Source organism: Taudactylus pleione, unplaced genomic scaffold (genome assembly GCF_031769625.1).
Source record: "Taudactylus pleione unplaced genomic scaffold, aTauple2 ptg000201l, whole genome shotgun sequence".
NCBI classification, from domain to species: Eukaryota; Metazoa; Chordata; class Amphibia; order Anura; family Myobatrachidae; genus Taudactylus; species Taudactylus pleione.
The window spans coordinates 30,794,705-31,350,855 of record NW_028284603.1 but is presented as its reverse complement, the minus strand read 5'-3'; the positions used below and the strand labels follow the sequence as shown (position 1 = coordinate 31,350,855).

General features: G+C 44.8%; 2 protein-coding genes, 2 non-coding genes and 1 pseudogene across 5 annotated transcripts; 2 read left to right on the top strand and 3 right to left on the bottom strand.

Moving 5' to 3' along the window:
* The first annotated feature begins 38,716 nt into the window (after positions 1–38,716).
* Positions 38,717–140,540, top strand: LOC148518286 (protocadherin Fat 4-like). Its single transcript, XM_088477444.1, has 33 exons — positions 38,717–38,758; positions 42,579–42,752; positions 42,844–42,966; positions 43,901–44,158; positions 46,308–46,406; positions 47,535–47,707; positions 48,216–48,364; positions 60,120–60,412; positions 61,790–62,059; positions 63,145–63,282; positions 64,332–64,548; positions 67,039–67,200; positions 68,989–69,140; positions 69,252–69,420; positions 73,041–73,249; positions 75,550–75,726; positions 77,559–77,778; positions 79,784–79,917; positions 82,377–82,520; positions 83,159–83,397; positions 86,115–86,224; positions 95,846–95,962; positions 99,300–99,436; positions 104,574–104,765; positions 108,691–108,788; positions 114,141–114,263; positions 122,070–122,249; positions 122,804–122,899; positions 125,329–125,409; positions 129,075–129,152; positions 137,066–137,194; positions 139,905–140,041; positions 140,392–140,540. Exons 1-33 carry the CDS (start codon positions 38,717–38,719, stop codon positions 140,538–140,540), a joined length of 5,169 nt encoding a protein of 1,722 aa, XP_088333570.1.
* A 34,454-nt stretch (positions 140,541–174,994) lies between these two features.
* Positions 174,995–440,769, bottom strand: USP34 (ubiquitin specific peptidase 34). Of its 2 annotated transcripts, XM_088477313.1 has the most exons (79): positions 440,451–440,769; positions 406,313–406,400; positions 394,197–394,632; positions 384,268–384,318; positions 383,700–383,849; positions 382,493–382,560; positions 381,741–381,933; positions 381,407–381,468; positions 378,292–378,373; positions 378,105–378,197; positions 377,855–377,980; positions 376,980–377,109; positions 369,560–369,690; positions 368,388–369,013; positions 357,716–357,930; positions 356,991–357,106; positions 356,783–356,910; positions 348,642–348,731; positions 347,699–347,794; positions 345,070–345,152; positions 343,024–343,178; positions 342,827–342,940; positions 342,623–342,722; positions 341,950–342,109; positions 328,591–328,717; positions 327,517–327,664; positions 326,613–326,713; positions 325,907–326,116; positions 322,295–322,420; positions 321,964–322,086; positions 318,062–318,145; positions 317,495–317,581; positions 316,234–316,434; positions 310,590–310,672; positions 304,939–304,979; positions 296,202–296,326; positions 293,275–293,427; positions 288,271–288,375; positions 287,145–287,200; positions 286,779–286,899; positions 286,500–286,683; positions 283,013–283,176; positions 282,259–282,324; positions 279,985–280,131; positions 279,830–279,886; positions 276,139–276,216; positions 273,373–273,467; positions 272,323–272,495; positions 265,912–266,065; positions 257,162–257,240; positions 256,960–257,013; positions 256,774–256,869; positions 256,113–256,177; positions 255,957–256,032; positions 249,732–249,779; positions 231,049–231,114; positions 230,801–230,881; positions 229,713–229,798; positions 228,651–228,819; positions 228,499–228,573; positions 228,065–228,216; positions 219,968–220,016; positions 219,669–219,773; positions 217,416–217,460; positions 216,485–216,589; positions 216,221–216,368; positions 202,933–203,567; positions 202,404–202,561; positions 200,370–200,448; positions 198,503–198,629; positions 198,263–198,370; positions 197,406–197,510; positions 196,515–196,639; positions 193,354–193,477; positions 187,848–187,927; positions 186,883–187,023; positions 186,639–186,782; positions 178,008–178,167; positions 174,995–176,295 (listed from the first exon to the last, which is right to left on the bottom strand). In XM_088477313.1, exons 1-79 carry the CDS (start codon positions 440,491–440,493, stop codon positions 175,682–175,684), a joined length of 10,644 nt encoding a protein of 3,547 aa, XP_088333439.1. In that variant the 5' UTR covers positions 440,494–440,769; the 3' UTR covers positions 174,995–175,681. The 2 variants fall into 2 exon arrangements, with proteins under 2 accessions (XP_088333439.1, XP_088333440.1); XM_088477314.1 differs by lacking the exon at positions 384,268–384,318.
* On the bottom strand, positions 308,633–308,747 carry LOC148518285 (U5 spliceosomal RNA). The gene has a single exon (XR_015879147.1). It is a non-coding gene; the product is annotated as a U5 spliceosomal RNA (small nuclear RNA).
* Positions 372,207–372,314, bottom strand: LOC148518284 (U6 spliceosomal RNA). The gene has a single exon (XR_015879215.1). It is a non-coding gene; the product is annotated as a U6 spliceosomal RNA (small nuclear RNA).
* Positions 440,770–493,835: 53,066 nt separating the features above from the next.
* Positions 493,836–535,952, top strand: LOC148518282 (BRD4-interacting chromatin-remodeling complex-associated protein-like; annotated as a pseudogene).
* The last annotated feature ends 20,199 nt before the right edge of the window (positions 535,953–556,151 follow it).

The following is a 556,151-nucleotide window of genomic DNA, read 5'->3' as shown; positions in this document are numbered from 1 at the left end:
GCTAGGAAAGAGTGGAAGATGGAATTGTCTTCAGCCCAACCTTAGAACTCGTGAAGAAAAGTTCTACTGATTTAGCCATATCTTTCCACTGCAGCTTTACTACGAACAAGTAAAGGAGTGATGGAGTATTTCCTGCACCCAACATTGGATGCAGTCAGTGACACTTTGCGCAGCACTTAGCTGATGTCCAAAAGGCAACTTACAGAACAGTGCCCCTGACTGCAACATCACCAAATCTGTACAGTACAGAGCATTACTGTTTTCTAGAATTAATTGCATTCAATAATATTCAAGTGTCTTCTGTAGAATGTTAGAGGATCGGTCTGGTAGAAGTATAAGGTTTATGTAAAATCCTTCTCTCTATTAAACTAGTGAGACGAAGGGATCCCTATATTTAGATTGGAATTATCCATTAGCCGTTACTGTTCGCAGAGTGCACCAGCTAAAGAGATTTCTGATTAGTCACCTGGACATTTAATTGCTTTGTTTGGATTGATTTAGCTTTACACTTGATTTAGATTTACACCAAAGGTTCATAGAAAGCATTGTTAGAACAAAGCGCTGGACATCAATCTGTTATTATGTTGCTGCTTTGTGTGTAGTGTAATCAGTACAGAGGAAGAGTCAGGGGTGGAAGATGACCAGAACGTACTAGCCTCCTCTGTGTATGGATGGAATCACATACTGCTCCCTTAGGGCCTGATTCAGAGCCGGACGCTCTTAGAGAGGCCCTGATTCAGAGCCGGACGCTCTGACAGAGCGCTCGCTCTGAATCAGGGCCATCCTTCTTGATGGATGGCCCTGATTCAGATGACCACCCACAGCTATAGCGAGCGGCCAGGAAGATGGTCGCGATGGTCAAGACCATTGCGACCATCGGGCTTGCGACGAGACCCTTGTGGTAGGGTCTCGTTGCCGCAAGCCCTAGAGTGCTTTCGGCTCAAACAGAGCCGAAAGCACTCCCACTGACATCACTTGTGATGTCAGTGGGGCCGGCCCCAGACGGTAGGCGTTCCCATGGGAACGCCTACCGTCTGGGCAGCCACGCCCCATCACACCCACCAAAGGGGCGTGCTGTCACTCAACATCGACAGCACGCCCCCTTTGGTACGAGACCCGGAGCGACGGTTTGCCCGTCGCTATCGGGGTCTCGCGCATGTGCACGACGGAGCCGGCTCCGTCATGCGCATGCACACTGGGCCAACATCGACCGGCTTGTGAGCGCTCAGCGCTTGCGACCGGGTCTGAATCAGGCCCTTAGTTCCACCACCTACCATTAACTTAAGTCCCAGACGAAGCAGTCAGAGATCTAGGTTTCGGTAACCGCTACCATCCTCAGTGGTTATTGGCTGACAGCAGTTTAATTCTCTCACCTCCACAGAATCCAAACAGTTGGTGCAGGAAAGCTGAACACTATCAGCCTGTTCAATTGTTGGATGATACATTCAGTTTCCTGCCCGGTATTATGTTTATGTAACCAACCACATGTCTGATTATCATGCACAATAGATCGAGTATTAACGTAAATTATTCACAATACCTTCCAATTTGTGTGTGATAATATGGTTATTTTGAAATATCAAACATATTTCAGCCTCTAAATAATTCATTCTGATGTGATGATAAAGAATAAATGTATTTAATTATGTCCTCTGGTGAAACTTACCAGGAATAGGGCTTTTATAAATAGGGAAAAGTCCTAACTCCAAAGCAACATATATGCCTACCTAAAGCTCTTGTCAGTCTGAATTGCATAACTCCCATTAGTAACAAGAAGATGGATGGATGCACTTGTCACTTTTACCTCTGGAGTCACCCACGCTTCAGTAGGATCCAGGATGGTGTTGGGGTGACGAGGCTTCCTACCCCTGGATCACGGTATGCAAAACACTATGTCACGACCAGCCGGCCGATTCTCCAGATACCTCAATCTGAGAATCGCCAACTGTGACTTATGGTTACCTCAGCACGTGCGGTTACTCTAACACGGTTCTGCCACCACCAATGAAGTTCACGGGAGTCGTTAGGTTCTCCCCTTAAATCTCAATATGCACTTACATATAGGTACGTAGCTTTGACCTCACAGGCTCGTGAATTCGACAAGAACACGGAGAATACACTGGATTAAGAATGTTTAATCCGAAAAATATTTCCACGGTTATTGATTACAGAAAAAGGTAGTACAAATATGGACAATACAAATATATCACAAATAGGTTTCAGATAGTAAGAGGAATTAAAAATGAAAAAGAACCCAGAGTCTTTACATCTAGACTCAGTCGTGAAGGAGACACAGGAGCATTGGATTCCGGCCATTCGTCAGGACTCTCCTTGGGCACAAGAACACTTATCACTGAGGGAGATGCATAGTTATACCCTCACAGCTGCACTAGCCCCCACCTTTGGGTTTTTCACTCTTTCATTGCTGTACACTGGGCATTAAGAAATCGGCCACACCCTTCCATATTGTCTATAGGAAGTAGGGGGTCTTGAAACAGTGTGAAGGGGTCTTTAGAAACCAATAAGCAGGTAACATAGCCTACATTCCTGTCATCTCCCTCCTAAAGGATTTTATATCCCATGACCTGGTTTGACCAGGTCTGATCATCTGCATTAAAGATGTATCTCTCCCCAAACTTTATGGCCTGTAGAGAGAAGAGATGGTTATCTAGATGCCTGGTTCCAGGAAGACAAATCTCCTCCAAGCTTTGTATTCCTACAGGTCAAATACAGGACACTGCCTAGAAACCATGTTGATACACACATTTATATATATATATATATATTTACATGACATCATTCCTGGCGATTATTCTCTGGAATAAACGCCACACCCCCCCCTCTGAAGATGGGCACAGGAGAGACAGTGATCCACCTATCACATTCTCTCCTGTGACCCCCACTACCATGTCTTCTAATGGCAGCGCAGCAGCTTCTAAATCCACCAAGGGGTCAGATTTCTGATCATTTTCATTTAGGTGACACATGGCTATTACACAAGCTTCCATGTTATGCCAAGCTATGAGCAAATTACTGTGGTGCACAGTCTGCCTCTTCCACCCATCCCCTTGTGCCAACATATTATTGATATCTTGGAGGTGTGGTACTAGTAGCTGGGGACTTTCCCAGGCAGCCTTTAGCTTGGTCAGCTGCATAGGGCTCAGCACCAGGCCCTTTTGGCCTAACTCAATTGTACCCTCCGTCATGCTGCAGTCATACCAGAGCTTCTGTTTCTCCTGAGCAGCATTCAGATCGTTCTGCGCCATTCCCCTTAGGGACTGCAACTCCTCCCTGAACGTCACCATGTATGACACCACTGACATTTCAGGGGGAATCAATTTACCTCCCCACTCTTTCCTAACCAAATCTAAGTGGTTGCACACCCTGCACCCGCATAGGAGTCCAGAGGGTTCCTGCGGCACATCGCAGTATGGCAAGAGGAGATGTGGCAGGAACCTCTCCTGGTCTCTTCCCTGGGATTTCACAAATGTCCTAAGTATTTGGTTTAGGGTGCTGGAGTGGGATTCAGACCGGTGGGAGTACTCGGCAGTACCTAACATAGACACAACCTTCTCATCAACCTTAGGGGTAGACCATGCAGTCATAGCCTCCACCATGTCTGGTTGTGGGTGAAGGATACCTCCTTCTACCCTGTGCCTTGAGTACGGCACCTCACTCATGCCTTCTGGGCAGTCCTGGGCCTCCAGCTCATCTGACCTGGTCTGAATCACTGCTGGTTCAGGTAGGGAGTACTTCCCTTTATCACTCTGCCCTGGCTCCATCTCCTTACACAGTATCTGGGAGTGATCATCGTCAATCTCTAGCTCCCTGAGACCTACAACAGGAGAAGGAACTTTTGCAAACTCCATGTCAGTCATTGGAGACAACGTACAATCAGACATCACATTTTTAAACAGTTGGGTTACCAGCCTGCATTTCTAATTCAAGGGGTAGGATGCTTAACTGTGTCAGTTGTGGCTCTGACACACCCTCCTCCCTCACAGGATCATCTAATTCTGATACATTGCTATCCAGCATTCCAGTCAGGTCCTTATCCAACAGCCCAGTGGGGGGGTGTATGGCTCATGACTGGGTCAGTGGTGTGTGACAGGATCACAAGCACAGGCTCAGCAGCAGGAAGTTTGAGGCTAAGGTTCTCTCTGTCATAGTTAGTTGGGGCTAGAATCCTTTCCTCCCCCTCATGACCCATCTTAGCACAGAGATACATCACATTCTGGGAACTATGTAATTTGTCCCTGATACCTGGACCATCAGTTGCCATACAAACAGGGTTAGACTCTAACACATTACTGACCCTACCAGATTCCATCTTGAAAACTTCCTGTCTTCCTAGATCTGCTGGAATGAGGGTCTGTGTGTGAGGGTGGGGAGACTTTGGACACACAATATTACTGTCCTCTGTGACTGCTAGCAGACCACTGCTCATTCCTTCAGGGATTACTGCCCAGCTCCTCTGTGCTGCTTCCTCCCTGGTACTTACAATTATGGCAGGAGTCACATCAGACACACGTTTACACATTTCATTACTATCAATCCCTGGTACTTGTAATTTTTCCAGATCATTTGCTCCAGTGACTGGAGTAATTTCACCAGTACCATATACAGTGGGACACTCGGCTATGCCAGTAACTGCACCTTGTTGCCCAACCCTGACATTTCTCTCCCAAGATATTTCATTTTCAACAAAAATTATATCTGGCTCCCCTTCCTGGTATTCCTGGCTGATTCTAACATGTTTCCCTTCCTGGTATTCCTGGCTGATCCTATCATGTTTCCCTTCCTGGTATTCCTGGCTGATCCTATCATGTTTCCCTTCCTGGTATTCCTGGCTGATTCTAACATGTGGTCCTATGCAGCTTTGATAGCATCCCTCTGGACTACCTGGTCACTGTAACGAGTTAGGGCAGCAGCTGCCCCGCCCTTTCCCAAATCAGTGTCTGAGACTGACCTGTGTACAGGGAGGGAGGGGGGATGAGGGGGATTCACCTCTATTGAGCTGGTTTCCACACCTGCAAGGGTTAACTCACAGCCCCTGCGCTGCGCTGCTGTGGGCCGGGTCATTACTGTAAATGAAGGGGTTACATTGGACGCATTGTTGCATACAGTATTCACTCCAACCCCTGATGATGGTACATTTGCAATATCATCTGTTAACAGTACATTACACAGTTTTTCATTAGGGTACACCGTCAGACCCAGTTCTCCGGCCTGCGGCCTGTGGAACTGCAAAGGGTTATCTGCTAGAACAGAACTTTGTACATCACTGATACAATCACATTCATTTGTACTCATGCTGGGTCGGTCAGCAGGGGTCACCTGGGAAAAAACTGGGTTAGATTGTACCTTTGCATCATTTACAACATAATTCTCATTTACATATTTAGTTTGCTTTTTCCCCAAATCACACCCCAACAGTACTGTAGCAGGTAAATTGTCCAGCACCCCAACATCCCGGATACCTCTCCCAACTCCCCAGTCAAGATACACACGAGCCATAGGCACCTCTGGGTGCACCCCACCCACTCCCCGCACTGTAATAGTCTTCCCTGGAATAATATCCTCCTGCGCTTTGAGTCTCTGAACTTTTGTCGATAAGCCTCAGGGGTGATGTTGAAACGCTGTAACAAGGCTTTTTTAATCGCAGCATAATCACCATCCAGTTCCTGGGGAAGATCTGCAAACGCCTCCAAAGCTTTTCCTCTCAGCCCAGGGGTTAAATAACTTGCCCATTCACTGGGGTCCAGTGCAAACTGTCGGCAAGTCTTTTCAAACCCCCTCAGGAACGGATCGAGGTCGCCATCCTTCTCCAATACAGGAAATTGATCATGCCGGGGCTTTCTCCTACCCGGTTCACAGGTGGCATTCTGTCCGCGGAGTCTGGCCATCTCCAGCTGGAACACGCACTCAGCCTGGCGCTCCTCAGCCGCAGCCTGGCGCTCCGCAGCCTCAGCCTCTCAGACTGCCTTCCGCTCAGCAGCTTCCTGGTCAGCTCGGCGTCCAGCAGCTTCCCTGTCCGCAGACGTTTGGAACTGCTGCATCAGCTGCAGAGTTGTGGCAGAGTCCCTGTCCTTCATATGCCTGTCAGCAGTTTGAAGGAAACACTCTAGTGCAGACTCACTTGACCCAGCAGAGGTGTCCGACCCCCGCTGTGCATCTGTTGTAAGTTCCAGTACAGATTGCGCCTCTGCAGCAGGGTTGTCCATTGTCTGGCCACCTTCAGCAGCAAGATTCTGATCCGCCACTTGGAGTAATTGGGCCAGTTGATCCTTGTTCTGGCCCTTCCAGGCAATGTTTCTCTCCATACACATGGCCACAAGGTCATCTCTTTTCTGTTGCAGGTACTCTGTGGTCATTCTGGACCTCAAACTAATTGCCAAATAAAATAGAAAAGAAAAACAAGAGATGGGGGGGGGACCGAAACTATTTGCTATGTATGTCCGTTTAAAATCTAAACCTTGAGCGTAATTCTTCGGTGAATTTATGATGTAGTTTCTCTCAAGAATTACACACCATTAATTCACTTAAGTTCTTGTGATAAAAACAAAAATTATCATCATCCCACCGCTTACCACCAATTTGTCACGACCAGCCGGCCGATTCTCCAGATATCTCAATCTGAGAATCGCCAACTGTGATTTATGGTTACCTCAGCACGTGCGGTTACTCTAACACGGTTCTGCCACCACCAACGAAGTTCACGGGAGTTGTTAGGTTCTCCCCTTAAATCTCAATATGCACACTCACTTACATATAGGTACGTAGCTTTGACCTCACAGGCTCGTGAATTCGACAAGAACACGGAGAATACACTGGATTAAGAATGTTTAATCCGAAAAATATTTCCAAGGTTATTGATTACAGAAAAAGGTAGTACAAATATGGACAATACAAATATATCACAAATAGGTTTCAGATAGTAAAAGGAATTAAAAATGAAAAAGAACCCAGAGTCTTTACATCTAGACTCAGTCGTGAAGGAGACACAGGAGCATTGGATTCCGGCCATTCGTCAGGACTCTCCTTGGGCACGAGAACACTTATCACTGAGGGAGATGCATAGTTATACCCTCACAGCTGCACTAGCCCCCACCTTTGGGTTTTTCACTCTTTCATTGCTGTACACTGGGCATTAAGAAATCGGCCACACCCTTCCATATTGTCTATAGGAAGTAGGCGGTCTTGAAACAGTGTGAAGGGGTCTTTAGAAACCAATAAGCAGGTAACATACCCTACATTCCTGTCATCTCCCTCCTAAAGGATTTTATATCCCATGACCTGGCTTGACCAGGTCTGACCATCTGCATTAAGGATGTATCTCTCCCCAATCTTTATGGCCTGTAGAGAGAAGAGATGGTTATCTAGATGCCTGGTTCCAGGAAGACAAATCTCCTCCAAGCTTTGTATTCCTACAGGTCAAATACAGGACACTGCCTAGAAACCATGTTGATACACACATTTATATATATATTTACATGACATCATTCCTGGCGATTATTCTCTGGAATAAACGCCACACACTACTCCTGTGCTTTATCAATTTTCCTTACAGCCGGCTGAGAAGATAAGGAAACTCAACACAATCTGTGATGAATTGCACTTAGCTCTCACAGGTACATCCTCTTTGAGCCGACTTTTATAAGTTCAGAAAACTGCTGTCACAAACATTTGCCAAAAATGGTTTGACAGAAAAGAATATATATGATTGGTTTAACAAGTACATAGTATGTGTCAATGTATCTTCAGTTTGTCTTTTTTTCACAGTGTCCAGACTTGGTATCCTATTCTGGGATCATTCAGCTGCTGCTGTCTTGTAACATGCTCGCTCAGTATGGATCAATCTCATGATATTTGTGTAAAGGAAAATGGCTTTTTCTGATAAATCATACAGTATGTTGTGACACAGTTAGGTTAGGGGGTCCCTCTCCTGGGTAGAGGACTCCTTCCTTTCACACACAGCAGCTGGGAAACAGTACGCCAGACTGAATGCAAGTACAAGCTGGTCGGCGCCAGTCTTTATTGTGCAATGTCAGAAATAACACAAAGAAAACATAAACGTAAATCCTAGCCCTGTCGGGGCACTAACTTCACAGGTAGTTCCCTCACTACCAGAACCTGGCAGGGCCTAATGCCCTCACCAGCAACAAAAGCACAGCACAACACTTACAGTTAGGTTTTCAAGTGTCTCTGAGCAAACTCCCTGTCTGCTCTCCCAGGTGAGACAATCAGCCCTCAACACACTAGGCTTATATTGGCCACCCTCAGGTGGGAACCCAATCAAGCCTGTTACCAGGCTGCGAGAACCAAAACCTGGAGTGGCCGTGGGTGGAGCCCTCCCTCTCCTCTCACCCACAACCCCCAGGTCCCAAACCGGCTTTTCAAAAAGCCGAGACTCAAGCCTGCTACACTGCAGACTTTCTCCTGGAGGTTTAAAACACATAAGACAGGCATCTGGGACAAATGTACCTGCCACAGACCACTTCACCAGTGATCCTATCACAATGTTTTAAATAAACACTATAAATTATTATAGTCTCTCACAATGGCAGTTCTGGTTATGCAGTATGCACTACTACCAATCCATCATCTCTGTGTCCACTGACTGTAGGTTGGTAGCAGAAGTCGAGTACTATGGCCATCTCTATGTCAGAGTGTGGAGGCTCTAAGAGGGAAGTACAGCGCACCTCACATTCTGTTTGTTGGGTACCCTGTAATGAGTGTATGTTAGCATAATAAGGGGAGGGGGGGTTCTATGTACTTAGAGCAGTGGCTCCCAAACTGTGCGCCGTGGCACCCTGGGGTGCCTTAGGACACTTGCAGGGGTGCCTCAGGTTGGTGGTCCAGCATCAAATCAAAATATTTATGGTCAATGAAATGTAAATATGTGGACAAACAGAAGTACAAATCAGTCTAAAACCACAAAACTGAACCTAAGGATGACAGGTAAGCACAATGTACTTCACTTTACTATTTTACTAGATTTTTTTTCTGAATTTCTCTATAACAAACTTAAACTTACGGGTGCCGTGAAAACAATGCCGATACGCTAGGACGCCGTGATTCAAAAAAGTTTGGGAACCACTGACTTAGAGTGACACATGTCCATAGAGGAGAGAATGCAGTATTTTGCATCTGTGCATCAAATGGTCCTTGCATATTGGCATGTGTACTACGAGTCTAGTCATTATGGGGATGCAATCATAATCTTGACAGTCGGGATGCCGGTGCCGGAATCGTTAAATACGGGTCTGTATAGTGAGGTATGTGACTGGCAATGAGTTCAGTGCTTTGGAGTATTCAATAGAGTGATCATGATGGAACAGTCTAATATAACCCTGCGGGGGCATGGAAGAGATTGAACTGATGACTCATCTCTGCCTGTCCTATGCTGTCATTATGAGAATCTTGTTACTCATCACTATGGACTGTTGTTATTGGACATCAGTAGGATGTTGGACATTAGTAGGAATAATGTACAATGCTGTACTGTATGCGGAGATATGTTTAAAAATATCTAAAACATTTTATTTGCCCGTTCATTGTAAATAGTTTGTGTTGTAGGTCACACTTAAGACATTTTTACAGTACTGTACATCAGAAAACATCTATTAACCTCAGTCACAGAGTAAAATAGGATCTGAGCATGCTAATTAATGTAGAAATTTGTATAACAAACAAAGGTTAAATCCTCTTAAATCAACAAACCACAAATCATAATGTTTGCAAAAGCATGATCCAATATTTTACTGAAGACACCGTACAGAGAGCACCTCTCAAAATCGTTGTGTGTTACCAGCTATGCCAAGGCTGTATGGGCAAAGCACCAGTTAGCATGAAGCGGTCTCACTTCTCATGTACATGAGTCTTCCAGTCTTTACCTATTAGGATTACCTGAAGCATCCACATTGCTTTCAGCTAAATTTTCAAGGAGAAAAAAAAAGAATCTCAAGGTCCTATTCTTCATCAATGGATATATTATTAAAAGCATTATTCCTTTATATGTTCTTAGCTATTGCTGGTCTGCCTCCATGGGCTTATGGTAAGTCATTATTACTCTTAATTACTAATAATTGTATGATAATTTTCAGCAGCCAAATATTTACTTTGTGAATGTGTTCCGTATATTTAGAGACAGGAAAATTAATTTTGAGCCATTTGTTATAATTTGATCAGTCAGAATGTCAACTGGTAGATTCATGGCAGAGAGGCTTCACCTATGATCAGCCATGTGAAACAGAGATTTACTCTGTGGGTATATTGTGGCAAGGCTGCATGGGCACCTCTGCCCGATCTGCAGTTGGGTGGATTTACATATAATAAGTTGGTAAATACTAAAATGTGTGGAAACCAAATATGTTCTTGTTATTAATAATTACCAGAGTTATAATCATTATTTTCCTTAATCATAAAACTGCAGGTACTGGAAGACTCCTGAATTATGTGACTAATTGTAAATCTCGCCTAGGTTCTTACTGTCATCTGGCATTTCCTAACACATTCCTAGTTATAAAAGTCTCAAATGTTCTACGTTCCAACAGTTGTGACTATTGGTGGCTACTGAAAAACTATTGGAATTTAGTGGCATTAGATCACTGTAATTGTTTTACTGCATTTCATAACGGAAACTTCATGTCAATGAGGTGCACGGGATTCCTATATACACAGTTAATATGGAGAAACTCTGAGGGAGGGTAATGTATCAAAAGTTCTGTTAAAAAAAGGGCCATCATATTGATTGTCATAGGGAGGGATCATATTTTCCAGCGATATAGTTTAGGGAAAATATAGACTTAAAACAGTTTGTTTGGAAACAAAGATAAATGCAACGCCCAACTTGATAAATGTCACCCAGAACAGTAATTAGCAATGAAAACTCTGTCCCTTACATGTAGAAGGAATTAATCTCTAAAGGCCCTGTGGAGGGAACAGTAACAGCCATGTGACATTGAGACAAGTTCGCTGTTACATGTGACCAGCCAGGGAAGCTGTCATTACGTCACCATCTGTACACAATGAGAATTGTTTTCACGATGTAGCCATGGTTTAAAGAACATCTGAGCTTTCCTGAAAACTATTGTCGATAAATTATAATATGGCTGCTGTGTGTGTGTGTGTGTGTGTGTGTGTGTGTGTGTGTGTGTGTGTGTGTGTGTGTGTGTGTTGTTGTGTGTGTGTGTGTGTGTGTGTGTGTGTGTTAGCATCCACACCCTTAGGGGAGCATTTATCAAACCTCCTAGAAGTAGAGATGTTCCGGCAACAACCAATGAGATTCTAGCTATTTTTAGTGTATTCTATAAAATGATAGCGACAAACTGATTGGTTGCTATGTGCGATTCCTCTACCTGTTATTTTTGAAGGTTTGATAGCTAAATCTCCCTCTTAACGTACCTGTTGCCTACCGACAGTTCTAGTAGCCATTTTGGCGGTTGAAAAATGATTAACTAAATAAAAAAAATGACTGATGCATGAGGCATACAGTGCCTCATGCTTTAGTGGTATCACTGGTATCTAGAGAGTTACCTACATTCTCAGGAACATTAGTTCAACCGACATAAGTGCTACGTCAACTCTGTTCATGCTTCACCCAGATGACAACTACTTTGGGTTGGGGTCTATGTACTAAGCCTTGGATTGAGATAAAGTACCTACCAATCAGCTCCTGTCATTTCTACTGTGTAGCATAATGTGTAAGGGAGGATTTCTACTGTGTGGCATAATGTGTAAAGGAGGGGATTTCTAATGTGTGGCATAATGTGTAAGGGGGGATTCTACTGTGTGGTGTAAGGGGGGACTCTAATGTGTGGCATAATGTGTAAAGGGGGGATTTCTAATGTGTGGCATAATGTGTAAAGGGGGGGATTTCTAATGTGTGGCATAATGTGCAAGGTGGGTATTTCTACTGTGTTGCATACATAGTTGCCGACCTTATAGATCTCCTCCCTGGGAGAAGCACGGGGAGGAGATTCTGTTGACGGACTGTATATGTCATTAAGCCCCGTCCCACCCCACCACAGGGAAAAGGCGCAATTTGCGGGGCAGCGAGTAGGAAGTGGGACTAAATGATTCACATCATTTTACCCTGCCCCTACTCACGGACCTGAAAATTCCCCGGAAAATCTCTCTATCCTGCCCACTTCACTAGGAAGGGGGCGGGATGTGGGAAGTATACCTACTCTGCCGGGGGTTATACCCGAAATAAGAGTAGGCATGTATGCTTGCATAATGTGTATAAGGGAAACTAATATGTAGTGTAATGTGAATAAGGGACACTACTGTGTGGTGTAATATGAATTTGGTATACTATAGTGTGGCCATGCCCCTTCCCCATTAGACCACACCCCCTTTTGGGGGGCACGACTGCTACACGCACTGTCCCTGTTTACAATATGGGGGGGGACACCAAAGCCCTTCCTGCCACAGGGCACCAAAATGTCTAGTTACGGTTCTGAGGACAGGTCATCTTTTATGTGAATTTAGTAACATTGTACTGAAGCCACTGTGCATTCCACTGAAGTCATGACACACGTATACTTATATGTCAATAGGTGATATTGAACATCAGCCAAGCTTGCCTGCAAATACCACTGCTCATTTACAAAAGAATCAGAGCACAAAGGAGTCGGATTATGTGCAGAACATATACCCTGCTGTATTTAATAACGCGACAGTCAGAACCAAGATAGCTCTGAATGCAGAGGAGCTGGTAACTTCTTGCTGTTTTTCTTTATATATTGTTTTATTTTGTTTGTTTTATTAGAATTTACTTAAGAATTTTCTGTTAAGCATGAGGCTAGTTTGTGAATCACAAATGTAAATTCTTACTGTTATGTGGTTTAACTTTTACATAGTGGTGTCATCCTAATTTACATGCAGGATAGTGTGAGCACTGAGCAGCCATGCACAATAGCAAGTGTGGTTGTGCTACATAGTGGTGTCATCCTAATTTACATGCAGGATAGTGTGAGCACTGAGCAGCCATGCACAATAGTAAGTGTGGCTGTGCTACATAGTGGTGTCGTCCTAATTTACATGCAGGATAGTGTGAGCACTGAGCAGCCATGCACAATAGTAAGTGTGGCTGTGCTACATAGTGGTGTCGTCCTAATTTACATGCAGGATAGTGTGAGCACTGAGCAGCCATGCACAATAGCAAGTGTGGTTGTGCTACATAGTGGTGTCGTCCTAATTTACATGCAGGATAGTGTGAGCACTGAGCAGCCATGCACAATAGCAAGTGTGGCTGTGCTACATAGTGGTGTCATCCTAATTTACATGCAGGATAGTGTGAGCACTGAGCAGCCATGCACAATAGTAAGTGTAGTTGTGCTACATAGTGGTGTCGTCCTAATTTACATGCAGGATAGTGTGAGCACTGAGCAGCCATGCACAATAGCAAGTGTGGCTGTGCTACATAGTGGTGTCATCCTAATTTACATGCAGGATAGTGTGAGCACTGAGCAGCCATGCACAATAGTAAGTGTAGTTGTGCTACATAGTGGTGTCGTCCTAATTTACATGCAGGATAGTGTGAGCACTGAGCAGCCATGCACAATAGCAAGTGTGGTTGTGCTACATAGTGGTGTCATCCTAATTTACATGCAGGATAGTGTGAGCACTGAGCAGCCATGCACAATAGCAAGTGTGGTTGTGCTACATAGTGGTGTCGTCCTAATTTACATGCAGGATAGTGTGAGCACTGAGCAGCCATGCACAATAGCAAGTGTGGCTGTGCTACATAGTGGTGTCATCCTAATTTACATGCAGGATAGTGTGAGCACTGAGCAGCCATGCACAATAGTAAGTGTGGCTGTGCTACATAGTGGTGTCGTCCTAATTTACATGCAGGATAGTGTGAGCACTGAGCAGCCATGCACAATAGTAAGTGTGGCTGTGCTACATAGTGGTGTCATCCTAATTTACATGCAGGATAGTGTGAGCACTGAGCAGCCATGCACAATAGCAAGTGTGGTTGTGCTACATAGTGGTGTCGTCCTAATTTACATGCAGGATAGTGTGAGCACTGAGCAGCCATGCACAATAGTAAGTGTGGTTGTGCTACATAGTGGTGTCATCCTAATTTACATGCAGGATAGTGTGAGCACTGAGCAGCCATGCACAATAGTAAGTGTGGTTGTGCTACATAGTGGTGTCATCCTAATTTACATGCAGGATAGTGTGAGCACTGAGCAGCCATGCACAATAGTAAGTGTGGTTGTGCTACATAGTGGTGTCATCCTAATTTACATGCAGGATAGTGTGAGCACTGAGCAGCCATGCACAATAGCAAGTGTGGTTGTGCTACATAGTGGTGTCATCCTAATTTACATGCAGGATAGTGTGAGCACTGAGCAGCCATGCACAATAGCAAGTGTGGTTGTGCTACATAGTGGTGTCGTCCTAATTTACATGCAGGATAGTGTGAGCACTGAGCAGCCATGCACAATAGCAAGTGTGGCTGTGCTACATAGTGGTGTCATCCTAATTTACATGCAGGATAGTGTGAGCACTGAGCAGCCATGCACAATAGTAAGTGTGGCTGTGCTACATAGTGGTGTCGTCCTAATTTACATGCAGGATAGTGTGAGCACTGAGCAGCCATGCACAATAGTAAGTGTGGCTGTGCTACATAGTGGTGTCATCCTAATTTACATGCAGGATAGTGTGAGCACTGAGCAGCCATGCACAATAGCAAGTGTGGTTGTGCTACATAGTGGTGTCGTCCTAATTTACATGCAGGATAGTGTGAGCACTGAGCAGCCATGCACAATAGTAAGTGTGGTTGTGCTACATAGTGGTGTCATCCTAATTTACATGCAGGATAGTGTGAGCACTGAGCAGCCATGCACAATAGTAAGTGTGGTTGTGCTACATAGTGGTGTCATCCTAATTTACATGCAGGATAGTGTGAGCACTGAGCAGCCATGCACAATAGTAAGTGTGGTTGTGCTACATAGTGGTGTCGTCCTAATTTACATGCAGGATAGTGTGAGCACTGAGCAGCCATGCACAATAGTAAGTGTAGTTGTGCTACATAGTGGTGTCGTCCTAATTTACATGCAGGATAGTGTGAGCACTGAGCAGCCATGCACAATAGTAAGTGTGGTTGTGCTACATAGTGGTGTCGTCCTAATTTACATGCAGGATAGTGTGAGCACTGAGCAGCCATGCACAATAGTAAGTGTGGTTGTGCTACATAGTGGTGTCATCCTAATTTACATGCAGGATAGTGTGAGCACTGAGCAGCCATGCACAATAGTAAGTGTGGTTGTGCTACATAGTGGTGTCGTCCTAATTTACATGCAGGATAGTGTGAGCACTGAGCAGCCATGCACAATAGTAAGTGTGGTTGTGCTACATAGTGGTGTCATCCTAATTTACATGCAAGATAGTGTGAGCACTCAGCAGCCATGCACAATATCAAGTGTGGTTGTGCTACATAGTGGTGTCGTCCTAATTTACATGCAGGATAGTGTGAGCACTGAGCAGCCATGCACAATAGTAAGTGTGGTTGTGCTACATAGTGGTGTCATCCTAATTTACATGCAAGATAGTGTGAGCACTCAGCAGCCATGCACAATATCAAGTGTGGTTGTGCTACATAGTGGTGTCATCCTAATTTACATGCAGGATAGTGTGAGCACTGAGCAGCCATGCACAATAGTAAGTGTGGTTGTGCTACATAGTATTTGTAGAAAATGATCCCATGCATTTGTCAATATACTGTATGAAGAATAACAACCAATACTGGCTTTACAGAATGTGTCATGGTGGCTCCATGGGAAACTGAGGCCGTCGCCGCCCCCTTCCCGCTCAGAAATGGCAGCAGACTGTCAATCACTGACAGTCTACTGCCGCTCTGCATGCTGGACCGCAGACCCGTACTGCACAGAGCAGGGTCCTGCACCGGAGCAGGGCAGCTACAAATGGAGATGTGCGCTAAACATCGGGTTAGCGTAGATCTATGAATCAGCCCCAATGTGTCACAAACGTATGCGTACTGTGGGCAGCAAAAACTGAGCTCTTACATGGTTGAGTTCTATGGATCTTCAGATAGGGTGTTAGAATGTTGCCGCATTAAGATATGTTTTAAATGCATCAGTATAGACTTTGGGCTTCTTGCGCTGCAGCATTCTGTATACGCCAGTTAACATCAGCAACTTGTACACTAGTGGCCTGGCTCTGAGTCATTCATAATGCGATTGTAATTCTTGACGTCTTTATATATGGAAAGTCCTGTGTGACTATCCGCCCAAGTCCTACCATCGCACCAGCTCCCAGCCCTCCAGCCGTGAGAGTAACTAGTAACAGCAGTTACATCTAGCCCTTGCTAGGTGCAGAAGATGTGACTGTAAATGGTGTGCACTGTACATACATAGGAATCAGGATAGGTAGTACAGGTAGGTAGTCTCTGGCTACATGCCCACAAGACATTTCTCTTCCATGCAAATTACCCATTGCCTTGCCGCCCAGTAATGGCCATACATTCATTGGAGAGAAAAATAGATGCGTACAACCCAGAGTTCTCTGACTTTCTCTAGTTGCATCTGTTGGTCGCAATAAATGCACAGTTTGCCAAAGAACACCAGATATGGCCACATTCGCACTTATATGCAATTCAAAATCCGGCCATACTGTAACTCTTTAGACTCAGCCGTGCTGTTTTCTACTTATCCATTTATTGAGGAGAGACCAGCGGTAGTGCTTGCTCACAGGGGATTACTGATCCTTATGAGAAAAGCAAATGGGTATCTTCATATAACACAGGGCTGGTTGAGGTATGAAAAAGATGCCCAATCATTTGAGTTATGCACAGATATCCTCGTCTTCGGGGAGTGCTTTTCAGTGATCTCTAGTGTGCTGGAATCAAGATGTATTAACAGCACTTATGTGCACACAGTGGGTGATTCAAGCTCCGAGCTATTTCTTTTGCAGGTGCTACCATGGTAGCAGCTGCAATAACACTATTATGGCAATGCAGCAGGAGACATCACACCTCCTACATGCATTACTGTCGCGATGCAGCATCATAACATCTGCGTAATCCTCTGCTGGATGAGTGACCATGGGGTCACTCAAGCCGGCGATCGCAGTTGCTCAATAGAGGCCAGGAAATCTCTGTCAGCCGTTGGAGGCCGTTGCTGCCCCCTCCCCGCCAAGAAAAGGCAGCAGCCACATAGTCTTATAATGCTGATTTTTTGGGGGGGTCTCCTTTATTCTTAGGGGTCAATCCAATTAGAAGCAAAGCACTCACGGGTGCGAGTCATCACAGCAACGGCCGCACTTGACAGTAACCTGAACTTTGTCAAAACTGTGCACAGCCGCTTAGGTTCTAGTTCAGACTGAGCGAGGGGTGCAAAATGCTGTGCCGTTGCCAGCGTTTAAACGCCGTGGCAACACGCACCCGATTCGCACCCCCCGCGGCTAATTGGATTGTCGCCTTAGTGCTCTAGGCTTCTTTAAACACTACACGCACACATGTTATTATCTGAATGTATTGGAAGCTAATCAGATCGGTGAGAAATGTGGCAACAAATTACACAGATTATATCAACTAAAATCAGGATGCAGTGGAAGTTGGCAATGCACATTAACCTAGTACCTTACTACTATATAAGGCCAATGACCTTCCGAATGTGCCCGTGTGGCAGATTGGCCAAATCTGATTGTTTGTTACATTTCTGGGTTGGAGCCACAGACTATACAGTGATCGGTCAGCTTGGTTGAATTATCTAACAAAAACTTTATTGTGTGTGGGCAGCTTTACCCATTGTTTGTTGTGCAGATATTTTTGGAACGTTTCCCTGGAATGACCTAGCTTAGACCCAATGGGCCTGATTCAGAAGTGCGCGTAATGGCGATGCCGCAAGCAAGAGCCCAATGTTTTCAATTCTGCGCATTCGTCACAATGTTTTCAATACTGCACATGCGCCCCGATGGTTGCCTCTCTAAGACGCCAATCAAAATTGCACGCAGAGAGTGATTTTCAGTGGGCATTTCAGGGAGGTAAAAGTGGGGTGGCTAGCCAGATGTGGGCATGTCACAGTCAGCGACTGCGTCCTACGAGACCAGCGACCATGTTCAGCCTCCACAGCACTAGTGTGCAACTGATGATACGTCTTAATCAGGGCCGTGGAAAGCGGGGCCAGGTCCGGGTATTGTAGGGGACATGGACCCTAATCACGTAAGCGTTACCAGGCCTCCTATGAAAAATCTGAAACTATATTATCGGCGCCAGCACAGCCAGGGGTCATTTACCGTGGGTGGGGGGTGGGTGGGGGGGGGGGGGATCATTGCAGGAAGAGGAGACTGCAACTGCTAAGCAGGTGCAGCCTGCCGGGACCAGCCGCAGCTCAGCACACAGCAGCCTGTGCTGGGCTAGGGTGAGAGACTCCTGCCACTGACAGGTGAGAAAATGGGGTGCGGTTGACCTGGCTCCTGTTGGGCCCCTTCAACAAGGAGGGGTCAGGTAATTAGTACCCGTTCATACCCCCCCTCCTGTCTGCACCCCTGGTCTTAATATCAACAGCAACAGATTAGCATTGCAGCCGGAGGGCGTCTCAGTAGAAAGGCCATTAGCGGCGTTAGCATAAAGACACAGTCATGGCTGCATTAAAAGACACATCTACAACTGCGTCCGTCTCTGAATCAGGCCTTTGGCTCCAGTAAAAGAGTAATAAGAGTATATATATATATATATATATATATATATATATATATAAGTATTCTGATTTCTGCTTCGTATTTATGTATTTGAAACCATGACACAATTTACTACATTTTGTTTCTAAATATGAAGAACAACCGGAATACAAGGAACAGTGACAAACAGGCTACTGGGCCTATATTTAATCAAAGCAGTTATAGCCTTTCCATACTAGAGGTAAGTTATAGTTGAAAAAAATTATTTTTATCTTGTATTGAGATAAATGCTATTAGTGTATATTGTGTCAATGTTTTGATTTAAGTGATAAATATCAAAACAATATATTTTTTTAATGATTTCAAAAATGTTGTATAATTTAGCTTTTCTCCTACCTTCAGTACTGTATGTTACTGGTATTATTTATTTATAAAGTACCACAAGGCGTCAGTATCACCATGCAAAGGGAATTGGAAAAAACAACAAGGGGTTGATGTATCAAGCAGTGAATAGAGTGGAGTATCATACCTCCCAACATCTTGGATCCTGAAGTTGGGATCACGAAAAGGGGGCATGGCCTCGTTCCAGCTAGGCCATGCCCCCTGGATGATACATTTTGGGGACGTGTCCGCAAGTCACGTCCCTTTTTTAAGTCAGGTTGGGGGTGAGCCTAGCACTCTGTCAGCTGCTGGGCTGCCCCCAGCCCCCTCCCTGCACCAAATGGATGCGTGCGGCATGCACTCAGCTTCACGTCACCACTGCTTTCTGCTTAGCAGAGCAGCGCTGACGCGGTGTCTGAGTGTTCCCAACCTCCTGTCCAGGTGGGACAGTGCCTGAAAAATGGGACTGTCCCGCAGGAATCAGGACAGTTGGGAGGTTTGGAGCATTGGACTAGTGGAGAGGTTTTCCATAGCAACCAATCAGCTTTGAGAAAGCTAACTATCATTCTATAAAATGATAGTTAGCTGCTATGAGGTGGCTATGGGCAACTTCTTCACTCAGGCATAACCACTGAAGCTGGGAGGAGGCGTGGCTGTGGTCTGGGGATGTCCTCATAGCCACGCCTCCTCCCAGCTTCTAAGACAGCCAATGTAATTTTTAATCAGATGCCGGTTGCGAGCCAATCGGAACTCGCGAACCAGCAGCTGCTGCTGGTCCGCGAGTTCTGACTGGCTCGTGACCAGCTCCTGATTAAAAAGACATTGACTCTGGTTGTACTTGGGAGGATGCAGGGGGTTGCCTGCTGGGCCGGCGGGCCCCCTAAGCCGCCGAGCACCATAGCAAGCAAACCCCTTGCACCCTCTATAGTTATGCCAGTGTCTCCACTGGTCCACTTCTCCATTCTTCTCACTGCGTAATTCATCAATCCCTTGCTAAAGACATTTTCACAACTTTACATCAATACATAATTACATTGTTCAGTGACATAATTAGGTAGAGAAGAAAATGGGAAGATGGTCATGCTTGCAAGGGATTACCATGTAGACGGTATAACGTTAGGACACAGGACTGATTCAGCTTTGGGAATAGAGTGAGAAAGAGCACGTAACTGTGAACCAGGACAAACCATGTTGTAATGCAAGGGGTTGCAAATACATACATTTTATTTTGCATGTAGGGTAAATACTGGCTGCTTTTGCATGTAGACCACAAATACTGCACAGCTTTATTTTTACACTGCAATTTAGATGTCCGTTTGGACACACCCCTCCCAAAACTAAATCTCTCTGCACATTTTACATCTGCCCCACAAGCAGTGCAGCATGGCTTCACCAAGATGATCAGTTACGTGCTGTTTCTCACTCTATTCCCAAAGATGAATCAGGCACACAATATGGAGAAGGAGGCAGGGTAGGGGGTGGCAGGCACAGATGTAGAGGGAGAAGAGAAGGGGACAAGGACATAATCTTTAGGGACCCCGACGGGAAGGGGAAGAGGGGCGTGGGTGTAGAGTCAGAAAAGGAGCAGTGAACCAGAAGAGAGCTAAGTCATGGATGATGTATAATGCTACTCTGAGGTGGTTGAGCACAAGAATAGAGAAACAAGCATTGGATTTGACAACAATGAGTCAAGTTCTGAACTTGGGATGTTTCAGTAGAATGAAGAGGCCAAAAGTCGTATTTGAGTGGATCTATAGCAGGGGTGGGCAATAAGTGCCCCCCCAGCTGTTGAAGAACTACACATCCCAGCATGCCCTGACACAGTCCTACTCAAGGCTATTTTTAGGGAAAAATAGGTTCAGGAACTGTGGGTGGAGCTACTGGGGGTGGAGCTATAAAAAAGCTATTTTTTATACTGTGTGTGTATGTATGTGTACATATATATATATATATATATATATATATATATAGTATTTAGAAAAGAAGGCACTCAAAAGGGCCTTTAAACTCAAACTTATCTTGTGGAAAATACATTTTGGCCCAGGACAGTTATTGAGAGGTTCAGGAACTGAGTTCCTGCTGAAATATAGCACTGGTCCTACAGTGCATGCTGGGATATGAAGTTCAACAGGAGCTGGTGGGCCACTTATTGCCCATCCCTGGTCTAGAGGGAAGATGTGAAGCAGTTGCAATTCAGCATAGGGAGGAGAGATAGCAAGGAGAGGTCAAGGGATGGGTTCTTAAAAATCAGGGAAACCAAGCCATGTTTGGGATGTGATGTCATAGCGGGTGATTTTATTATTGAAGGTAAAGTGGTTGGCAAAGTTGAGTGCAGCGAGAGGGGAAGGTGGAAAAAAAGAGAACTAAAATGGCAAAGAGATGGTGAGAGTTGGAGGTCTGGAAAGAGATGAAGACCTTGAAGTAGGATTGCCTAGTGAGTGAAGGAGCTTTAGGAAGATAGCATGGCGGAAGTCAGTGCACTGTCCTCCAGAGCTGCACAGCAAACCGAGAGTACTCTTGGTGAAAGTGGGTCAGCGTAGAGTGACGAGGTTGGAGTTATACATCATAGCCTACCCCATTCAATGTACACTGCTAGAAGCTCTGACACCTGCATCCTACAGAACAGTAAACATACTGTAAGCAAAAAAATTAGTCTAATATTATAAAACAAAACTTTTTTAGGCATGTTATAGTTACATTTCACCTTCTTCATTGCACAAATAAAATCAGCTACTTTATGGCATGTGTAACAGGTAAAAATGGCTTTTCAAATGTCCTACAAGGAAAATAGAGCCTATAATGAATATACTGGCTGACATACAATAAAAAAGGCATAATTCACAGCTCATTAGTTGGCGTTAACTACCAGATACAAGCTCCGGAATGTTTCTCAAGTTTTAGTTGCATTTTCACTTTAGTGACCGGGGGTAGGATGTACTTATGTGCTGTATCACTTTTCCAATGGAAGACTTACAGACGACACACAGATAGGGCTGCTATAATGGTACGTGCAGCAGGTAAGGAATCCTTGACACATGGATATGAATTACTGAAGATTTCTATGTTCTTTACAGACAAGTGAAGTAAACAGCACAATACTAAGAGTAGAGGCACAAGAACAAAATGCATCTCGCATTGAGTACAGTCTATGGGTAAGTTTATAGGGTCAATTCATATTGATATAACCTTGCTTATTGAACATCTATGTAAACAGCTTGTTCAAATGATTTACTACCGTAGCAGTGCAAATTAGTAATTAGCTTAATAACTACATACTGCAAATTAGACAATACACCACTGTGCTTTTATTTCTTTCTTTTTTTTTAATTCTTTATTGAGAAAGATCATAAAAAAACCCACATTTTTCAATAAAGTAAATAGCAGTAAACATGTGGGGGAGGGGGGAGCAGAAGGGGTGGGAGGGTAGTGGGGGAGGATTGGGAACAGGACTATCAAGAGAAACAAAATATTTCTTCTTTTTTTTTTTCCCCCCTTTTTTCCCCCTTTTTTTTCCCTTCCCTCTCTCCTTTATAATAAATAAATACTAGACAAAAAGTGTTATAAAGATAGAAAGAAAAACATGCCAGTTGGAAAGCAGGAGAAAAGAATATTCAGTCAGTTAAGAAGGTTTGCATAGGGAAGTCGGAGTAGGGAGATCAAACTCAACCATCGCGCATGAGTCACATATGGGTAGTGAGCGCAGGGAGCAGAGGTAGTGAAGTGTTGTCATATGAGAGCCATGGAGCCCAAACTTGAGAAAATATATGGCCTCTATCATGAAGATAATAGGTAATATTTTCCATTTCCGCTATATGTCGTATTTGTGATTTTAGGGCAGAGAGAGTCGGTGGAGGAGGGTTTTTCCAATTACGGGCAACCAAACTTCTATCAGCAACTAGAATATGGGACAACAGCTTAACAGAGCGGTTGCTGAGATTAGGAGAGGGGTAATTTAAAAAGGAAAGTCCATGGGTCTTTTGGGATAGGTTCTCCAAAGACCGTATTTAGGAGAGTATGAACAGAAGTCCAGAAAGGTTCAAGAGCCGGGCAGGTCCACCAGATATGAATTAGGGTACCTCGGAGGCAACAGTTTCTCCAGCAGAGGGGTGAAGAAGAAGGGAACATATGGGAGAGCCGTACTGGGGTATACTACCAACGGTAATACAATTTATAAGAAGTTTCTTTAAGATGGGTAGAGATAGTGGTTTTAGCAATTGCCAGTCTCATGTCGTCCCAAGCCTCTTCATCAGGGGGAGGGCCAAGATCTATCTCCCATGAGGATTCATGGGGATTATTAGTAGGCAGAGCAGCATCAATGAGGATACCGTATATTTGAGAGATCATCCCTTTGGACATAGGGTAATATTTACAGAGCCGTTCAAAGGGAGTGAGGTCACGGAGAAGCGGGGTCTGTTTTAGGGAGCCTAAAAAATTTTGTATTTGTGTCACGACCCTGTCTAGTTGTCACCTTTTTGCCTTGGGACTTACCCCTGTCAACTCCCCCATGGATCTGTGTGTGTACTTTGCCTGGAGGATTTGCTCTGATTATTGAACCTGGCCTCTCCTCTGTCTGTGAGCAATGCTAGCCCTGATTGGAATCACAGGTGTGGTTCTGATTCTCAGAGCTGCAGAGATGAATACTCCCTCTGCATGTTGTGCCTTCCACCACTCAGAATGCTACTACCATACCACCCTTCCGTATCCAGCAATTGCTGCCAGACCCATGATATATATATCCTCTCCTGATAGCATTCTGGGCCTGAACATCTCGTCTTCCCGTGGTGTATGGTTCATGCTGTTTCTGTGTTCTAGTATATCCCTGAAACCTGCTACAGCAATCCCTGGCGCTATCCAGAAAACCTGTTTCAGCTGTACCTGGCAATCCAGTAAATCTGCTGGCAGCAACCCCGGTGCTTCCAGAAAACCTGTTACAGCCAAACCTGGCAATCCAGTAAGCCTGCTGACAGCAACCCCTGGTGCATCCCGAAAACCTGCTACAGTAATACCTGGCATCCAGACGTCCTGTTACAGCAATACCTGGCCTGTGCTCTGCTGCTAGTCCTACTCCTGGTTGGTCCCTGGCACTCTGTAAACCTGCATCGAGTCACCCTGCCTTGCTTCCTGCTGTGGATCAACTCCTGCTCCTTTTACCTACCTACTCCCTCCCTGAACCTAAAATTCCCAAACCTACCCATTCCTTCCTGAAACCTGTTATTCCCAATTATCCAATCCAGCCTGTACCTGAGTTCCAACCTTGTCACAGTATTTCCGGATCACCCTGGTTAATCCTCGTCTCAGCATTACCTGATTTCCCTTCAGCCATTGTCACGTTATTCCAGTCCAGAGTCAAGTTCCAAGCTCGTCAGTTCTGTCCTTGTAGCCACCCAGCTACCAGCGTCTACCCACGGCTATCCAGCCGCTCCACATAGCTACCCAGCTACCAGCGTCTACCCACGGTTATCCATCCGCTCCACGTAGCCACCCAGCTACCAACGTCTACCCACGGCTTCCCAAGCCACAACAAGTAGCTTCCACGCTACCATCCGTCTGCAAGCCCATCTACTAGTAACCCGACCAGCTCAGTCAGCCTACCTGCCGGTCCCAGTCCGGTCCCTCCAAGTTCCTTCTGGTCACATTCCAACGTCTCAAGTTTCCAGTCACTCATCACCAAAGGCAGTTCTCACTGCTACCCACTTCTTATAATAAAAGAGCTATTCATCTACATCATTTGTGGTTCCAGTCATGCCGGCCTCCGTTGAAACCCGATCACCACCTGAGACAGGTAACTCGCAGACACCAATTGTGACAATTTGTAGGTATTCATAGGGATTTAAAGATTGAGTTGGACATTGCAGTTGTAGGTCTGAGAGAGAGAGCCAGAGCCCTTGTGAACAAAAATCAGAAGGAAATTTGAGGGATGCTGTTTTCCACGATGTCATGTGGGTCGCATGTTAACCCGGGGGGGGGGGGAAATTGGGGTTACACCATATAGGGGTAAGAGGAGATATAAGAGTGGTAATATTAAATTTAAGTGAGTATAATACCCATATGTGGAGGAGGAATTTGAGTGTTGGAGGAAGGTTAGAGAGAGGAGGACGGTGTTTCTTTTGTAGGCCCCATAGGGAAGAAAGGTCTGGGGAATTGATATAGCTAGATTCAATATGAAGCCAGGAGGACATTCCATGAGGCTAAATAGTAGGGCTTAAAATCCGGGAGACCTCTACCCCCTTTGGAAATAGGTTTTTTTAAGGATGGATGAAGATAACCGAGGTGGCTTACCATTCCAGATCAAACGGTTGACTGATTTCTGAAGGTTTTGAAGGAAGGTAAGGGGTACCGCCACTGGGAGGGTTTGGAAAAGGTAAAGCCATTTGGGGAGGATATTCATTTTTACTGCGATGATCCTGCCCAGCCACGAGAGTATAAGCCTTTTCCAGGAAGTCAGATCCGCTTGTAATTTTGCAAAAAGTAGGGGAAAGTTTTCCTGATATAAAAGATCATAACGGGATGTCAGGAAGACCCCAAGGTATTTAATTTTTTTATATTGCCACCTAAAACTGTAGGAGGATTTAAGGGTCTCAACATCCTGGTGGGGGATGTGGAGGGGCATGGCTTCAGATTTTGAAACATTTATTTTATATCCAGAGAGGACACCATAATGGTCTAATAATTTGTAAAGGTTGAGTAAAGATACTGAGTGAGGGTAAGTAGGATGTCGTCAGCGAAGAGGGTGATTTTGGAAGATGAATTCCCGACCTGCACTCCGTGAATGCTAGGGTTTAGTCGGACGAGGGCGGTCAGGGGTTCTATTACTAGGGCGATGATCAAAGGGGACAAAGGGCATCCCTGCCTGGTGCCATTTGAGATAAAGAAACGGTTGGAGGGAATTCCATTGATGGAAACAGTGGCAGAGGGAGTGGAATAGAGGGCCATGACACCAGTCAGGAAGTCTCCCGACATCCTAAATGATTGTAGGGTCTGGGACATAAAGATCCAGGAGATCCTATCGAACGCTTTTTCAGCATCGAGAGAAAGAACAGCAGCTGGAGATCTCCTGGAGTTTATGGTATGAATTAAATCTATGGCCCTACGGGTATTATCCCGAGCCTGACGACCCGGCACAAAGCCGACCTGATCATAATGGACCAAAGAGGGAAGGACCTGGTTGAGTCTATTGGCTAAAATCTTAGCATATATGTTTGTGTTTTTATTTCTGCAGATCCTTCTGGTTCCCCTGTAAGTGCATTTCAAGAAATATTTAAATAATGAAAGTCCCTGAAAATGCCCCCTCTCCACCCTTTGTGCCTGATTCAGAGCAGGACGCAGATATGGATATGTCTGCGTCTCTTGGCAGTCACCCATCTGTGACTTTATGCAAAAGCCCTTCTCTGGTGTACATCCGTGCGTATGAATGTGCAAGGACTGAGGTGCCCACTTTCAGCGTCCGTAGATGCTGTTATACCTCCTGGTATATGTTTAGATGCCACCATCAGCAGCACCATCAAAACTTGCACCACCCTCCCTTGACCAACATCCTAAATTCAGCAGCGCCCATAGATACACCCCCTCTTGACCAACACCCCAAATTCATCAGCACCCACTGTTACACCCAGCCTTGACCGACACCCCAAATTCAGCAGCACCCATAGTTACACTTCCCCTTGACTTACACCTCAAACTCAGCAGCACCCATAGTTACACCCCCCTGACCAACACCTCAAATTCATAAGCACCCCCCCCCTTACCAACACCCTGACCTCAACAGCACCAAGAATTTAACAGTATGCTCGTTTAAACAAACCCCTCCCTTACCTGATGCTGCTGACTACTTGTTTTCTGTTACTGATTGGCTTTGAGCTGCTCCCAGCCTCCCACAGCCGAGCCGAAAGGAAGCAGGTCCAGTCATCAAACATATGAGGGATATGAGCTAAGGAAGTAGGGGTTGTGCCTCTGTTATGTGCACTGCAGCGGCGTTGTGAGTTGAGACTTGCCGCAGCTCTGATCCGGTGTCTGCAAGAGAGCTCCCTGGGCTCCTTGCTTAATCTGGCTCTTGGGCACCTACAGCAAAACCTGTTGCAATGGAGGAGTTCCAGACAACCCCTTCAGTGCTAGTGTCTGGAGGAGATCACCTCCATTGTCTACAGCAGTTCCTCACACCAGAAGGAGCAACCTTCTGCACTCTGGAAGATGCCGTCATTAATCCACATGCTCACCCATAAAAATGAGCACATTGTGACATGAGATGTCACAAAACAGTTTCTATACTTTGTTTCTAAAGTACTATAATGGTTTAGAGCAGTGGTTCCCAAACTTTTTTGAATCATGGCGCCCTAGAGTACCAGCATTGTTTTCACGGCATCCCTAAGCCAAACGTTTGTTATTGAGAAATTCAGAAAAAATGTAGTAACGTAGTAAAGTGAAGTCAATTGTGTTTACCTGTCATCCATAGGTTCAGTAATGAGGTTGTGGACAGGTTTGAGCTTCTGTTTGTCCACATATTTACATTACATTGACCATAAATAATTAGATTTGGTGCTGGACCACCAACCTGAAGCACCCCTGCAAGTGTCCCACCAGGGTGCCATGGCGCACAGTTTGGGAACCACTGGTTTTGGTTTAGAGCATATGTTAACCTAACTAAAAATATAATAGCTACTATATATATCTATCTATCTGCAGAGCCTTAACTAGACATAGGGGTGTGGCCTCGTGGGAAGGGGCATGGCCACACAATAGTACCCCCAATTCAAATTTTGCTTCACAGCTGTGCCCCTTAGTCATGTTACACCATTCAGTAGAGCCCCTTATTTACTTACGTCACAAAGATTCATGTTACGCCACATAGTAGTACCCCCTTATACACGTTACGCCACATAGTAGAACCCCTTATACACATTACACCACATAGTAGTAACCCTTATACAAGTTATGCTACACAGTAGTGCCCCTTATACACGTTATGCCACACAGTAGTGCCCCTACACATTATGCCACAGGAGTGACCTTTACACATTATACCCACTCAGTTAAGCCCCTTATACACTATGCTACACAGTAGTGCCCCTTACACATTATGCCACACAGTAATGTCTCTTATACATTATGCTTTAGCATATCCAACCCCCATGCCTCTCTCTCCCTCCCCCCCCCATATGCAGCACTCACCTGGCCAATGACCCAGGCTCAGTTTTACACTGGCATGCTTATTGGCCCATTTATCAACAAGTTTTATCATACGCAATAACTTGGGAGTTGATTGGATTGAGCACCATTTATCATACACAACGAGTTTTAAAAGTTATCACATATGATAAGACTCATTGATAAATGGGCCCCTTAGTGTTCTGGACTCTGCTGTCTTGTGTCTGGACTCCGCTGCCTTGTTTCGCACCCAACATACACAACTCCTCTCTCATTTCACGTGGGAGTGTGGAGAGGGAGAGATGTCTCTCCCTTCAGACAGTGAAGCAAATAGAGATTGCAGCAGTGGCCAGTTCCACCCAAAGGGCACCCTGCTCTCTTTGTGGCAGCACCGCCCACACCGCCCTAGTTTATGTGTATTGTCAGTAATATGAGGTAGTGTATCTTTAAGAATCCATAAGTGCAGATTGACATGTGACTAGGAAGTAGGGAGAAGGAGAACACCAATGAGGAGATCATAATGTCTGTGTCTACCTGTAACATACTTGCCTACTTTCCTGGACATTGCGGGAGGCTCACGATATTTCGGGCAGTCCCCTACACCCCTGAAAGAGTAGGTGGATCTTCTGGTTCCCGTCGACTTCCTAGTGAAGTGGGCAGGATGGGAAGAATATACATGGAATTCGGCGGGTACGTACAGAGGGGTGGGGATAAAATGATGTGAAGCACGTGGAGAGCCCAGCCCCACCCCCTGCAGCTGTCAGCTGCATTTTATGAAACTCCTGCACTATTACAGGTGTCGGTATCCTAACCCTCTTAGGATGCCGGCATCAGGATTCTGACCACCGGGATCCAGAGCACCGGCATTCCATTCCCAACCCCTGGGAACATGTTGATGTTGACTCTTATGGCCCATTATCTAATGGCAAATACATGCAAGTAACTGTGGATGAGTATTCACAATATCCTGACTTCTAAATAATTTTCACTGCTTATGGAATTCCAGAAACAATAAAGAGGTAAAATGGTCCGCCATTTCCAACAGTCTTGTTGAATATTTCATGCATAACTTTGGAAAGCAGATAAAGATTTGTAAAGTATCATGAATTCCAATTTCACAATCTTTAAATCAAAATCTCAGCCAATATCAATCAGTGGCTCATTCCACAACAGATTTACCTCCTCAGGCATTATTGTTTCATAGAAAAGTAATCAGGTCCACGCTTCCAAAAATTCATTTGACTCCTTCATCTACAAATTGTTTCGTTCGAAAAACGGACTCTGCATATAAACAAAAGGCTAAAGAACATGCAGACTGGAAAAGAAGAGCTATTGTTTCTGACTTACAAGAAGGAGAACATGTTCTAGTGAAACGCAATGTAGTACGCAAGGATATGACTGCATTCCATCCAATTCTGATGACTAAAGTAAAAAGGAACAATGATTGTTGCAGAGAATTAGAATCAGACAGTGACAAGTAATGTGTTGCATTTCAAGAAGATATTTCCATCTTTATCTTCTGATGCAACAATTCACGAGGATTTCGTCACAGCACCTTTACCATAACCCAGCATCAAGTAATCCTACCATAGAGTCTGTTCCTTTCAGTGAAGGATCACATATTCCAACAAAAATGTTGGAAATGTATGTGTATAGGTACAGTGGTATAGCAGAGTTATGTACACACCAGAGGATGCCTTATCACCACAGGCAACCCAGTTGCTTAACCAGTATTTTGGTTTATTGGAGGATATGTGATGTACAGCCGTATTCACTGTGATACACTGGTTTAGATGGAGTGGAGCTTGAGTGGAGCAGGGTATGATACAGATCACCAGTCGGTGACTGTATACAGCTTTCAGGTAGCAGTGCAGGCTGCTGAAGCAGCGGTAAAAACAGCTTAACACGCCAGATCTCTCACAGCTAAGTAGGAGACATCTGTCTCCCACTGTGTCACTCTCAGTGTAACAAGATGGTGCCATGCATGCACAGTACTGACATCAGCTGCCAGCTATGAATGTCACAAAATATCTGTAGCCATTTTATGATTTTACTTTCATTGGACCACATATCTCTGAAAGTACTATCTCAAGTGGTTTTATAGCTCTACTTGCTGACTTGGGAAATGGCTGACGTCTTTGTTTACCTAATATACAGCTCTCACTTAGAGGTTTCTCTACTTTAATCACTGACATTCCTGTGGCCACCCCATTCTGTAGCTTTTGAACACTGTCATATCCAAGGTGACACAAGTCTTCTATGCCAGAGTTCTAGTGATTTTGACTCTGTTGTCATTGTGTAACAGTGTCGTGTATCAAGGATGTACAGTTGCTGATTCAGTACTGTACCTTGCGTCTGTAGATATTACTGTCCCTCTTCTGTTTTGCACAATACACTTTCTTTTAGTGAAGTGAACTCTGTGTCCTCTATGTTCAAGGACACTGTTGGCTATAAGATTTGTTCCCATTTCTGGCTCATAAAGCATGTCTTGGATTTCTGCGACTTTAATCCTTGTCCCAACTTTTAAGCAAGCTTTCATTGTTCCAACTTTTGTAGCTGTGATCACTTGATTGCCAATCTCTTTGATTGTGATATGCTCACATGCGACTAACTTGGTGAACCATTCCTCATTTCAGCTGAAATGCCTTGTTGAACTTGAATTGATATACCAACAATCTTTTCTGAAGATATCTGTAACAATCAGGACTGATTATTTCTTGCTTTGGACAGGATTCACACTGTTTTGCTTGCACTCAAGTGCTTTGTGACTTATCTTGGGACAATTTTAACACTTGAATGTCAACTTTCTGAAATTTCCATTTTTTGTGTGCAATGCATTGACATGTAACAAGAAGGTTTGGGAAAGGAGAACAGGAATGAGGAGATGATGATGTATGTGTCTACCTATAGGGCCAATTTGATATATATAACATTATTTGCGGGCCCGGTGCAGGCCATGCCCCTTCTGCGTGATGTCGCATGGGGGCAGTGCCACAATTGCCAGTGATTGCAGCAATGTCCGGAGGATGCTCGGGGGAGCTGTAAGGGCAGCGGTGTGACCGTCTGAAGCATCCTAAGGACACTCCAGACGGCACTGCTGCATAGATACAGGCTGCAGTGTGCCATTCTAGGCACCCTGCTAGTCAGATGATTCTAGCAGAAAAAAGCTCAGAGGGCCAGACCAAATGATTCTGAGGGCCTTATACGGCCCTTGGGCAGGAGGTTCCCCATTCCTGCTCTAGATACATACAACTCAGGGGGACAACAGCTCCCAGTTGGATGTCAAAGGTTCCATTCCTCGCCCCTTTGAAAGTTCTCTAGACAGTGATGCCAGGAGAATAACCAGTGCTGGGCTCTGTTTCTCAATAAAGTTAGAGCATCAGTGGAGGAAGCCGCAGTATATTGCTACTTGAGGAAAATGAGATCCATTGGGAAATACATTAAGTACGGACATCCCATTTAAAACATCAAATAAGGCTGTGTCAAGATCAGTGGCTACCTACCTCACCCTCAGCCACCATGTATGAATATACCAGCTACTGTATGTTGCATTAAGCCTCAGAAGCACCATGGCCTTCAGTTGCTCAGACAAAAGTTCTAGTGTTGCTGGGTTTTCCAGTAATATATTTAGCAGGGTCTCTTTTCTACTGTTATTATTCTCATCGTGAGCACACCAAGTAAGTGGAGGTTCCTTGTCATACACTGCTATCAGTGTCTACCTACTGTAATCTACAAAGCAGTGAGATTAACAGCACTAAATTTCTCTGAACCTCCACAAAATCCATGTGTCCATTAAGTTGACTATCAGTCAGAAGACAGACACTGCTGTTTGAGCTACTAGGCATATCTCCATTTCCCTCTCAACAAAGCAATTGTTATTAAATCAAAAACATAATTGTATTGTCTAATTTGTGGTAGGTCCAGCAGTCAAGCTAATTTCTTGTTTCTTTGGATTTCACTTTCTACACATTTACAATGTGTTACTAAATAATTTGCATTGCTACTTTACTATGCTAAGCATGACCAGCCAAACAAATGGCATATACCAGTATTTAAAGCTATTGGGTATATTTAATGAGTAAATTATTACATGTGCATCTGTGGTGAAGGATCTAAGGAACAGTGGCCTAGACGACATGACGTCTATGATCCACCATTGTCTCCAACTTTGCTTGTATTTGAATAGCAGAGAAATAGACCTTGCTGAAAATATTTTGCCCTGTTATATAGGGACCAAACAGTGACTATTTCCATATTAACCAACTGAATGGAGAGATAACTTTGGCCAAGGCTTTGGAATACAACAGAATTAACAAATACTCACTAACTGCTAAAGCTACGGTAAGGCGGACAACAAAAATACTTTTGAAATTATATTTTATTATTCTTTTATTTTCTTCCTTAGTTTTCCTCTGTGGTAAAATGTCTGGTTTGTTTTGGGAATGTTATGAAATAGGGCTCCCCACTACTTCATATACAGTATGACTGCGCATTCCAGTGATTGACAGCTGGCCCTTCTCAGCGCCATATTTGGGTATGGGCTGGGAACATAGAACAGAAGGCTTTTCATATGCTTTAAATTAGTTGTATTTATTTATCTCTAAGGGCACTATTCAATTAGCCACGATAACTTAACGGGGGTGAAAAAGGTAGGTAGCCTCGGCCTTTATCGTCCTAGGCTATTCAATTAGGCTCCCTTTTTCACCCGATACCTTTGTTAATGTCCGTTAAATGAATGTGTTAATAAGCATTAACACAGGTTAATGGACGTTAACACACAGAGTTCGTGAAAAGTTCATGGATTCGTGCGTTAACAGGGTCACGGCACCCGTTGACCACTTAGTTATCAGGAATTTTTTTCACTGCCTGTACAGTGGTTGAAAAAAATCCCCGATAAGTGCTGCCGGTAGCCTCACTCCAGGACTAAACTGAATAGCCATGGGGGGCCAATTAGTCAGCGGTAAATTACCGCAGCTAATTGGAAATCAATTAGGCCCGAAAAGGACTTTTTGCACGTTAAGTAGCTGTTTCAGGTGTCAATTTTCACAACATATTTCTTTGCTCAATTCAATTCCTTGGTCTGCTAGTGGAGTGGTGGAGATTGTAGCCATAAATCTATATTAATATGGGCAACGAGCGAAAGGGACAAAACCAGTGGGGTTGGTGACACCCAGTACGCCAAATAGATTTCTGCGGGTGCAGAAGGTGCATCTCCCTGAGAAGAGGCCCTTCTGATCACTCTGGGGGTGTGCCCAGCACTCCCGAAGATGCTGGACTGCCCCCAGAGATTTTTCCTGCTCTACTGGCTCCTCCTAAGTGGTCAAGAGCCGGGCACTGCACAATAACGTCACAGTGCAGCACCTGGCTCCTGGTCACTGAGGAGGAGGCGGCATTTTGGTGCCACCCCCTCTTATGGTGACATCTGGTGCGGTCCGCTACCCCCCACACCCCCTAGTGATGCCACTGGACAAAACAATAAGTAAATCTAGTCGTAGACATTTGGTAATAGTTCAGTTCTATAACTACAAATGCAATTTGAGTAATACAAATGTTCCTTCTACTTACTAATAATGGTATGGTGCCTATTTGAGAGATTAGATAGCAATAGCAAATCAAGGAATGTTTACAATTAAGCTAATTGGGCAGCAGGATTGCAGGAGGCAACAAGTTCTGATAACATATTACATGTCTATTTAAAAAAAAAAAAAAAAAAAAAAACATTTTGTCTAACCGAAACTACTTAACAATTATAGGACCCAAATGGCTATAACAGCACTGTTCCAGTGCATCTAGACATAAAGGATGTGGATACAATGAACCCTCATTTTATTTTTCCTCTGTACAAAGCATCAATATCAGAAAATGAAGTAAGTGAAAATGTATTTAGAGATCGATGATAGATAGATGACATAATTTACTCAGCAAACAGAAAATACCCGACATATTTTCCCAGAATTTAGCCAACTCTCTCTGACCAGTTTGCTCTCCGTGTGTGAAGTATACTGTACACAGATTCACAATTTAAATATCTCCAACCAATCCTTCCAATTGGAGGCTTTTGCTTATGCAGATATTCCTCTAAGGGCTCGATTTCTATCCACTATTGATCATATCAGACCAGCCACTGAGGGTACTAAATGAGGTCATATGACAGTGCCACTGCTCGTGGGCCCCCTTCTGTCCAGGAACAGTACTCCAGTCCCAGCATCCCCATATGGGAGGAGGGTAATTTTAATGGCTGCCAGGTCATGCTGGCGCCTGCAGTAAATTGTCCTCACAATTAATCCTATTATTTATGACTAGCTGGGATACCCAGAGTTGGTCAGATTGAAGACTGGACCCCTGAAATACACCTGAAGCCTTCATTGTTTTACATTGTCCTCGCCTTTAACCTGGATAACTATGCAAATTAGGAGTAAATGACAGTGCAGGCGCATTCTCATACTGTTTGGAAGGGAGCAGACTGACTTACAGAACAGAAATCAGTATAGCTTCCAAAATCACTTGAGTTTCAGAAATGACTGTAGAACAGAAGGGGTGATTCAGCTGTGGATGGATATGCTATCACAGCTGCTGACATGTTAGCATCATTAGGAGACATCATGCATTACTGACCTGTGCTGCGTCCAAAGATGCATCATCGGATCATCTGCAATACCTTCAGCCGTCTGAGTGACCATGGTGTCACGCAAGCCAGCCGCCACAGATGAGTAAAAGAGGCTAGGAAATCAGCCAACGAAGATGCTAGACTCTCCATTTTCCCCCAACAGTGGTGAAACGCTTGAATTTTTGGGATTCAGGAGCTGTCACCGCCCCTCCCCGCCCAGAAACAGCAGCAGACTGTCAATCACTGAAAGCCTGGTGCCGGACTGCGTGCGGGATCCCAGTCCCATACTGCACATTCGCAGTATAGGTCATGCACAGATTCTTGATAATCGAGGGTCTGCGTGATCACTTGTCACTGCATCTGCAACTAAATCACCCCCTGAAATCACTCTTCGGACCAACATTGAAGACACTGTCTAGCAGGACTGCCATCAGGGGGGGATGCTGGGACTGGAGTACTGTTCCTGGACAGAAGGGGGCCCACGAGCAGTGGCACTGTGTGGCTGTGATCAATCTCTCCTGCTGTTCGTAATCTCCGTATGGTAAGCTTTGCCAAGATCAAAGATTCTGGATTGATTGTGCTGTCTGCCACATTCTCAATGTATCAAGTGCTGAGCTGCTCATGCTCATGAGCATTGGAAGAGATGAGAGTGTAACAGTGTGTGTATAATGCCAGCCCCACAACTCCAGAACTTGTGTAATTTTAGAGTGTCCCAGTTTTATGGGATTGTGTGAGTGTGTGCAGAGGAGTAGCGTGGAACCATGGTGCCCAGAGAAAGTGCATGTCATAGCGCCCCCTGCCCCCTACTCCCTGTACTGAATTGTGCCAGTGGGGTTTAGCCAGCCTGCGGGGGAATACTGAAATGAAGAGAAAAACAGCAAACAGTGAAAGTATCACGCTGGGCGTTGAGGCCCCATTGGGGTAATGGAATGCTTCGGTGATGCACATTAAGGAGTAGCTCCTTTGGCACTGCTTTATTTATGTATAGCAGCTAGGATCTGACTTTTATCTCCTTTGAATTATTCTTAGTCAATAGAGATTGTATTATATATTCTGAACATTTAAATTGACAGAATACATGTGCTAGAGTGAAATTCCACAGGGTGTACAGCTTATTACTGCAATTACTTCCCCAAGCAGCTTTCACTGGAGTGGGAACCCCTATAGGAAGCTCCCTTCACAGCTATGCCCCTACTTAGCAAATATACATTGCACCTATACTAATGTGAGTACTAATAATCATGTTCTGTCTGCCACCATTATTATTATTCCAGGTCTCCTAATATTTTTTAAAAGGCCTTTCAAATAACACTGTGTGGTCATGCATGGGAACACCACCATTACTTTAAATAGTAAAGCAGAGACTTTTTTTAAACTCATACCTTATAATTGAAGTTTAGTATATTACCTCAGATGCGTCACTTTTAAGTTCATTGAAGCACAGAATGAGAGAAAGAGGGAGGGGATCAAAGAGGAGAGGGGGGGGGAGTGCTGATTAGAGAGGGGTGGTGACAGAAGCCAATAAGAAAGGAGAGGGGAGGGCCAAAGAGTTGATCAGAGAGGGGTGGTGACAGAAGCCAATAAGAAAGGACGGACAGGGGCAAAGAGCCGATCGCAGGGTAGATAGGGGAGGGAGTTAAAGAGATGAGAAGTGAATGTAATCAATCTGACAGGAAAGGGGAGGTAACAGAAGATGATCACAGAGGAGGGAGGGCCTGAGCGGAGGCAATATGGGCAGCTTGAGGAAGCATGAAATATAGAAATGGATCTTAGATCCGTTACATATTTAGGATATAGAGCAAACAAACTGAGATAAAACTAACAGACGGCCGTCATACTGTGCAGCGCCCCATGAATTCCGGAACCCTGGATGGCGCTCTCTATCCATTTTGGTGCCCGGAGCTCATGCTCCACTGGAACCACCCTCACTACTCCCCTGAGTGTGTGGACCTGACGAAGTTCAAACCTAAGCAAAATCCTAATCCTGGTCAAACTACACCACCATGCCAAATTTGGTGGAGATGGGTACAAATCTGTGGCCATGCATAAAGGAGAAACAGACACACACACTTTCTCGCTTATTACATAGATGTCATCACTGGCACTGACATTACCTGTGCTTGGCTATATTGTGTTAACTTTGCGTTAAGGTTTTCCAAAGGATTCTCGCTTCAGTAAATGTATTTTCTAATAATTTTGACTATATTATGTTCAATGTGTGACATCTAATAACTTCTGGAAAGCACGTAGAAACCCTCGTAAGCAACCGCATTACAAGCACGTTTGTCTTTACTTTTCTCTCAAATACTCATTAAAGGCTAGGAGGTGTCTGGTTTACTTTAAACCCACCTAATTTTTAATGGCTTTGTATTAGTCGCAGTAAGATATATCCTTAATAATTCTTTTATGTAGATTTTCACACTGTTATTTTCAGATAGGTAATTTATCTACTCAGCCTGAGGAAGTAAAAGCTATTGATGGTGACATTGGCATTAATGAAGCAGTATACTACTATATAAGCGATGGTGAGTATTGCCAGAGGGACAAATACAGGCTAATGGCTTTTTGTTAGCAACTTACGTGCCTCATTCTGCAAAATGCTTGTCAGTTTCCCAGTCTGGAGTCAAGAGACAACAGACACAGTTAGAGCAGTCGCCTATATAAGCCCTATATCAGATGTGCTCTCATTATGGCTGCTTGTAGCAGACTCCAACTCCCGAACTATGGAAAAATGTAGCAGTTACTCCTAGAAAGTATTAATATTTCTGCCAAATATATAATTTAATAAGCAACAAATAAACCTTACATAGTGCGGGAGTAACAGCAGAGCAGCCGTGGTGGTCACCCATGGTCCCCACACATGGGGGGGGGTACCACACAGCTACAACACCGGTACTGGGGGCTCTGTGCATAACAATGTGAGCTGGGGGCACTACAGTGTGTCAACACATTTGCGGTGCCTGAAGTATTTGCATATTATATTTTTTTAGAAAATCGTCAGTATGCCATTTTTACAATGTTATTGGTTGGCCTCCACAAAGCTAGTTGTCTGGGGCCCCCCACAAACCTTTATCCAGTCCTGTTTATGATTATTTTGTCATTAATTCTTGGGTAGTGATCAGCCAGCATTTTGTACAAATACATTTTTAGAAAGTGGATGGTAATTATTTATGGCTTGGTTACACAAGCCATGTTTCACTATTTTTCAAATGTACTAGCGGAAATACAAATAGGGACCATTGATTCCTGTTATAAACTGATCCTCAGTGTTCACAGGTTTGAAAATTTTATTTTTCAAAACTGAACATCCCGTGAGCACAGCATGTTACCTTTCCCATGAGCTGTCCTCTGTTACCTAAAAAGCAAATGTACAGTGTACAACTACCTTTACTCTGCATTTTATATCTCCTAAGTTATATTTATATATTTACAAACTAACCTAAATTGTGCAAATTAAACTACTTTCCCACCTTCAGAGATCTGCCCTATCTTTATGACAGTGTGGGACCCTGGCCTTTGTGCACCACCAGTTACCTTATATAATAGTCTTTTGGAACCCACAAAAAACGAAGCACCTCTGCGGTACAGTACCACCCCTACCGTGTTACTACGTTCTGCTGACCCTTCTTACATGACAAGTCACATAGAGTATCCACAGATATTTTTGTTAGTACAATCCAGGAAGAATTTCTTTAGTATTACTGTTTATAACTTATAATAAAAATCATTTAAATCATCAGCAAATATCAGCTGATGCTGTGTATCTAAACATGGCTCAATTGAATTTTAAAATATATGTAATGCTCACAGGTAATGGGAGAGCAAACATACACATGTGATATTTATCTTTCTATTGCAGTGTACCCTCCTGAATTCAGAAATGCTATTACCATTAACAGATCCAATGGAGTAATTTCCCTTAACAAAGAAATGGACAGAGAGACTGTCTCTCTTCTTACAGTGGAAATGAAGGTATTGTTGCTTTGCATGAAAATATCCATCCATGTAACAGGAAATAAACATATCACTGACACATTGTTAAGCATTACACTTACACACTACAGGAATCAGATGTTGCGTCCATTTTATTTCTTAACTAAATAAGGGGGCCAAAATTGTTTTAGTTCATGAAAGAAACAGCAATTTATTGGACATGAGTGGCACTATACTGTAAGTGCCAGCAGTATGGACGTGCCTTTATCATTAAATGAATACACATATAAGTGGCTTTGCAGTGCCACACGTATTTTGCATGTATCCAATGTTACGCCTGGAATGATGGAACGGGAAAGAGGGGGGGGAGGGGGCTCAGATCCCGGTTGTATACAGGTTTATACTAGGGGTGAGCGGGTTCGGTTTTACTCGGATCTTTAAACGGCATTTTATTGGCTATCGCCTATCATGTGTTTTGGATAGCCAATATAATAAATCCGAATTTGCCGTAAAGTGGCGATAAGAACCGAGTAAATCCGAGTAAAACCGAGCCTGCACATCCCTAGTTTATACCCACTGGTTTATGGAGTTTAACATCAAGTGATTTTCTATTCCGGTCCCATCACAAGCCACAAGGACACAGGAACCTAAGAATTCCCCTCAGAGGGACTGCACAGAGCTGCAGGCAAGACACCCCGGGATTTATCCTATTATTGGCATTCACGTTCTCTTAGGAACACGGTGATTCACTTACATTTTTTACCTACCGTAACTGTCAGAGACTCCTCTTTTGTTGACCAGTGACTTTCAATATCTGCCGGGATTTATGTATATTATTATTATTATTATTATATTTCATATCCATTTTATTACACCAAGACTTCCCTTCAAATGCGTCTTATTCGCACAGAGATGCGACTAGGACGCACAAGCAGCTTCTGCTGATTAGAATGATATGCGGCATGCCTATATTCTGTGTGCCACTGCGACCATATCTGCATACGAAATGCTACGTTACAATGACAGCGGCTGTGATGGGGGTGGCACCAAGCTATAACTTGCCTCCGGGCATCTGGGATGAACTTACGCCACTGTAAAGCATGCACATGCTGCCAATACAAGGGTGGACGCTGCTTAAGATTAATATTGTTCTGCTTATGTGCAAAAAAACTACACTTTTTCTGTGCACTTTTCTTTTTACTAATTTATGCTCATTTTACTTCCAACTTTGCATCTGCCCATTTACGGTATGTCAGATCCGGGTATTTCTCTTTTGCTCAATCTCAGTACAAAAGGAAGGGTCAGTTCTCCAGGTTATCCATAAGTGTCTCTCTTTGCAGAGTCAGTTTGGGTCCACCCAGCCAGGACAGCCTGTTAATAAATATAACAGCAGCACTTGTAGTACTGATTAAATATTTGTGTTATAGTAAAATTAACTTTCTACATCTGGCCAAAAATCCCAGTGAAATTATTTCCAAACAGGGCACCAATAAACTAAACTGGTGTCACTACAAACTCCATGTCATATTCTTCTCTAATAAGCTACTCACAAACTATAGGACACGGATAGGTGATTTGCGTCTCTGAGGCGTTAGTCTGAACTATTGTCACTTAATAATTAGTGATAAAAAAAACCCAGCTGGGAGCTAATTTAGAACAGTAAACATTTATGACTACAAAAATATTGAGGACTAATCTGCTACTCTACAGAAAACAATAAATAATTAAGTGACACCAATTGTCATAATACCGTGGTCGGTATACAATCGGGAAGCCAACTGTCATATCCCGGCGAGGGATGAAATGCCGGGCGTCTAGATGTAGATGCCTGACATTTCCCCGCCGCCGGGAGACCGGCGCCCGGCATCCTGATCGAAAGGATGACGGGCGCCGCGAGCGGACAGCCGCGGGGGGAAGGGTTATGTTTAGGGCACCTGGGGGGGACTTAGGGTTAGGCACCCCCCCGGGAGGGTTAGGCACCCCCGGGGGACTTAGGTTTAGGCAGCGGGGAAGGGGGGGATTAGGCACTTAGAGGGGGGATTAGGGTTAGGCACTTGGGGGGGAGGTTAGGCACCCCTAAGGGAGGGTTAGGGGGTTAGGTTAGTTAGTAATTACCTATCCATGCGGCCGGCGCTATTTCATACCGATTCTCCTTGGTCAGGGCCGCCTCCACTCATTGCCCCATAATAGTGTGCAGCCGAAAATGGTGGCGTGGCATATTTACAATAGGCTATGCCCCCTAACTGCCATTATTTGGGGGTGTGCCCGTATGGCACGCCTCCCGTTAACGTCAGGCTGGGGGCAACTCCAGCACTACGTCAGTAGCTGGGCTGCCCCCAGCCCTCTACCTCCACTGAATGGATGCTGCGCGCATGCGTGCCCCATCCATTCCTCTTCTTTGGGGCCGGCACAGCTGCAGCGGTGGAGCTGCCCAACCCACCGACAGCCTGCGGTACACTTCGTCCCACGGGTGGAACAGCGGGGCAGTGCCCGAAAAACGTGACTGTCCCGCTGTGGCTGGGGAGTACGCCCTCTATGGAGTGGCGCCCCTATTCGACCGCACTAGTCAATTATGCCTGGAGCCGGCCCTGATCTTGGTACCACTGAACTGTTTATATATTGAGTGGTGGTCGCTGCAGCTTGAATAGTTGGGATAATAGAGATCATGGGCCAGATTTCTATTGGTATGAGGGAGATAATGTGCCAGTGCAGTGTAGTGAACATAAGCAGACGCAGGTTCTGTGTCCCTATGAATATGCATTTCATTTAAAGTTACGCCCATCTATACCTACATTATCTGTACAAAGAAATGTTGTAATTACATAAACACTGCACGAATGTGGGTGATGTTGATGTTGCATCTTTGCTCTGGACGCACATATATGCTAGATCTAAGTTTGCACATATTTAAAGATGCAAACTAGCAGCTCTACATTTATCTTTAAACTGGGCCGCAGAATGCAGCAAAGTAAATGGGACATGGTCAGTGTATGTGGACACCCTGTTTGCTCTGCAGATGTATGATTTCTGATTTCACAGTAATTCAATCGCAGTGACTGCAGCTTAATCAGCACCGCACGTACCGCAGACACAGAACACTTCCCTTATACTGTATATACTGTATCTGTCTTTTTATATATTTTAGAGAAGATCAAGGGACCCATTTATCTACAAGTTTTACCATAAACAATGAGTTTTAAAACTTTTTGCGTATGATAATGGTGCAACAGCCAATCAGCTCCCAACTGTCATCTGTTTGAAAAATGACAGTTGGGAGCTCATATATGAGTTTTAAAACTCATTGTGTATGGTAAAACTCGATGATAAATGGGCCCCTAAAGGTGCATACACACTAGACGATATGCTCCCTGAGCGATATCGTCTAGTGTGTCCCCGGCAGGGTGTGCTCAGTGTCGTTTATGACATTGAGCACAGCCGCTGAACGATATCATTAACGATATCGTTCAGCGCCGGCTCTCTCCCCCATTCCCTGACATGCAGCAACCTGACGAGATCGTCATGGCCTGCATGTCAGCCCGATGAACGATGATGACGAACGACCCGCGGAAACGCGCGTCGTCGTCATCGTTCATCTTTTTGGGCTTAAAAATGGACGATAAAGTGGACGACTGAACGATAACAATATCGTTATCGTTCAGTCGTCCACTTTATCGCCCAGTGTGTACGCACCATAAGTCCTTACCTAAATTTGGTCACACGCTTATATCTCAGTTGTGGGAGTGGTCCTCATACATTCATATTTTTTCTTTGCAATTTACACTTATGAAACACTGTTACAAGTTGCTATAGAAGCCATAACACACAGTGGAACATAAATAAATATCTTTATCCTATTTAGGCTGCTCAGCAAAACAATCTGCATAAAAGTGCTGATTCTGTAGTGCTGATAACTATCCTGGATGAAAATGACAACCCTCCAATGTTTTCGCAACCCATCTACAAGCCCCATCTAACTGAGAACTCCCCTCCTGGGGCAACTGTTCTTGTGCTAACAGCCAGTGACAAAGATGAGGTATAATATCTCTCTGCAATATCTCTAATGCTTCTCAGTTATGTTTCCATTGAGAGAACATTGTCACATTTGTGCATATTTATTTTTAAAGGAAGGATTATCCAATGGTTATTTTACTACTAATAACACTATGTTTAAAGTCGACAAAATGGGAGCAATGTATTTCACTGGTGGTGAGCTGGACAGAGAGTTAACGCCTGAAATAACCGTCAAGGTAAAAAATAAATGATAATAAAAAATAGTTTATTTGCAACTGGATTTCTTTAATTATTCTCAATGTTACATTGTGGTCACAGGTTAAAATAAAAGAGTTGCAATTTTTTTGGAATAATATTTGAATGCCCTGTGCTCAAAAAGACACCCAAGTGGTGGTGTCAAGTTCCTAAACAAACATGAAAAGTGAAGTTTTTTAAATTTTTGTTTTGCTCTTTTGAGTACATACAGTATATGGTAAAGTCCATAAAGGAACTCTAGAGACCTTTCCTTCCCCAATCCAGCGGCATCACCCTTGTCACTGTCCTGCCCAGTTTAAATGAAAGTGTATTTTGGCACTGTTTTACCTAATATCAATATCTAACCCCAAATCCATTTCATAACCACAACACATGCCACCATGGTATTGTAGTCCTGTGTTTGTTCAAAGGTATAACAGGGGATTGTAAGTGGTATGTCTGTGGAAAGCTGGTGGAGCACATAGCATGCTAGACATAACCACTGACAGAGGGTACACGTGACCTCCAATGATGTGAATTCCCAAACTTTTATATATATTCCCTTGTTATATGAACATTCTCATTGAGAATCATTTGTAAATTGTTTATCGTTATGCTTAGGAGGTGTCTTCTTGACATGGCCAACATAATAATCCACATTCAATGCATGCTTAAAAGGCATTGCTTGTATATGCTGTTACTAAATACACGTACAGCCTGTTAATACCATGTGTAATATTTGTCTATATGAGTCAGTAGTCCTTAGCAGTCAGTACCTCTGTTGGCCATGTACATCTCTCTCATTGTACTAAATCTGTGATATGTTGCAGACAGACATGAGGCACACGGCATACACTTGTATATACTTTGTCTGACACTTTTTGTCTGATATTGGAAGATTACTACAAGCTTTGATATCTGTACCATCTCTTGCAGGTCTGGGTGTTTGATGCAGAGACAAATGGGCTGAATTCCAGTGCATTAGTCATTATTAATATTATTGACATGAATGATAATAATCCAGTGTTCCATAACATGCCCCTCTTTTTCACTATACCTGAGGGGGTCCATACAAGCACCTCTCCTCTCCTGGTGGGTCAGGTAAATGCAACTGATGCGGATAAAGGATTAAATGGAGAAGTTACAATAACAAAAGCTTCTGAAAATGGAGACAGTACATTCATTGTACAACAAGTAAGAATCCTTCTAAATTCACATTGCACATCTGCTACATCTGTTTTGACTAACATGCTAAATAACTTCTGATGTCAAATGTCGATAATAGTGTTATATGTACAGAAATGTACAGCTGTATGAGTTGCCTTTAATGCCAACATCACACTCTCCCCTAGTCCCTAAGCCCGCTGCTTTTGTGTCTTCCTGAACTCCACCAACAGCCTCACTACACATATCCAGTCCTTGCATTGCCTTTTCTCGTTCTCCTTCCAGATATTGCCATAATACAGGATGTGTCTTTCTCGCTGGGCATATGTCTTAAGCTCTGTAAAGTGATAAATTGGAGAGTGATAAAGTGCCAACCAATCAGCTCCTGTCATTTTTCAAACACAACCTGTAACATGACAGTTAGGAGTTGAGTGGCTGGTAGTTTATTACTTTCCAATTTATCACTTTCCAGAGCTTAATGCATCTCCCCTGAGGATACTACCAAAACCCATTCTGTCGTCATCTCCTGTCTTGGCTGCTGCAACCTTTGCCATTAGGTTTCCAACTCACCCATCTTTCCCCTCTAAAATCCATCCTATTGCCACAGCAAGATTGATGTTCATCTCTTGCTACACCACCCTGCAGATCCCTACACTGACTTACCATTATCTTGCGAATTCAATTCAAGCTACTCTCCCCTACCTTCAAACATGCACCAACTTCTCCATTTCTTACATCTCTGATCTTGTCACAAGACTCACTCCCTCTCACCCTCTTCATTTTGCCTCTTTCCTTGTCTCTGATCACCACTTTGCATTCCAGCCTCCAAAGTTACTTCTCCCCGATCTTCATGTCCTCTCCCAAATCCCTCCACTTTGCTATAGCTTATACTACCTTTACTTGATACTACTTTCTCTGCATACAGACGATTCGACAGTGCCATGTGCACTGGAAGTCTCACTAGTTCCTATTGTTTCAGTATTGCCTCTACCTCTAGACTATGATCTTTTATTAGCAGGGTCCTCACTACCCTCCGTCTCACATCTCCACCTCTTTCTTCAACCTTGTATGTACTGGTTTTGTTTTTATGTGCCAATTGCATTTTGTATAATTTGTAACTATACAGAGCTGCAGAGTATTGTGGAGACTTAAAGATAAAGGGTAATGAAGATGACCCGGAAAGGAAAAAAAATGAAGACAGACTCCACAGGTCTTAATCCTGGGTCTTGGTTTTGGAGGGTGTGGTGCTATATAGTGAGCCAATGTGAATGATGTTATATTTAAAAGGGCAATAATAGTAAATGCAAATCAGGCTTGTTTTGCATTAAGTATTATTGCCCTTTTAAATCTGGCAGGCTAAATCTGTAATAATGCAAGGGTTTTGAAAACCGGGTTGGGTACAGGATCCCAGTGCACACAATACCGGTGCTCATAATACTGACACTGGATTCCCAACTAGTTTGAAGTTCTGACACCTGTAAGTAAGTAATCTAACCCTACCCCTAAACGTAACACTCCCCTACCACAGCCTAACCCTCCCCCCTGCGGCTTAACCCTAACCCTCAACCTAACCCTAATACTTACCACCTGGATGTCAGCGGTAGGGAACCTGGAGCCGGGATTCTGACCGCTGTCGGGATTCCGGCGCCAGCTTTCAGAGCACCAGCATCCAGACCGTCGGGATGCCAACTACATCCCTCGAAAAATCCACTGCTTTGTAAAAATGCCCACAAATCTTAATTCCACCGAAAATCAGTGGAATCATTTCAAATTTGTTGTCCATGCAATCTAATGAACATCAAGCAATAATGTAACAATTGTCAGTGTCTAGATGAGCAAAAGTGCTTGCAACCCAATTAGACTCATAATTATAGGTAAAGGCCCGCTACCGAATATTAAAATAAGGTACTGTAGGTGTATAGGGAATCAATAATTTTCTGTTTCCTATGTGTAATTAATTTACAATAAGTCAAAGTGAATGCAAATCTTTTTGATATAGGCGAGATTTGGTCTTGATGGTAAGGAGCATATGAGTTTGAGTCACTATTGTCAGTCAGCACCATGTTTCAGTCTCAGAGGACAGAAATGACTGTACTAGTATTTATAGAAAGAAAAAAACTATAATGATGCATTCTCTGCTTTGTTCTTTATAATGTTACATTGCCTTTTTTTTCTATAGAACGGTGTTATTATTGTTCAAGGACCACTGGACAGAGAGACCAAAGACAGATATGTAATATTGTTATTGGCATCAGATAGTGGAACACCGCCCAGAAAGGTAATTGGATGTGCTTTTAGGACAGATGGTACAGTATATAAAGTAATACTGCACTTAGTAAATATAGGTAACAGATGAATGAAAAAAGTCCATCTAAAGAGCTTTCCATGTAATGTTGTCAGCTGTTATGGATCAATCCTTCCAAAAGTTGTCTTTTTTTTAATGTGTTTAATTTAAACCTTTATCAAGTACAAGTTCCTAACTGAAGTGTTAAAACACCTACTGTAGTTAGAGGTGGAATTCCATCACTATGTATAATTACGCTCTTTCTGCTTCATAGTAGGAGAACTGCGGATTTAGGGCCTTATTCAGCAGTGCATGATAGTGCATTCCCGACAATCTGCGCAGGTGCCGGACCTGTACTGTGCATGTGCAGTACAGGTGCTGTCTGTTTGCACGCAGTCCGGCAGCAGACTGGCAGTAATTGAAAGTTTGCTGCCGTTTGTGGGCGGTTGACGGCCTTCATTTCCCAAAAAGGAGGCGTGTCGCCTCCATTGGGGGGAAGGAATGAGACCAGTCCTACCACTAGAGCCTCATTAAGGCTTGTGTGAGCACCAGGGCAACTAAGTGCCTCAGTTAATGTTATGCCATAGAACCCTCAGTCCACAATATGCAACACTGTAGTAGCCTCAGTTCACATTATGGCAGTGTCCCCATTTCACATTATGCCACACAGTGTCCCCAGTACATATTTACATCCCCACTGCTATTCACCTCCTTGTGATCTCATTTTTTGGAACCTGCAAGCTGCAGCAGGATATATAAAGGAGCCTCTGCTATGCCAAGGCCATACTACTGGTGCCACCTTGAGACCTTCCGTTTTATTCTCCTTACCCCTCCCACTTTCCCACTTCAATATAAAATGTGGCCAATTTATGTGCCTAATCAGTAAGGTACTCATCAGTCCATCCATTTTATTGCAAATTAATGCTCATTATTAAAGATAAATCCACAGATGTTATACACATTACCTGGGCAGAACCCGTGCTGATATTAATAAATGTAATTTTGCAGAGAAATAGGGTACTAGGAACATTTTTTAAATGAACATTGACAGAATGGAAGTCAAAATGTATATTATAATAAAAATGATTACATACCATAATTGTATTAATAACTCTTCCATAGAGTGTTGCAGATCTTGTGATTATCATAAAGGACATTAATGATAATGCCCCAACTTTTACACAACATGAATATTCTGCACATCTGGTGTTACCTAAAGTGAAAGTAGGCGATCCGTTTCTGACCGTATCTGCTACAGACCGGGATACTGGGCATAATTCACAGATTTCTTACAGGTAATATATTACATCATTTTGAAGTTAAAATGATTTGACACAAATATTTTTCAAACTAAACAGTTTCCTCACACATCTAATTAAATTGAATAATATATTTTTTTTTCTGTAAAGCACTGCGTAATACCTGTGCGCTCTATAAATAACTGTTAATAAATAAATAAATAAATCAATGAACTCTTTACTCCTGGGAATGCGTAGTTACAGTATGTAGAATGTGAACCATTTCTGTGCAGGGAATATAAGACCTTATTGAAAAATATAGCCAAAAACTATTTTACTGCACTTTATATGCAAAATGGGTATGTAATGCCGGCTGTCGGGATGCCTACTGTCAAAATACCGACAGCGTCATCCCGATGGTTGGTATCCCAACCCCGATGCTGCAGTGAAAGACATTGGGGAGGCTCCCACTGCACATGACACAGACGGGACTGCTTAGGGCATTATATAATAAATGTATAAAATATATATAATTAACTCTATATATTTGGGGAAACACTCTTAGGTTTGCCGAGCCTCTTTCTTTATTTATGATTGATGAAGAAAATGGTCAGATCTCTCTGGCAAAGAATATATCTACTGGAACTGCGGGAACCAGCATTGCATTGAGAGTCATAGCTACAGACCATGGGGTTCCAGCTTTGTCTTCCACTAGTAAGTGATGCCACATTTTTGGTCTTATGTGATTCTTCTTTATTTTTGTACTTAATCAGAGGGCTTCAAACCCTTACATGCACATATTACATACATTAATTGATTTAAAAAAATCTTCTTTCTTAAATGCTTGTATATTACTATTGTACACATAGACACTAAAGTTACACAATGGGGGAGTTCAATTATTTTCCCCCATGGCTTATAGTGCTGGGTGCCCGACAGAGTAATTACATTCTTGTTCTGTGTGGGTGCGTACAGCCCTGGATGCACACATTTCTGCCCACAGTTCCTGGGCAGACGAGCAGCAATGTCTAAATTGATGCAACATGCGCTTTATACATGGGCGCTCAATAACAATTTATTATAGCACCCCGAACTTCCATCACTTTAGACGGGAGCTAGTGTGCGATAAAACAATTGAATTCCCCCCAATATGTCTTTCAAATGTGTCAGATATGAGTTAGGGGCATATTTATTATCAAATTTTAGACCCGATAATTATAATTTCTTATTGTGGCAATAAGAAGTGACAGTTCATCAATATGAAATCGGCCCGTGCATGGGCAGCGGCTCCAAACCTCCAATCTGAGCCCATTCCTGCAAGTGTTCGCTAGGGCGATAAATAGGCCCCTCAGAGAGAACAATGGTGGAACTGTCCCAAAATCGTTTTTTGGTACAGATCAAAACTGATTTTTTTTAACATCTATAAATGCTAACTCTTTATATCAATCATTATGTACCGCAAGCATTGTTGTAAAAATGCTATTTTTCTAGGAGACTCTAAAATTCTAATTCCACCATTTTAATTTTGTAAGGTGGTGGCATGGTGTTTAAAGGTCCCCTTTCTGAAAGATGTCAGATACGTATTAGATTTCAGGCCAAAAGCATAAAAAATTATATATATATTTTTTTTAATTTTACTATTTTTTTAAAGAAAGCATAGCTTGGTATACAGGACATTTTATCACTAATATATTGTTTTGTTAGAATCAATTGTGTCAGTGTGGTTTATCAATATTTTTAGACATGTTTTTTGAATTATTTATATTTGTGTGATTCGGGCTGGTTAGTGTTTTTTGGCCCTGGGGGCTAAAAGTAACATTAGCGACTGCACCACACTCATTAAAACTATAATCTATGTGTTGTCACGGTCTCTTACCTAACGGATATATCTGCAGTTGATGGTCGTTCATACACACTGAACGGCCATAATCTGTGTCTTGCTGCGGGTCCCGGCGACCAAGGGGCATATCCCGCCCCCCTCCTCGCAGCTGCCGCTGTGTGTGTACGGGCGGTCTGCAGACCACCCGTAGACACCTGCCGATGGACAGATATGTCTGCAGACATATCTGTCCATCGGCTGTGCAGCACAGCCAATGCAATATGTCGGTGAATGCTGACATTCACCGACATATCGCGGGTACACACTACCCGACGGGCAGCAGATACATCGGTCCATCAATTGATCGGCCAATGTATCTGTCAGTGTGTACCCAGCTTTAACGGAGGTTGTAATTCTCCAACTCTGCAACTAATTATTTTACATATATAGTTTCACAATTATAGTTGGGAGTTCCTAATGCGCTCTGCCCCCCTTTATGTATTTGTCACTTGTCTGGCTTTCATTTCCTAGAATCAGCCTGCTGATTGCTACTGTGAGCTTTGCTGTCTTATAACTCCACCAGGAGGGAGCGTTAGGGTTAGGCACTAGGAGGGAGGGATAGGGTAAGGCACAAGGGGAGGGTTAGGGTGAAGATGAGGGTTAGAAAAGAAAAAACGTGTCGACCATTTTTGTCAACTTTTTGACCCTGTTGAAAATTTGTCCCTGTCGACCTATTGACTGTCTAACATCTGGTGTCTTTCTAGACATTGTCGACCTTTTTACTGTAGATCTTTCAATCCACACCCAAAGCAATTGGGGTGCACTTATTTAATAATCCACAAAAGAAAATATGTGCTAAGTTAAAAAAAAAAAAACCCTTTGTTACAAGAGTTAAACTAAAGTAAGTATCATGAAATAGTATATATAAATTTTAACATACTGTAGATCCAACAGCAGAAGACTGATATGCACCAAATCAATGACGCATAACTTGTTAATGAGATTATCAGATAGTGGCAAATCTCCAATAGCCTTAGGAACAGCTGTGCATGCATGTTTGGTTTTACCGATACTCAGTACAGAAAGCTAAGTGTCACAATCATCAAATACGTTTAGAAGATACATAGTTTTAAATAGAGATGTGTGCAGACCCCTGTATTTTGGTTTTGGTTCTAAATCTAAATCATAATTGTGTTTTGGTTTTGGCAAGTGTTTTGGCTCAGTTTTCGTTTTAGGTTCCTTTAAAAATTCTTAAAAACATCTAAAATCATGAAATTTGGACCTGTTTTTGTTCCTATATTATTAATAACTTAAAAAACATTTATTTCTAGTAATTTCCAGTAAATTTTGACAACTCACAGCACCTGAAATCACAAGGGAGGGACTTTAATGTAATCAAAATATGGCGAGATCTGGATTTTAGATCCCAGTTCTAAACTTGCAAGAAGACCTGAGTCTGTTCTACTCAGAAACCCAAAGTAATCCGAGCCGGGACTCGGTTCTCCTCGGTACCCCAAAGTTCGGATGTGTTCAGTTTCCAGTGAAACCGAACCAATCATTTCTAGTTTAATGAAGCACTGATAAGTAATGGTTAAAAATGTTCTGGCTCATTAATTTTCCACTCATTATCTACAACTTACCTTTAACTCAATTGCCATATGCACACATTTGGAAGTCTATGTGGGGACTGAGGGCCTGATTCAGAGACAGACGTTTTGTTTTTTTTGTTCGGCCACTTGGCCGCTCGCATAGCTGTGGGTGACCACCCTCAGCTATTGCGAGCAGCCAGGTTGATGGTCACGATGGTCAAGACCATCGGGCTTGCGACGAGACCCTAATAGAGCCGGAAGCTCTCCCACTGCCATCACTGGTGATGTCAGTGGGGCTGCCCCCAAACAGTGGGCGTTCCTTCGGTAATGCCTCCGTTTGGCCAGCCACCCCCCCTGCCCGCCTACCAAACGGGGCGAGCTGTCAATCACCATCGACAACTTGCACCCTTTGGTGCGGGAAACCCGGGGCTAGCCGGGTCTCGCGCATGTGCACGACGGAGTCAGCTCCATCATGCACATGCCTAGTGGGCAAACATCGACCCGGTTGTGAGCGCTCAGCGCTTGCGACCGGGTTTGAATCAGGCCCTGAGTGGGATGGATGTGGGTACTCCACCATTTTGTGAGTGACAGTAAAACATACTCTTTGTAGCCTTGTCATTCTAACTTTATGAAGCTAGTTGTAATTGTTAGTATAAATTATTGTAGCTAAGCAGATCTATGTAGTGTGTGGCTCAATATATATTGTGTCTCTGCATACTACATATATCTACTTAGCTGATAGGGTTTGGTACTGGATCCCGGAGGTCAGAATAACGGCAACAGCATTTCAACAGTCAGAAACCCAACAGGATTAGGCAAGTAGCCTAACCCTAACCCACCTTTCTTGCAGACTAACCCTCCCACAGCCTAATCCTAACCCCCCCCTGCAGCCTAACCCTTTCCTCCCACAGCCTAACAGTAAACCCTCTAGTACCTAACCCTAATCCCCCCCCCCCCCCTCCGTGCAGCCTAACCCTAAATCTAACCCTTCCCTAACCCTAATACTTACTGTCAGCATGTCAGTGGTCAGGATAATGGAGCTGGGATTCCAACTGCTTTTTTGATTCTGGTGCCGGTATTCTGACCGCCGGGATACCGACTACATACCAGCTGACATGGTTTAAATGAACAATCGCAACTAGCTTCATATACTTAGAATTACTAAGCCTGCAGCACAGAAGCAAACAGCTCCATGTGTTGAGTGTCTGATAATAGTACATGAGGTTGCGGCATGTTGAGCAATAAGTGTTTTAAATACAGGGGAATTTAACTTAAAGTTATTATTGTCAAGGTGAACACAAATCACAGAATAACATATAGCTATGTATATGAATATTGTATAAGATGTTTGGTGTTCAAATCCTTTGTTTGGAGTGTTGTTAAGTAGCTAGTTTACTTCAAACTAGGGGTGAGCGGGTTCGGATTTCTGAAATCCGAACCCCCCCGAGCCCCCCCGATCCGAGTCCGATCCGAGTCAGGCTCGACTTTTCCCGCCTGACTCGGATCTGAAATCGAGGCAAAACGTCATCTTCCCGCCTTCCGAGTCTCGCGGGTTTTGGATCCTATATAAGGTACACACGTCGGCGCCATTTTCTCACTCGGCTGTGGACAGTGAAGAGGGAGGGTGGGAGTTAGGGCTGTGTAGTGTAGTGTAGTGTAGTGCTGCTGTTGTCCACTACTTCAAAGTCCATAGGGGCTGGCTGTGTTGTGCTGTGCTGCTGTTGTTAATAGGGGCTGTGTCCACTACTTCAAAGTCCATAGGGGCTGGCTGGACTGTGTTGTGCAGTCAGTTCTCCATAGGGGCTGTGTCCACTCCAAAGTCCTGTGCAGTGTCCCAGTCCTAAAGGAGTGCTGTAGTGTTGTCCAGGGGGTGCTCTGTCCATCAGGGGTGCTCCCCCCAAGTGCTAAAAAAATAATATATTTTCTGTGTTTGTGAATTGTGTGCGCAGTAGCCGCACGTGCATCAACAAAGTAGTGCCAAGCGTGCGCCTGTGTCATAAGTAAAGGGCCGGCTGGCTTGACCGTTAAGGGTGCTGTAACCCCCGAAAGTACACTCCAGTCCAAACCAAAAAAAAAATTATTTTCTGTGTTTGTGAATTGTGTGCGCAGTAGCCGCACGTGCATCAACAAAGTAGTGCCAAGCGTGCGCCTGTGTCATAAGTAAAGGGCCGGCTGGCTTGACCGTTAAGGGTGCTGTAACCCCCGAAAGTACACTCCAGTCCAAACCAAAAAAAAAATTATTTTCTGTGTTTGTGAATTGTGTGCGCAGTAGCCGCACGTGCATCAACAAAGTAGTGCCAAGCGTGCGCCTGTGTCATAAGTAAAGGGCCGGCTGGCTTGACCGTTAAGGGTGCTGTAACCCCCGAAAGTACACTCCAGTCCAAACCAAAAAAAATATTATTTTCTGTGTTTGTGAATTGTGTGCGCAGTAGTCGCACGTGCATCAACAAAGTAGTGCCAAGCGTGCGCCTGTGTCATAAGTAAAGGGCCGGCTGGCTTGACCGTTAAAGGGTGCTGTAACCCCCAAAGTACACTCCAGTCCAAACCAAAAAAAAAATTATTTTCTGTGTTTGTGAATTGTGTGCGCAGTAGCCGCACGTGCATCAACAAAGTAGTGCCAAGCGTGCGCCTGTGTCATAAGTAAAGGGCCGGCTGGCTTGACCGTTAAGGGTGCTGTAACCCCCGAAAGTACACTCCAGTCCAAACCAAAAAAAAAATTATTTTCTGTGTTTGTGAATTGTGTGCGCAGTAGCCGCACGTGCATCAACAAAGTAGTGCCAAGCGTGTGCCTGTGTCATAAGTAAAGGGCCGGCTGGCTTGACCGTTAAAGGGTGCTGTAACCCCCGAAAGTACACTCCAGTCCTAACCAAAAAAAAATTATTTTCTGTGTTTGTGAATTGTGTGCGCAGTAGCCGCACGTGCATCAACAAAGTAGTGCCAAGAGTGCGCCTGTGTCATAAGTAAAGGGCCGGCTGGCTTGACCGTTAAGGGTGCTGTAACCCCCGAAAGTACACTCCAGTCCAAACCAAAAAAAAAATTATTTTCTGTGTTTGTGAATTGTGTGCGCAGTAGCCGCACGTGCATCAACAAAGTAGTGCCAAGCGTGCGCCTGTGTCATAAGTAAAGGGCCGGCTGGCTTGACCGTTAAGGGTGCTGTAACCCCCGAAAGTACACTCCAGTCCAAACCAAAAAAAAAATTATTTTCTGTGTTTGTGAATTGTGTGCGCAGTAGCCGCACGTGCATCAACAAAGTAGTGCCAAGCGTGCGCCTGTGTCATAAGTAAAGGGCCGGCTGGCTTGACCGTTAAGGGTGCTGTAACCCCCGAAAGTACACTCCAGTCCAAACCAAAAAAAAAATTATTTTCTGTGTTTGTGAATTGTGTGCGCAGTAGCCGCACGTGCATCAACAAAGTAGTGCCAAGCGTGCGCCTGTGTCATAAGTAAAGGGCCGGCTGGCTTGACCGTTAAAGGGTGCTGTAACCCCCAAAGTACACTCCAGTCCAAACCAAAAAAAAATTATTTTCTGTGTTTGTGAATTGTGTGCGCAGTAGCCGCACGTGCATCAACAAAGTAGTGCCAAGCGTGCGCCTGTGTCATAAGTAAAGGGCCGGCTGGCTTGACCGTTAAGGGTGCTGTAACCCCCGAAAGTACACTCCAGTCCAAACCAAAAAAAAAATTATTTTCTGTGTTTGTGAATTGTGTGCGCAGTAGCCACACGTGCATCAACAAAGTAGTGCCAAGCGTGCGCCTGTGTCATAAGTAAAGGGCCGGCTGGCTTGACCGTTAAGGGTGCTGTAACCCCCGAAAGTACACTCCAGTCCAAACCAAAAAAAAAATTATTTTCTGTGTTTGTGAATTGTGTGCGCAGTAGCCGCACGTGCATCAACAAAGTAGTGCCAAGCGTGCGCCTGTGTCATAAGTAAAGGGCCGGCTGGCTTGACCGTTAAGGGTGCTGTAACCCCCGAAAGTACACTCCAGTCCAAACCAAAAAAAAAATTATTTTCTGTGTTTGTGAATTGTGTGCGCAGTAGCCACACGTGCATCAACAAAGTAGTGCCAAGCGTGCGCCTGTGTCATAAGTAAAGGGCCGGCTGGCTTGACCGTTAAGGGTGCTGTAACCCCCGAAAGTACACTCCAGTCCAAACCAAAAAAAAAATTATTTTCTGTGTTTGTGAATTGTGTGCGCAGTAGCCGCACGTGCATCAACAAAGTAGTGCCAAGCGTGCGCCTGTGTCATAAGTAAAGGGCCGGCTGGCTTGACCATTAAGGGTGCTGTAACACCCGAAAGTACACTCCAGTCCAAACCAAAAAAAAAATTATTTTCTGTGTTTGTGAATTGTGTGCGCAGTAGCCACACGTGCATCAACAAAGTAGTGCCAAGCGTGCGCCTGTGTCATAAGTAAAGGGCCGGCTGGCTTGACCGTTAAAGGGTGCTGTAACCCCTGAAAGTACACTCCAGTCCAAACCAAAAAAAAATTATTTTCTGTGTTTGTGAATTGTGTGCGCAGTAGCCGCACGTGCATCAACAAAGTAGTGCCAAGAGTGCGCCTGTGTCATAAGTAAAGGGCCGGCTGGCTTGACCGTTAAAGGGTGCTGTAACCCCCGAAAGTACACTCCAGGCCAAACCAAAAAAAAATTATTTTCTGTGTTTGTGAATTGTGTGCGCAGTAGCCGCACGTGCATCAACAAAGTAGTGCCAAGAGTGCGCCTGTGTCATAAGTAAAGGGCCGGCTGGCTTGACCGTTAAAGGGTGCTGTAACCCACAAAGTACACTCCAGTCCAAACCAAAAAAAAAATTATTTTCTGTGTTTAGCCGCACGTATATATCAAATCGATATAACATAAATGGAGGACCAAACTTTCTCCGATAAAAATAAAATAGAGAAAGATCAAGAACCACTTCCTCCTAGTGCTGAAGCTGCTGCCACTAGTCATGACATAGACGATAACATGCCATCAACGTCGTCTGCCAAGGCCGATGCCCAATGTCATAGTAGAGGGCACATACAATCCCAAATGGCAAAGTTCAGGAAAATGACCTTGAAAAAGACATTTAAATCAGCTGAAGAGAAACGTAAACTTGCCAATATGCCATTTACGACACGGAGTGGCAAGGAACGGCTAAGGTCGATCCCTAGTATGTTCATGACTAGTGGTTCAGCTTCACATGACGATGGAAGCCCTCCTCCCACTAAAAAAATCAAAAGAGTTAAGCTGGCAAAAGCACAGCGAAGAACTGTGCTTTCTAAGAAGATATCACAAATCCCCAAGGAGAGTCCAAGTGTGGTGGTGGTTGCGATGCCTGACCTTCCCAGCACTGGACGGGAAGAGGTGGCTCTTTCCACCATTTGCATGCCCCCTGCAAGTGCTGAAAGGAGCACCCACAGTCCACTTGCTGATATGCAAATTGAAGATGTCACTGTTGAAGTACAACAGGATGAGGATACTGGTGTAGCTGGCGCTGAGGAGGAAGTTGGCGAGGAGGATTCTGATGGTGATGTGGTTTGTTTAAATCAGGCTTCGGGGGAGACAGTTGTTGTCCGTGGGATGAAAAAGCCCATCACGGTCATGCCTGGGCAGAAGACCAAACATTCCACCTCTTTGGTCTGGCAATATTTCTATCCAAATCCGGACAACAACTGTCTTGCCATATGTACCATATGTAAAGGTGAAATAAGTAGGGGTAGGGACGTCAACCACCTAGGAACATCCTCCCTTATACGGCACCTGCAGCGCGTTCATAAAAAGTTACTGTCAAGTTCAGAAACTTTGGCTAAGACCGTAAGCAGTCCAGGGACACCTAAATCCCGTTGTCCTGTTGTATCCAAGCGCCTGCAAACCACACCGTCAACTCCCTCCTCGTCAATTTCCTCCTTAGTCAGGATCGGAAGTAGTCCTGCAGGCCATGTCACTGGCATGACTGACTCTCCTATCCGGGATTCCTCTGGAGGATCCTGCATTGCTACGCCTACTGCTGCCGCTGCTGCTGTTGCTGCTGCTGGGAGTCGTTCATCATCCCAGAGAGGAAGTAGGAACACCACTACTTTTACTAAACAATTGACCCTCCAACAGTCCTTAGCGAGGAGGATGAAGTACGACAGCAGTCATCCTGAAGCAAAACGTATAACTGAGGCCTTGACTGCTATGTTGGTGTTAGACGTGCGTCCGGTATCCGCCATTAGTGCAGTGGGATTTAGACAATTGATGGAGGTAGTGTGTCCCCGGTTCCAAATCCCGTCTAGATTCCACTTCACTAGGCAGGCGATACCGAGACTGTACAGAAACGTCAAAAAAAGTGTCCTCAGTGTCCTGAAAAATGCCGTTGTACACAATGTCCACTTAACCACGGACATGTGGACAAGTGGAACAGGGCAGACTAAGGACTATATGACTGTGACAGCCCACTGGGTAGATGTATCACCTTACGCAGCAACAGCAGCAGCGTCACCAGTAGCAGCATCTCAGAAACGCCAGCTCGTTACAAGGCAGGCTACGCTGTGTATCACCGGTTTCAGTAAGAGGCACACCGCCGACAACCTCTTAGAGAAACTGAGGGAAATCATCGCCCAGTGGCTTACCCCACTTAGACTCTCCTGGGGATTTGTGATATCTGACAACGCCACCAATATTGTGCGGGCATTACATCTGGGCAAATTCCAGCACGTCCCATGTTTTGCTCACACAATAAACTTGGTGGTGCAGAATTTTCTGAAAAGCGACAGGGGCGTGCAGGAGACGCTTTGGGTGGCCCGAAAAATTTCTGGCCACTTTCGCCATTCAGCGACTGCGTGCCGAAGACTGGAGCGCCAGCAAACACTCTTGAACCTGCCCCGCCATCACCTGAAGCAAGAGGTTGTGACACGGTGGAACTCAACCCTCTATATGCTTCAGAGGATGGAGGAGCAGCAAAAGGCCATACAAGCCTATACATCCACCTATGACATAGGCAAAGGAGGGGGTATGCACCTGACTCAAGCGCAGTGGAGAATGATTTCCGTGTTGTGCAAGGTTCTCCAGCCCTTCGAACTTGCCACACGTGAAGTCAGTTCAGACACTGCCAGCTTGAGTCAGGTCATTCCCCTCATCAGGCTTTTGCAGAAGCAGCTGGAGAAAGTGAAGGAGGAGCTAAGACGGAGCGATTCCGCTCGGCATGTGGGACTTGTGGATGAAGCCCTTCATTCGCTTTGCCAGGATTCCAGGGTGGTCAATCTGTTGAAATCAGACCACTACATTTTGGCCACCGTGCTCGATCCTAGGTTTAAAGCCTATGTGGTGTCTCTCTTTCCGGCCGACACAAGCCTGCAGAGGTGCAAAGACCTGCTGGTGAACACACTGTCAGCTGAAGCGGAACGTGACACGTCAACAGCTCCTTCTTCATTTTCTCCTGCAACTGGGGCTGCCAGGAAAAAACTTAGGTATCCTAAGCAACCCGCTGGCGGTGATGCAGGACAGGCAGGACCAAGTTTGGACATCTGGTCCGGACTGAAGGACCTGGCAACAATTTCTGACATGTCTACTGTCACTGCATATGATACTGTCACCATTGACAGAATGGTGGAGGATTACATCGGTGACAGCATCCAAGTAGGCATGGCAGACAGTCCATACCTGTACTGGCAGGAAAAAGAGGCAATTTGGAGGCCCCTGTACAAACTGGCTCTATTTTACCTGAGTTGCCCCCCCTCCAGTGTGTACTCCGAAAGAGTGTTTAGTGCAGCCGGGAACCTTGTCAGCGAAAGGCGTAGGAGGTTGCTTCCACAGAATGTGGAGAAGATGATGTTCATCAAAATGAATTATCAGCTCTTCCAGGGAGACCAGCCTCCAGAAGGTACAGAGGGACCTGTGGTGGTGGATTCAAGTGGGGACGAGTTAATACTTTGTGAGGATGAGGATGTACACACTGAAGAGGGTGAGGAATCGGTGGATGAGGAGGATGAGGATGACATCTTGCCTCCATAGAGCCAGTTTGTGCAGGGACACATTAATTGCCAGCTTGTTTTGTGGGGGCCCAAACGAACCAATCATTTCAGCCACAGTTGTGTGGCAGACCCTGGCGCTGAAATGATTGGTTTGTTAAAGTGTGCATGTCCTGTTTATACAACATAAGGGTGGGTGGGAGGGCCCAAGGACAATTCCATCTTGCACCTCTTTTTTTTCTTTGCATTATGTACAGTTTGGGGCCTAGTTTTTCAAACTGCCATCCTGTCTGCCACTGCAGTTTCACGCCTAGATGGGTCACGTGTTTGTGCCGCCCACTCGTGTCGCTTAGCATAGTCATCCAGCTACCTCGGTGCAACGTTTTGGACATAAAAACACTATTGTGAGGTGTGAGGTGTTCAGAATAGACTGGAAATGAGTGGAAATTAAGGTTATTGAGGTTAATAATAGCATAGGAGCAGAAAAACCTACAAATTCTGTGATTTTAGCTGTTTTTATGCTTTTTTAAAAAAAAATACAGATCCAAAACACAAAACCCAGAACCCAAAACACGGAAGGGTGGTTTTGGCAAAACCAATCCAGATCCAAAACACGAAGAAAGATCCAGATCCAAAACCAAAACACAAAACACGAAAAGTGGCCGGTGCACACCCCTACTTCAAACTAGTGGAAACCATTGGCACTGCAGAACCAATGTTTAGGACTGAACAATGTTTTATGACCAATGTTAAAAACATTGGTACTACCAATGTTTTATTTCAATGACCCAATCCGATTTGCAGGTGCCTGGTGAAGGGCCGGGGCCAGTGTGACACAGTTCTTTTATTTGCATCATTTTGTATCCACTCCATTCCATACTACAACTACATATATACAGACCCCCACCTCCACACTACAAATCCCAAGTTTGCCCTGTACATACTTGCTGAGACACCGGCTATTCACTGATTTGATCCCTGGAAGTTTTCAGTGTTTATTTGTGAATGATGGCTCAAGTGAAGAGCAGAAATTATTAACTTGAGACTTGTTTCAGATGTAAAATGTTATGTGTTTCATCTCTACTAATATTTCATTCTTTTTTTCTCAATTTCCTTTTTTTATTTATTTATTTTTTTCATTTTAGCTACTGTGTTTATCACAATTGAAGTAGGCAATACAGAGTTTGCACATTCCAATTATAGTTTCAGCATTCTTGAAGACATGCCAGAAGGAACTGAGGTTGGGTCAGTACAAGCCACTGCTGGACCAGACATGTCAATAATGTATTCTATTTTGACCTATAAAGAGATATTCTCCATCACAGACAATGGAATCATTATTACGCGTACCATGTTAGATCGAGAGGAGCAAGACAGTTATAGCATTATCGTGACTGCTGTGGACTCACGGGAACCTCCCAATACAGCTGCTGTTGTGGTAGGAAATATTTCCTTTTCATTAAATCTGCACAATTTACTGTTGTAGAATTAGAAGAAAAACAGAGGCTACTACACAAGTAGTCCATGTACATTTACATTAGTTATGGGTTTCATTATAAGCTATTTATTTATAGTCAGGGGTGCCCCCCACCCCTGCCGCAGCACCGCCAAGCAGCGTTCCAAAAAATTATTAGCTTTTTAAGTGAAAGGGGGCGTGGTCACAGCTCCCACAATTAGGCCATGCCCACTTCTCCACGGGCCTTGACACCCCTGTTTATAATTAAGCCATTCAGTGTAGTGTTTTCCAACTCCAGTCCAAGGGAACCGTAACAGTGCATGTTTTCCAGGTATCCTCACAGAATCACAAGTGAAATAATTAGTGCCACCTGTGAGTTATTTTTAATTGTTTTAATCAGTAATGAATAAACCAGTGCTCCAGCAAGGAGTATGGAAAGCTTACACTGTCCTAGGCTTGCTCACGGAGTATGCAGGGTATGCTCAGCTGGCTCCAAAGATGGCCAATGTGAAATTGTTGTATCCAAATAGAGCAGTTTCACAGAGTATGCAGGGTGTGCTCAGCTGGTTCACAAGATGGCAAATGTAAAATTGCTGCATCCAAATAGAGCAGTTTCACTTTGGCCATCTTGAATTCAAAAAGAGGCTGCTTCTTCCTTGGGAGTCAGCTGTGATGCAGGGAGCAGACAAGCAGTGACAGCCGCCCATGTGAGTAGTGGGTCAGAGGGGTAGGGTGGGTAGTCTATGTCCCGGGGTGGTTAGGGCAGGTAATCTATGTTCCATGGTGGGTTGTTGCCACACACCCTTTGCCCTATGTGCACTATTAGGGTTCCCTAAGGACTGGAGATGGGAAAAACCAAACTAGCAAGACAGACTCAACTCATCACAGAATTCTCCAGGCATCAAGTCATGTAGGGTCCAAATTTTAGAGCACAGTTTCTCAAACTCGGTCCTCAGAACCCCAAACAGCGCAAGTTTTGCAGGTCTTCTCAAAGAATCACATGTGAAATAATTAGCTCCACTTGTGGATCTTTTAAAATGTGTCAGTGAGTAATGACGGCACCTGCTGGGTGACCTAGAAAATGTGAACTGTGTGGGGACCTGAGGACCACGTTTGACAACCACTGTTTTAGATCAATATACAGGGGCCTCAGCTCTACTTATTTTACCACTGCTATACTAATATTGACTAGTTACCCAAAATCACTTTACCTATTGCATGGACTAGTCTGTCAAGTATGAGGCATCATGAGGAATAGGGTTGTTTTTTTTTTCCTTGACAGATTCTTGCCTATTAGTGATATTATTAAATGAGATGCTTTGAGCCATACTCCTCTCTCACAGTGTTGTTCTTTCACAGGTTAATATCAGCATAATTGATGTGAATGATAACATGCCAGTCTTTTCACCACTCATACATCCAAATGTGACATGCCAGGAAAACATGAATTTCCTGGATTTTGGCTTCATAAGTGCTACTGATAAGGATGTTGGGAACAACAGCGCTGTGACATACTCCTTGGAGAATAACTTTAATGGCACTTTCCATATTAACAGTTCTACTGGCAAATTGACCACCACAAAGCCATTGGATGCAGAAATAGCAGATAGCTATGACCTCCGAGTAGTGGTGAGTTCTGAGGATCAATTAGGGATGGTGATAATAATCTATTTATTGGAACTAGGTGTATATATAATTTAAATAGTATATTTTCTGTTTATAGTAGACTTAGTTTAGGGCATAGCATCATCATTACATAGCATAGCATATATCAATCATTACAGGTTTTGGCTTTGTGTGGTATAACTGTTATAAAGTTTGACAGATTTATAACATGTTGACCTGTGTTATTTAACTTATTCTCACCTGCAAGGATCCTGAGATCTTCTTTTGTTCAGTGACAGGTCAAATAAATCCTTATTAAAGTGGGTAGTTATTCAGTACCTGTGTCTCATTATTCATATTTGGACAACAATACCACACCTAATCCTAACTGGGAGAACCAGGCCAACACCTAGTGGAATATAGATTATAGGTAAGAAGCTTAGGTGGAGACACTGCCAGGAGAAGGTCACTCTGTCATCAAATAGAGAAAACCTTTGGCTGAGAATACTCATCAAAGTCAGAAGATAATGCAGGGTTACACGTCTTTATAAATGCTATGTGTATTAACCCGTAGTTGCTTATAAGATATATCTATCACTAGGAGTCACATGATAATAGAAGATTATTTTCCACTAGGCAAGGCTGCTTTAAGACAAGGAAGAAACCGTATTTAGGGAAGACGTCCATCTCGAGATAGGCACTTGTGGCAGGATTTGCTTTGCTTATAGCATATTTTATATCTTTTTCATATTGTTTGAAGATGAATGTTTGGGCCACATGGTCTTTTATTTTTTTTTTAACCCAGACTCCATTTTTGCCCCCTTTAATCCTTCTTTTCTAACTTATGCCCTACACCTAGATACAGACAAATAATTCATTTATAAAGAGACTTTATGTTTTTTATGTATGTGTCCTATAAAAGAGATGGTACACCATATTCTTCCAAGAAACTATTTTATCTCCTTGGTTGCATGAAATAATACGGTATGGGTGGACCCGAGAGTAAGAGTTAGGGGGAACAGCAGAAATCCACATGGGTTGTTGGGGATTGTCTTCTACAGTTGTGATAATCATAGCCTGACTTGTGAATACATTATGTGTCTTTGCAGGCCAAAGATTCTGGAATTCCACCATTGTTGTCCTCGATAATGATCCACGTTTCTGTCCAGGATGTTGATGATAATCCTCCAATCTTCATAACAACTCTATATAACATCACAGTAAAAGAGAATGAACCTCCACATGTGGTATTTATATTCAATAAATGTACAAAACATTTCACAGAATTAGTACTCTTTACATGTCACAGACAATACAATCTTTTCCCCACTCCTAGCTAGTGATCAAGTATCAGAGCCGGTATTTATTATCAGGTAGAGATAATAAATAAAATGAATGAAACCAGTAACTGAGGTTGGGAAATCATAGAGAAGCTGAACATGAGCAACACAAGTTACAGTACATGAGGAGGGGATGAATAGAGCAGGGAAGTGCCATTATATCCTGCTCATTGGAAGGAAAGCAAGACAACAGAATATTCTCTGTAAAGTAGTACAGTCAGTGGATGGAAATAGTCTTAGCTAGGGTGCCAAAGGTAGGGTGTCTAAAGGCTTAAACAACAATTTGGATATTATATAATAGTGTTTTCCCAAACTCTGGACTCCAAATCCTCTAACAGTCCTAGCTTTAAGGCTCTCTATGAGGCACAGGAGACTTACAGTAATTGGTGCCACATTCATTTTGATTTAACCATCTGTGCTCAAGTATGGATGTCCTTAAAACCTGACCTGCAAGAGGGCTTTGAAGGCCGAGTTTGAATAACATGAAATTAGAGAAAGTATTTACATGCCACAATATTTATAACTTGTAAAAGGGACACAATATATACCAGGTCACCTCAGTCTGCCCTGTCTTTGCCCCACCTCTGCTCTGTCCAGCCCCACCCCTGTCTATTCGCTGCTCTGTTGCTTTGAACCCTCCATCACCACCCCACCTTATCCTCATCCCAACTTCCGCTTCGTCTCACCCCCCCTTCCATCCACGTTTGCCCCCCATCCATCCCGCTCCCATATTTACCCCGTTTCCACTGACCAGTTAGATCTTTTCTTTAGGCAAGTTCTACCCCATCTCCTTAGCAGTGAGAGCCTATATCTATATACAGTAATGGCAACACAAAGTACTTTTTTGGAGATTAGTTCCCTTTATATAAAATATCCCCTATCTCTACATTGTTTATTGTACATATCACATTAATGAATGATTTCTAAAATGTTGGTTTGATTGTTGTTTTATTCAGATATTGAGTATTTCTGCAGTGGATAAGGACATCGGAAACAACGCTATTATTTCATACTCCTTCACAACCGTTTCTCACTTGTTTTACATTGGAGAAATGTCTGGCAATATCTCCAACCTGGAACCCTTAGACTTTGAGACAAGCGCTCAGCATGAGATGACGGTGATTGCCTACAGCCCGAGTGACCCTCAGAGACAGAGCACGGCCACAGTCACTGGTAACAGAACCTTTACTTACAGATACAGCTTGCTGCCAAAGCTGTTGCTTGACGAGTGTGACTGTTTTTATTACGCTAATTTAGGAATATCATCTATATTGTCATTATGAGACATTTAGAAGATGTGTTCGGTGTGTGCAGAGCCAGGTTCATCATAGAAAAAAAAAATCACAATCTGAAACTTTGGGATGTGTATCCCCAGGGGTAACTTGTAATTGCAAATCCTTTATGTATTATGCATAATACAGTATATATCTGGCCTTCAAGCATTTTCATTTATAGATTTTACACTGAAGATTTACTATAAATTGTTTAGTTGATATCTGATCTCAATGATGAATTACTACCGAGGAGTTGTGACATCAGCACTCCAATATGATATAGAATAAACTACTGCAGAAGAGGATTTATAGTAAGCTCCAATGCTAAATCTGCAAATTTTAGGCACAGTAGGTTGGCATTAAGTAGAAGAATATGGGACCTCATTCAGAGTCGGTCGTTGCGGCCACACGGTCGTACGCCACCGATGTTCGCTATACTGCGCATGCGTAAAGTTCGCAATGCGCGTGCGCAAACTAGCCGCTACGATCAGAAATTTCTCTCTCCTTGAACACAGCCAGGTCGGTAGTTTGAGTGACATATTGAGGCGTTTGTGGGTGGTAACAGGGGAAGGTGCTTATAAACGGGGGAGTGGAGATCCGAACGCAGGCGTGCGAACGGCATTTTATGGGAGTGCATACGGTTTATGGGAGTGCATAATTAACAAAGTAGCATCATGGCACATGTGACGGGAGGTTTTTACACTGACATGATCGTAGAGCTTAAGAGAGGGTATGGTCAACCTTAAGCTCTACGACCAGTTCCGATGGTCTCGATTAATCCTTATATGCCCGGAGATGACGTGTAATGCGTACGAGAAGGGGGCGTATTTTTTTGTACTCCGGCCGCTTCCTCCCCTTGGTCGGCCAGCTACCGATCCGAACTTAGGGACGCAACTTGCGAGGGAATCATTTGCATATCTGGCCCCTTTTCCCGTACGACCGAGCGGCCGCTTCGACCGACTCTGAATGAGGTCCATAGTACCACAAAGCAACATAGGATGGCATAAAGTATAAGGATATAGCATATGTTATAATGGGTATGGTCATGTTGCATATTCCTACTTCCTGGATAATGTACTGTATGTAGTGGCATAGCCAGTGGGAGCGACAGCTCCTCCTACTGAAGAAATGTTAAAAATGGCGTCTATAAGGGTACAGGCAGTGCTGGATTGCAATGCTGCATACACTGTATGGCAGTTACTGGGTTGCTTTGTTTACTGTATGGCAACCAGTAGAGGATGTATTTACAGTATGGCGCTTACTGGTATGCTCTGTTTACTGGATAGTGATCACTGGAATGCTCTGCTTACTGGCTAGTGATTACTAGAATGCTCTACTTACTGGCTAGTGATCACTGATATGCTCTGCTTACTGGCTAGTGATCACTGGAATGCTCTGCTTATTGGCTAGTGATCACTGGAATGCTCTGCTTACTGGCTAGTGATCACTGGAATGCTCTGCTTACTGGCTAGTGATCAATGGAATGCTCTGCTCAGAGCCGTAACTAGACTTTTTGGTACCCTGTGCCAAAGAGAGCATTGCCCCCCCCCCCCCCTCCATTTTTTAAATAGGGTCATAAGATAGAGCACCTGACAAAGGGGCCATGGCTTCATGGGAAAGGGCCAGGGAAGAGATAGGGGAGGCCAGGAGATGCTTGGGATATAAGAGGAAGCTACAAGTGATAATGAAAATAAACAGGAAAATTGACAGGCCCAAACAGCGCCCCCTGCCCTGCGGTGCCATGGCACTGGTCACACTACCCTAGCTACGGCCCTGGCTCTGCTTACTGGCTAGTGATCACTGGTATGCTATGTTTACAGGCTAGTGATCACTGGTAAGCTCTGCTTACAGGCTAGTGATCACTGGCATGCTCTGCTTACAAGCTAGTGATCACTGGAATGCTCTGCTTACTGGCTAGTGATCACTGGTATGCTATGTTTACAGGCTAATGATCACTGGAATGCTCTGCTTACTGGCTAGTGATCACTGGAATGCTCTGCTTACTGGCTAGTGATCACTGGTATGCAATGTTTACAGGCTAGTGATCACTGGTATGCTATGTTTACAGGCTAGTGATCACTGGTATGCTATGTTTACAGGCTAGTGATCACTGGTATGCTATGTTTATAGGCTAGTGATCACTGGAATGCTCTGCTTACTGGGTAGTGATCACTGAGCTCTGGCTGTGTTGTTTCTGTAGTGCGTGTCTGTGTAGGGGGTATTAATAATGTATTTAGATGTTGATCTTTACATTTTAAAACAAATATTTTTCCATCTTTGCTCCCCTATTTGTATGCCCTACTGTGGCTTACAGTATAACAATAATTCAATACAAATGTACTATGATGGTCTGGTATATCTAGCTATCATTATTGTGTCTCTTCCCCAGTGCACGTAGAAGATGTGAATGAAGAGGGACCCACAGTGGAGTATCCAGTATACCATACAGTAATATGGGATGGTCGATACACCCCAGGAAGTATCATTCTTGATATCAATGCAACAAAAGGAAATGAAGCCGTGGATGAAGGAATCCATTATTCTATTTCAGGTACATTTCAGGGTGGGTTAATGTCATACTTGCTGACAATCAGCTCCAGCCTTCCGGGAGGGAGCTGATTGTCGGCTAATAGCGGGGGGCAGGGCCGGCCATTGGGGACGGAGCCGGGGGGCGGGGCGGCCATTTTGGGTCACACTGGGGGCGGAGCCGCATGTTCGCGTCATCGTGACTACGCCCCCTCTTCAAAATGCCATGATTTTCGGCTTTGTGAAGCAGGGGGCGGGGCCACGATGACGCGATTCTGCGCGAATCGCGTCACTGGGCCCCCCCGCTGCGGGGATTTCTGTTTTTTTCAGGGGGGAGGTGGGGAGGGTGTGAGACTTCCGGGAGGCTTACCTGGCACCCGAAAATCGGGAGGCTCCCAGCCAAATCGGGAGGGTAGGCAAGCCTGGTTAATGTACAGTAACCTGTCTGGTACAGTACTTGCCATAGCACATGGAAGCATTACATTATACATGCTTAGTTCTACAGAGGAATATTGTTTTGTCACTTTTATAGGAGTATTCAATATGGAGCGAAAAGTCCTTTTTTGCGATATTTCGCAAAAAATTACGTCATTTTCGCTGGTTTTGGTTTTACACTGTATTCAATTTCAAAGACTTTTCGCAGGATCGAAAAGTCTTTGAAAAAAAATGGGGACAACTTTTCACCACTGAATAGGTGGCGAAAAAAGTGCAGAATTGGGGTTTAGGGGTGCAGGCTTAAAAAAAATAGCCTGCACCCCTGGGAATGACATTTTAAAAATAACTGTGTCAAAAAAAGTTTTAAAAAAAAAATAGGGACACCCCAAAAAATGTATTTAAAAATTGGGGTTAAAAAAAAAATTGGGAAAAAAGTGTTTAAAAATAGGGAAATAGGTTCAGGGCTATTCTGTAAGTATGCGGCAGGTGTATTCTAGAATAGGCTATTAGTGGCAGGTGCATAGTTGTAGATTTTTTAAAAACTTACTTTAGGGACATAAAAATATGCTAGTACCCATTTTCATGTACCCCAAATTTGATGGGACCACTTAAAAAAACGAAAAAAAAAAAGTGCTCTTCTGCAACACTTCTTCAATGTCGGGAAAAAACACCTTCTGCGGCTATTTAAATCCCCGACTTTCATTTGCAGGCTAAAACAGGGGTACCCATAGTGATCCCCCATGTTTTTACAACTTTAGGGGGGTCCTACAATTTATTCAAGGAAAAATTCATTTTTTTACGCAGATCCCACTTCGCACCTTCCCGTTTTCGTAGGTTTCATATTGAATACGGGGATAAAGCGGGCGCGTGCCCGATACTTTATCCCAGGAAAATCTCCGATGTGGAGCGAAAAGTCCAGCACGGACTTTTTGCTCCCATATTGAATACACCTCTTTGAGGGGTATTCAATATGAAACGTAAACTTCGCTGTCAAAGTTTACGTTTCATATCGGAGATTTTTCTGGGTACAAAGTTTCTGGGAGATTTTTCTGGGTGAAAAGTTATCTCCGTTTTTTTTCAAAGACTTTTCGAACCTGCAAAAAGTCTTTGAAATTGAATATAGTATAAAACTAAAACCTGCGATGACGTCATAGGTGCGATATTAACGCAAAAACTGAGTTTTCGCTCTATATTGAATTCCCCTATATGTGTTTGAAATGCAAATCTATATCTATGCAGAATATTGGAATTTACATGATAAGGTTAATTTAAGATTTTGATTTATTCTATACTAGTGAACATAAATGACTGACGCAAAAGCAAATATCTGTGGTGTTTATGTCAGACTTTTTGTTCAGCCACAAATTTCTTGTGTCAGGTCCTAACAGCGAGGAACTATTTGCCATAGCTAATGCAACCGGCCACATCTTCTTAACAAAAGATCTTCCTGTGCATCACTCCCCGCTGCACTATGTCCTGACAGTCAATTGCACTGACAACGGGGTTCCTCCTCAATCTACCTCCGTTAAGGTACAGTTCATTATGTTATTGGTTTGTTTTCTTCCTTCTTTATCCTTCATCCATTATTAATGCAGAGTTCAGAAATTACCTCTCTTATTTATTTGTTTTTATCATTCAAAGGTGTTTGTGACGATATCACCGAGCAACATTAGCCGGCCAGTATTCTCAGCTGATTATTATAGCCCGGAACCATTGGATGACTGGGCTGTGCCACATACTTACCTAACGCAGATCAAAGCCTTTTACTTGCCCTCTTCCCTTGTATACAGCATAAGTAATGAGGATGAAGGTAGGAATAATCATTGTCGAAGCCAGTACTACTACTAGTTTACTTTATTGTTAGCAAAATTTGAGTACAGGTAAAATAATTTAACAGCACCAAAGTGCAACACATATAAGAATCAGCCAATGGGGCAAACAAGGATAATATAATTGCTTCAATGACAAATTATATAATCTAGGACAATTAATAAAAAACAGGTAATTTAAAACAACCTTTTGTTCTTTAAGGGCTCTATTCATTTTCACTTCATTTCTACAAAAGCAGGATAAAATTAATATTTTCATCTGCTTTTGTAGAAATTAAGTGTCTGTGCCATTCATCAAGAAGGTAAAGCAGGAGATATCACAGATTTCTGTCCCGCAATGGCCCGCTGTCCCCATACACTAGTATCACAGATATCTCCTGCTAACCTTTCTCTCCCGCAATGGCCCGCTGTCCCCATACACTAGTATCACAGATATATCCTGCTAACCTTTCTCTCCCGCAATGGCCCGCTGTCCCCATACACTAGTATCACAGATATCTCCTGCTAACCTTTCTCTCCCGCAATGGCCCGCTGTCCCCATACACTAGTATCACAGATATCTTCTGCTAACCTCCCGCTATGGCCCGCTGTCCCCATACACTAGTATCACAGATATATCCTGCTAACCTCCCACAATGGTCCGCTGTCCCCATACACTAGTATCACAGATATCTCCTGCTAACCTTTCTTTCCCACAATGGCCCGCTGTCCCCATACACTAGTATCACAGATATCTCCTTCTAACCTTTCTCTCCCACAATGGCCCGCTTTCCCCATACACTAGTATGACAGATATCTCCTGCTAACCTTTCTATCCCGGAATGGCCCGCTGTCCCCATACACTAGTATCACAGATATCTCCTGCTAACCTTTCTATCCCGGAATAGCCCGCTGTCCCCTTACACTAGTATCACAGATATCTCCTGCTAACTGCTAACCTTTCTCTCCCGCAATGGCCCGCTGTCCCCATACACTAGTAAGCGAACAGGAATTCATCAAGCTACAAAAATACAATATCTTAGGAGCTTTACTGCAGGAGCATTCGCCCTCTTTAGATGGCGAATGCCATCGCAATCCGGGTTGCGAAGAAGGATCCTTTAGAATCCCTCAGGCCCTGTCCGGCTCCTTCCGCAGGTTGCCGGGGCTTTTGTGCGTCTGCGTGAACTCTAGGTCACACAGGTGCAGTAGTTTCACTGCTCCGAAAGGAGCAGTGAAAAGATTCAGGGAGACAGATGATTTTCAGATCAGCTGTCTCCACGCCAGAGCTTCTGTGATCCAATTGCTGCATCTAAAGAAGCAGCATCGGATCTTCTGCATGAACATTACACCAGTGGCGTCTCTCCCTGCAGTGACACCAGGTGCGAGGAGGGCTGCAGTGCGAGCGGCGACATCACGTGCCGATAAAAAGGGGGCGTGACCTTGTGGTTAGGGGGCATGGACTCATGGGTAGGGCCTTGCGACCTAAACCCCAGTTGTAATCACTCCAGGGGTGTCCCGGATGTGCAGACTGCCCCCGGGGACCACTCAGTGTGCAGTGCCTCAGTGACACCCGGGTGCGTCCCGCACCCCCTTTGTGATGCCACTGCATCAGACATCTGAGTAACCTTCAGGTGGACACTGAAGCTGCATCCAAGGATGCAGTCAGTGGCTTTGGCATGCCCAGGAAAAAGGGCAGACACCCCACCATTTTCTAGAACTTCCCCGTCATTGCCCCCTTTTGGCTTTTGAGGCATTGCCACCAAGCACCAACGTCACAGGACCAAATATGCACATGTGCAGATAATTAAACATTGGAGATTTGTGGAAATATCAGGTTTACGTAAATCTGTGAATCAGGCTCTTAATCGCTTGTTATCCCCGGGGATGCTGTGCCCTATTTTTTATATTCCTCATTTAAGTTTTGTAAACTTACCAACAAAACAAAGTATAAGCTGCAATATAGGTAACGCATTTATAAAAATGAAAACAAAAGAGAAAAAAACAAAACATCTCCTTTGCCACGTCCTAGCAGCCCAGATAAATAAAGAAAACAATGATTTGTAGAACCCAAATTATCATCTATTTACATATCTTGAAAAAATTAAATTAAATTTCTGAAACTTAGTCAAGCATCTTATTTTAAAGCACAGAACATATGAAAGTAGTTTGGGGTATTAATTATATATGTAATTAAATAATTACCTAGTTAAAGTAAAATTTTGTAAAACAGTTAGTAGAGGCATGTGCCCCATAAACTCATTTACATTGAATAAGCAAAGTCCGCACGGTGGGGCTGAATCTCAGTGGGACCCAATGTCTATATTCACTCTAATAGTCAACGTTCTTCAACTGCGCATGCATCTAAGTCACTAAAAAGTCGCACAACGCATATGTCCCACGGTGTGAGCTGTACAGAGACGTAATAAAGTGAATATTTACCTTTTTTCAGCGCTGTGTAGACTCCCAAATCAAAACACTGTAAAAAATAAATAGATAAAAAAGGGCATAACACCCTAAAACAATTTAAACACTATAGTGTCCAGAACTGGAGAAAGGTAATTCGTTTTTCTTTGTGATTAACTCAGAAAAAAAGTTTTCAAGTAGATAGATCACCACACATCTCTGAAGCAGGTTAAATACCCTTACTTGGGGCATGAACATATTTTTAGAATCCTCCTTCTTTATTCTCAAAGGACAAATTTCACATGGACGCCATAAAAGGAGAGAGTAGGAAAATATATAGTGCAACACTATTTGATTAATGTACAATTCCCCACTTACATATAAAATGCAAATGAAGGTATAAAATCATATCATATGACTGGTTGGATCTCCTACCAAAATGAAGGAATTTCAGGGAGCATCAACATAATGAAAGAACCAGATGGAAATAATATATAATAATAATATAAATAGCATCCAAATCCGGATACCCCCCACAGTTAATTAAGCACTTACAAGTGCCACCGGGGACCAAACAGAGGGGAAACACGTTTCACACTGCAGCAGTATGCAGCGGCGGGGTGGAGGGAGCCGGCCAGGATGGAGTGCCGAAGAGGGAGGGAGGTGGGGGGGAGTCCCGCTACAGTCCCACTGCTTCACAAGCTGCTGTGTAATGTGTAAATTGCACATTATAAAGCCAATCGGGAGCTGTATGACATCTGAGGATAGCGTACAGTAACACTATCAAATTCCGAAAATACATAATTGTCAGAATTTGATGAATGGCATAATTTCTACATCCCCATACAAAAGTATGGGGAGTGTAGAAATTAATGCAGCAGGACTGTAACCAAGAGATATCAGTGATAGCTCCTGCATTACTAGTTTAATGAATGGCTCCAATAAAAGTAGGGAACTGTTTGAAAAATACCTTAATTAAGATATGATGAATAAAGTTAGCATATTTATATATAGCCTGTAGATTGCTATCTGTTTTGTACTCACTGTTATATTTCTTGAATGTTACAACAAAGATTGTTTCTACTCATGATTCTAAAATAACACAAATGAAGTTGGAGAAATCTATGACAGGGGTGCGTTATAGTAACACTTGGATTCTGAGGTGTTTTATTATTATGTCATACTGCATATAATGTTCTTGTCCTTGAATTATTTATAGATGACTTTATTATGGATCCAGTGACAGGAATAATGAGAACTAAGAATACGCTAAATATTGATGATTTTCCAAGTAATATAACAGTGAAGGCGACAGATTCACAAAAGCCCTCTATATACAGTGAGGCCATCGTACATGTGACTGTCATCAGTGGCAATCAATATGCTCCTGTTTTCCCAAACCCATTTGTGAATGTGACAGTGAAAGAGGTAAGATAATGTAGATAAATGGACAATAACAATATATAAATATTAAGGTATTTTGTAATCATCATACAAGGGTGGCCCATAGTAAATGTTGTAACAGGAGACCATTATTATGGCAATAATAGTGATTATTATTATTAGATTTTATTTATCTGTCACCACAAGGTATCATTAGTGCTGTACAAGGGTTAAACTACCCAATTATACATCAACGCATAGGATGACATATAATAACTATTAGCACAAGTATATAGGGTGGAGTCAGGGGCGTATTTATATTGGGTGCAGGGGGGGCCCGCACCGCACACCCTGCACTCATAAAACTTACCTCTCAGGAGTACCACGTCGGCCCCGGTTTCAGCGCCTGTAAAAAAAAAACGGCTGGAAAATGGCCGCGGCGGCAATGTTCCTGTAGTTTGCGCAGTACAGGGAAAATGGCCGTCGTGGCCATTTTTCCAGTGACCTGCGCATGCGCCATAGAATTCGGGCACTCTAGTGCCCAGAGTCTATAAGTGCGGTGCTGGGTGTGCACTGCTCAGTGCGCAGCTGGACGGAGAGGAGTGGGCCCATGACGGAGACTGCACATGGGTCCCCTCCTTTCTAGAAACACCCCTGGGTGGAGGCTATGGAGGTGCGACCTGGAGGTGGTGGTAAGCAGAGCAGGCAATGGTAAGTCATGCAGCAGGGGCGGGAGATGGGAAATATAAGGGAGTGGGAGGAGTATGAAGCTGTACTCAGGGAGAGAGTCACTGGTGGGCAGAGCCATAACTAGACATTTTGGTGCCCTGTGCCATAAAGAGTATTGGTGCCCCCCCCCCCCCCCGCCATTTTTTAAATAGGAACATAATATAGTGCACCTGAAGAAGGGCCATGGCCTCATGGGGAAGGGCCAGGGAAGAGACAGGGGAGGACAGGAGATGCTGGGGATAAAATAAGAGGAAGCTACAAGTGAGAGTGATAATAAACAGGAAAATTGACAGGTCCAAACAGCGCCCCCTGCCCTGCGGTGCCCTGTGCCATGGCACTGGTCACACTACCCTAGTTACGGCCCTGCTGGTGGGGGATTGGAAAGGGGAAAATAAGGGTACATTGGTGGCAGGGATGGTGCTGGGAGGTGAAGTGTCGACTGCCTAATGGGGAGGGATGTAACCAGGAATAAAAACTGGGATAGAGAATCGGTGCATGTTCAGAGTGGTAGGGGTAAAGAAGTCATGAAGAGGGGTGATAGGCTTTTATGAAAAGGTTAGGCTTAAGTGCTTGTTTTAAGATGTGGACTCTAGAAGAGAGTCTGGGAAGGGATGGTGTGAGTTCCAGAGCAGAAAGGCAGCTGGGGTGGAATCTTAAAGTCCGTGCACGCTAGACGATATTTTGCACGATTCACCTGATTTCGATGAATTGGAAAGACAGATCGTGCAAAATATGTGCAAATCATGAGTGTCCACTCATGATAACGATGCCGATGCGTGTACCTGCAGTCTCTTCTGTTTGGCTGTTTAGAAACTCAACTTGCTGAACAGTCCTGTGTCCCCCCCCCATCTATTAAAACAACTTATCGTCGGTGTATCGAATTTTGTCACTGCTCTGCACATCTTCTGTCATGATGTTGCCCATGCTGTAAGATTTAACAGAGTGGAAAGAGTGGAGAAGTGGACCAGTGTAGGAGTTGCCCATAGCAACCAATCAGCTATGAGGCAGTATTTATCAAGTACATTCTATAAAATGATAGGTACAACAAACTAATTGGTTGCTATGGTCCACTCTTTCACTGCTTGCCTAATCAGCCCCATAATCTTGTTGGGGATTGTTTTCACTAAAGCAGAATCCCACACTTGTGGTCTAACTGCTATAGAACAAGCCCAGGTGGTCTAGTGCTTGAATGTAACACATTATAGATGATCTGATTAAAGCTGGGTACATACCTTTGTGATCACTCTTTCACTGCAATGTTTTGATCAACTTCACTCCCGGGGCAGGATGTACTAAAGGTTAAAAAAAAAAACCTGTAAAACCCCCGAAAATGCAGTTTTCGGGGGTTTTACTGCATTCCCCGAATGTACTAAGCACCTGGTTTCCCAAACTCCGCTATTACAGCCCGGTAGTAAGGATATCCATGCTTGAGCACAGGTGCCTTAGGGCCTGATTCAGACTTGTGAAACGCTGCCTTAGATGTAGTTTAAATAGCCTTCTTTTTAGGCTTGAAACACGGTAAAACTAAACTAGTGTAGTTTCTCTTGTTCAGTGATCCTTATATCCATTTAATGAGTCCTTTTGAATTCATACAGAATGTTGATTATATATTTTAGGAGCAGAGCATCCCTACATTCATTGCCCAGGTGCGTGCCACGGATACTGATACAGGCAGAAACGGAGACCTTACATATAGTATTCTGAATGATCAGCCCTTCGCTATAAATGCCAAAGATGGAAAAATTTTTGCAACTAGCATCTTTGATTTTGAAACTGGACCTAATGAATTCCAGGTCAGAGTAATCCAATAGATATTCTGAATGACTGCAATGCACGTTTTATGGGGCAATATACTGCATTTTGTTGTTAGTATCTCCTTATATTTTCCGAAGTAACAGGCTGTATATTAAATTAATGTGTATTCATTATTGTGTGTGTGTATATGTGTTTTAGCGTTGAAGTGATTTGTTTTTCTTTTAAGTGTGCACATAGGGCCTGATTCAGCTTGTATCGCAGTTGCTAATACGCACGCAATCGGCCAATTGTTGCGTTCTCGGCATGCGTATACATCACAGTGCACGAGCCGGCCACTGTGATCGGGACTGCGATCGCAACGACTATGCAGACCCATCGCAATGTGATTGACAGGAAGTGCCGTTTGTAGGTGGTGCCGGGGGGGGGGTGGTTGGCGTAACGCAGGCGTGCCAGGGCGTTTAAACACGGTGCAGGGGCGTGCATAAATTATCCACTGTGATGTCCTACGCAGCCTGAGGATTGATAGCGTTCGCTGAAGTTAGCAATTTCTGAGTAAGGTCAGAGCTTGTGCAAGTGTGTGTGAGGCTGTGATGGTACTCGATTGTACCGATGTTTTCATAGTCTGCTAAACATTACGGAAGTGTGTAAGGTAAAGTGGGCGTCCTTATGTTGTGCTGCGGCGGCATAGCGATTGCAAAGGATTAGCATACTATCGCAGCGAGACTGCACGCGTAATCGCAGTTGTGATCCGTAATGAATCAGGCCCATAGTCAGTACTTTAGGATATGTCCAAATGCCAAGTTCTTTTTAAAGAGACAGCTGAGAAGTTAAACATAATCTATATAATTAGGCTGTCACCCAAGTTCTAAAATTGTATCTTTAATTGTAACCTCTGGAAGCAATGATTATGTTTGATCACCTAAAACCACAGGAAACGCAGTGCTTGGGGTTAGTCAACCTGAACCTTACTGAAAAAGCTTTTATGTTTTAATGTAATCTCTACCCATATCCTGCAATCAGTTCATCTCTAATTATAACATATATATGCTTAAGCTTCTTGCATATAAAAAGTCACCCATAACTGTACAGAGATGCCTAGATGTGATGGGCTGGCCTGGTATAAAGTTATAGGGCCCGGGCCTAATTGGGGTCCATTCTGGCTAGAGACGTATAACCACACCCCATCAATGTGCAAGGCATGGCTAGTATGGACCTACTGTATGCTTGGCCAAAACATTCATCTCTTGGCGGCCCTCTATGCGGTGACTACCTCAGTAACATTAATCATGTATTGGAATCAGAGGTATACTAAGGGGGAGATGTATCAAGCCTGGGAGAGAGATAAAGTACAAACCAAACAGCTTCTGTCATTTTTCAAACACAGCCTATAAAATGGCAGGTAGAAGCTGATTGGTTGGTACTTTATCTATCTCCACTTTATCTCTCTCCAAGGCATGATACATCTCCCCTTATGATGCTGTAGGCTGGATGTTCCCAAATGCGTTCCTCAAAGCTCCCAGAACAGTTCAGGTGTTAGAGTTATCCATGGTTGAGCACAGGTGTCTTAATTAGTACTTCAGTCAATATGCTTTAACCACCTGTGCTCAACCATGGATATCTCTAAAACCTGAACTGTTGGGGAGCCTTAAGGACTACGTTTGGGAACCTCTATTGTAGCCAAATTATTGTGCAATAGTTATACAATTATTTGGGATGACAGAGCAATGACATTTACATTGAGTATCTATCAATTATAAGCAGTGAAATTATGGCTAGATCATTAGTTACACAATGTAACCCTGGCTATTTCACAGATGAAGCCTACTATGTACAATAGATGGTCTAAATGTAATATGTTTTATATCAATAGATTTTCATTCTGGCTGAAGATAATGGAATACCGCAGAAAAAACAAGGCTACTGTACCCTCGTTGTCCATGTACTGGATATAAATGACTGTAAACCAGTGTTTGCACCATTAGATTATATCACTGTTGAAGAAAATGTACCGGTTGGAACGTCAATTGGCCAAGTCACAGCAACTGATGAGGATAGTGGAGATAATGCTTTCATAGTCTACAGTCTGTTTGGTAATATAAACGGTTTATACAATATTTAATATATTATTTTTTTATTATTACATGGGCCCTACCCACTGTTGTACTAGTGTTTCTTGATTCTATTATAAGCATTGGAATGGGTGTGGGAATAGCAGCTGTAGGGCCTGATTGAGAGGTGGATGCCAACATGCACGCAGTTTACTAGTGTTTTGTGTATTGCACATTGATCCGTGCGCTCAACTCAATTGTCTGCGCACAGAGACGCAGCACAGACCCAGAGTCTGAGAATTACAGTGGGCAGTCCTGGGAAGTGACGGGTGTGTGGCAAAACCGACATGGGCATGTCACATGCGTGTCGCTGAAAGCAGCTGCGTTCAATACATGCACAGCTGCTCACACAGGAGGCCATACTCAGATGGAGGGGCTGTACCTGCCATAGGGCTGGTGCAAGCTTGGATGGTGCGAAACGTGTATGCACACTGACAGAAATGCATGTGGGCTTCTCAGTTGTTTAAAAATCACATGCGGCATTAGCATAAAGACACAGACGAGACTGCGGCAAAAGACGCCTCTGCCTCCATCAATCTAGTGGCCCCACAAGCACTTGTGTGTTACAGCACCATTATTATGGACATTATCCATCACATTTACTTGTAGCGCACTCCCCTGACCTCCTGATCACAAGTACAAGCTTTTCCCCTCTGCTAGCCACTCATCTTTATGCGCTACATTCTGGAACCTGGGGTGGTATTCAGATAGTTTTGCACTTGCGATAAAGTTTCGCCTGCCGGACTTTTCGTCTACATCGTGTCTTTTGGCCGCTGAAACTTATCGTACACGTCCCCACTATTCGCGATATTCAATTCCAAAAGACGTGAAAATGGCGACACGCAAAGTCAGAATAGACGGAAAGTGGTGTCAGAATCGGGGAAATCAGCCTGAATCCCCCAAAAAGATTCTGAAACATTGGAGATCAATGTAGTAGTGCCCGATTAACCCTAATAAAACTGTTTGGGATACTTAAGTTGGTACATTTGCCACTAATTAGCATCTTTGCACAAGTGGTGAAGAATGGCATAAAGCAGAATTTTTTTGAGAAAATAAGTAGTCCTGGCAAATTTGGGGTACCTGAAAATGGGTGCAAGCATCTTTTAATGTCTCTAAAGTGAAGTTTTTTTTTGTAATTCCTCATAAAAACACCTGCAACCACAAAAAACACTTGGCCCCTTCTTAGAGCACCCTAGAACCTTATTTTGCTAGCTTTTGAATTTGTCCCCCCACTTTGGACTTTTTTGCCCCCAAAATGAAAGTACTTTTTTGCGGTGTTCTTAAGTTTTTTTTAGGAATTTTTTTGATGCAGTTATCCTTTGGGGGGCTGAGTGGTTTCCCCACCTTTGCACCCCAAAATAAAAAACGCACTTCTTTTCTCCTGCTATTCCGAGGTGAATCTTTTTCGCCTATTACATTGTATTGACTTTCCGCGTACGCGAAAAAGTATTTGGAATTGAATACGGAGATAAGTTTCCGACTGGCGAAAAGTCGAATTGGCGATATTTTTTAGCGGATCTCCGCTTTTCGCTTCTAATTGAATACGGCCCCTGGACTAATTAGATATCTTGGACAATTGTTCAGTCCAATGATTATAAAACAAGTATCAGACGATATTCCCATTTCTCACAAAGCTCAAATGCTTATTCCCATCTGTCCACTCGTTAATGTGCTATACAAATCGTACAATGTGGAACTAACTATTTCTATGTGGTATCTGTACAATATATTGTATTGGTCAAAGTGCAGGGCATGAAAAGTGCCTTCTAATAGCATCACTATAATGGCTCTAACGCTAAAGCAAGATTTAATATGTAAATGAGCCATAAAAGGGATCTAAATAAAACACTACAGTGCAAGATTTTTATAGTACTGTATTGTAACAGAGCTCTCAGTCACTACGTAACACATTTGTATCCATGATGTGTGTGTACTACATGCTTCTATTTTGTGGTGACTCATGATTTATTTCTTTGTTTGAGGGTAGATGAAGATGAACAGTTTGAAATAGATGAACTGCTTGGGAACATTTTCATAAAAAATCCTCTTGACTATGAAACCAAAAACAGCTCATTACTAACTATTACAGCTACTAACAACAAGACGGCTCCTTTTTATGAGGTAAGAGGTTGCATGAGAGAATATTAAGTGTCTTAGCTGGGTGAGCTAGTTTTATTATTGTGACGTTATGTGGTGATTGGTTCTGATATATTACTGGAAGTGCAGCTGATAACATACATTTGCACATTTGTGATAATGGAAAAAATCTGTATGTACAGAGAGAAGAGAGCTTAAACCAATATCATTGCTAAACCTGACCATTCAGGCTGATGTGTGAGATCTGTCACATTTCACTGCACACTGCCTGAATCTTCCACATGTGGCTGTACATGTCTATGTACATGTACAGCCAAATGTGGCAGAAATACAGCCTACTGCAGCCGAGTGGAGCAATCAGATTGGCCAGTATAGGGGCACTATTTTCGCTGTTAGAGACATACGTAGTCGGATGCTATCATCTGGGTTGTCAAGTAATTGGCTGGGTACATTGTACCCCCCAATTTGGGTCTGAGAAAATATACCTTCCACCTCATCTAGCACAATGTATTTGATGGGGTATATTTGCTAAAGTGAGAGTTTTTAGAATTGGAGATGTTGCCCATAGCAACCAATCAGGTTTTAGCTATTATCTTCTAGAAGGTGCTAGCTAAATGTTAAATAGAATCTGATTGGTTGCTATGGGCAACATCTCCACTTCTAAAAACTCTCACTTTAGTAATTATACCCACCCCGATGAGTCATAATGAAATATAGCAAAGAAGTAAATTATTAACAAATACAAATAGTAACAGGCTTAGGGGTCTATGTACTAAGCCTTGGAGAGAGATAAAGTACTAACCAATTAGCTCCTGTCACTTTACAAGCTGTGTTTGAAAAATGACAGGAGCTGATTGGTTGGTACTTTATCTCCATCCACTTATCCACTTAATCTGTGATTACTCTTACACTTCTCATTGCTATAATGTGTCCCTAAGGTGTCACCCTCAAGGTATTTAAACTTGTTACCCAAAAATGTTCACATCTGATTACTATTAACTCTGGCAGAAGGCAGTCCAGATACAGGATTGGTGCACAGGATCACAGACCAATCTAAATGTAATGGCAGGAACGTGAGAACAATATAGCAAAGGCAGCAGGACAGTGAGAGGGCAATAACAACAGTGGTCAGAAACAGGAGGCCTGGAGTCAACATACGGATATCCAGTTTTAGCAACAAAGACTGCCAGGTATAGCTATGATAATCATGCAAAGACTGAAGGGCCAGAAGCTCCTATTTAGGGCTAGATCAATTTGCATCCTCTCATGATGCTGCCACAGAGGGCTCAAATATGGGCAGTTCAGTTGTGTGAAGGAGCCAGAGGAGGCAGGAGCTCTGCTGCTGCAATGCCAAGATAGCAAACTGCCAGGAACCAGCTGCTGTAAATGATTGGCATAGACTGTAGCATGGAGGCCATGACCACATTGCCCCTGTTTGTGAAATTAGGATTGTTAGCAATTCCTTCAAATTGTGAGAACATAAACTGGAAGGAACTGTATAGTGTCATAATCTAATAGTATATTTAATACAAAATCGACAAGTTAAAAATACATCAACTAAGGTTAAAAGAGCTTATCTGGTTACATCAGGAATGGGGAACCTCATGCCCGGGGGCCGTTTAAGGCCCCCGGAATCATTTGGTCTGGCCCTCAGAGCTTTTTTCTGCTAGCCTCATCTGGCTTAAAGGGTGCCTAGAATGGCACCCTGCAGCCAAAATCTATGAAACAGTGCCACCTGGAGCATCCTTAGGATGCTTTAGATGGTTACACAGCTGCCCTTACAGCTCACTGGGGCATCCTCAGGATGCTCTGGGCATTGCTGTAATCACCGGCGATTGTGTCCCCGTCCCGTGTGATGTCACACGGAGGGGGCATGGTCTGCACTGTGCCCGCAAATAATGTTATATATATCAAGATGGCCCTAGGCAGAAAAAAGGTTTCCCACCCCTGGGTTAAATCATAAATCTAATATGCTCTTTCTGGAAGTTCAATTCAGAAGTATTTGAATTCCAGAAGTTCTTGGTTACTGGATTTGGGAGATGCTCTGCCAACATCAGAGATAAAAATTAGAAAAAGCTGAATTCTCCTATAAATAGACCAGACGCGTTTTGTCTCTTAGTATATTTCTTAAGGGGGATAAACACATAATATGCCAGGTTCATGCACAACTTGTCCATCGCTTCCCAATATTAGGTATATTGCTAATAATTGTAGTAGCACTTTTTAAAAATGTAACCTGGGACCCCTCTATTTATTTTTATTTAATTTTTTGGGGGGGGAGGACTGAGAAGCACTTCAATCTCTTCGTGACATAAAAGGATCACTAAAAGCTTTTACTGCTTTTGTTATTAAGCAGATGATCTTCTTTAGAAGAGGTCCTCTATACATTTGCACTGCATATTGGTTTGCCGCTTATAGGTTTGTTTTTGAATATGTTGTGATTTTATTGTTTTTATAATCATCAACTGTTTTATGTTTTTCAGACGAGCACCGAACTCACTATTCACTTAATTGATGATAATGATAATGCTCCACAGTTTACCCAGAGACAATACTTTGCTGAACTAGATATGAACAGTCCGGTGGGGACACTTGTAGGGGTTGTAAATGCAACAGACAGAGATCAGGTATGTAGTAGACACCTATTGCTTAGCTATTCTATGTTAATTTCTGCATTCACCTTTAGTTTCATAATTTGATTATTTAAACATCCTACAAATGCTTACAGTATGACATACCACGTTGCTTCATATTTTTGAAAACATTATTAATGTTAGGGTGCACCCAAGTTCAAATAGAAACCAAAATATCTTATTCAGGATCCTGCAAAGTCCTCTTACTCAAAATACTATTTTACATTTGAAATTGTTACTTTATCTTTTGTATTTCATTATCAATTTATTGAAAGCAGTTAATTAAGTCTTACTCTTTTCTATTCTCAGAAAACGATGGGGTGGGATAAGCGTAGTGAGGCCAAAATGGAGGGTAGCCCAACATTTTCGGGCCCTGCCTCTGACAGCATGCAATTCATGCATCTAGTGGACCTCATCAAGAGGTTTATTAATAGCAAATTCCTTAATGCCATTTTAAAACATAATCTGTTTATATTTTATTTTGTTTTGCAATGATGCTTCTTCCATTTGTGACATAACTATGACAGAACTCAAGGAAAAATATAATTTAAAACCATGTTATAACTTATTACAATATGTAATGTAATATATATTTGCCATTGAACATCCTGTCCCTATACATTTTTTTGCAGGGAGATAATGGTGTGATTGATTACTTCCTGTTGTATAACTCATCTTCTGAAAACTTCCTGCTTGAAAATGAGAGAGAGGGAAGAATAATTACCGGAAGCCACCTGGAACCAGGAGAGATGAACATAAGAGTTTTTGCTAAGGACAGAGGTTCTCCACCACTAAATAACAGTGCTTCAGTTATTGTAAATGTGGTAAAGAAAGACCAATCGTTTCCAGAATTTAGCCCACAGGAAGTAAGGTGAGTTTTCTTTTGGACTACAATTATTGCTATGACATTACAACCCTACAGTTCTTATTGTAGCAGGACTGACCAGGTTAGCTGGGAATGGTCTGAGCGTGTATTGTGAAGATCCAGGGACTGGCGCATTTTTGTCTTGCGTAAATTGAGATTCATAGAGTAGATAAAATTTTTATTTCATTACCAGATTGCCCTTTCCTCCCTTGGTAACAGTTGCTAGCGGCACTGGCATTTGGATTAGGACAAAATACAGAAATAACCGAGACAAATACAAACTGAGTGTACTGTTGTTAAAAGTTCCCTTGCTTGTGATTCTTCCAGATTTAAGTTGTGTGGCCTTGTTATATTAGTGTCAGTCTTCCCAGACACTTACAGAGATAGAGTTGCACTGCTAGCCAGTCACGATGCAGTCACCATGTTGATAGTCATAATGTCGACAGTTATGATGCCAACATTTTTAAAAAGTCGTACGCATAGAAAAAATGGATGCAGATCAAGGGTATCTATAATGGGTGCAGGGTGTGTGGTGCACACGGGCCCCCGGGTCTAGGGGGGCCCACACCGCACACCCTACACCCATAGGTATTTATACTTACCTCTCCGCCGATTCCCGAAGTGCTGCTCCGCAGAGCTGGACCGGCGCTGTAGAGCAGCAAATACTCACTGGGAAAATGGCAGTGCCCATTTTTCCCAGTGATCTGTGCATGCGCAGAAAAGATGTGCCTGGGAAAGTAGGCACGGGCGCCATTTTCCCGGAGACCTGTGCATGCACTGTACATTCTGGAATGAAGCCGCCGTCAGAGAGGAGGAGGTCTAAACGGAGGCTACACATGGGCCCCTTCCTCTCTTAAAATGCCCCTGATGCAGATGCACTACACAATTATTACTGCTCAAAATTTAAATATACATTACAATAGAATATCATATAAGAGGTTTTTAGCTAATATTTGGCCAAAAATATGGGCCTTCCAACGTCTAGGTCACCTCTTGTCGGGCAAGTCCCTAATACTTTGGAGTTCACATCTAAAGGCACAATGAGACGGAAGTGCACCACCGCAAGACACTATAAGTGGGTGTTACAGTGTTAAGAGAATCCACAGCAGCATTAGCATAAGACATGTCTGCATGCGACTCTGTATCAGGTCCTTAATGCAGAAGAAATGGCCAATATTCTACATCATAATGTGGTTTTAAAAATTGTGCTCATCTTTACTTAAGTCTTCAATTCTAATTTCTCTAAGATCACAGGTACAGGCCACAGAATTTATAACATCAAGTAACTGCAAGAATAATTTAGTCCTTTTATGCAAAATTATGGGAATGGGGTGGGGGAGGTTAGGCCAGAATACAGTGCACCGGCGGCTGGCTTATAAAAATATCACAAATTTACCAACTGCCGGGCTGCAGGGAGGCGGGTTGGTGGGCCTCTACAAGGTTCGGGCCCTTGGGCAACTTCCCAACAAGCCCGATGGAAGAGATGGCCCTGACTGCCGCTGGGTGCCGCCAGCAGTTCGTTTATTAGTAAAAAACACACCGCCGCCGGCACCCGGCGGCAGTGTGCTTGTTTTGGCAGCCAATGAGAGTCACACAGACTCTCATTGGCTGCTGCACCCATGGAGGGAGCTGGGCTGGAGCTCACTCATTAGTTCTGCCTTTCGGCTCCCACAGTGGGTGATCGGTGAGACGTCATGACGTCTCTCCTCATGACGTCTCTCCCACATTACAGAGCCGGCCAGAGGAGCGAATAGCAGCAGTCGCGGCAGGATCGTGAATGCAGGTAAGTGTTGTTGTTTTTTTGTGTATATGTAAGGGGGCACTGACATTGCATAGGGGGGCCACTACTGGGGCACTGGCATTGCATAGGGGGGCCACTGCATAGGGGGGGTCACTACTGGGAGCACTGTATAGGGGGACCACTACTGGGGGCACTATATAAGGGGCACTGCACAGATCTTAGGTACAGGCCACAGAATTTATAACATCAAGTAACTGCAAGAATAATTTATTCATTTTATGCAAAATAATGGGAATGGCGTGGGGGAGGTTAGACTAGAATACAGTGCACCGGCGGCTGGCTTATAAAAACATCACAAATTTACCAACTGGGGGTACTGCATAGTGGGGGCACTATATAAGGGGCACTACATAGGTGTGACAACTACTGGGGGCACTGCATAGCGGGGACTACTACTGGGGGGCACTATATAAGGTGCACTACTGGGGCACTGTATAGGGGGGACCACTACTGGGGGAACTATAGAAGGGGCACTACTGGGGGCAATACATAGGGGGCACCACTACTGGGGGCACTGCATAGGGGGACCATTACTGGGGCACTGCTACTAGGGACATGCATAAGGGGCACTACTACAGTGGGCATTGCAAGAGGGACATTAAGGTGCATAGAAAGAAAGAAATGTGCCTAGGGTGACAAGAAACGGTAGTATATATGGGCCCCCACAAGTTTGATGCCCAGGGGGCCCCCACAGACCTCAATCCGGCCCTGTGCCAGACTGATTGATATTTTACCCGCAGTCACCCGTACACACAATGCAATTATCGGGGGGATCCGCTTATATCGGGCGCTTTTCCCTGATAATTGTATAGTGTATGCCCGGCATTACAGAATTTATTTATTTTGATCATTCTCCCTAGACCACAAAATCATATACACGTATATTCCTATGAACTGATATCTTTTTGTTTTTGGTTTTTAGCGCTTCTTTAAAGAACGATAGAGACAGAAATGAACCTGTTTACACATTTTCTGCAAGTAATGCCTTAGGTAACAATGTCACTTACAGAATAGTTGCTGGTAATGACATAGGTGAGTATGGTAATAACTAATCACCATTCTGATTCTACATTTATAAATTGTCTATGAGCATCAATGACTGGTTTATTGACTGAAACATCCTGGGCTATGTGTTGTGTACTTACCAGGGCACAATATATGTATGGTGTGGAGTTTTATGTGCTCTCCATATTTGCATGGGTTTCCGCCAGTATCCTCCCAAAATACAAAAGCCTACTGATACGATGATTGACCAATAAGTGCTTAATTTTGAACTATGACAATAGATTTAATTTAATACAATTTTTTGTCTGTTTCCCAAATTACCCATTAACAGTCTTTGTTGGGTAGACGGACCTATAAAACTTGCTGTAGGTGTAGATTCAGCTTAGTAACAGGGCGGCAGTGCACCCTTTGCCGTCACAGCCCCCTAAGCCAGTGACATCATAATGTCACACCAAGGGGGCGGGGCCAATGACTCTGGGAAGTAGAGCACTGCCTAAGGATGCTCAAGGCAGCTCCACAGGCTGCAGGGTACCTGCCCGGAGAATTCCTTGAATGCTCCCTGTGGCTCTGCAGTAGCGCTACTGGCTACAGGGTTCCGTTCCAGGTACGTTGCAAGCCACATGATGGTTCAGCCTTCTATGGGTGGTTCTTTGCCATTGCTTTCACAAACCATTGTTTGTGTCCATGTTGGATTACAATATCTTAAGAAATAGATAATTGAAACAAGAATAAGAAGATTTATTGAGAACCGGGAACGGAAATACAATGGAAAGCGGGTCCATTGCTCCAGGTTCTGCTTATGCGCCCCAGAACAGGAATAAGCAGGGAGCCCAGGGGGGTATGTGCTGTGGTCTCTAGGGAAGGATCTTCAGTAAGGAAATCGCACAAATGTACAAAAATGGGTGGGTCTGAGGCTAGAGTGTATGGCCCCTCCCTCCTTTGTTGGCTTTTCCTCCTCACAGATGTGGGACCTGCTTCCTCTGCTGTTGCTGTAGGAGTAGCAAATTGCAAGAATGGAGGACCCGGATCAGCAACAGACAGTGTTTGTGTGCTGAGATTTTGTGTGCTGAGATGTTGGTAGTTAAGTGGAGGAAGATTGTGTGTATGGTAGGTGGTGCTGGGGTGCTCGCAGTGAATGCAGGGGGGAGGCTGTGTGTGTGGGTGCTGCTGGGGTGTTGGCAGTGAATGCAGGGGGAAGGGGGCATGTCTGGGTGCTGCTGGGTTGTTGGCACTGAATGCAGGGGGAGAGTGAGTTAGTTTTGTTGGGGTGTTGGCAGGGAATGCAGGGTTGAGTGTGTGTGTCAGGGGGGTACTGCAATGTTAGTAGTGAATGCAGGAGGGAGGGTGTGTGTCTGGGTTCTGCTGGGGTGTTGTAAGTGAATGCAGATGGAGGAGAGTGGGTGACTGGGTGCTTCTGGGATGTTGGTAGAGAATGTGGTTTAAGGACAGTGGACCTCATTCAGAGGTTGTCGCAAGAAGCGATCGCTCTCTCTGAATGAGGGCGGGCACTTCTTTTTTTTTTTGGTGCGGCCTCCTGGTCGCTAGCTAAGCTGTGGGTTACCACCCACAGCTTAGCTAGCGACCAGGGTGATGGTCGCGATGGTGATCACCATCGCGACCATCGGGGCTTGCGACCAGACCCTAAGGTTGGGTCTGGGCACTCGCAAGCCCCAGGGAGCTTTCTGCTCTGATGGAGCAGGAAGCTCCCCACTGACATCATTGATGATGCCAGTGCGGCTGCCCACAAAACGGTAGGCGTTCCTTAAGGAACGCCTCCGTTTTGGAAACCACCCCCCTAGCCCACCTACAAAAAGGGGCGAGCTGTCGATCAACATCGACAGCCGCCCCTTTTGTAGCGAGCTCCGGAGCGAGAGAGTTTCTCTCTCGCTCCGGGGCTTGCGCACGCACAGTGCGGCCACTGCATGTGCACAGGTCTACCCATCGACCCGGTTGCAAGCACATCGGTGCTTGCGACCGGGTCTGAATGACCCCCAGTGTGTGAGTGCTGCTGGGACTGGGGTGTTGGGAGTGAGGGGGTCATTCAGACCCGTTTGCGAGCAAAGGATGCTCGCAAACGGGTCGATGTTGCCCCACTGCGCATGCGCACGACGGAGGGAGCTCCGTCGTGCGCATGCGTGAGACCTGGACTGCGACAGCCAAGCTGTCGCTCTGGGTCTTGCACCAAAGGGGGCGTGCTGTCGATGGTGAGTGTCAGCACGCCCCCTTTGGTGGGCGTGGCCATGGGAACGCCTACCGTCTGGGGCCGGCCTCACTGACATCACAAGTGATGTCAGTGGGTGCTTTTGGCTCTGATAGAGCCGAAAGCACTCCAGGGCTTGCGGCAGCGAGACCCTACCGCAGGGTCTCCGTCGCAAGCCCGATGGTCTTGACCATCGCGACCATGACCATGGACGCTCGCATAAGCTGTGGGTGGTTGACAGCATGGCCCCTTTGGTGGGCGTGCCGGAGGCGTGGCGGCCAGACGGAGGCGTTCCCATGGGAACGCCTACCATCTGAAGCCGGCCCCACTGACATCACTAGTGATGTCAGTGGGAGTGATTTTGGCTCTGATAGAGCCAAAATCACTCCAGGGCTTGCGGCAGCGAGACCCTACCGCAGGGTCTCCGTCGCAAGCCCGATGGTCTTGACCATCGCGACCATCACCATGGATGCTCGCATAAGCTGTGGGTGGTAACCCACAGCTATGCGAGCGTCCATGAGGACGCTCCTAAAACAGGTAGGAGGGCCCTGATTCAGAGCGAGCGCTCTGGTCAGAGCGTTCAGCTCTGAATAAGGCCCTGAATGCGAACAGAGGGGGGGGGGCTTAAACCTCTGTATTAGGCCCACTGTGAGATATTTTTCAGTGGATGGCTACAATATCTGCAGTCCTTCCCTGCGAAGGAAACATTTCCTATTTTCTCCTCTGTGAAGGAACAGGGGAAATGTTGGGCGTATCTATCGGACATGCTGGACGACTTAAGCGTGTCCAAGAGACCGATAATTACCAATTGGTTGCTGCAATACACTGTACAATTATCGGCCGATCAGATGATTGGGCTCCTTGCATTTTAATACTAAATTCCCAAATTAGGTCCACACCCTGAAGGACAGAATATTACGGATCTGGGATCTGTTTTGGGATTTTGCTGAATCATTAAAGCTGGGAATACACACTATTATTATTTATTTATTATCAGTTCCTTATATAGTGCCAGCATATTCCGTTTTATGCTTTACAATTAGGAACAAACAGTAATAGAACAAGCTTACAATTATTAGGGAAACAGGCATTGATACCCAAGGATAGGTGCTACCTATTACTTTTTGGCCTAACCAGATTACAGAGGTTCTTGGTGGGCTGTATGATCCAGTAAAACAGGAATGTTCTCCCAGGGTCAGAAGGATGTGAAAGTAAAGAAAGAGAAAATATGTAAAGTTATGTATGGGGATGTAATTGGGTAGAACAGCCAGTGGTGTAACTAGGGTATGGCTGCCAGGGCACATGCCCTGGATGCCGTGGGACCGGCAGCGCAGGGGGGCGCTGCCGGCCACGGTACCGGCCTGTTCTAGTAAGTGTAGTGCCGACCGCAGTGAGTGCGGTCAGCGCTACACATTTATACAGGACCGGCACTAGGCTTCCCTGCGCCCAGCGCCGGTCCTGTGCCGCATAGCCGAGCCCCTTCCCTCCCCCTGAGCGCTTACCCAATCGTGCCAGGCGGAGAGTGGGAGGCGGGCTCAGGCTGTGTGTTTACATACACATCGCCTCCAATGCAGTGGCGATGTGTGTGTTAATCAGCAGCCAATGAGAGTCAGACAGACTCTCATTGGCTGCTGCACACACATCGCCACCGCGCGGTAGTGATGTGCGTGTCAATCAGGAGCCAATGCTGATTGACTGCTGACTCTCATTGACTGCCGCAGCGCCCACTGTAAGAGCCGGGCTGGAGCTCACTCATGAGCTCCTGTCTTCAGGCTCCTGCAGTGGGTAATGGGAGAGATGTCATGACGTGTGGACGGCGGCGGGAGCCGGAGCGTGGGTTCAGGTAAGGGTATTTTTTCTTTTATTTACTTGTGTGTTTGTCGGGGATGGGACAGGAGGTACCTCTACTGGGGGCACTATTGGGGGGTACCTATACTGGGGCACTGCATCAGGGGTGTGAACTATGGACTACTACTGGGGGCACTACTGGGGGGGACCTCTATTGTGGGCACTGCTGGGGGAGACCTCTACTGGTTGCATTGCTGGAGGGGACCTCTACTGGGGGGGACTACTACTGGGGAACTGCATCGGCGGACCACTACATGGGGCACTGCACAAGGGGGGTCACTACTGGGGGGCCTGCATACCACTACTGGGGGCACTGGATAAGGGGCACTGCTGGGGGCCTGCATAAGGGGGACCACTATTGGGGGCACTGTATAAGGAGAACTAATGGGGGCTGCATAAGGGGGACCACTACTGTGGACATTGCATACTGGGGGTACTGTATAAGGGGCACTACTAGGGCACTGTATAGGGGGGACTGTATAAGGGGCACTGCATTAAGGAATGTTCAGAGTGATGACCACACCCATTATTTGCCACGTGCACAGGGAGGTGGGGGGGTCTCCATTTTTACATTTGCCCTGGGCTCCACGCCACTGAGGACAGCTTATAGAGGTTAAGTGGATGATTATGGTATTTGATAAGCTTGTCTGGAGAGATGAGTTTTCAGGGAACGCTTGGAGCGTGAGAGGGCATTCCACAGAGTGGGTGCAGCCCGAAAAAAAGTCCTGTAACTGTGAATGGAAGCAGGTGATGAATGTGTATGAGAGATGCAGATCTTGTGCAAAGCGGAGAGGTCAGGTTCGGAGACATTTTGAGATGAGCAAATACTGTATGTATCGTATGATATAATGTTCCAATGCGGATCTGAACAATATATCGTACACAGCGCATAGCGTGTACGTCCGATCCGTCGGTCATGGCCGTCATTCATAGAATCATCCCATCTGCTGTTCTGTGGTGCTGTTACATACAGCATGTAACAACACATTGTGCCATCGTACATCAGGTCATGCAGTGTGTCCGGCGCGCGCTATATACCATTACATCACATCGCTGGATAGCACCATTGCACGGTGTGTATCCAGTTTTAGTTTTGAGGTAATTTTGAAGCTTTGCCTAATCCTTAGGACTAGAGCATAGTTGTGGCTGGCTTTCATGTGAATTAAAGGCTGTGTGCGAGCAGGCCGTGAACTTCCAATACTATTGTCACTGTTCACTTTCGGGCCTGATTCAGCTTGGATCGCTTGGCTGCGTTCGCCCACACCCGCTAGCTGCGAAAACATGGTAATGAATGCAATCGCACGTCAAACGCAGCATTATACCAAGACGCCCATCACTGTATAAAGCCGCCCACTTCCCATGACATGCATCCGCAATTCATTGAAAAACATCGGTAACATCGGAACCATTCCCACATTTGTCGTTGACCTGACCCTACCTCACAAACTGCTAAACTTCCTGTCACCATCTAGACCTCTGCCAGCGCATGCAATCGCAGGGGCTCAATTATGTACGCCCCTGTAACGGCGTTCAAACGCACAGGCATGCCTGCGTTTTGCCGAATAACCCGTCACCACCCCCAGACAGTCACTTCATGTCAATCACTGTGCACTTGGACTGCGTGCACACTGCGATAGCTTCCCGATCGCAGCATCCTGTTCGCACACGCTCGCTGCGATGCATATGCATGCACAGAGCGCAAACATCGACCGGCTGTGTACGAACGCAGCCTTGTGAACCAAATTGAATCAGGCCATTGCTTTACTAATCCCTGGAATGGTATTCCGCACTGTGGGCCTAATTTAGAGATGTACAATAATACAACTGCAGCTGCGAATATGTACACAGCAGCTAGATCTGTATCGAGATGCCCACCAGCAACTCTGCAAATCCAAGAATGACCGTGGGATCGCAGTCACAGCCTGAGACACCTCAAACATGGTCGCGACAAACCTGCACTTGAATCGCTTCCCCCGTCTCCATTGCCATCCACATACAGTTCCTGCCTGCCAATCACTTCACAAATGAATCCTCACTGCGAGCAACAGCGAAAATGTAACTTGGCGCGTGCGCAGCCTGATTCAGAAGTATGTGCAGATTACTGATAATCGCTCAATGCGTAAACATTGGTATTGCAGATCCATCTCTGAATCAGGCTCTGTGCGTGTGTAAACTCTGCAGTCTGCATTTTGTGGACTGTCTAATCTATACCTTTGGTGGTGACAATTACAGTGTCGCTTTATTCTGCTCTGTAGTGTAGTCAGGGGAGTTACAGCGATTAGGAAACTCTTAGGGCCTGATTTACAGTCGCCCGCTATGCCGATATTCACTCAAGTGCCAATGCTTTCTCTTCTGTGCAAGCGTCGGGGTCGCACCGCGCATGCTACTACACAGAGACGCAGAACAGATTTTAATGCAGGGTCTGTAGAATGCAGTGGGCATTCCTGAGAGGAAATAGGGGGGGTGGCCATGTAAATGTGGGCGTGTCGCAGGCATGTAGCTTTAAGAGGCTGCGTCCGAAGATGGAGAAACTGCACCTGCCATAAGGCTGGTGCAAGTTTCGATGGTGTGTTCGATGGTGCGTCTAAAGACACAAAGAGACTGAAATGCACCACCGCAAGACACTGGGCATCACAGTGTTAAGAGAATCGACAGCAGCATTAGCATAAGACATGTCTGCATGCGACTCTGTATCAGGTCCTTAATGCAGAAGAAACGGGCAATGTTCCACATCATAATGTGGTTTTAAAAATAGTGCTCATCTTTATTTAAGACTTAAATTCTAATTTCTGTAAGATCTTAGGTACAGGCCACAGAATTTATAACATCAAGTAACTGCAAGAACAATTTAGTCATTTTATGCAAAATTATTTTTCTTCTCTATTTTTTTCATAACATCACCCTAACACAGTGGTTCCAAACTCTGGGCCTGATTCAGAGCCGGACGCTCTGACAGAGCGCTTGCTCTGAATCAGGGCCGGCCTTCTGTGTTTTTAGAGCGGCCTCCTGGCCGCTCGCATAGCTGTGGGTGACCACCCACAGCTATACCTATACCGAGCGGCCAGGAAGATGGTCGCGATGGTCAAGACCATCGGGCTTGCGACGAGACCCTTGTGGTAGGGTCTCGTTGCCGCAAGCCCTAGAGTGCTTTCGGCTCAAACAGAGCCGAAAGCACTCCCACTGACATCACTTGTGATGTCAGTGGGGCCGGCCCCAGCCGGTAGGCGTTCCCACGGGAACGCCTCAGTCTGGGCAGCCACGCCCCCGGCCCGCCCACCAAAGGGGGCGTGCTGTCACTCAACATCAACAGCACACCCCCTTTGGTACAAGACCCGGAGCGACGGATTGCCCGTCGCTATCCCGGGTCTCGCACATGTGCACGACGGAGCCTTCTCCGTCGTGCGCATGCGCACTGGGCCACCATCGACCCGCTTGTGAGGGCATAGTGCTCGCGAGCGGGTCTGAATCAGGCCCTCTGTCCTCAAGACTCCACACAGGTCATATTTTCCGGGTCACCCAGCAGAGCAGCAGGTGCACAGGTGTAGTCATCACTCACTGACACATTTTAAAAGATTCACAGGTGGAGCGGGAAGCAATCAGGAAGCCGACTGCCTATATACCGGCAGCCGGCTTCCCGACTGTCTTATCCCGGCAAGGGTGAAATGCCGGGCGTCTAGATGTAGACGCCCGCATTTCCCCGACGCCGGGAGACCGGCGCCCTGCATCACGATCGTAGTGATGCCGGGCGCCGCGAGCGGACAGCCGCGGGGGGGGGGAGGGTTAGTTTTAGAGCTCCCGGGGGGGACTTAGGGCTAGGCACCCCCCCGGGAGGGTTAGGGTTAGGCTAGGGGGAGGGAGGGTTAGGGTTAGGCACCCCCGGGGGGGGACTTAGGGTTAGGCACCCCCCCAGGGGACTTAGGTTTAGGTAGCGGGGAAGGCGGTGGTTAGGGTTAGGCACTTAGAGGGGGGATTAGGGTTAGGCACTTGGGGGGGAAGTTGGGGTTAGGCACCCCTAAGGAGGGTTAGGGTTATGGGGGTTAGTGGATACTTACCTATCCACGATCGGGATTTCCAGCGCTGTCAGGCTTCCGCTGCGTCGCACTCTGCTCCTGTCGGGCTGCCGCTGACGGGAATCGAACCGCCGGCCGCATGGCCTGCGGTATTTCATACCCATTCCAGTGGAGCACCTGTGATATATGGAGGAGACCTGGAAAACATGCACTGTTTGGGGTCCTGAGGACCGAGTATGAGAACCTGTGCACTAACAAAATAAACATCATGGCGGTTCAAGCACTTGCCAGGATACTTGACAAAGGACATGCTGAATTCTTTGACGCCAGAGATAAACCCCTAATATATATGGGGGAAGCGCAAAATTCTTAACATTGGTGGAAACTGTCATTTTCGCTCATTGATAAATCTACTCCTATGCATATTGTCAAATAACACACACAGGGCCTGATTGCAGGTAATGCGCACGCAATTCCAATGTTAACGGAGTTGAGCGATTTTTTTGTAACTACCCATGCGACAAACTTCCGAAAGACTCCAAAGGTGGATGTGTTACACAGAGTGTAAGAACAAAGATCGAAAGGCATACTCTTAAGCTGGGCATACACGTCCAGATAAAATGCCTGTTAAACCGACAGACATTTTATCTGGCAGCCTGCCAGCCGCAGATGTGTGCGGCGTACACTGAGATTTCTCTCACAGAGTATTAGCCCGATATCTGCGCTCCACCCCCGGGGGAGGAGACATTTCCCTGTTCCTTCCATGGGAAGGAACACAAGAAATGTCTGTCTGTCAGCTGCGGCTTGGCCTACACTGGCCGATACGGCCGTCATTGTACTCATAAATATTGCATCTGAGGGGCATGCTGGACAATCCGGCATGCCCGACCGAGCGATATTTAACCCTTGGTCGCCCGCACACACGCTACAATTAACGGGGCGATCCGCGGATATCGGGCAGATCGCCCCGATAATTGTAGCGTGTATGGCTAGCATTAATATGTGAAATAGTGATAGGCGTTCCTGGGCTGTGACTGGGAGGAAGCTAGTAGTGCACACAAAAATGGTCTGCTCAGTGGGCTTGTTATGGAAGTGTTGAGGCCAAGTGAAGGTGATTGTGATCGTTGGTGGCATATAAAGAAGCACCAATCGGTATTACTGCATGTACAGGTGCTGACAGTTGGTGTCTCAGGGGTCTATTTACTAAGCAGTATTAGGAGTCAAAGGGGTCTATTTACTAAGCAGTGTTAGGAGACAAAGGGGTCTATTTACTAAGCAGTGTTAGGAGACAGAGTGAAAAGTGATAAGGTGCCAGCCAATCAGCTCCTAACTGTCATCTCACAGGCTGTGTTTGAAAAATGGCAGTTAGGAGCTGATTGGCTGGCACCTTATCACTTTTCACTCTGTCTCCTAACACTGCTTAGTAAATAGAGCCCTCAGTCCTTGTACATTCAGCCGCATAGATGTACACTAGCTAAGGAGTCTATAGCAGCAGTTGTATAAAGTCGCAGACGCCAATAAACGCTGCTGCGGCCGACACAGGGTTCTATTACATGTACATAATTTTATTAATTTCACTGTTCTTTACAGGTGAGTTTAATTTGGATGAGAAAACTGGAGAACTATGGACAACAAACAATTTTCATTATAATATGCAACCAACCTATACTATTACTGTGGAGGCAGACAGAGTCCCTGAACTGAAAGGTACGGAAGTCCGTAATTCCACACAAAATGTATTCAGGAGAGATGCAAAGGCAACAGCAGCATGTAGAGGTTGTGGGAGGGTAGACTTTACCACACTAGGGGGAGATGTATCAAAGCTAGTAGAGAGATAAAGTGGACAGAGAGAGTACCAACCAATCAACTGCTTACTGTCACTTTACAAACACAGCCTGTAAAATAACAGGTAAGGAGCTTGGGGTTGTGTCGTTAAGGAGGAGATAAGCGTGGAGAGGGATAAAGTACCAAGCAATCAGCTCATGTTATTTTACAGGCTGTGTTTGAAAAATGGCAGTTAGAAGCTGATTGGTTGGTACTTTAGCTCTGTCCACTTTATCTTTCTCCAAGTTTTGATACATCTCCCCCAAATACTTAGACGCTGTATATATAGATCTTTTTGTAATTGTACTGTAAATTCTTAACCCCTTCACTGCTAAGTACAGATGGGATGTCATTGATCCCATAGCCTCCAACATGACCCCTTCCACCAGGTACAAAATGCTCTTCCCATTTCATTTACGATTGTAGTCACCATTTCCCTGGAGATATGTGCAATGGGGTGATTCAGCATCAGACGGAAATTGCAAAGCTGCACGCAGGCTATAGATATATGATATATGCACGCAGGCAGCTTTGCAATTCCGTCCTTGCTATTATGCAAATGTAGCAGGAGGTGTATGACACATTTGCGATCCCAGCACTACGACGGAGGTCGCAGGCTGGGATCACATTCACGACCAATAGTGGTCGATAATCGCAATGGTGGATGGCGTCGGGCCGCCGGCCAGCTGATTAAGCCTTGGCTTACTCAGACTGGCCGGCTTGCGAGGCCAGGAAGCTGTCTCGGTCGATGCAGTCCCTGGCATTGCCACTCCCGGAAAACCGTGTGGACACCCCCCCGTTTCCAAGAACACCGGCCTCCCCCGCCCCTTAAATGCCTCTGCCTAGCAATCAGGCAGAGGCACAGTAGGGGATGCGTGCGACTACGCAGGACCCTTTCTGCACACTCGAAGAATGGGTCCTGCGCACACACAGATTCCCGATAATCGGGAATCTGCGTTCAGCATTGCACTTTCGTGCAAAACTGAATCAGCCCCAATGTGAAGTAGGCTCTGGCACTGTGCCACACACACTGGTGTGAGCGGGGGTCCCTCCTGTCATAAAACGCATCATTAATGAGCACAGTGGTGCCCTCATACTTTGTAGTGTGTACTTTCAAAATGATAAGCCTTCTTGGTCACCATATAATCCTACACATGTTATGTGCTTCATTCAAGAAAAGAAAATGCTTTATATTCTCAAATGCGGATTGTTATTGCGCAAATCCTATGTGTGTAGAATCCTGCTGGTTGCGGTTTTGGAATGATGGGTTAATACACAGCAAGTACGACAATGTGTTTCTTGCTGGCGGTTATAAATAATAATAGTAATAAACAGCGAGTTGTCAAAATTGCAGATTTTCAATGACTTTTGCAGTGGGATATAAAGCGGTGATTCTTTTGTAGTCAGGGCCAAGCTGGTAATTACCTTTAAAACAAAATACATCATTATGGGACAAATTGCGGAAAATCTGTGATTCGGATTAATTATATTGATCATTACATTTTTCACTAAAAGGCATTACCACCTCTAATCTCTAATGGTCTATATAAAATAGACAGCATTATGACTGTGGTACCTAACATTCTGTATTGCTGACTGTGGTACCTAACATTCTGTATTGCTGACTGTGGTACCTAACATTCTGTATTGCTGACTGTGGTACCTAACATTCTGTATTGCTGACTGTGGTACCTAACATTCTGTATTGCTGAATGTTGTACCGCTGCAGTTTATTATCATAGATGGAATGCATAAAGACACCGCATCCCCCCCCCCCCCCACACATACCCTGAAGTACTAACAGAGCGCTCCAGCAAAAGGTTTCTTTGAGCAATGGATTACTACTATGTGCAGGAATGGACTCAGTGTCGGACTGGAGAATGAAGGGCCCACCGGGGACATGCAGTGGTAGGGGCCCATGCTTAAAGGGTGTTGTCAGCCTCCAGAAGGGTGTAACCAGCCACCTCAGAGGCTTGTTTAACCATTATAGAGAGGACATAGCCTGCATGCAACATGGATACTACAGTATATGGTCTGCTCTACCAGGTAATTGACTCTGTAATAGAGTAACAATGTATAATTCAAGTGCACTGTCTGAAACCTGACATTAGAAGAGGAGGTGGGGCCCACCGGGGACTTCCCCTGTACCCCTGTGGGCCAGACCAAGCCTGAATGGACTTCCCCTGTACCCCTGTGGGCCAGACCAAGCCTGTATGGACTTCCCCTGTACACCTGTGGGCCAGTCCAAGCCTGAAACAGCCCTGTTTATGTGCATACTCAAACAACAAATCAGCCTTAGTTCTTACTGGGCATCTGTGAGATGATAAGGTTAGGTTTTATACCAGTGAGTTTTGTGCAGATTTCTGTACTGTGCAGGTGCAAGAGTGAAGATTGTAAATGTGCAGTATATATAAAGAAGACCTAGGATGCTGGACTGCAAAGTAAGTATTCCTAATGCCATCCTGAGGGGGTTATGTTTCTAGCTAAACAGAGTATATGGCAGTTTGATAGACTGCGCATACATCAGAGTTCTCAGACTATGGAGATATCATGCTGTGCAATATGTAAGGGTACACAGCAGAAATTAGGGAGTTCTCTGTAGTACCCGTTGGTAAATTGATTGAAGCAGCGATTACCCCTTTTTCAGATAAAATGTCCTCTTATTCTCTCTACCAAAATAATGAGATAAACTTAAATTGCTTTATTAAGGCTGTTGCACAGGACAAATACATCATTTACAAAATAAAAGCAAGATTCTGATTGGTTGCAGTATGTAACAGTACATAATTCCTGTCCCATTTTCAGAAATATCATTCAATGGGTCATGGACCCTATGCAAAATAATGTGTTTCTCTGATCCAACAGTGTATGGTTCAAACTAATAAGTGCCACAGGAATAGCCTCTATTAAATAAAGGCACTAATACTGGATTTCTGTTTTCAATATATTGTACTACTCACCCCATATAAATGATGGAAAATGCTCATAGGTCCACATGCAATAAGCCCTGGTTTGCAATTACGGTGATATAGCCGCTAAGTTTAAAGTGGCAACTAGTTTTAAGGCAAGACCAGGGTTGTTTTTTCCTTAAACTAATTTATGCTTTAAATCTAATGGCTATGTCACCAGTATTGCACTGGGACCAGCAATTTGTAGCCTATTACATTTAGACCATAATTTTGTAGTTCAAATAGTGATTTTACCTTGTGTTTTGTCATAGATCCTTTGCCTAAGAATTTTGCTCGGTTAGAAATCAGTGAACCAGACTTTCATGGTAGACCGTATTTTGAGAAGGAGCAATATACTGCTAGTATACTAAACACTGTGCCACCTGGATCTTCAGTCCTCAAAGTCACGGTATGTTGCTGCCTCTGCATTCTTTCTGTGGGTAGATTAATATAGTTTTAATATCAAATGAATATAATTTAAACAATGAAACACATTAAGTAGCCTATTCTGTACACAAGTTGGCTACAATTACACTCCCACTGTGTGCATGGAACTAAGGGCCTGATTCAGACCCGTTAGCAAGTGGGTCGATGGTCCCCCACTGCGCATGCGCAGCCTCCGGCGTGCGCATGCGCGAGACCCGTCCAGCGACGGCAGCTTCGTCGCTGCAAGACGGGGCAGCTGTCGATATTGATTGACAGCTCATCCCGTTTTCTAAGCGGGGAGGGGGGGTGGTTAGGCAAATGCAGGCGTTCTCTTAGGAACACCTGGCGTTTGAGGGCGGTCCTACTGACAACACTAGTGATGTCAGTAGTGGACTTCCTGCTCTATTAGAGCAAGGAGTCCACTCGGGCTTGCGAGAGCTAAGACCCTACCACAGGGTCTGCTCGCAAGCCCGATGGTCGCGATAATCGCGACGGGCTCCAGGCCACTCGCAAAAGCTGTGGGTGGTCACCCACAGCTTAGCGATCGGCCTAAAGAAAAAAAAATAAATCCCCGCCCTGATTCAGAGCGAGTGGCTCTGAATCAGGCCCTAAATGCGGATATTCACCTGTATGCAACCACAGCGCCTCTGTTTGCTCAGCTAAATAGCCATTGTCATTATCAGCCCCATACCTCGTAAATAAAATGCGTATCTTTGTGTACACACAACTCAGCATAGCCCGCAATTACGCCTACATGCCCTCCGGGAGCACCCAGATACTACATGGTATACGGGTGCAGAGTGTAAACATGCAAGATCCACAAAGCGTGCAACCTACATCAGCCCCTTTATTTATTTATTTTTAGGTGACCCATTAAAGCTTTGTAGACTCCGTCTTTTGTATTAACCTGCATATACCACCAGCATTGGCCTACTTTGCCAGTGCAAGTTTACCAGCAAAATCTTGTCACAATGTCACCTGCACAAAGTCGCCAGCACAATTTTGTCACACTCTCACCTATACAACTTCGCCACAACTTTGACAGCACAATATCATCACAACCTCGCCAGCACAATCCTGTCACATCCTCACCTGTACAACCTTGCCAGCACAGCCTGAGATTATGCTTGCGAGGTTGTGACAAGATTATGGCGAGGTTGTGGCAATGTTGTGCAGGGGAGGGTGTGACGAGATTGTGCTCGGGAGGGTGTGACGAGATTGTGCTCGGGAGGGTGTGACGAGATTGTGCTCGGGAGGGTGTGACGAGATTGTGCTCGGGTGGGTGTGACGAGATTGTGCTCGGGAGGGTGTGACGAGATTGTGCTCGGGAGGGTGTGACGAGATTGTGCTCGGGAGGGTGTGACGAGATTGTGCTCGGGAGGGTGTGACGAGATTGTGCTCGGGAGGGTGTGACGAGATTGTGCTCGGGAGGGTGTGACGAGATTGTGCTGGGGAGGGTGTGACGAGATTGTGCTGGGGAGGGTGTGACGAGATTGTGCTGGGGAGGGTGTGACGAGATTGTGCTGGGGAGGGCGTGGCGAGAATGTGCTGGGGAGGGCGTGACGAGATTGTGCTGGGGAGGGTGTGACGAGATTGTGCTGGGGAGGGTGTGACGAGAATGTGCTGGGGAGGGTGTGACGAGATTGTGCTGGGGAGGGTGTTACGAGATTGTGCTGGGGAGGGTGTGACGAGATTGTGCTGGGGAGGGTGTGACGAGATTGTGCTGGGGAGGGTGTGACGAGATTGTGCTGGGGAGGGTGTGATGAGAATGTGCTGGGGAGGGTGTGACGAGATTGTGCTGGGGAGGGTGTTACGAGATTGTGCTGGGGAGGGTGTGACGAGATTGTGCTGGGGAGGGTGTGACGAGATTGTGCTGGGGAGGGTGTGACGAGATTGTGCTGGGGAGGGTGTGACGAGATTGTGCTGGGGAGGGTGTGACGAGACTGTGCTGGGGAGGGTGTGACGAGATTGTGCTGGGGAGGGTGTGACGAGATTGTGCTGGGGAGGGTGTGACGAGATTGTGCTGGGGAGGGTGTGACGAGACTGTGCTGGGGAGGGTGTGACGAGATTGTGCTGGGGAGGGTGTGACGAGATTGTGCTGGGGAGGGTGTGACGAGATTGTGCTGGGGAGGGTGTGATGAGAATGTGCTGGGGAGGGTGTGACGAGATTGTGCTGGGGAGGGTGTTACGAGATTGTGCTGGGGAGGGTGTGACGAGATTGTGCTGGGGAGGGTGTGACGAGATTGTGCTGGGGAGGGTGTGATGAGAATGTGCTGGGGAGGGTGTGACGAGATTGTGCTGGGGAGGGTGTTACGAGATTGTGCTGGGGAGGGTGTGACGAGATTGTGCTGGGGAGGGTGTGATGAGACTGTGCTGGGGAGGGTGTGACGAGATTGTGCTGGCAAGGTTGTGGTGAGGAGCACAACCCCTTGCCAACACGATCTCGTCACATCCTCACCTGTACAACCTAGTCAGCACAATCTCGTCGGTACAACCTCGAGCAAGATACCCAAATTTGAATTTTTTTATATGGGGTTACATCATTAGGAAAATACATAGTATTCCAAATATATTTTACATGTTTATCTCAGCTCAGCATAGACTTTCCTGCACAATACCAAAATGGTGATAATCATCATTAACAAGAATATGCCTCTGAGTGATTTAAAGTAAGATTTTGTAGCACAACAATTTCCGAATTTTTAAGTACTTAAATGGGAATTATGTAAAAATCTAATTGTTTTTTAAACCCAAAGTGAATGACAGCTCATCTTTAATATTTACAGTTATATTATGTGTAATCTTCTTAGCATCATTAAACAGATTTTAAGGCATTGTGACACAAAAATGTGTTCTGACACGGTGGGTGCAAATCACTTTTTTATATTAATGTTTATATAAATTATTACTACAATAAATGACCAAAACCCAGCTCATGTGATAGAAACTAGACAGAAATTGTTAACAATCTACCCAGACATCATTAGCTTATTTGTTCATTCGTCACTGGCAAGTTATCTTACATTCTCTCTGAGGGTTCCAGTCAACATTCAGAATGTCGACAATCAAAATGTTGACACCAGAATGTTCTGAAAGTTGTAAGATAACATGTTGACTTTCACAAAGTTGCCGTTGACATGTTCAAAATGTTGACATTGTGAATTTCAACAGTGACAATACAGACACATGCAATTAGGATTATGCTACATATAGCGTTAAGTTTAGGCTGCAATTAGTGTTGGAGTTAGTTTTAGGCTAAAATAGTAGTGTCCAGTGGTGGATTTTACCCAGGTGAGCTAGAACTGCAGCCCCCACCAGGAATTTCTGCCACTGCTCCACCATCCACAGTGAGCTCCAGTCCCGGCAAACCCTCTCCCCACCCCTGCAATCACCCTTGTGTACTACAACCAAGTTCTCGCTAGAGCAGGTCAGGCACAGCAGGGAGCAAGAGACCATCTCCCTGTGTAGACCTCCTGCCCTGCATAGGGAGCAGTTGGCTGTGTAGTGTGTTATTATTGGAAGTTCTGCCTGCTAATCTTATATAGGGCTGGCAGTCTCAGGAGGGTGGGGGGGGGGGGGGGTGGACTCACAGTACAGATTGTGATTAGCAGGCAGAGCCTCCAGCAGGAAGGCCACATTGTGCTAATCGCCGGCCATAATGTGCTTCTAGGGGATGCAGACTATACAGCCCTAAAAGCTGTTTTACTGCAGCTGCGCATCCGCGTTTATTTTTTCATTTACTCCCCGGCTAGATTTTCTGCTCATGGGCAATATATGATTATAGAACTGCAGCCCGGGCAGACCCCCTGACTGATAATTGTAGGAACTGCCAATTGTACTGTCTACACGGTGACTGTCAATATACACAATGTCTGCTTTCAGAAAATGTTGACATTATGTCGGTGTTGACAATGTGGATGTCGACATGTCTTCTGTCAACAATCTGAAAATGTAGACGTATGGTATTGACATAATGAATGTGGACATTCTGCATATGAACACTCGTATCATACCCTACCCCTCCCTGAGTCTGGCTTAAAAGGTTTGAAATGATATGTGAGCAGTATTTTCTCCCTATTTATCAAGCTATTAAACAAGAAGAGCTGGGGTACGAATACAGGATGTAGTTAAAATGCCGGCGGACGGGATACCGGCCGTCGATATAGCGACGAATGACAACAGAATACCGGCGTCGGCATCCCGAACGACGGAATGCCAAACGTCCGGACGGAGGTAAGTAGTGCACTGTCCCCGGGGATGGGGGCGCTAGGTTTAGGCACCCCTGGGGGGACATTAGTGTTAGGCAACCCCCCCGGACCCGGGGGGATTGGTTTAGGGTGCAGGAAGGGGAAGTTAGGGTTAAGCAACACGAGGGGGGGAGATTAGGGTTAGGCACTAGGAGAGAGGTTAGGCACCACTAAGGAAGGGTTAGAGTTAGGGAGGGAAGAGGTTTAGGGATAGCATACTTAACTGTGCGGGTTTCCGGCATCGAGATTTGAACCAGCGGCTATTGAGCCGCCAGGATTTCATACCCATTCCACGAGTACTGCCTGCTGTACTCCTATCGCTATCACCATCTCAGGTTGGCGATCACAGGGATCAAGAAGAAATGCTAAAATACATTATCATTATTAGTTTTTATTGCCAACCAGTATCGCCAAGGAGCAAAGTATCAGTCAGGTGCTCTGATATTTTCATTGTAAAATTAGGGGAAAAAATAAAATAAAAAATCTATTTGTGCAATAATTAGCCTTAGAAAATCTTCCTTATTGTCCAGGCACTTATTGGTTCTTTTGGTCTCCTGTTGGCTAAAGATGCTTCTTGCTGTTGTAAAAGTTGTGTATCCATGAATTAAATGGTTGAAATCATGTGTAACACTATCTAGAATATAACAGTATTCATTTCACTACAAACGAGCGGTCTAGTTCTGGAAAACATGCAATAGAGAAACATCTCTTATTACACCGCATACATTTAGGTTGTCTATCATTGAGGTCGTCTATTTTACTTGCGGAGCAGGAATTCCTATACTATACTGAGGAGACTTTTTTCATTGCCAAAATACTTACAATGTGTTTGATTTGTTTCATTTTAATGCCTGTAAACACATTGTTTTAAAGGCTAAAGACCAAGATGTAATATCGAATGAAGCCCTTATCTACAGCTTGGTGAACCAAACAGGGGAAGAATTTGGAATTGATAAACACACTGGACAGATTATAGTTGGATCTTTGACAGGAAAAGCTGGAATATTTAGCTTCACAGTCCAGGCTACAGATCCCTACGGTGTCTCTGACCAAACTGTTGTTCAGGTAAGATGGCGTTCTCCACTGTGAAGGATTTCTGCATGTCATTTATTATGTACAGTACAAGAGCTTGCTGGAGTGCTCATATCATAACCTGGAACTCCTTACCCCTATAGGAGTGGCCGCATACCTTCATTGTGTCTGTTCCAAAAAGTTTGCAGTATTGCTGGCCTCAGATTAAAGTAAAATATTTAAACTACATAACGGTTATTGTCCTCCCCCATGGTGATAATAAACCTTTTAATATATTAAGTCTACAGATTTTTATTTTTCTAGATCGTTGCAATCATGTTACATCTTCACTCCAAATCACCTTGCTGGATATTACTTTCAGCGTAAACCCTTTCCTTTTCATTTGCCTCTGTTCTAGCCAATTAAATGCTTTGCTTTAGAGTAGGTGACTCCATATCGGGGACTCCCTAACCCTACACGAGGACACAGAATGCCTCAGCAGCCCCATTTCTCATGGTGCCCTTCTGCTGTTCCTTATAAATAACAAAACCTTATTAATAAAATTCATGAATTCAGGTAGTTTAACCCTTCAACCTCCAATACCAGTAAGAATACATTTGTATTTCGACTCTACACCCTAGTAATGGAAAATCCATTTCTGCCTACACATCAACATTGGCAATCACATCTCTTCCTGGACCAGCCCTTCTCTGGGGAGTACATCATTTCTAATAATTATGTTAATGTTTTTGTTCATCTAATATATACTTTATAGTCACTAGATTTCCATGTACTGTAGCTAGACCTTTAGTACCTTTTTCTCAATGTTGAGGAAGAGTCTTCTAAAGCTTGGTAGGAAGTTCCACAAGAAGGCAAGAGGGAGAGCTGATAAGGGAGTGTGCTACTGCACAGACTCCATTATATTTTTTCAGCTGAGGCTTCATTCCCTATTCAAAGATGGCCACCGAAGTAACTACTGAGCATGTGCGGGGCCATCTTGCTTTTACTTTGAGAGAGCAACACAGTGGGAGACGGACGTATTATCCTGCATTAACTGCTGTTCCAGCATCCCCAAGCTATATACAGTCAACGGCTAGTGAGCTGTCTCAAAACCCACTCCCCTCAAGCTATGTCGCTCCACCCAAGCTATGCTCCATTATAACCAGTGTTTCACAGTAAATATGGCTGTACATCATATATCTTTCAATAAACCATCGTACTGGTTAAGCAACTGGGCTGTCTGTAGTGATAAGGCATTCCGCTGGTGTGTACATAACTATGCCATATCATCGCACCTGTACACATGCATTTCCAACAGTGACTAGGTCAGTGATGTATGAAGATGAGGACTCATTTACGGCTTTAAAGCTGAAGATAAGCCACTTCAATAGAATCCTGGAGGTAAGGGTGAACCAGTGTAGGGATTTGATACAGTGAATGTCAGGAGAAGACGACCTATCAATACTATGGCACTTAATATGGATTGTAGAGGGGAAAGAAGGGTAAAAGGAAGTACAGATAGCAGGAAGTTGAAGTAGTCAAGGTAATTGATGATGAAAGCATGGATATGTGCTTTGGTGATGTTCAAATTGAGAAAGGGTCATATTTTGGCAGTGTTTCTATGTAAATGGAATAAGTTGACTGCGGAGTTGAAGATTATACCAAGTATGAAAGTATGAAATTAACAGTGATGGAAATTGAAAGAGGTGGTAATACAAGGAGGAGGGAAGATGATGAGCTTTGTGTAGGACAAGTTGAGCTGTAGCTAGCTTTGGGACATCCAAGTCCAAAGATGGAGAGGCAGTTTGTCACATGGGACAAAAAAGATGAATAAAACGTAAAGATAGTCTGTATAGAAGTGAACAAAGTTTTGGGGGACCTCAATAGATTGAGGGAATGGAGGAGAGGAATTATCAGAAATTTCAGCATCTACAGAGTCAGGAGTTTACGGGGAAGAGGATGGTTAACTGTATCCAAAGCTGCAGAGAGGTCAATGAGGATGAGAAGGGATAAGTGACCCTTTGACGTAGATATAAATAGATTGTTGTTCAGTTTTGGTGTAGAAGAGCAGATTGAGTGGATAGAAAGTTGGTCACTAAAGTCGTTTGGAAGCAAATTTAGAAAAGGAATGAGGCGGTAACTGGAAAGAAAGGTACAGTCAGGAGATGGTTTCTAGTGTCAGTGGAAAACACAGGCTGAAGAAGTGAACTGGGTGAGGACAAGCATTGAAGTTAGGGACTTAGAGTGTGAGGTCCCCTGTCATAATGTGAACCAGCATAAGCCTGGGCCCTCTCCTCAGATTACCTTTTATACTTTATGTACAGGGATCATATTGTTATATATGTGAATATATACATATTTTACATTTATATTTGCATAATTAACTTGCTAACATTCATTAATTTAATGAAACATTAAGATTTTTCTGTATGCTGGAATTCTTTATCCATATATGTTTTGTACTCTGTGTAAGACTGGGGGCTCTATTTACTACAATCCGCATTTGTAATGCAGATTGTAGGCAATATCACAGGGATTTACTACAAATCCATTGCAGGGACACAGCTTGCGATAAAGTTCTATCCCTGCGAATCCCCTCCGGAGCCTTATCACGGAATTTACACAAAAAATACAGTGACAAGTGCCCTGCACATGCGCCGAACGGCTGCCGCTGCTACCTCCCCCCCAGCGCTAAGCCCCCCCCTGGTGCTAAGCCCCGCCCCCCCATCGCGGACCCCTGCAACCCCCCACCTTCCCTTCCTTACACTTACCTGCAGTTATCGGGCCTCCCGTGATGTCCTCTGTCGCTCCTGTCGGGTGACATCCCATACTGCACTGGGACCCTGTCAGGTGACGACTGGGCCCTAGTGTAGCATGGGAGACCAGCTGCCCGGAGGGAGGACATCACCAGAGCCCCGAACTCAGGTCCCTGGACTCAGGTAAGTTTGGGGTTTTTTACTTTTTACAGTGAATCAGCGTGTGGTCTGTTTAGACCACACAGCTGATCACTGGGGCCGGCTCCGGGCTCTGCTCTGCCCTTTATAGCGGAGCAGGAGTCCAGTAACCGGGGAAGACCCTGGATAACGCCACCTCCAGGTGGCGTTATTATCACAGAGCTTTCCCTGGTATTTTTTCACATTTTATTTTTTAGTAACTTTGGTCAGATCACATTTCCCATTACAATTATGGGAAATGCGATCTGATTACTAAAAATAAGTGATAATTAGGGGTTGGAGTAGAATTTTATGAATTCTACTTCAATTGCCCTTTAGTAACTGCAGGTGATACTAAAATAATGTGAAAAGAGTGTGAAAACACCCTTTTTCACATTATTTTAGTAAAAATAATGTTAATAAATAGAGCCGTGGCTGAGATGTTTGTGCAACATGCCCTAGTGGTAGCATCTCTGTACATTAGGCAGCATAGTGTTTTCTGCCTACATTTGACTGTAGACTACATATACATTTGCTACTTACTTATAATAGATGCTAGTATTAATGACTGGTATACCTTGCTGCACTTCTCTGATAATGGGGCATATGTATCAAGCTTGAAGTGAGATAAAATTGTGAAATATATATCACCAACCAATCAGCTCCAAACTATCATTTCTTAAACACAGCCCGCAAATTGTAAGTTATAAGCTGATTGGTTGGTGATATACTGTATATGCTCCAAAATCTTTTCAGCAAAATGTTATTTTCTTTTCATGCATACTCCCAATATTCAGCAAGCAGTTCAAATAACATAAATGTAAATACCAAAGAGTCACAACTGTGTGAAGTCCTTTATCATGAAACTTATCATGACTATAATGTAACAATGTATATTTGTATTTGAATAGTTTTACCTTAATGTGTTTGTGCCTGTTGTACTTGTTCTCAGGTCCGTACCCCACTTTTGAATTGCAAATGCCCTTAGCAAGTCTTATGTACAGGAATGGGAAATGATTGTAATAAAAACATTTTTTACTTTACAGATCAAGGTGGAATCCCCACCATCTTCAGACGACGTCGTAGAAATTAAAATAAATCAGACATTAAATGAAGTCCAATCTCACATTCCAAAAATTATCAGGTAGAGCTTTGTATTTTATGCAGTGGGTTAAGCAAATTATTATTAATTTACTTATTTGTAAGGTGCCACAAAGTGTTCAACCCTGTATAATGGGCTGGAATAAAAAACAACACAAAACCAACAAACTAAATAGTGCAGAACAGAGGTACAGGGACAACTTGAGAGCGACCAGCGTGAGACAATTCTGTGCGCAGGAGAATATTCACGTATAGGGGCTGATTCTCAGTTGTAAGCTGCTGTGACCACTTAGCATCTTTTGCTGAAGTCACGTCTACGACTAATGCTAGTGTCAGCCCTGGTGAACATACGTGCATATTACTGTGCAAGGACTGAGGCGCCCACTGTCAGTGTTCTTAGACACTGAAATACAGCTTGGTACATTTTATGCCGGGTACACACTAGACGATGTCTAGTGTGTACGACATCAGCGGGACCCGGCAGGGGTGCCAGCATCTGCAAGTGCATACACATTTACCGATGCAGGCAGTGACGGAACAACAGCAGGGACCATTCTTTATTGGGCAGCATGGACCCCGCTAATTATAATGCCCAGTGAATGTCGCAGATGACGCTCGTGAGTCCGGGGCAACCCCTGGCCGGTGGGTGCCGGGTTGATTGTGTATAAAATAGATGAAATAACATTGACTTTTACAGGAGAACTAAAGGTCCCTGCAAGCCTCCCCCGCATGCTGGTACTTGGAGAACTAGAAGTACCAGCATGCGGGGCATTAAGGACCTGCTGGTACCTCTAGTTCACCTGAAAAATAAATATTACATGAAAAAATCTTACTGATCTGTGCATGGATCTGTGTAATTCACGCCTGCTCATGCTAAAAATTCCAGAATGAAGCAGGTTTATTATTTTGGGGATTTGAAGTTCAATTGTTTGTTCGATTTTGTGTTTAATTTGGTTTCCGATTTGGACATGGGCATGTAAAATTGAACAAGAAATCACTGTTCAAAATCGAATTCGATTTAGAGGCTTCCAAAATCGAATTTTAGTAAATGTGGGATTTTGAATGCAAAATGTAACTTTGATAAATATACCTCTTAGACTCATGTGCAGTACATAAATAAAAAAATCAAACAACTACTTCCAACATAGCGAGCAACTAAGAATCAGGGAGAAACATAGAGGCTGATATAGAGTCGCACGCAATTGTACGCACTCTGCTATTTCTTAACCAATAAACATCTTCGTACTAAAGATCATGTCCATGAGATGAATATTATTGGCAGACACTGCGATGGTAGGTGGGAGCAGTGTGCAATGGAGGTTAGTCCTCACAGCAGATCTCAGGGCCCCTCCTGTCCCAGGGTTCCGTGTGCACCTGCACACCTTGCACACATTATAAATACACCTATGTTCCAATAGTTTTGGGACTACTCAGGGGCACGTCCTTACACTGAGAGGATGGAGGAGAGAAAAAGACTTATGGTGTAGCCGCCCATGCACAGGTCGGAGACCTCACCCCGGCTGCTGATTCAGGGCCTAGTGCAGGAAACAGTTCAAGGCGGTCTCACATTAGGGCATCTCACCCAGTGGCGTAACTAAGGTATTTGGAGCCCAGGGCAAGTTAAAAAACAGAGCCGTCCCCTAAGTAGGTGCGCTCATCAAAGACGCGTGCCGAAAAAGTGGGCATGGTCACATGCCACAAGGGGCGTGGTCACTGGAAAATGGGGCGTGGCAACATGACACGCCACCATTTCTCGTCACTCTGGGAACATTCCTTTCCATATGAACCTTAATGCCCCAAGTAGTAGTGCCCCTCTTGCAATGCCCACTGTAGTAGTGCTCATTATGCAGTGCCCCCTGTAGTAGTGCCCATTATGCAGTACCCCCTGTAGTAGTGCCCCTTATACAGTGCCCCGAGTAGTGCACCCTTATACAGTGCCCCCAGTAGTACCACTCATACAGTGCCCCCAGTAATGCCCCTTATACAGTGCCGCTAGCAGTGGTCTCCCTATACAGTGCCCCCAGTAGTGGTCCCCCTTATGCAGTGCTCTCAGTAGTGCCCCTTATACAGTACCCCCAGTAGTGGTCCCCCCCTATGCAGTGCTCTCAGTAGTGCCCCTTATACAGTGCCCCCAGTAGGGTTCCCTCCTATGCAGCGCTCTCAGTAGTGCCCTTTATACAGTGCCCTCAGTAGTGGTCTCCCCCTATGCAGTGCTCTCAGTAGTGCCCCTTATACAGTGCCCCCAGTAGGGTTCCCTCCTATGCAGCACTCTCAGTAGTGCCCTTTATACAGTGCTCCCAGTAGTGGTCCCTCCTATGCAGTGCCCCAGTAGTAGTTCCCCCTATGCAGTGCCCCAGTAGTAGTTCCCCCTATGCAGTGCCCCAGTAGTAGTTCCCCCTATGCAGTGCCCCCAGGAGTGGTCCCCCCATGCAGCGCTCTCAGTAGTGCCCCTTATACAGTGCCCCCAGTAGGGTTCCCTCCTATGCAGCGCTCTCAGTAGTGCCCTTTATACAGTGCCCTCAGTAGTGGTCCCCCCTATGCAGTGCTCTCAGTAGTGCCCCTTATACAGTGCCCCCAGTAGGGTTCCCTCCTATGCAGCGCTCTCAGTAGTGCCCTTTATACAGTGCCCCCAGCAGTGGTTCGCCCTATGCAGTGCCCCTTATACAGTACCCCCAGTAGTGGTCCCCCCATATGCAGTGCTCTCAGTAGTGCCCCTTATACAGTGCCCCCAGTAGGGTTCACTCCTATGCAGCGCTCTCAGTAGTGCCCTTTATACAGTGCCCCTAGTAGTGGTCCCTCCTATGCAGTGCCCCTTATACAGTGCCCCAGTAGTAGTTCCCCCTATGCAGTGCCCCAGTAGTAGTTCCCCTTATGCAGTGCCCCCAGGAGTGGTCCCCCCATGCAGTGCTCTCAGTAGTGCCCCTTATACAGTACCCCCAGTAGTGGTCCCCCCATATGCAGTGCTCTCAGTAGTGCCCCTTATACAGTGCCCCTAGTAGGGTTCCCTCCCATGCAGCGCTCTCAGTAGTGCCCTTTATACAGTGCCCCCAGTAGTGGTCCCTCCTATGCAGTGCCCCTTATACAGTGCCCCAGTAGTAGTTCCCCCTATGCAGTGCCCCAGTAGTAGTTCCCCCTATGCAGTGGCCCCAGTAGTAGTTCCCCCTATGCAGTGCCCCCAGTAGGGTTCCCTCCCATGCAGCGCTCTCAGTAGTGCCCTTTATACAGTGCCCCCCAGTAGTGGTCCCTCCTATGCAGTGCCCCTTATACAGTGCCCCAGTAGTAGTTCCCCCTATGCAGTGCCCCAGTAGTAGTTCCCCCTATGCAGTGGCCCCAGTAGTAGTTCCCCCTTTGCAGTGGCCCCAGTAGTAGTTCCCCCTATGCAGTGCCCCAGTAGTAGTTCCCCCTATGCAGTGCCCCAGTAGTAGTTCCCCCTATGCAGTGGCCCCAGTAGTAGTTCCCCCTATGCAGTGGCCCCAGTAGTAGTTCCCCCTATGCAGTGCCCCAGTAGTAGTTCCCCCTATACAGTGCCCCCAGTAGGGTTCCCTCCCATGCAGCGCTCTCAGTAGTGCCCTTTATACAGTGCCCCCAGTAGTGGTCCCTCCTATGCAGTACCCCCTATGCAGTGCCCCCAGTAGTGGTCCCCCCATGCAGTGCCCCCAGTAGTGGTCCCCCCATGCAGTGCCCCCAGTAGTGGTCTCTTTTATGCAGTGCACCCAGTAATGCCCCTTATACAGTGGCCGCAGCAGTGGTCCGCCCTATGCAGTGACCCTTATACAGTGCCCCAGTAGTGGTCCCCCCTATGCAGTGCGCCAGTAGTGGTCGCCCTATGCAGTGCCCCTTATACAGTGCCCCCAGTAGGGTTTCCCTTCCATGCAGCGCTCTCAGTAGTGCCCTTTATACAGTGCCCCCAGTAGTGGTCCCTCCTATGCAGTGCCCCTTATACAGTGCCCCAGTAGTGGTCCCCCCTTATGCAGTGGCCCCAGTAGTGGTCCCCCCTATGCAGTGCGCCTTATATAATGCCCCCAGTAGTAGTCCTCCCTATGCAGTGCCCCTTATATAGTGCCCCCAGTAGTAGTCCCCCCTATGCAGTGCCCCCAGTAGAGCCCCAAGTAGTATCCCCCCCCCCTTTGCAGTATCCCCAGTAGTGGTCGCCCCTATGCAGTGTCCCCAGCAGTAGTCCCCCTTATGCAGTGCCCCCTATTAGTAGTCCCCCCATGCAGTGTCTCCAGTAGTAGTCGCTCCTATGCAGTGCCACCCCTAGCAGTGCCAGACAAAGACACACATAAAAAAACCCACAAAACTTACCTGAATCCCCGCTCCTGCGCTGCCGCCGCCCGCTTCTCCGTCCTCCCGGGCTAGTCAGCTTTGCACTATGGGAGAGACGTCATGACGTCTCTCCCATCACCCACTTTGGGAGCCAGGAGATGGAGCTCATGAGTGAGCTCCTGTCCAGCTCTGGCAGTGGGTGCAGCACAGCAGTCAATGAGAGTCTGTCTGACTCTCATTGGCTGCCAAAACAAACACATTGCCGCCGGGTAGTACGAGTGTACTAGCCGGCGGCGGTGTTTGTTACTGTGTAGTGCAGACCGCACGGTACTGCACTGACCAGTGTCCTGGGCCGAGGCCAGCAGCGCTAAAACCCTCCCTCCCCCCGAGGGCGCGAGCCTTCCTCGACCCCCCCTAGATATGCCACTGGTCTTACCTATAACAAAAAACATGAGGGTGTTATGTAAACATAAAATAACAAAATGCATCAACATGCAAATGTATTCCAGTCCACATATCTGTAATGGTGCATACACACGATCAGATTTTTTCTTCAGATATGGACGATAACGATTTAAAAATCGTTCAGTCGTTCATATCTGAAGGAAAATCGTTCATATCTGACATGCCTGAACGATGGACGATCAACGATGCGCGTTCCCGTTTGTCAGATAACGATATCTGACATCTGATGGGTTTGCAGTCAGACTTGGACGATTCCATTCATTTTAATGCAGTCAAAAATCGTTCAATCGTTCAAATCGTTCAATCGTTCATCTGACAAATCTGACAAGTCTGACAAATCTGACCGTGTGTACGCTCCATAAGAAGACATTCAGTACATGTTACGTCAGACATTTACTGTAGTTAAAGCATTTTCTTCACTGGTCACATGAAATACTCTGACTAAGGCACTGTCTACCAGCTCCATAATGAAATGGCGTTTTATGGCAATTTGTTTAGAATAGATCTATCATGGTGCTCAATCCTGGAATGGAGGATAAGTCTATTGCACCTTTGTTGTCATATGAAATGCTGATGGTCTCATCTGAGCTAAAAATACCTAGCTACTACTGTAGATAATTCTTAATCAGACTGAATTATATATAGAGTTGTGTATCTATTACAGGATTCTGGAAGACGTGCTGCAGCAGAACATTACATTAGATAACCTAGATTCTGATGCCAAAAATAAACAAGATACAGACATTCAATTTCAAGCTGTTGGCACAAGTAAACAGGAGCTGGAGAGGTAAGAGCCTTGAGATGTCAGCCTGCATCTTAGTAATGTCACATCTTGCACACACATCACAACCGACCCAGCCTCACTTACCGTGCACAAGCTGTAAGTAACCTCACATGGAACATCAGATCTCTTTCACAGTGTACTCTCAGAACAAAAAAAAATACATACTTAAAACAATCTATCACTAACACCTAATTTGATAACATGGTAATAAAATATTTAAACTAAAATGTTCTTCATTGTTATGTATTTAAAGCAATGATACACCCACACTAAAAAATAAATATATTTTACCCAAAGAACCCACATAGATCCAGTATTCACAAAGATGAAAAAACAGGGGCACTTACCAAGGTTAGCAAAGTTAGACAAGAAAAAAAAAAAGTCTGATACGGCACGTGATCATGATGTCACTAATTTATTCAGAGGAGGAAAGTCAGCAAAAAATTCCAAAGTGCTTTATTATAAGGACGTAGTTGTGCCCTTATGTTAAGGTTGAATTGGAAAAAAACGGAATTCTCCCATAGTGAATTCCTGAGGAGTGGGCATGGTGTTTAAGGGGCTAACCCCACAAAAGCTTTTGGATGTACCGAGCTGAAAGTTGGAATGGACGGGTAGAACTGTCGCTCGGTGCTGTAGGCCATACTTCAGGGCAAAAATAAATAAATGAGGATTTGGGAACAATCTACATTTCCAACTGTCAGTTTTTTCGACCACTTTCAATTAGGACCACTTTTCTGCTGTAGTCTATGGGGAATTTTTGGGAAGGCTTAAGTCAGGGTAGGGGACGAATTTAGACTTGGGGTTTGTTTTATTAGGTAGCTCTTGTTCCAGGGTAGGGCCTTTTGGGGTTCAGGTAATTGAGAAAGTTATAGTTTTTAAACTATTAACCCACAAATGCCACATTATAGAGATAGGGAATTGTCAACTTGCTAAGCAATGTCAGTTGGTGGCCACCTGCAGGGGGTGTACAGTGGCTTCACTTGGGTGCACAAATATGGCTGCCTTTTAGCTCGCATCCCGTTTTTATTAGGTGAACTGGAGGGGAATTACATACATTTTTGTGATAGAGTGGGGCTGGTGGTGTTTTGGGCTTGGTGTGGGCACATTATCACAGTAATGAACCCTGGCACCGCTCACATTAATGAGTTTAATCCTTTGGTTCGAGCGGTGCCAGAGGAGGTAATAATTGGAATTCTCCCATAGGGAATTCCTGAGATGGGGGCATGGTGTTTGAGGGGCTACATCTCAAAAGCTATTGGACGTACTGAACTGAAATTTGGCATGGACCTGAAGAACTGAGGTTTGTATTGTTAGGTACCTCTTGTTGCAGTGTACGGGGGAAGCAATCGGGAAGCCGACTGCCTAAATACCGGCAGCCGGCTTCCCGACGGTCATATCCCGGCAAGGGTGAAATGCCGGGCGTCTAGATGTAGACGGCCGCATTTCCCAGACGCCGGGAGACAGGCGCCCGGCATCCCGATCGTAGTGATGCCGGGCGCCGCGAGCGGACAGCCGTGGGAGGGAGGGTTAGGTTTAGGGCTCCTGGGGGGGGGAACTTAGGGTTAGGCACCCCCCCGGGAGAGTTAGGGTTAGGCTAGGGGGAGGGAGGGTTAGGGTTAGGCACCCCCGGGGGGGACTTAGGGTTAGGCACCCCCCGGGGGACTTAGGTTTAGGCAGCGGGGAAGGGGGTGGATAGGGTTAGGAACTTAGAGGGGGGATTAGGGTTAGGCACTTGGGGGGGAAGTTAGGGTTAGGCACCGCTAAGGAGGGTTAGGATTAGGGGGGTTAGGTTAGGTTAGTACATACTCACCTATCCACGATCGGGATTTCCAGCGCTGTCGGGCTTCCGCTGCTCGGAACTCTGCTGATGTCGGCCTGCCGCTGACGGCCGGCGGTATTTCATACCCATTCCGTGTACGGCCTTTTGTGGTACAGGCAATTGAGAAAGTTACAGTTTTTTAACAATTGGCTAAAATATGCCCCTTTTTAAAGATAGGGAAGTTTAACTTGCTGCGTATGCTCAGTTGGTGACCTCCTGCAGGGGGGGGGGGGGGGTACAGTGGCTTCACTTGAACAAACATGGTCGCCTTTTAGCCCGCTTCCCGTTTTTATTAGGTGTACAGTGTATATATTGGATGTATATGGTGTATACAAGTATATAGGTGTATACAAGTATATATAGTTTATGTATTGGTGTAGGCTGCAAGATTGTATGTATATATATATATATATATATATATATATATATATATAAATATATATATATACACAAACAGTACAAGGCCCAGCAGCACAGCGGCCGCACGCCCGGCGCTCACAGGAGGACACACCGGGTCAGTAAGAGGACACCAGTTTTGATCATGTCTCCGGGCGGAGGGCAGGGGGAAATGACCGAAACGACACATCCAGGGCTTCGGGAGCAGTGGGCTGCACCGATGAGACACAGCAGAAGGGGATAGCAGAAAGCAGGTAATAAGGCACCAACAAGAAGAGGCGGCTGCACATCTTACAACTTCCTTCACACCGAAACTCCTGCTGCCTCTGTGTGTGATGCCGATGTCCCGGAGTGATGCCACTGTGCTGAGCCACCTGTGTCTGCCCACGGGGAGCATGTTCCCGTCCGGCTGTGAGTGGCGGCGAGCACTCCCTCCCTGGTGTACATTTCTGCTGCCATCTACCAGATATTTCACACAGCTGGACCCCCTTGTGTATTGTACAGTACACCAACCAGGGGACCCTCTCGCACTTCCTGGAGACCATGCAGCCCAGTACAGTGCAGACTGCAGGACCGGGAGGGGAAACATGGTGTTCTATGTAGATAATAGTTTCAGACAGGCTGTGAGATGAAGCCCCCTGTTGACTGAGCCCTCAGGTATGAAACACAGGGTGGCTGTGTGTGCTGTGTGCCAGCTGTGACTGACAGCTCTCTGTGGGAAGTAAATGTAAACTACGGTCAGGGTGGGAAGATGGCGGCGTCCGAGGACATACCAGGTCAGAAGGTTGAAGAAACCGGTCTGGATCATGTCTCCAGGCGGGGAGGGGGAAGCGGATATCCCGGCAGCAGCGGCACAGTCAAGGCTCAGGTGGAGACTGATCTCCAGGTGTTAGATAGACCGAAACCGAAACTATGGTCAGGGTGGGTCCAGGGGGATGGCGGGGTCCAACAGCCTCATCTGTCCCCCTCACCTTCCACTATGTCATATATGTATAATATACATGTTCTTCTAACACTCCACGTATGTATGTCATATATACACCTACTAATATATACATGTCCTGTCATCCACACCTCCTAATATATTCAGTACACAGGCCCGCAGAGCCGCGGCGGGCCCGGGTAAAAGGGAGTGTGGCCTAATCACGGGATGCGTGGTCTCGCCCCCTTCGGTTAAAAAAGAAAAAGTAAAGTTTTGCAGTGCTGCACGCCAGGATGGGGGGCGCTCTGAGCCCCCTCAGCCAGGCGCATAACCAGCAGGGGAAACGATCAGCTTCTTAGCAGCCGCGAGCAGTCTCCCAGTGCAGCCCAGCACACAGCAGCTCATGCTGGGCTGCTTTGATGTAAGAGGGAGGGGGGTGGGGTGGTGCTGGGTTCCTCCAGCAAGCCCGAGCCTGGGGAAATAATGAGGTGTGCTGGGCTGCTGTGATGTAAGAGGGGGGCAAAGCGTGCCACACCTGAGCCCCCTGCCGGGCCCCTCCAGAAATCCAGGGCCCGGGGAATTAGTACCCCCCCCCTCGTGCCAGTACATGTCCTGTCACCTCATACTGTATATATATGTCATATACATAGGGCCGGCGCAAGACAAATTTTTTAGGTAAGCAATAAAAAATATTGCCGCCCCAAGGGGTACCAATGCACGGGCCGAATGCACGCGCCCAGAAAAAAAATAAAGGAGCATGGTCTAGTGGGAAACATAATACACCCAACACCTCTCAAAAAATATGAATAACCCCCATCCCACATGATACATCCCCACCCACATAATACACAGCACACCCCTCAAATAACATTAATAAACCCCCACCCAACATCACACCCCTACCCTACATAATACACAGCACACCCCTGAAATAACAATATACCACCACACCACAGATCACATTAATATACCCCCACCCCACATAATACACCCCACACCTCTCAAATAATATTAATATCCCTCAAACCAACATGATACAGCACACCCCTCAAACAACATTAATAAACCACCACCACACATAATAATACACCCCACGCATCGCAAATAATGATAATATAGCCGGGCCACACCACATAATACACCCCACCCCTCAGATCACATTAATATGCCCAGCACCCCACATAATACACAGCACATCCCTCAAGTAACATTATTAACCACCCACCCCACATAATATACAGCACAGCCCTCAAATAACATTAATAAACCCCTACCCAACACAACACATCACCTCCCAACATAATACACAGCACACTCTTCAAATAACAATAATATAACCCCCACACCCCCACCCCTCAGATCACATTAATATACCCCCCAACCCACACCTCTCAAATAACATTAACACATTTCCCCCTCCCCAGATACTTACCACCACACCTGTAGAAGGCTGTCACTAGTCTGGCGGTCTCGTCACATTGTGCAACTCCCGTGTAAGACAGAGTCAGACAGGAGGAGTAGCAGAGGCATGCTGTGACTCAGGAAGGAGATAGAAGTGGTGGGGTCTCGATGAGGGAAAGGAGTAGGAATACAACCTATTGGTGGCTAGTCCTGGGGGAAGGACCAGCCACCATGTAGCACAGTGCCACCGGTGATAACGGCTCGGCTCTCTCTATGGCAGGGGGTGACAGCTATGCATCCCTGAAGCTGCCTGTAGCACGCAGGGCTGGGATTCAAGTAGCGCATATAACTTTTTCATATTTCTGCACAGTTGATGAGCTATGGGGTGGCGCCCCCGTGTGTCCACTCAACTTGAACAGCCCTGCTCATGACTAGCACAGGCAGCGCTGAAACACAAGCAGGCAGGCGGGTAGATGGGCGTGTGTACGGCGTGATGCCATCATGCCACATTGCATGCATACACATAGGATTCGGAGACACTGGCAGCGGAGCTGGAGAGTTCTATCTACTCCAGTGTCTGTGGCCATGCCGCATTCCCGGCAGCTATTCACGGCGCCCTCTGCCGGCTGGCGCTCTACGCACCTGCGTAGTTGGCGAAATGGGCGGGCCGGCCCTGCATATACACCTCCTAATCCTATACATGTCCTGTCATTTCATATATGTCATATACACACCTGCTAATATATCCTATACATGTCCTGTCTCCTCATATGGTACATAGGAGAGACCATCACTGGGCACTGCCATGTGTGCCCCCCTGCTCCATGCCATCGCTGCCCCCTCCACTATGTGTAATGTAACTACACAGCAATGCCGTCCTCCTCATTTTACACAAGGCGCTGTGTATAGAAGCAGATGCAGGTCACCCGTGGTCCTGGTGGCGGTAGCTCAGTCACTTATACCCACCAGTAGCTGGTGGTGGTGTCCAGGGATTTTCTCCTTCAGCAGCGCGGCAACAGAGGACGGGACGGGGGCGCTGAGCTGGTTGTCAGTGTCTCGGGTGCGATGGGTACTGTAGTCCCGGGAAGGACGTGTTACTCAGTTGAAGCCATTACTAAGCAGCATGCTAGGAATTACAACTCCCAGAGGACATAGAGCCGGATTCAGAGTTGGACACTCTGACAGAGTGCTCGCTCTGAATCAGGGCTGTCCTTCTTCATTTTTAGAGCGGCCTCCTGGCCGCTCGTATAGCTGTGGGTGACCACCCACAGCTATAGCGAGCGGCCAGGAAGATGGTCGCGATGGTCAAGACCATAGCGACCATCGGGCTTGCGACAAGACCCTTGTGGTAGGGTCTTGTTGCCGCAAGCCCTGGAGTGCTTTCGGCTCTATCAGAGCCAAAAGCACCCACTGACATCACTTGTGATGTCAGTGAGGCCGGCCCCAGACGGTAGGCGTTCCCATGGCCACGCCCACCAAAGGGGGCGTGCTGATACTCACCATTGACAGCACGCCCCCTTTGGTGCGAGAACCAGAGCGACGGCTTGCCCGTCGCTATCCGGGTCTCGCACATGCGCATGACAGAGCCGGCTCTGTCGTGTGCATGCGCACTGGGCCAACATCGACCCGCTTGCGAGTGCTCAGCGCTCACGAGCGTGTCTGAATCAGGCCCAGAGAGAGATATCTCTCTCAACTGATCATCTTGGGGAAACCATGTTGCACTGCAGGTGGGCAGATTTAAAATGTGTAGATAGATTTAGATTTGGGAGGGAGGTGTCCAAACTGACATCTAAATTGTAGAGTAATAATAAAGCTGTACAGTATTTGTGGGCTACATGTAAAAGCAGCCAGTATTTACCCTACATGCAACATTTTTTTTATGTATTTACACCCCTTGCATTGCAACATGGTTTGTCCAGGTACACAGTTAAGTGCTATCTCTCTCTCTATTCCCAACTCTGAATCAGGCCCATAGCGCGCAGCGCACTCAACTGTCCTGAATTTGTGCAGCTTTATTTATTTATTTATTGTGTCGGTGTTGTGCTCGGGGGCACTCGGTGACTTTTGCTGTATGTGCGGCGCTGCGGACTACTTGTGGCGCCCGATAAATAAAATGTAATAATAATATATACATAAAAGGGAGGGTTAGGTTTAGGGAGCGGTAAGGGGGGATTAGGCACCACCGGGTGGGAGGTTAGGGTTAGGCACCACTAAGGGAGGTTTAGAATGGGGGACAGGGGAGGTTAGCATACTTAGGGTTAGGACACTTACCTTCTTGTGTCAGCTGTCGGTATTCTGACTGCTGGCATCCTGACCGCCGGGATCCCGTACCCAACCCAATTATAGTCCCAATTAAAATATCTTCTTTGGCTATAGCAGGTATTAGCCCATAAAAACACTAATGGTTCAGGGCACTGAAATCCACTGATTCAATCAATAAGTCAAGGTGAAAAATTAACTGTCCTGAGTACAAATTGTTATTTTTGGTTCTTTGCTTTGAAATATCTTCAGCAACTGTGACAATTAACTGGCAACAAACTATCACAGCTCATATGTTGCTGTATTATAGAGATATTCAGAATGTATCCACCGGTAGTATATGGATATATTTGTTAAGATACACTAGAGCTCATTCAGAGTCGGTCGTGGTCTAGATGTCGCCCCACAGCGCATGCGCATGACGGAGCTGGCTCCGTGGTGCGCATGCGTGAGACCCGGCTAACGACGGGCGCTCCATCATTAGGGGTCTCGTAGCAGACGGGGCGAGCTGTCGATGTTGAGTGACAACTCGCCCCATTTGTTGGTTCAGTGCACATGGCTAAAGTAGTTTAGTAGCAGGAATGTCAGAACCGCTGATAGTGGAAGCCGAATAGAGCAGGAGGAGCTGTGTAGTGTTGTGTGCCTTTAGTACTGATCTTTCCAAAAAACGAACGCAAGTTTTGTTCGCTCGTTTAGACATAGAGGCGTGAACAGACCGCAAACAGCGAACAGTTCATTTGAATAGCCACCCCTTTTTAATGAACGAGCGAGCGCAAATAGCGTCCGGCTCTGAATCAGGCCCTAAGTCCGTTAATGATAGTAATTAGCCTCTATGATCATCAGAATTACTGGGACTGTGATACAGCCAGCTTCTATTATAAACAGTTTTACACCATGTACTTCGATTTTATAGCGGACTATTCATAACAGTAGTCCAACGAGGACAGCGCAGATAGTACATACTGTGAGTTCTCAACTGTTGTTAAATATTCTCCACTTTCTGCATTTCCAGATCTCTCACAGACAAGATGCTAAGAATACAGAAGAAACTGATTTCAGAATTTGGGAAGCCTGTGGATATTACCATATTACAGCCTCAGAAATTTGTCTTGAGTCAAGAAGAGATAGTGGGCATTGTTATCAGTATCCTGTTCTGCATTGTCCTGGTTTCTGCTGCATTTGTTTTGAAAAGGTAAAATGATTGCCTGACCGCTTGTGAATTATAATCCTTCAGCTCATCAGAATGGTGACAGCAGCAGGGGATGAGTTTGCTGTTCTTGTGGAAGGTAGTGACCGGCGTGATTATGTTAGTAGAGAGGACAGGGCCGCATGTGACATGGGCAGTGTAATGATGTGAGAGTGGTAAAGGAGGCAGCAGGAAGCCACAGACTGAAAGTTAGGGAGGACAGAGCTGCATGTGACATGGGCAGTGTAATGATGTGAGGTGGGTGATGGAGGCAGCAGGAAGCAACAGACTGAACATTAGGGAGGACAGGGCTGCATGTAACATGGGCAGTGTAATGGTGTGAGGTTGGTGATGGAGGCAGCAGGAAGCCACAGACTGAATGTTAGGGAGGACAGGGCTGCATGTGACATGGGCAGTGTAATGATGTGAGGTGGGTGATGGAGGCAGCAGCAGTCACCAATAGTACATAGAAGTAGTGATTGTGGTGCCAAATATACCTCTGTATGAAACAAGGTTCATTCATTCATGTTTATTTCTTTAAAAACTTTGCTCTTTTTTAGTAATATATCTCAGAGCACAAGTGAATCTGCTGAAAAGATTGATGTGGAAAACGGCAATGGAGAGCCTGCATGCGATGCTCCGGCAAAAGACAGCAAGTACGATTTTACTGTTTATCTTCCTCTTATAGGAACTTATGCATGCACAGAACTTAATGCATCTCTGCATCCAGACCACTGTTATCCTAAGGCTTGGAGTCACAGCCATCACCATTATCATGGCACACTTGCTCCATCTCTATGCCTGGTGCAATGATCCATCTGAAAACAGCCATAATAATGTCTGGGCACCATTCTGCATAGCATCCAGGTCCATTGTTGTGCCCTTGCTAAACTTAGCCTACGTGCAAACACCCCATTATACCTAGTTACACCCCTTCAGCCACAAGTAAACATGCATCTGAATTGCATACACTCAACTTCGGAGCATGCACAGTACAAAAACACGCAACATACGTCCGCAAGCCTGACATGCGTTCAATTCTGTATCAGTCTCTTAGAGTAGATAACACCTTCTTGTAAATATGAAAATGGAGTCTCATATTCATAACTGGAAAAAAAAATATTTTTGTCAGCATTCACCCATTAAAAGAAAAGCAACCAACTTTCCCCCACAATTATCTTTCATCATTGACTTCAACACTGGAATCCCTGGTCTAGTATTTCTGATGAATTACAGTAGTTGGATAAGGTATAGTGAATTCACACTGCATAGGTAATAACTGTCTCTTGTTCTAAACAAACTTAAATACACATTAAACAAGTAAGAAGATGCCCTTCTATAAATAAAGGAGACAGTGCTGTAACAAATCAAATTGAGGAACTCAAGGGCATATTTCTTAACTCAAGACACACAACGTACATGGGAAACCAGGATCAGCCTGGTGGAGGACAGAAGGCTCATTTGCTACCAATAAAATTAAGTGCAACATTTTTACTGAACCACATCTAAAAATCAGCAATTCGCTTGTAAACCACCCATAGGTTTTATTATTCCACGAGACTTAACTAAACTAAACTAAATAAATAAAGACTCTGACATGGATGTTTTGGAATACTGAGGTCAAAGCTAAAACCATTGATCAAATTATTATTGACCAATTCATTAAGTATGGTGGCAGGAAAATGCAGTGCTACCTCAGCCACATCCCAGAAATCATATTTAAATAAATGGCATAGAAATCCTCCCTAGCGCAAGCTGGATTGGGTAGTAACATATGCCTCAAACTGGCCTAGCACTGGTCTCTTCCTGAGATGGAGACCAGGTCCTCCTTGAGTTAGTGACCCACTTACAGCTCTAAAATGGGAATTGCCACCCAAGCATTCTTGTGCAAAAATAAGCCGCAGAAGAACACTGCCACCAACTCACCTACCCAAAAGGCGCCACAATAGGCTTGCGATAATTACCTGGATTCGCTTGCTCCAAAGGCCGAACCTTCAATGCTTTCGAAAGCAAGAATGACTTGTTTGGGTCAACCAAAGCCATGTAAACAAGAAAAATAAGATATGCTGGCCAAGGCAGCAGACATTGCTGTCTTTGCACAGTTCAGTTCATGCCAAACCCAAACAAACTTCAACATAAAATCATGAACCATCTTACATCCCTTACTGCTTGACACAAGGAAACCTTGCCAGTCACTCCAGGCTGCGGAATAAGTGTTCAGCATACCTGGAGCCAAAGCCTTCAGGGAAGAAAATTGTTTGAGGGAGACTACACTGTAAAAGAGCATTCAAGAGATTTGCTTCTAGTATGGGTATTAAGACTTTGCTTAGGGAAATACTCCAGTTTCTTCTTGCCTATGTTATGGAGGGCAGGGCTGCATGTGACATGGGCAGTGTAATGATGTGAGGATGGTGATACAGGCAGCAGGAAGCCACAGACTGAATATTAGGGAGGATAGGGCTGCATGTGACATGGGCAGTGTAATGATGTGAGGATGGTAATGGGGGCAGCAGGAAGCCACAGATTGAACATTAGGGAGGATAGGGCTGCATGTGACATGGGCAGTTCAATGATGTGAGGATGTTAATGGGGGCAGCAGGAAGCCACAGACTGAACATTACTGAGGATAGGGCTGCATGTGACATGGGCAGTGTAATGATGTGAGGGTGGTAATGGGGGCAGCAGGAAGCCACAGACTGAACATTAGGGAGGTCAGGGCTGCATGTGACATGGGCAGTGTAATGATGTGCGGGTGGTAATGGGGGTAGCAGGAAACCGCGGACTGAACATTAAGGAGGATAGGGCTGCATGTGACATGGGCAGTTCAATGATGTGAGGATGTTAATGGGGGCAGCAGGAAGCCACAGACTGAACATTACTGAGGATAGGGCTGCATGTGACATGGGCAGTGTAATGATGTGAGGGTGGTAATGGGGGCAGCAGGAAGCCGCTGACTGAACATTAGGTAGAGGAAGGAGCAGAATCCCCAGTAACATGTACTGTAGTAGTGATGTGACTGTTGCAGTATCTATGGTGTAACACATTCATGTTCATTTTTACTTTTTATATGTGTGCTTTATTTTAGAGAGACGGACTTCCCTGAAAACAGAGATTCAAAAGATGGCAATGGAGGGCCTGCAAGTGGTGCTTCAAACAAAGACAATAAGTAAGATATATTACTGATCATAATGTTACTTACGGGTATATTTACTAAAGTGCAAGTTTTTAGAAGTGGAGTTGTTGCTCATAGCAACCAATCAGATTCTACTTATTATTTATCTAGCACCTTCTAGAAGATAATAGCTAGAATCTGTCAATAGTACACACATATTCCCATGACCACAAGTTATGGGTCCATGCACACAAGCACCAATCGCACAGGCCCCAGGTTTTCAGAATTCCCAGCAGGACACAGACACCATTAGATACTTGCAAACACAGAGTGAGGACAGCACAGAGTGTTTCCAGCGCAGTGTGTCAAACAGAGAGGAAATAGAAGCTGCATAATCTTGTCGGTAAGAAGTATGCACAAAGGAGCTACACCCATACTGGGGTTTATCAAACTAAAAGGTGCCAAGAATGACAAAACATGGACAGGGCCAAAACTAGGGTTTTTGTCACCCAGGGCAAGATGGTAATTTGGTGCCCTCCCTGATAATACCTCCATAGTAATGCCCTCTGCAGCAGGCACCTATAGTAATGCCCCTGTAGTAGTACCCATATGGTAATGCCCCTGTAGTAGTGCCCATATGGTAATGCCCACATAGTAATGCCCCTGTAGTAGTGCCCATATGGAAATGCCCCTGTAGTGGTGCTTACACAAAAAAAAAAAAAAAAATACTTACCTTAAACACCGCTCCTATGTCCACCATCATAAGGTCCGGCCGGCTGCTCCTCAGAACTATGGGAGAGATGTTATGACATTTCTACCTTAGTGCCCGTGGGGAGAGCCAGAAGCTGGAGTTCAGGAGAGAATTCCATCCTCCAGTTACCGCGACACTGCAGGGAAGGAGCCGGGCGCCCGCTGGTAATAAAATCTCAGAGGACATCCGGCTTGCAGCCTCCCTGTGGTGCCAGGCTGGAGGACACTGGTGGTGGGTGCAGCGGCACACGTGCACCTCCAGCCCCCCCTAGTTGTGGCCCGGACATGGAAGTTTGCTATGGAAAAATAACTAAAGTGGGAAAGTTTGCGAAAAGTTAAAATTGATCCCAGTGACAGTCCAAACCCAGATGATGTAGAGAGAGCCATGGGTACATTTGTGTTTTGAACAACACGTGTATTCTATCATACATGCGAAAATGTCAGCAAAAGACATGTGGACAGCACTGAGGATGGGGATCTAATGAGAAGAATTGATCTTAGGTGTGTATTGTAATATACCAAGCTATGTGAATGCAGCAGTATAAGTGACTACATTAACAGAATGAAGTTGATGTCTATATCTCAGCAAGTAACTAACATCTGTAGGTGCTCAAGTAGATAACGAAGAGATTGCCACAGTGATGCTGTAAAGCTTAATGTCTAGGTTTGACTTTCTAGTAGTCGTGTTGGAAGCAAACACAGCCACGTTTACTACAGAAACAGAGCTTTTGCTATACAAGCTTCAGATTGTCTATTATTGTGGATATCTCAACAGATACAGTTTTTGCAGGCTAGCGGCTACAATATTACAAGATCAAGCTATTAACTAGCAAAGTGTGTCAAACGCTTTTCATCTGAAGTATCTGGAATCTTTCCATGCAGTAACTGTTATTTTGTGATCCTAACCCAGCACAATTAGTACCATCATTTATACACCAGCTAGTTAATACAATATTCATACGTTTTTTTATTTTTACTGTTGAATATATGTTTTTACTATTGATTATATGTCCTATTGATTTATATATGTATTGTCTTATTTTTTCATTATTTTAATTTTATTATTAAATTCATATTACCGAACTCTAAATTGCTTACCAGCACAGTGTGTGTCTATAACTATTTTTGTGTCAGTGCTTGTGGGGTTGCAATTTGTTCCCCTTGTTTGCTATACCGCTGCAGGTTCATTTTTAGATTGATTAGTGTGGTATCTAAGTGCTAGGATTCATTTCTTGTCTTTCTTCCTCTATGCCCAAATCTGAATCAGGCCCTAAGAGGGAGAAGCTCAGAAACTTAAAGTACAAATGTTACATATGTCACAAAATAGTTGTCACAAGCCACCTCACTGCTAATATTGTGCAAAGCGAATACTGGACCAGTGTTCGTTGATACTCCGCCTACCTCCTGTTCTTCATTCTGGGACTGATCCGGATTGGCTCCTGTGTCCATATCCTGCTGCTGTGAACGCTTCTTTCGATGCCGGTGATAGCGTTTTCACGTGTTTCCGGTTGTAGCCAGCCTCCTGTTTGTTCAGTCGATTTTCCACATTCCAGTATGCCTTATCTGTTCTCTGCCGTTTGTTCCATCTAGGTGGCACGGTCCGCATAATACCTGCTGTTTGCCGCTTGAGCCATTTAGGCGGCACGGTGTGCATCTCTGCCGCTTATGTCATCCCAGCGGCACAGAGTGCACTCACATCCTAAGTGCGCAATCCAGCGTCCAGCGGCTTGTGTCAATCCGGGGACATTGGCTGCACTTCAAAGACCGAAGTGCGCAACCCAGCGTATCAATGCCAGTGTCAACCCGGCAACATTGGTCGCATCTCAGCATCATAAGTGCGCATTCTGGCGCATCATCATCAGAGACTTTACAGCCCAAAGGCTGCATCTTGTCTTCGGCCCACAGGCCGCAACAAGCCAAGACATACCAGCCCTCAAGGCTGCATCTTGTCCTCGGCCCACAGGCCGCAACCAGCTAAGACATACCAGCCCTCAAGGCTGCCACACAGCCCTCAAGGCTGCATCTTGCCCTTGGCCCACAGGCCGCAACAAGCCAAGATATACCAGCCCTCAAGGCTGCCACACAGCCCAAAGGCTGCATCTTGTTACGGCCACAGGCCGCTACTTGCCAAAAGTTCGACTCTCAAGGTTGATACATGGCTCAAAAGCCGCTCCGTGCTTAGACCTTTTAGGCAGTGTCTGCTAAGACCATCACCTCTTAAGATTGTGTTCAGCCTAAATCTGCCTGACTAACCCTCTAATCCTAACAAAAGGTCGCAAAGCATATGAATATAAGCAGATAAAATTTAATTCTATGCAGAAAAAGAAGTGCAGCCACAAAGATAAGTCAACATTGAATGTCACAGACAGCCATAGAAAAGATTGTTGGTATATCACCATAGATGCTACCAGTCATTTCAGCTGCAATGAGGAGTGGTTTACCACCACTAGCCACATGTGATCCTATAACAACCAAAGGAATTGGGAGGACAGGGCTGTATGTGACTTGGGAGGTGTTATGATGTGAGGATGGTAATGGAGGCAGCAGGAAGCCACAGACTGAGCGTTAGAGAGGACAGTGCTGCATGTGACATGGGCAGTGTAATAATGCAAGGGTGGACATGGAGGTAGAAGGAAGCCACAGGTTGAACTTTACGGAGGATAGGGCTGCATGTGACATGGACAGTGTAATGTTGTGAGGATGGTAATGGAGGCAACAGGAAGCCACAGGCTGAATGTTAAGGAGGACAGGGCTGCATGTGACATGGGCAGTGTAATGATGTGAGGATGGTAATGGGGGCAGAAGGAAGCCACACACTAAACATTAGGTAGAGGAAGGATCAGAATCCTCAGTAACATGTAGTAGTGATGCTACTGATGCAGTGATTGTGGTGTCACATACACCTCTGTATGATATAACGTTCATGCATTCATATTTCTTTTTACTTTTTATATGATTGCTCTTATTAGACAGACAGATTTTCCTGAAAAGAGAGATTCAGAAGCTGGCAATGGAGGCCTTGCAAGCGGTGCTCAGGACAAAGACAAGTAAGATATTACTGATCAGCATGATACTTATAGTGCACATACCACCTTAGTGTAAAGATGAAAATGTAACAATAGTTTCATGTTCAGGGTTGATAAAATCTATGTCCCTATTTATTCTCATTGGGTTATTAGAGAAAAGCCAACTCATTTCCCCCACAGTGGCCACTCCTCACCGAGGCTGGGTCTCCAGTTTTAGCAAATGTCCAGAATATACTCATTGCAACAACACATGAGTCCCTGAGGGCATACATGTGACAATCGTCTTGCATCGGTAACTACAGGGGAGATGTCCCCTTCTTGTCCTCTTTAGAGAGCCCTATGCTATGTCCACCACACAAATTTATTACAACGCACTAGCATTATAGGGACAAAAAGCGGCTGCACTGGGGTGTTCAGCGCCCCCCTGTAAACTATATATTTGCACCCTCCTTTCCATATTCTATAAAGGGACAGCATACGCCACAATAAAAGGAGTGTGGTCTCACAAGGAAGAGGCATAACAACACATTAGTACCCCCAATTCAAATTACGCCACACAGTAGCACAATCTTATTCATATGACACCGCACGTAGTGGCCCTGATTCACATTACACCACATGTTAGTATCACTCATTCACATTAGGACACACAGTAGTGCCCCTTATAGACATAATGCCCACAGAAGTACTGCCCCTTATAAACACAATGTCCACAGTATTAGTGCCCCCGTATTATGCCAGTGTGTACTCACAGGAAGCAGCATCAAACAGCTGGCAGAGCAGAAGCACAGCCTCAGAATGAATCTCTCTTATGAGGCTGCTGCTGATCTCTAAGCATTAGAGGAGCATGTGATGGGCTCCTCCAATCAGAGCTCAGCGCATGCTCCTCTCAGCCCTCAGCACATTCTCATGGGAATGATTTCCTAGTAGTGCATTGGTAGTATCTAGATGCCCTTCGCGGAGAGGACCCTGACATGATCAGCTACTATCCAACGTCATTCCCTACCATCCACGTGGACATATAGGTGGAATATAATTTTGTGGCGAGCGTAGCGAGTGAACAAGTTTTTTCTCCAGGTAGACTTTATGGCCATAGAATCGCACTTACGCACTTACTGCATGTCACTTCCAGGTCCTTTGCATGAAGGGGAAATAAGCGAAACCGTAGTGCATTGCCCCAGTCCGGCCTAGGGAGAATTAGTTGTGTATAGATCCCCTTCAGCTAATAGACCCAGACGTGACCGAGTGAGAGCAGAGGTGCGGTACCATGCCTTGACAGTGTTGCTATTTTGTCCTAAATGTAATACCCGGCCACCAACAGTATAAACGTATACCATACTTGCCGACATTCAGCTCCGTCCTTCGGGAGGATGTCTGCATACAGCGGGGGGCTTGGCCGGTGATGATAAAGTATTGGGGGTGGGAGCGGGGCATGGTGATGATGATGTGATTCAGCGCGAATCGCATCACCGCCCCCCCCCCCCCCACGCTGCAAGGGTTTCTATCAATACTGTCGGGGGCCAGGATGGGTCGGCGGCTGCCGGGAGGCCTGTCTGCCTTTCCGGGGGGGCGGGGGCGGCACCCGATATTGGGGACTTTGTGGGCTCGTTCTGCTCGCCATGCTTCAGGCAGGTTGCTATTCCCAATAGATGTCCACATCCACATGGAAAGTAAATGATGACGTCAGGGTCCATTAACTGAAGGGGGTCTAACCGCAACCCCGTGGACTCAGCAACAGCGGTGACTGAGACTGAAGAGCTGCACTTCAGGGGACTAGCTGCCGGTGCCGTTGCCCAGGGAGAGCACCTCTCCTGCCTGGCGCCTCCCTGCTTTGCATGCTTTGCTAAATGGGTTGCGCCGGCCCTTGGGAAAAAGGCCTGATCCCGAGTTGCTCGCAATCCGCATGCAGTGCCGATGTTCATGCAGTTGAGCGATTATTAACAAATGCACATGCGCAAAAAGTTCTGACAATCCCTACGGCATGTGCCTGACACATCTTGTACGCACAGAGGGGCTGTTGCAATAGATTCAGATGGTATCATAAAAATGGTGGAAAAATGCTGGGCGTTCCTTGACGGTGACTGAGAGGTGGCTACTAGTGCACACAAAAATGGGACATTCAGTGGGCGTATTATGGGAGTGTCATGGACGTGTCAATGCAAGTGGCTGTATTCACAGACACATGAACAGGAGGACATGGTCAGATAGAGACACTGCACCTGCCGTAGGGCCAGTGCAATTATCGATTATGTGACCGATGGTGGTGTATGAGGATGCATCAATCAGTATTACAGCGTGCATGGGTGCTAAAAGTGGGAATCTCAGTCCTTGCACATTCAGCCGCATGGATGTACACAAGGGAAGGAGTTTGTAGACCATATACATAACCTCACAGACAGCCGACTGCCAATACAGGTGGCTGCGAGCGACAGAATCAGGCCCAATGACACAATCAGACGGCTGATGTCCACTATGGGTAACAGGGAGGTGTATAACTTTGCAGGCCCCATAGCAAGATCATGAAAAGGTCCCCCCCCCTTCCATTGGCCTCAATAGGAAATCAAACAAACACACTGCTCCTCACCACCATCCTCAGCCCCTCACCACCATCCTCAGCCCCTGCCCCTCACCACCATCCTCCACCGTCATCACCATCCTCAGCCCGCAACCCCTCATCACCTTCCCCAGTGCCTTATCACCATCCTCAGCCCGCAACCCCTCATCACCTTCCCCAGTGCCTTATCACCATCCTCAGCCCGCAGCCCCTCATCCTTGTCCTCAGCCCCTTACCTCATCACCGCAGCCTGCCTCTATCAGGGAATGTGCACACATGGAGAACTTCCTGGTTCAGGCTACAGGGACGATCAGCGTATAAGGCCAGCCCTGCACGCTATGGCGCTGCTCCCGGCTAACGGCATCCGGAAGTGCCCGTTAGCTGGAGCAGATGTCTGCTACCGGTTTGCATTCTGTGGCAGCCGGCTGATGTGAGCCGGCCCGGCCAGCAGTGGGGAATATGGGACCGGACCAGTAGGAACATTCCCGCTGTCCTGGTGGTCCAATCCACCCCTGGACAGGTGACTCTGGCTGAATCCATGCATGACTGGGTTCAGGGGTAGCAGTGGGCTCTGGAAGCAGCCCAGGCCCTAAGGCAGCCGCACCCCTTGCACTCACGGTAGTTACGCCACTGGTGTTTCTTGATTTAGGGAAAGCTAAATAATGTTTGACCAGTGCTAAAAATCAACTAAAAAAGTTGAGCAGATCACATTTCCCATTACTCATATGGGAAATGTGTGCTGCTACTAAAAGAATGTGATGTTGAGGGCTTAGAGGATTTTTTCATGAACTTCATTTACAATTCATTCTATTTTCGCATCTTTCATAAATCATGTTTATAGCCTTTATATATAACAGCAGCTAAACATTTTATCAAATAGCAATTATATACATTAGTGTTGTTTTACTTTGCAAATGTTGAGGGTACAAATAATGAAAATGGTCTGCCAGGGGTACCTAGGTGAGAAACAAATGAGAACCATTGTCATGAACAATTTAGCCATTTATTTTTTAGCAACCTGTCACAATTCTTACTTAGGGGCCTATTTTCCACAATCCACATTTATAATATGGTTGTGGTGTGATATTTTTGGCTAAATTCCCATTGCAAATTTAGTAAATATCACATAAATGTATTTAAACTCTGTCCCTATGAATTCCCTCCCCTCACTTCTCAGGGTATTTTTCACAAAAAATACGATTGAGACTGTGTCTGCGCCTGTGCCACCAGCTCCACCCCGGTCAGCTTACACTAACCTCCGTTCAGGTGATCGGTGATCCGGTAAGCTCCTCTGTGAATCCGACTATCTGATCTACCACCATAGGTGGTTGACATCGATAGTATGAAACCATGGGCTGTGAACCACTGATAGTTTCATCCACCAATGGTCATCCCTGTTTTAATACCGACTGGGCAGCAGGCCAACAAGGGAGTGGGGGTGGGACATCGTGGGCGTGTCCGAGGTGAAATGGATCTCTGCCATCGATGGCAAAACAATCGTCAACCAGTGGTTAACCCTCGATGTTTGCTCTGTCAGACACACATGGCTGATCAAAAAAGGCTATTCCGGGCTCTGCCCTCCCTGTCAGCACCCAGGGAGGGCTGAACTAGAGTAGGTGAAACCAGCATACCTCCATCTCCAGATAGTATTATTATCGCGGGGCTCCCTCACGGTATGTTTTAAAAATTATTATAGTAAATCTGAAACAGATCGCATTGCCCCTTACAAGTATGGGAAATGCGATCTGCTTACTAACAGAATGCAAATGTAAGGTCTTGGAGGAGTTTGGATACATTGGATCTCTGCCATCGATTACAAAAACAATCGGTAGGTAAAACCATCAATGTTTGTTAAATATCGATGGTCAATGGCCATCCCTAATCTGATCTGTGCGGTGAAATGAGATGCTGGCCGAGACTTCACAGCATCTCAGTTCACAGGACAGATCAGATGAAGGAGCACAGCAATCAGCTGACCAGGTCACAGAGGAGCTCACCAATCACAGATCCAACTTTGTTTGTGTGATCAGCCTGTGTTCTGTCAGACACACATGGCTGATCAAAGAAGGCTATTCCAGGCTCTGCCCTCCCTGTCAGCAGGCGGGGAAGGCTGAACTAGAGTAGGTGAAACCAGCATACCTCCATCTCCTAAAGTGTTATTTTTGTGGGGCCCCCTCCCGATATTTAAAAAAAAATATTTTAGTAAGTCTGAAACAGATCGCATTGCCCATTACAAGTATGGGAAATGCGATCTGCTTACTGACCGAATGCAAATTTAAGGTCTTGGAGGAGGTTTTTTTTTTTTCTTTCAAAAACTGCTCCAAAAGCCCTTTGATACATTTAAGTAATACTAAAATAATGTGAAAAGTGTGTGAAAACACCCATTATCTCATTATTTTCATAAACAATCTATTGATAAATAGCCCCTTATTCTGTCTTTTGTATATCTGACAATAGCTAGGGAGGGCAGGGCTGCATGTGACATGGGCAGTGTAATGATGTGAGGATGGTAATGGAGGCAGCATGGACTGCAAATTAGGTATAGGAAGGACCAGATTCCTCCAATAGAACATAGTAGTGATGTAAGTTTGTTCTCTTTAGAGAGATTTCGCAGAAAACAAGCAGCGAATCCACTGAAAAGTTACAATCAGAAGACTCTAGCGAATTACCTGCACACAGCGCTCCGGAACAGGACAGCAAGAAGTAATATTTTACTATTTATCTTGATATTAGTAGTGTTCATATCACATTAGCCTGAGTCAGGGCGTAACTAGGGTAGTGTGACCAGTGCAATGGCACAGGGCAGGGGGCGCTGTTTGGGCCTGTCACTTTTCCTGTTATCATTCTCACTTGTAGCTTCCTCTTCTTTTATCCCCAGCATCTCCAGGCTTCCCCTATCTCTTCCCTGGCCCTTCCCCTTGAGACCATGGCCCTTTTTCAGATACACTATCTTATGTCCCAATTTAAAAAATGGGGGGGGAGGGGGGGCGCCAGCACCAAAAAACTCTATTTACAGCTCTGGACTGAGTCACAGATTCTCAGCTGCTAAAATGTCCATTATATGTGTATTTGGCCATTAGAGGAAAGCTAACTCATTTCCCTCACAGTGACCCCTCCTCCGCTTCAGCAATGCACTGAGGCAGCTTCATAGAGTGCAAGGCCCTGTTGGCAGCACCGGTGCCACCCCACGGTCCCTTTATCTGGCTAGCAGGGTGTCTGGAACAGCACTCTGCAGCCAGAATCGCAGACACAGGGGTGTATCTACGGGTCTGAGTGCCCCTGGCAAAGTAATGGACTGGCGCCCCCCTCCCCCCATATTTTCTGAAATTATTACACTCTCTGAACAATTACAATTCTCCCCAGCCAGTCCCCATGTTTCTTCACCCAGCACCTCCTTCTGTTTCATCAGACAGCATCCCTTCCGTCTCCCCAGCAATCCCCCTTCCGTCTCCCCAGACACCACCCTTCTGTCGTCGTCCCCTCCCCCCCAAGCATCCCACAGATACTTACCAGCTTCGGTATCTTCTGGCTCCTCAGTGCAGCGCGTGTCGTCATGAAGTCATGTGCATCTTGGCTCAAAAAAAAATTATTCTTTAGATGTACCAGCCAGCCGCCAACAACCACCAGTGGATGCCCGGCCGTAGACATCTAGGAACCAAGGTCGTAAACGGGACTCCAGCCCTGGCAGTCCCGTCTTGATTCCACCCCCTGGTCGCGTGATGAGTGCCATCCTGGCCAAGGGGTCGTTACGCCCCTTCATGGACACCACAGCAGCCCCATGGAGGATCCTGAGGATGCTCCGGTCACTGTTGTTCTTTCAGGCACTTGGGAGGCATGGCCGGCATAGGGCACCAGAACTCCCAGTTTTGGAGCCGACTAGATGGTTTAGAGCAGTGCTGCCGCCCAGAGCGCAGTTCCATCAGAGTCCAAAGGATGCTCCTGGCACATACCCGGTAGCGATGACGAGAGTGTCAAAAGGATTTTTTTTTTTTTTATAAACTCTTTTTATTGAGCAAATCACAAAGAAAACAGTACAATCCAATATTCAAGAAACAAGGTACAGCACATAACAATTTTATAATGGAAACTGTACTATTTCAGAACAATAATATAATATAATATAATAGAAGATTTTCTCGTTATAAGAAAATAAGGAATATAGAAGCAAGACAAATATCTTGCAGCAACGGTGTGGCAGACCGTTCAAAAATAAAAAAAAAAAGGAGAAAAAAAGGAAAAGACTTTAGGAAAGACAAAGAAGAATAAGAGGAGAAGAGGATGGGTGGACTCCATATAGAATCACTCTTTTTCAATCTAAACATAATAGAGAAAAAATATAAAAGGAAAATTTAAAAGGAAAATTTAGTTGTTAAATGGAGAGGTAACATTTTGGTATGTCAGCCAAGGGGACCAAATTTTATCAAAGGTTTTGGATGTATTACGTAATAAAGCTGTCATGTATTCCATCTTGTATATATACCAGATACGTGATAATATTGCCTGCATTGGAGAGGGATAGGGGTTTTTCCAATCCGCTGCAATTTGGCAGGTCATAGCAGATACCATGTGTCGGAATAACCTATTCTGAAACCGGGACAGAGAAGGCAGATCCAAGGGAAGTAGAAAATGCCGAGGATCATAGGGAATCGTAATCTCGAAAAGGTGCGAGAGGAGATCGATAACCTCCTGCCAAATACTAACTAATTTGTAACAAGACCACCAGATGTGCAAAAAGCTGCCCTCTCCACCGCAACCCCTCCAGCATCTATCTGAAGCATCGGGAAACATTACTTGTAGCTGCGACGGAACATAATACCATCGGTAGAGCAATTTATAAATATTTTCCTTAATTTTGGCGCAAATAGAACTGGTGGCGTCAAAAGGATTTTAATGGCAGTGCTTCTACTTCCTGCTGCCAGCGGACCCCACCCCCTTGGTGTGACATCATGACATCAGTGTTTGGGGACGGGGCCTGCACAGGATGGCACAAAGTCCTGCTCCAACACTGAAGTTGAGGATATAAAGCAAGATTCTTAACACACATGGGAGACCTAGATATAAGGGCAAATTGTTTACTGAACCACAGAAAAAAACAGCAATTAGCCATTATCAGCTTACAGAAAGTGAAACAAGGAAATCTAGTAATCCTAATTGCCAAACTGCACAATATTTGTATATTCTCCTAAATGTAATTCATTGCAGCAGCCTGATGTTTTGGGGATCCATGAGAGCAGAGGACAGGAAGGTGACAATCTACCTAGATTGTTAGCTGGAAGGAAAAAGCTACCATATCCTCCATATTCTTTTCAGAAGCTACATCTAGTAGAGTGCACAAGTAAATCCAGCACCGAGTCATTACTTTGTTGAATTTATTTTACAGCAAGAGTGCTGAAGAGATGACTCCAGGTCAGCAAACAGAGAACGATGTTACACAGAACGATGTTACACAGGACGATGTTACACAGGACGATGTTACAAAGCCTGAAGAACTCACTGACGAAAAGAGCAGGTAATAGGACTGTAGATACAAGCAGGGCTTGGTTTATCATTAGGCACAGTAGGCTGTTCCTAGGGATATTTAGGCTGAAATGTTTTTTATTTTCTCCACCAGATGTACAGTATGTCAGGTTCTTAAAAACATAAGCTGCAACATGAATAAAACTCAGTATATGTGGGTGAAATTCAAGTTTCAAAATGTTATTGTTACCTGCTGGTTGTATGATGCATGATGTAAATGAAGTCAGGGTGAATTGTGTAGAATAGTGATGATATGATCAGCCCAACAAAACTACAGAGTGTGACAAGAGAATAGGCCTAGGAGTGTACTGGCAGCATACTTGCCTACTTTTGAAAAAGCACCTCAGGGAGATTGTGAAAGCAGCACCTATGAGTGCAGCAGTAAAGTACTGCTACATCTGAGAGGCGTGTCATCATAACACAGACTTATATCCAAATGTAAAGCAGTTAGTAAGATCTATTTGTTGCTGAAAACACATACTTTCAGAGCTTTGTCATGTATCGTGTTTTACATCTGGTTCCATATATGTGACCAAGAGAAACCTTATCTGAAAATTCATGTAGCCATAGGGATAATTGTACCTAATTGTACCTTATAACCAATGCAGGGAAATGGCACTGACCAGGGGCGTATCTACCCATTGGCCAGGATGGCACTCGCCAGGGGCGCTGACCAAAGGGGGGGCGCCGTCCGGCAGTGCCACCAGCAGCCAAGGGGTGGACTACCCCCGCTAGTCCCCCGGCCCCACAAGTGTAGGGCAGACCACAGTGAGAGTGGTCTGCCCTACACAGTTTACAAGCACACAGCCGCCAGCGGCGGCTGTTTGTTTGTTATAGCAGCCAGCCAATGAGAATCAGACAGACTCTCATTGGCTGCTGCGTCATCCACGGAGGGAGCCGGCTGGAGCTCATGAGTGATCTCAGTCTTCCGTCTCCCCCCGCAGCGGGTGATGGGAGAGACGTCATGACATCTCTCCCATAGTGCAAGAACAGCCGTGACTCGGAGCGGATAGCGGCGGTCGCGTCAGGAGCCGGTATCAGGTAAGTTGTATTTTTTTTCCGTGTGTGTGTGTGTGTGTGTGTGTGTGTGTAAGCCTGGCACAGCAGGGGGGGCACTGTATAGGGGATGGCCACTACTGGGGGCACTTTATGGGGGGGTGCCCGCTACAGGGGCACTGTATAGGGGGGCGGACACTACTGGGGGCACTGTATAGGGGGGACTACTACTGGGAGCACTGTATAGGGGGGACTACTATTTGGGGCAATGCAGCATATGGGGGACTGGGGGCACTGTATAGGGAGGACTACTACTGGGGGCAATGCAGCATAAGAAGGACTACTGCTGGGGGCACTGTATAGGGGACTACTACTGGGTGCACTGTATAGGACGACTACTACTGGGTGTAATGCAGCATTGGGGGACTACTACTGGGGGCACTGTATAGGGGGGACTACTACTGGGGGCAATGCAGCATAGGGGGGACTACTACTGGGGGCAATGCAGTTTAGGGGGATTACTACTGGGGGCACTGTATAGGGGGGACTACTACTGGGGGCAATGCAGCATAGGGGAGGGTACTGCATAGTGGGGAGGGGCGCCCATCCATTACATTGCCAGGGGCGCTTGGATCCCTATATACACCCCTGGCACTGATTATACTATCTGAATGTATATATCTCTGATTCCTTTTTTTATCCACCTCAAGTATATAACAGTTACACAATGGGGTAAGGTACAATCAGGGAGATTTGATTACTAGACTTTTTAGGGAGTCAGGGAGATTGCTGCTATTTCAGGGAGTCCCCTATACAAACAGGGAGAGTTGGCAAGTATGACTTGCAGGCTCAAATGAGGTTAATCCATGTCAAAATAATAGATTTGGAAGATTAGGACACAAACAAATGGGATGTAGTCAGCATTGCGGCTGACGGAATGGCGACGGTCTAACTACCAGAGCTGGAATTCCGACAGCAGTCAGGATACCGGCTCCAGAATACCGACCGTCGGCATCCCAAAGGTATCGGGGTTTAGGGGGAGGGTTAGGGTGTGGAGATAGGGTTAGACACTAAGGGGGAGGGTTAGGGTTAGACACTAAGGGGGGAAGGCTAGGTTTAGGGTGTGGAGATAGGGAGGTTATATTCAGGCACTAGGGGAGAGGTTAGGGTTAGGCACCAAGAAGGGATGGTTAGGGTAGGGAGGGTTATCATATTGACCAACAAGTGTCAGTATGTTAACCCCATTGGGATCCTGACCGCTGGGATCCCGACTGCTGGCAACCCATACCCAATCCAAACAAATGGTTCTCATGACTAGGCTGGACAAAATCTTACAGGGTAGTTAGAAGTTACGACAGGCTCTGAATTTTTAACAAATACTAATGCAACGTACCAAACATTATATTATAGATTTTCACTTCAGTCCTCTTTAAAAGCTCATTCTTGCATTTGAATGACATGAATACTGAAGAAAAAAAAAAATTCAGCTAAGAATAAAAATAAATAAATAAATAAATAGCAAGAGTATATGAATGATTGTGCAAACTGCTCCTCCTAGCCTGCCCAAGCCAAGCACAGGACCGGCATGCTAATAGTGAAAGTATTACTATGTTATACAGAATGTTTGACCACAAGTACTGTACCATATCACAACACTGAACGCTGCTACAGACTATCCGAGGTGACATGTTCTGCTCTTTCCACAGTGAAGCTGAGCCAAATGGACTCCAAATGGACAAAACCGCTCCTGATAAGGAATCAGTGAACGGACAACAGCCAAGGGTTATCGAAGAAAAACAAGTAGAGTTTGTGGAAACATGGGAGTCCTATGAGAGCGAAGATGGTGCTGGAATGGTAAAAGCTCCTTTGTATCGTCTTAGCTTTTTAATACATTTACATCTTCTTAGCATTTTAATACATTTACATGTTAGTAGCAGAATCTGTTTTCTTTTTTTAACCCACCCAACTCACAAATGAAAGGACGATATAAACTGCTCATAACAGGAGTTTGTGCTCTGTAATGTCCAGTACAGCATTTGGGCATAGTGATTAGTGAGCCATAAACAAAGTACAGAAGGATGCTGTAGAATTAGTTATGAGCGTGCATATGTACAGTATGTATTTGCTTGGTCTGTAATCTAAACTTAAAACTATTCCCTCCTCCCACCTTCCCTAAGGATTCCACTAAAAAAGATGAAATCCCTGAGACTACGGCCAATGACACCATCCCGGAAGATCTTAACCAACCGCAAGAAGTTGAGCAGCCGCAAGATATTGAGCAACCACAAAGTAAAGATGATGAAAAAGTTACATTGTCTGTGACGTTTTTGGAGGACGAATAAACAATACAAAACAAAACCTCACACATGCCTGTACCACAAATTAAATGCACACTTAATAATCTTTTTTTTTTTTTTTATTTATGCTTTTAACTATATGTTTTTGGTGCTACAAAAATACATTATGTTGTAAATTAGAATCACTACTGTATGTTTACTATGTCACTGTGTTTCTACTTAAAATCTTACACAACAGTCAGTCTCACCTTATGATATTGCTTATTCCATTCACTGAAAGGGTCTGTTGCAGTCTGTTTGGGTTATAGCTAACTGAGGATAACGCAGCTGTCACTGTTTTACAGTACACTGATAAGAGTGAAAAGGACTATTGCCGGGTACACACTGTGCAATTCAGGCAATTATTTGCTGGTTGGTTAGATAATTGCACATTCAGCGGTCAGGAAAATAAACTGGATCATACCTCTTATCTTTCAGGTGTGTAACTAGCGTTGGCAAAGCTATCTAACACCATGTTAATTGATAGTTTATTATATATTTTTTATATTTATTATTCTTAGTACTCAGAGTGTGCATCAGCTTCCCCCCTTTTTCTGCAATAGAACTACAGGTCTCAGCATGGTAGCACCTCTGATAATGTTGTGATTGGGTTGTGCAGCCCATCCCCCCCCCCTTTTTTTTAAAGCTATCTAGAGGTCTATTTATAACAATTGGCATTTTAAAATGTGATTGTGAAGAGTTAATATTGATTAATATCGCATTGCAATATTAGATATTATCAAGGGTATTTATCATAATAAAGGTGGTGGGACAGAGCTTGCGAGAACTTTCTGTCCCGATGATGTGTCCCCACTTGCCAGGACACATTCTACACAGGCCCAGTAAGGCAGTACAGAGTGTGCAGATACAGGCTGATTACAGACACTGGCTCCAGGCTCTGCTCTGCCTATCAGATGTCAGGAAGGCCAGAGCAGAACTACAGGAGACGGACCAAAGCATCTCCTAAACTCCTTCTAAAGATGGCGTTAGTTTGCTCCAAAAAGATATAACAATTGCGGTTTGTTATATCTGGGCTGTAGACTTTCCCTTCAACAGTATGGGAAATGCGGCCAGCATGCAGAACTGATGCAAGTGTAACCACATTTTTGTCTCTGAAGGGACACCAGGTTACTAACGTCCTTGTGGTTTAGTGTACCCACTTATAGTCTCCCACTAAATACTGAAAATCCTTTAGTTATATTAGTGCCTCCACCCGTGTATTGGTTGTATGGATGAGCCTACTTGGGAAAACCCATAGTTATGTTATTTAGGCTTGCTTGGGTAAGCCAATCAAAGTAATTATGTAACCAGGTGGTATTATATATGCAGTATAATTATTACTTTTTTTTTTAATGAAATACCTTTCTTCTTTCCTCGTTAACGTCCAGGTCCTTTCAATAATGGTGAACCAGTGGAACATGCACAAGTTATTGTTAATTTATTCCAATTAAGAAACATAACAATTATCTGTACAATACGGCCCACAACCTAGAATATATCAATATACCTTCTATACATATACTTCTGCATGCCATACAACTAAATAAGTATAATATGGATAAACAATGAACCCTGTAACACCTAGGTATCATTGGTCCCTTATAAACACTGCCGTATGTTGGTGCACGCTGGGGCCCTTACATCTGATCAATTGTAAGTCTTTGAATTGACTAGCTGACTATGGCCCTCATTCAGAGCCGTACGCTCTGAGCAGAGCGCACGCTCTGAATGAGGGCCGGCCTCCATGAAAATGGAGCGTCCTTCTGGACGCTCGTATAGCTGTGGGTCACCACCCACAGGCTATACGAGCGTGCATTTTGATGGCCGCGATGGTCGAGACCATCGCGACCATCGAAATTGCGAGCCGGAGCCTGCGGTTGAGGTTTTCAACCGCAAGCTCCGGAGTGATTTTGGCTCTATCAGAGCCAAAATCACTCCCACTGACATCACTAGTGATGTCAGTGGGCCGGCTTCTGACGGGAGGCGTTCCCGTGGGAACGCCCCCGTCAGGGAGGCACGCCCCCGGCACGCCTACCAAAGGGGGCGTGCTGTCAATCAACATCGACAGCACGCCCCCTTTGATCAGACACAACGAGCGAAGGACTTTCCTTCGCTCGTCGCGTCTGGCGCATGCGCACGACGGAGCTCCCTCCGTCGTGCGCATGCTCAGTCCATAACATCGACCCACTTGCGAGCGGACAGCCGCTCGCGAGTGGGTCTGAATCAGGCCCTATGGCTCCTATAGCCTTTATTAAAAAGGTGGTTATCAGTACCTCTATAGCGCCATCTGTAGGGTCTATTGCTGAGAACACAACTCCTTAGCTTAGTTTTCTTAATCCTGCCCCACTAGAGATGATTTGTATCCTTAGATATGTATTTCTCTTCTCCATTCTGCTACAAACAGTGGCCTAAATTCATCCCAGACGCCCGGAGGCAAGTTATAATTTGGTGGCCCCCCCTTCCCCCATCGCAGCCGCTGATACTGTATTGTAGCAATTCACATGCAGACAGGCCTCAGATATACAGAAGCTGATGGTTGGACACGGAGCTCTCTGCTAGTCTATGCATCTCTGGTGCCGGGAAGGGGTGCCATGTATTGGGGGGCTGTGACGATACACTCCGGGTACATAGTTACAGCCCTAAGTGGGGTGAATATATTGTGGACAATGGAGGAGGTGCCCCTTCAGTGCTGGTGCCCGGCGGCAGGTGCCTCCATTGTCTCCCATAGTTCTGCCCCTGGCTACAAATATTGGATAAGCTGCAATATGCACAGAGATTGTCCTTTCTTTAGTGATACTGTATCCACTACAGCTCAGACGCTAAGTATCTCTTTCATCAGCAGTAATGCAGTACTTGGTAGGACTGGTATATAGTTAGAGGGTTTAAATGGTAGCATTATAGTTTCTGGGCAGCTTAGTGCAAAGGCTTAAATAATGTCTGTACAAATGCCACTGCAGATCCCAATAATATAGTGCCTGTAGTAATCAACAGCTCAATCTCCTCCTTTCAGCCCTCTTATAAATAAGTGCCGCTGTTTTAAATATAGGAGGTGCTCTGCCTCTGACTCCTTATTTCATATAGATATATGTGAAGACGCATGCTGCATAATATGGTCTCTATACTGGGATAGCAGACCCTCCAACATAACCCATTCCATTAGGTACAAAATGCTCTGCTCCTGGACTTCCCTCTTAATTTATGACTGCAGCCACCTGTGCTGAAACACCTGTCTCATCAATTACCTAGTTCAACACAGGTGACTGCAATCATACATTAGATGGGTCGTCCAGGAGCAGAGTATATTGTACCTAATGGAACGGGTCATGTTGGAGGGTAGGTAACGTCAGACTCCACCCAAATACAGATATAGGGACTCCTAATCCCTCCAATCCAGTAATTCATGCAATAACTAATAATGCAATAAGTTTAGCACAATAGATGCACTTTTAAGTTGGCTCTGTTTAGTTCTAAACAATAGTACATTATCCTACCCTCCAATATGACCCCATCCATCAGGTACAAAATGCTCTGATCCTGGACTTCTCACCTACCTTATGATTGCAGTCACCTGTGTTGAACTAGGTAATTGATGAGACAGGTGTTTCACCACAGGTGGCTGCAATCATAAATTAAGAAGTCCAGGAGCAGAGCATATTGTACCTAATAGAATGGGTCATGTTGGAGGGTAGGGGATAGATATGTGTTGTGCAGCTAGATAGTTGTGTGAAGGCTTGTCACACTGTTCAGCGCCACCATCTTCCATTCATATCCTGCCTTCTAGTGCTGGCCAATCAGTGCATGCGGCTGCTTACTACCGGCTGCCCACTTGCCCCAGAGAAAGCTTCTAGAAGCAGCTGCTGCCAACTTCTTCCCTGGGAGCGGCTGACCACTTGTCAGCCACAGTAGCACTCACCGCTCCTGCTGTGACAGGCTTCTTCTCCAGCTCCACCCCCTGTGCCTGGTAGGGCACAGAGGGGTGAGAGCACCCAAGGAAGGGAACTCCAGACTAACTGACAGCGGTTATGTCCCTCTCTCCAACCGGCCCCCGCTTTTCCTGACAGGAACCAAATCACTCTCGGCCATATCACTCCGCCCCTTCTTTTACAGTGCATGTGTATCCCATACACTGGGGCATACTTTTACCTCATTTAGAGCCCATAAAAAGGTTTACATACACAATGCATTACATACATCTGTATACATAGCCGTGGCATCTCTCCCTGCAGTGAAGGAAGGGACCGCCGTGCGCTGCCAAACAGGGGGCGTTATTTTGTGAAAGGGTGGCGTGGTCTCATGGCCCAAACCCTGGTTCGTGGTTATCACTGGGGCATACCTCCCAACATGACCCTCTCCAGGAGGGACACACTGCTCCCTGTCCTGGACTTCCCTGGTAATGTATGTTTGGTGGAGGCTCCAGAGATGGGGCTGCAGTACAGTCCAAAATTCAAATAGGGGAGTCACACCAACTGCCAGTGAGTCCCAGCCAGTGATGTTTGGCAGTGTGTGAAATGACAGTTGGTGTGGCTCCCCTATTTGAATTTTGAACTGCACTACAGCCCCACCTATTACCAGGGAAGTCCAGGACCAGAACATTGTGTCCCTCCTTCATGTTGGGAGGTATGCTGGGGTGGTGGGGGGTGCAGGCTCCCTCACTGTGACATGAGACAAGTGCTGCACTGTATGCTACAGTGCAGCACCCAGCTCCTGTCACCGAGGGGGAGCCTGCACCTTGGTGTCACCCCCTTGGCGTGTGACACCCGGGTTTGTACCGTACCCCCCTTGTGATGCCACTGATACATAGTTTTAACTCACTAATTTTACATTTATACATATACAAAATGTCCTCCAAATGCTCTTTGGCAAATTTATGTGTAGCAAAAACAATATGAAAATGGTATGAAAACACCTGTTTTCACATTATATTAGTGGAAAAAGCATTGATAATATGCCCCATAGAGACAACAGAATAACAACCACCTCACAAGTATGTTTAAGTATAATTTTGTGCTAGTGGATGAGAATTTTCTTTTAAAATAAGTAGCAAACATTGTCAAGAGCTTGTGATAAGCTGCTCAATAAAGCTTTCATCAATATGCAGAGGAAACTGTTCAAGATATTTTATGGGGAAAAGGAATAAGCACTGTGGTGTAGGTACGCTGTATAATTATAATAATGGAAACCAATCTGTTTCAAGAATTATGTACTACACTTTATTTATACAGGTCTAACAATCTTAGCAGGGCCGTCTTAACAGCATTGTAGGTTCTAGACAAAACAATGCACTGGGGCCCCTACCCAACCATTCATGGGAACACAAATGTAAATGGTCAATAAAATTAAACCTTTGTTTTTTGTTATTAAAGAATTGGGGCCTCCTGAGAGAGGATTGTGCCCTCACCCCCTAATTCTGGCTCTGTAGCTGAAGACTGGGAGGCAGGTAGAAAAAGCTGTCTGGCCGCTCTGATTGTATGTAATTCACAATCATAGTGGCTGAATATATATATAAAAAAATATATAACTATACAAGCTTTGTAGACATATTTGTCCACTGCTATCCAATCAAGGTAGCACTGCAAATAATATATATTTATATATAACTTGCTCTGATGATAGTGAGAAACTTGTGTAGATAATAATTATATACAGTACTAGTCGCTCTATGGAAAATACAGCCAGTATACATAAAGTTAAATGTTTAAAGGGGATGCCGTCATAATACCGACCAATGGGGTTCCGACACAGGAATCCCAACACCTCTCAGAATTCTCGAAGGTAAGTAACAGGGTTAGGCATTAGGGGGAGGATTAGGGTTAGGCACCTGGGAGGGAGGGTTAGAGGTAGGATACCGACCGACAGGTATCAATGACCAACTCTGTCGGGATGCCGGCATTGGAATTCTGACCATCGGCATCCTGTACCGAACCAGTTTAAAGTTTGCTGAGAGAAGTTTTTATCGTCTGAACTTGTGGATATAGGGCCTGATTCAGAGATGGACGCTAATGCGATCGCAGCTACGATTTTGCACGGAACACAGCTGCTAAAATATGCTAATAATTCCAAAGCTTGTCCGGGCATATGGGCACCGACCAGTGCCTTCCCATATGCATACGAAGTTGCTTACCTGTGTAATTATCTGTAACATCGGAGCACAGCAAGCGGCCATCTGGTCTGACCAGACCTCCTTCGCTTCTTTTTATGTAAGGTGTTCTAATTGTATTGCTTTGCATAGAGGCCCTGTTGCGGGAGTGGCTCACGTGACCAGCAGCGCCTTCACCCACACCAATGTCACTGTCTGCCCTATGCACAGACTGCTATGTAGCCTATCCTATTCAAGTGAACGCGGGCCCAAAGCATATCTCCCCCCCACTCCTTACCGGCCACTTGCATGGTGCCGCACCCATCTCTTGACTTTATGATGTCAATACATTTTGTTATTGTTTAGCTTTAACTTGACGGATTGAGGAGAAACAAAGTGCAGGTTATTTCTATCAGTTTCCACTACAAAATGATCCAGTTTTCCTGAAAATCGGTTCAGTAGTTTTTGCGTCAGTTGGAGCAGACAGACACAACGTTCCAACAATATTAGTATAGATGTGCGCATACCACCGTGTTTTGGTAAAACCACCCTGAAGTCTTTTTTTTTTTTTTTTTTTACTCTTTAAAACTGATAAAATCAGCTAAAAGCATTTGGAACTGTCTCCATTCAATCCAAAGCACAAGATTTGGTTTTTAAATCAGAGTTGCGAACCTACAGCAGACCCGAGCCGGGACTCTGTTCTACTAAGGCCCCATAAGTGATCCAGGCAGGTATTCGACATGAAACACCAAAGTTCGAGTGTGTACATTTTTTTGGAAATAGACTGCCAACTTATATCTTCTCCATAACTCACTTACTCTTCCTCTCTATACAGTGTGTGTGTGTGTGTGTGTATGCAGGGTTGCGTAGGGCGCCACATAGTGGAGGGCGCCTCACTCAGCTGCGACCATGCTAATTTATTATTTAACACAAGGCAGCGGGTAGGCAGACTGTGTCACTGTGCACCGCGCTTGTATGTAATGGGCGCCCCCTTGTAAGGAGCGACGTGACGTCATGACGTCACGTCGCAGGCAGGGCTGGGGCTGGACAAGTAGGAGGAGAGGAAGGTGGAAGCTGCAGCCGGCGTTTGACGCTGGCGCCCAGTGGGCATATTCCTGCTGCAGCTGAGGCTCAGCACCTCCCCTCCAGGCTGCCGCCCGCCAGTGACAATGAGATAGGCGCCGTCGGAGGGGTAGTGGTGCAGCCAGGTCGGCACTTTAGTTACGACGGGCACAATGAGGGGAGCCGCCGAGGAGAGGTAATGCCCTCTTTCTGGGAATCTCCCCCGCCCTGTCCTATTTCTATTTGCTGGGGCTGCTGACTGCAGAGTTTATAGCTTTATTTCCCCCAGCCTAATGAGCCAGCTCCAGGGCACATTGCCGGGCTGGCCCCAGCTTACATGTGCTCTTCCGGGTGGCTGGCTCCTCCCCATGGACCAGCGTGCACCTATACAAGAGCTCCTCCAATCTCAGCATCATTGGGGGTTCCGTGCAGTGGAAAAGGAAGTTACAGGTGCCGCAGCATGGGACACAGGAGGCCAGTGGCCGTGGAACTGGTGGTGTTACTGACTCTGTGCTCCTCTTTCAGGTCAGTCATTCACCGTCTCTGCTTGCCCTGCAATATGCTGCACCACAGACCTGTCACCTGCTGGCCCCTGACTGCTCCCTATTCCACTGACACCTCTGACTGCTCCCTATATCCCTGACACACCCCTGACTGCTCCCTATATCCCTGACACACCCCTGAATGTCTCAGAGGCACTGTCTATCCCAGTGTACCCCACCATTATTGACCCACCTCAATGTGCCCATCTCACTGCCCCCTACCTGCCCATGCAGCCAGTGCCCCCCTATATAGTACCCACTGCCTCTCCCCGTCACCCTTTCCTGTCACCCACTGCCTCTCCATCTCCCACAATCTCTCCCCGTCACCCTTTCCTGTCACCCACTGCCTCTCCCCATCACCCTCTCCTGTCACCCACTGCCTCTCCCCATCACCCTCTCCTGTCACTCACTGCCTCTCCATCTCCCACAATCTCTCCCGTCACCCTCTCCCTGTACTTCACTGCCTATCCCCGTCATCTTCTACATCACCCACTGCCTTCCTTTGGTGTCAGCCACTGTCTTCCCCATTCTTGGGCCTTTCCAACAAGGGTGTGGCTTGTGGATAGGGCATTCCATTATAGGCCAAGCCCCTTGCTGTGAGGCCACACACGCCTGTCGTGGTGTCCCCCCCTGTCATTTTGTTCTGGATCCGCCCCTGTCTGGTATTCTGATATTGGGATCAAACCCCAATGGTCAAAGTTCATTAACTCATTGTCCCTGGTTCATCTTATATTAGACTGACCCCTAAGCCTGCTCTACTCCATTATATTGCCCAGATTTTCTAGATACTCATATAATAAACTACCTTGTGTCCCAGACAATGGGAGACTGTGTGTGTGTGTCTGTGAGAGAGAGAATGGGTGAGTGTGTGTGTATGGATGACTGTGTGTGAGAGAGAGAATGGGAGACTGTGTGTGTGACTGTGTGAGAGAGATAATGGGTGACTGTGTGTGAGAGAATGGGTGAGTGTGTGTGGGAAAGAATTGGTGAGTGTGTGTGGGAGAGAGAATGGGTGAACGTGTGTGAAACAATGGATGACTGCTGTGGGTATGCAAGACAATGTCTGACTGCTGTGTGTGATAATGGGTGACTTCTATACACCTACATAGTAGCCATATCTATCCTCAGTAAAACAAAACAAAAGGTGGGTAAGCTGCATTGAGCAAGTGGTGAATAATTGCCATGCGCTGCATATATTCACTAAAGAGGGACTGGGGGCATGCATCCAGTGAGACAAAAATGGGGTGTGGCTCATAGGTACGGCTTTTTCCATGAGACCACAGACCCTAAATATTTTCAGGCGCCCGCAACAATATGCCTAGGGGCGCCAAGAAATATATTCGCTTACCAAAAAATTTTGGCTAGGGCCAGCCCTGTATGTATGTATGTGTATGTATATATATATATATATATATATATATATATATATAAACATTTTGTGGCAGTATCACCAGAGATGGTGCTGGTGAGCAGCAGATTATGTGTGTGGCAGGAGAGAACAGCCCACACAGAGTACAAAAGCATTGTGGGAAGATGTGTAAATGTGTAAGGGCTGGCTTGTGGAGAGAGCTCAGGTGTCGGCTGATGAGAAGGCAGACCAGTCAGGCTGCTGTTGGAGACCGTCTATGTGGGACTGTGGCAGCCAGATGACAAGAGCCCAGGTGAGGCTGCTGGTGGACACAGTCAGACAGTCCAGGTGGGGCTGCAGTCAGAGCGAAGCAGACCAGGTGGTCAGGATCATACCTGCAAGGAGATCCCTATACCTCTGACACTGTCCTTGTGAGAGGCGGCAGCCAACAAGCTAAGAAAGCTATACCAGGCCAGAAGGCCAGTGTCCAAGTCCTGCATGTGGCAGGAAGGACCACCAATCTCAGAGACTGTAGAGAGGCTTCAAGAAGTGAGCTAGTGCCCTAAGAGAGGGCTAGGTTGTTTGTTATTTTCTATTTTTGTTTCCTGGTTTCCTTCCTGGCAGTAAATCACAATTTTTATTTACTTTCACTGGAATGCCATGTGTGGCATAAAATATATGTATGTATGGAGAGTTATGGTAAAACTTACCCTTGTTAACTCTCTTTCTTCGAAGTCCATAGGGTCCACAGGGAGACAATGGGGGTATAGGTGGTACTTGGAGGACCGGACACCAACAGCAAAGATTTCTCCTGTCCAAGGATGCTCTGGTCCTTCCCCCTCTACCCCGCCCACAGCCTGAGGGCAACTCAGTTGTGTTAACAAGCCCAAGGCAGGAGCAGGATAGGAGAGAAGGAAGAGTTAACAAGGGTAAGTTTTACCATAACTCCTTTTTTTCTTCAGGGTCCATAGGGCTCCACAGGAAGACAATGGGGATGTCCAAAAGCGGTTGTTCAAGGGCGGTGATGCTTCCGAGCTGAGAGGAGAACCCGGTGCCCGAAGGAAGCATCCTGAGAAGCAAACTGTATCAAAGGCATAGAACCTAAGAAAGGTGTGAACAGAAGACCATGCGGCCGCCTTGTATAGTTGTTTGGTGGACACGCCATGGCAGGCTGCCCCCGAAGGACCCACAGAGCGAGTAGAATGAGCAGATACATTAGCCGACACAGGACGGCAAGTCTGCGTGTAAGCCTGTGAGATAGTCATGCGAAGCCATCTGGCCAGAGTAAGTTAGCTGGTCATCCCTTCTTGTGGGATAAAAAGGGAGTCCAATTTTCTGATGGAACGAATACGGTCCACGTAGATCTTCAGAGCACGGACCACATCCAAAGAGGCCCCACCTGCCGAGAGGTCTGGTAATTGAAAAGCCGGAAATTTCCTCATTAAGGTGGAAATGAGAGACCACCTTGGGAAGGAAGCGAGGGCGCGTTAGAAGAACAGCCCTGTCCATATGAAAGATTAGAAAAGGAAAGCGCCCCTAAATCCGATACCCTACAGGCAGATGCTATAGCCAGAAGAAACAGAGTCTTCACAGTGAGCCATTTGACATCTACTGAATCCAGGGGTTTGAATGGGAGGTTCCTGAAGTGCATGGAGAACCACAGACAAATCCCACGGAGCCACAGGAGTGACAAAGGGAGGTTGTATATGTAGAACACCTTGCAGGAAGGTGTGAACATCCAGTAGAGGAGCAACTCTGCACTGGAACCAGATGGACATAGCAGAGATGTGCACTTTCCAAGAGGGTAGGCGGAGTGTAAGATTCAATCCAGCATGAAGAAAAGCAAGGATTCTAGAAACACTAAAAACCTGAGGGTCATAGTTTCTAGTAGCACACCACTGGAAATATGTATGCCACACCTGGTGATAAATCCTGGCAGAGACCGGTTTATGCGCTGTGAGCCATAGCCTAGAGCACAGAGCTGGAAAACCCTTTAGACCTTAGGAGGGATGTCTCAAGAGCCAAGCCGTTAAAGACAGACTGGCTAGGTCCGGATGCAGACAGGGACTCTGAGACAACAGGTATGGTTGTAGAGGAAGTTGGAGAAGAACGTCTATGGAGAGACTTTGAAGATTGGTGTACCAGTGCCCAGTCCGGGATCCAAAAGAGGCGACCCTTGTTTAGGTGGGACATCTGTAGCCACCAGGATAGGGACAGACGAACCTCCAGAAATAGGCCCATCATCTGGGATCTGAGGAGATGAAGCAGCCTGTTCCACCTGGAGAGGATCAGGTGTTGTAGGGGCCTGGAGTGAAATTGAGTGAACTCCACCATGTTAAAGGTGGACACCATGGATCCCAAGGGCTGCATTGCAGAATGAATAACACTTGGCGACTGTGGCGTAACCTGTGCATTTGGTGCTGTAATGCAGAGATTTTGTCTGCTGTCAGGAAGATTCTCTAAGCCCAGAGTCCCAGAAGGCTCCCAGATATACCATTTCTTTGAGAAGGGCTCAGGGAAGACTTTTTCCAGTTGATCAGCCAACAGTGTGTTTGTAGAAAGGCAATGGTAACTTGTAGATGTGGTGAATAATTTCTGGGGAGCTTGCCAAGAGCAAGAGATCTTTCAAGTATGGGAGCAGTCTGTTCCCCTGACGATGAAGATAGGCCACTATAACTCCCATGACCTTGGTAAAGATCAGAGGAGCTGTCTAAAGCCCAAAAGGAAGTGCTTAAAATTGGTAATGTTGCTGTAAGACATCAAACCGGAGATACTGCTAATGAAAAGGTGCTATAGGTGCATGTAGGTAAGCGTCCTGAATGTCCAGAGACACCATAAAGTTCCCAGGTTCCATAGCCAGGACAATAGAGCTTAGGGTTTCCATACAAAACCTGGGCACCTTGATAAACTTGTTCAGAAACTTGAGGTTGAGGATAGGCTGATAAGCCTCGTTGGGCCTTTGAACCAAGAAAAGGGTAGAATAATAGCCCTTCCCGCTCTGTGATGAGGGGACCGGAATTATTTTCCCCGAGAGCAGTAAGGAATGATTGGCCTTCTGGAGGAGCAGGGCTTTGCTTGGGTCTGATGGAGGTCCTGTGCAAAAGAACCGCTGGTGGTCTGCCTCAGGAATGAGAGGGCGTATCCATGGGAGACCACTTCTTTTACCCAGATGTCTGAGGTGGTCTGACGCCAGAACTGGGCAAACTGAAGAAGTTTGCCTCCCACCCTGGGAGCCCCAGGGAGAGGCCCGCCCCATCAAACTGAAGGCTTGTCCTCAGATTTTGTAGGTGGACGTCTAGTAGCCCAGGCCTGTTTGGTCCTAGGCTTGGAGGCCTTTGTGGATGCCAACTGCTGTGGAAAGGACTTACCTTTAGCTTTTTCTTGGGGACAAAAGGACCGAAAGGATGACATCCGAGGCTTCGTAGTAGCTGCAGAGGGCAAGAACGCCATCTTTGAAGCTGCCAAGGTAGTCACAATCTTGTCCAATAATTCTGTGCCAAACAAGATCTCCCCAGAATAAGGCAGAGACTCCAAAGCCTTTTTAGAGTCCGAATCTGCTTTTCATGAGTGAAGCCAAACAATACGGCGGGCTACCACGGGATTAGCAGATGCCTTGGAAGCTAGGAGGCAAGTATCTAAAGCCGCCTCCCCTAAATCGGAGGCTGCATCTCTAATGTGAGATATGTAGGACAGCTGTATCCTTGAAGCATCAGAGGTAACTGTATCTTCTAGGGCCTCTGCCCAACTCTCAATGGCTTTTGCCACACAGGCCGTAGCCCTGGCAGGATGAGTAATAGCTCCTGTAAGAGAGTATATAGACTTCAGGCAAGCTTCCATCCTTCTATCCGTAGTCTTCTTTAAGGAGGTTGCAGTGTTGATAGGTAAGGTAGCATTCTTAAGTAGGCGTGTCACGTGGGAATCCACTGTAGGGGGAAATTACCATTTAGTGCAATCAGTAGCTGAAAGAGGGTAAAAGGAAATCATGCGTTTAGGCAGCTGAAACATTTTACTAAGCATACAGTAGTCCATGCTTCACACACATTATCAGATAGCTGATCTGAGTAAAGAAACTCTAGCAAAGCTACCATCTGTCTCTTAAATAGTGTCTCTTTTTCCCTAGGAGTGGGTTCTGTCTCTTCTATTTGAAGAATAGATTTTACAGCTCTTACAAGCACAGGTATATTCAATTTAGAGGGGGGGCTCCTCCTCTCCCAAGTGGGGAGTCAGAGTGAGAGAGGTCTGCGTCTTTTGGCCGGCCCGATGATAACTCAGAATCTGATAGCTGGGTGGACTGGGAAGATAAAACAGCATGCTTAGTAGGTTTACTAGGTAAGGGTTGCTCATAATGCAACATTTGTTGGAAGGCTGTAGTGAGTACCTGCTGTGGCCATCCCATAGTGGGAGCTACCACAGGGACCCACCATTTTTGCCAACACCTGTGAAAGAGAAGCCCAGGGGTGGTCCTGAGGAGAGTATGCTGGGGCTGATGGGCCCGGGGCAGTATAACACGATGCACAAAGACCATCCTGAATGAGGTCCTCTGAAGCTAGCCTGCTAAACAGAACTTACAAGACACCAGAGTGGGAGTAGCAGGCTGTTTGTTATTCTTGCCTTTGCCAGACATAGCTGCAAGGATAATTGTAGCACAATCTGGCACAGTGCAGTGATCAACCCAGAGATATGTACAATATGGCACAGTGTAATACGCAACACAGATATACAGTATGTGATAGCCCTCACAAATATAGCTAGATGTGAGGTACAATAAACCCCCTAATACCTCAGTATTCCAGGGTTATAATGAAAGAAAGGGAAAGGTATAAGCTGACAGTTGCAAAAAAAATAAACAGACAGCAGCGCTAGCACAAGTCACATAAAATGCAGAGCATACAAGTTAACTGCAGTGGGCACTAAATTCAACTACACAGACGGCAGTGGCTGGTAGGAAATAGCACTGTATAACCTGGCCCTTAGGATAGGTATACAGGGAGAACGGACCCAGTGTTCCCGGAGACCTGAATGCAGAAAATGGCTGCAGTGAGTCTCAGAGGGGGCGGAGGGTGAGGGAGGAGCAGCTCAGTGACGGCAAGACGGCAGTGGAATGACACCCTGAGCCGGGTGGACCACAGAGAGAGGGTCTTCTCCCCTATGCTGATATCAACCTCCGGGTGCCTAGCCGTAATCTGTGCCCTGCGCCAGTATTTGTAATGCCCTGGTGGTCTAGTGGAGTCCCGGACAGACCGGTGTCCACATCAGCGCCTCCGGTCTGTCTCCTAAGACCGGAGGCAAGGCTGCGCATAGACACGGGTCCCTGCAAGCGGGGATCTGCCTTACCTGTCCCCCTGAGTCCCGGCTGCAGTCTGGGATCTGAGGTGCCCTGCTAGCTAGGTCGCCCCGGAGCCCCTCCGAGAGTACCTAGCCAAGGGCTGGTGTCGCGGCACCGTGGAGGTGTGATGAAGCAGTGGTGCAGACGTCCAGAGGACTGTCTAGCGCTGCTGCTTTGTTGGCAAAAAAAAATGTAAATAAAAGTGAATCATAAAAACAAAAGCTTGGGCTGCTTAAAAGCTGCCCCACTGTTCTAACGTTGGTCCAGCTCCTGCCGGACACCAACGAAACTGAGTCGCCCTCAGGCTGTGGGTGGGGTATAGGGGGAAGGACTGGAGCATCCTGGGACAGGAAAAAGCTTTGCTGCTGGTGTCCGGTCCTCCGAGTACCACCTACACCCCCATTGTCTCCCTGTGGAGCCTCATGGACCCTGAATAAATTCTATATTATTATACTGTATATATATAATTTTTTATTTATTAAAATCCCGCTTACGGGTATATGTTTTCATTGGGCTCACCTCTTGAACCACTGGATGGATTTTGATGGGGTTTTTACTATTCTATACAGCATTGGTCGTGGAAGGTTTAGGTGTATAAACCATTCATCTGTGACAAAAGGGAGCCAAGTGAAAGAATAAAAATCTTGCATCAAGCTGCTGGATAAGAGCTGCCCAGGGTGCTGAAACAGCAAGAGAGCATCTGTAAGTGAGGCTTGGAATGAAACAAGTCACAGAAAAAACTGTTGTGCTGTGTTTGCGTGTGACTGACTGCTGCTGCAGGACCAAAGGCTGCACTTATTGCTATCTCTGATTGACTCTGAGACAGTGAGAGCCAATGTGCAGTGTTGCTTAGCAGCAACCTAGAGAGGCGAGGGAGTCGGGGACTGAGCAGGGTCATGTCTGAGGCAGAAAGTGAGAAGCAGCCTCCGAGCCCACGAAGAAGTTGGACATCGTAACACCATCAAATGATTTCCATTAGATGGTGGCAAACATTGGACCGCTACTATCAGTGCACGGGGACTCCCACCACCACTCCTCCACTGTGATGTTCCTGGTCAACCACACACCCTCGGTGAACAGGAGGCACCTCCCATGGATGTCAGCACCATTCTCAGACAGGGGCACCAAATCAAGGAAGCTCAACAGGAAATACAAGATATGTGGAAAGAGGACATTGCTCATCGCCATGTTCGGCAGCCAGGGAGGGATATGCATGGAAGCTGCGGAAATATGCACAGGTGCCCCAGCCCTGGGACATGCTGCTGATAATGCTAGGTAGCTGCAATACAAATCTCTTATCCATGATCCTCCCTGCCCTACCAAGCAGATCCAAGTAAGTGGCCGGGCAGCAGCAGGGGGGCTTGTGGTGGCTCAGCAGAGGGAATAAGGTGTCTAGAAGAGCAGCATTTATACTCTGCATCTAATAACTTTCACTTTAATTTCAGTCTGTACCCACCTGTGAGTTCAGGACACCTCTAAACACCATCATTAAGTAAGGAGAAAGCTCTTAGGCCTGGAGCCACAGTTCAGTAATAAGTATTGAAATAAAAAATCACTTGATCTATAGTCTAACGAAATTACAATCTCTCCAACTGTACCCCAAAATATTGTGAAGCCTTGATTGCTATAATCTTTCAATCATTAATAATAAAAAAAATGCCATTTGACAGCTTTTAAGAACCTCCTGAAAACAGCCTTCTATATGGGGGTACGGGTACGGGATGTAACCTCTCCGCAAGTGACTAAATTGCAGATTCTAATTGCACATTGACACGATGTATGTGTTTTATTATGCGAGTTTGCAAAACACTTCTAATTGAATTGGTTATTTACTTCTTTAGTGTTTCAGGGAGTTTATTTTTTATTTTTTGCTAAAATCTTTCAAAAAGGCCCATTGTCTCTTTAAGATGCTTTTTATCTTGTAAGAGGAAAAACTATATTTGTTACACATCAACAATTTATAGTTTTCTTTGTAGAAAAAATAGTCATTGTGTTCAATAACAGTATAAAGTGAGATCAATTCTCTGAAAGACAACCGGGATCTTGTCAAAAGATTAACAATAATGTTGACATTCATAATACGATGTTAAAATGCCGACAGGTAACCTGTCATAATGTCAACATTAGAGCTGAGCCATCAGTGGGAGGATTTGGATGTGGGGGGAGGTTAGGATTAGACACTAGAGCAGGGATGGGGAACATTTTTTCTGCCGAGGGCTATAATGATGTTGTTTTTTTATATATATATATATATATATATATATATATATATATATATATAAAATATCATACAAACTCGGCACTCACATGCTTTTCAAACTGCAACTCCTTTGAACATAGGGAGTGTTGGTTCCAAAATATTACAATAATTTGTTAAGCTGGCCACCGCTTCACGGTCATTCCCATCTAGCCAGTCCCTACACTGATTCTCAGATAAATTAGCTTGATCTGCCATCTTGGCCTCAAGCCTGCATACATTTTAAACAGAAAACTGGGTCCTGCCTTAAAGAGACAGGACCACACCCAGGGCTATAAGTTAATAAGCACCTGGAAAAAGAAAAAAGTTTGTCTTACATTTGAAAAACAGGGTGCCCTAGCAAGTGTGACCACAAAATTTAAATAAACGACAGGCTCAATCCACGGCACTCGACCATCTGGGGTGCCCTTGGTATGTGACCACACCATCTACATAAAAAGCGGTGGCCAGCTTAACAAATTATTGCAATATTTTGGAACCAACATTCCCTATGTTCAAAGGAGTTGCAGTTTGAAAAGCATGCGAGTGCCGAGTTTGTATGATATTTTTTATGTAGATGGTGTGGTCACATACCAAGGGCACCCCAGATGGTCGAGTGCCGTGGATTGAGCCTGTCGTTTATATATATATATATATATATATATATATATATACATATATATATAACATCATGTCCCACTATTTATCAATAGATGGCATAACGATCTCATTTAGTCCCAAAGTGCGTTGTCTTGGAGTCATCCTGGGCTCCTCCCTTTCCTTCAAACCACATATTCAGAACCTCTCGCAGTCCTGTCGTTTCCATCTCAAGAATATTTCCAAGATCAGACCCTTTCTCACCCAGGATGCCACCAAAACCCTCATACACTTTCTGGTCATCTCCAGATTGGACTACTGTAACCGCCTCCCCAAATCCCATCTCTCTCCTCTCCAGTCTGTGCTCAATGCTGCTGCTTGACTCATCTCCTCTCAAAACTCTCTACATCTGCCTCCCCTCTCTTACAAGCCCTCCATTGGCTCCCCTTCCCTTTCAGAACCCAATTCAAGGTTCTCACACTCACAAAGCCCTCGCCCATTCCTCTCCCTTTTACATCGCTGATCTCATCTCCCTTCACTCTTCTGTCCGCCCTCTTCGTTCACTTAATACACGCTGCCTTTCATGTCATTTGATTACTTCCTCCCACTCCCGCCTCCAAGATTTTGACAGCGCTGCTCCCCACCTTTGGAACTCCCTCCCTCTCCCCCATCAGACTCTGCACCTCTCTACAATCATTCAAACGAGCTCTTAAGACCCACTACTTCATTAAAGCCTTCCAGCTCTCATCCTAACTTGCTGCTACATCTCCCTTCATCCCGCCTACACCATCTGTCTCACTCCTGTTTGTCTGCCCCTCCCTTAAAGAATGTAAGCTCTTTCGAGCAGGGCCCTCTTACCCTCTTGTACTTCTCCCTACTGTAATGTAATTCATCTCTTACTCCCCACTAGGGCAACTAACACTTGGCTGCTTATGTGGGAGTTAAGGTCACAAATAAAGCAATGTTTATTATACATGTCCGTGTCCTGCTTTGTATTGTAAGTCACTGGTTACTTATTTGTTTATGTACTTTGTAAGGCGCTGCGGAACACTTGTGGCACCATACAAATAAATGACAATAAATAATAATATAACATTATTTGCGGGCCTGTGCCGGCCACACCCCCTCCGTGTGACATCACACAGAGGGCGGGGCCACAATCCCCAGTGATTATAACAATGCCCAGAGCATCCTCCGGGGGAGTTGTAACGGCAGCGGTGTGACCAACTAAAGCGTCCTAAGGACGCTCCAGGCGGCACTGCTGCATAGATTCTGGCTGCAGAGTGCTATTCTAGGCACCCTGCTAGCCAGATGAGGCGAGCAGAAATAAGGTCCGAGGGCCAGACCAAATGATTCCACAGGCCTTATACGGCTCCCGGGCATGAGATTCCCCATCCCTGCACTAGAGGGAGGGTTAGGCTGCGGGACAGTTAGGATTAGACACTAGAGGGAGAGTTAGCAGAGAAATACACAACCAAATGCTGGAGGATAGGAGGTCTGACCCAGAAGTGATGTCACATGATGTTGGGACCCGGAAGACGCTGCTGAAGCCATCAGGGAGCAGGTAAGTCACCGCCCAGCCACCAGGGATGATGTGCAAACATTCAAACATGTCAAAATTTCATCACTGTATGTATGATGAATATTGACATGGCCAACGTGAACATTATGACTGTCAACATATCATACCCAACCCATGCCAACCATAAAAAGTTATATAACAAGTGGGATCTAGGTAATATTTTGAACACAGGATGGTAAAAACTGGATCAATATATTAGTAAAGATTTGATGTTAGGGAACAGTGCCTAATATTGTTGACCTAACTAATGGATTTTTTGGTAAATATTAAAATACCAGAAGCAGTTTGTAGAATATATTAAGGAAACCAAACTCTGCTTTGGTAACAATCCCAATGGGCAGCAGCTATTTCAGTCGTTTTTGTAGTTGCCTCGGAAATGCTGGTCTTATTTACTCCTTGCATGCTAATGCTTCTTTTATACAGTCCTTACATTCAGACCGCTACTCTCCCACCTTCATTATTATCCTTATTTCTTGTAGGGTTTCTCTTTTGTCTGTATTAAGATTAAGAAGACATGAATGTTAACGGGCATTAATGGCTTCTTTATCATCCTTTTCGAATGAAGGGGCCTATGTATCAAGCGTCTCTTAAAATTATGTAAAACTGCAGTTTCTGCATAATTTTATGAATTGTAGTTATGTACTAATGGCAGGGGATACAGTCAGTTTCCCAGCACACAAAATGCCAACGGTAATATTACCTGCACCAGAATCCTGACACCTCTCACAATACTGATGCTGGCATCCCGACCACCGGGAGGCTGAAGGTAAGTAGCGGGTGGGGGGGAGGGTTAGGCACTAGGGGGACGGTTAGGGTTAGCCTCGAAGGTGGAGGGTTAGGTTTAGGGTGCGGGGAGGTTAGGTTCAGGCACTAGGGGGGGTTTATGCACCAAAGAGGGAGGGTTAGCATACTGAACAACAAGTGTCGGTATGCTAGCCCTGTCGGGATGCCCGTGTCGAAATCCTGACAGCTGGGATCCCGACTGCCGACATCCCATACCGAACCCTAATGGCAGAATGCTAGAGGATTTCACAGAAATCTCTGGCAAAGTGCTAATTAGCACTGCAGATCGCAGCCCCCATTACCCCTGCAGATCGCAGCCCCCATTACCCTATTATTATCAATGGGGACAACGATCTGACCCCTATGTACCAAACTCCAAAAAGCTAAGCTTCTCGCAGTTTGACCCTCGGTAGTTTACACCATCCTCAGATGGTGCAAACTGCTTAAGGCCTATGGAGACTTACAAGCAGGAGAGAGAGATCTTCTCATCTCTCTCTCTCGCAGCCTCCGGAATCTCACGCTGTGTGCATACGCAGTGTCAGCTTCCCCAGAAGAAGTCATTCACTTCTGTGAAAGACTTCTACATAATGCTGGGGATATAACTCGCAGGGACAGCAGCAACCGTCTCTGCGAGTTCTCCTTAGTACATAGCAGGGATATTTTCATTAAGAATGAAAATATCCCCTGCAATATGGATACATAATTGCAGCAGTGCCATGATTATTCATACATAGGCATCTAAATCTCAGATCATGACATGTTTATGTATACAACAAATTGCATGATCAACAATATTGAAATAAAAGAAGAAAAATTACATTGTACATACACTGCTTTAAAACGTTTTGTGTCACCTATTGATTAGGGTAGATCTGAACAAACTGCATTCAATCTAAATATTGCCAATTGATATATTCTTCTTCACATACTCACTTACAGTTTGTTCCATGGTATGATTTTGATGTGCAGGTTAACATTATAGCTAGTACAAATAAGAAAAACACAGTATCCAAGATAAGATTTACAAAGGTTTCATCGTAAGAAGACTAACCAACCAATTAATCAATGATGCACCAACCTGGTCTATATATTCCTGTCCTGGACGAGTGACATCACACACAATTCCCCTAGAAAGTCACTTATGACGAAATGTTTTGGGTAACTGGTCATGCAATGGTTCCGCACAGGTACAGACTGTTGTAACTATCGGCCGGCCTATTATAAGTTATATTTTATCTGGAAACTAAAAGTTTTTACAATATAATACAGGTTTTACATTTTATACCTGAACATTACACATTTCTTAATCATATTTAGATCAACAAGGAGGTCTTTGGAATAATACAGGAGCCATTACGGAAAGAGAAAATGGGATTTTGGTACCTACCGGTAAATCCTTTTCTCTGATTCCACAGGGGACACTGGAAGTGCTTACGCTGGGGTATAGAGGCGTGGATAGCTGGAGCTGGCACTTTAAATAATTTAGAAGTGTGAAGCTCCTCCCCCATGCCCCATCAGCCCTCAGTTTAGAAAATGAAGACCGAGAGGAGATTGAGAACAAGCAGAGTAAAAGGAAGAGAACACACAATAACCAAAACATACAACATATGAACAACCGAACAGGCAGGCAGAGAGTGCTGAGGTGGGTGTCCAGTGTCCCCTGTGGAATCAGAGAAAAGGATTTACCGGTAGGTACCAAAATCCCATTTTCTCTTTCACCCACTAGGGGACACACGAGGTGCTTACGCTGGGGACGTTCCAAAGTTTTCCCCACGGGCAGGAGCGCTCTGCGGCACCTGCAGAACAAGATGGCCAACACGATGCCGAATCCGCAAACGTGTCAAATCTGTAAAAATGTTATTAACGTGTGAACTGAAGACCAAGTTGCCGCACGACTATTGTGACGTGGAGGCTCCCCTACTGGCCGACCATGACGCACCCACAGAACATGTGGAATGAACTGAAATGGACGAAGGCGGCCGGCACTAACATAAGCCTGATGAATAGTCTGCCGGATCCAACGTGCCAAAGTCTGATTAGACGCTGGCCAACCCCTCCGAACCTCATCACAGAGAACACAAAGCGACTCAGACTTACGGAGGGAAGCAATCCTGACAACATAGATGCGGAGAGCTCTAACCACATCCAAGGTAGAACATCCAGAGTCCTCCACCAAAGACGGTACCACAATAGGCTGATTAATATGAAAAGCCGACACTACCTTGGGAAGGAAGACGGCCACCATCCGGAGTTCCGCCCTATCTGCATGAAACACCAGGTAAGGTGGCCTATAGGACAGAGCACTCAATTCCCAAACTCTACGAGCCGAAGCTAGAGCCAGGAGGAGGACCGTCTTTCAAGACAAGTGCTTAATATCAACCTCTTCCAAAGGTTCAAACATGGACGACTGAAGAAACAGAAGCACTAAGTTCAAGTCCCAGGGAACTACCGGAGGTACAAAAGGAGGCTGCAAGCGCAAGACCCCTTGAAGAAACGTCTGCACCTCAGGAATGAGAGCCAAGTTCCGTTGCAAGAAAATGGAAAAGGCAGAAACCTGTACCTTTAAAGTTCCAAGACGAAGTCCAGAATCCAAACCAGTCTGAAGAAAAAACAGACAACCGAAAAATCCTAGATGGAAGATCCCGACTGGAACACCACGAGATATAAGAACGCCAGAAGCGATTATAATGCGTAGCCGAAACTGGTTTCCTGGCACATAGCATGGTGGGAATAACTGTCTGGGATTCCTCTGCGTTCAGGATATCGGTTTCAAGAGCCACCCCATTAAGCGAAGTTGTGCTAAGCTGGGGTCTTCTGCTATAGAAGATCTGGGCGCAGAGGAAAGGCCCATGGATCGTCTGACAATAGGGACCGAAGGTTCGAGAACCAACTTCTCCCTGGCCAGTTCGGAGCCACGAGAATGACAGAGGCTGACTCGTGTTTTATCCTCTTTAGCAGTCAAGGAAGAAATGGAATCGGAGGAAAAAGGTAAACGAAGTCGTAGGTCCACGGAACTGTCAGAGCGTCTACTGCCTCTGCCTGCGGATGTCGAGTTCTTGACACGTAAACCGGGAGCGGACGTTTCAATCATGACACCATGAGGACCACCTGAGGACATCCCCATCGATGAATCAGCGCGTTGAACATGCCTGGATGAAGCTTCCATTCCCCAGGATGGATATCCTGGCGGCTTAGGTAATCTGTACCCAGTTGACTTCTCGCATGACCATGCGACTCAGAGGCCTTCCTTGGCGGTTGATGTACGCGACGGCCGTCGCGATTTAATTATTTCTTCTATCAGAGCATTGTAAATCGCTCTGAGTTCCCACACATTTATGTGCCACCTTTGTTCTAGATGGGACCATTGACCCTGAAAGTGATGATCAAGGACTACTACTCCTCATCCTTGAAGGCTGGCATCCGTTGTTACGATGATCCAGTTCAACACTCCGAATCTTCTGCCCGCTAAAAGATTGGTGGATTGTGTCCACCAGAGAAGGGCCACTCTAGTAGCTGGGCTCAGACGGATCTGTCGATGTAGAAGCAGATAACATCCTGATCCCTGTGTTAGTAGGTCCAGCTGAAACAACCTGGAGTGGAACTGCCCGCACTGTAGTGCCTCGAAAGCAGCAATCATCTTCCCCAGGAGACGCCTACAAAGGAGTAGGGAAACCTTCTTTGGTCTGAGGACCAGCTGAACAAACAACCGGATATCCCGGGCTTTGTCTATTGGAAGAAAGATCCTCTGTGATGCCGTATCTAAGATCATACTCTGATATGTCAGTAAGGCTGATTTCGCCTTGAGTAACCGGTCGTTCAAATAAGGGATTATGTTCACTCCCTTTGACCGAAGGAGAGCAATCATGACTGACATGATTTGGGTGAAGATGCTGGGAGCAGAGGAAAACCCGAACGGCAATACCCAAAACTGATAATGATCTTTCAATATGGCGAAACGCAGAAAGGCTTGGTGTGGTTCCCAGATGGGAACGTGGAGATAGGCATCCTTAATATCTAGGGATAATAGGAACTGTCCTGGTTCCAAGCTCGCAATAACAGACTGCAGAGACTCCATTTTGAACCGATACATCTTCAGATACAGGTTCAATGACTTGAGGTTCAAGATGGACCTGACCGATCCATCCGGCTTGGGTACTACAAACAGGTCTAAAAAACCCCATACCTCGTTCTGGAACCGGAACTCCCACAGATACTACTAGAGACTGGATAGCCTCCTGTAGAATCCTGGCCTTGTCTGCAGGTATTAACAGACCTGTTGAAAAAAATAATTTTTTTTTTTTTTTTGCAGGCAGGCTCCCACTGTAGGTGGTCCCAGGTGGGACATTAGACCGTCATGCCACCTGTTTTTCAGCTGGTTTAGCCTCCTGTCTACATGCAACCATGTGTGGGCGACCTCTACGTCCTCTTGATTGTAAGGGAGCACCTCTGGCTCTACCACGAAAGGAATGTGGCGTACAAAAGGAATGAAACGAAGGTCCAGTATAAGGTCTTCTGGGAGCCGGTGCAGTAGACTGGAGGAAGGAAGACTTACCCCCCTGTGGCTTGGGATATCCATTTGTCTAATTCCGGGCCAAACAGCATGTCGCCATTGAATGGTAAAACCTCTATCGCACGCTTGGATTCTGCATCCGCTTGCCAGGCGCACAACCAGAGGGCTCTGCGGCCCGAAATAGCAGAAGCAGATATGCAAGCACTAATCTGACTGATATCTTTTGACGCTTCTCCCAGGTAAACTGCAGACTCACGGATATGTTCTGCTAGTAGGCGTACCTGTAATCAACTGGTCAGCCCAGCAAACCACCGCTTTGTTAACCCAAGTAGTAACAAGGGTGGGCCTAAGTTGAGCACCTGCTGCAGTATAAATAGATCTTAGCGTTGTCTCCAATTTATGATCCAAAGGATCTTTTAGTACTGTAGCTCTCGGCTACTGCGAGTGCTTCTTAGAGAGACGGGAGACGGACGCATCTACTGGAGGGGGGAGTTTCCCACTTCTCCATCATGGATGATGGAAAAGGGTAGCTAGACGGAAACCGGCGCAGAATTTGGAACAGTTTATCCGGTTGTTTCCAGGCCACTGAGAAGTGCTGTTGAAGCTGCAGTGAGAACGGAAAAACCGCAGAGCACTTTCACACTCCTGGGATGCAGGAATTACATCTTCAGGTAAGTTAAGGATTTTTCTGGCCGCCAAAATTAGAGATTCCACCCCGGGAGAGGTGGACTCTAACTCTTGAGGGGTATCGTTTTGTAATGATTCCTCCAGTTCCCCTTCCTCAGTATCCTCCGTAGCGAGGAATTCTACGTCAGACTCTTCTAACTGAAGAATAGTCGATAAAGGACGCTTTTGTGTCGGTCCCTGTAAGGAAGTGGAGGGTGCGGACACAGCTGTACCCCTTACCTGTACCAGGGTGTCAAGAGACTGTTAGCCCAGCAACCCAGAGAGGCTGAGACTTGCGAGTCTCAGCTAACTCAGACGTTAAATCCGTCATTACTCCTACCATGTCAGCAGCCCATGTAGGTGCAAGCGAGGCAGTATTAGCCATAGGTGGAACAATTGCTATACAAGCATCACATAACGTGGACCCAGCAGCATGCGGCTTAGATAGTTTGTTGTTACCCTTAGAACCAACAAACATCCTTTGTGACGCTTTTTCTGTTTGACATGGATACACACAGTCACCACACACAGAGGGACAGAGTACAAACAGAAGTAATGAAAACAGAAGGCTGGCTTGGGACACAGAAGAGGAGATACACCCCACTCCCTTCCCACTGATCAGTTTCCCTGCACTTACAACCCCAGTGTATTATGTAGCCAGAAATGGGGAGCAAGAGAATCCAGCCTTCTGAATTCTGCACTCTTCCTGTATAAGGGAGAGATGCAGGCATTTAACAGTTAAAGATCGGCAGCCATGCTGTTTTCTACAGCCGCTTGCCGTGTATAGAGAGAGCATCTGCAGATTTAGGCTCCGCCCCCTTCTTCGTGCCCCAAAGGGCCACCATTATGGCTGTTATAAGCCATTACCTCCCCCTCCGCGCTACACCGCCTGTATCAGCGGGGAGAGGGGAGAAGCAGGGAGCCGCTTGTAGCGCTGTTTCAACTGCACTATTGTAATTAAACAGCGCCGACCTGTGCCAGCGCTGGACAGCGGGGAGAGGGAAGCAGCAGGGAGCCACGTGTAGTGTTGATTCACTGCGCTATGTATAAATAAACAGCGCTCACATGTGCTAGCGCTGGACAGTGGGAGAGGGGAGAAGCAGGAAGCCGCTTGTAGCGCTGTTACCACCGCGCTATGCATAATTAAACAGTGCTGACATGTGCTAGCGCTGGACGGGTGGGAGAGGGGAGAAGCAGGAAGCCGCTTCTAGCGCTGTTACCACCGTGCTATGCATAATTAAACAGCGCTGACATGTGCTTGCGTTGGACAGCGGGGAGAGGGGAGAAGCAGGGAGCCGCTTGTAGCACTGTTTCAACTGCACTATTGTAATTAAACAGCGCCGACCTGTGCCAGCGCTGGACAGCGGGGAGAGGGAAGCAGCAGGGAGCCACGTGTAGCGTTGATTCACTGCGCTATGTATAAATAAACACAGCGCTCACATGTGCTAGCGCTGGACAGTGGGAGAGGGGAGAAGCAGGAAACCGCTTGTAGCGCTGTTACAACTGCGATATGCATAATTAAAAACAGCGCTGACATGTGCTAGCGCTGGACAGCGGGGAGAGGGGAGAAGCAGGGAGCTGCGTGTAGTGATTACACACAGCCTCCCTAAGACAGCAGGAGCAGGAGCCGGGGGATGTGCAGTTTCTTACTCACTGCGTGTCCCCTGTAGTCTCTCTCTGGCAGGTCAGCACAGTCTTCTCTTCTTCTGTGTGAAGACTTGCTGTGGCGGTAAGGAGCTGTCAGGAGCTCTTTGGAAATGAGCCCTGTGCACTCCTTCCTGATGTTTGTTAAAACATCAGGGCGCCAGGTACCTGGACTCCACTTTTTAGATAGGTGGCGAAGGGTACCTATAGGAATGTAAAAACAGGATTTTGGTACTTACCGATAAATCCCTTTCTCCGATTCCACAGGGGACACTGGAGTTCAAGACAGTGGGGTATAGACGGTGGTAGAGTAGAGCCTGGCACCTTAAATAATTTAGAAGTGTGACTGGCTCCTCCCCCTCTATGCCCCATCAGCCCCAGTTTAAGAACTGAGCCCGAGAAGAGACGGAGGACAACAGGAAAACGAGGAGAAGGAGAAGACCACAGAACGGAACAAGACCGACTGAAGGAGAACAGAGGAAACCACTGCAGGGAATCATGCAGTCACACAACCATAGAAGGAACCAAACAACTGGCAGGTATGCAGCGCTGGGCGGGCGTCCAGTGTCCCCTGTGGAATCGGAGAAAGGGATTTATCGGTAAGTACCAAAATCCTGTTTTCTCCTTCATCCACTAGGGGACACTGGAGTTCAAGACAGTGGGGACGTCCCAAAGCCAACCTCCTGGGTGGGAAGCGCGGAGAACATGCCAACCCTTTGGCCAACCGAACAGGGACCGCCAAGAACCAGAGGTTCAACGGAAAGGCAAGAGCTGAGGATCAAGTGTCGTGAGCCAGGAGACAATCAGAACTCCCTGCGGAACAGACACAGAAATACCACAACTTACAGCGTAAATAGAATGGAATAAGCGCCTAGCGAGAAAACACCCTCAGGTGAGAAGCATCATAACGCTGTAAGCTCAGCTGAAAACAGACCAAGCCGGACTGTTGGGAGCAGAGAACTCCAACCCGCATCCATAGGAGAAGTGCGGTAACCCGAGAACAAAACTCGAGAAAACCGTACCAGATTCGGAAACAGAAAGCTGCAACAGTCGCAGATAGCAGAATACCAGCACTGTTGGACATAGTCATAAAGATACAAGTATATCGATACCAATCTACAGAAACAGAGCTGATCCTGTCCACAGACTCCTAACAGAGTATGCAGAGAGGTAAAAGTCAAGGCCGAACAGTCACCATGAACCATTCTGGAAGTCCAACTACTACAAAGTTGTAAACCAGCGGAAGGGAGAGACCATAGAAGTCTCCAACGAGTGGAGATCACACTGGGAATGAGGCCGAGGCAGCTTCGAGAGGATTGAGATTACAATACCTGTCAGAGGGTCAGACAGCAGAACAACCCATTCTGAAAACAGAGTAGAAAACAGCGACTGAACACCTGCAGTCGAAAAGCAAATCACAGCCACAAACTCCAAAACAACAGACAACTTCCAACATGATGGAAGTGCGTAGTCAGTACCAACCGCTGGCCTGAACATAGGGTGAACAACCAGGATACCCTAATAGTTATAGAGCACGGATGCAACAGCCACGCAGGAAGCTACCAATATAGGGAAGCATTCCATACCACAAGGCTAGAGCACTAGGACAACCCTGAAGGTACCAGTCAGGTACCCGTCAATGTGATGAAAACATCCACAGAGACTGAACAGGAAATCCACCAGGCCCCCTGCGTAGGACATATTGACTGTCACACTTTAATGTAAAGATGTGCACTAGACCCTCAAAGCACTTCAGTCCATAATCCCAACAGATCTAGTAGAAGAGCGTCACTAATCTCAATGTTGAAACTATGCACCAGGGAAGCTCTAAAGTGTAGAGCCAACTGATTAAAAGAGCAGATGGCTGCTAGGACCGCAGCTAGGGTGCATAAGGGAGAAAGCGGCTATGCAATGACAGGTTGAGCATTAGTGGGCTAAGCCCGCTTACCTGTGAGCGGCCAAAAGCCCTCTGGACGCTATGTAGAATGTCACTGACCTTTTTCATCTCACAGCAACCTGCCCCGTCAGGTATAGGGAGTAGCTTCAGTGGGCTAAGACCCAATGCTCTACAGCACGGACTTCAGTCTGGAGATGTTGCAGTAGAAAACACTGTATAAACTAGCAAAATGTTAGTGGAGGCAGGAAGGTCGTTCAACAGGACTCTATACCTGAGCTTGTTATATTAGGGATGTGTATCCATATAGACATTATACCTATACCACAAAACGGTCTACTAGTTTAAGTATCAGTACATTAACACTTATAATGGAGAAGTGTGTATTACGCCCATCAATCTAATAAAATCCAGGCCTGACCCTGCCTATATCGGCGGGGGCCCTAGGCCTTCATGTAATTTAACAAATGAATCCCTGATTACAGAATAGAACCTGGATTCTCTATGTACAGATAGAATGTACCTAGGGGCCCTTTAGAGACTCATGTTATTGAGATATGTGACAAGACAATAATGTGGAGTACCGGAATCTATACTGAGAAGGGTACCTGTACATAGACAGAGTGCATTAGTTATCCCGAGAAAGGAAGGGACATATCTGTAGTGATAACCAATAGGGTTAAAAACCAGGTTTTGCCATTTATTAGAAAATATGCATACAAGGAATGGGAATATATCAGTATATATACACCCGTACATACAGATAAACATAGTTGCATAAGAAGGCCATCTCTTTGAAAGGAAGAGTAGTGCCAACATAGCAAGTTAACTTGTCAGACTCCTGCATCGGGAGATCAGCATGCTATATTTATATATGTCCTGCTATATCCTGCATTCTCAGTGTCTTATAAGTTTGCTACCAAGTGCAAAGTTAAAATAATCATAGATCACCCTAAAGGGGGGCACCATAGATAGGGACTAACAAGAAGGGACTATAACCCCAGTAGGATGTAAGTACATATCTTTATATACAAGAAGGCCCCAGTCATGTATAGGGTTCATAATAGAAGCAATGTCTATCACTATGTAAGCTGCAGAACATGACTAGTCTACAGAGCCACCATTTAACATATATATATATATATATATATATATATATAAGCTGACAGCTTTGGTAATCGCAGGCGGCTTCCCATCCGTGGAAATATAGGTACGTACACACACCCACATACAAATCCTTAGGGAGAGATGGTGTAAAGCGGAGTTATTGTACCAACTACTGGATGAGGAGAGTCCAGACTTCAATTGCAGAATCCTTCTTTTAAATAAGCTAGGTACCAGACATAAAACTGATAACAGATCCTACCTCTGCCTTATAAGGCTAAGAAGCGATTTTTATATCTCCACATATGCATACCTACATACAAGATTAGTAGGTGCCGATAATATTTAAAATTAGAACATGAGCAATACACGTACATGTTCTATAGCACGGCTTAGTATAAATACATGTGACTTACCTCAACGCAGGGAGACTGCTCAAGTGTTGCGTGTAGCCATCAGCCTGCTACGGTGTAATGGGCAGGATATTTTATCAGCGTGCTGTCCCAGACTGGTATCGAACCTGGGACCCTTCTGTTACTGGAGTGCTCGCCTTAATTAGTTGAGCTATATATGTGTGCAGAAGAGTAACAATCCACAAACTTAAGGGATTACTGTCCCCAAAAAGTGAGCAGTATTCTAACAGAGCCTTCCCAACATATTAAAAGGGAGACCTGTCCCTTGGGAAAAACCACAGCGCAATCCCCCCATCTAAACAGGGGATAAAGGCCTGCTGTTGTTATTAACACAGCTAAAGAAGTGGCCGTCCCAGCCTCTAATGCTGGGCCACAGGGATGGTAAGCCCAATATGGGATTCTCGTTCCTGAGAATGGATGATTCGGGAGGACCTGACCCAAGGCCTGCCCCCTCAGCCAACACTGGGTTGAGACCCAACCCAATGGAGAGTTCTCCTCACCCACAGATATCGTTTCAATATTTTTGTATATGTGCTGCCAAAGCGTGCACTGGAACGCTTGTCAACCTTGCGCAGTGTGCCAATTAACCTCTCTGGAATAAGGCTTGTCCATAGACCACCCGATTAGTAGAGTAGAAAAAAAGGTATACACATACATACACTATATATATATATATATACATATATATATATATATATACATATATATACACACACACACATACACCCTATATGGGATTACATATACATCTACATACACACACAACACGTACATTGTAGGCGCCGGGACACGGGGAGCGATCTGCAGAAGTGACAGATGACTCTTACACTGCGCTAGGGTAAAGTTATACCGCGCTGTGTGCGCAAAATGTCCATGCTAGCCTGGAAGAGTCCCGGCTAACATAAGCTGTCCCCTCAACAGAACCGCATAAAGCGGAGTCATAGTGCACCTGCTAAGCGCAAGGTTGAGGGAGGGGCAGCAAAAGGCTAGACATATCCATCAGAGCAGCAGGTGTTAGGGCAATGAGCTATACTGCTGTGGAGGGCGCCGAAGCGGCTTAAACACTAGTGCCCCGAAGTAGCTAGCGCCGGAGCTTATACATTAAAGCACCGCCTCAGCAGGCTAACAGCTACGCTGTTATAAAACACACACAAGCACAGGGAGAATATACAAACTCCACACAGGGTCATAGTGGGAAACAAACCCATGACCTCAGTGCTGTGAGGCAGCAATGCTAACCATTAAACAGTCTGTGCTGCCCTGTTAAATATATGCAGGCTGCCTCAGTGCGACTGGCGCTGTACCTACAGTGAGAGCTCCAGCGCTTTTTGTAAGTGATAGTGCAGTCAGCCGTCTGTCACTTACCTGACCTACAGTTAACGGAGCTTCAATACACATCTCCCCCTTGTGGGGGGAGGGGCAGGAGACCCGGACTCAGCCGGCTACACCTAGCGGCGGGACCCTTTTCTTCCCCGAGCAGGAGTGAGTCAGCGCTGTGCTACACAACGGACCACTCTTAATAAAAGGGGGAGTTGTTTATATTGTAAGCTGTCCCCTCTTCTCCTTAAGAGGGAAGCGCGCTCCCTTGCAGGCGCTGGTCCGCGCTGCATACTCTTAAAAGAACACCTCTCCTGCTAAGCAGGAGAGGAGAGCGTCAGCTGATGTCCACTGCTCCAGTGAAATGACTCAGCGCTGTGCTTGCCGGCTATTGCTGCTGCGGAGCAATAAGGGGGAGAACCCTTACAAATGGCGCCGCTGTTGCAGGACGCGCCATAAGTGTTTGTTTAGGGCGGGTCTCGACGCCGGGTCCGTGCGCTGATTAAGACAGCGGGACTTATTAGCCACAGCAGCCCGCCTTGTGTGAGGAGGGCAAGCGCGATCGGCGCTGCTAACGAGCTCTCCTATGCAGCAGCGCCGACAGCCGCGTGGTGCACACAGCGCGGCAGTGAGGAGGGAGCCCGACTATAATAGGCGCCGCTAGATTGCATGACGCGCCTCCAGCAGCCCCAGCGACGACCGGGGCTGTAATTTGCGCCCTCGTGACTACAGCACCTGGTGACCCCCTTGACCTGGAGATCCGAAGTCGGGGAGAGGGTGGTGCGGGGGGAGGGGAAAGTCGGGCCTCCTAACAGTGACAGTGTCACTGAGCCCAGCTATACTTCCACTGCTCCTGCTAATCAGGAGCAGTGGTCATACTTACAGCTGCTGCGGTCGGGATGCTGGGCTGAGGGGGCGGAGAGGAACCCGGACACATGCCGGTGTCAGCAGTGGCGGGTCTTCTCGGGGTCCGATGACTCCTTTGTGTGTGCCCCCTCCTCAGGGTCACCGGACACAGGCTGCAGTAGCCGTGTGGTGCCCTTGCCGGCGGCTCCCACGTAGCAGGCAGACTGCCACAGCAAGCAGCCTGCCTGTCATCAGTGTTAAATAAAAATTTAAAAATATGAAAAAGGCTGGAGACAGCCTGATGTGCGACCGGCTCTCTCGGGCACATTCTAAAAACTGGGGCTGATGGGGCATAGAGGGGGAGGAGCCAGTCACACTTCTAAATTATTTAAGGTGCCAGGCTCTACTCTACCACCGTCTATACCCCACTGTCTTGAACTCCAGTGTCCCCTAGTGGATGAAGGAGAAAGATGCTTTAAAATAAAATAAATGTATTGCTGGAGCACAGCATAATGTGACCAGCTCCTAGAGGCACATTTTCTAAACTGAGGGCTGATGGGGCAGAGGGGGAGGAGCTTCACACTTCTAAATTATTTAAAGTGCCAGCTCCAGCTATCCATGCCTCTATACCCCAGCGTAAGCACCTCCAGTGTCCCCTAGTGGATGAAAGAGAAATTGGTGTGAACTCTGATTCCTTCTCAAAAGGAGAAGTATAACATGAACTGAGGGTAAGCGCTCAGGAGGTCACCAGTGATGATGTCACCAGTCACTACGCTGGGATCCTGACATGGCTGAAGAGCTAGTTAGAGCATATCACTTGTGCGGTTGTTGCAGCTTGAAACAAACATGGATGAAAGTAGCATTTTGGTTGTGTCGAGCCCCCAGTGCTGGCATAGTGAAGTCGACATGGTGACATCATCACTGTCAACCTCCCATACCCATCTCATTATAATGAGTGATCTGCGCTCCCCTTATTGGGACAATCCTTAAATCTCAGCAATGGAGTGGTATGCACCAAAGTAATGTCAAACCAATAGTGAGCAGATAAAACTTCTTGCTCACAGTCCTTGTTCCAGAGTTTTAGTTGTCAATCGTCCTTTTGACGCTCTTCCTTTTCTTATATCCTTTCAAATGGATTTAAGGATTGTCCCAATAAGGGGAGCGCAGATCACCCATCTTTGTATAACTTGTGCCTGTACATTACAGCAGTTGGTGTTCTCTGCTTAGGGTTATCAGCTGCACCCCGGTTTAGAAGCACTACTAGTACGTATCCACTTTTTAGACATCTCATTATAATGTTTAAGTGACACTTTTTTTTGGGTGAGGGGGATTATGAATTACACAATAGGAAGAGGGGCAATACTTACATCCACCCAGACACTTTCATTTTCTGTACATAACTCACCAATAAGTGATGGGGTAAATTTGCAGAGAGAGTCAAGTGTGGCCACATGCTGTACTCATATTGTAGAACAGGATTTGCTTATTTTTGCTCAAAGCCCCATAGGGCTGCATACAAATATCTGCAAGTCCGGGCCGAGATGTGGTGCCATTGTTGGCCCATCCACTTAGCTGCAAGGGCACTTTGCCCCACTCACAGCTAATTGATTTGACCCCCTCAGAGTGCAGTTTTTTAACCACTTTTACCTACATGGCAGTATTTCATGCTGTAATGTTCAACATACAAATTATAACCTTTTTAAACTGCTGCTAACACCCGGGTTATTGCCATGTCAACTCGGGTCATGGCTCAGTGGAAAAGGCTCCTAACCGGCATTCCTTCCAGGGTCTTGAGCAGGGCTTTACGCGGGTAAGGCTCAATGGAAACTGGTACCCCTGTGTCACACGAGCCAGGTCCCGCTCACAGCCTAGGGAGAGCAGCATTTCCCAGCGCTTGGAGATGATGTAATCACCATGCACCGGTAGAGGTAAGCGCCGGCAATATCCAGGGTCCAGCCTGCGATGTAAATAGGGTTTAAGCCGCTGTGATACAGCTTGAACCTCGGGTTCAGTGTCATGGACTGGACCTGGGATTTGATGTAAAAGCGGTATTAGCTAGAACATCTTCATGTTGTATCCAATCACATAGAAAAAGCTTTATGGCAACCATACTGTGAAGCATGACCACCAATGTATAGTTATGAACGAGCCACTGAAAAAGATAATTTTTTTTTTATTAATATTATATATTCTCCAGGATGAACCATGGTAGAACAGTGATAAAATAGGTAGTTTGAAACATTGTTCACTTAAGTTTTCAAATTTCTTTTAAACAAACTAGGTTTTAAAACAAAGTGCAATTTATTTTCCATCGCTGTCCCATAACTGTTCAACAGGAATCCATTGGGTATGTAACTCTTATGGTCTATTTCTGCTGTCTCTTCAGCCAATAAACATTTTGTGAAACACAGGACATGCGTAATACAACCGTAACAGTTCTGAAGAATAAGGTCAGTATAACGTGTAGCCTTTGTATACAACTGGATTCTAAAAGGAGGCCAATATACACAAAAATGAAAAGTTGTCACAATTAGTTTAATGAAGTGCACAGAATAGCGATCAATCATGTCAATAAAATAAAACAATTATTTTTGTTTTTTTGTCTGTTTCTTTACATCAAGTGTGCTTTATTTCCTCCACAGGTATTCTGTTAAATAAAGCACCATATATACTGCCAGGCCACAGCTAGATAGGATTCTTTACAGAATCAAATTTCTTGTGGTTTAGTACAAGTAAACTTAATTTTGATAGTAAGAACCACAGCAATATGAGGCAACTGCCTCTATTATAAGGTACAAAACTGGCACAGAGGACACCATATTATACACGGTAAAAATGACAAGTTTAAATTACATTATATTGGGTAAGGGGTATCCCCCCTCCCCATTATTCCAAGCGGCCATTTAAATGAAAGCCACTACAGCGAACCTGTATTACATAAAACATAACCATTATGATTGGCCTTTACAAAGTGTACTGCAGATGCAATTTTTGTTTCTTGCCTTCTGCCTGACCAAGAGAATTAAGCATATAAATCTATCTTGCCATCCAAGCAGAAAGCACTTGACAAACTGAAGCACGAAAAGAAGGAAAACGGAAAAGTAAAAACAAAACAAAAAAAACCCTGCAAAACTTGTATACAAACAGCTTTTAAAAAAAAAATAAAATAAAGACTTAAAAGCAGACATGCTACAACTAATGTCAAGAAGCAGCTTTGTTTTCTTTTCCTGATATCCTTGAGACCACAAGAATCGTGGACTCTATGGTCCTGCACAGGGTGTCTAAAATGTCATTCTGCTGTATATGACTAAAAAGTCCCCTGGAATGCTCGCAATTTAATGAGAGGCCGAACTCCTGACTGTCCTGTGTGGGCGATGGCTGACCATCACATCCCCTCAGGTCTGCCAAGTCAGCCAACACTGCAGATATGGAAGTGGAAGGTAACTCGCCATCTTCCTCCATAACATTTGTCTCCTTAGGACTTGGGAGTTCTTTCATTTCTTTACCGTCTTCATATTTAATGCTGCTGCCAGGCTGCTCCTCTATGGGCTGTGGCCTTGCAGGCAGCAGTATCTCTTCTGTAAACGAAGATGAGACTTCTATCCTAAACTCTTTTGCAGAGAGGGGAGAGGGAGACGGTGGGTCTTGTTCAGTCCCTGGATCAATGATTGAAGAGTCTCTAGTCTCATTGTCAGATGTGCTTGTTGGGGTGGATGCTTCGCGCTCATTTTTTAGATCACTGATACAGTTGTCAACCAAGTGTTCCTCATCGCTGCTAACTCGCCTCCGTTTCACTGGAGTAGCACCTTCATCGTCTGGAAGGAAGAAACATCTTCTTTAGTATAATTAAAGTCAAATGTTCTTCTAAATTTGTATATAACAGGTCTACTTTATCAATTCCACTTGAGACCACCAAAATGACATTCCCCACATTAGAACTCAGGGAATCCCTCAAATTAACTACTCCAGGTCCTAAGCTGATGCAATATGTGCGCAATGAGAAAAATGCTGGTTATGGGTAGTGTCAGAGTGGCTATTTATGCTACCATATACGGTATCAATCCTGGCCCATCAACTCCCAATACATAGTGATTACAGAATGTATGATTGGCTAAGGTGACAATTTGCTAACCCTTATTAATTGTGAAAGTGAAAATATATGCTGAGCACATTCCGTAATGTATATTCCAGGTGAGATGCGCTCCACACCTTACCAATCGGTCCTGGATCTGTTGAGTGCATGAAGGATGTTTTACCTATCCCTGCATTACCTATTATTCTTAGTAATTAAAGAATCAATAACATTTTAAATATTATGATTGGTTACAAACGATATAAAGCCATTGTATAATAGTTTTAGAATAGTTTTGAAATAAGCTTTAAAGCAAGAGTGGAATATAACCTGAGTGACTCCATCTTGTATAGATGTATTTTTACATGTCTCTTTTAGATGTGACCTTTTCCCCATATTCTAGCCATCCGTGTAGAACAGGAATGTGCTTGGTCATGTTTTGCTAATTGGAAGATAGTGTATGAAATCACCACAATTAAATGTTGCTATTCACACTTCTCACACACAGGCATAAGGATTTATAAAAAGTTAGAAAAGTGAGTTTTAAGATCGCTTCTGTTTAACATTTAGCTGATTTAATTGTTATAGATTGTTAACAAGGAGGTTGAAATGTTATATTATTATTGAATTGTTATGGTTAGGGCATACAGGTGCCTGTCAGACTTTTTCAAAGATTATAAAGTTGGCACTGAGGAGAGAGAGATTTAATATGTAACGACTTTCAAAAATAATAAAAGTCATTGACCAATTACAAACTGCTTTACATAATGAGATCTTATGGACAATCGTAATTGAGGCTTCTCTTGTTAAGAGCTGATATCTGTCGACTTCTCGAAATTGGAGTGACGTGCTATGAATAGTTATGAATATGTATTAGCCTAGTTAGTATGAAGTGAATATTGTGTGAAGTTGAGATATGTTAGGATTTTCTGGAGTGAAAACATCTGGGAAGGCGTTACCTTGTGTGCTGAGACACACACAAGGCTGGCTTGTATGGGGCTATAATTTTTCTTATGAATATTTGAAGTAAACTTAACTACTTCAGTCGACACTTTAATATAATGTCCAAGGTGATAATCTGGGAATACATGGATGCCAAATAAAGTCCCTCAAACAGAAACTCTTCTCATTCCGTCTTCAAGATTGAATACTTTAAAGGCAGCTGTACTTCTTTATATAACAGATGTTCACGGAAATTAAATTGAGCAATTTCAAATACAATAAAGAGAGGAATAGAAAATCATTATCTGTACTACTAAGAACTATAAAACAATTATAGGTTTGTAAATTCAATGTTGCACAGAAGATACTAAATATATATAATGGTACTGTGGACATGCCGGTTAGCAATGGCTGAATTTATATAGGAAGACAACGCAGATTAAATGATTACTATTTCAGACAATAACCCAATATAGAAGATATAATTTTCCAGCATTGGGAAGGAATTCTCACCTTTAGTTTTACCTTCTTTGGATTCTTGCTCTTGTAATGAATTTGTTTGCTGCTGGCATGCCCTGCATTTGCTTAAGAGTTCCTGTAATGTTGGTATTAAGGCTGCATTCATCTGTTTTGGAGTGTGAACTGAAAGGAGTAGAACCAATGCTCTGAGATCCTAAAAAAGTAGAATATTTTTTGTCATTAATCTGGTAAAACAAAACAAAAAAAAAACCAAAACAATTTCTTTTTACAGGTAAACTACTTTATCTAAACCCAGCAGGATGCAGAACACTCGCAGAAATAAGACTCCTTTCTTAAAGTCTGTTGCCATTTTACAGGATCAGCCAACATTGATGAGTATGTAGCCTACAGATGCACCAAGAACTAATGCGGCATAAATGTTAGATCTCAAGAATATTGGTCATTAAGTGCCCCAATTATGTAACCACCACCTTGTAAATTGACAGGCTGTATGCCCATGAATAATGGTTTATTACACAAAACAGCTACTTCCACTGGTAGATGCTCTTTAAGACGACTTGCAGCCAAGAAGGATTATTTACTATATAGCACTAAGAGCAGGAAAATATGTACACAAAGATACAATTAAGTGTAAGGTTCCAAGGAGCTGTTGCAGTGGCACGCACAGGAAACGTTGCTCATTTTTGGTTGTACAGCTATGGGGTTTGAGCATAATAACATGCAAGGTTCCAATGGAACTTCACTGTTAATTAAATCTCCTTTAAACGGTCACATGTAGCTCAACAGAGAACATTCTAGGAAGAGCTGGTTTGCTCTTCTTACTTGCTGGCTTTGGAGGAAGGAACACAGTATATAAATAAATGTAATGGCTTTTGGAGGGACTACAGTCTTTACACCATCTTACCAATATCCACAACCTCAACAAAACCGGGAGTGACTAGAAAATAGAACAAGTTGCCATTCTGTTCAGAAAACGAAACTAAAACAGGATTTTGGTACTTACCGTTAAATCCATTTCTCCGATTCCACAGGGGACACTGGAGCTTCATGACAGTGGGGTATAGACGGTGGGTTGAGTTGAGCCTGGCACTTTAAAAATCTACAAGTGTGACTGGCTCCTCCCCCTCTATGCCCCATCAACCCCAGTTTTAAAGAACTGAGCCCGAGAGGAGACGGAGAACAGACTGAAGAACAGAGAAGGAGAACAGGAAAAGAAACATCCAACATACTGACACACTGCAAGAACACAGCAAGCTGCAGTGATAAACAGTCACACAATAAAAACAGACAAAACTGCAACAGAACTGAAGCAGAACAAGCAACTGAGAACAGGCAAGAAGCACTGGGTGGGCGTCCAGTGTCCCCTGTGGAATCGGAGAAATGGATTTAACGGTAAGTACCAAAATCCTGTTTTCTCCTTCATCCACTAGGGGACACTGGAGCTTCATGACAGTGGGGACGTCCCAAAGCTACCCTCCTGGGGGGGAGAGTGCTGAACGCCCTGCAAGACACTACGACTAAAATTTGAAGCAGAAGCCGCAAAAGTGTCAAATCTGTAGAAACGTACAAAAGTATGAACCGAAGACCACGTCGCTGCCCTACAAAGCTGTGAAGCCGAGACACCTCTACGTGCCGCCCAAGAAGTACCCCACAGAGCGTGTAGAATGCGCAGAAATGGATACCGGCGGTGGTCGAGCAGAAGCAACATATGCCTGACGAATAGTCAGACGAATCCACCTGGCCAAAGTTTGTTTAGACGCAGGCCAGCCACGCCGATTAGCATCATAAAGGACGAATAGAGCCTCTGATTTACGTAGCCCCTCAGTACGGGACACATAAATGCGAAGTGCCCGAACCACATCCAAGGAGTGAGAATCCCCAGATGAGTCCGACAATGCTGGCACTACAATCGGCTGATTCAGATGAAAACCCGAGACCACCTTGGGCAAAAAGGAAGGCCGGGTACGAAGTTCCGCCCGATCTTTGTGAAAAATCAAGTAAGGGGAACGGCAGGACAAGGCTCCAAGTTCAGACACACGTCTGGCCGAAGCCAGGGCCAATAAAAGGATCATCTTCCAAGTCAAATACTTCAATTCCACCTCCTGCAAAGGCTCAAAAGGTGGATGACTGAAGAAAAGATAAAACAAGATTCAGGTCCCAAGGAGCCGTGGGTGGCACAAAGGGGGGCTGAATTCTAAGTACCCCTTGAAAAAAGGTCTGAACCTCCGGAATCAGAGCTAGGCGACGCTGGAAAAAAATAGAAAGAGCAGAAATCTGCACTTTAAGCGATCCCAAGCGTAACCCCGCATCGAGGCCTTTTTGAAGAAAAAGAAGAAGACGTGGTAAATGAAAAGAGGAAGTGGAGGATCCACGACCTTCACACCAGGAGATATAAGCCCTCCAAATGCGATGATAATGCGCTGATGTTACCGGTTTTCTAGCCCTAAGCATGGTAGGAATGACCGACCTAGGAACTCCATGGCTTCTTAGGATGGCGGTCTCAATAGCCACGCCGTTAAACGAAGCCGCCGTAAATCCGGGTACACACATGGACCCTGTTGTAGAAGGTCCGATCGTAGCGGAAGAGGCCAAGGTTCGTCTGCCAGAAGGAATAAAAGATCGGAGTACCAAACCCGACGAGGCCAATCCGGAGCCACTAGGATGACGGTGGACGACTCTCGTTTGATCCGCTTGAGAATCCGAGGGAGGAGCGGAAACGGTGGGAACAGGTACACAAGGCTGTACGGCCAAGGGATCAGTAAAGCATCCGCTCCCACCGCTGCCGGATCCATGGTCCTGGAGCAGTAAAGGGGTAGTTGATGATTTATCCGAGATGCCATCAGGTCTATCTGTGGCTTCCCCCATCTGCAAACCAGTTGATGAAAGACCTCGGGATGAAGGGACCACTCCCCGGGATGAAGATCCTGACGACTGAGGTAGTCTGCTTCCCAGTTGTCGACCCCCGGAATAAACACTGCGGAAATGACCTCTACGTGTCTTTCTGCCCACAGAAGGATGCGACTGGCTTCTCTCATTGCCATCCGACTGCGGGTTCCCCCTTGGCGATTTATGTATGCCACTGCCGTGGCGTTGTCGGATTGTATCCGAACCGGAAGTCCTCGTAACAGAGGAGCAGCCTGTATCAAAGCTCTGTAGACTGCCCGCAGTTCGAGAACATTGATTGGTAAGAGGGACTCCTGCTGCGACCAAAGCCCCTGGAAGTGATTGTCCAGAACCACCGCTCCCCATCCGCGGAGGCTGGCGTCCGTGGTGACCAAGGTCCAATTCCAAATTCCGAAGCGCCGACCCGCTAACAGATGCTCCGTCCGAAGCCACCAGAGCAAGGATATGCGGGTCCGGGGAGACAGACGCACCAGCCGATGCATCTGTAGGTGGGACCCGGACCACTGAGACAGAAGATCCAGTTGAAATATTCTGGAGTGAAATCTGCCGAATTGGATGGCCTCGAAGGAAGCCACCATTTTCCCCAGGAGACGGATGCAAAGATGCACAGATACCTTCCTGGGTCTGAGCACTAGACGAACCAGCTCCTGTATGGCTATGGCCTTGTCCCTTGGCAAGAATATACGAAGCAGAACAGTGTCTAGAATCATTCCTAGGAACTGAAGTCTCTGGGACGGCATCAACTGAGACTTCTGGAAGTTCACAATCCATCCATGTTGAATGAGAATCTGATGTGTAAGGGACACTTGGTGTAAAAGGACTTCTGCCGTCGGAGCCTTGATGAGTAAATCGTCTAGGTACGGAACTATCGTCACCCCCCGAGAGCGCAAGTGAGACACCATGACGGCCATCACTTTGGTGAATACCCTGGGAGCTGACGAGAGACCGAATGGCAGGGCCTGAAACTGGAAATGAGCTTCCCTGATGGCAAATCTGAGGAAAGCCTGGTGAGGAACCCAAATTGGGACATGCAGATAGGCGTCCTTGATATCTATCGACACCAGAAACTCTTCTGCCTCTAGTCCCGCAATGACAGAATGGAGAGGTTCCATCTTGAACCTGTGAAATGAAAGATACTGGTTCAAGGATTTCAGATTCAGAATGGGTCTGACTGACCCATCTGGTTTCGGAACCACAAAAAGGTTTGAGTAAAACCCTTGTTGTCTTTGTGCAGTGGGAACCGCCACAAGGACCTCGGCCAGCAAAAGTTTCTCGATCGCTTGACGCAAAATTAGTTGCTTCAAGGGATCGACGGGCAAACCTGTTGTAAAATAACGCCCAGGAGGAGTGAAAGCGAACTCGATCTTGTACCCTTGAGATACCAGATTTCGAACCCAAGTGTCTGGAGAAGTCCGTCTCCAAACCTCCGAGAAACGCTGGAGGCGAGCCCCCACCTTCGGATTTCCGAGATGGGATGGGAGCCCGTCATGCCACAGGCTTGTCTGCTGGCTTGGGATCTGGACGGCGGGCAATATTTGCTTGACGTCCTCTAGCACGGCCTCCTCGCCCCGCTGAAGACGAACCTCGCGATCGTCCCTGAAATCTTGCAGATGCTCGAAAGGAACGAAAGGAAGGTCCCCTAAACGAGCGATGCGGAGGAGGTGCTGATGAAGGTAGAAAAGTACTCTTACCTCCAGTGGCCAGCGAGATCCATTTGTCCAGCTCTGGACCAAATAAAATATCGCCTGTGAAAGGAAGAGCTTCCACTGCTCTTTTTGACTCCGCATCCGCTTGCCAGGCACGAAGCCAAAGTGCCCGGCGAGCAGAGACCGCCGAAGCAGAAATCCTAGCGCCTACCTGGCCGATATCTCTGGAGGCGTCTCCTAAGTATACAGCAGACTCCTGAATATGTTCTGCCAAGGTAATCAGATCTGCCCGCGGAGTGCTGGATCTAAGACCCTCAGTCAATTGTTCCGCCCACTTTTCCACAGCCTTGTTGACCCAAGATCCTACCAAGGCCGGCCGGAGAAGTGCACCTGCGGCCGTATAAATGGATTTCAAAGTAGTTTCTAATCTCCGCTCTGAGGTTTCCTTCAATGTAGTAGCTCCTGGAACAGGTAACGTGGTCTTCTTTGACAACCGAGAAACCGAAGAAACCACAGGTGGCGGGGTCTCCCACCTCTTCCTATTTTCCGCAGGAAATGGGTAAAGAGAGAAAAAGCTCTTAGGAATCTGGAATTTACGGTCCGGATTCTGCCAGGCTGCCATCATCTGTTCGTCCAACTGGAGAGAAACAGGGAATGTGACGGCCATCTTCTGTGACCTGGCAAATAAGGAGTCTTCTAACGATTCTGGAGCTTCCTGACCAGAAATCTTAAGAACTTCCCTTACCGCTAGAATGAGTGCGTCAATACCTTGCAATGCCTCAGGTTCTTGTGAGTAAGTCTCTACGTCTGATTCGTCCAGCATCTCCCCTTCCTCCTGAGACGAGTGATCCGCTGCCGAATCCTCATCCGACTGGAGAACCGCCGGAAGAGCCCTCTTTTTAGATGAGTGACTTACCGTAGCTTCAGGAGCTTTAGACGCAGAACCCATCGCTTGAGCAAGGCTATTCACCGAGCGGACTAAATTCTGAGCCCACGCTGGTTCTGCTAGAAAAGAAGGGTGAGATGTGCCAGGTAGATCTCTGGCAGACTCCCGTTCCCTACGGGAAGCGGCTAATTCAGAAGAAAGGTCCGCCATGACCCCGGCCAAACTATTTATGAAGGAGGGAGTGACAGACTGCGTGTTAGCACTGTCTGCTTCACACGTCTCGCACAGGGAAGACCCTTCGGAGCGAGCATGGGTAAATTTCTTCCTGCACTTAGTGCAGGCAAACAGCTTTTGTGATGCAGTTTTTTCTGCCCTGGATGTCATCATGTACTCACAGACAAGCACCACATACAATTCAGGAATGCAGAAGAAGTATAGGGAGAAGCAGAATTTCAAGAATAATGCAACTCAGTAACAGGGGCAGACAGGCATATAAGGGAGGAGCAGTCAATAGGACCAGAAAGAAGTTAAAACCACCTTCTGTATTTACAGACCCCCTGTAGAAGCTGTCCACTGCTCTCAGTTTTCTCCTCTCCCCCTCCGCTCAGTGCCTTCAGTCTCTCTGAGGCGCCACTCCCGTTCAGAGCGTGCCAAACTAGCCCAGGCAGTGAAGGAGGAAGAGGAGGAGGGACCTATAAGCTCCTCCTCCTAATGGCAGCCGCTTTGTATGCGCGAGGCATACACTTATTCAGTGGGGACGTTCTCACTCTCCCCCTCTGTGTCCCCGCACTGACAGTGGGGGCCAGCGGCACGACCGCCGCCAGTGATAACCGTGCCGGTGCCTTTTACACAAGCACCGGCACGCAGAGGCAGGACTGCTGTGAGCGCGCCTACCTAACAGCCAGCGCCGGTGTTCTATCACAACACCAGCGTGGCACTGACAGCCGCGCGCTGTCTTCAGACCCAGCAGATTATTTTCACCTCTCCTGCTAGTCAGGAGAGGTGTGCTACTCACCGGGCTGCTGCGGCCAGAGCGCTGGGCAGTGAGGGGAGAGCGGGGACCCGGACACAAGCCAGTGGTAGCTGTGGCGGGACCCGCTGAGTCTGATGACTCCTTAACTGCCAAAGCAGCCTCCCCTCCATAGGGTGACCGGACACAGGCTGCAGTAGCCGTGTGGTCCCCTCTCTGGCGGCTCCCACGATGCAGGCAGACTGTCACAGCTAACAGTCTGCCTGTCCTCTTGCTGATGACTCCTTTGATTCTTTTACAAATCTATATAAAAATTAATATAAGGGCTGGAGACAGCCCCTGTGCACCGGCTCTACTCGGGCACATTCTAAAAACTGGGGTTGATGGGGCATAGAGGGGGAGGAGCCAGTCACACTTGTAGATTTTTAAAGTGCCAGGCTCAACTCAACCCACCGTCTATACCCCACTGTCATGAAGCTCCAGTGTCCCCTAGTGGATGAAGGAGAAATAATGCTTAGATTTTCTCCAGGTTGACGCGCAATGTTGATCACAGCGAGGAGAACCATTGGGAAAACAGCCTTACGCTTTGCCATCACCAAAACATCTAATTTTTTACTAAATAAACGTTTAAAAAAATAATGAGAAAAAAAACAGGTGCAGGAATCACATTTTAAATATATATTTACACTAAAGTGCCAAAAGTCATGAAACAGCAGTATGTAAAGGCAATGGCAGGTGACATCACCATACTGTGAAGCCCTCGAAATGCCAAGACCTGCATCAGTTGTAATCTGACATCTCGTGATTCAGGTAGAACACAGGCTAGGATGCTCATAGCTAGGCAACGTGAATTATCGAGGTTCGAAGAGCGCATCATAGTGGGTGCCCGATAGATGGGACAATCCATTGTTGAAGTTGTGCAGACATTCAACGTTCCTTGGTCTACTTTGTCATGTGTGTATCGGGAATTCCTCATTGAAGGCATTACCACCCACTGTGGACAGCGCAGTGGCCGACCACAGGTGCTTAATGATCGTGACCAGCAGCATCTGGCCAGAATTGTCTGTGGCAACAGACAAGCGACACAGGCTCAAGTTACATCCACATACACTGCAGGAGGTACTAGACGCATATCCAGCAGGTCAGTGCAGCGTTCTTTAGCTTTAATGGGATATTGGAGCAGAAGACCCACTAGAGGGCCCCTGTTAATACTATGACACTGGACACAGCGCTTCACCAGGGCTTGTGACGTCACTAATTGGACCATGCAGGAAAGACAACATGTGGCGTGGTCTGATGAGTCATGGTTCCAGTTGTTTCGGGCTGATGGTAGGGTTCGAGTGTGGTGCAGATCCCATGAGGTCTTGGACCCCAATTGTCAACAAGGCGCCATGCAGGCTGGTTGTGGTTCCATAATGGTGTGGGGTTTGTTCACGTGGCATGAGTTGGTTCTGCCTAAGAACGTCACTGACTGCTAAACGCTACGGTGCATTGCTTGATGACCATTTACAGCCCTTCATGGATTTCATGTATCCCCACAACGTTGGAATATTCCAGGAAGATAATGCACCATGTCATCGGTCCCAAGGTGTCCAGAATTGGTTCGAGAAGCAATCTGCAGAGTTCGGACGAATGGTGTGGCTACCACGTTTGCCCGACATGAACCCAATCGAGTATTTATGGGACGGTGGAGAGGTCCATATGCCCCCAAATCCTGCAGCTACAAATATCAGGGAGCTGTGGGAAACTATCCAGGCGGCACGGATCAACATCTCTCCAGATGTCTTACTCCACTTGTGGAATCGATGCCACGTTGAGCAGCTGAACTTCGCAAGGCTAGAGGGGGTCGTACACTGTACTAGGCATCTATCCCATGACTTTTGCCACTTCAGTCTAAAAGAGGCCATATTTAAATATGAAATGCCAGTCAAAGCTTTACATGACATTGCGTATCTCCAGCCATTGTTCCCTGATCCAAACTGTACTCTCCTTTGTTGCATGTGTGTGCTGGCAATAGAACAGACAAATGGGCTGCCGTAAAGCAAGGGCTCATCCGCAGCGGTTGCTTGTGCTAATTTCTAAATCACAATGCAACTGGAGGCAAGCACAAGATAAATTATTTGGCAAACAGATTGATTGTTAAATGTCAGCACTATTTTCTCGCAGTATCCCCTGTAGCTGCATATACTAAGCATGAGGGAATAAACTCTGATAAGCAATACATTTATTAAGGACTGTAGAGCAGATATAGATCTTACCCCGTTTAAAGTGCTGCTTGCTTTGGAAATTTCAATTCTGCTGATAAAATCAGACTCTACGTTTTGATACTGATTGATGAGATGTGTAATTATTGTGTTAATGAGACCTGCACAATTAGTTTCAGAAAAGACCTGACTTTGTACCTGTGAGGGGAAAACAAAACAAAAGCAAAAAAAACCATTGTAATTGGATATAATAATCTGGTTCATCTTGACAATGACAACCGGCAGTGATCAAACATACCTTTATCAGGAAGTGTGTCAGGAAGGTGTACACAATGTTGTTATTGAGGAAAACACGTTCATCCATTAAAATAGTTTTAATATATTCTGCAAAAACTGGGTCTTCACACAGTAGCTTGATGCAGTTTTTTGCCAGTGGAGACTAGATTTTCAGTAGAAAAACAAACAAAAAAAAAGTTTAAATTCAAGAACCTTAAGCACATGATGTTTTGAGGCTAGTGAAAATTCTGACTTCTTAGTAACTGAACTCAAACCACACATTATCCACATACCCACAAGTGCACAGCAGCACCTAAATTATGTCCTAACGGTGCATATACACGGGACAATCATCAACAAAAATGATATAGTTGAACGATCTCCCGGGGTGATGGATGATCGATATCGATCATCCAGCACACCACCAACGATGGCTAACGACCCGCGATCAACGATTCCCTCTATTAACCTGGTCGATATCGACCAGGTTGGCCTGCATGCACGGGCGTTATCGTCCATAGATGCCCCACGAATTGCAGATCGTTGGTGGGTTGGAGGCACAGAAAAATGCACGATATGAAAGATAACGATATGATCGATATCGTTATTGTTCATTTTAATCGTACCGTGTGTACGCACCATTATAGTATGGTGATCAGATCCTCAGACCTAACACTGAAAATTAAAGCTTTGACTGACAGCTGTATCCATTATCTATTATCGACTGTTTAACAAAAAGAAACCAAAAGCTGAGTGAATGTCTCTATTACCCTCCATGCCTGGGACACCTATCCGATAACGGATAAACATTCAGAGCATCTACTCTTTAAAACAGTAGGTCTTCACTATCTATTGCCGACAATCTCCACCGTCACCTGAAACTTTTACTTCGTGTGATAAACATTTCTGAAAGATTGCTATGGGAACGGTGTGCCAGTTTTAATAACAATTTAACTTCACTTGTATAGATAACGAAAAATAAAATACCTGTGTTTGGCATAATTCAGTCCAGAGCTTTGGAAACAAACCAAGATGCAGGGACAACCCTTCATATGCAATCAGGACACCTGGAAATAAAGCAGCAGTTAATACTACATGTGCATTATGCAAATCTGGTACTTTGTTCCTTATCTGAAAAGTGCTTAATGTTCAAATCTATTTAAGCGTCATAGTGAAAAAGAAAACATTTTATTATTAAGGGATAAAAACTGCTGAAATCCAACTATAAATCAGTATAGGGGGAGCTACTTCATACAGGTTTACAAAGGTTCCGCAGTTATTAGCATTCAGATTTTCATATAAAGGCTGGGTTCACATCAGACTATATATCATCCCATATATCGTTTCGAGGCGGATAGTAATGATATATCAGGCAAATCGTCTAATGTGTACCCCCGATTGCAAACACCCGCAGGTAGCATGCAATATCGTGTGATTGGTTGTGCTGCACGTATCGTATGCAGGAGCTTTGCAATGTAATGATGGACGGAACAAGGTATTATTCGTCGTTCATTACATCAGGTATTGTGTACCAGCAATCTTGCATGGTCCAGGGTGAAGGTAAATCACCCCGACCGTTGGCAAGATTGCCAGGGGTTTTGGGGACAAGGAATTAATCTGCAGACTATATCCCTTTAGCCATTTCAATAAGCAAGTACTTTAGTCTTAAGAAACTGGATAGCCAAACCATCTAATGTAGTAAGCCGTAAATCTAGCAATTTATGCCATTCATTTCTAAAACAGTGTAGATTGCAAACTAGTGGGAACTACAAGTTCCAACAAACCCTAGTAGCCATTGAGTGCTTGGAAAAGCTGGAGCTGCTGAAACTACAAGCAGCCCACAATAGCTGCAATAGAATAATATAAAAACACTTGCCATGTCTCCAATCCTATGTCTTAGCAGCCAACCTTAGAATCGCCATTGACTGGATAGGGGGGGGGGGCTAACATTATAAATACTACAAGATCTATGAAACAAGCTTTTATCCCAGATTGGAATTTGATCTCTCTTTTACATACCCCTCCACAATCTCTACCAATAGAAGTTAAAGATAATTTATTACTTTATACTACTTGTATGGCATGGAGACTCGTCTGTTCTAACCTGTAGATATCTCGATATACAGTCAGGTGCATAAATATTGGGACATTGACAGAATTTTCATATTTTGGCCTCTATTCACCACAATGGCTTTGAAATGAAACAAACAAGATGTGCTTTAACTGCAGACTTTCAGATTTAATTTGAGGGTAATTACATCCAAATCAGGTGAACGGTAGGAATTACAACGGTTTCTATATGTGCCTCCCACTTTTTAAGGGGCCAAAAGTAATGGGACAAACTAAACAATCCTAAATCTAACTTTCACTTTTTAATACTTTGTTGCAAATCCTTTGCAGGCAATTACAGCCTGAAGTCTGGAACACATAGACATCACCAGACGCTGGGTTTCATCCCTGGTGATGCTCTGCCAGGCCTCTACTGCAAATGTCTTCAGTTCCTGCTTGTTCTTGGCACATTTTCCCTTCAGTTTTGTCTTCAACAAGTGAAATGCATGCTCAATCGGATTCAAGTCAGGGGACTGACTTGGCCATTGCATAACATTCCACTTTTTAGCCTTAAAAAACTCTTTGGTTGCTTTTGCAGTATGCTTCGGGTCATTGTCTATCTGCACTGTGAAGCGCCGTCCAATGAGTTCTGAAGCATTTGACTGAATATGAGCATATAATATTGCCCGAAACACTTCAGAATTCATTCTGCTGCTTTTGTCAGCAGTCACATCATCAATAAATACAATGGAACCAGTTCCATTGGCAGCCATACATGCCCACACCATGACACTACCACCACCATGCTTCACTGATGAGGTGGTATGTTTTGGATCATGAGCAGTTCCTTTCCTTCTCCATGCTCTTCTCTTCCCATCACTCTAGTACAAGTTGATCTTTGTCTAATCTGTCCATAGGATGTTGTTCCAGAATTGTAATGGCTTTTTTAGATGTTGTTTGGCAAACTGTAATCTGGTCTTCCTGTTTTTGTGGCTCACCAATCGTTTACATCTTGTGGTGAACCCTCTATATTCACTCTTGTGAAGTCTTCTCTTGATTGTTGACTTTGACACATATACACATACCTCCTGGAGAGTGTTCTTGATTTAGCCAACTATTGTGAAGGGGTTTTTCTTCACCAGGGAAATAATTCTTCTGTCATCCACCACAGTTGTTTTCCGTGGTCTTCTGGGTCTTTTGGTGTTGCTGAGCTCTCCGATGCATTCTTTCTTTTTAAGAATGTTCCAAACAGTTGATTTGGCTACACCTAATGTTTTTGCTATCTCTCTGATGGGTTTGTTTTGATTTTTCAGCCTAATGATGGCTTGCTTCACTGATAGTCACAGCTTTTTGGATCTCATATTGAGAGACGACAGCAACTGATTCCAAATGTCACACCTAGAATCAACTCCAGACCTTTTAGCTGCTTAATTGATAATGAAATAACGAGGGAATAGCCCACACCAAAATAGCTTTTGAGTTGATAGTCCCATTACTTTTGGCCCCTTAAAAAGTGGGAGGCACATATAGAAACCGTTGTAATTCCTACACCGTTCGCCTGATGTAATTACCCTCAAATTAAATCTGAAAGTCTGCAGTTAAAGCACATCTTGTTTGTTTCATTTCAAAGCCATTGTGGTGGTGAATAGAGGCCAAAATATGAAAATTCTGTCAATGTCCCAATATTTATGCACCTGACTGTACATCTTTATTTTTACCTCTCTGGGGCAATCCATCCTTTTGTCCTCATAGAACATCTCTGATATTTAAGATATGGCATGACAAGGGCCTTAAATATGTTTATCAATTTTTAAATGCAGATGCTATGAATCCACTCACGTGCTCTCAATTGCAAGACCTACACCCATCTATCACAATCCCTTAATTTACATTTTTACAAGTTTTGTACAATCAGTATTACATGTGCTAAATGAGATAGACATGGAATGCGGATTGGATAACACAGTGCGCCGTAGATCTGGGAACTTTTATTCTACCTTGCAGATATATACGAACTCTCGCTTGCGACTTGATATAGATTCCGGTAATGTGGGATTATTAAAATGGAAAATTGACTTCCCTGAGCTTCTTATCTCAAACTAAATAAACAATTAAGCTCAATTTCATATACTGAAATGCATCAGAAAATCCTGCATAAGGCATACTTTACACCGAAACTGAAATTCCTTATTGGTGAAGCCTCCACCTCCAACTGCTGTAAGTGTGGAATCCCAGAGGCTGATATTATACACTGTTTATGGACCTGACCTCAGGTGCAAACATTGTGGATGAATGTTCAAAGTTACAACAACAATACACTAAAGATGAAGTTTGTAGTCACTAAAACTTGGGCTTTTTGGGATATTCACCCCAAGGATACTGTCCATGGTCTCTCCAAAGGTAATCGTGTATTACTTGCAAAACTGGCAGCAGCCACAAAAAAGCTATTTTGTCTCAATGGATCTCATCAGATCCTATATCTATAACACTATTACATCCTAGCATTTTTCTTATTTCTAATGGACTGGAGTGAGGCATCATTACACAAAGAAAAGCAGGTCGAAAGGTTCTTTGACACATGGCTTCCATACATAGACAATTTATCCCCAGTAATGAAAGAAAATTTGAGGAAATGTTTTCAACTCACTTCCTGGTAGAACCTAGAGGTTCTTAGTAATGGTACTCCTCCCTTCTGATTTCTGATTGTTTTGATGGTTAGATTGTATGTTAATTTTGGGATCTTCTGTGAAATATATTGACCAGGGGAGTCTTAAGAGAGGAGGGGGCCCGTGTGCACTCCCTGTGTGGGGCCCCCTCCTCTCTCCCCGATGGCCGGCAGCCGACTGACGCGGATAGCCAGCCACCGGAGCCTTAGCAGACTCCGGGCACTAGAGTGCGGCCATTTTCCAGTGTTCTGAGCAGCGCAGACACCCGACGTGGAACCATGGACAGGTAAGCCTAAAATAATATGGGTGCAGTGTGTGCGGTGCGGGGTCCCCCTGGACCCGGGGGGCCGTGTGCCCCGCGCACACTGCACCCATTATAGATACACCACTGATATTGACCCTGATGATGATATGGTTTGATATATCTGTGATGTTTCAAGTGCCTTACAATTGTTGAACACTATATATTGTATCAACGTATAACAACTCAGATGTGTACTATTTGTAAACCTATCAATAAACATTGTTTATAAAAAAAAAAACTAAAAACTACAAATACAAGGTAAAAAAAATAAATAAACATTTTAACAAAATAAAAAGCAATCTAACAAACCTGACCTTCAATAGTTCAAAGTTGAAATCAACATCAAAACGACCACAACTCATTTATTACTGAACCTCGATGAAACTGATTGAACTGAATTACATGAGTGCTTAGTGACCCCCTCCATGTCAGTCAGGGCAGTTTTCCAATTCAGGTTGTATCACACAATAAATTAACAGCAGTATTCAAAGAACTCTTTAGAGAGTGGAAATAACCCAATAAACCACAAGAGAAGATTCTTTAAACCCCAATTACATAAAATCAAATGGTACCATGGACCACTGTTGGAGACGACTACCATTAGGAACATATCACCTCAATACAAAGAGAAATTAAAGTGATCGCAAAGACGTAAAAATATGAAAACTTCCACACAACCATAGGGTTCTGTTGAATTAACATGATGGAAGACAAACAGAACACAGAAATAGTTTACAGTCAATAGAATGTGATTCAATGGCAACTGATGTGAAATTGAACCTGTAGGAAAGAGTGGTTCCACCAAAGGGAGGTAGCTTCTAGGTAGGCACCAAACATATGGAACTGCCACAGTCCCCAGTACAGACATGCAGACCTTAGAACACCTTGAGGAGACATCATTTGACAGACCAGAGGCTAGGCTGTGAGATGAATCAGTAGATCTGACAATCTCCTGACACAACCTAAAGATGGAGACTGAAAACTATCACCATCAATTTATCAGACTGTTCCTGTACAGTAATAGAGGGAAAGCATGAATGAGTCCCAGGGCTGAATGGGACTGCCTCATGTTCTCCTTTCAGTTGCAGAAAAGAGATACAATTACTGCAAGCTGCACATCATGGCAGAATGGTGATGTAGGACACTTAGTGACACAACTTCCCAATCACCAGACTACAATCCATGACGAAGGCCTATACAAAGGAAACATGGAAGCCCACACCACCATCTCATAGTCATTCCTGAGTGTTATAGCTCGTGGTGGTACTTAAATTATACATTCAACTTCCTTGGAGCAGGGTCTATGACCCACTGGTACTCATGGATGACAGATACATAGTTACAGATACATGGATGGATTATGGACAACAGATACATACTTACATTGGAGTACTGCAATATATTATGCCTAATTCTATTTTGTTATAACAACAATCATGTTACTTTCAAAAATATCATTTGTAGAACAACTTACTCAGCTTAATTAAAGCTTCAGTAAACTTTTCACAATTGATTGCTACCCGGCAGAGGAGATGTATGAACTGGTGATATGAAGACAGGTAATCTAGCAGCATGCGGTCATACACTTCATCTTTACCCTAAAAACAAGATACAGAGGTAAATATTTACACAAGTTATTTGAAACATGAAATTATAGCCACTGTGAACAAAAAAGGAGACTTATGTTGCTCACCTGTTAAGTGTCTTTCTTCGACTCCATAGGGGGCACAAGGATGACACTGGGTATAACCTGGAGAGGAGAGTCTGGGCACTAAATAGTTAATGAAATTACCCACAAGCCCAGGCTCTTCTCCTCTATACCCTGCCCCCAGCCAGAGGCCATCAGTTTAGTTTGCAAGCCCACGGCAGGAGCGAGGCAGAGAAGGACGTCCAGCATACACACAGAACCATATAAACCATGGAAAATACAGCCAGACAGGGCACCAACAAACACACCCCGGCAGAAAAGTGTGTCAGGGTAGAAGCCCTGTGCCCCCTATGGAGTCGAAGAAAGAAACTTCACAAATAAGCAACAGGAGTCTTTTTTTTTTCTTCTTCCTCCACTAGGGGGCACAGAGATGACAGACGTCCCAAAGCTGTCCCCTATGGACGGGGACACTTCTGAACTTCAGTGAGCACAGAACGCCTGAAGGACGCAAAAGTATCAAAGGCATAAAACCAGATGAATCAGCAGATGACCACGTGGTAGCTTTAAAGAGCTATTCCATACAAGCTCCACAGTGCGCTGCACAAGAAGTCCTCACTGACCGGGTGGAGTGGGCCGTCACCATGGCAGGGGTAAGAAGGTTCGCCAAGGAGAAAGTTTGGCGAATTGTGAAGCGGAGCCAGTGGGCCAAGGTCTGTTTAGTAGCCGGCCAGCCCCGCTTATGAACGTCACATAAGACGAACAGAGAATACGACTTGCGAATGTCCCTGGTCCTCACAGCGTAAAGCCGGAGAGCCCTTGCCTTTGGAGGCCGTCTGCCTTTGGAAGAAAACAGACAAGGCCAAAACCTGGACCTTCAAGGACGAGAGATGGGGGCCCAAATCCAGACAAGTCTGCAGAAAGGAAAGGATACGGGAAAGGCGGAAAGATCTGGGGTTAAGACCTCTAGTCTAACACCAAGAAAACTAGGAACGCCAAACCCGGTGATAAATATGTGCCGGAGAAGGCTTCCTTGTAGCATGGTTCGAACAACCTTCCTGGAGAATCCTTTTGCTCTTAGGATGGATGTCTCAAGAGCCACCCGTCAAAGCGAGACGGGTCAGATCCGGATGGAAACATGGACCCTGAGACAGAAAATCTAGCCACGAGGAAGACGCAGTGGGGCGTCGATGAAGAGGCCCAGTAGATCTGCGTGCCACACGTGCCAAGGCCATCCGCTACCACCAGGATCAAAGTGCCTCCCTCCAGCTTGAATTTGCAGAAAACCCGAGGAATCATTGAGATCGGAGGGAAGATAAATCAGAAGGAAGGTCCAAGGAACCGCTAGTGCTTCTACCAGGAGAGCTTCTGGATCCCTGGCGCAGCAGTAATGCGCAGCAGCAATATCTTGGTAGCTGATGATTGTAACGAGACGCCATCATGTCGTTGTACGGCATGCCCCAACGATGGACTAATAGCTGGAAGATGCCTGGATGCAGCGCCCACTCGCCTGCATGGACGTCCTGACTACTTAGGAAGTCCGCTTCCCAATATTGAACACCCGGGATGAAGACAGCGGACAATGCTGGAAGATGACGTTCAGCCCAACGAAGATTTCGGCTGACTTCATTCATGGCTCCCTGACTGCGAGTGCCGCCCTGGTGGTTTATGTAGGCCACCGCAGCTGCGTTGTTCGACTGTACCTTCACCGGACGTCCGTAAAAGAGGTGCTGTAAGCCCTGTGCACGGCACAAAGTTCTAGGATGTTGATGGAAAGCTGGCTCTCCTGACACATCCAACGGCCCTGAAAGGTTAAATGACATGTTACCGCCCCCCACCCCCGAAGGCTTGCATTGGAGGGCAAGTAGGACCCAGTCCTGGATCCAAAAGGGGCGTGCCTTGTCCAGATGTGAGAGCTGGAGCCACCACAGTAGGGAGAGACGTATCTCCTGGGGAAGAATGAGAGTCTCAGCCTTGAGGCTCGGGCAAGACTTGATCCATCGCTTTAGCATGATCCTTTGCAGAGGCCAGGATTTGAACTCCACCACCATGTCGAATGTTGAGACGAAGGACCTCAGAATCTGTATGCACGAGTTTATGGACACCCGAAGCTGACTGAGAAAGGTGGGTATTCTGGCTTGTAAGGTCAAGATCTTGTCCGGAGAGAGGAAGACTCCCTGAGCTTCTCTGGGGCAGATGTCGTCTCCACATCGGAGGCAATGGAAGCACTAGCTTCGTCATCTGAAGATATCACTGAATCCGAACCTCCGCCCGATTATGGAGTGTAGATTTCACGTGAAACAGGTCTACGTCTGGGAGCCCTATTCTTATCTAGGATTTGCTGAAAATGAAAGGACGTGGACACCAGAGCCAACCCCTAGACTGAATATGCAAACGTCTGATGTTTTGGAGTCCGCGGCCGAAGTCACTGGCACAGTCGCCAGTGCTGCGGCCACCAGCGCGGCAGTGGGGGCATCCTATAGACACAGTGCCTTACACTACCCACTATGTAAATCAAATAAACTGCGGAGGACCACCTAAAGCAACCCCTCTATAACTGGTGTCCAACTCCTGCCTGGCACCAAACTCAAAACTGATGGCCTCTGGCTGGGGGAGGGGTATAGAGGAGAGGAGCCTGGGCTCTTGGGTAATTTCATTAACTATTTGGTGCCCAGACTCTACTATCCAGGCTGTACCCAGTGTCATCACTGTGTCTCCTAGTGGAGGAAGAAGAAAACCTATTGATCCTCATTACCCTCCATTCATGACTATGTTTGAAAGTATGTCTCCCGCACACCTCACAAAACCTAAATCTCCAGCTCCAAAACCCTTCAACAGGTGAAATGGATGCAGAATACATGACATTAGGATACTATGGAAATTGTTTGCATGTTATCATTCTTAAAAAATATTTTTACCTCACAACGCTAAAAGCACTGCAGAATAATACAGGTGGAACAGGAGGGTTAATCGGTTCCACATTTACCCACCTTGCTGGATTCTACCATCGTGGGTAAGAGGCACATATTGAGCTCTGGGCGGGGAGGACGGATATTGCTTTTCCCTCCTATGAGTTTCATGTTTTCACGACATGGGAAGTAGGGACCAAGGGACACTGAAATAAAGCACAGGAAAAATAACAAATTACAACAGCTGACTCTTGGGCCTCAATTCAATTAGAAGCAATGTACTCGTGGGTGTGAGTCATCGTGACAACTGCCGCTCTTGATGGCAGCCCGAATGCTCATAAGTGCTCACAGCCCTATAGGGCTCAGAGCAAAATTATGCAAATTCCGGCTCAGAGTGGGCCGTAAGATGCTGTGCTGTTGCAGTTGTTTTATCGCCGTGGCAATGGCAACTCGCACCCTTCATAATCAGTTTGATTAGCAGAGAAAGTCACATTTACAAGATTGTTTTGCTATGCAACATGGTGTGCTACAGTCTTAAAAAAGCTCACCACGCCCTAATAATGAATATACATTCTTTGATTTTGTTCTATATTTTTACTTAGTAACAAGCAGAGCCGTAACTAGGGTAGTGCGACCGGTGCCATGGCACAGGGCACCGCAGGGCAGGGGGTGCTGTTTGGGCCTGTTAATTTTCCGGTTTATTATCACTCTCACTTGTAGCTTCCTCTTCTTTTATCCCCAGCATCGCCTGGCTTCCCCTATCCCTTCCCCATGAGGCCATGGCACTTTTTACAGGTGCACTATCTTAAATCTCTATTTAAAACATACAGGGGGGCGCCATTGCTCTCTCTGGCACAGGGCACCAAAAAAAATCTAGTTACGGCTCTGGTAACAGGTTACATTAAAATAAAATAAAAATTCAGACTTCTGGTAGTGATCATAGGCAGAGCGTAGGCAATAATAAGCACTTACTTGGGATGTTGCTGTGATGGTATGTACAATGGTTGTGCTGTAGAAAAGGGACCAGCGTGTGCAAAAAATCATGAGGACTCAACAACACAAGTTCTTTTAGTACATCTAGAAAACAATGTCGAAAGTTACATTCAATTAGAAAGTCAGCACAGTATCAAATTCCTGCTCTCTAATTGAAATAATTTAACATTATAATGCTAATGCTATAAATTGACCAGGATGCTTCAGATGCGCATAATATTAATAATTAGGGTACTCTTCTCTTTCAGTACGTAATCAATTTCCCAAAACAGATCAGCTTGTTTGTAGGAGACCATCAATAGTAAGGTGCATTACACTACAGAGAGAACCTTACAAAGTTTATTAGATAATTCATCAAAAGATTATATTCAACATTTTAGTTATGCTGCTCCTTCCTGTTGACTCTACAGCATTGATAGCCATCTGCTATTGCAAATGCCCTCTAGTAAAATCTGACAACAGCAGGGACTGTCCATTGGAAGCGCTCCCTGCTAATCACAGCCGGACAGGCAGTCCCAGGGGGATGTATTTTCTCCCACTGAGACTGCCATTCGCAGAGACAGCGCTTCCAATGGTAAGCCACTCCCCTTCTATAACGACAGCCCTACCTAGGGGCTGCAGCTAATGCAGTCCCTAGAAGCCTGGTTGTTGATGTGTGTGCATGCACGGAACTGCAATCCCACGCATGTACACATTTCAGACCAGACTGGCAGACCTCACGGTATCAGAGGAAAGGATCTGCCACTGGTCCTAATGGTCACCTAGCTTAATCAATGCAATATTTAACAAACAATCAGATTCCCACATTTCAATGAAAACGCAATGAAATAGCTCACCTATGCAGGCATTTCTTAGTTCTGGAGGACTGTAAGAGTTTAACAAGGTTAACAGTTTGTGAGCAAATTCTATCCTTTCCTGCCACTGAATTAACGCCTGCTTGACATCTGCAGAAAACAAAGAAAATGAATACATTATAATAAACAAATCATAATACGCAAAGTTGAAATGTATTAAAATTGTATCCAATATAAGTATACAGAATATATCACACACTAAAGCTAGAAGACTCCTCCCACCTTTCCTCTGAAGATAAGGACGCGTGGATTTAAGAACAGAAAGAAATATGGACAGAAGTTCCACTAAGTCTCCAGTCACATGGCAGGCTGTAGCTTCGTGATACATCATATGTAATGTGTTAAAGGACTACAAAAAAAGAAAATAAGTTATTAAAATTGTTACATTTATTGGTCCAATGCACTAATTACAGTACAAAAACATAGGGAAAGTATAAATACAAACATTTACAGTATTCATAAAACTGACATTACAACCAAACAAAAATGATGAAGTAAACTGAGTAAGTGGCTGTCTGCGGTAGGAATATAACTAAAATTGACACTGCTACATATAGGTGACAGATGCCTTTATGCTCAAGCCAAGCGAACTGCAACAATGATTTCATATATACAGAGATCGTCACATTTTCTTAAATAGCGAAGTACTCATATACGCTTTAAATCAGCTCTGTAGTGCAGTACATTCACCTGGCTATAACATGAAGATAAATCAGATTAGAGCACTTATGGTAGTTTCAGAAGAGACCTGACACACGATGGACACAGCTTGTAATGCTCTTGGTGCCTGCAGCATTTGAAAAAACTAGATTATAAGGATGTGTACAAACAAAAAAATTTGATAGTACAACCGAGCACTTGCGAGGAAGCTGCAATGCACTTGTACTTACACATAAGAGGGCTGAGCTAATGTGGTGCAAGCAGACACATGCTCTTCCCTCCTACGATCACCGAATCATGTTGAAATAAAATGTATCCATCTCTATCTAAATGATCCAATTATTAATATATTTTAACTAGTGTTTAAATTATGTGCAAGCAACACAATAGAGGGAGCATATAAGCAGCAAGTAACACAAGAGAGGGAGCATATAAACAACAAGCATGTCAATGGAGGAAGCATATAAGCAGCAAGCAACAAATAGAGAGAGCGTATAAACAGCAAGCAACACAATAGAGGGAGCATATCAGCAGCAAGCAACACAATAGAGGGAGCATATCAGCAGCAAGCAACACAATAGAGGGAGCATATCAGCAGCAAGCAACACAATAGAGGAAGCATATCAGCAGCAAGCAACACAATAGAGGGAGCATATCAGCAGCAAGCAACACAATAGAGGAAGCATATAAGCAGCAAGCAATACAATAGTGGGAGCATATAAACAGCAAGCAACACAGAGGGAGCGTATAAACAGCAAGCAAAACAATAGAGGGAGCATATAAGCAGCAAGCAACACAATAGACGGAGCGTATAAGCAGCAAGCAACACAATAGAAGGAGCATATCAGCAGCAAGCAACAATAGTGGGAGCGTATAAACAGCAAGCAACACAGAGAGAGCGTATAAACAGCAAGCAACACAATAGAGGGATCATATAAGGAGCAAGCAAAATAATAGAGGGAGCATATAAGCAGCAAGCAACACAATAGAGGGAGCATATAAGCAGCAAGCAACAAATAGAGGGAGCGTATAAACAGCAAGCAATACAATAGAAGGAGCATATATAAACAGCAAGCAACACAATAGAGGGAGCATATAAACAGCAAGCAACACAATAGACGGAGCATATAAGAAGCAAGCAACACAACAGAGAGCGTATAAGCAGCAAGCAACAAATAGACGGAGCATATAAGAAGCAAGCAACACAACAGAGAGCGTATAAACAGCAAGTAACACAGAGGAAGCATATAAGCAGCAAGCAACACAATAGAGGGAGTGTATAAGCAGCTTAGCAACACAATAGAGGGAGCATAGAAGCAGCAAGCAACAAAATAGAGGGAGAATATAAGCAGTAAACTACACAATGGAAGGAGCGTATAAGTAACACAATAGAGGGAGCACCTGCATTTATAAAGGTCTCATATCTTACCTCCGTCATTAAGATTAACCCTCTGTTAAATACAACAAGAAGTCTGTCTTCATCAGACTCTAATAATATTCTGAAGGCACTGCAAGAAAGTCAAAGGTCAGGTCATTAGCCACAAATTAACACACATTTGCTATATGAATGTTAGTTTAGAAAGTATAAAATAGTCACAACAAATGAAATAAACAATATTTGTTCTATAAAATTCAAGGTAATTTTCAATAGTTCAGAACAAAAAACTGACCCTCAATTCACTGACTAAAACAGAACCTCATTCGACCTCCTCCAGCTCCCGACATGGAACACCACTGCAAGCAATAAGAGGGGAATATGTGCTGTGACTGCACCATAGGCTGCCACACCAGACTGTGCATTGGACAAGAGGCAAAGATAAGTGCTAAGTAGCTATGTGCCTCTGCCAGTGCCGGTGAGAAGGAAGGTAGATCAGCTGTGGGGGCCTAAAGGCAGCAATACCTAGAGCATAGGTTCTCAAACTCGGTCCTCAGGACCCCAAACAGTGCATGTTTTCCATGTCTCCACACTGAATCGAGTGAAATAAAAAGCCCCACCTGTGGACCTTTTAAAATGTGTCAGCGTGTAATGGATTACACCTGTGCACCTGCTGGGTGACTTGCAAAACATGAACTGTGTGGGGTCCTGAGGACAGAGTTTGAGAACCACTGACCTAGAGGATCCTTGTGAGGTTGGGGTATTCTACAGCAATTACCCCCCCCCCCACACACTAGGCACTGGCTAGTTCAGGGTGTGCTGATTTAAATCAACTTGATTTAAATCACAATGTAAATCACATGATTTTATTTTCTTAAATCATTGATTTAAATCACATGATTATTTTTTTTAAATGACCTCTAGCTTGACCACGATGTTGTGTCAACAGTGGCACCAAAAGATTGATGGAAAATGCACATTGGTTCAGAAACTGTAGCTGGTAATGAAAATATCATGGTAGCAGTAGAGAAATTGCTAGCAGCTGCAGCATCATCAGCTTCAGGTGAAAGAAAATTTTCAACACTTGGTATGGTGCAGTCAAAACTGAGAAACCTCTTGGGTACCGACAAAGTAGCAAAACTTGTGTTTCTTTTTAAGGCGCTCAATAAACTTAATGTGTAGGCTTATTCAGATTTACAAACCAGGCAAGGCAATTTCCAACTATTTTAACATTGCCGTTTCTTTCCTTTGTCAGTTTGTGTGATTTTTTTTTTTATTGACGTGTTTGTCGTTGTTTGTGTACTCATATTGTATAATAAATGCCGATATAAACAACTGATTCGCCATTGACTGTATCAGTGATGTTGATTGAGAATATCCGGTTATCTCAGGGAACAGCTGTGGATGTGGGTCTTATATAGGCTAGAATTTCCGCAGTCTCAAACCGAATAACAATCTGACTCAAGGCTTGGGAGGTGATTTCAGAGTCTAAGACGACCCCAGAGTCATGGCCTTTTTCCAGTGAGGTCTTCTCATTAGCCAGGCAATAGGTGGTAAGTGTGGGGGTACTCTGTTTTGGGACTCTGTAAAGGATAGGCTAAGATGTTGAGGAGGCAGTATACTCTACTTTGTAAAGGAAAAAACCAGAAGCAAACAGGCCCGATTTGCAAATAAAATAGCAGCCAAGCCTACAGACAGAATATGTCAGCATGACAGGCAGCCATCCCACTTGGATGTACAGTAGCTGCAATGGAAGCCTGTCTGCTTGTCTACAGTGATTAGCAGTTCTGTCCCATTATGTATTGTGGGCATTATGAATTGAGGATAAATCACTGAACTCTTCAGAGCTCCATCCAGTTATTTTTTCATAAAAAGCGTTTGACCTGTATGAAATCTCACCTGGGCATTGTCCTAGAGATGTGGATAACTAGGAAGGTAATACTTCCCTTCAGGGGAATATCAGACACTGACTTACTAGCAATGTAGCATGTGAGTGACAAGAAGTGCAGGAGCACAAACTGGCGTCGTACGTTATGGCACTGCAAGGGTTAGTATATCTTTCTTGGTTATGATGCTTTTTTATCTTACCTTATTAATGTTGTCCAGCAGGAACGGCCATCTAAGCAACGTAAATAACAGCTTATGGTAGTTTTCTTAAACTGTTTGATATCCTCCAGTTCCTCTTCCCTCATGTCTGGTCTCTGAGCTACAAAGAGCTGCATGAGATTAAACAACTCCTCCACGGCCTGCATAGGAGTAAAACATGATATCAAGCAAACAAACTTCCATGGATGAAAAGCACAAAATACTGAATTACTGCAATATGTATGTACTTGTATTTTGCTGGTGTGTCAAACAAATTAAATTGAAAATTTGGGTAACTTCTATGATTTAAATTTTGCGGCTCTGAAATCAAAGTCAGGCAAAACAGACACTAAAATCTTGGTTTGTGATTATGATTCCATGTTAAACCAGTAATATTTAGCAAATGAGCAGTGACATAAATAAAAATGAATAGCAATAGAAATGTAAATCTTGTAGGTGTCCCAGCTTTACTCAGCAATGACACATTAAAAAGAAAGTCCTATTAGCATTGACACACTGTTTTTCCTCTTACCGCAGGGTACTGGCTGGCATGTGGAGTGAGGTTTTTGAAGGCCCACTGAATGTTCTGGTGTGAGGCAAGTTGACGGGTGAAGGCAGGAGACTGCTCACAGCACATGCGAAGAATACCATAATAGGCTGGCAGCATGCCACGGTTAAAGAGCACCACATCTTGATCATCGTGATCCGCCAAGATATAGTTAAAGGCAATATTCTTGGTGACCACAGGGTTCTGAACAATAAGGCGCACATTCTCAGGGCAATCAACACAGACATTGTACCAGAAGGAAAGCAGAGCTTGTTTGTTGTGATTTGTTGCTATGGCTGGCTCAGACAGTTTGGGCTGGAAGAGGTTCCACAGATCCATGAAATATGTGGAGAACATAAGCTTTTCAGTTTTGGAAATCAAACAGTAAGTCATGAAGCTAAAATAGGGCACCAGCTTCGTTGTACCGTGCACAGCAGCATCAACATAGAGCTTTGCTCTAGAAAGAAGGCCCAGGAGGACATTGTACACTTGGTGTAGTACCACTGTTGTATCTGGACTGAGGGGCAGGTCTCTTGTGGGAATGTGAAGAGAGCGCGTGGATCGGAACATCTGTCGAAACGAGTTGCTTGGAATCAGCGATACCAATAAGTAGGCTGCAGCTGTAAAAGTAAATAAAATGTGTGTTTATTAACAAGTAATAGCATTAAAAACAAAATACCCACAGATAAACAGGACAATGCTACAGTATATATAAAGAGTTTTCCAGGATCCTCTGTAAACAGAAGCAGCTTTAACCAGACCCTGCACAGACTTAGCCAGAGCTTGCGCCTAACCTGGTTTGTCTAGTGGTGCAGCTAATTGCACTGTAGAGCATGGCATAAGTTGTTAATCAACAGCGAGCTGCATGTTCTCAGAGATTGAGAGGCCAGTGTTTCAGCACTAGCTGGGTATGCCACATCAGTGGCGCCAACCGTAGGTGTGAGTGGCAGTCTATGAAACCCACATTCTACGTATAAGGAGTCCATGTCCAACAGTCCACTGTGCAATTCAGTCTGGCATTTCACACTAATATCAACAGTTACTGATGAAACACATCTAGACATAAAACAAGAGATATGGTAAGAACTTACCTTTGTTATCTCTGTTTCTACGAAGTCCATAGGGTCCACAGGGTTGACCCTGGGGTATAGGTTGGGAACCAAATCCGGGCACCACGCAGTTAAAGTTTTTAGCTCCCAGGATGCACTTGGGTCCACTCTCCCTATAACCCCACCCCCAAGCCAGAGGCACCTCAGTTTGTAAGTAGCCAAAGGCCGGAGGAGGAGAGAAAAGAGAGAGAAAACTGGAGCACACAAGAACCATACTCACAGAAATGGGAGACGGAAAACCGGTGACCAGTCACAGAGCCCATATGAAGCCAGGTGCGTCAGGGCGGGTGCCCTGTGGACCCTATGGACTTCGTAGAAACAGAGATAACAAAGGTAAGTTCTTACCATATCTCTTGTTTTCTACTTCAGGGTCCATAGGGGTCCACAGGGTGACCTTGGAGATGTCCCAAAGCAGTCCAACTAAGGGCGGGGACGCTCCTGTGCTGATAGGAGAACCCGGCGCCCAAAGGATGCATCCTGAGAGGCAAAGGTGTCAAACGCATAGAACCTCAAAAAGGTCTGAATGGAAGACCAGGTGGCCGCCTTACAGAGCTGAACAGCAGAGGTGCCACGGCTAGCAGCCCAAGAAGGGCCCACGGACCGATTGGAATGAGCCTTAACAGAGGCTGGAACAGGTAAACCCTCCTGCATATAAGCCTCAATAATAACAGAACGAAGCCAACGGGCTAGAGTCTGTTTGTTGGCAGGCCAACCCCTCTTGTGAAAACCAAAGAGGATAAACAAAGAATCCGACTTCCTCACAGAACTAGTCCGGTCCACATAAACCTGGAGTGCCCGGACAACGTCTAAGGAAGTCTCCCCAGCTGAAAGATCAGGTGACTGAAAGGCTGGTACAACAATTTCCTGATTAATGTGGAACCTGGAAACCACCTTAGGCAGGAAATCAGGACGAGTGCGAAGCACCGCTCTGTCCTGATGAAAAATCAGAAAAGGGGGACGACAAGAAAGCGCCCCCAAATCTGAAACCCTCATGGCAGAAGCAATTGCCAAGAGGAAAACAGTTTTAAAAGTTAGCCACTTGAGCTCCACTGACTCCAAGGGCTCAAAAGGAGGACCCTGTAAGGCCCGAAGAACCACCGCCAAATCCCACGGGGCCACAGGTGGCACAAAGGGAGGCTGGATTCTCAAAACACCCTGGAAAAAGGTGTGTACGTCCGGCATAGCAGCGATCCTGCGCTGGAACCACACCGACAGAGCAGACACGTGTACCTTCAGTGAAGAAAGACGTAATCCTAAGTCCAAACCCGACTGAAGGAAAGCCAGAATACGCGAAACCCGGAACACCTGGTGATCATAGTTTCTGGCCTCGCACCACTGAAAGTAAGTGTGCCACACTCTGTGATAGATCCTCGCGGAAGCAGGCTTGCGCGCCCTCAGCATGGTAGTAATAACGGAGCTAGAAAAGCCCCGAGACCTCAGGACGGCTGTCTCAAGAGCCACGCCGTCAAAGATAGTCGACCCAGATCCGGGTGAAGACAGGGCCCCTGAGACAACAGGTCCCGCCGTTGAGGTAGGAGGTACGGAGCGTCGATGGACAGGCTCCGCAGATCGGAGTACCACGGCCTTCTGGGCCACGCTGGGGCCACCAGGATCAGTGTGCCTCCGTCCTGTTTGAACTTGCGCAGGACCCGAGGCAGCAGAGATATCGGAGGGAACAAGTAAGCCAGTTGAAACAGCCATTTCACCGACAGCGCGTCTATCAGACTTGCGCTTGCGTCCCTTGTCCTTGACCCGTACACAGGCAGCTTGTGATTGTGACGGGACGCCATCAGGTCCAGCTCTGGCAGCCCCCACTTGTCCACGAGTAGTTGGAATACCTCTGGATGAAGCGACCATTCCCCGGGATGAACATCGTAACGGCTGAGGAAGTCTGCCTCCCAATTGAGGACTCCTGGGATGAAAACTGCCGAGAGAGCTGGAAGATAGCGCTCCGCCCAAGCCAGGACGCGGGACACCTCCGACATCGCAGCTCGACTGCGAGTCCCTCCCTGGTGATTGATGTACGCCACCGTGGTGGCGTTGTCTGACTGCACCTGAACGGCCCTTCCGTGAAGAGCGGTGCCGGACGACTGCAGGGCTCTGTATACTGCCCGCAGTTCCAGGATGTTGATGGGAAGAATCGCTTCCTCCGCCGACCAACGACCCTGAAGTGACAAGGAGCCTGTCACCGCCCCCTAACCCCGGAGACTGGCATCTGTCGTGAGCAGAACCCATTCCGGGATCCAAAAGGGGCGCCCCTCCAGGAGATGAGCTGTCTGCAGCCACCAGGCTAGGGACAGACGCACCTCCGAGGACAACACCAGCATCTGAGAGCGGATCCTGTGTGGCAATCCGTTCCATTCCGAAAGAATCAGCCCCTGCAGGGGCCTGGAATGGAACTGGGCAAACTCCACCATGTCGAATGCCGACACCATGGACCCCAAAACTCTCATCGCTGAGTGCACCGAGTCAGAAAAATCCGTTGCTGACGAGAGTCCAGCAGGGCCCCCAAATGAACCATCCGTTGTGATGGGATGAGGGAGGATTTCTTCCAGTTTATCAACCAGCCGTGCGCCTGTAGACAAGCGACCGCCAGGTGGAGATGCTGGATCAGTACCTCCGGGGAGCTTGCCAGCAAGAGGAGGTCGTCTAGATACGGTAGCAACCGTATCCCCTGGCTCCGAAGGTGAGCCTCCATGACCGCCATCACCTTGGTAAATACCCTTGGTGCCGTGGAGAGACCAAAGGGTAGAGCCCTGAATTGGTAGTGGTTGTGGAGAATAGCAAACCGCAGAAACCGTTGGTGCGATGTTGCTATAGGCACATGGAGGTAGGCGTCCTGGATATCCAGGGAGACCATATAATCCCCCGGTTCCATCGCCAGTATGATGGAACGCAAAGTTTCCATCCTGAATTTGGGAACCCTGAGAAACCTATTCAGGGACTTCAAATTGAGGATGGGGCGATGAGAGCCATTGGGTTTCTGCACCAGAAACAGCGTAGAGTAATACCCCATCCCACGTTGAGACTGTGGTACGGGTATAATGACCCCTGCCGTCAGCAAGGCCTCTATGGCTTCCTGAACCTGCAAGGCCTTGGTTTTGTCCTGAGAAGGACTTGTGCAAAAAAACTGGCAAGGCGGCCTGTGCCGAAAAGACAGGGCGTACCCCTGGGAGACCACTTCTCGCACCCAGGCATCCGTGGTGGTATTGTGCCAGCACTGGGCGAATTGAAGAAGTCGGCCTCCCACTCTGGGGTCCCCCAGAGGGAGGCCCGTCCCATCACGCAGAAGGCTTATCTTCTGGCTTGGAAGAAGGGCGCCTAGCACTCCAGGCTTGCTTCTTTGGCTTTGAGGCGGTCTTGGGTGCGGACTGCCTCGGGAAGGACTGACCCTTTGCCTTGCCCTGAACCCGAAAGGAACGAAACGCCGAGCTCCGGACCTTAGCAGGTGTAGTAGCTGAAGGGAGGAAGGCTGACTTGGATTTTGCCAGGGTATCTACTATTTTGTCCAGGTCCGGACCAAATAGTAATTCCCCATTAAAAGGTAAGGCCTCCAAGCCTTTCTTTGAATCCACGTCTGCTCTCCAAGACCGCAACCACAAGGATCTACGAGCAGACACTGCTGCCGCCGAAACCCTAGAGGTCAACAGGCTAGCATCCAAAGATGCTTCTCCAATGTAGGAGGCGGCATCTCTCATCTGTCCTAACAACGCCCTCTGGACGTCCGGAGATTCATCCGTAAACGTGTCCTCCAAGGCGTTGGCCCACCCCTCAATGGCCTTGGCCACCCAGGAGATGGCCATGGACGGCCGGGCTACAGCCCCTGAGAGAGAATAACAAGAGATATGGTAAGAACTTACCTTTGTTATCTCTGTTTCTACGAAGTCCATAGGGTCCACAGGGTTGACCTTGGGGTATAGGTTGGGAACCAAATCCGGGCACCACGCAGTTAAAGCTTTTAGCTCCCAGGATGCACTTGGGTCCACTCTCCCTATAACCCCGCCCCCCAGCCAGAGGCACCTCAGATTGTAAGTAGCCAAAGGCCGGAGGAGGAGAGAAAAAGAGAGAGAAAACTGGAACACTCTAGAACCATACTCACAGAAAAGGAGACGGGAAGCCGGTGACCAGTAACACAGCCCATATGAAGCCAGGTGCGTCAGGGCGGGCGCCCTGTGGACCCTATGGACTTCGTAGAAACAGAGATAACAAAGGTAAGTTCTTACCATATCTCTTGTTTTCTACTTCAGGGTCCATAGGGGGTCCACAGGGTTGACCTTGGGGATGTCCCAAAGCAGTTCAACCAAGGGTGGGGACGCTCCTGTGCTGAGAGGAGAATCCGTCGCCAAAAAGGAAGCATCCTGAGAGGCAAAGGAAACCAATGCCTAGAACCTTAAAAAGGTATGGACAGAAGACCACGTGGACACCTAGTAAGGCAAAACAGCCGAGGCGCCACGACGAGCCGCCCACGAGGGTTACACGGCCCGAGAAAAAAACAAGCCTCAACGACAGAAATGCCCACCCATGGGTAGGCCCCTGAGGAAGACATACGAGGCCATCCAGTCAACATTTCATTATAGGCCGGCCATCGTTTCCTGTTAAAACCAGAAACCGCAGACCACCAATAAGGAGTCCGCTTACCATAAGGAACTTGAACGGATCACATAAAGCCAAAGAGGCCGGACCACAGTCCATGAGGCCACAACAGCCGAGAGGACTGGGAACTGAATGGCCATACCATAAGTTCCAGAATAATATGGAACCTAAAAACCACTTTAAGAAGAAACACAGGGCGAGAGCAACTCACACCCTGACATGATGCCCTCCAGAAGAGGGAGCCACATGAGAACGCTCCCCATTCAGACACTCTCCTGGTTGATTTAAACACCCTGAGAGAGAGAGAGAGAGCTTAAACAATAGACCATGTAATGGCTATCACAACCAGCGGTTCCATTGACTGTCCCCGGAGGGAACAAAGAACCACTACTAACTCCCCAGGAGTCCCTAGGGAGGACAAGTGGAGACATAATCCAGAAAACACTCCAAAGGATGAACTGGATATCAGAGCGGAGCAATTCCATATCTTAACCATACCGACAGTGTAGAGATCCGCACTGTCAGGAAGGCCAGGCCAAGGGTGAAACCCAAGCCAGCTGGAAGGAATGCCAGAATATCTGGAAATCCTGGACACCGGAGGATCGTATCGACAGGTACGATACCATAAGAATTATGTATGCCACAGTCCGTGGCAGATCCCAGCAAAGTCTGGCCTATCTGCTCTAAACATCTCAATGAAGACAGAGCCAGGGAAGCCCGAGGACCACAGTAGGGGCGCAGTTAAAGACAAGCGATCCAGATCCAGGGAAAAACAAGGACCCTGAGACAACAGGTCCAGATAGTGAAGCAGTAGGAACGGAGCATCGAGGAGGAGACTCCGAAAATCTTAGTACCAGTGATGTCTGGGACGACCTGGAGCCCCCAGAAGGAAAGCCCCTCCGTCTCGAATTAAACTTCCGAAGACCTCGAGGAAGAAGGGAGACCGGAGGACACAGGTACACAAAGTGGAAGGACCACTTCACTGACAAAGAGTCACTGAAGGTAGCTTCAGTACTCCTAGAGCTGGACTGTAACACCGGTAATGTGTGATCGAGTCAGAAGGCCATGGGGATCAATCCCCTCAGGGAGGCCCCCTCTGCTCACCAGGAGTTGAAACCTCTCTTGGAGAAGAGACTAGTCCCCGGGATGCACGCCGTGACGGCTGAGGAAGCCCGCTTCCCAATGGAGAGCTCCGGGAATAAACACCGCAGAGTTGGCCAGGAGAAGACCCTTGGACTATGTCAGAATGGGTGACATTCCTAACATTGCCACCCAACTACCAGTGTTGCCTAGATGGAAGCCACTGTTGTGACACTGTCGGACTGAACCTATTCAGGTTAACCGTGACAAATGGGTTAGGCCAGAGTGAAAGTCCAAGACAGCTTAAAGTATCAACAAGTTAAGTGGCAGGGCAGAAGCGACAGACGTCCAACTGCCCCGAAATGAATGCGGACCAGACACTGTCTTTAGCAAAGAACACCCTGGACGAGATGGCCATAGCCACCCGGACAGAGACCAACTCGCCTCCGTAGAAAGTATCATGGTTCGAACAGCGATCCGATGGAAAAAACTCGATCCATCTGGAGGGGAGTCAATTATGGCAAGGCCTGGAATGGAACTGAGCACATTCCACCCTACCAAAAGGTAGACACTCTGGTAGACCGCGCATCACAAAGAGTAATGACATATGTCGACTGCGTAGATATCCGCACACTCGAAGTTGAAGAGTGGAGATCTTGTCTTACGCCAGAAAAATTCTCAGATTCTGAGAATCCAGCAGTGCTCCCAGATGAAGAAAACCCTGTGAGGGATGCAGGGAGGACTTTTCTGTGACGAGAAGAAGCCCCGGTTATCCTGACCTGGCGGTAAAGTACCTTGGTGATCCTGCTAAAAGTAGGAGACCGTCCAGAGAAAGGAGCATTCGGATACACTGAACAGGTGAACTGTCAGAAAATCCATAAAGCTGGTAAACCCCGGTGGAGTTGAGGACAGCCCCAAAAGGCAGAGCCCGAAACTTACAAGTGTTGCTGTGGCACAGCAAACCTGAACCCATGCTGATGAGAGGGCTCTGTATGTACCCGTAGGTACGTATCCTGAATACTCGGATATACCATAAAATCCCCAGGTTCCAAACATCGGATGATGGAGCATGGACGATTCCACCTGAGTCAAGGCACCGTTGGAATCTGATTCAGGGATTTGAGACAGAGTATAGGCAAAGGAGGACCAGTCGGTCACCGCCCCAAAAAGAAAGTAGAACAACCAGTCCCTCACTGAGATAGTGAGGTTGGCCGAAATAGCTCTGCTTACCACAAAGACTGTATAGCTTTCTGGGATTGTAAGGCCCTGATCAGTTCTGAAGAAGGGCCCGTGTAACAATGCCTGTGAGGAGGCTGCATGAGCAATGAGAGGCCGTTGAGAATCAGTACCTCACTCTGGAAATTCCCCAGATGTAGACCTGTCCCGTCAGGCTGAGGGTATATCCTCAGGTGTAGAAACAGGGTCGTCCGGAAGTCCAGGACTGCTCGGTACTGGATACGGTGGCCCCCGTGGAGGCCGACAGCCTAGGAAAAAACAGGCCTTTAGGCTGACCCTGAGGACAAAAAGACTTAACAGAGTTAGTCCGAATGTAGTGGGAGTAGCTAAAGACGGTATCTCCCCATTAGTGATACTGCCAATGATGCAACGATCTTGTCAAGGTCAGGACCAAACAAGAACTTCCCCCTGGAAGGAGTGTGCACCTCTGCTTTCCCATAACGCAGCCATAGGGTACTGCGGCGGATACAGACGCCGCCGAAACCCTGAAAGTTAGAAGACCGGCATCCCATGAGGTAATCCCACATATGACCACTGCATATTTTGTGAGCGGCAAAAAGATATTTGAACCTCAGACGTGTTGGAGGGGAAAAACGTCACAAAAGCATCACCATGCGATGGCCATGGTAGGACGGGCAACAGGCCCTGAAAACTTGAGTACATTGATTTCAGGCAAAGTTACCACCTACGGATCCGTAAAATTCGTCCAGGCCGGGATGGGAGGCGTATTAATGCCCGTAACCCGATGATTAACATACAAATCCATCCCAGAAGGGGATTTCCATTACTTGTGAGGACCCTCAGGGAATGGGAAACAGGAGGCCTTTGTGACTCCTCGTATCTGGGGACAGCCAGACTCCCGCTATGAGATCCACCCACTGGGCAGAAAACGGGAGATGTATGATACTGGTGCAGGATCGACATTCTCTATATCCAGAATGAGCCTGGCTACCAGCCCCAAAGCAGGGATAATAATACTTGAGATCGGCTCCCCCCCATGTGAGAGGGAAAGAGCCGAATATACCATCCAGTTCACGGCAGAGCCACTGGTCAGTAACCACAGGGCGTATATCACGCCAATTAGTATTTCGTATAAAACGACATCCACCAGGGTGGCCGTTGTGGTAATCCCTGCAAGGGGAATGACAGACCGATGTGGTATCGGAGGTAATTCATGTACTGTGAAAAACCCCGGCAGGGAGCGATAGTCTGTGACACAGGGGTAAATTGCAAGAAATTGCGAGATACCCCGAGTTCAAAAGGGCAGTATGGTGAAGTAACTCCCAGCGAGTGACGACAATGGGGCCCGCCCGGCGATCCTCAAAGGAGAGGATCCTGAGAAACAACGCCCTTTAAGGGGGTCGTGCAAGGGGCCCGGCACCAGATGGTGCCGCATACGTAAACCTTTCTGAGTTAAAATCCTCCGCACTAATTCCTGCAGGCTATGACTTGCAGGATAGCAATAATGGGTGCAGTATCGTGTGCAATCTCCTGGTCAGATATATCTGACTATCTTGACGGAAATATTAAGCAGCGCCATACCGGTCCTGACTGACGCTAAGATTAGCTGCAGGAACCCATTATCAGCGTACGCAACTCACAGTTCCATCTAAAATATGGCAACGTGCAGCACGCAACAGTATGTGACAAACCTCACAGATATTAACAAATATATATATGTGAGGTCTCAGAACCACCCCAGGTACACCTGTATTAGGGCAGATAAAGAAAAGGGATAGATATACACTGACAGGTGAGAGAAAAAGCAGACAGTCAGCACTAGCATAAGTCACATACAATGCAGAAAAATATATATACATACATAAGCATGACATATAATATACTGCACAATGTCGCTACATTCAACTGCCCAGATTCAGTGTCTGGGAAGGCTATAGCGCTGTGTACACTCACCCAAAATGGCCAGGTACGCAGGGGGACTGGGCTCACTGACATCCTAAGAGTTCTGCAGCACCACAGAGAGAAAATGGCCGCTGGAGACCTCAGAAGAAGCGTGGCCCGCGGAGGAAGCAGCTCAGCGACGCCAGACTGTATTATTGAAAGGCGCGCTGAGCTGAGGGGAGGAGCCGCTAGACAGGGAAGGCTTCCTCCCCTGGCTAGCAATTAACCCCCCGGGATGCCGGCTCCCGCTGCCGCTATAATCCCTGGTGGGCTGTGGACACGCGGGGTATGCCTCCATGGAGGGGGAGCCCGCCGCCACCGCTAGCGCCTCCGGTCTGTCCCCAGAGACCGGAGGCATAAGGCTGCATGTACACGCGGGTCACCGCAAGCGGTGACCACGCGACTTACCTGTCCCCGTCGATCCGGCAGCAGCCCAGGGATTCCTCCAGAGCCCGGCTAGTACAGACTCTGGGGTCCCGCTGCGATCCCCAGATCTGTACTGGCGTCGCAGCGCCGGCGGGGTGTAGGAGCGGCAGCTCAGACGTCCATTGGACAGTCTGATGCTGCCGCTCTGAAGAGTAGTAAAAAAATAATAAAATAAAACTCTTTTAAGCTTAGGGGCTGCTAAGCAGCCCCCCTGCAGTAACGGTGACCCGACTCCGGCCGGGCACCAACTTAAACTGAGGTGCCTCTGGCTGGGGGGCGGGGTTATAGGGAGAGTGGACCAAAGTGCATCCTGGGAGCTAAAAGCTTTAACTGCGTGGTGCCCGGATTTGGTTCCCAACCTATACCCCAAGGTCAACCCTGTGGACCCCCTATGGACCCTGAAGTAGAAAAATAGACTTTAGACAAGTCTCCACCTTCCTGTCCGTAGGATCCTTCAGCGAGGATATAGACGGCAATGGCAAAGTAGCACTCCTGATGAGGCGTGTTACATGGGAATCGACTGCAGGCGGAGTTTCCCATTTCTTACAATGCGCTTCCGGGAATGGATAATTGGACGCCAAGCGTTTCTGTGGCAGGAAACGCTTACTGGGCGTCTGCCAGGCCACCGCCATGGGATCAGTCAACTGATCAGACAAGGGGAACGCTGTAGAAGTAACCTTAGCTTTTTTAAAACTAGGATACCTTGACTTGGGAGCGGGTGCCTCATCCTCAATCAGAAGAATGGCCCGCACCGCCTTAACCAGAGCCCGCACATTGATGGAAGACTTAGTGTCTACCTCCTGGACTGAGGCATCTGAGGCTGAGTCATCCAGCACCTCACCATCATCCGAGGACCCCTCAGAATCCGAAAGATGCGCAGCCTGTGCCATGACTGAGCGTTTAGACGCCCTGGAGGGCACGTCACTACGCAACATCGACTGAAAAGCCGAAGATGCTGCCGCCAAATCTTGGACAGTGTGGGAAAGCCCATCCACCCAGGGTGGAGGGGCTGTCACAGGAGCCTGAAACGGCACCACAGCCGGCTCTGCCACAGGGGTGGACTGAATATACATTGGCAACCCCGCATAGGGACCAACAGGCTGAGACCCCGGGGGAGTCTGCAATAATTGTGGGACACCCGGGGAATGGGGGATGGCAGGCTGGGGCAACGCCCTAGTAGGGGCGGCAGTCGGGACCGACAGACGGTCCGCGATGGACACCACCACCTGGGAAAACATCGCCCATGGTGGCTCCTGCGACATGGGAGGTTTAGACGTACCAGGGACCGCCTGGCACCGTCCGCACAGGCCGTCCTGTGACAAATCCTCCCTATCCACTCCTGCAGAACAGCGCCTGCAGGAGAACAATGCCGGAGCCCCGGAGTGCTCAATCTCCTCCTCAGACATGACTTAGGAAGAAAACGTGCGCACTCACCAGTGTGCTGAACAACAGCCCACAATATGGCACCGTGTAGCACACCACGTATTTGTGAGGTCCGTCAAATACAGTTATCTATATAGGTGAGGTCAGTAGAAACACCCTTCCCCCGCACACCTGTAGGGCTTGTAGGAGAAGGAAAGGGATAGGTAGAAGCTGACAGTAAGTAGAAAATAAGCACAGACAGGCAGCACTAGCAAAAGTCACATACCATGCAGGAAGATATACTCACTGCACCTTTCCACTACAATCAACCTCCCAGATTCAGTGTCTGGGAGGGCTATAGTGCTGTGTACACTGTCTTTGATCGGGGGAGAGGTACACAGGGGGACCGGTCCGCGTGCTCCCTGAGACTATCCACGCTGCCAGTAAGAAAATGGCCGCTGGAGACCTCAGAGGAGGAGTGGCCCGAGTAGCTGCAGCTCAGCGACGCCAGACTCCGAGCTGAAAGGCGCGCTGAGCTGAGGGGAGGAGCCGCTAGACAGGGAAGGCTTCCTCCCCTAGCTAGCATATTTAACCCCCAAGGTTGCGGCATCCCGCTTGCCGCTTAATTTACCCTGGTGGTCTAGTGGTCTGACGGGGTATGCCTCCGATAGAGGGGGGGACCCGCCGCCACCGCTAGCGCCTCCGGTCTGTCCCCTAGACCGGGGGCATGGGACTGCATATAAAAGGCATTACCCGCGCACCGCCGCTAATCAGCGGTGCGCGGCTTACCTTAAGCTCCCCGGCGTCTTCCGGCAGCAGTCCCGGGGGAAGCCAGAGTCCGGCTAGTACAGACTCTGGCTTCCCCCGCCGCGATCCCCAGTTCAGTGCTGGCGTCGCGGCGCCAGCAGGGAGCAGGAGCGGCAGCGTGGGCGTCTGTACAGACAGCCTAGCGCTGCCACTCTGGAGAAAAAAAACTCTAGTCAAAAAAATAAATAAATTTAACTAAGTTAAAAAAAGCTTTAGGGGGCTGCTCCTGCAGCCCCCCCCCCGCAGGGTGACCCGACTCCGGCCGGGCACCATCTTAAACTGAGGTGCCTGTGGCTCGGGGGCGGGGTATAGGGGAGGTTGGACCCAAGTGCATCCTGGGAGCAGCTAAAAGCTTTAACTCCGTGGTGCCCGAGGATCCAGGATCCAGCTATACCCCAAGGTCACCCTGTGGACCCCTATGGACCCTGAAGTAGAAACTTAGAATTACTCCCCTTCTCAGACATTGCAGAGAAGGAACTGGATACACAACATAAAATGAACAATGTAGGTATCAGAAAAAAACACTCATCAATACAAGAATGAAATCACAGAGCGCTACTTAGCAGGAAAAAAAATAAATCATACTAGCTCTAGATCTCAGCTTGAGCAACACTGATATATGCAGGAGCTGTGTGTCCCATATTGTAATTACAAATTCATCACTTAATAACCAAATAAACACCAACAGAAAATAGTGTAGATACTCCTAAATAGTTTTACATGCCATTATCCTGTAAGCTAATCAATAATACGCTTACATGTTCTCACTCTTGGGTAGTTGTGTGCCAGCAGGAATCGCTCTACCCAGTTCTCCATATTCTGTAAAACCCAGCTATGCGCTAGCTTGTTTCGTGGGGTTTGAACTGCCAGCCAATCGAGGCACTGAGATGGGTTGTATTCAATCACCTTAAGGAACAATAACACCAGGGAATAAGAGGAAAGCAAGACCAATAGTCATGGTTCTAGATATGTTGCTGGTACTCAATGGTAACAATATTGTGCTCCTTTGTATATAAGATTACCTCCCATATTCTTTGTAAAATGTAAGATGCAAAAGGAGGCATTCCTGGGGGGCCACCAGCAAACTCCATTATCATCGTCAGCAGCTTGAAAAAAGGATTGGCAGCCTGCAATATAGGGAGCACGACCTTAGTATGTGTAGTAGTGACTATTTCACTTTCAAAATGTTTTATTTACTTATACTTGTGTCTACATTATCTACATTAATGCTATAATTGAAACAAATGGTAAGATCTAATTTCAGCTATTCTATATTAAAAAATGGCATCTCTAACATTTTGCCAAGAAAACCTATCACAATTTATCATTTTACTTAGACTAACTTAGTCCTGCAGCTTGTAATGTGCTGCAAACACAGTCACCGCCATCACAGGACAGGAGAGAGTGACACACAACTGCCATCAAATCCACACCTGCTCCACAATCAGACTGGACAGTTTGCTACTGAACAACAGACAGATGGAGTAAAGGTGCGTACACACTGGGCGATAAAGTGGACGACTGAACGATAATGATATCGTTCAGTCGTCCACTTTATCGTCCATTTTTAACCCCAAAAAGATGGACGATAACGACGACGCGCGTTCCCGCGGGTCGTTCGTCATTATCGTTCATCGGGCTAACATGCAGGACAACCTGACAATCTCGTCAGGTGGCTGCATGTCAGGGAATGGGGGAGAGAGCCCGGCGCTGAATTATATCATTAATGATATATCGTTCAGCGGCTGTGCTCAATGTCATGAACGACATTGAGCACAACCTGCCGGGGACAACACTACACGATATCGCTCAAGGAGCATATCGTGTAGGGTGTACGCACCTTAAGACAGATAGCATGGAAGAGCAAAGCCCAGCAGATTGCTTCAGCTCATATACAAGAAAAAATATATCATTGGATTAATTGAACTTTAAATGCACAATGATGTTGCATACCTCTGGGGTCAGCTTTGCAATTGAAGTGAAAAGCATTGATGCTATCTACAAGAAAGGAGAAAGCAAAGAATTTTAGTCTGGAAATAAGAGTTTACATTTTCTCAATTTTATATAATTTTGTTCTAATTTCCTGTAATCAGTAATCGCTTATCAGAAAGTTTAGATGCAGAGTAGAGGGTGAAATTAACTGCAAGATTTCATTATACAGATTGTAATTTTCTGTATCTACCACAGCCTCTGCTATTGCAATAAGTCAATGGAAAATAACCAATGTTTAAGTCAATGGGCAAAATTTACTAAGCGGCGGTTTGACTGCGGTTTCTATTCTATTCTAAGCCCCGGCGGTTTGGTGGCGGTTTCTATTCTATTCTAAACCCCGTTGGTTTTGCAGCAGTTTCTAAATGACAGCCCTGTTCTATTCGATTCTAAAATATGTTTTGACTGTAGTTTGGCGGCGGTTTTGCTTTCTGCAGATTTACTAAGGCCAAAATCGCCGCAAAACTGCCATCAAAACATTTTAGAATAGAATAGAACAGGGCTGTCATTTAGAAACCACTGCAAATCTGCCACCAAACCCCCGGTGTTTAGAATGGAATAGAAACCGCCGGGGTTTAGAATAGAATAGAGACCGCCGCTTAGTACATTTTGCCCAATGTCACAAGTGTGTTCTGTGGCACTGTACTGTATGTTAGCTCAGGAACTTGTTGACCTCCTTTCCTGAACATAGCAGGAAGTCATGCCACTAACTGTGTAATACTGCCAACAGTGTTTAGTGCATAGCTGCTTGTGTCACAGTAACTGCTCACACTGTTCATGTACAAGGCAGAGTTTCAAAGTTAAAATACAGCACAGGGCAGATAGGAAGATGTATATAACCTATGAGAGAGATATAGTGGAGAAGTTGCCCATAGCAACCTATTAGCTTCTAACTGTCATTTTATAGACTATGCTAGATAAATTAATAAAATTAACCAATAAAATGACTCCGGCGCTTATCAATGTTAAATTAAACTCGTTAAATAAATATACATATAAAACCAATTAATATTCCCAGCTGAAGAGCCCTTTAATGAGCTTGTGAAAGCTCACCAAATCATTAAGACTATAACCTTGGAGAGAGAGAAGTTACCATAGTAACCAGTCATCTTGTTAGCATTTATCTAGCATATAAGAACAAACAGCGGGACTCTGCGCTAATACTGTAGAATTGTTTTTTTGTGAAATGGCAGAAAATTAATATGTCAGGACTTGATCATAAATAAATGAATATAAACCTTTAATTTAATATCACTGTTATGACAAATATCTAAGAATATTGCATTTTGTGTACTTAAAACATTGCTACATCTCCAATTGTTATTCAATCAACTGCAATGTATTATAAAAAATATTAAATAAATGTTTCTCTTGAATCCTTTTGCTGTTGGAATGTCCAGACTCAATAACCTGATGCCGTCTACCAGGATATGCCGGAATCTGTGGTAATGCTCACCCCGGCACAGTGATCTCAGTCCTGGAGGGGTTGTGCCGCGGCTCGGCTGGAAGCTGCCTTAGGTGTACAAATTAGAGCCGGCTGTCAGTAGATTTCAACAGTGTCTCACAGCAGCGTGTCCGAAATCGTACTGCTGAATGAATAGATCATCAGTGTCCTGGACAATTGGACATCAGCGCGTGGACATCTTGACCACAAAAGTAACAACTGGGGGATCACCCTGAAGCGTTTCACCACTGAAAATAGCGGGGGGCTTTCTCAAAGACTCTGACAAAGCCCCCGCTATTTTCAGGGACGAAACGCGCCAGTGGATCCCCCAGTTATCTTTGTGGTCAAGATGTCCACGCGCTGATGTCCAATTGTCCAAGACACTGATTATCTATTCATTCAGCAGTACGATTCCAGACACGCTGCTGTGAGACACTGTTGAAATCTACTGACAGCCGGCTCTAATTTGTACATCCATATGTATAGATCCATATGTATAGCTGTAAACCTCCGAAAATGTTTTATCCCATTTTTAGTAATGATACATCCCGCTCAGAGAGAGAACTTGTGTGCCATTTAGCCTCATGGCAGAATTAGCACAAGATAGAAACGCAATTCCTAATAAATAGAAGACAACATTTTAATATTTAAATCATTTCAGGGCTTTAGTTCTGCAGAATAGCCAGAATAATCATCAGTAGTATTAAATATATAACTCTTATTATTGTTGCCGAGGGCTGGCACCATACACTCTGATGTGCTATGTGACTTACGTGCTCAGCAAGTCGGTTGTTGTATCGGCAAAGGCTGAAAATGAGATTACAGGTTTGTCGGATATTAATTCCATCACGTATATGTTGGAAGAGAAAAGGAAAGCCCTAAAAAGCAAACACATTTTATTATGGATTCACTGACATACATCTCTAAGGTATTGTGCCACAACACATTTTACAACAACAAACACGGCATTTGAAATGATCATTTGCAAACAGTATAGCAAATAACCTTGCTTTAAAAGAAAAAGGTAAAATACATTTGCATGTACATACACTACAGAGACATGAATTATTACCTTTCCACCTGTTAATGCTGCCATGTCATTCTGTGACAAAGTAAGATGCCTAGAAAGGGGAGAAGTACATTTCACTTGATTTGACAAATACTGCTGACTCTTTGTAGATATAGGAAAAGCTGAGAGATTAGCAAACAGCCAAGTACTGTGCAGATTGTTTAATGAAAAGAATAAAATGGATAGAAAATAAACATTTGGAGTAATTAATTACAGCTATAGTATATTTTCATGAACTGGTGACGTTATACCTTAAGCTGCTCACAATCAAATACAAGCACAGCGTTGCTGCAAGCGCCAACTGCACAGCAACAGGACTGTCGATAGGGAAGAATGGCTGACCGATCTTATCTGAAGACCTCTATACGGAATGTCGAGTATATGATACAGACTACCCCAACATTTCCTATGTAAGCCTTGTGATATCGTCACTGGAGTTACCATAAAGGAGGGATTAGCAGCAGTGTTTAAGTAATCCTTAGAGAGTGTTTCTCCAATCAGTGGCTTTAATGACAAAGCACTAAGCAACTAAAGCTGGGTACACACTGACAGATATATTGCCCATTATCGGCCAATATATCTGCTGCCCGTCGGTGTGGACCAGCGATATGTCTGAACGACGTTGTTCACAGACATATCGTGTCTGCTGTGCTACAGAGCCGATGGCAGATATATCTCCAGATATATCTGGCCATCGGCCAGTGTGTGTACACACATGCAGCGGGGACGCGGGGAGGGGGGCGGACACGCCCCGTCCCCCGGGACCCACGGCCAGAAGCAGATGATGGCCTTTCAGTGTGCATGAACGACCATCATCTGCAGATATATCTGTACAGTGTGTACCCAGCATTAGGGGAAGATTTATAAAAAGCCTGGAGAATGATTTAGTGGAGAGACAAAAGTACAAACTAATCAGCTCCTGTCATTTTTCAAACACAGCCTGTAAAATGACAGTTAGGAGCTGATTGTTTGGCAATTTCTCTCTCCAAGCTTTAATAAATCTTCCACAATATCACTGAGGGCGTCTGATGGCCACACAATTGTATCTATTAAGCATCAGCTAATTCACTTTCCATCGGGTAACACTATAAAATTGGGTTCCATGCACAAACTGATATTGGGCAAATTTGTTCAACGCCTATCAAAATGCCCAAAGCCATCTGCTTGTGTGACCAATCTGCGTGTGTGTACGTAGCTTTAGAAGTAAAAAGGCTAAAAAGAAAAATCAGGATTTTGGTACTTACCGATAAATCCCTTTCTCCGATTCCACAGGGGACACTGGAGTTCAAGACAGTGGGGGTATAGACGGTGGTAGAGTAGAGCCTGGCACTTTAAATAATTTAGAAGTGTGACTGGCTCCTCCCCCTCTATGCCCCATCAGCCCCAGTTTAAGAACTGAGCCCGAGAGGAGACGGAGGACAATAGGAAAATGAGAAGGAGAGGACCACAGAACGGAACAATACCGACTGAAGGAGAACAGAGGAACTCACTGCAGGGAACACATGCAGTCACACAACCATATAACGAACCAAACAACACAGCAGGTACGCAGCGCTGGGCGGGCGTCCAGTGTCCCCTGTGGAATCGGAGAAAGGGATTTATCGGTAAGTACCAAAATCCTGATTTCTCCTTCATCCACTAGGGGACACTGGAGTTCAAGACAGTGGGGACGTCCCAAAGCCAACCTCCCGGGTGGGAAGCGCGGAGAACTCGCCGACCCTTTGGTAAACCCGAAAACCAGGAGCGCCAAGAACTGTAGGCCCAATGGAAAGGCAAGAGCTGAGGATCAAGTGTCGCAGAGGAGACAATCACAACTCCCTGCTAAACAGCGGAAGAATTCCACAACTTACGGCGTAATTCGAACGTAATAACGGCTAATGTAAGCTCAGCTGAAAACAGACCCAGGCCAAACTAGAGTCGAACATAGGAAGCTGCATAATTCGCAGACAGCAGCAACCCAGCACTGCTGGACAGAATTCATATAGATATACGTATATAATACCAATCTACAGATACAGAGCTGATCCTGTCCACAGACTCCTAATAAGGAGTATACAACGAGGCAAAAGTCAAGACCGAACAATCGCCGAGGCCCAAGTACTACCAGGTTGACAACCAGCGGAAGGGGTTAAACCATAGAAGTTCTCAACAATGGAGATCCCGCTGGGTATGATGCAGAGGCGGCTGTGAAAGAATTGAAACCACAATTCCTTTCAGAGGGTCAGACCGCAGTACAACCACTCTGAAACAGAGGGATCAAACAGCAACTGAAACCCTGCAGCTATAATTCCCCATAGCAGACTACTGGCAGTGTGTCACTACCGCTTGGGGCGGGTCTCAAACTCGTGTATTGGGCGCCCCATACGGGGACTTTACGGCACACCCCCTGTGCCGGCCTAAAAAGAAAACCATAGCAACAACCCCAAACAACAGACATGTCCATCATGATGGAAGTGCGTAGTCAGTACAAACTGCTGGTCCGAACATAGTATGAAAACAACTCGGATACCCTGGCAGTTAAAGAGCACGGATGCAACAGCCACCCAAGGAGAGCTACCAATATAGGGAAGCATCCCGTACAACAAGGCTAGGACAACCATAAAGGTACACATCAGGAACCTGTCAGTGTGATGAAAATATCCACAGATACTGAACAGGAATCAGGCTCCCTGCGCAGAACATAATGACTGTCACACTTTAATGTAAAGATGTGCCGTAGCCCATAGATGCGCTACAGTCCTTTATCACCCCAACAGAGTCTAGTAGAAGAAAGTGATAATTAAATATGGAATGCTTCACGAATTTGCGTGTCATCCTTGCGTTTCAATTTTTAGTATATGTGCTGCAGAAGCGAGCACTCTCAATGTTGGAACTATGCACCCACACACCAGGAAAGCTCTAAAGTGTAGTAGAGCCAACTGATTACGAGAGCGGATGGCTGCTAGGACGGCAGCTAGGGTGCGGAAGGGAGACTTGTAATGTCAGGTTGCATGAAATTGGAGCATCTGCCGAGGCATTAGTGAGGTACCGCTTACCTGTGAGCAACCAGAAGCCCTCTAGACGAGATGTAGGTCACTAACCTTTTCCATCTCACAGCAACCCGTCACGTCAGGTATAGAGAGTAGTTCAGTGGGCTAATAACCAATGCTCTACAGCACAGACTTCAGTCTGGCGATGTTGTCTGGGAAAACACTGTAGAAAACTAGCAAATTGTTAGGAGACAAGAAGGTTGTACAACAGGACTCTATACCTGAGCATGTAACAGTAGGGATGAGTAGACATCTAGAGTTTATACATATACTCCAAATACAGTCTGCTAGTGTATCAGTACATTATCACTTATAATGGTGAAGTGCGTATTAGTTAACAGGTGGATTTAAGTAAGACCTTGAATAGGCCCAAGATACACACAGAATATTAAATATTTGATGATGGATCCCCACCAGTGACCCTTGAAAGTTATAGTGTTCACAACGAGAGGGATTCAAAAGTGAACACCAGGGCCAAGGATTTACCTGATACTCACCAATCTAATCAAGCCAGGCCTGACCCTGCCTTTTCGGCGGGTGGCCGTAGGCCTTCAGGGACAGGAGCAGTAACTGCAGTCTGTTGTCATTTAAACAATTAGGTCCTGAGGATGGAATAGAACCTGCATTCTCTATGTACTGATAGGAAGAGAACCTAGGGACACTTATAGCCTCATTTTATTGAGATAATATTGAGTACTGGAACCTATACTGAGAAGGTACCTGTACATAGACATTGCATTAGGCTATAGTGATACCCCCAGTTAGGGTTAAAACAGGTTTTCCCATTATTAGGAAATATTCATACAAGGAATGTGAATATATATTATACATATACACACGCACACCTGGACAAACATAGTTGCATGAGAAGGCAATCTCTTTGAAAGGAAGAGTTAGTACCAACCAAGGAAGCTTACCTGTCAAGACTCCTGCCCAGGAGATTAGCATATATACAGCATATCTGATGCATTCTTAGAATGCCACAAGTTTGCTCCATTATATACATGTGTGGACATCATATATGGATATCGCCTACAGTTTCTGGTAATCCCAGGCGGCTTCCCATCCATGGACTTATAGGTAAACCTAATGATTGTGGAAGTATACACACACCTATACAATTCCCAACACATTTTATTAATATACATATATACATACATAGATAAAAATATATACATATATACACATACACACATTACACATACCTACACATACACAGGCACCCATGTAAAGCGGAGTTATTGAACCAAACAACCGCATCAGGAGAGTCCAGCCTCCAATCGCAGGATGCTTCTTTTAAAATATGTAGGTATGAGCAGGGCCGCAACTAGGGGGGGGGCTAGAGGTGCACGTGCACCGGGTGCCGGAATGCAGAGGGTGAAAAAGGGATGACTCATAGTGGCTTGGGGGCTGGAGAGTCAGAAAACGGCCATCCAAAAATGGCCGCCACCAAGGAGGAGACAGATGCTAGAGGTCCTTAATGGACCTCTAGTGTCTGTTAGGCCAGCACAAGTACCAGGAGAAGATGCTGAAAGCTGCATCTTCTCCCGTGAAACTCCCTGGCAATAAGCATGAAACCCCTTAGCAACGAGCATGAAATCCCCCTGGCAATGAGCATGAAATCCCCCTGGCAACGAGCATGAAATCCCCCTGGCAACGAGCATGAAATCCCCCTGGCAACGAGCATGAAATCCCCCTGGCAACGAGCATGAAATCCCCCTGGCAACGAGCATGAAATCCCCCTGGCAACGAGCATGAATCCCCCTGGCAACGAGCATGAATCCCCCTGGCAATGAGCATGAATCCCCCTGGCAACGAGCAGGTAATTTTAAAGTAATTAGAAGCCTTACTGTGGGGCATACAATGGTGTTGGGCAAATATGTAAGTGGCACTTTGGTAATAGGCATTACAGTGTGTGGCATAATGTGTAATGGGCATTATTGTGTGTGGAATAATGTAAGTCACTATACCAGGGACGTTTGACTAGTGCACTGCCTTATGGAGGAGCAGGACAAAATCCAGGTACGGGAAGGGAGGGGGCGCAAAATTGCTACCTTGCACCGGGTGACAGATATCCTAGTTTCGGCCCTGGTATGAGACAAGACGGATAACAGATCCTCCTCTGCCCTTACGGTAAGGATAAGAAGTGATACATACATACATACATATATATAAATCTATATATATATACACATATATACATATACCAAATACTAACCAGGCCTGACCCTGCTTAGCTTCCAAGATCAGACGAGATCGGGCGTTTTCAGGGTGGTGTGGCCGTAGGGACCACGTACCCACACATATTTAACATGAGCAACAGTAAGAGCCAAGAACTGAGCAAAGACCTTGGTTGAGCCCAGGACAAAATTCATATGCATAAAATACAAATATCTACATACATGTGGCTTTCCTCCACGCAGGGAGACTGCTCATGTGTCGCGTGTGGCCGTCAATCTGCTACGGCGTATGGGCCTGGATATTTGAACAGCGTGATGACCCAGATTGGTTTCGATCCTGGGACCCTTCTGTCACTGGAGTACCCGCCTTTTCGAGTGAGCCATTTGAGCTCCAGTTGAACCCGCTTTTTTAAAGTGGGAATCAAGGAGACGACCTTAGTGCAATGAAAATTACTGCAGTATACTTGATGTATATAGGCCCATCTGACACAGACATAGATCAATCGGCAGATCATGCGGAGGGTAAGTGACATGGACACATCCTCTGTATTAGGCTGCGGCATGTTCCTCCCTGAGCTAGTGTCAGGGGCCCGCACACTCACTCTATAATAGTGGCGGCGGGTCCCATGATATGTAGAGGTGTTGCTCTTCAATATGAGTACTGATTAATACTTAATCAAACAGTGCAGCCATTTTGATAGACAATTTTAAAATAGACATAACTATCCTCTAAACAGTAACATCACAATGACGTAGGGCAGCAGTTAGGAGAGTTGTGGCTGACTGTTTTGCGGTGCTCTCCCCTCTACAAGATCATTGTGGAATCTGACCACCATATAGGAACTACCGAGATGAGTCAAGTTCAATATGGACCTTGTCGCTGTGTAACTCAGTAAGCAGGAAGACTGCTACACTGCGCTCAGTATGCATCAGCATAATCTATCTCAGCATTTACCAAACTAGGTTCTATCTAGATACTGCAGCTGCCCAGATATTCCAAGTACTGACCAGGCCTATTAAGGGTGGTGTAGTAACAGTTTCTTACACAGCACAGCGTATTCTAAGCGGAGTTATCCTAGCATGCGCAACCACATGAAGGTGGAGTGCACTCTCTATAACTGAACTTCCCGCGGTGCAGTCACTCCAGGGGCTCAGACCTCTCGCTGCTCTAGCAGGCACAGTCCACACTGCATTCACCCTGCACTAAACTGCGTTTACGCAGGTAATATACTGTACCCAATGCTGCCCTTAAGAGGAAGCTGGATATAAAACTCTCCTTACTGGGAGATCTCATGAAGTGCGCAGCCCAAGGGGAGACTGTGTAGAATTAAGCGGCGCACTTCCGGGCGCAGCAATGGACTAAGCCCCGCCCCTACATCGCCGAGAACGGAGCCCCCCCGGCTAAAGCTGTTGACTCTTAGGGTCCTTACCTTTGGCTGCTCTGTAAGGAGCCGCAACCAGGGCCGCACCCCATGCCTCCTACAGCGAGCCCAACTTCGGCAGCCCGCCTAACCGGAAGCCAGCACCTCCTTGAGAACGCCGCTGCTTAGGAGCTCTCCACTGGAACCGGAGATCGCTATATAGCAGCAGCGCTGTTTTACAGTGAAGCGCACAGAAGAGGGAGAGCCCGCCTACAGATGGCGAGACGCGCCCTAATAAGCTCCGCCCCCGCTCACTCCGGTATACTGACCGGGATTGTCTCTTTAGTTCGGGGAGAAGGTAGTGTGGCAGGCGCGGGGGGTGGGGGTTGCAGCAACAGACCGCCTCTATTGCAGAGAGAGTTGTCACACTGTAAACGACAGCCGCAGCAAGGCACCGCGCTGTCACAGATGCAGGATAGCGGTGTCCCTGCATGGAGAGTGCAGGGATGTTATTACAGTCCTTCTCTGAGGGAGAGTTTGACTGGGAAGCGCGACTTTATGCGCGGTGGCTCCGCCCCCTTGTTAACCGGCATAAGGAATATTTTCTATGCCGGGCATAGAACCGGGTACCTTCTAAAATAAGGACCCAGGTTGGTAGTTTGCTGAGCTCAGTAGTTCAGCTATATGGGGGCGGAGGGGCCGCAGATCTAGTCCCCCGCTAGTCAGGGGAAGAGATTATACTTACCACTGCTGGCATCAGGGCTGCGGCTAGGCATTCGGAAGCACGGACACAGCCTCTATATTAAGCTGTGGCGTGTCCTCCCTGAGCTACTGCCAGGGTGCCTGGGACTCCGACACGCACTCTTTTTTAGTGGTGGCGGGTCTCCTGATGCCTCCATGTAGCAGGCTGACAGACGCAGTTCTCTGTCAGCCTGTCCTCAATGCTTTGTGAAAGCTATAAAATAAAATAAAGTGAAAATAAAGATAAAAATACTAAGTGTGGGCTGGAGCTCAGCCCTATGTGACCGGCTCTCTCGGGCACATTCTAAAAACTGGGGCTGATGGGGCATAGAGGGGGGAGGAGCCAGTCACACTTCTAAATTATTTAAAGCGCCAGGCTCTACTCTACCACCGTCTATACCCCCACTGTCTTGAACTCCAGTGTCCCCTAGTGGATGAAGGAGAAAGCACACTTGCCAGTTTATTAGTTCTGATAGAGAGGAATGTTAAAGCATACAGAAAGGAAGGGATCCAGTTTAAGGATTTGTTCTTGCACCTCTAACTTGGATTATATGGCCCATTGGGTATTGCATAAAGATATCTCAAACACATTGACAGGAGACAAAAATAAACCTAAAATAAGAAACATTTGCAATTCCATGTATATGATTTCTACTCAAGCAGGATGAAACACTCGCTCTGTCATGCAGGTGACATGCCATTCGTAGAAGCCAGGGACATTACATTTACTATGGTGCCTACAGGATTACTGCAACAGTCCATAATTAAAAGGCATAAGCATCACCCAACCTTTCAGAGCGAGACTGTTCCACCAGGAAAGCAATGAGAGCAATCATCTTTTCCAAAGCTGCTGGCCTGTACTTTTCTTCAGCAAGAGAAAGAATATCTTCTTCTTCCTCTTCCTCCCCTTCCTCTTCCTCAGACAATACTTCAACTTGCGGCTGCAACAATAGGTAAAACTAAAGAATTGATTCTTGGGGACTAAGAAAATCAGAGAAAACCAATAGACGTGGTAAATAAAAGTGCCTCCAAAACATGACTAATGACCACAATATTTACTAAGCTATTTTAATAAGAGTGACAAATTGAATCTCTTCTGCACTGGCCAATCCAGCGGAGCTATAGAACAGGGCAGCCACTAGATCACTCATCATTGGATACAACTCTACAGTAACTTTTTACGGAAAAGGCACAAAATACATTCTAACGAAAGGCAGACTTACATTTTCGGGCCCTTTGGTTCCCATGTAGAAATGCACCATGGTTGATATGGCTTGTAGGGATAGCAAAAACTGGCTCTGAAAGAGAGGTTTGTAGTCAGCACAGACACTGTTAATGAACATAAATGATGCAATAAGAACAAGAAAATAATTACCTCTTCCTCTCCCATTTTGACAAATTCGTATAGAAAGGCAAAGTACTCTGTCAGATGCTTGCTGTGAGGCTTCACCCCATGCTCCATGATAGACAGCAAAGTCTTCACAAAGCGAGTAACACAGGAGCGGCTGCCTATGTCCTCTACAGGCCCGTCCATGTCATCAGAGCTGGAAAATAGATTAGGATGACGATACTAAACTGCCCAAAGGCATACAGCAGGGATATGCACAATAGCAGCGATGTGGAACAGGAACAAACTTATTTGCAACAAAAAATAAATTAAATAAGAATACGGCAAGTGGTCTGGCTTGGCATCTTCCATTACAAAGTGATCCTTCAAAATTTAGCTAAACCGGATTTTACACCATGGTTGCTGAAGCTGGGGATTTTAGTCTAAAGCTGGGTATACACTAAATGACAGTAAGACCAAGTAATGCGGCAAGTGGTAATACATTGCGCGCGCCGTACAAGCTGCACGATCTGCCGTATGACCGCTTGATGTATCATTACAGGCTGCATGTAACAGCATCATGTCATTCATTGCATTGTCCCATCCGACGTGCAGGACAGCAGATGGGATGATGCGATGAACGACTGTGTACGATATATTGTTCCCTGGTTACCCATCTCAAGGGTCTAGCTGATTCAACAATTATATACTCATTGTCCTTTCCATCCCTGTTCTGCGGTTGGGCTGATCAAGTAACTGAGGCTTCCTGAGTAAGGTATATTGAGGAGGGAGGAGCTTGGATTTCAGGCATTTTGTTCAAGTGCCCAAAGCTCCTACTAGCACCTCTATACCCCTTTGTTCCACTGTCCCCCAACTGAACTACAAGAAAACAATTTAATGAATGTACAAATATCCTATCTCAAATATAAAATCGCAATCCTGTTTTTCAGCACATACATACAAATGCACTAACCATAACTCCAGTTTAAGGGAGTAACATTATCACTAACTCTAAAATTAATGTTATTATGTGTGTTAAAGAACAAAAAAACACAACCCCAAATTGTTATGTAAGAATTAAAGAGAGAGATTAACAACGGGCTATCTTACCCATCTTCTATGCCAGGCTGCAGGTATAAGTGAGCATGCACCGATCGCAGTCTCTGAATAACATGTATACAGAGACGCTGGAACATCTGTTATAAAAATTAACATTTTTTTTTAAACATTTTAAAACATAGCGTTTAAAAAATTTAAAATTATCAAATTTCACTCCATTTGTTAAAGTTTTACAATACTCAATCTTAAGCTAAATAGTTTTGAGCATTCAAAACTGCAAATCAATCAAATAACCACAGTGTCTCCCATATCCAAAACGCTTTGGACCAGGGGTATTTTGGATATCGGAATATTCCGTATTTTGGAATATTTGCATATCATAATAAGATATATTAGAAATGGGACCCAAATCTAAACACATAATGCATTTATGTTTTATATACACCTTATACACAGAGCCTGAAGGTAGTTTTACACAATATTTTCAATAATTTTGTGGCTCAAACAAAGTTTGTGTACATACATGAAATTCATTTGTGTTTTATATACACCTTATACACAGAGCCTAAAGGTAATTTTATTATTTTTTTTTTTTTTAAATCGTTTTGTGACAAACAAATTTTGTGTACATTGAACCATCAAAAAGCAAAAGGTGTCACTATCCCAGGCATGCTAAAAAAACAAAAACTGTATTTTGGAATATTTAGATATGGGAGACTCAACCTGTACTAACAGATTTCAATGAAGCTGAAATAGGGTTGCCATCATCGCATTTTAATGGAGGTTTAATGTACATATTTGTTATTTAACTGATGTATTCTGGATAAAGAATAATAGTGGTGGATACTTGCAGCCACAGTCCACAATAATTTTATATTCAGTCTACTTAAATCAGTGAGAAACTATAAAATCATACGGTCTGTAGATGATGGTAATGTACGTAACAGCATGTACACAGTTGATAAGCGTTGACTCTCCACCAGCTGACCACGCCCACTTTAGAAGCACGCTGCCATTTAGCGGTGGTATATGTTATTATATGGGCCCCAACAATCCCCTGTGGGCCCCTCATGACCCAGTCTGACTGTATAGAACAAAAACTTTTAAATGTACTTTAAAAATATATATATTTGACCCACCTGTCTAACAATCTGATTTGGACACTTGATCAGTATCTGCATTGGCCACCAATCATCATCAGCCATTCGATCCAAAAACCACTGAAGGGACAAGAACAAACTTAGGAAGAATAGAGCATAGCTGGACTAGTCAGTGACTCTCTATTTCTGATTCACTGCACCTGCCGTCTGCAATGTTAGTTAAAGCCAATTCTGTGCCAAGAATTTACACCCTGTGGAAACTTCACAAGTCACTTTATACATCTCACCTCGCAAGCTGCCTGGCTGTTGTTAAATTGCTTTGTCAGTAGTTCAATCCACTGAAGCATTGTGGGCTAAACAGAGAGAGACAGCAAGGATAAAGTGAATGATTTTACAACTCATTATTTCAAAAGACAAAGGGCCACTCTACATGTGTTAGCATTAGGTTTCTACTGGAGTAAATAAAAAACTTCTCTCATTTACTTTTCAGATCATTTGTAGCAACTCTTGGTCACAGGGAACTGACAAATACAAGCCCTCAGAATGGACAAGCACAACCCAAAGCTAAGTCACATCGGTCTAGCAGACCCAGAGGAAGTGTTTCCACCTTTCTGTCCAATAAATGCCCAATGCTCCCACCTATATGCCCAAATTAATGTAGAGTGCTCTTACATGTCTGCCTGACCCAAGCTCAGTGTCCATCCCACCTACAGTCAGGTGCATAAATATTGGGACATTGACAGAATTTTCATATTTTGGCCTCTATTCACCACCACAATGACTTTGAAATGAAACAAACAAGATGTGCTTTAACTGCAGACTTTCAGATTTAACTTGAGGGTAATTACAACCAACTCAGGTGAACGGTGTAGGAATTACAACGGTTTCTATATGTGCCTCCCACTTTTTAAGGGGCCAAAAGTAATGGGACAAACTAAACAATCCTAAATCAAACTTTCACTTTTTAATACTTTGTTGCAAATCCTTTGCAGGCAATTACAGCCTGAAGTCTGGAACGCATAGACATCACCAGACGCTGGGTTTCATCCCTGGTGATGCTCTGCCAGGCCTCTACTGCAAATGTCTTCAGTTCCTGCTTGTTCTTGGGGCATTTTCCCTTCAATTTTATCTTCATCATCAAGTGAAATACATGCTCAATGGGATTCAGGTCAGGGGATTGACTTGGCCATTGCATAACATTCCACTTTTTAGCCTTAAAAAACTCTTTGGTTGCTTTTGCAGTATGCTTCGGGTCATTGTCCATCTGCACTGTGAAGCGCCGTCCAATGAGTTCTGAAGCATTTGACTGAAATATGAGCATATAATATTGCCCGAAACACTTCAGAATTCATTCTGCTGCTTTTGTCAGCAGTCACATCATCAATAAATACAAGGGAACCAGTTCCATTGGCAGCCATACATGCTCACGCCATGACACTACCACCACCATGCTTCACTGATGAGGTGGTATGTTTTGGATCATGAGCAGTTCCTTTCCTTCTCCATACTCTTCTCTTCCAATCACTCTGGTACAAGTTGATCTTTGTCTCATCTGTCCATAAGATGTTGTTCCAGAACTGTAATGGATTTTTTAGATGTTGTTTGGCAAACTCTAATCTGGTCTTCCTGTTTTTGTGGCTCACCAATGGTTTACATCTTGTGGTAAAACCCTCTATATTCACTCTTGTGAAGTCTTCTCTTGATTGTTGACTTTGACACATATACACCTACCTCCTGGAGAGTGTTCTTGATTTGGCCAACTGTTGTGAAGGGGTTTTTCTTCACCAGGGAAATAATTCTTCTGTCATCCACCACAGTTGTTTTCCATGGTCTTCTGGGTCTTTTGGTGTTGCTGAGCTCTCCGGTGCGTTCTTTCTTTTTAAGAATGTTCCAAACAGTTGATTTGGCCACACCCAATGTTTTTGCTATCTCTCTGATGGGTTTGTTTTGATTTTTCAGCCTAATGATGGCTTGCTTCACTGATAGTGACAGTTCTTTGGATCTCATAATGGGGCAGATGTATGAAGCTCTGGGAAGTGATAAAGTAGAAAGAGATAAACGACCAACCAATCAGCTCACAACTGTAAGTTTTCAAACACAGCCTGTAACATGACAGTTGCGAGCTGATTGGTTGGTCGTTTATCACTCTGCACTTTATCACTTCCCAGAGCTTCATACATCTGCCCCATTGAGAGTTGACAGCAACTGATTCCAAATGCAAATGTCATACCTAGAATCAACTCCAGACCTTTTACCTGCTTAATTGATAATGAAATAACGAGGGAATAGCCCACACCTGTCCATGAAATAGCTTTTGAGTTGAGAGACCCATTACTGTTGGCCCCTTAAAAACTGGGAGGCACATATAGAACCGTTGTAATTCCTACACCGTTCCCCTGATTTGGATGTAATTACCCTCCAATTAAATCTGAAAGTCTGCAGTTAAAGCACATCTTGTTTGTTTCATTTCAAAGCCATTGTGGTGGTGAATAGAGGCTAAAATATGAGATATGGTAAGAACTTACCCTTGTTATCTCTATTTCTACGAAGTCCATAGGGTTCCACAGGATACCTTGGGTATAGGTGTGACGTCAGTCGCAGGGCACCAAAGAGTTAAGCTTTCAGCCTCCCAGGATGCACTAGGTCCCCCTCCTATACCCCGCCCCCGGGCCAAGGCACCTCAGTTAGTTACCAAGCCATAGGCCGGAGGAGGAGAAGGAAGAGAGAGAACAAAGATCTGGACACATACAAGAATCACATTCTCACCAGAGGGAGACGGAAAACCGGTGACCAGAGCAAAGCCCATCTGCAGCACAGGTGCGACAGGGCGGGAGTCCTGTGGAACCCTATGGACTTCGAAGAAATAGAGATAACAAGGGTAAGTTCTTACCATATCTCATATTTTCTACTTCAGGGTCCATAGGGTATCCACAGGATACCTTGGGGATGTCCCAAAGCAGTATCCTTTAAGGGTGGGGACGCTCCTGTGCAGAAAGGAGAATCCGCCGCCCGAAGGAAGCATCCTGAGAGGCGAAGGTGTCAAACCTGTAATACCTCACGAAGGTATGGACAGAAGACCACGTAGCAGCCTTGCAGATCTGAACTGCCGAGGCACCACGTCGAGCTGCCCACGAAGGACCCACAGACCTAGTGGAATGAGCCTTCAGAGAAGGAGGGACCGGTAGGCCTTCATGAAGATAAGCTTCAGAAATAGCCATACGGATCCAGGCTGCCAAAGTTTGCTTTGAAGCAGGCCAACCCTTTTTACGGAAGCCATAGAGGACAAACAAAGCGTCCGACTTCCTAAACGAAGAAGAGCGGTCAACATAAGTCCTTAAGGCCCGCACAACATCCAAAGAGGCCTCACCCACGGAAAGACCCGGTGAGTTAAAGGCCGGAACAACTATTTCCTCGTTAACATGAAACTGGGAAACAACTTTGGGAAGAAACTCGGGCCGAGTGCGGAGCACTGCCCTGTTCCCATGAAAAACCAAGAAAGGGGGTCTACAAGAAAGAGCCCCTAACTCAGAAACACGTCTGGCCGAAGCAATGGCCAGAAGGAAAACAGTCTTAGCTGTTAGCCATTTAATATCCACTGAGCCCAGTGGTTCAAACGGCGGTCCTTGGAGAGCCCTCAGGACCACAGCCAAATCCCAAGGCGCCACAGGTGGAACAAAGGGCGGCTGAATACGGAGAACACCTTGCATAAAGGTGCGCACATCCGGGATTGTAGCAATCCTACGGTGAAACCAGACAGATAGGGCCGAAACCTGTACCTTCAAAGAAGCAAGGCGAAGCCCATGATCTAGTCCCGCTTGCAGGAAGGCGAGAATCCGAGACAGACGAATCTCCCGCGGTGCATAACCTCTCGGTCGACACCATTGGAAGAACGTATGCCACACGCGATGGTATATCCTCGCGGAAGACGGTTTCCGAGCTCGTAACATGGTACGCACCACAGAGCTGGAAAACCCCCGGGACCTCAGCATGGCCGTCTCAACAGCCACGCCGTCAAAGACAGCCGAGTCAGGTCCGGGTGAAGGCAAGGACCCTGAGACAGAAGGTCCGGTCGTAGCGGTAACCGCAGAGGACTGTCCACGGACAGACCCTGAAGGTCTGAGAACCAGTGCCGTCTGGGCCACGCGGGAGCTATCAACAGGAGCGTCCCTCCTTCCTGTTTGAATTTCCGGATTACCCGTGGAAGAAGGGAGACTGGAGGGAACAGGTATGCAAACCGGAACGTCCACCGGACGGACAGAGCATCCACCAGAGACGCCCCTTCGTCTCTTGTGCGAGACCAGTACACCGGCAACTTGTTGTTGTGCCGGGACGCCATGAGGTCGATTTCTGGAAGACCCCACCTGTCCACCAGTAGTTGAAAAACGTCCGGGTGCAGGGACCATTCCCCTGGATGAACGTCCTGGCGACTTAGAAAGTCCGCCTCCCAATTTAGCACTCCCGGGATGAAGACCGCTGATATGGCCGGAAGATTGCGCTCCGCCCAAACCAAGATCCGAGAGACCTCTACGAGAGCCGCCCGACTACGAGTTCCTCCTTGCCTGTTTATGTAGGCCACGGTGGTAGCGTTGTCCGACTGGACCTGCACCGGGTGACCCTGGAGAAACCGCTGTGCCTGCAGGAGAGCATTGAAGACCGCACGGAGTTCCAAGATATTTATTGGAAGCTCCGCTTCTGTCGGCGTCCACCTGCCCTGGAACAAGCGTGGACCCGAAACTGCTCCCCAGCCCCGAAGACTGGCGTCCGTTGTCAACAGGACCCAATTTGGAACCCAGAACGGACGTCCCTTGTTGAGGTGGGTCGTCTTTAACCACCACGAAAGGGACAGGCGAACCTCCGGGGTGAGCACAATCGTCTGGAACTTCAGAGACTGAGGCAGCCCGTTCCACTTGGACAGGATCAGGTGCTGCAGAGGTCTGGAGTGAAACTGGGCGTATTCCACCATGTCGAACACCGACACCATGGAGCCCAGTAACCTCATCGCCGAGTGTAAGGACACCCGGCGGCTGTGCAGACAACTGCGCACCCTTGACTGTAAAGCAGAGATCTTGTCCTCCGTCACGAAGATCCTTTGCTGTCCCGAGTCCAATAAGGCTCCAAGATGCAGAATCCTCCGAGACGGGATTAGAGTGGACTTCTGCCAGTTGATTAGCCAGCCGTGCCGTTGCAGCAGTGCAATGGTCAGGTCCAAGTGGTGTAACAGGAGCTCTGGAGATCCTGCCACCAATAACAGGTCGTCCAAGTACGGCAACATGCGGACTCCTTGCAGCCGCAGAGAAGCCGCCATGACCGCCATCACCTTGGTGAAAACACGTGGTGCTGTCGCCAGGCCAAAAGGTAACGCCCGAAACTGGAAGTGGTCGCTGCGGATTGCAAACCGAAGGAACTCTTGATGGCGCAAAAGAATAGGGACATGCAGGTAAGCATCCTGTATGTCCAATGACACCATGTAGTCCCCAGGTTCCAGCGCCAGAATGATGGACCGTAGGGTCTCCATCCGAAACTTCGGGACCCGCAAAGACTTGTTGAGTGCTTTGAGGTTGAGAATCGGACGATATGACCCATTGGGTTTCTGTACCAAAAATAGATTTGAATAGAAACCCTGGCCCCTCTGGGAGAATGGAACAGGCACTATAACTCCAGCCTGGAGCATAGTGTGCAATACCTTCCGCAGCTCCGTAACCTTGTTCCGGTCTGATGGTAGACCCGTGGTGAAGAATCGAGCCGGGGGTCTGTGCCGGAAGGAGAGGGCGTACCCGTGGGAGACCACCTCCAGAACCCAAGTGTCTGTCGTAGTGAACGACCAATACCGGGATAACTGCAGCAGGCGGCCTCCCACCCTGGGATCCCCCAAAGGGAGGCCCGGACCGTCAGGCCGCAGGCTTGTCATCTGGCTTGGGGGCCGGACGTCTGGTACTCCATGCCTGTTTCCGGGGCTTGACCGATTTCTTAGGGCCAGCCTGTCGAGGAAACGACTGTGGTTTGGGCCTGCCCTGGGCTCTAGATGACCAAAAGGACGATGGTCCAGAACCAGAAGGAGCAGCGGCCGACGGGAGACAAGCAGATTTGGCTGCCGCCAGCCTGGCCACAATCTTATCCAGATCCGGACCGAAGAGAACTTCTCCGGTAAACGGCAACGCTTCCAGACCTTTCTTGGAATCTGCGTCCGCCTTCCAGGATCGCAGCCACAAGGTGCGACGAGCAGCTACCACTGCTGAAGAAATTCTAGACACCAGAGTACTAATGTCTAGAGCCGCCTCGTTGATGTAGGTGGCCGAATCACGGAGATTGCCAATCAACTCCGCCTGTTCGGCCGGACAGTCGGAATCAAAAGAAGCCTCTAAAGAATCCGCCCAGCGCTCCATCGCTCTGGCAACCCAGCAAATGGCCATAGCCGGCCGTGCTGCCCCCCCTGCAAGGGAATAAGCGGACTTCAGGCAGATTTCTACCTTGCGGTCCGTAGCATCCCTAAGGGAGGACATGGATGGCATCGGCAATGTGGCACTACGGACAAGACGGGTCACGTGAGAATCCACCTGTGGAGGGGATTCCCACTTAGCAAAATAATTATCCGCGAACGGATAAGCCACCGCCAGGCGTCTCTGCGGCTGGTATCTTTTGCCAGGTTGTTTCCACGCCTCCTCTAAATGGTCCACCAACTGACCCGAAAGAGGAAAGACTGTGGCATCGCCCTTCACATCTTTGAAAAAGGCATACTTAGATTTAGCCGCTGGGGGAACTTCGTCCTCAATCACCAAGGCTGTGCGGACCGCCCGAATAAGTCCAGGAATATATATTTTGGACTTAGCATCAGCGTCCTTAGTATGGAGAGGTTCCTGATCGTAAGGATCCAGAATCTCCCCATCATCAGACGTCCCTTCGTCATCCTCATAAGGAGGGGACAGAGACGCCACCGGCCTTTTATGAGGCCGCATCACAGACTCCCCTTGCAACACATCCAACAAGTGCTGTACAGAACTCGTCAGGGAGTTAACCCACGCTGGCTTCTGAGAACCCGGGAGCGGGGAAATAGGGAGACTGTGGGGTACCACCAATTGTCGTGGAAACCCCTGCATGGGTGACGACACCACAGACTGCTGGGACAAACCCATCGGAGTAAACGCGGGCTGCGGAGCTAACTGGCCCACTAAAGCTGTTAACGCCTGAGCGAAACAAGCCCAGGGCGGCTCCTGTACCGGTGCTGTAACCGTAATAGGCCGCGCCATGGACAAACACTGCCGGCAAAGGCCCTCCGCGCTACCCTCCCCCTCCGCTAACGGTACTTTGCACGTGGTACACTGTAGCCGGAGGGGAAAATCACTTTCAGACATGATGGCACCACGTATGTGACCTCTCTCACCAATTAAGTATTAAATAGGCGAGAGACCACCCTGCAGCACCGCACTGCAAGGGCTTTAGCAGAAAGAACAGGGACAGTAATAAAGCTGACAGTTTTGAGAAGATAAAGTTACAGGCAGCAGCACTAGCACAGTCACATACAATGCAGAGAAAACAAGAGATATGGTAAGAACTTACCTTTGTTATCTCTGTTTCTACGAAGTCCATAGGGTCCACAGGGTTGACCTTGGGGTTATAGCTGGAACAGGATCCATGGGCACCACACAGTTAAGCTTTTAGCTCCCAGGATGCACTTGGGTCCTCCTCTATACCCCGCCCCCGAGCCACAGGCACCCCAGTTGGTAAGCAGCCTAGGCCGGAGGAGAATATGGAACAGAGAGAAGGAAGACTGGAACACACAAGAAACCATACTCACAGCAATAGGAGACGGAAAACCGGTGACCAGCCACACAGCCCATTTGAAGCCAGGTGCGTCAGGGCGGGCGCCCTGTGGACCCTATGGACTTCGTAGAAACAGAGATAACAAAGGTAAGTTCTTACCATATCTCTTGTTTTCTACTTCAGGGTCCATAGGGGGTCCACAGGGTTGACCTTGGGGATGTCCCAAAGCAGTACAACTAAGGGCGGGGACGCTCCTGTGCTGAAAGGAGTACCCGGCGCCCAAAGGATGCATCCTGAGAGGCAAAGGTGTCAAACGCATAGAACCTCAAAAACGTTTGAAGTGAAGACCAAGTGGCCGCCCTACACAGCTGAACAGCAGAAGCGCCACGTCTAGCAGCCCAAGAGGGACCCACAGAACGAGTGGAATGAGCCTTAACAGAGGCTGGCACAGGTAAGCCCTCCTGTGCATAAGCCTCACAAATAACGGAACGAAGCCAACAGGCTAACGTTTGTTTGTTGGCAGGCCAACCCCTCTTGTGAAAACCAAAGAGGATAAACAAGGAATCAGACTTCCTAACCGAAGCCGTCCGGTCTACATAAATTCTAAGCGCCCGGACCACATTTAAGGAAGTCTCACCAGCTGAAAGATCAGGGGACTGAAAAGCTGGCACAACAAGTTCCTGATTAATATGGAACTTCGAGACCACTTTGGGCAAAAACTCAGGACGAGTGCGGAGCACCGCTCTGTCCTGGTGAAAAATTAGGAAAGGAGGGCGACAGGAAAGCGCCCCCAATTCAGACACCCTCCTGGCCGAAGCAATTGCCAGGAGAAAAAACGTCTTAAATGTCAGCCACTTGAGCTCCACCGCCTCAAGAGGCTCAAACGGAGGACCCTGCAGGACCCGTAGCACCACCGCCAAGTCCCAAGGAGCCACCGGAGGCACAAAGGGAGGCTGGATCCTGATAACACCTTGGAAAAAGGTGTGAACGTCTGGTAGTATTGCAATCCGCCGTTGAAACCACACGGACAAGGCGGACACATGAACCTTCAGAGATGCAAGGCGTAAGCCGAGATCCAATCCTGACTGAAGAAATTCCAAGATCCTAGAAACTCGGAACACCTGAGGATCATAAAGTCTGGACTCACACCACTGAAAGTAAGTGTGCCACACTCTGTGATAAATCCGTGCTGAAGCAGGCTTGCGTGCCCTGAGCATCGTACCAATAACCGAACTGGAGAAGCCCCGAGACCTCAAGACGGCTGTCTCAAGAGCCACGCCGTCAAAGACAGCCGACCCAGATCCGGGTAAAGGCAGGGCCCCTGAGACAACAGGTCCCGACGTTGAGGAAGAAGGTACGGAACGTCGATGGAGAGGCTCCTCAGATCGGAGTACCAAGGACGTCTGGGCCAGGCCGGAGCTACCAGCACGAGCATGCCGCCGTCCTGCTTGAATTTCCGCAGAACCCGAGGAAGCAGGGATATCGGAGGAAACAGATACGCCAGGTGAAACGTCCATGTCAGCGACAGCGCGTCCACCAGACTTGCACCTGCGTCTCTTGTCCTTAACCCGTAAACGGGCAACTTGTGATTGTGACGGGAGGCCATCAAGTCCAGCTCCGGCAGTCCCCACCTGTCCACGAGTAGCTGAAACACCTCTGGGTGAAGCGACCATTCCCCGGGATGCACGTCGTGACGGCTGAGGAAGTCCGCCTCCCAATTGAGGACTCCGGGGATGAAGACCGCCGAGATCACTGGAATGTGACCCTCCGCCCAAGACAGGATACGAGACACCTCCGACATCGCTGCCTGACTGCGAGTTCCGCCTTGGTGATTGATATACGCCACCGTGGTGGCGTTGTCGGACTGCACCTGTACCGCCCTTCCGTGAAGAGCGGGGCCGGACGACTGCAGGGCCTTGTATACTGCCCGCAGTTCCAGGATGTTGATGGGGAGAAGTGCTTCTTCCGCTGACCAACGACCCTGAAGCGACAAAGAGCCGGTCACTGCCCCCCAACCCCGGAGACTGGCATCCGTCGTGAGCAGGACCCAGTCCGGGACCCAAAATGGGCGCCCCTCGACCAGATGAGCTGTCTGAAGCCACCAAGCCAAAGATAGCCGAACGTCCGGAGACAACACCAGCACCTGAGAGCGGATCCGGTGAGGTAACCCGTTCCATTCTGATAGAATCAGCCCCTGCAGGGGCCGGGAATGGAACTGGGCAAATTCCACCATGTCGAATGTCGACACCATGGACCCCAGAACTCTCATAGCCGAATGGACCGACAGGCGGCAACGGCTCAGGCAACTGCGTATCCGCAGCTGTAGTGAGGCGACCTTCTCCGGAGTCAGGAAGATCCTTTGCTGACGCGAATCCAGCAGGGCTCCCAAATGAACCATCCGCTGTGATGGAATCAGGGAGGACTTTTTCCAATTTATCAACCACCCGTGTGCTTGCAGGCAAGCGATCGTCAGGTGGAGATGTTGAAGCAGTACCTCCGGGGAGCTCGCCAGCAACAGGAGGTCGTCCAGGTACGGCAGCAGCCGTACATTCTGGTTCCGAAGATGTGCGGCCATGACCGCCATAATCTTCGTGAACACCCTCGGTGCCGTGGAGAGACCAAAGGGTAGCGCCCGGAACTGATAGTGGTGTTGAAGGATAGCGAACCTCAGATACCGCTGGTGTGAAGATGCTATCGGAACATGGAGGTAGGCGTCCTGGATGTCCAGGGACACCATGTAATCCCCCGGTTCCATCGCCAGAATGATGGAACGTAACGTTTCCATCCTGAACTTGGGAACTCTGAGGAATTTGTTCAGAGACTTCAAGTTGAGGATAGGGCGATGAGAACCATTGGGTTTCTGCACCAGAAACAGAGACGAATAATACCCCGTCCCTCGTTGTGATAGAGGAACGGGAACAATGACCCCTGCTTTCAGCAAGGACTCTATAGCCTCCTGAACCTGTAACGCCTTGGTCTTGTCCTGAGAAGGACTTGTGCAGAAAAACTGGTGGGGTGGTCTGTGCCGAAAAGACAGGGCGTACCCCTGGGAGACCACTTCTCGAACCCAGGCATCCGTGGTGGTATTGTGCCAGCACTGGGCAAATAGAAGAAGTCGGCCTCCCACTCTGAGGTCCCCCAGAGGGAGGCCCGTCCCATCAGGCCGCAGGTTTATCTTCCTGCTTGGAAGAAGGGCGCCGAGCACTCCAGGCTTGCTTCTTGGGTTTAGAGGCCGTCTTACTCGCAGACTGTCTCGGGAAGGACTGACCTTTCGCCTTACCCTGAACCCGAAAGGAACGAAAAGCCGAACTCCGAACCTTAGCAGGCAGTGCCGCCGAAGGGAGGAAGGCCGACTTGGATTTAGCCAGGGTGTCCACTATTTTGTCCAAGTCCGGACCAAATAGTAATTCCCCATTGAAAGGTAAGGCCTCCAGACCTTTCTTTGAATCAGAGTCCGCTCTCCAGGACCGCAACCATAAGGATCGGCGGGCAGACACCGCTGCAGCCGATACCCGCGAGGTCAGCAGACTAGCATCTAAAGAAGCTTCTCCAATGTAAGAAGCGGCGTCCCTCATTTGTCCCAACAACGCCCGCTGGACATCCGGAGCGTCGTCCGGGAAGGTATCTTCCAATGCATTGGCCCACCCCTCAATGGCCTTGGCCACCCAGGAAATGGCCATGGACGGTCGGGCCACCGCCCCGGAGAGGGAGTAAATAGACTTTAAGCAAGTCTCAACTTTCCTGTCCGTGGGATCCTTCAGCGAGGATATCGACGGTAATGGTAAGGTGGCGCCCCGAGTTAAACGGGTGACATGGGAATCCACCGCCGGTGGAGTTTCCCATTTTTTACAATGTGCCTCAGGGAAGGGGTAATTAGAAGCCAACCGCTTCTGAGGAAGGAATCTCTTACTGGGCGCCTGCCAAGCTACCGCCATATGATCCGTCAACTGATCAGACAGGGGAAACACCGCAGAAGCCACCTTAGTTTTTTTGAAACTAGGAAACTTCGACCTAGGAACCGGTGCCTCATCCTCTATAAGAAGAATAGCTCGCACCGCCCTAACTAGTGCTCGCACATTAATGGACGACTTGGTATCCATTTCCTGGACCGAGGCGTCCGAGTCAGTGTCATCAGGGACCTCCCCATCATCTGAGGAACCCTCTGAGTCCGATACCTGAGCAGCCCGTGCCATGAGTGGGCGTTTAGAAATCCTAGAAGGCATGTCAGTCTGCAACATTGACTGAAAAGCCGAGGAAGCGGCCGCCAAATTTTGCACGGAGTTGGAGAGCACATCCACCCATGGTGGAGGCGTCGCCATAGGGGCCTGAAAAGGTACCACAGGCTGCTGCGGCACAGGGGAAGCCTGTATATACATAGGCAACCCCCCAAAGGGACCAACTGATTGAGACCCAGGAGGACTCCGCAATAACTGCGGGACACCCGGGGAATGGGGGATGGTCGGCTGGGGCACCGCCCTAGTAGGGAGAGCAGTCGGGACCGACAGACGGTCCGCAATAGACACCAGCACTTGAGAAAACATCGCCCACGGTGGTTCCTGCGCCAGAGAAGGTCTGGATGGGCCAGGAGCCACCTGGCATCGACTACACAGGCCATCCTGTGACAAATCCTCCCTATCTACTCCTGCAGAACAGCGTCCGCAGGAGGCCAACACCGGAGCCACTGAGCGCTCAACCTCCTCGTCTGACATGACAGAATATATTATATATCTGGCACCAGGGTAGAAGTAAAACGCACTCACCGGTGTGCTGAACAACAGCCCACAATATGGCACTGAGTAGCACACAACTGTATGTGACGGACCTCACAAATACGTGATCTATATAAGTGAGGTCAGTAGAAACGCCCCTCCCCCACACACCTGCAGGGCTTGTAGGAGAAGTAAAGGGATAGGTATAAGCTGACAGTAAGCGGAAAATAAGCACAGACAGGCAGCACTAGCAAAAAGTCACATACCATGCAGGAAGATATACTCACTGCACCTTTACACTACAATCAACCTGCCCAGATTCAGTGTCTGGGAGGGCTATAGTGCTGTGTACGCTGTCCTTAATCAGGGGAGAGGTACACAGGGGGACCGGTCCGCGTGCTCCCTGAGATCTGCGCTGCCACTGGGAAAATGGCCGCTGGAGACCTCAGAGGAGGAGTGGCCGAGGAATCTGCAGCTCAGCGACGCCAGACTGCGTGCTGAAAGGCGCGCTGAGCTGAGGGGAGGAGCCGCTGACAGGGAAGGCTTCCTCCCCTGGCTGGCCATTAACCCCAGGGATGCTGGCTTCCCGCTTGCCGGTTATCCCTGGTGGTCTAGTGGTCCCACGGGTTATGGGGGGGGCCCGCCGCCACTGCCAGCAGCCTCCGGTCTGTCCCCCGGACCGGAGGCTAAAGGACTGCATTTAAGGCATTCCGCGCGCCGCCGCTAGCCAGCGACGCGCGGCTTACCTGAATCCCCGGCGACTCCGGCAGCAGTCCTGGGAGGTAGACAGAGTCCGGCTAGTACGGACTCTGCCCTCCCGCCGCGATCCCCAGATCAGTACTGGCGTCGCGGCGCCAGTCGGGGATCAGAGCGGCAGCGTGGGCGTCTGTACAGACAGCCCTTCGCTGCCGTCTGTAGTAAAAATAGATTAAAAATAAATAAAATTTAACTTAAAATAAAAGCTTTTGGGGGCTGCTCCTGCAGCCCCCCTGCGCGGTGACCGACTCCGGCCGGGCACCAGCTTACACTGGGGTGCCTGTGGCTCGGGGGCGGGGTATAGAGGAGGACCCAAGTGCATCCTGGGACCTAAAAGCTTAACTGTGTGGTGCCCATGGATCCTGTTCCAGCTATAACCCCAAGGTCAACCCTGTGGACCCCCTATGGACCCTGAAGTAGAAATAACAATTCCTGCACTAACAGCGCTGATCACTCAACTACACAGACACAGGGCCTGGTAGGACACAGCGCTGCATACTCAGACCTGAGCCACAGCGGAGGAGAGGTATGCGGGGGGACCCAGACCACGATGCTTCTTTCCAGGCTTCCAGCAGCGTTCACCATGCGTTGCAGAGAAGATGGCCGCCGAGGAGCGCTGACACAGGACCAGTCAGCACAGTGCAGAGAGGGCTGTGTGCAGCGGGGGAGGCGCCGGCTGTGAGACAGGGAGGGCGCGCTCCCCTGGCATGCATTTAACCCCTGGGACGCCGCAGCGCTACCGCTCTGCTGCGGTCCGCTGTCCCAGGGGGTAGTGGAAAGCGCAGGTTCAGTACCTGGCTCCACGCTGCAGCCAGTCCCCAGGGAGCCCCCTGCCTGGGGACTTAGGACCATGTGACCAGCGGGGACCCACTTGGATCCGGCCATGGTCCGGAACATCTGGGGTCACCGCTAGCTGTGACCCCAGATGCTCACCAGCATCCCCGGATCGGTACCGGTGTTCTGGTACCGGCGGGGGTGTAGGGAAGACAGCATGGACGTCAGGACTGACTGTCCATGCTGTACATCCAGATGTGCAGCCACAGCTGCACTGAAGAAAGCTTCAGGGGCTCTTCTAGCCCCCACTCCGACAGGTGCACCCGACGCCGGCCGGGCACCAAACTAAACTGAGGTGCCTTGGCCCGAGGGCGGGGTATAGGAGGGGGACCTAGTGCATCCTGGGAGGCTGAAAGCTTAACTCTTTGGTGCCCTGCGACTGACGTCACACCTATACCCCAAGGTATCCTGTGGATACCCTATGGACCCTGAAGTAGAAAATATGAAAATTCTGTCAATGTCCCAATATTTATGCACCCGACTGTATATGCCCAAAGTAATGCATAGTGCTCTTACACATCAGCCTGACCCCAAGCTCAGTGTCCATCCCACCTATATGTCCAAAGTAATGCACAGTGCTCTTACACGTCAGCCTGACCCCAAGCTCAGTGCCCATCCCACCTATATGCCCAAAGTAATGCACAGTGCTCTTACACGTCAGCGTGACCCCAAGCTCAGTGCTCATCCCTCCTATATGCCCAAAGTAATGCACAGTGCTCTTACACGTCAGCATGACCCCAAGCTCAGTGCCCATCTCACCTATACGCCGAAAGTAATGCACAGTGGTCTTACACGTCAGCCTGACCCAAGCTCAGTGTGCATTTCACCTTCTAAAAAATACCTGTAGCAGTATCTGCTGTATGAACATAGTTTTCATATTTGTATCGATCTCTAAAAAGTAAATTAGGCATTACATATTACAGTTGTTACCCTACTTTCACCTACACTACAGAAGGTCCCAATCTCCACCACACTCGCTCCCTGTCATCTGAGCTCTCTGTCAATTAGGAGGCAATACCTCTCACGCGCACCCCTCCCCACACCTTGTGTCATCATCCCTGCATTTATTCTGTCTACCTTGTATGTCCTGCTTTCCCCATTGTTCGGCGCTGAAGACCTTACAAGTCAACCATAAAAATTATTTGTAATAAAAGTGCTTCTGACTAGAAGACATCACGAAAATGTACATAAACCCTTAAGAAATTAGATATAGAAAGCAATAATTCCCTTTCCTAATTACTCACTTATGGCTGTACTTTTTCCTTTCACTAAACATGACCCACTCATCTTGAACATGTTGGAAAGGTAATACATTAAACCTTTTCTAGCTGTATAGTTGAAGAGCGTGTAAAACAGAAGTGCTGTCTAAGATTATTGAAGAGCTAGAGCACAGGTGTGAATAATAAAAATGTGCAAAGTTAAACTGCTGCTGCATTAAGGAAAAGACTTCAAAGGTAATGTTCTATTAAAATACATGCATTATACATCACACAGTGTATATAACAGGATATTAATAAAGTCCTGCTGTGTTGTACTGCATGCTATGGGCTTTTTTACCGGGACTTTTACTATCACCTCTGAAAATCATATTTTAGAAACATGTGGCGGTCCCTACACACGGGGCGATCCCGTGCCCGACATGCCCCCCCCCCATAGCGCTACATGGAATAGTCAGCCGAATCGCCTGATCTTTTGAACATGCAGAAAGATCAGACGAAGCGACAGACTACTCCAAGGTAACGCACAATGCACGATATCGTGCATACACATGGAACATGGTGTAATATATCGTTCCGTGTTTGGGGGCCTTAAATCACATTATTTCTATTACACAATCACACAACGTTGTTGTTGTTGACAGAAGAACCTTTTTTATGTGTACAGTTAAACAATATTTCATTTTGTACAGTACTGTATTTAGTATTGTGTAGTTCTGTATTTTCAATTTATTTATTTCTATGAGATTTTAAGATTAGTGCTCCAAAACCTTTGGTAAAGCATTCCACATAACAGATCCCATAATTGGATTTCATTTTCAATCATATTGGTAACAGACAAAAAACAGGTGGCACATTACAAGGAGGACATTTTACAAGTTTTCAGCTTTACAGCAGTGACTACTCCAGCCACACAGCCCTCTGCACCACAAGGTAGCAGTGTACCTCAAATAGGATGAGAACCCAAGAATATACTTATATTTGTGTGCGACTGAGCCTGAATCTGTACAACGGAAATGTGATGTGAAAAAAAGCTGCGGCCACTGCATCATAGCACTTCATATACAGATTCAGACACAGTCACACAAATATAAGTGTCACATATCAAATTCATCAGTGCAGTCTTGTGAAGCATCGCGTTGTGACAAATACGCACATTTCAGCGAAAGACGATCAGAGCAAACAGTCGCACGGGGCTGTTTGGCGTGATTGCAGCAATAGTTTAGGAGTACACGTCTGTAGAAAAAAATGGCTGGATCACCTACAGCCATGGCCAAATGTTTTGAGAATGACACAAGTATTGGGTTTCACAAAGTTTGCTGCTTCAGTGTTCTTAGACCTTTTTGTCAGATGTTACTATGGTATACTGAAGTCAAATTACAAGCATTTCATAAGTGTCAAAGGCTTTTATTGACAATTACATTAAGTTTATGCAAAGAGTCAATATTTGCAGTGTTGACCCTTTTTTTTTCCCCCTAAGACCTCTGCAATACGCCCTGGCATGCTGTCAATCAACTTCTGGGCCACATACTGACTGATGGCTGCCCATTCTTGCCTAAGAAATGCTTGGAGTTTGTCAGAATTTGTGGGTTTTTATTTGTCCACTGCCTCTTGAGGATTGACCACAAGTTCTCAATGGGATTAAGGTCTGGGGAGTTTCCTGGCCATGGACCCAAAATTTTGAGGTTTTATTCCCCGAGCCACTTAGTTATCACTTTTGCCTTATGGCAAGGTGCTCCATCATGCTGGAAAAGGCATTGTTCGTCACAAAACTGGATGGTTGGGAGAAGATGCTCTTGGAGGATATTTTGGTACCATTCTTTATTCATGGCTGTGTTCTTAGGCAATATTGTGAGTGATCCCACTCCCTTGGCTGAGAAGCAACCCCACACATAAATGGTCTCAGGATGCTTTACTGTTGGCATGACACAGGACTGATGGTAGCGCTCACCTTACCTTCTCCCGAAAAGCATTTTTCCAGATGCCCCAAACAATCTGAAAGGGGATTCATCAGAGAAAATAACTTTACCCCAGTCCGCAGCAGTCCTTTTGCAGAATATCAGTCTGTCCCTGATATTTTTCCTGGAGAGAAGTGGCTTCTTTGCTGCCCTTCTTAACACCAGGCCATCCTCCAAAAGTCTTCGCCTCACAGGCCATCCTCCAAAAGTCTTCGCCTCACTGTGCGTGAAGATGCACTCACACCTGCCTGCTGCCATTCCCGAGCAAGCTCTGCAATGGTGGTGCCCCGATCCTGTAACGGAATCAACTTTAGGAAACGGTCCTGGTGCTTGCTGGACGTTCTTGGGCGCCCTGAAACCTTCTTCACAACTGTTGAACCTCTCTTCTGGAAGTTATTGATGATCCGATAAACGGTTGATTTAGGTGCAATCTTACTAGCAGCAATATCCTTGCCTGTGAAGCCCTTTTTGTGCAAAGCAATGATGACTGCACGTGTTTCCTTGCAGGTAACCATGGTTAACAGAGAAAGAAACAATGGTTTCAAGCTTCACCCTTCTTTTAAAGCTTCCAGTCTGTTATTCTAACTCAATCAGCATGACAGAGTGATCTCCAGCCTTGTCCTCATCAACACACTCACCTGTGTTAACGAGAAATCACTGAAATGTCGTAAGCTGGTCCTTTTGTGGCAGGGCTGAGATGCAGTGGAAATGTTTTGGGGATTAAGTTCATTGTCATGGCAAATAGGAACTTTGCAATTAATTGCAATTCATCTGATCACTCTTCATGACATTCTGGCGTATATTTAAATTGCCATCATAAAAACTGAAGCAGCAGACTTTGTGAAAACCAATGTGTGTGTCATTCTCAAAACTTTTGGCCATGGCTGTATAAATGGACTGACAACCGCCACACTATTGAAATGTGATTTGTCCTTTATGCTAAACACAACTATAGGATTTTACAAATCCCTCACCATTACCAGACTGCACAGTTTAGGCGCAATGTGAGGATACAGGTTCCAGAACTGCAGGATAAGACACACTGTAAGCAAGTCTTCTGTGTATGGGAAGTGTGCAGTAAGTGTGGCCCTGCTCGCTCAAGGGTATACGTTCGGGAAGCTGGCGGACGCAATGCTGACCACCAGCTTCCTGACTGCTTAATCCCGACGAAGGTTAAAGGACAGGCGTCTAAATCTAGACGCCTGTCATTTTACCGACGCCGGGAGACCGGCATCTCGATCAAAGGGATGCCGGACACGGACAGCCGCGGGTAGGGGGAGGGTTAGGGCTTCTTTGTAGACTGACAGCACCAACACACATTGTTAGAATGAAAGCAGAGCGAATGGGCTTACTAGGGAGGAAAGGTATTGTGGTCTCCTTTCTAATACCCAGAGCGAAAATAGATTCATTTTACTTGAGAATTTTAAACATTAAAGCAAAGTGCACAATGCTGAAATTTATTAACATGCAAAAAGCCGAAAGCAACCAACAAAATAAAATCTGTCCACTGCATTAAGCCTCTGAAGTCCATATAACATTCGACATAATAACCTGATACTTCAAGGGCCTCTACTTGCTACACAAAATGCTCATCTGCTGTTGGGATGCCCTGTAATAGGCCCTACTGCTACCAGTACTGTATAATGCAATATAAAACAGTTTAATTATGACAAAGGTTGAAACATGTCTTGTATATAATGAGCAATATAACCACCAAAACACATCCAGGAAGAAGTACCTTTTCTTTTGAATGAATAAATGTCTCCAAAACAAATGATGTACTAAGCTGAAAGGAAAGAAAACAGACACTTTAGCAATTTAAAGAATGACTCTGTACGACTCATTTTACTCAGGTTTATCATAATACTTGTGTATATACAGCATTTATGTATAATCTCACCCAGTCACAGTGGCCATAATAATCACCACCTTTTGTATAGTCCCTCACATTACACTTCACAAGCAGTTGCTGGTTTTATGGTGCATACACACGGTCAGATGAACAATTAAACGATTTTTTTCAACGATTGAACGATTTCAGCCTGAATAAAAATTTATGAAATCGACCAAACCTGACTGCAAACATATCATGTGTCAGATATGAGTATCTGACAAACGGGAATGCGCATCGTCAGGGGCGTTTCTAGAGATTAGGGGGCCCGTTTGCAGTCTCCGACATGGGCCCCCTCCTCTACGTCCGGTGGCTGGCAGCGCACTGAGTTGTGCATGGCCAGCGCAGGAGTTAAATACTCTGGGCACTAGAGTGCGCCCAGAGTCTAGAGAGTATGCGCAGGTTACCGTGAAAATGGGCGCGGCAGCCATTTTCCAGTCGTTTTACAGTGCTGGACCCCCGCGATGATGTGGGACTCCGGACAGGTAAGTAATACTATGGGTGCAGGGTGTACGGTGCGGGGACCCTGCACCCATTATAGATATGTCCCTGCGCATTGTTCCAGGCACACGTCAGTTTTTCTTTCAGATTGAACGTTTTTTTTAATCGTTATCGTTCAGATCTGAAAGAAAATCTGACCGTGTGTATGCACCATTGCATTGCTAATGGCTGCATGGATAACTGGACTCTTATTAGCTGGAAACCAGTAGGAAGTAGAACCTTAGCACTGGCTACTGATCACAGTGCAAATGATTGCATGTATAACTGGACTCGTACTAGATTGAAATCAGTAGGAAGTAGAACATTAATATTGGTAACTGATTACAGTGCTCATTGCTGTATGTATAACTGGACACTTATTAGCTGGAAATCAGTAGGTGGAAGTACCTTACCATTGGTAACAAATAAATGTGCTAATTGCTGTATGCATTGTTTGATGCTATGCCCTCCCCCTCTGCATCCCATCAGCTCCACTGAGCCAATCACACCTCAGTTTAAACTTAAAGCCTATGGAACAGCCTAAACAAATAAATACTGAACCAGGAACACACTCAAACCATAGAGTGAACAAACACACAGTGTACAACAAAAAAGTGGGAGCACTGTGTCCCCCAGATGGAGTAAGAGAAACTGATTTAACAGGGAGCAGTGGCGTTATGGAGGGGGGTGCGGGCCACAACCGGGTTTCACCAAAATGCTGGCTCCTCTGTAGTGACAGGAGCAGAGTCCTGCAGTGTGACATTCTCCTGCAGAACCCAGTACCTGTCATAGAAGAGGAGCCGACAGTGCTAGCTGCCCGGTCTCCGAAGGCAGCCCAGCACCTCCGGTGATGCTGGGCTGCCCCCGGAGAGATGTTGTCGGGATCCCCTGAGAGGCGACCTCTATTTTTTTACGCCACACTCTGTTTTTGAGTGGCACCGAAGAGTGTTTTTTCTCTGCCCTCCGATCTGGGGGACAATGCCAACCTTGGTTTCAAAGCTGCCCCTTATAGGGCAGCCAATGCTGTACACAAAACTTTTTGCCCAAAACTGGCGCCTCTAGTCGAAAACTTTGAACTAGCACAATTTGGTAAAAGTATGAACAAAGGACCAGGTGGCCGCCTTGTACAACTGCTCCACCAACGCACCCTGTCATGCTGCCCAAGAGGAGCTGACCAATCTAGAAGAATGAGAAATAATGTGCTCAGGAACAGGAGCCTGTAACGAGACGTATGCCTGCCGAGAATAGGAGCTGAATCGCGGTGTCATGCCGCAATCAATATGTCCAGATTTAAGTGAAACCTGGACATCACCTTCGGCGGAAAAGAGAGACCCGTTTGGTCCTGGTGGAAAACCAAATAGTGATATCTATGCAATAGGGCCGCCAACTCTCTGACAGAAGAGATGGCCAACAGAATAGACACCTTCAAGGTAAGTTACTTAAAGTCCCCAGAATCAAGCAGCTCAAAGGATTGCTTACTGTAATGCAGAGTGAACCAAATTAAGGTCCCAACACACCCTGAGGGAACATTTGAACTTCCAGAATGGAAGCCAATTTCCTTTGAAAAAAGATGGAGAGATGCGAAATCTGCATCTTCAGGGAGTCAATCTTTAATCCACTTTCCAAGCTATCCTACAGGAACAGTAAGAGGTGAGCCAATTTGAATCCCAATGTCTGTACTTTCTTCCGCTCAAACCAATAAAAAAAACGTTCACTATTCGATGTCTGCCCTGTGATCAACGTACAAGGAGCTGCATCTGAAGGGTCCGCGGATAAAAGCGTGCAAATTGGACTGCCTCAAATCAAGACAGCATTTTCCCCAGCAACTTCATGCACTGGAGAACTAACACTTGGATGAAAGCCAAGAGTGCTGACACCTAAAGCAAGATGGTCAAAATCTTGCCTCCTGCAAGGAGAAAGAGAGTGAAAAGGGGTAACTCAGTGCACATGAACCATTTCTCTTTTAAAAAATTTAATTTTATTGTCTATTATTCTTTTGGTTAATACAGCTTCAGATTATGAATAGAAAAATTGTAATTATTTAAAATATAACATACTTGTTAGTTATTAAAAAGTAGTATCGTTTTAAACATTTTGACTTGTTTTTTAAAATTTCTAAAGATGTTCAAGCAATTGTAGCGAAATAAAAAAAAACGAACGTGAAATGCGTAAGTAATTGATATTTAAAGATTAGATAAAATGTTGCCCGCTTATGACACAATATTATTTATTCCTCCAATGCATCTGTTTGTATTTGTATGGGGATATATTGTCACTTTTGATTTGTTAGATGTTTAGTTGTAGTGTCACTATGAAACAACCTAAAAGGTAGGTACACACCTGAAAGATAGATCTGCAGATCTATCTTTAGATGATGGTCGTTCATGCACTCTGAACGGCCTTCATCTATCCGGCAGCCGCGGGTCCCGCTGGCAGGGAGGCAGGTCGGGGGCAGGGTGGCCCCCCCTACCTGCGGCTGCCTGTGTGTGTGCAGGACAGCCAAAGCAATATGTCTGAACAACGTGGTTCACAGACACATCGTCTGTACACACTGGCCGACGGCCAGCAGATATATTGGCTGATCAATTGATCGGCCAATATATCGGCAAGTGTGTACCCAGCATTACAGCTTATTTTCGTGACAGAGAATGAAAACCAATCAATCACACTGTAAACAATACACAGCTTAATGAGGGAAACTAATTAAGTTACTGTGTACTAGATAACCAACGGTTTATGCTGTGACATTTAGATTACAGTGGAGAACAATTACACAGTCCATTTTGTGGTAATTCAAAGGTCTTGCAAAATAAATACTTGTACAAACTGACTTGTAAGGATATATGCAGAGCTACAGTAAAAACCACATTGTAATAGATGCATATAGCTCAATAACCCCTAATGCTGTAAACAGGAATGACAGATCAAATGTTTAAATGAGGCTATGTTTTGCTAAAAACAATTAAGACACTGAATTCTAATCATATCGTGATTAACTTCAACATACCTCCATGAAAAAGAAACTATTTACAACAATGTGATAAATGGTGAATAAAAATAATACAATGAAACAAAAGAGACACAGCAAAATAAAGAATATATATTTAATACAGGTAGCTAGCTATATTCACAGAATATACTTTACTACTATGCAAATTCATTATAACCGTGACACTACAACTAATCATCTAACAAATCAAAAGTGACAGTATATCCACATACAAATACAGATAAAGTGGAGGAATAAATAATATTGTGTCATAAGTGGTAACCTATTTAATCTGATCTTAAAATCACAATTTCTTACTAATTTCACATTCTAAATTTTAATATTTAGCTACAATTGCTTGAATGTCCTTAGAAATGTCAAAAAACAAAAATAAAAATGTTATAAAATTTTTATTCAATCTGAAACTCTGTATAAACCAAAAGATTTATAGACACAATAAAATGCAATTTTGTCAAGAGAACGGGTTCATGTGCACAGAGTAGGTTACCCCTTCATACTCTTTCTCCTTGTACTAAAACCTAGGGGTCATCAGTAGCACTCCAACATATAGGATAGGACCGAATATAAAGCTCCAAAACAAATATCAATTAACAGTATTTTGAAGAAGCCAGAAAACCAAAACAAGTTAATATCTTTTAAATATAAAAAAAGTTTTAGCACAGAAGCACAATTTCCCAGATAACCCCCAGAACCTAGTGTTGAAGAGGAGACCCAGGAACTTGAGATGCTGTGATACAGTACCAAGGGAGACTCGTCAATAGGAGTTGAGATTGGAGAAGTGCTGTCAACTTTACTTTTAAAAGCAGGTCGTTAAAGCACAGGATACCAGTCACCCTCTTCAACTGTCAAAGTCATCACTGTCGTGATCTTCATGAAGATCCGTGGAGTTGTCACTAGACCAAAAAGAAGTGCCCGGAAATGAAAATAAGCACTGTCCACCCTCCCAAAGTGGTACATGCAAATATGCATACCTGATGTTCTTGGAAATGAGAATCTATTTTTTGCTCAGTGGCATGTATCACAGAATGGAGGGACTCCATCCAGCACATAAAGACATGCATGTACAGATTTAAGGATTTTAGATTCTTTATTAGATGGAAGGACAAATCTGATTTCTGAAACAGGAACAGACTTGAGTAAAAACCGAATATTTCCTGGGCCTTCAAGACTGGGATGATGACTCTTGCCACAACAATGACTGAAAGGTCTCCTGCAAAGCCATGCGCCCGACCTCGTCCCTTGAAAGAGGTGTGGTGAAGTAACGTCGGAGTAGAGGTCCAGCAAGGTCTATAATATAGCCTCTTTCTATGATACCTCTCTCTCCGAAGCATACAGGCTCTCAGACCATTCTGGGAGGTGGTAAACCATTCTGACCATTCTTGGAGGGGGTAAACCACGTCATGCTGACTGCTTGCCCGTGGGCTTGAGATCAGGGCTACTACCCTGTCTTGATTGCAGACCACACTGGTGACCACCACAGGAGTTACCGGAGTAACCCCAAAAGGGAGTTCCCCTTGTTTTACCAGAGACCCAAAATGAGCAAAAGCGCTGAACCCATGGTCTCACAACCTTAGCAGACAGGAAGCAGTCTTTCCAGCTGAGGCATCTGCAATGATGGAATCAAGCCCTGGCCCAAAAAGGACAGATCCATTGAAAGGCAATGATTCCACAGGCGTAATAGATTCTGCATCCGCCTACAAGCACTTAAGCCACGTAGTGTGCATGGCTGCAACAGCCAAAGCAGAAATCCGTGTCAAGCCAAGGGCTGCATCCAAAAGGGCATCCCCCATGTAGGGAAGCACATCCATGGTATGGTCCACAAGCATAAGCAAATCTGTTCCAGAAGATCTGGACTGCAATCCTGAAACAAACTGTTTTGCCCATTCCTTAGGTGTCTTGTTAGCCCAAGCAGCAGCTAAGAACGTCCGAAGGAATGCTGCTGCGGTAACAAGAATGGAACTGAACGCCACCTCACATTTCCAATCTGAAGCGTACTTTAAGGACGTCGAATCATTAAGAGAAATGAGAGAAATGGTGGTAGCTTTAGCCAGCCTGGCAATGGGAGCATCTACCCTTCATGAAATTTATTATTTAAACAAATCTTCAGGTAAGCCGAAATATAACGACTTGGCACCTGATAATGCCCATTAGGCTTCTGCCAGGCCTCCTCCAAGAAGGAAGGTAATTGAGAAGTAGGTGGACCATCTAATTTTTACTCTGTTTGAGCAGAGACACCAATGGAGATGCAGCTTCCAGCATAGTTCTCAGAGAACTCAGCAATAAATAAGAATAAGTAAAATAATGAAGTTGGTGCCCACTCCTAGGACACAAGAGGAACGGAGTTGCGATTGGCTTAGAGGGGCTGATGTGATGTACAGGGCTTAGCTTTAAACAAGTTAGTTTAATGGGCCAGCTAATCACATCACCCTCTACACCCCAAGTTAGGTTGAGTCCCTCAGATGAAAGAACATTAGTTACATTAATCCAATAGTTTTGTAGAATATATGTTTCCTAAAATACCAAGAGAAACTGTAAACAGGCATGTGAGTAAGAAACCACCACCATTCTACCTAGTGTTTTACCTTAGCAGTCATTAGAGACACTGCCTTAGGATCTGGTAGTGTGCTTGGGATACTGCTACACAGCTGCCACATAAACCTAGGAAACACAAGGTGATTAATTCACTCTTAATATCTTGACATTAAGAAAAACAAGAGATACACAATATACATGCTTACCCAAAATATGTGTGCTCGAAAATGTTCTTGTCCTGTAGGAATTGCATGTTGTCATGCCAGATCCACTGTGAAAAGGACAGATTTTCATAAATGTTAATATTTTCACTGCAATCATATTATACTTACTATTAACTGATATGACATCAGTCACTCAGTGTTTCTCATCAACATAGAGAGAAGACACAGACGGTATGTAGGGAACACAAGGAACAAGAGCAGAAGCTAGAAAGGGTCTCCCCTGAAGAAACCTATACAAAGCTTTTCTGACAACAAATACAGGGAGAAACTATTTCTTTTTCATACTGCAGGACTAAATGCCTGGAGCACTGTAAGGGCACCACTAGTAAGCTACATATGATCCAACATAGGCATACTAAGGAAGAGGTTCATGATACGGGAAAGCAGACATTCGGGTTTGTCATGCAAAGCCTATTACAATTTCAGCATAAGGAAAAAAGATCATAAAAAGGAATCATAATAAGACATTATAATTATAATAATAATAATAATAAAAAAAAAAAAAAAAAAGAATCGTGATGGGATATTTATGTGGTGTACAGTTTGAAAATAAGATACAAATACTTGGCATAATATGTGTGGGCTTTTTGCCATGTCTGTTGTCTACTACACAATTTAACAAGTTCACTTTATCAACACATACCTCAAGGAGTTCCGAGGAGACATCAAACTTCACCTCCTTGCTGGTTTCCTCCTCTGGCTCCACACGTTTATAAAACAGCATATAAGCACTGTGGGTCTATAGAGAAACGTACACAGTCTGCTTGTATTATTCCACACATTAACAGCAGCTACTGTACCACTAAAGGCATGTCTAACATCTAAATACCTTTTCAAAGGAGAAGTCCATAAATTTATCTGTTACAGAGTCATAGGTCTTTGTCTAAAGGGAAGAGAAAGATAAGAAATTATAAAATGCTCCACAGAGGATAAACATATTAATATCTGCTAAAATCTCAGAACAGAAAATGTTCAATACATTAATGTATGAATGTAGACCAAGTTTTCCAAATGTCAAGAAGTGAACTTACAGTCATCTCCCCACCAAAGCATTCTGAAGCAAGCTGAGCCGAATCAAATGGCTTCACTTCAGCATCATTGAAGAGATACCTGATATATAAGGTGTAAAAAAAAAAAAGTTTGAGGTTATTTTACTCTCATTATTGAACTACTACTTTTTTTTTCTGACAGAAAATGCTTAAAGATTACACGTAAATCCAACCACACAGCATCAAGGGCAGAACATTTTATATCCGGACCCTAAATTTGCAGGGCGTGGTGATACAGTCCACCCAGCTCTGCTCCATAATAACAGTGGCTGCAGGCAGGGGTGAACTAAAGCAGTATGCAGTGTGTGGCAGCAACAGACCCTCACTCACCACTAATCCCCATAACATCTGTAAGCTTTGCAACAGCTGTAGTTGTGCCATCCTTATAAACTAAAACCGCAAAAACACCTTCAAGATGAGGAGGTGTTAAGAGTCATATAAATATTTGTGACTAATACAATATTACTTACCGTATATACTCGAGTATAAGTCGACCCGAATATAAGCCGAGGTACCTACTTTTACCACAAAAAACTGGGGAAACTTATTGACTCGAGTATAAGCCTAGGGTGGGAAATGCAACAGCTGGTAGTGCCCCCAGTAGTAATCCCCCCCTGGTAGTGCCCCCAGTGGTAATCGCCCCCTTTTAGTGCCCCCAGTAGTAATCCCCCCCTGGTAGTTCCCCCAGTGGTAATCCCCCCTTTTAGTGCCCCCAGTAGTAATCCCCCCCTGGTAGTTCCCCCAGTGGTATTCCCCCCTTTTAGTGCCCCAGTAGTAATCCCCTCCTGGTAGTACACCCAGTGGTAATCCCCCCTTTTAGTGCCCCCTGTAGTAATTCCCCCCTGGTAGTGGCCCCTGTAGTAATCCCCCCCTGATAGTGCCCCCAGTAGTCCCCCCCCAGTAGAAAAAAAATGTAATAAAAATAAAAAATAAATCACTTACCTGAAACCCCAGCTCCTGGTCCCGCCGCTAACAGCTCCTCCGGCCGCTTTGCATGGGAGAGACGTCATTACTCATGACGTCAATCCCATTACCCACTGCGGGAGCCGGAAGATGGCTCCCGCAGTGGGAGCAACAGCAGCCGATGAGAGTCTGACAGACTCTCATCGGCTGCTAATTACAACAAACACACAGCTGCCGACTCTGGCGGCTGTGTGTTTGTGCTGCGTAGCGCTGACCGAACTCCGTCCGGTCAGCACTACACACTTCACTCGAGTATAAGTCAAGGGGGTGCTTTTTCAGCACAAAAAATGTGCAGAAAAACTCGGCTTATACTCGAGTATATACGGTACTTAGAACTGTAATCTTGGCTACTAGCAAGCAAGTCACAGTGTAACATAAGGAATAGATGTAAAGAACAGGTAGTGGCATGGTACAGCAGGGGAAACTATTAAGGACTGGTTTCCCCTGAAGAAATTCAGATTCTAAGAAAATCAATCCAAGGCAATGAGAATTCCAAATAGGCTAGTTTAACCCCTTCACAACAAAGGCATTTCTTCACCCTTATGTTGAATCTATTTTGTCAGTTTTGAACTCACAGGAGGCGATTCGAATGTTTTGCTGGCGACTTTTTTTTTTTTTTTAAGACGCCCGACGGAGCAATTCAATTTGTTGCTCCGTCAGGGAGAGATAGACGCCGGCATTTCTGCTCACACCCTCAGGAGGGTGCGAGCAGAAATGTGTGAAAAACCCCCTGGTTAGGGCTTAACCAGAACTTTAGACTGGTTTAGTCATTTCACACGGCTAAACCCTGTCTCATAGGGGGTGAAGAGGACCATAATTAATGAGCGCCCAAAACAATTGATAGCAAAAGTGGGCACTCAATAATTATCACTGCCCGTGGAACATCTGAATCGCCCCCACAGTGATCAGACAAAACTAGGCTATTTTGTTTAAATGAGGGGAATTAACAAAATCATAAAGAAGCCGCTGTCTATTTTGAAGCCCAGGACGTTGAAGTGGTGCGGTTTGGAGCGTGCTCTTTTAGCAAATAGGAGTACTTTTTTTTAAAACAGGATTTTGGTACTTACCGATAAATCCCTTTCTCCGATTCCACAGGGGACACTGGAGTTCAAGACAGTGGGGTATAGACGGTGGTAGAGTAGAGCCTGGCACTTTAAATAATTTAAAAGTGTGACTGGCTCCTCCCCCTCTATGCCCCATCAGCCCCAGTTTAAGAACTGAGCCCGAGAGGAGACGGAGGACAAGAGAAAAGAAAACGAGGAGAAGGAGAAGACCACAGAACGGAACAAGACCGACTGAATGAGAACAGTGGAACCCATAACAGGGAACCATGCAGTCACACAACCATAGAATGAACCCAACAAAACGTCAGGTACGCAGCGCTGGGCGGGCGGGCATCCAGTGTCCCCTGTGGAATCGGAGAAAGGGATTTATCGGTAAGTACCAAAATCCTGTTTTCTCCTTCATCCACTAGGGGACACTGGAGTTCAAGACAGTGGGGACGTCCCAAAGCCAACCTCCTGGGTGGGAAGCGCGGAGAACTTGCTGACCCCTCGGCCAAACCGAAATAGGGACTGCCAAGAACAATAGGCCCAGCAGAGGCAGAGGATCAAGTGTCGTAGAGCACAGTAGACAAACACTACTCCTCAGGAGACAGTCACAGAAGAACTTCCACAACGTACGCACAGCGGAAGCCAAAATGAGCAGAACGGCTGGCGAGAAAACAATCACAGTTGAGAAGCGGCTGAAAATAGACCAAACCAGACAGCTGGTAGCAGAGAGCCCCAACAAGAATCCATAGGAGAAGGGCAGAAAACGAGAAGAACTCGTGAATCGTACTAGAGTCTGCACAGGAAACTGCAACCGCTGCAGACAGCAGAATCCCAGCACCGCTGGTCATAATCATATAGATAGAAGTATGACAATAGCAATCAACAGATACAAAGTTGATCCTGTCCACAGACTCCCAATAAAGAGTATGCTGGGAGGTCAAAGACAAGACCGAACAATCGCTTGGAACGATCCTTGAGGTCCCACTTCAACAAAGTTGTGAACCAGCGGAAAGGTTATACCATAGAAGTCTCCAACGTGTGGAGATCCCACGGGACATGAGGCAGAGGCGAATACGAGAGGATGGAGACTACAATTCCTTTCAGAGGGTCAGACAGCAGTATAACCCATACTGAAAACAGGGATAAAAAGACAACTTCCAACCTGATGGAAGTGCGTAGTCAGTACCAACTGCCGGCCCGAACATAGTGTGAAAACAACCAGGAACTTAGCAGTAAAGGAGCACGAATGTAACCCCACCCAGGGAGAGCTACCAATATAGGGAAGCATCCCACACAGCAAGGCCAGGGCAGCAGGACAACCATGCAAGTACCCGTCAGGTACCTATTAGTGTGATAAAATATCAACATATACTGAACAGGAAAACCCAACCAGGCCCCCTGCGTGGAACATAGTGACTGTCACACTTATGTAAAGATGTGCACTAGCCCAGAGATGCGCTTTGGTCCATAACCCCAACAGATTCTAGTAGAATAGTGTCGCTAATCTCAATGTACAAACTATGCACCCACACACCAGGGAAACTCTAAAGTGTAGAGCCAACTGATTAAAAGAGCAGAGGGCTGCTAGGACAGCCGCTAGGCTCCGTAAGGGAGATTAACGTTATGTATGTCAGGTTGCATGAAATAGGAGCATCTTCCTAGGCATTAGTGAGGTAAGCTCTTACCTGTGAGCGACCAGAAGCACTCTGGACGCTATGTAGAATGTCACTGACCTTTTATCACACAGCAACCCGCCATGTTAGGTATAAAGAGTAGCTTCAGTGGGCGAAGACCAATGCTCCACAGCACGGACCTTAGTCTGGAGAAGTGCAGTAGAAATTACTGTGGAAACTAATAAAATGTTAGTGGAGACAAGGTGGTCGAATAACAGGACTCTAAATTGAGCCTGTTCTGTGGGCGGCCCAAGGCCTCATGGTATGAATTGTACCTAAGGCCCTTTTGAGACTCATTTTATTGAGATATGCGACAAAAATATGGAGTACCGGAATAGATACTGAGAAGGGTACCTGTTCGGAAATATTAATACAAGTGCACCACTGTAGTTGTAATGAGAATAGATCCCCCGAATGGGGCGCGCCCCAGGACATGTATAGGGACCATACTGGAAGCAATGCCCAGGGAATTGTGACTATCACTATGTAAGCTGCAGAACATGACTCTAGTTTATAGAACCACCATATAATAGGAATGGATATAGCCTACAGCTTATGGTAAACCCAGACGGCTACGCATCCGTGGAATAATAGGTAAACCTAATGAATGTGGAAGTATAAACATTATATATTCATACACACAAACACAACCCAATTTCTAGGGAGAGATAGTGTAAAGCGGAGTCATTGTACCAACTACCGCATCAGGAGCGTCCAGCCTCCAATCGTAGCATCTTTAATTATGCTAGTATGTTATGGTAAGGATAAGACGCGATATCCACATATGCATACGTGTACCTACATACAAGTTTAGTAGGCGACGATAATATTTAAAATAGAACCTGAGCATAATTAGCGCCATGGAAGGACAAATTCACTCCAGCATGTATATATTCTAAAGCAGGGCTGGTATAAAATACAACATATACTAATATCTATATATATCTATATATCTATATATATCTATATATCTATATATATCTATATATATCTATATATATCTATATATATATATATATATATATATATATATATATATATACACATATACACACATATATACACACACACACACATACATATATATAGCGTGGCTTACCTCCACGCCGGGAGGCTGCTCATGTGGCCGTCATTCTGTTATGGCGTAGAGGCAAGATGTGTTAGCAGCGTGCTGTCCCAGACTGGTGTCGTTCCTGGGACTTCTGTTACTGGTGTACTCGCCTTATATATTATGAGCGTGCGTGCTTCAGGTGAGCTATTTTAGCTCCAGATTAACACGTTTTTCGAAGAGGGAATCAAAAAGACAATCTCAGTTTAGGCAGAGTAGCTAGTACACCATGGAGTAACCTTCACAGGCTATGATATCAGGCCATTAGATTAAGCTAGGCACCCTTTGTTATAAAGCCAATGGGAAGCCTGACAGTGGGTAATACCCTGCGCTGCAATGGCGGCACTGTGTCCCGTCAGCCCAGCGCCTCTAGCCGGGAATGTGCACCGGTTGAGTAACTGGCCCCTCTCAGAACTGCATAACGCGGTGTTATAGTGCAAACAGGGGTTTAGGCTAGTTCCCATTCTGCTAACAACTAGCTATGCACAGTAGCTAGCACTATACAGAACTGGAAGGTTTTAAAACCAGCCTATAATGTAGTATATGTGCTGGCACCTATATAAGCCTACAGCACCTGGTATTCCCAGGAGGTCTCCCATCGAAGTACTAACCAGGCCTGACCCTGCTTAGCTTCCAAAATCAGACGAGATAGAGCGTGTTCAGGGTTATGAGGCATAAGCCTGGGGATGGGACGCAATAATGTGCTAACCCTGGTTACGGGTAAGCTATAACCATAAGTTTTGGCCCCAGCAACCAGAACAATGACTAGTACAAGTACTATACATACTATATATCTTTAATTAGGTTAAGCCTGGTGCCCTTTATAGAACCAAGGGGAAGCCATGACAGGGGGTAACACCCGTTGCTTGCAAACTCCACACAGCTACGACCACGGTGGGAAGAGAACCCACGACCTCACTGCCGCGAGGCAGCAACGCTAACCACTACACTGTCTGCAAAATGGCGGGACCGTGTCCCGTCAGCACAGCGTATTTAGCTGGGAATACTCCTGTCATACAGTGACGGACATCCCTATTATTTACTGAAGCACTCCCAAAAAGGGAGGGGTCTCGTAGGAGACCAGTGGTAAAGCACTCCCTGCTGCAGGTAGTGCACTGAGCTATACTGCTTGTGTGCAGGTAGATACTGCTGCCCATAATAGGGAAGCAGGGGCCGCTGTTGCAGTCGCTGGACTGTATGCATTCCTGAATTACCATGCTGTGTGAGCCACTGATATACTCCAGTCAACACAGCGCTACTTGCCCCCGCAGTAGAACCGCATAAAAGCGGAGTAGTTGAAGGTCCAGCCGGTGCCGATAACACGGGAGGAGCGATCATGGCTCCTACACAAGCGAGGGGGGCTTAATCATCATTTGGAGGAGCGGGCATGTAAAGTTGCTCAGCACAGCCAGGAGCTGCGTAACGCAGCGTCTCCTCCTGTTAATAGATGAGAGCTGCTAATCGCTAAGGCAGTGCTGCATTATGCCTAGCCCGAATACTGAAATGGAGGGCCCAGGTCTGTAGCGCGTGGAGTGCGCCACCGGAAAGCCTCCTCCCTGTACAAGCACTGCAACAGCGCCCGCACTTCCCTGCAAGTGACAACGCAGCATACAGGGCGGGAGGGTGCGCGGTGCAACGCAGACCTCACCGCTGTCAGCCTACTAACAGCCATGCTGGGGAAGGGGCAGGAGACCCGGACTCTGCCGATTTCAGCTATGGCTGGTCCTGTCTTCCAGCCTCTCTCCTGAGCAGGGGGGGGAGTCAGCGCTTGCCCACCTGTGTTGGAACTGACTGCTGGCATTGCTCAGGCAGGATGTTCCAGAGCGTTGTACAGGGAAGCGGCATTATTACAGTGAGCCGCTTACTAACCTCAGGGATGCTGCTGCAGTGCAGACTACATGAGGGGGGATCCCGTACAAAGGCGCAGCTGTGCTCATTAGCTCTAACTGCAGCGCGGCACGCGCTGTCCTTGAGCCCAGCGTTTTGGCCTTGGCCGGGTCGCCGCTAAGCCCCGCCCCCAACGCCACATTAATGGCGGTAAATCAACCCCGTCTCGCTAACGGGGACTCTGCACTACAAGCGCTATGTTATTTTCCAGCCTCTCTCTCTAGGCAGGCATAGCGCTGTGAGAGCCAGCGTCGGTGCTTCTTCAAATAAGCACCGGCACAGCGACCAACCGCTAAGAGCGCTGTACCGCGCTCTACAGCGGCTAATGAGCATAAGCCAGCGCCGGTGCTTTCATACAAGCACCAGCGCGGCAACTTAGAGCCGCGTTGAGCGGCTCCTTAAGCCCCGCCCCAGCTTTTAAATAGGAGAGGGGGAACAGTGGCTAGGCTAAGCCAGAGACCCGGACGCTGACTGCCGAGTGCAGCAGCGGGTCTCATCAGCAGCTCCGACACTGCCGGTTTACTGGCAGGGGGAAGGAGGCTGTGTAACAGCCGCGCAGCGCGCGCTGTCCTGAGCCCAGCATTTTCGCCCACCACTCCAGCTAGTCAGGAGTGGTGGGATATACTTACGGGCTGTTGCGGCCGGGATGCTGGGCTGAGGGGGCGGCGAGGAACCCGGACACATGCCGGTGTCAGCAGTGGCGGGTCCTTGCAGGGTCCGATGACTCCATCTGCTGGTGCCCCCTCCTCAGGGTCACCGGACACAGGCTGCAGTAGCCGTGTGGTGCCCTCCCGGCGGCTCCCCCGTAGCATGCAGACTGTCACAGCAAGCAGTCTGCCTGTCCTCAATGCTTGAAAAATAAAAAATATGAAAAAGGCTGGAGACAGCCAGATGTGCGACCGGCTCTCTCGGGCACATTCTAAAAACTGGGGCTGATGGGGCATAGAGGGGGAGGAGCCAGTCACACTTTTAAATTATTTAAAGTGCCAGGCTCTACTCTACCACCGTCTATACCCCACTGTCTTGAACTCCAGTGTCCCCTAGTGGATGAAGGAGAAAGAGGATCTTTTCCCTTTCCACACAAAGGGTGCCCAAAGTTTTCAGAGTCATGACTTGTGGATCGAGCTTCTGATCGAGCCTTCTCATACCCCTGCATTTATATGCACTCACTGCTAAAGGGGCTCATGTAACTTCTCGACAGTGGGCACTGATCAGTGGGATATTATTTTAAAGCTGGTGAGTTGTAGTCACCCATAGCAGTCAGGGGGTGAACAGTTCATACTGTATAGTTTCATTGGCTTTGACCCAGTTCATCATCTGAAAGGGGTGAGCAAATGGATTTAATTTTATCAGTGTCTCCTGACTTATGACCCTCTAAAGTTCCCAACCCAGAAATCCATTTTCCTTTAATTCAGAGGCACTGGGCAGAACAGGCAGTGTCTACAGAGTGGTGACTTCGTGGAACTTTTTTTTTTTTCAGAATTCACCCTTTAATAGAGATATATAGTTTGACCTTGATAGATCAATCTATCGCTATATAATAAATATATATATATACATACATACACACACATATAGTAAGTGTATATATATATACACACACACACACATACAGTATATATATATATACACACACAGTGTATATATATATATATATATATATATATATATATATATATATACACACAATGTATATATATATATATATATATATATATATATACACACACACAATGTATATATATATATATATATATATATATATATATATATATATACACACACACACACACAGTGTATATATATATATATATATATATATATATATATATATATATACACACACACACACACAGTATATATATATATATATATATATATATATACACACACACACACACACAGTATATATATATATATATATATATATATATATATATACACACACACACACACACACACATATATATACATACACACGTCCACAATACACAGAAATGACGTAATTTCTTTGAATAGGACCTGTGTATGGGGATCATGACAGCTTACCATTTGTTATTTTTATAAGCATGTGGGTTCACAATGTCTCTGATGAAGCTGTAGTAATGACCACCGTCAGCAGTGCCCGTATGAACAGTCACCCCTATTAAATCGTACTCGTAGCTCTCAGTCTCTTTTAATTCTTCACCATCTTCTTTAAAACCTAAATAATAAAACAATACACAGTCAAATGGCTCTCCATGGCATCAGAGAAATGGGCAGATTTCTGCAGAACATAAACACAGAAATGCTACATTTGCTCCAGGCTGCAATCATTTAAAAGCGTCAGGTATATTTTGTCGACAGAAAAAAAACGACAATTAGAATGTCGACAGCATAATGTTGACATGTTCTTAAAGTCAACATTGAGGATGTCGACACGTCAGATATTGACAATGACAGAAAGCTGGCATTGCCAGAATATCGAAATTGTGAATGTCGACAGTCAGCATTGTGACAATGGTATTTCCTATTTACTTGTCTTATAAGCCTAACCCTAACATCAGGTGTTGACATTATGCATGTCGACATTCTGAATGCAAAACACTTCAATGTAGTAAATTTTTTTCAATACACACAACAGAATATAATTTCACTAGAAGCAGAAAGGTAAGCCTCACTGGGAACCATTCCCAAACATTATACATCTGGCAGCATGTTGTGTTAAACTGTATAAAAGTTGCAGCCCAAAAAGTAGAGCAACCTTATCAAGTGTGTGAGCGATGCCTATACCTGATGCAATCCAGTGACCTGCAGATTAAATCTAACCCATCCCCTGGGTGTTCTGTTTTGACCTCAGCATGCTGAGTCAACGCTTTGCCTGCTGCCTTACAGTCCTGATCCAAAGTAATCAATCAGGAGGTTCCAGACCAGTAGCAACCAGAAAAGGTGTGCTGCATCAGCTACATGTTACCCAAGAAGTTTGAGTAGTTCCCAGTAACAGTGAAAAAGCCTTGTGGTGGCAGCGACAGCAATCTAAATCTGGGTGCGTCACATTGATGCCATTTGGTGAATGGCTGGCATGGCCAAGCAGCACCAGTAAAAGTGCTCAGTAAGCACAGATCGCTCATGGTAAGCAAAAGCCTAAACAACCTGTAAACTCACAACAGGATGGCAAAGGAAAACCCATGCCGCCACACATACTGCCTGCTACTCATAAGTTTTTACATGTGTAGGACTACGGTCAGAGTACATTTTAGTCTAAATAATTTGTAGCTATTAAAATGCCAACAGCAGCACAGAATATTTAAGTTCCACTACCTTCTGTTTCGCCAAGTGAAATCATAATTCAATGTGTGATGGACTAGACCAGTATAACCAGCCACAAATTAGAGGCAGCAAAAAGTAGAGGTACGTGTCAGACTGGTGGAGGAAAATCCAATCCATGGGAAACACAGGATTGACAATGGGATATAGGTGGTGAGCTGGAACCTGGGCACCAAATAAAGTACTTCTTTACCCAGCAGTACAGGCTCCCTCTCCCATATACGCCACAGACAGCCTAAAGGGACAGTTTTAGTTAACAAGCCCAAGGCAAGGGGCAAAAGGAAGGAGAGGGAAGACCGGCACACACACAGATGAAACTTACATAGTGATGGTGATAGGAGGTACCAGTAACAATACAACCCCACAAGCCAGGTGTGTCAGGGTGGGTGCCCTGTGTCCCACAGTATTCGAGAAATGATTTTACAGATATGGACAAAAATCCCCATAGTGGACAACTGAAGAAAATAAGATGTCCCAAAAGCAGTCTTCCAAAGGGAGGCGACACTCCTGTGCTGCGCTGTGGACAGCCAAAATCCCAAATCTGCAGAGACGAAGGTATCGAAAGAACAGAACTTGAAGAACGTATGGGCCTCGGACCATGTGGCTGTTTCACAAAATTGCAGAGTTGCCACGCCGAGCTGCCCAAGAAGCTCCCACTGCCCTTGTAGAATGTGCCCTCACTGGGGCAGGGACGGGAAGGTCTGATAGTCAGAGCCACTCGGCCAAGGTCGGTTTAGTGGTCGGCCAGCCCCGTTTGCTGAAGTCATACAGGACAAAAGGCAAATCTGATTTCCATAAGTCTCGGATTATGGGTACATAAATCTGTAGGGCATGCACAACGTCCAAGAAGGCCTGCTCCGGAGAAACATTGGGAACCTGAAAGGATGGAACCACAATTTCCTGGTTGAGGTGGAACCGGGACAGCATTTTTAGAAGGTAATCTAGACACGTCTGATTCACAGCTCGGTCAGGATGGAAAACAAGAAAAGGCACGTACCAAGACAAAGCGATCAAATCAGACACTCTTTGGGTCGAAGTAATTGTGAGGAGGAACACAGTCTTCCATGTAAGCCAGCAAAGGTCAACTGTATCTAAGTGTTCAAAAGGGGCAGCTTGGAGAGCCAGCAGGACTAGGGACCACGTAGCCACAGGTGGAATAAAAAAAGGATGCACGTGGAGGACCCCCTGTAGGAAAGTCTGCATATCAGGTAAAAGCACCATCTTCCGCTGGAAAAGGACGGAATGATAAAAAAAAATCAATTAATTAAGTCAGAGACCCACATTCAGACCCATCTGAAGAAAGGACAGCACTCAGGATAGATGAAAGGACTTGGTGTGAGGTTCGGGGGTTCAACCCTAATTGAAGTAACTTTTTCAAACTCTGTGGTAGATCCTAGCTTAGGAAGGTCTCCTAGCGTTATGCGTGGTACAGATCACCGACATGGAGAATCCCTTAGCTGTTAGGACAGCTGTCTCAAGAGCCACCCCGGCAAAGCTAGACAGATGCAAGCATGGGCCTTGAGATAGAAGATCCGGCCAGAGAGGGGCCTCGATGTAAAGACTCAGAAGATCGGTGTACCAATCGGGAGCAATGAGGATCACGATGCTGTCCTCCAGTTTAAATTTGCGGAGGACCCATGGAATCACTGAAATTAGAGGAAAGGTGTAGATGAGCGGAAACGTTCACTGGACCTCTAGACCGTCTACCAGAAGAGCTCCTGGATCTCTGGTGCGGGAACAGTGCCTCGGCAGCTTGTAATTTTGTCATGAGGCTATCATGTCGATGCCTGGACAGCCCTAACGCTGAATCAAGAGTTGACAAACTTTAGGATGGAGAGACCACTCGCCCGTGTGTACATCCTGGTGGCTGAGAAAGTCAGCCTCCCAGTTCTGGACCCCGAGAAAATACACCACTGACAGGGCTGGGAGATAACGCTTTGCCCAACGGAGGATACGACTCCCCTTTCTTATTGCGCCTCGACTGCGGGTGCAGTCTTGTTGACTGATTTGGGCGACTGTTGTCACGTTGTCTGATTGAACCTTTACCGGCCGGTGATGGAGAATGTCCTTTGCTTGACAGAGAGCTCTGTACACCGCTCCGAGCTCCAGTATGTTGATTGGCACTTGGCTCTCCTGAGTGGTCCATCGGACTTGTCTAATGACAAGTTACCGCCCCCCAACCACAAAAATTTGCATCGGTGGTGAGCAGGACCTGGTCCTGGATCCAAAAGGGACAGCCTTTATTCAGGTGGGACTCACCACAAGAGAGTGACGGATGTCACGAGGGAGTACAACCATCTGAATCTTGAGATGCAGGGTGGAATAGGTCCACCTGGCCAATACCTCCACCTGCAGAGGAAGTGAGAGAAACTGTGCATACCCCACCATTCAAAGGTGGAAACCATTGTTCCCAGGATCTGCATGCACAAATGAATAGACACCAGACGCTGCCCCAGGAAGGTGCAAATTTTGGTCTGTATGGACTGGATATTTTCTTCCGGCAAGAATACCCACTGAACAATGGAGTCTACTAACGCGCCCAATAGTAACATTTCCTGAGCTGGAGCCCTGGTGGATATCCTCCAATTGATGAACCTCCCATGGTACTGTAGAAGATCCACCGTGAGGTGGAGATGGACCCAAAGAACCTCCAGCGATTTTGCCAAGAAGAGCAGGTTGTCCAGATAAGGCGGTATCATGACCCCCCTGTATCAGAGACGTGTTGCCATGACTTTCGTGAAAACAAGAGGAGCCATGGAAAGACCAAATGGAAAAGCCAGAAACTGGAAGTGTTCCTCCCTTACCGCAAACCTAAGGTAACACTGATGAATGTCATGAAAAGGAATATGCAAGTAGCCATCCTGGATATCCAAGGAGATCATGAGACCAGTATTATGGAGCGAAGAGACTCCATGCGGAACCTAGGGAACATGGAGCTATTTGTTGAGTGTTGTCTTCTTCACTATAGGACAGAACGATCCGTCCAGCTTTTGAACCAGAAAAAGGTTGGTGTAAACGCCTGTGCCTCTTTGAGACGGGGGACCGGGGCTATAACCTGGGAAGCCAAAAGAAAGTGAATGGACTCTCAGACAGCTGTTGCCTTTCTTGGATCCACCTGTGGAAAAAATACTGGGTTGGAGGACGATCCCTGAAGGTATGATGATAACCCTGGGATAATACTCTTACCCAGGCGTCTGAAGTTGTCGACATCCAGACCTCAGAGAAAAGCAGGACTGCCTCCCATGCTGCGTGTTCCCAGGTGGAGGCCTGCCCCACCATGCAGAAGGTTTGTCTTCCGGCTTGGTATCTAGACGTCAGATAGACCAGGACGGTTTTCCTTGGGACTTTGAGCTCTTAGTGGAAGAGCCCTGGAACCTGGTGAAGGACTGACCCTTGGCCTTTACTTGAGGACGAAAGGAGCAAAAACTATAAGTGCTTGACCTAGGTGCTGCCGCAGAGGGAAGAAAGGCGTTTTAGAAGCCACTACTGTACCCACTATCTTGTCCAATTCTGGACCGAATAGCACTTTGCCCAAGAAGGCAAAAGCTTTGGGTGCCTTCTTGGAATCCACATCCATGCACCAGGTACGAGACCAGAGGACTCTCTTGGCAGTGACTGCTGATGCCGAAACCTTAGAAGTGAGGATGCTAGTGTCAATGGCAGCCTCACCAAGATAAGTGCCTGCATCCCTGATATGCTCAACTAGAGACAATAACTCCGACCTGTGAGCACCGGAGACCGTCCTCCAGGGAGTCTGTCCAGCGTCCCATGGCTTTAGCCACCCAAGTGGACGCAAGAGCTGGGCGCAGGACTGACAGCACATCAGAAAAAATGGTCTTAAGGAAAGTTTCCAGTTTCCTATCTGTCGGATCCTTAAGGGAGGCCTTGTTTGGGATAGGAAGGGAAGTAGATTTCACCAATCTGGCAATGTGTGCGTCCTCCGGAGGAGGGGACTCACTACTTGGTCCGATGTGCAGCTGGAAGTGGATAAAATGTGGAAATACGTTTAGATACTATAAAACGCTTGTTAGGATGAGCTCAAGCCTCAGACAGGAGGTCTTCCAGCTGAGTAGAGGAAGAGGAACTCAGCTGCCACCTTCCTCTGAACTTTTACTATAGGGGCGTCCGACTTAGAAGTCAGGTCAGTGTACTTAATCAGAAGAGCGGACTTAACCGCCCTTTTTATGGTCTCGACGTCCACCTGTGGTTGGGAGACCTCCGAAATAAAGGTGGTTTTCACGTCGGATGATTTTAAGACGTTGTGCACACAGTCTAAAGAAACATCCGAGAGGGTCTCACACGCAGAAAGGGGCATAAGAGCTGTCCTGTTGAGTGGGTCTGCGCTTGGACGGCCAGTCCTTATCCAGTATCTGTTTAGGAAAGAAGTAGACACCTGTGCAAGATCCTGTACAGACTGTGAGAAGTTCTGAACCCATGGCGGCTCTACGGCAGCGGGCTGTGCGTCTCCATGAGCAGGCAAAATATTGGCTAACTGAACCACACCTGTAGCAACAGTAGTAGGGGGAGGTGACCTGGGGGTTGCAAGTTGGTTAGCTAATTGCAAATTACCTGCGAGAGCGTGGAAGCCCATGCCCGTTCCAGGAAGGAAGCACGGCCTCCCTCACAGTCGACAACAGCCGCCATGAGTGCGGCTCTCTGCAAACAGGGAGCTGCCTTACCTGATCCCTGGCTGCGACTCCCTGGTGTGCTGAGGAGCCTGGTCAGAGACATTGACATCGCTCCAGCCACCGACAAGGGAAACGTTGGAGTGACGCTAACTCGCCACTCACTCAGTTTTTAAAATAAAAGAAAGAAAACAGGGGGACTAACATAAGTCCCCTTGCTTCATGCACCAAACTAACACTGGTCCCCTAGGCTGGAGGCGGGGTATAGAGGAGAGGGAGCTAGTGCTGCTGGGTAAAGAAATGTAACTAGCTGGTGCCCAGGCTCCAGCTCACCACCTATGCCCCACTGTCATTCCTGGATGAATGAGAAAATATAATTTATTTAGATAAAAGGTCTATACCTACATGTGCAATGACTAAAGAAAAGACTTACGTTGAGCATTGTTATACAACTTTTATAAAAACCAGGAGCATTAAGCATAATCTGTCTGTAGCTGAGTGGAATCACCATAGATTTATTCCACATTACCTTCTATTCGATCATTTTTTCCCATTAAAAAATCCTCTGTGTAAGGCGTCATATCCAGTCGCAGAGGAAAAGAGAAGTGAGTATTGACTTTTTCCTTCATCATGGTGACCATGTTAAATGTGTACCGCATAGTATTAAAGCTCAATATTCGAGGCAATTTCTTAAAACAAGCTCTGAAACATTTAAAGAAGAGTTAAATCAGCAAACATACAAATATATATCTCTATAGTGTGTTAATAATATACCTATAGATAAAATCAGACACAAGGGAGTAAACAAATCAGAAGGAGATGATAGATAGCAACTACAGCAAAAAGCCAATAAAAGAGCAGAGAAAAAGCAGCCAATAGCATAGTGCACAAACAGAAAGACGGGCAAAGCTAAGCTATGTGAAACCAAGAGAAAAGAGCAGACTAGAGGGCAAGTCACAGTGAGAATGTGTGCGCAGAGTCAGGAAATGGTGTCAAAGGGGAAAGCGTTAAACAAATCAGCTCTAAGTGCACAGAAAAGTATGTGGGAACACAAAAGACAGTGCAGAAAAAATCCAACACAAGAAAACAATGACAGAATCACAAAATGAGTTACAGGGCCCAGTCTTCAACAGATGGCGAGAACAATTTACAGACCTCAACTTATCTACTGCACATCGTAAACACTAATCTGTCATTTAACATTACATGTCCTTACATTTAAAGAGGTGACCTTTCAGAGACCCCAAAAGTTACTACATTGCTGCCAGTGTACACAGCATTTAGTGAAAACTAGGCAAGCAATTCACCAATAAAATGCATAAAGTAAATTAGGGATTACTAAGTGAACAGAAGCTGCCAATGCTATCAAATCCAATTTCCACTCCATATGTATATAGATATATAAATATATATAAAGCCACAAACAAATCAGTGTAGAGCCGTGCTCATCTCACACACCCTTCCCTAGCCATTGGGTCCGTCAGCTCTCTCTGCTCCCAGCTGTCAGTTTGTGTTAGGATAAATACTACTAAAACACTATAACAAAGCACAATATAAGACCGCCTACTGTCACACTGACCTTTTCTCTGCCCGCACCTTCTTGCCACAGTGGGAACACGTGTACATATTGTCACCTTCCAATGTGTCTTTAATAGTAACTTCGTCCAGTGACTCCTGAGGTGAGTAGAGATGTTATTTAGAGACCACTCAGGAAAAGGTTAACCAATTAAAAGAACAGCTAATCGAAGACTCCCCCAAGTGCCATACCCCTCTAAGACCAGATGAGTTTCATGGGCTTGTCTGGAAACTTTGCACTTGCTATAGTCTATATAACAAATGCGTAAATACAGAAGTAGGTAGCTTATTTTATTAGAATGTATTATTCAATAACCTGTACCCAATATTACTTCTAAATATTTTAAAATTTGCAACTGTAGATCCAGCAATTGTATCTGTGAATCAGAAAAGTGTGTCCTGTACTTCCTGTATGATGTGATGTGTGTTGAAGTGTTTGCGCTTTGTACATAAAGTGGGGGAAGGCACTACACCTGGTCAACCACATTGGAGGATGTTTTGGTACCACTCTTTATTCATGTCTGTGCTTTTAAGCAAAATTGTGAGTGAGCCCACTCCCTTGGCTGAGAACCAACCCCACACATGAATGGTCTCAGGATGCTTTACTGTTGGCTCACTCACAATTTTGCTTAAGAACACAGCCATGCCATGAATAAAGAATGGTATCAAAACATCCTCCAAGAGCAACTTCTCCCAACCATCCAAGAATAGTTTGGTGACAAACAATGCCTTTGCCAGCAATGATGGAGCACCTTGCCATAAGGCAAAAGTGATAACTAAGTGACTCAGGGAACAAAACATCGAAATTTTTCATGGCCAGGAAACTCCCCAGACCTTAATCCCATTAAGAACTTGTGGTCAATCCTCAAGAGGTGGGTGGACAAACAAAAAACCACAAATTTTAACAAAATCCAAGCATTGATTAGGCAAGAATGGGCGGCCAGTAGTCAGTATGTGGCCCAGAAGTTGATTAACAGCATGCCAGGGCGAATTGCAGAGGTCTTGAAAAAGAAGGGTCAACACTGCAAATATTGACTCTTGGCATAAACTTAATGCAATTGTCAATAAAAGCCACTTTCACTTATGAAATGCTTGTAATTTTACTTCAGTATACCATAGTAACCTCTGACAAAAAGGTCTAAGAACACTGAAGCAGCAAACTTTCTGAAAACCAATATTTGTGTCATTCTCAAAACGTTTGCCCATGGCTGTATGGATTTATAGCAGGGGTGGAAAACACTTTCAGCTCTTCCTCAAAGTGCAAGTAAAGTTTGTAACAGGTCTTTAATAGCTATTGATGAACAATCTTAAAGTTACCTTCGCAGTTCTCACCATTGAAGTCAATGATGGGAACCGCTCATTGGCTGAGAGGCGGAAGGCTCGCCTCTTTCAGCCAATCAGCGCTCAGTGGCAGGGTTTCCATAGTGAAATCCCGCTGTTAAGCTCTCATTCGGGAAGTACCATCCGTAGAGGACGTTACTGTGTCCAGGGGCTCGCGTATTTGTGTTTTTTGTTGCCAAGTCCGGGGATTGCCTACATGGAACGAAGAAGACTCGAAGAAGAAGGCGAGTATGGATATTTTTTTCTACTTATGAGGAACGATGGGCTACAGGGATACATAGGTGAGTATGTGTGTGTTCATGTGTGTGTGCTTGTATGTGTTAATACAATTTTTACTGGGCACAGTGTGTGTGTGTTCTGTGTTTTTTTTTAATATTGCTTTTGCTATGGAACTACAGGTACCAGCTGGCACGTAATGGCCTGCATGCCGGTACTTGTGGATCTCCAAGTACGAGCAGGTGGGGAAGGCTATCAGGGAACTGTAGTTCCACAGCAAAAGACAATATTTTTACTTTTATCAAATGCACTACACTACATAATAAACCCAGCACCCACCGGCCAAAGGTGCCGAGGATAGCCCTGGGCTATCAGCCTATGCCTGGGGTGCCCTGGAGAGAGGGACCCCTCTAATGGAGGGGGTCCCCAGCTCCCAGGGATCCCCGGCCTGGGCTGACTAGTGGTCAGGGTTAATGCTTCGGCCAGGGGACACGGTGAAATGACCGGTGCTGGTTCTGAATAATACAGGGGAACCCTACGCATTTTTTCCCCAGTATTTCCATAACCAGGACCTGATCAGAGCCCAGTGCTGTTTGTGCAAAATATGGGGGACCCCAACATAGTTTGTCCCCCATATTTCGGCAACCAGGGCTGGTTCTGACTAGCTCAAAAACAGGGTCCCCTGTATTTTGCACAACCAACACTGGGTAACGCCATTCTTTTTTCTTACACAGTTTTTTTTTTTTTTTAACCACAGCAGCACAGACGGGTCTCACTGATCCCATCAATGACACAGATGCATGTAGCATGGATATCCCTGATCCGTGCTATGCATCAGCGTCATTGAACTACACAGCAGCAAACAGGTCTCACTGATCTTGTCCGTGCTTCTGTCAATGACACAAATGCATGTAGCACGGATATCCCTGATCCGTGCTATGCATCTGTATTGCGCATGACATCTTTCAGTGTGCATACACATGTAACGATGTTATTCAAATCGTGCACGATAGGTCGCTGATCTTTCATGCATGGAGTGCGCATCGGATCGTGATCACCCCCACACACAGCATTTTTTAAACTATTGGTCATTCCAATCAGTCGGAAACGGCCAAATCTTTTTAAAAAATCGTACCGTGTGTGGGGGCTTTATCTTTGTTATACGATTGCAAATATGTGATGTGAAGTTGCTGTAAGCTGTAGTCATACTCACATAGATGTTTTTCATATCTGCCACCTGACATCTAACGGTGTAGAATTCTTCAGCTGTTTGACTTACATGTTCACAATCCTGGCGGAAAAAGGAGAGTTATGGTAAAATTTAACCTTGTTAACTTTCTTTCTTCGACGTCTATACGGTCCGCTGGGAGACAATGAGAGTGTAGGTGGTACTTGGAAGACAGGTCACCAACAGCAAAGCTTTTTTCAATCCCAAGATGCTCCAGTCCTTCCCCCTATACCCTGCCCACAGCCTGAAGGCAACTCAGTTTTGTTAACAAGCCCATGGCAGGAGAAGGATAGGAGAAAAGGAAAACTGGTACACTGAAGAATCACACACACACACAGAAAGAAAACAAGTGACCAAGAGAAGAAACCCATAAAAGCCAGGTGCGTCAGAGCGGGTGCCCTATGGACTTCGAAGAAAGAGTTAAAAAGGGTAAGTTTTAACATAACTCTCCTTTTCTTCTTCAGGGTCCATAGGGCTCCACAGGGAGACAAAGGGTTGTTCAAGGGCCCAAAGCAGTTGTTCAAGGGCGGGGATGCAAATGAATCAAAGGCATAGAACCTAAGAAAGGTGTGGACGGAAGACCACATGGCCGCCTTGCATAGTTGTTCGGCAGACGCGCCACTGCGGGCTACCCACGAGGGACCAACAGAGTGAGTAGAATGAGTCTGTGTAAGCCTGTGAGATAGTCATGGAAAGCCATGTTTGTTAGCTGGCCATCCATTCTTGTGGAATTCATCTAGGACGAAAAGGGAGTCCGATTTCCTGATGGCACTACTACGGTCCACGTAGATCCTCAGAGCACGGACCACATCCAAAGAGGCCTCACCAGCCAAGAGGTCTAGTGACTGAAAGGCCGGAACCACCATTTCCTCATTGAGGTTGAAATCTGCGCTGGAACCAGATGGACAGAGCAGAGACATGCGATTTCAGAGAGGAGATCCAATCCAGTTTGAAGAAAGGTAAGGATACTAGAAACCCTAAAAACCTGAGGGTCATAGTTTCTAGTAGCATGCCACTTGAAATATGTATGCCACACCTGGTGATAAATCCTGGCAGAGGCTGGTTTACGCGCTCTGAGCATGGTCTGTACCACAGAGCTAGATAACCCTTTAGACCTTAGGAGGGATGTTTCAAGAGCCATGTCGTTAAAGGTCTCGTTGTAGAGGAAAGCCTATGGAGAGACTTTGAAGATCGGAGTACCAATGGCGTCTGGTAGCCGGAACTACCAAAAGGACTGAGCCCCCTTCCTGCTTGAACTTCTGAAGAACTCGAGGCAGAAGGGAGTAAAGAGGTACGCCAAATGGAAGGTCTACTTCACAGATAATGCATTCACGAAGGCTGCGTCTGGGTCCCTCGTCCTGGCCCTGTACACTGGAAGCTCGTGGTTGTGTTGTGAGGCCATGAGGTCCACGTGCGGTAGACCCCATTTGTCCACCAAGAGCTGAAAAACTTCTGGATTGAGAGACCACTACCCTGCATGCATGTCGTAACGGCTGAGGAAATCCACCTTCCAATAGAGAATTACCGGGATGAACACTACAGAGATGGCTAGGAGATGGTGTTCGGGCCCATGTGAGAATTCAGGACACTTCTGCCAATACTGACTAACTTCGAGTGCTTTTGTACATGGCTCAGAGTTCCAGGATGTTGATTGGTAAAATTGCCTTTGCTGGAGTCCTTGGAAGGAGTGCTGGCCGGTCACAGCACCCCACCCGCCGTTGTGAGGAGTGCCCAGTCCGGGATCAGAAAGGGGCAACCCTTGTTTAGGTGGGACGTCTGTAGCCACCAGGATAGGGACAGGAGAACCTCTGGAGAGAGGCCCATTGTCTGAGATCTGAGCAGATGAGGCAGCCCATTCCACCTGGAGTGAAATTGAGCGAACTCCACCATGTCGAAGGTGGAACTATGGATGTCAAAGTCTGCATTGCAGAGTGAATTGACAATCGGCGACTGTGGAGTAATCTGCGCACTCGGTGCTGTAATACAGAGATTTTGTCAGCTGTCAGGAAGATTCTCTGAGCCTGAGAGTCCAGGAAGGCTCCCAGATGTACCATTCTTTGAGAAGGGGACAGGGAAGACTTTTTCCAGTTGTTCAGCCAACCGTGCGTTTGTAGAAAAGCAATGGTTACTTGTAGATGGCGGTGAAGAATTCTGGGGAGCTTGCTTAGAGTAAGAGATTGTCCAGGAATGGGAGCAGTCTGATCCCCTCACGACGAAGATAGGATGCCTGGACTGCCATGATCTTGGTAAAGACCCGAGGAGCTGTAGAAAGCCCAAAAGGCAGTGCTTGAAATTGGTAATGTTGCTGTAGGACAGCAAACCGGAGACACTGCTGATGAGAAGGCGCTATAGGTACATGTAGAGCATCCTGAATGTCTAAAGACACCCTAAAAACACATACAGCGTTCCTGGAGACCTGAGGCAGATGCAGAAAATGGCTGCCGTGAGTCTCTGAGGGGGAAGAGGGTGAGAGAGGAGCAGCTCAGGGGCGGCAAGACTGCAGTGAAATGGCGCCCTGAGCTGGGGGAGGGCCTTCTTCTCTATGCTAACGTCAACCACTGGGTCCCTGGCCATAGTATTCTGTCCCCTGCGCCAGTATATTATACCCCTGGTGGTCTAGTGGAGTCCCGAACTAATCAGCGTCCACATCAGTGCCTCCGGTCTGTCTCCTGAGACTGGAGGTAAGACTGCGCATAGCCTGTCCTCTTGAATCCCAGCTGCAGTTTGGGGTCTATGGAGCTGTGCTAGCTAGGTCTTCCCGGAGCCACGCGAGTGTACCTAGCCGAGGGCGCCGCGGAGGGGTGATGGAGCAGCAGTGTAAACGTCCAGAAGACTGTTTATCGCTGCTTGCTATATTATGAAAAAAAATAAAAAATAGTAAAAATAAAGCTTGGGCTACTTAATAGCAGCCCTGTTGTTCTAACGGTGATCCAGGTCAATGGCGGACACCAATGAAACTGAGTTGCCTTCAGGCTGTAGGGGAAGGACCGGAGCATCCTGGGATTGAAAAAAACTTTGCTGTTGGTGTCCGATCCTCTAAGTACCACCTACACCCCCATTGTCTCCCTGTGGAGCCCTATGGACCCTGAAGAAGAAATGAACAATATGAAACACAAAGCAAGAATAGGATTGTTGTTCTCATGTAAAATCCTTTTCTCAGAGTCCATACAGGAAAACTCATATACCATGAGGTATAGAGTACGATGCAGGGACCATGGGCCCTTTATATTTATCAGCAAAAGGCTGTCTCCTCCTCCCGCTATATATTTATCTAACAAATCCCCAAAGGACAAGCTGGAAGTACAGGACAGAGGGCAAGGGGACAAAACAACATTCTCCAAGGAGAACAATCTATTGTGTTATAAAGAGATGCGGGCGATGGGGATTTTCCTGTTTGTGTGTGATAAAGAGATTTTAAAATCACTAGATGGATAATAAAAAAAAATAAAAAATCACATCTGTATATAACAATCGAATACTAAGCCCATTAGAACAATGCAGCAGAGGAGATCAAATGAGGACTATGCAGTTAGGATACCACAATTTTATAAATAGTACACACACAAAAAGGCCATCTCAGTGTCACCCAATGGACTATGACAATAAGGTAAAAAACTAAAAAAATATATAAATGGCAAAAATTTTAACTAAATGTATTCACACTACATCAACTTACCAAAGACACAACATTGTTTGTGATGACACCTCCAAATAAACTTTTGACTGTGTTTTTCTGTTGAGCATGGGGTGGGGGAGAGAAAAAAACCCAAAAGTCAAATATTGTTGTAATAAAATAAATACTGCAAAGGAGAACAGGGCAGCAGAACTCACGAGTTCAGGAGACATTTCTTCAATCTTTGTAATGAGATCTGTAAAGAACTCAGTCATGTCTTTCTGTTCCCCCGTGTTGAGTGGCTGTTTATCCATGGTGTACGTCTTGCAGAAGGGCCTGGGGTTGTAAGCTTTGCATTCGCTCTCCTACAATATACAAAATTATAGCAGTTCATTTTTCTGACATTCAACATCAGACCATTTTGGACTATGAGTTTGTTGGAACCAAATGATGGACATGCAAAATAAGAGTCCTTTACATTTAAGATGAAGCATGAAATATCTTCGAAAAATCAATAATGCAGTACAGCTAAACTGAAATAAATATTAAGCATAAATAAATACGTGCTGCAATTTATTATAAGACAATACATAAATCAGGCTATACAGTTCTCCACTTGTTTTTTACTTTCTACACCATGGTCTTGGCTTCAGAAAAGCTTTTATACATTATGTGGCCAGCTCCCTGTTCATCCCACGTGCTGCAGGACAGACTTTAAAGACATGCACATTACGGGTTAAAATGTATAAAAGATGTGTCTGGCCCAATAAATAAAGTTGTCCATGTTTTAATAATTTACAAATACATAAATGAATTTATAATGTGTTTAACATTCATCCTGGTGGTTCAGTGGAAATCAGTGCACCTGGGGTAGAAATGTGCTACCACTCTGTTACCAGGAATTGGAGTGGAGGAGGGTCTCCCATCTCTGGTTGTCCAGTGTGGATTCGGAGGGTCCTGGGTGTACCTGAACTAATTTCGCTGCTCCAAAGTCTTGGGAACATGAGGGGGCATTGTTGTGAGCCCTTACAGTATCTCTGGGCAGCAGTAGCAAAGTGTGGAAAGGGGTGCTATTTATTGATGCTACCTGGACCTACACTGGATAACACAGAAAAGCAGTGCCAGATAGCAGGATTCAAAAGACTTCTTCCCATACTCTGGCCCCTAGCTCCACATTCGAGCTCACTTTAATCTAACTATGATTAAAGGGAACTATGCAGGTACACAGCTTATCATTTACAGTTTGCGAGTATCTGGTGGTCGAGTAACACCAGTCTGAGTAAAAAACCACAACAGGCTACTGACTTTAAGAGGAGAAATAATATGACAAATCTATAGGAACCCATCGACCCGGGTTACCCGTTTACATTACACAGCGAGCTGGGTTGAACCGTGCTCTTTACCTGGGTTGAAATGCCGGGTTGCTCGATCCTGGTAATTTCAACTGGGCCCTTTCACACCGAATCGGTACGAAATACCGTCAGACAGATCCCGGCAGCTGCAGCCCGACAGCGCTGGAAATCCCGAACGTCCTGAGGTAAATAAAAACTAACCTAACCCCCCTAACCGTCCTTAGGGGTGCCTAACCCTAACCCCCTCCTTCCCCGCTGCCTAAACCGTCCCCTGGGGGGGTGCCAAACCCTAAATCCCCCCCGGGGTGCCTAACCCTAACCCGCCCTCCCCCTAGCCTAACTCTAACCCTCCCGGGGGGGTGCCTAACACCTTAAGTCCCCCCCGGGTGCCCTAAACCTAACTTCCCCCCCGCGGCTGTCATCTCGCGGCGCCCGGCATCACTACGATCGGAATGCTGGGCGCCTGTCTCCCTGCGTCGGGAAAATGACAGGCGTCTAGATATAGACGCCTGTCATTTAACCCACACCGGAATAAAGCAGTCGGGAAGCCGGCTGTCGGGATCACGTCAGCCGGTTTCCCGATTGCATCCCCTTTCACACTGCACAAAAACCCGGGTGGCTGCGCATTCACTTGAAATAACCCAGGCTATTGCTGGCAGTGTGAAAGGTGTAATACATATTGTAAGAGTTTAAATAATTACATTTAATATTTTATTATACAAATATTTTCCCTAATGCAGACAACGATCTACCTTCCACCATTCATTAAATCCCGACATAGCTGCTGCATTTATACATGGCATCTCCTAATTGACAGGGGAAACCATCTCCTCCAGCTGTCCCAAGTGTATACAATACATGGATGCTAGGTGGCAACGCTGAAGTCATTGTATCACAGTCAACCAAGGGAAGGCACATTGAATACACAAGTGAATCTTTACACTGGTGGGAGGAAGGTGAGAATGAATGGCAAACATGCATTTATGATGCCCGGTAAGGTGCCTTTTTCCTATAACAGTAGACACTATAGAGCAGATGTGGTCTTTAATAAAGATGTAACATTTTAATCAATTAGAGCGGACCAGAAAAAAAAAAAAGAGAGGGTTTAATTCAATATTACGCAAATGAAAAGCCACTTACCATTAAGTATGTAAACATCTTCTGGAGTTCCAGCAAGGTAGTCTTATGCTTAATATCATCTAAATACTGCAAATAAGATGAATGTATCTAATTATACATTTAGACATGTTCAAGTCTAATATATTTCAGCATCACAGGAATACGTTTAGTTTCTTAATTAATCCAAGGGAACAAATTAATTTTAAGGTTTATTGTTCCTTTAATTAGGTGGCATACATACACATTTCTATTTGTTTTATACAGGAAAAAAGGCATATAAACAAGCACATACATTTCTGAGATTCGCACCACATCGGCATTATTTACATTAGTACTACCTAAGAAACGTAACACAAATAAACAGGGTATAGGTGTTCCAAGCATATATGTACTTCATTCAAGGTCTGATGCAGTTCATGGCGGAAATTCTTAAGTTTTCATTTTCTCCTTCATCCACTAGGAGACACTGGAGTATGTACAATGGGGTATAGATGGGTGAGAGAGTGGAGCCTGGCACTTGACATTTCTTTAGAAGTGTAGTTGGCTTCTCCCCTATGCTGACCGTATACTCAAACTGTACACTAGTGCAAAGCACCATTGGTAAAGCACAGGATGTGAGGAAAAGTAAAATTCATTTTTTCAATATATTATGTATAGTTTACTGTAGTAAAATATTAGGACAGGCGTTAGAAAATGTATTCTTGCTGCTAGACCACCAAACTATAATACAGAGAATGTTCTATCTGTATGCATGGACAGTCTAGCACTCACATACCTTTGCTGTAAAGATGGCTTGCCTGGCCTCCGGTATCATGTACAGCTGCTGAATGGTAGATGCCAGATAACAGGTTGCTCCGAGATTAGTCAGCCCAACGAATCTGCATTCAGCCCGGACATCATCATGGGGCCAGTAGTCCCATTTATAAGGTGCATGAGAAGCTGTAGTTCATAATTAGTATGTTAATATAGTTTATAAAAACTGACACATTTTCGTCAAAGGCATTATTACACAGAGATTGATAACAAACTGCAGTAATCTGAATTATAGTTATGTAGCAAATGAACCAAGTGAAAAAAGTCACAGATGAAACCCTGCCAGTAATACACATGGAGTTACTTCCTTTAATCCATCATCACTGGAAAATAAGGATTTAAAGGCTGATACACAGGACGCATGTGAAAAAGTGAAGAACAGAGAGACAGAACCTAGCAGATAGAGAATCATCACACAAGACCCCCATGGCTGCGGAGGAGTGGTTTGCCGGTGGGTACCCCCCTAGTTGTGTGGCCATTGGGGGGGGCTAGCTGCTCAGTAATGTGACTGTGGGGGAGGTTGTTTGCCCGGGGGGAAGCTGTACAGCAATGTCGCTGCAGAGCAGTGGTTTGCCTGGGGGTACCCCCTCAGTAGTGTGGCCGTGGGGGTTGGTTGCCTGGGGGGTAAGGTGCTCAGGAATGGGGTCCCAGGAGAGCTGTGCAGAGCAGTGAGGGGGCCTCAATTTATTATATCCATTCAACTGCGTACATTTTGTGGACTAGTATAGTGTGTATAACAGGTGCATAACACACAGAGCTGCGCGCCTCACTCACTCCTGTAATTTTTTGGGGGGGACGGCTGTCGGGCTCCGACACCTTCATCCTGGTTCCTAGATTTAGAAAAATTTGTCAAGCCCTGAACTAGAGGGTCTAATTTACCACCTGAAACCAGTTCATGTCACCATGGCTGAAAGCAGAGGCCATTGGTGGGAGGGTCACTATAATTTAGCAAAAACCACCCTTGGGCACTAGCAAAGAGTAGTTTAGAATTGATCTAAAAGATCAACGAGTTTAACCGAGGACAAAATGTTACAAAAATGCTTTAGCATTGTTCTACCTTATACTGACAATTTTCTTAAGCAGTTGAACTTCAGAAGATATATCATATCAATACCTTAAAAACGAAAGGATCGCTTTAGAAATAGCACAAAAACTACTAGTTTAGCTTTTAAAACGTACAGTACATTTGACTTATGACTGGTGTGGGAAGTATCTGCCGCAGAACGTCTCTGCTGGCTACTGTAGCTGGCACCTCCTGGCCACTTTGGATCAGGACTACTCAGGAGCAGGCAGAGCACTGCCAGAGGATGAATTAGAATGATCGCTTTTACCTGTATGTCACAGGATTTCACCACATAACAGGTGTCTTGCAGGAATAGAGAAGGGTCTACAAAGAGTAGTGTTTAACGCTAAACTTTAGGTTTTAAAAGAGCGGTTAAAAACCACAAATGCACAGCTACACAGATTATACCAGGGGTGGGCAATAAATGCCCCTACAGCTGCTTTTGAACTACACATGCATGCCCTGCAACAGTTTTAGCAAGACCAAATGGCAAAACTGTGGCAGGTCATGCTGGGATCTGTAGTTCAGCAGCAGCTGGAGGGCCACTTATTGCCCACCCCTGGATTATACAGATGGAATATGGTTTAAATAGGATTTTGTTACTCCTTTAGGGGGTAATTATATCCACTGTATCTTGCATGTGGTTCAGACTTGACATTACGTGTTGAAGCATAGGGGTAGAATTTTATTACATACACAAGGCCACGGTGAGTGGGCTTAATCTTTCTTCACCGTGATGCCACTAAGCCTGGGTGATATAATCTGTAAACACTGCTATACTTCAAGATCCTGCTCTCTTCCTTCAAGACACTTTGCATACTGAATTCTTGAGCTAAACCAGTGGTTCCCAAACTGTGCGCCGTGGCACCCTGGGGTGCCTTGGGACACTTGCAGGGGTGCTTCAGGTTGATGGTCCAGCACCAAATCAAATTGTTTATGGTCAATGTAATGTTAATATGTGGACAAACAGAAGCTCAAACCTGTCCCCACCACATAACTGAACCTAAGGATAACAAGTAAGCACAATTTACTTCACTACATTTTTTCTGAATTTCTTAATAACAAACTTTTGGCTTAGGGGTGCCGTGACAACAATGCTGATACACTAGGGCGCCGTGATTCAAAAAAGTTTGGGAACCACTAAGCTAAACCAAACTTATCCAATGATGCTACTATGTGAAATCAGCTTCTGCAGTCAATGATCTGCCCACCACCAAGGGTCCTGATGTAGAGTAAGTGGTCAGGAGCAAAGAGCAGCAATCACCAGCAAAGAGGTGCTGTATTGGCTACACACACACTATCCAAAAGTAAGCGGTTCCAGGTGCTGGAAGCCACTACATTTCTTCAACTGGAGAGCACAATGGTAATGTGTGTGATTGACACTTACATGCAGCGAGTGTCTGTAGGTCAAACCGCACCAGTGGGAAAAAGCAGTAACAGATGGTTACTGAAACTAAGAAAAAACGCAAAGGCCAGTCTGTCAAGATCCTTCCCCCAACATGGAGACAGAATAAAGCTGGGTACACACCTTAGAGATATATCTGCAGATGATAGTTGTTCATACACACTGACCAACCATCACTGCCATCTGGCTGGGAGTCAAGTCTCACTCCCCTCCCCCACGGCCTCTGCTTCAAGTGTACAGATGGTCGGCTGAACTCCCGTCCACACAGCATGATGGACAGATATATCTGCCATCATCGGCTGTGCAGCACAGCCGAAGCAATAAGTCTGTGAACCACGTCGTTCAGACATATTGCTGGTACAAACTCGCCGACGAGCACAAGGTATATTGGCCGACCGATCAATTGATCGGCCAGTGTGTATCCAGCTAAAGCCAATCCCATCACACATACTTTCAGATCTCCTTGTTATATCAATGTTTTGTTTTTACATTGTATACACAGAATTATTTTCATCTAGTACAGGGGTAGGCAACGTTTCTCACTACAGCTGCTGTGAAACTACACATCCGAGCATGCACTAATAGCAAAACTGTGGCAGGGCAATCTGGGATGTGCAGCTGGAGTGCTACCCCTGATCATCTATATGGTTCCATTGTAATGTATATATTTTTAATGTATTATCATTTAATTTACATATTAGGCATTCTCCCATGTGCATTTGTGTACATTATTACATTTGTGTTGAATGTATAAACCCGTGACAATTATCCCTATTATATATGTATCACTTTGCAAATGGAGAGTGCGGGTCACCTATTTTGGATGAATAGCTGTGAATGGCTCAGACTGATGTTATGAGCGACCTATGTGATCTAACATAGGTCTTAGCTTATATATAAAGGATATTCCACTATTACCTTTAGCAAAGCTAAAGACACAGTAAAAGATAGGCAAAGTATTATAAATATGCTTGCTCTTACACTGCATATGCTGTGCCATTACCCAGTTGTGTAACAGCCTGTAGTTCTCCACTGAGCCTTTTACCATTTCCACCAGGAGGTCATATGCTGCTGCCCGGGAGGAATGGGATTTACATTTGGGCTGCAGTCTGTCCTTTAGGCTTGGCAACAGAAATAGTAGGTTAAAAACATCTCTGAGAAACTCCTAATAAAAAAAGAGAGAGCGAGAGAACCAATTAAAATCAGTTGAACAGCCAATAGGAACAGGGGATAGACAGAGCATGAAGCACATAATCCTACCTGCCCTTCCCTAGAAAATTTGAAGGGAGGTTTATGTTTGATGACACTGGTTGCAAGCCTCAGGAGTCCTGTCATACCATCATCTTCTATGTTACCGTCCTGATAGTCTAGGATTTCCCGGCTATAAAATGAAGACATATAAAACACACAAAGCTTAATTATTTGCTTCTGTAACTAGATTCTCAAAATACTAGTAAAAAAGAAAATTCAGACAAATCACTATTATTAATCAGAAAACTAAAAACTCTACTAGATTTAAGATTTTGCTGCAGCTACCAGATAACTCTGCGGAGCAGCATGGTTAATGCACAGGAAGAGGCAGCAATTGCCAGGTTATGACAACACAATGACAGGAAACCGTCCTACCTGCGAATGCAGTCTGCCAAATGCCTTGCTAAAGCATCCAAATCGAGCAATGTTGTCTAGGAATAAAATGGAGATACTAAATCAATATGTTGTTTCTGACCAAAGACAAGCAAATTTACATTAAGCAGTTTGCCTGAAGGCATTTTATAAAATAATAATGTACATTGAATTATTACCACATTAATGCTCAAACATAATTATCTGTCATAGGACCAGTTTTCCTTGTACAACAAAAAACTATTTATCTTTCATTGCTGCCGTAACAACCACCTTGACCCTTATTCTTTATGCCAGGGTGTGCAGAGAAGATTAATATTCTTTTTTAACAGCAATCTCACAAATTAAAAAAAAGGAAGTTGAATTTAACAAAAAAAAACATGAATTTGATGTAAAGCATTTGGCTGCCCCTTTTATTCTGTACATATACTATAACTTATTATACGAGTTTCCTCTCTCCCTCCATCACACTGTTCTCACACATTAAACTGTTCTGACAGCACCGTACCTCCACGTCTATCTCTTTCATCATCCGTGAAATATAAGCGGATATCACTCTGCCCAGATCGCTAGCGGTGCTGTAAAGCTAATGATATTTGCAAATGATGCTTGTGTAAAGTTCATTAAGGAATTACTGTATCTCTGATCGGACTACAGCACATATGACAATTTTGAATTTCGAAGTAACAACTAAACTACATTAGGAGTAGTGTGACGCTGGGTGGTTCTGTCCTCTGAGTAACTATGTAGTAATTGAGTCTTGGTAAATCTGGCTACTCAAGAACACTAGCCAAAAAAAATAAAAATTGTTATCTTAAGTGTATATAAAAACTTTAGGGACTAAAAAAAATGTATGGGAAGATTGAAATAGCTGTGGGGGGCTAATTGTCAGCCCTGGGCTATTTAATTAAGGCTCGCTACCCCACCCCGCATGATTAACCCTTAGATTCTGGCAGTTAATGCAGAATCTATGGAATCTGTGGAAATTTATTCATTATTGAATAGCTCTGGGCTTTAAACTTGAAGATTTACCCATGTGGTAAACACTGCAGATAATTGAATCTGCCATTTAGTGTTTTTTCTAAACAAAATAAAAAAAGATCATTGTGTGCTGTAACTCAAACTATACCTGGCTGGCATCTTTGACGTGGATGTTATCGATCAGTTTACACAGTAACCAAAAATATTCTTTACATCCAGGTCGTAGAATAGTTTCTTCCTCGTAGTCTTCTACCTATAAAGAAAATAAAAAGGTGTATGTAGCTAAGTATATACAGATGTGACCTCATACACATAGCCTCAATACACCATGCTGCACAACTAGCCTGGCGTAAGTGATCACCTGGTCCCGTGCTACATTGCTAGCGTCGGGCGTCTTTTTGTGCCGAAAATGTGTAAGTCACAATGTGACGCAACTAGGGTGCACCTGCAGACTGTGCTATTTAATTTGATATGCGACACTTGTATATCTGTGTGCACCCAATTCTGTATATGAAGAACAATGGAACTTGGAATGAAAAAAGCTGCAGCCGCTACATTGTTGCACTTCTTGTACAGAATCAGAGGCTCAGCTGCACACAGATATACAAGTGTCACATATCAAATTACTCAGCACAGCCTGCTGATGTGTCCTAGTCGCATCGCTTAAGCTGGGTACATACTTAACAGATATATCTGCAGATAGATTGTTCATACACACTGAACAACCATCTGCTTTTTGATCGCAGGCCAGGGGGTGTTTCTCGCAAGTGTACGGGCGATCGGTAGACCGCCTGTACACACAGCACGATGCCACAATATATCCACAGATATATTGGGCATCGGCTGCGCAGCAGAGCCGACGCGATATGTCTGAACAACAAGGTTCACAGACATATCGCTGGTACACACTGGTTGACGGACACCCATCATATTGGCCGATCAATTGATCGGCCAATATATCTGCCAGTGTGTACCCAGCAATATTCGTGACAGACGCATTTTCTGCAAAAAAAACACGCAAAAAAGATGCCTGGTGCTAGCAGAGTCTCAAAGGACCTGGTGCGCCGAGGTGTACTTTTTAGCAACTGCAGCAAAGAGGTATAAGGACACATCTGTACAGGGGTAATAAAAAAAGTGGTATTTAACAGCTGTATACTTTAATATGAACACTGTTTTCTTGCATACACACACAGCATGTACTAATCGCTTTCGGCTAGGGCAGTGGTTCCCAAACTGTGCGTCGCAGCTCCCTGGGGTACCGCGGTGTTGTGACCAGGGTGCCGCAGGCGGCCAGTGACCTAGTGAGCCACTTCAGAGTAATTTTCTTAAGAGTGGGCTTGCAATGAGAGATAAGGAGGAGGGGAGCAAAGTGAGAGGCATAGAGGGGGCTTCAATCAGAGACGTGGAGGGGGGCACAGGGAGAGAGACGTGGAGGGGGGCACAGGGAGAGAGACGTGGAGGGGGGCACAGGGAGAGAGACGTGGAGGGGGGCACAGGGAGAGAGACGTGGAGGGGGGCACAGGGAGAGAGACGTGGAGGGGGGCACAGGGAGAGAGACGTGGAGGGGGGCACAGGGAGAGAGACGTGGAGGGGGGCACAGGGAGAGAGACGTGGAGGGGGGCACAGGGAGAGAGACGTGGAGGGGGGCACAGGGAGAGAGACGTGGAGGGGGGCACAGGGAGAGAGACGTGGAGGGGGGCACAGGGAGAGAGACGTGGAGGGGGGCACAGGGAGAGAGACGTGGAGGGGGGCACAGGGAGAGAGACGTGGAGGGGGGCACAGGGAGAGAGACGTGGAGGGGGGCACAGGGAGAGAGACGTGGAGGGGGGCACAGGGAGAGAGACGTGGAGGGGGGCACAGGGAGAGAGACGTGGAGGGGGGCACAGGGAGAGAGACGTGGAGGGGGGCACAGGGAGAGACCTGCAAGGGGGCACAGGGAGAGACCTGCAAGGGAGCACAGGGAGAGACCTGCAAGGGAGCACAGGGAGAGACCTGCAAGGGAGCACAGGGAGAGACCTGCAAGGGAGCACAGGGAGAGACCTGCAAGGGAGCACAGGGAGAGACCTGCAAGGGAGCACAGGGAGAGACCTGCAAGGGAGCACAGGGAGAGACCTGCAAGGGAGCACAGGGAGAGACCTGGAAGGGGGCACAGGGAGAGACCTGGAAGGGGGCACAGGGAGAGACCTGGAAGGGGGCACAGGGAGAGACCTGGAAGGGGGCACAGGGAGAGACCTGGAAGGGGGCACAGGGAGAGACCTGGAAGGGGGCACAGGGAGAGACCTGGAAGGGGGCACAGGGAGAGACCTGGAAGGGAGCACAGGGAGAGACCTGGAAGGGAGCACAGAGAGAGACATGGAAGGGAGCAAAGAGAGAGACATGGAAGGGAGCAAAGAGAGAGACATGGAAGGGAGCGACATGGAGTGGGGCAAAGGGAGAGACATGGAAGGGAGCAAAGAGAGAGACATGGAAGGGAGCGACATAGAGTGGAGCAAAGAGAGAGACATGGAAGGGAGCAAAGAGAGAGACATGGAAGGGAGCGACATGGAGTGGGGCAAAGGGAGAGACATGGAGTGGGGCAAAGAGAGAGACATGGAAGGGAGCGACATGGAGTGGGGCAAAGGGAGAGACATGGAAGGGAGCAAAGAGAGAGACATGGAAGGGAGCGACATGGAGTGGAGCAAAGAGAGAGACATGGAAGGGAGCAAAGAGAGAGACATGGAAGGGAGCAAAGAGAGAGACATGGAAGGGAGCAAAGAGAGAGACATGGAAGGGAGCAACATGGAGTGGGGCAAAGGGAGAGACATGGAAGGGAGCAAAGAGAGAGACATGGAAGGGAGCGACATGGAGTGGAGCAAAGAGAGAGACATGGAAGGGAGCAAAGAGAGAGACATGGAAGGGAGCGACATGGAGTGGGGCAAAGGGAGAGACCTGGAAGGGAGCGACACGGAAGGGAGCAAAGGGAGCGACACGGAAGGGAGCAAAGGGAGCGACACGGAAGGGAGCAAAGGGAGCGACACGGAAGGGAGCAAAGGGAGCGACACGGAAGGGAGCAAAGGGAGCGACACGGAAGGGAGCAAAGGGAGCGACACGGAAGGGAGCAAAGGGAGAGACACGGAAGGGAGCGACACGGAAGGGAGCAAAGGGAGCGACACGGAAGGGAGCAAAGGGAGAGACACGGAAGGGAGCGACACGGAAGGGAGCAAAGGGAGAGACACGGAAGGGAGCGACACGGAAGGGAGCAAAGGGAGAGACACGGAAGGGAGCAAAGGGAGCGACACGGAAGGGAGCAAAGGGAGCGACACGGAAGGGAGCAAAGGGAGCGACACGGAAGGGAGCAAAGGGAGCGACACGGAAGGGAGCAAAGGGAGCGACACGGAAGGGAGCAAAGGGAGCGACACGGAAGGGAGCAAAGGGAGCGACACGGAAGGGAGCGACACGGAAGGGAGCAAAGGGAGCGACACGGAAGGGAGCAAAGGGAGCGACACGGAAGGGAGCAAAGGGAGCGACACGGAAGGGAGCAAAGGGAGCGACACGGAAGGGAGCAAAGGGAGCGACACGGAAGGGAGCAAAGGGAGCGACACGGAAGGGAGCAAAGGGAGCGACACGGAAGGGAGCAAAGGGAGCGACACGGAAGGGAGCAAAGGGAGCGACACGGAAGGGAGCAAAGGGAGAGACAAGGAAGGGAGCAAAGGGAGAGACACGGAAGGGAGCAAAGGGAGAGACACGGAAGGGAGCAAAGGGAGAGACACGGAAGGGAGCAAAGGGAGAGACACGGAAGGGAGCAAAGGGAGAGACACGGAAGGGAGCAAAGGGAGAGACACGGAAGGGAGCAAAGGGAGAGACACGGAAGGGAGCAAAGGGAGAGACACGGAAGGGAGCAAAGGGAGAGACACGGAAGGGAGCAAAGGGAGAGACACGGAAGGGAGCGACATGGAGTGGGGCAAAGGGAGAGACACGGAAGGGAGCAAAGGGAGAGACACGGAAGGGAGCACAGGGAGAGACCTGGAAGGGGGCACAGGGAGAGACCTGGAAGGGGGCACAGGGAGAGACCTGGAAGGGGGCACAGGGAGAGACCTGGAAGGGGGCACAGGGAGAGACCTGGAAGGGGGCACAGGGAGAGACCTGGAAGGGAGCACAGAGAGAGACATGGAAGGGAGCACAGAGAGAGACATGGAAGGGAGCACAGAGAGAGACATGGAAGGGAGCAAAGAGAGAGACATGGAAGGGAGCAAAGAGAGAGACATGGAAGGGAGCAAAGAGAGAGACATGGAAGGGAGCGACATGGAGTGGGGCAAAGGGAGAGACACAGAAGGGAGCAAAGGGAGAGACCTGGAAGGGAGCAAAGAGAGAGACATGGAAGGGAGCGACATGGAGTGGGGCAAAGGGAGAGACACGGAAGGGAGCAAAGGGAGAGACACGGAAGGGAGCAAAGGGAGAGACACGGAAGGGAGAGACACGGAAGGGAGCAAAGGGAGAGACACGGAAGGGAGCAAAGGGAGAGACACGGAAGGGAGCAAAGGGAGAGACATGGAAGGGAGCGACATGGAGTGGGGCAAAGGGAGAGACACGGAAGGGAGCAAAGGGAGAGACACGGAAGGGAGCAAAGGGAGAGACACGGAAGGGAGCAAAGGGAGAGACATGGAAGGGGCTGACCTAAATACTATGTTATTTTGACCCAACTACTTAAAAAATGGTTCACTCTATAATTATTTAGGCTTAGGGGTGCCTTGAAAAAATTATGGAGAACCTAAGGGTGTTTCTAACTGAGAAAGTTTGGGAACCACTGGAATAGGGAATGTAACCATGCATTTCATTTTTTTTTCTTTTGTTTAAAAGAAAGGACTAAAGATAAACTAAGATTTCTCTAGTATCCAGAAGAGGTCATCATTTGAAGACCTAAATATGCACAGGATAAAAATCCTACATGACTGGTTCAGACATCTATCAGTTCCACAGAAGGAAACCCTGGATATTATATAATATCATATGGACTGCTTGGTGCCCTACAGACTTATGTGAATAAGAACAAACCAAATTCACTTTGGTTCAGTGTTGCCCAATTGCTTTTGTTTCATATCTACATTTTGATTCGCAACATTTGTCTTCTAAGACCAAAATCATGGAGTAAATTACTACAAGTGAAATTACTTACCCGAATAGGTTTTAATGCTTGAGCATCAGGAAGAAATTTCAACAAAGTTGATGCAGCCAATAGCAAAAATGATCTATTTATTGAATCACCGCCATCCAGACCAGAAAGGGACAGCTTGTACAGACCATTGCATGATTCATGACGCACTGCAGTCTTACAAGGAAAATCAGAATAAACACAATCATACACTTGAATTTTATCCTTGGATTCTATAGCAGCAAAAAATTAAAACCGTGGAGGGCTCAATATAATAAAAATATTTTGTTCTTTAAAACCCACTATTATTTTTAGGCTGTGCTATTTATTTTGAGTCAATTTTGTGTTTTAGCGTTACACAAAGAAATAGAATGCTTCCATTTAAAATAAGCAGGGTTTATGTTAAAATTGCAAGCATCCATAGCTACTAATTACACATGCCACTGTCATGTGCTTTTTGTAAACTGTAGTGGAATTTACAACAGCGGTAGCTGGAACTACAGCAGGCTTAATCAATGATAACTAGTGATTTTGACCAATGACGACCAGACAATGGCTGAAATTTCTCCATACATTAACTTCACATCACTAGCAGCAGCAGTGTAATGAATGTGAATCATTTGATTCAGAAATGGTAAGTCCCCCTGACACATGTCTATCTGAAGTAAAAAGCATTGAATAACATGCACAAACCATAAAAATGTAAGTATGACATTCGGAGATATTTAATATTCAGCTAAATGCAAGCTGCTGCTATGTTATCTGCCATACGATACACTGAAAGGCTGTAGCATTTCTTGGATAGAAAGTATCATGTGCATGGAAGGGGGTAAATCTTTCATAAAACTTCTACTTTTAGACATTATTTAAGACACAAAGGAATTTTCTGATTGCATGCTGTACAAATTACCCATTAATGTATTGCACACCGCAGTGCACGCAAGTGTGCAGAATGGGTCCTGCTAACATGCACGCTAGCCCTTGAATGCCTCTGCCTGGTTGACAGGCAGAGGCACTTAAGGGGCGGTGCGGGGTCGTCTGGCGTTCAGTTTGGTATTTTAAAGAATAACTGTCTAGCGTTGAAAACATGAAGAGTCAAAGAGCATGTCACACCCACAACAAAATTGTGCATTGAATTGAAGCATCGCTTTATTTTTTTCTAATGTGTTTCTAAAAAAGAAAGTTCCACCACAGCTGTGTATACACAACAGTCCTCTACATTAGTGCTTCCCAAAGCTGCAGCACCCTGGGGTGCTGCGGGGTACTTGCAGGGGTGCCACGGGTTGGTGATCCAGAACCATATCAAATTATTTATGGTCCATGTGATAGGCAAAACCAGTGCTGGTGGCTGCCAATCATAAAATATATGGACAAACAGAAGTGCAACCATGTCCAACACCCCATAAGTGACCCTAAGGATGGGCAGTAAGCACAATTTACTACATTTCATTTTTTTCATAAATCTCTCCAGAAGAAACTTTTGGCCTAGGGGTGCTGGGAAAAAAATTCTCATACTACATTGTGCCATTTTAAAAAGAACCACTGCTCTACAGGTCTACTGCTTGCCCCAAACAAGCATTGTGATTATACTGTATTGCTTAGAAACAGTTTTACAAGGACGTTTTATGTCTGTAGCATAAAGTAAATTGGCAGGCTCCAACAGTAAAATGTATAAAGGAATGTAGTATGGCCAGCAGGCGGGGCATACACCTAATCTTTTCTTCCGTGTGCAATCACAGGTGCACAAAATAAAGCCACACACTGCTACATATTAGTGCATACATGTGCTGTAGTATTGCTGAATATGCCATACATCCTGTTTAAGTTATGGTGTACCCTTTGTGGCCTTGCACTTTATATGTTTACAACACTTCCCATTAATGTTTCATTAGAATTTATCATGAGATGCATTAATCCATCTATCAGACTGAGAACCACTTTAATGCCTTTCCCCCTTATAATATAAATTATGACAATGTAACATATTTCAAATTACAAGGGGGAAAGGCATTAAAGTGGGTCTCAGTCGGATGGATTAATGTATCCCATGATAAATTATAATGAAATGTTAATGGAAAGTATTGTAAATATATAAAGTGCAGGGCCACTTTACTATTTTATAGCAAAAATCTAAATTATGGTCCTGTTGTATGAAAGCTACAGTGACTTACTGAGCCAAATAGCTACTACTGCACACTGTCAGCTTTGGAGGTGGCATGTATACCCAGATCGTGTAGAGGTTTTGCAAATATCTGATTTGCAAATGGAAAAGAAGGGACTGTTGGGAAATGTGGAGGGTAAAACTATATTTTCCTTTGAGCAAAACCTACTTACAGAAAAGGAAGGTAAAACCCTGAAAGTTAACGGATAGGCCTTCGATCTACAGATATGTCCTTTCTCATCTAGCCTCAATACACCGTGCATCGCGATATGCCTGGCGTGAGTGAGTCCCCAGGTCCGGTGCTACTCAGCGTCTGGACTTTTTTGGACGAAAATGCGCAATCTGATGCTACTAGAATGCACCAGCAGACTGTACTGATTACTTTGATAGGTGACACTTGTATATCGGTGTGCAAAGGAGACTGAAAACAGTACATTTTTGTGGAAAAAAACTGAGCCGCTGCATCGTAGATTGAGAGACTAAGTCGCACACAGATATACAAGTGTCACATATTAAATTAATCAGTACACTCTCCTGGTGCGTCCTAGTCACATCGAATTGCAACTTAGACACAATATCGGCAAAAAAAGAGACGCAGAAGATGCCCAGCGCTAGCAGAGTCTGATGGGACCAGGCTGCAGAGATGAGTGAGGGCACATCTGTATATCAGCAGCAAAAATAGATCTGTAAGCACAAACTCAAAAATACAGCTGTAGGTCACTAAGTTATATTGTTGGATAATGAAAGAATGCCTTCACACTCATGGGCACAATGTTTTTAGTTGTCTTACCTCGGGAATAAGAAGGGTTAATTTTTTGAGCCAATCTTGTAAATTATCACTGTCTGCAAGGCTGGATTTCACCACAGAACAGCAATGAGCCCAGCTAACCAGGAGCCACATTGAATAATGTGTAACTAAGTAGGGGAAATACAGGAAACAGGTCAATAGTAAGTCAAAACACCTGTTGTGAAATGGCCATGGATTCCATAAAAGCAAACAAGCTGCATTAAAACAATGGTTACACATTACAGGTACAATAACCATAATTTAACAGCACAATGTAATAGGGCTCTTTTATTCTCAATTACAAAAGAAAACTTCCACTAATTTTAAAGCAACAACCCCACATCTAAACATTTTTTTTTTTTAAATCTTTAAATAGCAATTTAGGTACCTTCTAAGAGTGCTCATTATCTAAGCTATACGCTTACAAATATTTCTCTCTGGAGGGCAAACAAATATGGCTGCCAGACACTCAGCATGTCATGTGATGAAGGAGTGGGGAGGGAGTCACAGTAAAAAGAGAGCTGAGGGGCATTCTGAAACCTCTGTTTTGTAGTCACATTCTATTGAGAACTGAAAGGCTGTGTGTAGATTGTCTCATATTTAACATATGTCTGATTTTTTTTTTTATCTATCTGTACCTAATATTTATTGATTGGCTTTAAGATTGGTACTAAGTATAACAACGGTCTCTGACCACATTTTTAATAGTCTGTGCTTTCTTCCATTCATAATTTATGGCTTATCACATATGGCATCTGAGCTGTAAATATTTTGTATACTATGATATTCATGAGAAATTATTATAGAAGTTTACTATCTCCTGTCTGTTGGTTAGTTAGAAATGGTATTTTTTTTTTTTTCTTTTTTTTTGTTAACAGAGTCAGTACTATTGTGTTAACAGTCACAAAGAAAATCTTCAGGACAAACTACTCCATGTATCAGTAATATCTTTTGTTCTCACCAAAAAGGTTAAATCTTTAGTTTTTGCATACTGCTTCATAGCCTGACACTTATTTTCATGGGATTGTAACTATATTTTATGTATGGTACCTTCACCCTAATCTGCCTTCATTAACGGAATATTTTCTGGACTGATATGTCTAACCATTTCAATAGCCATTTCCAATCCCAAATGAAAGAGGACACGGATTGGAAGGTATGGGGGTACCGCTTCCATCATTCTTGCTATCGCTGTGAATACGATATGCCATCGCACAGTCAGGTATCCCGCGCCCATGTGATGTCCATTGTTCATTTACATAATACAAACACAGGTTTCAAGGAAGACATAACAAAAAAAAAAAGTGTTATGGTAAACTTACCTTTGTTAACTCTTTTTTGTCAAGGTCCATAGGGACCACAGGGATACCATGGGAAAAATGTGGTTGGAGTGATCCAGGCACCAAGCAGTTAAGCTTTCAGCTCCCAGGATGCCTCAGGTCCTCCTCCACATACACCCTGCCCCTGGCCACAGGAATTCAGTTTTGTAAACAAACCCAGGACAGGAGAAGAAAAGAGGAATAAATGTACACCACAAACACTCTGACACAAGATGAGGTGATCCATGACCGAAAGAAAAATTACCCACTGCAGCCAGGTACGTCAAGGTGGGTGCCCTGTGGACCTCAAAGAAACAGTTAACAAGGGTAAGTACTATAACTCTTATTTTCTTCTTCAGGGTCCATAGGGGTCCACAGGGATACCATGGGGATGTCCTAAAGCAGTTCCCCTAAGAGTGGGGACGCTCCTGAGCAGAAAGGAGAACCCGCCACCCCAAAAGGAAGCATCCTGGGAGGCAAAAATGTCAAAGGCGTAGAACCTAAGAAAGGTGTGGACAGAAGACCACGTGGCCGCCTTAAACAATTGTTCACAGGAGCAACACGATGAAACTCCCTTGATGGTCCCACAAACTGAGCAGAATGTGCTGTTGCAGTGTTTGGAACAGGGAGATCAGCCTGCGTGTAAGCCTGAGAGATAGCCAGAGTTTGTTTGTTAGCTGGCCAGCCCCGTTTGTGAAAACCACATAACACAAAAAGAGCGTCTGATTTTCTAAGAGCGTTTGTACGAACCACATCCAGGGAGGCTTCACCTACAGAAAGACTGGAAAGCTGGAACCACAATCTCTTCATTCACATGAAAATGGGACACTACCTTAGGAAGGTAACCCGTCCGTGTACGGAGGACACACAAAAAAACCAAAACAAAACCGGGGAGCGCTGGCAAATCAGAGACTCTACGTGCAGAAGAGATAGCGAGGAGAAAAAGTGTCTTCGCTGTCAACCACTTCAAATCTACTGAGTCCAGAGGTTCAAATGGGGGATCCTGTAGCCCCTTGAGAACCAAAAACAAGTCCCACGGTGCCACCGGTTGGGAGAAAGGGTGGCTGAACACGGAGAAAACCATGAAAACAAATTCTAACATCTGACAGACAAGCAATGCTTCGCTGGAACCAAACTGACAGCGCAGAAATCTGTATTCTCAGGGTGACCAGGCGGAGACCGAGGTCTAACCCAGCCTGGAGAAAAGAAAGTACCCTGGAAACCCTAAAAACCTTAGGGTCATACTTCCTGTGGGAATACAATTGACCAAAAGATTGACAAACTCTGTAATAGATGCAGGCAGAGGAAGGCTTTCGTACCCTAAGCATCGTCTGAATCACAGAGCTTTGGCTCTTAAGATGGGAGACTCAAGAGCCACCCCGTCAAAGGCAGACGAGGTAAGTCCGGATGCAGGCAGGGACCCTGCGCTAACAGATTCAGCCATAGAGGAAGAGGAAACGGAGTGTCTATGGATAGACTCTGTATATCGGTGAACCAACGGCGCCTGGGCCAAGCAGGAGCTACTAGTATTACTGTGCCGCCTTCCTGCTTGAATTTCCTGAGGACCCTTGGGAGGAGGGCAACTGAAGGATAGAGATACGCCAGCTTGAAGTCACTTCTGACTGCCAGAGCATCTACAAAGGCAGCTGAGGGATCTCTGATCCTGGACCCGTACCTAGGCACCTTGTGGTTGACGTGAGGCCATGAGGTCTACGTCTGGTAGGCCCCAAATTTTCACCAGGTGTTGAAAAAGCTCCGGGTGGAGAGCCCATTCTCCGGCGTGTATGTCCTGACGACTTAGGAAGTCCGCTTCCCAGTTGAGGACTCCCGGGATGAATGTTGCCGAGATAGCCGGAAGATGACATCCTGCACAGATCAGAATGTTTGTCACTTCACCCATGGCTGCCTGACTTCGTGTGTCTACCTGATGATTGAGAAAGGCTACTGTGGTCGCGTTGTTGGACTGGATCTGGACCAGCCTGCCTTGAAGTAGGTCCTGTGCCAGGATGAGCGCGCAAAGCTCCAGGATGTTTATGGGCAGGTGACTTTCCTGATTTGTCCATCTTCCCTGAAAGGTAGGATGACCTGTCACCGCCCCTAAACCACGAAGACTGGCAAGGAACACCCATTTGGAATCCAGAATGGGCGACCCTTGTCCAGATGAGCATTTTGTAGCCACCATGAGAGCGAGCGCCAAACCTCTGGAGTGAGGAGGATCCTCTGAGACCGTGTTAGATGATACTGCCCATTCCACCGGGAGATAATCAAATGTTTCAGAGGCCTGGAGTGAAACTGAGCAGATTCCACCATGCTGAAGGTGGATACCATTGACCCCAGGACCTGCATCGCTGATCGAATGGATACCCTTCGCTTGCGGAGCAATTTGCATACTCGCAATAGGGCCGAAATCTTGTCCTCTGGCAGAAACACCCTTTGTGCCTGAGAATCCATAAGTGCCCCCAAATGTACCATCTGCTGTATTGGAGAAAGAGAGGATTTCTTCCAATTGGTGATCCAGCCATGCGTCTGTAGGCAGGCAATGGTCAGTTGGAGATGGTGTTATTGGCACAGTCTCAAGCTGTTCTACATCACAATGTCGTCCAGGTATGGCAGTATTCTGGTTCCCTGACACCTGAGGTAGGCAGTCATAACCACCATTATTTTGGTGAAAACCCGAGGGGCCGTTGAGAGACCAAAGGGCAGTCTCTGAAATTGGTAATGTTGTTGCAGGACAGCAAACAGTAGAAATTGACCGAAGAGTCTCTATACGGAACTTGGGTACATGGATAAACTTGTTGAAGGTTTTCAGTTTTAGAATAGGGAGATGAGACCAATTTGGTTTCCGAACCAAAAAGATTGGAATAATAACCCCTTCCTTGTTGTTCCACAGCAACCGGGATTATCACCCCTGCCAGCAGCAGGGAGTAAATGGCCTTCTGGAGGGCCAAGGCCTTGATAGAATGTGATGGGAGAGTTGTGCAAAAAAACTTCTGGGGAGGATGCCTCCAGAAGGTGAGGGCATACCCCTGAAAGCACACTTCTCGGACCCAGGTGTCTGTTGTTGTTTGATACCAGTAGTCCGCAAATTGAAGAAGTCGGCCTCCCACCCTGGGATCTTCCCCAGGAGGAGGCTCGCCCCATCAAGCAGAGCGTTTGTCGTCCGGCTTAGAGGTTGGACATTTGACCGGCCTGGACCTCTTAGTTTGCTGATTGGTGGTCCTGCAAGAACTAGACGGTCTGGAGGAAGGCTGTCCTTTTGCTCTTCCCTGAGGGCGATATCACGGCCCGTGCAGTTTCTCTTCCCTGCCTGGGGTGTCGCTCTCTTCCTCTGGTCTGAATATTAACTGTGTAATTAGTTGAAACAGCAGCTGTGAGCTGCACCTGAACTTCCTATTTAGACCAGCCACACAAGCTCCCTGGTGCCAGCTCATCAAGTCAAGACTGCTAGTATTCCTTGTATTTCCTACTGTCTCTAGATCCTGGTCCCTGCAACCCGATATCCTCTTTCTTCTCATGCAAGTTGTCTGGGACATTAATCTGCTTCACCAGAGCTCAGCTATCCAGGACTTGTCCAGTTTTTACTACCTGCTTCTTTTAACTTCTTCCAAGTTAGCTAACTTGGGCACCACACCACATCTTCAGTATTACATTTATCAGTTATCTGGACTCTGTTTATCTAATGTATATTATGTATCTGCCTTTTGGGACCTTGTGTTACCTGCTTGACAAACTGCACTTACAATCCGGGATTGTGTTAGTATTGCTATCCAGTGTGTTTGCAGAGGCATATTCTTTAGAACTACTAGTGCCTTCCAGATTCTCTGCACTGCTTTGCAGCATTCTAGATCAGTGCCTCCAATCATCTGTTCTCACCTGTGCATTGTGGTTTATCAAGTGACTAGGGTACCTGCACTTTACTGTATATTCTGGATATTTCAGTCAACACTTCAATTTATTAGTCAACCAGGACTTTGTGCATCCATATACTTCACCCAGCATTTGTCCTCCTCATTCTAAATTCAGTTTCTATGCCTTGCATTATCCTGGACTGTATCATCATTGCATACCTGCTACTCAGAAATGCCTATATGAACATTGTTAACTGTTTGCTTAACTGCCTGCTTAAATATTGCACCACCCTGTATGACAATAAATCTTACTAATTCACCTTAATAAAAGTTGTTTCATGCAAGTATGATCACACAAGGGAAACCCCACTTGAATCCTGTCAGGGAACAAACATAGCAGCTAGAACTGCTGTGGGTATCCTATTATGGGAGGTAGCGTGGGCGTAGCCAAACAGTCCACTAGCTGCGTCATAACCTGAGACAAGGAGGACACCCAAGATAGCTCCTGTATAGGGGCTGGTAGACTGGACTGGTGAGGTGGTTCTTTATAACAGCAGCACACAACCCATCCTGTATAAAGTCTCCTGAGGAGACAAGCCTGCCAAACAACTTTTACATGAAACCAGCACAGAGGCCACAGTTTCTGGTTTACCTTTATTCTTAGACATAATTAAGTGCAAACGTGACTGCCTTCACAAATAACAAAAAAATGTGAAGTACAATTTGAAAAAACGCACGCAAAAAAAATATTCCCCACATATCTGTAGCAAAGTACTATCTAAAAACGTGACTATATAACAAACACATTGGTTTTCATTATTTATACTTCATGTGTATTTTCCATAACCAAATGCATTGCTTCTCAGCCATTCATTTGGGTTGTAGTTTACCTTTTTAAGGTAGAGCGCCTATTTTTTTTTTTTAAGTATTCCTATTCTTTGATACAGTGTTCTATCACTTCGGTATTAGCAGCCTTCCTTCAGTGTGAGCGCACAAGTGTTTAATTATATTTTAGACAACAATGATAGTGGTCGCTGTGCATCTCATATACACCCCACCCCCCCCCCCACCCACATAAAGGTGCGTCTGAATCCTGCCGCACCAAATGACAAATCGGATGCCTGTGGCCAGGGTATGTGTGGAGGAAGAGCTGGGAGCTGAAAGCTTAACTGTTTGGTGCCTGGATCACTACAACCACATTTACCCCATGGTATCCCTGTGGATCCCTAAGGACCCGGAAGAAGAAAACATTACTTGATAACCCCATTGCCTATGTCATAACACATTTCTTTTAAAGGTCTCTGACAGCACACAGTAACAAAATGTCCACTGTAGCACTAACAACTTCCGTCTCTACTCCATTCAGTCCCTGACAGGGGAAGGGGTTTCTATGGAAAGACATATATGCAGTACACATGGCTTTCTTTGCAAGGTGGAATGGTAGGGCAGCAAACAGTAAAATTAGATTGTGTTCTACTTTTTCCCCTGCCAGCCAGGTTTACCGCTTTGATTAAATGGTTGTGTGCACTGAATTAATGATGTCTATGTAGGATTACATCTGTCAAAACACAGAAAGCATCAGAGACACAATTGATTACCACCTATGTGCACAGACTGGAACACCTACGAACTTGGAAATACTACAAATAATACAAAGTAGGTAACACTAAATCCTATATTTTACTACTGTATGTCTGGCCACACTTCTCTCTTCTTTACTTATACCTGCCATGCTCCATAGAATATAAAAGGTTACTAATATTGTAAATACAGTGCTCCCTCTTTATACCTCTTTAAACCACAGGCCAAACTGGCATTATAAAGAAAATGCCACGTCATAGAATTAATACATCTGTTTGGGATGTACAGTAGTTGGGATGCCGGCGCTCACAATTCTGGCGCCAGAATGCTGACAGGGTACAGAATCCCGGCGGCTGCTGTCCTGTAGGTAAGGGTTGGGATTAGGCACTAGGGGGAGAGTCAGGGTAAGGCTGCAGGAGGGGAGATTTAGGGATAGTCTGCGTGAAATATGGGTTAGGCACTACGAGGAGGATTAGGGTTAGGCTGCGGGAGGGGGGGTTAGGCTGTGGGAGAGGAGGATTAGGGTTAGGCTGCGGGAGGGGGGGGTTAGGCTGTGGGAGAGGAGGATTAGGGTTAGGCTGCGGGAGGGGAGGGTTAGGCTGCAGGATGGGGTATAAGGTTAAATTACATACCTGCAGGCCTCGATATTTCAACCTTCGGGATTCCCAACAAAGGCATTCTGTGCGCTCTGTTCACGTACCCAACCCCATCTGTACACTTGGGGCCTGATTCAGAGATCAGTGGCTTTGTTACGCTAATGCGGCTACAAAGCTCTTCCCCTGTGTAAAAGAGTGCCTCTACATGTGCAAAGACTAAGACGTCCACTTTCAGCGTCTGTGTATGCTGCATTGCCTTCTGGAAGGAAAAGCCGCAAACATCGAATGCATCATGAAAACTTGAATGGCAGGTTCTCCATCTGAGTTTGGCCTCCTATGTGAGCGGCTAAAGTGTTTCTGTACACAAATGTTTTCAGCGACACACAGGGGCGTCTTAACAGAGGAGGGGGCCCGTGTGCACTCCCCGTGTGGGGCCTCCTCCTCTCCCCCCGTGGCTGGCAGCCAACTGACGCAGCTGGCCAGCCACCGGAGCACTAGTAGACTCAGGGCACTAGAATGGCTGCGGCGGCCATTTTCCGGCGTTCTGTAGACTCTGGGCACTAGAGTGTGCCCGGAGTCTACTGCACATGCGTAGAACACCGGAAAAATGGCCGCGGTGGCCATTTTCCCGTGTTCTGAGCAGCGCCGACACCCGACGCGGGACCACGGACAGGTAAGTTAAAAGAAATCTGGGTGCAGGGGTGTGTGGTGCAGGGCCCCCCTGGACCCGGGGGCCCGTGTGCCCCGCACACACTGCACTCATTATAGATATGCCACTGGCGATACACCCACTCCCATAACAGTCCCTTGAGACGGACCATATTTGAGTGCATTAATAGACACCGCCCAGTATCGCCCCATGCATTGCCTGAACAGTCCCCATGCTCCTGTCCATTGGGACGTTTGCGCATTGCACATTTTTGGGGGTTTTCATGAAAGGCAGCTGCAAAAAAAAATAAAAAAAAATGACTCATCTACGTTAATATCGGCATTGCCCGCTTCTCTGACTCAGGCCCTTGGAGTGCAGAGATCACAGCTGAATTGCTGATCGTACAACAAACAGGGAGCACTGTATTACAAAAGGAGGAATTAACTTGGAATCTAACTTAATTTACCAACACCACCACAAGAACTGGCAATTCTCAAATTCTTCTAAAAGCGGAAACCTCTGTCTAGATTTTAATTTTAAAGACCATGATAGGGACGGTCTTTAAACTCCAGGACTATACGAATAGGTGTAGATTGAGCCCATGGTGTCAAAAGCATTTAATCAATATCTGATAACTAGGTGTCAGCAATAAAAAACACAGGAGATGGTCACAATTCTATACAATTCTGCACAGCAAAAAGTAACATTGGGATATGCCAGATGTTAAGCTATTAATGGAACATTTACCTTCGTGCCTTGATCTATGATCTGACTGGGCCTTCAGGACTCTGCAAGAAAAAGTTGTGGCATGTAATGAGCAAACTAGGTTAAAACAGGATTTTGGTACTTACCGATAAATCCCTTTCTCCGATTCCACAGGGGACACTGGAGTTCAAGACAGTGGGGTATAGACGGTGGTAGAGCAGAGCCTGGCACTTTAAATAATTCTGAAGTGTGACTGGCTCCTCCCCCTCTATGCCCCATCAGCCCCAGTTTAAGAACTGAGCCCGAGAGGAGACGGTAGACAATAGGAAAATGAGGAGAAGGAGAAGACCACAGAACGGAACAATACAGACTGAAGAAGAACAGAGGAACCCTCTGCAGGGAACACATGCAGTCACACAACTAGATAAGGACCCAACAAAACGGCAGGAACGCAGCGCTGGGCGGGCGTCCAGTGTCCCCTGTGGAATCGGAGAAAGGGATTTATCGGTAAGTACCAAAATCCTGTTTTCTCCTTCATCCACTAGGGGACACTGGAGTTCAAGACAGTGGGGACGTCCCAAAGCCAACCTCCCGGGTGGGAAGCGCGGAGTACTTGCCGACCTCCCGGCCAACCGAAACAGGGACAGCCCAAGACTGGAGGCATGTCGTAGAGCCAGGAGACAATCAGAGCTCCTTGCTGAACAGTCACAGACATTCCACAACTTACAGCGTAAATTCAATGGAATACGGCTAGAGAGAGTACCCGCAGATGAAAAGCATCAGAACACCGTAAGCTCAGCCAAAAACAGACCAAGCAAGACCGTTGGGAGCAGAAAACCCCAACTAGAATCCATAGAATGGCAGTAACATGAGAACAAAACTCGAGAAAACCGTATTAGCGACAACTACAGGAAGCTGCAACAGTCTCAGACAGCAGAATCCCAGCACTGCGGGACATCATATAGATAAAAGTATAATGAGACCAATATACAGAGACAGAGCTGGACCTGTCCACAGACTCCTAACAAAGCAAACAAGGAGGCAAGAATCACGACCTAACAGTCGCCCTGAACCATTCTCGAGGTCCAACTACTAAAGGGTTGGTAACCAGTGGAAGGTTTAAACCATAGAAGTTGTCAACGAGTGGAGATCCCACTGGCATGAGGCAGAGGCGGATACGAGAGGATTGAGACTACAATTCCTTCCAGTGGGTCAGACGGCAGTACCACCCATCCTGTCAAACAGCAGACAACTTCCTTCATGATGGTAGAGTGTAATCAGTACCAACAACTGGCCTGAACATAGTATGAAAACACCCAGGATACCCTTAGCAGAAAAAGAGCACGGATGCCACCTCCACCCAGGGAGAGCTACCAATATAGGGAAGTATCCCATCCGCAAGGCTAAAGCACTAGGACAACTATGAAGGTACCATTCAGGTACCTGTCAGTGTGCTGAATTATCAACAGATACTGAACAGGAAACAAACCAGGCCCCCTGTATGGAACATAGAGACTGTCACACTTTATAGTAAAGATGTGCATTAGCCCATAGATGTACTTCAGTCCATAACCCCAACAGATTCCAGTAGAATAGGGTCACAAATCTCAATGTTGCAATTATGCACCCACACACCAGGAAAGCTCTAAAGTGTACAGCCAACTGATTTAAAAGAGCGGAAGGCTGCTAGGACAGCAACTAGGGTGCATAAGAGAGAACAACAGCTATGTCAGGATGCATGAAAAAGAAAGCATCTGCCGAGGCATTAGTGGGGTAAGCCCGCTTACCTGTGAGCGACCAGAAGCCCTCTGGACGCTATGTAGGATGTCACTGACCTTATTCATCTCACAGCAAACCACCACGTCAGGTACAGAGAGTAGCCTCAGTGGCAAAGATCAATGCTCTACAGCACGGACTTCAGTCTGGAGATGCTGCAGAAGAAAATACTGTAGAAACTAGCAAATTGTTAATGGAGACAAGAAGGTCGTACAACAGGACGCTATACCTGAGCCTGTTCCATTAGGGATATGTATCCATATAGAGATTACACATACCCCAAAAACGGTCTGCTAGTGTACCCTTACATTAACACTTATAATGGTGAAGTGTGTATTACGCCCACAATCTGATACAACCCAGGCCAGACCCTGCCTATATCGACGGGTGGCCCTAGGCCTCATGTAAATTAACTAAATAAGCCATGAGGATGGAATAGATCCTGGATTCTCTATGTACTGATAGGAAATGTACCCAAGTGACCTACAGATACCTATTGTAGTGAGATATGCGACAAGACAATAATATAAGGTACCAGAATCGATACCGAGAAAGGTACCTGTACATAGACATAGAATGCGTTAATTATCCCAAGTAAAGAAGAGATATATCCGTAGTGATAACGCCAGTCAGGGGCAAAAACAGATTTCTCCAATTATTAGGAAAATTCATACAAGGAACGGGAATATATCAGTATATATACACATTCACACATATAAACATAGCTGCATGAAAAGGCAAACTCTCTGAAAGGAAGAGTTAGTACCGACATAGTAAGTCACTTGTCAAACTCCTGCACCAGGAGATCCGCACGCTACATTACATATATATATACACATATACACACATACACATATCCCGCACCAGGAGATCAGCATGCTATATCTATATATACACACATTGCATTCCTAGTGTCTTACAAGTTTGTTACTAAGTGCGCCCTAGAGTGTAGTTGTAATTAATAGGTAATAACCCGAGGCGGGTGTAAGTACATATCCTTATATACATGTGTGGACATACAGGAAGGCCCCTGGACATGTATAGAGTCCATACTAAAAGCAATGCCGTAGGAGTCTCTGACTATCCTATGTAAGCTGCAGAACATGTCTCTAATCTATAGAGCCACCATATAATATGTATGGATATAAGCGACAGCTTCTGGTAAACCCTGGCAGCTTTCCAGACGTGGAATAAGATGTATCTTAATGAATGTGGAAGTATAGGAATACCTACACATATCCATAATTATATACATAATATACACACACCACCCAATCCCTAGGGAGAGATGGTGTAAAGCGGAGTTATAGAACAAACTACCAGATCAGGAGAGTCCAGCCTCCCATCGCAGCATCCTCTTTAAATATACTAGGTATCAGACATAAAACTGATAAGAACATATCCTACCCCTGCTTTAATGGTAAGGATAAGAAGCAATATATATATATATATATATATATATATATATATATATATATATATATAATAATATATACATATACACACACACATACATCTGTATATACACACACACATATATATATACTTAACACATACATAAATCCCTACATGCCTACGCGTACCTACATACAAGATTAGTAGGTGGCGATATAATTTGAAAAATATAACACGGGCAATAGTTAGAAGGAACTGAGCCCCAGGTCTAAACGCAGGGTTAGTACAAAATACAAGTATATACATACATGTGGCTTACCTCCACACAGGGAGACTACTCATGTGCCGCGCGTGGACGTCATTCTGCTACGGTGTTGGGGCAGGAAATGTTAGCAACGTACTATCCCAGACTGATTGCGATCCTGGGACTCTTCCGTTACCGGTGTACTCGCTTTATCAGGTGTGCCCTTCTGGCTCCAGATGATGGAAATCAAAAGATGACCTCAGTGATGTGAGACAGCAATGCCAACCACTACAACGGCCATACGTTACTTCTTGTGTGTGCAGCCCAGCAGCTGCCGGGCATCAAAAAATTACATGAAACTCATGATTGTTCCTCTCCACGGAAATCTTAAGTAAAAGGCGAAAGATTTATTCGATCTGAAGAGAAACCACAGTATAAGGGAATAAATAAGATATAAATCCCTATAGATGCACAGATGCATACCTTCTAAGGTAAGCACCGAAGGCTGTTGAGATTTAACATATGTGCAGCCACATATGTGCATGAGAAGAGTACGGCTCATTCTTAAGGCGAGCCAATGTGAGGCATAAGTCTGGGGATGGGACGCACCCTTGTGCTAACCTTGGGTTAAAGATATGCAATAACCGTCATTTCTGGCAGCAGCCAGAACAGTGGCCCCAACTATTTAGGCAGAGTGATCTCTGGCAGCTATAGATGCAAGAAACACACTGCATTATTCTGTTACACATCAAGCATATTTGCCCCAGATGTTCAATGTAATAAGCCTGTCGCACCTGGAATACCCAGGCGGTCTCCCATCCAAGTACTAACCAGGCCTGGCGCTGCTTAGCGTCCAAGATCAGACGAGATCGGGCGTGTGGCCGTAGGCGCTGATAGATATGTGGTGGGCAAAGTGGCATGGACACAACCTCTATATTAGGCTGTGGCATGTTCCTCCCCGTGCTTCAGGGTGCCTGGGACCCGGACACTCACTCTATAATAGTGGCGGCGGGTCCTTTTTTTTTTTTTTTTTTTTTTATTATATAATATTAAACCAGTACACTGCCCAGTTCCGTAGGGGAACTACTTGCAATATAACCGAGATGAGGCAGAGCCAGATCTCTATAAGGACTGCAGGTTAAAGTACAAACTCCACAGTTGTGCCGTTAAACCTAATAAGATCAGGTGCTGTAGGCTTAAGGAAAGAAAAAAAACGGTAGAGGCCATATGCAAGCACAGGGAGAACATACAAACTCCAAACAGCTAGGGCGTACTGGGAATAAAACCCACAACCCTGTTAAGGGTTGCACCCCCCACACAACTCCAGAGTGAGGATGCAGGTGATGCTGGCAATAAGCCCCGGCTCCTTTTAAGGCAGGTGCATATGCTAATAATACTCCTGGAGTATGGCGGCATCTGTGCAAGCCAGCATGAAGTAGACTCTGCCCCTACTATAATAAGCGGGCGGGGCGCAAACAATGTATAGCAGACATAAAGCGAGTGGTGGAGCGGGAATGAAATAGACAGCGCCGGTGCAATCTTCATACAAGCACCGGCGCCGCAACCCGCAGCCGAGAGCGCTGTGAATAACAGCCTCGCTCCCTGGCGGCTGTGTGCAGAAGCCAGCGCTCCTACAAGCACCAGCGCGGCAGGGAACAGCCGCGCTGAGTAGCTCCCTAAGCCCCGCCAATTGGTGCTATGTAGACTCCCTTATGGGAGTAGCGGGGCGCGGCAGGCTCCCTCCTCGTGGGGATAGAGCAGAGGGAAGATTCGGCTCTCGTGAGAGCAGCAAACAGAGCGCTGTCAGGCTCTATAAAGTAAGACAGCGCTCATCGTGCAGGGATCAGGCATGCTGCTAGGCAGCAACATTACAGACTGTCTGAACAGTCTCCCTGTACTGGTATCCGCGCTCTATGCGCGGTAGCTCCGCCCCTTGTAATAACGCTAGCGGCGTTACAGGATTCCAGGAGGGGATATACTACAGTATATGCCACATGAGCCTGGGAGGGGGCGGAGGGGCCGCAGCTAAGAGTGGGCTGGAGCTCAGCCCTATGTGACCGGCTCTCTCGGGCACATTCTAAAAACTGGGGCTGATGGGGCATAGAGGGGGAGGAGCCAGTCACACTTCAGAATTATTTAAAGTGCCAGGCTCTGCTCTACCACCGTCTATACCCCACTGTCTTGAACTCCAGTGTCCCCTAGTGGATGAAGGAGAAATACTTCAAATGGTCTTTGGTGTTGTTTGGCACATGAGGTATAAATAATACATTATACTTACCTTTGGGCTAAGTTATCATAGGTATAAGCGACAGACATTAACCGCTGAATCAAACAGGTTCCTTGGACAAGAACTAGGAAAACCTTCAGAGAGACAAAAATGAAAGAAATCTACAATGAAATATACTAAATATACAAACACTGTAACAGACAAGTAAACAAATAAAGTATTTTATTATTCTTGAACTGAACCTTTACTTTTATATTAATTTAGCGTTGCACACAATATTTAAGAACATGACCCTTTATAGTGGAACTAGTGGACGGCAAATGTGATTCCCTTGTGACATGCTTTCATGTTAGCAGCAAAACCATATTTCTATTTTCAACAAAATGGCAGCAAATGAGCTTCCGCGTTACATTTTCTGGGTGGAAAAATGTTTTATTCTTAACTGCTTGTACAACACAAGTAAAAATTTCAGTGATTTGCATTTCACGTAGAGAGAAGAAAGACTGAAGACTTTTGTACTCCCCATAAGATCCATTCCTCACAATGCATCAGCTAGTAAGGAGTAGAAAAGCCTATCCAACACAGAATAAGCTACGGGGTGCGAACATCGTTACAAGGAATGGATTAGATGGGGAGTACAAAAATCCTCTTTCCTCTACCATCCAATCTGGTGGACACTGCTAGACCCTGGGATTTCCCAAAACAAGTTTAAAGGGAGGGGGGGTTACAGCCTTGCAAAGCCAGTCATAAAATTGTACGTTAATTGGCAGCTAAAGATACCATGAATGTAATCCAAGGCATATAGGAAACTGGTATAAGCACTGAGGACCAGGTAATGACCTTGCACCATGAGGACCCATGCCTTATTGCTCTAGGGCCCGCACTAATGGAAATTGAGCCCTAATGGAACTAACACCAGCTCAGGGAAAGACGATAAGCTTCCTAAAAAAACAGCAGCAATTCTAAGGAGGATCAAGTGCCAAATGGGGCCCATACTGTACCTGATCGACTGCCCAGCAGAAAACCAGGTCAGTCTGTCCAGACAATGGTGCCATGATCCTGATTTATTTCCCTCATACTTTACTCATTTGTCCTGCGACTTACCTCTGCCACCTGTTCTACAGGTTAGGATATCCAGATTTGCCTGCAGGCTGCAGCATGTGTCTGTGTTGCTAGTTGCTGGATTCCCTTTGTGGACTTAGGGCCTGATTCAGAGCCGGACGCAATTAGCGCTCGCTCGTCCAGAAAATAGGGGTGGCTATTCAAATGAACCGTTCGCTGTTTGCGGTCTGTTCACGCCTCTAGGTCTGAACGAGCGTACAAAACTTGCGGTCGTTTTTTGGGAAACTACGCCCCCTGGCCGCTCGCATCCTACGTCATGTCCGCTATTTATTAGATTAATCGAGTACATCGAACAGGGTATGAACTGCTCGCTATTCTTGTGGTTGGTTTTTGCTACCACAATTTTGCGAGCAGTTCTGGCTTAAAAAAAACCCAGTGACGTGGTCAATGACGCTGCTGTTTTAAATATGCACACCCATAAAACGCCCGTTTTGACCTTTAAGCACGCCTGCGATCGGATCTCCACTCCCCGTTTTCAAGCACCTTCCCCTGTTACCACCCACATACACCTCTTTCTGTCACTCAAATTAGCAGGCATTCGCTATTTTGCGAGCACATGAATTTCGTCCGCACTGACTGGTTCGCGCATGCGTATAACGATCCGTACGCATGCGCAGTTGGGCAAACATCGCTCAGAGCGAACGAGCTGCCGCTTACGAGTGGCTCTGAATCAGGCCCTTATTGTGCACATGAGAGTCTCTCTGTCTGTGAGAGCTGCAGGCTCCTGATTACAAGAAGAGTTTTGCAATCCAGCTAATATGCTGGACCTGAACTGCAGAGATCATGTGGATGTATTATTCCCAGTCCATTAGTGCTTACAAGTCTCTCTGCATGTCCACAGTGTGCTCCATGCCTAAGTTCCCTCCAAAACCAGCTCTGGGCGTAGCCATGACAGTGTGGGCCAGCTGACAGATCAGTATTCCATCGGGAGCCAGCCAGCGGTCACCTGAATCTCTCAGCCTATCCCTGAATAGCCAGGGGTATAAAGGAAGCTTCCCGAGCACTCTCTAATTTGCCTGTGCTATGTTGTCCACAGACCTGCTGCGGTCTCTCATCAATCACAGCAAGAGTTCTGCGCAGTAACCATCTCCAGTACTCACTGGCTCAACCTAGCATTCCTGCAATAGCTGGTACTGATCACCCCAGCGTGCCTGCAATAGCTGGTTCTGCTCTGTATCCCAGCGTTCCTGCAATAGCTGGTTCTGACCCGCATCCCAGCAATCCTGCAACCCAGCAATCCTGTGGAGCTGGTTCAGTTTAGTTATCTAGCCTACGCAGCTCTACTACTTACTCAAAGTGTCATTCTGAATGAGCAGGAGTTATATCAAGCCTTCTAGTTTTCAACCCAGCCTCTCTAGTCCCACTCCCGTGGCAACTCCTAGTCTGAGTCCACTTAATCCCAGCAACAGGAAATGAAGCCAAGCAATCAGCAACTCAAAAGAAGAGAGTCTACAGCCCAAAAATAAAAAATTTAATTGACCCCTGTCCATGAAGACCACAAACCCAGTTGAAACTGGACCTCAAGGGCTCCATTAACCCGATAAAGGCAATCAGGGAACAGAAATAGTCATGAAAAAAATCTCCATGAGAAGGAAACCTCAAAAAGGCTTAACCATAGGACCCCAACCTGCAAACCTGCACAATATGGTCTGCCAGTACTTCAGGGAGGTTCAATCATAAGACCCCAAAGAAGAACAGTGCACATGTGGACGGTGCAGCAGAAATCTGAACCTCTAGGAAAGACCATTTAGGCTTCATCATGAATTCGTCCACAAAGACAAGCTCCTGATAGAGACAAGTGCAAGCACAGTTGGGAAGTCCACCTCAGAACAAAAAGCTATTCTCATCGTGGCAAAACTGGTACTGACAAAGGATACCATCTAATCCCAGTATCTGTCCAGAAGTCCCCAAAAAAAAACCAGACACTGAAACCAGTGTTGGCTTCAAAGGGTATACCAAGATGTGGGATCTTTACCAGGAACAATGATACCGAGAAGCCACTTGAGTAGTGATTCAAAACAGCCTGAAGAAGAGCAGCCTCTCCGGGAATGACTGCAATACACTTGAGCAGAGCTGTGCTGGGGGAGAATGGTTGTGCCGAATCGGAACAGAAAACTGCTGAACTTCTGTATAGGAAGGACAAACACTACAAATTAAGGGCTCAATTCAAATAGGCATGACATTGTCACTCTCTTGATAAGTGCTGTTAGTGGATCCAGGGCCAGATCAAACTGTGAAGACGTGCGCCAGCAACTCACAACCCTCGTTCCTAACTGAATTGAGGCCTAAATGCTGACCTGAAATATCTGAGCAGTCAATAAAAATGGCAGCATGAGCTAATAAGGCAAAGCATCAATAATTACTGTGATCAAGGAGGAAATAGTCTCACAAGCCTGAAAAACCCTTTGTACCACAGGCGTAACTACTATAGCTGCAGCTGCTATTGGGGCCCAAAGCTGAGGGGGCCCATCATCCTTCCATGTGTTATATAAATTTTCACCATTGGGTGGTACTTACGGGCCCTTACAAACTTTTGCTATGGGACCTTCAAATACCCAGTTTCCCACCTGCTTTGTACAGTATTCGGAGAAAGGCATCTAGTCATTTCTTCTAGGGGGAGGGGGGGATTGCAGTGGTAGGAGCGAATAGTGATAAATAGATCAGGGTGGAGGGTAGTTCTAGTTTGTTAAATATTTGTGCCATTCCCTTTAACCCAGAGTCTAGAGCAGGGGTTTCCCATGGTCCTCAAGGTACACTAACAGTCCAGGTTTTAAGGATAGCCATACTTGAGCACAGATGACTTAATTAGTGCCTCAGTTATTTTGATTTAACCATCTGTGCTTAAGCATGGATATCACTAAAACTAAAACTGTTCGTGTGCCTTAAAGACAGAGGTTGGGAATCACTGGTCTAGAGGGTATATTTACTAAAGTGCAGGTCAAATTCTACTTAACATTCATCTAACACCTTCTGGAAGATAATAGCTAGAATCTGATTTCGTTGCTACGGGCAACATCTCCACTTCTAAGAACCCACATTTTAGTAAATATACCCCATAGCAGTTTCCCCCAGACTGAATGGTGGCAGGAATAGTACATTTGGTGGATGCCTCTATTGTCTGTATTGTATTTACTAAAATCCACCCCTATTTCTGATAAAACAAAGGAAGCATTATTGTAGATGGGAGAAATGGTCATAGATGTCGATCTCTACTGTCCCAGGCTCTTGGCTTGGAAACTGCAGTTAATCTGGTAGAGGTCTTGAAATAGTGTTTCAGTAATTTTGGCGACACCAGACTGGCGAAGAGATCATGATATGCCAACATTCTAAGCATGTTAGCAGAGCCGCCCTGGAGGCTGTCTCTGAAGGATGACGATCTCAGTGAAAGTCCATTACTCCACCAAGAGTTAACTGACATGGTTTTAACGGAAAGACTGTCGATTCCATGATTTTTCTGGCAAGGAGCTACTTGAGCAGGCCATTCAGACCATGATCAAAGCCTGTAAACTGCTCTCTTCTAAAAAAAAATCATATAGCAAGGAAAACCTAGATATGTTGGCCTTTAATTTGGCAAACCTCTTGCCTTTCTTAAAGGATGGTCTGGACAGAGGCCTGAAATTAGCTTTGGCTCTATCAATCATTGTCAGCAAAAGTTGACTAGACTTCTTGAGGTGCACATGCGATTCATCAGGAAGTTCTACATATTCAACAACCCCATGATCAGCAAGACCTCATCTTAGTCTTTTCACCATTACAGAAACCAACATTCAAACCTCTTGAGTTAATTGACTTTAAATTACTTAACTGAAAGATGTATTTTTGTTGGCTATTTCTTCTGTAAGAAGGGTACTGAATTGGCTGCGTTACCTTGTAGGTAATCATATCTCGTGTCCTTTCATAAGGAATACAAATCTTTTGTTCCATCTCAAAGGTGGTGTCTAAATTCAATCTGAAACAGGACCATCACTGTACCTGGGACCGATGTAGCCTAGGAAAGTAGTAAACGCTCTTCCTCATGGATGTGGTTAGATCTTTACTAGACTTTGTTGTTAAATGATCATCAGTGCATTAAAGTAGTGTCTGGGCTCTTTGTGATCCCCAAGAGAGAGAATGAACGGCAAATAAACAGCAGGTGGTCAGGTGGAATGCGGCAACCATTATACAGACGTTTATCACGGAGAAGGTTCTGGTTCTCGTTAACATTAGGAGGCACTTTACCAGATCAATGAGCACCTCCTAAGCAGCGCATCATGGAGCCTCAGTTGAGGCCGGGCTGCAACCTGGTCCTCCATCCACAAGTTTACCAGATTTTATTGATTCGATGTCTTTGTATCGAATGACATCAGTTTTATGTGAAAAAATTTGCGCACAGCTTTGCCTGATTGTGTCCTCCCTAACCTTTATATCCTGCTTAGTTGTGTTAGCAGTGTCCCCTAAATGGATTTAGAGAAAAGGATTTAATGGGGAGTACCGAAAACTCTATTTTCACACAGTTTTTCTCAGAAGACATAATGTGGCAAGATCTATCTGGTATATGATACAAATAGAAAGAGCAAATATCATGCAAAAGTACCTCTGTTAAACGGGGTATGTGGAGGCCCTTTGAGTGATCTCCAGCTGACTTTCTCGATTTGCCAGGCCATGCTCTTTTTCTGTGGTTCTCAGCTATTCCTGACCAGGCAAAGACGTCATGATATGCCAGATCCAGATCTGTTGGGTCCACAGCAAACTGACATATCAACTTTAGCAAACACGCTAAACAGTCCAGCTGCCACTGTAGAGATACAGATTGAATTCATAATAACTGCACTTAAAACATAATTTCTCTTAGTATGTAAGCTCACACGGGCAGGGCACTCCTGTCTCATGTTCATCCCTAGCACTATAATTGCTTCCACTATTTATTGTCTCGTCATCTATTCCCTTTCAGTGACACTGACTGTGTGCTCGCCCATCGTTGGGTACAGACTCATTGAAGTGCTAATCTACCTTCTCCAATGACTCACCCTCACTTGCCTGTAAAGATACTAAATTCCTCAATGCTTGCCTCCTGTCCGCATACTACCTAGTATGTTAGTTTATTTTTCTGTACTGCTCGAAAGGCATGCAGTTAATGTACTGAGTCATGTATTACTGTGACTTTGCATATACCCTGTACGGCACTATGGAAACTTTGTGGTGCCTTAAAGAAAAATGAGCATAATTATAATCTCTCAATTGCATTCATTCCGAAAAGTGAATGCCAGATTGGATGGGTACATATTAAAGATATGGTGAGAGATAGCATAAGTTATTAGTCAGAATAATATTTGATAGAAAACATTACCACCTTCCACGATAATTATTAAGCGGGTAAAAGTGGTTAAATGTTTCTGCTTATTACATGGACCCTTATGACTGTAGAATACATATTCAACTTACATTAAAGGGTATTGTAACAATTCAAGCAAATCAAAGCTTATTTTTAAATATTAAATTATTTTTTATTGAAAGGTGATTTCACAGAATACTTTTGCATGGAATTGCTGACAAGAGTAACAAATACAAGGGAATAAAGATCTGTTGTGAAACGGATATAACGGTCACTAGGCTTTCTCTAATGTATGATTGTGAACCTGTAGAGGTAACTGCAGGTCACAATGGTCACTGCTGTTATAGATAAGCACTTTGCACAGATGCTTCAGCAAAGCTATTGCAGTTTAAGATATTGTGTAATCACAAATGAGAAAGTCATTACTGTGCAACTTTCCTAAAGAGGAGAGTTAAAACTACCGTACTATACAACTTTAGTAATTGACCACATAACATACTGTACAACATGAATGTGAACTTACTACAGTCCATGATTCTTGCTCTTTGGGCTCCAAAATCCCAGAATTGAAGATTTCAATTAGCTGTTGTAGACCCCCTGCAGCAACAAACTAAAGATACAATGCAAATTTATTACACTCATATAAACAAGAAGCCATTAATACAATTGGAAACATGTATTCTATGTATAACTGTTATAAAGAAATAGTATTATATTCCCTATATGATGTTCAAACAATATATTTATTGCAGTTTTGGAAAGAAGAAAACACACAAAATAATAAGTTAAACTTGGTACAGTAACTTTTTTTTTTTTTTTTTAGTCTGCTGCAATATTGTGTTAGAACACAGGTTCTCAAACTCAGCCCTCAAGACCCCATGAAGTTCATGTTTTCCAGGTCTCCTAACAGAATCACAAAATGTGTCCGTGAGTAATGAATACATCTGCGCACCTGCTGGGAGACCTGGAAAACGTGACCTGTTTGGGGTCCCGGGAACCAAGTTTAAGAAGATAAACAGTTATATATGAAATATTGTAAGGTTATAGTTTATAACAGTAGTATTTTAGAACTATATTACTAACACTTTACCTTGCAGCTCCATGTGTTTTTACTGTTCTCAATCTGATCTTCACTAGAGTCATCAGAGTCTGGATACAAATCACTATAACTGCCCTGTAAAGAGTAATACCATTTATTAACTTTGAATAAACTCTCTTGTATTTACAGTTTCTTCAAACTACAAAAGTAAATGGCAGGTTTTTGTAGAGGCTTATCCTCATTCAATCCAGTAAAATAGCACATACAGTATTAATAATATAAGCAGCACCATTTTTTTTTCAAGCAGGAAGCACGGTTGCCATAATGGTTAGCATTACTGCCTTAAAGCCGTGAGGTCATGATTTAAATATATGGCCAAGACACTATCTGAGTTTGTACATTTTCCCCTTGTGTCCGAGGATTTCCTCCAGGTGCTCCGGTTTCATTCCACAAACAAAAACATACTGGTAGGTTAATTAGCCTCTAAGAATAAATAACTCTAGTGTGTATTGAAGGTTCACAGCTGTAGTCCGACCTGACTCCTTCCCAAAAAGATAATCCCAACGGAACATCTTCTTGGGCTTTCTGTTCAAAACCCATAATAAGAGGGTGTTTTTATAGGTAGAAAAGAGCCTCATGTTCGAAAACAGGTGTTGGATTAACTTTCATGAAGGTACTGGGGAATATGGTATTCACTAACAAAGTGATTTTGTAAAGTAACAAGTCTCTACAGAGCTTTGACCAGTCAGTTGATCATACTATCCCCAAGCTTGTTTCTTTCACTCTGTTGGTGATGGAGAGGCAAAAATACAAACATGGGTTTTGCGTTCCCCAACAGAGATTAGATGATATGTACGGAAGAGGGGAAAGGGGTGAGAAAAACAAAACATTCAATCCCAGGTAGAGTGACAATGAACACCAGAGGAGTCAATTATCGTGCTAGAGCTCAGAGGGATTTCAACACTCTGGTCAGTGGAAGCCAGGGCCATCAAAATACAATCCAACAACATTGATCAAGAGGTTTGACTCCTCAATGGCATACAGAAATCGTCAAGGGGCACTAGGAATGCCCTGGTTATGAGAGAGAACTGCAGGGTCATGCGTAAGGTGAAGCAACAGGTTTCCACGATATAGCATGCCTGGGTTGGAAAACTGGGAAGCAGACTTCTCCAGTAGTCAAACTTCACATCATCCAGAAGTTTTTCAACAGGTGGTGGTCAGATGTGGCAACCAGATATCAACAACATGGAACCTCAGTTGAAATACAGCTTGGCGTGGTTTTGATCCAGCTCAAGAAATTCAGGTTTCTGTTGGGATGGCATGTCGCCATCATGGAGATACTGCAGGTCCAGAAGAGATAAAGAGAGGACATTCCACTGATTTTGGCAGCACCGGACTGGCCCAGGTGGTATTGGCACACAGATGTTCTCAGCATGACAGAGCGCCAAGCATGGAACCTACCTGTAAAGGGGCACATCCACTAGCAGACTTTGAAACAACTGCACGATTACGACATTGTAATTGTGCAGTCATTTCACAGTCTGTGCTGTGCCCACAGTACGCTGAGCGATTAGTCGTTCCGTGTAGACACATCAATCATCCCCTAACATTCTCAACCTGACGTTATCGTCAGGTTGACCAGCATGTTCCGGCGATGATTGATGTCGGTAACGACCAGCGGGAGCGCGCATTGCTGGTCGTTTCAGACATTAATGTGCCCGATTCATGAGCGATTGAACGATAACGATATCGTTATTGTTCAATCGCTAATAGAAATCGGCAAGTGGATGTGTGCCTTACGACCTTGGGGCAGATGCACTAAGCCTTGGAGAGTGATAAAGTGGAGAGTGATAAAGTACTAACCAATCAGCTCCTGTCATTTCACAGGCTGTGTTTGAAATATGACAGGAGCTGATAAATTGGTACTTTTTCACTCTCCACTTTAACACGCTCCAAGGCTTAGTGCATCTCCCCCCTTGTCTTTTGAGTAAGGGCCCGTTTACCTTCTTTGACTTTGGCATTGAAGCCATGATCCATCGAGCTAAAATAATTTTTCTTACAGTGTGGTTCAGACCATTCTCAAAGATCAAAAACCTATTATAGTCAAGAATTCACACAGGGTCTGAAATATCCACTTCACCTGTATGAAACTCTTTGTTTCATTTGTAATGGTTACTGCAGTTTATGCTGGAGGGACTGGAAGAGGGTCTAAAAGTCAGATATTTGGAGTGGCAAACCACACCATGTTTGGCATTGTGGATTGTGATCTAAAGCTGGCCACACACAGCGATATTTTACCCGATCTGGCCGATTCCGACGCATTGGAACGACAGATTGTGTAAAATATGGCCAAATCCTGAGTAAATCGTGAGTCCCCACTCACGATCACGATGCGATGCGCGTCCCCGCTGGCCACACATCACATAGTCAGATCTGCCGTGCAGTAGGGCAGATCTGACAACCTAGGAGGCGATGCACTGTAAAAGTCTGAACGCAGGAGAGATTGTATGAAGATTGGAAACCAAATTGTGTGGAGATCGTGCGCAGAGCTGCCGGGGAGAGTTTCAAGGGAAATCGTACACAAATCGTACACATCGGCTGATCGTGTGCAGATCGCCATGTGTGTGGCTAGCTTAAGGCTTGTATGCAGATATGGGAACTCAATTCATAAAACTCAGACGGACAGCTCTTGTGCTGATGTTTGCTTCCAGATGGAGCTCGGCTTTGAATGAGAACAGTTGATTTTTATATGCTATGCACTGCACATAGTCCCGTTTTGTGAGCTTTTAACACCTACCAATCGAGTAATTGTTCCGCCTACACATTTTTTCTTCACAATAAAAGCATTTGTATTTGATGAGGGCAACTCTAGCAATACAGAAAATTATCGAACCTATTTGTTGAAAGATGGCAACTTTTTAAGGGGCCAAAAGTAATGGGACAAACTAAACAATCCTAAATCGAACTTTCACTTTTTAATACTTTGTTGCAAATCCTTTGCAGGCAATTACAGCCTGAAGTCTGGAACGCATAGACATCACCAGACGCTAGGTTTCATCCCTGGTGATGCTCTGCCAGGCCTCTACTGCAAATGTCTTCAGTTCCTTCTTGTTCTTGGGGCATTTTCCCTTCAGTTTTGTCTTCATCAAGTGAAATGCATGCTCAATCGGATTCAGGTCAGGGGATTGACTTGGCCATTGCATAACATTCCACTTTTTAGCCTTAAAAAACTCTTTGGTTGCTTTTGCAGTATGCTTCGGGTCATTGTCCATCTGCACTGTGAAGCGCCGTCCAATGAGTTCTGAAGCATTTGACTGAATACGAGCATATAATATTACCTGCTTAATTGATAATGAAATAACGAGGGAATAGCCCACACCTGTCCATGAAATAGTTTTTGGGTTGATAGTCCCATTACTTTTTACCCCTTAAAAATTGGGAGGCACATATAGAAACCGTTGTAATTCCTACACCGTTCACCTGATTTGGATGTAATTACCCTCAAATGAAATCTGAAAGTCTGCAGTTAAAGCACATCTTGTTTGTTTCATTTCAAAGCCATTGTGGTGGTGAATAGAGGCCAAAATATGAAAATTCTGTCAATGTCCCAATATTTATGCACCTGACTGTATGCCTGTGCACACATATACATACATTTTTTTCTTAAGCCTGGAGAATGTTACGTAGACTGATTGCAATAAAGTTTAAAAAAAAAAAAAGTGACAAGAGAACTGTTTTTGTGACAACTTCAAGCTTTACGGATGTCTGAATGAAAATTCACGAGTGATAAAACAGGTCTTCTTGACATTCTTCAAACATAATCAAAATGTAAAATCATCTATATCCACAACTTAAAGAACACAAAAGGACTTGCATTATAAAAAGGAGAAAAAAAAATAAGGCCGATTTTTTTTTTTTTTAATACGAGTTACATTCATTTAAATCTTTATTACCGTAGACTCTCTCCTTATTCTCCTGTTTGGCTTGCCCAGTGCTTCAATAATTTCAAGAGCATACAGAAGTTTATGAGCGCTTTTTATCCGTAGTAAGTCTTTCCAACAAGGTCCATCGTTAGCCTATTAAAAAAATCGATAATGAGAAAACCTAAAAACTGAATATGTATTGTACGGTTACAACTGTGACATTTTGGGGGCACTTTTCCCCCCTGTCCACAGGCAAACCCTTGGAAATTGTTGACAGTCATGTACAGGAAAAAATAAGTGCCCCCCTTTCCCCAGCATCATAGTGCAATGCACTGAAATCAGCCATGGAATCCCTTCTCACCTGCTCCTCAGACACATTCTGGAATGCCTGTAGCATATTGGGGCAGGTTGGAAGCAGCATCAGGAGCTCCCACACTCGCCTGGAGAGGTTCTCAGCATGGAGATGCAGCTCCTCACATCTAGCACTCTGCAATCAAGAAATATATTGAAATACTTCTCTCTACTGTTCACTGTATATAGAATTTACAATACTGTGATTAGGAAGGCAATCTGTTTGAGACAATATTGAATGGTTATGGGTAATATTCTATCAATAAAGGACAACATTACACTTAAGGAGCATACACACGGTCAGATTTATCAGATCTGACAGATGAAAGATCTTACCAAAGATTTGACCGATTTCAACGATTGAACGATTTTTGACTGCATTAAAATGAATGGAATCATCCAAGTCTGACTGCAAACACATCAGATGGCAGATATCGTTATCTGACCATCGGGAACGCGCATCGTTCATCTGACAGACCTGACAGATATGTAAAATTTTCCTTCAGATATGAACGATTGAACGATTTTTTAAATCATTATCGTTCAGATCTGAAGAAAAATCTGACCGTGTGTATGCACCATTAGGGGTGAAATTCAATAAGCCGCAGAGTTAACCCCACGGTTAACTGCAGTGCTGCGTGGGGATAGCTATTAAATTAAATAGCATTTTTCCTGTGCAGTAAATCAGGGGTTAATGCACTGAAACCTAAAGATTCCACGTAAACTGCGGAATCAAAGGGTTTCCCCGCGGGTTTAAGCCCCGATGGTGCCTTTGCCGCATGGACATTTCCGCGCAGCTACTGAGGCTGTGAGGGAAAGTCCACCTCTGGGAAATAACACACATGGTGAAACCCCGCTAATTGAGGTACAATTAAAGCGTGTTTAAATTATATTGCTTAAGATACTTCTAAAGTCAATTTAGAATTTAAAGGTAAAAAAATAAAAAAAAAAAGTCTAAAGAAATGAGACTTGCGGGTTTTCACCGTTTTGGCTGCTGGATTTAAAAATAATATTCTATGCAAAATATAATTGAACTTGCATTTAACTTATTGACCTTTTAAATCTGACAAAAAAAAAAAAATATATGATGAAATCCAGGATTTTTGAAAGCCCACTACAGGTTGAGTCTCCCATAATCAAAATGCTTGGGACCAGGAGTATTTTGGATATCGGAATATTCCGTATTTTAGAATATTTGCATACCATAGTGAAATATCTTGGGAATGGGACCCAAATATAAACACAGAATGCATTTATGTGTTATATACACCTTATACACAGAGCCTGCAGGTCATTTTATTAAATATTTTCAATAATTTTGTAGCTCAAACACAGTTTGTGTACATACATGAAATTCATTTATGTTTCATATACACAATATACACACAGCCTGAATGTAATTTGATACAATATGTTTAATAAGTTGTGCCTTAAAGTTTGTGTACATTGAACCATCAAAAATCAAAGGTTTCATTATCTCAGTCATGCTAAAAAATTTCCGTATTTCGAAATATTCTGTAATTCGGAATATTTGGATATGGGAGACTCAACCTGTACTCATTAAATACTAGTAAATAGCAGCCCATCACTGCTCCACCCCTACTTTCCTACTGTTCTCAGCGCAATGGTCCTCCTCTGTGGATGGTGTGTCCCATCTCTGCAGTGGAGCCATTGGGGAGACGCGAGCCACACCTCCCACCACGCATGTCGGGGATGGGACAGGCTACTTATTATCAGATTAAATGAACAGAAGCAGTGAGGTAAATATATGAGCTTAATGGAGTTTGCTCCGGGCTCTTCATTCTTGAACATTTATTGGAAGCTTTGCTTCTGCTGGGAGCCACAGACATTGGAACAGGTGGTGAACCAACCAAATTTTTTTTGATAACTGGCTGAATTGACTTGTTCCAATTCAATAAGAGCTTGTTATAGTATGCTCTTGCAAATCATGCATATTTCACTGCTTTAAACATCAGGATCAACTTTTCCAAGAATCTCAAGAAAATACATTGATGTCGACATGAGCATCAACTAGCACCATTGTAAAGAGGATATATTTTCCTAGGCAAGAAATACCCAGCTACTGTTGATTGTCCGTCATCAAAACCAGTCATGTTGGAGGGTAGGTAAATGCTGACTTAACATTGTACAGATTTGGCCAAGCAATGTAATCAATCCATGCCCTCATGGCTTTGCTAAGGAAACTACGTACACTATAGCTACCCGCACTAAGATGCATGGGGTCATTTGTTGAAAATTCATCAAAATCAGTCATGCGACATGTCCCTTCACCTACACTCATGGGACACTTGGTGAGTAGCATGAGCTCATGTATGGACTGCGTTAAAGATTTTGTCGAGGCTGGTTCTACAAGATTAGCCTCAACTAATTACAGTACACCTTGCTGTCCTCTCATCAAGTGATACTTTACACAGGTGTAAAACGTCACAGATGAAGCACTGCCAGGCTAAGACCTGGAATTACTCATTTTCTGTTTTATAATGGAAAACAGATAGAAGAAAAATAGATACACAGAACCAAGCAGAACAGAGTAGATTTCCGCCCCTGTAGCTGGGAATAGAGAGGAGGGTAGGAGCTGATGGTGGAGTCCGTATAGACCAAATTTCAGCTGCATAACTAAAAACAGACAGAATGGAGGTGCCAAGCAGCCCAGTGTATAAACAAATCCCCAAGTCCCAGTCACCATCCTTTGGCTATTTAATGCCTAGATCTGGACAGCCAATTAATTATCTCGCTTGTTGCGCCCAATTAGACCGGGTTTAGCCACATAAACCGGCTATACCAGTCTAACGTCCTGGTTATGGCGCCCAAACGGCAAACCACAGACTTATCACACATTTTTGCTCGTCTCCTCAGGAGGGTGCAAGTAGAAATGCCGGCGCCGGTTAGTGCCTGAACGGAGCAACAATCTAATTGCTCCGTGCGGCGCCCAGCGCTGATAGCCGCTGCCGCCAACAACTCAATCGCCCCAACTGTTTTATTTTAGCAAATGAAAACTTATAACTGTTGTACTTAAAGAACTTGGATATGATTATGATTTTCTTATAGCTGTAAATTATGTTTATGGCCATCCCTGGTTGCTAAGGTAAACATTTCCTAATCGGACTGCCCCCTGAAATGTCACCGAAATCACACTGCAAAACACTAAGACAGAAACCATACAAAGAAGGGAAATCGGTTACTGAGGTATAAAATGGGGAATTTACAATATATTCTCAAGTGTAGCTTTCCTTAAATGTTTAACTAGAGATGTGTTAAAAGACAGGTGTGCACACTCAGACAAATAGTATATGTGCCGAGGTGGACAGAAGAATGTAACTAAAACTTTCAAGGGAAGTCTCAGTGCTCCGCAACTTGCAAATCTCCAACATTCTGTTTTGCACAGTAAAAGGGTAATGTGGGCCATACATCTACGGCCCCGATTGCTTATTCTGCCGATCCAATCTGCGGCTCGGCTGCCATCAATGCTTGGCGACCCGTCGGCGAGTTGGGGAAATCTAGCATGCTGAATTTCTCAGAGCCAGCCATCGGCAGAATGAGGAAATGTGGCAATCAGTCACAGGATGTATGGGCCCCATAACATTGTAAAGAAAAAACCTACCTCAATATCTTCTAGGTCCATCTCTCCTGAAGGAGGCTTGAAAGAGGCTAGCATCTCCAATAGATCAAACAGAGTGGTGAGATGAGGTTCTTGAAGGAGGAGAAGCATGGGGATGTTGTCTTTCTGTGGGGGCGGAAGGCAAGAGGCAGGAAGCTGCACGCCTTCTCCCTTTCTTTCCCGACGTGGTGCACCCAAAGACACAAATACCATCTATTTCAAGCATAAAAAAGTGTTTTTGTTTTTTTAATTTCTTGCGATAATTTTTATTATAATTATTTTTTTATTATATATATATATATATATATATATATATATATATATATTTTTTTTTTTTTTTTTTTTTGTAACATGCCGCAAAATCACATAAAAGCTGCACTGAATAGGATTTTTGGAACCTGGTAAGATTTAACCATGTAAATTTACTGCTAATCAATTGTTAATACTCAAAATCTTTTCACCATAGAGTATTAAAACTATTCATCATTCTGTGCTAAGAACCATAGGAGCTGAGGTTAGGTGGTACCTATGCATGATACGATTGCATATTAACATACCATCTCCTATGATAAGTGGCACCTTAGTATATGAAGCTGTAAAGTGTATGAAGTGTAAGTTGTCATAACTACTAAATCTATTAACATGGTTCAGTACAAATCTTTTAAATTAAAACAAAACAATAATTTCAACATTCAAAATGGTCAGATACCTGCATGTCCTTGAATCCCAGCTCATGAAGGGTTTTCTCATCATAATCAGTTGTTAATTCATGACCAGATGAAATCATTCGAACTGGGCCCATAAGACCTCCTAGGTTTAACAACAAAAAGTTATAGCTGGAGCTGCATGTAGCCAGTACAGGTTTGCTGGTCACCAGTATTTCTGGGGCACAGACCACATGGCTCATGAGATACTGCAATGGGATTTCTTAACAACTTTCTGACTGCTCACTTTATATATACACCCAATCAGCCTGAACATACAAAAAAAATGGCAGCTGTACAACATACTATACTGGGAACAGGGGGTCATTGTCAGCCTCTAGTCCAAGCACTGTAACCAGTAACCTATACTTCCAGTTCCCATAGACACAGTAATTCCAACCTAGCACTCAAATCAGTGTCTGTGCTCCCCAATGCAGAAGTGGTGGGAAATGAAACAATAAAATATGAACTTATGTCCTTGGGTTCTATAAATAAATGGAACCTTAAAGCACAGTTATTTGATATAGCTGGACTCCCTCCCACTACCCTTTGTAAATACGTAAATTTTTCATTGATTGCCACAAGAGCTTTTGTTAAAAAGAGCAGATAATTGTAAAATAAAGAGCAGACCTATCGTGAGACAGGACCCGGCATCGTCAAGTGCATACACACTTGCCGAAGTCGGTAGACAGTGGGGGCTATGTTGCATTCGGCAGCATGGCCCTCGCTAACGATGTTGCATGCAGGTCAGACGGGCAATGTCACAGACGATGCGCGGGAGTCAGTCAGTGACATTGAGGGTACACACTAGCGATGGGCCCTATATGTAGTCCAATCCGGCCAGATCGGACCATATATCGACTAGTGTGCAGTGAAATTAAAATTTTAATAAAAACAGTCAGTGCTCACCAGGAAAATCTCCTTTTCGACTACTCTGTCCGAACTCTTGAAGCTGAGGTTGTTGATTCAACTGGTCTTTCTGTAAGTTCTCATACCAGTGGGTGACTTCTGCCCTTAGATCGGCTACCTGATCACTCGGATACATTTCTATGGTCATCTAAAATATAAAAATATCGGTCAGCATAACATATGACCATCTTAATTCATTTCTCAGTATTTGGAGAGGCTGGTACACACTTTCTACCCAACGCCAACATAAATATATCCATTTTTTTTTACTTCTCATTCCTGCTTGTAGACACATCTAAAATACCGCCTCTTTCCTTTGTGAGAGTCTATAATAATTTATAGTGTTTATTTAAAACATACTGTATGATTCATCAGACAAAGCCATTTTCCTTTACACAAATATCATGAGATGGAAGCACATTACGGTATACTGAACGAGCAGTTACAAGACAACAGCAGCTGAAGGATCCCAGAATAGGATACCAAGTCTGGACACTGTGAAAAAGACAAACTGAAAGATGCATTGATACATACTATGTACTTGTGAAACCAATCATATGTATTCTTATCTGTCAAACCATTTTTGGCAAATGTTTGAGACAGCAGTTTTCTGAACTTATAAAATACAGCTCAAAGAGGATGTGCCTCTGAGAGCTAAGTGGATTCATCACAGAATGTGTTGATTTTTCTTATCTTCCCAGCCGGCTGTAAGGAGAATTGGTAGAGCACAGGAGTAGTGTTTTGCATACCGTGATCCAGGGGTAGGAAGCCTCGTCACCCCAACACCTTCTCCCCTTATTATTCTCTTTTCTGCACTGATGCAGCCAAATCTTCCCTCCCTGCACATCTATACAGGATACTAATAAGCTTATAAAGCAGACATATTACCTTTCTTTTTGTTCTACAGGATCTCATATATACTGTAATACTTTGTGTGCAGTGCTATAATGTCCTCTTAACATATGACCTTGTCACTGTACCTTTGCCTCTCCTTAACTTATTTCTTTTCCGAAAACATGTTGAAATTCTAATAAATATATTTAAAAAGTTCTGTGAAGCATTAGGTGCCCTGACCTTATCTGGAAGTCCTGCTGGCTGGCACACAATTCTTAGCGGTAACGACTGCTTGTCATTCAGTGCCTTCAAGTGACTGCTAATACCTGTGCCTTCAATCTGCCACTGTCTTAGGTGATAAGCGAACCTGTATGAAAAACAGAAGGAACAATAAATACATTTAGGTATTGGATGAAAATGTTATCTTAAAAATATATTCCATGATATCAAATATACATATACAGGGGGTTTCACTCGTTATTGGCCCCAAAGTTTTCTTATAACTTTTAAAGTAATGGACATAATTTAGTGAAATGTGACACAGACATACCTTGGTCTATGAGAAACATGAGGAAGTCAAAGTTAGTGTTGAAAGTGTTCGCATTAGCATCCAGGCAGCTGTACACGCATGTGCGAAGTGAAGGCCAGCTGTTCACCACCCTAGTCAGCAGCACTGTCCAAAATTCAAATAAGGGAGCCAGGGAGGATGGCAGTTGGATGTGTATCCCCAATTTGAAATTTGGACTGCGCTGCAGCCCCATCTCTGGAACGTCAATTACTTTAAAAAACTTTGGGGCCAATAGCGATTGAGACACTATATAAGCAAATACGTTGTGTACATTATAAAGTGCCCGTGTAATCGGCTCTATGTGGGCAACGCTGTCTGTATTCTAAAAGAAAGGATCGCATTACACAGATCCTCCATACGTAAAGCATTTTCTGCTATTGATAGTAACACTCCACCGGTTGCAAAACATTTTGTGGAAATGTGGCATGGCCTCCTGGATTTTAGGGTGATGCCGATTGACCACATACCCCCTCTCATGAGAGGTGGGGATCATCATAAACGTATGTTACAGAGTGAATGCCGTTGGATATATGATCTGCGAACTGTATCACCTCTGGGACTTAATGAAGAACTCAATTTAAATAGTTTTTTATAATATATTTCACAAATATGTATAATTTTCTTTTTTGCTTTTCATTATTTTTCATTTATTTTTATTTCTTGCACTTTTTAGTACTCTTGGGGGTCAATCCTATTAGGAGCGAATAGTGAGATGCGAGTTGCTACTTTCACTTTGAATTCGCATAGCGAATTCATTTTGCAATCCAATTAGCAACTCGCACTGAATCAGTCAGACTGAATTCGCAACTTCCCTGAGGGTGAGAGATGGAAAGGAAAATCTTTATTTTAAAGGTTAAAATGTGGGGACACTGTGCTAAACCCCTTTGACAACCCCCCTAATGTCTAATTAGGCTTTTGGAAGTCTCCAATTAGCTTAATTAGTCCAATAAGTACGTCATTTTTGGGGGGTTTTAACAAACAAACAAAAAAAAACGGCCTCAAACTACCCCAGAATGAAACTTTGTTAGAGTAGGCAACCCAAATTTAATTACAATAATTTTTTAGTTGAAAAATAATTGTTTTTAGAATTTTTTTCAATTTTTCAAGGTGCCCTCGAACTACCCCAAAATCACTTTTCCTACTTTTAATTGCATCTTTTGTTTAATTAGTTTGACATGAAACGAAAAAAGTTAGTTTTTTTTTTTTATAATTTTCTTGCATTAAAAAAAAAATAAACTAATCAGCCATTTGACACCATTTCAAAACCTACAGTACCTTCCTAATGCCCACAAATAGCCTTCTAACAAAATTATCCATTTTGGGGGGTTCAGGATGGTCTCCCCACATTTTCATGCATTTCTCGCAAATCTCATTTGGCAGTCAATTCGCACCCCTCCGCTGTGAGTAGTGCGAATAGGTATTTTTAATTGGATTGGAGAATTCTCGGAAGCGCACTGCGCTGCAATGTGTGCGAGTTTCAATAAACAAACTCGCTACTCGCAATTCGCACCTTATAGGATTGAGCCCTTTGATGTGAAATTTGGACCATGTAATATTGACATATAGCACCGGGATTCGTGAATTCTTACAACTTACATTATAGTTGAATAGAATTGTTGGTAAGCACCTCATAGTTCACAGATTTATACACTGTAGCTTTAAAGACTAGTTGTTACATCTTTTAACAGCCGGAACGTCACTTCCGGTCTGTGGAGCTCAAGCTTCCGGGTCCCCCTTGGACGTGGCGCTCCTTTTCACGGAGGTTCCAGTTTATATGATTAATACAGGTGTGATGTCATTATTGGCTGGTCCAGGTGCACTTCATTTGAGACTATAAGGTTGGGGGTCTCAGTAGTGTGGTTATGCCCTTGGAAGAAGGTACTGGCGAGTACAGAAACAGCTGTCGGGCCGGACCATACACACTGATGCCCCGGCGATGGTTCACTTCATATGATGAGTACTATGATGACTATAATGATCATTTTGGCACTAATGCTCTTTCGTTGAACGGACGATGTCTATCTGTGGCATTTTGGAATAAGTAAGTTGATATAAAAAATAACACTTGCTGCATAATATTGGTGTGCTGGTCATCTGTTGTTCTGGACATTTGCTGCTATTAATATATGACTATGCACCACGACTAAATGCCCACGATGGCCCTACAGATCGAGTAGAATTTGCTGTCACCATGCTTGGGACAAGGAGATCAGCCTGTGTACACACCTGAGAGATAGTCATGCGTAGCCATCTCGCCAGAGTCTGCTTGTTAGCTGGCCAACCTCGTTTGTGAAAACCATATAATACAAAACGAGCATCTGATTTTCTAACAGAGTTTGTACGCTCCACATAAATACGGAGAGCATGAACTACATCCTGGAGGCTACACCTACAGAAAGATCTGGAGCCTGAAAAGCTCGAACAACAATTTCTTAAGTCACATGAAAACGGGACACAACCTTAGGAAGGTAACCCTTCCTTGTACAAAGAACAGCTTTATCCTGGTGAAAAACCAAAAATGGGGAGCGACAAGAAAGCGCTACCAAATCAGAGACTCTGCGTGCAGAAGAGACAGTGAGGAGAAAGTGTCTTCTCTGTCAACCATTTCAAATCTAGAGTCCAGGGGTTCAAATGGGGGAGCTTGTAGCCCCTTAAGAACCAACGACAAATCCCACGGTCCTACCGGTGGAACAAAAGGAGGCGGAACTCGCAGTACTACATGAAAAAAAATGATAACATCTGGTAATGAGGCAATCTTCCTCTGGAACCAGACTGACAGTGCAGAAACCTGCACTTTCAAAGTGGCCAGGTGGAGACCACGGTCTAAACCCACCTGGAGAAAAGCCAGTACCCTGGAAATCATAAACACTTTAGGATCATGCTTTCTGTGGGCATACTAACTGACCAAAAGAATGCCAAACCCTGTAATAGATGCGGGCAGAGGCTGGCTTTCGTGCCCTAAGCATCGTCTGAATTACAGAACTGGAAAAACCTTTTGCTCTTAAGATGGAAGATTCAAGAGCCACGCCGTCAAAGCCAGACGCGCTAAGTCTGGATACAGGTAGGGACCCTGTGTTAGCAGGTCCTGCCATAGAGGAAGAGGACATGGACTGTCTATGGATAGATTCTATATGTCGGTGAACCAGTGATGTCTGGGCCAAGCCGGAGCCACCAGTATTACTGTTGCGCCTTCCTGCTTAAATTTTCTGAGAACTCTTGGGAGGAGGGAAATTGGAGGAAAGATATCCCAGCTTGAAGTCCCATCTTATTGCCAGTGCAACCACAAAGGCTGCTGATGGGTCTCTGGACATGGCCCCGTACCTGGGGACCTTGTGGTTGTGACGTGATGCCATGAGATCTACTTCTGGTAGACCCCATTTGTTTAACAGAAGCTGAACCACTCCCGGATGGAGAGACCACTGTCCAGCGTGTATGTCCTGGCGACTTAGGCGGTCTACTTCCCAATTGAGTACTCCCAATATGAATATTGCCGAGATGGGCGGAAGATGACGTTCTGCGCAAATGCGAACCTTTGTCACTTCTTTCATGACTGCGTAACCTCTCGTGCCTCCCTGATGATTGAGGTAGGCCACTGTAGTCGCGTTGTCGGACTGAATCTGGACCAGCTTGCCCTGGAGCAGGTTCTGTGCCATGACAAGTGCTTTGTATACTGCGCGCAGTTCCAGAATGTTTATTGGCAGGTGAATTTCCTGATTTGTCCATCTTCCCTGAAAGTGTCACTGCCCCCCATCCGCGAAGACTGGCGTCTGTGGTGAGAAGCAACCAATTTGGAATCCAGGATGGGCGCCCTTTGTTCAGATGATCCTTTCTCAGCCACCACAGGAGGGAGTGATGAACCTCTGGAGTGAGAATGACCCTCTGGTACCTTATTAGATGATACTGTCCGTTCCACCTGGAGAGAATCAATTTTTGCAAAGGCCTGAAATTAAACGGAGCATACCCCACCATGTCGAAGGTGCATACCATAGATCCCAGGACCTGTATTGCTAACAGAATGGATACCAGTCGCTTGTGTAGCAACTTACATACTCGTTATAATAGGGTCACAATCTTGTCCTCTGGCAAAAACACAGTTTGTGCCAGAGAATCCAGAAGAGCTCCCAGATGTACCATCTGCTATGTCGGAGAAAGCGATGATTTCTTCCAATTGATGATCCAGCCTTGCTTTTGTAGGCAGGCTATGGTCAGTTGAAGATGGTTTTGTAAAACAATCGGAGTCTGCGCCAATATCAGGTCGTCCAGATATGGCAGTATTCTGACTCCCTGACACCTGAGACAGGCCGTCATGACCGCCATTATTTTGGTAAATACCCGGGGGCCGTAGATAGGCCAAAGGGTAGAGCCTGAAATTGGTAATGTTGCTGAAAGACAGCAAACTGTAAAAATTGTTGGTGGGATGGTGTTATAGGAACATGTAGATATGCATCCTGAATGTCCAGGGAAACCATGTAATTCCCCGGCTCCATTGCCAAAATAATTGACCGGAGAGATTCCATACAAAACTTGAGTACAAGGATAAACCTGTTGAGGGTTTTTAGATTTAGTGTATGACAATGAGCCCCATTCGGTCTCTGAACAGGAATAGATTGGAATAATAACCCCTTCCCCAGGAGGAGACCCGCCCATCAGGCCGAGGGTTTGTCATCCGGTTTAAAGCTGGACGTCTTGCCGAGCCAGACCTTGTAATTAGTTTGTTGCGCTGTCTTGCGAAAACTAATCAGCTTAGAGGAAGACTGTTCCCTAGCTCGGCCCGTAGGACGGATGGACCGAAAAGAAACCTGCCTAGACTTTATAGTTGCAGTAGATGGCAGACCTGACTATTTTTCATTACGGATTTCAGTCATTAAGTTTCCCCATATATAGGGAATACTATATTATGGATATATCTGAGTATATTATATTAGTTTAAATACTCCAGTGGAGCCTCTCCCCTGAATTCCCCCTTTCCCCTTGACCTATGATCTTAACCAAAGGGCCCTGCATGCCACTATTGAAGCTGCTGATGTCTTAGAAACTAAAATTCCAGCATCTACTGCAGCTCCTCCCAGGTAGGAAGCCACTTCCTGTATGTGGGAGATATTCATCATCTGTTCTCTGGTAGCGTATGGTAGAGAATCTTCCAATGCCCAAATCTATTCTTCAACAGCTTTGGCTACCCAGGCTCCAGCAGTAGCTGGACGAGTAACAGCTCCAGATGATGAGATTATTGCCTTAAAACATGCTTTAATTTTTCTAATCTGTAGAATCCTTCAGAGAAGATACTGACGGAATAGGTTCTGTAGCATTTCTGATTAAATGCGTCATATGAGCATCCACAGTAGGAGGTACCTCCCATTTAGTACATACAGAAGATGGGAAAGGATACAATGATATTATTTTATTCACATAAAACAGTTTGTCCGGGATACCCCATGCCTCATCCATAAGCTCAGTGAGCCGTTCGGATACAGGAAACTCCGGTTTGGCCACTGGAGCCTTCATAATATGAGCTGGTTCATCATCCTGAATATCTAGGAGTGATTTAACCGCCCTCACCAAAGAAGGAACATACACTGTGGATGGATGGTCTTCCTCCTCCGAGCTAGACCCTGGAGAGGAATCCTGCGCACGATACGATTCCTCTGATGATGCGTCTGAATCCATATGTTGGGCAGACTACCGGTCATCTTTCAACAGATACTCTGACTAGAATGGCCATAAACATCCTTCCGGGAATAGGAGGTGCAAACATAGCATACTGTGAACACCCCATCCAAGGAAGTATAGTGGGAGCAGCCACTGCTTCATTACCTGGGACAAAGAGGATAACCCAAGATGGCTCTTGTCCAGGGACAGGTAAACTGGACTGGTGAGGTGGCTCTTTATAACAGACAGCACACTGGTATCGGAGCAACCCAGATGCAAAAAAACCCTTCGTAGGGACTGCGTCTGGGTCGGGGGAGGAGCTGCCGAGGGAGTGCCTACCTCCCCTAAGCTGTATCAACCAGCCAAGTACGCTGGCCTCATGGCAGCAGATATGCGTCTGCTGCCGATCCCTGGTGTCAGACAATTAGGCCCCGGCGGTCTAGTGAGGACGTGGACGCTCCCAGATCCTGACTGAAGTGGCTTCTGGTGCGTCTCGGGAGCCAGAAGAAAGGACTGCCGCGCGCGATTCCTCATAAGCGAGGAATCCCCTTACCCAACATCTCCGTGCATCCGGTTGCAGTCCGGGTCCCAGCATCGCTGCTAGCAAGTTCTGCCGGGACCCGCCGGAATCACCAGCCCTGTTACTGGTGATGCAGCCCGGCGGAGGTAGATGGAGTCGCAGTACATGCGTCTTAATTCAGATGCTTAGTACTACCAACTCAAAAACATAGAAATAAAATAAAACATAAAATAAAACCTTAGGACTGCCTGAGCAGTCCCGTGTTACAAAGGTACGGCTTAATCCTGTCGCACCAAACAAACAACCGAATGCCTGTGGCTAGGGGCGGGGTATATATGGAGGAACACCATAGGCATACTGGGAGCTGAAGCTAACTGTTTGGTGCCTGGATCTCTCCAACCATAATATCCCCATGGTATCCCTGTGTTTTCCTTTGGACCCTGAACAAGAAAACAGGAGATATGGTAAGAACTTACCTTTGTTATCTCTGTTTCTACGAAGTCCATAGGGTCCACAGGGTTGACCTTGGGGTATAGCTGGATCTGGATCCATGGGCACCATGCAGTTAAAGCTTTAGCTGCTCCCAGGATGCACTTGGGTCCGTCCTCCTCTATACCCCGCCCCTGGCCACAGCACCTCAGTTGGTAAGCAGCCAAGGCCGGAGGAGGAGACTAAACAGAGAGAAGGAAGACTGGAACACACAAGAAACCATACTCACAGAAATGGGAGACGGAAAACCGGTGACCAGCCACACAGCCCATTTGAAGCCAGGTGCGTCAGGGCGGGCGCCCTGTGGACCCTATGGACTTCGTAGAAACAGAGATAACAAAGGTAAGTTCTTACCATATCTCCTGTTTTCTACTTCAGGGTCCATAGGGGGTCCACAGGGTTGACCTTGGGGATGTCCCAAAGCAGTACAACTAAGGGCGGGGACGCTCCTGTGCTGAAAGGAGTACCCGGCGCCCAAAGGATGCATCCTGAGAGGCAAAGGTGTCAAACGCATAGAACCTCAAAAACGTTTGAATTGAAGACCAAGTGGCCGCCTTACACAGCTGAACAGCAGAAGCGCCACGTCTAGCAGCCCAAGAGGGACCCACAGAACGAGTGGAATGAGCCTTAACAGAGGCTGGCACAGGTAAGCCCTCCTGTGCATAAGCCTCACAAATAACGGAACGAAGCCAACGGGCTAACGTTTGTTTGCTGGCAGGCCAACCCCTCTTGTGAAAACCAAAGAGGATAAACAAGGAATCAGACTTCCTAACCGAAGCCGTCCGGTCTACATAAATTCTAAACGCCCGGACCACATCTAAGGAAGTCTCACCAGCTGAAAGATCAGGGGACTGAAAAGCTGGCACAACAAGTTCCTGATTAATATGGAACTTCAAGACCACTTTGGGCAAAAACTCAGGACGAGTGCAGAGCACCGCTCTGTCCTGGTGAAAAATCAGGAAAGGAGGGCGACAGGAAAGCGCCCCCAATTCAGACACCCTCCTGGCCGAAGCAATTGCCAGGAGAAAAACCGTCTTAAATGTCAGCCACTTGAGCTCCACCGCCTCAAGAGGCTCAAACGGAGGACCCTGCAGGACCCGTAGCACCACCGCCAAGTCCCAAGGAGCCACAGGAGGCACAAAGGGAGGCTGGATCCTGAGAACACCTTGGAAAAAGGTGTGAACGTCTGGTAGTATTGCAATCCGCCGTTGAAACCACACGGACAAGGCGGACACATGAACCTTCAGAGATGCAAGGCGTAAGCCGAGATCCAATCCTGACTGAAGAAATTCCAAGATCCTAGAAACTCGGAACACCTGAGGATCATAATGTCTGGACTCACACCACTGAAAGTAAGTGTGCCACACTCTGTGATAAATCCGTGCTGAAGCAGGCTTGCGTGCCCTGAGCATGGTACCAATAACCGAACTGGAGAAGCCCCGAGACCTCAAGACGGCTGTCTCAAGAGCCACGCCGTCAAAGACAGCCGACCCAGATCCGGGTAAAGGCAGGGCCCCTGAGACAACAGGTCCCGACGCTGAGGAAGAAGGTACGGAGCGTCGATGGAGAGGCTCCTGAGATCGGAGTACCAAGGACGTCTGGGCCACGCCGGAGCTACCAGCACGAGCATGCTGCCGTCCTGCTTGAATTTCCGCAGAACCCGAGGAAGCAGGGATATCGGAGGAAACAGATACGCCAGGTGAAACGTCCATTTCACCGACAGCGCATCCACCAGACTTGCACCTGCGTCTCTTGTCCTTGACCCGTAAACGGGCAACTTGTGATTGTGACGGGAGGCCATCAAGTCCAGCTCCGGAAGTCCCCACCTGTCCACGAGTAGCTGAAACACCTCTGGGTGAAGCGACCATTCCCCGGGATGCACGTCGTGACGGCTGAGGAAGTCCGCCTCCCAATTGAGGACTCCGGGGATGAAGACCGCCGAGATCGCTGGAATGTGACCCTCCGCCCAAGTCAGGATACGAGACACCTCCGACATCGCTGCCTGACTGCGAGTTCCGCCTTGGTGATTGATATACGCCACCGTGGTGGCGTTGTCGGACTGCACCTGTACCGCCCTTCCGTGAAGAGCGGAGCCGGACGACTGCAGGGCCCTGTATACTGCCCGCAGTTCCAGGATGTTGATGGGGAGAAGTGCTTCTTCCGCTGACCAACGACCCTGAAGCGACAAAGAGCCGGTCACTGCCCCCCAACCCCGGAGACTGGCATCCGTCGTGAGCAGGACCCAGTCCGGGATCCAAAATGGGCGCCCCTCGACCAGATGAGCTGTCTGAAGCCACCAAGCCAAAGATAGCCGAACGTCCGAAGACAACACCAGCACCTGAGAGCGGATCCGGTGAGGTAACCCGTTCCATTCTGATAGAATCAGCCCCTGCAGGGGCCGGGAATGGAACTGGGCAAATTCCACCATGTCGAATGTCGACACCATGGACCCCAGAACTCTCATAGCCGAATGGACCGACAGGCGGCAATGGCTCAGGCAACTGCGTATCCGCAGCTGTAGGGAGGCGACCTTCTCCGGAGTCAGGAAGATCCTTTGCTGACGCGAATCCAGCAGGGCTCCCAAATGAACCATCCGCTGTGATGGAATCAGGGAGGACTTTTTCCAATTTATCAACCACCCGTGTGCTTGCAGGCAAGCGATCGTCAGGTGGAGATGTTGAAGCAGTACCTCCGGGGAGCTCGCCAGCAACAGGAGGTCGTCCAGGTACGGCAGCAGCCGTACATTCTGGTTCCGAAGATGTGCGGCCATGACCGCCATAATCTTCGTGAACACCCTCGGTGCCGTGGAGAGACCAAAGGGTAGCGCCCGGAACTGATAGTGATGTTGAAGGATAGCGAACCTCAGATACCGCTGATGTGAGGATGCTATCGGAACATGGAGGTAGGCGTCCTGGATGTCCAGGGACACCATGTAATCCCCCGGTTCCATCGCCAGAATGATGGAACGTAACGTTTCCATCCTGAACTTGGGAACTCTGAGGAATTTGTTCAGAGACTTCAAGTTGAGCATAGGGCGATGAGAACCATTGGGTTTCTGCACCAGAAACAGAGACGAATAATACCCCGTCCCTCGTTGTGATAGAGGAACGGGAACAAAGACCCCTGCTTTCAGCAAGGACTCTATAGCCTCCTGAACCTGTAACGCCTTGGTCTTGTCCTGAGAAGGACTTGTGCAGAAAAACTGGTGGGGTGGTCTGTGCCGAAAAGACAGGGCGTACCCCTGGGAGACCACTTCTCGAACCCAGGCATCCGTGGTGGTATTGTGCCAGCACTGGGCAAATAGAAGAAGTCGGCCTCCCACTCTGAGGTCCCCCAGAGGGAGGCCCGTCCCATTGGGCCGCAGGTTTATCTTCCTGCTTGGAAGAAGGGCGCCGAGCACTCCAGGCTTGCTTCTTGGGTTTAGAGGCCGTCTTACTCGCAGACTGTCTCGGGAAGGACTGACCTTTCGCCTTACCCTGAACCCGAAAGGAACGAAAAGCCGAACTCCGAACCTTAGCAGGCAGTGCCGCCGAAGGGAGGAAGGCCGACTTGGATTTAGCCAGGGTGTCCACTATTTTGTCCAAGTCCGGACCAAATAGTAATTCCCCATTGAAAGGTAAGGCCTCCAGACCTTTCTTTGAATCAGAGTCCGCTCTCCAGGACCGCAACCATAAGGATCGGCGGGCAGACACCGCTGCAGCCGATACCCGCGAGGTCAGCAGACTAGCATCTAAAGAAGCTTCTCCAATGTAAGAAGCAGCGTCCCTCATTTGTCCCAACAACGCCCGCTGGACATCCGGAGCGTCGTCCGGGAAGGTATCTTCCAATGCATTGGCCCACCCCTCAATGGCCTTGGCCACCCAGGAGATGGCCATGGATGGTCGGGCCACCGCCCCGGAGAGGGAGTAAATAGACTTTAAGCAAGTCTCAACTTTCCTGTCCGTGGGATCCTTCAGCGAGGATATCGACGGTAATGGTAAGGTGGCGCCCCGAGTTAAACGGGTGACATGGGAATCCACCGCCGGTGGAGTTTCCCATTTTTTACAATGTGCCTCAGGGAAGGGGTAATTAGAAGCCAACCGCTTCTGAGGAAGGAATCTCTTACTGGGCGCCTGCCAAGCTACCGCCATATGATCCGTCAACTGATCCGACAGGGGAAACACCGCAGAAGCCACCTTAGTTTTTTTGAAACTAGGAAACTTCGACTTAGGAACCGGTGCCTCATCCTCTATAAGAAGAATAGCTCGCACCGCCCTAACTAGTGCTCGCACATTAATGGACGACTTGGTATCCATTTCCTGGACCGAGGCGTCCGAGTCAGTGTCATCAGGGACCTCCCCATCATCTGAGGAACCCTCTGAGTCCGATACCTGAGCAGCCCGTGTCATGAGTGGGCGTTTTGAAATCCTAGAAGGCATGTCAGTCTGCAACATTGACTGAAAAGCTGAGGAAGCGGCCGCCAAATTTTGCACGGAGTTGGAGAGCACATCCACCCAGGGTGGAGGAGTCACCATAGGGGCCTGAAAAGGTACCACAGGCTGCTGCGGCACAGGGGAAGCCTGTATATACATAGGCAACCCCGCATAGGGACCCACCGACTGAGACCCAGGAGGACTCCGCAATAACTGCGGGACACCCGGGGAATGGGGGATGGTCGGCTGGGACAACGACCTAGTAGGGAGAGCAGTCGGGACCGACAGACGGTCCGCAATAGACACCAGCACTTGAGAAAACATCGCCCACGGTGGTTCCTGCGCCAGAGAAGGTCTGGATGGGCCAGGAGCCACCTGGCATCGACTACACAGGCCATCCTGTGACAAATCCTCCCTATCTACTCCTGCAGAACAGCGTCCGCAGGAGGCCAACACCGGAGCCACTGAGCGCTCAACCTCCTCGTCTGACATGACAGAATATATTATATATCTGGCACCAGGGTAGAAGTAAAACGCACTCACCGGTGTGCTGAACAACAGCCCACAATATGGCACTGAGTAGCACACAACTGTATGTGACGGACCTCACAAATACGTGATCTATATAAGTGAGGTCAGTAGAAACGCCCCTCCCCCACACACCTGTAGGGCTTGTAGGAGAAGTAAAGGGATAGGTAGAAGCTGACAGTAAGTAGAAAATAAGCACAGACAGGCAGCACTAGCAAAAGTCACATACCATGCAGGAAGATATACTCACTGCACCTTTCCACTACAATCAACCTGCCCAGATTCAGTGTCTGGGAGGGCTATAGTGCTGTGTACGCTGTCCTTAATCAGGGGAGAGGTACACAGGGGGACCGGTCCGCGTGCTCCCTGAAGATCTGCGCTGCCACTGTGAGAAAATGGCCGCTGGAGACCTCAGAGGAGGAGTGGCCGAGTAGCTGCAGCTCAGCGACGCCAGACTCCGTGCTGAAAGGCGCGCTGAGCTGAGGGGAGGAGCCGCTGACAGGGAAGGCTTCCTCCCCTAGCTAGCATATTAACCCCAGGGCTTGCCGGCATCCCGCTTGCCATATATCCCTGGTGGTCTAGTGGTCCCACGGGTTATTCCTCCTCAGAGGGGGAGCCCGCCGCCACCACTAGCGGCCCCCGGTCTGTCCCCTAGGACCGGGGGCAAAGGACTGCATCTGCAGGCAAAACCCGCGAGCCGCCGCTAATCGGCGACTCGCGGCTTACCTTGTCCCCGGCGACTCCGGCAGCAGTCCAGGGAGGGACCCAGAGTCCGGCTAGTACGGACTCTGGCCTCCCGCCGCGATCCCCAGTGCAGTACTGGCGTCGCGGCGCCAGCGGGGAAGGAGAGCGGCAGCGTGGGCGTCTGCATAGACAGCCCGTCGCTGCCACACTAGAGCCTCTGTTTTAAAATAAAAATCTAACAGGCTCTTTTTTTTTTTTAAATAAAAATAGAAAGCTTTTGGGGGCTGCTCCTGCAGCCCCCCTGCGCAGGTGACCCGACTCCGGCCGGGCACCAACTCAAACTGAGGTGCTGTGGCCGGGGGCGGGGTATAGAGGAGGACGGACCCAAGTGCATCCTGGGAGCAGCTAAAGCTTTAACTGCGTGGTGCCCATGGATCCAGATCCAGCTATACCCCAAGGTCAACCCTGTGGACCCCCTATGGACCCTGAAGTAGAAATAATGTTTTGAAGTAATCAATCGCACAATGTGTACGTACAATCGTGCGGCCGTTCTATCTGACGTGCTGCACATCACATGGAACAACCCGGATGACAACGCCATGCAGGTGAGTGGAGCGGGGGACCGATATATCGGGCTGTCGTACACCACATAATGCAGTATATATCCTTAGATTAGCAGGCGGGTCGGCTACGATACACATTGTTCTGTGTACCCACTTTATTTTCTAAATAACCAAACAATAACAACTTACCGCCTCCTGAAAGCTTCTAGGTGAGTTTTTAGCATCAGGAGTCCTCGCTCAATGATAGTGAGGCTTGATTGAGAGTCCTGCTCAAGATTACTGGAGGCAATCATAAGGCTTTCCATACATTTACTAATAAACTCATGTTCTTTCTCTAGCCCTGTTTTACCTGAAAATAATAAAACCAATAAATCACTGCATAATGTTATATTTATGAATAAAGGACATAATATAATTTAAGTTTAGACTTTTAAAATGTACAGTAGGTAACCCATGGCTTTCCAGCTGCTGTTCTTGTACTAGGACAAATCTATATTCAGAAATGGAATTTCTGAGTTTTATGGTTACCTATTACAACATGAAATAGGTGGATTGGTTGAAAAAAAAACAACAATTTTTAACATTGATTAAACAAAACAAGAGACTGGATTCTATACTATGCGATTAAGCAATACAAACCATGAGAAACCAATAGAAATAGTGGGTTTTCAGAAACATGTATGGACAGAAACTAGATTGATTTAAAAGACTAAAACCACTGACTTTTTTGTAAGCATTAAACGGTTTTTTAAACATAGACGAAACCAAAAAATCATACGTTGTAAGAAATAACTATTTGCTTTCAAAATATTACGCAAAAACAAACAAATAATATATTGCCCATTTAATGTGTCATTCTCACCATTAATATAATAAGAGTTGATATACTGGATTGCAGCACGGCTGACATCTCCAGTGTGTGCTCTTAGTGCAATGCCCCAAAACTGGTCCATGCCACATAACTGAAAAATATAAAATCACTTATTACACATGCATAAGGAAAACGTAAGTGTACTTCTTGTTAAGTCATTTAGACTGTAGGGAATGGTTTCATTCCCTAACTCACCTCGGAGTTTGAGCCTCCATCATAAGCGCTTGTTGCTAACCGGGCCAGATTGCAGAGGTGCTGGAAAAGGTTTAACCCAGTCATGCTGATAGTTTCAGGTTTAAGTTGTGGCATCTACATAGTAAAATAAAAATACATTAATGGACATCACAGTTATTGTGGTTAATGTTTGGAAACGTATAACAAATCTTATTTACCTTCTCCAAAAACAGGTGTTTATAAGTTTCCATCCCCATGGCATGCTGATCTTTGCTGCGCACCTGATTTAAGAACCAATGTAACGCATCGTCATAGCACTCCAAATCTTCTACTAGGCAGTGCCATAAGATGTCTACTTGTTCCAAACTCAGCCCTGTAAAGAAAAACAAGAACACTGTGTAAGGAACAAATGCCTCCAGATAACTGGAAACAAATATCACTTTCATGAATCAAATGATGAACACAAGACTTTGCAATATCTACAAAAATGCCAGGAGATGGCTGTATACTGCTTCATGGATGGATCTCATGTCTGATTAAAATCCATCAAATTAATATTGGATTTATTGGTAAATGTGGTTAAAACATGTTTTAAAGATGGGTGGTATCGGTCGGTGTCCGGTCTTCTTATAACTGCTCTTAACAGGTCCCATTAATGTTGCAAGAAACCCAGGCACATGAGTTCCAAAACAGCTGGATCTAGTCCAATTAGGCCAATCAGGTGGGTCGCTCATTATGCTTTTCCCCTTTGTACCATGGCAATATTTTATTAAGGTATTTTTTATTTACTTAACAGATAAATCATTTTCACAACAGCCAATAAAGTGTGTGTATAGGGGGGAGGGTGCATGTTACAGACCTTGAAAATGGGGGTTACTGTGACTCATCCCTCTACCAAGCAGACTACACTTAATTGCCAAACGGGGTAGATATCGAAAAGAACCATCAAAGCAAATACTAGAGCAGTCATTCCCAATCTCATCCTCAAGGCACACTAACAGTCCTGGTTTTAGTGATAGCCATGCTTCAGCACAGATGGTTAAATCAAGTTAACTGGGATACTAATTAAGTTACCTGTGCTCAAGTATGGCTATCCTTAAAACCAGGACTGTTAAGCTGGCCACACACTAGACCAACTTTCATCCAACCATCCAACTAGTTGATTGGTTGGAATGAAAATCTGGTAAGGAATGGGAGTAAATGATGATCAACAATTTGCTCCTAAATGCCAGAAAACAGATAAAAATCGTCAGACAAGTTTGTTAAATGTTTGATCTAAACAATTTGTTCAAAAAACAGTTTTAGTCCATTTTCCAGTGTTTGGGAGCAAATTGCTGATTGTCATTTGCTTTCATACCTTACCAGATTTTCATTCCAACCAATCAACTAGTTGGATGGTTGGATGAAAGTTGGTCTAGTGTATGGCCAGCTTTAGTGTACCTTGTGAACCGTGGTTGGGAACCCCTGTGCTAGAGGAACGGAAAGCAACCAAACAGCCTAAGGCCAACAGGCAGCAAAACACTTTATTGAGGACTTACTTGGTAGAGCTAATATATAGTTAGCAGTGTCCTGAGAGTAAATGTAAGGGAAACCGGATTTATCAGTAATTTAAGCCGATCCTATTTTCAACATCAGCCATCTGAGCGGTACTGACATAACTACAAGGAAATGGCTAAATGACTACATGATGGTCTCTGGAAACTAAGGTCTGTAAGCCTACTCCTACCAAATATGATATACAGCATCATACACCTATTTTACTCCAACCCCCATTCTCCCCCATACCTCCCACTCCTTCTTGCAATTCCTCCCACTCCTCCCTTTGTTGGTGTGTTTGTTCCTCTCTTTTTCTTATGTAGAAACATGCACTCACAATATGATTGTACTTATTGATTCTTTTATTGCTTCTGTATATTTGTGACTTCCAATAAACACTGATTACGCCAATATGATATCTGATGTCAACACGTTAGTTTATGCAAATCTGGTGTAAGAGTGACACTATTTACAAATAGGTGAAAGAAGTACCCCAAATAAGACCGAGATTAGAGGCGATTAAAGACTAATGTCTCAGATAGATTATGGAGAAGTATTTTCGCAGTATCATTAAAAATTGCAAATCAATACTCCTATTTAGATCCCCAAAACCCACTACATGACATACTTTTGTTGAAAATCGAAATACAATGTTAAATATCCTGGTATGCTTCATCAATAATGACAGACATGTTACTGCTTATAGGCGTGATATAATGAATACATACTGAAATGATCTGGAGAGCCCAATGTTGAGAATACACAAGTTAAAAATTGAAGACGAACTTGAACTTCTGCACTGTGGCTGTACCTGTCCAAAAAATAAACTAATTAGACAATGTAAGACACAAAAAACACTATTGACAGTTCATTATAAACTAGTATTTGTTACATGTGACATTTGATGTGCAAGATTACATGAACATATTCATCAGTATCACTGAAAATAAGTCTGCAGGGGGCAACACATTTGCTTGACATCTTAGCTAATGCCAATAAAGTTTAACAAATGTCACTGCCTTTTGTGAAATCGGTTTTGCATTTAGGATGGTGAACTAAATTTACTGATATTGAAAATTACATACAATGTTAATCCCTAAAGCTGCATACACACACAACGATTTTGTTACCAACGATTTTCTGAACGATTTTCTGTCATATTTTTAAAGTGTAATGAACGATTTTTTTGAACTACAAACGATTTTTGCATATTCCCTTAATGAAAATCGTTGAGTTGACAAGTCTGACTGAACTACAAACGTGAACGCGCACGAACGATTATCGTTCATCGTTTGACTCAGAAAGTGAACGATTTTTTTCAAACGATTATGGTTAAACGATATCGTTTAACGAGAATCGTTCAAAAAATCGTTGTGTGTATGCAGCTTAAGTGTCAAAAAATCCAGACCTTACAGAGACCCTAAAATCTATGCATACTTACATTTACTGATCAATAATACTTGCACAACAAATTACTAAGTAGTGGTATATCTTGACTGAGCAGTGCTCTTAGTCCATATCTTACAATGTAATTTACGTAAACCTTGCATTCTCGCTTGTAAACTAGACATCTATAAATGAATTTAATATACTAGAGCGAGCAGCAAAATACATTGATAAGTTTTAGTTCAGCATATCAAGAGGCCACTGGGAGGTGTTTGATATTTACATAAATACTAATATTGGGTGATGATGGCAACAGCAGGAGAAGAACTTTGACAGTAATTTCCTAAATACGCTACACACCAGCTACTTTGCCAACATGGAAAAACAATCACCAACTACTGTACTTATAAGGACTACTACTAATTATTTTTGCTTAGGCTAAAGGGGGACAGCCTTAATTATAGGGAAGCCCCACATCATTCATTGCTACTAGGGAAGAAACAAAAGAGAAAAAAAAAAATAACTGCAAGAAGAATTAGTCAAGTAAACACCAGAAAAGTCATCCAAATCTACTACTGCCAGCTAGCTAAAGTTCTGAGAGTGACAATCCTAGTAAGGACAAGTTAGTGGCCACTCTCTGCCTCAGAGATAGTAGTACACTGGAAGTAAAAAGATCTCTAGAATGGCAAACAGAGGGAACATCACAATGTCAACCTCTTAGGGAAAGGTCTTGGAAGAGATCAAGATTTGCAGAACCTTTCTCCCAACACTTGCCTGAGTCCAGGCCACAGTGTGCATACCACACTTTGTTAATGCAGCAAGATGTATTCCAGAGCTGTTCAAAAGGAAGCTTTACATCTCCAGCCACAGAAATACAACAGCTCTCATGAAGCAAGGCACTAACTAAAACTAAACCACTTTGCCTGTCAACGCATGCATTCACCAGATTGCTGGCGCACCAGCAGGAAATAGGTGGGCTAGGGGCAGTTGTTTCTTTTTGAGGACCTTTAGAAACCCAGCAGATACACTGCCAAACGTACGAAAACGCATTCAGGTAGGAGTGAAGAATCTGATTTACGTGAAAACCACACAAGATCTTAGGAAGGAACTACTTAGCAAGTCAACTTTTCTTCTTGAAAACTGGTAAATGGAACACAAAAGACAGTAGAATCTTCCGTTAAAAGTGCTTGGGCTGCCATAAGTACTACATTTAGATCAAAAGAGAGGGCCACAGAAGTGTCCTTATACACTTGGCCTCTATACACCATGCAGCACGAGACACCTCGCGGGAGTAAGACACCGTGCATCTATCGCCGAGCGTTTCCGTCTGATAAAGCATTTTAGTCTCAATGTGACGCAACTAAGGAGACTGCACTGATTCATTTAATATGCAACACGGAGTCTGTAAACAAATCACAATGGACAATTGCGTGAAATAAAGCTACAGCAGCTCCTTGTAGCACCTATACAGCTGTTGCATATAAAATTAATTGGTGTAGTCTCCTGGTGCGTCTTAGTTGCATTTTTGGGGGAATAAGATATGTCGCACAGGGCCTGGCTGTTTGGAGTCACTACAGCAATAGTGTATGCTGACAGATCTGTAGATGGAAAAAAAAGGAAAACAAAGATTTATATGTCAGTAAATGGCAATGAAACATTACCAAAAGGGCTGAGCTTAAGATGGAACTTAAAGCATTAAAGTGTAAACCGGTCTGACATGGTTTCAGTCCTGTGATACTGTAACATACTAGGCTTGAAGGAGCGCAACATGGTCAGAGGACAGACTACAAAAGAGCTTTTCATCATGATCAAGGATTTAATTCCATCCCATAAAGCATCTTGACAAAGCACCCAAGATGTAAAATCAGTAAGAGCCTACAAAACATATTCTAGTGCAATTTCAGTACAAACCTAGTATGGGCAGAGATTTTACTTCAAGCATTACATGTGGTTAGTTCCACCTATACTTACAAGACATGCTTGTGCCTCCCGTCTCTGATAGACTGGATGTAGTGTACCAAATTATCAAAGAAGAGCTTCATCATATTTAGCTCCTTTTCTGCCCACCTATAACAAAAATAATTGGTCAGGTGTAAATTTTATACAGAATCATATACATCAGACCTCAAAAAGAAACAGAGAAAGGACAACATAATTCCTGTTCACCAAGCTGACACCAGCATAAAATAAGAGGTATAGATCGCAGACAAAATAAATCAAATACTAACTTATAAAGCCCATTCGGTTTATGTATTATGCATGCTGCCCAAATTACATTATGAGCTTTACAAAGATTCTCTAGTAACAAAAGAAAGGAAAAGCAAGATTGAAAGCTATTAAAATTGATCAAATCATTAAACTGGAAGATATATTTTGGTGTTATAATATATCTAGTTTTGAACAGTCTATTAATCTATTGTTAAGGTGTCCATCCACTTAACGATGCGGGAGACTACTGCACGATTACGACGCCGTCGTCACCCACGGGGTGAACTATATACACTGAATGTTCAATGTATGCAGATAAATCATCCCCGAACATGGCAATCTGATGGCAGTCGTCAGGGATGATTGATGTTAAAAACGACCAGCGGGCGCGCGCATCGCTGGTAATTTTTAACATTTTGCTGCCTGATTTGCGGGCGATTACCAAGCGATGGAGCGATAACGACCGTCGTTATCGCTCCATCGCTAAGTTTAATCGCCTAGTGGATGGGCAGCATTAGAATATCCTGGTGTCAGGTCACAAGAGTAATTAAGAAGTTTAACCCTAAAAATTACAATTATTTAGATTTAATTTCACACACTAGCATTTTTGTTAAAAAATAGGTTTTAAAGCTTTTCCACATCTCTTATCACGCAGTTGATCAACAAATCCCATAATAAAACAACAATGGAAAAACAGACGACATACATTGTTATCCAGTGGGTATCATAACTGCTTCCAAACTGCTGAAAAGTCCCAAATAACTTGGGCAGAAGCCGGAGCGACACAACAACAGACCTGCCAAGAGAGGGAGCAGAACATTAAATGGTCAGTGCATTCACTGAATAAACTTATACTGTAAGGTCAGTCATTACAACTGCTAAGAAAACTAATTAACATGAACGAACATTATATTAGTGGTCATATTTAAAATGGTATTTTTACACTGGAACATGGAAAATAGAGACTGCTATAGGACTGTCATTTTTTAATATTCAACCAGAGAGAGACAAAGCCAAGGGCGAGAAACATCACCCTTGAAAAGAAAAAAATAATCACATTAACCATTGGTAAGGAAATCTGGAAGTGGACAACCAACAAGGGAGGGATCAAAGTGTTCCCCAGAAGAAATCGGAAAAAAAGATTTAACTGGTAAGTACCACAAAGCTTGCTTTCTCTTTATTTCATCTATGGGGACACTTCTTGACCATGGGGATGTACAAAAGTTGCCCCTAGGGGAGGGTTACTTCAGTTTTACCTGAACATAATACATTACGTCCAAAAATAGAATCTCTGGGTGCAAAGTCCTGAAGTATGTAAAATTTGGTGAATGCATGAACAGAGGACCATGCAGCTGCTCTACATAACAAAGCAGGAATTCTGGCTGGAACAGGCCCTTCAGATGCCCCCAAACACCTAACTGTAGCAGTAATCCATCTGGCTACAATCTGCTTTGATGCTGGCCAACCTCTTTTCCTGGCATCATAAACAATGAATAAACACTCTGGGCCAAATGTAATAGGGTGTCTGTTTTGGTAAATGGCGAGTTTGGTGCTAAACTCGCAATTTTTCACAACTCTCCAATGTAATAGGGTGTCTGTTCACTAAAACTCGCATTTTTCAGAGTTACTAAAACTCTCCATTCTCAAACTCGCATCCAGATGTTTTCACATTGAAAACAATCAACTCGCCAAATGTAATAGGGTGTCTGTTTCAGACTTGCAAAAAAAAGTTTACCAAAAGTCCCCAAATAATAGACCTGCTTCAGGCTAGCGAGTACATCCTGAGCAGGTCAGATTAACACAGAAACATGCACATATCCATGAGATATGTATATGTTTCTGTGTGTACTTATGTAAAATGTGTTTAAATTAAAAAAAAATGACGTGCACCCCTCCCCAAAAGCATAACCAGCCCCGGGCTTTATAAAGCCTGTTCTGGTTCTAAAAATACAGGGGCCAAAATGCGTAGGGGGCCCCTGTATATTAAGAACCAGCACAGGGCTTTGTTGAGCTGGTCCTGGTTCTGGAAAATCAGGGGACAAAACGAGTAGGGGTCCCCTGAAAATTCCTGAACCAGCACCGAACTCTTTCTAGCAGGGGGATAATGCCACAGCCAGGGAAAACCTTTCACCGGTTTCCCCGGCCAAAGCATTATCCCTGACTGCTAGTCAGTCCAGGCCGGGGATCCCTGGGGAGTTGGGTACCCCCCCAATAAAGGGGTACCGCTCTCCAGGGCACCCCAGGCCTAGACTGATAGCCCGGGGCTATCACCGGCACCCTAGGGCGGTGGGTGCCGGGTTGATAGTGTAAAGTGAAAGTGTCAAATTAAATTTACCATATTGTCTTTATTTGTAGAACCACAAGTACCAGCAAGCCTCCCCTGCATGCTGGTATTTGAGAGAACCACAAATACCAGCATGCGGGGCATTACGGGCCCGCTGGCACTTATAGTTCCACAACTAAAGAAATACGTAAAAAAACAAACTTACACCGTGAAAGTATAATTTTAATAAAACATACATGCACACTCACACATACTCACCTATTATCCGAAGTAATCCATAGGGGTGTACCTGAAAAAAAAAATCCATACTCACCTCTCCTATGCGTAGATTCGTCCTCTTCTCCAAGTAGGCAATCCAGGGGTTAAAATAAAAAAACAAAAAAAACCTGATCCATGCCGGACTGAGCAAAGGTACACGTGTGCCCCGTCAGTACAGGGGCCACCAGCCAATCAGGGAGCATCTCCGTCGGAGCAGCTCCCTGATTAGCTGAATGCGGCCAGCCTCTGTCTCCCTTAGACGTCTATGGTGAGAAATCCCCATCCCATTGATGTAAACCACAAGATTAACATCAATTAATCTTGCGGTTACTATGTAGCGGCTCTCACCATAGACGGGCTATGGGGATTTCTCACCATAGACGTCTAAGGGAGACAGAGGCTGGCCGCATTCAGCTAATCAGGGAGCTGCTCCGACGGAGATGCTCCCTGATTGGCTGGCGGCCCCTGCACTGACGGGGCACACGTGTGCCCCGGTCATTTACGTGGAGCAAAGGTATGTGTACACACATACCTTTGCTCAGTCCGGCATGGATCGGGTTTTTTTCGTTTTTTTATTTTAACCCCTGGATTGTCTACTTGGAGAAGAGAACGTGATTTACGCATAGGAGAGGTGAGTATGGATTTTTTTTTCAGGTACACCCCTATGGATTACTTCGGATAATAGGTGAGTATGTGTGAGTGTGAGTGTGCATGTATGTTTTATTAAAATTATACTTTCACGGTGTAAGTTTGTTTTTTTACGTATTTCTTTAGTTGTGGAACTACAAGTGCCAGCGGGCCCGTAATGCCCCGCATGCTGGTATTTGTGGTTCTCCAAATACCAGCATGCAGGGGAGGCTTGCTGGTACTTGTGGTTCTACAAATAAAATCAATATGGTAAATTTAATTTGACACTTTCACTTTACACTATCAACCCGGCACCCACCGCCCTAGGGTGCCGGGGGATAGCCCCGGGCTATCAGTCTAGGCCTGGGGTGCCCTGGAGAGGGGTACCCCTTTATTGGGGGGGTACCCAACTCCCCAGGGATCCCCGGCCTGGACTGACTAGCAGTCAGGGATAATGCTTTGGCCGGGGAAACCGGTGAAAGGTTTTCCCTGGCTGTGGCATTATCCCCCTGCTAGAAAGAGTTCGGTGCTGGTTCAGGAATTTTCAGGGGACCCCTACTCGTTTTGTCCCCTGATTTTCCAGAACCAGGACCAGCTCAACAAAGCCCTGTGCTGGTTCTTAATATACAGGGGCCCCCTACGCATTTTGGCCCCTGTATTTTTAGAAGCAGAACAGGCTTTATAAAGCCCAGGACTGGTTATGCTTTTGGGGAGGAGGTGCACGTTTTTTTTTTTTTTTTTAACACATACAGAAGCCATCACGGATCTCACTGATCTGTGATGGCTTCTCTAAAACTCGCACCTTTTAATGCTACTCGCATTAAAAGGTGTCAGTTTACATAGTCCTAAACTCGCCTGCACTCGCAAATGCAGTAGCCTCGAGCTGAAAAGTTTGCAGGCTATTGAATTTGCGAGTTTCAGTACAAACTCGCACTTTTTAAAAGTGCGAGAAAGTGCGAGTTTGTACTGTTACTAAAACTGACTACCTATTACATTTGGCCCTCGGTCTTCCTTATACTGACAGTCCTCTCCAGGTATCTCCTTAATACTCTTACTACATACAACAGAGACACTTGCTTGTGATCAATTGTCATGATAGATTTAGCAAAGGATGGTATAATTATTTGTGGATTAAGATGAAAAGCCACCACCACCTTCGGTTTAAAAGAAGGGAGCGTATGTAATACTGCCCTATCATCATGGATAACTAAAAATTGATGTTTGCCAGATAAAGCTCCCAATTCTGACACCCTTTTAGCTGATGAAATAGCCAAAAGAAAAGCTAATTTCCAAGATACCCATTTAAGGTCTACCTCCTGCAAAGGTTCAAAAAGTGGTAACTGGACAGCTGTCAGTACAACATTTAGGTCCCGTGACTCTATGGGGTTCCTATATGGTGGCTGTGTGTGTAATACACCCTCCAAAATAAGTCTTTACTTCTGAAATAAGGACCAATCTTTTCTGAAAATAAATCAACAGAGATTATTCCTGTACCTTCAGGGAGCCTAACCTAAAGCCCAACACGAGACCTGCCTATAGAAAAGAAAGGAGTCTAGGTAACAAGAAAGAATATGAGACATTCTCCTTTTTACACCAAGTAATATTATTCCAGACTGTGATAATTGGCTGAATCTTTCTTCCTAGCTTTCATCATTGTCTGCACAACTGAATCTGAGAAACTTTTTTTTTTTATCTTAAAATCTTGGCTTCATGAGCCATGCCATTAAAATAATGTTTTGACAGACAATCGGACCCTGTGATAACAGATCCTGACGAAGAGGGAGTTTGACTCCCGTACCCACTGCCATGTCTATTCTGTCTGAATACCAAACTCTTCTTGGTCAGTTTGGCGTTACCAATATCACAGGAATATTTTCCTTTTTTATCTTCCAGAGAACCCTTTAGAAGCATTGATATTGGGGGAAACGTGTAGGACAGGTGAATCTTCCAAGGCACCACCATTGCATCTATTCGGAAGGCTAAAAGATCCCTGGTTCTGCAACAAATCCTATGCGTCTTTTTGTTGAATCGAGAAGCCATTAAATCTATCTCTGGTTGACCCCGTTTCAAAACCAGCTTGTTGAATACTTCCAGATGCAGAAGCCATTCCCCTGGAAGAATTGATTTCGACTTAGAAAGTAGGCCTTCCAATTTTCTATTCCAGGAATAAAACCTGTAGCTGGAACTCCAATCTCTGTCTAGATCAGAATCTGAAATGTTTCCCTCATAGTCAGGGAGCGCTTTGTTCCTCCCTGGTGATTTAAGTATGCTACTTTTGTAGCATTGTCTGAATGGATTTTATTGGTTTCCATATAAAGAATAAATTCTGCTTTTGTTTGTGTATTTAGAAAAGCTCTTTGTTCCAATACATTAATGGGAAGCCTTGCTTCCTTTTTTAGTCCATAGGCCATGAAAATTATGGTTCAAGATGACTGTAGCCCCTCCATCCTTCGAGACTGGCATCTGTAGTGATTACGAATGAGTCCAAGACCAAGAAACTCCTGTCCTTGTTTAGGTTTTCCATATGTGTCCACCATATGAGCAAATGTCTTGTCCCTGGGGAAATGGTAATGAGTTGATTTGATAGTTAAGGATTGAGCCCTTAGAATGTTCAAATGAAATATCATGGAATGCAATCTTGCATACTGTATTGCTTCGAATGTAAATACCAACTTCCGTAGTAATTACCAACTTCCGTAGTAATATCATGTAACAGAGAACTGATGCACTCCCGAGCCTCAAAATCTTTTTGACTAGATTTTGAATGATCTTTTCTTCTAGTAGAAAAACTCTGGCCAATACTGTATTGAACCTGAGGCCCAAAATTTCCATCTGACGACTGGGAACCAACTTGCATTTTTTCCATTTGATCACCCAGCCTTGGCACTGTAAAACGTCTAGTGCCTTTGAAAGGTTCACCTGGAGCGTAACCACTAAATCTGCTTTGAACAATAGGTCTTCTAAATAAGGAATTATCTTTAGTCTAATCTTCCTTAGGAAGCCTGTCATGAGTTTTGTAAAAGCATGAGGTGATGATGCTATACCAAAAGGGATGGCCCTGAAGTGAAAATGCCTTTCGAAGACTTTGAAGGTCTTCCCAAATAGGCACATGATGATAGGCATCTTTGATGTCTATACATGCCAAAACCTTGTTTATCTTCATTCCATTTATGACTGACCTTACAGACTCCATTCTGAATTTGTATATTCTCAGTTTGGTGATTAAATTCTTTGGATACATCTTTGGTTCAGTCAAAAATTTCAGGTCTACCAGTGGTGGTTAGGCAAGTGTTGTGGTTAAAATCATGGGATGCGGATATAGAGACTAAGAAGTCATTAGAAGGTTCGCCTATCAGGGTAGATTTTTGTTTGGACCTGATTTTACATAAAAGAATTTTGAAAGCCACAGGTGGGAAAAGATTTTTCTTACAATTAAGAAGTTCGCCGAAGACTAAATGTCAAACCTTTCTCCCATCTTTTAAACTGCATGCTGTCCAGTCCTTTCGGTCAAGGGGACAGTTATCTATGTTCCGCAGCTTCGGTAATAAGAGAAGACAAACTAGAGAGGAGCAGGGAAAACAGGTATCCAAGCTCCAGGGTAAGTCAGCATGACAGAGGGGGGTTTGCTTTATCGGTCTCTCGGGTCCACCACTGAAAAGGTTTTTTGCAAATTGGCCAAATGACAGACAAAAATGTCTTGTGTTAGGTCAGGAACTAAAGGTTCGCCAAGATTCAAGGGTAATTATCCCAGTACCAAAATGAAAAATGGGGTTTTATTCTAACCTGTTTTTATTCCAAAAACCACATTGAAGTCACAGAGAGGAAAGGGAAGAAAGAAGCTCTGCAGTTTCATCAGCAGATCCTTTTCAGCTGTGGGACTGTACCAATAATCCTCTGTCTGAACTTCCTTGTCCAGCTTGACGTTTTACTGCAGCATGTTACCCTTTTGAATAAGTGTAGGCCCTGATAGCATCTACTCCAGCAGTTTCATTAGAATGAGGAGCTTGTTGACATTAACACAGCCACCTATCTTGCGGCAAGATGGACTGGTACGAAGCTTACTTCCTGGTTTATGGCTGATGTCATCTGTAATGGCCGCTTCCGCTCTGAGAGTGCGCCCACACAGTGTCTCTTACAGTCAGCATGCAGCATGTCAGATGATCTCCATCACAGCATGTCGCTGCACCCCCCTCCGATCCAGTTTGACTGCCACCCCGTTCTCTCCTGCGCAGAGCTTCACCAACATCATATCAGGGAGCCCCTGCTGCCAGCCAGACTGTCAGGTAAGAAGGGGGTTTGAGGGACAAATTTACAGGGGGACCTACAGACACTTTAAAGGCCCCTACACACTGGACAATATTTTGAACAATTTGGCTGATTCCGACACATCGGAACGACAAATCTTTCAAATCGTCAAGTATGTACGCACTATGCGCACTCCCGTAGCGTTGTTCGCTGCATCTTCATATCTTTTGTACATGCAGGAAGATCTGTCAATCTTGTTAACGATTTGCCGGAGATCGGGCAGTGTGTCCGCTCTACCAAACGACCAGACGATATGGTTACATTATATAGTTAACGATCTAACCACCAATCGATGCAAGATGTCTCGTTTGGTCGTTTGTTAGATTGCACAGTGTGTATGCACTAGAACGTTTGCCTAGGAGTTCAAGGGAAATCGTTGACGACATTGCATCGTTTGCAAGACGTCTAGTGTGTACCTAGCTTTAGGGGGGAAAGACTGCAAATGTGGAAGAGAAAAAAGGACTTGGAGCATTTAAAAATTACATTATTATTATTCAGCATGGCAGAAAATGCAGCTCAACAGCTAACCAGCTGGACCCGATGAAGTGCATACCATTACTATACGAACAAGCTAGATAATTAAACACATGTGCATATGCGGTCAGCGCTGGCTGAAATCTTGGCACTAGCTGATGGATTCAGCAGATTGGTTCAGGTCTACTGCAAGCAAGGGGGTAATAATGGCAAGAGTGGGGAGAGGAAGACAACAGGAAGGAAGAGGGCTGGGCTCTGTTTGTGATAAATTACAATCTATAAGGGTGGTGGTGGCGGGGACAGAACACAGAAGGGTGACAGAGGTAAGTCAAAGTGCTGGGGCAGAGAGGGGTGGCTTAGCATGAGATCTTAGCTCAGAAACCGGCAGGATCTTGACACAAGTAGCTCTGCACATGACTTTAGTATGCAGAAGTAGAAATGATCTAAAAGTTACAAATTGTTTATTAAACTGTAGCTACAAAATAGTGCTACAGATTTAATTTAGCAAAATAAGCAGAACATCTAACATAATACAGCAACAAAAATAATTACAAAAATATTATAAGTTAGAGTAGCAGAAGAGAAGCTTTCAGCTATAAAATAGTATTCTACATACATTTAAGAAGTAGTAAGTATCAATTTCTAATTCTATTCTTCTGGGTGGTCATTAAATGCCACCTAATTATGAATTTTCCTAAAAAGCCCCATCTCATTAGTGGAGTCTCCTAGCTGTCAGCTAGGAAGAAGTTACAGGAGTTGGTAGGGGTAACTCCTGAACAGCAGGGGTCATGGAGTGGAACACTGGCACTTCTACTTTTTTGTTCTTAAACTGTACAACGAACTATAAACAATTGCTTTCTATATAAAAAGTAATAAAACAACCAAAGTATAACCCATACCTATTATTAGCAAGGTTTTCTAAGCAGCCCTCGATGAAACGCATTCTAATTTGCCTGTCTGTAAACCAGCAAACCAAAGAGCAGAGAAGCTTTTCCGCTTCATTTATTAATCCTTCAGACAGGTGAACCTGCAGCACAAAGGATACAGTTGGTCAAACATTGAGCCTCCACATTGCTGCAAACTTCTAAACATTAAAATGTGACTCACTGCATCCTCATCCTGAACCAGGTCCCACAGCAGCGTGTTCCCTTTCTTACATACATTATCCAGGTTGATGTCCACCACTGCGTTGCTGTTGTACTGGTGTTTATGAACAGAGGGACCTGTGCAACCCACAAGAAATATGTAAATACTAACACCGGGAATTAAACAAAAAGAAAACCTATACAAAGAGAGTACAAGTTATAGTGGAGAATGAACTTTCCTTAATGACTAGTATTATTCATAAACTATATGTTGCTCTTTGATCGCTGCCATATGGTCTATAAAAGTCTGCTCCAAATTCTAGATTGACAAAATACCCTGATTGGAGCAAGGTATAATGCAAAATACTATTTCCACGCTTCTAATCACTAGATCCGGGTACTCCCATCAGCATATAGACCTCTCTGCTCACCATGTATGTAGGACAATGCTCATTTCCAATTACCAGCCAAACAAATCCGAGTCAAAGGCCACGGTGATTAGTAATGACATAAGAACGTTATTCCCTTTCATAGGCGACATGACATATGACATGAAAACAAGCATATTTATACAGATTTTTTGCGTTAGTTCCAACTGAAAATGCTAAGTGTACACATTAATTTATTTTCTTGAAACAGGATTCAATAAATGGCTGCACAGCTGGTACCAGTTAATGCTGACATTCGGTAACACTGCCGGTGCTGGTAAACAACATGCAACTTTACTTCAACAAGAATTAGCCTTGCCTTGGCTCAGATGTTCATGGTAGATTGAAGCCAGGTTGGGAAGGTGCTGCTGGAGGTGAGAGGTTAGTTCAGCGTGAGAATTGATTTGTACAAGTTCTTCTTCACAGCCAGATTCTTCTCCATCAAAGTCTGCCATGTTTTTCTCGGACTTTGCACTTACTTGCGAGCTGCTACAACTCACGTCATCTGCACTCAACATGTCATCTACCATGTGCCTGAAAAGCAAGAGACACTGGGTAAATCCTTGACACTGAGAACATGTAAAAGATTTTAGAGCAATTATGAATTCATGAATATATAAGATGACATTGGTAACTGAAAATATAATAAAAAGAGCAAACACACTACAGAAAAGCAAGTTAGTTAAGGACCCAGAACAGTGACTGACAGCACTGCGGAAATCCAAACCATCACATGCAGCCACAGCTTCTTCCTACTTTATTGCCAGATTTTTGGTATAGCTTGCAACACTTGTTTAAAATGCCTGCCGCTATATTACTGAAAGGAGTCTCTTTCTTATTACAGAGATTTTAGGGTAATGTACAGATATTTTGAAGGTTACAGGGCCACCCAAGAGTGATGCCATTGAAGAATATCAAATTGCCTATTACTGGTCCAGACTGCTACAGTGTATGGTATGTACAGCATCTTATGTCAAACACCAATAGCAGGCATCACATTAGCTACAAACATTGTATAATATATAAACATCCTTTCATGTAATATTGCCCTGAATTCCTAAGACTGTCCTGCCCTAGGAGGCCTCACCAGCAGAATAAAGTTCTAATACAACTAAAAATCATTGTCACCTCACTAGCAGAATGGTGATCGTCCCTCCAGCGGGACTTCACAATAAAGAAGTTACAATCCCTTTAACATAACTAGTATTCAACCCAATTGGATGAGTTTGAAGCATTTGGGACTGTGTTGTATGCTCCTGATTGGATATCTGAACCATCTGTTCCCTATACGAACACACCCCAGTTGTAGTGACTACTGACTAGTATTCCCACCAGGATTTGGGGCGGGCAGGATACACGTGTGCCGTGGCAGTAGCATGTGGCAAATCCACACTTGCGCCCGGCCGGTGAAGGGGGCACGGCCTGCCAACGTCACTGTTGGGGGCAGGACAGCCCCGCCGACGTCACTGTTGGGGGGGCGCGCCAAGCCGGCGGCATTACTAATGGGGGTGTGCCCAAAACCTATCGAGGTGCTGCTTTCCCCCCAAGCTCTCCCTTAATGTGAACAACTGCCGTGCGCATGCGCAAGGCATCTATTCGCGCAGCGGCCAGTCTGTTTTAGGCGCTAAAAGGGCAGGGCGCATTTTGCCCTTTAAAATGTGGGCAGCGCGTGGTGCCCTGCTGAAACAGCCTAGCGTGAACACGAAGTGACTATGTAAAAAAATCTGTGAAAAAGTGATAACCCCAACACTATAATAAAATGGACACCGAACCGTACAGCTAGGCAGAGACATGTAGAATGGTCTAGTAATCAACAAGAAAGCACACAGAACAACAAAATAAAAACGACCGGTTGTCTACCAACCAACCTCATTCTAGTAATCAACACAAATCCATGTTTCCCTTTTTTCGGAACACGGGAAAAAAGGGACCTAAACCATGTTCGTATAAAAGATCGTCCTTTAAAAAATCGGTTTGAGCAATTAACAATAGACTCACCAAGACAACCAAGAGAGTCAGAACTAGAAACAGATACAGAGGCCCAGGGAGTGGCCGTACCAAAAAGAAAACAGGAAGATTCCGGTAAAACCTGTGGGTATCTCTAACCTATCATCAAAACTAACAGAAGCAAAAATCAAATTACTATCTAAGGGATTAAACTTTGCCCCTTCATCTCAGTACAATTTATTTGATCTCTTTAACGACCTAAACTGATATATTCGTACTCTATGCCGCAAAAGGTACTTTTCTCATAATTAAAATCACATGCAAGCAATTTTTCTTGACCTGGGTGATGATCAGACATTTAATGATCTCCTATGCCTTATACATGAGAACGAGGCACTGAACAGGTCCCCACCTCCTGTTTTTGACATTAACAGAGACTAGGTATATAGTTATATACATCTAAATTAAAAACTAAATACAGGTTGAGTCTCCCATATCCAAAATGCTTCGGACCAAGGGTATTTTGGATATCGGAATATTCCGTATTTTGGAATAATTGCATAAGATATTTATATTTCTTAGGAATAGGGCCTAAATCTAAACACAGAATGCATTTATGATTCATGTACACCTTATACACACAGCCTGAAGGTAATTTTAGACAATATTTTAAATAATATTGTAGCTCAAACAAAGTTTGTGTAAATACATGAAATTAATTTATCTGTCTTATACACCTTATACACACAGCCTATAGGTCATTTTATACTTTATTTTTAATAATTTTGTGCCTTAAACAAAGTTTGTGTACATTAAACCATCAAAAATCAAAGGTTTCACTATCTCTGTCATGCTAAAAATATTCCGTATTTCGGAATATTTGGATATGGGAGACTCAACCTGTAGGAGTTTTTACCCCCTAAGTTACAAAAGTCCCCAGATTGATTTAGTCTATAAAAATACTCTCGGTGAATTTAAAGAACTGTGTGAACATAGCACAAAAAAGATCTACTATAGACAAAATCAAACCATTCAGGAAAGAACTGCCCTACAGAACATATCAAACAAAATAAAGAGTTATGGTAGACTTACCTTTGTTAACTCTTTTTCTTCAAAGTCCATAGGATCCACAGGGATAACATGAGGAAATTGTGTTGGAGTGATCCAGGCACCAAACAGGATGCCTCTGGTCCTCCTACACATATACCCCACCCCAAGGCAGGAGAAGAAAAAGGAGAAAGAAGGACAATGTACACCAGAAACACTCTCTCAAGATGAGGGAATCCGTGACCGAAAGAAAAAATACCCAATGCAGCCAGGTGCGTCAGGGTGGGTGCCCTGTGGACCCTATGTGACATGAGACCATGAAGTCTCCATCTGGTAGGCCCCATCTGTTCACCACGAGTTGAAAAATCCCCGGGTGGAGAGCCCACTCTCTGGTGTGTATGTCCTGATAACTTAGAAAGTCCACTTCCCAGTTGAAGAAGATTCCCGGGATGAATATCGCAGAGACAGTCGGAAGATACCTTCTGCCCAGATCAGACTGTATGCCACTTCCCTTTGTCACTTGCTGCGAGACTTCGCGTGCCTCCTTGTTGCTTAAGATAGTCTACTGTGGTCGCGTTGTCGGACTGGATCTGGACCGACCTGCCTTGGAGTAGGTCCTGTGCCAGGATGAGTGCTTTGTATACTGCGCGCAGCTCCAGAATGTTTATGGGCAAGTAACTTTCCTGCTTTGTCCATGTTCCCTGAAAGGTATGATGACCTGTCACCGCCCCCCATCAGCGAAAACTGGCATCCGTGGTGTGGAGCACCCAATTTAGAATCCAAAATTGGCGACCCTTGTCCAGATGAGCCTGTTGTAGACGAACCTCCGGAGTGAGAAGGATCCTTTGGGACCGTATTAAATGATACTGCTCCTTCTGAGAGGATCACTTGTTGCAGAGGCCTGGAGTGGAACTGAGCAAATTCCACTATGTCGAAGGTGGCTACCATTGACCCCAGGACCTGCATCGCTGATAGAATTGATACCTTTCGCTTGCAGAGCAATTTGCGTACTCGCAATATTAGGGCCGAGATCTTGTCCTCTGGCAGAAACACCCTTTGTGCTTGAGAATCCAAAAGTGCCCCCAGATGTACCATCTGCTGTATTGGAGAAAGAGAGGATTTCTTCTAATTGGTGATCCAGCCATGCTTCTGTAGGAAAGCAATGGTCAGTTGGAGAACAGCTGGAGACTGTGCCAATATCAGAAGTTCGTCCAGCCTTCTGATTCCCTGACGCCTGAGGTAGGTCGTCATAACCACCATTATTTTGGTGAAGACCCGAGGGGCCATTGATAGACCAAAGGGCAGTGCCTGAAATTGGTAATGTTGTTGCAGGACAGCAAACGTAGAAATTGTTGGTGGGATGGTGTAATAGACACATGCAGATATGCATCCTAAATATCCAGGGAAGCCATAAAACCCCCAGGACAGCAAATCGTAGAAATTGACCGAAGAGTCACCATACGGAACTTGGGTACACGGATAAACTTGTTGAGTGTTTCCAGATTTAGGATAGGTCGATGAGACCCATTTGGTTTCTGAACCAAAAATAGATTGGAATAATAGCCCCTTCCTTGTTGACCCACAGGAACCAGGATTATCATACCTGCCCTCAGCAGGGAGCAAATAGCCTCCTGGAGGGCCAAGGCCTTGATAGAAATCTGATGGGGGAGTTGTGCAAAAACATTTCTGCGGAGGATGCCTCAGGAAAGTGGGGGCATAACCCTGAGAGACCTCTTCTCGGACCAGGTGTCTGTTGTTTGATGCCAGTAGTCCGCGAATTAAAGAAGTCGGCCTCCCACCCTGGGATCCCCCCGGAGGAGGCCTGCCTCATCAGGCAGGGGGTTTGTCGTCCTGCTTAAGAGGCTGGACATCTGACTGGCCAGGACCTCTTAGCTTGCTGCTTGGTGGTCCTGTGAGAACAAGACAGCCTGGAGGAAGATTGTCCGTTTGGTCTTCCCTGAGGGTGAAAGGACTGAAAAGAATGTCTAGACTTTGATGTAGCTGTTGATGGCAGACCTGCATATTTTGAAGCGGCCAGAGTAGCCACTATCTTATCCAATTCTGCTCCAAAAGTATGTTTAGGTTTCCATAAAAAGGTAATGACTCCAGAGCCTTCTTGGATCCCGTATCTGCTTTCCAGGACCAAAGCTGCAGATGCTTTAGAAGCCAGGAGTCCAACATCTATTGCAGCTTCTCCCAAATAGGAGGCCGCTTCCCGTATGTGGGAGATAGAAGACAGCTGTTCTCTGGTAGCATTTGGTCGAGTATCCTCCAATGCCCCTGTCCATTCTTCAACAGCCTTGGATACCCAAACCCCAGCCAGAGCTGGCCGAGAAACAGCTCCACACAATGAAAACACTGGTTTAAGACATGTTCCAAGTTTTCTAACTGTAAGATCTTTAAGACGCTGACGGTAGAGGTAACGTAGCACTCCTGACTAAATGTGTCACATGAGCATCCACAGTAGTAGGGAACTCCCACTTAGTACATTCAGTAGGTGGGAAAGGATACAAAGATGCTAATCTTTTGTAACATGGAACCGTTTATCTAGGTTACTCCATGCTTCTTCCATAAGTTCAGTGAGCTGCTCAGACTTCGGAAACTCCGCTTTTACCACCTTCTGGTGTTTAAACACTGGAGACCTAGGTCTAGGAGCTGGCTCATTATCCTGTATATTTAGGATTGATGCGACTGCCCTCACCAAAGAAGGGACATCCACTGTAGAAGGATGGTCCTCCTCTCCTGAGATAGACCCCGGAGAAGAACCCGGCGCATGATCTGATTCCTCCGATGATGCATCTGAATCTACATGCTGAGCAGACTGATAAAATGATATCGTCCACTTAGGTGCTTTAGTGGCTACCGGTCTGTTTGCTTGCAACATTTGTTGAAATGCAGTAGCTGACTAAGCAGTACTCTGACTTGAGTGGGCATAAACATCCATCCAGGAAGGATGTACAGGGGGAACAAACATAGCAGGCTGTAACTGCTGTGGGTATCCCATTAAGGGAGGCAGTGTGGGAGTAGCCAAACTGTCCACTAGCTGAGTCATAACCTGAGACAAGGAGGACACCCAAGATGGCTCCTGTACTGGGGCTGGTAGACTGGACTGGTGAGGTGGTTCTTTATAACAGACAGCACACAAACCATCCTGTATAAAGTCTTGAGGGGATAAGCCCGCCAAACAGATTTTACCTGAAACCAGCACCGGGGCCTCAGTTTCTGGTTTACCTTTATTCTTAGACATAATAAAATAAGTGCAAATGTGACTGAATTCACAAATAACAATAAATGTGAAGTACAATTTAAAAAAAAAATAATTATATATATTCCTTACACACCTGTAGCAAAGGGTTGAGGAGAAAAAGTAGTGATAATTATATCTGTCAGTACAGAAAATAAAGGCAGTAAAACACTAGAGCTAGCAAAAGTTACATACAATGCATATACAATACCCAAACCCCCTAACCCCAGCAGCTTCAGCACAACAATGATAGTGGTCGCTGTGCGCCTCATTTATACGGAGGAGGGCAGGAGGCGCAACCCAGGCGCGGGAAAACCTCAGCTGGATCGGCTTCTGGGCTGGGGGAGGGGCTGCCTCCCGTACGCTGTAACAACCCTCGGGTGCACTGGCCCTATACATGGCCGTTGCCACTGTCCCCGACACCAGACTGACTTGCACTGGTGGCCCCACTACAACGACCTCTGGCAGGTGTCCAACCGCTGGAGCTACGCACTTCCGCGTGGTTCTCCGTGAGCGGGGGAACCACCTTACTTGTGTCCCCAGTGCTTCCAGCTGCAGTCCCAGGTGCCAGCATCGCCGCTAGCCAAGCGGAATTTTGGTTATCCAGAATCTGACTGCTTACATTTTTGAGGCAGACAGACAATTATCAGATTTAAATTTCTATCTACCTCTTAAGAAAGAACACCATACCCTATCAAGAAGAACTTTAAATTTTACTTAATACAGCTCTTTTATATCTAAACAAACCCATCAATTTTTATTACCAATGCACGCCATTATTCCAACATACTACCACCTTCCTAAGATACACAAAGGACATAAGCCACCGCCCGGACTTCCAATACTTGCAGGAACTGGCTCCCTGTCATCAAATGTCTTCTTTTATGTTGACTATTTTATACAGACACATGCTGTGTCATTGAAATCACACCTCAAAGATGCTCCACACTTACTCAAGCTAATAGAGGGTGTGATCTTGAAACCTAATTACCATTTTTTAACGTGCGATGTATCCGCATTGTGCACGAATATCCCCCACCAAAAGGGAATAAAACCGGTTTATAAAAACTTTTCACACGACACTGCAATTTCAGCGACGCAGTGTACAATTATTACAGAATGTATTAATTTCATTTTTACTCATAATTATTTAAATTTTAACAATACATTTTATTTACAGGTGCTCGGAACAGCGATGGGGACCAGATTTGCTCCGAGTCTCGCCAATGTATATATGGGGGCAAAACAATATAGTCTTTTTGCGCAAAAACAGGGAGCAGCAACCAACCCAATAGTATCACCAATACAATATAAAAATCTAAAACACTCCAATGGGGATATGCGCTCCTTCCAGGAAATACAGTTCATTTATATACCATACAGGGATGAAGAATGTCACAAAAGTTCCAAATAACTTTAAATCGTATTCCTTAGATTACGTAGATCATCCACGTCTTCCTTGCTGTATTCCAGGGAATGATTAGCTCGGCAGCTCAAACAGAGAACAGCTCATGGTGGAGACACGAAACACCCAGCAGCAATAATAACACACTTTGAGCCAAGCTTTTGCCCTTCTGCTCCACGGGAGGTTTCTGTCCTCCCTTAGCTCGCCTTAGAACACCTGCATTACGGTTTGACAGGTGTACCGCCCCAGTCAAACTTCCCACCCATTATTCTAGACCAGGCATTAGAAAACACAAAAAAATTAAACAAAGACCTACTTTTACAAACAAACACGTATGTTACCCAATCACCAACACAAGGACTCCAACCTGTATCTTTTATCATGAAATTCAATAGACAGTCTCAGAAAATAAAAAAAAATTGTAAAAAACAGTTGCATATACTCAAACAAGATACAGCATTGAAAGACCATATTGACACAGACCCGAGAATGATTTTCAGAAAAGCTTGACATCTTCAAGACATTCTAGCACCCAATCTACTCCAGACTAATCCAAATCCTAAGGATCACCAAAACTAGATTACACAAAAACCAAAAAGATGCTACAGATGTAATCAAACAAGATGTACCACCTGTTCTTTTATAGTAAATAAAACAAACTATTACATCAACCAAGAATAATAAAAACTTTTCTATAAATTCATCAACTGCAAAAGTCAATACGTTATTTATGTGCTACAATGGAGCTGTCAACTACAATACGTGGGTCATACCACCAGATGCCTAAAAACTAGATTCATGGAACACAGGCATAATATCATAAACTCAAACGTGAACCACAGCATCCCCCGCCACTTCAATCAGTGTTATAATAAGGACCCACAAAATATAAAAATGACAGGGAGTTAATAGAACAGACCACAAGAGGAGGGGACAGATTTAGGAGATTACGCCTGTGAGAGCACTACTGGATGCATATGTTACAAACTATACATCCTGAAGGTGTAAATGAGACATTAGATCTAGATTTTTAAGTTAACAAAAGTTTTAAGTTCATAATACATTCAACTTTTGAATACCGTGCACTTCATGTGGGAGTCATATCGGACATGGGAGCGACTGTCCAGTCGCACTATGCCCGACTGATAACCACATGACATTCCACCAGTCTCTCTCATCCTTCCATCTACTTTTACTAGGGACTATATATCATTATATATAACTTTTTATTTTTCTTTATTTTTTATTATATTACTGCAAAAAGTTCTCGAACTCTAATTTGAAATTACTTTATTCTATATAATAAATTTTCTCCCAATTGACTTTTACCAATGGGACATCATCAATCTTCCCTCGCTCAGTCGTCATCTCTATGCATATACCCCATCATCATCTTTTCTGGATCTAATATTTAAAATATACTTATAATATGGTTAGAACTTACTAGAGGGTTTCCTTATACTATGTAAAATAAAGAGGCTATTAGATGTGTATACATTTAAGGTCTTCCACTTCCCATATATATCACAAACCGGGGCTAAAATCTTTGAACATGGATTTATTTTAAAGATTTTTGATATATTATAAATTTTAATTTCTTCCATGTATTTTTATATTATGATGTATGCCTATTTGGATTTCTAAAATTATATTTACTCTGTTATACACAAATACCGATGCACCGATCTCCAATTGATTAGAAGAACTGAGCAGCTATAGGTAGATGTGTAAAAGGAACCAGCTCTCCCCCAGTGTTATATGACAGGGAATGAGCATTGCATTTAAGAAATTTTAACAGAATAATTGCTCATAAAACAAAGTAAACAAAGATATACTAAATAAAATAAACAACAAGATTTTGACAAACTATAATTAGTCGCATTCTCCATTCTGTTCTCATCAGAGACTTCTTTAAAAACACTCTCTCTAAAGGAGGGACAACTACATAATTAAATATGCAAATTGTATGCACCGGCTCTACAGGACTAAGAGAACATCCGGTCAGTCACAGGTTACCGATCCTTCTGAGGAAGCAGTCGGTCTGTAAGGCAGAGAAACGCAACAAGGCACCGGTGCTGTGACTGCATGAAACTGAGGTACCGCGTTAAATCTCTCCACTCCCGGAACTATACATTAAGAAGCAGCAGCTCTGTGTCCGCGGCACGTAAGCTGAACTCCAATGAGAATTGCCGGAAGCGGTCTTAGCCTTTTGCAAATCACACCCAGCTGTTCGGCAATGCAGTGTACTACAGATACAGCCACCCACACCCGGACCGCCTCGCTGATGCTGCTTCAAACTACAAAAAGCAGCCTGGCACCATATCTGACAAGCGACACCTGGTCGCATACAAGAAGGTCCCGGCTCAATCCCCGACTACAAACGAGGGGATCCAACAAAAGGATTTTCATACAAACGGGACAGAATCCCCATAAACAGATACAGACCCTTTATAGAGACAACATATGTGGTAAGACCAACTCTATACATATATATTTTTTCTTTTTGTAACGGTGCACTGTATGTGTGTGTGTGTATATATATATATATGTTATCTCTATTAAGGCTACATTACTAAGGGTCTGCATTAGATTTTAGATTCAGCTATCATATGGGCTGGACAACCTTGTTTTATAACACGACACGAACACACCAGCAAAAATGTTGCCTCTTATGCACCTTTGCTACAAACTTGCATAGAAAGCCTGAGAAGCGCTGCTTGTAGCTTCGCCTTTTTCAGATCGGATTAGGAATGAATACTATCGAGACGTGACTTATCCTCTATCCACATACTCTGAAGAGATATCTGAAACTTTTAACCATTACCCCCAACATCCGATCCACATTATGACCTCTGAATAAGGACTCTTTGTCTTGGTCAATAGATATAATACTGTAAGGGCCAAATGTAATGGGGTGATAGTTTAGAAAATGTGAGCGTTTAGTTTAGAAAATGTGAGCGTTTAGTTTAGAAAATGTGAGCGTTTAGTTTAGAAAATGTGAGTGTTTAGTTTAGAAAATGTGAGCATTTAGTTTATAAAATGTGAGCGTTTTCTCACACTTTTTAAACTCAGACAATGTTTTCTGGAATGTTCTGTGACGCCACCCCCAAACACCAGCAGAATGACAATCAAGCTGCTGCTTTGTGGCACTGCGACCAACGTCACATAAGCCGGTCTGCAAATGTGCAATGTGGCTCCTGCACATGTGCAGCTCTGCAAACATCGGAGATGAGCATAAATAGCAAATTTACCTAAATCTCTGAATTAGGCCCTATGTTGGTCATCCCTTTGCATTTTCTGTTAAAACAAATTACATTTGAAAAGCAATGAAAGCATACAATGACTTACCCCTCATGGTGGTGGTGGTGGTGATGGTGATGATGATGATGGTGGTGGTGATGGTGATGCTGGGGGCCAATAAACCGTCTGCAGTTAAACAGCTCATTCCCGATGGCCTCTCCAAGGAAGTCACCGGTGCGCGCGATGCAGGTATCGTGAGAGCCTTGCATGTGGCCACCACCCATCTCGCCCGTCATGTCATGCTCAGGCTCTTCAGAGTGGGAGCAGGCATCCAAGATCCGAATGCGATTATCACCTGGTTGAACAGACTCCGAATTAAAAACCAGGTCTTTGCATGTCCCATTGTTTGATGTACCCATGTCCGTTGCGCCCTGGGACTCCCCCAAACAAATACCCGCTTGTGATTCCAACTTTCTCTTCTGGAGGTCGACAACTCGGTTGTTTTTTGATGGGTTGTGGGAATGCTCCTCTTCCTCATCCTCTTCTTTTAAGGCTTCCATATCTGCTATATCCTCTGAGTGCACCTCACTGCCTGGGCTGCCCGCAGACTGACTGGCATGACTGGAATTTACTTCATTGCTTGACCCATCACTGTGCCCACTACTACTTCCCGGTCCACTGCTGGCATCCTCACCACTGTTTGCAGTTTCGTCTGAGCTGCCTTGCATGGATTCCTGATATGAGAAGGAAGCACTTATTAAAAAGACTAATCTAAAGTTAGCAGATAATAAATTAGAGAAATATTTGGCAAGAATTATTATAATTTATTTATATGGAGCCACAAGTGTTCCGCAGCGCCTTACAAAGTACATAAACAAATAGGCTGACCAGTGAGTTATAGTACTATACAATACAGGACATGGAACATGAATAATACACATTGCTACATTAGCGGCCATAACACACAGATAAGCAACAAAGCAAAGTAACCAAGTGTTAGGTGCCCTAGTGGGGAGTAAGAAGTAGATGAAAGTCGAGTAAGGAGAAGCACAAAACAGTAGAGTGCCCTGCAGTACTATATAATGCCTAAAATTCCACACAATAAATTACATAAAACAAAGTTTTAACTATTACACAGAACATTTTTAAGCAACTTTGACACTTAATTTTTTTATTGCCTCTAACTGCAAAATGTTGAATACAATTGCAAAATGTTCAACATCTTACCACATGCAGACATATACAACCATACATTAAAATGACAGTGAATGATTTAATACCTCAGTATCTGACAGTCGCTGCTGTACATGCTTAGATCTGTTCATCATTTGTTCATCCATTTCTATATCACTTCCTCCACTGTGGTGAGTGTCACTATTGTCACTGCTCTGGGGGCTGGCTGCCGGGGAACCTACAAATACATACATTTCCACATGTTTATTACACTCAATTAAAAATCACCTCTTTTATAATCTATGCTAATTACTAATTGAGGATCAACTAATGGCAAAATACCGATTAACATATTACTTAAGTAACACAATATATTAAAAAAAGGAACATTCTGCATAATAACAGTGCCAATACCAAAAAGTAAGGTGTGTGGTACAAAAGATCGACAATTAAAAGGTCAACAGTCAGACAGGGACAAAAGGACAACACCTTTTTTTTGTAATTTAATCCTAACCTTCCCCCCTAGCGCCTAAACCTAACCTAACCCTCCCTCTTGTGCCTAACCCGAACCACCCCCTTAGTGCCTAAATCTAACCTAACCCTGCCCCTAGTGTCTAACCCTCCCCCTAGTGCCTAACCCTTCCCCTAGCGCCTAAACCTAACCCTCCTCCTAGTGCCTAACCCTAACAGTTTCCTCCGGCACCCTAACCCTCCCGTTGCCTTAGCCTCCCCTGTGGCCTAACCCTCCCCCTAGTGCCTAACCCTAGCGCCAAAATCTAACCTAACCCTCCCCCCTAGTGCCTAACCATTCCCATAGCGCCTAAACCTAACCTAACCCTCCTCCTAATACCTAACTTTAACAGTTTCTTCCAGCACCCCAACCCTCCCCCCTAGTATCCCTCCCCTGTTGTCTAACCCTCCCCCTAGTGCCTAAATCTAATCTAACCGTTCCCTCAAGGCACCCTAAGCCTCCCCCCTAGTACTTAACCCCCCTGGTACCTAATCCTCCTAGTGCCTAACCCTACCCGTTCCCTCCTGGCACTCTAACCCTCCCCCAAGTACCTAACACTAACCCTCACGACAACCTTTAAACATGTTGAAAAAAACAGGATTTTGGTACTTACCGATAAATCCCTTTCTCCGATTCCACAGGGGACACTGGAGTTCAAGACAGTGGGGTATAGACGGTGGTAGAGCAGAGCCTGGCACTTTAAATAATTCAGAAGTGTGACTGGCTCCTCCCCCTCTATGCCCCATCAGCCCCAGTTTAAGAACTGAGCCCGAGAGGAGACGGAGGACAATAGGAAAATGAGGAGAAGGAGATGAACACAGAACGGAACAATACCGACTGAAGGAGAACCGAGGAACCCACTGCAGGGAACACATGCACTCACACAACCATATAAGGAACTAAAAAAACACGGCAGGTACGCAGCGCTGGGCGGGCGTCCAGTGTCCCCTGTGGAATCGGAGAAAGGGATTTATCGGTAAGTACCAAAATCCTGTTTTCTCCTTCATCCACTAGGGGACACTGGAGTTCAAGACAGTGGGGACGTCCCAAAGCCAACCTCCCGGGTGGGAAGCGCGGAGAACTTGCAGACCCTTTGGCAAAACCGAAAACCAGGATCGCCAAGAACCGTAGGCTCAATGGAAAGGCAAGAGCTGAGGATCAAGTGTCGCAGAGCAGAAGAGACAATCAAAACTCCCTGCTAAACAACCACAGAAATTCCACAACTTACAGCGTAATTCGAATGGAACAACAGCTAGCGAAAGAACACCCGCAGATGAAAACATCAAAAGCAGCATAAACCCAGCTGAAAACAGACCAAGTCCGAACCATAGTCGAACATAGGAAGCTGTATAAGTCGCCGACAGCAGACCTCCAGCAGTGCTGGACAGAATACATATAGATATACGTATAAGAATACCAATTTACAGATACAGAGCTGATCCTGTCCACAGACTCCTAACAAGAGTATACAGGGAGGAAAAAGTGAAGACCGAACAGTCGCCCTGGACCATTCTCAAGGCCCAACTACTACAAGGTTGTCAACCAGCGGAAGGAAGTCTCCAACAAATAGAGATCCCACGGGGTATGAGGCAGAGGCGGTTTTGAAAGGAATTGTGGTCTCAATTCTTTCAGAGAGTCAGACAGCAGTACCACCACTCTGAAACAGAGAGATCAAACAGCAACGGAAACCCTGCAATAATAAATCCCCATACCAGACCACTGGCAGAGTGTCTGGCAGCTCATCAGTTGCCTGCCTATAGGGAGGTCACTACCGCTTGGGGTGGGTCTCAAACTCGTGTATGGGGCGCCTCAGGCGGGGACTATACGGCACACGCCCTGTGCCGGCCTGAAAAGAAAACCACAGCAACGACCCCAAACAACAGACAACATCCCTCATGATGGAAGTGCGTAGTCAGTATAAACTGCTGGCCCGAACATAGTATGAAAAACAACCCGGATACCCAGGCAGTTAAAAAAAAACACGGATGCAACAGCCACCCAGGGAGAGCTACCAATATATATAGAAGCATCCCATACAGCAAGGCTAGAGAACTAGGACAACCATAAAGGTACCCATCAGGTACCTGTCAGTGTGATGAAAATATTCAAAGATACTGAACAGGAATCGGGCTCCCAATGCAGAACAGAATGACCGCACACTTTAATGTAAAGAAGTGCCTTAGCCCATAGAAGTGCTACAGTCCTTTATAACTCCAACAAATTCTAGTAGAATAAAGTGACAATTAAGTATGGAATGCTTCACGAAAATGCGTGTCATCCTTGCGCAGGGGCTATGCAAATCTTCTCTGTATCGTTCCAATTTTTAGAAAATGTGCTGCTGAAGCGAGCACTCTCAATGTTGGAACTATGCACCCACACGCCAGGAAAGCTCTAAAGTGTAGTAGAGCCAACTGATCCTGAGAGCGGATGGCTGCTAGGACTGCAGCTAGGGTGCGGACGGGAGACTTGTAATGCCAGGTTGCATGAAATAGTAGCCTCTTCCGAGGAATTAGTGAGGTACCGCTTACCTGTGAGTAACCAGAAGCCCTCTAGACGCTATGTAGAATGTCACTGACCTTTTCCCTCTCACAGCAACCCGTCACGTCAGGTATAGAGAGTAGTTCAGTGGGCTAAAAGCAATGCTCTACAGCACGGACTTCAGTCTGGCGATGTTGTCTTAGGAAATACTGTAGAAAACTAGCAAAATGTTAGTGGAGACAAGAAGCTTGTACAACAGGACTCTAAACCTGAGCTTGTTACATTAGGGATGTGTATACATATAGAGATTATACATATACCCTAAATACGGTCTGCTAGTGTATCAGTACATTCATACTTATAATGGTGAAGTGCATATTAGTTAAAAGGCGGATTTAAATAAGACCTTGTACCGGTAAAGATACACACAGAAATATTACATATTTGATGATGGATCCCCACCAGTGACCCTTGAAAGTTATAGTGATCACAACGTGAAGGATTCAAAATTGAACCGCAGGTCCAAGGATTTACTTGATACTCACCCATCTAATCAAGCCAGGCCTGACCCCGCCTATTCGGCGGGTGGCCCTAGGCCTTCAGGCACAGGAGCAGTAACTGCAGTCTGTTGTCATTTAAACAATTAGGTCCTGAGGATGGTGTAGAACCTGGATTCCCCATGTACTGATATGAAGTGTATCTAGGGGCCACTTTATAGCCTTATTTAATTGAGATATTGACAAAACAATAATCTTGAGTACTAGAACCTATACTGAGAAAGGCACCTGTACATAGACATAGAGTGCCTTAATTATCCCAGGTAAAGAAGGATATATCTGTAGCGATAACCCCAGTTAGGGTTACAAAACAGGTTTTCCCAATTATTAGTAAATATTCATACAAAGAATGTGAATATATCAGTATATATACACACGTACACCCAGAGAACATAGTTGCATGAGAAGGCAATCTCTTTGAAAGGAAGAGTTAGCACCAATATAGGAAACTTACTTGTCAGACTCCTGTACTAGGAGATTAGCATGCTATATTATTTATATATTATATATATATATATATATATATATATATATATATATATATATATCTTGCATTCTTAGAGTCCTATAGTTTGCTCCACAATATACATGTGTGGACATACAAGAAGGCCCCAGGACATGCATAGGGTCCATACTAGAAGCAATGCCTGAGGGAATTGTGACTATCACAATGTAAGCTGCAGAACATGACTCTAGGCTATAGAGCCACCATATTATATATACGGTATATGGATATAGTACCAAACTACCGCATCAGGAGAGTCCAGTCTCCAATCGCAGGATCCTTCTTTTAAAATATGCTAGGTATCAGACAAAACTGATAACAGATCCTCCACTGCCTTTACGGTAAGGATAAGAAGCGATACTATACGCGTACCTACATCAAGATCAATAGGTGACAATAATATTTAACATGAGCAACAGGTAGAGCCATGGAATGAACTGAGCCAAGACCTTGGTTGAGCCCAGGACAAACTTCACTCCAGACATATTTATATGTTCTAAAGTAGGGCTTATGTATATAAAAAAAAACAAAAAACAAATATATACATACATGTGGCTTACCTCCACGCAGGGAGACTGCTCATGTGCCGCGTGTGGCCGTCATTCTGCTACGGCATAGGGGCCTGGATATTTTAACAGCGTGATGTCCCAGACTGGTTTTGATCCTGGGACCCTTCTGTCACTGGTGTACTCGCCTTATTGGGTGAGCCAGTTGAGCTCCAGTTGAACCCGCTTTTTCAAAGTGGGAATCAAAGAGACGACCTCAGTGCAGTATACTGATGTATACAGGCCTATTTGACACAGACATAGATCAATCGGCGGATCATGCGGAGGGCAAGTGACACGGACACAGCCTCTGTATTAGGCTGCGGCATGTTCCTCCCTGAGCTAGTGTCAGGGGCCCAGACACTCACTCTATAATAGTGCCGGCGGGTCCCATGATATGTAGAGGTGCTGCTCTTTACTAGGAGTACTGATTAAAACTTAATCAAACAGACTCCTGCAGCCATTTTGAGATAGACAATCGTAAAATGGTTATAACTATCCTCTACACAGTAACATCACAATGACGTAGGGCAGCAGTTAGGATAGTTATGGGGCCGACTGTTTTGCAGTGCTCTCTCTTCTAACAATTCATTGTGGAATCTGACCACCATTCAAGTTCTATATGGACCTTGCCGCTGCGTAACTCAGTAAGCAGGAAGACTGCTACACTGCGTGCGTAGGTTTGTAATTCACTCAGTATGCATCAGCATAATCTATTCTAGCAGTATACTATTATAGAGACCAAACTAGGTTCTATCTAGATTCTGCCGCTGCCCATATATGCTACTGCTATGCACAGGGGATTATACATATATACATTTTTTTTTTTTTTTTTTAACAGATTCTACACAGCACAGCGTATTCCACTGCGCCATCAATTCAGTAGACAATACTGGCAATAACAGACATTTTATATACATATTATATATATATATATATATATATATATATGTGTATGCGTGTGTGCATGCATGCACACACACATACACACACACACACAAATGCACACACATGCAGGAAGGCCCCGCACATACATACATGTATAAACACACACTTCCCCATGTAGGCATGTCATATTACATTAGGCATGCCTTGTACTAGCTGCAGCAGCGGAATTGCATTTAAGGTTACAGTGGGTGTAGCCTCTACAGGGGCCCAGACCTCTCTCTGCACTGCCAAGCGTAAACCTGCGCTGTACTGCGCGCCAACTAAGCGAGAGGCTTAGAAGCAATTGCGGCACCTGCTCCCCGGGAGTAGTAATGGCCGCCGGACCTAAGCCACGCCTCCGCACAACCAGGAATAGCACTAACTTCGTTACCATTCCCGCTAATGGCGGGCATTTGGCGCTACACCTCCCATCTTCATTTTGGGAGGACTACTGCGCGCCTCATGTCCTGTCAGCGCTTTATGATCAGCGGTGCAGCGTCTCCTTCTTTATAAGAGGAGGGAGAGCCTGACTCTGTTTAAGCGCGCCTATAACAGCCGCGCGGGAGATTAACTTGGCGCCGGTGTTCTTTGTAAGCACCGGCGCTGTGATAATTGACAGCCGCTGAGCGGCTGCTAGATTACAGACAGCCACGCTGAAGCGGTGTCTAAGTGCCCCCCGTTAATGCCGTCGCCGGAGCTTCTACGGTACAAGCCCCGGTGCGGCTACAATTATTCCTCCACAGAGGCACCTATAGTGACTCACTGCCAGACGGTCCTCCCCTCATTAAATAGGAGGGGGAATTAGTGGCTAGTAGAGACCCGGCCGCTGACTGCAGAGTGCAGCGGCGGGTCACATAAGCAGCTCCGACACTGCCAGTTTACTGACAGGGGGAAAGAGGCTGTAATAGCCGCTTGTTCCTGAGCCCAGCGTTTTTGGCCCACCACTCCAGCTAGTCAGGAGTGGTGGGATACACTTACGGACTGCTGCGGCCGGGATGCTGGGCTGAGGGGGCGGCGAGGAACCCGGACACATGCCGGTGTCAGCAGTGGCAGGCCTCGCAGAGTCCGATGACTCAATTTGTTATTGCCCCCTCCTCAGGGTCACCGGACACAGGCTGCAGTAGCCGTGTGGTGCCCTCCCGGCGGCTCCCACGTAGCAGGCAGACTGCCACAGTAAGCAGCCTGCCTGTCCTCAATGCTTGTTAAATAAACATTAAAATTAAAAACTATGAAAAAGGCTGGAGACAGCCTGATGTGCGACCGGCTCTCTCGGGCACATTCTAAAAACTGGGGCTGATGGGGCATAGAGGGGGAGGAGCCAGTCACACTTCTGAATTATTTAAAGTGCCAGGCTCTGCTCTACCACCGTCTATACCCCACTGTCTTGAACTCCAGTGTCCCTAGTGGATGAAGGAGAAAAACAACATAAAACGTGTCGACCATTTGAACCGTTCTACCTTTTAAACCCTGTCGACCATCTGGTGTTGACCTATTGACTGACAACCTATTCATTGCTGATCTTCTATCCATATACCAAAAGAAAGTACGCCGAATACTCTCTATGAAGGTAAGCAACACGAGCAATCATTCTTGCTTATCTATTACTAAAGTACATTTACAAAGGTCAGGTTTGAATAGGGGTGACATTTTTAGCTGTAGCAAATACATTTATTTTCTACTACAAGTAAACCAAACTTTGTGGGAGTACTAATAAAACAGACTGTAGACAGAGAAAGGGGGTCAGTGACAATCCCTAAGGGAGGGCAGTTGTACTTCTAACATTTTAATGGTGTCTGCTACAAATTCCCAAGATGTTTGTACCCCACAAAAGTACAAAGAGAATAAAAGATTTGATTTTCTTTCTTAAACTAAGTAATGTTATTGTCTCTTTTCTTTAACCATTAAACTGTCGGCAGACTGCAGCACCCTACAATATCAATGTTAGGAGAAAGTCCATTACACAAAAGGAGGAAAGATGAGACCGGTAACAGAACAAGGACTTACCCTTCTTGTTGCCCATTGGTAGATTAGTATTTAGTAATGATGCAAATGAGCTCTGTTTAGAAAGTTGGGCTTTAGCTGCCAGCGCATTGTTCCACAGAGCTTTAATTAGCATTGATGCCAAGTACAAGGTCTATAAAAAGAAAACGTCCCATTAGCTGAGCAGTAGTGGATCATGATTAAACAAGCCTGTGCTAGAGCCAGAACAGATACAGGATTCAATCATTTTACTAACGTTTGCCAAACTTACCACATGTTATATATTTAAAGCAGAGTTACTCGTACAATGACCACCACTCTCACAGCTATGTTTTGCTAAAGATGGTTAAACAGGCACTGTATATAAAATAAAGGCTGTCATTTCCCTTAAGCCGCATACACACTAGACGGTAAAAGTGAACGATAAGGATATCGTTCAACTATATATCGTTCATATCCTCCAGTGTTTATGCAGTGAATGATCGACAATGTGCGCACCTGCGGGCCGATAACGATATCCTTAGTCTGCTGTACATGCAGCCAAACCTGGGGATATCGTTAACGATGCCATGCTGCAAAATGCAGCATCGCCCCGCTCCCCCCACCGTCGTTCGTCGTGGCAGACATCGGCAAGTGTGTATACACGTCAGGTCATCTGTGAAGCCAAAGACACAGTGTATAAATAAATATCACAGACATCCAGCTGTGTGGCGGCAGGCCTAATAGCTGGATCAGCACATTTAGACAATTTACAAAGACATTTCATGTCAATTTTTTAAAGCAATAAATGTAGATGTTATTATCACGCAACCAGTCAGAGCCAAAACGAATGTCAATGACAGCATGGAGGTACAGTGGGCAATTTTTAGCCATAGCAGCACAATGGCAATGCACTTTACCTGCTCTGTATGGGCGCTGGGATGAAGACCGGAAACAAGATTCAGAAGATGTCTTAGTGGCACCGGATCCAGGTTTTTAATCAATGAAGGAAATAGATCATGTATATAGCGACTACAATGTTTCAACTGCAGTAAAATAAAAACAAAGTGTGTTAGGGTTATCAAACGTAAAGATACATGGCTTTCATTCATTTGGTCTATATAGTGCCAGATGTTTACCAAGACAAGTTACACAGAAGAGGAAGCCTACCTGCGCTGCTGCCCAGATGCAGTCTATGTGCTGAGTGCTCAGACGACCTTCTGCAGCTAGGAAATTCAGGATAACTTGGCACTGTTTGATGATCTGGGAAAGTTTTAAAAATACAAGGCAGTGCTCATATAAAAGAGTCCCACAAGAAATAACGGGTACATAAGCATCAATGAACAATAACACCAACCTCGATGTGTAGGTTTGGTCCAAAAATATGTTCTACAACATTATTGCTGATGAGCCAATCTGCCAGCTCTTTTGCTATGGATCTGAAACAAATGAAATTTAAATTATCTTTAATTTTATTACATAGCACTATAGAAAAAATTATAAAAAAAAAAGTTTCTTATTCTGTTACTCTTTTATTTGTGACATATTTGACATTGCACTAGTGATTTATACACAACTGTCTAGGTCAGCACTAAGAAAATCATGGAAACCAATAATTTCCCTGTTTTACAATTAAAATTAAAAGGGAACTATAACACAGTAAGAGATTGAAGGAAAACTAGCGAATAAGTAATTGTGTGAAGGAAAACTAGCGAATAAGTAATTGTGCTAACGAGGTGGTGTAACCCATAACATCAACATGCTGTAATTGTCATTATACAGAAAATGAAAGGAAAACATTGATTGGTTGCTAAGAACTACAGCATTTTTGAGGTAATTACCTGTGCAACAGTTTTAATCTATGTTCCCCAGACAATGGCTAAGTCACTGTTACTTCAAAGAAAACTGACCATTTTCGAAGTTATCTGGACAGTATTATTCATTAGATTTTCCTTGATCAACTTGATGGTGTTTTGCTCTGATTATTTTCTTCTTGAACATGTTGTTACTATAAGCAGGCAATTCACGCCTCTCACGGGTGACTTAATGGGAAATCCGAAGGTTCAGCAGTTTAAGTCTTAAACTGGCCACACATCTAAAGATTATCTGTCCAACCAGCCAACTAGGTGATTGGTTGGAATGAAAATCTGGTAAGGAATACAATCAGCAATTTGCTCCCAAACGCTGGAAAATGGACCAAAACTATTGTTTGAACAAATAGTTTAGATCAAACATTTAACAAACTTGTCTAAACGACCATTTTCATCTGTTTTCTGGCATTTAGGAGCAAATTGCTGATCATCATTTACTCCCATCCGTTACCAGATTTTCATTCCAACCAATCAACTAGTTGGCTGGTTGGATGTAAGTTGGTCTAGTGTGTGGCCAGCTTAAGAAGTCAGATCGGTTCCAGAGCACAGACAATGCAGGTCTAGCTAATAGTGGTCAGCTGACCGGATTTATGATACGACGGATAATGGTCAAGTATGAAGACAGTATTAACAGACTTAAACGCCAGTTGTCCAATATAGTAGCCTGTATGTGTAAGGCTGGGTACACACTTAGCGACCCGCCAATGCGACGCCCGATGGTGCCGATGAACGATATATCAGGCGGTTGGTAAACCCTGTGCAACCCAGTGAATGACAGCCTGATATATTGTTCACTGTGCCAGCGTCGACAGTTGGGTTGCGCCATTGGACGTGCATGCAGGCTGATGGAACAAACCCGATGAACAAGCCTCAGGAGCGCGCATAATGGGTACACACTAGACGATGTGCCCGATATGTCGGCCCGATTTCTTTATTAAACGTTTACCCACAACACTGTCATAGCAGCATTTTCTTTTAGACACAATCAGATGTAAAGAAACAGTAGTGACTGATCCCTTCCTTACAACAGTTGTCATTTTTTTATGACAATTTTTGTTTTCTTCCCCCCAAGCAGATTACATGTGCTAAACGCAAAAGGGGCTGATGCAGAGTTGGGAGCAAAGCAAAATTAGGAGTAATTTTGCTTCTGAACAAATCATGTGGCTATGCAATGGGTTTTCTACGCAGCAAAAATACTGGCTGCTTTTGTAGTTTGCATTGTAGTTTTTCCCGCTAGCTTGTTTTAGCTGCCTTCTTGATTTTAAAAAGACAAAATGCGCCCTGCCCTTTTAGCCGCGCCCCCTAAAATAGCATGCCCTCGGCCTTCCCCAACAGCGGCCCGCAGTGTCCGCCGGGTGGGAAAAGTTGCAGTGACCGATAACTGCCGGATGAGGGGAGAGCTTGGGGGAAGCCCAGCACCTCAGTAAGTGCTGACCATGTCCCCCAAGTGTGACAAATTGGAGGAGTGTACCAAGCACACACCCTCTCCCCGGCCGGCCACGCCCCATTTTCGGGAACGCGCTCTGACTCCCTGTCGGCACCCCCAGCACCCTGCCCTGCCCGCACTCTAGCAGGAACACTAGCAACTTAGAGTTAAGTGATGACAACTCTAAATCTGTAAGCAGCATTTTTAAATGTGCAGTGCAACTTGAAAACCATGCGAAAATGATGCCATGACCCAGCTTCCTATGCCCCAAGTACTGGAATCCTTACAATATGCAGCATAAAGAATGTGGGAGCCATGAGATGATTCACCAGATTTTAATTATTCAGAAGCAGTCTTACCCTTTGGTGATGGGTTTACTTTAAGGTATTGACCAGTTTAAAGTTTACCATTTAAATTGGGTTGGAGGGGAAAGGGTTCTTATTCTCTTATTTTATTGCACAAAATGGTTTGGTGGGGGATAGGCTGTCCACAAAAACAGGAAAATGGTTTATAAGCAGCCTTACAAAATGTGACATTGCCTATTAAAGCTTCAGAAATCCATAGTTATCTGGATGCAAAACAGGTTAAAGCTAGCAAACCAACAATTGTGTTTAAAATATTAATATTCAATAATTTGCAAACAGCTGCTACCTTATATTCCAGAGCAGCAATACAGATATGAAATTGGACTCCAAATATGGCGATACTGCAGCCTGACAAATATAAACTTTAAAGAGCAAATTTAATTACCAATGAGGTTCCAACCGAACCTTGCAGGCTAATACTAGATCAGTTGTGTCAGGGCAGGCAAACGTTGCTTGTTTTCACTTGCGACCCACAGAGGTGCGAGAAAATAACAAGCAATATTATTCTCTGTGTTAAATGCGCAGCTAAACCTAACGCTTAAATGAATTGGCCCCTAAAACTCAATAGGGAAATAATCCATTCTGTTCATTTGTCATTTGCTTGTACAGAACCCAATTAAACTAAAATGACTACCAGCATCATGCAAAGCAATTTTCACACATCCATCACTAAATCCAGCCCACTACGCTCATCACACCAGACACGATGTAAAGCAGTGGTAGTGTAGGCATGTGACCTCTGCCTACACTACACTGCCGCTAGAATGTGTACAACATAAAGAAACATATAAGCAAAATAAATACACTTACGTTTCTGTGTCAGATACCAAAGACTCATTGTTGCAGACATCATTAAATGTATGCAGCTGATTCTACATAAGAAAAAGGTAAATTACTAGATAACAAGACAACAAACTTAAAACTGCTGCATAAAAACTTCTGTGATTTGTAAAGACAGAAATAAAATCCTGTATGTGAATGCATTTTATGCTGATAGGAAGGACAAAGCTAATTATTTTATTTTTCTTTGGTTTTACAATTTCCTCCAGATGGTGGGATGAATGACCATCTTCGGATCTTCTAACCATCGATTAACAGCCTTACCGAAATAGCTCTCTAACAAAGGTTACCATGGTGCACTCACCGTTATCTGACTCAGCCCAGCCAGCCGCATTGTTAGTGTGGGCGACATAAAATATTTGAAAGCCAAGTCAAGGCTTTCTTTGTCAAAGCACAAAGCTGTGTCCAGGGGCTCCTTCACAGTGCTCCACATCAGGTCAGCCATGTTGCGGGCTGCACTCTGCCGCAGCTCCTGGTCAGACAGTTTACACAAATACCTGCAGGTGAAATAATGAGAACATATCCTGCAGTTTACTGCTCTCTCACAAACTATTCAAGTACATTTAATGAAAGGGGAGTATCAGTCCAAACTGCTACCACATGAGATTTTTCCAGATCTCTATGTACTGTACCTAGACGCTACTTGACTGGACTAACCAGAGACATTGGTGCAAAACCAAGGCATTTACCATTTTACCTCTAAATAGAAAAAAAGTGACTGCCCATTTCTGGATAACACCTTTATACTCCAAAACTGGGCAGTTTCTTTTTGTGGGATTTTTTTTTTAATTATTATTATTATTAGTGCCAACTGGACCACCTTCAATATTTTGATGTTTGCATAAGTAGGTTACTCCTTAACCAGTTACCATCAGATGCGACCACACACAGCTGGGCTATCCCTGACCAGGTCGCATCTGATGCGACCGTGTCGAACACCAGCGGCAGCTGCTGGAAGGTAATCCTCCGGCAGCCACCTGGCTCAGTCCGGCAACCTTCCCACTGCCTCCCCCTGCCGACTGGATTACAGAAGGGCGATCTACCGGCGTCATTTACCTTATAACATAGGTCCTAAATGGTATAATATGCTGCATAACAGCTGGGATGTGTAGCCATATTCTGATCTGTAAGGCAAAGTACATAAATAAGAAAACAAATACATATTCATTTTCTGTTTGTGTAACTCCAAAGTTAAAAAAACGGGATACATAAAGGCACCACTGATACAAAATGACTAAAAGGACATATAAAGTTACATGCAGTGATGACACTTTCATGCATTGTTGGTAACCATACAATAGCAAAAATGTCAATGTTTAAATATACCTGGGCTTTAAAGAGAATAAAAAAAAAAAAATCAAGCAGACATCGTGATATGTTGGATAGTTAACCTCAAATCTACAATAAAATACCATTGTCTGCAACACACTTCAAGTAGTTTTAACAAGAGCCATTGTCCAACATTAGCTAGTTCTTATTTGTATTTTTATAAGTGCAGTTATATATGTAACAGTATTTAAATGAATGCTCCAGGTGTGGGAGGATACTGCTGCAGGGGCATCAGTCAACTGGGGGGGGTCAATTGGTACAGTAAGATCAATGGCTGCAAGGGTGATTGGCAAATGCTACAGTGGTGAGGGATGATGCTACAAAGGTCTGCCAAACACATCCAGGGTGGCGATCAACAACCCTTACATGTTTTTGAAAAATGCTATTGTTTTGATGTAACTCTGCCAGGTTCTCTACTAATAACAGCAACCCTACAGAAAATCTGTTTTCACTAATACACTTAAAAAACATGCCAGGCTTGCATGAACAATGACCTATGAGCCAAGGTATCCCAAGATTGTAAAGGAGGTCCCTCTAAGGTCATGTAACTATCAAGTCATGCATTATAAGGGTGTTTCTACTATTGACGTCTATAAACACACACTCCTAATTCTAGAGTACTGAAAAAATACATAAAATAATCTAATCAAGCAATCCCAAAAATTGATTCTTTATACCAGACATTCTCAACTCCAGTTCTAAAGTACCAACAACAGGTCAAGTTTTGTAGATAACTTGAATCATGCCCAGGTGAGTTCATGTAATTTGCTGAGTCAGCAATCATCCCACCTGCTTCCACAGACAGAAATCCTTATAACCTGAAGATTGAGGTTGAAGGAGCACTTGAGGGTTGAGGTTGAGAACATCTGCTTTATCTTATGGACCAATACAAATGTAAATGGGCTAACATAAAAAGAGGAAAAAATTCACTTACATTGGATACAACAGTGATGAATGCATGAGCGATTAGAAAGGGAAGAGTATCTGGAGAGCCATATTCAAAGCAATCCTTCATAAGAGAAAGCCCGTTTTTCCCACAGAACAAACACACATAACGGAGAAGGTGCAAAGGGACTTCCACATCCTGATTTTAAAAAAAAAAGAAAAACACAGGAGACATTTTAATATACAAGGTACAAAAAAAAAAAAAAAAGGGCAAATAATTTATTTAATACTATGCAGACAAGTAGAGTTTATGGTGGAGGGTGGACAGTCCTGTGGTATAGCAGCACCAGATATTAGAGCACAAATATTCACACGCCATTATGCTAGTGACACAGGTGTATGTGCCTGCACATGAACAGAGCATAATGGTCCCTATGACACGTGCCAATAGATTCTTTACTCTTTCCAAAAAGTCTGCAAGTATCAATGCAAGAAGAACGGTGTTCTTTAACAGCAGCTATCCTGACAAATACGATCTTAAGAGTCCCAGAGCTAGAACTCTCTGGCAGTACAATCACCTGATGTGTCCTGAGGCCTGTGAAAATGTTTGCACTTACGTTCATGTCACAGAAGGCCCCTAAAAGATTGCTTTCTTGAGCAGAGATATCCTGAAAGAACAAAAAGAACTTCAGAACCAAAAGACAAACACTTTTACAGAGCGCTTATTTGTTATTTTGTTGCATTATTATTTGTCTGGAATGTTAAGATTGTAGATTTAAAAAAATTAAAAATGAATAATCCACCTCCTACTAGTGTACTTCTATACAATGTACCATGTTTAAAAAACAAGAATTAGGTTAGGCTCTAACCACTTGAGCAGCATTGAGGTACTACCATACAAAAAACTTATCAATTTTGTTGCCTCCAGTAACAGAATTATATACAGCACAAGCTATAAAATCTCTCACACCAACAATACATTGTGACCATACAAAGGCAAAGAAATTTGAAATGAACACCCAGAAATGTATTATTGTAAAATATTTCCATACTAATTATTCTCAGTTGAGTAGGACCCTATAAAGAGACGAAACGCGTAGGTTTTCTCTGGATCACTGTTAACCTACCTCTCACTGCCATTTAGTACACTGGACTTTCTTGGACAATGTTTTCAAATTGTGGAGGCTTTCAATGACATTAGGAGCAGATGTAGCTTTACAGCAATCTCAGATGACTAAGAAAAAGCACTATTTTATCTTTTATATTGTACGTATCACGTTTATGTTAATAAAATTGTGTGCTAGAACATACTACACCATGAGCATATGTTTTGTCTCCCTTCAGAGTCTGGATGTAGATGATATTATCCTTGAATAGGTATGATGAGCACCCAAAGAAAACACAGGAGAGCAAATAATTTTATTTACAGAATACAAGTAGATATTATACTTGGCACTGACCAATGTAAGTAACACATACGGGTGTTTAAAAGAAAGTAAAATAAGTTAAAAAAAATGAATAAAAAGATAGACACAATAACTTCCTTTTTTTTCAACTAAAATTCTTTAGGTGGTGGAACCTCCGCAATATTAACGGACAAATAAGGGATAGAAAGAAAACAATAGTATGACAATAGCAAGTGTTGAAAATGAAGCATAAATCCTTTAGATAGACAGTAAGTATCTGGATCTTTTCAGGGTCACTAATCCTTAAGTATTGTGCTTACTTCAATGATACTTTAAAATATTAAATTATAATAACTCATGTGGGACACTCTCTACGCATACTTGCCTATTCTCCTGGTATGTGTGACTCCTGAATTTGCGGTCAGCTACCTGGACCCCCAGAATAGTAGGTGGCCCTCCCGCACCCCTCCCACTTCCTAGATAAGCAGACATGATAGTGTGGCATAATGCCGGGGAATTGTGCATCTGTGGTGAGGGGGTGGGCCCAATAGGACACAATTCTATGAGAATCTCATAATTTTTGCCCTCTATATAGACCCGCGAAACACTGTTTTATGAGAGTGGGAGCGGTGCCACATGTTGCAAAGCACCCGACTTCATTTCTGTCTTAAGGGGTGGATGTTGCAGTTTGGTTTACTTCCTACTTCAGAGCATCGCGGATAGCTTTAAACAAATGTTTGTTAACAAGTTGGGAGGCTCCAGAACTTTCTTCCCCGGTCCTCCAAAGTTCTTAAGTGGTGGCTTAAGTTCTTTGCAGTCAAGCTGCTAAATGTCCATCAAGCCAAAGCACTTAGAGAGTCAGACTCTTCCTCAAGGCAGTACGAACATATATAGTAAAGGTGGTCTTCTTTTAAACTTTCTGGATTATGCACTTTCAGTTTGTGCATCCAGAAGTCATCGTAATATATTTAACAAACGGAACATATTTTTCAACTCAGGCTTTTGGAGCACGGGTCAGTTCCCGGTCCCAGGCCAGTACCCCCTTACAGGCAGAAGATGAAATTGCCGGGTCAAGCATTTCGACCCGATAATTTTCAGGGTCAACCCAGGTCCTCCTCCTGTGTGAAAGTTACACCGGGTGGCAATTCGCAAGACTTCCACCCTAGTCACGACCAGGGTCAAAGTCATGAGCATTTCGAACCGGGTTGACTCTTTTACACAGAAAAGGACCCAGGTTGACTTGACAAATTACTGGATCCTTTTCTCAGTCTAAAATGGTATAAATTGCACAATATAGATATATTTATGTGCTCATCTTTGGGCAACAAAAGACTTTCCCTGAAACCGGAATTATGAAGGTCGGAAACCAGAAGTTTCTTTGTGTGTGCAACGCATACCACAAGGACCTGGGGGCAAGAAATGAAGGTGTTGAAGCACAGCCCTCCAAGTCTACATTACACTTCTATGCACACAACTATTGGAAGTTGTGTTCCTGGTTCCAAGGGTAATTAAAAGTAAAGTGTTGCAGACAATATAAAACAAAATCAGTATTAATAACATCTACAGTGTTATAATTAACCAAGGAAAAATATGAATTGGTATACAGTCACAGATAAAAATACTAATATGCTTTGGGGACCTGGGGTTACATGATTTCACAGTACTCCTTGGTTCAGAAAAACTTAATAGGTAAATGATAACCATTAAATATAAAAACACTTAAAAATGGATCTAAAAACCTATAGTATTTGTTCTTCACTTGACCATATGTAGTCATAATATACAGTATGTTCGAACTAATATAGTGCACTGGGGAATCAGGTTCACAAGAGTCACAACATAATAATCTTAATGGCTATTTCACACACGCCGGTTATCACCGGACGTTTTTTTGCAGTGTACTATTTTTAATGAAGTGTGTAAATAAATGGGTCCTTTCAGATGGCACAGTTGCCGTGTTACAGCTGGGAATATCCACTGAAATGGTCGGCTGCCGTCCACAGTTTCAATGTTAAAGATTAGGGGGGGGTAAAAAAACACACACACACGGCGAAAGCATCACACACGCACTAAAAGGAAAATATCCACTGGAAAAAAAAAAAGTCCAGAGTTTTGCCAGCCGGTGAAAACCAGCGTGTAGAGTAGCCCTAAGAGTGCTGATTTAGAGAACTTTAATAAAAAAATAAAAATTAAAGGAATATGCAAATATTTTGATCATCATTGTAGGAGACAATTCTGCATAATCCAAGGGTGAGAATAACAAAGAAAACAGACACATTAATATGAACCATTTCAACTCAAAAACATCTCGACTCAGTCACTCTGTAATTGATTTAAATATTCAAGAAATTTCTGCCTTGGTTAGTAAACTTTTCTTCTCTCATCTGCCAGTTAGATTCAATACTTTAAGGAGGGAATTCAATTAGCCACAGGATTTACTGTGGGAGTTTAGTTTTCGGGTTAAGAGGCCTTCACAGCAATTGCTCTGTGCTCTTAACCTGGGAGCTAAAAGCCTGCGGTAAATTGAATTCCCCTATATGCTCACACATTTCGTAATTCCATTTGTTGATCTATTGTGTTTAGTTCTAAAAAAACTCCAAACAATAGTGTGTGGTTTAGCCTCTGATTCAGGTTTCTTGAGTGCTTTGCAAGTTTTTAGGGATCTTGCAGTTCTTACAATATTAAGCCCACAGCCAAATTCAATCATGTAAATAACATTGGTTGCATGACATTTGATAAGCTTGTTTATTATGCAATCTTTCCCTACTAAAATGCTAGTATACTTAAGGTGGGTACACACCTGATAGATATATCTGCAGATGATGGTCGTTCGTACACACTGAATGACCATCATCTGCATGCTGCAGCGGGTCCTGGCAGCCGGGTAGTGGCCACGCCCCCTTCGGAAAAAAAAACCATTTGCAGCACTGGGAGGGGGCGCTGTTTCCTCAGCCCGGCGCACAGCCAATGGGGGGAACGATCAACGTGATCGCTCCCCCCTTTGGCATAGGAGACTGTTCAGGCTGCTGCTTTAGCAGCCTCGGACAGTCTCTCAGTGCAGCCCAGCAAACAGCAGCGTGTGCTGGTCTGCTGTGGACGGAAAGCTGTGCCGGACCCGGGTACGTAGTACCAGCTCGCGGCTCCCCTCCCCCTCTCTCTGCACCCCTGTGTACGGGCGATCGTACACACTTGCCGATGGACAGATATGTCTGCAGACACATCTGTTCATCGGCTGTGCAGCACAGCCAATGCGTTATGTCTGTAAACGACGTTGTTCACAGACATATCGTCTGTACACACTGGCCGACGGGGGCACGATATATTGGCCGATGAATTGATCAGCCAATATATCGGCCAGTGTGTACCCAGTTTCAGATTATGTGCTGGAATTGTTCTGCTATCTATACAAACAACGTCTATGGAAACCCTTTTTTCCTTATCGGGTTAATACTTGTAAATGGAAGAGCACTTCTTACTAGTTTAATTTTGAGAGTCCATGCTTTACGAAAAATGAAGTCTGGAGCAGAAGGTAACAGATCTTAGAGGAAAGGGTCCTTGAGGAGTAGTGTGCAATGTATTTTTTAATTATCAACTACTTTCCGAGGATCCAACCCTCCTTATCTTGTAATAATTGCCCATTCACCTTTAATATTTCTATTTGACTTCAGATTGGATAGTTTTAATAGTGTGGTTCCATTGTGTTCTCCATTTTTATTACAGTGATTTTATTTTTATTTTATATTTCTATGAAGTATCATTTCTTCCAATTGATATGCAGAAACAGGATTGTCACTGCAGTTCCTACTTAAACTGGCCTTTTGGTGACCAAATTCTATGGGGCCGATTCAATTGTTTTTTACGTTGTGGTAATTAATGGGAGGCCAATGTTGCAATTCAATTGTTTTTGGAGCCCATTATCTATCGTGCTGTTCGCGGCCAATTAAAGCAGGTTTATCTGTGTATAGCGGTTAACCTGTCTAAAGTCCAGGTTAGGGAGCCCAAACCAGGACTTATCGCACATTTCCGATCACCTGTTCATTGCTCCATTGGGCACCCAGCACAACCAGTCAACAAGCGAAAACAACTGAAACGCCCCCAATATGTTTACAGATCCATTTCTACGTTTTTAGATTTTATAATTATTCTTTAGCCACTTGTTTATAGTTTCACTATATGAAGGAAACCACACACGCACTTTGATATGCTCCAGAGACCCTGGATCCCAAGATTATTTTAGCGTTTTTACCCGTAGTGACCATTTTGTACGGGATACGTTCAGGATCCAGAGAGCGGTTATTCCGGCGTTCACAATGAACTGGGAGGTTAGGTTTAGGCACCGGGGAAAGAAGGTTAGGTTAGTATACTTACAGCCGTCGGAATGGTAAACTGGTCAGGATGCCGGTGTCGGAATTCTGACCACTGGGATCCACAGCGCTGGCATCCCATACCCAACTGGTTTTATACCAATTCCTATATTTCCTTGGTAAATTGTAAGTCTCTTTATACTTTGTGGACTTCAGTAATATTGATTTTACATTTTGTATATTCCGATACACTTTAATATTAATTACCAGGGAAACAAGAACACAATTTCTAATATCTTCGTACACAGAAGTAGAATGCCTTTTCATTGGCAATTTCTGACCCCCAAGAACACTGTGGAACGCAGGTTCCAGTGTGTTCCACACACCAAGAACAATCTGTCTCCAGTTACAGACACTTTTGAGAAAGTTTTCTGTTGCCCAAGAGATGAACACAAATATATCTGTGAGGCAATTGCACACTGTTCTTATACTCTATGCTCATTGAATTAAAAATATAAAAAAAAACCATGTAGTTTGTTATATTGTGATAACTTCTGGCTGCTGCATCCACAAACTGGAAGTGCTTAATCCAGAACACCATTTTTACAAGATGTCTATACTGCCTTAAGGAAATATCTGAGTGACTCGAACCAGCTGGATGATGGACCATTTAGCATTTTGACTGCAAAAGTACTTTAACCAGTACTTAAGCTTTTGAAGCCTCACAACTTGATTACAAACATCTATTTAAAGCTGCTGTCTGTGATTCCACCCCGTAAAATCTAAAGAAGGATTGGAAGGTCCCTAGATGAAGGTGTTACTTAAGAATTCAACACTAAATATTTTAAAGAATCACTGAAGTATGCACATAACACCTAAGATGTAGTGACACCAAAAATATCCAGAAACACATTTTCTAATTTTAGGATTTATGCTCCATTTTGGACATATACTATTGAGGTTAAAACTGTATCACAGTATTGTTGTTTAATTTCTACTTCTTAAATGTACTTAAAACTTGGGAGGGTTCAACCACCTAAAGAATAACGTAGCTACTATCTTACACATTTTTACTTATGTTATCACTTAGTTTACTTGATCAGACAACTAGATCAAGTCTGGCGCTACTCAAAGCACTAAAAGGAACAGGTGCAGCAGTTTAATAGGAGAGGTTCTGCAATACCTTTCAGAAAAACCAAGCAAACAGATATATAAACTGTGCACCTTTCCTGAGTAATTAATGTCTCACAGATCACATGAATAAACACATTATAAATAAAGAAAACATCAAAAATAAAAACATTAATGATAATGAAAAAAATTAAAGAGAAATAAAAAAAATGGATACTCCTTTTGAATAATGAAGGATTCAATGTTCCAATTGACTGCACCACAGATATTAAAAAAATTAGATTGTCTCGTAACACCAGGGCTCCAATATAAGACAATGTAGCAGTCTCCGCCATCAATCCACGTTTCACCGATCCTTCACCGCTCCTGAAGAAAGTGCCATGTGACACAGAATCACGTTGAGCACCTGTAGCCAAATCAAGCGTCCAGTGTGAACTGGGCGATCAGCATTCAGAGCTCCGGTTCTCCATCAGTTAAGCAGTCTTGTACGGCTTAAAGCCCCTGCATACGGCTTATCAGTGACCGCGCAGGGAATTCCTTGCACTGTATTCACGGAGTGGCTTCTCTACACAAGCATCAGCTAGTAAGTTGGCACTGACCGGTATATATTTCAGCACAGCTGGACAGACCTGCCTTTCACAAGTGTTGTTTACACAAGCAGGATGTCAAACGTTGATTGATGGCTGAGGCTGCTAAATTGTCTTATATTGGAGCCCTGGTGTTACAAGAAATTCTCATTTTTTTAATCTCTGTGGTGCAGTCAATTGGAACATTGAATCCTCCATTATTCAAAAGGAGTATCCATTTTTTATAATCATCATTAATGTGTTTTTATTTCTGATGTTTTCTTTATAATAAATGTGTTTATTTATTCATGTAAATTTTGAGATCTAAATTACTCAGGAAAGGTGCGCAGTTTATATATCTGTTTACTTATTTTACTAGGTCTTTTAAACATCCATATGTGGTAGCGATATGTGACAGCGCCAAGTGGTCTATCTATTTGTATTGTGTCTTTAAGTTCGGTTTTATAATGGTAAAACCTGAATTACACAGGTTGCTCCTCCTTTTACTTGCAAATTATGTTTATTCAAGTAGACAGTTTTTAACCTTTATTTTGAATTAACAACATTGTTGTCCTTGTATTTATACAGTATCACACAATTCTGAACGTCTTTTGTATTTTAATATTGGGAACCCCAATAAAAGTAATAAAGTAGGTAATATATATATTTCACATACAGCCACTGTATTGGGAGAACATAGAGTACACTACCAAACTCCTGATCAGAAGTTGCAAGTTTGTATCAAGGTGGGACAAAGTAAAATACCACTACATTTCTCAGCAGTAAGATAACAGTTCTAGGCCTGGGCTGATTCATTGTATTTCTGTAGAAAATGTGTGCACGATATGGAGATTTAGGAAGTGTATAAGCACCATATTTTGGCTCAGTCACAGACTACTGACTGCCATTAGAGGCTCATTTCTATGGCACAATAATCATTAAAGCAGCTGCATCTTTATGACGCTTCAGTACATCCTAAACCAGACATGCTCAGTTCCAGCTCCCTCCAATCATCTCAGCCAGCTTTTAAAGTCTATACTCGTTATACTGCATCCAATTCTCATCATGTAGGGGAGGAATCAGGAGACATTTACTGGGGTTTTCTACTGATTCATTCAAAACGTAAAAACGCTAAAACATATACATTTGTCTTTGAATATGTCATACCTTGTATAAAGTATACATACTGGGCAACAATCTACCTAAAACAATTACATAATGAATTTAGCTGGTACAAGTGAAAAATTACTTCCATTTGTGTCATGTACAAGTAGTGTATTTGCAGAACAACATAAATTTACTGTACAAAGCTATTTATGTACTCATAGATGATTGCTGCCCTGCACTGCGGTCACTGCAACTGAATGCAGTTTACACGGGCCTAGAAATTTGTGATTTATTGGTCAAAATGAAGATCATGGTCTATACTTCTAAACCCGGAAAAAATAGAACAAGCTACATTCATGGTCCCCCCAGCAATGCATTTCAGCCACAAGTGTAACTGCCCAGGAGTATTAGCTCTTGGAAAAAAAAGACACGTTTCCTCCAGACCTGCCTCTGTAACAAGCTTATAAGTTCCCTAAACAAATACCAAAATACTGTTCTAACTAGTTTCGGGGCAATTTGATACAGTGATTCATGAAAGAATCTTCAGATTCACATTAAAGCTTTTTAAAATCTACAGGTGCATTTTAATCAATATTGCCAAGGGCAAGTTTCATATTTATGTAATATTACTGCAAATAGATTTTTTCGTCTCCCAAAGTGAGATTCAGGTTACATGTATTATCCATGACTGATACCAAATGTATGTGCTTAAACATAAACAGGGTTTCTAGCAAGGAACAACAAACAAACAAAATGTTTTCACTAAATAATTGCAAGAGATAGCATTTTTCCAAAATAATATGCTGCAATGACCAATGTACAATCACAAAATAGGGTCTGATCATATGTAGGAAGTGTATAATATAATACCAAATCACAGCAGTGTGCGCCTGTCTAAATCCATCCAAAGCGGAATTATCTGTTAAGGGATATAGTATCATTATATTTAAGTGGAACTTTAGGCTTTTTATTCCTTTTAAAGTGCCAAGTAACTTACTGTCTCCATATAGTTAGATTTTAAATTACTTTCTACTAACTAATTCAGGAGTTTATAAGTCCAGCCTTCCTTTTATTTTATTGAAACTGTACCATAATGCCAATGTATATGCAAATTACAATAATGTAAAGCAGCACTTCCAGGTAGGGTGAAAAAAGATTCTCCTTCTGTGTTCTGGGGCAGATGTCCCAGCTCAGCACAAACATCATACTACTGCTTAGCAGTGTGTGGGGGGCTAAGCAGGAGGACAATATTAGAGGTCGTAATGTCCATGTCATCATACACTGCAGAAATGATCATTTGTCAGAGGAGTACCCTTCTCTAGACCAGTCTTCTCTAAGTTTTTTCCTGTGACTGGTCCTCCTGCTTATACCGCAGTCATTTAAAAGTGCTGAGAGCAATTACTTCCATAGCAACCTGCGAGAACAGATTTTACTTTGGGAGAGTGATAAATAGCAATTACTAGTTTATGTAATTTAAGGCAGATGCACATACTCATGGTATGTTCCCTTATTCACAGAACGGTTAACACATTCTAAGTAACCTCAAAAACTATTAATCACTACAAGGAACTCTTTATATTTACTCACTGCAAAGCCAAAGAGAGAACAAACAGCATTCATGGTTTGTCTATTGTCTGAAGGAAGGCCAGTAAGTATAGGCAAAGAGTTCCAAACAGTCATCAACAGATCACTAGTTGGAGGTCTGCTAATGGGTGCCATACATCTACGGTTCAATTACCTGTTCTGCCGACGCCGATTCACGGACATAGATTATCGGCCACCCCTCGGCGGATCAGGGAAATTCAACATGTTAAAAATACCAGACTCACCAATACAGACCATTAATCGCAGATGTATTTACCCTATAAGACCGCGCTCAGATTTAGTGAACACCGTTCAGAACGGATGAGTGGTTGCACAAGTTACTGGGAATTCCAACCAGCACAGGCACTAGCCATAAATTACAGATAAACTGCTTAAACTTTGACCTGCAGTATTAAGCACCACTCACACAAAAAACAATTAGATATACCTCTATTGTTGGATGCGTGTTATGCTTGTAAGCCGTGTAGAGAGGAAATTGTATCTGAAAAATTTTTGCCACACACAATAAAAGTTTTTCTTTTTCGTCTGTATTCCATAAACTATACGGGTCAGTGCTTTTCAAAGAGTCATCTTCTGTCAGGTTACAACTCCTTGCCGCTTCTAACTGCTTCTCTGGGGCTTTGCATGGTTCCGTTTGCCCCTCTTCCCCTTCCTCCTCCTCTTGTGGTTCCTTCTCCACATTCAGCAGCTCCTCAGATGGGTTACCCTCATCTTGCCAGTTTGAATCAGGGCTAGTAGTGCAAAATTTCAAAAGCTGGTCCCGCAGGGTTTGGACTTGACCAATCACCAAGTTAATAAGGGCACACACCACTTGGTTAAAGATCTCCAAATGTTTATACTCCTTAAAGCAGCACAGACACTGTCTGGAAAAAGAAGAAAACACCTATATCAATACTTGCAATTCTACCCAACCAGAAAACAATTTTATTCCTGCACAGAATCACTTTCTGTAGGAAACTGTGCAGCACAGGGGCTCTGAAACGATCCACATATTGTAATAACAAATTAAAATAAACATAAAATTATCTAAATGGTGCTTTAGAAAAAAAAAATATGAGATATGGTAAGAACTTACCCTTGTTATCTCTATTTCTACGAAGTCCATAGGGTTCCACAGGATACCTTGGGGTATAGGTGTGACGTCAGTCGCAGGGCACCAAAGAGTTAAGCTTTCAGCCTCCCAGGATGCACTAGGTCCCCCTCCTATACCCCGCCCCCAGGCCAAGGCACCTCAGTTAGTTACCAAGCCATAGGCCGGAGGAGGAGAAGGAAGAGAGAGAACAAAGATCTGGACACATACAAGAATCACATTCTCACCAGAGGGAGACGGAAAACCGGTGACCAGAGCAAAGCCCATCTGCAGCACAGGTGCGACAGGGCGGGAGTCCTGTGGAACCCTATGGACTTCGTAGAAATAGAGATAACAAGGGTAAGTTCTTACCATATCTCATATTTTCTACTTCAGGGTCCATAGGGTATCCACAGGATACCTTGGGGATGTCCCAAAGCAGTATCCTTTAAGGGTGGGGACGCTCCTGTGCAGAAAGGAGAATCCGCCGCCCGAAGGAAGCATCCTGAGAGGCGAAGGTGTCAAACCTGTAATACCTCACGAAGGTATGGACAGAAGACCACGTAGCAGCCTTGCAGATCTGAACTGCCGAGGCACCACGTCAAGCTGCCCACGAAGGACCCACAGACCTAGTGGAATGAGCCTTCAGAGAAGGAGGGACCGGTAGGCCTTCATGAAGATAAGCTTCAGAAATAGCCATACGGATCCAGGCTGCCAAAGTTTGCTTTGAAGCAGGCCAACCCTTTTTACAGAAGCCATAGAGGACAACAAAGCGTCCGACTTCCTAAACAAAGAAGTGCGGTCCACATAAGTCCTTAAGGCCCGCACAACATCCAAAGAGGCCTCACCCACGGAAAGACCCGGTGAGTTAAAGGCCGGAACAACTATTTCCTCGTTAACCTGAAACTGGGAAACAACTTTGGGGAGAAACTCGGGCCGAGTGCGGAGCACTGCCCTGTTCCCATGAAAAAAACCAAGAAAGGGGGTCTACAAGAAAGAGCCCCTAACTCAGAAACACGTCTGGCTGAAGCAACGGCCAGAAGGAAAACAGTCTTAGCTGTTAGCCATTTAATATCCACTGAGCCCAGTGGTTCAAACGGCGGTCCTTGGAGAGTCCTCAGGGCCACAGCCAAATCCCAAGGCGCCACAGGTGGAACAAAGGGCGGCTGAATACGGAGAACACCTTGCATAAAGGTGCGCACATCCGGGATTGTAGCAATCCTACGGTGAAACCAGACAGATAGGGCCGAAACCTGTACCTTCAAAGAAGCAAGGCGAAGCCCATGATCTAGTCCCGCTTGCAGGAAGGCGAGAATCCGAGACAGACGAAACTCCCGCGGTGCATAACCTCTCGGTCGACACCACTGGAAGAACGTATGCCACACGCGATGGTATATCCTCGCGGAAGACGGTTTCCGAGCTCGTAACATGGTACACAGCATAGAGCTGGCAAACCCCCAGGACCTCAGCATGGCCGTCTCAACAGCCACGCCGCCAAAGACAGCCGAGTCAGGTCCGGGTGAAGACAAGGACCCTGAGACAGAAGGTCCGGTCGTAGCGGCAACCGCAGAGGACTGTCGACGGACAGACCCTGAAGGTCTGAGAACCAGTGCCGTCTGGGCCACGCGGGAGCTATCAACAGGAGCGTCCCTCCTTCCTGTTTGAATTTCCGGATTACCCGTGGAAGAAGGGAGACCGGAGGGAACAGGTATGCGAACCTGAACGTCCACCGGACGGACAGAGCATCCACCAGAGACGCCCCTTCGTCTCTTGTGCGAGACCCGTACACCGGCAACTTGTTGTTGTGCCGGGACGCCATGAGGTCGATTTCTGGAAGACCCCACCTGTCCACCAGTAGTTGAAAAACGTCCGGGTGCAGGGACCATTCCCCTGGATGAACGTCCTGGCGACTTAGAAAGTCCGCCTCCCAATTTAGCACTCCCGGGATGAAGACCGCTGATATGGCCGGAAGATTGCGCTCCGCCCAAACCAGGATCCGAGAGACCTCTACGAGAGCCGCCCGACTGCGAGTTCCTCCTTGCCTGTTTATGTAGGCCACGGTGGTAGCATTGTCCGACTGGACCTGCACCGGGTGACCCTGGAGAAACCGCTGTGCCTGCAGGAGAGCATTGAAGACCGCACGGAGTTCCAAGATATTTATTGGAAGCTCCGCTTCTGTCGGTGTCCACCTGCCCTGGAACAAGTGTGGACCCGAAACTGCTCCCCAGCCCCGAAGACTGGCGTCCGTTGTCAACAGGACCCAATTTGGAACCCAGAATGGACGTCCCTTGTTGAGGTGGGTCATCTTTAACCACCACGCAAGGGACAGGCGAACCTCCGGGGTGAGCACAATCGTCTGGAACTTCAGAGACTGAGGCAGCCCGTTCCACTTGGACAGGATCAGGTGCTGCAGAGGTCTAGAGTGAAACTGGGCGTATTCCACCATGTCGAACACCGACACCATGGAGCCCAGTAACCTCATCGCCGAGTGTAAGGACACCCGGCGGCTGTGCAGACAACTGCGCACCCTTGACTGTAAAGCAGAGATCTTGTCCTCCGTCACGAAGATCCTTTGCTGTCCCGAGTCCAATAAGGCTCCAAGATGCAGAATCCTCCGAGACGGGATTAGAGTGGACTTCTGCCAGTTAATTAGCCAGCCGTGCCGTTGCAGCAGTGCAATGGTCAGGTCCAAGTGGTGTAACAGGAGCTCTGGAGATCGTGCCACCAATAACAGGTCGTCCAAGTACGGCAACATGCGGACTCCTTGCAGCCGCAGAGAAGCCGCCATGACCGCCATAGCGTCCTGTATGTCCAATGACACCATGTAGTCCCCAGGTTCCAGCGCCAGAATGATGGACCGTAGGGTCTCCATCCGAAACTTCGGGACCCGCAAAGACTTGTTGAGTGCTTTGAGGTTGAGAATCGGACGATATGACCCATTGGGTTTCTGTACCAAAAATAGATTTGAATAGAAACCCTGGCCCCTCTGGGAGAATGGAACAGGCACTATAACTCCAGCCTGGAGCATAGTGTGCAATACCTTCCGCAGCTCCGTAGCCTTGTTCCGGTCTGATGGTAGACCCGTGGTGAAGAATCGAGCCGGGGGTCTGTGCCGGAAGGAGAGGGCGTACCCGTGAGAGACCACCTCCAGAACCCAAGTGTCTGTCGTAGTGAACGACCAACACCGGGAGAACTGCAGCAGGCGGCCTCCCACCCTGGGATCCCCCAAGGGGAGACCCGGACCGTCAGGCCGCAGGCTTGTCATCTGGCTTGGGGGCCGGACGTCTGGTACTCCATGCCTGTTTCCGGGGCTTGCCCGATTTCTTAGGGCCAGCCTGTCGAGGAAACGACTGTGGTTTGGGCCTGCCCTGGGCCCTAGATGACCGAAAGGACGATGGTCCAGAACCAGAAGGAGCAGCGGCCGACGGGAGACAAGCAGATTTGGCTGCCGCCAGCGTGGCCACAATCTTATCCAGATCCGGACCGAAGAGAACTTCTCCGGTAAACGGCAACGCTTTCAGACCTTTCTTGGATCTGCGTCCGCCTTCCAGGATCGCAGCCACAAGGTGCGACGAGCAGCTACCGCTGCTGAAGAAATTCTAGACACCAGAGTACTAATGTCTAGAGCCGCCTCGTTGATGTAGGTGGCCGAATCACGGAGATTGCCAATCAACTCCGCTTGTTCGGCCGGACAGTCGGATTCAAAAGAAGCCTCTAATGAATCCGCCCAGCGCTCCATCGCTCTGGCAACCCAGCAAATGGCCATAGCCGGCCGTGCTGCCCCCCCTGCAAGGGAATAAGCGGACTTCAGGCAGATTTCTACCTTGCGGTCCGTAGCATCCTTAAGGGAGGACATGGATGGCATCGGCAATGTGGCACTACGGACAAGACGGGTCACGTGAGAATCCACCTGTGGAGGGGATTCACACTTAGCAAAATAATTATCCGCGAACGGATAAGCCACCGCCAGGCGTCTCTGCGGCTGGTATCTTTTGCCAGGTTGTTTCCACGCCTCCTCTAAATGGTCCACCAACTGACCCGAAAGAGGAAAGACTGTGGCATCGCCCTTCACATCTTTGAAAAAGGCATACTTAGATTTAGCCGCTGGGGGAACTTCGTCCTCAATCACCAAGGCTGTGCGGACCGCCCGAATAAGTCCAGGAATATATACTTTGGACTTAGCATCAGCGTCCTTAGTATGGAAAGGTTCCTGATCGTAAGGATCCAGAATCTCCCCATCATCAGACGTCCCTTCGTCATCCTCATAAGGAGCGGACAGAGACGCCACCGGCCTTTTATGAGGCCGCATCACAGACTCCCCTTGCAATACATCTGACAAGTGCTGTAAAGAACTCGTCAGGGAGTTAACCCACGCTGGCTCCTGAGAACCCGGGAGCGGGGAAATAGGGAGACTGTGGGGTACCACCAATTGTCGTGGGAACCCCTGCATGGGTGACGACACCACAGACTGCTGGGACAAACCCATCGGAGTAAACGCGGGCTGCGGAGCTAACTGGCCCACTAAAGCTGTTAACGCCTGAGCGAAACAAGCCCAGGGCGGCTCCTGTACCGGTGCTGTAACCGTAATAGGCCGCGCCATGGACAACACTGCCGGCAAAGGCCCTCCGCGCTACCCTCCCCCTCCGCTAACGGTACTTTGCACGTGGTACACTGTAGCCGGAGGGGAAAATCACTTTCAGACATGATGGCACCACGTATGTGACCTCTCTCACCAATTAAGTATTAAATAGGCGAGAGACCACCCTGCAGCACCGCACCGCAAGGGCTTTAGCAGAAAGAACAGGGACAGTAATAAAGCTGACAGTTTAGTGAAGAATAGTTACAGGCAGCGCTAGCACAGTCACATACAATGCAGAGAAATAACAATTCCTGCACTAACAGCGCTGATCACTCAACTACACAGACACAGGGCCTGGTAGGACACAGCGCTGCATACACAGACCTGAGCCACAGCGGAGGAGAGGTATGCGGGGGGACCCAGACCACGATGCTTCCTTCCAGACTTCCAGCAGCGTTCACCATGCGTTGCAGAGAAGATGGCCGCCGAGGAGCAGAGAGAAGCTGGCCTGGGGGAGGAGCGCTGACACAGGACCAGTCAGCACAGTGCAGAGAGGGCTGTGTGCAGCGGGGGAGGCGCCGGCTGTGAGACAGGGAAGGCGCGCTCCCCTGGCATGCATTTAACCCCTGGGACGCCGCAGCGCTACCGCTCTGCTGCGGTCCGCTGTCCCAGGGGGTAGTGGAAGCGCAGGTTGGTCGCCTGGCTCCACGCTGCAGCCAGTCCCCAGGGAGCCCCCTGCCTGGGGACTTAGGACCATGTGATCAGCGGGGACCCACCGCGGGACCCCGCTGCTTACCTCTGTCCCCCTTGAATCCGGCCATGGTCCGGAGCATCTGGGGTCACCGCTAGCTGTGACCCCAGACGCCCACCAGCATCCCCGGATCAGTACCGGCGTTCTGGTACCGGCGGGGTGTAGGGAAGACAGCATGGACGTCAGGACTGACTGTCCATGCTGTTCATCCAGTTGTGCAGCCACAGCTGCATGAAGAATAAGCTTCAGGGGCTCTTCTAGCCCCCACTCCAACAGGTGCACCCGACTCCGGCCGGGCACCAAACTAAACTGAGGTGCCTTGGCCTGGGGGCGGGGTATAGGAGGGGGACCTAGTGCATCCTGGGAGGCTGAAAGCTTAACTCTTTGGTGCCCTGCGACTGACGTCACACCTATACCCCAAGGTATCCTGTGGATACCCTATGGACCCTGAAGTAGAAATACTAATCTAAATAGAGATGTGGCTTATGGTTACAACAGACAGATGAAGCTGTGTTTTGTTGTCAACAAGTACTAAAAGAAATGGTAGCCATTTATTAGCTGGGTGCTCAAAATATATTTCAATAAACAAAAACATATCATAAAAACACAACACTCAGAGGCCGATTCACTTCTCAGCGAAGTGCTGCCTAACATCACCACAATGGCCGGCAGTGTACATTACAACCTGTTAAGGTAAGTGGATGGTTGGTTGTGCACTCGGTGACTGTTACAGAGGTACTATGCACTCATTGCTGTGATTTTAATCTGCCCCCTCAATCTGTCAGAACATAAATGTCAAAGAGACAAGTCTATTAAAAGAGTAATACTGCAACAATGCATATTTTTTTTTGTTTGGCTTTTCGGTTTGTTTTGACAACACAATGGCTCTTATTTTGTTTGTGGATGTCATTGTTACAGATTTGTCCCCCTACACCAGGGCTTGACAAATTTTTCTAAAATCTAGGAGCCAGGATGAAACTGTAGGAGCCAGACCACCGCCCCCCCCCCCCAAAGAAATGACAGTAGTGTGTGAGGAGCTCTGTGTGTTATCCAAGTGTTATACACACTATACTAGTCTACAAAATGGATAGTAAAATGGAGGCTACCCCACTGCTCTGCACAGCTTCGCCTGCTCCACCCCCCCTTCCAGTAATAATAGACCTAATTTGCACATAAAACAATGGTGTCAGAAAGTACTACTACAGCTAAAGACAGCAGGAGTCACCGCGGGCCGGGACGGAGAGGAGGAGTCAGCATAGGATGGGACGGCAGGCGACACTCCGCACATGCACTCCTGTGCATGACATGACCACCGCAAAACTACAGACACAAATCTCTGCTGGGGATGACGAGGATCTGCTTCTGCCCTCCCTGCAAAATCTGGGAGCCAGGCAGCACAATCTAGTCGCCATGGCGACATGGCCCCTGGGATTTGTCAAGCCTTGTCCTTCACCATTGCTGCAATCACATCAACAGATCTTCTCATCAGCCGGGTTGCATGCACCGAGCATCTTTTTGGCTTGTAAATGTGACTTAGTCGCAAATGAATATTTAAAACCACTTCACCAGGCTCAGCGAATTCATTTGATACGTGACACTTCTATTTCTGTGTGCGACTGGGTCAATCAGTATACGAAGTGCTACGACGATGCTGCAGATTTTTTCCACTCCAACTTCTGTTGTGATATGTACTGTACTCAGGCTCTGTCACACACAGCTATATACAAGTGTTGCATATCATATCAGTGCAGTCTCGTGAAGTGATTTGACGCACCAGATTGCGACTAAGACGCATTTCGGGTGAAAAAGCCGCTTGGCAAAGTCGCTCGGGACAAGACAGCTCACTCATGCCAGGAGGTGTCACGTGCTGCATGGCGTATTGAGGCTAGGTGTATGAGGGCACATCTGTATATTGTGTGGGGAAGGCATTTGTTTGATAGATTTCCCATAGATAGCATTAGAAACTACAATAGTTGCTGGTTAAAATTAAATATATATGTTTTCAAGGATCCAACACTCCATACAATGTGCATATGAAAAACGCTGGTGGCCTAACAGGTGGATGCACAAATAGAAGAACAAAAGTGCAGCACTCAGCATGAAATAAATCACAACACCAGCTCCTAGGATAATACATCAACGTTTCAGTGTATTGTCACCTTCGTCAGGATATATCCTATACAATACACTGAAACATTGATAGGATATCAACGGAGCTGGAGTTGTGATTTATTTCATGCTGAGCGCCGCACCTATGTATGTATGTATACACTAATTATATTTATACATACATACATACATACATATATATATATATATATATATATATATATAGTTATATAGTTATTTCTATTACACACACACACAGTACACCAGTCAAAAATTTGGACACCTTCTCATTCAATGTTTTTTGTTTATTTAAATTATTTTAAACATAGTAGATTAATACTAAAGACCTCAAAACTATGAAAGAACACATATGAAATGATGTTGTAAAAAAAAAATATATATATATATATATATGTGTTTTATATTTTAGATTCCTCAAAGTAGCCCCCTTTTGCTTGGATGACAGCTTTGCACACTCTTGGCATTCTCTACATCAGCTTCATGAAGTAGTCTCCTGGAATGGTTTTGAATTAACAGGTGTGCCTTGTCAAGAGTCAATCTGTGGAATTACTTGCCTTCTTAATGTGTTTGAGACCATCAGTTGTGTTGTGTAGAGGTAGGGTTAGTACACAGTGGACACCACTATTTGACTACTGTTGTAATCCATATTATGGCACCAACCACTCAACTCAGTAAAGAGAAATCACAGTCCATCATTACTTTAAGACATGAAGGTCAGTCGATACGGAAAATTTCAAGAACTTTGAATGTATCCTCAAGTGCAGTTGCAAAAACCATCAAACGCTATGATGAAACTGGCTCTCATGAGGACCGCCCCAGGAAAGGAAGACCAAGAGTTACCTCTACTGCAGAGGATAAGTGCATTAGAGTTAGCAACCTCAGAAACTGCTACTTAACAGCACCTCAGATTAGAGACCACAAAGTCTTCACAGAGTTCAAGTAGCAGACAACTCTCAACATCAACTGTTCAGAGGAGAATGCGTGAATCAGACCTTCATGGTCGTATTGCTGCGAAGAAGCCACTACTGGAGGCTGAACAACAAGAAGAGAATTGTTTGGGCCAAGAAACACAAGGAATGGGCATTAGACCAATGGAAATCTGTACTTTGGTCTGATGAGTCCAAACGTGAGATTTTTGGTTCCAACCACCGTGTCTTTGTGAGACGCAGAGGTGGTGAGCGGATGGTTCCCACTGTGAATAATGGAGGAGGAGGTGTGATGGTGTGGGGGTGCTTTGCTGGTGACACTGTTGGTGATTTATTCAAAATTCACAGCACAATTAACCAGCATGGCTACCACAGCATTCTGCAGCACCATGCCATTCCATCTGGTTTGCGCTTACTGGGACCATAATTTGTTTTTCAACAAGACAATGACCCCAAACACACCTCGAGGCTATGAAAGGGTTACTTGGCCAAGAAGGAAAGTGAAGGAGTGCTGCGTCAGATGACCTGGCCTCCACAATCACCCAACCTAAACCCAATTGAGCTGGTTTGGGATGAGTTGGACCGCAGAGTGGAGGAAAAGCAGCCAACAAGTGCTCAGCACCTCTGGGAACTCCTTCAAGACTGTTGGAAAATCATTCCAGGAGACTACCTCATGAAGCCGATTGAGAGAATGCCAAGAGTGTGCAAAGCTGTAATCCAAGCAAAAGGGGGCTACTTTGAGGAATCTAAAATATAAAACATATTTTGATTTAACACTTTTTTTTGCTTACAATAAACATTCCATATGTGTTCTTTCATGGTTCTGATGTCTTCAGTATTAATCTACTATGTTGAAAATAATTAAAATAAACAAAAACCATTGAATGAGAAGGTGTGTCCAAACTTTTGACTGGTACTGTGTGTATATACAGTCAGGTGCATAAATATTGGGACATTGACAGAATTTTCATATTTTGGCCTCTATTCACCACCACAATGGCTTTGAAATGAAACAAACAAGATGTGCTTTAACTGCAGACTTTCAGATTTAATTTGAGGGTAATTACATCCAAATCAGATGAACGGTGTAGGAATTACAACGGTTTCTATAGGGGCCAAAAGTAATGGGACTATCAACTCAAAAGCTATTTCATGGACAGGTGTGGGCTATTCCCTCGTTATTTCATTATCAATTAAGCAGGTAAAAGGTCTGGAGTTGATTCTAGGTGTGACATTTGGAATCAGTTGCTGTCGACTCTCAATATGAGATCCAAAGAGCTGTCACTATCAGTGAAGCAACCCATCATTAGGCTGAAAAATCAAAACAAACCCATCAGAGACATAGCAAAAACATTAGGTGTGGCCAAATCAACTGTTTGGAACATTTTTAAAAAGAAAGAATGCACCGGAGAGCTTAGCAACACCAAAAGACCCGGAAGACCACAGAAAACAACTGGTGGATGACAGAAGAATTATTTCCCTGGTGAAGAAAAACCCCTTCACAACAGTTGGCCAAACCAAGAACACTCTCCAGAAGGTAGGTGTATATGTGTCAAAGTCAACAATCAAGAGAAGACTTCACAAGAGTGAATATAGAGAGTTCACCACAAGATGTAAACCATTGGTGAGCCACAAAAACAGGAAGACCAGATTAGAGTTTGCCAAACAACATCTAAAAAAGCCATTACAGTTCTGGAACAACATCCCATGGACAGATGAGACAAATATCAACTTGTACCAGAGTGATGGGAGGAGAAGAGCATGGAGAAGGAAAGGAACTGCTCATGATCCAAAACATACCACCTCAGTAGTGAAGCATGGTGGTGGTAGTGTCATGGCGTAGGCATGTATGGCTGCCAATGGAACTGGTTCCCTTGTATTTATTGATGATGTGACTGCTGACAAAAGCAACAGAATGAATTCTGAAGTGTTTCGGGCAATATTACATGCTCATATTCAGTCAAATGCTTCAGAACTCATTGGACAGCGCTTCACAGGGCAGATGGACAATGACTCGAAGCATACTGCAAAAGCAACCAAAGAGTTTTTTTAAGGCTGAAAAGTGGAATGTTATGCAATGGCCAAGTCAATCCCCCGACCTGAATCCGATTGAGCATGCATTTCACTTGATGAAGACAAAACTGAAGGGAAAATTGCCCCAAGAACAAGCAGGAACTGAAGACATTTGCAGTAGAGGCCTGGCAGAGCATCACCAGGGATGAAACCCAGCGTCTGGTGATGTCTATGCGTTCCAGACTTCAGGCTGTAATTGCCTGCAAAGGATTTGCAACAAAGTATTAAAAAGTAAAAGTTAGATTTAGGATTGTTTACTTTGTCCCATTACTTTTGGCCCCTTAAAAAGTGGGAGGCACATATAGAAACCGTTGTAATTCCTATACCGTTCACCTGATTTGGATGTAATTACCCTCAAATGAAATCTGAAAGTCTGCAGTTAAAGCACATCTTGTTTGTTTCATTTCAAAGCCATTGTGGTGGTGAATAGAGGCCAAAATATGAAAATTCTGTCAATGTCCCAATATTTATGCACCTGACTGTATATATGTCCAACAGAAATAATCAGGTGGCACTCCAAGGCTTATGAAAATTAGTGTATTTCAAATTGACGTTTCTGGGTCGTTCACCTTTTCATCACCCCTGATGAAGGGGTGAACGACCCCCAAACGTCAATTTGAAATACACTAATTTTCATTAGACTTGGAGTGCCACCTGATTATTTCTGTTGGATATCGTAAGGGGCATTGCTTCCCGGAGGAAGGCACCCAAGCCAGTCATTTGAAGGTCTCAGCTGCCTGTAGAGTGCCGGTTTTTCGTAAGTGTTATATATATATTATATACTTATACACACATACACAGATTTGTTGCTACTTTTTTAAAGATGTATTTACAATAGGTGGTATTATTGTGGTCATACAACCGACCGCTTTATTTAAAGATACAAGTCATAAATAAGGACATGTAAGCAGATACTGCACAAATGAACTTGGGTGAGCAGGGCTGCTGCAAATATTTTTATATTATTGATCGCAGGGGAGAAAAAAAAAAAACAAGCTATGAAAAGATCCCTCACCTCTGTGTCCAGGAATTAATATAAGCAAATATCTTGAGAGCATGTTCTTTTCTGAGCTGCAATTCATCACTGCCATCTGTGTCTGATACTGCAACAGAAAACAAAATAAACAGTTTAGGGACCAGCTAAATGCTGAAGTGACACACAGGCTTTAAATATTTACACATTTGTAGACTGCAAAATTCTGAATAGAAAAGAGAAATAAAAAAACCACACACATTACGACCTGAAAAATGCATTTAAAAAAAAAAACTACATTTTTACATTTAAATGCCACAATTACAATTTCAGAATGTAGCATAACCAATTGCTCTGACATAATGAGCGCTACTACTAGTACAATGTGGAAGTATTTATAAAACCACATTGCATCAAAAGCACTAAAAAAGCATCAATAAAACACGCTAAACTGCATGTTACTCCTTATCTATTGTTTATCAGCACATGTGCTACTACAGAAGACATCAGTGGTTTTAATAGAAAACTTGATGGTATGATAAACAGCAAGAAAAGACTGGACTTGGGCATCAATATTGCAGTGTTCTTCCCAGGATCAATTTTACGGGTGCTCCACCCGGCATTATCCTGCTGCTCCAGTTTGACGGTCCATGGTGACCGTGCTATTGCAACTAGCAAACACCAATCAGATAACCTTCCCCAGAGCACGCCCTTGGCAGAGCATAACCTGTGTTGCAGTCATGTGACCAATACAGAGCTCAGTCAATAGTGCGCTATTGGCTGAGCGCTTTGTCATATAGCCGCATTGGGGTAGTCCGCTTACATTACTGTCACAGGAACAGTCACAGATCTCGCTCCCATTAGAAATCCCCAGAGTGGCATTTCTGCGATGTTACTGTGACAGGCAGTCACAGAGATCCTTCCCCCGTCTTTAACAGGAACATTGCGGAGAGGGTAGACAGAGAATGCAGACATGCACTGTCTCAGTGTGCATCACTGGACACCATTATATCTGCCATCAACATTTTTCATGATTGTAAAGTATTACACTGCCCCCACCCGGCTACCTCTTAATACCACCCAGCAGGCAACGTTTTCTGGGGATAACACCGTATATAGCATATATAGCCGTGGGTGGTACTTTTAATGGGGAACATCCACTAGGCGATATTGAGCTATTGCACGATTACGACATTGTAATCGTGCAATCGCTCATTAATCATGTCTGAAACAGCCAGCGATGTGCGCTCCCGCTGGGCGTTTCCAACATCAATCATTGCCCGAACTTGCCGATCAATCTGCCGATAACGACAGAATGGCCATGTTCGGGGATGATGGAGGGTGCCTACACTGAACGACTAGTCGTCCAGTGTAGGCACTGCAGGGGATGGGGAACGACGGTACGATTACGATGTTGTAATCGTACTGTCTTTCCCTAGTCGGCATGTGGATGTGTGCGCCTTAAGACTATGTTCTAGAATGCACCATCAGCAAAAGTCAACATAAATTTGTGAAAACAAACTTGTCAAACAAATCTACACTGATTTTATTAGGAAATGTCCATAAAATATAATCAGTAGCCATGTTTCATAGGAGATTACAGTTAACCCAAACTTTTATGCATCAGGTTGCCTAGAATTAATATCAGTAATAAGTTAAAACAATACGTGTAATCAGTGAGAGAGACCTATCTGACAACTTATCGTCAGCAGACAATTTAACGTAAGATAAGCAACTGATATTACAGGCCATAACAAACAACTGACAATACAATGTGATGGAGCATATAATTAATGCTGGGTACACACTTTTTCAATTGCAGGCTGATCGGGTAAAACAGTCCTGATCAGCTGTGCAGTCTGTCCCCAGTGTGACCCCCCGTTGGCCGCGTACACACTGTGCAGACATAGCACAGTGTATACGGGCTTCTATGGCATCGGGAGGTCAAACCAATAAATATTAAACCATACATAAGATGCGACCTCCCGATCCCGAACATTGCAGGAGCGTTAAAAGCCGTTTATCGGCTAACGCTCCTGCATCGGGACAGCATACACACCTATACTATCCAACAGCAGTTCTCTCGATATTGGATAAATGGCCCGATGATTGTATAGGTGTGTACCTAGCTTAAGAAAAGGAGCGACAAGGCATAAAGAGGGAAGTAGCTGGGGCCACAGATGAAGGCATGGTGTGCCGCCTGCTGCCCATCTTATAGCTTCAAAGTTCACATCCAGAGTCTAGTTATCAATGGTTTATATACTCTACAGCTGAGTACACACTGGGCGATATATACCCCCAATAAGTCTGTGAAAATATTTAATGCCACTCCCCGATGCCTTCCTCAAACAGTCCCTGACTTTGTGAAGTGATCCTCACCGCATCTCACAAGTACCCTGTCCCATGCGCAGTGCAACCGTGACACATGTGCTGTGTGATCAATAATCGCTCATCTGAGTAAATATCGGAATAGCGAACATCTCTGATTGAGAGCGAAAGTCACAACCTGATACATCTCTTGGGCACTCTAATCTTCCAAAAGTTTTACACATTACTCTTATTCTAACGTTAGTTAGGGATAGATTTGGCGTGTATGCATACACACTTACCTACTGACTGACAGATATGTCCGGCCACTGAAACCAGTAGTGATGTTGGATCATGCGGCCGGCATACGGGTCTATAGTCCGTGCACACAGGTAGATGTGCAAGATATATTGCATCTGCCATGCTGCACAGCCGATGTGATATATCTGTGAAAGACATCGTTCACAGATATATATCCGGTGTACACACTGGACGATAGCCGGGATGATGTATTATTTGTCAGCTGTACGGACGAAATATCAGCCAGTGCGCGCCCAGCTTACGTCACAAAAAAGTTATTTAATCAAATAAAGATGCCCATCTGTAATAACTTATCAGTAGTCATTTCTAAGTGTTAGAAGCTATTACAAATAAATCTGACAAAGCTGGAAGTAGCTGGGGCCTCCATTGCCCATCGCTGACCTATATATTATATGTCTTGATTTTAGGTAAAGATGTCCTACACATGGGCCAATTTCCAAACTGTCTCCTTTCCAAGGACCATCCATAGTTATTGTCTCAATCATGTTTAATAGTAAAACTAGCCAAAGACACAGTATTCACCCCCACACCTATATCCCTCCCCATGAGAAACAGCTTTGATACTTAATATTTATCAAGACACCATTAAAGTACTTATTTATTTTTCTTTGAATTAAAACCTAGTTTGGTTTAAAAAAATAAAGAAAGAATAATGTGATAAGGTGATATGGATGGCATTTAACAAAAATAAAATGCAGGTACAGGGCACTATAGGAGGTACAGGGCACTATATAAACGATGAACAAAAACTACAAATGCGCGCTCCCGTTTGTAGTTTTCGTTCATCGTCTGAACTTTCTGTCCAACCTGACGATATTAGGTTGGACATGTTCGGGGATGAGGGAGGGAGCCCGACACTGAACGATTTCGTTCATGAAATCGTTTAGTGTTTTGTGCTCAGTGTCATTAACGACACTGAGCACAAACTGCCAGGGACACACGGGACGATGTTCGTTCAGGGAGCATCGTCTCGTGTGTACGCACCTTAAGAGGTAAAGTGTTTGCCAATTCCAGGTTCAGAGCCCAGCTGTGCTACTGCATATGCACGGTCATCAGACCACGCATGTGCGAGTCGATAGAACCAAAGAAGGATCCTTCGGTTGCCTATCATTGAGACTTTTATGTAATGCAGTCCATAGGTTACAATGGCTATAGCCAGTTGAAGATGTTAGCTACCGGGACCAAGTTCCAGAATGCAAAGGTAAATCTGACATTTTAGCATCCCCCGTACAAACTTATGGAAGCTGCTTTTGCGAACTAAAACACGGGACTGCAGCAGATATTTGCTGCGGTCGTCTGTTCATACATTCACAGGATGTTTAAGATTTGAGGATTTCCAGCCAAATTTTTTTTTTTTTTTACAAATTTACCACTTTGTATGGCGTAGAGCAGGGATGGGGAAACCTCAGGTCCGGGGGCCGTAAAAGGCTCCTGGAATCATTTGGTCTGGCCCTCAGAGCTTTTTTCTGCTCGCCTCATCTGGATAGCAGGGTGCCTATAATGGCACCCTGCGGCCAGAAACTATGCAGCATTACCACCTGGAGTGTTCTTAGGACGCTTCAGACGGTCACACCGCTGCCCTTACAGTTCCCCGGAGTATCCTCAGGATGCTCCAGGCATTGCTGTAATCACTGGCGATTGTGCCCCGTCCCAGTGTGGCATCACACAAAGTGGGCATAGCCTGCAACGGGCCCGAGATTAATGTTATATCAAAATGGCCCTTGGAAGAAAACAGGTTCCCCACCTCTGGTGTAGAGAAACATAAAAAGTAACAGATCCTAGTTAATAAATGATTGAATAAAACAAAGTCGGAATCCCCCAGCCCATCACAGCAGATCACTAGATGTTAAATTTAGAAGTATGACATAATAAAACTTAGTGGTAATAATCATTGAAGTGCACACCAGAAAGACAATGGAATGCACTAATGCTGCAGAGTGCTAGCACATTCCTAATACATAACTGTAACGGAGGTCAAGGAGACAACTTCCTGAGGGAGGTAAATTATCCTAAAAATCCCACCAATCGGACCATAATAAACACACAAGAATAATTAAGTGATTACTGTAGTATCTTTTATCTGAAGAAGAAATGACGAGGAATTATTAAAGCAATTAGAAATTCCACAGCTATTAAAAGAAGGGAGCTTCCCCCGTTTTAATTTTAGTTCTCCAATATTTATTGGGCTCGATTCAATTGTACGCAAATTAAATAGTGCCGGGAAGGAGCTCCAGGAGCTATTCAATTCTGCACGCTGTTAGGTCGGAGAATGCCTGTTCTCTCGCCTTAAACGTGGTGTTTAGTCGCGAGAATGGGCATTCTCCGACTAAACTGCCCAGCGCGATGCTGTTTCCGCGGCGCTAAGGGCAGAAGACAGCATTGCGCCTGTACGTTTGTCGGATTTCTGCTCGCTCCCCTAGAAGGATGCAAGAAGAAATCCTTAACAGTGCACAGAATTGAATAGCTCTTCCCGGCGCTATTTAATTTGCGTTCAATTGAACCGAGCCCAATGTATTCCTTTTACTGTCTCTGGGTGCTAGTTGACATTCAAAGAACTAAAGTTTTGCCAAGTGAATATTTTAGCAAACCATTTGGTAATATGCTTGATATAATATACTTTTGCCATTTGAGAGATCTGCAGTTAGCTTGCAATCAATCACACATTCTCTAGAAAACAAATACAGCGTCCAGTGATCTCTACGCTGTGCCACCAAGTTACCATCAGATCATGGTGTTTGCAACAAGTTTTCTCCGTCCTGCCCATGTGATCATCATAGGCAGCATGGTATATCCCAATAACCTTGGTGCCATTCTTAAATGTTATTTTCTTGGAAGTATAAGCTCCAATAAAGATTGTTTTACCTAAAGTGTGCATTTCACCAGAATATTATTTTTCTTAAAAATTGACAAATTTTTAGGTCACTAGAATATTGAACACCCCTCCCCTGTGGAAAAAAAAAAAAAAAAACAGCTGCTTTATGTTGTCTTATAGATAAACTAGAGACTCCCATTCTCCTGCATTTGTACAAATATGGTTTCTTTCTTCAGTTTCTTTAGGTCTTCTCATTAAAATAAGGGGTGTTTTTTAAGAGTAATAAGGCATCTGAAATAAACCATTAATATAGAAAACGGTGGTATTGTATACATTCATTTAAATGGAGGAGGAGAGGGACCAGTAAAAATTAAATACAAACACCTTTAAAATGAAGAAAAATGCAGAGTGTTGACAACTTTGGATCTGTAAAACTTCCTTTGGCAGAAAAGAGAATTACGTTTAGGTTCTAAAGCTTTGTGGTTCTGAAGAATGGGCATCATTGTGAGAGTCTGACCATCAAGGTTGTGGGTTAGAATTACAGGATGGAAGTGGCACCAAGATAGAGCAATCGGATGAGGCCTAGTCCACCACACTTGGCCTCACTAAGCTCTCAAAGGATAATCTGCAAATACCAAACTAAAGGGCAATTAAAGTGACTTTGCTACTTTGATCCAACTACAATGGTTTTTATATAACAGATGTTGAAGCTGGTACATTTTGGGTACAGCTGTTTTTATATTCCACAGACCTAAAAAGGGGACATCAGCGAAGGTCACAATATTTTGCCCCTAAGGATAGGTAAGGGTTCCAATGCTATAGCATCACCATCACCTCATGCCTCTAAAGACATTGAAGTTCATCGAGAGACAGCTCTGGCTTCTAATGTGGAAGGAGTAGAGTGTAAGAATTACATTTTAAGAGGTAGTTAAGGGCCTAAAAGAATAATTTTCACGTGAAAAACAAAACATAGTAGCAGACATTAACATTGATCTGTCCTCATTCAGTAAACACACAGAAGAACTGCAAAAGATGGACAAAACACAACAGTTTGAAAGCAGAGGTCTTATAATACTGGGATTCACAACATCCCGAAGGACAGTGGATTTCTACAGTTCAGAGCCTAAACTCAAACATATGTTTGTCTACTTAGTCCATAGCTTCCATTACCAGTAAATTCTCAGAGATGTAATTTATTACTGCACCCTATGGGACGTCCTGAGCTGCCAAGGGACATATCTGCTGCCTGCACAGCTCCATACACATTTTTATGAGAAGTCACGGTTGCAATTAGCTGAAGAGCTGACCGCAACAAATATCCAAGAGCTTAGACAACCAGTCATCTCCAGGACCATAGATATAAATACAAGCGGGAATGTATGAACATTCCATGTGGGAAGCAAACAGTTATCCCTAGGAGAGAACCCCTATGAGATCTAAAATGTACATCCAAGTCCAGACAATCCAGCCCAAACGCTCTCCTTTCAGGGAAATGGTCTGCTTCACAAGGTCATCAGTCATAGTTACAGACTCATTTGCTGTGCATGAATGGAAGTTGCAGATGCTTTCAACATTTTTAAACAAAATAGATGGCTGGTTTACAGTAGTCACAAAAAGTCTCCGCAAGATTAGGAAACATTTCAGATTTTTCAGAAAGTGCTCATTTATATAATAAATCAACAGCGATCTGTCCTGTCTCCATAATGCACCATGAGAACGGTGGCACATAATGCAGACAGAGTGAGGGGACAGACCAGGAGAGGAGGACTGGAAATGAGGTGAGTATGGTAGGTGGTGACTCCACAATTGCTACTATTCTTCATATGATCTCTCAAGCCTGGATCTAGTTGCTCTATGTAAACAAAATATCAGAGGAAAGCGTTAATGCAGCACTAAAAAGTACAAAAGCCATTGACGGCCCCTGGCCTAGATGGTTTACTGATGTTTTTAATAAAACCACATCTAAGGTCTTATTCTCATTTAGTGCAGATTTGTAATAAAACCATACAAGGAAGTAATTTTAACCCTGATACAATGCGTACAAAATTAACTAATCTCCAAACCAGATAGGAACCATCCAAAATGATTTAACTACACACCCATTACCTTCGTGAATATAGATTTAAACATTACTGCTTAAATATTGAGCAACTAACAACCTTTTGTTGTCTAGTGTGGCAATTTTTTTTAGTGGGATTTTTTCTATTAAGGCAAACACTGGGTAATGCATATAGACCCATTTATATTATTCACATTACAAGAATCTATATAATCTTCTCATTGGACGTGGAGAAGGGCTTTGATAGAATATCTTGGTCCTTCATGCTGGTAGTACTAAAGGAGTTTGGCCTAAGAAGTGAGTTTCTTTGAAATAGTTGGAGCTCAGTGTTTACTACCTTAACACTAAATTACTATTCAGTATATAGTAGTGACCATTACAAGAGAATATAAATCAACTGTGTTCAGACCAACTTTCACCTTTAATCAACAGATATTTTATGGATCATGGATTTGCAGGAAATGCTGCTAAAATGACCACCCTCTTCCCCATGCAAAGTACTTGGGAGGTATTCTGCGGCCTAAAAACCCACCAAAACCTCTGATTTACTCTAACTTAGCCTTGTGCATTTTTTGCGTGCATGAGACTAATCTGAGTGCCTAGTTCCCATGGTGCACTGATGGTGATCAGCTGCGGGAAGTTGCTTATAATGGTGACGCTTAAATCAGACTGCCGTACCACAATGCCATGCTATCAAGCATTCAGTGCATCATGCATCAGATAAGAAATGTGTTCACACCACCTTTCTCCTGAAAAGCATAGAAGCAGATCATACAGAGCAGAGAAACAGCAGAACTGCCCAAGAAGTGGTAAGTGAGGAAAAGGGGGACAGTGAAGCGAGAAATCAATATAGGAGGATGAAAAATAAAGTATGGGGGGTGATGAGGCAATGAGGAGGCATGTGAGAAGGCAAAATGTGAGACATAATTGAACTCCCTCTAGAAACTTTGCATATGTCCGTGCCCTCAACCTCCACATGCACCAGCCGCTTATTCTGCTTACACCACATATTGATTTCCAGTATTTACAACTAGACAAAAAAAAAAAACTTGTGAACTCCAGCGGTACCTAAATCAGTCTCAGTAGAGACCAACAGAGCTTCCATTATAGACTCACATTTTCAACATGGGCAAATGGAAAAAGTAATCAGCACTGGCTTTAAAAGAAAAAAGCCCTAACATCACCCCGACCATAAAAACATTATAGGATAGGAACAAATTTTCAAAATGGACACTGTAAGCTGGCCTTCTAGTCACTTTGCCTGCCTATTACAACAGGCCAATAAGGCCCTGTTTCCACACTTCATTGTGATCATCTTTCTGCAATAACATTGCAGCCTATTACCACTCTTGACTAGAACATTGTTCAAATCATCTGCAGAAGCCATACACACATCTGTACTTTTTATTTTTGAATCATTCCATGTGTGTTTCTGCCAGAGGAAAATTAAATAGTGCATCAAATTGAATCAAGGCAATGTTTACAATGCTCCAAACACAAATCAAATTTTGCTGAACACATTTTGGTACCTGCACTAAAAAGGCATATGATGCTCCATAAATACCCCACAGAGCAAAGAGCCAAGGACTGATTTCCACTGTACAACTGTTTCCAGCTGATGAAGCCATTTGTAGCTGCCACAAAAAAGAAAAGACATCCAACAGGGTTGTACCTATAGTCAAAACAATGCTGTGGTCTCAGATGGCAGGAAGAAATAGCAAGTGCTTGGAAGTTTGGAATTCCCCAACTTGATTTTCATTCATTACTATTTTTTGTCTTTTAAAGTTGTATTGCGTATCCCAAGAAATTAAGGGTGATGTTATACAAATTTGAGTATACAGCTATGCAAAACATTGACATAAGTACCCACAAACAATGGGTAAAATGAAACAAAGACTCTCTTATATAGGTAAAGTAGTAATTGTGTTTGTAAATACAAGTTACAAAGAATTATAAAGTAGTTTGACCTCCCAAGAGAACAGATGTGCCATTTGTACTAAATGTTTTGCTAAGTGTGGAGTATTTGAGGACTAGACAACACAGGTCCTTTGTTCTACATTATTTATTTTTATACAACTATTTACTGTGCCAGCTAATTCTATCATTTACTGTGCCTGTATATTGTAACAGTTTGGACTCAAGTTTAATGATGCATACACACGGGACAATTAAAACGCTCTGTATGAGCGATATCAATCATATCGTTAATATAGTGAATTTTTTGGTCCCTTTAAACCCACCAACGACCTGCGATGCGCGGGCACAAATGGTCGATAATGATATCATCCATTGCCCATGCATACAGGCCAACCTGGTTGATATCGACCAGGTTACTATAGGGACCCGTGATCAACACGGGTCGTTGGCAGTCACTGCTGGGTTGGTGGTGTGCTGGATGATCGAGATCGTTCAGCGATATCATTATCGCTGATAGTCGTCCCGTGTGTATGCACCATAAGAACATACTATGAAATGTTGACAGTTCTTTGTAATTGTACATAACCCTAGAATTTTAGGCTTGGGGGAAGGTAGTGGAACTATCTTAATGGTATTGTTCTCCAAAGAATCCATATTATCATATTTATTTAACTATCAAAATGTCTCAAAGTGCTTATGGCAAATGCATATTAACAATAGAGATTCAAAATGGCAGAAATGGTGGGTTAACAGTCTAATACCACTTTCACATCGTAAACCCGGCTCCGACTCTGGGTTTTAAAGCCAGGTCGGATTTGGCTGCGACCAGTCAGACCCATTTCACACTGCACCTTCGACCTGGGTTATTGCCAGGTTGGCCCCATTCACACTGAACCCGGGTCTGCCTGTAGAATCCTATGGAAGTCATTAAAAAATTACTTTTTCAGGCTCGCAAAGATAAGATCACAAAAAGGAACACACGGGAGGGGCGGGGACTGCTCACAGCATTGCAGAAATTATGGCTGATTGATTACCACTGTGTAGCCCTGAGTTCATGAGTGTTTGTGCTTTATTGCTGTTTGATTCAGCCAGTGAGAGCATGATGCAGCTTCTGGCAGCATAGTGTACAGTTCACTTCATTATTCTAAATTAGCCATCACTGTAATGACAGTAGTAGTAGTAGTAGTAGTAGTAGTAATAACCCCCTTCAGACTGCTGCCTCTGCTGTTGTCTGCAGTGTGTTGCCTTGGTGTCTGGCTGCTGACATCACCAAGTGAGAACCTAGGAACATCCAATCAGCGTTGAATTGCGTATTTGTGACAGCAACTTTAGGTAATGTTATCACAGGAACTAAGAGGAGTTTGGAGTCTGATATTTTAGCAGTGTGATGGTGACCAAATCAGGAGTTAGCTGTATTGATGTCATACTAAAATAATGTTTTCCTTTGGAGATATAAGCAGCTGAATTTAAATTTTTACACGACAGATTTTTTTTTTAGTCTACTATGGCTTCTTGCTGAGAAAAAAGTAAAAAGGAATAAAGTCTTGGGGCTTCAATTTTGGAAAACAGAGCCAAAAGTTGTACAGGTATGTCAATTTACACAACTTTTACTCCTCTAGATCCTCCACAGCAGTAACCTAAACATTGCAAAATCTATATCGTTTGCATCAAAGCGTGCTATTAGTACAACAGATTGTATACGTTAAAGCACAACACAAAAAAAAGGTATGGAAAAAAAAACATCTAAAGTGCAAACTATTTTTTGTGATTCTTACCCTTTTTTCCACCATGTGTAAATGAGCTATAATAGGTTAAAAAATTCTAATTAACCTAGTAATTCATTGAAAAGAATAACCCCTCAAAACCACTTTAACATTAGTTACTGCTAGCCATCTAATTCATGTGCTGCAGACCGGTAATTCTGAACATAAGGGGACTCAAATGCTACTAGCCTTGACCGAGAGTGTCACATCTTAGTGTTCACTCTAGGTCCGGCGCCAGGCAAAGTGCCGGACTTAGAGAATGGGCACTTCTGCGAAAAGGGGGTGTGGTCAATGAAAAAAAAAAAGAGTGTGCCTTTATTACGCATCCCCTTTTTGTCACTCTTGGGGGGCGTGCCCGGCACTTATGGACATGCCGGGCATCCCCTAAGCGCTGTGAATGGATGCAGTATGTTTCAATAAAAATTAATTTACAAAAAATTTTACAATCAAAATTGATTCTCAAAAAGCTATTTTAAAAAAAATGTAAAAAAAAACTCTCAAATTGTTCATACTGTTGTTAATAAATCCCAAAGTTATTTTAGGATCAGGGTGGGATCATCTGCTATATGAGGTTTTCACTTTCGACTGTTTGTTAAAATAATGAAAACGAGAACTATCTAGGCCTGTTCTTACTTTTAATTTATTTCCTTAAACAATCCCTTTGATGTATATTACATACAATGACACAGTATGTTAATACTAAAATATTTAAAACTTATATGATCATTACCATTTGGTGCTGCTGATCTGGATGGATGGTGCTACTTGATGGGTTGAAACTGGCTGAAGGCTTCATTTGATTTTAGCATTTCCATTTCAGAAAGGGTGTACATTCAACCTGTTGGCGTTAACGGATTCACCTTACACAGAACAATTACCATAGGAATCCATAAAACATCTGGCTTCCCTTGCTATTGAAAAGGATGGTGATGGACCAGTTGGATGGAGGAATGTCACTTACACTTCATCGATGTTATCTTTCTCCAGAATAAATGCGAGCCACCATTTGTTGTCATAGCAGTTACACACCCTCTATGATCTCTATGGGACTATGGCGACAGTGCTGGTCGCTTAATCAGGGTGCAGTGCAGCAGCTTAATCAACACGACTGTTCTGACCTTACCGCCAGTGGCTGCAGGTTTATTGGGGTCCAGCAGTTACTGGGGCAATGCACTACTGGAAAATAATTCCCCTAAGACTCTGGTGAGGGGTGAGAGCAGCATGTGCTGTACTCTGTTTGCAGGAGCCCATCACATGCTCCTCTGACCTGTGGAGATCAGCAGCAGCCCCATGGGCTGTGCCTTCTTTTCTCTGCCTGGCCATATGACTGAGGCTTCTTTTCTTCACTAATTAAAGCCCACCCAAACCTCACCTGTCCCTGGAGAACATGGGGCTACTGCTGATCTCCACAGGTCAGAGGAGCATGTGATGGGCTCCTGCAATCAGATTGTAAAAGGTGGGCTTATTCAACATAATTGAAGTGTCTTTCCACGTGGAGTATCTTTCCACTTAAGTTTGCGCGACTGCGCAAAAGTGGGAGCAGGCACTGTTCTGTAGAATTTTGTCCCCAAACACACCTGAAGTGGAACGTGCATTCTTCTAATGAACTGAACTGGAAGAAATATTGTTTTGTTGATTTTCTCAGATGTGTAGTTCCTCAATAAATAATATTTTCATAATTCACTCACAAATGAAAGCTCTCATAGCAAGTGATCCCATCATGATCCCAAAATTACACTTTGGGGATTTATTAACAAAAGTATTAAAAAAAAGGTAGAGTTTTTTTTTATATATTTTAAAAAATATGGCTTTTTGAGAGAATCAAAAATTTTGATTTTAAAAATTTTAAATTTTTATTGAAACATAACTGGTGTTATAGATCATATGAAAGAGCATTAAAATAGGTTTAAAATGAGACCATGCCCAACTCTCTAGCACAATTAGGTGAGCTGCAATAGCAATTTAAAATAAACTGTTAAAAGCAATTTTTGGTAATAATTTTCCATTTTAAAACCATATAACTTCAAAACCATTGTACTTATCAGCCAAATAATTGAGGGGGGGGGGGGGGGGGGGAGAAGGGTTCCTTTACATCCAAGACAGGATTTATTATACCAAATTTAATTGAAATAAGAGAATGTAAGGTAGAATTTTTTCAGAAATTGTGTGAATGAACCAACAGTAATATGGTAAATTAGCATAATAGATGGTGAACACAGCTGCAAAACACACAGCCTAATGTCTGTCCAGCTGAGAAAGCATGCGCCATACTACACAGACCAGAGGGTTAGGGACAGGCTGCGGGAGGGTAGGGTTAGGCACTAGGCTTTAGAGATCTTCGCCAACCGAAACGGAGCAGGATCAGCTGGAAGCGACCATCAGCTAACTGAAGTCGCAGGACCAGGAAAGCCACCTCTAGACCACTAGGAATGTATTGTCGACATGCTGCATTATCTTATGTCGAAATTATGAATGTCAACAAAATATACCAAACCTGTCCATCTCTACCCTAACCAAATAAAGTCCCTCTCCAACATGGGGAGGGTATGTAAGTGACATACTACAAAGCAGAGATTCAAAATTAACTTACAAGCATTAAATAGTAAAAGTAGGCCAGCGTCAACTATCATTTTGGGGTTGACCAAAAACGCAACCTGAAACCACATCCTTAAAACGCCAAACACAACAGGAACAGAGACAGGATTTGAAAAATAGATATTGAAATATAGTAAGCATATGATTGTAGTTATTGCAGGTGATGCGATCATTAAGTGGACAATTATTTTTTATGTAGTGCCAATGTTGGAAAACAGTGACTGATGGGAAGGGTCAAAATAAATTAGGTTTATATTGAAATGGGGGAATTCAATTATTTATTTGCACCAGCACCTCCCATAAAAAGTGAGGGACAATATTTAATAATTGGTACTGCCCGCTGGGCGCGAGTACTCATTCTGCTCGCACCTTTCTGAGGCAGAGAGCAGAAATCCTCCCAAAAGTCTGGCGTTTGGGCAGCACGCTCAGTAGTTTGCACAGGTATATCTACTTTACGTGGCTAATACTAGTGCATTTGCATACGATAAGTAATGGGCGCTCGCGCCTAGTGCCACAACAATTGAATATCGCCCGTCACTTTAGACAAGAGCTGCGGGTGAGAGTAAACAATTGAATTTCCCTTTAACCACTTGTCTGGAATGGTCAGCCTTTTTTTTTTACCTAATTGATTTTGGAAAAGTATAACCTAATTCACTCAAAAAAAAAAAAAAAAAAAAATTTCTGAACATTTTGTTAGAAAAAAAAATTATTTGTTCACTCAGGAAAAAAAAAATCCAATGATATATATATGCAATAACAGAGGCAATCTGATATCTATGAAGATTGGAACCATCACCATTAAGGTGTAATACTATATACCAGAGGTTCCCAAACTCCGCCATTACAGTCAGTGTTCTTCCCAGAAATTTTTTCCAGCCGGGTGGCATCCAAAAGTAGCCGTTGGGGCCTTTGCAATTATGCACGCGCCGGGAAAAGGGGTATCTCCCTTACCAATCCAGCTCGACAGGTCTCAGGCTGCTCCCCCACTGGCGCGTAGTCAAAAGTGCCCATTATACAGTGGTGCCCCCTGTAGTCTTCCCCTTTATGCATTGCCCCCTGCAGTTTAACTTTGCCCTTATGCATTGCCCCCTGGCTGAAGTAGTGCCCCTATGTAGTGCCCCCAGACTGGTCCCTTAGGTAGTACGCCCAAGCCTTAAATAGTGCCCACAGACTGGCCCCTTATGCAGTGCCCCCAGACTTAAATAATGTCCCTTATGCAGTGCCCCCAGGCTGGTCCCTTATGCAGTGCCCCCAGGTTTAATAGTGTCCCTTATGCAGTGCCCCCAGACTGGTCCTGGCCCCAGCCCAGCACTTACCTTTACTTGCTAGCCGCCCCCGCTCCCTCGCTCTGACTGGATCTAACTAGATCCAGCAGGCGCGCGGGACAGGCTTTTCATGTCAAGGGTGACAGTGCATCACTGGCCTCTGAAGCGATCGGAGGCTTCTTTAGCCTCCGGTCACTTCAGAGGCCAGCGTTCCAAAGCGGGGGACAGTGGGAGTCGGCAGGGAAAAGTGGCGGGTGGCAGGCTGTTTCTGCCGGGCGATGCGCCCGTAAAAAACAGCCTGGGGAGAACACTGACAGTCCAGATTTTAGAAGTATCCGTGCTTGAGTCCAGATAGTTAAATCATTATTAATTAAGTCACCCGTGCTCAAACATGGTTATCCTTAAAACGTGGACTTTAATGGCTGAATTTGGGAACTTCTGCAACATAACAAAATTTAGTCTTTCAATGCCACTGTAGTGTTACGAAGACAAAAGTGGTATCATGAAATGTTAGATCACTAGTGATGTCAGTGATCGCAAATATGCGATATAGCGAGTATTTTACCCAGTATTAAAGGACCGGGGACTGACTTAAAAAAGAGCCAGGACCCCGGGGACGCGCTGTTAGGCTGTCAGGGATTGGCCGCAGCACAGCGAGTCTCCGGGAACATGGCCCAACCGCCCTGAACGTATCACTAACAGCGCCATTGTCATTCATACAGGTGCCGGTCATGAGCTAATCGGAGCTCACAGATCGGCAGTAAATCAGCAGCGGCGGAGTTCCGCCAGATTTGTATGACAGCGGCGCTATTATCAAGCAAGCGCTGCACTGAGTGCCGGGCCGATGCGACTGCCTGCTGATGCGGGCGTGGGTGGCCAGGCAGCAGGTGAGGGCTGCTAGAGGGACACAGTTAGGCAAGAGGCTGCATAATGTATAAGGGGCATTACATCTAAAGGCCATGCATTACTGTGTGGCATAATTGGTAAGAAGTATTATTGTGTGGCATAATGTATACAGACCAAGCATTGCTGTGTGGCATAAGTGTAAATGTCGGGCATTACTGTGTGGCATAAAGTGTAAAGGGCCTAAAATGTGTAAAAGACATTACTGCGTGGCATAAATGTTATAAGGGGCACTACTGTGTGACGTAACGTGAATAAGGCCTACTATACAGTGAAAAGCTAAAACAGCCATCCACACTCATGGGCCGCAGTGACCAGCATGGCATGGCATGTATTCACACTTCAGGTAGAGCTTGAGGGCAGCCCAGCATCTACCCCTACATTGATGAAAAGGGGACGCATGTCAAGGACAAGCCCTTTTCTAAATGACCACACCCCATTTTTGGGCATGCATCTTCGCGTACGAAGTGTCCCTTTCTTAAAGGCGCTCCCTGCCTGCCCTAACATGAAGACTAGGGCATTGCAACAGATATCAGGAATATCTTCTGTGGCCTCCTGTACATACATCCCAGCAGTTTTTAATATTTACATACCACCTCCAAAAATGTTGCCTTCTAGGATATACCACATATATCCTTTGATAAATATCATACCTCTTATTACCTAATGCCTTAATAAGTTAACCATACTATCCCTTTAAAACAGGACACTCATGAATTACACAGGTTCTGTGACTGGCTGATTTCAAGCCTGGAGTTCACCTGGTTTTAATGAGCCACAGTACCTCTGTAATCCATGACTGTACCAGTTTAAAGGGATGATATGCTAAGCCTACTTATTCACTATGGGTTTTGTGTACAGACAAGTCATAGCACCTGTAAGATCATGGAGGCGTTAAACATGCATTTAAGGGGCATGTAGGGATATCTTATGCTGTTGGGGGTATCAGATGGGCATTCTATGGTATGTGGGGAGGTCGGAGATGCGTATGGTGGAGCTCTGTAGCATAAATTATGATGGGACCCAGAAATGTTTTTTTTTTTTTTTTTTTTTTTTTAAAGCGGAGGGTCCCAGGGCAGTTTCTACCCAAACTGGCTTCTAGTGCGGCGAGCATTCAAAATTAGTTATAATAATAATACAAAAAATTCTGTTGTGTGTATTTGTGAAAATTGTTTAAATATAATGTAATATAATTTGAAATATAGATAGTTTATTGAGAACAGTCAAAAGCATTTAGTTGCAAAAAAAAATCATTATAATCCATCCACATTAACACTAACATCACTGTCCAGAGTGCTTTCAGCTAAAGATGACATATTTGATGACAATTTGGCCTCTTCTAAATTGCAGTGTTCTATAAGCTTCCTGTGGATTGGGACTCGAGGTGGTGGTCACAGAAAATATGTCATATTAACACAATTTACATACTGAATCTTGTCCCCTTTAATTTTTCTGTCTGAGGAACTGGAAGCCTCTCTTTACTGCCTGCTGTGCTCCGTTCTCCGGCGTCTGTCATCACCACTGCAGTCCAGCCCAGGCAGTCACACACACTGTCCCGGCGGCCCCTTACAAAATGGCGCCCGTCCGGGCTCCTCGGCGTCCAGGCATCGCTTAAACAGGCTGCTCCTCTGTGCAGTTTTCATGTCATGATGCAGCAGCGTCATGGGTGGGGGCGGACGCGACAAACAGGGAGAAAATGGACTCCAGTCTCTTCCTGTTTGTCGCGTCCCCGCCCATCCATGACGCTGGAGGTAGGGGAGGGGCGCCGGCGAGCGTTGAGCAATGGTTGATGCTGCTGCCACTGACACGGCGGTTTGCGTGTGTCAGTCTGTCTGAAGGGGTCAGGGCGGAGCATCACGTGCGATTGCACGGGACACCCGCCCCTAGAAACGGCCCTGCCTGGGACCCACATATTTTGTCACTCAACGCGGTCACTGGTTGTGTTATGAACAATGTCCATTCATATATCACACCTTATGTTCCCCTTCTGTATGTCAGTATAGCTCCTGTTTTTCCTCACCACAATTTGACCTCTTCACCTTCTTTTCAAAAATAGCGTCAGGAATTCATTGCCGAGACAGAACTTTGAAAATCTTTGCCAAACATGTTGTGAAAATAAACTTGCAAACAGCGTACCATATGCAGTTACAACCAGTACCTGTATAATTCAGTCCAGAGCTCAATCCCACATCAGCACATGGTAGTGTAATGGTAGCTATATGACTCAGGTTAATTTTTTCAATCATATCAATGAATGAGCTTAAATAACCACTAAGCTTATAGTGGGGCCTCACATATTTGATGCAGGTCATGTAGCAAAGCAGAGTTCATTAATCCTATCATCAATTATCTCCAAACATAGCGTTCCCGCTAGGCTGTTTCAATGGGGCACCAAGCCCTGCCCGATGCTTAAATTGTAAAATGTGCCATGCCCTTATGGAGGCGCCCTGCTGGCAACGACTGTGCCAAGGCACTCCCCACCTCCTGCTGTGCCACTGCTGGTATTCCTGTCCCTACTGTCCACCCATGGCCCACAGTGCTCCGCAAGGGGGGGGTCATAGGAGTTGAGGGGAGCATTGTGCAGAGGCTGAAAAGATGCCGTGTGCCTGCGAACAGTATCCATTCACAGTGCGGAGAGCGCTTGGGGCAGCCCAGCATATCCGTGAGTGCCCGGCACAAACCCTAGAGTGATAAAGAGGGGGCATGAAGCAAGGCCATGCCCCTTTCTAGACGCATGCAGATGTGCCCTCTTTCTTGATGGGCGCCTTGCCTGTCCGATAAAGATGTCTAAGTGAACACTACAAACAGGTTTAAGTTTCATGGGTTTCTCTACACCTGCACAAGTTGATACAATAAATTCTCTATTCGCTGTAATCCAGGGAGTAAATGATTTTCTATTAATTTCTTCGCTATGAAAAGGTATGTAGGTAATACCTGCATATAGCCATTATTTCCAACCACACTCCAGAACTGGTCTACAACTTAGGGCCATATTCAATTAGTTTCGCATACACGATAAAGTTTTGCCTGACGGATTTTCACCTACATCGCATATTTTAGCAGCGGGAACTTATCGCCGCGGGAACGGGCTCGATTCACCCTATTCAATTCCAAAAGACGCAAAAACAAACACACACAAAGTCAGAACAGGCGAAAAGTGGTGTTAGTATGGGGGAAAATCAGCCAGAACCCCCCAAAAATATGCAGAAATATTGGGGATCAATGTAATAGTGCCCGATTAGCACTAAAACGCACAACTGCCTCTAATTAGCGTCTTTGCACAAGTGGTGAAGCAGGCAGGGCGCCGGAGCCAGAGAGGGCAATCTAGTGCATGCGCCGAAGACGCGCGCGCGACCGAAAAGGGGGCGTGGTCATGAAAAGGGGGCGTGTCTATAAGACGCGTCCCTGACTGGTTTTACAACAACCAGTCAGGTACATTACGACTGGGGTGATGGTGCGGGGTGCAAGCTTCCCTTCAGCTGTGATTATAGCATAAGGCCCCCATACACGGGGCGATATAGCAGGCGATCCGACTGATTGGTGCGATTTGCCTGCCATATCGCACAGTGTATGGCCCAGATATCGGGTAGAGCGCGCTCCCACGGGGTCGTACATCGCACCCCCTGATCTCTCTGCAGGACCATAGGTTCAGTGGATGTGATGTGCGATCCCATTCACTGCTATGCAGGTGAGACAGGGGGGAGCCGGCATATCGGGCGGTCGGCCACCAGATTGCACTGTGTGTGCAGACCGCCCGATATGTCGGACGACGGATCCCGTCGCCTCGCACGGTGCCATCGCACCGTCTATGGGGAGCCTTTAGAGTGGGCAGGATGATGCATGTGTCACATTAATATGGAGGAGTGCGTGCCCGTCTGACACAGTGTAGCTCCACCTCCTCTGCCCACGAAAGATGCCAAGTCAGTACTCTAGATAGACTCCGGGTCTTTTCTACCTGCTGCTGCAGCACTGCCGGCACAATGAAGGAGGAGTGTGATCCATGGGAGAGCTGGACACTGCCAGAGCAGGAGCAGTTTGATGATTGGATCCCGCAAAGGTGGTGTCACACTCCGGCTTCTCAGACCTTCTTAACCCAGTCAACGCTGCCGTTTTTCTGACTGGCATGTCTCCACAGGCCAGTCATCTCAGGAAGTTTCTGTTTATTTGACTTCTGAATAATGTTTCTGCTGCATGGGCACAGCCATCCTGCCTGAGGTCAGCTGACACCATTACAGCCACTCAGAGAGACTTGCTTCTCACATTACTCCAGTACCCAATCCCAGTGGGTGAGCCCTATTTAAACTGCTTCCTGTCACTAGCACATTATCAGTTCAACTAGTCTTCAAAGGAGATTCCTGGCTTCCTAGTTCTGCAAAACCTGAGCAGCTTCCAACACTGCAGAAACAATTGACTCTGCAAACCTGGGCAAATGCCATACTGCTGTTTTACCCTGTTACAGCTCTAAACGCCCCCATACACTAACAATTGATTGGGGTAATTCAGCGCTCCAGACATCGGGATCAGTGCATCGGTGAAATCCAACATGTTGGATTTCACAGATTTACCAATCACGATCAAAACATGATCAGGATTAACAAATCGGGGAAATTTAACATGTGGATTTTTACCGATCTCCCGACTGATTGGCAATCATCGCTGGCTGCCGGTCTGCGTTTCCGATCCAGTCGAGGGCTTAGGCAATCTGTCGGTAGATGTATGGGCCCCTTAAGACTGCTCTAAGCTGTCCTGCTGCAATCAACTTTCATTCACCACACCTCTGTGCTGTCTGTATCAAGTCCTGCATATCAACTTCTACAATCTACAGCTTCTCTCTACTTAAAGCACACAAAAGACATAACTGCACGATTAAGACATTGTAATCGTGCAGTCGTTTGTCAGTCTGCGATTTGCCTTCACTGAACAAGCAGTCATCCAGTGTAGGCACATCAATCATCTCCTAACATGCTGAACCTGACCTTATCGTCAGGTTGTACAACATTTTTGTCCGATGAGAGATGTCTAAACAACCAGCGTGAACGCGCATCGCTGGTCAATTTAGACATTTTTCTAAACGATTTGCAAACGATTAATGAACGATTATGTTATCGTTCATTCGCTCAATTTAATCGTCTAGTGGATATGTGACTTTAGTCTACTGCTCCAACACTGCAGTGAATCACTCCAGCCCGCAGTTCGTTTCATACTGAGAATATCGTTAAATACCAGTCATCCTCTGTGTTTACCTAGTTTGCACTTGTGTATTCAGCGCACCTGTTGCCAGTACGTCGTTGCGGTAAGATGCCTTCCTGGTCCAGCAGCATCCTGAACAGGCAAATGCTGTTATTTTGAAATGCATTACCAGTCTCAGCGCAGTTCCAGTTACACACTGCCAGTCCCAGCCAGATTATCTTGATATGCATCACCGGTCCCAGCCCGGTTACCCGCTACACATTATCGGCCCCAGCCCACAGTTCCTGATGCGCATCTATTGTCACTTGTATCCACTCTCCTGTTGGTGCTCTGCAACTCCTGTGTGTCTCACCACACCACTGCATCTGTCATCCTAACTACTCATTGCTGGTTCCTACCAATCACCTCAGTTGCCAACGCATCAGCGTCCATACAGTGTTCCAGTATTCAACATCCATTCCAGTCCTAGTCCGGTCCAGCCTGCATTCCATTCCAGTCTCAGTCCTGTACTGTGTTCCAGTATTCAGCTTCCAATCCAAGCCCAATCTGGGACAGCCCGCCGTCCCGTTACGGTCCAGTCTGCCTTCTCTAGTTTGTACCACTCCTATGCCCACAACAAATAAGGAATCTGACAGGAGGGTCATCATACCAGAACAATGTACGGATGCACGATAAAAAAGTGTGTGTCTGTTGAAACAGAGGTTGCAAGCTTTACACAGTGCGTGCTGGATACTCAGTTGGGTCCTCTACTGAGCTGAGAGTCTGATTGCCTTCTCTGTCTTGTCTGCACACGGCAGTTTCATTTTCTACACTAACACCCTCCTCTAGTGTTATTGCCATAGCAGGGGTACTGCTCTCTCCTACAGCTGTACTGTGTTGCATACTATGAAATTGGGCCCAACGGTGTGGCATACTACGAATTTGAACCCTACAATGTGGCATATTATGAATTTGGGCCCAATGGTGTGGCATAATATGTATGTGGGTCCTACAATGTGGCATTTTGAATATAGGGCAGGTTTGGGCATGTGGCAGAATATGTTCACCACTGAAGAGGCATGTGTGGTGGTCTGATGGCATGTGGGGAGGCTGAGGCACTTTGAAGACCAAGTCTGGTGGTCTATATCACAGGTTCTCAAACTCGGTCCTCAGGACCCCACACAGTGCATGTTTTCCAGGTTTCCTCACATAAATCACAAATGTAATAATTATCTCCACCTGTGGATCTTTTAAAATGTGTCAGTGAGTAATGAACACATCTGTGCACCTGCTGGAGTGACCTGGAAAACGTGAGGACTGAGTTTGAGAATCACTGGTCTATATAAAAGTGTTCATATATTTTGGTCTAGCTCTTAAACTTTTAAGCTGGCTCCTAGATTTTACAAAACTTTGTCAAGCATTGTTCTAGTGCAATCTGCACCAGTTGTCAACTGAACTGGTGAAATGAAAAAAGCTCAGCCACCAGGACAGGGTGCAGGGTCCTTCATTACATGAAAACCTCAACTGCAAACAGAACTATTTCTCTTCCAAGTGGTCCCCTTGGGTAGTTAAATTCAAAGTGGTAAATAGGGATGCCTGAAACTGCATGCATGTGTGCAAAACTATTTGTCTGCCACTATAATGTGCTGAAGCATCATTGCTAATCTTTGTACCATTTGTCACCCAGTAAACTGGCTTGGTGTAATACAGAACATAATACAGGTGGGCACAAGACCTAAGCAAACTAAAAGGATGCACATATACAGATAACTGCTTTTCCTAAATTGTGTCTTACCAATGCATCCGTAGAAAAAAAACAACAATGGATTCTACTGCAAATGCATAGTTCTAAAAATAGTCCCTCATGTGTACCCAAAATCTCCAGAGGTAAAGAATACTTATCTATTGCCTCCAAAGAGTTCCTTTAGCTTCAAGTGGTATATCATGGAGTGCACCAACACTTTGCCATGTTTTCCTATGCTTAAAAGAAATTATTATAAAACCTATGTTCTTTTGTATATTGAATGTCTGCCCGAGTGTATGAACTATGGGCCCGATTCAGAGCCGGACGCTATTTGCGCTCGCTCGTTCAGAAAAGGGGCCGGATATTTAAATAATGCGCTCGCTCTTTGCGGTCTGTTGACGCCTCTATGTGTGAACGAGCGAACGAAACATGCGCTCGCTATTTTGTAAAAAACGCCCCCCTGGCCGCTCGCATCCTACGTCATCTCCGCTATTTATTAGATTAATCGAGTACATCGAAAGGCGTATGAACTGCTCGCAGTGCTTGTGGTTGGATTTTCCTACCGCAATCATGCGAGCAGTTCAGGCTAAAAGAGAACCAAGTGACGTGGTCGATGATGCTGCTTTGTTAATTATGCACACCCTTAAAACACCCGTTTTGACCGTTTGGCACGCCTGCGTTCGGATCTCCACTCCCCGTTTTCAAGCACCTTCCCCTGTTACCACCCACAAACGCCTCATCCTGTCACTCAAATTAGCAGGCATTCGCTATTTTGCGAGCACAGAATTTCTGACCGCAATGACTGCTTCGCGCATGCGTATTACAACCCATACGTATGCGCAGTTGTGCGAACATCGCTCGGAGCGAACGAGCGGCCGCTTACGAGCGGCTCTGAATCAGGCCCTATGATTGCACGAGAAAGTGTATCATGGTCTAACACAGTATAATAAAAGTATGGAAGTGCAAAACTCTACACACATTTTTTCCTGGACCCTGTTTTGTATACCACAAAGTTAATGGTTAATTAAATTGAGCGTTTGCTGTCCTTCTTTATCACATATAGCCAACTATTCATTATCTTTACTCTATTCCAAGGTTATCTTAGATTACAAAAGCTTTAGTGTGGCCTTTAAGAGGAGACAATGTGCCCACTCAGATGGAAGATAGGGATCCTCCCACAAAATTTACAAAACAAGGCTCTCATAATGGCATCACTTTAACCATATCTCTGCAGTACGCAGGAGCGAGCTTGGCTTTGGGGCCTAAAGAAAAACATGATTTGTTATACAGGTGTGCCATTCAATCTCCTGATACCCGACCTTGTAACGCCTCAAATTTTGGAAAATAATCCTTCCCCATCTGCATTTGTGTAGGACCAGGTGTATAGTAGTAGCAAGGAATAAAAGCCGTTTTACTAAAGGTCTCATCAGTTGTTTACACGGAAGAGACACATGGAATCACAGTCTACGTTAGGCTAGTGCTGGTAAATGTGTCTTGTCATCACAGCCATACATACTGTATGTTTTATTGGCAGTCTTGGAAACCACAAATGCCTTATAGGACCAGCTACTCTTTCGTATGCGTAAGAAAGTGCAACAGTAAACTACAAGTGTAAGACTCAATCAGTGATGGATATAGCAATTGCCAGTCTAGAAGGTCACAATAGCACCCAGACCTTGCATACTACAGTTACAGACACGATTAAGAGTAAACTAGCGTTCCCTCCAGGCCTGCCCGATTTGAAAAGGGCAGATGGCGCATCCCCCCCCTTGGTGGCGCTAGCGTTCCCGCTAGGCTGTTTTAGCGGGGCGCGGCGCCCTGCCCTCTTTCTGGAAGGCAAAAAGCGCCCTGCCCTAACAGCCTGCGGGAACTGTTTTCACCCGCGGGTCACAGTGCCCCGCGGGTGAAGAAATGTGCGGTGACCCGGTCACCGCCGGAGAATAGACACCGGGCGCAGGCGCCCGGCATCTATTCTCCCTGTCTGCAGGGCTTGGGGGCTGCCCGGCGTGTCCGTAAGTGCCGGGCACGCCCCCAAGAGTGACGGAAAGGGGACGTGTCTTATAGACACGCCCCCTTTTTGATGACCACGACCCCTTCTCGGACGCGCCCTCTCTAGCTCCGACGCCCTGCCTCGCGCCGGAGCTAGAGTGAACACTATGCGCCCCACTAAAACAGCCTGCAGAAGCAGTCCCCACATGCAGGCCGCAGTGTCTCGTGGGTTGGGAAAATTGCGGTATAGCGATTACCGGTGATGAATGGATGCCGGGCACATGTTCCTGCCATCTATTCACAGACGCATAAGCGCTTGGGGGCAACCTTAAAGACTCTGCCCTTTTCCAGTGGCCATGCACATGCACCACAGTGCCCTTTCTCTAGGTCCGGTGCCAGACCTAGAGTGAACACTAGTAAACTATGGGGGCCGACTGAGTTAAGCACACTGTTAATAGCACTGGGAGGGAGCTCCTGGAGCTATATAATACAGCTGCTACAGGATTTCTTCTCGCACCCTCCTGAGGGTGTGAGTTGAAATCCGAATAAACTGCCAGCCACGAGGCGCTAACAGCCTCACGATCAGCACTTTACTCGGAGAATGCCGGTTCTTGTGACTGAACACCCTGGCTTTAGTCACGAGAACTGGCATTCTCCTACTTAAGTCGCACTTAATAGCGCACTGAATTTAATAATTGCATACCATAATGAAATCTTGGGAATGAGACCTAAATCTAAACACAGAATGCATTTGTTTTATATGCACCTTATACGCACAGCCTGCAGGTAATTTTATACAATATTTTCAATGATTTTGTGGCTCAAAGTTTGAGTACATACATGAAATTTGTTTCATATACACAGTCTTAAAGTGATTTTATACAATATTTTTAATTTTGTGCTTTAAACAAAGTTTGTGTACATTGAACCATCAAAAAACAAAGGTTTTACTATCTCAGTCATGCTAAAAAAAAAAATCCGTATTTCGGAACATTTGGATATGGGAGACTCAACCTGTACTACAAATTATGGATCATGGAAATTATAAGAGTCAAACCAGTTAAATGTGTAAATATCAAACATACAGCCCTTAAAAACGGGATCCGGTTAATATACAGACGGAGGGGATTCCGGCGGTCAGAATGTCGACGCCAGAATCCCGATACCCGTCAGAATCCTGGCGCTGGCATCCCGACCTCCGGAATTCCAAAGGTAAGTAGCAAGGTTAAGGGGAAGGTTAGGTTTAGGCACTAGGGGGTTAGGGAAGATTAGGATGGTTGCTATGCTTTGTTTAGCCGAGAGAGAATTCAGAATGAATTTACCTGTAAACAATTCACTTCACCTTTAATACCTTTCCTTTTTTGTTTACGTTACAAATGGCTTTTCATTGGTCACAAAAGGAAAAATGCTCCTCATGCACATTTTCCTAAATACTATGTAGCACCAACATATAACGCAGCACTTTACAGAGGGTGTGTAAACCTGGGTTATTCAACATGCGGCCCTCAAGCTGTTGTGGAACTACACATTCCTGCATGCTTTGCCACATTTAGAGGGCCACATGTGGATGATCTGTGGTGTAAACAGTCCCTGCAACAGCAGTGATTACATATGCTGATATGCAAAACATACATTGGCACAAGCCTTAACCTATGCAACCTCCACACAAACAGTGCCCTGGCCAGGATGGAACCCATGGCCCAAATGGTATGAAGCAACAATGCTTAGTGTTCTCGCTAGGCTGTGGCTAGGCGGGGCACGGCACTCTGCCCGATTTTAAAAGGGTAATGCAACTTGCCATTTTAGCGATGCCCCGCTGAAAACAGCCTGCCCTGGAGCCTTCCCACCCGCGGACTGTGGTGTCCCATGGGTGGGAAAAGTTGTGGTGACCGATAACCACCGTGTGAATAGACGCCATGCGCACAACATTTATTCACCGTGAGAGGAGAGCTTGGGGGAAGCCCAGCACCTCCGTCAGTACTGGGTATGCCCCCAAGTGTGACGTACTTTTATAAGTACACGTCCCCTTTTTGGGAGCGTGCGCAGAAGATGCCCTCCCTGCGAGTCTGCGCCCTGCCAGCTTTCTAGTGGGAACACTAAATGTTAGTCACTGTGCCCCCATTACATCCAATGGCTGCAGATAATATAGGCTACATAGTTCAGGGAAACCCTGATAATCCACTGCAGCTGCTAAAAAGTCAGGTTATGGGTTTGATTATGAACAGGGATATTTTCTAATTTTCTTTAGGCGTGAATTAAATTTGCCACAGTTTATAAAGCAATGCAGAATAAAATTATTTGGATTTTTTCCAACCCACAACATAAAGGAACTAGAGAAAAAGTTACCTTATCTGTAGTAATGGAACAGACAAAAGTCCATTGAGATATATTCACTTAAGAAAAAAAAAATGAATAAAAATAACCTTATGGATAGAAGTTGTATTATTTTTGCTCTCCTCTTACCAAGAGGAGCCACATACAGGAGAGATTAGAAACTTATATTTCGAACCAAAATTTGCCATTTTAGGTGGCGATTCAATCATTTTTGGGCAGCGATGATTAATGGGTTCCTGAGAGAAATTCAGTTGTTTTATTCACCCCTTATCGTGACCAAAAGCACCAGGTTTAACCGCGTAAAGAGGCTAAATCCATCTAAAGTCCTCGTTAGGGCCCATACCATGGACTTTTCGCAACCATAATAAACTATTCCCCTTTAATTTCTTAGATATCTTTTTTGACCACCATTGGTTTCTTTAACTTTTTTATTTTTTCAAAACACGCTCCATCACAACAAGACATTTCCTGTGTGAACTGGTGTATATAGTATATTACATTCATCGTTACTGCTGAGGGCTATTCTGCAATTTCATAGCCAGGCTTGATTGGACACATTATATGATACTTTCAGTAAAGATCTATGCCTGGAAGCAACGGAGGACCAATTCTATACATCATTCAGAAAGCTACGACTCCTTTACCAACAGATCCAAAATCCTTACAAGGTTCAGGATCACCACTGGTCTTACAATACATTATCAAAATATGTGGGCACCCATTTAAATTTGTGTGTTTACACAATTTCAGCATCACCAATTACTAACGGGTGCAGAAAATCAAGCATACAGCCAAGCACTCTCCATAGCCAAATATTAGCAATAGAATTATAATAATTTTATTTATATAGCGCATTTTTCCAGCATTGGTCATAATAAAAAGCTAAGGGGGAATATCAATTTAGCGCTATGTGAATAGCACCAGGAAGGAGCTCATGGAGCTATTCAATTGACTGCGCTGTTAAGGCCGACAAGAGCCATTTAAGTCGGAGAATGCCGGTTACCGTGCCTAAAGCTGGGTGTCTAGTCATGCTAACCAGCATACGCCGACTAAAGTGCCAGCCGCGAGGCTGTTATCTCCATATTGTGTTCATTCTAGCACCCTGCACCTGTTAAAACCTGTGCAGTTCCTCTTTCCTGTCTGGAGTGTTGCTCTCCGCTCTGGTGCTTCTAGCACACTCTGGTCTGTATCTCAGCAGTTTGTTGCATCAGCTAAGTGTGCTAGAAGCACCAGAGCAGAGAGCGACACCCCAGGCAGGAAAGCGGAACTGCACAGGTCGTGACAGGTGCAGGGTGCTAGAATTAACTCTAGCACCGCGCTAAACTGAAAAACAGCATCGCGAGCTGGCACTAGTCGGATGTCTTCTCGCACCTCGGGAGGGTGCGAGAATAAATCCTGTGGTCGGACTTAACAGCGTGGAACTGCTTCCCGGGGTATTCAACATTGCGCTGAATTGAATCGCCCCCTAAGTGACTTTTAAGATGGCACTAGATATAGGATGCCACCTTTCCAGTTCCTCAAATTTCCACCCTGACAGAGTTGCTCCAACTGTAAGGGCTATTATTGAAGCGAAAACATTGAGAAGCAATAGCAGCAAAGTGGAAGAACATGCAAGCTCACGATATGGGAGCGCTGAACATCATCTAGGCTCAAATGACCATGCAGAACACAAAGGTTAATTGGAGCAGTACAAAAAGAAAAAAAAAAAAAACTATCTGAATGACCAAATATTTTCTGTAAAGCGCGGCAGATTGTGTGCGCGTGTTATATAAATAACTTAATAAAATAAATATAGTTACATGATAGAGAATTATGTTCTTCCAACCTTGTGTTAGCAGTTTGGGGAAGGTCCAAATGCCCAGTCTGGACATACGCCTGTGAGGTTCAACAAAAAATGGTTGCCGAGTTTAGCGTGGAAGAACTTGATTGGCCTGCACAGAGACCTCAGACTAATTGAACACCTTTGGGATGAATTGGAAAGCTAACTGGGAGCCTGGTCTTATCACACAACATCAATGACTAAAAGGATGCAAATATCTGCAGTCATGTTCCAATATCTAGCAGGATCCCTTCTCAGAAGAGTGGAGACAGCTGTTACAGCAGCAATTTTTGCCATTTTAAAGGATAAAGACCTATTCATAATAATACAGCCTATACAAGTGTCAAAAATTAATTAGCATCAGAGAAACTTGTTCATTGTGAACTGATATGCTGGATTTATAAGAAACATTGTAAATATAAACTGCAGGGGTAGAAACCAACACGCTGCAGGACGTTCAGGTTTTATCAGGTCAGAGCTGAAATAAAAACCACATCTAGGTAGAATATAACGACAGACAAGACTGGCATGTCTAAATAATGTAAGCACAGTAGATAATTATAAAGCACAAAACTATTTGACCAAAGAAAGTTGTGTGAAGGTGGGCCCTTTAACAGAGAATTCCACAATACAAAGATTTATGTAAATATATTGGCGCTATACCAGAGGACATCAAGAAAAGGTAATAAAAAATATCACCATCAGTGCTGGATTCAATTCAACGTGAATTGAATAGTGCCGGGAAGGAGCTCCAGGAGCTATTCAAATAAGCGCACTATTAAGCCCGACTAAGGATTTCTTCTAGCATTCCTCCTGGGGTGTGAGCAGATATACGACATAATTACAGGCGCGATGCTGTTTTCTGCCCTTAGCGCAGCGGAAACAGCATTGCGCCAGCCAGTTAAGTCGAAGAATGCCTATTCTCATGACTAAACACCATGTCTAATGGCGCGAGAACGATCATTCTCCGAAATAACAGCGCCCTGAATTGAATAGCCCCAGGAGCTCTTTCCCGGCGCTATTCAATTTGCGTTGAATTGAATTGTGCCCAGTATGTTTAACAGAACATAAGCATATAAATAAGGCATCTTCTAAATTAGACAAGTGACCCATTTTGAAGAATTTTCATAAAACAGATTATATAGGGCCATTATTCAGATCACTATGGTATCTATGAGTTCTGCACTTTGCTGACACACTATTAGTTCCCAAAGTAACCAATGCACAAGAATCAGGCAGCTAAAAACTGCTGATGTAATCAGGTCCACTGAAATGAATGTAAATTCCTGTAACATGCACAAGCTTATAAAAGTAAATGACATTTATCACATGGGAATTTTCTATATGCACACGTATTATAGCTTTCAGATATCCTAGCAGTCAAGGGCTGCAAAGCAACAAAAATGATTAAAAAGGTGATATTGCATCAGCTGCTTATCCATTACCCATAAATGTCTCAATTATTTATATGCTGCTACCGCAGTGATTATGTGGCCCTCTAACTTTTAAAAGGGCCACACTTTACTCTTAATTTTAGTGATAATTTAATAAATGTAATGAATGAAAGACACCTGTCTATAATAACATTTTGGCAGGCCTTTTAAACAAGCATTACAAGCTATAACAAATATGACATCAAAGTTTGAAGGTCCTAGGTACTGAGTGAATGTTTGGAGGGCTATTTAGAGGGCTGAAGCCCTCTGGCCCCGTTACCCATCACTGTGCTACAGTCACATGCAAAGCAAATACATTCTCTGGGAAGAATTCAACTGTTTGTTGGGTGCCCTGTGCCCGAAGGAGCAATTCAATTGATGTTCCGTTCTGGCGTGCATACCGCGGGTGCCCATTATTTCTGCTCGCCCCCTCCTGAGGCGGCAAGCAGAAATGTGCGAAAAGCCTGGGTTTTCACACATTTTCCGTATCACACCCAGTAGTTTAGACAGGTTTAGTCATTTTATGTATCTAATTCCGCCTTAGAGCCATAACAATTGAATATCACCCTGTCTAAAGTGACGGACGATCCATCGTGACAGGGCACACGAAAACAATTGAATCCCCCCCTCTCTGAGTGCAGCGTCTTAATAAACATCAGAAAATGATAACACAAATTAACCAGCTTGTTTTTATTACATCCATTTTTCAAAAACGTATGTACAAATGCTTATTCCATCATCTTTTCCAAAGGCATGCATAAATTACACATTTTACCATTAGGAGAGGAGGGGAGGGCGAATACTATGGGGGGAATTAATTTCAGTGCGATGTTTAATAGTTGCGAGAAGTAGCTCCCGAAGCTATTCAATACAATGGGCGGGCTAAGGATTTCTTCTCGTACCCCCCTGGAGTTTGCGAGGCGAAATACGACAAAAGTGCCAGGCGCACAGCCGTTTTCCTGCTCAGCTCGGCGCTGACACGCGCCTGGCACTTTAGTCATAGAATACCGGTTCTCACACCTAAACGCCCATGTTAAGTCACAAAAACCGCCATAGCGCGCTGAATTGAATAACTCCAGAAGCTCCCTCCCGGCGCTGATCAATTTGCGCTGAATTGAATTCCCCCCATAGCCAGATTCAATTACCGTGGGTTTAAACACCCAGGGCGGAAATCAATTCTTTCTAGCCCCTATCGCGCCCAACGGAGCTATTCAATTCTTGCTCCTGTCTGGCACGATGAGCTGCCAGCGCTACATATCAGCTCGCAGCCCCTGGGGGATGAGAGCTGAAATGTGCGAAAAGTGACATGTTTGGGCGCCCAAACATCACTTTTCGCGATCACGCCCAACACTTTGGTCGGGTTTAGCTGCTTTACGCGGCTAAACCTGACCTCTATGGGCGCGATCAGCACGAACATCTTGGACAATTGCATAGCGGCCCGCGATCTCCTGTCACTTTAGACGGGAGATGCGGGCCGCGAATACAATTGAAATCCGTCCCAAGAGTTATTCAATTATTAATTTCCCCACATGTAAACCCGCTGGTAATGCACGTTAACACATATATTCCAATTTAAGTTGTGGCACCCTATTGCCAGACAACAAATACAATCTACAAGAATAAAGTCAAGCAAATATAAAATTAAAGGAGAAAAAAAAAAAAAAAATTGTTTTGTCTCACTAACTAAAATTAAATCTAATTAAGCCACTTAAACCACATATGTCTTAGCATTATACAACCATGCACAAACTGATTTTAGTACACACAAAAGGATCCATTGCAAATAATTTTTGCAAAACATTTAATCACAAAGGCCAACAAAAGCAAAAACCTAGGGGAGGTTCCATTCACCACAATTGACCTAAGATAAGTCTGTGTCCACAATATAAACACTATTATACAGTCTACCCATCCCCCACAGCAGTGCATTTTTAACAAGTTTATTGTATGCTTGATTCAATTCAACGCAAATTGAATAGCGCCGGGAAGATGATCTCAGAGCTATTCAATTCAGTGCGCTGTTTTGTAAGGGAATTCCTGTTCTTGCGCCTTAAACATGGTGTTTAGTCGTGAGAACTGGCATTCTCCGACTAAACTGCCCGGTGCGATGCTGTTTCCGCGGTGCTAAGGGCAGAAAACAGCATCGCGCCTGTAGTTTTGCCGGATTTCTGCTCGCACCCCAGAAGGGATGTGAGAAGAAATCCTTAGTCTGGCTTAACAGCACACTGAACTGAATAGCACTGGGAGCTCCTTCCTGGCGCTATTCAATTCACATTGACTTGAATCGAGCCCTTAATAACTTATCTCCCGCAATTAAACCATGTTGTTATTTTGGAGGTCCCAACCACACACACAGCATTTTGTAAAAATAAAATGCAAACCATTTTCGGCATGAAGCTTCCCGAGCAATGATACACAAAAACAATGAAATATGATACAACGAAAGGAAGAGAACACAGCATGCTCATTTTGTTTTTATTTTCAAATATATTTACTTGAATTGGTTAGCTACAGAGATTATACGAATATCATGATTACAAAAGGTCTGGCAGAGTCAAACTGCTCATAAATTCAAGAAGTTCAAAAGTATAACACTTAAAACAGGCTTTAACTATATAAAACATGAATACATATAAAGTAAACACACAAAATAAGACTGCAATTTGATCATTTTAACCTGTTGCATTAGAACACAGGTTCTCAAACTCGGTCCTCAGGACCCCAAACAGTGCATGTTTTCCAGGTCTCCTCACAGAATCAGTGAGATAGTTAGCCCCACCTGTGGATCTTTTAAAATGTGTCAGTGAGTAATGAATACACCTGTGCACCTGCTGAGTGACCTGCAAAATGTGACCTGTGTGGGGTCCTGAGGACCGAGTTTGAGAACCACTGCATTAGAGGAAGGACTCCAGCAAGATGCACATGTTTAACATTTAGGAAAATAATAAGTTTTGCATTTAAAGATCCTTGAAAAAAAAAAAAAAAAAAAAAAGGTTCTTTCTAATGTAATGAAACCCACCTGGTGCACATCACAAACACCTTTCTGACAGGCACAATCAGATGAGAGGTGTTTAGGCCTTTAAACCAGGCACTCGCAGTCCTATAACAGTCCCATCAACACACAGAACTCACTCAGCTCTGAAAGCTACTACCACCAATAGACGACCACCAAGACATTTGCAATGGCAGAGCCCAGCAATCTCATGGGCTGTAACCTTCACCAAGCTATGCACACAGAGACAGGGCACTGTGCTACACGGGTCACAGAGGACACACAGAGAGGCTGCAGTAGTGAAGCCATGGCTGATCTTTTAGAAAATCAGTTTCAGTATTAATAAATGCAAACACAACAAATGAATGTAGAGACATCGGAGTTTCTTTACATACAATGCAGATGTGCCTGTCCTATAACTGCAAGGTAATAGTCAATGTATAGAACATATGCAGGCCAGTAACATCATCATTGCCAATGTGAGCAGAATCATGGAGTGATGGCAGGGTAATATAGGACATACAGCCCTGGCACATCCCTCCTCACAGTAACCTGACATAGGGGGGGCAGCACATCGCCAGCAGGATGCTCCCATGACAGGGGAGACCCTTAACAAACACAGAGCCCGTGGCCTGTAGCGGCGCAGGCCCGGTGTCACATCCCAGTGACGGCTCCTGTGCTGCAGCAGCAATTTGAGGCAGAGGCCTGCTGCTGCCTCCCCCTGTCCTCCTCGTGTCCCTCTCCCACGCGTGACTTACTCTCATTTAACACCTCCACCAGGTCTGCACAGATCTCACACATCGTTCATGAAGGGGCCGCGTCCCGAGCATGGATGTGGCGCTGCCTGCCGCCCCGCCAGCCGGTGTATGCAGCACTGCCGCCGCAAGGCCCGGGGGACGTGCCGGGGGATGAGGAGCGCAGACCGGGCCCCGATGGGCGGTGTGGGGAGGAGACCGGGTGATAACAGCACGAAATCACAGGAACAGCGATGACTTTTCCCCCCCCAGAGGTGACTGTGGCGGAGCCTCTCACTGCCTCACCGAGCCATCATCATCACCACAGCCGCCGCCATTTTGGTTGGGGATGCACGGTGCGGCTCGGCTGTTTCCGGAAGCGCTCGGGCGCCCGCAGACTCCGCCCCGCAGCCGAGCTGTCAGGTCACATGACCAGGCGGGCGAAGAACAAGGATGGTCGCTCTGTTGCTTCTGCGCTATGCTGTGCACGGTGTGTTGCTGATCTTCCTACGGGTACGGCGACCTTTACAGCAGAGAGGGTGACTGATATTCTCCTGTAGGAGCAGCTTGTGGCTCTCCGATTGCTGCAGAACCACAAGTCTCAGCATGTGCTATCAGGGACAACAAAGCATGCTAGAAGTTATAGATGCTGGAGAACCACAAGTTGCCTAGTCCTGGCTTAGACAGAAGCAATGAGCGTTGGCGAGGTATGGCAGCCCCTGCTCATATGGCTAAAAATATTTTATATTATGTAGATAAAGATATTTATATATAATAGACCATATATAGATTTATTAGCTCCTCTTTCGGCATCCTATTCTGTTTGCAAACTGGCAGATATAGTGGCTTATGTAGCAAGCTGATTTTTACATAAAATTATGCTGTAGTTTCTGCATAATTTTATGCATCGATCCTATGTACTAATGGCACAATGTAGGAGATTTCACCGAAATCTTTGGCAAAGTGCTAATTAGCGCGGAAGATCGCAGTCCCCATTATTATCAATGGTGACTACGATATGTCCCCTAAGTACTAAACTCCAAATGCTGAGCTTTTTTGTAGTTTAGCACCATTAGGTTACACCATCTTCAGTTGGTGTAAACTACTGTTTGTCTATGCGGTCTCCAGCTTTTGATCTCTCCCCTGCAGCCTCCTCCAGCCACGGAAGCTGACGCTGTGTGCATGCACAAAGGGCCTGATTCAGAGGCGGACGCAAGTGGATGATCGCTCGTTTGACGAACGAGTGAGAAAATGTAAATTCAAGCGCTCGCCGTAAGTTCGCTCGTAGCTAATCTTCCGCCCCAAAGTCTCCCAACCCCTCCTATAGCTAACAAACGAGCAAAATTGCGACCGTCCATCTCCAAATTTGGTTGCAGGGAACGCTCGCACAAGTCCAAACCGGAAGTGGGCCTGTCAGATTTCGATTACCTGCTCGTTCATTCTGCATACATACTTTAATCGTTTAATGCCAATCAATATATTAATTAGCTTAATTGCTCTTCACATGTATGCAATCCTTTTTTTTTTCCATTTTCAATAAACTTTATTCTTGTCCGTGTGTGTAATTTTTCCCGCAGAATACGTACGGTTTCACCAATGTTTTACTTTATAAAAAATACATGTTGTAACCAATGACCCTATTGTTTTCATGTGTTTGTGTTAGGCATATTTTAGTTTCTTCATTTCTTTATTTAAATTAGCTTACGAATGTCACTGCATCAAGCCTATCATAACTCACATTATATTTTTTAGGCTGGAGGACACATGACTCATACAATAACCTATAGAATGGTTCCTGTTAATTTACCGAGTACATTAGCCAATCAAATTTTATTAAAACTGGTGTAAAAGAAAATCATTGTCAACATGATAGCCTCTGCGTTTACCAGGCGGGAGCTTTTGGTGCTAACAGAGGTGATGGACCAGCGGATCACCAGCCAGCCTCCCCCCATCAGCAACCGCCAGAAGCGATCCGCCTATGCGGAGGTTCGCCACCGCCTGCGCTCCTTCGGCTCACACCGAAATATCAGGCAGCTAGAGCGCAGGTGGTCGGATCTGCGCTGCCGCACGCCACGCTTGCTGGCCTGTTTTCGTCTGCGTATAGCAGAAAGTAAGTGGTTATTCTCTGGGGGGGGTTTCGGCCCTATCTGCGTGGTCATGTTTTCAGTATAGCCCTGTTTGTTTATTGTGGGCCTATCTGCGTGTGCATGTTTTCAGTATAGCCCTGTTTGTTTATTGTGGGCCTATCTGCGTGTGCATGTTTTCAGTATAGCCCTGTTTATTGTGGGCCTATCTGCGTGTGTATGTTTTCAGTATAGCCCTGTTGGTAGTTTTTTGACAGGCCTGCGTGTGCATGTTTTCCATTTTTTTAATGTTATAACATTTGTGGAGTTGTTAATTTGTGGCCAAACCAGCCAAAAAAAAAAGACTAAAAATTTTTCAAACCTCATTTAGGGGCTGAACGCAGAAGCCGGCCTCGCCGCAGTAACAGACGCCGGGCTCATCCCTTGAGTCCGACTCCCAGCACAGCAACAACTCCCCAACCTTCCCCCAATTCCCCCACCACCCCTGACCGGCCACTACCTGAGGCCCCTCCCTCTGGCAATTTGCCCCACCACCAAAATTCACCCTCCACTCCACCCCCCCTCTCTTTTCTTCACCCTCCACTCCACCCCCCCTTCTCTTTTCTTCACCCTCCCCCCTCCCCCGGCGCTTTTCATCACCATCCAGCAGCTCGGAGATCTCCCCTCCGTGTAGCCACCAGCACTGGCCCACCTCCGATGGAGGGCCTCAAAACACCCAAATCCCAATGACGGTATGTTTCTCTTTAAAAAATTTTTTTTTTTTTTAGTGGAGACCTTTTTAATTTGATAGACAATGTCTTGGCTTTTTACCACTGATACATATCACACATGTCCAAACACTCATACTTGGGTAGTCATTGTTTACCCTAACAAGGGTACTTCGTCCTTTTTGTGGTCGCCTTTTTGTGTGTTCATTTGTAATTTAGTATTTATACCATCTTTGCATTTGTCAGTACTTTGTGTTTTTCATCACAACTGGATCTTTGTTTAACCTAGATTTATTTGTTTAGTTTGTTTTGTAAACTCATAATGTAAGGTGTCATTTTATTAAGTTTCATTTTTGTTTTTTCCAACAGAGGACCAGAGGCGGCTGCATTCTATGCAGGAGGGATTGGCCGCCTTGCGTGGGCACGTTATCCAGATGTTAGTGGTCCTTGACCACATGGCGGCGGCCCTTCGGAGCTGATTTTTTATTTTGCTTGTTTGTTTTTTCCCAAAACTTTGAAATTAAAATTTTGTTGGATTTTAACGAGTCTCATTCCTTGTCTGAAACAATTACATTGTTTAACCTTCCATAAGTCAACTATTTGATCATGTTCTTTAAAGTAAGGTAAATTATATTGTACAAAGCGCTAGTAAGTATGTAAGCTGCCACATTAAACACCTCACCATACCAATAGGTTATTAGAAATTCAAACATTTTCTGTTTTTTCTTTGGGTAATGTAAATTGAAAAAGAAACCTGCTTATGCCTAGTTTTGAAAACCTACTGATTCAACATAATACCTTTTGATGTTTTTTGAAAGCCACAAAGCATGTTCAAAGACTTAAACATTTCACACATTACAGGATTATGCATTACGAAAGGTGGCATTTTTTGTGCCAGGTTACACGTGATTCTAATTTTGAAAAAAAACACTTTTTAACGGCAAACAAAATTTTAATACACACCAAACACATACAGAAAGTGAATTGTGACAAGCAATTCACACAGTGAAAAGACACTCCAAAAAACAACCACTGGCATTTGAATAAAATGATGGAGGTGTTTAAAAATGGCCTCCACTTCCCTCAGGATCCTTGAAAAGGAGGATTGGGATATTCCGGCAACTATTCCCACCGTGGTTTGAAAGGATCCTGAGGCACAGAAATGTAACACCGACATTAATTGCGTAAGTGGTGGTATTGCTGTAGGACTGTTAATTTGCCGTTCAAGATCACTCTCTATTAATGAGAGAGTGTCTAGGATGATTTTTGGAGGAAGACGGTATCGTCTTAAGACCTCATCATCTGGCATTCCAAAAAGGGTGACACGTGTTCTATATATCTTGGGCCTTGCACGCCTACGAGGCCTACGCCTGGAACGAGATTGAGGTTGGTCAGGTTCGGGTAACATGGCCAAGATAATACGACCAATATCAACCTGAAATGGTAAGCCAGGTAGTTATTGTTTGAGACAAATGTGAATTTTCCAATCAATCCAAAGATGCTTGCAGGCCGTATTGTCATGATTTGAAAATCCTACATTTTAAAAGTAAAACGTAATTTTATTTTGATTTTTATTTAAACAATTATTCTAAACACATTTTTAAAAACATAAATATATAGAAGGGAGCACACATTAGTTAGGAAATGCACGCTACATTTACAGTGGTATTCAATATGGGATTGATAAGTCCCTTTTTGCGTTAATATCGCAATTATGACGTCATTATCTCATGTTTTACTTTTACACCGTAGTCAATATCAAAGACTTATCGCATTTTTGAAAAGGTAAAGTGATAAAACGGGGATAAGTTTTCACCATTGAATAGGTGTGGCAAAAAAGTGCAGAATTGGGGTTTAGGGGTACAGACTTTAGAAAAATAGCCTGCACCCCTGAGATTAACATTTAACAAAGAACTGTGTAAAAAAAACAAAAATTTGTGGTGATAAAAAAAACATGGCCAAAAATTGAAAAACAATAGGCAAATAGGTTCAGGGCTATTCTGCATGTATGCGGCAGGTGTTTTGAAGAATAGAATTATAGCGGCAGGTGCACAAATGCAGAATTTTAAAAAAATTACTTTAGGGACACCAAAATATGCTAGGACCCATTTTAATGTACCCCAAATTTGATGGGACCACTTAAAATCTTTTCTGAAAAATCCTAATTGCTCTTCTGCATCACTTGCTCAATGTCGTTAAAAAAACACCTGCTGCGGCTATTTAAATCCCCGACTTTCACTTAAAGGCTAAAACGGGGGGACCCACAGTATGCCCCCATGTTTTCCCAACTTTAGGGGGTCTTACAATTATTTTACGGAAAACTTCACTTTACGCCAATCCAACTTCGGAGTTTCCCGTTTTCGATAATTTGATATTGAATACGGGGCTAAGCGGGAGCGCGCACCCTACCTTTACGCAGAAAAAAACTCCGATATGAAACGTTAACTTCGACAGTGAAGTTAACCTTTCAGATTGAATACCCCTCTTAGTGTGTGTAAACCAACTATTGGTAGAGCAATAACTTAGCTCACACATGTTACATTTGAAGAAGGTGGGCTTGTATCTCCAATTTCCTAGCAATATTATGCACTAGGAATTGGGTACCTATATTTTCGCCAAGATCTTTTCTCATATGTATGAATTACTGATATCATATGTATTCTGAAATGTTTTCTAAAAATTATTGATATCATATGCATTCTAAAATGTTTATTTCTGAGATTTTAGACACCCAGATGTGCATCTATTCACATATTATCTGTGTCTTCTCCTTTTTAAAAAAAATGTACTAGTAAAAGTTAAGTTTTATGTTCATAATTATTTATCTTTTTCATTTGTCTCGTTCAAATTGTTTTAAGAGTGCACCAGAAAGACTTACTTTGTTCTTTTTGCCTCTTCGCATAATTGCTTATTTGCCTTCCCTCAGTCACCCCACTTCTGACCCAGCTGCCGCGATCGGAGCTCAGCGTTAAGCCTACAGACCTAAACAAAAATGGCCAATGGGGGAGCTGCTGCGCACACCCAGCCGCTGCAGCTCACCCTTAAGCCTTTGTGGAGCCTGTCAGTAACTACGGAGCCTGTCAGTCACAGCTCCATGCTGTCTGTGGTCTGCCTCAATGCCTCCAGGATCATCTCTGTACCATGCATGGCACACTGGCACTGTCTCCAACAACAAGCAGCTGGCATACAGAGTACACAGACGGCATAGCAGCAACCTGAACACCGACGGCCTGTGACTGTGACAGTAAGTAAACAATTTTATTTACACCGAACATGTCTGCCTGCCAGAATATATATATATATATATAATTATATATACACATACACACCTAAAGTGCTGCCCATTCACTTGCTTTATACCATGTGTGTATATATATATATATATAATATCACTACGATTGTTGCTGAAAGTAGGTGCGTGCAGAGACGCTGAATCACGCACGTTGGAGGCCATACTTGATGGATAATATGCACCTAGCAGATGACGCATCTGATGGTAATGTCTAAAGACAACAGTGGGTGTCACCTAAAAGCAATCAAGGAGAACCTCAAAATGGGAGAACTTGTGATCTTGATGGATTTTGCTGAAAATGAATAACTTATTGCGCAAGATGCAGTTCAAGGGCTTATTGGAAAATAGCCCCCCCTACACCCATTTGCTGTGTATTACAGAGGTGGAGAAAAGTGCCTATGTGCCAGCATTGGCATCATCAGTGACTTCTTACGACATGACACAGTTGCTGTGCATATATATTTGGCCCATTATATTTATTACTTCAGTGGGGGGGGTCAGCAGCATAGTCCAAGAACTATAGGAATTTCATCAATTTGTGCCATCACAATACAAGATTTTGGTATGGCTGCAGAGCGGAACTTCTTTGGCACTATTCATGACAAGTCCCCCTGTGATGGTGGGACAGTAAAAAGACAGGCAGCACGTGCAAGCCTTCAACATCCTTGGAAAAATCGACTTATTTTTATATTGTGATAAAAAATTGTTTGGAATAAAGTTCTGCATCACAAAAAAGAAGTGGTTGAAGCAGCAAGACCTGAACAAGAAGAAAGATTCAAGTGTGGCAACTCTAACTTGGACAAGAGAGAACCACCATTTTAGTAAAGTGTCAAATGACACAAAATTATTTGAAGCCACCATTGACCAAAGTACCAATCTGAGTTTTTGCCTAACACAAAAGCTGCAAACCTTAAACCAGAACAATATATTTGCGTGCATCTGTGACAAAAAGTGGTGCATTGCAAACATTTCTGATTTTCTGAAGAGCAGCCTGACACACTGGCAGCTTCCTGCGCCCTCCATAGTCCAGCTCATTCATTCTGTTGGCCAGCAAGAAGCAATTTCTGTTGGGTTCCAGAAGTTCGTATTATTGGTAATATTCCAGCACCATCAATGACAATACAGCCTGTTGCCAGCAACCACATTAAGTATTGAAAATTATTTTGTTGCCATGAATTAAATGCCAGGCTTGGGAACCTGTGGAAAAGAGACCCACTCCCTATGGCTGTTATTGCATGGCTATCGGGCGTGGCCCCTAGGAGATGGGGTTAATAAATTCTTTAAGAATTGGTAGTGGCACAGCCACCATGGACTAATGGAATATTAAAGTTATGTTGAAAGATAGCAAGTTCTAATTCTGTTTTCAGAATTGGTATGTCTCAGTCCAGATAAAAAAAAAATTAAATCTCCACCAAAGACACCTAAACACAGGATTCCAGCTCTTGTTATATAATAACAGCCACTGAAAAATGCCTTGTTGTCCATAATATTGTTGCGTAAGACAAAAATGTACTTATTTTAAGGCCTGTTTTCTTCCTTCGATGGCAAAACTCCTATCCAGGAAAAATATGTTGTAGATTAAAATCTGCTCTTTTTAATGAACGTTGTTTGAAAAAAATTAGTTATGCAGTGTAATGGTTAGCATTGCTGCCTCACAGCACTGAGGTCATGGGTTCGACTCCCACTACGGTCCTAACTATGTGGAGTTTGTATATTCTCCCTGTGCTTGCGTGGGTTTCCTCCAGGTGCTCCGGTTTCCTCCCACAAAAAACATACTGGTAGGTTAATTTGCTCCCAACTAAAAATGAACACTAGTGTGTAAGTATGTTCGTGTACATGTGCTGAGGAATATAGATTGTAAGCTCCACTGGGGCAGAGACTGATGTGAATGAACAAGTATTCTCTGTAAAGCACTGCAGAATATGTATAAATAACCGGTAATAAATAAAATAAATCATTTGGAATTGGACTTCAAAAATAGGCAAAATTTCACTGCTAGATTTGTGAGAGCAATTTTAGGTAATGTTATCACAGCAACTACAATGGTTTTATATTTTAGGACTGTCATGGTGTCCACTTGGGTAGCTAGCTACACTGATGTCATACTAAAATAAGGTTTTCCTTTGGAGATAACAGCAGCTGAATTCCACATTAAGCTTGACACAACACTTTTTTTTTTTGCCCGCTTTGGTCTCCTACTGTGAAAAAAGTAAAAGCATGTTGGTCTTAGGACTGCGATTTTTCTTTTAAATCAGCGCTAACAGTTGTAGAGGCATGTGATGTCCACTCACACAGCTTTTACTTTCCTAGATCTGCCACAGGAATAACCTGAAGACTGCTGATTATACACTTCGGAGTTTGCAGTTTTGCCCACACCCACTCTGAGGGTCATAGTTTTGCTACTATTGCATATTGTGAACTAAATTTTCCCAAAGGTAGTGTGATATACATGCCAATCTACATTTTATCAAAATTGGAGATGGTCAAGTAGGGATGATCTTCAAAATTAGTCCACTTGACATGGAATGACCCTATTGCTGTCTTTGAAAGGCAGGTTCCTCTATACAACTGTGCATTCCTCCCCTCCCATTTAAACAGCCCACCATTTGTCTCCCTACCACTGAAGGAGAAATTGGGAATTTTCTACCTAAAATTCCCTTTCTCAGAGACTGTCTTCGGAACTCAGACCAAACCAACCAGAAATGCTTAACTTGATTTTACTAGGCTTTTCTTGTTTCCTAGCCTGGCTAATTGTGAACCGAGGTGGAGCAGAGCAATATGGGGTTATTGGGAGGAATTTGTTCCTGTTTTCCAATGACCTACCACCTCTAGGTAACGCATAACCCATAATGTTTAGTGTCATCAATTTCTCTTAGCCTCCTGCATGCACTTGTACAAAACATATCATTATAATAAATTAGAAGTGTAAAGAGTTTTTATTTTTTTGTAGACTGGCTAAACATGGTGCAGTTTATGACTTGTAAGTACTTCCAGCAGTATGCAGTCCTATTTATCTTATTACATTGTCACACATGGGTTGTGGGGGAGGGGGGGGTTAGCGCTGTACATATGAATATTTTTTATTATAGATGATCAAATTTGGACACTTTTACAAACAGTGGGCCTGACTCAGAATATTAAATACTCCTGCTGTAGTGTAAGCCATAATGAGACATCCATTAAGTAGTAAGACCACCAAGGTGTTTTTTGTAGTTATTTCCAGGAATGAGACTGTCCCCAAAATCCATGTAACAAAGTCCAGGTTGTCCCATATAGGTGTTAAAGAGAGACATATGAGGTAAACTCATTAAAAAAAATACTCATATTTGTCAGGTTTTGTTGTCCCAGGTCAGGAACCTTAGGGGTGGCCTTAGTATTAGGAGAGTCTATAAAGCTAGGCAACTTGATGAAGCTCCTCATGCAGTATGGAAGTAGCGGGTAAGAGGCAGAATGCGGAGCAGGCTGGTGAAGCGCATAAGGCCTGAAATATAAAAGCACACCAGAACTGGTTTATTGAGATAGAAGTTGGAAAGCATGGACTGAATCAGCCTGATGGGCAGCAGGCACTGGGGCACCAGAAGAATGATAGATGAGTTTTAACAATTATAATGCACAGCTGAGACAGATGATATGTATTTGGATATTGTACCCAGTCTGTAGTAGATGGTGGCACTTGCTGGGTGTAGCGCACAGCCTGGAGAATATGCTGGCACTTGCTGGATGTAGAGCACAGCCTGGAGAGGATGCTGGCACTTGCTGGATGTAGAGCACAGCCTGGAGAGGATGCTGGCACTTGCTGGATGTAGAGCACAGCCTGGAGAGGATGCTGGCACTTGCTGGATGTAGCGCACAGCCTGAAGCGGATGCTGGCACTTGGTGTGTATAATGTACAGATTGGACGCATACTGATTTTGAAGCATACTGGATGAAGTGCACAGCCTGAACCAAAGTCTGAGACTGGACGCAGGTAACAGGTGCTGGTAGTAATTAGCACTGCTAGGAGATAGTAGCTGGAATGAAACAAAGAGGGCCTGATTCAGACTCGGTTGCTAAGCTGCACTTGCTCGTTGCCAAAAGGGGCTGGGTATGCAAATCCCGCGATCACATTCTCTGGCTTAAGAATGCCCTCTATGTCTTAGTGAGCTATGGCAGTGAGCGTACGCTAGTGTTTAAAGACGCCCACTTTTCATTCTTAACCCACATCATCTCCAGTAAGTGTATGAATCATCGGTAGCAGCGAGAGCCATCGGAGAAGCTCGCAGCCCTTGAAGTAGGCCCTACCCCACCGCAAGAACTGCGATCAGTTCAGGCAAAAAAAACAACCAAGTGATGTGTTCAATGATGCTACTTTGCTAATTATGCACACCCATTAAACTCCGTTTTGAAGCTCAGACACTCCTGCATTCGCACCACAACTCCCCCATTCACAAGCACCTTCCCCAGTTACCACCCACAAACGGCACTATCTGTCACTCAAAGTAGCGCACAGTCTGTGTACAACGAGTGCACGATTCCCGATCGCAGTGACTGGCTTGCGCACGTGCACTGTGACTCATACGCATGCGCAGATGGGCAATTATTGCTCCTAGCGAGCGCAGCTTAGCGACCGGGTCTGAATCAGGCCCAGAGTGTTATAGCAATGATGGAAACATGTTTCAAACAAGTGCAGACTCTTCTAGTAACACTAAGGCCCGTATTTGATTTGAGCTGAAAAGTCCGGACTTTTCGCCTGTTTTCCAGATGGAAAAGTATCGCGCGCGTGCCCGCTATTCCCCGTATTCAATGTCAAAGAACGCAAAATCGGGAACCGGCGAAACTTGGATCGGCAACAAAATTTGGGAAATAATCCTAGGACCCCCCCTAAAGATGTCCAGACATGGGGATCACTATGGGTACCCCCCGTTTTTGCCTGCAGAAGAAAGTCGGGTTTTTAAATAACCGTTGCAGGTGCATAAATGCGGCTTTGAAGAAGGTGATGCAGAAGAGCATTTAGAAGTTTTTTTGGGGGAAAAAATACCTATGGCCATCAAATTTGGGGTACTTGAAAATGGGTGCAAGCATATTTTTAAGTCCCAGAAATGATTTTTAAAAATTCTGCAAAAATTCACCTGCCGCTACTCCCACAATGAAGAAAACACCTGCCGCATATAAGGGAACCCCTCTGGACTCAATTACATTAATTTAGAAGAGTGTTCCCTGTTTATTTTTTTTTAAACTCCAAAATTTAAATACATTTTTTGGGGTGTCCCTATTTTATTATTTTATTTTTTAACTTTTTTTGACACAGATCATTTTAAGGGGGCATTCCCAAGGGTGCAGGCTATTTTTTTTTTTAAGCTTGCACCCCTAAACCCCAATTCTGCACTTTTTTTCGCCAGCAAAAGGCTGGCGAAAAATTATCCCCGTTTTTTAACTGACATTTCGCATCGGCAATAAGGTGCGAAAGTTGAATTCGGGGATATTGGAAATAGGCAAAAATGATGTCATCAGCGATAAATTATCGGCGATAATGGACTTTTTTCCCCATATTGAATATGGCCCTAAAAGTAGAAACTGAAACAGTGGCAAACAGGACCTGGAGCCAGGGTACTGATCTTTGAAGAGAGAAGTTCTGTCAATATTCACAGTGCAAGTCAGTTTAAATAGGGTGCTCTGAGTGCTGATTGGTTGAGCGATGCAGATGTTCCATGTTGCTGGAATCTGATTGCTCAGTACAGTCAGGTTATGGCCATTTGGACAATGTCGATTTAGTGACTGTTTCCTGATCACTCTTCTACCCAACCCCCTAATGACTGCTGCAATCACATAGATGTGTATGACTCAAGACAGGAGGATATTTGCATAGGACTTACAATTACTGTAAATGTCCGGAATTGCATGAATTACAGAATCAGGCTCAAAGTCTCCCAAGTTTTATAAAATAGTGTAATAGTCATGAACCAAAGGAGGGAATGGGGGAAAAAAAACAGACAATTGTACTGCAATAAGAGCATTATGGACCAGGGGATTCAACAAATATTTACATATAGAATATTGGAAGTTCCATTTGTCCAAGAAAGATCATATCTATTCTAATATACGTATTGTGTATGGAGGGATAAAACGTTTAGTCCTTAGCTACAGGATCATTAACTCTCCAGGAGTCATATACTAGTTTTCAAGAAGCATGTTTGAAGATTTCGATCTGCAGTCACTATTAGGGGTGGTCCCACTATTTTGGTCTGCAGGGCTATATATGATGCCACATAGTTACTTGTTTTACTTTTTCTCCTGCATTCCTACCTCCTCTTAGCAGATGCAATAGTAATTCTGCGACACATTACTCGATCATTCCTAATGCTGTATCCTGTATTGTGGTTAATTTACTTCACCTCTTATGTCCTTTTGTTCTGTTCCCCTTTCCCTTAATAAAAATAAATAAAAAAGATTATCAAAAACAATGCTGGTTTTTTGTGTTGTGGTGTTTTTTTTTCCTGTTTAGCTAAGCCCCTCCCTTACAAGCACTTGTTTAAACCTATAATTTGAGCAACTTGCATTTTGTATACCACTTGCGAGAGGCATATATGTGATTAGTAGCTGGCAAAGCATAGGCAATCGCATAGGAGATTTCCAGTTGCACGGAAACCCACCCGTTCCCCGGCCAGCAGCTCCAATCATAACCACAATAGCAGTAGTATATAATATTGTACTAGAGCTGCAATTACAACCTGCAGTATAAAGGTTGGAATAGATCTGCTGTGTATGTCCAGTGGCAGCAGCAGTTATTTTTACCAAGTCTGCTATGTGTGTGTGGACCCGAGTGCTCAATCGGCGCATTGGACCAGTGGCAGTTGCTACAAAGAAGAGACTGGCATCTTAACATGAAGTGGGAGAATGTGTGCTTAGAATGCTCAGTTCTGTCTAGTGTACTATATTACACTAGTGACCCACCCCGGCTTCACACTGGAGCAATTTTTTACCCAAGGTCTTATAAGATTGTCTTGTATATGACATTAGTCGTTTTCCCACCTGACGTCAACACACAAAGATTTAGCTTTGACATGACACACAAAAAAGCCATGTAAAGTTGTCCATGAGAAAAACAGTCTCCACTTAGGTCAACTCCAGCCACGTTAAGATAAGATACCCAGGGCCGGATTACTAATGGGGCTGATGGAGCTACAGCTCCAGGCCCACAATCAGAATAGGCCCACACAGAAGGATCTGTGCTGTGCCTGTATGCACTGCTGTAGACAGACAGGTTTTTTTTACCCTTCTACAGCAGCCTGCAGTGCTTATCCGAGGCCCCGCCCCCTGGCTGCGCACCCCACCCGCGGCACCTGTGGCTCAAAGTTGAAAGCAACAACATGATTGCGGCCCCCGGAGGGCTTTAGTAGCCCTCAAGCGCCACTAACTCGCAGTCAATCGGCAGTGCCGCCTCCGCACCACGTGACGCACTGCGTGTGACGTCACATGCTTGCCGTCCGCCACCACCGCACCAAGAGCCTGAAGCAGCCCAGCCAGCCCCGCCCCCAGCTATATCCACCAGTATGGCCATGGGCAGACCCAGCAGGCACACACAGCAGCTCAGTGTGAAGGTGGTCCAGCAGTCCTGAGGTAAGGTACATGTCAGTCCTGCTGGCCAGGCTGCCTGGCTGCTGCTGTCTGTACTGTAGTAGTATACATTTTACACATAATGCAGGGAGAGCAGAATTAGTGTACTCAAAATATTTATAATATATACACACATTTATACTAATTAATATATATATATATGTATATATATAATGTGTGTGTGTGTATATATATATATACATTTTATATATGCTGTGCAGATATATATATATCTATATTAGTACATATGTATATATATATTTATATATACATAAAAATACATATCTATATATAATAAAAAAAGTATGTTAATAAAAATATATAGAAATAAATACATATATATATATATATATATATATATATATATATATATATATATATATATATATATATATATATATAATGAATATATATAGAGAGCATGTTTGATTTTTGCATGTCTGGGACAACGGCAAATAAAAGTTTAATATTTGAGATAGGAAGGGAGGTGAAAGATTAACATTTTTATCAGGTTGCATACAAACACTGGGCCTGGTTCATTACCGATTGCAATTGCGATTACGCACACAATCGGGCGATTGTTGCATTTTGCGCATGAGTACGCATCACAGGGCGCGAACCGGCCATTGCGAAGGCTACGCAGACCCATCGCAGAGTGATTGACAGGAAGTGCTGTTTGTGGGTGGTGACGGTGGGGTGGTTGGGGAAATGCAGGCATGCCACTGCGTTCGCACGCCGTTTCAGGGTGGTGCATAAATTAGTCACTGCGAAGCCATACTCAGCGTGAGGTCTCAGCGTGCGTGGCTGTTAGCATTACTGAGTAAGGTCAGGACTTGTCCTACTGTGCGTGAGGCCGCGATGGTACCTGATTGTACCGATGGCTTCGCTATTCTGCTAAGTATTACAGATGTGCTTATGGTAAAGTGGGCGTCCTTATGTAGTGCTGAGGATGCATTGCGATCGCAGTGGTTTGGCTTGCTATCGTAGTTGAACTGCATGCGTACGCAATATTGCGATGCGTAGTGAATCAGGTCCATAATAATTACCAAACTAAGGGCCTGATTCAGACCCACTCGCGAGCGGCTGTCCACTCGCAAGTGGGTCGATGTTATGCACTGAGCATGCGCACAACGGAGGGAGCTCCGTCGTGCGCATGCCCCAGACGCGACGAGCGAAGGAAAGTCCTTCGCTCGTTGTGTCTGATCAAAGGAGGCGTGCTGTCGATGTTGATTGACAGCACGCCCCCTTTGGTGGGCGTGCCTCCCTGACGGGGGCGTTCCCACGGGAACGCCTCCCGTCAGAAGCCGGCCCACTGACATCACTAGTGATGTCAGTGGGAGTGATTTTGGCTCTGATAGAGCCAAAATCACTCCGGAGCTTGCGGTTGAAAACCTCAACCGCAGGCTCCGGCTCGCAGTTTCGATGGTCGCGATGGTCACGACCATCGCGGCCATCAAAATGCACGCTCGTATAGGCTGTGGGTGGTGACCCACAGCCTATACGAGCGTCCACGAGGACGCTCCATTTTTATGGAGGCCGGCCCTCATTCAGAGCGTACGGCTCTGAATGAGGGCCTAAAATACTGACACTGGGCCAACAATGGTGCAGCAGGATCCCGATCACACTCTTTGTGGAGACTGCGGTCTGACCCCTATGTACCAAATTCCAAACAGTATACCTTTTTACAGTTTGGCCCTATACTTATGGAGCCATTTTTGCAGTCACACTTCACATATTTCATATTTATTTAATATTTAATAATGTGCATATTATTTTAGCTTTATTTAATATTTATTTAGTATTATTTATTATGTCTTCATGTTCTGCACCTTTTACTTTGTAAATATTGTATAATTGTAAATATTAATGGTGGATATTGGAAACTAGCAATTCTCAGATATGTTTCTGTTAAAACACTTTCTTAGTAAAATTTGTTGTATTTTATTAATAAACCAGGTGGTATATGGTTCATATAATCAAAGAGGGGAGGGAGATTGAGACAGTTGAATGTAGGTGGGTAGCTATACTTCATGGTGTTAGCCACGCCCCAGACCACACCCCCACACCACTAGTCACACCCCCATATCAGTAATCACACCCCCTGCAGCAGCACGCAATAGGCCCTTTGTAAATTTCAGCTCCAGGCCCATGAGGGCCTTAATCTGGCACTGAAGATACCTATCAATCTCTACATGGTATAAAATAAAAGTATCGTTGTGATATATAATGGTTTAGGCAGCGTAAGCCAAAAAAGCGCTCGGACATCTGTTTTTTTCATGGACTTGCCTCAGCGCTCGGACATCTGTTTTTTTTAATGGACTTGCCTCACTGCTTTGTCATACCTAATGTCACACCTAAACCTTCCTCGACAAACGCTCTATAGATGGTGAAAAGTGCATTAAAATTCATGCAGTGGTTCTCGAAATTAGCCTGAACAAACAGACATACGCCTACCAGGGACTTTATTTTATACTATGTATAGATATACTGTATATGCTATCCAGTGTATAAGGAGATGAATGCTTACATATATGTCCAGGGCCGTTGCTAGGTCCTCTTGTGTTCTACAGGACTCCTGGACTTGTTCCAATGCACCAAAGCGCAGGGAACTTGGACCGTGGAATCAGGGGTGCAAAGTATGGGGGTGGGAAATAATTACCTGGGCCCAGACTTGTTGGAGGGGCCAGCCGAGGAACCCGAGTCCGACGTCCCATAACACTTCTCTCCCTAGGATAAAACACAACTGCTGTGTGCTGGGCTGCAGAGGATCCAAGCAGTCTTTCTCTGTGCCTGCATGATGTGCACTGATTGCCCCCTCCTCGATCATCCCCTAGCTGAGGGATACATTGCTTTTTTCATATTTTTTTTGAGGGGGGCAAGGCCACCCGTCCACGATTTGCCCACACACCTTAGTAACCGCACCCGACCATACTCTCTATGGCCCTGTGTGGAATGACGCTCACATTCAGAGAGAAAAAAACATACCACTCATAAACCCTGCCCCCTCTACCACATCTAATGGCTCACTGTGATCGCTGGCCCTGTATATGTATTACATACATTGCGCTTTGGGCCTCATTCAGCAGCGTACGCAATTACGTACGCACATCGGTCGGTTGTTCACAACTGCACATGCATATAAGCCGCTCTGTGTATGTGCTCAATTGCACTGCTAATTTGCACACACAGGAATACATCACATAGTGATAGGCTGTGAGCATTTGGGGGGTGGTGACGGGAGAGGTTGTAAAAACACAGGAGTGTCAGGCCCTTTGCAGGTGGGGAGTTTGACTGGGGCGGTACACCTGTCAAACCGTAACGCAGGTGTCCTAAGGCGAGCTCAGGGAGGACAGAAACCTCCCGTGGAGCAGGAGGGCATATTATGCTATGTTAATAAGCTGGCCACACTCCCACTAAAATTAGGCATTTTGGAAAGAGTTAGGACCACTCTTGATAGAAGCACCTTGACACAGGTGGTGGCTGATTATATTTCTACATAAGATGCTATAGCACTGACATGGAAGTAAAAAAGGAGAGATATGGTAAAACTTACCTTTGTTAACTCTCTTTCTTCGAAGTCCATAGGATTCACAGGGAGACATTGGGATGTAGATGGGACCTGGAGGACCGGACAGCAACAACAAAGCTTTTCAATCCGAGGATGCTCCGGTCTTTCCCCCTTTACCCCGCCCACAACCTGAGGGCAACTCAGTTTTGTTAACAAGCCCAAGGCAAGAGAGGAGAGAAGGAAGACTGGTACACTGAAGAATCACACTCTCACACAGAAGGAAACAAGTGACTAAGAAAAGAAACCCATAGAAGTCAGGGCAGCTGCCTTGTGGACCCTATGGACTTCGAAGAAAGAGTTAACAAAGGTAAGTTTTACCCTAACTCTCCTTCAGGGTCCATAGGGCTCCTCAGGGAGACAATGGGGATGTCCCAAAGCAGTTGTTCAAGGGCGTAAACGCTCCTGAGCTAATAGGAGAACCCTACGCCCGAAGGAAGCATCCTGAGAGGCAAATGTGTCAAAGACATAAAACCTAAAAAAGGTGTGGACAGAAGACCAGGTGGCCGCCCTGCATAGCTGTTCAGCTGAGGCGCTACGCTGGGCTGCCCAGGAGGGACCCACAGAGCGAAATAGACTGAGCAGATACTGTAGCTGGCACGGGAAGGCCAGACTGCGTGTAAACCTTTGAGATAGTCATGCAAATCCATCTGGCCAAAGTCTTTTTTTAGCTGGCCATCCCTTCTTGTGGAATTCATATAGGGCGAAGAGGAAGTCCGATTTCCTGATGGAAGTAGTACGGTCCACATTTAAAGAGGCCTCACCTGCTGAGAGGTCTGGTGATTTAAAGGCCGGAACCACATTTAGTTTCCTCATTTAGGTGGACAAGAGAAACCACCTTGGGAAGGAAGCCAGGGTGCGTTCTAAGAACAATAAACAAAAGCGTGTAGTGGGTTCAACCTATCTGCGTACAGCAACCCAAAGGGAGCATCTAATTCTATTAGGATATCACCGAATCCAAAAAAACAATGTCATATATACAGAAATTTAAAAAGGGGATGCCCAAACAGGCGCTTAAATCACAAACACATTGCCACGACCAGGGTTTCTCGGCATAGGGGACGACAGGTATTACCTGTGATGGCGCTGTGGCATGGTCCTTCCAGCAGAGAGGCTGGCGGCGGGCGTTAACTGTGCGAAGTGTTCCGCGGGCACTCTGTCATTCTAGCTGGGGTAGGCCTGGTAGTGTTTCCATTCCACTCTGGTATGGGCACCACCATCTTGCCTCTGATCATGTGACTTAGCTGCTCCAGTCCTGGCGTGTCACATGCTCTCTCTGACCTATCACAATTCTGTACCGAGTACTTAAGGGAATTCAGAGCTTTCCATAGTTGCCAGTGCAACATGTTTCACAGCGCATGGTGTGAGAGAGTTCCTGTGCTACTGAAAACCTGTCTGTTTGAGTGCTCACCTGTGCTTTCGCTGAATCCCAGCTTCCCAGCAGCCTACATCGCCCTGCCTGCTCCCAGTCTCCTGCTGGAACCGTCCTACACCTTCTATCTACCTTTTCCCTGCCAAAGGACCTGACTGCAGTTAACCCTGTACCTACACTGCCTCTATTTAGCTAGCTCTCTCATTCTACACTGAGCCATCTCAGTACAACTCTCCATTCAGTTCATCAGCTGCTGCTAATCCAATTACTCTATAACCTCCCTGGATCTTATCTCACCAGTTTCAATCAGTAACTGTTATCCTGTCTGGAGCCTTGCAGTAACCTTTTGGATTACAAAGACTTTCTATTAGTTCTGCCACTACCCGGACATTATTTATTCTTACTTCACTACAGTTTCTAATCATCACCATCCTCTTAATATTCTGGACTTTATTTTATCCGTGTACATGTGTGAAAGTTCACCCACTTTTCAATTTAAGGCCCTTATTCAGAGCCGCTCGTTAACAGCAGTACGCTTGTTGCGTTCCGATGTTGACTAACCGCGCATGCGTCGATGTAACACTGCGCATGTGCGTACAGCAGATTGCAAGCTTATTTAGACTCGTTCGTACAATAGCGTACAGGAAGTGACATGTCCAATGTGATTGACAGAACAGGGCGTTTTTGGGTGTTGACGGGGGTGGAGATGGAAAAACGCAGGCGTGGCGAGGCGTTTTTGGGGCGTACATACATTAGCAGATGGGAACGTAAAATGTGTTCGGACCGACTCATACGTCACTGGATGATCCTCTTTCCCTTCAAAATGCTCGCACAGCTTAGGGTCTGGATTACTCGACCACATTGGCGATGGCCTTCTCCTCCGTCCCGGCACTCCACGATGTTGCAGCGATTAATCGCGGGTGGTCAGAACAGCAATTAGTGTTGGATTGAAAACCGGCTTGGTATGTGTTTTGAAAGCAGTTTTTTGGGTTAGCACAAAGCGTACGCAGGTGGAAATCATAGCTGCTAATGTCAGGATTACACAATCAATTTGCGTACATTTTGGGGGGTTTATTTTGGCCTCAATTTGTTGGTTTAGGCCTATTGTAACAATAATGTCATCATGTTTTTTTTGTTTTTACCTTTTTCTTTTGGCCTGGTGAATTTGCATCGTTATGTAAATTTTTAAACGTTCCTTAAAGAGCCCTTTTTGTTAATTCATGTAAAATGTGGTTTTTGCACGTTTTTGCCTTTTGGCCCAGGATTAAATGTAACCCATTTTGACAATAATGTGAGAATACAATTTCAGACTTTTTTTTTAATTTTATTGCTCAAACAAAAACTAAAATAAAAAACAGATTGTAGAAAAAGATTTTTTGCAGGGTTCATTCCCAAAGTTACAATAATTGGGCCAACAGAAAAGTTTGATGAAACGTAAAACACAAAATTAAAAACAATTCACAAGAAAGGAGAGGGAAGTTTTGTCCAGAAAGGAATATGAGCCAAGCACAGAAGGAGTGTGGGAAAAGTAGCCATTGCTGTCACCGTTTTTTCACCCGTTTGGCTGGGGGAGGGAGGGCGCCAGACCGGGTCCGGGATGTCATCGGGCTGGCCTGTCCAGAGGCAGATGTTGTGGCCTCTGGACTAGGCACAGGGCTAGGCACATTTGGAGGATTGGCTGATGTTGTGCCAGAGGTGGAGGATCCTGATGTTCCGGCAGGAAGGGAGGTCGGCTCCACCATGTGCTGGCGAACGAGCTGCTCCAGGGCATTGGCGATGCGGATGTTGGCCCTGGTATTTTCCGCCAGGGCCTGCCAATGGTCACGTTTGCCGCCGCATTTTGCTCCAGGGCCTCAGCCACCCGTATCAGACTGGCGTCCATCCTCTGCAGAATCTCCGTATGGAAATCCGATTTGAAATTGAGTTCTGTGAGGAGGGCCACTGCCTGCGAGGGGGATTGCCCTGGACTGGCTTCTGCAGGGTCCTCAGCCGGATGTACTGGTTCCTCCCCTGCAGAGCCAGCAGAAATTCTGCGGCCAAGGCTCCCCTCTGGAGCAGACTCATCCACCTGTGTCTCTGTTGGAAAAATTATAAAAGACTCACATTATAATCTACATATTGGCACAATAACATTTCAGAGTTGGTGACATCACAATATTTACCTGGGACAACATGAGGAGCCGCAAAGTCTGGCATGTCCGTATCCATGTTGGACACGCCAAACACCTCCACAGGCTGCACACACCCCTGTGCCAGCTCTTCTAAATCGGTCAACTCCAATGACACAGGGGTGGGACCCCCACCTGTCCCCCTTGCATGCCTTGCCCTGTCCGCCAGTTTTTGCTTTAGGCGATATTTGAAGTCGCCCCATCTGTGGGATAAAATTGGAACCATTATCCTTTTGTTTAAAATGGGGTTTGTTTTTAGGGGGGGGCAAGTGTTTACTTACCGCCGTTTGACATCCCGGGCTAGACGGACATAATCACCCACCCTATTGACAGCAACGGCTACCTCTTCCCACATTCTCCACTTCTGGCTTGTACTCATATTCCTGTCTGCCTGTGGCAGGATGTCCACACACTTCTGTATCAAAACCTCCATCTCCTTTCTTGTGAATTGTGGCTCCCTTTTCTTTTTGGCAGCTTTGCCCGGAATACTGGGCCCAGCAGCCTCTTCCATGTCATCCTCCTCACCTATTTGTGTAAATATGCAGAATTTTCAACTTCACAACTTGCCCAATATTATGTTTCAAATTAATCATTGAGACAAAATGCATGAAATACGTACCGCCTGACTGTTGGCCATTGTTTCCCTGGTCTGTAGCCATGTCTGAGCTCCAAACAAGAAATACACCAGAATTTTAATTGTGTTTCGTAACGTATTTATACATGCGTCCTTATTTTGCGGCCGCATCATTGATTGTGCGTTCCTATGATCCCTCCTTAATTTGTACGGGAAACTAAACACTATTTATGGCTTGGTGTGTCTCAAGTCGAGGTGGCGTTTTTGGATTGTTGGAGGTTACCTTGGTCGGAGTTTCTTGTTTGCGGATTTTGGAGTTGGCGTTGTTGGGAGTTTATTTTGTTTGCTATAGTTGCGTTTTTATTTTCCGGACGCTTTTTTGTTGGTGTTTTTTTGGGCCTCGTTTCTTGATTTGGTAAGTTTTGGGAAGTCTAACTTTGGTTCAATTTGTGTCTCCTTCTTTTTCATATTTTTCTAAAGTTTTTTTTTCCTAATTTCCTCTCTGTTAGGTTTTTATTTGTTTCGACCCCAAAGACCTTTTGATCGGGAATCTTATATATTAGCTCTTGGTAAGTCCATTTTTTAACTTGTATTTGCGAACTAATTAGTGCATTTTTATCTGTTTGTATAGTGACTTGTATTGGCGAACTAATTAGCGCATTTTTATCTGTTTGTATAGTGACTTGTATTGGCGAACTAATTAGCGCATTTTTATCTGTTTGTATAGTGACTTGTATTGGCGAACTAATTAGCGCATTGTTATCTGTTTGTATAGTGACTTGTATTTGCGAACTAATTAGCGCATTTTTATCTGTTTGTATAGTGACTTGTATTGGCGAACTAATTAGCGCATTTTTATCTGTTTGTATAGTGACTTGTATTGGCGAACTAATTAGCGCATTTTTAAATGCTTATTCATCCTGTAAATTTGTTTGTGTTTTCCCTTTAGCATTTTTTGCTTACATTTGAGCCCAATTTGATGTACTGTGTGCAATGTCGTTTTGCTCGTTGGCCAAATGTGTGTTTCGCCTATTTTATGTTTTGTCTTGCACCAAATTTACAAACATAAATGCACAGACTAAACAGATTTTTTTAAATATTGGGAATATTTACAGTTTGGACGTATCATGACAATACCCCAGCATGTAAGCAGCAATGGATGGTATCATCAAGCTAAGTTGTTTTAATATTATTTTGGGGTGGGTAAAAAGCCTTACATTCAAATCTTGCCATTTCAGGTTGATCTGGGTCGGATTGTTCTGGCCATGCTCCCGGAAGCCGACCAACCTCAATCTCGTCCCAGGCGTAGGCATCGTAGGCGTTCAAGGCCCCAGATATTTTGAACACGTGTCACCCTTTTTGGAATGCCCGATGATGAGGTTTTAAGATGCTACCGTCTTCCTCCCAAAATCATCATAGACACTCTCTCATTAATAGAGAGTGATCTTGAGCGGCAAATTGACAGTCCTACAGCAATACCACCACTTACGCAATTTATGGCGGTGTTACATTTCTGTGCCTCAGGATCGTTTCAAACAACAGTGGGAATAGTGGCGGGCATCTCACAATCCTCCTTTTCCAGGATCCTGAGGGCAGTGATGGAGGCACTTTTCAAGCACCTCCATCATTTTATTAAAATGCCTTTGGATATGGGTGCCCTTAGTGTGGCCAAGGCCAATTTTTACCAAATAGCTGGCTTCCCACACATCATAGGGGTTGTGGATGGTACTCACATACCACTTCAGCCTCCAGCACGGCTGGAGGCCATATTTCGCAACCGTAAACACTATCACTCCCTGAATGTAATGGTGGTATGTGATGCCTCCCTCCAGATCCTGTCCCTGAATGCAAAATTACCAGGAAGTGCACATGACTCCTTCGTCATCCGGCAATCAGGGATATGGCACAAATTAACCAACCTACAAGCTGGTGATGCGTGGCTTCTGGGTAAGTGGAGACCTTTAGTACATAACAATGTTAAGCTTGATACACAGTGATCCTGATGTTGTCTATTCTTTTTCACAGGAGACAGTGGCTACCCTTGCATGCCCTGGCTGCTCACTCCTTATTTGGCTCCCACACCAGGCCCACAAAGTGAGTTTAATACCGCACTTACAGCCACCAGGCAAGTGGTGGAGCGCTGTATCGTCCTTTTAAAAGGCCGATTCAGATGCTTCCACCGCTCTGGTGGCGAGCTCATGTATTTGCCGGATATGGTTTTGAAAATTGTGGTCCTGTGTGGGATATTTCACAACATCGCCATAAGGAGTGGTGTCCAAATGCAGCCAGAGGATGCCTTACCTGAGGATGGCCCCCCCCGAGGTTGGTCGGAGGTCAGTATGTGGGGGGGCCATACGCGATGATGTGGTGGCCAGATTTTTTAGTTAATTATTGACCAAACAACAGTGTTTATACCCAGTGTGTTACGATTTGTTTGCGTTCAACTTTTTTTTTATTAATTTTTTCTCCATCTTCTGTTTGTTTGCATAATCTTTGGCACTCCCACGATGACTACTGCTTGCTACCCTTCAAAAACCTTTATGTGGAAACTTGTGGAATATATTATGTCACCCATATTGCAATGCCATATTTGTGGAATCATGTGGGCATGGACCTTCGTCAACCAGTTCTTGATTTGTTGTGTGTTTGTTTCCTGTTTTTGGTATGTGGTGTATTTCTGATTATCACTGTGTGTTTTGTTTGTGAGTGACCACTTTGTTTTTTGATTTATGTTGTGAATACATTTTTTGAGAGTGTAATTTGGTTCCTTTTTGGGCACGTTAGAAGCAAGTGTAACCAGGCTCACAAACGTTACATTTGCCTAAGGGGTAACACAGTAATGAAGCAAGTTGAGCTAAAATGTAATATGTTTTCGGGGTACAAACCAACACACCAAGGAATCCTGTACAATCAGTTGGCTTTGTAAGATCGGCCTAAGCAGCTTGCACACCAAATAGGAACCTGTAAAATGTTGTAAACTATAATGTTGCCCACCCCAAAAAAGGAAAATGACATTGGTACTGGTAGGTGTTTCTTGTGCCTGTTTGCCTTCAAAATACAACACACAATCTTTAGTGAGAATAATTGGCAATCCTTGCTTGAAGAGTCTACTTATGTCAGTGTAAAGAATCTTTGAGTTACAAAAAACGCATGAGACAGAGCGTTAATTTAAACTGATTTATTTTTAAACAAATTAAAAAAAAAAACAACAAAAAACTAATTCCTAAGGAGGACCGCCAGATGGTCAAGGCCCTGCAGCAGCCCGGTGACTTGCTCCCGCATACGGGCCACACACTGACATATTTCAGCCCGACGCCTCTGTTCCTCTGTGGGTGACAAAAGTTTGGGGATTAATACATCAATAATGAAGCCACATTCAAAAACAACAAAAAACAAGCAAACCAAAACTTAAAAGCTTGTGAAAAAAACCATCATTACACGGATAAAACCCAGCACCCCAAAATGTTGTCGGCCAAAAATACAAGGGCCCCAAAAAAATGCCCACAGGTGTGATATGTGTATGGTGAAATCAGCAGGAACAGGTAAAGACAACCCCAAAAAAAACAAAAAGGCGACAAAAAGCCCACAAAAAAGGGGACGACACATGATTACATACAAACAGTTTGTGGTGCCAAAAAAAAAAAAGCAAAAATATACCGTTCGCCAAAACGCCAGAGCGAGAAGCCACTCCCTCGACCTCCTCGGAGGTGGCTACATTCCCCAAACCTAGGGGCAGGGTGTTGGCTGAATCCTGGGAGGGGGTATTTGGAGGAGGGGCGGTTGGAGGAGAGGGGGAATTGGGCTGGAGGGGAAGTAGCCCCGAAATCTCGGCCACAGGGTCTGGGGAGGAGGGGGTAATTGAGGAATTGGGGGTTGGTGAGAGGGGCCGTGACCGGCGTCTTGTCTGCCGATGATGCCGTAGTCTTTGCTGTGCCCCTAAAAGATGTTAAGAAAATTGTGGTTAGTTTCAACATGAATCAAAAAAATAAAAAAATTTAAGACAACACAAATAGGCAAACATGGCCATGCAGATATGAGTACAATGAATAAATCGGACAGCATTGAAAACATGCACATGCAGATATGAGTACAATGAATAAATCGGACAGACATGAAAACATGCACATGCAGATATGAGTACAATGAATAAATAGGACAGACATGAAAACATGCACACGCAGTTAGGGCCCACAAGATAAACATGAAAACCACAGTCCATAAAACTTACTTTCCGCGATCTGCATGCGAAAGCATGCCAGCAAGCGGGGCGTCCGCCGGTGCAGGTCCGACCACCTGCGCTCCAGCTGGCCGATATGTCGGCGTGAGCCGAAGGAGCGCAGGCGGCGACGTACCTCCGCATATGCGGAACGCTTTCTGCGATTTGTGATGGGTGGAGGCTGCTTGGTGATCCGCCTGTCCATCACCTCCGTGAGCACCAGCAGCTCGCGCCTGGTGAATGCGGCGGCTCTCATGATGGCAATGGTGTATTTTTTAAAAATTAATTTTAATAAAGCACCAAAAAAAAATTTGATTGGCTAATGTATTTTGGAAATTAACAGGACCAATTCTATTGGTTAGTGTATGAGTCATGTGTTCGACAGGGCCAGAAATCTCTTGAGAGTTATGATAGGCTTGATGCAGTGACATGCGTAAGCAAATTTAAATAAAAAAATGAACCCCGGAAAATATGCGGGGATCCAAACAAATAGAACAATTGTTTAATTGGGGCTAACATGTATTTTGACCAATAAAAGCGAATGTTTAAGCCGTACGTATTCTGCGGGTAAACACAAACACGGACAAGATTAAAGTTTATTGCATTGTGTTGAAAAAAAAATAAAAATTAAGCTAATTGATACATTGATTGTCAGGATACGATTGAGGGAGGTAGGCAGAATAAACGAGCAGGTAATCGGAATCTGACAGGCCCACTTCCGGTTTGTACTTGTGCGTGCGTTCCCTTCAAGCCATTTCGGGGATGTATGCTCGCTATTTGGCACGCTCGTTAGTTAGAGGAGGGGTCTGTTGAGTTTGGGGCGGATTTTTATCTGCGTACGAAAATACGAGCGAGTGCTTGAATTTAAATATTTTTTTACGTACGCCGAACGTACGTACGCCCACTTGCGTCCGGGTCTGAATCAGGGCCTAAATCTGTTCAGGTGTCTTCTCCTATTACCACCCCGGGTCCACAACAATCCCAGATCCTCACACACATAGAGTTAATGCAGAAATTGGATATACATCCCTTATAGAATGCTGATCCTCGTATTATATCCTCCTTTGTATTTGGTTGATGTGGTACCTCTCCTCCATAAAGCATACAGTATGTATGAGAGATATCAGTGTATTAATACAATGTGGAACAACATATGCAAAAGGAGAGGATATTTAACATGCAGTAACAAAATACTGCATGCTAGGGAGGCGTACCCCACTCACAAAGGAGACAAGATATGTGTTCTTCAAAAGGTTTCTTTAAAAAGTAATTCTTCACCCAAATGTGTTCAAGGTGCTGCGTACCATCACTCACATTAGTGGCAAGTAGGGAAATACTCGTAAAGGTATCTTTATGTAATAAGCGTACCCAGAACTCACATTAGTAGCAAGTAGGGAAATACCGATAAAGGTATCTTTATGTAATAAGTGTACCCAGAACTCACAATCTGATCGAGATGATCTTGCACATCACGGTTTCTTTTTTCATTTTTTTCTCAGCAAAAACATGGTTGGGAATATTGAGATATATCTTGGGTCTGGGAACCCATATTACACCTTTGTGTTTTTGGAGTAACCAAGTAAAAGAAACCGTGATGTGCAAGATCATCTCAATCAGACTGAGTTCTGGGTACGCTTATTACATAAAGATACCTTTACGAGCATTTCCCTACTTGCCACTAAAGTGAGTGATGGTACGCAGCACCTTGGTCTAAACTGTGTGAACACTTTTGGGTGAAGAATTACTTTTTAAAGAAACCTTTTGAAGAACACATATCTTGTCACCTTTGTGAGTGGGGTACGTCTCCCTAGCATGCGGGATTTTGGGACTGCATGTTAAATATTCTTTCCTTTTGCATATGTGGTGCCGCATTGTATTAATACACTGATATCTCTCTTTACATATTGTATGTGCTTTATGGAGGAGAGGTACCACATCAACAAATACAAAGGATTTAATATGAGGATCAGCATTCTATAAGGGATGTATGTGCAATTATTGTGTTCTAACAACAGCCCTGTCCCGATCAAAGATTAAAAAGAAGCATCATGAAAGTGCCGTTAAATACGTTACCCTGCAGGCAGATGCGATAGTCAGAAGAAACAGTGGGCCTAATTCAGACCTGCTCGCGAGCGCTGAGCGCTCGCAAGTGGGTCGATGTTGGATCAGTGCGCATGCCCACGATGGACCCGGCTCCATCGTGCGCATGCGCAAGACCCGGATAGCGACGGGCAAGCCGTCGCTATGGGTCTCGCTACAAAGGGGGCATGCTGTCGATGGTGAGTGACAGCATGCCCCCTTTGGTGGGCGTGGCTGGCCAGACGGAGGCGTTCCCATGGGAACGCCTACCGTCTGGGGCCGGCCCCACTGACATCACAAGTGATGTCAGTGGGAGTGCTTTTGGTTCTGATAGAGCCAAAAGCACTCCAGGGCTTGCGGCAGACGAGACCCTACCACAAGGGTCTCGTCGCAAGCCCGATGGTCGCGATGGTCTTGACCATCGCGACCATCTTTTTGGCCACTTGCTATAGCTGTGGGTGGTCACCCACAGCTATGCGAGCGGCCTGGAGGCCACTATAAAATCAGGAAGGACAGCCCTGATTCAGAGCGAGCGCTCTGTCAGTGAGCCGCTTGACATCCACTGATTCCAGGGGTTTGAAGGAGGTTTCTGAAGTGCTTGGAGCACCACTGCCAAATCCCATGGAGCCACAGGAGGGAACAAAGGGAGGCTGTGTACGTAGAATACCTTGCAGGAAGGTGTGAACATCCGGTATAGGAGCAAGTCTGCGTTGGAACCAGGTGGACTAAGCAGAGAACTGCACCTTCAGAGATGCTAGGCGGAGGCCTAGCTCCAATCTAGCCTGAAGAAGGGGCAAGAATACTATACACCTTAAAAACTTGAAGGTCATAGTTTCTCGGCGCACACCATTGGAATTATGTAGGCCATATTCTGTGATAAATCCTGGCTGAGGCCGGTTTATGGGCCTTGAGCATGGCCTGGACCACAGAGCAGGAAAATCCCTTAGCCATTAGGAGGGATGTCTCAAGGGCTAAGCCATTAAAGACAGATGGGATAGGTCCAGATGCAGACATTGACACTGAGACAACAGGTCTACTCATAGAAGAAGTTGAAGAGGAACATCTATGGAAAGACTTTGAAGATCGGAGTACCAATGACGTCTGGGCTTAGCCAGAGCTATCAACAGGACTGTGCCCCCTTCCTGCTTCAACTTTCGCAGAACTCGATGAAGCAGGGATATTGGGAGAAAGAGGTATGGCAAGTGGAAGGTCTCCTGGATGCACGTCGTGATGGCTGAGGAAATCTGCTTCCCAATTGAGAACTCCTGGGATGAATACCGCGGAGATGGCTGGGAGATGGTGTTCAGTCCATGTGAGAATGTGGGACACTTCTGCCATTGCTGCCCGATTTCGAGTGCCTCCTTGGTGATTGAGGTAGGCCACTGCTATGGTGTTGTCAGACTGTACTTGTACTGGCCTGCCTTGAAGAATATCCTGAGACAGAGTGAGAGCTCTATAGATGGCTCGAAGTTCCAAGACATTGATTGGTAACCCTGCCTCGACTGGGGTCCAGCTGCCCTGGAAGGCATGCTGGCTGGTCACTGCGCCCCACCCTCGGAGGCTTGCATCCATGGTGAGGAGAGCCCAGTCTGGGATCCAAAAGGGGCAACCCTTGACTAAATGGAATGTCTGTAGCCGCCAGGCTAGGGATAGGTGAACCTCCAGGGGGGAGACCCATCATCTGGGATTGAAGTAGATGGAGTAGCCCATTCCACCTGGAGAGGATCAGGTGTTGTAGGGACCTGGAGGGAAACTCAGCGAACTCAACCATGTCGAAGGTGGACACATTGATCCCAATGTCTGCATTACAGTGTGAATCGAGACTCGGCAACTGCGGAGCAGTCTGCGCACTCGGTGTTGTATAAATGAGATCTTGTCTGTTGTTAGGAAGAATCTCTGAACCTGAGAGTTCAAGAGGGCTCCTAAATGTACCATTCTTTGATAAGGTGTCAGGGAAGAATTTTTCTAGTTGATCAGCCAACCGTGCATTTGTAGGAAGGCAATTGTTACCTGCAGATGGCGGTGAAGAATCTCTGGGGAGCTGGCCAACAGCAAGAGGTTGTCTAAGTTTGGGAGTAGTCTGATCACTTGACGACGAATGTAGGCCACCATAACTGCAATGATTTTGGTAAAGACGCGAGGGGCCATTGAGAGGCCAAATGGTAGAGACTGAAATTGGAAATGCTGCTGCAGGATTGCAAAATGGAGATATTGTTAATGAAAAGTCGCTATAGGTACATGTAGGTAAGCGTCCTGAATGTCCAGGGACACCATAAAATCCCCAGTCTCCATAGCTAGGATAATAGAGCAGAGGGTTTCCATACGAAACCTGGGCACCCTGATAAACCTGTTCAGAGATTTGAGGTTGAGGATTGGCCGATGAGACCTGTTGGGCTTTTGAACCAGGAAAAGGGTAGAATAATAGCCCTTGCCTCGTTGTGAGGAGGAGCCTGGAATTATTACTGCTGAATTCAGTAAGGACTGAATGGCTTTCTGGATCAGCAGGGCCTTGCTTGGCTCCGATGGAGGTCCTGTGCAAAAGAACGGCTGGGGGGGTGCCTTATGAAGGATAGGGCATATCCGTGGGAGACCACTTCTCTTACCCAGGCATCTGATGTGGTCTGACGCCAAAACTGGGTAAATTGAAGAAGTCGGCCTCCCACCCTGGGAGCCCCCAGGGAGAGTTCCACCTCATCAGGCTGTAGGCTTGTCCTAAGACTTGGCAGGTGGACATCTAGTAACCTAGGCTTGGAGGCCTTGGCTGATGCCTGCTGCCATAGTAAGGACTGACCCTTAGCTTTTCCTTGAAGGCGAAAGGATGACGTCCGAGGCTATGTATTATATGCAGATGGCAGGAACGCCATCTTAGAAACTGCCAAAGTAGTCACAATTTTATCTAATCTGGACCAAATAGGATATCTCCAAAATAAGGAAGATCTCTCCAGAGCCCTTTTTGAACCTGAGTCTGCATTCCAGCAATGGAGACAAACACTACCAGTGGCAGATAACCTGGAAGCCAGGAGAGCCGTATCCATAGCTGCTTCTCCCAAGTAGGAGGGGCTGCATCTCTAATGTGAGATAGTTAGAATAATTGTTCCCTTGAAGCATCAGGGGGAAATGTCTCTTCTAGGGCCTCTGCCCAACTCTCAATGGCTTTTGCCACCCAGGCCATAGCCCTAGCAGGACAAGTAATAGCTCCTGTAAGAGAGTACATGGATTTGTGACAAGCTTCTATACATCTTTCTGCAGTCTCCTTCAAGGTGGTTGCAGTATGGATGGGTAAGGTGGCATTCTTAACCAGAAGTGCTTGGGGAGCTTCCCATTTAGTGCAATTAGTAGCTGGAAGAGGGTAAAAGGAACTTAAACGGTTTGGAATTTGAAACCGTTTACCGGTCATATTCCATGCTTCGCTCATGTGATCAGATAGCTGGTCACACTGAGGGAACTTTGATAAAACTACCTTTTGTCATTTAAAAAGAGGTTGTTTTTTCTTACGAGTGGGTTCTTCCACTTCTATTAGTAAAATAGATTTTACAGCTCTTACAAGAGCAGATATATTTAATTTGGAGAGTGGCTCCTCATCTCCTGAGACGGAGTCAGAGTGAGAGAGGTCTGCGTCTTCTGCCTCTCCATATGATATATCAGAATTGGATAACTGGAAGGATTGGGAAGATAACACAACACGTTTAGTAGGTAAAGGCTTTTGCAGCATCTGCTGAAAAACTGTAGAGGTATTAGCCAAACTCTGTACTGAGGTAGACAGTATGTCTACCCATGGGGAGTTAAAGGATTTGCAGAACATTTTGATTAATTAAATTGGCCATAAAGTGTTTTTACTGGCTATACTGAAAATGTCAACTAAGAGCTGCAGTATTCTTGAAAATGTACTAATTGGGACTTCCGGTGGGCAGGGCACCCAGAGTGGCCGCATTTTACTTGGGCTCCAGCCTTATATGCTATGAATGACCCAGGATTGGGTTTCTTCACCCGAATTAATCACCCAAAAGCTGCCTACTACAACGCCACTGCACTACAGAGTGACTTGTTTCAGTTATTGGGTCTGGAGCCAGAATCTATCCACCGGGATCCAAGCCTGAAGAGATCAGGCGTTCATGACTGCCCCCCCCGCCATTTTGGGCACGAAAAGCCTCTCCTTCTCCTGCTAAAACGGCCATCTCTGCCTTCACAGGAGTCGCACCGCAGAGATTGCTAGCCCCCTTGAAGACTACTCCCGCATGGGATAATTGTATGTGGCAGCAGAAGACTGGCAAGCGTTCGCGGAACACTCGTTTTACCCGCTGCTGACGTCCTGGCCTGAAGTGGTTAACACGCGGAGGCGCTGTACCTGTGACCGCTCCCTTGGATTGGCGGTGTGGGTGATCGGGTCGTGCGCTGCGGTCCGGAGCCTCTCCTCTGGTCATTGGCAGCGGTGATCATCGATCCCCTCAGGTACTGCAACATAGCCTGAGGATACGCTAGTGGTCGCGCGCTTGTTCTAATTAGCGGAGCTTACCTGACGGACGCGGGCTGAGGTTCCGGGGGACGATGTCCGGGTGATAGGGGTATGCCTGCTCGGTATATCTCCTGGACCCCACTGCATACTCAGCCGCTGACGGGACCGTCCTTCCGGGCACCTCTGCTGCAAGCTACGCGGCCTGATACCCCCTCCACTACTGTTCCTGACACGGTGTCTCCCCGAGTGTGACTGTCAATATAGCTGGGGATCTATCTGGCTCCGGTCCTTTGCTGGATGTTGGCAGCTATTTGCTGAAGACCGCTGCACGCCTGGGGACTTGTTTGATGCCCTTGAGATTGCGCGGGCATTGACGGACCTGTCATAGATCCTGGGTCCCCTTTTGCTGCATTCGAAGGAGACGATCTGATCTTAAGTGCCTTGTACCCTGATGTGATAATCGGAGAATACTTACTTGGAAACTGTCGCTTATCTCTCCCTCCCCCCAGGGACCCTAACCTCTACACAGAAGTCTGATTTCCGGTGTATGCCAGCAATCCATTGTCTTTCTGGCTGAAGACTACTTGTAATAATTATCCGACCCCCTCTGCTTCTCCCCCGACCCCGATTACCTGCTTGGTTGTTAATCCTATCCCTATACCGCGGTCTCTGAGTGCTGAGGAGGCATCGCTGATTCGGACACTGGGCTGCTGATGTCCGGACTTTCTATTTTTGCTGTTCTGGGAGGGTGCGGAGGCCGAGGTGCTCATTTTGCTGCACTTGGCTAATACTCCGGTTGATCCTGGACTTTGTTGTGCCATGCTGAAAGTCTGATAAGTAACACAGCTAAATATTTATACTTGTTGTTTTTCTTTTTGTGAGCTTTTACTATATTGTACTTTGAACAGTGAAGATATACCTTTGTCTATCATATGTATTATATCTGACCTAACACTAGTACATCGCTGCCATCTGCTGGTCAAAGTGACAAACAACAGTATCTAATTCTAGCCTCTATGCTGATAGGCATTTCACAAATTATCTGTATATCATTGTTGCCACATACTGGCAGCAACAGAAGCAAATTTTGTTAGTTTCATGTTATAGGTACACGGTGTATCATGGAACCTTGGTAGGGCTTCATCATATAGAGGAATGTAGCTCAATTATTTTTGCTCAGATTAGAAGACATGGGTATCAGACAGAATGATGTATATTTTTGAATCTTCATAACATGTCTGCAATTTAGGGGTGGTTCGTGCGCATATATGCCTGTACCTTGCTATATCTCTTGCTAATCTAGTGTCCTGCTGAGGAATTTGGATTTCCTCTGACCTTACTAACTGCTAAAGATCTACTTTGAGTAGAATTTACAAGGGTTCTCTCACTAGGTTATGGACAGATACGTCCGTAAATCTACTCCCGCTTCACAAGGGTCGACAGGTAAAATGGGCAAAGTGTCTAAGACTCCAGCTAAAGTTATTCCCCCTTCTCCATCACGTAGTGACACTGCTGATATGGAACCTGAGGAAGCTACAAATTTCAGTCATCACTCTCAGGGTCCCTCGTCAGTTGCTGAAACGGCTCAGGAAATTTCTAAAATACTAATGCCTCTAATAGATAAAAAACTGGATTCCCTCCAGTCATCTTTTGAAAAAAATAGATTCCAATACCTCCAGACTTGCTGCCTTAGAGCAGCGAGTTAGTGATGTGGAGGATCGCTCCCATGATATGCAACACACTGTAGATACGCAATTAAACAGCGTTCAATCGCTATTAGTCAAAATTGATGATATGGAAAATCGACTTCGAAGAAGTAATTTGAGGTTTATTGGGGTACCTGAGCAAATAACTGGCCAGGCTCTGGTTCAACTGGTATCCCACAAAATCCCTGCAGCCCTAAATTTGTCGGAAAATTCCATCTTGCCCCATGTAGAGAGGGTCCATAGAATAGGTCCGGAAAGACCAGCGCCTAATTCACGATCTAGACCGGTGATTGCAAAGTATCTAGATTATCAAATGAAGGAAAGGATACTTGCTGAATATAGGAAGATACCCACACTAATGATAGATGGTTATAAGTAGGGGTGAGCGGGTTCGGATTTCTGAAATCCGAACCCCCCCGAGCCCCCCCGATCCGAGTCCGATCCGAATCAGGCTCGACTTTTCCCGCCTGACTCGGATCTGAAATCGAGGCAAAACGTCATCATCCCGCCTTCCGAGTCTCGCGGGTTTTGGATCCTATATAAGGTACCCACGTCGGCGCCATTTTCTCACTCGGCTGTGGACAGTGAAGAGGGAGGGTGGGAGTTAGGGCTGTGTAGTGTAGTGTAGTGTAGTGTAGTGCTGCTGTTGTCCACTACTTCAAAGTCCATAGGGGCTGGCTGTGTTGTGCTGTGCTGCTGTTGTTAATAGGGGCTGTGTCCACTACTTCAAAGTCCATAGGGGCTGGCTGGACTGTGTTGTGCAGTCAGTTCTCCATAGGGGCTGTGTCCACTCCAAAGTCCTGTGCAGTGTCCCAGTCCTAAAGAGGTGCTGTAGTGTTGTCCAGGGGGTGCTCTGTCCATCAGGGGTGCTCCCCCCAAGTGCTAAAAAAATAATATATTTTCTGTGTTTGTGAATTGTGTGTGCAGTAGCCGCACGTGCATCAACAAAGTAGTGCCAAGCGTGCGCCTGTGTCACAAGTAAAGGGCCGGCTGGCTTGACCGTTAAAGGGTGCTGTAACCCCCGAAAGTACACTCCAGTCCAAACCAAAAAAAAATTATTTTCTGTGTTTGTGAATTGTGTGCGCAGTAGCCGCACGTGCATCAACAAAGTAGTGCCAAGCGTGCGCCTGTGTCATAAGTAAAGGGCCGGCTGGCTTGACCGTTAAGGGTGCTGTAACCCCCGAAAGTACACTCCAGTCCAAACCAAAAAAAAAATTATTTTCTGTGTTTGTGAATTGTGTGCGCAGTAGCCGCACGTGCATCAACAAAGTAGTGCCAAGCGTGCGCCTGTGTCATAAGTAAAGGGCCGGCTGGCTTGACCGTTAAGGGTGCTGTAACCCCCGAAAGTACACTCCAGTCCAAACCAAAAAAAAAATTATTTTCTGTGTTTGTGAATTGTGTGCGCAGTAGCCGCACGTGCATCAACAAAGTAGTGCCAAGCGTGCGCCTGTGTCATAAGTAAAGGGCCGGCTGGCTTGACCGTTAAGGGTGCTGTAACCCCCGAAAGTACACTCCAGTCCAAACCAAAAAAAAAATTATTTTCTGTGTTTGTGAATTGTGTGCGCAGTAGCCGCACGTGCATCAACAAAGTAGTGCCAAGCGTGCGCCTGTGTCATAAGTAAAGGGCCGGCTGGCTTGACCGTTAAAGGGTGCTGTAACCCCCAAAGTACACTCCAGTCCAAACCAAAAAAAAATTTATTTTCTGTGTTTGTGAATTGTGTGCGCAGTAGCCGCACGTGCATCAACAAAGTAGTGCCAAGCGTGCGCCTGTGTCATAAGTAAAGGGCCGGCTGGCTTGACCGTTAAAGGGTGCTGTAACCCCCAAAGTACACTCCAGTCCAAACCAAAAAAAAATTTATTTTCTGTGTTTGTGAATTGTGTGCGCAGTAGCCGCACGTGCATCAACAAAGTAGTGCCAAGCGTGCGCCTGTGTCATAAGTAAAGGGCCGGCTGGCTTGACCGTTAAGGGTGCTGTAACCCCCGAAAGTACACTCCAGTCCAAACCAAAAAAAAAATTATTTTCTGTGTTTGTGAATTGTGTGCGCAGTAGCCGCACGTGCATCAACAAAGTAGTGCCAAGCGTGCGCCTGTGTCATAAGTAAAGGGCCGGCTGGCTTGACCGTTAAAGGGTGCTGTAACCCCCAAAGTACACTCCAGTCCAAACCAAAAAATTTTTTATTTTCTGTGTTTGTGAATTGTGTGCGCAGTAGCCGCACGTGCATCAACAAAGTAGTGCCAAGCGTGCGCCTGTGTCATAAGTAAAGGGCCGGCTGGCTTGACCGTTAAAGGGTGCTGTAACCCCCAAAGTACACTCCAGTCCAAACCAAAAAAAAAATTATTTTCTGTGTTTGTGAATTGTGTGCGCAGTAGCCGCACGTGCATCAACAAAGTAGTGCCAAGCGTGCGCCTGTGTCATAAGTAAAGGGCCGGCTGGCTTGACCGTTAAAGGGTGCTGTAACCCCCGAAAGTACACTCCAGTCCAAACCAAAAAAAAAATTATTTTCTGTGTTTGTGAATTGTGTGCGCAGTAGCCGCACGTGCATCAACAAAGTAGTGCCAAGCGTGCGCCTGTGTCATAAGTAAAGGGCCGGCTGGCTTGACCGTTAAAGGGTGCTGTAACCCCCAAAGTACACTCCAGTCCAAACCGAAAAAAAATTATTTTCTGTGTTTGTGAATTGTGTGCGCAGTAGCCGCACGTGCATCAACAAAGTAGTGCCAAGTGTGCGCCTGTGTCATAAGTAAAGGGCCGGCTGGCTTGTCCGTTAAAGGGTGCTGTAACCCCCGAAAGTACACTCCAGTCCAAACCAAAAAAAAAATTATTTTCTGTGTTTGTGAATTGTGTGCGCAGTAGCCGCACGTGCATCAACAAAGTAGTGCCAAGCGTGCGCCTGTGTCATAAGTAAAGGGCCGGCTGGCTTGACCGTTAAAGGGTTCTGTAACCCCCAAAGTACACTCCAAACCAAAAAAATATATATTTTCTGTGTTTGTGACTTGTGTGCACTGTGGCTGCACGTGCATCAACAAAGGAGCAGCGCCAAGCGTGCGCCTGTGTCCCATAAGTAAAGAGCCGGCTGGCTCATTTCTTAAAGGGTGGTGTAACCCACAAAGTGCACTACTCTCCAGCAAAAATAAAAAAATATTTTCTGTGTTTGTGTGCGCTTTAGCCGCACGTATATATATCAATATAACATAAATGGAGGACCAAACTTTCTCTGATAAAAATAAAATAGGGAAAGATCAAGAACCACTTCCTACTAGTGCTGTTGCTGCTGCTGGGAGTTGTTCATCATCCCAGAGAGGAAGTAGGAACATCACTACTTTTACTAAACAATTGACCCTCCAACAGTCCCTAGCGATGAGGATGAAGTACGACAGCAGTCATCCTGAAGCAAAACGTATAACTGAGGCCTTGACTGCTATGTTGGTGTTAGACGTGCGTCCGGTATCCGACATTAGTGCAGTGGGATTTAGACAATTGATGGAGGTAGTGTGTCCTCGGTTCCAAATCCCGTCTAGATTCCACCTGCATCCTCAAAGCAGCAGCGACAAGCGTGCGTCTGTCTGTTAAAGGGTGGTGACACCCTCAAAGTGTGCTACACAAACAATTAAAATATTGTTCTTTTTTTTTCTGTCTTTGTGAAATGTGTGGGCTGTAGCCGCACCTGCATCCTTAAAGCAGCAGCGACAAGCGTGCGTCTGTCTGTTAAAGGGTGGTGACACCCTCAAAGTGTGCTACACAAACAATTAAAATATTGTTCTTTTTTTTTCTGTCTTTGTGAATTGTGTGGGCTGTAGCCGCACTTGCATCCTCAAAGCAGCAGCGACAAGCGTGCGTCTGTCTGTTAAAGGGTGTTGTAACTCTCAAAGTGCTCCAAAAAATCAAAAAAAATTTTTTAATGTGTTTGTGACTTGTGTGCGATGTAGCCACACTTGCATCCTCAAAGCAGCAGTGACAAGCGTGCGTCTGTCTGTTAAAGGGTGGTGACACCCTCAAAGTGTGCTACACAAACAATAAAAATATTCTTCTTCTTTTTTCTGTCTTTGTGAATTGTGTGGGCTGTAGCCGCACCTGCATCCTTAAAGCAGCAGCGACAAGCGTGCGTCTGTCTGTTAAAGGGTGGTGTAACTCACGAAGTGCTCCAAAAAATAAAAAACTATTTTTTTTATGTGTTTGTGACTTGTGTGCGATGTAGCCGCACTTGCATCCTTAAAGCAGCAGCGACAAGCGTGCGTCTGTCTGTTAAAGGGTGGTGACACCCTCAAAGTGTGCTACACAAACAATAAAAATATTCTTCTTTTTTCTGTCTTTGTGAATTGTGTGGGCTGTAGCCGCACCTGCATCCTTAAAGCAGCAGCGACAAGCGTGCGTCTGTCTGTTAAAGGGTGGTGACACCCTCAAAGTGTGCTACACAAACAATTAAAATATTGTTCTTTTTTCTGTCTTTGTGAATTATGTGGGCTGTAGCCGCACCTGCATCCTTAAAGCAGCTGCGACAAGCGTGCGTCTGTCTGTTAAAGGGTGGTGACACCCTCAAAGTGTGCTACACAAACAATTAAAATATTGTTCTTTTTTTTTCGGTCTTTGTGAAATGTGTGGGCTGTAGCCGCACCTGCATCCTTAAAGCAGCAGCGACAAGCATGCATCTGTCTGTTAAAGGGTGGTGACACCCTCAAAGTGTGCTACACAAACAATAAAAATATTCTTCTTCTTTTATCTGTCTATGTGAATTGTGTGGGCTGTAGCCGCACCTGCATCCTTAAAGCAGCAGCGACAAGCGTGCGTCTGTCTGTTAAAGGGTGGTGACACCCTCAAAGTGTTCTACACAAACAATTAAAATATTGTTCTTTTTTTTCGGTCTTTGTGAAATGTGTGGGCTGTAGCCGCACCTGCATCCTTAAAGCAGCAGCGACAAGCGTGCGTTTGTCTGTTAAAGGGTGGTGTAACTCTCAAAGTGCTCCAAAAAATAAAAAACTATTTTTTTTATGTGTTTGTGACTTGTGTGCGATGTAGCCGCACTTGCATCCTCAAAGCAGCAGCGACAAGCGTGCGTCTGTCTGTTAAAGGGTGGTGACACCCTCAAAGTGTGCTACACAAACAATAAAAATATTCTTCTTTTTTCTGTCTTTGTGAATTGTGTGGGCTGTAGCCGCACCTGCATCCTTAAAGCAGCAGCGACAAGCGTGCGTCTGTCTGTTAAAGGGTGGTGACACCCTCAAAGTGTGCTACACAAACAATTAAAATATTGTTCTTTTTTTTTCGGTCTTTGTGAAATGTGTGGGCTGTAGCCGCACCTGCATCCTTAAAGCAGCAGCGACAAGCGTGCGTCTGTCTGTTAAAGGGTGGTGACACCCTCAAAGTGTGCTACACAAACAATTAAAATATTCTTCTTTTTTCTGTCTTTGTGAATTGTGTGGGCTGTAGCCGCACTTGCATCCTCAAAGCAGCAGCGACAAGCGTGCGTCTGTCTGTTAGAGGGTGGTGTAACCCTCAAAGTGTGCTCCACAAACAATAAAAATATTCTTTTTTTTTTTCTGTCTTTGTGAATTGTGTGGGCTGTAGCCGCACTTGAATCCTCAAAGCAGCAGCGACAAGCGTGCGTCTGTCTGTTAAAGGATTACATCGGTGACAGCATCCAAGTAGGCATGTCAGACAGTCCGTACCTGTACTGGCAGGAAAAAGAAGCAATTTGGAGGTCCCTGTACAAACTGGCTCTATTTTACCTGAGTTGCCCCCCCTCCAGTGTGTACTCCGAAAGAGTGTTTAGTGCAGCCGGGAACCTTGTTAGCGAAAGGCGTAGGAGGTTGCTTCCACAAAATGTGGAGAAGATGATGTTCATAAAATGAATGATCAACTCTTCCAGGGAGACCAGCCTCCAGAACGTACAGAGGGACCTGTGGTTCCAGCAGGGACGAATTAATACTCTGTGAGGATGAGGATGTACATAACACTGAAGAGGGTGAGGAATCTGTGGATGAGGAGGATGAGGACGACTTCTTGCCTCCGTAGAGCCAGTTTGTGCAGGGACAGATTAATTGCCAGCTTGTTTTGTGGGGGCCCAAACGAACCAATCATTTCAGCCACAGTTGTGTGGCAGACCCTGGCGCTGAAATGATTGGTTTGTTAAAGTGTGCATGTCCTGTTTATACAACATAAGGGTGGGTGGGAGGGCCCAAGGACAATTCCATCTTGCACCTCTTTTTTTTCTTTGCATTATGTACAGTTTGGGGCCTAGTTTTTCAATGCCATCCTGTCTGCCACTGCAGTTTCACGCCTAGATGGGTCACGTGTTTGTGCCGCCCACTCGTGTCGCTTAGCATAGTCATCCAGCTACCTCGGTGCAACCTTTTGGACATAAAAACACTATTGTGAGGTGTGAGGTATTCAGAATAGACTGGAAATGAGTGGAAATTAAGGTTATTGAGGTTAATAATAGCATAGGAGCAGAAAAACCTACAAATTCTGTGATTTTAGCTGTTTTTATGCTTTTTTTCAAAAAAATACAGATCCAAAACACAAAACCCAGAACCCAAAACACGGAAGGGTGGTTTTGGCAAAACCAATCCAGATCCAAAACACGAAGAAAGATCCAGATCCAAAACCAAAACACAAAACACGAAAAGTGGCCGGTGCACACCCCTAGTTATAAGGTGCTCATATTCCAGGATTTTTCAGCAACGGTAACACAGAAAAGACGGGAGTTTTCAGATGTGTGCAAATTATTGTATGAGCGCAACACTAGATTTGCTCTGCTATATCCTGCCAAGCTGAGGGTGGAGGATGGGGGTCAAACATTGTATTTTTCAGACCCTAAGATTGCTAAACATCATTTTGGTGTGGGTATTGACAGGGAGCGCCCGCCGCAACGGTCACCAAATAGATGATTGGATTACTGTTATAACACCTATTTAAGGTACGATTCTAATTTCTAAGTATCCACGATCATCCCTGAGAGTAGATTGTTCATTTACATTTGATGCTAATCTGTTAAACGAGAAACTAATATTGAATGCCATCACGTCTGATTGACATAAAGGAGCATTCCTCGTTCCAGTGAAGTTTTTCTAGTGTACTGATACACGTTTTGTTTGCTACTTTATAAATGATATTTAGTAGTTCAGGTGTGAATCACAGATTGCGAGTGATGAACACCACATTGAAATGTTGGAGAGAAAATAAAAGAAAAGGGTGTAAGAGACATTGCGCAGAATTGTATAATGCATTTATTTTTCTATGGTTTGTTTTTCATTTTTATTATTTTTATTTACATTTTTTATTTTGTTGGCTCTCTCTCGTTTTCTCTCTCCCCCCCTGGAGGAATTCGGTGCCGGGGGTTTCGCATTCTTTAAATAAGGTGGTCTCCGCTTGCTGGGACGGAGTGCCACGTTTTGACTTCATTTTGTTCTTAGACTGTTTTGTCCCACAGCAAGGTATTGGATAAGACATGTCTAACGAAATGAATACTGGTAATACTGGGGCACCGGTTGGTAAGTTGAAATTTTTATCCTGGAATGTTGGGAGTTTGAACTCTACTATTAAACGCAAAAGAGTAGTAACTCATTTAAAAAAATTTAAGTCAGATGTAGTGTTTCTACAGGAAACACATTGGGCAGAGGGAGATATTTCCACTTTGAGGGCCCCATGGATAGGGGAATGTATTAAGGCTAGCTGCGGTAGAAAGATCAGGGGGGTGGCCACAATATTTCAAAGGAATCTGCAATATTTTATTATAAATACCATAGCTGATCCTAATGGAAGATTTTTGATTATTGATGTAGAGATTCAGGGTACCTGTTACACTCTGGTAAATGTGTATGCACCAAATGTTTCACCTCAAGATTTTATGAGAAGTGTGATGGACATCTTGGCACAACGTACTAACTATGCATTGATAGTGGCGGGAGATTTCAATTCAGTAGAGAATCCCTCATTAGACAGACAACCGACTCCCCAATCATCTAATATGACAATATGGAGACAATTCCAATCTTTTAAAGCAAATCATCAACTTACAGATGTTTGGAGGCTATTGAACCCTACAGATAAATCATATACCTTTTACTCTGCCGTCCATAAATCTTGGTCGAGAATTGACTTGTTTCTGGTCTCAGATAGCCTGGTATCTAGAACACAGGAATCCAGATTGCATTCAATTCTAATATCTGACCACGCGCCTATTACAATTTCGTTGAGTGTAACGCAGTCTCCGAGAAACTTGAAACATTGGAGGTTTCCGTCTTATTTATACAAGTCCACTAAATTTAAAGATCACCTACTAGCACAGTGGATGAATTATCAAGACGATAATATAGAGGCATGGGATACACCAGAATTTTTTAGGGTGCATCGAAGGCTGTAATGCGGGGACAGATCATAGCTTTTGTCTCATCCCAGCGAAAGACAGAGGCTGCTGTGTATAAATCAATGTCAGAGGCCCTAACTTTAGCGTTACAAAATTATATAGCAGACCCTACTGATGTATCTCGGGAAACGTATGTTCAGGCGAAACAACTCTTAGAATCGCACCTGTTATCCCAAGCTAAAAAGGATGTATTGTTTACTAAGCATAAATTTTACAGATGGGGGAACAAGGCTGGAAAGTTGCTTGCTAACATGTCTAAGCCCTGGCGTAGAAGAACATATATCACAGCCATTAAAGATCCGCATACCAATGCTTTACTCCCAACGAATAATGAAATTATAAATAAGTTTGAAGAGTACTATAAGGACTTATATAGAGATCTTCCTTTTGATCAGTCTCGGTATGAAGCTTTGATCCCCAATGACTTGTTGCCTTTATTAACTATAGAACAGCAGGAGGCACTCTCTGGGAAAATAACTCTAGAAGAAATGCTGTCGGCTATTTCGCAGTTACAACTTGGGAAATCACCGGGCCCGGATGGTTATTCAAACGAATATTATAAATTATTGCAGCACCAGGTGGCCCCGATTCTAGTGGATTTGTTTAATGACATGATAGACAACAATTCTCCATTCCCATATTTTACAAATACAACTACAATATTGATCCCTAAACCTCAAAAGGATGTACAAAAATTAGAATCGTACCGACCTATTAGTTTAGTTTGTTAAATACTGACGCGAAGTTATTAGCTAAAATTATGGCAAGTCGCTTACAAACTATTTTGCCAGAATTACTAACTCCTCATCAATTGGGTTTTGTAAAAGGGCGTCACTCAGTTCGAGGAGTTAGAGCGGCTATTGCCGCAGTGGCAGTGTCAGCTGGGACATCTTCGGTTTCTACTAACACTCTATTAAGTTTAGATACGACAAAGGCATTTGACACAGTGTTATGGCCCCACCTATTTAATGTGTTACAAATGCGTGGGTTCGGCTCTTCATTTATAGGACTGATCAAATATCTTTATTTATCCCCAATGACGTCCCTAATGATAAATGGTTGTACGAGTGCACCTATAGAGATGTTTAGAGGTACTAGACAAGGATGTCCTCTGTCACCCCTCCTATTCGATCTAGCTATAGATCCACTGATTAGAATACTGGAAAAGGACGATCTTTTTAAGGGAATAAAGATTGGTTCTAAAACAATAAAATTAACAGCATTTGCTGATGATATAATGCTTTACATTGCAAATCCTCATGACTGTTTAACGCATATACTGGGGCTTTTGAAAAGTTTTGAAGAAATATCAGGGTTCGCGGTGAACATAGGTAAATCTCTTTTGTGTTATTTAAGACAAAATTATACAATGTATTTCGAATGGATTGGGTAGAGGTAGTCTTGGAGAAGGAAAAGAAAGTGGAGAAATTTTTTGATATGTGGGAATCATATATATCTACATTATCCCTCGACATAAGGCGCCAAATACATCATAGTGTGAAGGATACATCTTGGTTTTTACTCCAGACTATCGGGAATAATCCACCAATAGACATCAACTCTACCGCGACATAATGTGTTTACATCAGATACGGGTGGCTGTGGTTCCTTTGGGGGGGTGGGGGGTGAGGATTGGGAGAGAGCTCTTTTTTTTTTTTTTTTTTTGGTTTGTTTATATTTGTTTTTGTTTGTATTTGTGAAATGCTGAAAGTTTCAAATAATATCTGATATACAATATGATCTGATAACTAAGATATATGCAGTGTTTACATGGTGGAATACTGCTATCATAAACTATATGTATGTATCTATGGTTTTTGATTTGTTTTTAGGTTTATCTTTCTCCTTAGGTAAACACACTGTTACTACATTATGTCCACAACAACTATGATCTTTATGTCTACTGTACTCTATGTATATCTATATCTTTCGTGACTGTTATTTTGATGTATTTGATTGTGTTTATGTGCGGTGTCTCAATAAAAGAAATTGTTTAAAAAAAAGAAAATGTACTAATTATTATTATTGCTAACAGTTTTGTATATAGTGAAGCAAATTCCATTGCCCTTTACAATTGGCAACAACATTAATAGAACAAAACTGACATAGAGGTAAGAGGGCCCTGCTCGCAAGCTTACAATCTATAGAAGTAGATAGATGTTTTTGCTTTCAGAATCTAATAAAAAAAATAATAATGCAAGCACAAACTGGTGTTTAAAGTGCACCTGTTGTCATGCGACATTTCGTTTCCACAATTCTTCACAATCTATTCATATAATATTTTATAGTAAAATGAATAGGAAATGTATAGAATCTAATAATGTATGACCTTGTATTTTGAATATGGTTTGGTGTTGATGACTTCAGTCTGTTTATTAGTGGTGTTCCAGAGCCATCATGTGGTACATTTAGGCTACAACAGGCAGTAAAGCTAAAAATGTATATGTCTATACCAAGGCTTCTCAAATCTTTGTTGCCTAATAACTAAAAAATATTTGCTGGTGGTTAGAGAAATCCCCTCTGCACGGACACCTTTTCTCTTGCTATGAAAATGGGATTTAGGTCACAGTCCCACCTAAAGTGTACCTGCTGCCACACACCAAAATGCATCCAGACATTTAGCATTGCTGAATGCTGCCTATTACTGTTGTCTAGCAAGAGCTTTTCCAGATGAAAATTGGTGACGTAAAACCAGGGCTTCATATATGAGAGAGATTCTGGCCTTTGTAATAGTAATCACATTTAGCAATCCATCTGATAGGGATGGACATCAGAAGGGCAGGAATCAAATGTTTGCTGCATTTCCACCATCATATAAATGTTAATGATGTTATATAACCATTGTTCAGAAACCATTTGATGGTTAGAATCATCAGTTCGGAATGGCCATCGATGGATGGTGTTTGCAAACCATCAGTGGTTTAGGGCCGATGGTAATGGAATTTCGATGGCAGCATTGTGAAGTTCTCCATCATTGCATGGTGGAGATACGATAATAATGTGATGATGTCGCCCCTACCCTTCTTCTCTAAGAGACTGAGGGGTAAATTTACTAAAGTGAGAGTTTTTAGAAGTGAGTTTTAGAAGAGATGTTGCCCATAGCAACCAATCAGATTCTACTTAACATTTAACTAGCATCTTCTAGAAGATAATAGCTAGAATCTGATTGGTTGCTATGGGTAACATCTCTTTTAAAACTCACTTCTAAAAACTCTCACTTTAGTAAATTTACCCCTGTGGGTCTGATTCAGAGATGTACGCTAACACAATGCAATTCCGTCCATCTCTGAATCAGGCCCTGAGAGCACTTAGCCAGTTCAATGGAGGTTGCATCAATAGGAAACATGGTTTGCTCTGATTGGCTCTCGCTCTTACAGCCTCTCACTTTGACTGATCATAGAACGCAAACTCAGTTACAGCAGCCTGCAACGCAGATATTACTAGCAATAAACCTACACTGACTGCAGGTCTCGTCTGTGCAACTATCAATGTTAGGGATTGACACTGAAAGGGCAGTATTGAATGGAAGATACCTGCGGTTAGCATAGGTTTACTGCTAATAATAGCGGCGCTGCAGAGCCTGCATGTCACTGTCAGATATCAAAGTGAAAGCCAATCATGACAAGCTATGTTGCCTAGTGAGATGGCCTCCAGCAAAGTAGATAAGCACTCTCGACCCCTCAGAATGGGGAAGGGGACACACCATGGTATCATCATTGCATCATCACCATTCGATGGTGGAGAACATTCAAATGCCACCATCAAATGCAAAGTCCATTACCATTGGATCAACACCATTGATGGTTCACAAACATCGACAGTCAGTGGCCATCCCTAGCACAGGCTGGTGCAATCATATGGGACAGTAGCTGATTTCTGGCCATTGCAATATGGAAGCTCACTTGATTTTGTTCACACTTCTGTTCAGTATGCTGTACCTTGTGAACAGTCCATTACAGAAAAGACATACAACTTATTCGTGAATAGAGACATGGGAGGAGGATGTCTGAACCATTGCCAACACAATGGTAAGAATTTATCTACTCCTCCTGGTTAATATAGGCGAGGAGTCAATATTGCCCAGTTTAGCCCACTCTGGGGTAAGTAATGCATATTCCACCAAATGAGTATAAACAACCAGCCAATAAGCGGCTGCTACATGTAAAGCGGGCGCTGATTGGCTAGTGGCCCGTGAGAAATTACAGATTATTTTGGTCATCTGTCATTTCGAGAGGTGTAAGTATATGTAACAGCACATACTTACACATGTTCGGCATGGTTTGGGTAAGTCGGTTTGTTTTAACAAGACCCTGGATGCTACAGAGAGCAGCGCCAGGATGGAGGTGAGTATATGATCTTATTTGCAGGTCATTCCACACAGATTTCTATATTGAAGAAGAGGACAGATCGGCTGGTACAGGTAAGTATGTGTGAGTGAGGTATGTGTGTAATAAACTTGTACTATATACGGTGTGTGTGTTGTGTTTTTATTTAACTGTTAATTTTACAGTGGAGGTACAGGTGCCGGCCGCCTGCTGGCACTTGTAGCTCCACAAGTGCCAAAGGGCAGGCATGCTGGCACCTGTAGTTCCACTGTAAAATACAATAGTTTACTTCGATTTTACACTTTATTACCACCGTACCCACAGTCCAGGGGTGCGGAGAAGAGCCCCGGGCTTCAGATGGGAGAGGGGGGGACCCCACCTCCCCTGAGATCCCCGGCTTGGGGTGAGAATGCTTTGGCCCTGGAGACCAGGTAATAGGGTCTTCTGGCTGTGGATTACACCCCGTCGGTTTTGGTCCTGTGCTGGTTTTAAATATAGGGGCACTCCTACACAATTTTTTTCCCCTATATTTAAAACCAGCACTGGCCCTGCAGCCTGGTACTGGTTCCTAAATTACGGTGGAACTCTACTTGTTTTGCTCCCGGTAATTTTTGGAACCAGGACTGGCTGACAAGTCAGGGGCTGCTTATGCTTTTGGGGGGCAGACCCTGTGTTTTTGTTTTTTTTAATTCAACCCTTTTCCAGGTTTTACACACAAGCAGCCTTCACATATCTCACTGATATATGCAGGCTGCTAACTCGGGAGAGATTTGCAGAGAGAAAACACTGAGTAATCTCATCTTCACTTGCAAGTTGGAGATATCTCGATCTGCTTCACAATCGGCCATCTCACTTTCAGCTAAACTCACTTCTTAGTAAATTTGAGAGCAGGGCTGGTGCAAGGTTTCTAGGCGCCGTAGGCAAAACTTCACCCTACCGCCCCTGTTGCCCCCCAAAAGAGGTTAAACACATAAGCAAGTTACATGTGTCCCTTGCATATGGCACTTGTGAAAGAGGGACACAGACAAAATGCAGGATGTACTAACTATCGCATTAGCAATGCGGTACATCCCGTCTGTCTTCAGGTACATACTGCGGTTGATTACCGTGGTATGTACCAAGAATATGGCAAAGTACAGCTCTCCCGATAAACTGTCCTTTGTGATAACTCCGGACAGAGGGACTTTCGGGTTTAACATCCAGAAGTCCCTCGGGCCATGATTGGAGGGATCTGATTGGATCCTTCCCAAGGGGGAGCGTCCCGATAAGAAGCAAAAAGGCGTTATCCATCGTAATAAAGCACCTGAATGCATCCCATTCTGATGTTTAGTACATTTGGGGAATGCAGTAAAACCCCCGAAAATGGCAATTTGGGGGGTTTTACTGCATTTTCACCTTTAGTACACCCCACCCATTATTAATCTTACTTGGAGGTGGGGATGTCCATGGAGGTAGGTTAAGGCGCAGTGCTCCTGGGGAGTAAGGTGGGGTGGGATAGAGATGAGTGAGTGGGGGAGACAAGGTGCATGCAGGCAGTAGAAATGGGCTGTAAGAGGACAGGGTGTGTTGCCACTCTTACACATATATACACATAGATACACATAGTACACTAACACATACACACTAACTCATGCACTATGGGCCTGATTCAGGGCGGGCTGGTGTTTTTTTTTACACCGGCCTCTTGGCCGCTCGCTAAGCTGTGGGTGACCACCCACAGCTTTTGCGAGCGGCTAGGTGATGGTCGCGACCATCGGGGCTTGCGACGAGACCCTTGTGGTAGGGTCTCGTCCGTCGCAAGCCCCAGAGAGCTTCCTGCTCTAACGGAGCAGGAAGCTCTCCACTGACATCACTGGTGATGTCAGTGGTGCTTCCCACAAACGACAGGCATTCCTTCGGGAATGCCTCCGTTTGTGTAGCCACCCTCCTTCCGCTGAAGTCAATGGGGGGGTTTCTAGGTACTGCATATGCTAGAGAGGAGGCCGAGGATCGGCGGCTGAGCCTGTCTGGGGATGCAGGGGATGTGCTGGCGCCAGGCTCCATCTCTCAGTTAAGGTCGGAGCTGCGTCCCCTCACTTGTCTCCCTCAGATGTGGCCCTGACAGAGCCCTGGGGAATGCACGAGCACTGCTACATCAGTGCTGACAACCCAGGTGCTGGTGGCTGCAACAGAGACCTGGCACTAGCAGTAGGGTTAGCGTAGCCTGGATAGCGGGACTCTGCGCTGCCCTCTAGGGGTTGGCGCTCTAGGCAGCTGCCTATAGCTGCATAATGGTAGCGCCTGTTTGAAAGATGAAAAACGAGAAAATCACCCGAGATTCAGCGATGCAAATCAAGATAAAAAAAACTAAACTCGACCAATCTCGAATCTTAGTAAATTTACTCTTTAGTGCTATTCTCTTGTACCAGTCCTGTGTCTGGATCACCAGCGAGTGTAATCAGTACAATATCTGCGTACTGACTCCTAGGGGTAAATTTACTAATAATCGAGATTGGTCGAGATGACAATCTCTGGAGAGTTTAGGGATGATTTTCATCTCGCAAATTTACTAAAGGCAAAGTCAGGTGAGTTTGAGAGAGATTTCTCTCTTCTCACTCGTGAAACGCATCCGTGTACTGACTCCTAGTGCCATTTTTTTGTACCAGTCCTGCATCTGGATCACCAGCGTGTGTACTCAGTACAGCATCTGTATACTGACTACTAGTGCCACTCTCCTGTACCAGTTCCACGCCCAGATCTCCTAGTGCAGCCCATGCTGGAATTCCCAGTGTTCTCATGTTACGAGTACTCTACAGTGTACGAACCTTCAGTATTCTTGCTTTCATTATTCTGCGTATTCATCTAGGCTCCATATCATTACATGGAGTGCATAGTTTCTCAGTTATCCCACTCCTAGTGTTATCTCCCGGTCCTTGTCATTCCCAGGTACCTGACCAGAGGGCTGCGACCTGCTCACTTGGTGTGGCGAAACCCAAATCCCAAAAGGAAGTGCCTCTGGTCACCTCTAGCCAACACCTGGGTTTGACTATTTAGGTGGACGTTAGTACTGTCACTTCTCCAGTTGCTTCCTAGCCACCCTAACCCCCCCGGTTCCCAGTCCTCCAACTGAGGAATTCCCTGTGAAGGATCGTGACATGCGTGTCCTAGATTAATTCTAAATTTCAGTGTAAAAACAAAGAAGCCCAATATATATACCATACTTACCTACTCTCCTGGAATGTGCGTGAGACTCACGAATTAGCCCCGGGAAGATTGGGTGGATCTCCTGCAATACGCCCACTTCCTAGTGAAGTGGGTGGGGTGGATAGATAATACCACGAATGACACAAATTGCATTGCTTTATCCCTGTCCCCTCATCACAGACCCGCGATTGTAACATTTTGTCATGACAGGGGCAAGACCTAATGATTTGGGAGCCCGGCCCCACCCCCTGTAGTGATCAGCTGCATCTTCTCTTGGGGTTTCTGCCAGGAAGGAGAAATTATATGTAGCAAGTATGATTTGCTCCCTACATGCAAAAGCAGCCAGTATTTTTTCTACATGAAAAAATAAAAAATGCATTTGCACCCCTTGTTTTTCTCCCTTTTTTGCTGCTTTTTTATTTGCTCCTAACTCGAAATAAGCCCCTTAATGCAATCAAGAATGCCCAAAAGCATTTTAACATTATATAATAAAATAAGTAATGTAATAAATTAATCTAATATAAATATCCTAACCAAAATGTAGCAAACTATGTCTGGAAATCAAAATAAGAAATATTTGGACAGCGTAACGATGCTAATCTGTATAGTAAGGGGAGGATGGCAGGTATACCAATGAGGGGAAAAAAAAAACTATTTAAAACAGCAGTGTTCCTCAAGCTCGGTCCTCCAGGCACACTAACAGTCCAGGTATAAGTGATATCCACGCTTGAGCACAGATGGTTAAATCAAAATAACTGAGGTACTAATTAAGACACCTGTGTTCCAGTATGGCTATCCTTAACACCTGGACTGTTATTGTGCCTTGAGGACCGTGTTTTGGAACCCCTGTACTACAGGTACCGGAGGAAATAATTGTGAGGTGGGTATAAGAGTGCACCTATACAGGGGATAGGGCACATATGGAAGAGCATCTATACAGGGCATGGGGCACATATAGGAGAGCATCTATACAGGGGATGGGGCACATACAGGAGAGCATCTATACAGGGAATGGGGCACATAAGAGAGCATTTATACAGGGAATGGGGCACATAAGAGAGCATTTATACAGGGAAAGGCAGTGGTGCAAGTATGGTGGTACTGCGTACTGTTAAAAATTTGGCAGTCGGTATACTGTACTGCCCAAAACCTTTCAAATCCACCATGCTCGGTGGTGTGACAGCTCCTCTTTACTTCAGCCAGGGCTGCAAAGAGCGCGACGCCAACATCACGTCACACTCCTTGTTCTGGTGCGAAGAAGAGCTTGCTGGACACTTACTGTGGCATCACTGCCTGGCCTCACCGTCTACATCAGACAGACTAAGAAGACAGAAGTGAGGCTGAGAGTCACAGAGTGAAGAGGGGAGGCTGAGAGACACAGAGTGTGGGGGAGGCTGAGAAACAGAGTGAGGGGGAGGCAGAGAGACACAGTGAAGAGGGGAGGCTGAGAAACATGGTGAGGGGGAGGTTGAGAGACACAGAGTGAAGGGGGAGGCTGAGAGACACTGGGCCTGATTCAGAGCCGCCCGTAAGCGGCCGCTCGTTCGCTCCGAGCGATGTTCGCACAACTGCGCATGCATATGGGTTGTAATACGCATGCGCGAACCAGTCATTGCGGTCGGAAATTTTGTGCTCGCAAAATAGCGAATGCCTGCTAATTTGAGTGACAGAATGAGGCGTTTGTGGGTGGTAACAGGGGAAGGTGCTTGAAAATGGGGAGTGGAGATCCGAACGCAGGCGTGCAAAACGGGCGTTTTAAGGGTGTGCATAATTAACAAAGCAGCGTCATCGACCACGTCACTTGGTTGTCTTTTAGCCTGAACTGCTCGCATGATTGCGGTAGGAAAATGCTACCACAGGCACTGCGAGCAGTTCATACGCCTTTCGATGTACTCGATTAATCTAATAAATAGCGGAGATGACGTAGGATGCGAGCGGCCAGGGGGCGTTTTTTAAAAAATAGCGAGCACATGTTTCGTTCGCTCGTTCAGACATAGAGGCGTCAACAGACCGCAAAGAGCGAGCGCTCTATTTAAATATCCGGCCCCTTTTTCTGAACGAGCGAGCGCAAATAGCGTCCGGCTCTGAATCAGGCCCACTGAGTGAAGGGAGGGATGGTGAGAGATACAATGTGAGGAAGATGGCGAGAGACACAGTGAGGGGGATGGTGAGAGATATAGAGTGAAGGGGGATGGTGAGATGCAGAGGGCAGGTGGTAAGGAAGAAAAGACCCTGAGTGATGGGACAGGATGCTGGAGGGGATAGAGAGGGCAGGAGGTGACACTGGTGGAAAATGTCTGGTTGAACCTCTGTTGTATGATGGTTATATTCCTACACAAACAGACAACTTCCTTACTATGTGATCTCCTACATGAATAGTAAATACTGACTGAAGACACTGTCAGTATCTACAATGGTTACAAGTTGCAGAAAAATCACCATATGTATGTACCACCATAATTGTATTTGGAGAGGACTGCTCGCAGAGTGATGAGAAATGCTTGGCAAGTTAATGCTGTTATGCCCCATTTCAAGTGGCAATGTCTCAAGACGCATGGCCACATCCATATTTTGCCTTTGGTGCGCATACAGTACCACTAAGAGGAGGGGGAAGATATGAGAGAGTGTCTATACAGGGGAGGAGGAAGATATGGGAGAGTGTCTATACAGGTGAGGTAGCAGATGTGGGAGATTGTCTATATAGGAGATGGGGTAGATATGGGAGAGCATCTATACAGGAGATGGGGTAGATATGGGAGAGCATCTATACAGGAGATGGGGTAGATATGGGAGAGTATCTATACAGGAGATGGGGTAGATATGGGAGAGCATCTATACAGGGAAGGGAGCAGATATGGGATAGCATCTATACAGGGATGGGGTAGATATGGGAGAGCAGATGTAGTAGAACATCTATACACGGGAGGGGACATGTATGGGAGAGCATCTATACAGGGAAGGGGGCAGTGGCGTTGACCCAGCGTGATGCTGTATATGGACTGCAGTTTATGCACTAAAGGGTTGCTGAACTTAGTGGATACAGCTGTATACAGCAAGTTAGTTGTGACTGTGTACAACCCAAGAGCTCCGGCTCAGATGCTGCTGCGAGAAGTTCTGGTCTCAATAACTGCGACTGTGGTTGCAACTGTGTATAGCGGAGTAGCTGCGACTGAAATACTGCTGCAAATAGCGCAATAATGTATGTGGAGGTTGTATCCACTTGTATGCAGGTGAGCACCGATCCCAGACACTGAGTTTGTGACTATATATATAAGAGTGTTGCGACTCACTGACGCGTTTCTCGCCCAATCAGGGTATGTTTCATCAGAAGAAGTGACTTCCCTTACTGGGCTAACTATTTATACTCCACATGTCTAATCAACATTATAGAAGGAACTCGTCCAGAAGAATACTAAATGATTTCACCCCATGGGTGCCAATTTATTATATATTATACACACTTAGTAAACTATATGCTTGTGGAAGGAGGTTGGTGGTGAACTTATGCTGAGGTCACCACTGCTGTAGTGGTCACTGACCTTGGGGTGTTTGCGACCCCTGCTGGTGTTGAATTCATCAGCCTAGTGACTGGGACTGTTGGTGGACCAATTTGATCTGGTTACTGTCACGTCGCTGGGGACCGCACCTACTCAGAAACCTCTGCCCATGGGTAAACAGTGAATACCCCATAGGTGCTACAGTATACCTTCCAAACTTGATGTAATGGGCAGGATGAGTCACGACAATAATGACGTGCCAGACCACGACAGTGGTGATGAGAACCTTCAGTCCAGTAGTAGCATGGACAGGAACAATGAGTTGGGAAGCCTGGCCCAACCTTCTAGTTACTCTGTGCTGGTGGCTGCAGTGACCATCACTCCATTCATACCTTTGAGCACCATCTTCGCTAATCTCCCAAGGTTTGATGATAGCAACGACTAAAGGGAACGACTGCATGGGATGGTAAGATTGTACCAGGTCACTCCTTTGATGCAGACAGAACTGGCCCTTCATGCTCTCGAAGGTAAGGCATGCAAGATGGTTTGAGACCTGAGGGACAGCGAATGGCGCTGAATAACATTTTCCAGAGTCTTCAAGATATTTATGTGGATACCTCCCCTGCTGTTTTGTTGACGACCAAGGGTATAGCGCTAAGATGAATCTCTGCCACAATATACCAATGCCCTGCAAAAACTCCTGGCTGAACTACAATAAAGAGACCCCAGGGGACTACTGGATCTAGTTGAAACAGACCCCATGTTACTGGATCAGTTCATCATGGGGCTATGCAATGTGCCCTTTTGGAAAGTCTTGTTTTTTAAGGTGTCCACAAAAGAGGCCTTGTTATTTCACTGTATACAAACTGACGCTGGGATCAAGATGACAACTTTCATCCTTTTGCAGTAATGCAACAGTGGGCACATGTGGCCAAAACACTATCCCTGGAACAAACACAGCCATAGGAGAGTTCTGTATAGGGGCTAGCAGAACTAGAAGAAACTTGGTGGTGTAGAAGAAGTTGGACTAATCAAGACCAACCACCAGCAGGATATACAGTAGTTGTACTGTACCATCCCCACAGGAGGTAATTCGATACTTGAATGTATGGACACAATAGAGGTTGCGGGGTTTAGAGGTTATTGTGGAAGCAGTCAGACCTCTAGAGAAAGAGTGTGGAGGACCGTTGGTGGCACAAACTTTGGTTGTAGTTGTTAATAGGAGGGTTCCAATGTGGCACTGCAGTGTGGGAGATCAACTACAAAAAATTCCTACGGACACTGTCTTGGTCAGTGTGGTGATTGTCAGGCTGGCTGAGGCATTTCAGCAATGTTGGATTGAATTGTATCCAGTTCCTAACAAATCCTGGAGTGTGGCAGTCCTGTTAAACCAGAATATCTACATTACCTTCCACTGAATGAGTCATCTTAGAACAGATGGAGGTTCCTATTACAGACCTGTTACCGGCAGATGTTTCTTGTTTGGAACAATTGTTGTGGAAAATGCAGCAAGTTTTTTTTCCACCAGACTCTTGGTCTGTTTGAGAGTTGTACAATATGCTGATTTTTATGCAAATGGAGCTATTTTTTGCAACCGCACATGCGTCTTATTAGTACTGCGCAAGCGGGAAGGTATATTACCGTAGTCGTAGGCTGCAAGTTTTTATCTTCAGTGTTATTGGCAGTAAAGGAGCATTGGAGGAAGCAATGGGGAATGTCAACTAAAAACGTAGGCAGCCTGCATACAATTTCCCGTATGCAGAAAACATGGCTCCAGCGTTTCAGTGCCTGTCACATTCTGAGTGACCATAAACTCACTCAGGATTTCGATGTTTGCATGATCTGCGCCCAATGATCTGCGTCTGTGTGTGGCTCAGGTGGGCATCTCTGTCCCAGCTACTGGTGCATTAGCATATTTTTGTATAGCCACAGCTGCTGGAGCATTTGTGTACAACTCTGAATCAGGCTCTCTATCAGGAGGTAAAAACCATGCTTCAGCAGATGTTGGACAATGGTGTTGTAGTGGAGAGCATAGTATTCGTCTGGAAGAAAGATGGGACTTTACATTTCCGTGTGAACTATCAGTGAATAAATAGCTGCACTTACTCTCTGCTGTGCATCAAAGAATCCTTGGCAGGTTGTGCTCAATACTTTGATCTAGCCAGTGGATATTGACAGATCCTGGTTGCAGGGAGATGGAGAAAAAAACACCTTCATCACTTTTATGGGATTGTTTGAGTGCTACAGGAAGCCGTTTGGACTCACTAATACGCCTGCTACTTTCCAGGAAGTGATGATGCGCTGCTTGGGATACCTAAATTTTGATCTATCTAGATGATATCTTCTTTGCTACCACCTAAGCAGAGCATCTAGCTTAATTGGACCTGGTCTTGCAGCATCCGGAACAATACGGCCTCAAGATGAAGTCCAGAAGTACCATTTGAAGAAAGCCCAGCCTGAAATATCTGGACCATACCATTTAGTGGGAAGGAGAATGTTCCACAGCTGACAAGATCACAGCAATCCAAGGGTAGAAAATACGACAGTTACCAAGCTCTGGGCTTTCTTATAATTGGTGGAATATTACCAACATTTAATTCAAAATTTATCTAAGGTTGCAGGCCCCTTACATGTTTTGTTGAGAGGAGTTTCAATGGAGGTGAAATGACGGGTAGTAGAGTGGTGGTTCAAGCAGGAAAGTGCATTCAACAGTATAAAACCAGAATTGACTACAGCACCAGTGTTCACTTATCCTGACTTTAATAAACATTTACTTTACACCAACGGCAGTCTGCAGGGTTTGGGTGCTGTAATGCACCAGTCCAGGTTGGCAAGGAATATGTCATCACCTATTGTAGCCTAAGCTTGCGTGAGTCTGAATGGAATCCTGCATATTACTGTACAGTTCATTCAAACTGGAACTGCTGGCTGTTGTGTGCGCTGTTGCTGACAAATTTGATGAATATCTGACAGGAGCGAAATTTGTAATTTTCACGAATAATAATCTCTTGGCCTATCTGGAACCTAGAGAGTTGGGTTCACTGAAACAGCATGAGTGGGCAACTTAGCTAAGTTAACTTTCCGTATTCACTACCGGCCCGCTTATCACAATGGCAATGTGGATGCCTTTTCTCAATTCCTCATAATTGGACCAGGGAGCCTGTGTGATGAAGACCAGGAAGGAGTGGAAATAGCCTATCTCACTCGGGTAACATGGAAGTTCCAGGTGTATTTGCTCTGACAACCATGGTCATCACCAAGACACAAGAGGAGTGGTTACAGGAACAAAACCTGGACCTTATTGGTGGAGGAGACCTTCAACTGGTTGCAACAACAATACTTCCAGCAGGGGCTTAGAGAATTGGTAGAGGAAGTGTGCTGAACCGGTCTGAATTGTGGAAGGGTTAAACCCAGCTTTGACTATCCAAACTGGTAGGCCTTTGGAGCTACTCATATTAGACGTGTCCTCTTGGGCGATTCTGTTAGTGGACATCCGTATGGTCTAAATGGATCATTTTACTATATTTGCTGTTGTAGCACCTACCCGGGACCAAATGCCAGAGTCCGCTGCACAGGTTATCATGTGTCAGTTAATTTGCAAGTATGGGTGTCTAGATAGGATTCATTCTGATCAAGGTGCTTGAATCTAGGGGTGGCTGATGCAAGAGCTGTGTCATGTCTACCTCGTACCATCCGCAGGAAAATGGAGTTTATGAACTATGAACTATGAACAGTTAAATTGCACTCTTTTGTAGATACTCAGAATCCCCAAAGCTGATCAAAAATGGAAGTGGCCTGAGAGGTACCCAACCTAATTTGGGCCTACAACAATCGGGTTTATCATGCTACAAGGTATACCCCTTACTACTTGACGTTTGGCCACACAGGGAAGAAAATTTGGAGAGTTGTCTCTGGATATGTGGAGAGTTGTCTCAGGATGTGTGGTCTCAAGAAGTGAGGACCGCAGCCGGATGGTCACAGAAGCTGCAGTGATATTTGAAAGTCACTCACCACCTGCTGGAAGAACAGATGTGCACTATCATTCACCTGAGACTGAATTTCGCTGCCACACCACTGCATTATGGGCAGAAGGTGTTGATCCATCTTTAGCAACCAAGTAGTAAGCTTAGTGACAGATGGGAAGCAGTTGTATATGTGCTGAGACTCAACTCTCTCCTGACTCTCCCATGTATTGGGTTGAACCTATGGATGGGTCCAGATGGTTCCTTGTGCTTCATCGCAATATGTTGCAACCTTGTCTTTTCCCTGTTAAGAGCGACCCACAGCCAACACCTGACCCCTCAGACATTGTTCTATGTGATCACGTGGAAAATTGGTGGGCTGTGGGAATATGCAAATGCTAATCTCAACCTTCCCTTTGTGCTCCACTGTGCGATGGAGTGTACGAGCAGCGATACGTCCACTTTCAGGATGTGTGGTCTGTGCATTTTAGAAGGAGTTTGAAAACACACTAATATTGACACAACATCGGTCGCACCATCAACATTTGTGGTAGCCTAGGTTCTACTGTAGCTACTCTCCCCAAATACAACTAAATATGGCCTCTGAAGCATTGTATTTGCGATTGGAACATACAGCATTCCCAGACACGCCCTTACTACTCCCATAACACTCCTAGGAAACTGCCCCTTTTTGTGATCACTTTAGGTCACCTCCTAGTCAACCTGATACGCCCAGGGATCACAAACCCCTTCTCAAGTGTTAGCAATACTGTACGCAATTGCAAACGGTATCACACACAGTGGTTCACGTGTGCGCAGTAAAGGTTTTCTAGATTTTTTGTGCATGTGCAGTAGCATCGCTCAGCTGTGTAAATATCAGCACTGCATATGTCTCTGAATCAGGCCCTCGTTCAGTTATAGTTCTGGGCGGTGTGTAAGTTGAGCAGCCATATTAAGTAAAAGAGTGTTAGTTATTAGATTAGAAGTGTAGATAGGCTGTATTGTGTCTCCTTACAGGTGCTACTCGATGTATGAGCGAGGTGATGAGTCCTGAAAGTGAGTAGTCACTCAGTGTGTGTCTGTTTCCCCTTTCTTTCCCTATAACGCTTTGGCAATCGTGTAAGACCTATGTTACACCTTAGTGCGAAAACACTAAATTGGTGAAAACGGGGTGGCTGAGGCCTTGTGCCTGTGATGATCATTCACCTATCTGGTGAAGATCACTGTCACCCTTGACATGTCCCTTTCCCCTATTGGAGGGAGGGAGAGAACACGTATTGACTGTCTGTGTTTGTTTATTCCCTAGACGCTGCATTTATTTCCTCAGCATCATCTGGTTCCTGTCAGGGTGCCAGGGACTGCACCTACTCGGAATCCTTGGCTCAGGGGCAAATGGTGAGTACCTCCCTAGGGGCTATGGTATAGCTTCAACATGTTCAATTTCATATTAGTCAATCTCGACTGTTTACAAAACACCACGTCCAATGCAAATCAGATTTCTCTCTGCCAATTCATTGATATATGAATTAGAACTTAAAAAAAATATATATTTATTTGTATACTATAAGCAAAAAATCTAATAAAAAAATATATATGTAATACAATTACATTAAAAAAAAATATATATAAAAAAATGTATTAATAAATGTATAAATGCATATAAATTAAAAACATAATCAACAAAAACATTGTTCCAATAACTCCAATAACTCGGATATAGATCATAAATTTTTCCATCCATATTTTATGTCTAATAAATTAATAATGAGGATCAGAGTGATAAAGAATACTAACTCAAATTAGTCCATGAAGCTCTATAGAGAAAAATTCATCTATATAAACAAAGTATAATAATAGCATTAGATGTCTATTGGGATTAGAATATAACCTTCATGGACAAATTAATTTCTCACAGGGATCATCAGGATTGAACATCCTATTAAACAAGTACATCAACAGTTATAGGTCAGACAATAATAGACAAATAATAATCATGATAACCGTAGAGAGACAGTTGACTGTGGGTATAAAATCAGATTGGCAGAACCCCTAGGGAACTATAGTGTTCTGCCGATCCAATACATCAACAGTACAGAAGTCTCCTAACAAGATAAAAAGGCGGAATGGGGGGTCATATAGTGACATGTTTCTATGGAGCGTCATTTAGTCCATATGGAGCTCGAGTGATAAGTCTAAAGATCCAAAAAGCCTCTCATTTACAGAGTAATTGATATCTATCTCCACCTCTCTTTGTAAGCTTAACCTGTTCAATGGCTTTGACTCCAAATTTCTTGAAATTACCTTCAGGACAAGACAAAAGGTGTCTGGGTAGACTGTGTGTTTCAAAAATATTCAAAACAGGATGTAGTCAGGATCCCGGCGGTTAGGATTCCGACGGTCAGAATACCAACTCCGGAATCCCGACAGTCATCAGTTAGGGTTAGGCTGCGGAAGTGAAGGGTTAGGACAACATCTGTGTTCTAGAAAATGGACATTCACGGTGCATATAGTATGTCCAACATATTGAGCCTTACACCCACATTGAATAACATAAATTACATAGGTAGATTGGCAGTTAAAAAAAATGTCAATCTTAAATTCCTCTTCAGTTGAGGTGAAAACAATAGTATCGCTTCTATGGTCCACATGATCACATATGTGACATTTGTTTTTACTACACTAAAACAAACTATAACAAGCTGTATTCTGGCATTTTGTGGACACTTTGGGCTCAATCCAATTAACTTGCCCCCACACGTCATGTAGACCCAGCAACAGCATCGGAACTCACCACCTTTAAGTCTGCGAACAAAAATTCACAAATCTGTCGGTGCCATAATTCCCCCCTGGTACAATAAACAGTCTGACAAATATGTGTCTTTAACTCAACAGTGCTAAGGACGAGGGTGGCCCATCCTACAGATATACCTTTAAATGGAAGAAAAACTTACCTAGAAGTGTCTCCATTGCTGCTTCCTGCTACTATAGCAGGATGCAGTCAGGAAGCCGACGGTCAAAATGCCGACTGCTGGCTTCCCGACTGTCTAATCCCAGCAGGGGTCTAATGACAGGCGTCGAAATCCCAACGCCTATCATTTTACCTATGCCTGGGAGCCCGACGCCTGGCATACCGATCGAAAGTAAGCCGGGCAGAGGGTGCGGACAGCTGCAGGGGGGGAAGGTTAGGTTAGGGGCTCCCGGGGGAGACTTAGGGTTAGGCACCCCGCCCCCTGGTAGGCTTAGGTTTAGGCTAGGGGAAGGGGGGGTTAGGGTTAGGCACCCCCCAGGGAGACTTAGGTTTAGGCTGCGGGGAAGGGGGGGTTAGGATTAGGCACTTACATGGGGGGTTAGGGTTAGGCACTTGGGGGGGAGGTTAGGGTTAGGCACCCTTAAAGGAGGGTTAGTCAATACATAAAATACTTACCTGTTAGGATCTTCACTGCCGGTCTTCCAGTGTCGGGATTTGAACCGCCGGACATGCGTCTGGCGGTATTTCATACCGGTCCCACTATAGCTGGGGAGAGACCAGGACTTCATGACTAGTTATTTACATGTGATCACCCAGCATTACAAAAACACTAGTAGCGCCAGGAGTTGGTGGGGCACAAATGCCCGGTCTCTCACAACATGGCACATACACCCTTTGTTTGAAAAACAGGAATCCTCTCTTTCACACGACGTGCACATTTGGTAATTATTTTCAGAAAGCATTAAACAATCCTTAGAAGATCCAGATAGCCCATCCTGACATGAGTAACCACAGGGGTGTCCTCGTTTCATGCAGTATTTTGTCTACTTCTCAAAATAGTAAGCTTGTTAGGTTACCACACTACTCCTACCCATTTTATGCATTTCATTCAAACTACAGAAAAGTTCATAATAATTCTTAAGTGCAGATTTTTTTTTTTTTATAAATTTTTTATTAAATTTTTCATATCAAAACAACTTGAAAGTTTCCAGCAAAAATATTTTGACCAATACAAAAACAATCACAATAGATAATATAATATCTTATATTAGAAAAGATAGAAACTTTAAATTTTTTAAACTTGTCCATCAGAATACTGAAAACACACAACAGAAAGGGGGTGAGTCAAAGGGAGAGAGGGGGAAGGAAAAAAGGGGTGTACAAAAGATGCACGAAAAGTAGCAAGTTACAGATAGGGCACTGAAAACTTACAAAAATAAACGCAGAATGAAATAGCAGAAAAACTATAAAATAAAAAAAAATAATAATATTATTAAGATCAGCAAGTAGAGATACTTCAGGAGGATGTACGGCCTGTATCCCACAGAATCAAACCTTTATACGAGGGGAAGAGTTTAAAATATAACCAGCTAAACCACCGTGCAGTGAAATCAGGTTGTCTCTCCGGGGCCGTATGAAATACATCATCCATGTACATATAGAAATCTAACCTGCGACACCAGTCCCAGATTGGTTGGGTTGGGGGGATCGCCAATGAAGCAGAACTACTGCTCTGGCTGCATTGTTCATATGTTTTAGGAGAGACTTCTTATATCTAGATAAAGGAATGGTTGTATGGTTGCAGGGGCCGGATAACCAAGAAACTCTGATGCCAAGGGTATAACTCCGGTCCAAAATGGTGTAATCAACGGGCAATCCCACCAAATATGGAACATTGTACCTTTTTCTCTTCCAAACCTCCAGCAAAGAGGCGACACCCCAGGAGAATACTTCTGGATAATAACTGTGCAGCGGTACCACCTCGTCAGAACCTTGTATTGCATTTCTATGACCTCCAGACTAGTGGAACATGCACTAGCATATTGAAATACCTTATTCCAATTAATCTGAATATCTTTAGTCACCATATCCTTATCCCAAGCACTTTGAAAGGATGTCCCTTCAGGAAGAGAAATAGCTAAAAGAATTCGGTAAATAGAAGAGATTACATGTTGAGGAGTGGCATCACTCGCACAGATAGATTCAAAGGAAATTAAGGATCTCCCTAAATTACCCATTTCACCCAGAGAGAAAGTAAAATGGCGCGTTTGTAGGTAAAACCAGTGGTCTTGCCTAGATAAGCCAGCTTCCTTGGACAATGCATCAAAGGACTTGAATATACCTCCAGAAACCCAGCCACCTAGTCTACTTAAACCAAAAGCGGACCATTTAGATGCCATATATCTCGATACACCAGGGCTAAAAAGAGGATTGTATATTATAGGGGTAAGGGTGGACACCACCGAGGACACATCAGACTTTAACCTCAGCTTTCTAAATAATGTCAGAGTAGGCCCTACAGTTGGGTGATCTATACACGGCAGTTTGGAGGACCACGGAGCAATATCCAAATGTAGGTTGGTAGAGGCTGATTGTATAGCAACCCACTGCTTCACCCGGGAATTCTGATACCAATCTACAACTCTATGAAGGATAGTAGCCTGGTGGAAAGCTGAAATCATGGGGAGCTGTCTACCCCCTTGTAATTTGTGCCGAAACAAGACCTGATGTTTAAATCTCGGCTTCCGGCCACTCCACACAAAATGCCAGATAACATTGTGAACTATTGATAGATATCGAGCAGGAAGTCTAATAGGTACCGTTTGAAACAAATATAGTAATCTAGGAAGTATATTCATCTTCACTACATTTATTTTACCTAACCAGGAGAGTTTCTGCATATGCCATTGTGAAATATCTGAGCGGATTGTGAAGTATCTGAGCGGAGTGCAGATTTTTTTTTTATGAAACCCTACATGTAGAATACTGCTTTTTGCTCTTTTGGCAAGTTGGTTCATGCCAAAGCATTTCTCTTATTTCACTTGCAATCTAAATGAATAAAAATAAATTCTGCCCATTTTCAGTAAATATCCTTTACCCTGTGAAAAAATCTAATCAAACTAATGTTATTTTCTGAAAATACGAAGGCTTTTGGAACAAAAAAAACACACCAAGGCCTCATTGGTACGGGCACTGCATAGACAATTAATGACGTGACCAATCAAAAAGTACTAATAGGCTCAGCACAGAATCGAGAAAATAAATGCCAAAACAACTCACAAAATGGGCCTCCTCCCCTCCCAAAAGTAATGCCAGTACTAATGCTGCCAATCCAAAATTGGGGGGACAAAAAGTGTGGGGTACACCCCAAAAGCCAATACTAACAGTATGCCAGCTATTGCTGGTGTAACAATAACAGGAAAGCAGTAGAGCTCTTCTGAAACACCCCCGCTTGGTTAACAACATCAATTAAGGCGACCAATTCACTTTCCTAAATAATATCTTATGTGGAAGGAGGTCAGTGATACGCCTTTGAGGCAGCTGTGAACTAGCAGAGTACATCTGAGGTGGCAGTTAATATATCTTCATTTAGATTTTTAATACGGATCCATCTATATTTATTTTTGGTTTCTCATGTGTGATGCTCCAGATTGACTTTCTGTCTACCCAGGGCCAGACTAAGATTTGTGGGGCCTTAGGGCAACAAATTTGAAGGGGCCCCAACCAATAAAATTGTCAAAATGATATGCTGGAGTTGTCATTAGAAAGTATAATGTGTAACTACTCCCAGCACCACAAATGTGTTAAACACACTGTAGTTCCCCCAGATCATATTATGCCACACAGAAACCCCAGTCCACATATGGCACACTGGTGATGTAGCTATGTGTGGGGGCCCCAGGGCAACTGCCCTAGCTGCCCTGTTATTAATCTGGCTCTGCGTCTACCACATGGCGGACATCCGCCCATTAACTCATTCTGCTTTGGGAAGCTGAGATGCTCGGTTTGTGTTACTAAATGTGTTTTATTCGTATATGCCACTGGATTATGTTAAAATAGAACAAAAGGAAAAGTAAGTAATTTAGTGCTACTAATATACTACAAAAAAATTGGGAGTTAATCAGAAGAATAGTAAATAAACTATGGACCAGCATATGATGAATTTATATTATGATGTTCATTGATAATTACTGGAGACAATATTTTAGTTTCTATCCAAAACATAGGGCCAATAATTATATTAACTAACACAAGGGCACTAAATTACTGTATTAAATATAGAAATTTACTACAAAGGATCAATATATATATTCACTTCATATAAGGGATGATAAGTGTGAATAGCTTGAGAAATGATCATACTAGATACGAAAATGTTGCTTCTGCAAATAAATAAATGAACATGTTTATTGCAATCTCCTGGAGTGCCATCTATTCCTTGGATTATATTTTTTACATATATATTGTCATATTATACAATATTATACATATTGTTTGTTATCTATGAAGAAGTTTTGTATAGAGCATAATCTACAAAGATAGTAACAGTGAACACAGAAGGGATTTACAAGTAGGTACAAGACTTGCTTATACCCCTTTCAGACATACAACCCGGGAAATGTCCTGCTCAGACCCGGGAATTTCTCCTGTGCAAATTCCCGGGTATTTAGTTGAGACCCCCCTTTCACACTACAGTGTCTACCCGGGAAATTCCCAGGTAGATCCCTTTCAGACAAGAGCAGGGTTTTTCTGCTTACCTGCCTCTTCTCTGCCGTCTGCTCCTGCTAGCCTATCCCCTCTCTGGCTGATGATGATGTCATCATTCAGCAGCCAAAAGCTGGCCAATCGTAATGCAGGTTTTTTTTTATTATTATTATTATTATAATTTTTTTAACATTTATTTTAATTCCCTATAGGACGCTCTGCGCTGTCAGCTACATGCAAAAGCTGCTTGGTGCTGCCCGGGAGTAGTAAATTCCCGGGTAGCACCATTCAGACAGAAGCAGGGTAATTTCCCGGGATTTAAGTCCCGGGAAAGACCCTGGTCGATTGCAGGGGCGGCTACCCGGGAACGTACCTTTCACACAGACATGAGACCCAGGAATTTTGGCCGAGGCAGGCCAAAATCCCGGGAATCTCAGTATGTCTGAAAGGGGTATTAGTGTTCACATTTGAGTAATCCTCTGAACATCAATATTTCAATGACCAAGGACAACTATGTTATTAAACTGGTTTATAGCAACACATATGTATTCTCCCTGTAAGGTAACTTTGTGATAAATGTGTCTCACGCAATAGCATCCTGTTCTTGATGACATCACAGATGTCTTATTACCACACAAGTGACATCACAATGTACAGTCAGCAGAAGGGCCTTTCAGGTCAGTCATGTTATTCTTTGTTGCATAGTATAATATCATATCATTAATAATTAAGACAACTTACAAATATATATTAAAAAAGAAAAATGTCATAAACTGCTTCACCACAAAGAGAACCAGAAAGCAGGAATTACTGAACACAAGAGATTGTGTTTGCTGTTTCCAGTCTCAGTGACATAATATCAGGTGAATCATACCTTGTAGATTTTCTTGTGTTATGTGTTTGTTAATGTGCTAATATTATATACTAGCTGATGTACCTGGTTTAGATATTTAGGGCCTCATTTACTAACAAGTTTTATCACCAAAACGAGTGATAAATTTCACTGTGTATGATAAATGGTGCTCCAGCCAATCAGCTCACAACTGTCAACTGTTCGACAAATGACAGTTGGGAGCTGATTGGCTGGAGCAACATTTATCATACACAGTGAAATGTATCACTCGTGTTGGTGATAAAACTCGTTAGTAAATGGGGGCCACACTTTTCAGTTCCATCTCACCACTCCAGTAACACATTAATCCTTCACCTCTATAGTAATGCATCACTGCTATAGTAAGACATTCCACTCCCTCTCCCCTGTAATAACACATTTTCCTCTCTCACCTCTGTAGTAACACAGGGGTCTATTTACTAAGCCTTGGATGGAGATAAAGTGAACGGAGATAAAGTACCAGCCAATCAGTTCCTAATTGCCATGTCACAGGCTGTATTTGAAAAAATGACAGGAAGGAGCTGGTTGGTTGGTACTTTATCTCCATCCACTTTATCTCCATCAAAGGCTTAGTAAATAGACCCCTCATTCCCTTCCCTCACTATTCAAATAGGGGAGCCACACCAACTGCCAGTGATGTTTGGCAGCACTTGGGATGACAGTTGGTGTGTGAATTCTGAACTGTGCTGCAACCACGATGAGACAGTAGGTCATCTTATTGCACAGGGACAGGAAACATTTTAGCCCTTTTCACCACCTTAGGAGTCGAATTTCGAAAAATACCTTCTTACTGGGTACCTAGGTCATGGAAGAAATATACTCCCTGATTTTAATGTTTGTAGGTTCAGAGGTTTGGGCTGGGTGTTGATCAGTCAGTCAGTCAGGACATCTGATTTATTTTCATATGTTGAGATATTAATTGCTACCTGGTGAAATTTAGTTTTTAACTAGTTTGTTCAAAAATTTCTCTATATTATAAACCAAAGAAAACAAACCACAGCCTAGTATGGCATATAGGACCAATTCTACCTATTTTGAATATATATATATAAAAAAAACAATGATTTAAAATAGAAATTATTCAGAATGCTTTTAGGTGTATGGATATTAGTTTACTTCATTATAATGTGTCAGTGAAGGTGATATTTAATTCACTTTATAATAGCTGGTAATTCCTTGAGAGACATTATGAAATTGAAAAGATTTGTGAATCGTTAAACATGGTGAACTGAAGAAAGAGGTTTAGGGCTTTATTTACTAAGCGCTGGGATCTAAAATTCTGCGTTTCTCATTGTGTTTATGCCTGAAATTTAAAAGGGCATAAGGTTTTACTAGCCTTTTGCTAGTAAAATCATTGCCCTTTTTAAATCTCCTATTTAACCATGATAGGAAGCGCCGGGTTTTAGATCCCAATGCTTAGTAAATAAAGCCCTTAGAATCTTAGGGGGGAAATCAATTTGGAGAGATATTTGCACTGGACCACGCACGTCAGTATTCCGCTGACACTTAATGTTTTAACAATAAGGGGTATATTTACTAAAGTGAGAGAATCCTGTTAGTCCTGGCAGGGGCGGACCTATATTATTAAATTTAGTAAGCTGCAGCAGTGAGTCGCGTCCCACCCTTCACCCCACTTTCCTGGCAGCATATTGCGCCCCCGCCATCAACAGCAGCACATTTCCCCCCAATTACTTTGTTGCCGAGGGGTGTCCCGGGATCACCTGGGAGCAGGGAGGAGGGTGGAGCCAGTATTCTTCCTCATTGGTCTGTTGAGTGTGTGCTTGGGGGCTTAGTTGTGGCCAGTCAGCTCCGCGCACAGACGAGATGCTTCCTCGTTCCACCCTCTGCTGGCTGGCTCTCTAGGCATGGGTCGGGCCAGCCCTGAGCCCTGGAGCAATAATAACTCTAACCTGTTGGTGAGCTTGCTGTAATTTGTCTAACAAACGTAAACGTGGTAAAATGTGTCACAAAGGCAGTTGCAGGTAGCATCTGACCTGTGAGGCTGTATGTGACCATTACAGCAAGTTACTGCTTTGTACAATGCACCTGCTGAATTACGAATGGCACAAGTTGTGCTAAATCTATGGAATACAAGGATTTTTTTTTGCAATTATTGTGTGATAAAACAGTGATCTATATTTTCTTTAAGAATTTAGCTACTACAGACTCCCTGGCAGTCACAAAGGTATATTTACTAAACTGCGGGTTTACAAAAGTGGAGATTTTGCCCATAGAAACCAATCAGATTCTGCTTATCATTTATCTAGTACCTTCTAGAAAATGATGATAGCTAGGATCTGATTTGTTGCAATGGGGAACATCTCCACTTTTGTAAACCCGCACTTTAGTAAATATACCCCACAGTCTTTAATTGTATATTGGTCTTCTAGTCTGTAATTCCTCATTACATGATGCATTTTTGGAGGAATATTTTAAAATAATAACACATCTAAAGTACCATAGAAAATACTTTTTCTGCATTTACATATTTTGACTTTAAATATTTTTTTTTGTAGCTAAAATGGATGAGATTGTCATCTCCGTTCTTCTCGATTCTGTTGTGTAAGTGCTCAGTTTATGTTATTTCTAAGCAGACAATTGCTTCAAGAATGTTAATACTGTAGATGTATAGGATCTTTGTGTGTGTGAATCAGCCAATAAATGCAATGCATTTGTTCAGAGCAAATGTTCAAGCCTGCCTAGCAATCTCCACTGGCTCAGAATAATGTAAAGCTGGGTACACAACTCAATAACGGAGTGACTCAACAATGGAATGTAACAAAATATCGCTTTGCCGTACACACGACATGATCTGCTGTGTACCGACGCGATATATTGTTAAATGCTTCATGTAACAACACTACACCATCCGTGAAATTGTCCCTTTGGATGTGCAGAACATCCAATGGGACAATGCAATGAATGACGGGTGAAAACAACGTATTGGGGGCACACACTATAAGATGGGCGTGCAGATTGGTCGAAAGTAAAAAGATTGCACGTTTTATCGGATAGTGTGTACCGATTTGGTGAAGTACCTCCTCTATAGCAGTGAAATAGAAAATGATATGTGTATATTAAGCTAGATACATACAGGTGGACTGTCTGTCTGTGATGCAGTGATTGTCACTGTGTTCACATGCAGCATAATGAGGTATGTCAGACATCATTGGCCCTTATGAACGTCACACAGGGTTGGACTGGCACACAGGGGCACAGAGGAAATCCCCGGTGGGCCCCACTGCTTGTGGGCCCACCCTCTTCTTCTAGTTTCAGGTTACAGACCTCAAATTATAGATTGTTACTCTATTACATGGGGGAGCAGAACCACTGATCAACATGGGGGCTTGGTTCCCTTCTATAGAAACTACTGTACACCAAGATATGATTAATGGTTAGTCAAGTGTCTGTAGTGGCTGGCCACACCCTCTCTGGTGGATGACCACACCCCTTAAGCATGGGCCCCTACCACTGCATTTTACCGGTGGGCCCTTCATGCCCCAGTTCGACACTGACGTCACATGACAATTTGACAATACAATATGTTCTCATGCTCAAATATAAATGTGCTTCTACTTTACTTCTCTCAATGTATTTCATCTACTGTATGTGATGAACTTGTTTTGTTTTTCTTTAAGTGACCCCCAGGAATTGAATACATTTCCTCATAGATCGGAAGGTAAACCTGTAAGTTTGTCCTCTTGCACTTTTTTTTAAATTAAATTATCCTAGACTAAAGTAACCTGGAAATTAGATTGGGTGTTACAATGATCTTGTTTTTTTTTTTTACAAGCCCTTAATAATATATAGCAGCCTAGAGAATGGCAATGTATTAATTCCTGCAAGCAGTGGTGCTCCCTGTGTGATGCAGGGTAATGTGGAATATGTCGGTGTATACTGATTGCAGAAGATTAGGTAGTTGGACTCTCAGGCTAGAGCAGATCTACCACTTAAAATGTGTGAAGGAAGTCAGTATAACTTACACGCTCTTTGACCTCATGTCATACTTGCCTATTCACCCGAATCTTGGGTAGCTCTCCTGGATGTCCGGAAAGGTGGGCAAGTCTCCCAGAATCCAGAAGTCGCCACCCACTTCCTGAGTCAAGTGGGAGGTCTGGGAGCCTTGATGACACAATTCACGCTGATTCTCATCATCAAAGCCCCTCCCTCACTTTGGGCCATATTCAATTAGAGGCAAAAAGCCTTTTTCGACTTTGTTTGCGAAAATTTCGCCTAAAAAAATTCAAACCCAGGACAATTTCGCCTAAGTGGAAACTCGATGCATTGAATGCTCCAAACAAGATTCTCCAATCAATAGCAGGTGAAAAGAAGTGCAAAATCTTTATTTTGGGGTGCAAACATGGGGTAATGACTCAGAACCCTTGGGACAGCCCCCCAAAAGACAAATCTGCAAAAAAAACCAAAAAAAAAACCTAAGAACACCCCAAAATAGACATGTCATTTTTGGGGTAAAAATGTAAACAATTTATAAAATTGGGGGGACAAAGAAAAAAACTAGCAAAATAGGCTTCTTGGGGGGCTGCAAGGATGGGTCAGGTGTTTTTGGGATTGCAGGTACCTGCAGCAGGTGGATTTTTCACGTTTTAAAAAGATTCACTTTAGAGACATAAAAATATGCTAGCACCCATTTTCAAGTACCCCAAATTTGCCTGGAATACTTATTTTCACCAAAAAATACTGCTTTACAAAGACGCTAATAGCAAGCAATTTACACAACTTAAATACTCAAAATAGTTTTATTAGGGCTATTAATACACATCTATATTGATTCCCTATGTTAGAGCATCTTTTTCTGGGGTACAGACTGATTTCCCCAATTCTTTCAGTACTTTTCACCTGTTCCGCATTCGCCAAATTGCAACATTGTATAGCGGGGCAGGGACAAGATAATGTGAGCATGGCGGCACGCATTTTGCACCGCCTACTTGATCGCACCACACCCCCAGCACATGGCTAACCTGAATACCCATTACCGGAGAGGGCAGCTATGTTTCATTTATCAAGTGCAGCACAATCATGCCCTTGAAGTGGGCACTCACTTGCTGGTGTGCATGGGAGCAACTGCCAAGGACATGCATAAAAATTCCACATTCACTTTGCCTGGAACAAGAAGCAGTGGCAATGGCCTCCTTGTATTGCTTGGGTGCAACTATGCTGTACTTAGCTAAACACCCTTGTTTAAAATGTGCTCTCACCATATGTTCTTTATTTTTCTTGTATTGGTCTAAGGTACATAAAATCTTTGTAACTGATTATTACAGATGCCTTCCTTTAATTAAATTGTACCTTACCACCAATGCACAGTAGAGGCAGCCATTTTGTCAGCTGAAAAAATGCAGCCATTCAATTCACTGGAGACCAGTGACATGCTATGCAGAAGTCTTGTAAGTTTTGATTCCACCCACAAAATGGCTGACTCTACTCTGTTTAAACATTATTTCCACTGTAAACAGATTTGGTATTTATTAAGTAAGCCTGTGTTTACTTTGGAGTACATGTTCCTGCCTCCCAATATTTTAAAATATAAAATTGGAGCAAAATAATACACACCCAGGAGCCGCCCAAACCACACACACCAATCTTTTCAATGCCAGCCGAGATCTGCCCATCCATGTCCATATACCACCAAAGCAATACCGCACTCCCTCTTTGGAGTCTGAGAATCTGGGCTGCCAGCAAGTATACACTTCTGAGCTGAGCATGTGTGCAGCAGCAGAATGGTAGAATGCCCGGCAGTGTCATCGCACTCCAATAGGCTGTCTGGATACATCTTATGCACTATTATAGTTACGCATGCTAGGTACAAATTGCTCAGCAACACTGATACCATCCTCTTATGACCACTGCTATAGTGTTCTGTTTTGCTCTGCTCCTGTACAAGTTGTCCCCCACAAAGTCCTATTAGAAATATTTGCATGTATTCTATAAAATTCTGGCCCAAATTATTTGCCTTCTATTTCAAAGCTTGCACCCCTTTATGAATATGTTTCAACCTCTACTTGTAGAAGAATAACTGTTTTACCTCACAGGCAGATAATAAGTAAGAAACACAGACATTTCTCCATCTAATGCAAACTCCATGTTCACCAATGCTAGTGTAAGAATAACCCAGTAATCAGCACCTAAACATGTGTTTGTATATTACGTCAGACTGGGTCCAGTATAGTGGTATTTGCTGCCTATCGCTTCCCATTATACTCATCTGAATTGTACATGCTTTTCAGCACCACAAATACACTGAATTGCTGATTTGATTAAAGTTATACAAGTATGGGCAATGCAGTCGTAGGCATTTCAGGCGCATGATCTATACTTACAACTGAAGAGGCATAATTGGGCTGTAATGGGACATTCAGTGAGGGTATGTTGAAGCAACTGTGGGCCGTGCAGGGTTGTATGGAAGCATAAATATGCCTGTTTCCAGGGGTATCATTGGCACTAAGTATAGGCTGGTGCAAGTGATTACTGATGATGAAGACATGTATTGAACCAAGCGTATGGATAGGGTGGTGGGTGCATTACAATGATGAGTCCAACTCTATATACAGGCAAATATAAGCATTCATTTTAATGCACGCAAAGCTAAAGCATATATGGCAGATTTGCGTTCAACTCAAAATCGTCGTGTATGTCTACTGTACCTTGTAGTGTAATATTTAGTGTAAGGTTATAATGTCCAACCGGCAACATCCGGGTAAGACTGTAAAACGATTAATTTGTGCCCCAAAATGAACTTGGAGCCACCAGAAAGTTTTTGTTTTTTTTATTTTGTCTTTGTTTTAATGGAAACCAGCTTGTAAATGAGTTTTTATAACGTCTATATTTATATCCAAGTTGGAAATCACTGGTGCAGATTATACGTATAACAGATATTTACTTCCCACTTTCTTTGTGTTATATTGAAAACTTTTTTTTTTTTGCTTTGTAACATTTAGATTGCTGATTCTAAGTCGTCCAATAAAAGGACTGTACAACTGGCGGGCAAAGCATCAATGACCCACGTGCCTGTAGTGCCACAGCAAGTAGCCACACCGATTGCAGTTGGTGTGCAGCATGTCGGAATTCCTAGCCAGCATATGCACAGACATGCACTTCCAAATGCAACTGGTGGTCTAATAGTGCAGAGACCTACTCAGAATGACAAGACAATGTTTGGCAGACATCAAGGGGCCCATTTTGTACCACCAAACCCTGCTTATCACCAAGGCCCTCACACACCATCTAGTGGTACCACTGCTATCCCTTCTCCTTTATGGCATCTGTATGGTCATCATAACCAGTTCTACATTCCTTCAGGGCTTTCTGTGAACCCTAGTTCTGTCCAGGTCATGCAGACCATCAATAAGCAGCATGGGCAGATACAACCAACATACCTTGGATCCCATGCAATCATGAACATCAATACAGCTGCCATGGTTGGGCCTAACCAACAGTATCCTGTGCAACTGTTACCTAACCCAGGCCCAGCTGTGCAAGTGTTCTCTGGTCAGACATTCGCAGGATCTGCAGGAAAAGGAATTATGAGCCATGGACCATCTAAAATTGTTGTAGGAGGAGGACAGATGTCACATATATCCCCTACAGTTTTATATTTGCCACCTGGTCAAGGCAATAGAGCTAAGTCATCAACTATGTTGTCAACACCATCTCATTGCCCAAACACGTCAGCCGCAAACCGCTTCGTAGTTCTTCAGAGCATGGGGCCGCCACTTCAGAGCCTTAGTGGACGTGGAAACCATTCTGCCGGCAAAAGATCTCACCGACCAGCTGCCAGTGCTGTGGCCAGCAACAGCTTCCCCTACAACGGCTCCCAACAGTCATTTCCCTGTTATCAGGTATCTAATACTTCTAAGTTCCATGACTCCTCTCTTCTATTATCTTAGAACATTTCAAATTCAAACTATATTTTGAATTTGTTAATGTTATGGTTTTTTTTGCATTGTATTTGGTTGTGTTTGTGGGTCACTAATAAGCACAGTAGAGAAGGTTGGACTTCAGTTTGGTGCCTGGAGTTATATCTCGAGTTATCATTTATTATGGGGTTTAAATGTCAGTTTTGGATTATGCCTCTCCAGACAACTGAAGTAGTTAAATTTTAATCAGATGAATTGTTCCTACAGTAACATAATTAAATATATTTTTTTTCAATGGAAACGTCAGTAAATCTGTAAAGAATTTTATGGGGATGTTTACTAAATGAATAAAGTGATTTCATCCGTCTATGAATCAGGCCCACTGTTAGTACCCATAGGCTTCCGATATACCGATCGGTGTGTCTTTAGAGGCACCATCAGTCACATCATCGGTCGCACCATCAAAACTTGCACCTGCCCGATGACAGGTGCAGTTTCTCCATCCGCATATGGCCTCCTATGTGAGTGGTTTAGCGTCTGAGTATGCCCCCACTCTCACTGACACGCCCCTGACACTCCTATAACACCCCCATAAGATGGACCATCTCCGTCTGTTGAGCCAAATCTCAGTCACCGCCCAGGAACTCCCAGCACATTCCCAAGACATTTCTGTTACCGTGCGTCTCCATGACAACAGCTTCTTTGAGTGTACAGTCTGTGTAACGTGTGCCCTGTACGAGTTCTTAAGGATCTTCTCGTATGCGCAATAGCAAAAAATCTGTCAACTACAAGAACACGGGCATTGAGTGCATCTCTGACCCTCTGTGCCCTGAACTGCACTGCACAAACAATGCTGTGCAGTGCAACACATACATGTGAATATAATCCTGTTCAGTAAATAGCTCTGCAAATAGTGTTATCAACATATATATTACTAAATAATATATACTCGCCAATATCTGAAGTTTTCCCTTCAGGAGAGGATGGAGATGCCCACTCTGACGTGTCTTTTGACTCTACCCCCCATAGTGCAAAGCTGTGAATCAGGGGGGGCATAACAGGGCTTAATAGTGCCCCTTGCAGCCCCACCCCCTTTGCACCACCCTGTTCCTGTCCTGAAATGCCCCACTTCATAGAAAGGCAGATCCTTAAATTTGCATCTGCTTATTTACTGTATGCACAAAATTGCTGTTTGTGTCCATAACTCAGAATCAGCCCCAGTATTGTGGCGCACTGGACAGAACTTTATCTCTCCAGATCCAGCTCCCCCGTCCACCACCACCACTCCGTCAGTGTTTGGCAGCAGAACTACATTATGTCTTTCCATCCTTGCAGACCATACCTCCCAATCTATGGATCTTGTGAGCACACAAGCATCATTTTGGGGGCATTCAGTAGCTTCGGAAGCACTGGGCAACCCCTAACTCCATCAAGTCGGGACTCTTCCACCTAAATCAAGTCGCTTAGGTTTTATGCCTTGTTCCTATATGTGTGTGAGAGGGTACATATACATATATAGTGTATACATATAGGGAACTCCTCTATGCAACAAGCGTGTCAGCGCCTTCCTGATAAGCAGGTCCTGGGATGGCAGCTTCATACAAATATTCACAATGGGCAGCATTCAAAGTAAAAGTAAAATGAAGCAAATATACCATTGTGTCAGTAGTATAGTGAATCACTTTCTCATATGCAACCTGACCAAAGTGTTCAATAGATAGATAGACCTCTTGCCAAATCTCCTTTAAAAGGTAATTTAGAAAAACAAAAACATATTACTCATATGAAATAGTAAATAATATGTCTGAAACGCTGCTGGTTTACAGATTGCAATGATTACTGTCGTGTTAGAGAGTTCTGAATGTGCGACTCTGATACAGATTGTTTCCTATGTCTCTATTGTCAGGTGGAGGGACGCCCGGGAGGACTGAAGAGGCCGGCCACCAAACAGCTTACAAGAGAAGCTCTGTGGGTATCAATATAAATGTCCAATACATGTGCTGTAAATGTTACAATATAATTTGTGTTTTTGAATATTTTAGACTTCTTCAGCAGCTGCATAAGGACCAGGAGTGCTCTGTACTGCCTGATAAAAGCAAGTTCCACTCATTACAGGATGCTGCTGAGAGGCTTCTACCGTACCACGTCTTCCAGGGTTCACTACCCACCGAGGAGGACTTACATAAAGGTACTTCACAGTACTGCGTATGCCATAGTATGTTTACTTTCATACCATATCATCAGGTGGTAGGAATCAGGGCAGGGACTGACAAAATAGGCAGCCCCTCCTGCCTGGGAGATGGGGCAGAGGTGGGTGGAGCTGTGGATAATGTGGGTGGAGCTACATGGGGAGGGGGGGTATCAATTGCTTCATAAACCAGTTAAAAAACTCTCAAAGTTTAAGCTGTAGGGGTGGTGGTTATTATTTTTTTTATAAATTCTTTATTTTCAGACCAAAAACACATTTTTGTAACAGAAAATCAATACATAACATTCTACTATATAATATAGAAAAATATCAAAATATTCAGAAAAAAGAGATAAAATAAAAATATATGCATTTATATATATTTAGACATTAACACACATATACAGACATATCCTTACTTACAGACATCTCTGTTTTTAAAAAAAAAAGAAAAATACATAAAATAAAAATAAAAGGGTGGAATAACAGAGAGAGAATAAGACAAGGGGGGGAAAAGGGGAGGGGTTGCAGATAGACCCTGAATGCACCAATATCCGAAATAAGACCCAAATTTTTTTTTATTTTTTTTCCCCATAATTAAGAATGTGGAATGAGGGCTGCATATAAGGCAGAGGATTTAAAATCAATCCAATTGGACCAAATAGCAGTAAACTCAGAGTGTTTCTCAGGGGCTGAATAGAGAACATCATCCATTGTCATATAGAAGTCAAGACGTTGACACCATTCCCAGACTGTAGGAGGAGTCCGGGAGCGCCAATGAACTGGGAGTACCGCCCTTGCCGCATTATTAATATGACTAAGGAGGGACTTTTTATAAAGAGAGATCGGGTCAGATGTATGTGAGAGTAACCAAAAATCCGAACCAGATGGTACAGTGAAGCCTAAGATCTCCAAAGCCAAGGCTATTATTTTACCCCAGAAGGGGATAATTAGTGGACAATCCCACCAGATGTGCATCATCGTACCCGTTTCCCCAAGACACCTCCAACAGAGAGGGGATACCGTGGGATAGCATTTGTGGAGTATGACCGGGCAACGATACCATCGTGTCATGACCTTATATTGCGTTTCCAAAACCTCTAAACTGTTTGAACACGCATTAGTGACTAGAAACACTCTGTCCCAATTGATATGTATATCTTTTTTAATGAAATCTCTATCCCAGGCCTTTACAAAAAGAGGGTCTCCAGTAAACATGTTATGTAATAAAATCTTATATATACCCGAGATTATATGTGTAGGAGGTTGCCGATGCGAGCACATAGATTCAAAGGGTGTCATATCCCTAGCAATTACTGAAGGACCCCCCAGAGAAGAGACAAAATGTCGGATCTGAGTGTAGGCCCAGAGAGATTGGTTTGTAAGAGAGGTATTGGCACATAAATCTGAGAAGGGTATGAATTTACCATTGGCCACAAGGTGACCAGCTCTAATAATCCCTGCAGCAGACCATATCGAAGAAAACATCCCAGAATTCCCAGGAGGGAAAAGGGGATTATATAAGATAGGGGTAAGAGGAGATATCACTGAAGATATTCCGGGTTTTACTCGCAATTTTCTCCACATCTCTAAAGTAGGGCCCACTGTTGGGTGTGGAGAACGAGCAATTTTAGAACACCACGGCAAAGTACTCAAATGAAGATTAGACGATTCTGCCTCCAACTCCACCAACTGCTTACCCACTGTGCCCCGAGTCCAATCCAGAACTCTACCGAGTACAATGGCCTGATAGTAAGTGGATATCATTGGCAATTGTTGGCCTCCCTGACATTTCTGCCTAAAAAGCACTTCATGTTTAAATCTGGGCTTCCTACCCCCCCAGACAAACTTTCGGATGAGGGTATGTGCTTCTGACAAAAAGCTTGAGGGAAGGGCAATCGGTGTGGTCTGCAACAAATATAAGAGGCGCGGAAGAATATTCATCTTGATAATATTTAGGCGGCCTAGCCACGAAAACTTTTGCAAACTCCACTTATCCAATTCTTTACGAATAGAAGTGAGCAAAGGTGTATGATTAAGGGCAAACAGATCACATAAACGACTAGGAACAAATATGCCTAAGTATTTAAGAGAAGAAGTCTGCCATTTAAAGGAGAAGGAGGTACCAAGTGCGGACACTGTCTCAACCGAAGCGGTAACATTTAAGGCAACAGACTTACTATAATTAATCTTAAAATTAGAGAGGTCACCAAAATGCTGGAATTCTTTCATTAAATTAGGGAGAGAAGTAACCGGATTAGTTACTATCGCTAGCAGATCATCCGCAAAGAGGGCAAGGTGATAATCCCGTGAACCCACCTTAAGACCCGTGATACTAGAGTTCGCTCTAATTGCTCTCGCCAAGGCTTCCATGCAAAGTACAAAAACCAACGGAGAGAGAGGACAGCCCTGACGAGTACCATTTGATATGTTGACAGGTGCCGACAAGATCCCATTCACTCGTATCTGGGCCGAAGGGGCTCTATATAGGGCCAAAATTTTAGAAAGGAAGCTTGCACCCAACCCTAAGCGATTCAACACCCCTGTCATGAAACTCCAATCCACACGGTCAAAAGCCTTTTCAGCGTCAGTGGAGAGGAGCACCATGGGAATATCAGAGGAGACTGCATGGTGTATTAAATCAAGGACTTTGGTGGTATTGTCCTTCGCCTCCCTACCTGGGACAAAGCCCACCTGATCAGAGTGGATAATAGATGGGAGATGAGGCTTAAGCCGATTAGCTATAAGCTTCGCATAGAGCTTGACATACATTTAAAAGAGATATCGGGCGATAACTCGCCGGTAGTGATGGATCCTTGGGGACAACCGTAATATGTGCTGCAAGCGATTGATCTGAGAAAGGAGTATGCACTGAAACTGCATTACAGGCCCATAACAAAAGCGGCAAGAGAGTATCTTGATACGCCTTATAGTATGACAACGTGAAGCCATCAGGACCAGGGCTCTTACCGGATGGGGAAGATTTGATGGCAACAGATAATTCGTCTTCTGTAAAAGGGGAGTCAAGAGCCTGTGTCACCGCTTCGGGGAGAATAGGGAAGTCTATTTCTTCCAAATCCTTCTGGGTCTGCATTACTCGAGCTGCGTGATCTAAATTCGCATTATCCGGACCTAGATTATAGAGGGCAGAGTAAAAAGACTGAAAGACTGCTATGATGTCTTTGTCGGTATGACAAAGATTACCTGTATGATCCTTGATACGTTGAAGATAAGTCAGGGATCTCTGAGCTCTAAGAGCCCTTGCCAGCATTTTGCCTGGTTTGTTCCCCCAACGATAATATTTATGGCGGCATCTTCGAAACCCTCTCCTAGCTCCTTCATAAAGTAGATAATTAAGAGCATCTCTAGCCTTTTGAAGTTCTACAAATACATCAAAGGACATAGTAGATTTATGGGTAAGTTCGAGCATCTGAATTTTAGATAACAAATCTTCCCTACACTCAGTTTTCTTTTTTTTGAGATAGGACCCTAACTGAATACATTTCCCCCGGACAACACATTTGTGAGCCTCCCAGATTGAGACTGATGAGACATCGTCGGTGACATTATGAGAGATGTACTCTCTTAGGGTTTCCCCAATTTGATCTTTACAGTAGGAGTCACAGAGGAATTGCTCATTAAACTTCCAGTTCCACTGGCGAGAAGGGGGATCACGCAGATACAAGGGTAAAAATATAGGGGCGTGGTCAGAGCCAGTAATCTGCCCAATAGTGGCATCTGCCAGGAGATCTAGATGGGAATGATCTACACAAAAATAATCAATGCGTGAATAAGAATTATGAGGGGAAGAATAAAAAGTGTAATCCCTCTCTGATGGATGTATAAGTCTCCAAGTATCTACCAACTGGAAATCGTGCAGAGTCAGTCTGAATTTCCTAACCTCTCTAAAAGAGGTGCGTGCAGAGCCAGAAGTGGTGTCAAGAGAGGGCTCCAGAGCCCAGTTAAAATCTCCACCAACCACTCGGATGCCCTCCAACTGATCCTCTATCATTTCTAATGACTTACGTAGAAAGCCAGACTGACCTCTATTAGGTACATATAAATTTACCAGAGAATATTTTTGATTAGCTATGGTAACCTTGACCAATAATCCCCTACCATCCCCAATATGGACCACAGAGGTATCAGAGAGCACCAAATGTTTAGAAAACAATATGGCCACCCCTCTAGCCTTGGCTTCGGAGAAATCATTAAAGTACCCCACTGGAAAATAACGAGATCGTAAAGATGGCGCCACACCTTTCTTAAAATGCGTTTCCTGGAGAAAAGCTATATCCACCTTATCTATATGTAACGTATGCAGAAGACGGGATCTTTTCTCCGGTATATTAAGACCCTTTACATTGTTAGAAAAAATAGTTAACTTAGCCATATTTAAAGTGTGTAGGAGAGTGTCTTATTTGTTGGGTACAGAGAACAATTACCTGCATGCAGAGAGCGTCTACCAGCAGAAAAATATTGGGAGAAGAGGGGACACATAAGAGCCAAAAGGGAGGGAAGGCAGAGAGAAAACAAAGGAAAAACAAAAAAAACATGGAACAAATCCTAAAAAACAAAGGACATTGTAACATCAGATTAAATCTCAATTCAAAACTGAAAATATTAGTGTAGTAAGAACAAAACTCCGTAATAAAGGCCATGGATGCCCTTAAGGGGTCCATGGACATTGTATACACAACGGAGTAGGGGGAAATAGGAGGGTAATAGTGAACATGACACCCAAATAGGTCCTAAAACAAAAAGGGACCTATCTAAGTTAGAATAATATTAAAGCCAAGTATTCGCCTAGATCAGTAAAATATATAAAATCAATAGGAAAACATTAATCTAGAATATGAGAAATAAACATGAAATAATCAGGTTAAACAAGAACTGTTCATGGCCCATTGCGACCTACATAACATCTAACAGGATCACATTTAAATGGAAGTGTAAAAGTATTAAGTGACCTAGAATGTGTAGGAAAAATAGCATAGATCAACAGATAGACCACAAAAGTCATCAAGCATAAAATAAAATGTTACGGACCATAATAACTGTCCTGATCAAGTAGTTTCCTCACTTTCAGCTGTAGGATCTCTTCCCGGTCTACGTCTGGAGCCTCGGGCTTGCTGCCAGGACTCCCTACGAGGTGGCACGGGGGCACTGGTATCCAATAAATCCAGCCAATTGGGGACTGAAATAGTAGGCAGACCAAGAGAAGAACAAAACTGGGGCAATTCAGCAGGTTCTCGAAGAATATGGAGCTTCCCCTCATGGATTACTTGCACACTTAGCGGAAAGCCCCATCGGAATTTAATGTCCCGCTTATGTAGTTCCTCTGTGAGAGGACGGAGAAGGCGCCTCTGTTGGAGCGTTGACCACGAAAGGTCCTGGAAAATCTGTACTGGACATCCATTGAAGTCGATCTCCTTTGTTTGTCTGGCATGTCGCAGAATTTGCTCCTTAACCTTATAATAATGTAATCGGCATATAATGTCTCTGGGTCTTTCAGAGGGCATACCTTGAGGGCGCAATGCCCTATGGGCTCGATCAAAATGAATCCGTGCATCAGGGTCAGCATGTAGAAGTTCATTAAATATTTTAGTGAGAGCATCTTCAATTCCCGACTGAGGGATATCTTCAGGAACCCCCCGAATCCGCAGATTATTTCATCTACCCCTATTATCAATATCGTCCAATCTACGCTGCATCGCCAACAATATACTGGAGTGGCGGGAGAGCAAGGTGTTACAGTCGCCAAGCTGGGTATCAACAGATTCCACATGTTCTTCTAAGGCAACCACTCTCTCTGCCACGTGGGTAAGGTCTGAGCGGATGGAGGAGATGTGAGTCTGGACTGTTTCCTGAATCCGTTTTTCTAGTGATTGCAGATCTTGTTGAATGTCCTGCCGAGTCGGTAAGGACCGTAGATGTTGCAGAACCTCCCCTATATCAGACGATTGAGTAGAGGCAGGTGGGGTTAAATGAGGTGAATGAGACTCCTGGTTAGAGCCTCCATCTGAGTCCCCCGATGCCATGTGTGGAGAGGTAGAACCTGGTGAAGTACAAGTCGCAGGGGTGGAAACACCAAACAGAGTATGGAATGCAGAGTTAGATGATTTCTTAACTGGAGTGGCGGCCGGGCGTTTAGCTGTATTCTTTCTCCCCATGAGGATACATATCAGAACAGATTGGCACAATAAGGAAAAGGTGGAATACCAGGCTTAGCAGAAAGTGGGTGTCATATTTCAGGTTCCCCTCAGTGTCATGTTTTTATATCATGGTTGAAGCTGTCAGGGCATGCATTCTAGGGCTTAATATCCGCAGAGTGCAAGGAGGCCACCAATCTAGCACACAAGCTCCTTTAATGCCAGTTTTCAGTGTAAGACTTATTGCCTTATTACAAATTTGGGCAGGTCAGAGTCTCCAGGGGCCAGTCCAGAGCCAAGCAGATTGAGCAAGCAGCAGCCTGGTCAGGACTCATATACACCTGCCTGTGCCACAGGCCTTATTCCGTGGAGCTTCTTGTTAATAGTATAGTTTAATATATAGAAGGCCTCAAAATGGCCACCACCCGCGATTCGCGGCAATTGCGGCCGCTTCCTAGGGGTCTCAGAGGCTCAGGGGGGGTAAGTATAGTCTCACCTGGGGACCCGGCAAGGCTGCAGAGGAGAGACAAGCCGCGGATAGAGCGGTAATCTTCCGCGACGGCACTGTTCCAAGACGCACCAGCGGGGCCCGAAATTTAGCCCGCGGCTTCTGGAGGTGACCTAGGCCGCAGGTGAATCGGATCCACGAGTCCGCTCACGGAGCCCAAACAAGGGGGGAGCGGCTCCTCTAGAGTATAGGAAGGGGCCAAGGACCCTCAGAGTAACAAGGGGAGGCACGGGGACCTGTAATTAGAGGGTCTCTCCAGGGAGCTGAGAGGAGACGGGTGGTGATTATTATAACGTCAATCTATCATGTAATACATGAAACTATACAAATACAGAAATGTAGGAGAGAAAACTGCTGTAAAATTCTACGCACAAACAGAAAACCAGACACTATACTACATATATAGGGAAAGCAACATCAATTCTATCTATCTATCTATCTATCTATCTATCTATCTATCTATCTATCTATCTATCTATCTATCTATCTATCTATCTATATAAAAAGGGGGAACCACATAAAATACTTTAAAAAAAAAGCCAGATCCACATAAAAAGCCAGGAGGAAGAGGAAGTGCAGGATATGGAGAGCTGTACCTATGGGGTGCACAGAGATGGAGAGCTGTACCTATGGGGTGCACAGAGATGGCTAGACATGGTGGGGGGTGGCACAGGCCAGGAAAAGCTGGACCTTAATGGGGGTGCACAGTGCAGGGAAGGATGGTTATGGGGGGCACAGGGCTGGGAAGGGTGGACTGGGAGGGCACAGGGAAGGCTGACTGGACTAGGGGGGCAGGGAAGGCTAGCTGGACTAGGGGGGGAGCACAGGGCAGGGAAGGGGGGACAGGGCAGGAAAGGCTGCCTAAACTAGGGGGGCACAGGGCAGAGAAGGCTGGACCTTAATGCAGGACACAGGGCAGGGATGGATGGCTGGACTAAGGGGGGGCACAGGGCAGGAAAGGCTGGCTGGACTAAGGGGGGGCACAGGGCAGGGAAGGCTGGCTGGACTGGGGGGTGCAGGGCAGGGACTATGTAGCACTACCTACCTGGTTTATTCAACTGGCCCGGAGAGAGCGACTGTTTCTGACTGCAGCCTTGACTCTTCACCGCCTGTTACGGTTACCTCACCTCTTGTCTTCAGCCTGGATAACCACAGTCTGTGTACTTTGGACCTGATTCAGACCCGCTCGCTAAGGCGCGATCGCTCGCTCTGAGCGATTTTTGCCCATCTGCGCATGCATATAATTCGCAGTGTCCGTGCGCAAGCTAGTCGATCTGATTTTGGTTGCTCGTAAGCTACTATCAGGTCGCTGCTTTGAGTGACAGATAGTGCCGTTTGTGGGTAGTAACAGGGGAAGTTGCTTGTGAATGGGGGAGTGGATTTGCAAACGCTGGTGTGTCAGGCTGCCAAAACGCCGTTTACAGGGCGTGCATAATTAGGAAAGTAGCGTCATTGTACACGTCACATGCATGTATTTCAGCCAGCACTGATCGCTGTGCTTGAGGCGGGTTAAGGCAACCTCAAGGGCTGCGAGCAGCACCGATGGCTCACGATGGTCCTGATTAATCCTACATTTCCCGGAGATGACGTGTGTTGCGAGTGGCAAGGGGGTGTCTTTAGACACTTGTGAGCGCACTTTGCCGTAGCTCACTAAAACATAGTGGGCATCCTTACACGACGCAGTGCGAGCACTTCATTTAAATATCTGGCCGCTTTTTGTCAGCGAGCGACCACAACTTGCGAGCGGGTCTGAATGAGCTCCTTTGTCTCTACTTATTGACTGCTTGCCTGCACCATGCCGCCAATATGCAGGCATGCATCGGCAGCCAGGGAGAAACAGCGCCGCCGCCGGCATTTCAAATATGGTGCTGGCCGTGAGTCAATCACAGCTCTCAGAACGGTAGCCAATCAGGAGCGGCCACTCCAGCCCAGAGAACTGAGTTCTCATTATAGTGGCAGAATGTAATAAAAGGGGAGGCTGGGTGAGTCATTATGAAATAAGAAATTATTAGGGTGGTTAGGATTTGAATGAAAGGAGGGAAAATAGGACCTAGCACTATGACAGATAGACAAACTGTCCTGAATGCTATAAAACCAGAAGAAATGTCAATCAATCTCAGGAAGGTATTTTTAGAGCGCAATGTGTTCCACAATAGTATCAGTGACTGTATTAGCAGATTTTCAGAGACAAACAGAAAATATAAATCATTATGGGCCCCCTTCATAAAGAAAAGTGAAGTTAGATTTCAGGTGGATTATTTGGAGAGGGGCGAAGCAATGGAAGGAAAATCCCAAAGTGATGGTGGTTATGGGAGTGTGGGGGTGTGGAGGGGCTGCTCACACTCATCCTGTTGTTGCGTAGCCATTCTAATTAATGCAGTTCACAAATAGATTCAGGCCAGGATATCTCAATGTTTATGAACCGTGTACCCTACAATGTGATGTGCAGACTATTCCCAATGTAAGCTGTGCTCCAGGACCTTGTTGACAGGGGCCAGAAATATGTATAGATTATTATTTTTTTTTAGTTTTTTTGGAATCGAGGATTTCCCAACTCTGATCCCTAGAATTTCCACCTCAAAAGTTGTGCAGATACGTTGCAGATAAATACATAACGATAAATGGCAACAATACACTTTTTAACATTGTTACGCTGACGGCAACGGTTAAATTTCAAACCACAATATAATCTAACTAAGATTTGACAAAATGCAAATATCTCAGGTTTCAGATAAGTGTTTGCATGATCCAGTAACTTTAATAAGTGTAAAGGAATGGTGATATTCTTCTGCTTGTAGTTAATTCTGCACTTATAACAATAACACGCAAAACCAGCATTCCCCTTATTCATATAAAATCATTAAAAGCATGTGAGTCGTTATTTGCAAACTGTTTACTCCACTCACAAACATACTGGGGCCTATGCAGAGTGAGTACTACACCAGGATAAGTAGAATATCTTGCATGAATTCACACTGCACGTGCCCAGATGCGAACGTACACAAAATGCGCTTATTCATACCCGCATGTATTTGCTAGTGCCTAACCCTATGACCACAGAGTCAGAATGGGGTTGGGTCAGGAAGAAGCTTTTGCACAAGGCAATGCTCAGTGAGAGCAGCTTAGCTAACAGTAGCTGATGCAGATCAGCATTTATGCGCCTGTTGGGAGATGTATCTTTTGCACCTGCTATAGGGCAGACATTGATGAAGGTGATGACTCCTAGTAACCTAGGCACATATGCTGCTAAGGAGGCGTATGCATCCTGACATGTATACAGCTCAGCCAATGTGCAGATATATGCTTGTGAGTCATTTACACCCCTTTTTGCTAGTAACTCTGCATCAGCCCCTGTGTCAATAATCAGAAATATTTTGGGTTGTTCACCTAGTGTACATCTTCAGGGCAGCATGTACTAAGCATCGATTCTGCAATGCGGTACATCCCCCCACTTATTGAGTACATACAGACGTTAATTACACTGGTATGTACTTAGAAATGCGATTAAAATTGCAAAGGACAATCTTCCCATAAGAGCTGTCCTTTGTGATAGCCAGATGCTAGAGGAATTTGTACAGGTTTATTACCCAGAATCCCACATGTGCAAAATGGCGCGCACCACCTCGGGGGACACTGGAAAGGATCCCTCTCTGAAGAAACATGATAAGAAGACCATAGGCTTCTATTGGGTAACGCCATCTAAAGATGGCGTTACGCACCAAGCCCAATACATTCCGGAGCTTGGTACATATGGATATGCGGCTGCATTTTCATGCTTAGTACATCCCGCCCCTACGGGTACATTTATTAAAGCAGGTTTTCAGAAGTGGAGATATTGCCCATAGCAACCAATTAGATTCTAGCTATTAGCTTCTAGAAGTTGCTAGATAAATGTTAACTTGAATCTGATTGGTTGCTATGGGCAACATCGCCACTTCTAAAAACCCGCACTTTAGTAAATATACCCCTTAGACTTTCTGCATGTTAAAGTTACTGCTGAGAACATATTGCACATATGGTTTATACCTTTCATGCATATTCTTAGTTAAACATACCAAACTATAATTATTCTGAGTTGTATTAAAGCTATCTCACTTTTTCAACTAATCATCAAGTTTTATTTTTAAAGTTAAATGTTCGTTTTCTTCTACACATGGTTCAATCACTGAATGTCTGTCAGCAATATATTGAGTTATGATGGCTTTATTGTTATAACGTTTTTTTACAGTACTATATTTTTCATTCTAGTGGACGCTGAGTTTGAGACTGCATCCACGCATCTTTTAAAGAAGGCCCATGCATTGCGAAACAAGTACCGGATGCTGCTAACAGAGGATGCAATGGTATGTAATGTAGATGGAATTGTTTATGTGTATCGCTGCATGGAATATTTTATTCTTGGCTACTGAACAGCTGAGTCTGGTACTATGTACATGGTAGACATCATAGGCAGATATGTGGGTGGCCAGTAAAGGGGGTATAGTGTGAATTGTCACTGGAGAAGCATGAGGGTGTGGGAGTTATTTAGGGCCACTACAGAAGGCCATACACATGCATGGGGACGGGATAGAATACATGTGGTATGGGGGGGTGTTCTTCTTGGTGAGCTGTGCAGTTTTCCTACATTTGGGACTTGCTGTGTGGGTGGCAGATAAGGGCATGAGCTCTCCAGTGGAGAAGGCAGGTGTATGGACATACTGCTACATACACATAGCTAGTGTGAGCTCAGTTTCTGCAGAAGAATGTAAGAGTTTGGTGGGGGTATATGGTGCATGGTGGATAGAGTTATTACTGAAGGGTCTGCTCAGGTATGTAGACAGCAAATGGGTAGGTGAATGACTATTTAGTCTGGGTGCCCAGTGGTTATAGTAAGAGTCCTGACCAATGCTCACTGCATACACAGAACCTCACGTCAGAGGTTCGGGGGTGTGCACCATACCTGGAGGATGCTGAGGCAATATAATACACTCTGTAAGTGCTAATGCATGCGCTATGCTTGGAGAACCCCAAACCCTGCCTTTTGCCTGGTATACCAAATCACCACTGTTAAGTGTGTATATGAGCGAGGTGTTCCTTCAGTTTCCAGAGGAGGCATGGGCAGAGTTATATCATGATGGTGCTGAGGAAAATATAGTCCACTGAATAATAACAAATACGGTTATGTGGAGAACTGCTAGTGGGAGGGAGGGATCAAGCTAGCGGAGGAGGGTCTATTATTAGAGAGCCTTGCCTTTTGTGTAGTGATGTTTATCCACATTGAAGGGCATGTTTCTTAACATATATACAGCCGGCCCCGAAAATTAAGAATCCATATCACCTCTTATTGTGGCAATATGCATTCCCTTTCGGGGTAATGTATGTACCAATCTAAGTCACCGGAACACACGGACCTGATTAAAGCCCAGCCCAGCATTTAGTAAGGGGGTTTGGCTGGGAAACTGCGCTTATGCAGCTAGAACCCTCTCCAGCAGGGCCGTCCCATTGAAGGATAGCAGGCTAGCGCCATGTGATGGTTTTAACCACACATGCAAGATCCAGAAAGCTACACTTTGCGGATATTGTTACATACCCTCCCCGGGTCTAGAAAGCAGGAGATATGTCCTGCTTTCTACCTTGATACATTTAAGGGATACTTAATTATGTCCTTAGAGCCTGTTTTAGAGATGGATGGAATTGCCGAGCCCTTCACAAGCAGCTGTGCAATTCCATGCATCTAAAATTCAAATGCAGCAGGAGGTGTATCTGGGATCCCACAATGGTTGCTCCCTTGGCCAGGTTTCGGTAGCTGAAGCTTACCGCGGCCCAACTGGGTTCCCAGCAGCTGTAAGGTCAGGAAATCTGCGTCCATCGACGCAGACCCTGGCCTCATCCCTCCCGGAAAACACTGCCCAGGAACATCCTCCAAACAGCGCAGCATGCGCAGACCACTCGCCATCGGGGATGTACGCTAACCTTCGGGTTAGTGTACTTCTCTGAATAAGGCCCTTAAACAGCAGTTTCCTTATATTTTAACAAACATAAGACTGAGGGAGAAATTAAATTACATTACACGCACTTTGCATACCCCCCAAGCGACCTGATTTCAACATGACATTCCCAATCTGTGGTATGTCTCACAGTCAGCATTTCCATCCCTGCTCATGGGAAGTCAGGAGGCTTGTTCATAGCAGTGATGTGTGGTCAGGTGAGGCAGGTTTGCAGAGCCTTTCCTGTCATACTTAGGTATACTCTAATTTTTTCTTATGATTTTTATAGTCAAAACTTTGAAGAAAATATTATAAAGTATCTTTGTATTATTCTAATAATTTTTTGGTCAAAACTTTGGAGTAAAAAGTATGTGGCAGGTGAGGCACTGCCTCCCCTGTCAATATTTTCCACACATCTCTGATCAAAACTCACCAAATTTCCAGCACTATATACTGCTGCACCTCTGTATAATGCCCACATGAACCCTCGGGTTCATATAGGTATGTGTAAAACTGGCTCTGATACTAGCCAGTACCTCCTTAGCAGGGGCGGATTAGGATGGAAAACCAGCCCGGGAAATTTCTGGAAGCAGCCCTAAAGGGGGCGGGTGTGATGAGAAGGCGGGTCTGTTGAAAGGGCGGAGTCTGTGGAGGAGGGCAGGATACTCCCTCGTCTTAGGGCCTGGAGCTGCTTTTGCAAGCCACTGAGGGGAGCAGGGCCAGCAACAGAAATCTGGGTGAATGATACCCTTTTATTTGGGGTCCCCCATCCCTCTACACTAGGTACAGGCCAGTTAGTTTGAAAGTCTTTTCTTACCTATATGGTGGTTTCTCTGCAACAGGGAACCTCTGAAGAATTTCAGCCTCACTGGGCAGCGTCTTCAGCCGGTATTATCTATTCATGTAGAAGATCACATTTTCTGGAAGATGCCTGTTTATGTAGAAATATAACTAATGTCACCATCATTACCTACAGTAGCAGAAGTTTTTGTGCAGTGTAAAATTTATTTCCCTGATCAAACAATTTCTGTGTCTCCAGATGCCTGTATGTCTATCCATCCCCAGGCTCCCCTGTGGTTTCTACAGGCTCCCTCTGTCTCTCCATTTCCAGGACCCATTGTCTCTCTCCAGAACCCCCTATGTCTCTCCAGGACCCCCATGTCTCTCCATCCCCAGGCCCACCTGTGGCTCTCATCCTCATTCCCCCAGGCCCAGTGTGTCTCAGACTCATTCCCCCAGCACCAGTGTGCCTCTCAGTCCTATTCCCCCAGCTCCAGTGTGTGAGAAAGGACCTCTGTGACTTTGCATTCACGTGACCGCTGCAGGAGGGCCAGAATGCTCCTGTGTTACCATCCACATGGGCATAGAGGGGGAATAAATTTTTGTGGCGAGCGCAGCAAGCCACTGTGCCCGAAACATGGAGAGCGCAACGAGGGGACACTTTTGGCCCCCCTTTATCATCCTCCCCCTTTGATGATGGGTCACATGTGCGTTACGTCACAGGTCCCTTGGAGCACTGTATTATAGATCTAACCATTTCCCCAGTCCAAGTGTGTCTCTCTGTCTCTTTTCCCCAGTCCCAGTGTATCTCTCAGCCCCATTCCCCAGTGTATATCTCTTGGCCCCATTCACCCAGCCCCAGTGTGTGTCAGCCTCATTCCCCAAGCCTCAGTGTCTCTCTCAGCCTTATTCTCCAGCACCAGTTTGTCTCTCAGCCTCATTTCCCCCCCCCGCCCTTGTGTATCTCATCCTCATTCCCAGAGCCCCTGTGTGTCTCAGCATTATTCCCCAGCCCCTGTGTCAGCTCCAACCCCCCCAGCCCTGCATCTTTAGCTCCCCACCCCCAGCCCTGCATCTTTAGCTCCCCCCCAGCCCTGCATCTTTAGCTCCCCCCCAGCCCTGCATCTTTAGCTCCCCCCCCAGCCCTGCATCTTTAGCTGACCCCCCAACCCTGCATCTTTAGCTCCCCCCCAGCCCTGCATCTTTAGCTCCCCCTACCCCAGCCCTGCATCTTTAGCTCACCCCCCTCAGCCCTGCATCTTTAGCTCCCCCCCAGCCCTGCATCTTTAGCTCCCCCTCCCCCAGCCCTGCATCTTTAACTCACCCCCCTCAGCCCTGCATCTTTAGCTCCCCCCCCAGCCCTGCATCTTTAGCTCATCCCCCCAGCACTGCATCTTTAGCTCACCCCCCGAGCCCTGCATCTTTAGCTCATCCCCCCAGCCCTGCATCTTTAGCTCACCCCCCAGCCCTGCATCGTTAGCTCACCCCCCCAGCCCTGCATCTTTAGCTCACCCCCCCAGCCCTGCATCTTTAGCTCACCCCCCCAGCCCTGCATCTTTAGCTCAACCCCCTGCCCCCCCGCGTTGTCATCTCCCCCTCCCCTCCCATCTCCCCCCCGCAGCCAACACTTACCTGGTGATGCTTGAACCTGTGTCCAGCCGCCGGCGTCACCTGCTGCTCCTCTGGCTGCCTGCTGCTTGTGTCTTTGCCCTCCGACGGCGTCACTGCTTGTTGCAGCATGCACAGAGTGAGGCCAGGCTGCGCGGAGGGGCTGGAGGCGGAGCTGTCAGCTGTAACTGACAAGCTCCGCAAAGGCTTATGGGAGGAGCTGCTGCCGGGCATGCGCAGCAGCTCCCCCGTCGGCCATTTTTTTTTAAATTAGTAATGGGGGGCATCCACTAGACGATTTTATCCCTGTCCAACCTCTTAACGATTTCCCCTTGAAGTTTCCCTTGAAATATGATCTTCCACTCTGAACAATTTGCAAAGGATTTGCAAAAGATTTGCAAAGGATTTGCAAAAGATTTGCAAAAGATCTAACAATAAACTATGTTGTTTTAATCTGTGATTGAGAGCTTTCAGCTATAGTGGGCAGACAGTGGTTCATCGTTTGATCGTTCAGCATGAACGATGTGTAAACGATGTGTAAACGATGTGTAAACGATTTGTAAGCAATCAAGTGAAATTGACCTGCATGTTCAGTCGATGGAGGAGACGATCAAACGACCAGCGGGAGCGCGCATCGTACATCGTTAGAAACAATTACTGCACGATTTGCAAACAATGTTCGAACGATGTTTGAACGATTATCGAACGATTTTATCATTATCGTTCAATCGTTCAACTTTATCGTCTAGTGGATACCCCCCTTAAGCTTCTGCGCATGAAGCTAGTCTACTGTAAAGCTGCCCGATTCAATCGTGGTAGCGGGTGGGTAGGAGGGTGGCCAGCCATAGTAGGGACCGGCCCAGCGGGAACCAGCCCAGCATCCCGGCGGCCCAATCCGCCCCTGCTCCCTAGCCATTTACCTCACCACACGTCACTGGTCCATAGTAACCTAGTGCTGCATACATGTGCCTCCAGTGCATGCGGTAAGTCAGAGGTGCTGAATGCAGCCATGCCCATCTGTCCCTATTCCAACTTCACATTTTTAGGAGTTCTGACTTTGTATTTAAAACAACAGAAATCCCTTTTCTTCTACCAGAAGAAAATACTAATTCCTGCAGGCTACAAAATTAACTAGGACTGATGAAGATCATTATGGCACCTAGTCAGTGGTGTATTACGAGAGGAGGGCGCCTGAGCGTTGTGCACAGGTCACCGGGAAAATGCTGCAGCAGCCACTTTCCCGGCAATTCCCCTACCACGCATGTGTAAAATGCTGGGAAAATATCGTGCAATTATGCTGGTGATTTGTACAGTGCTGCTACCATTGATACGGGACTCCGGAGAGGTAAGTATTGGATAAATAGGTGCAGGGTGTGCGGTGTGGGCCCCCTTGGACCCAGGGACCCTGCACCCATTATCAATACACTCCTGCATCTAGTGTGCAGCCAAACAGCTCATTAGTAATGTATATTGTATGTGCAGCTTTTACCCGTCTCTACAAAACAGAATTGTCACCAATATTTTATATATGAAAAATGATGTTTTCTGTGTGACTATTGGTAACATTGCATTTGTTCCTGTCTTAGCGGATCAGTCCTTCTGCAGAGATGCTGATGGTAGACAGAATATTCAACCAGGAGGAGAGAGACAGTCTGATACGTGACAAACAGATGGTGTTATACTATCCTGGTGAGCCTTAAACCATAAACACCACAATGTAGTAGATCTAGCACACCCAAGCCTTATGCATAGTGGATTTAATTTATTACCCGCAAAACGTCCACTGCACAGTGTCAAATTTGCTTTGGACACGCCGGGCGCCCCCCAATACGCATAAGTCCATCTTGATTTTAGACGAGCACAGGTTTAGGAAGCTGTGCCGCCATTACATTTTCTTTTGTAGAGTGAGATTATTGTAGTTAGATGGAGTGATGGGCCCACAAAGGGACTTGAATTTTGAAGTCGCTCAAAACTGGTTCTCTTCAGGTTTTGTCGTGTATTTTTAATAGGTCCTGTTTTCTGTCTTCTTGTTGCACTTTGCACTCCAAACAATATTATAATACACTTAAACCATGCACAGTTGCCACATGCAATAAAAACAGTCTCCATAAATTCTCACTGTCATGATTATTTTATGACAGGAATTAGGCTAATTTAGGTAAAACAAAAAACACACAAATATTTATTTTATCAAAAGAAGTGGTTGTAAAGGGGTAGGAGGCTGGGCTAGTGTAACACTTTCTCTCTCACATAGTATGCCATGTCAGTTTTGTCTGGCTCTCCATATACCTAACCGCAGGTCCAGATTAACAATGGGGCTGATGGAGCTGCAGCTCCAGGCCTTCACATAAAAATAGGCTCATCTTCATGACAGTATGATGATGGCCAACTGCCTAGCTGGCAGCCATAAAATTATGCATTTTTTTAAATTTTTATGTATTTAGGGAGACATTGGGGCTGATAGTGTAGAGGGTGTATATGATAATTTGTCTTTGGTCACACCCACACAGCCCTCATCACAGCTCCTCCCCTTCTCAGTATAGGCCTTTGAACATTTTCACCTCCAGGCCCATATGGCCCTTAATCCTGCCCTGCCTAGTCGCACATCTAGATTGAATAGGTGTCCCCAGAGAGCAGAGGTGTGGCGTGCACCCTGATGTGGCCGGGCAGATCATCCAGGTATATTGGTGCAAAAGCAAGGCACATTGTGAAATGCGTTTAGTATAAATTACCTCCACTATACGGAGACCATTTGTGGATTGGACTATTATTACTGCGAATGCAACCAGTCAAGTCACTAGGAACCATTGACTTAGGCAGCATATTTATGTGCTGAACCAATATTAATACTAATGTAGCCTCTGAATTTACTTTGTGGATATATATATAAAAAAAAAATACATACAAATAAATTTGAAAGGTAAAGCATGTTGTTACTATTAACTTTAACAATCTTTTTTTTTGCAGATGGTTACCTGGCAGAGTTCTGCTGCGCCACCCAATATAAGAAGAACGTCTGATGTAAAGCTGCCCAGCAATCACAATTCGGATGCAGTTCCTACCAATATGTAGAACATTATAATATAGTATTTTAATTATATGACTTGGTACATTTTAGATAACTATCACAAGTTTTCATTTTTTTTTAGAAATTTGATCATTTTAACTTTGTATTTTTTAATAATTAATTTTCAAACATGAGTGATGATATGCTTAGGATTTTAAGTATATGATTTAGTAACTTTTAGATAACCATTATAAGATTTCATTCTTTTATAAATTGGATCATTTTTAACTTTTTATTTTTAAATGATTGATTTTCAAACATGGGTGACGACATGCTTAGGATTTTAAGTATATGATTTTGTAACTTTTAGATAACTATTATAAGTTTACATTTTTTTACAAATTGGATAATTTTAACTGTTTGTTTAATGATTGATTTTCAAAACATGAGTGACAACATGCTTAGGATTTTAAGTATATTAATTTGTAACTTTTAGATAACTATCATAAGTTTTCATATTTTTTATAAATTTGATAATTTTAAACTTTTTATTTTTTAAGTATATGATTTAGTAACTTTTAGATAACTATGGTAAGATTTCATTTTTTTATAAATTTGATCTTTTTAAACTTTTTATTTTTTAATAATTGATTTCAAAACATGAGTGACTACATGCTAATTGCTACACCAGGAAGATCTTGATGAAACAATCTTTATTATGGAGTATTACATTCTGTATTCCGGGGAGCACCACCAACCACATTATGTAATTCAGACATTGTGTTTATTAATTACATCAGTCAGTTGGTTTATCATATATATTATTTGATGCTCTGAATCCTGTACAGGGTCATTTTATACTTTTTCAATTTACACCTCGAGCTGGAAGATCTCAGGTGTTTAATCCTCGACACAGACAGAAAGAGGTATTCAAAAGCCTCCTTCCAGTACTAAAGCTTTATTAATGTTTCACTGTCTGTGTGGTACGGATATCTCCTGTATTTGCCTTTTCTTCATTCACTAGTACTCAATTATCTCTGGAGTTTAATCCATACTCTTATTCTCCTGTTTTCTGTACGTTATTTGCCTATATCTTTAATCTTACTGGGTTATTTTTACTTTTTTTTGCTATATTTGAAAGTCTCTTTGTTGGCCCTTTAATCCTGGGCTGGATGCTCCATGACCTTGGGGTACATGAATTTATTTGCCCTCATTTTATTGGGGGTTAAGTTGTTTAGTGTAATCTCTCCCATAAATATGCTTATTTTTATACATTAAGCTTTTATGTGGTCTCTCATAACTTCTGTTTAATGTTTACTTTATTTCTGTTCTCATTTATTATGGAGTATTACATTCTGTATTCCGGGGAGCACCTATGTATCGTATTGTTTCTTTTTTCAAAATGCACATGTTTCATGCATACTTTGTTATTGTGGGTGCAAATTGAAAATTCCAAAAATAAACACTATTTAAAAATAAAAAAAGCCTCTTTCCAAAGTGTAATATTTACCTATGATGACTTGACAAAAGTTAAGCAGGAGAAACGCGTTGGTTTACCTAATGTTGCTAAACACATAGCAGATATACGTTCTTCTAAAATGACATACCGTGCTTACTGCTTATCAATAATTTACAATCACTAAAACATAAACATTGTTCTGATGAAAACACAGCCTTAACAATAATGGTATATGAAGAACCCATGTCTTCTCATAAACATTTTTCAAACATTTATAGACTGAAGGAGAAGTACAGTGAATGTTCTTCAGATCCAGATACATCTTACAGGACATCTAAGGAAAAAATAAGATTGTTAATGCTGAAATGACCATTCCTTCTCCTGGATCAGATATGGACAAAAGTTCTTCTGTAGACCAACGGTTGAAAAACAATAGTGACTTTCATAGGCAAAACTGGGGGGTGGTCCAGGGGTGCACAGGACTGCCCATTAGCTCAGTTTGATGATCCGCCACTGCCCAGCTGGCCCGTCCACCACTGCACTACCATCACACTGTCAGGATACCCGGCGCTGCTACTGGCACTGGCTGGACGGGCGGCGGGAGGACAGTAGCAACTAGATTCCCTTCCCCGGAAGGACCTTTCCGACATCAGGCGCTGGGCAGAGCGGAGGGCGGGGCCAAAGTGGCGGCGGGAGTCTTAATGGTTAGGTGTTCCGGACCCGGTGCTAAGGGGAAAGCGGTCTGAGCTGTGAGGGGGCTGTGCTGAGAGGGGTCAGTGATGTGAGGAAAGAAGGGCCCTGTGCTGTGAGGAGAGGTCTGTGCTGAGAGGTGTTAGTGATGTAAGGAAAGAGAGGGTCTGTGCTGAGAGGGGAGGGTGTCAGTGATGTGAGGAAAGAGGGGCTCTGTGCTGAGAGGGGTCAGAGCAGAATTACTTGACATTGAGAATGTCTCTTGCCTCCATAGTTCTGAGTCTCTGATCATAAGGTGTGATCAGGGCTGGTTCTATGATTACGCATGGTACGCGGCCGCGTAGGGCGCCACATAGTGAAGGGTGCCGCGGCCGCGACCATGCAGATTTATTCATTAGCCAGCAGTGAAGAGGCTGACCGCGGGCAGACTATGTCACTGTGACACAGCTGCACTGCGATTCTATATCAGCGGCCGTCGGATGCCTTGTATGCTGCGACGTGATGTCATGCTGCAAGGTCGTAGGGACATCGCGCTAGGGCGGAAGCACGTTGGTGAAGGCTGGTATGGGAGCCGCAGCCTGTGCTTGGAAAGGACTGGGAGTCCGGCCAGCCAAATAGTCTCTGCATGCAATCCGAAGCCCCGCTCCCATGAAGTGCTAAAGCATCCCAGACCAGTATGTTCGCCAGAAACTTTGGTCGCTTGATCATCCCCCAGTGCCCCAATCTGCCTCCCTCGGCAACTGAGTTCTGGGCACACACATGATGAGAAAAGTCAGCCCTGCGGGTGGGGCGCAGAGGCTGAGCTGCTGCCACCAGCCATAAGAAAAAAAAAAGCATGCATGCACAACCAAAGTACCTTCCCACAGGTCGGTGTGTAATGTCTGGCACGTATGTATGTATATATATATACATATATACACACACATATATATATTGTATATGTACTTATCGTTCCTACCTACCTATACCTTCTAAAATTGTCGCTATTTAGCGTAATGAGTCGCACAATAAATAAATGCTTTCAGACTTTGAGTGTGGTTCCAAAGCACAAAAGGTTATTATTCAATATAAAAACAGATGGTTACACGCTGTGATCTAAATACAATTAGCGCAAATAAATCATACAGACCCAAGGTACAGTTGTTACATACGCACGCGTTCTGGACCCAGATACCGGCATCAAAATAGAAACCTCCGTCAGCAGCAAAGCAGTCAGACTGGCATCCAAGTTTAGAGAGCCCACATATATTCTAGCAGAGATAGGCAATACAATAGAACAGTTTGGCATGATTCCATTGGTTCTTCTTCCTGGTTCTTCTGTTACAGTATAGTTCACAGGTCAGTTCGTATGGACACAAACCAGCCTCCAACAGCTCTTTGTGTCCTGTTTCCCGCTGCATAATAAATCTAAGCTGGCTACATTACAAAGTACATTTTAATATTTAACTCTCTATAGTCCATAGTTTGCAGACACATGTTGCAATCTTCTCACCGATGGTACCGAAAATCTGCAAAGACACAGTGGATCAGTACAACACCAAACACGGTCTGCTTACCATGTACTAAACCTTAGATATCAAATTACATTTATTTCACAACATTAATAATACTGAATAAACCTTGAATATTACACTTTAATGCTAGGGAACCTTTTTATGTAAGTGTGCAGTGTGTAAGTATTGGGGAATTGAGAAAAGAAGCTAGTTAGGGTTGTGCGACTACGTGTTTGTGGAGTACACCATGGTACGTGTTTTGCAGGGTTAATTATTTTATATGTTTTAGTGACTGTCTGTATTTATATGGTGAGGACTTTTAACCTCTTTCTATTGCGTGGGAATCGCACGACACTAAATAATAGCATCACCGTATGTACTTATAATGGGCGAGATTCACTAAAATGGCGCTGGGCGGCCAGTTGCAAAATGGCGTCTCATTGCCATTTGAAAAATGGCGTCGTGCAGATTTAATTTTAAACTGATCCTATCTCAGCCAATTATCCGGCTTCGACATACGGAACATATTTGTGTGTATGTAAATATATATATATATATACACATACACACAGTATATATATGTATGTATGTATATGTGTGCATATGCATGAATGTATGTATGTGTTAGTATATGTATGCATTGCTTGTCCCTAATGACAGGGTGACTCTCTAAATGTTGGAAACCTAATTAAGGACCATTTTAAATTTATTTTAAAAAGACTTGAATGCCTCCTGATTTCTATCTATGTACAGTGTATGTGTGTGTGTGTGTATATATATGTGTAGTTGGCATCCCGGCGTGCTGGGATGCCGATGGTCTTAATACCGGCGCCGAACTCCCGACAGATTGGGATCCCGGCACCAGTATCTCGTCCGTCGGCATCCCAAAGGTAAGAAGTGTAGTAAAGGTGCAGTGGTAGTGTAGCGTTAGCTAGAGGGGTTAGGGTTAGGCCCCGGAGAGGGAGGGTTAGGATTAGGGTGTGCGGGGATGGGGAGGTTAGGTATAGTCACTAGGGAGGAGGTTAGGTTTAGGCACCGGAGAGGGTAATGCCTGAATAATTGGCTGAGACAAGTTCAGTTTAAAATGTAATCGCAGCGACACCATCTTGCGAATGGCCGCAAGACTCCATTTTAGAAATGCGATCGCAAGACGCCATTTTGCGAATGGCCGCCTAAGCTCCATTTTAGGTGAACTCACAATATAGTACATGTGGCGATATTTATAATAGCACTATGCGATCGCTTCTTTCATCATTTCTCATACACACAATGATACTCACAAGAGCGCTATTAACTAGTCGCATATTAGCGAATGCATAGGACTTTGTATGTAACCGCTGAAAAAGTAGTTTTATGCGCACGCATCTGTCCCAAGTTAACTAGCGTCCTTATACCAAACCCTGATCACCCACACATTTCATATTCACTCATAAGGTTCAATAAGCATCAAATGTATGATTCAAGTTGGTTAAGTTAGTTTAAATGCTGAGAAATAAAGGTTTTTGATGAGAAATAAAGGTTTTTGATATACATGATAAGCAAGTTATGTTTGGTCTTGTTCTGATGCATACTCTTTTTACAGCATCCCGGTGTTATCGGTGGAGAGATCGCATCATGCAAACTCAAGTTACGGATCGCAGAACTTACAAGCAACTAAATGTTTAACTGTTGGAATGTTACAGGAGGTGTTATTAGAAAGATCCCCCTGCTGTTAGAGGCAGGGAAAGTCTATTTGAACTAGCCTGTTAAATGTGCTGTAACATATGCTTCTCCTCTGGGAACCAATGACATCAGCAGGAAATTTTCCCTTTGTCCTGTTTTAGTCTGAGGGGAATAAATACATGTGCCTGAATACTGGTTTCTTAGTTCATGCTGAATGTTGTATGTACTGAGGGTCTCTAGTCTGAAGTCTATCTCTGGGTCCGGAGGCGCAAGCGTATGTATACTGTACTTGGGTCTGTATTATTTCCTTTTACGCCTAAATTGTGTATGTATAGATTGCGTGAAACTGACTGTACTTTTACCTGAATAACACTTTGTGCTTCGGAACCACATATTCTGAGTCTGGGGTCTCTATTCATTGTATGACTGCGTAGGCAAATTAGCGTCATCCTTAGAGGTTTATAGGAAGGATTTTAGAAGGTACAGGCAGGGGTATATAGAGGTTCATTTTAAAATCAACAGATGGGGGCTCATCCAGTGAAGTCACTTACCTACTCACACGGCACATACGGCTATCGATGTCTCGGCAAAGGGTGGAGTGCCACATGCAGGGTTTTCCTGCAACCGCTTTGTGCTGAAAAATCGCTATCCGTTTTCGTGTGAGCAAAGGAAGCTGACTAGAATCCAGGGACAAGAAAGGAAAAAGTTTATTTTCCTTTGTTGATAGAACCTAGCGTTTAAAGGGGTGCCGTAGTATTGAGTATGCGGCTGAGTCGCAGTTTTGCGCACAGAAAAGACGCACTTTTGCGTACGCAGTTAAAAAGTCATTATACGGTTGTGTGGTAGTCGCATTAATGTGTATGCGGCTGGTCGCACAACAGTGTATACGTACTTCCGGTTGTGCTGCCACGTGTTTGAACAAAGCCATTGAGGTTTACATTTTTTTTTCTATTACCAATATCTGGGTTAAACGTGTATTTTTCTGCGCAGGAAAAAAGTGTATAACAGTGAATATTTGTTGAACAAAGTTAAGGGTATCGTATGATCCTTAAGGGCTAGGTGCAAGGGTTAGCCTAGTCGCTCGGTAAGCAGCTTTACCGTTCTATACACAGTAGCAGGTGTACATGTTGTCTTTGTTGTATAGAGGTGCGTGAGAGTGGCCGACATATAAACTCTCATAGGTCTGGATGTTACCTTACTAAAGCTTATCCGGGTGTGGAAGTTGCCTGTTTCAAATCTTATCCAGGTGTGTGGGCGCCGCTGACTTAAATGGTCCACAGGTAAGTGAAAGTATCTTGATTGTCTTTCACCAGTTTAAATTTTTATTGAAAAGCGTAGGAGTTGTCTCAGAATGGGAGCCACGCAAACAGTAGAGATGTTAGGCAATGATGTGCTGCTAATGAAGGCTCCGATTGAATCGGCCCGTCGTATTATGCATACTGAGTACGGTACTTATGCAATAAGGTATTGTGATTTATGGTTTAATATGACGAGGAAGAGTGTTAGACCGTTTCCCAGAATTGGTAGTTTTGATAAAAATTTATTAGACAATGTCCAGGATCACATCAGTATGGTGCGATCCCGAGAGAAAAAGATTAAGTATTTTGAATGTTTAAAACTATGGCAGCATGAAGGGGATGCTTGGCGTAAAAATGTGCAAACGACGCAAACCAGCGTTGCGAGCGCATTGCCAGAAAATACATCCGCGACTCTGAGTTGCAATACAGGCGAGCCGCAAATTGGCGCGCACGTGCGGCAAGGTAGCATCGTGGAGAGTATTGCCAGCAGTTCACGCTCACCTGCCCCACCTTATGTGGATGGAGGTGCAAGTACAGTTACAAAAAAACCCCATAAAAATGTAACAAGCAACTTGTACCCTCTCTTAAGCAACTATAAAGAAAATGTTCATGATGCGGATGATGAGCCTATTGTAATGTCTGCCATTTCCCATGCTGTGCAAATGATAGATGCTGCATCACTACAATCACGGGTGGTGCCGCCATCTCCATTGGTAACAGCAAGGGAAGTGTTAACACACTCTGCACCCATAGAGGAAGTTGTTTATACCATACATAGCAGCAGCAGATTAAACCCCCAGCCAGGTAACCAGGTCAGAGGTAGCAACGCTGCCGGTCTGCATCCCATTCGGACAATAACTGTTCCGAATGGAAATGCGGATGCAAACTAGGGATGTGCGCCGGACCATTTTTGCCGGATTTGGATTTGGATTTGGTTCTAATTCATCGTCCGGCTTTGGATTTGGATTTGCCAAACTGCAGTGACTGGCTTTGGATTTAGATTTGGATTTTTTGCCAAAATTGGCAAAAAAAGCTAAAATTACATAAATTGGGCTTTTTTTTCTTCCTAGAGTGTTATTTACCTCAATAACATTAATTTCCAGTCATCTACAGTCAATTTAGACCACCTCACTGCTTATTGTTTTCACCATTATTGGCCAAAGGTTGCAGTGAGCTGACTGGTGACCAAGCGTCAGAGCAGCAGCGCAGTGGCACAGACACCACAGTTTAAAGCACATCTATGAAACTATGCCACACAGCAGTGGCAGAAATGAAAGGTAGTGCTAGATGGAATTGTCCTTGGGCCCTCCCACCCACCCTTTATGTTGGATCTTAAAAAGGACATGCACACTTTAACAAACGAAGCATTTCAGCGACAGGTACTGCCACTTTGTGGCTGAAGTGCTTGGTTTGTTTGGGCCCCCACAAAAAAAATCTTCCAATCTACTAAAGGCAACAGGTCTACAGTGGCATGATGTCACCATCATTGCCATCCTCACCCTCATCAGTGTGTACATCATCCGATTCCTCACAAAATATCAGTTCATCCCCGCTGGAATCCACCATTACAGAAGTATCTGTACTGTGACGTGATTGGTGGGAATGGTTTTCCTCGTGAAATTTCCAGTTTATTTTAATGAACATCATTTTTTCTACATTTTGTGGAAGTAGCCTCCTTCGTAGTTCGCTCACAAGGTTCCCGGCTATACTGAAAACTCTCTCCGAGTACACACTGGAGGATGGGCAGCTTAAATAATGCAAAGGGACTCTGTGACATGTCTAGGTGTACGGTGTCCTGAAAATAATCCTCCACCATTCTTTGGATGGTAATCGTATTAGATGGAGTTGCGGTAGAGGGGTCACTGGTGTTGGGCAAATCTTTTAGACCCGACCAGATGTCAAAATGTTGACTTGACTTATCTGCATCACCACTGGGTCTTTTGGAAAAGGTGCATTTTTTTCTGGCTGCTGCTGGAGAAACCGAAGGAGGAGACATCATCGTAGTGCCATATGTCACTTCAGCTGCCAACTTGCTCACCAGGAGCGCTTTGGTTCTTTTAAGATCTGGGTCAGTTGTAAAGAAAGACACAGCATATGAATTGAACCTAGGATCAAGAATGGTTGCTAAAATATAATTATCAGATTTCAAGATCTTGGCCACCCGTGGATCCTGGCGAAGCGAACAAAGGACTTGATCTATCAGTCCAGCATACTTTGCGGAATCACTTTGTTTAATATCATCCTTCAATTTCTCCAGCTGCTTTTCCAAAAGCGAAATCAGGGAAATCACCTTACTCAAGCTAGCAGTGTCAGCACTCACTTCACAAGTGGCAACTTCAAATGGTTTGAGCACCTTGCACAAGACAGAAAGTACACTGTGCTGGGGTAATGTCATGGCTTGTCGTATAGCTATGGATGGCTTTTTGCTGCTCCTCCATCCGCTGAAGCATATACAGGGTTGAGTTCCACCTCGTTACCACTTCTTGCTTCAGTTGATGGCAGGGCAAATTAAACTGCTCTTGCAGGTGCTGCAATCTCCTGCACGCTGTTGCTGAATGCCGAAAATGTTCCGAAATTTTTCGGGCCACAGACAGCATCTCCTGCAAGCCCCTGTTGTTTTTTAAAAAACCCTGCACCACCTAGTTTATTGTGTGAGCAAAACAGGGGATGTGTTGGAATTCACCCAACTGTAATGCTTTCACTATATTTGTAGCATTGTCAGAAATCACAAATCCTGAGGAGAGTCCAAGTGGGGTAAGCCATGTTTCTATGACATCTCTTAGTTTTTCTAAGAGGTTGTCAGAGGTATGCCTCTTATTGAATCCGGTGATGCACAGAGTTGCCTGCCTCTGAATGAGCTGGTGTTGTTTGTTAGATTCTGCTGCTGCTGAAGGCGATTCACCCACCCAGTGGGCCGTCACAGTCATGTAATCTTTAGTTTGTCCACTACCGCTTGTCCACATATCTGTGGTTAAGTGGCCAGTGGGTACAATAGCATATTGCAGACCAATAATTAGGTTCTGTTTAACGTCCTGGTACAGCCGAGGAATGGCTTTTCGGGTAAAATGAAACCGAGATGGAATTTGGTACCAGGGACACATGACCTCAATTAGCTGTGTAAATCGCACTGCATTAATTGAGGATATTGGACGCAGATCTAATATTAGCACAGCTGTCATGGCGTCAGTGATCCGCTGTGCGACAGGGTGAGAGCTGTCATACTTGCTTCCCCTTGCAAGAGATTCTTTAACAGTCAATTGTTTTTTTGGTATACTACTAGTAGTCTTCTTGGTCCACTTCTGGGATGAAGATCCACCAGCAGCAGCAGCAGCAGCAGCAGCAGCAGCAGCAGCAGGCCTAGCGCTCAAAGATTCAGTTTCTTCTGAGGTGTCCTGGAAATTGGAGGAGTCACCGTGACTTAGCACTAACAAATTGGATGTTGTACTACCACTGATCATTCCTGAGGATATTGAGGAGGAAGGTGTTGTCAGCGGAGATTGCAGGTGCTGGGATTTAGTAGAGAGAAGGCATCTAGCTAATGCTGGACTGCTTGTTATTTTTTTTGCAGTAGTTTCTGTTATCAAACACCTGTCATGAGCTCGCTGCAGATGACGTAATAGCGTAGAGGTTCCTAGATGCTTAACGTCCCTACCTCTACTAACTGTGGTCTCACAGAGGCTACAAATGGCTTGACAAACGTTGTCAGGGTTTGGGTAAAAGTAATTCCACACAAAAGATGTGGATTTGTTGGTTCTATGCCCAGGCATGGCAATGGCCTTCTTATCTTGACCAAGAGCTGCTTCCACTGGTGCCTGACTTATACAAATGATATCCTCATCCTCAACATCCTCATTAGTGCCAGCGTCAGCTGCACATATATTCCTCTCATTCTCTTGCAATTACACGGTGGCATCCTCAATTTCTATGTCCTCGGCAATACTGCTCATCCCCACAACTACAGATGGAAAAGAAACTGTGGAGGGCGGCTTCTCTGAAAGGTCAGGCTTACACATAGAAATGCCACTCGTGGACCCACTTAGACTCTCCTCAGGGATTTCTGACATTTGTGTTTCAAAAAACACAGTTTGTTCTACTGCCTTATTGGTTTTAAATTTTTTCACACTTCTATAGTCTGATTGAAAAGGTCTTTTATCATCACAAGAGGCACAAGATGCCTCACTGACAGATGCAGAACCACCACTCAGAAATAAAGGGCAAAGCCTGAGTCTTTCCTTGCCGCTACGTGTGGTGAATGGTATGTTGCCAATTTTCTGTTTCTCTGCAATAGTAGTAGTCTTTAGAGGTTTTTTTTTTGTCTTTACCCCTGTGAAATCTACATTTTTTTATTTCAGGTTCCCTAAGTTTTTAAAGCCTCTACGCCCTTGAGCATCAGCTTTAGATGAAAGTGATGGACTTCCAGCCGCTGCAATGCTAGCATTTACATGTTGTTTCTGCTCTCCTCTCAGTTCATTCTCGTGATCCATATTACTTTATCACTATGAACTGGAGTCACGGAGCTTGTATACACACAGTGGGCTATGCCCTTTCATGGAGCTTGTATAATACTCAGTGGGCTTATGCCCTGTCACGGAGCTTGTATAATACACTCAGTGGGCTATGCCCTGTCACGGAGCTTGTATAATAGACACAGTGGGCTATGCCCTGTCACGGAGCTTGTATAATACTCAGTGGGCTTATGCCCTGTCACGGAGCTTGTATAATAGACACAGTGGGCTATGCTCTGTCACGGAGCTTGTATAATAGACACAGTGGGCTATTCCCTGTCACAGAGCTTGTATAATACTGTGGGCTTATGCCCTGTCACAGAGCTTGTATAATACACTCAGTGGGCTAAGCCCTGTCACGGAGCTTGTATAATACACACAGTGGGCTTATGCCCTGTCACGGAGCTTGTATAATACACTCAGTGGGCTTATGCCCTGTCACGGAGCTTGTATAATAGACACAGTGGGCTTATGCCCTGTCACGGAGCTTGTATAATAGACACAGTGGGCTTATGCCCTGTCACGGTGCTTGTGTACACTCAGTGGGCTTATGCCCTTTCACGGAGCTTGTTTAATACACTCAGTGGGCTTATGCCCTGTCACGGAGCTTGTATAATAGACACAGTGGGCTATGCCCTGTCACGGAGCTTGTATACACACAGTGGGCTATGCCCTTTCATGGAGCTTGTATAATAGACACAGTGAGCTTATGCCCTGTCACGGAGCTTGTATAATACTCAGTGGGTTTATGCCCTGTCACGGAGCTTGTATAATACACTCAGTGGGCTATGCCCTGTCACGGAGCTTGTATAATACACTCAGTGGGCTATGCCCTGTCACGGAGCTTGTATAATAGACACAGTGGGCTATGCCCTGTCACGAAGCTTGTATAATAGACACAGTGGGCTATGCCCTGTCACGGAGCTTGTATAATACTCAGTGGACTTATGCCCTGTCACGGAGCTTGTATAATAGACACAGTGGGCTATGCCCTGTCACGGAGCTTGTATACACTCAGTGGGCTTATGCCCTTTCACGGAGCTTGTATAATACACTCAGTGGGCTATGCTCTGTCACGGAGCTTGTATAATACTCAGTGGGCTTATGCCCTGTCACAGAGCTTGTATAATAGACACAGTGGGCTTATGCTCTGTCACGGAGCTTGTATACACTCAGTGGGCTTATGCCCTGTCACGGAGCTTGTATAATACACTCAGTGGGCTATGCCCTGTCATGGAGCTTGTATACACTCAGTGGGCTATGCACAGTCACGGAGCTTGTATAATACACTCAGTGGGCTATGCCCTGTCAGTTGTCAGTCACGGAGCTTGTATAATACAATGAGTACACATACACACAGTGGGCTTATTATGCCCAGTCACGGAGCACACACAAAGGGCTTATGCCCAGTAAAGTCACAGAGCGGCAAGAACACTGCCTACTCTAATCTATCTAACACTAGCACAGACAGCGCACTACATAACTACGCGTCACACGCGAAATGGCGCTGACTGCCGGGCACCGCGCCTTTTTATAGAGGCCGAACGTCACCCGGCTCTCGCGAGAATCCGACGCCGGACGGGTGACGTTCGGCCTCGAGGTGGAATCCGAGTCAGGCGGGAACACCCGAACTTGCGTTCGGGTGGACTCGGATTCCACCTGTTCGGAGCTCATCACTAATGCAAACGGTGTAGTGCCCACGAGGAAAGTAGTAATGCATTGTCCATGGACAAGAGCAGAACTAAATTCCATCATAAATGATTTCCCCAATCCGAAAAAGGAACTGGCCAAATGTCAAAGATTTTTGAGAAATTTGGGTAGTTCTCATGAGCCCACTAATAAAGATTGGCGTGTAATGTTAAGGCCCTGTCTACCACGCAATACCGACGTGACAAAATTTATCACGGATTGTGTATTGGATGGTGACATTTCCTTAACAGACCAAGTAAACCAAGGTAACATTTCCCACATTGTAACTCAATTGGGTATATATATTTTCCAGTAGTAGTTAACTGGAACAAAATCTTCACAATCAAACAAAAGGAGAGTGAAACTGCAGAAGATTATTGCGACTGGGCTCTGCAGGCTATCACCCAGTACACTGGGATAGAAGATATTAAAGATAGCACTCACCACAGGGGAATGATAGTCACGGTACTCATGGACGGATGGCGGAGTTGATGGAGTGGAGTCAGGAGGAGTGCAATGCCAATCAGGGGAGTTTCTGACCAATTTTAGTATTGTAATTGTTATGTTATTTGAAAAAAATACTTCCAGAAGTTATGACCCTCACACATGTTGAAATGTTGGGAATACATAAAAACACACCGTCACCATATCTTCACACACAATATGAACACAGAAACAAGAGAAATATGACACCTGGTGATATGCATAAAGCCGCTCAGTTAATCAGTGAGACAACTGGCTTCCAAGTTTTAGTCGCCCTGGATCCCACCAGGATTGCTAGGGGTACATTAAATTTTAGATATATTCATGAACTTGCGAAAATAATAGATAATATCACCGAGATGTACGATGACACATTCAGGTACACAGGAAGAGAATTGCAAGCGTACAAGAAAGAACTAGTGCAACACAGGCTAGTGTTGAATTATTTAACTGCTGTTACTGGAGGGTATTGCGTAATGTTAGCTACCCAATTTGGAGTAAAATGTTGCACTTATGTCACCAATGATACCAGCGACCCTAAGGAGGTGATAGACCAGAAGATGGATGAGATTCTGCAGCTAAAGTGGGAATTTCGTAAGAACCATAACGCATCAGTGGCTGAAGCAGGGGAAAAGATAGAAGGATGGGTGTCATGGCTGAACCCAGTGAAATGGTTTTCGGGTCTAGGGGAATGGGTCCAGGAAGTGATCACCAGCATAGGCAAATTCTTGATCCTTATACTGATTGTCATCATAGTAGTTGGCATATGCGTCCGGTGTGTTCCTATTGTGTGGAAGTGTGGAAAATGTATAAAATAGAGTAAAACGAAAGAATTAAACTATGATGGTGGTCAGAAATGATAATATGTATACCGAGGTAGATACAGAACTGCATCACAACCCTGAGCTAGGAAGTACCATCATTTAATGTATTATATTTAGACATGCATAGAAGATATTATTGAAATGTTATTTATAGAACACCTCAGACAATGTAAAGTCTCAAATTCCCCTTCAAGACTGCTGTTATAAGACTGGTGCATTCCCACACCTGTCACATGATCTCCCAAGATCCGCGGTGTGCGTATAATAGTAGTTTTATGTGCCCATCCAGAGACACATTATTGATGGATTAAGAACCACCTTGTGCCATCCCAGAATAACACTAAATAATATGTAAATGTAAGCCTAAAATAAATGTATATAGCAGATTGTGATAGCATGTTGTTTGCTATCAAAGGGTGGACTGTCGAAGCTGAATAATTGGCTGAGACAAGTTCAGTTTAAAATTTAATCGCAGCGACACCATCTTGCGAATGGCCGCAAGACTCCATTTTTGAAATGCGATCGCAAGACGCCATTTTGCGAATGGCCGCCTAAGCGCCATTTTAGGTGAACTCATAATATAGTACATGTGGCGATATTTATAATAGCACTATGCGATCGCTTCTTTCATCATTTCTCTTACACACAATGATACTCACAAGAGCGCTATTAACTAGTCGCATATTAGCGAATGCATAGGACTTTGTATGTAACCGCTGAAAAAGTAGTTTTATGCGCACGCATCTGTCCCAAGTTAACTAGCGTCCTTATACCAAACCCTGATCACCCACACATTTCATATTCACTCATAAGGTTCAATAAGCATCAAATGTATGATTCAAGTTGGTTAAGTTAGTTTAAATGCTGAGAAATAAAGGTTTTTGATAACTAAGGTATTATACATGATAAGCAAGTTATGTTTGGTCTTGTTCTGATGCATACGCTTTTTACAGCATCCCGGTGTTATCGGTGGAGAGATCGCATCATGCAAACTCAAGTTACGGATCGCAGAACTTACAAGCAACTAAATGTTTAGCTGTTGGAATGTTACAGGAGGTGTTATTAGAAAGATCCACCTGCTGTTAGAGGCAGGGGGAGTCTATTTGAACTAGCCTGTTAAATGTGCTGTAACATATGCTTCTTCTCTGGGAACCAATGACATCAGCAGGAAATTTTTTAGTTCATGCTGAATGCTGTATGTACTGAGGGTCTCTAGTCTGAAGTCTATCTCTGGGTCCGGAGGCGCAAGCGTATGTATACTGTACTTGGGTCTGTATTATTTCCTTTTACGCCTAAATTGTGTATGTATAGATTGCGTGTAACTGACTGTACTTTTACCTGAATAATACTTTGTGCTTCGGAACCACATGTTCTGAGTCTGGGGTCTCTATTCATTGTATGACTGCGTACGCAAATTAGTGTAATCCTTAGAGGTTTATAGGAAGGATTTTAGAAGGTACAGGCAGGGGTATATAGAGGTTCATTTTAAAATCAACAGTGTGTTAGGGTGCGGGGAGGGGGAGGTTAGGTTTAGGCACTAGGGGAGGAGGTTAGGTTTAGGCATCGGGGAGGGGGTAGGTTTAGGGTGAATGTAGTGCCAGACCCCACATCATTTATCCTCACCTTACATGAAGTAAAATTTTAAAATTTTCTCAGCTTTACCTGTCTGTCACTCATAATGGCTAAGGCTACATCTGGCCTTATTGGAAATCTTCATAAAACGAAAAAAATACATCTATTTTTATTCCATATAGAACTAGATTATTACAAACTATACAATTATAAATATCAGGTGTGCCTGGAGTACAGGACAAATATTTAAGCTAAATTTAAATCGCACAATTATCATGTAAGGGGTGCCAAAATCTATATTCGCTTACGAAAAAATTTAGGCTTGGGCCAGCCCTGGGTGTGATAAGTTGAAAAAGTGTGTAGAGCTGCACCTGTTCACTATCTAAGCATGCGAAGAGCAATGTACCTCAAGATAAGCTCAGAAGGGGGAGTGGCTTGGGAGACACAGAAAGGGGGCTGGCTGGAGACACCACGCCCTCTGTTTGAGTGTTCACACCCCTTTTGGAGCGTGCACCACAGGCAAAGTTACTTCTTCCCTAGTTCCCTCTTCCCTATCAGACACCCTACCCCCTGCAACTCTAGACATGGTGCTAAAACTGAGACCACCCATTACCAGATCTCTAGTTTCGCGTATGGTGACTTTATTCACAAAAGAAGCCTAGCAACATCTACAAACAGAGGCACACATGTAATAGAGTGTGAGACTGCAAAATGCCAAGATTTCAGCAACTTAGTACTAAGATTTAGGGGTCTATTCATTATCACTGAATTTCTACAAACGCAGGTGAAACTTAATATTTTCACCTTCAATTGTAGAAATTAAGTGCCTGGGCTATTCATCAAAAAGGTAAAACAGGAGATATAAAAGATATCTCCTGCTTACCTTTCTCTCCCGAAATAGCCTGCTGTCCCCATACAATAGTATGGGGACAGAATTCATCAAGCTCCGAAAATACAATATTTACGGAGCTTGTCTGCGAGAGCATTCGCCATCTTCAGATGGTGTTTGCTCTCACACTCACTGCTAACCCTGCTTCTTTCTTTTCAGATCCCTCCACCCCTGTCCGGCTCCATCCGCCAGATGCCGGGACTTCTGTGCGCATGCATGACCTTGTAGGTAACGAATGCACACTAGTGTCACTGCTCCGAAAGTTAATTTTCGGACCAGCGGTCTCCGCGCCGGAGCAATGATAAATTGCTCTGGCACTCGCTTTGAGTTAGTATGTTAATTATCGGGGGGGTCCGATAATTTTTTTTAAACAATTTTTTATTAAAGTACAGTGAAACATTTTTCAAAATAGGTTCACAACCACTGAAATATCTTCAATACATTTTGAGGAAACCGTGTCAAAAAAATATCAATAGATCTTGAATACAATGCCTTTCATTGTCTTACAAAAACACAATATCAGTGATTTGTGAAATAAATACATACAACCATAAATATTAAGAACAATAAAATAATAACGAACATGGTCGTGATTCCATAAACCAAAATAAAGTATCGACATGGAACCCCAGTTGAAAGACCCACCATTACCCCACTATTTAGTCTAATGAGATTGGCTGGTCCTGCGCTGCTAGTCTGGTTAAATACCACGTTGAATTTTTAAGACTACGGTGGACTTGTAATCTTACTGTTAACGGTAGGGTGTCTACATAGGACTCCCAGGTCATGAACAATCATTCCGCTTTCATATCCCTGAGCAAAAGCATTTCTATCCAATCTATCCTAAATTGGATTGGGGGGGGGGGGGTCTGTAGCAATCCATCCTTGCAAATGGTCTTCCTCCCTGCAGTTCTGTATATATACTCGCTGTCAAAGTGTTCCTAGAGAATTAGAGAGCCTTGTTAAGTTGTTCCATACTCAAAGTGGGGTAATGTATTAGCCATCCTGCCATACCCGCTGAAATCTTGGTGTGATCTATAAGCTCTCTTAAGAAAGCATAGTGACTCAATATTGCTTTATGAGTAAGCACTGGCTGGCTCAGAAGCCGAACCAAATTATTCTCCCTACCCTTATCTGAGAAATGACTCAACAAATGTGATACATAAAAACGACTTCTAGAAAAGCCAAAGGATATGGGCTGACCACTGCATGTGTTGTTGAAATCTCTGAATATGAGAGGATAGGTTTATCGTCCCGGGAAACCAAAGATTCAACATTGCCTATTCCCGCCGCCCTCCACATAGTAAAGGGGTGAGCAGCCATGCCATCCAAGAAATTAGGGTTTCCTATCAAGGGTAAATATAGGGAATGAAACACAGTTAATCCTGCTTTATGCCTGAGAATATGCCAGATTTTTCTGGTTGTCCAGAGAAGAAGTGGGTTTGAACTTTGTAAATCAGGAATTTCCTGGTCATGTTGGTGAAGGAAACAAATTAGATCAGTATTACCTAACAATTCTTGGTCTAATTCTGTATCTCTGTAAATGGAGGTTTTTTGAAGCCAGTCCCTTAAGTGTCTCAAAAGCACTGTATGATTATACGTTTCAATATTTGGGAAATGAATACCTTGCTTTCGGGTTGGTTTAACTTTCTCAAAGCAATTCGGCTTTGGCCCCCCTTTCCAAGTAAACTTTTGAAATAAAGCATTAATCTGTTGTACGTCTTTTTTGGTTAAGATCAATGGAAGAGATTGGAGTGGGTACAGCAATCATGGTATTGCAACCATTTTTAATAAATTAGCCCTCCCCAAAAAAAGAAAGTGGTAACCGTTCCCATTAGGGGTCTGATAATTAACATAATGAATAGACCCCTTAAAGCTGCAATTTTGTAAAATGCCTAGCCAGTAAGTTTTGCATTGCAAAAAGTTACCGCCTTAAGCTGGGTACACACGTAAAGATTTTCTGTCCAACCATCCAACTAGTTGATGGTTGGAATGAAAATCTGGTAAGGTATGAAAGCAAATGACAATCAGAAATTTGCTCCCAAATGCTGGAAAATGGACAAAAACTGTTGTTTGAACAAATTGTTGAGATCAAACATTTAACAAACTTGTCTGATGACCATTTTCATCTGTTTTCTGGCATTTAGGAGCAAATTTCTGATCATCAGTTACTCCCATACGTTACCAAATTTTCATTCCAACCAATCAACTAGTTGGATGGTTGGACAGAAAATCTTTACGTGTGTACCGAGCTTTAAACCTTAGTGCTAAATTGCTGAAATCGCAGCACATTGCAAATCTCACACTCTATTACATTGTGGTCAGAAGCTTGTGGAAACCCTTCATAAATAAAAGAAAGCAAGCCTGCATTAGACAATCAGGATGGTCTTTTTTAATACATGGTTTATTTATTTATTTTTTAATTCAAGGTGCAATCTCATCTATAATGAGCAAAAAAAACCCTTACTAAAGCTGCATACACACACAACGATTTAGTAAATGAACGATTTTAGTAAACGATTTTCGTTCAGGGAAAAATGAACGAAAATAGTTTACTAAAATCGTTCATTTACTAAATGTAATGAACGATTTTTTTGAACTACAAACGATTTTTGCATATTCCCTTCCTGAAAACCGTTGAGTTGGTCAGTCTGACTGAACTACAAACTACAAACGTAAACACACATGAACGATAATCGTTCATCATTTTAACTCAGAAAGTGAACAATTTTTTCAACGATTGAACGATAAACAATATAGTTATCGATAATTGTTCAAAAAATCGTTGTGTGTGTATGCACCTAGTCATTTAATATTAGACAACAATAACACAATATACTGTATTATACACTAGCTGGGATATCCGGTGTTGCTCGGGTTGAAGACTGGACCCTGAAGTACACCTGAAACCATCATTTTTTTTTACAAAAATATTTATAAGAAACTTACTGCGCTTGGTATTAAGTTATTCTCAATTTGAAAATATATATATATTATAGTATAAACAGATCTATATGTGTGCTTGCTCTCTATTTAGTATACAAAAGACTTGTTTAAATTCCACCAATAAAATAGTTTTAATTGTAAAAACACTTGAACATATTCAAAGTACAAAAAACAAATAACATGAATGTTGCTTGTAAAGCAACAAATCCCACACAGTATAGGTAGACCTATATTCACATATAAACCACAGAAACTTCAGGGATATGTACATAACAATTTCCTTGTATCACTTGGATTCCAAACCATATAAAAGAAACAGCTTTCTTGTAAAAATTACGTCCGCAACTTGGTTAATAAATATCCATTTAGTAAACATGTGGCAATTTGTTGCCAAATAACAGTCTCACAGACAAGAGGCAAGCCGGTCTTAAGATTAGCAAGTAGTAATATTATGCAGTTAGTGAACACTCGCGTCCCAGCAGTTCACTTGTAGACTGCACCTCTTTAATACTTAGGTTACCTCTGTGTGTTACACTCAACTGTGTGATTTTCAGGGACCTAACTAGACCCTATTTACTCACAGCAGGTATCAAGTAGGCAGCAGCTGATAGTATGACATGGAGCTCCCCACTAGTGTATGGTGGCTTCTCAGGTGCCGGGAAGGGGTGCCATGTATTGGGTGGCCATGACGGTACACTCCGGGTACATAGTTACAGCCCTAAGTGGGCTGAATATGTTATGGACAATGGTGGAGGTGCCCCTACAGAGCTGGAGCCCGACGGCCAGGGCTGCCATCAGAAATTGTGGGGTCCGGTGCAGACAAAATAAGCAGGGCCCCCCTCCCAAAGGTATGGGGCAGAGGTGGGCAGATATGTGGATAATGTGGGTGGAGCATCAGTTGGTGTGTAAAGTCTGTAAACCAGTTTAAAAATTCCCAAAGTATGGACTGTGTGGGGCGGTTGTTATTATAACATGTCAATCTATAAAATTATATATGAAACTATACAAATACAGAAATATAGGAGAGAAAACTGCTGTAAATTCACACACACAGAAAACCAGAATCTATACTGCATATATAGGGAAAGCAACGTCAATTCTCTCTCTATCTCCCTATATAAATAAAAGAAAAGCTGGATCTACATAAAATACATTGAGATAACCAGACCCACATAAAAATGGAGAAGAAAGGGGAAGTGCAGGAGAGGGAGGGCCAGACCTATTAGAGATACAGGGATGTCTAGACATGGTGGGGGGGGGGGGTGTCCACTGGGCTGGGAAGGGTGGACCAGGGGTGACAAAGGGCAGAGAAGGCTGCTGGAATGTGTGGGGACGGCAAGCAGGCTGGCTATCTTGACTGGGGTGGGGAGCAGGGAAGGCTGGCTGGACTGAGGGGGGCAGTGCAGGGAGGGCTGGCAGACTGAGAGGGGCAGTGCAGGGAGGACTGGCAGACAGAGGGGCAGTGCAGGGAGGGCTGGCAGACTGAGAGGGGCAGTGCAGGGAGGGCTGGCTGGACTGAGAGGGGCAGTGCAGGGAGGGCTGGCGGACTGAGAGGGGCAGTGCAGGGAGGGTTGGCGGACTGAGAGGCGCAGTGCAAGGAGGGCTGGCGGACTGAGAGGCGCAGTGCAGGGAAGACTGGCGGGACTAAAGGGGACACAGGGCAAGGTCAGGTCTGGTATAGAAAGTGATTATTTTGATGTGCACATGAACACATGGAAGTCATAAGATCACAAACTTTTATCTTTAATTAGATTATGGAATTAAAAAAAAATCCAGATAATATGAAGCTGCATTGTGTGTGCACATTTTTTTTCATTATCACATGCATATTACTATATGCATATGCTTTCTAGATGCACAATTTAAAGTACATACAGTTGCTGCCTTACCGCACTGGTGCCCTCGGTTCTGTTCTGACCAGGGCATTAGGTGTCTGGGATATGTATCTCCTCCATGTGGTTTCCGAAGAGAGAGCAGACCCAGAGAGGCGGCCCGCGACCGGTACCAGCGGAGCTCAATGCATCAGGTGGCCGCCAAAAGAAAAAGCACTAGCGGCATTGGAAGTATGGAGCCCGCCGCAAGCCAATCACAGCTCGCAGAACGGCAGCCAATCAGGAGCGTCCGCTCCTGATTGGTTGCCTTTCCGTCACTGAGCTGTGATTAGCTCGCGGCCAGCTCCTATAAATTCAATACAGCCGGTGCCCTCTCTTTTGCCAGCCGCCTGTTGCAGTGCATTTTTCTGTGCTGCTAGATGGTCCCGGGCCCCCTCTCTCTCCAGGCCTGGGACTGGAGACCCGACAGTCCCCCCCTGATGGCGGCCCTGCCGACGGCAGGCACCTCCATTGTCTCCCATAGTTCTGCCCCTGTGCAGTACCCACTGCTTAGTAGGTTTTCCATCATTTTTTTAAATTGTCCTTGTCTATAACCTGGATATCTATGCAAATAAGGAGTAAATGACAGTGCAGGCATATTCTCATACCATTTGGAATGCGGTATATCAGGAGCAGACTGACTTAAAGGACAGAAATCAGTATAGCTTTCAAAATCACTTGAGTTTCAGAAATCACTGCAGAACAGAGGGGGTGATTCAGCTGCGGACGGATATGCTATCACAGCTGCAATAACTGTGATAGGGTAATGCAACAGGAGGT

Excerpts from the sequence above, each read along its gene's own strand:
- LOC148518286 (XM_088477444.1), top strand. The coding sequence starts at position 38,717 with ATGGACAGAGAGACTGTCTCTCTTCTTACAGTGGAAATGAAG. Across the intron at positions 125,410-129,074 it reads GCTTCAAACAAAGACAATAA|ACAGACAGATTTTCCTGAAA; the intron begins GTAAGATATATT and ends TGCTCTTATTAG. Across the intron at positions 137,195-139,904 it reads CTCACTGACGAAAAGAGCAG|TGAAGCTGAGCCAAATGGAC; the intron begins GTAATAGGACTG and ends CTCTTTCCACAG.
- USP34 (XM_088477313.1), bottom strand. The coding sequence starts at position 440,493 with ATGTGTGAGATCTGTGCAGACCTGGTGGAGGTGTTAAATGAGA. Across the intron at positions 280,132-282,258 it reads AGATGTTTACATACTTAATG|GAGAGCGAATGCAAAGCTTA; the intron begins GTAAGTGGCTTT and ends TGTATATTGTAG. Across the intron at positions 198,371-198,502 it reads TCCTTATCTTCAGAGGAAAG|ATGTCAAGCAGGCGTTAATT; the intron begins GTGGGAGGAGTC and ends TGTTTTCTGCAG.